The 522023-nt window shown below is 48.9% G+C and overlaps 16 protein-coding genes and 8 non-coding genes across 31 annotated transcripts; 15 read left to right on the top strand and 9 right to left on the bottom strand.

The window, feature by feature from the left end:
• The first annotated feature begins 3879 nt into the window (after positions 1–3879).
• On the top strand, positions 3880–86375 carry GLG1 (golgi glycoprotein 1). Its single transcript, XM_086468964.1, has 26 exons — positions 3880–4227; positions 43762–43794; positions 46573–46659; positions 50650–50865; positions 57479–57682; positions 58331–58402; positions 60673–60856; positions 62782–62996; positions 69196–69317; positions 69983–70084; positions 71984–72137; positions 73827–73964; positions 74800–74886; positions 75792–75854; positions 76538–76651; positions 77022–77110; positions 77990–78107; positions 79099–79191; positions 79741–79878; positions 81175–81298; positions 81649–81791; positions 82015–82116; positions 82753–82860; positions 83518–83638; positions 85526–85632; positions 86110–86375. Exons 1-26 carry the CDS (start codon positions 3910–3912, stop codon positions 86275–86277), a joined length of 3420 nt encoding a protein of 1139 aa, XP_086325090.1. The 5' UTR covers positions 3880–3909; the 3' UTR covers positions 86278–86375.
• A 6219-nt stretch (positions 86376–92594) lies between these two features.
• Positions 92595–111988, top strand: PDPR (pyruvate dehydrogenase phosphatase regulatory subunit). Its single transcript, XM_009961205.2, has 17 exons — positions 92595–92821; positions 95071–95204; positions 96169–96250; positions 96342–96505; positions 97511–97632; positions 98512–98629; positions 100011–100160; positions 102917–103109; positions 104610–104734; positions 106348–106503; positions 106606–106739; positions 107084–107232; positions 108573–108685; positions 109051–109145; positions 109777–109866; positions 110119–110301; positions 111202–111988. The coding sequence occupies exons 1-17, from the start codon at positions 92595–92597 to the stop codon at positions 111604–111606; spliced, it is 2640 nt and encodes an 879-aa protein (XP_009959507.1). The 3' UTR covers positions 111607–111988.
• Positions 111989–122226: 10238 nt separating this feature from the next.
• ST3GAL2 (ST3 beta-galactoside alpha-2,3-sialyltransferase 2) lies at positions 122227–124542 on the bottom strand. Its single transcript, XM_009951130.2, has 6 exons — positions 124210–124542; positions 123868–124061; positions 123265–123444; positions 123028–123073; positions 122739–122858; positions 122227–122400 (listed from the first exon to the last, which is right to left on the bottom strand). The coding sequence occupies exons 1-6, from the start codon at positions 124540–124542 to the stop codon at positions 122227–122229; spliced, it is 1047 nt and encodes a 348-aa protein (XP_009949432.2).
• Positions 124543–134180: 9638 nt separating this feature from the next.
• FCSK (fucose kinase) lies at positions 134181–141873 on the top strand. The gene is made up of 23 exons (XM_086469197.1): positions 134181–134250; positions 134339–134496; positions 134615–134665; positions 134749–134874; positions 135076–135148; positions 135413–135510; positions 135658–135738; positions 135828–135947; positions 136118–136259; positions 136503–136630; positions 136733–136834; positions 137310–137480; positions 137554–137621; positions 137783–138153; positions 138407–138617; positions 138711–138877; positions 138977–139204; positions 139315–139458; positions 139607–139726; positions 139800–139987; positions 140185–140284; positions 140843–141066; positions 141272–141873. The coding sequence occupies exons 1-23, from the start codon at positions 134181–134183 to the stop codon at positions 141386–141388; spliced, it is 3258 nt and encodes a 1085-aa protein (XP_086325323.1). The 3' UTR covers positions 141389–141873.
• Positions 141874–142277: 404 nt separating this feature from the next.
• Positions 142278–157848, bottom strand: COG4 (component of oligomeric golgi complex 4). Of its 3 annotated transcripts, none has more exons than XM_086468781.1 (19): positions 157693–157848; positions 157040–157122; positions 156215–156329; positions 155334–155508; positions 154556–154749; positions 154002–154107; positions 152566–152723; positions 151965–152023; positions 150437–150570; positions 149784–149902; positions 149223–149389; positions 148386–148551; positions 146877–146939; positions 146285–146401; positions 144548–144640; positions 144161–144244; positions 143743–143844; positions 143271–143399; positions 142278–143016 (listed from the first exon to the last, which is right to left on the bottom strand). In XM_086468781.1, the coding sequence occupies exons 1-19, from the start codon at positions 157837–157839 to the stop codon at positions 142882–142884; spliced, it is 2346 nt and encodes a 781-aa protein (XP_086324907.1). In that variant the 5' UTR covers positions 157840–157848; the 3' UTR covers positions 142278–142881. The 3 variants fall into 3 exon arrangements, with proteins under 3 accessions (XP_086324907.1, XP_086324908.1, XP_086324906.1); XM_086468780.1 differs by having other exon boundaries at positions 143007–143033; positions 157693–157784; XM_086468782.1 differs by lacking the exon at positions 146877–146939 and having other exon boundaries at positions 157693–157784.
• Positions 157849–158161: 313 nt separating this feature from the next.
• On the top strand, positions 158162–188373 carry SF3B3 (splicing factor 3b subunit 3). The gene is made up of 26 exons (XM_086469617.1): positions 158162–158233; positions 158989–159100; positions 159520–159846; positions 160976–161148; positions 161411–161552; positions 162586–162698; positions 163467–163604; positions 164623–164726; positions 165898–166063; positions 166560–166655; positions 167182–167254; positions 172719–172870; positions 173276–173431; positions 173857–174012; positions 174666–174809; positions 175742–175864; positions 177344–177498; positions 178618–178792; positions 179388–179593; positions 181289–181445; positions 182604–182729; positions 183874–184086; positions 184977–185075; positions 185501–185644; positions 186346–186450; positions 187464–188373. Exons 2-26 carry the CDS (start codon positions 159031–159033, stop codon positions 187602–187604), a joined length of 3654 nt encoding a protein of 1217 aa, XP_086325743.1. The 5' UTR covers positions 158162–158233; positions 158989–159030; the 3' UTR covers positions 187605–188373.
• LOC147415000 (small nucleolar RNA SNORD111) lies at positions 160179–160260 on the top strand. The gene has a single exon (XR_015183750.1). It is a non-coding gene; the product is annotated as a small nucleolar RNA SNORD111 (small nucleolar RNA).
• Positions 162889–162968, top strand: LOC147414999 (small nucleolar RNA SNORD111). Its single transcript, XR_015183749.1, has one exon. It is a non-coding gene; the product is annotated as a small nucleolar RNA SNORD111 (small nucleolar RNA).
• A 3897-nt stretch (positions 188374–192270) lies between the features above and the next one.
• Positions 192271–196294, top strand: IL34 (interleukin 34). Of its 2 annotated transcripts, none has more exons than XM_086469470.1 (6): positions 192271–192298; positions 192404–192507; positions 192821–192898; positions 192993–193166; positions 196031–196169; positions 196275–196294. In XM_086469470.1, exons 1-6 carry the CDS (start codon positions 192271–192273, stop codon positions 196292–196294), a joined length of 543 nt encoding a protein of 180 aa, XP_086325596.1. The 2 variants fall into 2 exon arrangements, with proteins under 2 accessions (XP_086325596.1, XP_086325595.1); XM_086469469.1 differs by having other exon boundaries at positions 192794–192898.
• On the top strand, positions 193519–193589 carry TRNAG-GCC (transfer RNA glycine (anticodon GCC)). Its single transcript has one exon. It is a non-coding gene; the product is annotated as a tRNA-Gly (tRNA).
• Positions 194165–194235, top strand: TRNAG-GCC (transfer RNA glycine (anticodon GCC)). The gene has a single exon. It is a non-coding gene; the product is annotated as a tRNA-Gly (tRNA).
• TRNAG-GCC (transfer RNA glycine (anticodon GCC)) lies at positions 194966–195036 on the top strand. The gene has a single exon. It is a non-coding gene; the product is annotated as a tRNA-Gly (tRNA).
• On the top strand, positions 195887–195957 carry TRNAG-GCC (transfer RNA glycine (anticodon GCC)). The gene has a single exon. It is a non-coding gene; the product is annotated as a tRNA-Gly (tRNA).
• A 1996-nt stretch (positions 196295–198290) lies between the features above and the next one.
• Positions 198291–200927, bottom strand: LOC147414994 (uncharacterized). The gene is made up of 6 exons (XM_086469154.1): positions 200619–200927; positions 200080–200131; positions 199653–199840; positions 199410–199568; positions 199203–199313; positions 198291–198404 (listed from the first exon to the last, which is right to left on the bottom strand). Exons 1-6 carry the CDS (start codon positions 200925–200927, stop codon positions 198291–198293), a joined length of 933 nt encoding a protein of 310 aa, XP_086325280.1.
• A 1757-nt stretch (positions 200928–202684) lies between these two features.
• Positions 202685–214372, bottom strand: MTSS2 (MTSS I-BAR domain containing 2). 2 transcript variants are annotated; one of them, XM_086469003.1, is made up of 15 exons: positions 214304–214372; positions 210571–210632; positions 210365–210438; positions 208359–208443; positions 208106–208197; positions 207943–208017; positions 207694–207702; positions 207065–207222; positions 206877–206984; positions 206701–206798; positions 205970–206180; positions 205143–205217; positions 204665–204841; positions 204402–204567; positions 202685–203457 (listed from the first exon to the last, which is right to left on the bottom strand). In XM_086469003.1, exons 1-15 carry the CDS (start codon positions 214370–214372, stop codon positions 202685–202687), a joined length of 2232 nt encoding a protein of 743 aa, XP_086325129.1. The 2 variants fall into 2 exon arrangements, with proteins under 2 accessions (XP_086325129.1, XP_086325128.1); XM_086469002.1 differs by lacking the exon at positions 207694–207702.
• Positions 214373–216502: 2130 nt separating this feature from the next.
• On the bottom strand, positions 216503–280793 carry VAC14 (VAC14 component of PIKFYVE complex). Its single transcript, XM_086469559.1, has 19 exons — positions 280690–280793; positions 276987–277137; positions 274429–274596; positions 273723–273785; positions 272625–272732; positions 271723–271832; positions 270654–270760; positions 269476–269610; positions 269039–269191; positions 266990–267050; positions 259862–260006; positions 259491–259556; positions 249970–250120; positions 239008–239140; positions 222401–222575; positions 221581–221699; positions 220615–220694; positions 218878–219028; positions 216503–217297 (listed from the first exon to the last, which is right to left on the bottom strand). The coding sequence occupies exons 1-19, from the start codon at positions 280791–280793 to the stop codon at positions 217135–217137; spliced, it is 2343 nt and encodes a 780-aa protein (XP_086325685.1). The 3' UTR covers positions 216503–217134.
• On the bottom strand, positions 267936–268006 carry TRNAG-GCC (transfer RNA glycine (anticodon GCC)). The gene has a single exon. It is a non-coding gene; the product is annotated as a tRNA-Gly (tRNA).
• On the top strand, positions 277948–278018 carry TRNAG-GCC (transfer RNA glycine (anticodon GCC)). The gene has a single exon. It is a non-coding gene; the product is annotated as a tRNA-Gly (tRNA).
• Positions 280794–281010: 217 nt separating the features above from the next.
• Positions 281011–333306, bottom strand: LOC147414991 (axonemal central pair apparatus protein HYDIN-like). The gene is made up of 64 exons (XM_086468820.1): positions 333223–333306; positions 331480–331578; positions 330578–330787; positions 329548–329685; positions 327658–327835; positions 327015–327145; positions 326756–326821; positions 326139–326272; positions 324985–325121; positions 324014–324141; positions 323706–323897; positions 323173–323322; positions 321862–322101; positions 321424–321592; positions 320687–320878; positions 319706–319876; positions 318928–319101; positions 317568–317776; positions 316924–317073; positions 316489–316672; positions 315857–316002; positions 315303–315367; positions 314444–314609; positions 312153–312785; positions 311454–311666; positions 310873–311060; positions 310516–310698; positions 310150–310248; positions 308652–308811; positions 308374–308546; positions 307709–307907; positions 306649–306784; positions 306060–306159; positions 305394–305562; positions 304893–305131; positions 303643–303920; positions 303031–303285; positions 302621–302673; positions 302304–302455; positions 301182–301374; positions 300486–300594; positions 299640–299900; positions 298928–299070; positions 298396–298614; positions 297417–297577; positions 296459–296571; positions 294608–294854; positions 294024–294236; positions 292351–292489; positions 291843–292008; positions 289849–290042; positions 289375–289596; positions 288642–288811; positions 288251–288449; positions 287921–288079; positions 287113–287393; positions 286548–286767; positions 285510–285702; positions 284149–284249; positions 283884–284047; positions 283437–283587; positions 282805–283035; positions 281955–282179; positions 281011–281475 (listed from the first exon to the last, which is right to left on the bottom strand). The coding sequence occupies exons 1-64, from the start codon at positions 333304–333306 to the stop codon at positions 281011–281013; spliced, it is 11682 nt and encodes a 3893-aa protein (XP_086324946.1).
• A 2231-nt stretch (positions 333307–335537) lies between these two features.
• On the bottom strand, positions 335538–432282 carry LOC104350187 (axonemal central pair apparatus protein HYDIN). Its single transcript, XM_086468819.1, has 24 exons — positions 432163–432282; positions 430913–431038; positions 429150–429269; positions 425631–425765; positions 413367–413566; positions 405819–405943; positions 393161–393362; positions 390320–390503; positions 381213–381312; positions 376883–377001; positions 374847–375070; positions 370746–370813; positions 368545–368780; positions 367574–367674; positions 366147–366282; positions 365542–365706; positions 362100–362252; positions 353967–354205; positions 351372–351627; positions 349360–349503; positions 347479–347622; positions 346315–346628; positions 337421–337542; positions 335538–335617 (listed from the first exon to the last, which is right to left on the bottom strand). The coding sequence occupies exons 1-24, from the start codon at positions 432280–432282 to the stop codon at positions 335538–335540; spliced, it is 3813 nt and encodes a 1270-aa protein (XP_086324945.1).
• Positions 432283–471452: 39170 nt separating this feature from the next.
• On the bottom strand, positions 471453–473761 carry CMTR2 (cap methyltransferase 2). Its single transcript, XM_009953952.2, has one exon. It carries the CDS (start codon positions 473759–473761, stop codon positions 471467–471469), a length of 2295 nt encoding a protein of 764 aa, XP_009952254.2. The 3' UTR covers positions 471453–471466.
• Positions 473762–484803: 11042 nt separating this feature from the next.
• On the top strand, positions 484804–495160 carry PNP (purine nucleoside phosphorylase). Its single transcript, XM_009948394.1, has 6 exons — positions 484804–484826; positions 488198–488367; positions 488667–488770; positions 490155–490330; positions 493825–494015; positions 494943–495160. The coding sequence occupies exons 1-6, from the start codon at positions 484804–484806 to the stop codon at positions 495158–495160; spliced, it is 882 nt and encodes a 293-aa protein (XP_009946696.1).
• A 6747-nt stretch (positions 495161–501907) lies between these two features.
• CALB2 (calbindin 2) lies at positions 501908–507779 on the top strand. 3 transcript variants are annotated; one of them, XM_086469178.1, is made up of 11 exons: positions 501908–501998; positions 505050–505126; positions 505311–505400; positions 505490–505570; positions 506439–506495; positions 506600–506677; positions 506832–506887; positions 507095–507134; positions 507233–507286; positions 507509–507580; positions 507663–507779. In XM_086469178.1, exons 1-11 carry the CDS (start codon positions 501908–501910, stop codon positions 507777–507779), a joined length of 813 nt encoding a protein of 270 aa, XP_086325304.1. The 3 variants fall into 3 exon arrangements, with proteins under 3 accessions (XP_086325304.1, XP_086325303.1, XP_086325305.1); XM_086469177.1 differs by having other exon boundaries at positions 506412–506495; XM_086469179.1 differs by lacking the exons at positions 507095–507134; positions 507233–507286; positions 507663–507779 and having other exon boundaries at positions 507509–507554.
• A 1625-nt stretch (positions 507780–509404) lies between these two features.
• GOT2 (glutamic-oxaloacetic transaminase 2) lies at positions 509405–521057 on the top strand. Of its 2 annotated transcripts, XM_086469069.1 has the most exons (10): positions 509405–509487; positions 514348–514504; positions 516010–516138; positions 516515–516574; positions 516691–516852; positions 517037–517141; positions 518043–518193; positions 518450–518615; positions 519571–519721; positions 520212–521057. In XM_086469069.1, exons 1-10 carry the CDS (start codon positions 509420–509422, stop codon positions 520332–520334), a joined length of 1272 nt encoding a protein of 423 aa, XP_086325195.1. In that variant the 5' UTR covers positions 509405–509419; the 3' UTR covers positions 520335–521057. The 2 variants fall into 2 exon arrangements, with proteins under 2 accessions (XP_086325195.1, XP_086325196.1); XM_086469070.1 differs by lacking the exon at positions 516010–516138 and having other exon boundaries at positions 509420–509487.
• The last annotated feature ends 966 nt before the right edge of the window (positions 521058–522023 follow it).

Genomic DNA, 522023 nt, shown 5'->3' with positions numbered 1-522023 from the left:
TGGAGCCACAGCAGCATTTCAAGAACACCAAGGACATGCAGGATGTTGCTCTGATCCTGTCTCCTGCAAAATAGTGCCTCTAAGTAGCAAAAAAAAAAAAAAAGAGGAGTTTGGGGAACTACGCCCTAAAAATGCTTATCTAATCCTTGGGACAAACTTAGCAGGTAACAGGCAATATCCAGCCTGTGCTGGTCAAGAGAAAAAAATGCCTCCAAGTAATTTCAGTGATTATCCCACTCTGTGAAGCGTAATTAACTCGAGGGTCCAGGGGGTTTAGTCTTGCATCAAGTCCAATTTGGTGTTTCTGCTAGCGGCAGAGGTGGTAGAAGGGGGAGCGAGCCCCCCATGCTTCTGACGGTGTCAAGCTGGGAGCAGCACTTGAGTGCTTGGGAAGGTAGAAGTGGGATTGGGGAAGAATCATGGCAGGTTGGAGGAAGGAAATTGCCCTTTTTTTTTTTTTTTTTTTAAAGGTAGGTGTTAACTGCATCACAGAGCTGCATAAATAGGGTGGGAGTAAGAGGCTCTGCACGAGTGACCTGGGGCTTCCGATGCGTCAAGAAGCAAAGATGTGTCAACAGTATCGCTCTTGTGCAAAACACAAATGTCACATCAGGCTGGATGAAGAGTTGTGCCGAAGATGCACGAAGCTCCCCTTGAGCTTGACACTCATGAGGTTACAGCTGGAATATTGTCTCCCGTTTGTTCACAGCTTCCTTAGAAGCTAAATACTGCCATGGCCCTCTGATTATTTCCTAACATGGATGAGTAATGGCGCTGTGGGACCCACCTACAAGAAAAGCTGAAACAAAGCGGGGCTGAACCTGTGCATATCATGCAAATAAAACACTAAATACCAGACTCATGTTGCTGCCTTAGCCAGCAATTTAAAAAGTGCTGAATGGTAGCGGTAAAAAAGCACCTGACTAGGTTCTCCGCAACAGCATTTGTTGGTGGAGATGATCCTCAGTTGGAAAAGGCAGCGCTGAAGTTTTGGAGACCTGTAGCACTGGAAGAAGGCAGCTGAGCCAGTCTGTGTGCAAGGGAGAGGGACTCAGGGTGCTGTGAGGAGACTGAGCTGAGATTTGGAGTAGTGCCTGTGGCTGTATGGGAGCAAGTGGTCTGTAACCAATTAAAAATTGGAGCAGCTCCTCTGCATGGATGGAGAAAGAGCTTTTCTTCTCCTCAAAGCGGTGAGCTGGAGGGCAAGGACACTGCTGGGAAGGAGCGAGAGGCATCCAGCAGCTCAACTCAGCCAGGCCTTGCTCTGCAAATCTGAGGGCTATATAAACGTGTTTTATTGCTTGAAGCAGTGAGACTTAAATGTGCTGCCTGCTACAGAAGTGGATGACTGTAAGCACTTAATGCAGCACCCAGAGTCTGAGAACCTTCCTGGTAAAATGCTTAAAACGTGGCAATAAGGGAATTTCCACCGAGCCTGTGCTGAGGGAGAGGGGCTGCCGCTGCAGTGAGGCGCTGGTGTTATTGCATGGGCCAAGATGTTGCTATGTGCAAAGCAATAACTCTTCCTTGTTTAACTTGCTCTGTGGACATGGTGAGCGTAGGGCTCTCTTTATGAAATGCTTATTTAATGGTGGATTACACAGGAGGGCAAAATCCAAGGTTGGGAGGAGGTTTCCCTTAAGCACAGGCTACTCGGCAGTAGGATGTGGGCTGTGTGTTGAAGAAGGAGTCCCTGAAGAGCTCCCAAGGGTGTGGGAAGGAGAAGGGAGCTATAACCCAGCTCTGCTGCTCTCCTCTGTCCTCATCCTGCAACAGATGGAGGAGCAGAGCCAGCTCTTGTGCTGGGCAAGCTCTTCAAATAACTTCCACTAAGCCAAATGGGCTGCCAAGCATGGGCTGGCTTTTGCTGGCTTTTGTTTTTAAGTGTTCCCAGCTGCGTGGTCCCTGCGTGCCAGCACAAAGACACTTTCCTTAGCGTCGTGTCCCAGCGTGACACTTGAACGCAAGAAGCATGGGGACTTTGCCAGCCGACCCCCTCCCTCTCCTGCCCTCACCTCCACCTGAACAAGGCGGCTGCAGGTTGGTGGCTGTGGTGGGCTCCAGCTTGCTCAGGGTGCTCTGGTAGCTCCTGGTGTGGGTAAGGCAGCTGGTGGCATCCTGAAAAGAAGGGCTTTGCCCAGGCAGGACGAGGCAGCCTGGGGCAGGAAGGGAGCAGCCCTACAGCTCTGCTTCACCCCAGCTCACCGAGCCAAGAGAGGCCTGTGGAGTGCCCTGGCATCCAGGCAAAAGCTTCTGACTTTGGACCGATGCTGTCTTGTGCTGGAAATCCTGATCCCCTTGAGACGGGATTCTCCCTGTTCCCTGTTTGGAAGCAAAGCTGAGATTTTGGGGCAAACACATCCCAGGAGGATGCTGTGAGCTGGCCTGGTGAGATTCCTGCTGCTGGGAGACTGGGAGGGCACCCAGAAAACTGTGGTTGCTGAGCTGGTGCCGGACCTGTGTCCCACTGGTGCCACTGACCCAACACTAGGACAGATATTTTTTACTGTGAAATTCAGGGTTTGGCTGAGGGGGCCATGTCATTACCAAAATGCTGCTCCAATGGAGGCTGCGTGGTTGCAGACACCACTTTTAGATGATCTGTCACCAAATTCAGCATCCACCTCCCTCTTACTGCCCTAACAGGAACTTGTAGATCCCATCTACAATTGTAGATCCTGCTCTGGGGACTTACAGGAGTGTCTGTTTCTCTCCATCCCCACGCAGAAAGCCCCGGGCCACAATTGAGCATGACATGCCAAATCACAGCCGCGAAACACTGAAAGGGCAGGAGGTGTAGCCAACCCACCAAACCCTAAAACGAGCAGTCTTCTGGACCCCCAAATACGATTTTTCTGCCCTTGTTTGGCTGCCTGCTCCTTGGTGGGTACCCTGGGGCTGGGCCACCCTGGCACAGGTAGGAGGATTTATCCTGTCTCCTCCTGGCAGCCTGTGTGTCCTGCCCCAGGAGGGGCCACAGGTGCACCCTTGATCACCCCTGCTGGTAACTCAGCATCCAGTATGGGGAAACACCAGTGCAAAGCTTGTCTGTGGGGTTTGCTGCCCATCTCTGGGACGATACAACCCTTAACTGCGTGATCCTGTGGTGTTTTGTCAACGTGAGCCCTTGCCCATGAGCATCCTGCCTGGCTGGCAGTCACAATTCAGTATCTTGTGGGTTTTTTTCCCAATATTTGATTCAAGTTGTCATTTTCCTGAGCAGCTATTCAGCGTTTCTTCTTCACTGCTCCATAGGTGGCCTCATGCTTTCTTTACTCCATGCTAGTCTGACCCTGCTCTGAGCACCATTTCCTCATGGCCATGCCCACGTCCTCCATCAACCAGGGCAGCCAAGAGCATCTCAGGCTTTTAACGACTCGCCCCAGTGTCCCTCCAAGGAAGGAGGCACTGTGAGCTCCATTTCACAGGTGGGAACTGAGAGATTTAGGGCAGGATCTGGCCACAGAGTCTGGATACCCGCTGTGGGAGTCACAGGGCCAGGCTGCCTTCCCAGAGGTGTGAACGTGCCCTAGGGCACGGCTCCTCGCGTCCCCGCCACGGGCACTGGCTCAGCGGTTTGGCAAGTGCTGTCCTGCGTGGCTGTGGGGGCCGCTGTGGAGCCGTGATGGCGGTGGGGGCCGCGATGGTCGTTGGACGCTCTAATGGCGGCCCGGGGCCGTGATGGCGCCACGCCCCCGTGAGGCGACGACGGGCGGGGCGGAGCCACGGTGGGGGGGTGTGGGGGGTGTGCGGTGGGGTGCGGTGCGGGGGCGGGACCAAGGTGAACCATGCCCGAAAGGGGCGCGGCGCAAGGGGCGCGGGGAGGTGACGTCACCGGCGCGCTGATTTGCATACGGCGTGCGTGCCGCTGGGTGGGCGGGCGGTCGCGCCGGAGGTGGCGGATCCAAGATGGCGCCGTGCGGACGTGTCCGGAGCCGCTGCCCGGGCCCGGCGCTCTTCCTGCTGCTGTCGCTGGCGGCGCGGCCGGCGGCAGGCGGCCTTCCTCCCGCGGGCCCCGCCGCTGGCGCCGGCCTGGCCTTACCGGTGCAGGCGGTGGGGCCGGGCGCGGCGGGGCCGCGAGGTCCCCGCGGCGGCGGCGGCGGCTCGGGCAGCGGGTGGAAGCTGTCGGAGGAGGCGGTGTGCCGGGAGGACGTGGTGCGGCTCTGCTCCAAGCACAGCTGGGCCAACAACCTCGCCGTCCTCGAGTGCCTGCAGGACGTTCGTGAGGTGAGGGCTGGGCGCCGGGCCGGGCCGGGCCGGGCCTACCCGCGGCGGTGAACAAAGAGTGGGGCTCCACGGCGCCCGCGCCCCTCGGCCCCGCCGCCGCCGCTCCTCAGCGGAGCCAGTGCGGCCCGGGGCGCCCTTCCTTGTTTACCTCATGATTTTTATTCTAAAAAGCGGGGGTTTTGTGCAGGCCGGCGCCGGCCGCCCTTCCCGCGCTGCGCCCCCACCACTGTGGAGCTTCGTGTGAGGGGGACGGGTCGGCTGCGGCGGGGGGGGCGGGGGCCCGCGGGAGAGGAGCCTTTCTCCTGCCGGCACCTGTGGGATCTGCGCTGCCGCCCTAGCAGTGCTCTCCCGGGAGGGAGAGGTGTCGGTGGGGTGGCTTTGTTGTGACTTTGGTGCCTCACAGCGTTATTGGCTTTCAGGGGTCCGGGGAGAGCCCTGCCCGCTGAGGAGCGGAGCCTGGCTGGCAGCAGCAGTGACCTGGGGCGGGTTTTTTTCAGGTTCAGATTCCCACTTTTCGTGCAGAGCTCAGCTGCAGAGGCGGTTGGTTTCCAGTACTTGCTTGTGTGCATGAAACTACGTGTACAGTCTTTAGACCTGGCTTAGTTTATGGGGGGAGGTCGGCTGGGTGATCTGTTGTTCCCAGACGTCTGTCGTGAGTGGTTTAAGCCTAGCTTAAAAAAAACCCGAGTTGCCACTTCAGAGTCTTTTCTAGCCCCATCTTTTCATTCATTCTTTGGTGGTTCTTGCTCGGTTTGAAGAAACCTTTGGGGGAAGTGTTTTTGGGGAGCCGATTTGGTGTTGAGGTCTGTTTAGTTCTTGGCTTCTCTGCTGTGGAGTCCAGGAACGTCAGGCTGGGTCAGTTTTAATGGTTATTCCGTTATTGTGGAGACGGTAGATGGCAGTGACTTAATGGTTACTCTCACCAAGGGCAGTCTTGAACCAGTAACTGTCAGTGATTACTTTCTGGCTTAAAAAGCAAAAATAATTCAAATTTTTTTTTTAACCTAACTTCATGTTTTAATTTTGGACAGGTAGTTTAGTAAGACACTCATGATAGAGTTTTTAAATGGATCCTGATGCAGCGTCTGACACAGTTATAAAATGCTTTGGTATTTCCTTTATGGATAACTTAGCCCTTACTGTTCCACCTGTCTGGGACATTTTGGAGCTGCTGTTAGAGAGGCACCGTCTCTGAGAGGATCTCAGAAGCTACTGTTACAGGCGGTGGCTCACAAGCTACCAGCCTGCCAAAAAGGCAGGCTCTTGTTGTTCCTTTCCTTTGGTTGTGTGGCCCCTCCCTTTTCATAGTTCCAGTGCTTATTGGTTTTCTGCCATTTTAGCGAGGTGGGCCTTTTTATCATCTAGTTGAGCAGCTTTCTGCTGGAATAGTTTTGTCATTTTACTGAGTTAAACACGGAGGGGGGGGGTGAGTGCAGGGCTAGGGAACAGGGATGTGCAGGGAGAAGCAAAATATGAAGGGATGCCTCGCTTTATTTTCAGCAAGTACAAGCCCTTATGTTGGTCCTGCATATCTTATGAAAACTCCGCTCTCTTTTGAATGTTATGTTTTGCTTGTGGTTTTTCTTTTCCACTTCCAAAGCCAGCCTTCTTGTCAGTAGCTTGCTGGCTGTTGGTCTTGTCTAGCTGTAATGTCTGATATCCAGTGCCAAAGGTGAATCTCCTTCTGGGGTGACATCTCAAGCATTGAGAGGACATCTTGGGGGCATTTTGGATTGAGTTTTCTCTCTGAAGGTGCCCGTCTGCAGCCTTGTCCTTATTTGTCTGTCAGCACTGTCAGCTGGTCTTAGACTCAACAGTTTGCCTGCTGTAATGCAGATGTGGCGGGCTGCATCCTGGTGGAAAACTGACTTCCCAGAGTGCTGCTCTGAGAAATGAATTAAAATAACTGACTTCTGTGTATCCTTACTGTTTAATTCTGGATATTTAGACTCTGATTAAAAGTCATGAGTTGTAAACATCAGGTGCCACATTGGGTGATAGGGAATGGGGTTAGATGTCTCAAGCATTTCCTTTGCATTGGAGGTGGCAGCAGAGGAAAGAAGTGACGTATGAGCTGTTACAGTGGTTGATGCAACTTTTCATTTTGACCCTAGAGTATCTGAGAGCTTGTTTGGACAATACCAGAAAAGTGACAATTAGATTTGAAAATGGGTCTAAGTCATACAAGCACATTAAAAAAAGTCGGGCTATAGTAAATGGAAGATCTGAGGGAGTTGCTCTGTGTGTTGTAGCATCAGTGAGGGCAGTGTTTGGATACAGCTTTGCTACAAGTAGCAGGTAAGATTTCTAGTTGCAATTTGTGCAAAAGCAACCTTTTTTCCATAGGTGTTGAAGTTTATCTTGTTTTTTTCATAAGAAATGTTCCTCTAAAGCAGAGAAACTGAGTTTGACATCGGGAGCATTACTGTTAAGATTATCTGTTGGTGGTCTTAGTATGATACAGAAAAGCTAGGGCATTTTTAAATTTGCATAACCGGGGGAAACAACTGTTTGAAACCTTTCTTTTACAACCATAAACTAGAGAGGAAAGAGAAGATGTGCTTGTTTTGTTAGCCAGTGTGAATGCGATCACGTTATTTCAGTATCTGCTGATTTGTTGCCATGGATGTCTTTAAAGGAAGTCCTCACTTGTTTTTACTGGGTAGTTCTCCTGAATCTGAAGAGCAGGAGTGTTGAGTCTGTGGTTGAGGGGTACAGCACCCTATCTTGTAGGGTGAATTCAGCAAAGAATAGTTTGAAGCAAGGGAAACAGTAAAAAAAAAATGCAAACAAACCAATCCCCAAATAATGAATTTTAAAGTTTTGGTTTTGAAAGGTTACTTGTAGAGCATCAATTTAAAGTGTTGTCAACTCAGATATTTAAGCACTGCCTATTTTTAGATTTTTTTTTTTTTTTTTTAAAAATTCAGACTCCCAAACTGATTTCAAATACTTTACCACTGATTTTTCCACCAAGTCAGTGAAATGCTTAATTGGCATAGTGTGGAGTCCGCTTCTGCAGGTGCAGAACTCTTCTGCATTTCAGCTTCTTCAGCTGTTTGAAAGATAGAAATCAAGGGACAATCATGCTTTTCTGCTTTCCTTTCATAGTAGAAGAATGGGAAGGATGCTCCTTAATTGGAGGAGGTAGTGGTCAGAGCTAGTCAGCTTAAATCTCTTTGACTATAATCAGAAAATAGAATCAAAAGCATGTTTTGGTGCATTTTCCAGATAAATTAATTTCCTTCTAGTTAAATTGTGCACTGGATATATTACTGTTTTGAGTCACTAAAATTTTGTCATCAGTGTTTTAATTGTTACTCGAATAACTTTATGCCAAGATACAAAATGAGTAGAAGGGAATGGTGTATACTTCTGTTTTTCAAAAATGTGTTTTAGAATGTTTTTTTTTTACTGAAACTGTTCTGATTGCTAGCCTGTTGATAGAGAGACTTCAGAGCTTGTGTTTTCCTCAACATAGACTGCAGTCTTTAAGCACTTTTTTATGGACTGCTTATTAAACTAAATTTCATGGTGGTTATAGTATAAGTAAACCCATGAAGTATTAATATATTTGCTAGGAAAAGTTTTTGCATGATTAATGATGATTTGCATTGAAAGCATGACCGAGTTGTTGAATTTGAGGTAGGAAAGGTATTAGCAGGTATGAAAATATCTTAACCACTGTAGCTCTCTCTTCTGGCTTATTAGTGAGCATAATTGTAATGTTAAAACATACCTTAGGTCTGATTAATCAGTGAATTAACTTGGTGTCATAGTTGTTGAGCTTTACTTGCATTGCGCTTGTAAAGATTACATAATATTTAAAGCATTGTATCTGTCTATATAATGCTAATGCATTGTAGGCTAAATTTTTCTAAGGTCAAATCGTCGTGATTAAGTTGGGATTAGAGATGAAAGTTTTGGCCTCTTGCTGCTTTCATCACCCTGACACGTTCCGTTTCTTTGGTAGCATCTTTATGGCAGGGACAGTATAATGGAGCCTGAATGCTCTGCTTTCTGGAAAGAATGAGAGTCTTTTAATGTCAATGATTGGGTTAAGAACAAAACAAATCAATCTTAAAGCTGTACATTTTAAGAATGGTATTTTTCCTGTCATTTCAGATGCATGGTCAGTGTAAAAGGCCAGAAGATTCATTTGATGTGACTTACAGACTAGGAAGCATGTAACATTTGACGGGTTGGGAACTGGCACATTTCTTCCATATGAATGTTTTATTCCTCACTCTGTAGGTACCTGAGCTCCTTAAGTGCTCTGATAAAACAGCGCCAGTGAAATTACCTAAGTTCTGAAATCATAGATGGAAAAGAGAAACCAGATGTTAATGCATGCTGGGAGTCTTTGTTACCTTTTGGTAATACTGCAGTTGTACACGTCAGGTGTGCTCAGTCCTGTGCTTGTTTTCTATTTTTTTGACTGTCTTAGTAAAGGAATTGGAAATGTGAAGGCTTCCCTGAAGCTTTTTGGTTGCATTGAGGTGGATAAGTGTGAGCTCGATTTCAAACACAAACACCACCAACCCCCTTTTATCTCTGTAATTTATTGAGTTGAAGGGCGAAGGTTTGGTTTTGACTGAGTATGCGACATTATCTCATATTTGAGCACATACTCATGTTGCTTCCGTCTCTCTCAGCTCTACCATGCACAAGTGGAGGCTGGCATTTAAAGTGCCTTTTTTGAGATGTCTGGGCTGTGGCATCAAATGACTGTTTACCTGTCCAGAGCAGTAAGTAATTGAGGGCTATGGATTAAACATACCACGGGGTTGGGCTGGTTTTTAGGAAATGCAAATAATGAAGACACTGTTTACCAAGTTGGCCATCTCCTTTAGTGCTTATAATTTATTTTTGTCCCACAAAACCTCCAGGCATTCTCCCTGGCTTTCAGGTGAGGTGTTTTGAATGGGAACTGCCTGCTTCTCAGGGTGATAGGTATGTAGTTGTGGGATGGAGGCTGTTCTTTCTGGTTCTCTAATCATTACTATCGCAAAGGAGTAGGCAGTTAGTATTCTGGTGATGCTCTTAGAGTGCCTACAGCATTATCATCTGATTCAGATATCAACACAAAAAGGGTTTTTTTTTTTTAAAGGCAGTGATCAGAAACCTGGAAAATGTACCTTAAGCCTTGCCAAGGGCTTTGCTTACATTCTCCCTTTTTTCTAAGGGATATTGACCTGGTGATGATTCAAAGCCACCTGTACAGGGCACGGGAGTTTAAGAACTCTTATATCCTTAAGGGGAAAAAAAAGAAAAAGTAGAATTCTTGCCTGTAGTTGAAGTTGAGCTAGCTTAAAGTAAAAATGTGTTGCAATTTTAAGAGATTGAGTTAAATACTGGGCTGTAACTGGATGCTAGACTCTGTATGAGTTGAAGCCTGGGCCTCTGTATCAGAAATTTTCTGATACCATTCTGTCTCAGACTGAATTTAACAAATTTACAAGTGGTTTGTGGCAGATGCAAATTAATTTGAATGGTGAAGACTGGTCCCTCCTCCTTCTAAAGTTTATAAAATGGATCTATGAAAGTCACTGGAAGGGAATGTTTGGATCTAGGAGGGAGGGATTGAGATGATGTAAGTTTTGAAAAAAAAAAAACAACAAAAGAAAATGATGAAGACAGGGCTGGTACGCTCTCTGAAGCTTTTTCTCTTGAGGCTTGGCTTCTTAGCTGAGATTAGCCACATTTTTGTCCTGAACTTCTTGTTTTTCCTTGTGTTCAGATAGTGTAAGCCCAATTTCCTCCTGGCTTTTATAGTTAAGTCTTAAAGTAAAATTCTAAATACACTTTAAAAGTCTGATTTGTGTTTGTATTACTTACTTTGGCATCAGCCTTTGGCTTCATCTCAGGATGTAGCAATATTTAAAAGTACCCTTTTCATCTTAAAGCCACATGTGAGCTGTCTAGAGGGTAAGATGGTCCCTCTCCTCCTAGTGCTCAACTTACTGTGTGGACAACAAACATTAAGCACAGGTTCTTACATCTTGACAGTCTTAACAATCGCTCCATTTCTGCTGATCCAAGAGAGTTATTTTTGTGGGATTTTTTAGAGGGGTGGGTTTTTGTGTGTGGTGTGGTGGGTTTTTTTTTGGGTTTGTTGTTTATTTTTTTGGTTTTGTGCTATTCTTGGCAAGGCTGGTGCTTGTGGTAGCTGGTTATACATCAGTTTGGCCTGGGATGTTTGGCTTAATAACAGGGATTATTTTACAAGTCTGCTTCCTCTAGTGAGCTGGCGCTGCTGGCCTGCTGCAGCACTGAATGTCAAGGAGGAAAGGAATGGAAACACACAGGGAGAAGTAAAGTTTGATGCAGGCTGTGCAGTCTGAGCTTGGCTCAGGATGAACTGAGAAAGCTGTGTTATCGCAGAGTCACAGAATATGCAGAGGTCTGGTTACAGGGAGGTGATTTACTGAGCCAAATAGCTGAATAGATTGCAAAGCAAAGACTAGGTCATTTGTGATGGTAGAGACAGGTAGGTACCGGGTGGATTGTGTCTTCCCTGCTTGCATCCTCTAGTCCATTGTACTGGAGGAAAGGAGATCTCTAGCCCTGGTGCTGTTTTGGGTTGTCATGATTGGAACGGAATGATCTGAAGAAAGATTATTATAGGCAAATTACATGCTGCTTTATTTTCTAGTATAGAGATAATGTCTAGATGTTCTTTATATTGCAGCTTTCCTGCATAAGCACCACTTTCTTGGTGGACTCTGCTTGTTTTGGTCTTTAGAAAATGTACACTTACTTTTCAAAGAGCTTTGCAGTTATTTTTTGTCATAATAAACCCCAAAGAACTGGATGACTAAAAGCTCTAGGTAATTGCCTTTTTGTTTGAAATCTTGCCTCGAAATAGTTTTTTTTCTTCTGACTAATCTAGTTTTAAGGTCTGTGAAGTTGGCTGCTATAGTATGAAAAAATTTCAGTTCTGTTAGACAGTCATTTTTTTTGTCACCACGGGATACTTTAATTTTCTGGATGTGTAGTTTATCAGTATCCATAGCAGTGTGTTAGGTGAGGAGGAGAGATTCTGTATTCCCCAGGTACCAGCTTGTAGCCTAATTTCAACCTCTCTTCATCAGGACAGTAGATGAAAACCCATGCTGCTGTTCTCCTGAGTAGAGGTGGCATTTATAAAAGCTATGTCCTGGCATGCTGGTGTCTGAACGTCTGCAGCTTTGAGCTGGGGGTTTTCCTTCAGTAGTTACAGAGTGTCTGTTTTCTCCATGCTGTCTTTTTTGGGGGTGTAGTGCCTGAGTTTAGTTTATTTTTTTCCTTCGGATAAGCGTATCTTGTAGTTCTTACAGCTTTGTGAGCTTAGATGTCATCTGTTTGCATTAGAGAGCATTACTTGGTTGTAAAGTCTAAAATTTTTCCTTAACTCAGCTATAGATTTGATGTCTTTATTATTGCCAATGCTGTGGCTTAGGGCTAATGGTACACATCTAATACCTCTTTTGCCAGGTAACAACAGAGGGACAAATGAACATTAATCATGCAGGACAGGAATGTTTATTTACTGCATTTGTTATTCTTTGCTTGAAACAATGCATAAGAACTGCTGAGGTGACAGAAAGGTAGTATTTAAAGTAGTAAGTATTCATGGTTTCTCTACATGCCTGAAGTATTTTACTCTTTTGCAGTCAGTGATAGAATCATGTGATCTGTGAAAAACTTCTTGTAGTTTCCTTATTTGATTCTCAGGAGCTTGGAGTCTCACAGCTGGTTATGTTGGTATAATTAGGTACTTATATATAACAGGGTAGGTTAATAACAAATAGCTATTCCAACCCTGCTATGCAAAATCGTTCAGGCAAATGTGCTGTCTTTTGTTTAAAAAATAATGCCTAGCTTAATCTGGTGGCAAGTTTGCTGTCTAGATCTCTTCAACATTAATAGGAGGCTCACCAGCCTTCATCATGGTCACTAGTTTGCTAATTGAGACTTTCTTCTCTAGTGTCCTGTTAGTGCAGGGTAAAATACTTTCCACCAAGTGAACTGCAAAATGAACTCAGCAGAGCATGCATTCTTGTTGAATTCAACTTATGTTGAAGTAATTGCCCTACAAAAAGTTTTGATAGAATTAAAAAAAAAAACAAACCCAAACGTGCTTGGCTTGTAGACTTTCTGTAACAGTCCAGATTTGATTTGAGCCAAGTCAACTTTTGTTAACTGTTCTCAGCTGAACTGAAATAGGATCTGGAAGAAGCTTACAGTAAGGTCTTTCATTATCAAATTGGTTTTTTTGCTATGTCAGTGGCCTATCTACCTACATCGTAAAATCAGAAAAACTAACCATTTTCAAGTAAAATCACTGCAACACCACAGTTGTCATAATTGGCAACGTGAATTGTTCACGAGACTGCAGTTCTTTAGCCGTGTTAATGGTGATTTAAACAAATCAATATTAATGTGATCCTCTTATTGTAGAATTCAGGCAAGTCAAAATCTGGTCTGCAGATACAAGGTCCTGAGTAAATGCAGGTGCTGAGAATGGTAGACTGTGAGTTTTATTTGTCAAGTATTTTATAATGCTCTTCACGTATGACATTGCATTGACCCTGCTGCTTTTTTTGATTGTTACTTTTGAACTGATGCAACTAGCACGGCATTTTTAGTGCTTCAATATTTGAGACACATGAGGGGTGAGAAGCTGGGCCTCTCACCCTAACACAGTTATTCAAAATCATGATGACATCTCTCTTACCTTACTGAAGTCTGTAGAGCTGACTCTGTGTAAGCGGCGAGTCTGCTGATGCAGTCTTTCTTGCTGCCAGTCTTCAGACCAAAGGTCCAGTCTGCTTTTCGATAACATATGTGCGTTGCAGCTAGCGTCATTAAGAAGCGTGGAAATGCCCAAGTTGCATGTTAGAGTTGGCAACTGGAACTACATTCTTAATGAGTAGTGTAGAACAACATACAGGAAAACTTTTCTAGTCAGTGTGGAACTGGAGAAACTTGATGTGCCGTAAAGTATTGTTTGAACAGGAGATTTCTTCTGACAACCTTAATGATCCATTTTTTCTGCTTAAAATAGGTGAATTTTCTGTGACTGTCTGCTTCTCAGGCAAGAATTCAGCAGGATAACAGGTCTGCTTCCTGGAGGGAAGTACGGGTTAGAAAATACTTAACAGCAGTTGCTGCTGGAAAACACAGAGCCGTTTGAGTCACTATCTGCAGCAGAAGCCAAAGATCTTGTGAGTGTAGTAACATCGCTTACTTTTTTTAACTGAAGGCTTCCAGGCAGCGATCAGCAGCCATCTTCACGTATTTTATTTCTGATTAGTCCTATGAAGCGACATTATTTTTTAAAGCCAAAAAAGAAAAAGCTGAAACACTAGCTTATGGCGTAAGTCTTCCCTGCATTTTTATCAAACTGAGCACTGGAGTGGGACTCGCCTGACAAATGCTTGTCCTGTCTCTAGGAATCCCAGTGATAACAGCATCATCTGGGAAGGTGTGTATCTAGGGAATGTACTTTTCCTCAGCTGATTCACAGCTCTAAAGGTGTATGCTTGTTCTAATGTTATTGTTAATAGCCTTAATTAGATGTAGATGTGCAAAATACTAGCTATAGGAGGGATGTGATTCTGCACCTCCCTTGTGGAACAACAAAGCCTTGCTGTGTTTCATATTTTTTCTTCATGACCCTTTACCTGTGCTTTAGCAGGCACTGAACATATGGTGAACCATCACTGATAATACTCTTATCCCTGACTGCAGAAGTAGCAGCAGTGCATAGGGTAGACTTTCCTGGAATGGTGCAGAGTTTGTTCTAGCACAGGTGCTCAGCAGTGTGGCTTCAGCTTGTACACATCAAACCCCTTTCATGTGCTCTGAGGCTATGTTGGCTTCCTTTCTATGAGCAGCTCATGGGTAAGACCTACACAAAAGCATACAACAGGCCACAAGCTACAGGGTTTTTTGTTTCCCTCCCCTCCTCCAGGCATTTGTGAACTCTTCTAGCATCCTGCTGTATAAAACCGTAGTCTAAACTTGTTCTGCTAGGGAGAGTGCTGATGGAATTTAAATTCTTCTCTTTGTATGTCAGCTCTTCCCAAAGTAATTTTCCCAAACACTTTCCTCCCTTGAGACATTCCAGTGAAATCCATTATGGCTTTGTGATGGCCTCAGAATATTTAATAAATGTTGTCTTCTACTGTCCGTTTTACGCACTAGGGTTCACAGTATCTTAAATTTAGAATATTTGTACAAGGCATTTTCTGAAAACTTTCTAAGAATACTGGAGAGCTCAGGTAAGCTGTGTGGTATTGGCATGCAACAGGGAGGAGTACTGAACTTGGATTTCTGTGTGTAATTGAAAGAGAAGGTGAGAATTGGTGTTCCAGTCACTTTAGCTGCTGGCTGTAGGCCCACCACAGCTGTATTATCCAGTGTGTTGTGTGAAGTGGCTTAGGGCAAATGGAAATAGGCAAAACCCTTCCTATGGCTTGGAGTTGTACATCATGAATAACTTTAAATAACATGACAGCGTATTGTTGCCATCTTAAAGTGATCTTTGGTCTGTTTGGAGTTTGATGTGTGACTGTAATCACTTCTGCATTACCCAGTAGGACCACTGATTTGGAACCGGGATCCTGTTTAGGAGATCAGTTTTGGCTTAAAAAAAGGTCCTCTGTAAACCTAATATTGAGCCATGCAAGCAGAATGGTAAAAAAGAAAGATGTTAAGAGCAAGGTAGCAGAGTAGCTTATAGCCTCTTAGACATTAAAAAGTTGGAGAACCTGTGTATATCTTCGAAACTTTATTGTCTCAAGTTTTAAGGCAGAATATTATTTAATATACCTTGATTTTTCTGATCTTAAGTTGGGCCAGAGGAGTCTTTCCAAACTGAAGTTTTGTTCTGAGGAACCACTTGAAATAAACTTGTGGAGGCTGGCTGATAGTACAGTTCACTACCTTGTGAACTAAGTTGCTGAAAGTACTTCTGAACAGCCCTTGTGGGGTTTGGCATGGTTTTCTTTAAGCTCTTTGTATGTGGCATGCTTTTCATAGCATTAAAAGCTGTAAAATAAAATTAATCGAGAGGTCGTCTTTGAAAGATATTTGAAGTAATGCCTCAGGGCTGTCAAAACATTGCACGTGAGTAAAATTCAGGCAGCGTAAGGACAGTGCTGTTGGCTTCTGTATTCGCAGAGCTCGTTGTTTTGTTGTGGCTTCTATAGTATGTTCATCAGTTTGGGTCCTGTCCTTTGGTAGCACTGTTTTGGGTGTGTTTTACTGTACATTCAGTCCTGAATCCAGGACTTCAGTAGTGAGATTCCTTCTGTGTACACTGGTGCATCTGAAACCGTATGGACAGGGGAGCTGCATTGGTTCTCAGCAGACCAGCATCTGTATAGGAAGAGATTGGGGAAGATGGAGAATTGAACAGTACAGCCGCTTTTCCAGTTGTGAAGCCGCCTGGAAATGAAGGGAACAATGATGAGATCAGGGTTCTTCTCCTCTCTACTTCTAGAAGCTGATGGGCAGAAGCTGAGAGGATCCAGGCAGGCACCCAGTGCTCTCTGCCACTGTTTTCCAGCTGGGACTTTTACTGCTCGGGCATACTAGGGCAGCAGGCTTGTTTTGAGCATCTCGGCACGTAGCCATCCTTAGTAGTAAGGTGGATACTCTTTTTGTTTGTTTTTAACATGAAATTTTTCATATTCCTTATTATTCAAATGTCAAATCAAAGCTGTGCTAGCCAGATCATCTTAATTAAGTCTTTCCAGGGCAAGTACAGGAACTATTATTCTAGCTTGCTCTTGTGTGGAAAGTACTTATTGTCCTAGTAATAGGCTGTAATATTCTATGATAATGATAAAATCACAGAACTGGCCTGATGGCAGTGCATACAGCAGCTGGATTTGGTTTCATAGAGAAGCAAATAAGAGGTTTCTGTTAGAATTTTTTCTTGGATCACATGGTGTATTGCTGGGATTTTGACTATGGAAGTATTTATTTTGAAGTCGTGATGTTTTCGGTTGGATGTGATAACAGTAGAACGATGCTGTCTTTCCCTGGAAGAGGTAGATGATCAGGTGAATCTTCCAGAATAACAGTGACTTGGAAAGGATAGAAATCCTTTCTATCCTGGTGTTCCAGATAGCAGTAGTTTGTGTCTACCTTAGTAAAGCACATGTTGTTCTGAGGACTGCTACAGCCCTAGTGCAAGGGGAAGAAGAACTTCTTCCCCACAATTGCCATTCCTGTAGAGTTACCCCCATGGATACTCTCTTTAATTTGCAGCCTTATCTGTTTTTTGTCTTACTGGGTTGCTCACGTTTGTTCTTTTCTGGATCTGGCTGTCCAAGCTGAAAAAGGTCCTGTAAATCTGACAGGTACCTGAGGTTGATGACATCTTGAGCTGGACCTGGATGAGAACCTGTTTCATGATCCTGCGTCACTTTGGGAGCTGCTGGTTAAAATAACTCTGCTTTGGTTTCCTCAGCTACAGTACTTGGCAACGGTAGAATAGTATACAGGGTGAAAGCGTGGGCAAAGCAATGAGTCTGTCTCGGTGCCATGAACAGTCTGTCTTGGTGCTGCGAACAGAGGTGAGGTGGGGTTTTTATTTTTTGTTCATTTATTTTTTGCTTTTCAACATTACTTGTTCCATAACAGGTGAGCTTTGCCTTTATAATCTTGGGAATGACTGGCATCTCTTAATGGTGAGCAAATCGCATATTTTTTAAAAAAATTAGTCTCTCACCTGAATGAGACATAGTTATTTGTTCTTCCTTACAAAAAAAAAAAAAGTCCACGTTCAACATCTAATGGCAAGACTTGCTATAGGAAAAGATAGCAGTGCATTGGGTGCAGATCTGAGTTACTTGGTGTTTCACATCCTTGCTTACTGTCTATTGCTAGCTCTAATCCATGGAAAGTGCTTTGCGAAAAATAAGGAAGAGTTTCTTTTGCCTGTAGCATCTCAGAGTCTTAAAAACATTGTGTGGGATTGAAATGTTGCTTCAGCCTTCTTCTGGAGCAAATCTGCAACTTGTTTTAGTCCAAAAGGAATTCTAGGACTACAAGAACAGCAATATGCTGTTTCTGTACCAAAATGCCTGAGGCACTTGTCAAAGAAGTGTGGTCTGGAGTAGGGTATTACTGCCCTGAAGAAATTTGTTCTCAGATTTGATATTCACGTGCCTAGTAAATATTGGGCATTTAATTGCCCTAGGCATTCAATCTTCAGGAAAACTGGAACTCCTTTTAATGTGAAGGAGACCCTGGGAGCAGCTGGGGGAGGAGGGAAGGGACACAGGTGGCTTGTCCTCAAATTCTCTAGACAATGTGTCTTGCTAGGTTTCGTGCACGTGTTTATGAAGTCACAGTGTAATCTGCAACAGGCTGTGGATCTACGTGAGAACATAAGAGCCTAAGGTACGTGTGTGATTGTCACGGTTTGAGGCTGGGCCGGCCACTAACGAATGACAGACGCTCTCTACTAACCCCTCTCCCCTCCCAAAAGGGAAAAGGAAAGAGAACAAGAGAGAGAGACTTTACGGTTTGGAAAAGAAAACTAAAACAGCTTTAATGAAACAGTAACAATAAAAGAAAAGATAATAATAAGAATAAGGAAATAATGAAATATCTACAATATATACAAATATGTACAAAACCAATACCAAATCCAACTCCCCCGACCTTGATGACAATATGTCACCACCACACTGCAGGGCTGGCACTGGGGCAGTCCCAGGCTGGACTCGGCAGCAGACAGGGATGGGATGCAGGAGCTGGACTCAGGCACCGGATTCAGGGATGCACGGATCGGGATCGACGACAGAAGAACAGACAGAGTCCTCCTCAGATGTCGGCCATCGAACGAGAGAGGAAGAGAGAAAGAAAGCGAGACCCTCGTGATCTCTCTGCTTTATACTGAATATGACATATATGGGATGGAATACTCTGTTGGTCAGGTTTGGGTCACCTGTCCAGTTCACTCCTCCCTGTAGGTGTGACCCTTTTCACTCCCGGCACCCCAACACGCAGTACAAGATTTAGCAGTGACCTTGGTTGCTATAAGAACAAGTACAAGCAAGGGCCTCTCTGCACACCATTCCTTGGTACGAACTATAAACACCAGGCCTTATCACTGCTAGGAGCAGTCACTGCCTGGAAAAACAGGCTGCTTCTTTCAGAAAGTGCTGTTAGTTAGAGGAGACTTAACTGAAAAGTTAAAGCACTAAACCAGAATTAGTTCTGATTTAGCCCAAACCAGGACAGTGATGAATCCACTTGAGACTTTGGGGATATTGCAATGCTCCATCTTAGCCTTAGCTGTAAGACTGTGGACAGGGTTGGTAGTTTTATCAGTGAAACTTGCTGTTCGCTGTTGAGCAGAAAGTGCTCTTTGAGGAAAACAGCAGGTAAAAGTTGTCAAACTAACCCTTGCTCCCCAGAGAGCTGCTGGTGGAGTGGAGAGGGAGCCTGTTGCTCACACCTGCATGTGAATAACATGACATAGTATAGGATGAAACAGTTAAGGATGCAGGGAGCCGGGCAGGGGGACTGCATTTCCAGCCCCTCAGGCTTGCTTTGTGTTCAGAGCTTGGTTGGTTGGGTAGGGTGTGTGGGATTTAAATGTAAAATTAAGCTTAATAGCTTTAATTCTTGGTGTGTGTCAGGCTTGTCCAATCTTAAATAAACTGAGTGCGGAACTAAAATGATGTACATCTCTAACGTGGATGTGCCATAGTTGAGTACTGTATGACTGGGGCCTACTTTTTGGTAAGATGTTTGAATTTGTACAAAATGTCCTAGTGAACCTAAGCTGAGATTTTTTTTTTTTTCCTCTGGACTGTTTAACAAATTGTAAGTAATCTGTTCTGGTTTTGTTTTGAAAAAAAAAATAACTCCCCAGTTGGCTTCATTTGGACTGTTTGACTATTTACTTAGTGTTGAGGTATCCATGTCCTGAACGGTGATTTTGGTGGGTGTTTCAAGTAGTTTATGCTGTAAATTTGGGGCAGTGCTCTAGCAGATAGGAGAGGCAGTAGCTCTGTCTGTGAAGGGGCATGTTGGCCCATCCAGCCGAGTAGTGAGGTCTGTGGCAGGTGGGGAATATATGCTAGAGATTGTATCAGCACTTATACCTACGTTGCTGTGTGAGGATTTGGGATTTCCCTGTTCCTGTAAGGTGAAACAGCTTTAGCTTGGATTTCTTTATTAAGTCTCTCTTTCTTCTGTTTGTGGAATAAGCTGGCCTGTCTGGTCACTCATTGAGAAATGTTCAACATAACAGTTTCTGGACAAGGTGGTCGGCTCTTTTTCCAGGGGTGATTTCTCTGGATTCAACAGTACCTGTTCAATACAGCTTTCAAGTACTAGATGCAACTGTTGCACCTCAAGACCTTACTGCAATTGATTTGCCTCATTCATTTCCAGGCTGTTTGGTTACAGAGCTTTTCTTGGTTTTAATGCTTGTTTAACGGATTGTCTCGGGGATGTATTTGGTTTGGGGGAGGAGTGGATAGCCTGTGTTTCAAGTGATAGAAAATTTAATTTGCTTTAACACTGCGCGCTGTGGCATTCAGTAACGACAGTAGTAGTATGGGCTAATTATATGTACGTTTTAGGTTTTTCCTTTCTGAACCAAGCATTTTGTTTGTCTTGTGTCAGGGGAAGATGGTTAAAATGTTCTAATGAACGTTTCCTGGGTGTTGTTTTTTTGTGCTTTTACAAATGCCTTGTTTGTAAGGTCAGTGTTCCCTGAAGGTTTGCCTGCCTCAGCCAACCATTGATACCTAGCTCTTGTCCCAGTTTTTATGCTGTTGTTGCGATGCGTTAAAACTTCAGCAGAGTACTTCAAGAGAGCATTCTCTGAAAAGCCATTTCTTGCTTTATTCTGTCATGCTTTGTGATGCTCCTAGGAAGAGTATTTTCAGGAGAGGCTGAAGTGTGATGGCTTGCAGGCTAGGTAAGGCTGCTTCAGGTGCTCAGCACTCTGGTTAAGACTCTCGGAGTTGATGGGTTAGAGAAAGATGCTCTAAAAGAGCATGTTAGCATGAGCATCCATACATAGGGAGGTAAAACTGAGGCATGATCTTAGGATTATGCACTGCATGTTCTTAACATAAATCATGGTAACGAGTAGTAGTTGGAGGTCTAGGCAGTTGATGAAGTGAGCGCTGATTTGACTCAGAAGCAAATTAAATCTGGGAGTAATAAGTTTCTAACAGCTGTCTGCTTCATTGCTGAAGGCTGCTGCTCCATTTGCCAGGGTGGCTGAACAAAACTTGTAGCGGTTCTTGTACAGGGAGAATGGGAGCTGATTTCAGCATGTTTGGCTGTGAATAGTAGCACTTAGGAGGGGCTTCATGTGTTTCAGTGATCCCTGCTCTTGATATGCTCATCCTTAGAGAGGCTTGGACGGAGTCAGCTTATCCAGGTAAAACCTTGGTGGCTGAAGTTGCAAGTCAAGACCCTTTGGAGGAGCTTGATACTGAAGTCAGGAGGAGAAGATATTTTGGTTCCATGTAATAGAAATAGGGCAAAGACTTCGTGAAGCCTTGGTGGGAAAAGCTGTCCACGTTATGGGAAACTGGGCTCAAGGGGGTTAAAATTTTGTATCTGTGGCACATGGGTGTATAAATGAATTCAGATTAGATATTTAGGGAGGCTAATGGAGGCATGTTTTAATGAACCCTGGCTAATTACTCTGTTAAGTTCTTGATCGATACCCAGGAGACCTCAAACTGCTTGCAGATTGTTTTTTTAAAAAACCCTGCTCTCTCTATATATTAAATCTTCTGCATATAATCAAAACAACTGGAGGCACTTGTAGTTCTGGTTCACCAGGGCTTTATATATTTGGAGGCCGTCTGTAAATTAAAGCTGAAGACTTAGCACTTCCAAAAGTATTAATTGTAAATTTTTGATGGGAAATGCAGATGAGTAAATGGGCTTGAGAGAGCAGACAGTAGGAGAGAACATAAGGTTTTTGGAATAATCTTTGCTATAAGTGTATTGAAATGGTGGGGTGATTAGTCAGGTTGCTTTAATATATGGTCTGTTTTCTGCTTTAGGGTTGGAAGCTGTTTCACACGCTTGGTGTAGAGCAGACAAGGCAGGTGTATGTGGTTTTCTGAAAAAGGAAGGAGTTTCCATAAATACTTGCTCATGTATGTATGTTCTTAAAGTGACCTACATAAGAACATTCTCTGATGTTATCTCAGAAACTTGGTTTTCTCCAGAATATCGTGCATGAATTTCAGTGCACTCAACATTAATATTAAATAAAAATGTCAGGCAGGCAGCCTTACTTTAAGGGATAAAGTACTGTCTTTAAATTGGTTCCTATTAAGGAAGTTGGAATCTGTTTAGTCTTTTCTAATTGAGCTAATTAGCAAAACTGTATTGCGTGTTCATAGTTAATACATCACTCTGTGTGCAAATGAATGCATAACTGAGATGAGGAAAGGTAACGCTTCAGCAAACAGCCTGCAACGCCATCTCCTTCAGTTTTGTTTCATGAATTCTTTGCAGTATTCAGCGGGAAATGCCAAATCTGTCAGACAGATGGCTTTTATTCTTGTGTATATTCAACCTGATGCAGCTTCTGGTCTCAGTTGGTAGCAGCACTGATTGTATCAATGGAAAAGTATCTGTGCAGCCTGCTTAGACTTGCTTAGTGAGGGAATGGCGGTGCCCAGGAAGGCTTTAGGCAGCCTGTCAGATGCATTAATGCTGTATGTACCACTTGAAGGCTTGCCCTCTTCCTATACTCTGGTGGCAAAGGGGTATGAGAAGAAGTATGTGCCTTATAAAAAAAGTTGTGATTCCCTTAATGAGACCACAAGACTCCTATACATTCTCTGTATAAATGAACATCAGGTGATGCTAACTTAAAAACACCCACAAACCCTGAGTTATAGGTCTTGCTGAAGATTATAAACCCTCACTGACTCCCACTGAAATGATTTAGTGGTTAATGGGCTGACTGAACGGATCCTTTGCCTGAGAGCTTTTCAGTGTTGAAACTGGCAGACAACTCGAGGAGCTGGTTCCTGAGATATGAGCAGTGTACTTAAAACCTTTTCTTATTAGAACCCAAAAATCTGTTAACTTGGTAGAAGCCTTGAGAGGGATGTTGTCACTCACAGCCAGAGAAATGAGAACCCAGCTGGGTCTTGAACTTTGTAAGAGAGAAGTCTGTGGAGCAGGCAGTTAGCAAGCAGGGTTAAGGGATAACATGGAAACCATGGGACTTTGAGGCAGAATCCAGCTCTTCCCTCTCTTACAGAAAACCGAACACATCCTTTTCATAAATTTGAGATCCTCCATCCTGTGCTAGCTGAAAGCAGTGGTTGCATAACATTGTGTTAGCATACTGTTCCCTTGAAGTTTTCAGAAAGATCACAAGTCTGAAAAATAGCCAAAAAAACTTTGTTCTCCATGTTCCTTCAGAAATGAGTGGGAAAGCTGGAATTTTATGCTTTAGTGTAATTGCAGAGTTCGCTTTCCATGTTCTCTTATCTTCCATTTAATGTTGCTGCTTTTGTGCCTAACTCTTGTCTGCTTTGTTTCATTGTTGATACAGCTCCTGTTTAAAAAGGGGAAAAAAATCCCTGTTAAGATATCAAGAGATTGTTCAAGCATGACTAGAGATACAATTACCTACCAAGTCAGTGCTGTGTCCTCTGAGGAGTGGCTTCAAGTGATGGCTCACATTCGCATCCTAAAAATGACCTTAGGCAGTGATATAAAAAGACAGGAGTAGGCAAGGGATATCAACTAGAATGATACGTGGTGGATAGAAAAGGACAAGATCTAACCTTAACAACGAGTCAGTGGAAGATGGCTTTTTTAATATGGAGAAGTCTAACAAATGATTGTGATGATTATCACTCTTAAGTGCTATCCCTGCTCATACAAGGCATAGCTGATTTGGCTCATGGCCTTTACTGAGCAGCTTCAGTAAATGGTTGTAATCACAGTGATGTTTTCCTGCAATCTGGTATTTGGTCTCTGCCAAGAAGGTGGGGATCAAATATGGACAGAATTGCCAACTGGTGGGCTTACTGATAATTTTTTTTGTTAGTACTCTACCTGTGCTAAAGGAAAATAAACTGCTGTACTGGTGTGGATCATCCCAAAGCCTTCAAATATACTGGCAAATCTTTTGAGAATAGGCAAACACATTCTGTAGTTTTACTGCAACAAATTCCTAGTACATTTCCCATGTACTAGCTGAAGGATTTTCTCTACGTGTAATCTGGTGTCTGCTTGGATTTCCAGTGGCACAGCTGTGCTGGTGAAAAGTCACGTGTTTGGTTGTTGTCATCCTAAGAAACACTTCGAAAAGGCCATAGCCATTCAGACTTCCTGGGAGCAAAAGTGATGAGTTAACACAGTAATAGAACCAGATTTTCATCCTTTACTGCTTAATTTTCTGTAGTTCCTTGGCTAATAACATAACTGAATTTTAAGTTGTCCCCAACCTCTTAGGTATTTGAAACAAACGCTGTTTTTCTAATGGGTCGGCTACTGACAATTGTATTCATTGATGTAAGTATTATTAAAGAGGTGACACAGCTGGTGGTCCACAGCTTGGTGTATTAATGGTTGTGTTCAGAAGTCTGCTTAATTCTGTGTTAAAATCAGATGTCTGGATGTGTTGCTGTATGCAGACTCCTTTGCAGGCTGCAAGTAGTTCAAAAGCTGTTGCTTCTTAAAAATCAAAGGGAACCTTGCAGCCAGCTGAGCTGATAGAAAATCCTTTTCTTGATCTCGCAGCAGCTTTACATTCTCCTGCAAGGATATCCTGGACCATGTCTTTGGAGCTTTAGTTTGTTCGACTAGAATGAATGCTTTCTTTGCTGTTGCAGGTTTATGCTTCGCCTCCTGTGCCCCAGCTTGTTGCTGTGTGCTTAGTTATGCCAGTTGAGTTGCTTGTAGGACCGAGCTGTGAACTGAATTGCTGATTCAGCTGGAGGTTGTGGGATGGACCCAAACCTTTGATCAACCATTAACTTGAACAGCGCAGCTCCTCAAACAGTCGCATTTATGATGGTGTTCAGGGTGCCAGTGCGAACAAAGGGCTGGAGTTTGATCGGGGATGTGTAAAGAGTGGAGGAGGGTGGATCCTTAAGTCCAGTTTGAACTGCCATGCTTCAGCTCCTCGGTCTCCAGAGTGGTGGGCAAGCTGTAGCAAGTCCCATGGGCAAAATGGTCAAGGAGCTAGGCAAGACTTTTTAAAGAAGTCTGTCTCACTTAAGAGTGCCTGTTAAAGCATGGAAGATGTACCTGAAGCATAAGATCTGGAAGTCTTAAATCAAGTCCATTGCCTGTGACTTTGCAATAACAACAGCAAATTGAAAATACAGTGTAGTGTTAAACTGAGGTTTAGCGTTATAAGAGTATTGCTCTCTGTTTTCAAACCATGTGGTTATTGTCTAGTAACTTCAAGTGATCAGTCTTGGAGTTTCTGGAGAAAATGCAATGAATTCTCAAAAGCTGAGGTGCCCTTGAGTCTCATATATAAGAAACAGCAGCAATAATTCAGTTAATACACACAGCGACCTAAGACCCCTAAAACTAAGCTGAAGGGGCATTTGATTTAAGTATAATACTGCAAGTATTAGTGTATAAAAGAAGGCTGAAAGAGCAAGGATGCTATAGAGTGCGTTTCCAGGTAGTTATGTCGGTAACACCTTCTTTCCTTGCTGCCTCCTCTCTTCTTAATCCTGCTGTTGCCAGTGAATGTGACTGCCGAGCGGTACTGGATGAACATGCAGCATGAATTTAACCAGTTGCTAAGCTTTCTCTCTGGCATAGTTTACCTACACTTTTCTTTCAGACTTAATTCTGTTTAATTTTGTACTGTAGTAAAAGGAGCTTTCTACTTAGACTAATTTGCCATTATTTCCTCTAGCGTTGCTCAGACTTGGTGATTTGATTTGCAAGAAGATGTCTGATATTAAACTAGTTTTAGCGAGCTGAGATATGCATGTATTGATGCTCTCTGTCAACAAAAGGAGCACCTTGGTTTACAGTGAACTTTTGGGTGGCTCACAGACAGATGGAGATGTGCTTAAAAGGGATATTAGACTATGGAAATGCTTTGTTGTCCTTTCTAGTCAATACAGAAAGGTTGTCTGGTGCAATTTTCTGGTCACCTGTTTCTAATTAATGTGCAAATTAACTGCTTGGTGCTGGAGATCAGGATTGCAAATACGAAGTGCTAGTGTGTGTTAGACTGGGAAATCCCCGACATCTGTTAAAGCTCCAGCACTGTCTACCTCATGTTCGCTGCTGCCTGCGGAGTGGTTCCCTCTGGAGGAAGAGAGCTGCTGCAACCTGCTATCAGATGGCTCCTTTGTCTCACTTTAAAGAGAACAGTTTTTAATTTTGTGATATTGATGCTTGTTGCCCCTCATAGGGAGTCATTTGAGTGTGTTTACAGCCTGGTTCACCAGAACTGGCTGTCATGGAAATGGGCAAGATGAGCTACTTCAAGTATTTCCCGGGAGGAACTGCAGTGTTTCGTGAAGTAACTTCTTTCTTCATACTAGTATTACAAATGCCAACTAAATGTAGAAATTAGCATATTTATTAATGCTTGTCATCACTTAAAATTTGGTTTTTCATTAAATGTTGCTGTACAATTTATATTTAGAAAGCAGCTTTGATCTAACGGGTAGTGGTGATTAATTTAGTAAAGGTCTGATCAAAAAGAGAGGTTGTACCTTTGTCCTTGAAGCATCTGCTTATTTTGATGTCACAAAACATCTTCTCTTTCCTCTTCGGTGTGTTTGGGCCAACATTCCCTATTACCAATTATTGTAACAGCTGATTTAGTAACATGTTTTGGCACAAGCTGTATAAGGTACAATAAAACCCCACTTGATTTTTGGATCGCAGCTTGTTTCTAGTACTGACAACTAAAAGAAAGATCTTTTGTCCGAACTGAGCAAATTTGAAATGGAAGAAAAATGAAGGAAATAAATGCTCAAAAGCCCTTTTCTTCTCCAAAATCAGTAAGACTTAAGCTTTGTGAGAGAATTATGTTGCAACATCGAACTGTCAACAAAATTGGGTCCATTTTAAAGAGGAGGAAAAATTACTTTTAGTTTTGTAAGTCGGTTCAAAATGCTAATAACCAAGTGGTTTGGTTGCAGATAGTCAGCGCTCTGCTCGCTTGGCTTCCCAAAGTACGTTGCTACCCAGTCTCTTGTGAGCTGGCTCCAGCGAAGACAGTGGGAGTGTGTATGGTCAGTCCTAAACTGCTCCATCATGAATGACACTAAACTGCACCAGCAAAGGGTGCTGGAAGTGAATCTGCCTGAAGTTTTGTGCCAACTAGATTGGGGTGGTGTAGTAACAAAATCAGTTTTGTAAAAAAAAATTGTAGCTCAAGGTAGCATGGAGGCTGTTAAAGAGCCTGATTAAAAGGAAAGACATCTGAAAAAACAGCATGAATGATTTTTAAATTCAGGAGTGTTCTTGCATACTGTGCTTCATTTTTTTCAGAAGATAATGTAAATCTGCCTTACAAGAATTAAAGCATTTCAGCAAACCACCTTACAGTATGATGCTGCTGTGTCGAGCCGAAACGCCACTCACCTTTCCTAGCTCTCTTGTGTTTACAGTGTAAAGTCTCGCTCTGCTAATCCTGCTCCCATCAAAACTTTAAATAGAAGATGAAGAAGAAGGACCAAGTCTTCAGTTCGAATAATTGATGGATTAACTCCCATTTGCTTGTCTCAAAGGGCGGCAAGAGCTGGCTTCCAGCAGTGAGCCCCACCTGCGTTACTAAGATCTTGTTTGTTCTGGCAAGGTTTCCCACTGCACAGCAGAGTCATTGAAGGAGGCAGTCTTCCAGAAATGTATGGGAAAGTACGTGTGTGTTTTAGAGGATATCTTACTGTAAAAAGTCAGCAAACTTAGTGCCAAGCCTGTGCAATTGTCTGCTCTGGTTTTGAAGCAGTGTGTAGGGAAATTTGCTGTTCCAGATGTGTTTTACTTCCATGCAGAAGGTCTTCCTTCAGTTCTGAAGTCAAACCGAGCACTTGTGATAACTTGCTGAGCTGAAAATAGCAGAGTTAGTGTTTGCCCCCTTAGACTGGACAAATCATGTTGCACCCACCGCCCCCTTCTCCAAAAGCAAGCCACAATTAGTCTCGGTTTGCAGAAGCTCTCTTCCGCCTGCTGCTGTGGATGCAGCGCTCAGCAGGTTTATCCTGCTTTGGCTGCTCTTCAGGAATGGGTAGGCTGGGATCAGTCAAGGACAGTTCACTGGAAGGCCCGAGAGAAGAATATATGCTTTAATAATATGTTTTCTTTGCAGTTCTGTGTTGCAAGAACGAGAGGAGCAAGTTGGTTTCTGAAGACCTTTGTTGTCTTGGGCGGTAACAGTTGGTTACTTGAAGACGTCAGACTGTCATCCCTGGAACGGGGTAGCATTGCTTGTCCTCTGAGAAGCAGCTTTGCGAGTTCAAATGGGCGGAAGCCTTCTATGTCTTAGATTACTTGCAAAGTGTGAATCTGTGGGAAACTATAGTGCTAGCGCTTGTGGTAACAAGCCTGGGAGCTTAGTCAGAGCAAAACGGCCTTTCTCGCAGTGGTTTGAGTTGGGTTTGGTGTAAGGGCTCCCTTGTGCTTGCCTGCAAAATGCTAGGTTTGCATTTCTTGGGCTCTAAAATGTAATGACAAATACAACTGATAAGGAACAAATGAGGGTTTTTTGCCTGTGCTTTTTTTTTTAAAGAGTTCATCTAATGTAGGAGAGTGTGTACAGTATGAGGAAGACTTCAGAATAAGTCCTGAGATTTCCTGATATTAACCTATAATTCACTTTCATTTCTCATCCAGTTTGCCTGAAGAATTGGCAGCCACTTTGGCACAGGGGGATATTTTTTTTTATTTACAAAAATTACCCTTTGAGAGCCAGCCAAGTTGTTCTGTTGGCCTGTAAGTGTAACTTCCACGCAGTTTGTGCCCTTCTTTAGTCTCCTACAGTAGGAGCTGCTCCCAGGACTTTGACATTTGGCTCGATAATCTCGCTGGTCCTGTAGAGAGAGAGTATAGAGATTTTTTTGCTAGCTTCTGGCCTGCTGTCAGGTTGAGCTGGGCCTGGGGATTGGTTTTGAGGGAGCGGGTCCGTGGTAGCTCAGGTTAACCTAAGTTAATCTTGCACTTACCCTGTGTCATCCTTTCCTCCCCAGCAGCACTGACCCTGGAGGCTGTTGGGAGTGGCTTCAGCTCAGTGGAAAGCAGAAAACGAGCAGCAAACTGCTTACAGAAGTTCTTGAGTAGAAGCAAGGAGGGTGGTTTGGGGCTTTTTGGACCACCCCCCCTCCCTGGTCAACTGAAGTATGTTGCAATTCACCAACTATTTATCTGCTTCTGGAGTTCTGATAGACTTGCTTAAGTACACCCAAAAAGTACCAAAAAAGTTTTGCTTTGTAATATAGATGCAATGCAAAGCTCTTCATCACTGGGAATGGTTAGGTGGACAATTGTATTGTCCCTCTGTGCATCATGGTAGTGACCCTTCTGTTATTCCCTGCTAAATACAGGTGACAGTGAATGTTTGTGTTTCAGCAGCTTGAGGCGTGAAGACAGTAGGCTTGTCTAAGTGGGGATTCTTTGCAGTACAGTTACGACACCATAGTCATGTAATAATTCATGAGTGGTTTGTTTTGGAGTTAATTGTTTTAGCTCATGCTTTTTCCAAGACAAACCCTAAACCAGGAGAAGTTTTCTCGTGCAGAAACAGGTTAAAATTAGAGTTATTCTACAGTGTGTTTTCTTCTTGACCTTGGTGTTAAGGCTAGTTTGGTAATTTGCTAGATTATCTATTATAAAAATATCCTTGTTAATCTGGTTGTCCCAGATGAACTGGTAGATGCTATGTTACAGCTAGAAATGTAAATCTGCATTTACTAAATGCAATTTTGCGGGCTTCAGGAATGCCTGGCCTGTGATTAAATGAAAGTTGTCTGAACATGGCAGTTCTTAATTTGCTCTAAGGCTTTTCTGTCCTTGCTTCTTGTTTTTGAGGGCAATGAGGATGGAGGTAATATATTGCTATGCCCTCTAGATTGTTTGGACAAAGAGCAGTGCACCACTTGTGTTGGTGCCAAGCCTAGTGCTCACCATGAGCTACGTATTTTCAAAATGCAGCTGATAATGATGCACACAAAGGAGAAAAAAGAGAAAATCTTTAAATGACGTTTAAAAGGTCCCTTCCAACCCAAATTATTCTAGGATTCTGTGATTCTATGATCTTGCTCTCACTGTGCAAGTAATTTCTCTTCCTTATTGCGCCATCTGAGTTGAAAGGTAGTTTATAGAAAACTGTGTATTGTAACTTTCCGTTTATTGAGGGTTTTGCTCTTGAGTTCCTTTCTTCATCTGCTCTCGTTTTTTTAGATGCCTCAAACTCTTGTGTCACATTTGGGCTCTTACCCAAATGATACCACTGGAGCTTTGAGTGCTCACTTTCAGTATATATTTTGCTAAGATTTAATTTTCACTAATAAATAAGTAAAGTAGTATGTGTTTCATAAGAGGTAGTATCAGTTGCTACTGTGCCAGGTATTCTTTCTTCATGCACACCTACCAGGGATGCTTCTGCCTCTCAGTGTTACTTGGAAATAGCTGACCTGGTCCTGGAGATGTTTGATGCATCTAATACATCTGGTATTGTGGATTTTATCCTTCCTTAAAAATTGTCATGGGACAATCATATCTCCAGCCTCTTCTCTATTCTGTATTGTGTGGTAATCCTAAAATGCATAGATAAATTATTTGGTAACCTGATGGGTAACTTTTTAAGTTTTCTGTTCCTTTTGTATGGAGGTTGACAAGTTTTTTCACCCAGCAGTGTTAATTCTTGCTCTGAGCAAGGCCTTTTCAGGGCTAGTCAAAGACATTGTGGGAGACCAAAATAGGTGGTTTTGGTTGCAATGTTGACCTGTGCTTAAAGCATTCAGATCTCGCCTTGCTGTTGCAAAAGTTGCACCACTCAAACATTTTTTTCTTATCATTCAGATAGAAATCTGCATGCAAGTGATTTAAACACTCACACTGGGTGGAAAACTGCTTACCTGAGAGTACTCCTGTCAGCTTTCCCCCTGCATGTCCTCAAAAGTATGCCACTGCCTTGACTGTGGACATGCAAACCACATCATGTTCCCATGCCACTTGGATAAGAACAGATCAGACTCTTAGTCCTATTCTCAAGTGTTACCTGCTGGGGGGAACGTGGTTATTTTGCATATTGGTCAGGACAAAATACTATCTCCACATTACCAGGTTCTGCTGTGAGGACCATCTGGGCTTTACCATCAGCATACTGGAAGTAATCCTAAAAACTGGGTATTGTCTGTTGGGCACTGCTGTGCCTGCAGAGACCAGAGATTTATACGTTCATGTTTATTTCTTCAGCCACAGCTGGGCTTCAGATGGTAGGAAAACCTTGCTTTAGTGTGTAGCTTCAAATAGTTTAGTAGTCCGTAACTATTGAGACTACTACCATTGACCAGAGACTAGAATAAAGTGTTTTCTATCAAGTGGCAATTGTTAAACCTAAACTCTGAAGTTCTCTTTTAGATATCATCAAAAATTCAAGTTAGGACAAGAAGGTGGTGTGGTGCTGCTGGTGTACTTGCCTGCAGCCCTTCCAGCCTGCCCTGCCCGGTGCAGGTGGCTGGCTTTTACCTTTCTATTCCTGAGCCTTGTAATTGATTTTGCTGTTTGACAGAAATAATCAGGAGGAAGAAAACTCAGCTGCTTCTCGAGCAGTTGAATTGTTGATTAAATTCCCATATTTTGACAGGTGAAAGTTGTTGAGCAGTAGTACTGGTGGTGGTATTGCGAGAGTGGTGTGCTGTGTGTTGGTACAGAGCTGGCTGCAGCAACGGCGGAGTGTGGCAGTGACTGGCATATTGCTTTTCTCCCCTCTCCTTCCCCTCCCTCATTATTTTCTCTCTGTCGTTATTAGCAGAGAAGCTGTAGGTGTGCTCTGTCTTTTTAATTGCCGTTTGTCTTTATTCATAGCTTTTTAAGTAGGAGTTATGGAAACAGTAATTGGAAGGATTTGCGGGCAGGTGTCTGGCTGTCCTGCATACCAGTGAGACAACATTCTACTACTTTTGCTTTCCAGAAGGCTCTTCAAGCTCACTTCTGAAATCCAGCATCAAATGCCTTTTTTTTTTAAGTTGCTCATCTGTGCAAAACTATAAGCTATGATTTCTTCGTTTGGCGTAAGGGAAACTGTTACTGATCTGACTGCTTACAGTGGTATCATTTTAAATCCTCCGAATTACCATTACGGTCAGAATTTTCAAGCAAAATGCTTGACTTAACGGCTCTATATAGCTATTGAGCTGAGCAGTTCAAGCTGAAAAACCCTAGTGCTTTTTGGAAAGGAGCTGTCAAAAATACAAAATGTATTAAAAGCCAAGCTTCTATGGCAGAGAAGGCCAGTACCTACAGAGAGGCGTGCTGCAGCTCAGTGCCTTGGGCTTCTCCCGGGAACAAGGTTAATTTAAACCCGTATCTAAACTCGTGAGGAAGTACAGAGCTTAAATAAGATGTATGTATAGTTTTCTTAATCCTTTAATCAGTGTGGTGAACTGAAGAAAGGTATTTGGTTTGGTCCTGTAACAGGGCTTTTGTTCGCATGTTCTGAAGGCAGGCAGAATTTCCGTTTGGTAGTTTGTTACTAATACCAGGGAAACCTTGCCTTAGCAGTGGCTGTATAGACTTACTCATGTTGATTTTTCTGTTGAACAAAATCCAAGCGACTTTATCCAGGGCTAAAATAAACATTAGAGTTTGCTTTTTTTCCAGTTTATATAAAGAAAACATGATTCATCCAGGTGAAAAGTTCTACGGCTGTGTACAATAAGATGCTGGTCCCATGGTTTTGAAGAAATTATGCCCAAGCAAAAGAGGAAAAAAATACATTTAAATTAGTTTGTGTTTTAGATCTGCTTTCTTAAAATGACTTGTGACTTGCGTCTGCCTTTCCCATGTATTCTGTACACAAATCCTAAAAGGCCTGAGCATGCTGTGTGCTGTGAATCAGGCCTGCCAGTGGGTTGGTGACTCATTTCCTTATTGGTGTAGATGTGTATAGTAAATGTTTCTGGATAACCCTTTTCATATATAATGCAGCTCCCCTGTGAGAAATGAACAGACAGCAATCACTTTCATTTGGCATGCACAAAAACTCGGTCCTGAAGAAAAGCTCAAATGGTTTTTTTCACTGAAGACCACATGGTTAGCTCGTAGCAAAGGGTAAATAAGTCTTGGAAACAGCTGTGGGATGCTGCTAGGGGTTTTTGATTTATTTTTTTATCTTGCTTCTCTGTCAAGCTTAAAAACAAGCTGCTCAATTCCTTAGGTAAATGCTCTAAGCATTTATTTAATCAAGTGTGTCATGCTTTTCAATAAGACTTCGAGTGGCGTGTTCTACCTTTTGGCCAAGCAGGAATGAAGCACTACAATATTTTTCACATCAGTAAAGGCATTAACACTGTAGATCTGCTGAAAATCTGTTTCATGTGCTTGCACGTATAAAATAGAGGTGTGTGTTGCTGAAGTATAGCAGAGATGAGGTAGTAAAGGAAAATAAAGTGCGTTAGCCATGCTGCATTGCATGATTCTCCAAGAAGAAAAATGGCATTTCTGATTTTGATGCTGGTGCTGAGGTCTGCGGCTGAGCGCTGCACCTACCAGCTCTGGCGTGAGTCACTGTGCCCAGCTGCCTATACTTGCTGAGACATTTATAACTGGTTTAATGTTGTGAAGTATAATCTGTCTGAATGCAGAATGCCTAACGATGTTGTGAATCAGCCGATTTCATCTTGTCTTTCTGGTCTTTTCCTTTTTCTTGTCGTGGCTGTTACGAAAGGAGAACCAGACACTAGGGAAATCAATTTACCACAACAATTTGTGTGGCTCCCAGGCAGATTGATTTAAATAAGGAAGAAGCTTAGATCTGAATAAATTTAGTCTTGCTCAAACACCCTGGTAATTTTTCTAGAGTTTTCTAGTCTGGTGATATTATTTTGCAGCTAATTTTAGCTTTTATTGCTAAGCTTGGTATGTTTCCTGACTAAATTGATATGATCTGTAATTATTTAAATGCTTGCATCTTAATGTTTCTATCTTTTTTAATAATGTTTAAAAACGGTAAGACATTATGTCCTGAATTACTTTTCCATGCATCAAGCTGCTTTTGCATAGAAATGGAATCTTAATTAAAATGCAGAAGATGAGTATTGTTAAAGTAGAACTAAGCACTGAACTGAAATACAGGATCAGAACAGTTGTTTTACATGGAAAAATTGTTAATACATCAGTCTAGCTTCCCTGGTCATTATGACCTTTGAGACTTGAGAATAAGTGGGGTTTTTGTTGCTTTCTAATGATTAGAAAAAATGATTATTTTTTTCAATTCCTATTCAGTGCCACAGCTTCAAGGTATTGAAGTGAATGCAGTTGTAATTGAGAACCCATTTTGTTCTCATGTGCAGAAAAGGCTTGTTTGTCAGAACTTGGTGGTGAGTTGCCAGAGGAGGAAAGGAAAGGTTTGCTGTGCTAGCAGGTTCCTGAGCTGTGTGTCCATGGCTTCAAGAACAGGAGCACCCACTGTGGGTTCCCTGTGATGTGATTTCACCAGCATCCTCATGAATTTTGAATTTGGTGCATCTTGTCCAGTCTTGTTGCTTGATGGTACCAACCATGAGATGGACTTGGTGGTTGTTTCAGTTCTCCAGTGTGCGAGGAGAGAGGACTTGACTTCTAGCTGCTTGGACTCTCTTGAATTTCCTCAGTTTCTTGGTTAGAGAGGGACTGGTGGTGGGTACTTCTTTGTGACTAAGGCTTTGGTTGGCTTATCCTGGCTGGTGCTTTTTGGTTGACACAGATTCCATTTAACCAGAATTCATGTTTCCAAGGAGAACTGCAAAACAGATAACTAGAGCCGCTTAATTGCAAGTGTAACAGGATGGATGCCCTACCTGGACACCTTAAAGTACTGAAACTTGTTGTTGAGTGCCTTCTGATTTTTTTTCATAAAAGGACAGAAAATTGGTGGCAGATTGTTGTTAGCTGTTATTTGGGAAGCACAGCTCAATACCGCTTTCTGAAGCGCAGGGTAGCATAGGGAGTGGAGCTTATTTGGACATGCATCTTGTGGGCAGCCCTTCCTGTGTGGGAGGGACTTGAAATGGAAGCAGGGCACCATGCTGTTTCCAGGACTCCCTAAAAATAGCCTATGGACTTTTCCTGCTGAGTTCAGTGGGTGATGGTGAGAATCCAGCAAAAGAGATCTCAAGGGAGAAACTCCTACAGGGCTGGAGAAGTCCTCTGGCCTGCTGAGGTGGTGTCCTCATCCTCTTGCAGAATGAGACTGCTTGCAAGCTGCCATTGTGGGCTGTGCTGTAGACCTTAATATGCATTAACGCTTTGTGCTTATTTGCACGCATTTGCACTGTGTACAAAGGCAGTGCTGTTCCCTGAGCGAATTTATAATAGCCTCTCTCTGTGACTTTTGCCTCTCTAGTGTAACAGGGTGTGCTATTTTAAATAACCAGAAAGTTTTCAACAAAGAAATTTCTTTGGGAGCATTGGAGAATGAGTAACATAGCAAGTCCAGCTTTTTCCTAACATAGACTGATCTCTCAAAGTATTTTAAAATCCAGACTTCTGACCCTTGTAAGTGGCGTCAAGTCAAAAGCTTGTGTGCAGCATGGCTCTTCTCAGTTCCCGTGTTATGTTTGACATAATGAACTTACGTTGGAATGTGTCTTGAGAGTGTTTTAATTGCTGTCTCTAGCACTGGGGAGCCTCAGGTCGCCATCGGGATTTCCCAGCAGCTGTGTAACTACAGCTTTTTCAGTGAGCTCGAGAGTGTTGTAGTGAAGAAAAAGAGGATAGACACAGCCAAGGAGAGGGTGGTGGCTGGGCATGGTCGTTGAGCATTTGTTGTGGGTTTTTTTCACGTTTCGAATAGTACTGGGTAAAATTGATGCATGCAGGGGATGATAAAGTTGATGATTGTGGTTAATGCTGAAGTGTGAGAAGAACTGAAACGGTTTATTTTAACAGCAGGGAGCTGCCTGGCTCAGTACTTATTCTTCACCTGCCTCTTACTGCAGGGAAGAAGCAAGTGATGTGTTGGGGGCCCTGTGGATCTTCTGAAGAAAATTCCAATGTTTTATTTCAAATCCAGCTGTTAAAGTGGCTGAACGTTGCCTGTGCTAAGGCTACTCTTGCTTTTGAGGGAGATTTCCCCATCGTACTACCCATCTCTCAGGAAGGCAGCTGGACTGACAGCCAAGGTCCAGGACACTTGGTGCTTTCAGGAAATCTCTTGCAGGGTAATAACACCACAGAGCTGGCGTGCAGGGTCCCTTGCTACATCCTGTCCCCCTCTATGGCATTGCAAGGTGACAAAAGAGATGCTAATATTGTCTGGGAATTTAGGAGGACATATGCTATGTGGAAAGCTAAAAAATTCTTATAACAGCAAGGGACTAGTACAAGAACTTTCATGAGCCTGTTTATGCACGTGTGATGTCCAGCACTTTTTGGAAGTACTGATGATAAATGTAACTGTGCCTTTATTGTCCTGATCTGAAATACTGACAGCTGTGATAGAGGTAACTAGGTTTATTTTGTCTCTGTCCTTAAAAAGCTGGGGCAGGTAGTGGGGAAGAGTAGGGCTCTCACCACTGTTCTGAAGGAAGGAGGGAAGACTGCAAAATAAAATTGTTCTTGTGGTTTGTGGTTAAGGCTGAAGTGGCTTTTTTGAGGTATTTGATTTTTATTGCCTCTAAATAGAATAGCTGGCAGGAGTTAAAAATAGCTGAGTCTGCTTCCCACCTGTTTGGATGCTTGTCTTATTTTGGTTCGGAGGTGGAATGTGTGAATGTAAATCATCAGGATTAAAGCAGTGCTGCTCGTGCCCCTGAATGATGGGCATGAGATGCTTATTGTGCCTTGGTGAGGATCACTGCCCTGATGGATGTGACACATGTGCCTTGTTGAAAGAGCGGGAGGAAAATGCTCCTGGGGAAGGATCTTTGGGAGCGCTGTATGGCTTTGTGTGGAAAATTGGAGTCATGAGCCCACACATTGAATAACAAAGACAAATATGAATATTGGCTGTTTGAGTGTTTAGAGCATTGTTTTCTGTTTATGCTGAATGAAGCAAGAGCCCTTGGTGGGGGAGCCTGGTAATGATTAGAGATACTATCCAGCACATGAGCGATGGTAGCCTAATGAAGCTGCCTGCAAGAGGGGAATGTCAGTGCGTGATTGCTTTGGTTCGCAGCATAACACTTCATTAAGTTGTGGGAGTGGGGAGATGAGTAAGCAGTGTTTGCTCTGAAACCTGTGCTTGAGTGCTGTGCTTCTCATGTGCCTTGGGATGCAGAGCTTTTGGTATGAACTTTTTTCTTAGCTTTGGTACAAAGCTAATTTAGAAAGGATTTCTCTAGTTCCAGGCCATGTGCATTCAAAATGTTACTGTCTGAGGAGCAAAGCACAGTTATGACAACATGACCATGCCACGTACAACAACCTTTCGTTTTGTGTAAAACTGAACCTTACTTGTGAACTCTTCATGGCTTCTTGGAAGTTTTCTGTAAAGTTAAGCTCAACCTGGGGTACTACAGACTGCGTACAGTCAAAAGATGTGAAGTCTCTATATTGAGAGTAAGTGCCAAAATTTGACTTACTTAGAGATGGTGAACATATTTGACAAAAGCTTTTTGATTAGCTGTTGTACTGGAATTATTTGTTGGGGCCTCCATTCCTTTCTTCACTCGTTTCTCCCCTGCAACCCCCAGCAGATGCTGTGCAGCACTGAGGAAACCCATGCTGTCCATTTTGCCTCTGCTGGAATACTCTTCAGTTATTCTGGGATGTTTCTGGTCCAGGAAGGTAGTTTGGGAGTTAGGTTGTTTCTGTGTAACTTAGAGATGTATGGGCTGGCTGATGCTGCAGGTGGAGATGCCACTGTGCTTTCCCAGTAATCTGACTGGTGCTGGCGGGACTCCTCCGTAAGCCCATTTCTACTAACCTGGCAGAAAACTCTAAAACGGCGAACAGCTTTACTGTTGATTTGCTGAGCTTTGGACTCTGCCATGAGCTGGAGCCAGTGTCAGGGTGAGGAAGACAGCAGACTCCCTGCCACCACTATTGGTGGGTATCAGGTCGGTTAAGCAGCTTGCTGTGGTTTCACCTGGCTCTTTCTACCAGCTCTCCATCTCCTGTCCTCCTCTCTTGTGATACTACCAGCATCCTTGCATGCCTTTCGCTCGCTTAAGTTTTTTGCCAGCATTGTGAGAGAGCACTTTCCAGGAGCAAATCCCGAAACCTCCTGGCTGGATCTGCAGCTCTGTGTCGGTGCTATGCTTAGTAGCAGAGCTCTGTTGTGGAGGAGTGTTATGGGAAACACTGTATCTGGTAGCAGTGCTGCCAAACGTCTGTGGCAAACACATGATTTCGGGGTCTGTCTTGCTCCACAACGCATCGGGGCTGGTTGGAAAGCCTCCAAGAGGAGGAAGACAGGGGACTAAGGGAAGAACAAACAGAAACATCTGGGGCAAATTTGCTTTGATCTTGCAGAGTGTTAGAACGTGCTCTGATGGGTGGGTCAGCATTGAAATGAGAAAGGTCCCTGCCAAGAGGGCTTAAGGGCTTGAGAGTCCCCCATGCAAGGAGACAGAAGCAGCAGGGACAAGAATAGCTTGTGCAAGAGGGCTGTTTTGCACAGAGCATGGCACTTCCAGCACAGAGCAGCCGTGCAGCCTCTGAGCACCCACCTTGCAGCTCTGCACAGGAACAGCCAGCTGGGAGAAAGCGATCCGCTGGTCAGAAATAACCAGCACAGATATTTGGCTTGTTAGGTGAATGGACTCGAGGTGTTTCCTTTAATTGCACCATGCTCTGTGGTCACTTCCAATGCAGCAGAATTAAAACTTGAGTGTTTTCTGTCCTTTTACTGCCTGTGGTATTTGCACAGGGAGGGAGCACTGCTGTAGAGGAAAGGCACGCAGCCTGCTGAAGGCTTTGCTTACTGTAAAGCAAATGTGAAACCATTAATGGTATCATATACATGGAGGATATAAGATGTCAGCATAGGTGGGAAAGTTTGTAGACTCTAGAATTCAGTTAAAACAGTGAAAAATACAGTTTCAGAATTAGGTGTTTGGGGTGTTTTGTTACTTGTGCTTTATGCAAGGTTAGTAAAATTTCTGCTGGTCCTGATAATTTTACTTTCATACACAAAGTTCTGTTTTGTAAGTAGTTGTTAGGTGTTTGTGTGTAACTTGTTAAGTTTGCGGAAACTAGGAGTGTGTAACCAATGTGGAAATAATTATTCAGTCAAATAATTTGCAGTGTGGCAGACTTTGGCTCTCTGTAAGTGTGTGTGGGGAAATTATTTATGTGAAATAAGCAAAGTATATGGAAGCTAGGAGTTTGATAACTGGTTTGTAATATATGCACAGTACTGTGCTTCAGGCTGGCTTTTTTCAAAGCATCAATGGTAAGTGTAGAGTTTTTTTGCTGATACGACAACACCAGGTTTGTTTTTAGTACTAACAGATCACTGGCATTAGAGGGTATTTCAAGCTGAGCTTAACAAGTTTAAGTTCTATTGCTCACTAGATGTGTAGTTAAATTACAAAGTCTTCTCATCTGTTTTGAACCTAAATTATCACTGGTTTTAACTTTTTTTTTTATCACACATGACTCTTTCAGGATTGCAGGATGTGTGAAAACCGTTTTCTGTAGCCATATGCTTGCTGGCACAGAACTCCAGGATGTTTCAGTAGGTTTGAAGCATGGGTGGTTTGTGTGATGTGTGGTTTTTCTTCTTTTACAAAAGCTGTGTTGGTTCTTGCCTAGACTACTGTATCTGCTCTTGCTTCCACAGATTGTTCTGCAGAATCATTTCTAGTGATTGCCTTGGGAAGGGATCAGGTTTGCAGGAGGGCAGCGCCCCCATATCTCTCCTTGATCACTAATTTGCGTCTAGCCTGTGCTGTTTTCTGGTGTTATAAGTCCAGCTAGCTTGATACCTGTTGATTGAATCACTTTATTGAGAGTTTGCTGTCCTGGTTGGGGAGGTTTTCTGATCTCTGTGGGAAGGACGTAGCTAAGAAATAATTTTCCCTTTATCAGCCTGGTAGTGTCTCCTCATTAGAAGCTCCCGGGTCAGCTGGCCTGCTCTATTGTATTTCTAGAGATATTAGTGCTAAATATGTTTAGGTCAGAATCGAAAACTTCTGTGCCGTGGCTGGGAACCATGAGCTGCCTGTACTGCGTCTCCATGTGCACCGTGCTCTGTAGTGTATCGTACGTGTGACAGTGCAGTGAACTGGGGAACACCCGCAGTCTGAGTGGATGTCTGCCTACCCTCTCTTTCATGGGAAGGTAGGTGCTTTTGTTAATGTTCTTTCCTAACTGGCCTGTTTGATCTTTTCACAATCTGTTCCTGAATTTAGGGGGAGAACATCTACTGGGTTCCTCCTATCCACAAGCCAGTTGCCTTTTTACTTTGCTGGTTTGCTCCATGCTGGTTCTCAATGGTTTTTGCTTGAGCAGGTTCAAAGTCTGTTGTCTTCAATGCATGAAGATTATCTGTGGTTAGTAATTGAGATATGCCTGGTCCTTACTTTCCAGGAAATGCGCTGATACTCTTGCCTTAAAAGAATAGTGGAAATGTCTGCTGTCATCCCCTGTTCTGCTCAAAGGAGGGATTGAAATCTGGGAATAAAGGCACTTGTGTGGTTGACTTCAGACTCTTCCGTTTGCATGACATTTGCAAGGGAGCAAGGGAGAGGAAGGTCAAGCAACTGCTGGTGATTAAAATAATCCCTGCAGAGTGTTCTCCCAAGTCCTTGAGTTTCATCCACAGGTGTTGATTAGGATTCTTTCCTTGCTTTTCAAAATCCAATGGTGTAAATTATTTTTTAGGATGGAATGAAATAAGACCAAATCAAGTCTGTTTTGTATACATAGCTGAAAGGGGCTCCAACTCAAGCTGTGGAGGTGACAGTAATTGCAGCCCAGGCAGCGTGCTCTTCACTAGATGGTGATGCATGATGCTGGTTCATGATATAGCTATGACTAGGTAAGTATTGCTGGGAACCAGTATGATGATGGGCTTTCTGAAGCTGGAACACCAATGCCGTGTGCCTCCTTGAGCCTGGGTAATGATGGTGGGTTGTTCATTTGCTGTATAGTTTTGACGTATTTTTACACCACTGCTGAAGCAGAGAGATTTAGAAAGGGATGGCTGTTGTGGCTTGTTTCAGGGAATTGAGATCTGGTGGATGAGAAGAGGCACTTTTAAACACAATAGTGTTGACGACCTCGTAGTCTGGTGGTGATACAACTTCATACAAACCTTTGAATTTCTCAGTAGGGTTCACAACACTAATGCAGTATGATTTGTGTCTTGTATGCAGCTGAATGGAAGGAAATGTTTTTTCTGTTCAGATTTTCTTATAGCTGGTACTTGTTCTAAACTCTCCTTTTCCTGGGAGGTAGGAAGTGGTGTTCATGTTCTGGAATGGGGTGTTAGTGTGCGAAGGAATTTGGAGAGCTTTTCAGAGAACTGCAAAAGGAGGCAATATATTCCCACTGAATCTGCTAAACAGCAAAAGCTTTTGTGAGCCCAGAGGCACACGTACTTTCTGTAAAGTCTGTTTTTAATCCTCCAATTAGGAGATGTAAGGGAAATCCTCCTCCCTCACTAATCAGTGGAACGTCCTCCTTGCTGTCAGCTTCCTCTCCTAAAAAGCCTTGACTAGCATGCAGTGCCGGTGTAGGCTGCTCTCCTCCTTCCCTCTGCCCCAGGGGTCTCTGAGCATCCGTGTTCCTCCAGCACACCACGTGGGAATGACACAATGCAGCTTTTCTTGCTCCTCAGCTTCTCTTAGTGGTAATTTGAAACGTACCTTATGACTCTTGCTACACAAGCATATATTGTTCTGAAACTGCTCTTGTTTGGAAGGTTTCTTGGGTGGATGTAGTGGATAGAGGGCCACAGGCTGTCTCCTTAGAAAGGCACAACTGGTGTGGTTTGTGCTGGGGAGATTTTTCTTCTTCAAACTCAGCCCTTCGGTTTATCAGACACAAGATAAAAAGGATTATTTTTTTCTTTTTGCTTCAGTTAAATAGGGAGGAGCAGGTCAGCACTGCTACTGAACCCACCTCTCCTACACTTGCAATGGTAAGAGGGAAGAAGGGTCATGGCTTTTAGCTAGCAGGTGGCCATCTTGTTCCACATTTAAGGGATTATTGGCTAGATCTCATGTTTTTGCATATTTAAGTACCGAACTGTGAATGTATGCAGTGCTACAGCTTAGTTAAGGTCCCATTTTAACTTCCATTACTCTTCTCTGAAGAGTAAGGCTTGATTTCTCGGAGCTGAGGTTTGCTGCAGAGCGCAAGGAAGGCTGGTGTTTCAGTGTGCGGTATTTTAATGTTGTGTGTTTCAAGAAAAGCTTGTTTAAGCTTCCCAAGTCAGTAAGCACCAGTCTGTTATCTTCTTGGGCTCATCTTTCCAGAAAAGCTGAGCTTTAATCTTCAGATCTGAAGCAAAGGTTACTAGGCTGGAAGGTGCAAAAATAACTGAAGCAACCAATAAGGGTTTTGGGAGAGTGTTCCCTGTCCTTTACAAATTCTTCTGCTTGTATTTGTGTTAGTAAGTCCTGTCCTCTAGAGGAGAATTACAGTACTAGCCTATATATTTGTAAAAAGAAACTATCCTTGACTAAAAGACTGAGCCAGCAACTTCAGTGGAGGGCATGCTGACTCAGCTTTTGAAATTAGCTTAGTCTAAAACCTCTGCCTGTTGCTGAATGATTAGGACGGGTGCAGAAAATTAAGGGAAAACCACCTTGTAAGTCATGATAGCGTTGGTCTTAGAGGCTGCTTTAAATTAGTGTGGTTTGGATGTCATCTTAGTTTTTTGATTGTGACAGTCACCTCTGCAGTCAGATGATAATGAGCAGGCATCTGCTAGCCTTTTAAAAAAAAGTTGGTATCCCAGTTTTCAAAATTATGATTACTTTGGGAGATATGGTTTTAGATGGTGACAGTGTGACCAAACTGCAATTAATTACTGTGATCCTTCAAGTACCATTTTGGCTTATACGTTCTAAGTGGAGAGATAATTTCTGCCACTTCCTGCTATAGAAAATAAAAGTGCTTCAGTTAATAATGGCTGTAATTAAGGACTTGGAAGCGTTTTGCATGCTTTCTTTTTCCCATAAACTGGTGTTCGTGCTCTCTGAAGCAGCAGTGGTGAAAGTGTTGGCTTAACATGTCGTGCAGTGGCAAACACTTGCACTGAAAAACTTTGAGATGTAGGCTGCTTGTTTCCAAAACGGGTGAAATGCTAGTTCTGTTATGTCAAATATCTGAGGTCTAATGTGTTGGTGTCAATGACGTGTTTAAGCTTTGGGTGGGTTTGAGTGTCTGTGGCTCTTAGGGCACATCTGACATCTTCAGTATCAGTGGAAGCAGAGACTTTGCAAGTCCAAGTTAGCTTTTCTGTGGGTGTGATGGGCAGAAATTTTGTCCTGTGTTTGTTCTGGTTTGCTATGGAGGTGAGAGATACACATTTGTGTGGTGAACTTTTTTTTTTTCCCAAGAAGTTCTCCATTGTGAAAGCTAATCAGGCTGGAAGGAGGACAGGACGATTTGCAGCCGGCGTTCTTTCCAGCGTGGCTCCCTGTGGAGCGTGGATGTTTTCAAACACGCCGACTGGCCTGGTGCAGGCTGTGCGTTAGGACTTGGTTGGGTTGTCGTGAGGACATAGCAGTACCTTCATTATTATAAAATAAAGAATATAGCAAATATTTTGAAATTATGTATGAATATTGGCTGTTACCAGTTTCTCGTGGTTGAAAGTGTAAATCTCGGGGCTGCTTTGCACCAGCCCCTTTACCTAGCCCAAAGTGAAAAAAAAAGACCTTGCTTCTCGAATGGAGAATATAAACACTTTGATCTGGGGGAGGGAGGCGAGTCCTACCTTTCTCCTTCAGTTGTATGCATAAAACTTCTTTTTCTTTACAACTTTACTGTATTTGTTTCAAATTACCACATCTTTATTTTCCCACAGATGCTTTTTTGCCTTCTCAGTTTGGGCAATTGGGCCAAACACTAGCACATTCATTATGCTTTTGCAGTGTCTGCTTAGATGTTGCTGCTCTTGTGCTGTTTATGTTTTGTAGAGTTAAGACAGCACTGTGTCTGGAGTACCTGTTATTTTGATCTTTTTGGTACTTAGATATCATTGCTCTTATTATGCAGATTATTAAATTGATAAATTAATTTAAAATAAAGTACATGCATATTGTTAAATTAATAAATTAAATAAAATTTTAATTTTAAAATTTCCTATTGCTTATGTAGAATTGTTTATTGTAATGAAAATGAGTTGATAGTATGTTATCCTATGAGTTTATACTCTATGTTAAATGCATCACATCAGTAGTGAACTGACACTCTTTTTTTTTCTCTTTTCAGCCAGATAATGAAATCTCTTCAGACTGCAATCATGTAAGTATTGTTTTTTTTAATTCAGTCTCTAGCTGTGACATTTGCACCTTATGTTCCTTTTCGCCCTTAGGTATTTTGCATAGTTTGGTAGTTTGCAACAGGCATCAGTCAGGACCCATTTGGGATTCTGTACTGGCCTGTGGAAGAAGAACACAAGGAGACTTCTTTGACCCAGTATCTTCACTGTGGTCTTACTGGAGACTTTGGAATGGAACATATCCGAGAGCTTTATAAACTGTACTTCTGTATCAGAGTAGGATAGCAGCAGACATCTTTCCTATTTTATAGTTGGGGGGTGGTTCCCATGAGTTGGTGGGAGCAATATGGTGTACTTCTTTTTTTTGAGAGATGTGAGCAATACTGAATTTAAACCCTTAATTTCAGCTGTTGAAGCCTTCTGGATTACTTTCACAGCTGCTAAATTCTTAGACTTGCTTGGAAAATGCTGTGGGGGTGTGATATTTAGAGGCAGTTTGAACTACTTGGCTGGTTTTAGAACAGATTTCCTCTCGGCGCTGTGTTTAACAGTGAGCAAACTGTTAGCCAGTTTTCAGGCTGTCAAGCTGACTCTTCAAATCCGGAGACACTTAAAAAAAAAATCATCAGAGCTAAGGTTAATATTAGGTTTCCTTTGGCTTCTCTCATTTGCATTCTGTTAGAATACACCGTATTAAGATCCTTAATTGTTTGGTTTGCCCTAGACACAGACAGATGAGTGCATGCCTCAGTGACTGTCTTGATTTCAGATGCTTGAGAGCTGTATTTTGTTTTAATATTGGAAGATACATTCCAGAAATGAAACTGGGCCATGCTGTACAACTGGTAATTTCCAACTGTGTTTATAAATTAACCTTTAGCACTGCGCTGCCTTGCTTCATGGCAGCTGTAATTCTCTGTTGTGCAGGGTTGGATCAGATGAAGGGCACATCATGTTTCTGTTTTTTTTTGAAAAAGAGAAAACTTCATTAATTAAAACTTATCTACCTGACATTTAAATGTGCCACCTGAAACTACCTGAATGAAGAAGAAATTGAGAATTCTAGAAATCAAAGTTGGACCTTTCCTCTGCTGGATTAATTGACAAGTGTCTCTGCCACAGGGCAGATAGCAGGCTGCTGTGGAATATAGCAGCCATTCAGGAATAGGAGGTGTGGGCAAAATCTAATTTTCCCAGCAGAATTGAAGGGGAGTAATCAAAAGCTAGACCACAGAGAGAGGTGTCTCACGTCCAGATGTTTTCTTTGCTTTTCTCTGCAGTCTTTGGTAGTACAACTGCTGATCATCTAGGAAAATGCTGCCTAGCGCTAAAATCTGGATTTTTATGCTGCAAGTTTAACCTTTCTTCTGTCTGTGGGAAGGTTCCTTTGGAGAGCATCTCATTTTGAGACTTTCCAAAGATTGAGATTACAAATGGAGAGGTGTATTCTTACGGTGTTGGACCTCATTCCTGTCCTTCCGATCCTGGCTGGGAGAGGTCTACAGCCCCCTTTGTGAGGACAGGTTCTCTGTTTATTCACTTTTGTCTATTAAGCCTGTATGTTTACAACTTCCCCTGAAAAACCCTATTTTCCCATCATCTCCTCTTTTAACTTTTCACAACTCCAAAAGCATGATGCAAGGTGTGGAAGATGGTGCAGTTGTGCCGATTCCATTTTTAGTTCTCTGGGCATGCTTCTGCCCCCTTGGAGATTATGTAAAACTGCTTTCCCTGTGTATGATCATGTTTGTGTTTTCTTAGTGTTTTGTGTACAATTGAAACGTCAAAATAATAGTTTGATCAAACTGTTTATCTTTTTGATATTAATTTGATTTTGTCACAAAGGCAGAGGTTTTGAAATGAATTTTTAAAACTATTTAATCTTTACATTACTGAAAAATGTTTAAATGCACTTTATGTTCCTAGAAAAAAACAAACAGATGAGCTAATAGAGCTTCTCTCAGGCAACATTTCAGCTATTAATTTGCTGAGGTTTTGCTGTCTTACCCTGTATTTTTACTTTATGCTGCCTCAGGAGGACATCTGGGATGCTTATATATCTGCAGAGCGTGACTTGCCCAAGATTGATTTTTGCACAATGACCCAATGCATCGAGGCTCCTATGTGAGCTAATCTCTGGCTCCTAGAAGAACTGTCATCCTTACCGAGGCATTTTGCAACCTAACCTCTAATGTATCGTTGTGCTTATTACCAAGAGAGAGAACCTCCTGTAGGTTTGAAATATAGCTGCATCCAAAATTGTCTGGTGGCAGCCCCTCACAGAAGGAAGTGATTAAGGGACCAGCTGCAGTGTCCTCCTTCCTTTTTTACTAGGTTTTTATTAGGTTTCAGCATGAAATCTGCTCATATCTCAATATGAGATATAATTATAAATATAATTTTTGTTAGGTCAGTTGTATCAGGCAGACAGGCCATGGCACAGAAAGGTGTGGTGGGCTAAAGATGTTGCTAAATATGCAGCAGGCAGGAAGTTATGGCTTTCATTGATTTATCCTTTCAGTTAAGAAATTGTCTTCATTAGTTATATTTCCTTTTAATGAGTCAGCTCACGACCTTATGGAGAGATTTTTAACAGCCTGAATTTGTTCAAGATGAGAAAATTATTACAGAAATGAAGGGACAAAGTTGTTGTCAAGGAGACTTTGCATTGATTGTTGCACTGAGGAGGAGGATGATGCAGATGGGGAATAAATTATGTTTCATTCTTTTCTGGAGCAAAATATTTGTCATTTTCTACGGGAGGCTCTTAAACCCCCTTTCTACAAATGCTTTCTCTGCAGCTTTTATGGAACTACAAACTGAATCTGACTACAGATCCGAAGTTTGAATCTGTGGCCAGAGAAGTCTGCAAGTCCACCATTGCAGAGGTGAGTCAGAAGAAAGGCATGGCTGCTGTTGTGGCACTAAGGTTTTTTTCATTTGTTTGTGGTAGTGAATAATGTGTGAATATCGTTTTGGGTTTGGGGAAGCTCTGGTCTTATATGCCAAATCACTAGGCATAATGAATTTGATCTCCTTGTGAAAAAGGCCAGTTACCTTGATGGTGCCAGGCAAAGGGGCCAGAGAAACAAATGATAAACTTAGCAACCCATCAGCTCTTACCTGACCTTTTGTCAGAAATCTGTTGCGGATTGGATTTGTCCCCTCTCTGTCAAGTGTTGGACAATGGTAGCAGTGTTGGTGTAGCAGGGGTTCCACTGCATTTAGCATAAGGCTGGTTTTGGATTGTCTTGCTAGCAGAGAGGACATGCACATACCCATCAAATGATGAATCAATTTTTTTTTTTCTTCGAAGCTCAAAGTTTAATGACTCCAAGGACTGTTGGGGGGAGAGAGAGAGAGAGAGAGAGAGAGAGAGAGAGACGACTCCTCTGTCAGGAGCTTCCTGTCTTCAGGTCGCACTAGGCGTTAGTACTCTGTTTCTCAAGCATCAACACACCTCAGTCCAGCTTCAAAGATTATGTGATGAATCATTTCTTTGCTTATGGTCATGCTAGAGCTCTTGAGGCTGTGCACTCAGCCACGCAGGAGCTGACTGAGCTGAGTTTTTTTTCCCTTTAGGGTAGTTTTCAGCTTGACTTCAGGGGAAGCAGTGAAACCAAGGCTCTTCAGCAGTATGGGCAGCTGACTTAATTTGGTCATTAAACCAAGCTCTGAAAAATGTCATTTTTATATCCACCAGAATAACTTCACCTACCCATAAACTTGCTTTTTTTAAAAAAAAAAAATAGCTTCCTCTAGATGATGTTTCCTTTGTGGTTTTTAAAGTAGGTTTTTTTGAAAGACAGCCAGTTGCATGAATAGCAGATTGTCTCTCCAACCCCAGATTGTGTTGGCAGTTTATTTTCTGTAGGTCTAGCTTTCAGTGGTGCAGACTTGCTTATTAGACAAGAGGAATTTGCCAATGCTCAGAGCAGGTTTAAAATGAGTGGTTCCCCAATTCCTCACGTTCTGATGGAACCACCTATATGGTTCTCCATTCTTTTCAAAATTTTCATTTGAGAGGAGCACGCAGAGGTCTTGGAAACCGAGGATGTCAACAGCAGCCTAGCTCCAAAAGTTTGGGAATTAGTAGTGTTGTAGTCGAGGGGTACTCAATTGCTTTTTCTTCTTGGTCTGCTAGGGCTCTGCTTCCCCTTCTCAGCACAAGCTGAGTTGCGGTAAGAATAGCATTAGTGGGAAACAGTTAGTATAAAGAGAGATCAAGAAAGGCTAGAATATTAAACCATGGAAGGAAAATGGCTTGCATCGGAGGGTTATGTTGCCTTTGGAGTTCAGTAACTCTCAAAAGCAAACACTGAAATCTGTCAAATCTCACTTTTTGCAATTGTACGGAAGATTATGTTTTTCTGTTTTCCGTCATATAGCTGCTGCAGAATTTTTACAACCAAGGCATTCTTGAAAATGCTCTTTTAACAGTCTGCTTAATTACCACTTTTGTACAGTGACAGTCTGGCATTTTTCTAAATGATACCCTCTAAATTGGGGATATGATGTCTGAAAGCAGTGGGTAGGGCATAGTAGTTTAGCTCTACATTAACCACCAGTGTTCCTCTTATAGTTGTGGTGAATGGTAACATGAACTGCTGGTATTTTGCCATTTAGTGAGTGGTTTTTATTTAAAGGGAAAAAAAGTTGCATGAGTAACAATAATCCTCATGTGTTTGATCTTCTGATACTTAATACTGAGTCAGATGCATAAACTATTCCACTAATTTTTTTTAAGTATTTATAAAACACTCTTTAAAACTGATGTATGTAGTGGGAGTATACTGCTAACATACAGTATCAGCCTATTAATATTTTTCTTTAATTCACACTAACAGGTAAGTGTTTTCTTGCCCGTGACTGAGCTTTGATTTTGAGTATTGCTTTATATTAAGAACAAAATACAACTAGAAGAGTAATTTCTAGTGAAAGTCACTTGGGAATTGGTGACTGTCCCAACTGGGTACATTCTGAAAAGTCCACCTTTAATTTTATCAGCTAAATATAGATTTAATTATCAACTTTTTTCTCAACTGTTGGCATTTTATAAATTCTGGCAATAATTTTAATTTAGAATTATAGTTGGCTAACAGATAATGGTGGTTGTTTCAGAAGTGGTCAGGCAATGACATGATTACTTGGTCTTTTACATAGTTCAGTGGCTTGGGCCATGGAGCTCTGGGGCTGTTTGCAAAGCTGAGCTCTTCCAAAAACAGCATGTTACCGTTGTGTGCTGGTTTGGCTCGTGGTACTTGAGCTGAAGTAGGGCCAAACCAAAGATGCAGCTTTCTCAGAGAAAGCTTACTCAGCTCTCTCCCTTTCACCCTGCAATGAATAATACGTGTTTTCACTTCAAAATGTATTGTATGCCTTATCTGTAACAATTACATTGACCTTAGTAACTATCTTTTTCTAATAGATTTATAGATTAAATACGAAATGTTCTACCAGCCTACACCTGCGTTCAAATGATGGTATTTAAAATGTCGCACGTTTTATTTGTTCTATAGATAGTAATGGCCTTGTAAACTGAGGCAGAGAGAGGTCTGGTTTTTTCATCGTCTGACCTGTATGAGTCTGTCAGGATGCCCTGAGTTAATTCTTGTTTGAATCAGAATCTGTCTTTCTAGAGATGCCTCTCCATTTTTAAAGATTTCCAGTATAAAGATACCAGCTTGGTATTTGAGAACTGATGAAATGGTTCCCTGCCTGGTCCCTTAGCACTGCCCTTGCTTGGTATCTGAACCCATCTGGATTATTGATTGCCATGGATCTCCCTTTAGATTGATGAGCCCTCCAGTATTTGTACAGGACTGAATCTTTGATGTAATCAAGTCAACTGCTGTATCTATTGCTTGAAAAACTGTCACCACTGAATTTTAGCGTCTGGCTGTCAAACATGCTTTCTGCGTCATTAGGGCTGTAGTTTTCAGCATACTCCTGAACAGGGGACACCAGAACTAGGCAAGTATTTTCAACACAGGCTTCCCAGAGTTAAGCAGAGCCTGTGTAATCTCGGTACTCCTTGGAGCAAGGTGTTGCAGTGCTTCTATCGCAAGATTCCTTGGGGAGCATCCTTAACTGATAAGTAACCATGTTCTCCACTTCCTTTGGAAAGACACTGTCAAAACTGCCTGCATCTCTTACTTCCAGAGGTGACGTTTTTGACCTTACTGTCTGCTTCCCTGAGCAGTGCAGGCTGTGATTTATATTGGGGACCTGTCCATGTACACTGCTTTTTCCAGTCCCTGCACAGCTTTCAGCTTCTGTTAGCAATGATTTTTACTTTTTTTTTTTTAGACCACTGAGTAAAATGGTTTAGTACCACCAAGCAGTTCTTGATAAAAATTAATTTGATGAAGATTTTCCTTTATAGTAGTTCTCAGCTTCCAGCAAATCATAAACAGTTTGATAAATATTGTGTTGACTTTTGAATCAGTCTCATTTCTAGCCAAAATGTTATATTGTACGAGGTCAGGTAGCTAGTGAGAGTCCAAGATTTAGTGATGTTGTAATATGCTCAGTTTTCTAAACAAAGGTTTGTCAAACTAGCATTTTTCTTACAAATCCACTTGATTGCAGGGGTTCAATGTGATTATTATGAAAGATGATTGTTGAGCAAGAGGCTTTATAATCCTCAAGGTCACTGCATTTGCTTACTTGAGATACTGGCACACATGAGGTATTTCTCATTTCTGAAATATTTTCAAGTATTCTGACTTACTGAAAATCAAACTAAAGCCTAGAGGGTTTCTTTGCCAGCAGATTTTGAAGCTACAGGTGCAAGTTTCTTTGAGGATTTTTTTTTTTATATAACAAGGTTAAATTCAGTAGCTGCAGCCACTGTATTTTTTTTTTTTTTTAAACAGATCAAGGAGTGTGCAGATGAACCAGTTGGTAAAGGCTTCTTGGTGTCATGTTTGGTGGATCACAGGGGCAATATCACTGAATACCAGTGCCATCAGTACATCACTAAAATGACAGCCATTATCTTCAGCGATTATCGGTTGATATGTGGCTTCATGGATGACTGCAAGGCTGACATCAATCTCCTGAAATGTGGCAGCATTCGACCTGGAGAAAAGGTACCCAGAGAACATGTAGATTGTCAATAGGCTTGTGAGTGTCATTCGCTTAAGGAAACTTATGTGGAGACTCTGCAACAGTATTATTGTCTTACTTTTAACTGAGAAAATACGTGACATATCTCATCTGCCTGAAAAGGGTGATGTCCTGATTCTGCATAAATATGCGTTTGTTCCTCTGAGGGACTGCTGTTGAGAGACTGCTTTCATTTGTCTTTCCTTACCGCACTACAGGTGATCTGGTAGGTAGTTGTCTTTTGATCACGCTCTGTCAGGCTTGACTCAATATGATGAATCCAAACAATAAAGTGAAGCAGACCTATTGCTAGGCTTATTTCACAGTCTGGTTGGGTCCAATGCAGGAAGGTTATCAAGGTGATGTGGCCTGTTCTATAACCCTTTCTGCTTTGTCAGGCTATAGTTGATAGAATGGATCAAGAGCTTTTATCTGTTCGCTTCCCCTTTTCCCCTGCCCACTTGAAAAATGCTTGAAGGGCGCGTATTAGTGTCGTATTTTAGTAGCACAGACTTACTAATACTGTACTGGTTTTACTAAATCAATGTTCTTTTGGCATATGACACTGAAGCGGAGGTTGATGCAAAGAACAATTTGTGGTGACTAGATTATTTTCAAGACACTGTCTTTCCCTGTCTACTTCAGCATAGCTAGTGCAGACAGCAGTTACATAGTGCTGCAGGAATGAGTGCATTCTTTTACGGTAAGTTTTTATGTTTAGGGATAAAGTTAAAATTAGCCTATCAACTTTTTACAGTGCTTTTTAAATTATAGCTCTTACACTTTTAAGAATTAGTCTCTCAAATCAGCTGTTAATGAGGAGGTGAAAAGATTTACCAAAAAATATACACCTTTTTGGTTTAAAAAAAAAAAAAAGATTTTTTCCGTAGTCGTTTGAGATGTTAGCTGCCGTAAGCAGCTTCACATCCACAGTGTGTTGAATGGAAGTGCTAATGTATTCCAGAAGACTTAGCTGAACAACAGAAAGCACAAAAATAAGTACTTGCTTTCAAGAACAAAAGCAGCCATAGATGTGGGAGGAACTTGCAGGCACCACAGGTTCGGACTAGTAACTAGCTGAGTAACTTGCTTTCTTCTTAGGGTAAAGGCTGTCTTCTAATCCCGGCTTGAAGGACCTCATGCTCTTAGCAATCAGTATAGAATTAGAAGTGTAATATGGGAGTCCTGAGTGTCAGGTCTCCATATTACCTGTGGCTTGACCGAATTAAAATACTTATGGTAGTACTGAAGGGTACAGTAGCATCGATTTCATGAGTGTAAGGCAAATCTCCTCGAGTAGAAGTGAAACCAGTGCTGGCAGGCTTGTGTGTGTAACTGCATGACCCACAGTGTTGGTGGCAGAAGTTAAGGTGGGTGAAGGGTGAGGCTGGCCGGGGGAGGGGGCTAGGGTCACAAGGTGTCTGTGAGAGGGAACCGCATGCAAACTTTGCATGCAAGTTTCTTCTGTGGGCGAGCAAAGCAAGTCGCTAACCAATCTTTTATGGAGGTTAATGTGGTTTATGCGTATTCCTTTTTTTTTTTTTTTGGTACCCAACCCAGAATATTTTGCCTTGGTCTGTGAAAGCATCGCAGCCTGTCATATGATGTCTTTTGTTGTGCTGTCATCCTTGGCACTTAAAGCAATTGAAGTATTTTATACTGCTATGGAAACAGCTATAAATGGCTATGCAAGCGTTTCTTTTGTTGGTGGTCTGTTCTGTCCCTTTTCTGTTTTGGATAAATCTCATCTAATTTACTCCCATCAGATGCTGGTTCAGGTTTTATTTCCATGCTGTGGCTTTTGAGAGTTGCCTGTAGAGAAGCAGTCATTACCCTTTTGTGTGACTAAATGTTACTGTGAATTTAATAAATAGGATCTGGACACCTGAGGAGGAAGATGGGGGAAGAGATTCATCTCTCTTCATCTTTTTTTTTTTTTTTTTTTTTGTGGAGATAAGCACTGCTGGACCACTAACTCCATCTACACCAGGCTGCTAGTAGATTGCGTTATTATAGTGTCATCAAGTAACAGGGATAAACTGGCTTTTTGACTGTAAAAGGCACTTCAGTAGGTATTCTGGAATTACATTGCTTCTTGAAGCCCCTCTGCTAGCTAGCGGTTTTCCTTTTCTGTGCTACCTTTTTTGTTTTAGCTTGCTTTCTACTTCCTAATTGAATTCTGTTCCTGCTGGGTTTGTTACTTCTGATGTGGTGTTTTCTGTGCTTTCTTTCCCACATTTGTTGTTGGTTTTCTGCTCTGTAAGAGCAATAAAGTACAGCTTGGGAGTCTTGATCTGATTGTAGACTTCATTTTGCTGTATATAGCAGAAAGGCTGTAGATGTGTCGTTTTGAAAGCATTAAGTTTTGTAATATGCCTGTGTTTTGAGTTGGTTTTTGGTTTTGTTTGTGTGGGTGGTGGTTTTTTTTTTTCCTTCCAGTTAATGGAGAAATATTTAATAGTAGTTTCAGTCACCTTTCCAGTTGGCTGTTGTGCTTTATAACGAATTTGATCTCCTGGTATTTAAAGCTTGCTTTGTCTTCATGCAATAGGTATGTCATTTGAAATTGAAATTGTTAATTGCAACAAAGCTTTTCTTCTTGGGCTGCCTATCAGAACAAGCCGCTTTTCGGATCCCAGTAATGTCCGGGATTGTATCAAACTAGTGGGTATTGTATAGTTGCCTGGGTACTGGATTTAGCCATGATGTCCAAACTGGAGCTGACTATTTGCCATAATGAAGGCTAGGTGAGTGTCAGTTGCACATCTGTTGTAGTAGTTTACCAGATAAGAGTGTTTTTCAGATTCCTAAAAGGGACACATTAGGAGACCATTGTTGCCTTGCCTTTTTTTCACCCCTAAGTGCTTCGAGTACAGTTGCTCTCACTCTTTCCCTAGTTTCATAGAAGTACTGGACACAGAGGGGAAATGAGTCTAAATGGGAAGAGATGATAACATTCAGGTCAGTCTTTGTTTACTTAGTGTGGTATTATTGCAGTGTACTATCAACTGAAGTCCTGGGAGTTAGTTAATCTAAGAGCCATCCATGTAACCCTGGTGTCCAGGTTAGCCAGGTGGAGTGGAACGCATGATAGATCTGCTGGTGGTTTTCCATGACCTGACTCAAGTCAGCGCAGCCATTCAGTGCAAGGTGCTGTGCTGATGAGAAAGGTTAAGTTCTAGCCTCCTGCCTGCTGCTTCTTATTGCTGTTGACTATTTTTCTGGTCACTTTTCTAGCTTCTTTCTGCAAGTCTGTGGCTAGAACAATCATGAACTTGAGGCATGTCAGGTTTCAGACAGAATAAAGTCTTTTCCAGGGGAGACTGTCATTTGAAAATGACAAAAGAATAAACAAGAATTATAAAGCCTATATTGGGGATGGAAAATTAATAGTGAGAACAAGGTTTTTAAAATTCTGTTTTGGCCTAAAGCCATGTGCCTCAAGTTTGAATTTTGGTCAGACGAATTAAAATCTCCCAAAGCATTGTGCTGAATGGAGGTTTGCTTGGGCACATGTAGAATTAGTTCCATTTTTCTGTGGCTCACAGTGCTGTAGGATGGTATTGGAAAGCTGCTTTTGTCCTTTGTGGATCTAAAGTTGTCCTTTCATAAAACTATGCAGAATTTCAAGGCACTCCAGACTAGATAATTATCTAGTATGTTTAATAGATCTTTGCAACTTTCAGTTAAATTTCTCCGTTGCAGGTTGATAGTGATGGTGAGGCAACAATTCTGAGAAATGTTTGTGGGTTTTAGATCTAATCTCTTGTATTTCCGTATCTTGCACTGGAGAAATGAGGCCTAGGCTTTGTCAGCCCTTGTGGCAATGTTGGGGAGTCCTGACTTGTGAAATGAATGTACAGGTCTTCAACTCTTAAGGTAGAGGCTTGCTGACAACAGGGTGCTGGATGGAGGAAAAGCTTTGGGATTCATTCCACAGCAGAGCTGCAGCAGGCGTTTATACCCTTGTATGCACCAGGCAGCCAGTGCTGGAGCAGGACGGGGGAGTTCATGCCGTGGGATGCCACCCATTGGCTTTTGTGCCTCTGAAGCTGAGCTGGCCCCCTGGGACTGGTGCACGTGGAGGGCGGGTGGGAGCAGGCGGCTCTGCCGTGGCATAGAGCCACAAAGTGCTGCAGGTACTGCAGTGTGTGTCAGAGCTGTCCTGCTGTCCTTCTTAGGACAAGCCTGTCAAACTTCTGGTGGCCAGCTGCTTTAGAAAAAGATGGAGGAGTGCAGCCATACAGAGGTTTGTTTCCTCTCCAGTCTGCAATAACAGATTTTACAGTCTTAAATACAGTAGCTGTTAGCCTGTAGTTAAAGCCTTGTAAAACTGAGAGCAGTTATACTGTGCTTCAGTAGGGCAACAAGCATACATCCGATCTGGATTTTTGTATGCCTTTCTGATCTATGGAACAGATGCAGTAAGCTGGTGGTATTCTACCTTGCCAGCAGTTTGTGTTCTGTGCTTAGTTACATTCACTCAGGCTAGGCATTTAAGCATGAACAGGGATCAGGAACACTAATGGCACCATAAGAAGCATGTGAATGTTTGGAGGTAGGAGGAAAGCACAGGACTGCATCTTTCAGGAGCTAGCTGTGTTGACTTGTGTGTGTTTCTATTTCTGTGAAGTCTGGTATGTTTTAAAACTGCTGTAATACAGGGCAGCAGAGTAGACAGCACCACAAGATGATCTACCCAAACGTAAAAATTGTATTTGTGAAGTAATGCAATAAATCAGTAATTTCATGTTGTGTCCCTGAAATGCAACAGTAAACACTCAGCATATGGAAATACACTTTCACAGAAGTATTAAAAATAGGTTTACTTTTATATGCAGTATGACTCTGACTAGGAATCTAGATCCATGCTGCAAGAAACTAGGAAACTTAATTTTCCTAGCAGGAAAAGCTTACCTTATGCTTTCCTTGCTAGCTTGCAAGGGGAGACTGCAGGTGAGTGAGAGTAATCTGGGCCTGCCTTGCCTCCCAGCTGCAACCTCACCTAGGATGGAGAAAGAAACTGCCAGAGGAGCTTAAAATGGTTGTTTTCAATCATTCATGTTTGCCAGCTCCTCAGTTGTAATTACTGCCTCTGACTGACCACAAGGATTTGTGGAACAGTGTTTGCGTTTGGCATGGTTATAGATAAATGACAACTTTAATGTGGTGAACGTACTGCTAACTAGTATTCCTCAGATCCCTTTTGGGTTCAATCCTAAAGGAACTGTTGATATATAATTATATTTCTTCAGAGATGCTGGTATCTGGCCAGCATGTAACTTGGCCAGTTCCCACTCAAAAAAAAAGCAAACCAACATACGGAGTTTTGGGGTATGTGGTTTGGGGGTTTTTGCGTTTTTTTGAGAGGAAAACAACTTTTAGCCCTTTTAAACTGCTGATACTTCTAGGTTGTGTTTATGACTTTAATTGGGCAATTCGGTTTGTCCTCCAAGTGTAGCAGAGTTAAGAGAGGAATGAAAGGCTGCCTGCCTGAGGAGACGTGTCAGAACAAAAAGATTTGGAACAGTTGCATGGCTTTGAACAGTCACAGTTATGTTTTATGGAGACTGCTGTCTTATGCTGCTGCAACAGCAATGAATCTCTTCAGAGTGGGCTGAAGGGATAGCTCGTAAATGGTTACCACAAATGCCAGGTTGATGTATGCGAATATTCATGCCTTGTTGTATACTCCAGATAGTCTGATACAATTTTAGTAGCAATATCCTCTCAGAGCGGAGCAGCATAGATTAAGGTTGTCTTCACAAGAAAAACTTGCAGGAGCCTTGAGGGACCTGTTCCGGAAGAGCTCGTCTGTTAGAGGAGCCAGAGGTATAGAGGGGGTATGGTTCCCTTTCTAAACATGGAAAAAAGATGTAGGAGACTAAACAGAGTGTTGCCCTGCCTCTTCCAGGCTTTCATACAAAGCACAGGCTCTGTACGTTTATTGGCAGTCTCTGGTCATAGTCCAAAGTCGTCTTCAGGCTTGCAGGACCATGGATGTGGCGTACAGTATTGGGCCAGGACTGCTTTGTCCGAGACTTTGTCTGCTCTTGAATGCTTTGCATTTTTTTTTTAGTCCCTTAATAGAGAAATTGGCATTGAGAAGCCTACATTGGTCAAAGCTCCTTTGTGGCCTTTTTAGCATCACTAATTATCACCACCCAAACGGAAGGCTTCTCTCGGCATGGAGGAACTATGATTTTTCTCTCCCGGAGTACATTCTTAATGTGATGCTGTTGCCATGGTGTCAAGAGAGCTATGTCAGATTAAAGATAATTTGGCCGTTTTGGTAAACTGCTCTGAGCAGTGTGACTAAGTAGTGATAATCTCATTAAGTCACATTAAAACAAACCGTGAGCATTGGCAGGAGTGATTTCATGGTGGCCATCAGCAGGATGGTCATGTATAAAGTGTGTGGATAGTACAGATATTAACTGTTGCCTCCTATGAATGTAAATGCAGCTTAGGCTGAATTTTTGAAGTTCTATATGTAGACAGTTTGTTGCTTAATTTCTGTGGTGCTTATCCAGAATCACAGATCACTTAATTATGGAAGTGGTTGGTTACGGATGTGGTCTTGCTCTTCTCTTGTAGGATGCCCACTCGCAAGGAGAGGTGGTGGCATGCCTGGAAAAAGGCCTGGTAAAAGAGGCTGAGGAGACCGATCCTGGAATTCAGGTTTCTGACCAGTGTAAGAAAGCGATTCTTCGTGTAGCTGAACTCTCTTCGGATGACTTCCACTTAGACCGGCATCTCTACTTTGCGTGCCGAGATGATAGAGAACGATTTTGTGAAAATGTGAGTAGTTTCTTCTTGCCTTCTCTTCTACAGTAATCCATTAAAAAAACCACAAAGCCACATTGGAAGAAGGAATGGAATGGTAGAGTGGAGCCTCAGCGAGATCGTGTAATATTGAAAACAGGCACGTTGTAGCTGTCATTTTGCAGTAAATCTGATATTAAATTCACTCACACAACAAACTAGCATTATTTCCAGTGGGTTAATGAACTGAATTGGCATAAATGGTTTAATGAGCATCAGAGCTGGTGCAACAGGGAGTGAAACGACTCGAATGGGGAGGAGGCAGCAGAGGTAAGTGAGTTGTCCTTTCTGCAGTGGTAAGCTGTTGCATGAGGTTAGCCTGGTCTGACTCTACTCACAGCACTCCGTATCACTGGAGCGATGAGCTGGAAAGCTGCGTTACTCAGTCTGAATTAGCTTGTATCAGCTGAGCGTCTTTTCACTAAAAGGGTGATGAACATGACCAGATTACATTTTATTGCATTAAAAAAATAAAAGATTATTATAGAAGCTATCACTGTCATTTGAAATACTCCTCTTAATATATTTCTATTTTAAAAAATAAATCTCTTTAGGTGTAGTTTAGCCTGCAAGCTTTACAAGTTTTATCCTTGACAGCATATGTTACTCTGTTTTGTTTCACAGACTCAGGCTGGGGAAGGCCGGGTCTACAAGTGCCTCTTTAATCACAAGTTTGAAGAATCAATGAGTGAAAAGGTAGGTATCTGTCTTAGCAAGACAAATCCTTAATGCAGAAATCGTCAGATCATTCATCAGTCCAGGCTACATTATTCTTTTCCAATGTTGAGGAAAATCCATCATCTACGTGATCAGATAACCAACTTGCTTTAACAGATGCTTTTACTTTGATATGTTTGTGTTTCCAGCTATGTACTGATGGTTTGAATTAATTGTGCTCGTTACAGCCTTTAAAGTTAAGGCTTTAAATAAATCGAAGCTTTTGGGTGAGTGTTTTGGAAAGGTAGACATGAAGTTCAAGTGACAGCACTCGATTATGTGTCTGAAGTAGAAGTCGCACCATGCTGGGGTGGATGCTTGGATAAATGCTGCATTAACGTACTGTTTAGAAAGAAGATGCCCAGATGCCTCAGCACTGTGTGTTTCACTTTTGTTTTCAGGGCTAGGATTGTCTGACTATGAAGCAGCAAATTCTATGAGAAAGATGCACAGTTCAGTTACTGAAGTTTTCCTTATGTTTTTCCTGAAGATGTGGTTTTCAACTACAACAAAAAAGTTGTTCTGGAAAGCCAAGCCTGAAAAGAGTTTGTATTGGTATAGGTGTTTTGGGAAGGCAGCAATGCCTTCAGTGATTTTGGAGGCAGCATCATAGTGTTTGGGATTATATGGAATTATATCATCTGTCTGAAAGGATACAAAGCTGAGTATCTGTAAAGCCCTCCTCAGAGAAGCTCTGCTGGAGGAGCCCAGTTTCAGAGGCCTGGAGGGATCAGACTAATTTCCTTTTCTCTAAATGCATTAGCTTTCTGAAAGGTTAGTTCCAATTAACAAATTCAAAACTCAGAGAGTGATCCCTGAGGGCTTGAAACAAAACTTCATTTTGAACAAGCGTATTACTGAAGTGGACTGCTATTTTTGCTTAACCTGATTTTGGTTGTACAGGGACAGTGGGGTCTCTTTTGAGGGGTCTTTGCCGTGGTCAAGTGTCTGACTAAAATATAAGATGCTGAGAGGTTGGACAAAGCTGTAGCGGATGACTTGGTAGAGAGAGAGGGGTGGATGCTCTGAGGGCTCAGTTTGCAGAGCAGGAGGAACACAGAACCTCGTTCTCACTCTTGTGGCTGCCAAGGTTGGACCATTTGCAAAGTCACGAGTTTTGTAGAAGCTCTTACCCAGTAAAAAGTCCCTCCTTGCTGATGGCATCAGCTGCTGCATACTCATGTAGCCAGCAATAGCTGCCTAGTGGGTGGCTTGCTTTGTGTAATCCAAAATGGCTCACCAGGCTGGGCTCCCTGGTTGTACCAAACCTTCCTCTGCTTTGGGGGATGAGGTATCTGCGAGCCTGTATCTCCCTGTGTCCAGGGCTTTGTCTGTCCAGCCCCAAGGTCCCAGTCATAGCACAGTGGTGGGAGCATAAAGGAGGGGGTGGGAAGGGTATGGAGTAGGGCTTTCCAGGTCCTGGAGTAGGTATGGGAAGGAGGGGTAGAAAACTCAAGGTCCTGATGTAAGGAAAGGGAGAGGGCTGTAAGGCTTCTCTGTTCCTTGGGTCAAGATTGCTCCCTGTTCTCCCCACCTGACATGTGCACAGTTTTCTTTCTTTTCAAATAGGCTGAGAATGGACAAGCTTGCCTGCGCTATTCTGAATTATCTGCCACCCTTGGATTTGGTTTTCATATAATTTAAACAAAAAGCTAAAAACATAGCAGTGTTTTTACAGGCCCTTTTTTGGATGAAATTTAGAGGGTTGTTCTTGCAGCTGCTGGGTTTGGATTTGGCCACAGTGCATCCTTGTGAGCCTCACCACTTGTGGAAAATGGCTAGAAATTCCCATGGTTGGACTTCTTTATCTGCTGTCATCTGTTCAACACACTGCAGAACAAATCCAAAGAACACACTGTTTTGTAAATATGACTGAAAAAGGTTGTTTCTTCAGGGCATGGGGTGAGCATGTACCACAGCTGGGATTAATGTCAGCAACTGATCCTAGTTACCAAGAATGAGTCACGCTTTCAGCCATAGCTCTTCACAAAACGCTGGATGAATGTGCAGTTTCAAGAAGTGCTCTGCAGACAGCTGCTGCCTTTAAAACCCTTGATCTGTTGACCTCGCTGTGCATTGTTAACTGTGGTTTCTATAAGATGAATGAGATTAAACTGTAGTCCAGCTTAAACGCATGAATTTTAAAGCATCAGTTGTCTTTTGAAACACAACTTCAAAACTTAGCAGCAGCAGGTCTAGCGCTCTGACAGCAGCGTGCGGAAGCTCATTCAGCCATGTGTCTCCTGCAGTGTCGTGATGCGCTGACAACCCGCCAGAAGCTGATTGCCCAAGACTACAAAGTCAGTTATTCGCTGGCAAAGTCCTGTAAAAGTGATCTGAAGAAGTACCGCTGTAATGTGGAGAACCTTCCCCGGTCTCGGGAAGCCAGGCTTTCCTATCTGTTGATGTGCTTAGAGTCTGCTGTGCACAGAGGTAAGTGCTGTTGAATCGAGGGATGTGTGACTTGGTGGGACCTTGGTTTTAAAAGTTTCTCTTGGACATTCAGCTTCAACATGTAGTTAGAGTCTCCTTTTCCAAAATTTGGTTCAGAGGCAAGTTTCCTCTTCATAATGCTTTCATTGCTGTTGTTTTGAAGATCAGAATAGCTGAGTAAACCTCTGATGCTGACTCCTGTTGTGTAGGCAAGAAGTTTAAAATGCACAATAGCAAATCCAGCTTAGACGGATGATGTGTAATTGCAAATCCTTCTATTCACTGTGAATACAGGCAACTTTTTTTTCTCCTTTATGTAGTAAGCATTAAATATGCTACCTGGTTAAAACACAGAATAGGCAAGTTGTTTATTGTCACTCAGGGAAAGCCAGGGATACTCGATCCTAGACTCATACAATGGTTTGGGTTGGAAGGGACCTTAAAGATCATCTAGTTTCCTCTGCCTCTTGTAAGTGACATTCTTTCCTTGCAGTTCAGTAGCTTGGGTAAAGGCCTTAATTTCTCTAACTCTTACCTTTTCGTACATAGAAGGAAGGTGTGAGAATGTTCTTTTTGTACGTTTAAGTTGATGTAAGCTGGGGATGTCCTAACACTAGTGGCTGTCCTAAAGGCATTAGAGCGCCCTATATGGCAGGACCAGGCTAAAGGTTCTCTCTGAAATTGCCATTACATGTAAAACAACACGTTATATCCTCTAGATCTGCACTGGAGAATTGTTTGTTTTTTCCCCTTGGCATGCAGATGGATGGTATCTAATTCAGCAGGGCTGCATGCTGCAATTCCTCTGGCATGGGAGGCAAAAGCTGTCATAACACCATAAGCAATCTCTGTATTTGTGAGTTTGAATAACTTATTGCTTCTGATTGATGTGGAAATGTTGTGTCCTGTTGGTGGAAAAGTTGTGGGGTTTTTTTTTCCTTCTCCCTGCAGGAGGGCAGGTGCTTTTCTGAATTACATGCAGAAAACAGCTGCTAAGTTACTAACTTTCTCTTTCACAGTGGAGCAGGTTCTGCAGCACGTGACTCATGCATGAAACATAGCTGAGGAGGAACCCTGATTATTCCATGCACCTCCACGTGTCTGTATTATAATGCCTGGGAGCCTCTGTTGGGGTATAGGACCTCCGTTGCATGGGGCATTGTATACATATGAATGGGTTGTGATGGGGCTAGGGAAGAGCATAGCAGAAAGACCAACATGTTCCTTTTGATTGGGGAAAAAAAAAACAACAAACAAACAAAACCCCAAAAAAAACCCCAAACTGTCTGCATGGGGACTGTAGGAAAGCTTAGAGCAGATCTAAGCTTTTATTAAAGTTAGATTTCTGTGCAGCTACAGTGGTTTGTTAGACACTGTATATACTCTTGGTAACGTGTTCTCTTCTGGTTTTTGGCTTCCTGAGCAAGTATGTGCTGTTGCTTTAGAAAACCTTTTCGTCAGAGAAAATGTTTAACCCGCTGTCTAAACTCCTCCCCCAGTTACATATCAAGCTGTTAAACTCCCAGAGGTGACTTCCATTTCTACATTGAAAAAATGAGCCCTTGAGTATATGGGGAAAAGCTGACCTGTGCCATAGAGCTGCAGATCCACGGAGCATTTTCACGTTTTAAAAAACGGCTCCTGTAATGTGAAATCCAAAATGAGATTCTCCTAATCTTTCAGGAATCATTTTTTACAAAGCATGTATTGAATCCATAGACTGGGTGTATTTTACAGGTTCCCTTAAATGATGGGAGCTACCATAACTGTTTTAATTCCCAGCACATCCGCTCTAGCACTTCTGTAGCGATCTAGTGTTGTCTGGAGTGTGAACATCATCCCTATTCTTCCAACGCGATGGTAGCATAGGTCAAGAAGGACTCTGCTACGCATTAACACTGTCACGTTGTCCTGTCTCGGCACAGGTCGACAAGTGAGCAGCGAGTGCCAGGGTGAAATGTTGGATTACCGGCGCATGCTGATGGAAGACTTCTCGCTGAGCCCAGAAATCATCCTGAGCTGCCGAGGGGAGATCGAACACCACTGCTCAGGCCTGCATCGGAAAGGTCGCACCCTGCATTGCCTGATGAAAGTAGTACGGGGCGAAAAGGGAAACGTCGGGCTGAATTGTCAACAGGCAGTAAGATGCTTTTCTATCCCTTCGCTTCTAAGCGGCTCAGTTGATAGAGGCACTGATTTGTCCGTTAACAGTTTGCCTTGTGATGGAGATTCTGTTGCAGGCAGTCTGGTTCTGCCAGGTACCAGTGAATGCTGGAGGTAGTTGTGTAATTGGCATGGTAGGAAGTGTAACTTGGTGTCTAGCAGTACATTAGTAATGTTTTTTTCCTCAAGAAACACATTTTGGATTGTTTTGCTCTGGATTTTTTTACTGGATCTCCAGTAGTTCTTCTCCAGCAGCTCTCAAGTCATGGAATCTTCTCTTGGGTGCAAGATGTAGGGAAACTTGCTTTTTGCATTCTCTCTCCTTCCCTTTTCCCCCTATGCTGTGTCCTTGGAAATGCACTAAATCTTCTGAAAGCACCTTTCCACTCAGTTTTATTTTTGCTGTTTCATTCAGTGTACATGATGGAAATGGAACGTCGGGGACAGGTAGGTACGACACACTGCTGCACGTAGTTGTAGTCACAGCCACTGAAGGAAATGTCATTCTTCTCCAAAATATTTTTTTTAAATGGGATAAATATTTTGCCTTTTTTAAAACTCCATTTTGGCCCAGATCCATCCTGGTTGTAGTCTCTTTAAATTGAAAACAAATATTTAATACTTGGTCAAAACTCATTAGTGCTTTTTAACATGATACTACATTTTTGTGCTTAATACCTGCTTTTAATGGTCCATGAGCTTCGAAAACTGACATCAATGCCAAAAATGGCTAGGGAGCGTTAGTGTTGGTGTGGGAATTCGGGGAGATGTGTGCTCTTAATCACCTGCAATATACGGAGCCACTGTAGTCCATTTTCAGTGTAAATGTAGCTTAAAGCCTGAGCCCAAAATGTTGCTGAGTTGTGTATGTTATCAAAGATATATTAATACGTGTTAAATTTTTGTAAGGCATAGCTTCATTTTGCAATGAAGCTTATTTCTGTATAAATAGCAGGTGTATTGGTGCAGCAGCTGTACCATTTGAGTCATGTCTGTGGTGAGCTGTAGTGTCTGACTTATGCTTTGCCACATTTGTGTGAAACTGAATACTTGTTTTTGTTTATATACCATATGGAACTTGCTGCCTCAGAACTTCGTTATTTACAAATTGTTGGAAGATCAGTTCATCTTAGGGTTAACTTCCAGATCATGAAGTGCATGTTCAGAACAAGTCATAAGTCAAGGCAGGGGACCCCCGAAAGTGATAGGAGATTTCAGACTTCTGGAGAAAAAGAATGTCTGTAGAAATCTGTAGTTTGGATTTTTTTAGTTCTCTCATACTTAAGCTACTGCTTTATTTTTGTACAGTATGTTGATGTAACAGCTGGGTTGTCCGTGACTTTCCTTCAAGTTAAACCACCTGTATTCTGTTCTCTACAAAAGACAGCAGGAGCAAATTAAGTGTTGATTTTATAAAATATGATAGTTTGTCCATATTTTTATGGGCAAGAGGAAATAGATGACTGCAAGAGTAGGATAAACATTCCAATGCTCTAGGTTCCTGAGGAGCAATATGGTGCTATTACATAGCTGCCTACAGCTTCTGAGGTACTAAATCATTTATTGTTGATATTTTTATATTTGAATGGTGGTTGTTTCAGCTGTCACTGGTTTTGTTCTGTTTTCATTTATTGTGTTAGAATGAGCTTCCTGCTTTTACCTTCTGTGGTAGGTAAATGAGCTTTGTAAGGAAGAGAATATTGTCTGAAACACTTGTAGATATTGCGTGGCTGGTACAAGTGATTCCAGCTCCCTGTGGTACGAGATTGGCCCATATGACAGGCTGTGAAAAAGGCAAGTTAGAGGTCCATCCCTTCATGGTACCTGGAGCTACTTCAGTTCCTTTTGGATACCTAGAGAGCACTTTTGACGTATTTTTCTGCTGAGCCGCTGATGTTATTCTGAAGCTGATTTCTCAGCTTCTTAGTTGCCCTGTGTCAGTTTAGTTCAGTCTTTTGAGACATGTGGATGGTCTCGGAAGTGCTGCTTTGGTAAATTCATTCATGGGGGAAAGACTGGCTTGTGTCAGGTTTTCAAAAAACTGTAAGCAGACCTCATCAAAGAGCGTGGACTAATTTGTGGTGGGTGGGGTTTTTTTTTGTCTGCAATGTAATTTTAGTGAGAGCTCCTACTGGTTAGTACCTCCTTATATGAAGGTAGAATGGCTGCTTCAGCCACCTCCTGCTGGCTTGCTTCCTGGCTAGTGCTGACTGATCTTGTTTCTTGCTTTCTGATGTCCTTGGGCAGTTCTTGATTCAGGAACATGGTGCTGATGCTCTCAAATTGACCTTTGTTGTGGCTGTTGATGGTGGAACTGCTGGTATTTCCACACCCGCAGAAACACAGGATGCAACATGGTTGCTTGAGGGTTGTCCTCATGCTTTTGGTAGCATCATTAGGTAACACCAATACAGCACTTCAATTTCTTGGCTAGCTCAAAGGAGTAGGGCTTGTCCTGAAATTCTTCATCGTAGAAGCTGTACAACCAGACACACTTGCCTAGACAGTTTGCTTGAGGAAATTGGAACAGGAAACATCTAATTTGGATCTGGTCAGTCTTACTGTCCTGTCTGTCAAGATTTGCTCTGATTCTGTTTGCCTTATGAAAGTAAGATGTTTGCCCATCTGCCAAAAACAACATAAAGAATCCCAAAACAACAAAACATAACCAAAGAACCAGCATGACTTTATTTTCCTGCAGGAGCATCTGCTCATACCCTTTCCTGCACAAAGAACATGAGTGATTCCTTGTACGTAAAACTGTTGATGAAATGCTTTCTCAAAGCTTCTCAAACCCTGATTTCTTGATCTGAGGGGTTTTATTTCATCTGAGACACCTCAACCAGAATGATCTTGCCTATGAGAGTCTGCGCTTGCTATTAACCATGCTGTTGAGCAAGAGGCATGCCTAGACCCAAGTGTCAGAGCTGTGTGGAGTTTTTGTCTCTGTTTTGATCAGTGAACTTGCCAAAATGCCCAAGTTCTGTAAATGGCGGAGGAATGGTGGCTTTCTGTGTAACATAAATGGTTCAGCCCAAGCGCAGAAAAACTCCTGGGTGTTTGGTGAACTCTATCTTGCCTAACTGTAGGCTTAAGTACCTGCTTACCCCAGCATATCGCAGGTACGCTCTAGCAACGTGCCCTCTTAAGGGCTGTTTGCAGTTTGGCTTTGCCGTGTCAGAGAGCACTTTGCCTGTCCTAAGGAAAGGAAAGGAAAGGGCTTCTATTTTTTATGCTATTGATGTAGTTCTATAGGGACATGCATTTTATTAAGAAAAAGAAAATCATTGGAAGGAGATACTACTGCTGGAGCATGTCTTCCCGTGTAAAACAAGCTGCTCTTTGCTTTGGGGAAACATATACAGCTTGAAATATGTTCCAGTTGTTAAATGGTCGTTGTTATGTTATTCTTCAAAGATGGAGATCTGCACATAAGGAGGGTGAGTCTGCAATGCTGCAGGTCATCAGACAGCAGATATACGTGTCCCTTAATCGTGAGCATCAGCCCATGAAAGGTCTACAGCTGTACCGGCAGTGTTTAGCACCTATGGTGGTGTTAGTAGAAGCAATATTTTGTGCTAGAGCTGCTAGCAAACTGTCAAGTATGTGGCTTTTATGTTGCCCTGGTCTTTGTTTATTCTGTTCAGTCCCTTGAGCGAGTAAAGCTATAATCCTTGCTAAAAGGGCAGATGTTTCTGCTTCCGATTCTAATACAGGTAATAAATTGATAGTTAATTGTCTGTTTAGCTCCACATCAGGATAAAAGTTCAGAGGATTATAAAGTTTATCCAGCTGCTTTTCAGCTGAAAGTTGTTTTGGAGGGAGGAAAATCCTATAAAACCTTCACTTTTATCACTGGTGCTAAATTATTCCCTCGCCCCTGCAGTCAGGGCAGCTGGCTCGCTGCTGCACATCTTGCATGTGGTTGAGGATCAGGACTGGAAATCCTGTGGTAGTGCCCAACGCAGGTCAGAGAGACCAGGAGATGAGCTGGTGCTTCCAAGCTGTTGTACCCAGTGTGCTTTGGCCTCTTCCATTTGCTCACAACAAAAATACCAGTTAAACTGGGACCTGAGAAAGAATCCTGCCTACGTAATGCTCTGGCCAGTTTATTTAATCTGTGTGTGTAAGAAAGTGTCAGGTTTGAGGTTTTATTCACCCATTTGTCCTTGAGGGAGTAATTCCAGTAATCATACTTGATCCGTCTTTTTATGTAAATATCTGACACGAAGCAATCCCAGCACTTTACGTGCAGAGTACTGCCTGTCTGTGGAGGCTGTGCGTGTGTGTGCATGCCAGCAGAAATACCATATTGTTCTCCTTCTTGCATTGACTCTTATGAAGTTTGTAAAGGACGTATTGCTTCTCACTTCTGCTGATTAAGGTGCGGCTTCCTGTTGTGCACTGGATCCTGTATTTGCCTGTTTGACCACTGTCAGAGTTGTATAAATTGTTTCTTTTTTTAGTGAAAATATCCCAAGAATTTTTGAATGAACAGCTTGTGCCTGTTAGGCAGCGTTCTTCCAAGCTGCCTGCATCCCTTAGAAGCTGAGGCTGGGCATAATTAACTTCAGCCAAGAGCGAGTTGCAGGAAATCCTGCATTCCTCCCAGGCAGTCTGTGGTCTATCCTCTTGATTACAAGTTTCCTATTGGATAAATAGCGCTAGCTTGCATTTTCTCCAGTTTTCTGATGCTCTTTTCTTCTTCTCTGTGTTTTGTGATGTTAGGCTTTGCCCCTGAAAGTTTCCTGGATGGTGTTTAGGTGCAGGCTTTGAAAGGTGGAGGATAAAATTGTCACTGTGCTTTTGATCTGGTTGGGCTGGGGGCCAGTAACAAAAATCATTAAGTGTCAAGATGTTAACAGCATAGACAGTTTGATGTCATTGTGCAGTTGCCTTCTAAGCAAGCTCTTTTTTTTTTTTTTTTTTTTTTTTTCCTCCCCTCTCCAAATTTGTCAGCTAAAAATGTTTGGCTGACAAATGATGATACCGGCCTGCCCTTTGTCAGTCTTTGGGAATTCACAGCTTGGTGGGAAGTGGGACGTGGGGATCTTGGGCTGAGTGATGATTTACCCAAACTCCCTTCCCCTGGCCCAGCAGATGCCTCCCAAATTCATGTTCAGATGCCATGGGTTGTGTTAAGCTGACCCGTTTGAATCTGATTTTGAAGCTCAGTGCTGTGGATGTTAAATTATTGTATTATTATATGTAATTTTATATATATTATCTAGTATTCCTCATTAATAACACAGTTATTTTTATGATGCTTTTATCAGACTGTTTTCACAAAGAGAAAGGAGTTGATGAAACTGTTCATACTGTGTTTACCTATGACAGTTGAAAGTATTTAGGAGTCACAAACGGTGTGCTGGGATGTCACAACTTCAAGTTGGCACATCTGTTCTCTAAATCTTTGTGATGTTTTTGTTTTCATCTTTCACTTATACCAGGGCTTCCCTTAAATAGATAAAAACTGATGCCCTGCTTTTGTTATGTGTCTGTGTATATATACATGTAATATAATACATATACATTTATAATAATATTTAATAATTATATAGTTTCTATCCTTTTGTATATTAAAAATTGCTTAATGTCACCCTGGCTTCCAAAAGCTTGATCAGGCATACCTGAGGAAATGTTATGTCAGGGACCAGCAGAATGGGACACTTTATCCTGTACTTGAGTGAAACTTTTGTGTCCTCTTCAGGCAATTCAAAAGCATTTTTAAGCTTTGTTTGTATTTAGGCAACTGGTCTTTAAACATTGATTTGATTTCAGTAGATAGTCTTCACAGAAGTTTGACGAATCTGTATGTTTGGTATCATCAGCCTTATGGGATGAGGATGGGTCAAAAATACAATATTCAAATTTTACCAGTTCCTTTTTGTAAATTGGTATATAGGTGGTCCAGTTCCACAGTTGACCTTCAGTGTGTCAACATTCTTATCTGACATTCCTGGGCTGCTTCTTAAGGATAATTAGGGTTCAGCAGTGCTGGACTCCCATGTCTGGTAATTGAGTTGGCAGCACAAGCACTTGAAATAAGCAACTACAGAGCAGAGGTCATACCTGGTAGTGTTGTTGTTGGCATAGAAATGCCATGCTGAAGAGGTTGTAAGTGCTCTCGTTTTAATGATTATAATTTGTTTTCCTATCCACAATTTTTCTTCCAGCTTCAAACACTGATTCAAGAAACTGACCCCGGTGCAGATTACCGTATTGACCGAGCATTGAATGAGGCCTGTGAGTCAGTGATCCAGACTGCCTGCAAGCACATACGATCTGGAGACCCAATGTAGGTGGCTCTCGGGTACAACTGATTTTTGTTTCTGTTGGGCATCCGTGAAGGTTGTGTGCCTGACCGGTGTAGGTACTAAAACCTGTCCAGAAATGACAGGCTCCAACTAGCAGTTCATACAGGGTTGGAGGTGTGAACCAAGCTCTGTCTTCGTTCTTGCCATATAAGCAGGCTAGTATTTTTATAACAGGGCTGGTTTAGCACTGGTGAAGGACATAGCTATCTCAGGTGCTTAGATTAAATTTGTAACACTTGATGTGCTGATTTCTCTTGCTACATGTGTCTTTAGCAATATGACAAGGAAAAGTAACAAGCCTTGAAAGACCGAGTAAGCAAACCCATACTGCAGAGACAAAGGTCTCCTTTGTCTTCAGGTCTGATATATGTTGTCCCCTGAGCCAGATTTATATAAAATATTCCTTATGATTTTGTCGTATATCAAACTTTCCGAAATAACTAAACCAATGGAATTTAAGAGGGTACAAATATGGTATACAGTTGGTTTAGATGTCATCTTTTTGAAGGAAGAGAAAGATCTTCACTGTGTTTGAACATCTTACCAGTCTTTCCAATGAACCATAGATTTGGCAGCACCAACTGTTAAAAGGAAGCTTGGCATGATTATGTCAGTCCGTTGCCTAACTTTTTTCTTCTGTTTGCAGGATTCTGTCTTGCCTGATGGAGCACTTGTATACTGAGAAGATGGTTGAGGACTGTGAGCATAGGCTTCTGGAACTGCAGTATTTTATATCTCGTGACTGGAAGTGAGTACTGTAAACAAATGTATCCTCGCTTGATGCTTGTATTTAGTGTTTGTATGCATTAGCAGTTCCTTGTAAAACAGTATAGCTCATGCTTGTTCAAAAGAGGACTTTGAAGCATGCCAGGTCTGTAGGGCTTTAATGCCTGTCTAGAGCAGGGGAAGCAGAAGCTACTTAGATAAAGTAAGTGTGATGCCTGCTTAAATCACTTAGAAATAATGCAACTCTAAAAAGCGTCTCAAGTTTGAGCTCTGAAATTCAATGCATCTTTAACAGAATTCTCTCTGGCCATAGTGAAGGTCACTTTCTGTGCCAATTTTATCTGCTCTGAGCGCTACAACATGGGACTTAAGAAAACTGAGCTACTAAGTATAACAAAGAGCCACTGTGCGAGAGGCTCCCTGCTTCCATTTCTGCCTTTTTTCAAATTCTCTGGGTGCGGTTACAGCCTGTAGAGCAGATGTAATGCCCTTTGGAGCACTGTTTTTCCAACTTTCTCCCCTAAAGATGGCAGTGCTTCATTTTAAATGTATAGAGCCCCTTTTTTCTGCATGGGTTAAGGTGAGGAGAGCATAAATTTGATAAATGTGATCAATGAGGAAAGAATAAGTGTTTGACTTTTCTTCTGAAGAAGACTGAGAGGTGAGGAAGTAGAGTACATGAAATAGGATTACTGCAAGAAACGGAATAATTGTTCTCAGTGACCACAAGGAGTATAAGGCAAGAAATCGGGGGCTTCAGTTACTGCAAGGGGTATTCAAGTTAAGCATTAAGAAAATCTGACTTATAGCTGTATATACGAGCAGCATCGTCAGTAGTTAAGAGCTGACATGCTCTGTGAACCTTCTGCTTTTAAAACACATGGGGCATCCTGGACCAGAGAGTTTAGGGCTTTGTGGCTGTCTATTTATTCATCTCAATAACCATCTCCATAGACAGACAAGAATATTTAAATTTTTTTCCCTCCTCTTCCTGTTTCCCTTTGTTGCTGGTTCTTCTGCCTGTGTTGTGTTTCCAGCAGGTAATTCATTGCTTGAGCCAAACTTAAGCGATAGGAAGAAGGAAGACTGAGTATTTGCATTTTGCTGGGAGTACAGATAGTTCTAATTCATATTGCAGGCTGGGCAACATGAGCTCATCTTTCTTGTTTAACTACTGTTTCTTGAGACTGGCTCATAAAACCTGTTGTATTAATCGTGCACCTAGCACAGATGCATGGAGTGGGAATGGTTTTCCTAACTATTTTTATCATTATCTATATAGCTGTCCACTGATATTACTTGGTGTTTGCCTTCTGAAGTGTTGTAGAAATCTGAAGTTTCCATTTTGGAAAGTTGGCAATATCTCACTTAGCTTTAATGTAATTAGACATCATCTTTAAGAGATCTACATTTGCAGTTTTATTATATGCAAAAGTAAGGGATGCTGAGTCTTCAGTTAGCTCAAACCCAGAGCAAGCAATGATTAATCTAACTCAGATTTTTATGGAACTGGCATTTCAAAATGGCAGCAGTACAAAGTACACATCAGATATTATACAAGCAAAACATGGTATATACCTGCCTTTTTGCTCCTTCAGGACGTCAAGGGGATGATTTCTTTTCTCATGTGTCAGCATTTGGCTGGCATGCTGCAGAAGAGGATGGGAGGCGCTTCAGGAAGTGTTATAGGTTTAATCTCTGATTAAAGATCTTAGTGTATTTATGCAAGATTAGGAAGTTGATTCCAAATTGAGCGACAGGCATTTTGTCACCTGTTAGTTCAGCAGGTTAGACACTGCTGCTGAATGATGTGGTGGTGTATGAAACTTGGAGCAGATTTTTTCTGCCTCAAAAGCATTTCAGGTTATGAAAAAAGTTAAAGGTTTGAATAAAGCGCTAGTGATAACTTTTCTGTTTGCAGATTGGATACAGTCCTTTACCGCAAGTGTCAGGGAGATGCCTCCCGTCTCTGCCATACCCACGGCTGGAATGAGACTAGTGAGCTGATGCCTCCAGGAGCTGTTTTCTCCTGCTTGTACAGGCATGCGTACCGCACAGAGGAGCAAGGAAGGAGGGTGAGCGCTAGAGTGTAACTTACTGCTCTTTGGCCTGTGACAGAAGGGTTGCACGTACGTTTGGACATTGGACACACTGTGCTAAAACTGCAAGAACTCACAAAAGCTGCTCATAAGTATTTACTGTGGGTGGTACTTGTGCTGCTTTGCATGCCCAGCTCCTCCTCAAGTGTGCCTGGAAGGTCTGGTAAGGCAAAATAGCCACATCAGGATGTGACTGTTGCCCACAGGGGGAACTGTGTGCTGATAAACAACCTATGTTTATCTGTTTAGGCACAGTGCAAGTCCTCCCTCTTGTCTTTCCAAAGAGGAATGTGATTCCTTGTAGATAGCTAGCATAACTGCAAAATTGGTTTTATGCAAAAAGGAGTTCCAAGCCCAGCTTTCCTAGGCTGTTCCTAATTAAGATTTGATGTGAGTGCCACTTCAGATCATACTCCATTAAACTCTTCCTGTTGATATAAAGCATCCTTTCAATTCTTTGGAGCATACTGTACAGTTAAATGTGCTTATGCTACCCTTAAAGAAGACAAAGAAGACAGTAGGGATCTGACTTGCTGCCCTGCAGTCTGGAGATCCACCATAGTGACGTTTGTTTGGTTCAGAGCTATTCTTTTCAAGTTTGCTGCCCTCTTGTGCCTTTATCAAGGCACTCCCTTGAAAGTAGCTGGATACTCGATTCCATTTCTTTTGGCACTGTAGTGTACGCAGCCCCTAGGAGTTGGTGGGTTTACACAATGGCCTGGCTTAAAAATTAATTTCTAGAGCTTGATTTAAAAGGTCTTTTGTGGCAGAGGTCAGGTATTGATTGAAAGCATCTCTCTTTTAGGAATAGGGGGTTTTTTAATGCAGTTTCTTAGTCTGCTGAGTTGAGACTTTTTAATTGCATTTTATATTAGTGCTGACCAAAGAAATCAATAGCAACCCTGCAAATAATCCATCAGAGAGAGAAAAGGCTTTTAAATGTATTTTTCTTGTGGAAAGTAGGATAAGGGAGCAGCTAAATTTTTAAATTTGGCATTTGAAAGCAAACTCAGAGGTTAGTTCTGTACTTTTTTCAGTGCTGTCCACAAAGGGTTAGGTAACTTCCAGTGATTTGGATTTTTAAATGTCTGAAGTTTCAAGCTTCAACCAGTATATTTTAGATCTGACAAGCACCATACCAGAATCTCTTCATTTTCTACAATGTGTTTCTTCCTCAGTCTTGGCAGATGTTGGCTCTGATGTGCTTGCGGTAGGGATTGCTGAGAAAAAAAAATCACAGCTGAACTATATTGCCTCATTCTGGGCTTCCCTTTTGGTATTGAGGGCATGAGCTACTGTGACTTTCTTCTCCGGAAGCAGTCTGTAGCTTTGAATGAAGGTGACAGCGCATCAGATAATCTAGGGACTTGCTTTGACATCTCATTTCAAAAGCAAAGTGAAGGTTTAAGAATGTAAAATTTATTTTAGTGGAATTAAAGGAGCCTCCATCCAAACTAAATGACAGAGCTCCAAACTCTCTTGGAGCCTGGGTCGCTTGTGGGAGCCCCAGCAGGCTCGTGCTGAGCAGTAGAGGACTACTACTGTGGTTTCTGGGATTGCTGATGGCATTCGTGGTCATTCTCAGTACCTTTCCTGACAGCATCTTGTTTGTATGGTATGGATTTAGAGACCTCATATGCTAAATGCTCTTTGCTCTCTTTGCAGCTATCACGAGAGTGCAGAGCAGAGGTCCAGAGAATCCTCCATCAGCGTGCCATGGACGTGAAGCTGGACCCAGCCCTCCAGGACAAGTGCATGATTGACTTAGGGAAGTGGTGCAGTGAAAAAACGGAGACAGGGCAGGTACTGTACACAGTGACACACCTAATTCATTTGCAGAGCTGGAGCGGTGGGAAGGGCAAAAAAAGAGATAAAGGGACATCTTTTTGTTAGCTGTCTCTTTATAGCTGAGAATATATTAACAATGCATGCAATTTGAAACATAATCTGCACTAGATGGAGAGATGGAGGTGATATGAAGAAGCTTTGCACCTACTGCATGGCTTCAGTAGGTTGAAATGTGTTGTGGAATGAGAAGGGGGAACAGGATAGTTAACAAGAAGGACTTGAATGAAGCAACCCTACGTCACCCTGACTCTTATTTGTAATACTCTATTACAAGCTTCACATTTCCCATGTAAACTTTATCCGATTTCCATTTGGCAAATACTGACATGCTTCCTGTGTTTATACAGAACTGAACTAACATCTGCTGCTACTTAAAATTTCAACAAATACTTCCATTTTAAGTGGCTGTGCCCTAGCATAGCTGTAGGGAAGGAGCCATTCAATAGCAGATGCAGTAGAGCATACACCATTGTCTTTTTGAAGTGCCCATCATAGGTTGTAGTTTGGGTAATTAACCTCTCATTAAGGTTATACAAAAGGTGAATTAAATGTGATATTCCAGAGGTGAAAGCACATCGTGCAGCTTTTGAGAACAAGTGGTAACGTCCTAGACCAATGTCCTCAATCAATACTATCTATGTCTGTTCTGGGAGTGCCAGTAGAGGAGTGGGATTAAATGAGATTTAGGATTTTACAAGGAGGAGGGCAGTTTCACATGCGTTGTTATATTTCAAGTCCAAATTTTCAAATTGGGTTATTGGATCATACACTAAAATGTCTGGTTTTGTAGGAGCTGGAATGCCTTCAGGACCATCTCGATGACTTGGTGTCTGATTGCAGAGATATAGTGGGAAACCTCACTGAGCTGGAGTCCGAGGTGAGCAATTTTCAGCCTGGGATAAAGGGAATAGTTGAGCGTGTCTAGTTAACCATGTTATTTTGATAGTGATGGAAAAAGTGAGGTTAGAGTAGCTGCGGAAATGCAGCTCTCTGGGATCAGACAGAGACCATCGTTTTTACCCCACACAATGTAAGTTTTTGTGGGAGGTTCTTGAGGAAGATAGCTGAACAACAGTTCAGGATTTTAGGTTGGTGATGACGTTTTTCCTGCTTAAAATTGGTTATGGTACTGAAGGTAAGATTCCTTGCAGTGGTAACCCAGTTAACTTTAGTACAAGTCAAGATATGTTGTGGGACTTCATTTTATGGTCTTGCTTGCAGGTAGTTTTGAGTACCATATTACAACTTCCTTCCCTCTATCTCAGAAACTTTGCAAGAAATAACTGCCAGGTGCACCATTAGAGGTTTTCAGTGAGGTCAGCGGCTTTACTTACTTTATGAAGCTGCATATTTGACTGTCTTGCCCAAAACTGTTCCTCGTCTCTCTTAAAATTAATCTTGTGTCCTAGGAAAAGCTTCCTTCCGGTGGTTACGAAATTATTTGCTCAGAACTATCATTAATCTTTAACTCTTGCCTAGGTGTAAGTTGACTTCTAATGCTGTCACATCCAGTTTGGAGGAAATTGGCTGAATTATCCAAGCAATGAGTTTCTGTAGAGACTAGACCCTTCCCTGAAGCTGGAAGGCTTCTCTTGCTTTTGCCATGTTGTTGGCAAGAGTGAACCCTAGGATTTCCAGAACTGAAGGGCAAAACAATCTGGATTGTGTCTTTCAAAACCCTCTAAACTGGGTTGAGTTTTAACTTGTTATCATAGGGGTTTTTTCAGGGCCTTTTTTCTTGTCCATTCACTGTGAATATTAAATATTACATGTTTTCTGCAGGACATTCAAATTGAAGCCTTGCTGATGAGAGCATGTGAGCCCGTTATCCAGACGTTCTGTCATGTGAGTACTCTGTAATAGCGTGAATATCTTTGAGGGGAAAAACACTGTGTGGGGAAGGTTAGAGGTTTTTAGTTCGTAGTGTACTTGGTACAGTTCAAAAGTAAAATCAGATGTAAGCAGTTGCAAAAGTCTTTAGTTAAAAAACCACCCTAAACCAAAAATTCTTAGTTCCATCTAGTACTTCTGCTGTTGTCAGAGCCCTAGCACAAAAGCCAGAGGTTTAAAGAAGAAAATTGCCCTGTAACTGGAAAAAATCACTCTTTACAGTGGGTTAAAAATGAAACTTTTCTTCCTTCCCCCCCATGCTCGCAAGCAGTGTGCCTAGCCACTCCAGTCTGTGCAGCTACCCAGCATTGCTGAAATAACTTTACATTGCTTTAGGATTGAATAGTTACATAGCAGTGAAGGCACCTTGCTGTAATACTTCGTGTAAGCATTGAGTCTCTGTAATGTGTTCTCCTGAGTCTAAAGTGTGCATGTGCATGAGATGATTCTCTTCTGAACTACGTCTGTAAATACTTGCGTGGTACAACTCTTGGGCGGTCAGTTACTGGTGAGTGTAAGCACACAATAGAGAGTGGGACTGTGAATTCCATTATTTTCTCGTCACAGTGGGCTAAAGGAACATAAAAATCATGACTTGTAAGAGTAACTCATTTTTAAGCCTTTCATCTCTTCTTCAGGAGGTCGCAGATAACCAGATTGATTCTGGGGACCTGATGGAGTGTCTAATACAGAACAAACACCAGAAGGAAATGAATGAAAAATGTGCAATTGGAGTTACTCATTTCCAGCTGGTAAGCAGCACTGTTCTGAGCTATCAATGGAAGCCTGTTCTGTTTGTTGAGGTTGTTGACAGGAATTAGCTAATTATGAAACCCCTCCTTCTTTGAGATTGATTTCCCACTGTATTTAAAGTGCTCTTGTGAATTCAGACAGTTGTTACTTGAATGCCTGGTCATAAATGGTCACCTCTGGAGATGATTTGTTTTCAAGTCCTCCTTCCTTCCTGGTGTATGGTAGAGAGGGTCCCAGCTTCTTCAGCACTGCAGCGTTTCCGTTTGCTTCCACATTAATAAGTTGTGGACAAAAGCGTTTGCTGATTGTATGATCCAACCAGTGTTCTTTTGGGCAACCCTTTTCACTTGTTTTTTTCCCCTCTTGCAGGTTCAAATGAAAGATTTTAGGTTCTCATACAAGTTTAAAATGGCTTGCAAGGAGGATGTGCTGAAACTTTGCCCCAACATCAAAAAAAAGTATGTAGCACCTGACCAGACAGCAATCTGATCCTGTAACTTTATTATGTATTTATACAATATTTCATGATAAGACAGCAAACGCTGGACTTCCTTTAAAGGCTGCTTGTTTTGTGTGTTCCTGCTTAGTGACTGCATTCTACAGATGCTTAAAGTAGAGGCATTGTCTGCCTTTTTAAAAGTGCTTCCCCTTTACTCTTGAGTACAAGCCTGTCCGCTTTATTTTTCTTACTCTGAAAACAGCTGATGGTTATGATTAGTGGACTGCATGTCCCAGGATGTTTTATATCCTTGCTAGATTCATCGTCTTCTAAGATGCAGATTACCATCATTCCAGTTGTTGATCTGGGAAGGGAAAATATCCTGCTTGTTTTAGCTGACTTACTCATTTCAGTATAAGGATGTTTTTAACGGCCTACTGCAATGACATAAGGCTAAATTACATGCAAGTTCAATCCTCTTAATCGATAGCAGGATTATTTGCATTTTGTGATATAAATGCCCTTCCCATAATGCAAAAGGATTGCTCACAGTGGTGAGCAAGGTACTCACCTTGATCTATTTTTTAGATTAAGTAAAGCTTTTCTAAAGTGCTCATGTGACTTAAAAGCAGAGGTCTTGCTGGGCGGGGTGTGGTGGGATTTTGAATATCTTCCTGTCTGCTGATACAGACTCCGATTAGGTAGCATCAGATTTAGGTTTAAATTATGATCCAGTTACCCTACGTAGAGCTGTACCTAAGCTAGAAGTAAGCACAGATGCCCAAGGACTTTTGTTTGGATTCCTGGGGTCCGTTTCTCTGATCTGGTGATCCAACACCAGTCTTGAGTGGTCCTAAGTGAAGGGTATATGAGTAAAAAGCTGTTTTCTTTTCTGCAGGGTGGATGTAGTGATCTGTCTGAGCACAACTGTGCGCAATGATACTTTGCAGGATGCCAAGGAGCACAGGGTCTCTCTGAAGTGTCGCAAACAGCTGCGTGTTGAGGAGCTAGAGATGGTAAACATGCATGAAACTCTTGAGCTGCCCACTCTTCTAGTGAGGTCCTTCAATTAAAGCTTCCTGGTTTGTCCACCCTGGGAAAAAAGGAAGCTCTTTTGTAAGATGTATCTAATTTATTTTTTCCACTCTTCTTACAACACGAGGCTCGGTTGCCCTTCATGGTGAAACTAATGATTGTCTACTTCAATGCCTTAAATATAGTCTCGTGAAGGCTAAGGCAAGCTAAATGTTCATTGGAGTCTCGGCTAGAAGTGATTATGTTTAGTGTTGACAGCAATGTCCTGCACATGCTGATGTCCTTAAAGCCCTCTGGGAGAGAATAAAAGCTTCATTTTACAGACTGAGGAAACAAGCACAGATGAAGCAACTTGACTCCAGCTGCTCTGAGTTGCTCAGTGGTTAAAGAGGAGGAGTACTTGTTCTGGTAGGCAGAGCTGCCTCTCAGCTTCCTGCTGCAGTGCTTGCAGCCATAAAATCTTAAGCTCTTTGTCCAGTAGATATTGTTTGAGTGTTAAAGCTTCACCTTAAGTAGGCCCAGAAGAGGCAGCACTCTTGCCTTTGTATGGAAAAATTCAAATGGTGGACATTGCTAGAAGCAGGAAACTTCATTCACACCCTCCAGGTCACCCAGCATATGGGTGGATATCAAGATGTTGTTTAGCTTTCACGTGAAAAAATTTTAGTTGTCTTGGACGTTTGCATTGTTGCGCTTTTAGGAGGAGCATTGGAAAAAACTTGCCGGCTCTAAAATTAGTTTTAAACCCTTTCTTCAGTGTAAAAAGCCAACTGATCTGCTGCATGGATTTGCAAAGTTGATTTCCCTCTAACACCATTTCTCACAGCCAAGACCTTAAATTCAAAGAAACTGACCTGACTTTTGTGAGAGTTGCTTGCTTTTTGTGAGTAGAGGGCTCTAGTTAATAGGTTAACCAAGTAAAATACTCTCTAGAGTCCTACTCTAAAGTTCATATTTTAATTCATCCTGCAGACCGAGGATATCAGGCTTGAACCAGAACTGTATGAGGCCTGTAAAAGTGACATCAAGAATTACTGCCAAAACGTGCCCTATGGCAATGCTCAGGTAATGGATTTTATTAATAGTTTACAATTTAATTTGTACTTTCATTTAAGAAAGCTTTTGAAGAACACTTTTGCCCCTGCAAGTGCAGCTTCAGATTTTCATTTTGATATCGCTGAAATCTTTTGCCAGTATTTTGGAATGTTTTGTTGTTTTTTTTTCACTGGTTCATGAGTATTGATACTGGGTGAATGCAATGCTGCAAGCGCTTCATTCTTAGTTAATGCTAGTTTTAAACTATTAGCAGCTCGTTACTGCAAATGTTGCTAAAGACTTCTTAGGCTTAATGTCTGCAAGATGAGGTTCGGTGTTTTGGAGTAAGTCCAAGTAACCCTATTCATCTCATTAAACCTTTGTGAAAAAAGATACGCTTAAAGCAAGTGCTGGAAATAAGCATTGGTAATGACTTCTGAAAAAATCTAGGCATTGGGGACTTAACTGCACAAATCAGGTGGAGATGGTCGTTAGGGGATCACATAGCTGTACGTTGAGCAGCATACGACAGAATCATATCAACAGTGTGTCCGTTATGGTTGTAATACTGTGTTGTAGATTATTGAATGCCTGAAAGAAATCAAGAAGCAGTTGAGTACCCGGTGCCACCAGAAGGTGTTTAAACTGCAGGAGACAGAGATGATGGATCCAGAACTGGACTATACGCTCATGAGAGTCTGCAAGCAGATGATCAAGGTAATGGTAGTGTGCTGATTTAAGAGGGTGAGGTTGAGATATAAGAGCTCTATTGGTTTTGAGCTTCCCCTAAAGGCTTGTTAGAAGACTGCTGTGTTGTTTCAAGAGTATGATTGCTTTTTTGCAAAGTAATGAGTTTCTTAACTCTGCATCAAGCTGAGGTTCCTTCAAGGCTCTTTCTCTTTCAACTTTACTTCTTCCAAATATCTGATCAAAGCCTGTGCGCTAATTGAGGAGGAAGTCTGTGCTGAGGCTTCTAATACAGTTTTCATCCAGTTGGTTTGGATTTGGATTGGCTTTTAGCAAAGGTGGGGAAGTCATGATTACAGAGAGGATAACGTCTTCAGTTCACTGCTGACCTGGTGCACACAGATTTTGATCGAACTGATAAAGCAGGCAAAATCATGCAAAACTTAAAATTATAAATGCTGGCGTGAAGTGGTACCACGTGGAAAGCAGCAGTGAATGTTAATACAAGACACTCTTGCACAGTAGCCAGAATCACAAGCCCTGAAACAGTAGTGTGTTAGTTTGTGTGGTCTATACACAGTACCCTGACTCCGTATTGTGGCCGAAGCAGAACATCTTGAGAATTTACCACTTTGCAGGACAGACTCATTCTTCTAAAAACCAGACCTATAATCTCACCAAAATGTTGAGGAATAGAAAATGCAACCTTATCTTACACCCACAGAATTAGTTTCTAACAAAAGAAATTAGTACCTTGGTCTGAATTTTAGGTAAACTGGTTCACTTTTGACCATCTGATTCAGGGCAGGAATGAGCAAGTTAGTATCCATGAGCTGTTCTCCACTTTCTTGTTCTGTATGGTTGTACTGTGTCCTCACTGTTACTAATGAAGTCTTTACTGGTCACTTTGTCCGGCCAGGATTTAGGCAGAACAGCACTGTGTGTATAGACTTAAAAGATGCCCTTTTTAGTTTCTAAAATAAAGGGGAGTGAAACTAGTTGGGTACAAGACCTAATTTGGTGAGTATTTCCTGCTCAGTGTGCTGTAACTCAAGAATAGAAAATAAAGGCAAATTGCTTCTGATACAGCCAACACAAGCTGGAGCCTAGAAGCCACTCAAGATGGCTTAGTGCTCACTCCATAAGCAGAGATAGTCAATTTAGAGAGTAGCACTGTTCTTTTTAATAGGAGGTGTTGGGACTAGAGAGCATGTCTGTATAGCTCTGGATTGGGCAGGTGGTTATTCTCTTTGTGGATATAGTTGGATTTTTTTTTTTCCAAGTGCTTAGTGATGAACATTGGGGTTTTTTAAATTTTTTTTGTAGCGGTTTTGTCCAGAGGCAGACTCAAAAAATATGTTGCAGTGTTTGAAACAAAACAAGAACAGTGAAGTGATGGATCCCAAATGCAAGCAAATGATTACCAAGCGCCAGATTACACAGAACACAGGTATCATCTTCTGAAAAAAACCTTTACTTGCTTGCCTGAGCCATTGAGTAGTCTGCATGGCTGGAAGAATATTCGCTTTGTTTTATTCTGCATCGTGGTTGTCAGCGCACACACTGACTTTATTCAATCAAGTTCTTGAGGGTCAGCATGCCTTGTTGGATCCACTTTATTCCTGAAGCTCTTACTTCGCAAGTTAAAATTCTGTTGTGAAAAAATACTATTTTTCCCAAAAAGTAAATTCATGGGTGATACAATGTCATCCAGGAAATTTCTGTCAAATCTCTTTTATTATGTTCTGTAATCTGAAGAGTTGTGTACTGTAATGAAGTTCTGTCGTCTTTCCTGGTTAGATTACCGCTTAAATCCAGTGCTCAGGAAGGCATGCAAAGCAGACATACCAAAATTCTGCCAAACTATCCTGAATAGGGCCAAGGATGATACAGAGCTGGAAGGGCAAGTCATCTCATGCCTGAAGTTGAAATATGCAGATCAGGTGAGTAGAGCTGTGCATGCAAATGAGAAACTGTGCTGAGCAACCCCACTGAATAACCAATCCAGCTTGTGTTTTGTGGTGTGTTTGATCTACGTAACAGGCTGTGCATAAATGAGTTTCATGCTCCTATATGTGTTACAGAATGCACAGGTTAAAATGCAAGGTGATTGATTTATGAAAGTAGAGGTCATTGTGTGGGTTAATGACTTTCTCCGCTTAATAGCGTCTCTCTCCAGACTGCGAGGACCAAATTCGAGTGATAATCCAGGAATCGGCTCTTGATTATCGGCTGGATCCCCAACTTCAGATGCACTGCTCTGAAGAGGTAGGAGAAGTAGCTCCACAGCTACTTTTTCAGGACAAAAACTCTCTTCATGAAGCAGATTCTTAAAGCATGAATTATCTTGATAATTAAAACAAACAAAACCCCCTTTCGAACTGCTTCTGGCTAGTCATGGTCTTTGTGATTTTTGTCCCTTGTCCAAGAATTGCAGTTTCCTGTGCAGTGCTAATATAAAGTTGTTTTTTTTTCTGGGATCTCATCAGTACTCATGATTGTGGAAAAATACTGCTTTCCTGTTGAGAAAAAAATGTGTGCAAGTTCTCTGGTCTTGTCAGCCTTAACTGGAATACAGTCAGATTTTTGAGATTTCACTTTTGATAGCCGAATCAGCAGATCAAGTATTGCTTATTTCATATCTTAACATTATTTCTATGCTGTTTTCCTCCCTGCCTTCCTCCTCAGTACAGAAATATTGACTTCTTGCTGTTGGGTTTCAAAGGGTATATAGACATTGCATGAGCCAGGCTGCATTTGGGTCTGGCGATTCAGGGCAGGGAAAGTATCTCATGTGTTGTCTAGCTGTGCCCTGTGATGAACTAATGTATTGAAATACAAATGTGCTAGAAGCCAGACTGATTGTTGTGAACTACTACTCTTAAGTTACCTTTTTCAAAATAGATTTCCAGCTTGTGTGCAGAAGAAGCAGCAGCTCAGGAGCAGACTGGGCAGGTGGAAGAATGTCTGAAAGTGAATCTGCTGAAAATAAAGACTGAAATGTGCAAGAAGGTAAAGGAAGTAAACTGAATGTGCTCTAAAAGGCATCCCATCCCTGCAGAAGCATGCAATTTCTGCGCCCACCCCCCCCCCCCCCCCCCCCCGATCACAGCCCAGGCCATGTTCTAGCTAGTATGAAGCCAGAGCTCTGCAAATTTCCTTGCATGTCTGAGTTCTGGCCTGCAGCGATTCAATTCAATTTCAATTTGCCAGTGAAAATTGTGGTGACAGTGCCTCCTTTGCAATTCTAGGCGTTGATACTTTCTTGATTATGGTTGCCAAAGTTTCTTGTTACTAATTTGCTTCCTCTTGCTGTCTCTGTTGCAGGCTTCCTGCGTGCTGTGTATGGCCTGGGCACTGGCTATGGTCAAGGGCTGCATGAATTGCCCCAGGGCTATGGCACCTTACTTCAGTTCTAATTGAAGTAACCCTGGCATTGACTTTGTATTTTAGATTAATATGGGTATTTTAATCAACATAAGTATGGTGACCGTTGTAAACCAGGTTATTTAATCCAGCCTAAAACAGCATTCATAACCTCATTCAGGGACAGTGGTGGTTTATCTCATGATACTGGATTTAAAAAGATGATGCACCTTTCAGAAACATTGAGCAGTATGGTGCACTCTCCTTTTTTTTGAGATGTACTTGTAATTTCCCCCTCCCTAGGAAGTGCTCAACATGCTGAAGGAAAGCAAGGCAGATATATTTGTTGATCCAGTGCTCCACACAGCCTGTGCCCTAGACATCAAACACCACTGTGCTGCCATTCCACCAGGGAGAGGACGCCGTAAGTGCTCGTGCTTTACTTATATAACCTCTCAGTCCTGAGAGCCTTAAGCTGCATTTTCTTATCAGCATTATCTTAAGTACAAGACATTTCCACCAGTCTTTTGTAAGTAATAAGGTGGAAAAGCTGCAGAGGTGGTAGATGCCACTAGAAGATGGGTATCCAGAAGTCCTTCCTTGTGTCCAAGGCGGGACCTCTTTTTCAATAATCTGCAAATTTAATGAGTATATGTTATGTTTGATCATTCATATGATTACTGACAATAGCGGGTGATACCAGATCTGTAACTCTTCTGTAAAATCCCTTCTCGGTTAAATCCCACTGAAAATGAGCTCTTAACACATGTGGGCTGAAGTACATGGACTCGTTTTGCAGTGGGATTTATCTCCCACCCTGTATCGGCTTCACACAAGATACAGCTCCCAGGCTTGCTTACGACAATGTTGTATCGGACTGTGTCAAAAGCTTCCTTAGAGCTAAGCTGGTTCTCTTACAGAAGCAGATCAATTTGGTTTCACAAGATTCAGTCTTGGCTAATCCCTTTGGTTCTCCTTTCTTTGTATCAGTCTTTGTCTGTGCTTGGCTCCTTTGTTTCAGTATTTTGACAGATAAATTAAACCGAAGTCCTTTGATCTTTTTTTTTCTTCTCTGTTTAAACATACCAGTTCTTTCTTTTCTAATATTACAGAGGGTAGATAGTCTTTACTACACTTTGTAAGTTCAGATAGCAGCTAAAGGCTTTGAGACTTTATCAGCTGTTCCAGGTCCTCCAAGGCTGAGTTCGGCAGGTTCAGACCACTTGAAATATCATTTATTTCCTAACCCATTCTTCTCCTGTTTGAGGTCAAGCTCTTGCACTTTGTTCCTGCCATTATGTTAGCTAGCTGGACAGTATCTATGACTGTTTAAGGAAAACTGGTGGGGAAAAAAAGTTTTGAACTTTCCATCTTTCTGAGTTTATCTGGCATTGAAAATAGCAGCCGAGTATTTTTCTGATCATTATCTTTTGTTCTGGTTACTGAATGCCTTTCTGAAACTCTGGATATCCTTTGTTTATTCCTGTTTTGTTGTGGTTCTTTTGATGTGTGTTGTGCTGTGTTTGCTCTGAAGGTATGCAGAAGTCTGTAGCTTAGAGAGGGATCTGCCTCTTGAGTGTTTGAACTGATAATTCTGTTTAAAAAGTCTGGAGTTAGTTTAAAGTTTGCAGCCTGTTTGCTATGAACAAAATAACTCTTCACTGCAAAGCAGAAGGCATCCAATTAGGGATTACTCAAGTAAGACAGCATAAGTATAAAATATTTTATGTCAGTGTCTCATACGAGCATGTAGAAGAGCTTATGGGTTAGCCAAGCCACTCCATAGACACCCAGAACATTGTGATCCCATTTCCTTTTTGCAGGGGTGTGTGAAAACTCAGGAAGTTAGACCTTTCCAAAACATTCTATCGATCAAAAGAAACTCCTAACAAGCCTAAGGAGATAACATTTTTATTTTTTCCTGAGCTGAATTTGATCTTAGTTCTCTCTAACGGTTAGTGGCATGGAGTTTAGAGTATAGCTCATTGAAGGTGCAAATTTATAAGACTTTATAAAATCTCATGTAAATCACATGAATTACATCTTGGATATGTACTGTAATTTCTTTTTGGAAGTCAAAATGCCTTGCGCCTCAAAATGCAATATTCATCATCAATCTTCATGAAATTGCTAACTTCAGGGGTACAACAGGTCTTTGTATATAGTCATGTTAGGCTGGCTAGTCTGTTTAGAAGGCTCTGTAACTGTCAGCCTTTATGAGGATTGAAGTGTCCCTTTCCAGCAGCCTTTCTGTAGCATGTTGTTGAAGCCACTGTTTCTGTTTTGTAACACCATCTTCTGTGCATTACAGAAATGTCATGCTTAATGGAAGCTCTGGAAGATAAGCGTGTGAGGTTGCAACCTGAATGCAAGAAACGCCTTAACGATCGTATTGAAATGTGGAGCTATGCTGCCAAGGTGAATATGTAAAAGATTTCTGTTGTGGTGGTTTTGGGTTTTTTTTTTTTGCATTGGATCTTTGTTTCAAGCTATTTATGAAAAAATTCAACAATAATGGAATTCTTATCTCAGAATGAAGTTTAGCATTTTGAGTTTGGTCCAGAAAATTTGAAACCAGGTCTTGTTTTTTTGAACTCGTATGTCTTGCACTCTCAGTGTCTGAGATGCATCGTCAACAGTGCAGAATTAAACAGCCCTTTGTGCACGTAGGACTTGGTCTCCTGTAGGGAAAGGCTGGGGCGATGAAGTAGGGTCAGCAGAACTTCCTATTGCAAACTCAGATGAATCATTGCAGGCCTGGTTGTTCGGGTTTCAGGCCAAGTCTGACAATGGCAGGAGGCAATAGCAGTACCAGAGACTAAACCTGATAAAGGCCAAGGCTGAGGGTCGCATGGAAAGTGCAGATCGGCTCATTTATTCCCTTCTCACCTCCAGGTTGCCCCAGCAGAAGGCTTTTCTGACCTTGCCATGCAAGTTATGACCTCTCCGTCCAAGAATTACATACTATCTGTGATCACGGTTGGCATCTGTGTACTCTTCCTCATCGGCCTGATGTGTGGACGCATCACTAAGCGGGTGACAAGAGAGCTCAAGGACAGGTAGAGCCTGGATTGCCTGCTGAAGAAATGCCTGCCCAGTGCCCAGTTTTGTACAGCCCTCCTCTGTATAGTCTACCCACCCCCTCTTGCAAGAGGAGAATAAAAAAAAAAAAAAAAAATTAGAACAGCAGCAGGTGTTGGCTCAGTTTTCCCATCCTGGATCTCATCCACAGCATCTTCATCCTATGAAAGTTTGTGTGCAACATTGGCCGCCCAGCCAGCAGCTTTTGTTACCCCTTTGTTAGCAGACTCTCGTTTACCTGCCTGTAGACAAGTCTCTGTTTTACTGTTGGAACTGCCTTCACTCTCCAAATCAGACTGATCTGACCTGCAGCTCAAGCAGTTTTTAAGTAAATTTTTAAAGAAAGACCTGTATCTGCATACCGGCTATATGATTTAGGTAATGGTTCATACTGAAATCTAGTCATCCTCTGTGGCTGGGTGAAATTGAGGCAGGAAATTAAAGGGTAAATTGCATCTTACACCACAGTTGGCCTTGTTTTGGACATCTTGCTCATCTTATATAAAGCATCTTCAGAGCATAGTCTTGGACAACCTAAAGATGCCAGTCATTGGCGTCATCTTCTAGTGAATATCCTGCTTTTGTGACTGTGGATTTTTTTGGGCCGAAAAGATGTCCTCCCTTTCTTCCTCTGCCACTCGCAAGATAGAATAAAATACTGACCAGGATCAAATATTCATGTGAGCTTACAACTTGTATTTCAGTAGATTAAAGACACGGTGTAGACGCGAGGCATGTAGAGCCTGTCAGTAGTGGACAGTGCTGCTGTCAGCGGGCATGAAGTACCCTGATCAGTTACTTGGTCAACTTTGTTATTAGCGATGATGCAGTAAAATTCTAACACTCCTTTTATTTTACCTTACTAAAGGTAAGCTAGGTAATATAAAAATTACTAAAGGTAATAGCTAAGCTATTACTCTTCCAAATTTACTGTGTACAGATGATATTGACACTCTGGCAATACAGTGCTCTGTCAGTGATGCAGGAAGCAACTGAACACTCAGCATGCTCTGTCTGTAAAATGGTTACTTATGGGCTAGTGCAGTGGTGTGTAACTGGCCTGTCTGGGTCTTGGTTTCAATGGTAGCACTGAAGAGTGTTTTTTGTTTCCATAACTACAATTGATACTGATAGCAACTGGCGTTTCCTGGGATGTAGGACACAGGTGCTGGTCCAGAAGGCCAAGGAGGAGCGGATGGGAGGATGATAGTGTTGTATGAAAGGCAGAAACATCTGGACCTTTAAGGGAAGTCACTTTCATGTTACCATCAATGTATGCACTTGCACTCTGTGTAGTTACGCTTCCAGAACCTGATACTCACACCCAAGAACCCAAAGAATGTGTTTTAGAAAAGCTGCACCAGTAGTTGTGGCCTCTCCTTACCATCATCTTTGTTCATCAAGTACACGGAGGTGTGGAGGTCATAAGCCACGTGCTTTGGCTGAAACACTGAGCGTGTCGATGAAATCTAGGGGTGGCTGCACGAGAGTCCGTGTGTACAGTAGGATATCCTTTATTCGCCTTCTAGGTGTGCTCACCTGCCTGTGCTGTGGTAAAAATCATGTGCCTGAAACCGTCCAGCTTTGCCTGGTGCTTGAACCATAACTTTATCTTCCCATTTAGTGCGCTGCTAGGTAGGACCTGACATTTCCAGTTCTCCGTGTTGTTCCCTAAAAGAACAATAGAGGTGGTTTTGAGTGTGGACCAGCTGATTCTGATGATGCTGTGTATACAGAATGGCATGTCAAAATACTGTGAGCTTTTGCTGCAACTGAAGCTTTTTGCAAACGTACCTTCATCCCACTCTGAGGATGGACAGCAAACTGTTAGTGATACGATTTTAGACTTGCTGTGCCAGTGGTCTTTCACAAACACTTCTGGGGTTATATCAAAATATTATGAACACCAAGCAGTAGAGAAAGTCTGAGCAACGAAGGTTCAGCAGAGAATTAGTGCATGGTGGGATTGCAGTTAACTGGATAGGTAGAACAGAAATTAAGTCTGAATTCTTTCTCTTGCCCCTCTTCCCTGGTGCTAACAGAGCTTAACTGGTCCTCCGTCAGTGTGAAGCGGAGCAGAAGAGGAATGGTTGGTTGAGTCTCTTTGAGGTAGCACAGGTGTATAACACCACAGCTGTTAGTTTGGTGAAAAGTGTATATTGTTTCACTTGACAGAGTGGTGAAATGACTGCTGTAGAGATGGGTGTGTTCCCAGAGCTGCCGGCAAGGGAAGCGGGATCTTTGTGCAGCCTTGTTGCTTGGCACGAGTCCTGCTTCTCGAAGTCTCTGTTGGGCATAATTAAATTACTGTGAGAGGGCTTTTTTTAAACTGTTGCGACTTTTTGAAAAGGCATTTTGTAACCTGATTAGCTTGAAAAGCCTAATTAGATGGTTTGTTGTCTAGAAATAGCATCTTTCACTAAATTCCAAAAGACATTGCAGTGAAAATTGTAGGTTTGTAGCCATAGTTCTGAACGTAAACCCTGTTCAGCTCTGAAGGTGACTTTCTTTACTTTCAGATATAAGGCTTTTTTTTTTTTTTTCTTTTTGTAGAAGATTAAGGTAAGGGTGCTTGGAGTGCTGCGTTAGGATTCTGTGGTGGTGTTAGTCTATGGTTGGTGGTGTTTCTGACTGTGTCAGCAGGCTCACCTGGGAATTTGGTTTCAGTGCAAGTGCTCTGGAATGGTGTTATAGGTCTGTGCCTGGAGGCCCTCTGAAGCAGAAGTAGGATACTAAATAAATTTCTGCATGATTCCCTCGGATGCCCTTTGTCACTGTGAGGGCACAGACCCACCTTTTAAAGGTATGATGCTGGCAAAGGGTCCAGGCCGTTTTATCATTGAGCATTGTTATCTCCTCACACCTTAAAATGGGGTCTCCTGCCACTGATGATGATGAAATTTGCCTTTTTTTTTGTGACTAGAAATCCACCAGTCCCAGTCTTGAAACATCCTCCTTTTCATGTATACCTAAAAATTGAGAGGTCTCAAAAGCACAGAAACCTACACAAGCACTTTTCCAAAAATAACCTGCTCGTGCTGTTGCCAACACAGCATCTTGCCTGCAGGTAACCATTTTCCATTGCAGGGAAGGAAAGAAATGGTTATAAGAAACACTGTTGTTGCCTTGAACTTGAGGAAGTCTTTTGAACTTCTCTGATCTAATCAAGAGTGCTAGAAATAGCTGCTATCAGCCAAGAGAAGAGTGTTGGTGTGGCAAAACCTGGGGCACCCTCTCCTCTTCATGACCCTTGTCTCTTGGTGGAGAAGGCTGCCTTCTGCAGAATGCAATTTGGGAGATGTTTGGGGTTTGGTTTTTTCCTTGTCGGCACAAAACCTTCCCTTGGACAGCTCATTCTAGACACGGCGATGCTGGGCATGTGTGGAAGGGGTAGGTGATGGGACCTAGCAAGGCATGCAGCTCTCAGTTTCCCTCCTGCTGCTGCAAGGGTTAAGGTGTGTTTCTTAAATGACAGCACGTGTTTAGATGGCAGTGGGTAAGGGTGACTGTACATGCTGTGCACCTCGTTAGTGTTCATTCTTGTTGACCTTAATAAGCGTATTTATTGTTTATCTAGAGGGTCTAACCAAGTCTTTTTGCTGAGTTTCAACTTGTGATTCTCCTGCCTCGCTGCTGTCATTCAGGCTGCTGGAGTGACTCCTGTGGGTAGGAGGAAAAATTCCTGACACTTCAGGTACTGTCCAGTGAGTCGAATTGAGAACCCTTATGTCTGTGTCACTGCGAAGGGCTGGGAAAGCCCTAGTGAAGTTCAGATAATTCTGTTATTTGAATATACGAAATTAAGCATTTCACCCAGAATCTGACACTTAAATCCATGCGAATATAATCAATCTTGCTCTGAAAGAATCCGCATTGTATAAAAAAATAATGGAGAGGACTGAATGTCTTTAAGTAGAGAAACTACCTGTGGGTGGGCACAGAAGGAAGAAATGTGACAAGCCAGAGGGATCACTTGAATCTCATAATGTTGTAGAGGAATTCTGTTCATGTAGGATGGTGACTTCTGTTAAAACACAACTTTATTATTTAGTTGAAAGAAGATTGTAGTATTTTTTTTTAACTTTACCAGCTTTGTTTAAAGAAAGATAGTTTTGAGGTGTGTGTGTGAGTGCATGAGTGTGGTATGAAACCGGAACATTTCACCTAGCACTTCTGTCCCTGTTTAAAACACAGCTCTGTGGACTCCAGCAGCTCTCGTGTCGGTTTGTGTAACAGTACGTTCTTAGGGATGGGGTTCAGAATCTTCAAGGCAGCTCCCAGGTGCTGACACTCTCGCTGCCTGGGGGCCAAACCTGCTGGCTCACCTCCACTGATGAACCATGGTTAGAGAGGACCCAAATCACACGCACGTAGGAGAGAATTTGGCCAGTGTCTCAGTTACTGTCCCGTACTGGTGGAATCCTGTGTCGTACTTACTCTGTCGAGTTCCCAAGCACTGCCTCTACGGGACAGGGAGGACTAATGACATATTGCCACTCACTGGCCCGAGGCAGGTTGCTGTTTTCTCCTTCCACAACACCCAAATCTGATTCCGTAGCTGACCGAAAGCAAGAGATACCTTCCTGGGTGAATCACTGCCTCCACACCCCCATCCCCCCCCCATATTTACTGAGTAGAAGTGCTTGGGTAGCTCTTGCGTGGGGAAATACTGATGCGGGGGAAAGGAGAAGGTGTGACTCACCTGCAGACACTCGTGCCGAAGGGGGGTGATCAGAAGCTGTGACTGATGTTTGTGTTGGACTGGACAGGGTACCGGGGAAGCTGGGTTTTTTGGGGGGGTACCCCAGCACACCCTGCTGTCCCTTGGGGTGCCACCGCAGGCCCCCCCCCTGTGACGTACAGAACAGACCCAGCGGATTCCTGTTGTGCGGCAGAAGCTGTTTGAACTTAGTCTTTTTTTTTTATGATATTATGATGATGGTTTTTAAATGTGACATTAACGAGACTTCTTTTTTTTTTTTGTAAATTGTTTTCCCTTCCTGTGTATAAATCCTGGCCGGTCCTTGGTTTGTTTGGTTTTTTTTTTTTACATGTCCATGCTGTGTAATTTTGAGATGTTACTGAGATTCTGAACATAATAATGTGCATTTTTTTTCTGTACAGATGAAATGGGAGAATTTAATAAAAAGAGTCTGCAGGTTTGTACTTGTTGTAGTTTATTTCTTAGGGCGGGGCGCGCGCACCTCCCGGGGGGCGGGGCATCGCTGGTTCGCGCCTCCCCTCTTCACCGCCGGGCTGCGGATTGGGCGGCGGGCGGGTGACGCGGCGCGCAGGGGCGGCTGTCGTGCCGCGGCTGGCGGCCGTAAAGCGCGGAAGGTCAGTCGGGCCTCCCGCCCCCCCCCCCAGCCCAGGTGAGCCGGCGCGGCCCCGCCGTCCCCCCGGCCCCGCTCCCTGCCCTTCCCTCCCGGCGCGGCCCTGCAGCGCCCGGTCGCGGGCTTTCCCCGCTCCCCGCGGTCGGGGGCTCCGGCAGAGGCAAGCAGGCCAAGGCGGCGGCGGCTCCCCCGCGGCTGGCCCGCTTTCCGCCCTGACAGCCCTCCCGTCAGGGCCGGAGCGGGCCGGCGAGGCGCCGTGCCGCCTGCTCGGTGCGGGTCTGTGGCGGGCTGCGGGTAAGAGGCCCCCGGCGGTAACGTGCTCGGCGCAGGCACGGAGGTGAATTCCGGCTCCGGTGGCTGGGCTGAGCCGCTGCGGGGTGGTGCCGCAGCCGGAGGTCTGCATAACATCTTGTGGTGAAACTGACGTTACCGGAGAGTGTGTCTCTGGTTCCTTGTCCTAGTTCACAGACTGTTTCCTTGCTCAGGTAAAGGCCCAACCACACTAATGATCAAGGTGATTTGCGCCCTGTTAACTTCAGCCTTCGTAAAAGACTTAAGAGCATGTTCTGTGCCTGCTGGCTTTTGCTGATCTATGTGTCGTTGGTGTGCGCACATTCTTACCATTCTCTTCCAGCTTGCCTCTGGTTCTGTGCTCGTTGTCAAGTTATGCTGCTGTCAGAAACGAAGGTGTAATGCTCTGTACCCATTTTATGATCTAAGTTTAGGCCTTAATATCAAGACTTGTCTCAGGACTGAATAGCTGCTCTCCTATTTGTTTACTCATCAGCTTCCCCATGTCCACTTATACTCGACGCACCACGTGATGTTTGGCACTGCCAACCTTGTGTATAATAACATAAGTGGTTACATGATTCTTGTCTTTTCTTTCCTAGAAGGAGTGGTATGGAGTTAACATCTGAACACGTCTAGATGGTGCTTTAAGAGAAGTGACAAAGAGCTGCCAGGATGTTTCTCCGATTACTGTCAGATGTCCGGTGGCGGGTGGCTAACCCAAAATGGAGAAGAATGACCTGCTCCCCGCGAAGTACCTCAAGTACAGCAGAACCTCACCCGGTTTCCTTGCCAGCACAGACGCAGGTTGTCATCTGTGGTGGTGGAATCATGGGCACCTCTGTGGCATATCACCTTTCCAAGATGGGTTGGAAGGATATAGTCTTACTTGAGCAGGGCAGGTAAGGATTTCTGGTAACAAAATCAAAGCAGCAGGACTTCCATGCATAGCAGCATCTGCTGTAATATGTTATTTCTACCTCTTGACTTATACTTGGATCCATGGTATAAGCTTATACTGAACATTAGTAACAACACTTACTGCTTCTTCCCAAGCACAGGGCAGACCTGCAAGGTGAAGGGTGTCACTTCTGTGATTGTGGTGGGTTAGCCTTGGTTAAGGGCCAGATTCCCACACAGCCGCTCGCTTTCCCTCCTCAGTGAGTCAGGCAGAAAGTAGGCCAAGAAAGCTTGTGAATCAAAGTAAGACATGGAGATTGCTTGCCAGTTACTGCTGTGGACAAAACAGACTTGCCTTAGGAAAATTAATTTTAAAAAAAATTAAAGAATTACTTTACTTCGTGCCAGTTAAAATAGATTAAGGTAGTGAGAAACAAAAGCTGAACACTAAAACACCACTTTTTCCTTTCCCGTGCTCAACCTCACTCCTGTACTCCAGGGTATTCTGCCCCAAGAAGCGCAGGTGGTGAATGATGGGGGTATGATCAGTACTGGGCTCCAGCGTGGGTCCTCCATGAACTGCAGTTCCAATCAGGAGGACTCAGCCCTGGCGTGGTTTTCCACAGACCACAGTTCCTTCGGGAGATATCCATCTGCTCTAGTGTAATCGCATGTAATCGTGTAAAACACAATACAGCTGGCAAAGATGGACCATTTAGAGAACTAAAAATCTCAGTAAATCACCAAGCCCCTCTCGACCATCTCTAGAAGTAGAATATGATATATATACGAAGCATTACGCCACTAGTAAAGCTCAAAAGAGATTGTGGGAGATGTGGAGATTGTAAACAAGCATCACTAAACCAGCACTCTGAGCTGGTTAAAGGCTCAGGTTGTCTAGTTTGTCTGTTGCAGGATTTAGTGCCTGTCTGTAAATGATAGAATCACAGAAGGGTTTGGGTTGGAAGTGGCCTCAAAGATCATCCAGTTCCAACCCCGCTGCCATGGCAGGGACACGTCCCACTAGACCAGGTTGCTCAAGGCTCCATCCAACCTGGCCTTGAGCACTGCCAGGGATGGAGCATCTACAACTTCTTAGGCAACTTGTTGCAGTGTCTCACCACCCTCGGCCAGCTAAGGCCATCCAGTTTGGCTGAACACGAGTCTTTGTGCGCTCCTCGGTGAGCTGGATCTGCGGTCCATGGCAGAATACATTGATCCTGTTGAAAGCTGACCACGCAGCCCTTACCTGTTGTTTAGATTCCTGTTTCAGAGGTAGAGTCGTGTTGTTTTCATTAAGCAATTTGGAGACCTTGGGTACGAGACAGTGCAAAGACTTGAGGGGTTTGAAGAGGTGTTTATTGCAGCAGCTTCTAACAGCCTAAATAGGTGATGGACTGAGAATATTTACCCTCTAGGTTAGAGCTTCCCCCCTGATGCTGCCTTCAGGAATAATTAGCTGTGATTCCTTGACTATGCATGGCTGGGAAGCAGGTGGTATTGTTACCTGAAAAAAATACCTTACTGCACTGATTTTTAGATTGAATATCTGAGAGAATATGGACATGCTAGGCCAAAAGCAGTCTTGTCAAAGGCTTGCATAGGCAACTGGAAAAATGCAGGGTTGCTTCAGCGGCAGGAGAGATGACTTGGGAGTATTGCGGAAGCACGTTGCGAGGGAGATGCTTAAATCTGAGTGTCTTGTCTTCCCCTGCCTATGCTGCAGGGAGTTTTTAATAGGTTTCTTTCTCCACAGCAGCCCTTCACCAAATAGCTAGATGAAGAGTGGCTTAGGGGCAGTTTAAAAAGGGATAAGTAGTATGTGTACCTGTCTGTGGCAGTTGCACAGGAAGAGGGACTTGTTCTTACTGTAAACTGCAAATATGCAAGACTCAAATCCAAGTTAATTTTCATTTGAGGGAAATCCTGCTTTGGAGAAAAAGGATCAGGTAGGCAGGTCAACTTAACCATAAGGTAATTTTTTTTTTAAGTGCTTTCTTTGAAAAATTTCAGTATTCAGGACTAGTTAAAGAGAAATTGGAATACAATGCGTTTTCAAAAGTGAGCTAAAGGAAAAGCGTTCTGGAGGTTGCATTATCCCTGCATCATCCACCTTGCAATTTTTGGTCCGATATGGTTGGGGGAAGAGGTTGCGGTCTGGTTTGTGCTGCCAGCAGAGCGGCTGGAGCAGCCTGACGGGGGGTTCTTGCCTGTCAGCCGGGTCAGGCCTTCTTTGCCACCTCTCCTGCAGGTTGGCTGCTGGCACCACTCGCTTCTGCGCTGGCATTGTGAGCACAGCCAGGCACGTGTCCATAGAGCTGAAGATGGCAGACTATTCAAACAAACTCTACCAGCAGCTGGAACAAGAGACGGGAGTAAAAACAGGTACTGCAAGTGTAATCACACAGTAGGCTTTGGGAAACTAAATCAGAGTATTGACACTGAAACACAAATATCGTTGTACATTGTCTTAAGAGTTGGTGGTTCTTGTTCAAACCCGTTACGTCTGGACTGAATCAGAGGCGAAGGGATGTTACTAACGTAATCAGAAGAATGGGAAGAAGGGTATCAGATGGGCAAACCGAAGGCAGACTGCCTGCAAACTGTGGCAGTTCTTATGTGGTCTGTAACTTGGGCAAACGTAGGTGAATTTTCACAAGGACACTAAAAGCATATTGCAGTGACTGGAGCAAACGGCCCTTTTTCTGCACCGATTCACTTCTCAAAAAGAGGAGGTACTGAAGCATAGGCAAAGCAAGGTATCTTACTCTAGTCTCGCCCTGGAAACGACAAGAAAACGTTGTGGTGAAGTTCTCCCTCTCCTTCCAAAATGCTCAGGCATGTACCTGATAGGAAGAACTTGGTCACTGAAAGTTTTCTGCTGACAAGGACTTGTGATACATGTCAGACTCAACAGAGGTTCATAACTGTGCCTGTGATTAAGTTTCATGTTAATCTGTTGCAGGTGGTGGAGTCACAAAATGTCCGCATTGATGAGGTTTTATTCTTCTGGGTAGTGTTAGATCACTTCTTGGCCGGCAACCTCTCTCTCTTTTAATAGGTACCAAGTGTGAAGTTTTATTTTTTTGGGTTTTTTTATAAACATGAGAAAATGTAGTAGAAAGAATTAGAACACAGGTCAAAACTGAACTGCTTTTTTGAAAAGTTGACTGATGCAGTTTTTAACTACTAGCTGATAAGTGTTGAAAGTTATTTGAGGATCTCGCATTTCCAGGCTCCCGAGTAGTGGAAGTAACAGGTCTGCGATTATATTTAAAGCAATGGGTCTGAGATTAAAAGCAATTCAAGATCCTGTCCAAATCTGACTTGACTTTGGTCATTGTCATAGGGTACATGAAGACAGGCTCTATTTCACTGGCTCAGACTCAGGATCGACTAATCTCTCTGAAACGCATTGCTTCGTCGCTGAAGTACGTATAAGCAGGAAATATAACTGATCTTAAGCTTGCAGCAGCTCTCCTGCAAGACTAATGATGGCATTTGTCTTATGTTCTGTGGCAGTGTAATGGGGATACCTTGTGAAATTATCACCCCAAAGCAAGTGGCACAGCTCCACCCGCTGATCAACATCCATGACCTTGTGGGAGCCATGTATGTGCCAGAAGATGCACTCGTGTCGTCTGCCAATGTGAGTCTGGCTCTGGCAACTGCTGCCTCACGGAATGGTACGAGGTTTTTTTATCTACAGAGTGCTCTGCTGTATGATAGTTATCTGCTTTCCATAAAAGAATATTAGGTTCTGCTTCTCTTTTGGTATTCTAACTGAGGTTAATTCAAAACTTGGTTATTTCTGTAAGGTTCAGGTTCTTTAAAATCTGTTTTCTCTCAAAAAACAAACAGAATTTTTTTAACATACTGAATCTTTACAGATCTGCTGCAATAGATCAAGCACCAGTTTGTTGTCCTTAGTGGTTATATATTTCTGTGAATAAGCACACACTTTTATGATTAAAGACAATCCTTCGCAGGACCTGATTCAAAATTACAGATCAAAAGAGTTTTCATTATCCACAAATGAAAAAGTGTGACTGAGTCCTTGTGGAATATTTCATTTGGCACATAGGCTTTGGAACTGGGTTTGGAAGTGTAGTAATAAATGCTGTTTTCCCAGCACTTTGGCAGATTTGGAGTGGTCTTGAAAGCGGGAGAAAGGTTAGAAATGATAACAGAGATGAAGCTCAGTAAGGTTGAAAGTACGTGAGATTGGAACAAGCTACTTAGGAAGATATGTCTCTTTTAGTCCGGCTTTTTTTGCATACTTTTAATTGATTTTCTCACAAAATGACTGATTTCCCATAAAAGAACCAGTCTTGCCATCTGAAACTACAGATCTTGTTGCATAAAGGTCTTGTAATGGAAAGAAATCCATAGTTGAGACTATTTTTTTCCTTCATGTTGTCGATACTAGGGTGTGCTTATCACCCAGATAGTCACATAGGAAGTAGTACTGCAAGTCCTCGCAGTCTCAGCCTTTAAATTAAGTACAAATTGTATGCGTGACGTTTTACAAATAATGGGGTTTCACTTAAGAATTAGTGAGTTGAGAACAGAATTTTTGCCTTAAAGAGAAAATAAGCATTTAGGTTGGATTTAAGGGTTTAAAGTTAGCAGCCTGACATGTTACAAAGAAGGCTCAGTGTATACTGACTTTCTTACGTCCTCCTCATCAGGTGTCCAGATTCATGAACGGACGAGTGTCAGTCATGTCTCAGTCCAGAAGGGGCGTGTGACTGGAGTTGAGACCGACAGAGGACAGATTCAATGCCAGTACTTCGTCAACTGTGCTGGCCAGGTTGCATTATTAAAATTTTTCTTTCTTTTCTCCTTTGGTTAAGAACACTTGCACTTTCCTCAGGGTTTTGGGTTTTTTGTTTGTTTGTTTTTTTTGGGTTGGTTTGTTTGGTTGGTTTTTGTTTGTTTGTTTTTTACTGTTAGTGTTTTGGCATGGTTTGCTGGACTAGATCAAAGTCATGTTATTCAGCTTCTTAGCCCACCTTCTTAGCCCAGTAGGTGTGAAGGAGAGCAGTGCTTGCTGTTTGCTTGGCACCAAAGGCTGGATGGTAACCTGCTGAGGAGCGCCCTGCAGCTTGTTGGTATAGCTCTGCCTATGGTCTCTCTCCTGGGGGGTGCAGCCTTCTGACAGGAAGATTTTTGCTTTGGCTTTTAGTGAGACACTTAAGTCTCTCCCCTTCCCTCTCTATCTCACCACACCAACACCCTCCCACCCCCCCCAAAAAATTCCTTTTTATTTTTTTTCCTTGGTGTTTTCTCCACTGTAAAATACATCTAGCAGATGTCTGTCTTGTTAGTAAGGGAGAGTACAGGCACCTAAACCCTGACTATTCTGCTTCTAGAGGCTGAGCCTAGTGTTGACTTTGGTGTACAGTTCTTATTTTGCTTTTGAATTGTAAATTGATACTTCTTAGTCTCAAATCAGAGCCCCACTTTTCTAGGTCTCATGTGAGGAACAGAAAACCATCTTTGTCCTAAACAGTTCAAGTTCTAAACAAAGAGAAAAAAATGTCTGTTTAAGATTTAGGGGACTAAACTGGATTTTATTTGGCCTTTTATGAAGCAAACCCACAGAGAGGACCTGTGCTTTTGTCCTGCCTTTTATTTATTTGAGTTAGTTTTCTTGGTTTTGTGTTCTAACATGGCATTTTTATTTCAGTGGGCCTATGAGTTGGGCCATTCTGGGGAGGAACCAGTCAACATCCCACTCCACGCATGTGAACACTTCTACCTCCTGACACATCCTTTGAAGGAACCTCTGGCAAGCAACTTACCAAGTAAGGACTCTTCAGCTCTAGCTCACTTTTCTCGGGGAATTCTAACTGCCTTTCCAAGGCGACACAGAGTTTATGGCAAAAAGGCAAACTAAGGGCTGTCAGTTCTCAGCTCATTTGGGATTGTGAAGTACATTCTAGCTGAATTGCTCTGAATATCCTCTTTCAGTGGTTGAATCTCTTTCCTCACTCTTGGAAAAGCTTTCGGCGGAGAAACTGATTTTCAGAGTCGGTCAGCTTGGCAGGAGAACGACCTTGACTCTAGCTTGACTAGTAGGTGTGTCTGGGACTTGGATTGTTGCATTTGTGGGCTGGAGAGGGTGCTAGCCTTGGCACTCTGTTTTCCTTGCAGGCTGCTGTCCCCAAGTGGCCTATCTATTCCTTTCCTCCAACTGAAGCTAAGGCTTTACAATGGCATTTACATGTCTATGAACTGTAGGGGCAACCAAACACTTGAGGTAATTGCTCCTCCCCCATGTTCTGGCTTTTGGATCTCTTAAAGAAAAGCCCTTGTGTTTGAAACCTGTGGTTGGGAAATAGAAAGCTTTGCTTATTTACTCTTATTCATAAGCAAGAGTTTCTGCTTCTAGTGGGTAATATATGTACTCTCAAAGGAATTCAGCTTTCTGACCAGAGTCCCTGAGTGCTTCACTTTTACTTGACTGAGTGATTAAATATATATGTGTACACACACACACACACATATATACACACATATTCACAGCTTTTCTGTACATGGAAAAAGATGCTATGGAACATGTCAGGTGGAGTCTCATAAATGCTTCAAGTTGACCCTAGCACTGGAAGAAGCATCCAGACCTGCCTGCTTGTCCTCACCCCAGTGCTGCCCACCCTCTTTGTGCTGGTGACTTGCAGCAAACCGCATCAGTGATAGTGATGCATCCCCATTAAAATTAACTGTTATTAATATAGGAAGAGAAAGTGAGGGAGGGCAGGATGTCTCCTGGTGGAAGGTCTGGTCTTGGGTGCCGTTCCAGTGGAACTAAGCCAGTATAATAGTTTATCGGTGCCACAAGGGATGTGACTCCCTCTTGTGTCCTCCTGCTCCTGGTAACACTGCCCTGCTGGCTTAGTTCCTCTTCAGGTTCAATTCAGTTTAATGTGCTGCCCAAAAGTTAACATGCATGGTTGTGGTGGGGGTTAATGCTGGTTTAGTAATTTCAACTGGCTCTCTGAAGCATCATGTGAGAACCAGAATGGTGTGAAAGTGTGGTGTTGGGGGACTGAGACTGTCCTTTCTCATGTCAGGAGGCCGTTAGCTTGGCCCAGCCTGTCTCCAGACCCCATCGTTGGTGTTTGTGGAAGGAACAACAGCCTGAGACAGCTACCCCTTCAATTCCCGCCTCTTTTCTTTCCCTTGTAGCTATTGTAGACCCAGATGGCAGGATCTACATACGCAACTGGCAAGGTGGCATCCTCTCGGGAGGCTTTGAGAAAAACCCCAAGCCTCTCTTCACGGAGGGACGGAACCAGCTGGAGATTCAGAACCTTCAAGAAGACTGGGATCATTTTGGTATGTTAGGGAGGAAAGATTCCCACAGCAATGAAACACATGGCTTCAGTAGAAGGCAGAGTTAGCAGCAATGCAGACTGCTGTTGACCAGCTAGCATGTGTCTGCCTTTACCTGAAAGGTGTGGGAAAGATGAATGTTCTCTCAAATTCATTCATCTCTTCATTTGTCAGTAATTTGCGTAAAACTCCTTTACCAAGGACTACATTGATATCTGTGTAGTGTTTAAAAACACCCGGTAACCCTCAGCATATATTCATTTCCTCTGGTGCAGCGAGGTACTACATAAACTCTTGAATGCTCTTCTTCTGTTTTGTTTGATTTTTTGACTGTCAGTGCCACATGCTGCTCCTCTTGTGATGTCGTAGATCAACACTGTCGACCTGCCGTGTAGCCATGGTATTTTGTTTCTGCAGCTCTCTTCAGCAGTGACTGTCAAGTGCATTTCCACCGGTGACAGTTGCTGTATGGACAGAACTTGGTATTGTTGCTTCCCAGACTTCATCCCACCATTGACAGTGGTGATTTATTATATTCTAGGTGCTCTGTCTTTCTTTTCCCATTTTATTTGGTTCTGGTTTTATATTCTGTATGTACTTCTACATGGAGGGCTCTTTCTGTAGGAAAGAACATAGCGTGGTCGAGTGTCCCCTTTATTTTATGGTTTTTTCATCTTTTATGCCTGCTAAGTGTGCCCCCTCATCTTCAGATTTGCTTTGTTTTCAGGGGTTCGGTTTTCCCTTGTGTCAGAGCTCTTTGCATCCCTTGTGGATGCACATGCTTCTCTATGTGACTCCAGGCACAGATGGATTTTCACTCATTTCTTCCTGCGGTGGTAGTGTGTTCTTCCAGCTACTCCTCAGGCTGAACTGTCTAATTTTACTTTAATTTCTGAGAGATACGGTATTGGTACCATATGAAAGTTGAAACTCCAGGGGCTGGAGTCAGAATGGGGTGCAGGCATATGCGAAAGGTTTTTACATCTATGGAAACCTACAGACTTGCTTGAAGATATTAGCTTCACTAATGAGTTGCTCGAGCTCTGCACCCACTTCCTTTTTTGGTTTTCGAGGTACTGCTGAAATGAAAAGGCAGTGCTTGCTGGCACCCACAGATTGCCCAGGTTTTGGAAGCAACTGCATGCGATGTTCCAGTGTTAGCCTTTTATCAGTTCAAACACACTGAACAGTTGAGCAGAGTCAGAGCTTACTCAGCCAATATTTGATCCTTTTCTAGGGCTGCAGTTCCTGTGGTTTGAGCTCTTCATTACTGCTTTTATCTCTTTCGTTGGAACACCTTTTGATTTTAAAATAGCCTGTACAATTGCTTAAATGTTGGGCTGGGTGTAAGAACAAATCTAACACTGATCCCTCTTTTTATCAATATGAAAAACAGATCTGTAACTACAGGCTGTCACTTTGGAATTCTAATGCATGGAAGAGGGAAGAAAAAGAGCAGGTCAGAAAGACTGTTTCTGTTTGTAACTTCTTAGGTCATGTCTTTACCACTCATATGTGAAGCTGAGGAGTGTTATTAGTGCTGAATCTTGAGGGCTTTTATCTGGAGGACTATGCAGAAGTAACTTCTGGACAGGAGAAACAAAGCAGATAGCTTATCCCTTTATTAATGCTTTCAAATGTCAGACTGTGAAGAATTGCGAAAGGACCTTTCCAGCGTGACTGGGCAATGAAGCAGCAAGGAAATTCAATGAGGACAAATGTGAAGTGACGCAAGCGCGTGGGGGAGTATGGGGATGGTCTTATTTTCATCATACAAAATGATGGGCTTTGAGCTGACCTTGGAGTTGTACTAGTTCTGTGAGGACATCAACTCAGTAGAGGTCAGAGAAAAGCCAAGTTAGGAATTATTAGGAAAGGAGCAGAAAACACAGTCATTATGCAACACTAAATCCTTGGTTTGCCAGGTACTAGGTGTTGTCCTGGGCTCCGTGTCTCCAGAGGGTATCGTATGACTGGAGGAGGCCTGGTGAAAGAGCAGCAAGAGGCTGATCAAAGCTTGGAGCAGTTTCCAAGTGAGGAGTGACTGAGCGGGCTGGGGATAAAAGAGATGACAGAAGGGAAATAAACAGGTCTGTGAAATCTTGAATGAGATGGACAGGATAGATGGGGTTCTCCTGTTTGCTGTTTCTTCTATTATGCCAACTGGGAGGCAACAAAAAAAGTTATTGAGTGTGACTATTTAAACAAAAGGAGATGATTCCTCCTTTTAGAAAAATACTAAATATGTGGAGCTCCTCGTCAGTGTTCATGAGTTTGGGGAAGACTAGTCGAATACCTCGAAGAGAGATCAACTGAGGGATTTCTAAATAGGGAAAACATATCAGGTTTTTAGGAAATTGTGTGAGCTGGTGGTAAGTAAAGGCTGGCAGAGTGTGTGGGACAAGTGTCGTATAGACGTGCCTGTTCTTATTCCTCGCTAGGTATCTATTTGATGTCTGTTCCTGTTGTTTTCCCTAACAAAACTGAACACACTCTTGCATTGTTGGAAACAATACTGGACTCTTGGGTCTGGATTGGTATGGCTGCTTTTATGGTATGCTGTGTGATCCATTTCGAGTAGTTTGAGTCCAGCAGGTAAATGCTTTATCCTGTGACTGCACTGAAACGTGGAAGCAGTTTCTGTCTGCTTGGGTAACAGCACGCCTCTGTCATGCTGTCCATTTTGAAGGTGAAGTAGCTGAAATACGTCAAGACTGAAGGCTGTGACTTTTTGTTTCTTTGTTCGTCTTGGGTCTTAGAGCCACTTCTGAGTGCCCTTCTGCGCAGGATGCCAGATTTGGAGGCTCTGCAGATCATGCAGTTAGTGAATTGCCCGGAGTCCTTCACACCAGATATGCGGTGCATCATGGGAGAGTCGCCGACTGTGCGGGGGTACTTCGTTCTGGCTGGCATGAACTCAGCTGGTATCTCATATGGTGGGGGAGCAGGCAAGTAAGTGGTTTATTACTGTTATGTGTGTAAGTAAGGTTTTAACCAAGGAAAGAGACTGCTCAGATGATCCTGCTGTGTAGAATGTTCTGGTCGGTATTTGTTACCTCCTCTCTGACAAGGACTTCTATTTTGTTTCCAACTCGAGTGAAGGGGAGGAGCAGTTGCCATGTTCTGATTATGTTCTCCTGTATGTATTCCAAATCTGTGTTGGACTCTCCTCCTATCCCGTGCACTTCTTCTCAGGCATCACATCTCAGTGATCAGCAGCCTGCTGGGGATCAAGTAAGCTTCCGTAGAGCTAACTGGTCCAATTTTTTTGATCTACCAAGAAGAAATAAAAGCTTAGCAAAGCATATATTGCATCATCTTCTGTACTCCATGATCTCCTTTAATTTATTATTTGGTTGAAGTCCTTAGATCATTCAAGTTGACACAGCGGTTAATTTCTCTGAAAGCAGAGTGAATCTGATGCAGACGAAGCACCACGTGTGTGATGCCAGTGCTGCCAGTACTGTTAAAGACTGTCCTCTGCCACTGAGCTAAGGACAGAATCATTTCCCAGTAAAATCCGGTTGCTTGCAGAATGATCTTCGGTCCTTCCGATTGCCATTTGCTTTTGTCAGCCCAGCATCCCTTCTGCCATACAGCCTTCTTAACAAGGTGCTCATTTTTCATGGCAGATGTTAGTGTCTGCTTTTGTCTCCGCTAGTTTCTGTCCATTGTCTAATAATTTAATTCACCAGGGAAGCAACTAATTTTTTTTTCTTTGTCATATAAAATATAGAGAATCTTTGCAGTGAGGTTCTCTAAGAATGAAAATAATTTCTGAAGGTAAAAGCACTGTTTGTCCGTTTGTTGCTACAGCCTCAAGATAAGCAGCTTAGCTTACTAATGTGATTTTTTAATGATCAGTCTCAAAATCCTTTGTTTTTCTGTTTACTGACTGTGAACAGATCCTTCTGCTCTGCTTTGGTCTGAGCTGCCTTTGTCCTTTAGCTCTGGAGCATGCCTTCCTCCTTCACTGCTAGAAGTGTAGCTAAACATAACTTGGCTGGCACCTCGTGCTGAAATGAATGCTGTCACTGCTGGTTTGTGGCTGAGCCTACACCAGGTACTGAAAAATGACAAAGCAGTCAGCCTCCTAATTCCAGCCTAAACATACTCGGCACCTCCTTTTGTAGCGTAGCCCGAGGACTTGACACAGTGTCAGCCAGGCTACCTGTCCAGTCTCTGGCTTCGTTTACCTCATGTCCTTAACTTCTGCTGCCCTGTATGTTTCATCCTAATGGGTAATTAATAATTTGGAAATCTGGTGGATGGGTGTTATAAAGGGAAACCTTCCAGATTCTGCTAGTATTTAGAATACCATGTTAGTTGTTTTCTCTCTCACTACTGTAAGAAATTTTCACGTCCAAATTGCCTTGCTTCTGACTTCAAAGTTGGACTCTTTCCCTTAAGACCTTGGCTAATGTCTCAGTCTTTCTTTACTTCTTCCATCAGGTACCTGGCAGAGTGGATGGTAAATGGGTATCCATCAGAAAATGTCTGGCCTCTGGATTTGAAACGTTTTGGTACCCTTCAGAGCAGTCGCACTTTCCTCCGTCACCGTGTGATGGAAGTAATGCGTAAGTGAGGTCTCTGCATTCAGTGCTGGCCAGGATGTCCAAGATTTCCCTCTTTGCTGCACTGCCTTTCCTGCATCATGGCTCTGAGAACTGTTTTCCTTCTTCCTGGCCTCCTTTGTGGCAACACAGCCTCTTCCCAGGAGAAAGGAAAGGACAGGGTTTTTTTGTATTAGCGGTATTCTTACTAACTTTCCTTAGAATGAGTGAAATGCTGCTGATACTGTGCTCTCTCCTATTTCTGCACTTTGTCCCTGGTATGGGGAAATTTGTGCGTACCTGTGTACGAATCCAGCCAGATAAAACAATGCCAAGATTTTAACTGGGAGTGTTATACTGTCTCAAATGCACATCGTTACAGTGTGGAAATACTGTCGCTTCCAGCTTATGAGATCATCGCATCATTGGGGAAGCCTTCATAGACATATTCTGCTTTCTCCTGTCCAAGTTTGCGATAAATACCTTGCAGAATAGATTTGAGATGTCATTGTTCCTGTCTAAAGCCATACTTAGTTTCGTCCTATTGTTTGATTATCTGTCCTGGGATAATGTGGACAACTTCTTTTCAAATTTCAAATAGAAGTATAAAGTGCTGCACAAGTTGCAAAACAGGAACAATTATTTGAATACCAAGTCTAAACTAAAACCATGTGTTCGGGTGAAAGCAGAGAAGTGGGTAAACCTCTTAGTCCTGCTATATGCTTTGACCTTCCTCCCAGAAAAATCACTTTATACTCCTGGCATTATTCTGCAGTTGCTTTCCAATACAAATCTCAATTCTGATAGCTACAGAACCACTGTACTTTTTACAAGATGGATAATGTATTCAAGTTCTGCGGTGTTATGTTCCCATTCTAATCTATTCTCCCTTCTACCCACTCTTTCAGGAGTACCAGTACCAGATAATGCCAATAAAATTGTTAAATCATTAGCTGTGAGGCAAAAACAATAGAAGTATTCAGTAAGAAATATTTGGCTTATCTTCAATTTTAAGCAGTTTATGACCTAGTTAGAAACTTAACATTTATAAAGAAGTATTCAAGCATGCATGAGTTATTCCTCCCCACTGGTAACCAGGGAGGATGCTAAACATTAGGGCAACGTGTTTTCTAAATAGGAATATTCTCTATTGGCTGAAAAGGTATAGGAGCCATTTGGAAAAGCTTCAAAAACTAGAAAAAGGCTGAACTGCCAATATTTAAGCAGCTGAATTAGATGATCCTTGTAGCTGTGGGCTGCCTACCCCAGCATTAGTATTGTCAAAATGATAAGTGTCTGATACAGTGTGCTGTCAGGGAAGAATCATGCATAATTAATGCTAGTCAACATGACTTCATGAAGAATAGAGAGTTTTTGCTATCTTGACAGTATTGTCATGAGACCATAAGTATCTACAAATATAAGCATTCTGTGAAAATGTTGTTACTCTGATTTTGAATAGCTATAAATGGATCAAAACAGATTTGTCAGTTTTTGAAAACAGAAAAGGAAGGTCAGAACTCCTTTGGGGGAATTTTATTAATGCTTCAGATGTTAGTAAGTATTGACAATCTGGAAGAAAATTTTAGATAAAGATGATAACTTTGCTTAATAACGGACCTTTGTGACCATTGCAGCCCTCATGTGTGATCTGAAAGTTCCCCGCTGGGACTTCCAGACCGGCAGGCAGCTGCGTACTTCACCATTGTACGACCGTCTGGATGCACAGGGAGCTAGGTGGATGGAGAAGCATGGATTTGAGAGAGTCAAGTATTTTGTCCCACCAGGGAAAGGTGAGATCATGTTTTCCTCTGCCTAGTACGTTTCTATTGGTCTATGCAAGATTTTAGTTCACCCAGTTTATGAATTGTCCCTTCGATTCTTCTTTACATTAGATCTGCTGGATTTGGATCAGAGCAAAACCTTTTACAAACCAGACTGGTTCGATATTGTGGGTTCTGAAGTGAAGTGCTGTAAGGAAGCGGTTTGTGTCATTGACATGTCATCTTTTACCAAGTTTGAAATAAGCGTAAGTACCTAGGAGGTGACAAAGCATCAGCCTGGTAAAGGTGGCCTTTAGTTTATTATTGACTGCTTTTGCAAAATTCTGTGTGTCCTATTGAGCACTGATAGAGGAAGTCAAGCTGTATGACAATATTTAGCATAGATTGCTTTTTGTCTGTCAAAAGCCCGGTTTATAGGAACACCAGCTTAGTCTATAAATAGAATTTGACCTCTGGTGCTATGTCACCGTTGTATCCTATTACACTCGAGACATCAGTGTCACTATCATTATGAATTGAAAGAATGTGGGCCAGGACGTTGATGTGATCTTAAATTTGTCTGAATTTCTCTCCCTTTCAATTCACGTAGTCTACAGGAGACCAGGCACTGGAGAGTCTGCAGTATCTCTTCTCAAATGACCTGGATGTGCCAGTTGGGCATGTCGTGCATACAGGCATGCTTAATGAGAAGGGAGGTTATGAGAATGACTGCAGCATAGCACGACTGAGCAAACGCAGGTAGGTGTGCAGACAGCATCTTCATCGGTCACCCTTGGGGTGTTAGAGCCTTTAAGAACCTCTTAATGGAGATCATAAACTTTTTTCTGCTCTTTAAAGAAAAAATAGAAGTCTTGATTCTCCGTTTATGTTCCTAATTCAGTAACCCAAGTGAGAGGGAGCTCCTGAATTTACCAATATTGGGGAAAATATGCCTTTTTCTGGCACTACAGGTGAACCTAGATTTCTACAAAATGATAGACCTTCAGATGTTTAATTACTCAATTGAAAGACAAATTGTTTTCAGCGATTACATTAGAGTTTATTGCTTTAGCTAATCATTTACAGTGCAAACCAAACAGTTCTTCGTTGGCTCCTGGCCAATCTCCTCACAGGAACTGCATGCAGAAAATACTTCTTTTTGATTATTTCAACTTTCATTGCAGTATGGTTACTCCAGTTCTCAGCTCTGCAGTCTCTCACGGTTCTTTTTTTTGTGCTCTCTGGCACAAACGGACATGATCACAGGATCTCATCCTTAGACTCAATAGTTTGGGCTCTCTTTGGCATTTAATAAAAAAAGCTTCTCATTTTAAAAACTTCTTCATGGGCATGCCCCGGCTGAATGTTGGTTTTATTACTCTGGACCATTTCCTGCGTGTGCTTTCATTGTATTTGTGTGAAAGTGTTCTTTGGTGCTCTTCCAGTTAGAAACAGCTTTTCTTCTCTTCCTCTTCTGTCTGCATTCATGTATTGCTTATAAGTATTGTCCTTCTCCATGTGAAACCAGTAGCTTTCCCTCCTTGCCTACTCATTTCTGCAGATGGTATCTCTGTCAATAATGTACTTTAACTTGCCGTATGTATGAGAGAGACTTACACAGCAAGTAGCTCATTTTCACGTATCAAGTGGAGTTCTGGTTTCGGAAACTGTTAATAACTGCCATTGTGCGTGAAAAAACATTTGCTGGAAAAAGAAATTGCTGTGTGAACCAAGCACTCTTCTGACTGTCAGAGTAGACAGAATCGCTGGTCACAAAGAGCTATGAATACCTTCTGCAAAATGACTGTGACTTTTGAGATACCCTGTGAACTTTCTGTAGGACTGCCTGTGTTCTACTTCTAGTCACTTCTTGTCACCAGACTACTGCTAATGCTTGAAGGCTGGGGTTTCTTGTCATGACAGATGTGATGGCGTTGATCCAGAGACTTGAGCTATGGTTTTTGCAAGCCATCTTGTTTTGGTTTCCTGTTAGCCTGGAAGCTGCTGAATGGCTCCAGTAGTTTGTGGACAGAGAGTGAACTGGATGATCTTCTGGCTTGTCCATTCATTGTTTCTTGGTTTCAATTCGTCTGTTACAGCTTCTTCATGATTTCCCCTACGGATCAACAAGTCCATTGCTGGGCCTGGCTGAAGAACCGCTTGCCCGATGACAGCAACCTGACCATGGAAGATGTGACCTGGAAGTACACAGGTAAGAAATCACTGCAAGCAGACAAGGAGGTCTGCCTGAAATCACAAATGAGGTCTTGTGCTGTATGCCAACTAAGTGGTTAAAGTGTCTAGAGTGGTGACCGGGTCTCCTTCCCAAACAGTTGGGTGAAAACAGCAGTTCAGAGACTTCCTTCTAACAAGCCGTGAGCTGGGAGACAGCTTTCCTTTCCTGTGGACTGTCAGGAGAGAGAGTTTAATGACTCTTTCCTCCGTTCTTAAATGTAAATGTACCTAATAGTTCAATGAACGCTAAGGCTTTAGAAATTGGTGCATGCGTATATGCAGGTTGGATACCGAGCAAGACTTCTTTAGTCTCAGCCTAATGCCATTACCCTCCCTCCTTAGCTCTCAACCTGATCGGCCCCCGTGCTGTGGATGTCTTGTCAGAGTTGTCGTATGCCCCTATAACTCCAGAACACTTTCCCTCTCTCTTTTGCAAGGTGAGTGACTGTGATTCCTTCCTCCTCACCCTGCTAGGTTTTTCAAAGCATGTGTGGAAGGAGGGGAGGAATTACATTTTGGGTAGTTGGAAGGGAATTGAGATTTGTGTATAGGTTTACTGCAAATACTGAGCTAGCTTGGGAATGAACTCACTAGGCTCGCTCTAACTACTTCTCTTTGGGTTCTGCTTGCTAAATATGTAGGTGAATATGCATTTGTTTTCAATATTCTGCTCACTGTAGGCTTGGTGCCATTTGATATCTTGGCATATTTCGTATAATCATTTATAAAGCTGTCAGAGGGGCAGCTGGGATCGGTGACCCGGGAGTCATTGTCTCCTGTCACGTTAAAAGGCTGAGCAGATAGCTGCTCTTCAACTTCTGTCTTGTACCTAGAATACAACCCCGTTCCAAGGCTTATTGCCAAGTGTCATGAAGTGATTAAGAAGTCTGGATAATGTGACATCACTATTTGAATTTTTAAATTATTTGCAAGTGCGTGCCAGTGGTGAACTGCAGTGAGGAAGGGGAGAGAGGGCTGGCCGGTGTGGTTTGCGTTACGCATTGTGCTCCTTCTGGATCTCTGTGCTGTGTTCCAGTTTGGATGATTTCACCCCCTCTGATTCTGCAGGAGATGAGCGTGGGCTATGCTAACGGCATCCGTGTGATGAGTATCACTCACACAGGAGAACCTGGATTCATGCTTTATATCCCTATAGAGGTAAGAGTAGCTAATTAAGACAGTTGCATGCAGAATCAGGAGTTGTCTTAAGGTAATGAAATGTCTAGTCTGTACCATGGGAAAGCTGCCTGCAGGCACCAGGGGGAGTTCCCCTGCTGTGTATTGCGTTCAGTCAGGCAGACCTCTCCTGCTCCGGAGACAGGGCACGGTAACATCCGTGGGGGTGGGTCAGATGCTGTCCCTCTCTCCTGGCGTACGGCTGCAGCTCTGCGTTTCACCCTTCCTTTGCAGTACGCCCTTCACGTGTACAACGAGGTGATGAACATGGGACAGAAGTACGGGATTCGGAACGCCGGTTATTATGCGCTCCGTAGCCTGCGCATTGAGAAATTCTTTGCTTTCTGGGGCCAGGATCTGGATGCTTTTACCACTCCTATGGAGTGTGGGCGTGAGTTCCAGGTCAAGCTGGAAAAGGTATGCCACCTCCTGCCCTGGGTGGGTGGGAGAGCAGTACTGGACTGAAAAGACTGCCATGGAGCTGTGTGCAGTGCATAATTATAACGTATGTTCTTGTCCTTCAGAAAGGTGCTAGAAATACAAAAAATATTCTGTCTTCCTCCTTCCTGGGCAGCATTCCCAGTGATCTGTGTCCTGTGTTGCTCATGTGTGCAGTGCTTGGTATGGTGAGGGTACTCTGTACCTTACAGATCCTCAGAGTTTAGGTTTCTCTCAGCTCTTTTCCCAGTCTGATGAAGAAAAGCCAGCCTGTGCACCAAGTGGTATTTAATAAAGTCAAATATGAGGATAGGCACCAAGAATAGGTGTTCTATATTTTTTACTAAATCAGGGTAGTTCTCTAATTTTGCTAAAATGTAGAGCAGCATAGAGCTATATCGTGCTTTTGTGGTGGCAGGTGCTGTCGCTGTCACTTGCTTGTTGTCACCTTTCTTGCATCTTTGCACTAGCCAAAACAAATGCTTCTGCCAATTCAAGAAAGGGATGTAGTGATTAGGGACGCAAGTCTCTCATGTTGTTACAGTTTCCCTCTGGCTTATAGAAGATGGTAGACTTCTGGAACCAGGAAAATGGCAAAAACTAGAATGGTGACATGGTTCTCACTACAGTGACAATTAGAAGGAATTTTTTCAAGACCCACTTCACAAACATTTTTGTGTCTTTTAACATGTGGAACAACAAACATGACGGGACAGCTTCTCTCTGAGCTGTACTTCTTGCGTATAGAAGCAGCCTGTCTTGATAGGGCATGAGTTCCAAGCACAGATTGACCTTATGTCAGTAAGCTTGTCTGCTAAAACTCAGCAGCTGCTACAATTTGTGTTCCTTTCATCAACTGATGCTTCCTTTTCTCCACAGGGAATGGAATTTGTTGGCCAGGAAGCGCTGTTGGAGCAGAAGCAGGATGGCGTGTACAAGCGCTTTACCATGTTCATTCTTGAGGACCACGACACAGATGCGGACCTCTGGCCCTGGTGGGGGGAGCCCATTTTCCGCAACGGCCGCTACGTGGGCAAGACCACCAGCAGTGCCTACAGCTACACTTTAGAGCGCCACGTCTGCCTCGGCTTCGTGCAGCACTTTGACGAGAAGACAGGAGAAGCCTTGGTGGTGACAACTGACTTCATCAACCAAGGCGAGTATGAGATTGACATTGCTGGGCAGCGCTTCCAGGCCAAAGCCAAGCTCTACCCCTTCAGCTCCCTCTTCACGCACCGTCGCCGCAAGGATGAGGTGGAACTGAGTGGCTACCAGAGGGAGTAGTGCTGACTAGACCTGACCCGCTCCTTTTCCCAAGCTGGAGTCTTCTCCCACCATCTTCCAGTCCTTTCTTCTCACCCCATATATTTCTTTCTTTTCCTTTCTTGTCTTGCAACTTTTAAACTTTTTCCAGCGTGTTATATTTTGTATATTTTAAAACTTTAATTTTCAAGCTTTCCCAATCCTGTCCGTCTCCCTCCTTCAACCCTTCGCTTGCCAGGCTCCCCTGTGCCCCAGTGGATGAAGCGCAATGCAGAGCGTGCATCCAGAAGTCCATGGGAAGCCTGTGTAGGAGTGAACCCCACCAGAGGCCCTAGCCTGATGGTGATGGGAAGGGTTCGGGTGAACTCCTGAGGACTACACCCTTCCTCTCTCCAGCATAAGGCATGGGACAGCAGGTATTTGCTGCCTGTAGTTCAGACGAGCGCTGTGACTTCACCCTGCTCTCCGCATACCACATTGTAGAGGGGTCGGTGCGTCAATGCACACAGCAATAGAACGATCAGCTACCTCACTGGCACGAGACTCAGCGTTGTGTGAGCAGCAGCCAAGAGACAGGTTTTGGTATAGTCCAGCCTGTCACTGCCCCTCCTTTGTCCGCCCTTTTTTTTTCCTAACAGGGAGTCAAGTAGATTTAATCATCAGATCATTGAGGTGACAGTAGCACCGGTAAGTTTTTTGTGGTTGTTGGGGTTGGATTTTTTGCGTGGCGTCACTGAAACTACGTAGCCGCCTATAAATATAACTGAAGATCAACAGTGTGTTTCACTTCTATAAAGGAATGGGATTTGGGGTTTAATATTAGCAAAAATACTGATTTCTAACAAGGACACATGCCAGTGTTTCAAGTTAATAGTGTTGAAATGCTGCTTCTGTTTCAGCTGCACAGTATATATCACTCTTTGGTGATTTTCTTTCACATTTTTGTGACTCTTTTAAGCTCATCTGGCAAGGTTCATGTATAAAACTTGTGTTGGTTTGGGGAACTTGAGCAGCAGGAAGGGACGTCTTATGTTTTTAGCTGCCTGTGGTTATTTTGAAATTAGAGGGAAAGACCCAGTATTTGTGTCTCCTATGGTCTGGCAGTATTGCAAGAACCCCTGGGTTTTCTTCTGGTGGTGAGAAAGCCCCTGAGCAGCTCCTCCTGGACTCAAGTAGTTGTCTTCTGGTTTTTTTCTCAAGTCTGTGCACTTCTTACTTCTCTCTCAGTAGTACCTCAGCTGAAAGGATCGAATAGAGGGAGTGAAGGGAGTGTGGCAGAGGCGTTATAAATTGCTTTCCTTCAGCAAAGCTCTCTGCATCGTGCTTCTCATACAGATGCTTCAGGCAGTGCAGCTGGGATTCACCCCTTCAAGTGTTAAAACGCGCCAGTTCAAACACTGATGGTAAAGATGGGGGGGGGAATGCTGCGTTTTGTTGACACGTTTACATCTTTTTCTTCTTCCCATTGTGAACACAATCAAAAGCAAAGATTCTCTTGATTTACTTGAAAAAGATCTGTTAAACCTTTTCCCTGTCTCTGTCACACACAGTCTCATTGCTGTCTGGAGTTCAGTCACAACCTTGCACTGGTGTCTGCCCTGTCAGCCATCACAAACACTTTCTCTATGATCTGGAACCTTTTTTGGGCACTTTCTTTTTCAGCTAAATGGTGAGCGTCAGTAGTGTAAATATGAGCTCAAAGCCTTGCCTGGTTCTTGTTTTAAGTTTGCTTTCTGCTGCTGTAGTTGCTGCAGGTCATGCTTTTGGTTGAGTCTTTGGTCTGCCAGTTATGATCCGGGTGTTCTCAGCATGCAAAAGGAGTTGGGTGACCCTAAGGCAGGAAAGGTGAAAGTCCAAAACCTTCACAGCTTAAAACAGGTTGTCAGAGCGAGCCCCCACCTCGTCAAGGGTGGTATGGAAGCTGTGAAACTTTGGACTGGAGAGTTGGGAAAGGGTGAAAGAGAATTAAGGATGTGAGCATGTGGTGTAGTAGGTTGAACATAGATGTCACCTTTTCAAGTGCTCTCTCCTTTGTGAATGGTGAATTGCTTTGTAGTGTGTGACCTCTTTGAGGATTTCAAAGTTACTTTCAAATTGACCTGCAAAAATTCGCCAGTCTCTGAAGTGTGATGACTATAGTGGGGCAGCTTTTGAGGATCTGAGCAGCTTAGATGACCCTGCAGGGCTGTTGAAGGCGGAGATTGTAATTTGTTCCAAATTCCCCTGTTACTGCTTTCTGAATTGAAATTTGCCTGGTGTATCAGGATTAATTGCTTAAATGAAAGGTTCATAAGGCATCTAATAGCAGTTTAGAATCCAATCGCTTCTTGCATATCTTTCCCACGTAGAAGGGTACTGCGATCCCACTGTTCCTGTGCTGGGTGCCTGTACCAAGGGGGACCTCTGCTCTACCAGCCTGTCACCCAGGAACAGTGCCCCAGCTCACTCAAAAACACTTGTCCATCCTGTTGTCCCTCCATTGTTTACTTAGGATGTGTCCTAGAGCAGCCCTTCTGGTTAGAATTTACTGACTGTTCGTTGTCGCTGCTGAGGCATGGTACTTCTTCGGGAGAGAACAAAGTACGTGGCTGAGGTGAGCTAAAGTACTGAGTGCAGCTCCTGGAGAGAGTGCTGAGCTCCAACCATTTGGTTTGTTCTCTGCAGAGTTAGAATAGTTAAGACCAAACTGGAAAGTTAGCAGCGTGCTGTCCTCTACCAGCTACTCGTTCCTGAAGTATCATTTAAATTGCAGCCAGATTATATTCCTCCTTGTGATTACTTTTTCTTTTCCCTAATTTATAGGTGCCTGTTTGTTCCTCAGACAACTTTTGATGCAGGTGTCTCTTCCCACAGCAGTTCTGACAATAAAATTGTGGTTTATGAGCTACTTTTGTCATTGTGTCTGTTTAGGTTTATTTTATACCTAGATCTATTGACTTTTCAATAGCAAAAATAGAGAGTGAAAATAATTTTCCATCGTGCCGATAGCTACAGCAATGCTTTCTGTAATGTTACGTTTGCTGTTTGAGGCTTAGAGATAGGTGATTTGATAATTGTCAGTCTTGCAGCTCCTTAACGCCTACTCTGGCTTTCCCTGCTGTGAATTCTTGGTTTATATCCAAACCTGTAGTCTTCGGCTGCTGTTCAGGCTTAGTCAATTTAATTTTCTGGCAGCTATTTTTAACCTTATAATGTTAAAGCATAATTTGCCTTCACCAACTTGAATACCCATCAAGGGGACAGTTGGATAGCATGTTTTAAAATAGTGCTGGATACCAAGACCGAGGAAGGTCCTTCTAGTGTCATGTTTTCTTCCAGAGGTATTAAATGGTGATGTAAGACACTGATCGCTTTATCTGATAACTGAAAGCAGAGTGCCTAAAAAAAGAACAAAATCAGTTGGAGTTACCACCTTTAGTACGCCTTCAAATTAGAAAATCAGAAATCAGATCTTGGAAGCTGCTACGACATAGTCTTAGCATCTGAGATGCTAAATAACGTGGACTGTAAAATCAGATGTCATGATTCTCACCCTTTAAAGTGCCTTAAAATGCTTTCTTCTGAGAAAGGCTGTTTGTTCTCATTCTGCATGGTGAGACTATAAGCCTTGGAAGGAAAACACTGAAATAGTATCCCCCTCCCCTGCTGCGGAATGGGCAACGGCCTCGTTCTGTGGGGAAGCAGCAGCAGGTCTGTGTCTGTAGCAGCCGCAGGGGTGGTACCTGTTCTCTGAGTCCTGTCCAGAATGGGAACCGTCCCATAGATTTTGTTCACGCAGGCAACTTTGCGGGAGAAACGCTTGAAGGAAAGCTAACAGAGTTTGGTATGAGAAAACAACTTACGCTTTTGGCTAAAATATTATAGCTTGAGCATAACCCGTTTTAGGATAAACTTATTAGCCCATCAGTGACAACTGTTTGTCACATGTTTTTTTCTCATGTTTAATCCTTGAGCAAGTGCTGAAAGGCTTGAATAAAAATGGTATTAGAGAAGGGGGACTTTTTTGTTCATATTTAATGATCTGAGGATAAAATTAAAGCTATTAGGAGTGATATTTTCTGATTCAGGAGTGTGTGTTACGGTGATTTTCATATCTATCTTCGCCAGACTTAGTTTTGTCTGGTTTTCTCTCTCTTGTTTTCTTCTGCTGACTCCAGCATCCAGATTTGATGTGCCTTGTTGGACAGTTTCTTCTTATTTTGCGGCAAGGAGGCTACACGAAACTTTCACCGCATCTGCAGGTGTTGGTGTAAGCCTGGAGTCCTCCTTTCTGCTGTTGCAATCAAGCTGCCACTGCTCATGTTGCTGTTTCCACAACGCCTCCAAACTCTGGCCTGTGCTGCTGCAGGACCTCTTGTGCGCAAGGTTCTTCTCTTCCTTCTACCTGGTGTTCCATTGTCTGAGCAATGGATCTGCCTCTCTGCATCAATTTAAGTTCTTTCAGATTTCAGATGGTGCAGATACCAACATCTGAACTCCCAGGCAGGTTTCTGGCCACAATATATTCTATCATTTAACCCTCCCTCTCCCTGTGCCAGGGTTTTCCCACTCTACTTAACACTCCTCTAATCTCCTTCCTCAGGCAGCTGAGCACATTAGTTCGTTTTACCCATCAGAGAGTGAGGCACAGTGGAATAAAAACAAGCAAGGTGATGGCAGAGTGCCTGAGCTGAGGTGGAAGGAGAGGCTTGGTTGCGGTTTGATCCTTTGCCCATTATTCAACCACTTAAGCCCAGCCTTGGAGAGCTAATCGGCCCCGATTCCCAGCTCAGGGAGCATCTTCCTCTGCAGCCTCAATGCCGGACAAGTGCCGAGTGATAGCAGCGGCTCCAGGCAGAATTGGGACAGCCTTATTGAGGAGGCGAGAGCGGTGGTGGCAGCACTCGTTTTCCAGCAGACATTTCCCTCTCGTGTTTCTCGTTGCGGTGAAGGAATGGTTACATTTTGGGAAGAAATCTATAGAAACAAGGTAGTTTCCGTGTCTGGCGGGGGGGGGGGGGGGGGGAAGTTGCTTGCAAACAACTTTAAATAAATTGTTCTTATTTATAACGGAACACTTGGCTGCTGCTACTGTCTAGCAAAATGTTCACAACCTTCAGATTTGTCTTCCCAAATGATTTTATAATAATGCTTGGTCAGGTTAATTTCTGCCCATTTTAGGATGTTTTTCTGTTTTAAACTACCTTTTCCTTAACATTGTCTGGATTTTTATTTTTTAAAAAAGCATTCGGTCAGGAAGCAGGACTCGGGGAAGGATGGGGTTCATGTCATCAAATGTCTTCAAGCTGTCTCTGAAAAGCATTTGAAAGTTTTCTTTGCACTTTAAACTCTCCTTAAGCATTATGATTGTAGCGTGCTTATAGCCTTCAGCAAGAGCAGTCTTTGCATTTGAGGCAGGAAATGAAAACTTCAAATATTTGTAAATGCCTTAAAGCCTTAGGTGAGGTGTTTGAGCACTGGTGGTGTCTGTCATTTGATTTTCTTCCTGGAAAGCTGGGTGCTGAGTGTACAGAGCAGACAAAATGTCAGCAGATAGTTTTGAGCGAGCGCTGGGGGTGGTAGAAGCTGCTATTGCAGTGCACTGCTGGTCTGAGGCTGGAGTTTATTAGACTAAACGAGCTGGGAGCCCGTGCGCCTGCACAGCTGCCTGTGCTGACACCTTCCCTTTTGTTTTCCTCCCAGAAATGGATTTATTCGCTATATTGCTTATCCTGTAACACATTTTCTTCTTTCTTTAAAGAAGCAAGCCTGGGCTGGTGTAGAGTGCTCTGTGAGTGCCCCGTTGCATTAAAGGAAACAAAATTCTCTGCTTGAGCGCTTCCTTGCAGTACCAGCTGACATATGCAGTCAGGAGAAGCAGGAGCAGAGGGGCTGGATCTTCTGCTGCCCATAATGTTTGTTGAGATGGCTCTGAGATATCTCATCTCCCATTTGTCTCAGAGCTCTGCTGCATTCCTGATGTCAGGCTGGCTTCCGAGTTACAGCACAAAACCCAGCGCTGCTTTGCAGGTACGCCACACTACGCTGACTTACTCTGTTTGGAGGTACCGCCCGTTTGGAATAAGGTATCTCTGTGAAGAGGAATGGTAAATTATAATGAAAGAGGCACCAGAGGAAGGTGTTCACATGAATATTTATTGATTTGTCAATGCTGGTCTTCCTGCATGGATGCTTGGGAGTTGTCAGCCGTCCCAACTAGGGCGTGATCAGTTTTGTGTGTGCGTAGAAAAGTCCTGCCCTGTTGCCTTTCACCATGGCACCACTCCGATTTCTTCCACCCCACAAATCCTTTTCCCTGCTCTTCCTGTAGTGGAACAGATTTCACTTACACCCTTCTTCCAGTGTAAGCGGAGGCAGACTAATGGCCCCAAAGTCCTTGACGAGTTCTCCTGCATCTCATGGTCAGGCTTGCGGCAGGACACGTCCCTGCTCATACGTGCTTCTGCCAGAGGAGTGACCCAAGCCGCGCTTGGGGGAAAGGAGCACACCTGCACTGGGAGCGCGGTTGTTTCCAGACCGCCTGCCGGGCAGCTGGGTGATGGTCATGTTTCCCGCATCTGTGGGAAGAGTTGGGGAAAACCTTTTTTGGCCCAGATCAACTCCTTGCTGCTCCTGAGACAACGTGCATGCTTTCTGTCACCCTCTGCTTTGTTCCCAGCTGTGCACATGTGATGGCTCATGCTGTTTACAGGAGACCTGGGCTCTGTGGGAGAAGGGCTCCCCACGTCCTGGGCAGGTACCCAGTGCAGGTCTCCTGAGCAGAGGCTGCCATCTTGTGAACTGCACCAGTATGTCCCTTCTCCACTGTTGCTTCTGATGATCAGGTGCACCAATTTACTTCTCCAAAGCCCCTTCATGCTTTTATTGTTCTCCCAAGACCAGATTTGAAAGGGCTGGGAGGACTTCTGAAGTGTGCTACTGCCAAAATTGTAAGAACAACTGAAGTTCAAACCTGTGAAAACATTTCTCTAGTGCCTTACACTCGTGAATGTTGTGCAATGGATGTAGCTGAGGTGCGACAGAGCAAGGAACAACTTCAGCAGTGTGGTTCCCCGTCCACTACAGCCATCTCCCTCTCTCCTCCTGGCATCGTGGCAAGCAGACGCCAACAGATTGTCTCTAGCAGCGTGGGGATGATGCTTTTTTAATCTGTTTGAGCTCTGGGGTTGTAGAAATGTTAAACTGTTAAACCTTGCGATGGGTTTGAGAGGAGCAGTGGTCTCACCTCTGCTGGTTTTGGATCTAAAGGGGTTTAGGAGAGACAAAGCTGCTCTGATTGCTTAGACCCTGTGGTGGAGGTCATGGACAGTTGTCAAGCGCACAAGTTAGGGTGAGTTTGCTGCTCTCCGCTGAGGCCATGTTGTTATGTATGCTCTATTTATATTGTGCTTTATTTCATTTAATGTTTTAGTTGGCTTAAATGTTGCTAGGTTTGTATATCAATAAAGAGGCGTTTTAACTACTACCGAATTTGGCGATTTGTTACACAAGAGCCATCTGTGTCTTTCAGGATCCAAACCCCCTGGTCATCTGGATGGGATCCTGCTGTGTCACCCTGGGGAAAGTCGCTTCCCCTGCTTGTGCCTGCACCCGCTTTCAGAATTACATCCTTTGAGAGTTGTCCGTGTTCCCTCTGTATGGGGGTTGTGGTGCATGGGCCATGTGGGACCGGAGCCTCTTTTTTAGGCTCCAGGGATGGTCAGGTGGGCTGTATCAGCCACAGCCACAGGGTCTGGGTCAGCAGTGCCCTCGCCAAACCGTGGGCTCTGGCCAGAGGGGTTGTGTTGGGGCTCTGCTGCTGGGCACCCAGGCCAGCGTGGGGCCAGGCTCAGCTCCTGCTCCAGTGGCTGATGTCCGGCCCAGCTGCAGCCCAAACAGAGAGGAGAGGGAGACGATCTTCCCAGCCCCACCAACCCTACTGCTCCCTTTCTCTCTTCCCCTGATCTGACCGATGCCTGGGCTTGAGGTGCAGGCAAAGGCACAGCAGGCAAGGCTACTGGAAGGAAAACACAGAGCGGTTCCGATGCATGGTTTTTATTGACTTCTTAAAAAAAAAAAAAAAAGTTGTTTTAAGACAGTTGTGTGCAGAAGTACCCATGTACGCAGAGGCTACGGGCAAAGCCACCCACCTGCTCCTCACCCTCGGTGGCTGGGAGCACTGGTCTCCCTCTCCTGGCGGGGCAGGAGGCGATGGGTGCTCAATTAGGCACAGGGTGGTGAAGACTACCTCTGCCAGGTGGGCAAGCCTGGGCACCGCGCCCTGCCTGCCCCCTGCCCGTAGCCTCTGCCTACATCTCTACGTACAGTACAGTGGTGCTTGTCGGCGACGCGCCCCGGCCCCCTCCCCGCTGGGCGTGCAGCATGCTCCTTCTGCCTGTGGCCGGCAGCCCCTCTGCCAGAGAAACAGAAGTGGTCGCGAATCCTAGCAGGACAGCTTAAATAAAAAATAATAGTAATAATTAAAAAGAAAAAAAAAAAAAAAAGGCGGGGGGGGGGGGGGGGGGATAGGGGAAGGAAGTTAGCCCAAAAAAATACTGTCAGGGCAGCAAGGAGCCACGAGTGCACCCTTTGGGTGCTGGCGCTGTGCTGCCGGTGGGTTTGGTACCCAGCACCTCCACTTGCCCTGTGATTGTCTGGCCTGGCCCTGCTCAGCGGTGGATACCACCGGTGTGGTGGCCTGGATGTGTCCCTGTCTGCCCCAGCAGCCCTTCCCAGCTAAGATCCAGCCTGGCACACGAGGGAAGCAGGTACGACTGCCAGATAAATCGGCCAAGCCCCTACCGCCGGCGCGGAAGCGGGCACAGCCCGGCGTGGCCGACAGGAGATGGTCAAGGCACTCATTGTTGCTCGCAGTTCTGTGGTTTTTATTTTCTTCCCCTAAAAAAAAACAACCCAGAAAGGTGGAGACTGGCTCTTGCTGCAACGTGCCTCTGCATCCTGGGGGTTTGGGGCTGCTCGTGCCAGGGCAGCACCGCTTCTACCAAAACCCACCATGAAACTTGAGTGTTTTAGAGCCCTGCAGACAGAAAAGTTTCCCCAGCCCAGGGGATGCTCAGTGCCTGCTCCAGGTGACCCAAACCCTCGTGTTTCATGATTGCAGAGTGAAACCTCCAAAAAAAAACCCCAAACAAACCAAAGCAGAGAAACAGCTAAGAGGCTGCTACAGAAAAGCCAGATACAAAAGGGTAAAAAACCAAAAACCTCCAAGCCCAAAAAAACCCATGTGATTGTTCCTCAAATAACTATTGCAACCAGGCGGTGTGGGCAGGGCTTCCCCCACCTGGGCTCCACCCCCACAGGCCCTGCCCCAGTCTCAGCACTGTGGGGCTTGTGCTGCTGCTGAGCTGGGCACCCATCACTGTCACCAGCTGGGCAAGCGGAGGGTCCCTTGCCGGGGGACCTTTTCTGTGATTGCCTTTTTCTTGAGCTTTCCAGTATCTTCTAAAAAAAGGAACCAACAAAACCCACCTGCCTGATTGACCCAAAGAAAGTGGTTTTAATTACACCGGGGGGGGGGGGGGGGGGGGGGGCAGTTTCCTTCTGCACCTCCCCGTCCCATGCTGTGGGGCAGCCTGTCCAGCCCAAAAAGCCCCAGGGACCCCAAGGGCACTGGCTGTACCAGGCTGGTATAAACCAAGCCCCACGCTCACAAACAGAGCAAAGACTTTGGGATTTCAGCTTCTCACCAGAGCTGTATGTTTATAGCAACACAAAAACAAAAGCACAGTTCATTCACCCACTAAAGCTATCTCTAATTTGTTTTTTCCTAGCCCGAAAGTAAAGGGAAATCTTGTCTCCCTCCCTCCAGCAAGGCTGGACCCACTGCTGCATCCTGCATCCCTCGAGCATCCTGGGAGGGAGCCTGGCCAGAGGGACTGAGTTTCCACTCCTGCGGGTTTCTTAGCTGCCTTTTGCCTGGTCACCCCCAAAATCGATCCTACCCTTCCTCAATCCTCAGACAGAGGAGCAGGAATGCCCAGCCTCGAAGCTGGGGTTCCTCTCTACCTCCCAGCCCAGTTGTGCCAGCAGCCACCAGCCTGCAGCGGAGCATCGGCGATGGGCGGATTCCAGCAGCTGCCAGCTCCCTGCAATGGGTCCATGTGCTTGCTTGTGTGCCAGGAGCCTTCCCTGGAGAAGCCACGGCGGCCCCAGGGTGTTAAAAACCAAAAATATCAAAATGAAGAAAGAAGCAGCTGCTTCCACTGACGAGGCTGGTTGGCCGCCATGTCTCCCTCGGCCCTGACATGATGCTCGGGCGCTCCCCAGTCACCCAGCTTCGGGGCAGGGGGTGGGTTGTCTTGTTTTAAAAAGAGCAGCATTTGGTTTGACTGTAAAGAGATGCGAGGCGGTCGTCCCCGCCACCTGGTCAGTTGCTGATTGTGTTTACAAATCCTTTCTCAGCTGGGTTTCTTAATAATAATTAAAAAAAAAAAAAAAAAGAGGCAAAAAGTCTCCTTTAGCTCTGAACCTGATTGGCTGCTGGAGGCACCAAATATCGCCGGGGGTGGCTCCATCGGTGGCGTGGGGCCATGCTGCCCACCCGGCGCTCATCGCCTGAGGCCGCCGGGGAGACCCTCGCCATCTGCCCCCATGGGCAGCTGGGACCCGGCCGACACAGGGGAGCCGGAGGAGGCGCAGCCCTCAGTTCCCCCGGTAAACCTCGATCTTGCTGGTTTTGGCCAGCATGTCGATGATGTGCGCCTCGAAGTCGGCATCGTGCACCCCCGTCTTCCTGAACTCCCCGGCGTAGCGGTTGTTCTCCCAGTAGTGGTGCCAGTTGCCCCGGCTGTCAGCGCCGAACCCGAAGACGTTCACCTGCGGCGGCGAGGAGCGGGGTGAGCCAGCCCTGACCGCCCTGCCGGGCTGGGGACCCCCCTCGGCCAAGCATCCACCGCGCTGCCGAGGGAGATTTCACACCATGCCGAAGGCGTACATCCCTCTGCACAGCCTTCCTGCCATTCAAAGGTGCCCATCACCGTGGTGTTAGGCAACCAGAGCAAGTGAAACTGCCAAGGTTGGCCCCAAAGAACCTGTCTCCCTCCTTAACTCTGCAAGGTTCAGGATCCCAGCAAACCCGCCCTGTGCTAGCCAGGACCCTGCAGCTCATTGAGACCCCACAGCCCAGAGGAGGACCCTGAGGAGCCATCACCCACCTCATCGCAGACGTGGAGGGCGAAGAAGAGCACCAGCATGCCGGTGGAGGGGTAGCGCCCATGATGCTCTGTCCAGCGGTCGTGGATGTACTTGAAGAAGGCAGGGTTGTAGATCTGCACCTGGGAGGATGGGCTGGGGTCAGCGCCGGAGCCCCAGCAGCACTCCCTTCGGCATTGGCACCCCAGGAAGGAGCACCCAGATGTGCACAGGGACCCCAGGAGAAGATGAGGTGATGGGGGCCGTGGCCAAACGGATGCTCATCGCAGTGGTTGGGACGAGCCCCCTTACCTTTTCTTTGTCCACCCGCAGAAAAGGCTTCACAGGTGCATACGTGCTGGGAAAAAAGCAGAGAAGCAGGTGAGTTCCCAGGGGTCCCGTGTCCCCCAGCCCAAGCTGCCAAGGGACCAGTGGTGCTGGGATGCTCTGGGAGGGAGGAACTGATGAATCCCCACCGCTCCCAGGGGAGCTGCCCCCATGGCAGGCGAGTGGCCAGCCCAGTGCCACTGGTGCCCGCTGGGTACTTACAACCTGATCTGGCCGGTGGAGAGGGCACTGGCGATCCAGAGCAGGTCCAGGGTTTTGAAGGGCACCAGCACGAAGCTGACGTTGGCGGGCAGGTTCTTGGCACTCTCAGGGTACATGAAGTGGTGCGTGGTCCGACTGCCCACGTCGCCCTCGAAACCCACTGTAGGGGCCTGGTTCATCCTGGGGAGAGAGCAGGGAAGGTGGCACCCCCTCCTAGCCACCCTGTCCCTTGCAGATGACACGGGTGTTCCCTGTGAGCTGCTAAGGAGCAGTTTCCCAGCCTGCTGATGCTCAGGGTGCTGGGATGAGCGGAGGGTCCCCCCAGCCAGCCCAGGTGTGAGCTGGACCTGCTCCCACCCATCCCAGTACCCAGCAGGACCCATGATGGGCTCCTTGACAGAGCAACCCGAGCTGGGCTGTGGCCAAGGCGTAGAGCACAGGGAAAACCCCCCTGGCATCTCCAGCAGACCTGGAGAGATGCTGCTGTGGAGCACAGCGGGCACTCGGCACCCACCGGTGCTGCCAGCATCACCCTGCGCCTCTGAGCTGCCCCTGGGGCTGAGCAGGCAGGCAGTGCCCCTGGCAGCGGTCCCCTGCCCTCACCGCATGACAAAGTCGTGCCCATCGATCTCCGTCCCGTAACTGGAGCCACGCAGGTTGCCCGAGTTGCCGACCACGGCACAGCGGCGGCAGTGGCGCAGGTCGCGAGAGCGGTAGGGATCCTCGCCTGGCACGATCTGGAAGAGCTTGCTCAGGACCTCATGGGTGTTGTGGGACTTAAACTGAGGCTGCAGCATCTGCGGGGGGAGGAGGAGGTGGGGGGGGGCATCAGCCAGCAGCCCACTCCTCACCGGCAGAGAAAGCTGTGCCCCTGCTGTGCTGGAGCACATCATGGTGCTCCCCTGGGGCCGGGGGACCCTCGGGGGAGCCTGTCCCCTTGCTCACCATCCACCACCTCTGGACATCAGGCGGCAGTTCCATGTTCTCCTTGGTCCACACTGGGGAGATGGTGCTGTCGTAGCGCCCGTCAAACCAGTCAGCAGCCCCAGCCTCCTCGGCCGGGCAGCGGTGGCAGGCACAGCCCCGGGGGTACGGCCCCCCCTTGCTGAGCCGCTGCATGCCAGCATAGCCGGGCACCAACTTCACCCGGTGGATGCCGCCCAGCCCGCCGGGGTCCAGGTAGGCGATGCTGTGGTGGGAGTAGGTGAAGAGGAGGGACATGACGAAGACGAGCAGGAAGGCGGTCGAGAGGAAGCAGAAGCGCAACGAGCACTTCATGGTCGGCGGGTGGCTGAGCCGGGAAGGGCGCCCGCTCCGGCATAGGGCTCGGGCATAGGGCGCGGGATGGCGTCAGCCAGCCAGCGAGGCTCCCTGCGGGACCGAGAGCTTTAAATCACCGCGGCAGCGGCGGAAGGGGGAAAGCAGAGCCCCACCACAAGCCGCTGTGCCAGGCTCCTACCTGCTGGGCTGCAGCTTTCCATCCGCGTGGTCCGGCTGTGGCGAGGGCCCCCGGCGGCTCCACGTGCCGGGCAGAGAGCATCTGCTGCCAGCCGCAGCGGCGTGGGGATCTGGCGCAGCTCGGCACACCACCCTCAGCCGCAGCACCGCGCCTCGGCGGCTCCTCCAGCTCCTGGCCCTGGCTGGCTCTTGGGTGTGATGGTGCTCATCGTCCCCGGGGTTTAGCTGATCTGCTGGCACGCTGCCCTCCACCGCTGGCTCAGGAACACGGGCACGATGATACCGGCCTGGAGAGAGAAGGAGGGAACAGCGGGTCAAGGGATGGCGATGCAGACGGCAGAGCTGGGGGGGCTGTACCGAGCAGGAGGAGGGTGCTGAGGGGGCCGAGGAGTTTATGTATTCCCCGTTGAGTTTTGCAAAATGCCACCCAGCCCATCTTGGGTGGGGGGCTGCCAGGGACGAGCTGTCCCCAAAGAGGTGAGAAGACAGTCAAGATGCCAGCATCGTCCCGTCCGCACCAGCTCCTCCCGGCAGCTCCCAGGCCGTGCCCTCCCTATCTCTGCCAGACAAAGGCTCAGCCATGAACTTGCCTCCGGAGCCGAACAAGCGGCTCCTTTCTGTAGGCTCAATCCTCCTTCTCTATCAAGCCACAAGCAGCTCCTCCAAAACCCTCTTCACTGGCTGCTGCCGCCGCCAAAACAACCAGGAAACAGCCGGTTTGCAGCCTGATGGGTGCCCTGGGTACAGACGCTGGTGGCTGTCTCCCCCCTGCGTGGCAGCGTCCCTCGAGGAAGGTCACCCGCTCGCTTGTGATCCCGGCGGGTAAAAATAGCCAGGGCAGAGGTGCCGGCGCCTGCGCCCAGGGAGGGACGGGAGGAGCGGCTGAGCCCCTTGAGCCGGGGGGGCAAAGCCAGGCTCCCCTCCTCAGCTGAAAAAAAAAAAAAAAAAAAAGGCTGAAAATCCCCTTTTAACACAGCTGCTGAGCTGGGATGAGATTTGTCACCTGGGGGGGGGGGGGACGACAGAGATGTGACCCCCCGGGGGCTTTTCAGGAAGGGATATGTTGGGGCAGGACTCCCCCCAAAGCCAAGCCCCTGCAGCAGCATCGCCTCCGCAGCTCAGCCCTGGCCCCAATTAGGCCTGCGCCGAGGCCAGCAGTGCTAATTGGGAGCTGGCAGGCACTGGGATGCCTCTTTCCTACAACAAAAACATCCTCCGGAACACGCCGGGTTTCTTACCGAGGCTGGAGGCTGATAAGCCCCCCCCAAAAGCTCCTTGCCAGGATGGGGGAGACCTAAGCATAGACCAAAACATCTCTCCCAGCCCATCCCGCTGCAGGCTCCTGCCCAAATCATTAACCCGCTGTCAAATATTTGTCCAAGCGGCAACAGCCTTTAAAAGAAAGAGACAGAAAACAGGGGCACATCCCAGGCATGATCACTGTACAAGGCTCTTCCTCAGTTCGGGGTGGGGGGAGGGGTTAACTCGCCTACGCGGCACACACATGGCCGGCGAGCGGCTGCAATGAGTTTCTTGGGTTGCTGCCAGCAGAAAAAGCAGGGGTGGTTGTTAAACAGAGGGTCTGCATCTAGGAGAGTTTGGGATAAAGCCAGTCAAAATCTAAAAACACACACACACAGATGCACAATGCTGCAAGTTTTTGGAGTTAAGGGGTGATTTGGGGCTGTTTTTAGCAGGGACGCCAAGCAGGATGGGCTGATCCCCTTCTGCTGCTCTCTGTCCCACGGTGCTTTTTAAAAGCTAAAGGAAATCGGCTATCACGTGCTCGTGGTATTTTTGTTCCTGGTGAAAGGGGAAAAAATATCCCTTTCCGGCTCCCCAGCCCAGCCCGGGTCCTGCCTGCCGCGTCCTGGTCCCGCTGGCAGCTGGAGCGTGTTTTGTACAGCCCCATCCCAGGGCCTCCCAGAGCTGCCCCCGACTGCAGGCGGGGACAAACCCATCCTCCAGTCCAGCTTCCACACATTAAAACATCCTTAAACGCCAGTGGCTTCTTTGAGTCACTGCTTCCCTAGCCGGGGCTGGCTGCTATTTCCATCTGCACCGCTCCTCATAGACCCCAGCAGAGACATGACACCTACACATCCATACTGGGGGCATTGTGGGGGCATTTTGCACCACGTTTTGATGTTTCCTTCTTGAAATAACAGGGGATTTGGAGATTTCTTCCATGGGGAGCAAGCCTGGCAACTCAGCGATACTATTAAATACCCTCCCGCTCCTAAATTCATCCCCAGGTCTCTTTAATTGTCTCCTGAAGACCATGTGCTCATCAAACACGAGTTTCTCTTTGATTGATAACGAAACCAGGCTATTAAAAGGTCCCAGCAAATTGCTCTGCTGCTTTTACAGTTGGGTGATTTTCCCAATCATATAATCTTTCATTTCAGGATGTATAATCTTTAATTTCAGGATGAACACTGGAGTAATGGAAGCAACAGCCCTGGGGCCTGGAGGATGCCCTCCCCTTCTCCATCGGCTGTAATGCCATCAAGCACATCCCTGCCTGGCTTTTTTAGGTCTTGTCGGCTTGCTTTGCTCATTTCTAAGATATCCTGAGGTTGTTGGCACCGATTTCCTTGCTGGTAAATGACAGGGTGGCCACGGGAAGGAGCCATCACCAGGAGATGGGATACCACCCCTCTTGGAGCAGAGAGAGAAGGGGAGCAGAGGCAGCGCTGCCCGTGCCGGCTGCCGCTCCTCCTGTAAACGCTGGGGCTAAAAATTCCCACAGGAGTCCCCAGGAAAGAAGGCCAGGTGCCACCCGTCCCATGGGCCCTGTCCAGGAACATCACCTCTGCCACCATCAAACTGTCAACAGGGTGCCGGAGCAGCGCCAGCCTTTTGCAGGTGGAGGCAGTGGAAGCATGCAGGGATCCCCAGCCCTGGACCAGCAGCCCTCCTGCTGTCATGAGCGGAAAAAATGAAATTTAGGGGTTTGGTTTTTTTCAACAGGGAATGGAACGGTCATGAGTTGAGTCTTCTCCCATCTTCTTCAGCCCCAGGCAGAAAGAAACTCCACGTGGCAATTTGCCTTACCCAGCAGTTTCAGGCTGGGGTTCGCCGAGTGGGATTGCTACAAAAAAGACTCATCAAACTGCTCAAACTTGCTTTTTTCCATGGCCCAAGCGGCTGCCTGAGGTTGCAGCCCCCTGCCAGGCGCTGCTTTAGCCGGGGAGCGTGCCGCAGAGCACGCCCGCTCGCCTCCACCGGGGCCGTCAGCTCGTGTTAGCTCGGAACGGCAAGCGGGAATCTGCCGGGGGCAGCGTGGGAAGGGACGATACTCCCGTCTTTATGCATTGCTTGGCTTCCAAAGCCAAACCGAGACCCGGCGAGGAAAGCGCGGCTAATTAAAAAGGTCCTTTCCTGCGTCACCCATCCAGACGGATCATATTTTCCCCCTGATTTTTTTTTTCCTTCCTGGAAGCTGGACGGGAGAGGGAGCAGGGAACGAACCCGGTGTTGGTATAAGGATGTTTTTCCCTGCTGTTAAGCGATGCCATGAAGGATTGATGGCCAGTGGTAGCTGAGCACGAGGTATTAACAGGAGAAGCCAATTGCATGGGTTAAGCCATCACCACACCCCGACAGCAGCGAGGCCCTGGTAACTTATTCTCCATCCTTTTAATTAATCATACTCTTATCAGCCAGCTCAATCGGCTAAAGGAGCCGAGTTAATTGGGTTTCCCATGCTTTAAACCCTCCTCATACCCCTGGCTGCAATTTCAGCGTTTCCTCGTGCCCGGCAGCCGAAGGGGTTATTTCAGGCTCATCCCTCAGTGCTGGAACAGGGCCAGGAAACAGTGCGGGAGATGAAATCCCTGGCGTGGAGCTGGGACGGAACCAGCCACCGCCAAGGCTGTTTCCTATGGGATTTGGGGACGCAGGGGAGGTCCCAGCAGTGGGAAAGTTCCGAAAAGGATGCTCCCACCCTTGCTGGTGGATGGGAGCAGCATCCCAAGTTCCTCAGCTTGCCTGCAGCATGGCGGGGTCTCCGTGGGCACCCACTCCAGCCCAAACACCCTGCGCTGCCCGACAGGGCAATGATGGGGAGGGGGGGGCTTTGGCTATGGAGCCCATCTGGCTGTCGTCTCCCCCGCAAAACACACCCTTGCAGAAGCAGCCGAGGCATCGGACCACCCCCGCAGCTCACATGCACGGACTCATTGGGACAGGCGAGCCACGTGTGCCAGCCCATGCGGCTGATGCCCCCGTCCCCGAGAAGGGACACTGCTCAGCCATCTGCCAGCACCACTTCTGCCCCTTCTCCGCCAGCCCCTTGCCTCTCCCTGGGCTACCGCGGGGAAAAGGGGACCGCCAGCCCCTGCACTTCAGGGGGATTGACAAGCCCAAGGCCACCCTCGCTGCGTGGCCTCGGTATGCCCTGAGCTGGCAGCAGCAGCGTCGTCCCCGAGGCAGGACAAGCAGCGAAGGAGGGGTACTCGCTGCTCCTGTTCCCCCTGGCCCTGAATGCCTGCAGGGCCAGCCAGAGCCGAGGGCAGACCCAGCCCTGCTGCCCTGCTCTCCCCAGGCACCCACCCCAGAGCCCCCAGTTTGCACCAAGTGTCTCAACTGCTGGGTACAACCAAGCCAGGTACCATCAAGCCACCAGACTGGGAACCACCAGGTTGGGTACCACCAAGCCACTAGCTCAGACATCACTGGGTTAGGTACCACCAAGCCACCAGATCATGTACCACCAGGTCAGGTACCACCACACCAAGTACCACTGGGTCGGGCACTACCAAGTCACTGGGTCAGGGACCACTGGGTCAGGCACCATCCAGCTGGATCCCACTGAGTGGCCAAGCTCAGGGCTGGTTAGCAAGCGGGGGTGCCAGCCAGCACCTGGTGGAGCAGAGGATGCAGAGCACAGGGCCCACTGCCCCCCTCTGCCTCCTCCTCTCTCCTCCCGTCAGCTTCCCGTACAAAGCCACCAGGCCCTGCCAGGAGCCGGCCGCCCACTGCCAGCTGTGTTTCCATCTCATCCTCCCACGGGCTGGGATCAGTGGGGTCTGCCCAGTCCATGCCCCCCTCTATGCCTTCCACAGCATGGCTGCACGCCACGGACACCCCCGAATTGGTCTCCACCCCATCCTCAGCTGCCTACAATGGTGCAGCCACGGTGGGTGCACGCGTACTCCCCAGCAAGGGCAAGGCCTCCAGTCATCCTCCAACACTGGCACTCAGTGAGCCCCCACTGCCAGCAGCACCCCGAGCCTCCCTGCTGGGAGGGAACCGCTCCCCCTCCGCCACCGCAGCTCGATTTACCAGGCCTTGCCCGTTAGGTTCGCGCTCGGTGCCTCACTGGGAAAATATGTGCAGGAGTGCAGGATGGGCGGACACCGTGCCGGGGAGGTGCCGCAGCCACCGCCGGCCGTGGCCTTTTGCCTGAGGAAGGTGAGCAGGGGCTTGGGGCTCCCCTATGCCTCGCTGTCCCCCTCCCTGGGGCTCAGTGGCACCGAAGATGGGAGGCAGTGGAAACCCAAAGGTTTCCAAGGGCTGGTTGATGGGTGCTGCAACCCAAAGCCCCCCTCTCTCCTCCAGGACACAGGCCAAGCAGAGAACTGCAAACCTGGTGCACACTGCGGGGCAGCCTGGTAATACCACCTGGGGTTTGATCTGCTTGTGGGTGGGGCTGAGAGGCCATTGAACTCATTAGGAAAATTGTACCTACAAGATTTCATCACAGGGACATTATGAAAAGCTCCCCCGGACGGAGGCCATTGATCCCAGCACAGCCCAGTTACTGCCAGGGACTCCCATTAAATGTAAAACTAGAGCAGGTCCGCTGGCGAGGGAACCCAGCTTCTCCTCTCCTCTAGCTGGGGCTCTGCTCAGACACTCAGGGAGAAGGGGGAGCATTTGCATTTTCTTGATTAGCCCAATTACCGCTGCAGATCAAAAGTCCCTTGCCAGGGACATGGTGGCACCTGGAGCGAAGTGACTGCAGTTTGCACTGATTTCCCGAGAGCGACTGTTGCAGGGCCCCAGCACTGAAAGATTCATCCAGTAAGAAAAAAATAAAGATCCATATATCACCCATGCATATATATACATAAAAATTGTTTATATATATTCACCATTCATCCAGGTGCGGTTTTGGGAGGTATCTTTGGGAACTTTGCTGTGGAGCCAGGGTCCAAATCTCTTGCAGTCTCCAAAAAAGCTTTTTCGGAGATGCCAAAGGCAAAGAGTGATGCGGAGCTGAGGGATCCCCCGGAGCTCGACGCGGAGGTTCCTAGCCTCTCCCACTGCATCCCAAGCCCCTGGGGACTGGCAGGCTCTGATAAATCACAGCTCGTTGAGAAGCACTGAAGCCAGCGGAGCCGCTGGAGAGCAATTAGCAGTTTGCACTCTTGCAAGAATTAAATGCAACAGGAGGAGATGAAAGCCATTAAACTGCTGGGACCTTGGTGCAGGCCAAGCTCGGTGGCATCTGGCATGACGAGAGCTGCCAGAGAAACCATTGCGCCCTTGGTGCCACCAGAACCTTTTGCCGAAAAGCGGCAATTTGGAGCTTGTTTGGGCATGAAAATTCAAGCCCGAGTCAGTTCCCCTGGTGTGCAGCTGCCAGGGCTCTCCCTGCCTGCTCTCCCTGCCTGCCTGCCTGCCTGCCTCCAGCGCCGGCGAGGCGTGGGCGGGCGAGCGGAGTGCGTCTTGCCGTTCCCAAGAACCGCCATGAGCTCCTCAGAGGAGAGGGAAACGCTTTTGACAGGCAGCTGCCGCACACAACCGGCAGCGGGGCCATTGCTCGCTGCCAGACGGGGACAGACAGACAGACAGGCACATGCATGGCTGTGGAGGGGGGATGGCAGCCAAAGCAGCACCCCCCCCCCCCCCCCCCCCCCCCCCCCCCATCCCACCACAAGCTTCACCACTGCGGACACAACATCTGGCTCTGATAAAAGGCGAAGAAAAAGGCAAACCAAGCCCAAAGTGCTTCCAACTTCCCATCCCCGCTCGCAGCCCTGGCCAGAACGAGGCTGGCGCTGCTGCTTGGGGCGGCACTGGAAATGGGGGAGCCCCCGGTCCCTAGTCCCATGGGGGACCCCCAGATAACACGAGGCAAAACTGTGTCTGCCAGCTTAGAGCCCACCCATCTACCTAGAGAGAAGCTCAGCAAGTTTTGGGGGTTTGGTGTTATTTGTTTTCACCCAGCCATGTTTTTCACTTGTTCACAGCAGGAGGGGACGTGGCCCTTCCTCCAGTCCGAACTCGCCTGCTGCCTGAGTGCTGTCCTCCCCCCAAAAAATCCTCCTGCTGGGATGGGGAGCCCTCACTCCGGGGAAATATTTGGGAGCTCTGCAGTAAGTGCTCCAGCTCAGCAGCACCCAGCATGCGTGGGGACCCCTTGCATCGCCGGGCCCTAAAACCCAAGTTCCAGCACCGACCCTGCTCCGGCAGCCGTGTTTCAGCCAGGGAAACCCCCCCACACAACACAGGGACAAGCGCACACCCCGGCGGGCTGGACGCCAATCGGATCCCACGCCGATGCCCGCGCTGGCACCCCGCAGGCACAGACGCAGGCAAGGGACATTTCCATGCTCGGTGACACAGTTTCCTACCCTGTCCCCAGGGACGCTCGTGCTGTGTTGGTGAAATCCTGCCTGCCACCACCCAGGCAAGGGACGCCGTGTGTCACGCAGCCATGTGTCACACTGCTGCTGAGGGACCTTATACGCACACTGGCACTGGTAGGAACTGGGGGCACCCGCAGCCAGCCCTCCCACCCTGGTTGCCTCTGTGGCCACCCCAGCTCTGTCCCCAGCATCCCCCCGGGGGCTGGACCCCGCAGCATCACCCTGGGGCACATGGCTGGAGCGGGGCAGCTCGCCCGGGCTGCGGGGAGCAGCACCAGCCCCAGCCCGGGCACCCCTGCTAGGGGCAACCACCATCCCCAGGCAGCACCCCGGGGCTGCACCCCAGGGCTGTGGCCAGTGCATCCTCCCCGGGGCCAGCACCGCAGGGCCCGGGCCAGCACTCCGGGCCAGAGCATCCTCCCGGGACCAGCACCCCAGGACCGGGGCCAGCACCCCTGTGCCAGCGCATCCCCCCGAGACCATCGCGACCTCCCAGGGGCCAGAGCCCCAGGACCGGGGCTAACACCCCGGGGCTAGTTCATATCCTCCCGGGGCCAGCACCCCAGAACCGGGGCCAGCGCATCCTCCGGGGGCCAGCACCCCGGAGCTGAATCCAGCGCATCCCGGGTACGTGCTCCCCGAGGCCAGCACCCAGAAACCGGGACCGGCACACAGCATCGGGGCTGCTCCCCGCCAGCCTCCCCCAGCCGCAGCCCGCGATCCCGATCCCCGCACCCCCCACCCCGGGACCGGTCCCCCGAGCCGGGCCGTGCCCGCATCCCCCCCGCCCCGGGCCCGCTCCCCGCTGCGGTACCTGGCTCGGCTCCGGCACGGCCCCGCCGCCGGGCGCACCCGGGCCCCGCCGCCACCGCCCCCCGCGCCGCGCCGCGCCCTCCGCGCCGTGCGGGGCCGAGCCGTGCCGTGCCGCGCCGTGCGGGGCGGGGGGCCTGGCCCGGCAGCCTGGGAGATGTAGTCCTCGGCCGCCCGCCGCCCGGGGGGGCTTGTGGGACTTGTAGGAGGCGAGCGGAGCCGCGCCGCGCCCACCCGGCGCACCGACATCTCCGTTATCTACCCCGGTACCCACCCTGGGAGATCGGCACCGCCCGGTACCCACCGTCGTACCCAACCTGGTACCCCACCCCGGTACCCTGGCACACCCCGTACCCACCCTGGGACATCGGCACCCCTGGTACTCACCCCGGTAGCCCAGCACCCCCCGGAACCCACTGCTGTACCCACGCCGGTACCCTGGCACCCCCCCACCCCGGCACCTCGTCACTCCCCGGTACTCACCTTCGTATCACCCCGGTACCCCGGCACCCCTCGGTACCCAGCCGGTACCTCATCCCAGTGCCCATCCCAGTGCATCGCCATCCCCGGTGCCCACCCTGGCACATACATCGGCGCGTCGGCACCCCGCCCTGGTGTCCACCCCGACACCCACCGGGCACCGGCACCCACCTCTGGCACCCAGGCACACCCACCCCGCTGCAGAGCTCCCGTGAGGGGCCGGGCTGAGGCCGGGCAGGCTTGTGACAGGGATGACCCAGGGCACTTCGGGTGCGCGCCTCCGCCGGGACCCATTTGGGACAGAAAACGTCAAATCTCTCATTCCCCTTTTCAATTCATCCCCCGGGGGGCACGGCTCCGGGCCGGGGGGCAGGGCTCCGGGACGGAGTGCACTGTGCCTTTAAGCGGCCCGGGGCCTTCCCGGCCGCGCAGTGCACGCCGGGAGATGTAGTCCACCATCGAGGGCCCGCCCGCAGGGGCACGGGGGTTGCACTACACCTCCCAGCATGCCCCGCGGTCGCCAGCCCGGAACGGGAGGAAGCGTGGCCCGGGCGGTCCGGCGCGGCGATGGCGGCGGAATGGAGCGTCCTCCTCCTCACCTGCCAGCGCGGCGGCTGCGTCTCCGCCTTCCAGAGAGGCAAGCGGCGGGGCTGGCTCTCGCCCTCTCCCTCCGCGGCGGGGCGGGGGGTGCCAGCCCTCAGCGCCGCCGGCCTCTCGCTTGGCAGAGCTGGAGGTCCGCCGGCTGAGGGGTGGCCTGGGCCCGCGGCCCCCCCCGCTCCTCCTCACCGTGGAGGACCCCTGGGCCCGCCTGGGCAGCGGCGGGGCCACCCTCAACGCCTTGCTGGTGGCGGCCGAGCACCTCAGCGCCCGTGCGGGCTGCACGGTGAGGGGCCTTCCCCCGGCTGGGGAGCGGGGGAGGGGGGTGGTGGGCCCGGGGAGGCTGGAAGCGGGAGCTGTGGCTGTCCCGTCACTGCTGAGCGTCCCCTGCTCTGCCCTCCCAGGTGGTGACCTCCGATGTCCTAAGGGAAGCCCACATCCTCATTCTGCACACGGTGAGAGCCGACCTGCAGCTTGGGATCCCTCCGTCGCGCCCTCTCTCTCCTTGTGAACCCCCTCATGTTCCTTGTCCCGCCAGGGCCGTGACTTCTCCTTCGATGACTGCGGCCGGGCCTTCACCTGCCTCCCCGTGGAGGAGCCTGGCGCCCCAGCCGAAGCTCTGGTCTGCAACCTGGACAGCCTGCTGTGGACCATGACACACCGGGTCTGTGTGGCCTGCGGGATGGGGTCCTGGGCTTGTGTCGTGTGATGCTGGGCACCCGGGCGTGAGGGTGGGTTTGGCTCCCTCTGAAGCCTTCGGGGTGCCTTCAACAGGCACACAGCAGGGTGGAAAGGGTGCTGGGTGCCCTACAAGGGCCAGGCCCCTTCTGTGCCATCCCTGGGCACGTGGCCCTTCTCTCAGCAGCTCTGTGTGGGCTCCCCGCCTGGCGTGTGGGTCTGCAGCACCGACATGCTCCTCACCATGCCCTCAGCACCAGGTGAGTGGGTGCCAGCCTTGCCTCCAGCACCCGCTTTTGCTCAGGACAGGGGTCAGAGCCACCAGCACAGCTGGTGCAGCCTGTACCATGTTCCCGTGAGAGTGTGGATGCTTGAGCATTGCTGACCCATGTGTGGTTGGCAGCATCTGTTGTGCAGCAAGGTAGCCGAGCCTGGATGCTGCTGTCACCGCCTCTGCCATGGGCCTGGTTTTCAGGCAGTTGTGCACTGCCCCAGTAGGCACTGGTCTTTGTCCCTCTCCACAGGGATCGACTGGGATGGCTTCCAAGGCGTCAGAGTGATCGCAGTGCCTGGGAGCCAGGTGTATGCCAGGAACCATGGGGTCTACCTCACCAATGAGCAGGTCACGAGCAGCTCTGCCTTCAAGGGACATCCCTTGGAGGCACAGGGGTCCCCATCCCTTTGATCCCTTGGGTGCCAAGGTCCCAGCCCTGCTGTGGCTGCTTGGCTTGGGGCTCCCTGAAGCTCATCGAGGTGATCTCGCTCCCAGGGCCTGGTGCGTGACATCATCTACAAAGGCACGGAGGCCCAGATCCAGCAGTGTGCAGGGCCCAATGGCACCGTTCCACTGGTACAGCACGACTCGGGCATCTGTGGCCCTGCCAGCCCCGTCCCTCATGTCACCATGGCCATGGCCTCAGCCCCGTTGTGCCCTGGCAGGTCTGTGGGGTGGTTTTCTTCTCTTCAGATGCCGCCGAGCAGCTTCTGGCCACTCACGTCATCCCTCCTCTAGACGCCTGCACCTACATGGGGCTGGACTCAGGGGCACCACCCATCCAGGTGACAGCCTCTCTGTGGGGGATGGGACCCCTCGCCCCACAGGTGCTGCTGCTGGGCATCTCTGTAGGGCCTGTTTGCCCCCACACTGCCAGATTTGGGTGGGAGGGGAGCACAAAGCAGCAGGGTGGGGGTCAGGGTGGATGCACCCAATAGGTCCCTTCTCTCCCCAGCTCTCCCTCTTCTTTGACATCGTGCTGAGCATGGCAGGGGGGATGACAGAGGAGGATTTTGTGAAGGGTGGCAGTGACGCCAGCGTGAGGAGTGCCCGCTCCGTGCTGTGGACAACTCTCCACGCCTTCCCTCTTAGCATGGGTGAGTGATGTGGTGGTGGGCGCATGCAACATGACCCATCCCTGAGCCCACCTTCCCTGCACAGGGAGAGATGGTGTGGGCAGGGCCTGGCACCCAGCCGTTTCTCCCAGCTGTGGGTCCCCACATCTTCCCACCCCGTCAACTGGGGATGTTCAGCCTGGCTGCCTTTGGCTCGTGCGGGTGTCAGGTGCACCCATATTTGCCGTCGGTGTGCTGACAGCTCTCCTCCCTGCCCCCCCCCAGCCTGCATCCCCGATGCATCTTACGACTATATGACCACCTCTGCGAGTGACCACATCCGCAGCCTGACACTCCTGCCCAGCTCTGCCAGCCACCTCCGCTTCTGCAAAACAGCCCATTCCCACGTGGATGTACGTCCTGCCATCCCTGGCCTTGCTCCTGCCTGTTTTTTGGGGATTGCTCCGGGCTGCATGGCTGGACCCCAGTCCCACGTGCCTCTGTGCCCCTGGCAGCAACCCTGTCTCCTGGAGGATGGCTCTTCAGTCACCAACTGCCTCCTGGAAGGAGCCGTGCGGCTGGCAGCTGGCAGTGTCATCCAGCACTGTCACCTCCAGGTATGTGGCTGGGGTGGGAGTGACGCTGAGTTCTCAGTGCACTGAATGGGCAGTAGGGTGAGGTGGCCCTAGCTGGGATGGGGGACCCACGACTGTGAGATTTGGGGTGCCCTTTCTCTGCAGGCCTGCCTTTCATCTGGTGCTGGGGACCCTGGTGGCTGTCACCCTCCCCAGGCAAGGGGAGGAGGCTGTCACCACTGGGCTGTTCCTCCCTGGGGACCAGGGCAGACCCTCTCCATGGGGGCTCTGTCATGGCTGTGAGCAGTGGAGGCTGTCACTTGGCCTGAATTTCTGCAATCCATGTCCCTACAGCCCCGTGACAAAGCAAAGTGTGTCCCTCTGGCACTTGGCTCCTGCTGGCCCCAGCTTGTCTCCTGGGGTGATTGTCCTCTTCTGAGGTCTGGATCTGCCCCTGGTTTGAGGTCTGCTCTGGGGCCCAGCCATGCCACTCAGGGCCCTGCTGCCTCTTCTGTAGGGTCCCCTGGAGATCGGTCCTGGCTGCCTCCTCTCCGGGCTTGCCTCAGGCTCCTCACCAGCCCTGCAGGGCTGTCCCCTGCGCGACGTTGTCCTGCAGGGTCACCACGTCCAGCTGCGGGACCTGCCCTGCCGCGTGTTCACTCTCACTGGCCGCCTCGACGACTGGCAGGTATGGGGGTGGCAAGGTGGCACGAGGCTCCCTGTGAAGTCGGGGTGTAACCGGCCCCTCCGGCCCCATGCAGAGCCCTGCTGAAGAGGCCACCTACCTGAATGTGCCCTGGGCTGAGTTCTTCCATCGGACAGGCATACGGTAGGTGTCATGTGCCAGGATGGGACAGGAGACCTGGCTCCCTTGGGGATGGCTGCAGTGGGAGGTGTCACAGCCACCCTAACCCATCCTGTGTTCCGGCTCCCCTCCTGGAAAGTGTCCTTGAGCCCCAGGGCAGTGCTGACAGGCTCCCTCTCCATCAGGGAAGGGGACCTTTGGGATGCCGAGATGCCACGTAGGAGCCGCTGCCTGCTCAGCGCCCGGCTCTTCCCAGTGCTGCACACCTGTGAGGTGCTGGGGCTGGAGGACGTGCTGTGGCTGCTGGCCCCGGCGGCGGTGGCCAGCGAGCGGCTGGTGCGCTGGCGGATGGCCTGGCGCATGTCTTGGCAGGAGCTGCTGCCCTGTCTGGACAAGGCGGCCGAGCTGGGTGCCCGCCGGGCCCTCTTCTTCCTGCAGGGCCAGCGCAAGGTGCGGCGGGTGCTGTTGGGGCGCCAGGACAGCAGTCTCCTGCCGCTTGCCCGCAGCGCCGTCCACGAGGGCTACCACGAGGCTGTACTGGGCACGTTGGACGAGGGTGAGCTGGACTTACACAAACTGTGCCTTGCATCTCTGGGTATTGGGACTGTTCATTGCTCCCCACCCCCTCCAATGACCACCCCCCCCTTGCAGGAACCCGTGGGGGAATACTCCCAGAGCACCCAACAAGCCAGGGTGGGCGCAAGCCATGCGAGTCCCTCTTCCCCTGAACCCAGCTTATCGCAGAAGTGGGCTGGTTTGGGGTGACCTGCAGCCTGGCTGTGGCTTTGCAACCTCCTTTTATTTTCTAGTTGCCTCCACGGCCAGTGATGCTGGCATTGCAGCACGGGCGCTTGCCTGCATTGCCGAGGTCCTGGGCTGCATGGCGCGAGGGGAAGGGGGCTTGCGGAGCGGGCCTGCTGCCAACAGGGAGTGGGCCTCGGCTTTCGGGCGCCTGGAGAGCGGGGACATTGCCGGTGGTGTCTGGGAGCTGGCCGCCGAGCGGCAGAAGTGGATGAGCAGGTGAGGCTGGGGCTGGTCAGCGGCAGCTGCCCTGAGCCAGGCATCGGCACTCAGGGAGCCGTGGTGGCGGGCTCAGCATCCCTCTCTTCCCAGGCCGGCTCTGCTGGTGAGAGCGGCTCGGCATTACGAGGGGGCCGAGCAGATCCTTGTCCGGCAGGCAGTGATGTCCTCATGCCAGTTCGTCACCGTGGGGCAGGCGGAGCTGCCACCCTTGGGGCACTGGGTGCAGGTGGTGTGTCCGGCCCGCCTGGACCTTTCTGGTGAGTGCATCCCACCCAGTCAGATGATCCGTCTCACCCTGTGGTGTTAGGGGAAGAGAAGTCAGGGTGCCACGGGGAGCTGACGGTGAGCCGTGGCAGGCGGCTGGAGTGACACCCCCCCCATCACATACGAGCACGGCGGGGCCGTGGTGGATGTGGCAGTGCTGGTAGACGGGTGCCGGCCCATTGGTGCCCGGGTGCGGCGCATCAGCGAGCCGGAGCTGCGCCTGGCCAGCCTCAGCGGGACGACACGGAGCGAGGCAGCGGTGGAGCTGGTGTGCCGGGAGCTGGAGCACTTGCAGGATTACTGCCAGCCGCACGCACCAGGTGAGGTGTCACCAGCCATATGGCCCAGCTCCATACCCCCGATGTCCCCTTTTTCGGGGGGACAGGTAGCACAGCAGGTGTCAGCTTTGCTTTCCTCTTTTTGTTTTCAGGAGCCTTGCTCAAAGCTGCCTTCATCTGCACCCAGGTCGTGCAGTTCACCTCACAGAAACCCTTGCGGGCCCAGCTGATGGAGAGCTTTGGGGGTGGGTTTGAGGTGCACACCTGGTCCAAGCTGCCTCATGGGTCTGGCCTAGGTAAGTCTGCAGGGAAAGGGCCGGGAAGGCCCTCCCTGATTCCAGGGAGTCCCTCCTGCTGCCAGCACCGGGATGGGGCATCTCCCTTGCTGCCCTCAGTGGCAGACACAGCGCCTCGCTGCCCTGGCCCCGCCTGTGCTCCCTGCAGGCACCAGCAGCATCCTGGCAGGAGCGGTGATGGCGTCGCTGTACCGGGTGGCTGGGAAGGCTGCCAGCACCAAGTCCCTCATCCATGCTGTGCTGCACCTGGAGCAGAGGCTCACAACAGGTAGCGGCTGGGGGAAGCAGTCAGCCTGCGGGGTGCGGGTCCCGGCGGTGGCTGAGGACTCTCCGCCCTGCAGGCGGCGGTTGGCAGGACCAGGTGGGCGGGCTCGTGCCTGGCATCAAAATCGGGAGGTCGAAGGCCCAGCTGCCACTCAGGGTGGAGGTGGAGAAGATCCCAGTCCCTGACGGTTTTACCCAGACCCTCAACGATCACTTGCTGCTGGTGTACACAGGGAAGACTCGCCTGGCCCGCAACCTGCTCCAGGTAACGTCTGGGTGCTCCTGGGTGCCTCAGGCTCTGGCCTCTGCTTCCCCTGTGGCCTTTGGTCCCTGTCCCTTTCGCTGGCGCAGTGCTTTGCCACCCCAACGGGAGCTGGCAGCAATGCTGCGGGTGCAGTACTACCTCCCTGGGTGCTGCTGGAGCCAGGAGGACGGTGACAGGGACTTCCTGGCCTTTTGCAGGACGTGGTGAGGAACTGGTATGCCAGGCTGCCTTCCGCTGTGCAAAACACCGATGCGCTGGTGAGCAACGCTGAGGAATGTGCCCAGGCCTTGAAGCAAGGTGCAAGCCCCCTTTCCTAGGCCTGGCTGGCCCTTTTAACGACTGAAGAAACACAAACTTCCCTGGGGAGAGTCTGTATAGTCCTGGGTGGGGGGAAATCTGCGGAGGTGGGGGGCAGGTTCTTGCAGCTGCAGAAGCCTCGAATCTTCCCCCAGGCCCACGGGCACATTACAGGCAATGCCCCAAAATTCAGGCTTGAGTGAAGACTTGAGGAAGGGGAGGTTAGACATGCCGAGTCTGGTTGATTTTCTGAGCCATCCGTGATGGGGCTGGGGGCTGTGCCTAGCCTGTGCAGTGGATTCATTTGGCTTTTGGCTGCTGGGATGCTGCAGAGGGGAAGCCAGAGCATTAAAGCAAGCAAATTCTCCCCCTGTGGAGGATTAAAATTAAACAGCAATGTGACGAGGCTGGGTTTGCTTGCTCGGCCGGCAGACCTGGGAGGAGTGGGGTAGATGAGAAGGTGGAATTTAGCTTGGGCTGAGCTGGAGAGGCAGGGACAGGGTTCTGCCCCTTGGGAGAAAGAGAGGCAAATAGTTTACAGTATCCCCTCCCCTGCAGGTAACCTGCCGCTCATTGGCAAGTGTCTGGACCGCTACTGGCAGCAAAAGAAATGCATGGCCCCTGGGTGTGAGCCGCTGGCTGTTGGGCGCATGATGGACGCTCTCCGGCCCTACGTCTATGGGCAGTGCTTGGCTGGGGCTGGCGGCGGCGGCTTCCTTTACGTCTTAACCAAAGCCCCTCGGCAGAAAGAGGCTTTGCACCAAATTCTGGCAAAAACCGAGGTGAGATGCAAGCTCCCTGGTGGTTCGCTGTCGCAGGCAGCTTGCAGAAGCTCGCTTTATATAGCGCAAGCACTAGGAGCATCTTGCCCCACCACGAGCGGGATGAGATTGCTTGTTGTCCCCTTAGCCCTCCCCAGGACCTTGGGAGGGGAGAATAGGTCCCTCGCTGGCTCCTGCCCCAACCCATAAATCATTTTTTTTCTAGGGACTGGGCAACTTCAGCATCCACAGCATCCAAGTAGACACAGGCGGCTTCTCTGTGGAGGTTCTGGGACGTGATGTGAAGGATGTGGCTCACCCCAGAGAGGACATGGCTGCGTGAAGGCCTTCAGCCCTGGCCCCTTCCTGGCAGACAGGCAGGGGAGGGAGCAGCCAGCTGCCTTCCAAAGCAGGGAAATCCCTGCTGCTTTAGAGGCAGCTTCTTCAGCCAGTTCCAGCAGGTACCTTCGGTTTTGATGTGACCTTTTTGTGCTGCTGCTTGCCCCAAAAGCCACAGAGGCTGGAGAAGCTGTGACGAGCTGGGCAGGTAAAACTGTCCCTGGAAGCTGACCACGCTGGAAGAACGGTTTGTTAGGGTCTCCAGGCTGATTTTGGGGTTTCACTCCAGTTTTCATGGTTCTCCAAAGGGAAAAGAGTAGCATTTGTGATGCTGCCTCTAGCAGGAACGTTCCTGCTCTTCCAGCAGTAGAGACCAATGCTGTGCGTTCGGTGTGCAATACTCCTGCACTGAAATGCACCTGCGTGTGGAATCAAGTCCCTCTCCCTTGCTCGGAGACTTTCTGCAGTGAGTTACTAGTCCCTGCAGTCTGAATAAAATCCCTTGATCCCAGCATGTGTTTACGCCCCTCTGTCTCTAGCAGGGCTCCTCCCCGCAGGACAGCCAGGGCCCAGCAATGCCAGGGGGGCAAAGCTTTTCCAGGGGTTAGCAGGGCAGAACCTGCGTGCAGGGGCTGGTCATCGCTCTCCACAGCCCTGGCTGACGGGGACACCACGGGAGCGCTGCTGCAGGAGGCAGCCAAGCAGCCAGCAGGCACTGGGTACTACTCGGGGGTGTTTGTACTTGTGATGTGCCAATGCTAGCAGGGTCAGGGGGGGCACAGGAAGATCCTCTTGATGCTGTGGCACAGGGTAGGAAAGGAGAAATGGTGCCGAGCTCGTCCTACATCTCTCCAGCTCCCTGCAGGCCCCCAGACACACACACCACCCAGCGCTGCTGCTCAGCCAGGTGAGGTTTATTTACAGAGTCAGGGACACGGCCCTGATTGCTACAGCAGCTTTCTAGGGATTTTCCAAGCACCCTCCCCACAAGGAAATCATTCCTTCTCCCTTCAACAGAACGGTCCCCATTGCCACCAGGAGAGAGCCAGGGCTCAGGATTTGTAGGACTCCAGTAGCTGACCCTTAAACTGGTGGCACAGAAGGACCACAACTGTGGCCAGAGTGCTCTCTGCAGCCCCATATTTGACCCACACCACAACAGCCCCCAAATTCCCTGACCTGTGGCCTCCCGCAGCAGAGCAAAGGGAGTTGGGACTTAGCACAAGCTTGTCCCTCAGACGTGTTTTCAGAAATAGTGTCACGCTCCTCTCAGTGTGAGAGATTCCTCTGCTGCCTTGTTTCTGCTCCCACAAAAGGAATGGCAGCTCTTCTTTCCAGGCCCAGGAAAGCCCTTTGCTCCGAGGAACACGAGCAGAAGGGCAGCCATCACCCCATCCCCACACACCATCTAACAGCTAGCCAGCCCCGGGGCAGGACCTGGGCAGGCTCCAGGGCTGCAGTTACCTCCAGCGTGGTGCTGACCCAAGCACCAACTAACTACAGGCGCAGCCGCTTGATGTCCTCACTGCGGAAGTCGATTCGGAGAGCCAGCACCTGCCGGACCTCGGCGGGGGTAAGGCGCCAGGTAAGCGGGCCTGAGTTTGGACCCCAGTAATCCAGAATCTCCGTCACCTGGAGGAAGAGGAGAGCTGCAGGAGACAATGTGGCACCGACTGCCCTCACAGGTGAGTTCAAACTCTGGTTACGGTCGCAGTATTTCCTGTCACTAACCCCTGCAGGCAAACACCCATCTGGCATGGGGCAACTGTTCCAGCTTCTCCATACCCCGCAGGTGTGACAACGTCTGGATGAGCCCAGTAAATCCATGTGGAGTCCAGCTGGGCCTCCCACAATCCCCCAGTAAAAGCAGACAAAGCACAGCTCACCCTTTCCAGATTGAGGATGGTGGCCATCTGGGAAAGCCGGGCAAACTTGTCGCGGATAGTCCAGGTGGTGACTGTGGTGAGATAGGCTATGAGAGACCTCAGCTCCTTGTCAAACTGCAGGCCGCCAAGCTGTGGGGACCAGGGGAGCTCTGTTAACTCTCCAAGCAGGCCCAGGGGTTGTGTCAAACACAAGTTACAGCGGGGCAGGGCTCTGCTCAGCTCCAGTTAGGCCATTTATTGCAGGTTAAACTGGCTTATGTTTAGACCCACCTTAAAGGCCAGCCCCCTTATTGATGTGAATACATTTTCTCCCTGTGTACTAACGGAAGGTCCCCCTGAGCTGGCTGTGGTGGCAGAGCTTGTCTGAGAGTAACACTTGCCTCTGCACCATCCCGTCCCTTTACTGTGGGTTTCCTGGTGGAGGGTTTGCAGTCAAGCCAGACAACAGGGTGGAGGACAGTGTTTTGCTTACCCTGCTGAAGGTGGATTTGAGCAGCACCTTCTCCAGTTCAATGGCTATGAGACTGGTCATAAGACCAGTGAGGGTATCATAAATCACTGGAGACAGTCCAGCCTGGAAGCAGAAACCTATGTCATTCTAGTCAGGAACAACTGAGCAGAGATCCACAAAACCCAAGCCTATGAGAGCTTTCAAATAAAGACCCATCACTTGCAGGCTCAGCGAGCGCAGAGCACCACAGAAGCAATCCAGGTATGTGGGACTTGCAAGCAGGCTTTGAGAACTACAGGAGAAGGGGGTGACTGGGTCTCTAACACCTCTGCAAGGCACTGGAGGACATAGCTGTCTGCCGTTTCCGTGAGCAGGGGAAGAGTTAGGAGTTGCCACGTGGAGGTCTGGCCAAAGCCTGGCAGGCTGCCACGTCTCTCACCTTGAACTCTGTCATCTGCTGTTCCAGATTGACGATGAACTGCTGGACCCAGGGATCGTTAGCTTCATAGTCGCTGAACTCCTCCTGACAGTGAAATACAAAAAGGGTTTTCTATCCCTGAACAGCAGCAAACGGCCCAGAGGACAGGAAGGGAGGTCCCTCCTGGAGCAGCACTGCACCCCTCCTGTTTTCTCAAGCTCCTCTCCAGCCAAATGCCCCTTTCCAGGCTTGGATGCAGAGCAAGTTCTGGGTATTTTACTGTTACCCTGTGATGAGGGAACAGCAGAGAACCAGGGGGAACGAGGCAGCAGTGGCTCCCAACTGTGCTGCTGAGCAGAGGATGGAGAAGCAGAAGTACAGCTGGAAGCAGAAAACGCTGAGCCTTACCTCCTCGATGTTGTGGGAGACGGAGAGGAATAGGTTGATCCAGGGCTTCACCTGGGGTTTGATGGCTGTGCTGTTCAGCTCATTGAGACCTTCCTGAGGGGGACAGGAAGAAGAGAGGAGAGTGCCTGAGCACAGCTAACGTCCAACGGCACACAACCTTTACAGTCACGCTGTCCTGATGCTGCCTCCCATCCTCACGGCAAGCTGGGGAAAGCAACCCACAGACTTGCACAGGAAACTGAATCCAGAAGTCTCAGATACCACATCCTTCCGGTGCTGGAGGGGTCTGAGGACACCACGACAACAAAAAGAGGAAGGATGTTGGCCCCGAAGCTGCCGTTGTGCTGACTTGCAGCCTGGTCTGAAGGGCTTGTGCTTCCTCCACCCCTGCCCACAGAACTACAGAAGTTTCCTGGCAGGAGAGAGGCATTCAGTTCGCAACCCAGCAGGGTAGGAAAGGACACAAACACCTCTCAGCAGCAGCCAGAAGGACACTGGGATTGGGTTCAACTGATGCCTCCCACCTCCAGTGCAGCTTAGCTCAGTAGGAGAAGCTAAAAGGATGATAAAAGCTGTAAGCACAGTTAGTTCCCTGAATTAATCATAACCCCAGCACATGCCATCTCCCCCAAGCAGCAGGTTGTCAGCAAAGGCTGTTCCATTCGCTTCAATGCTAGAGAGCTCTCTGAAAGCCCCCTCCTGCCAACCATCCCCATTTGGCTCAGCCAGATGTCAAGAAAGCTCACCCAGCATGAAACTATTCAGGTACCGATACTGCCTGGCATTTGATGGAAGTTTTTAACTAAAACTGGCATTTCTGAGCAGGCCCTGCTGGCAATTGTCCTTTTCCAAGGCAAATTCAATGTGCGCATGACTCAGGCAGCGCAGGAGCTTGCTGCTCAGCCTCTTGATGGCTTCGCAGCCAGTTTTAACACTGCACTAGAGCTAGACTGGAGAGTTTTACTCCTTACTGATAAGCTCTTTGGTTTTGATACTGACCACAAGCCTCAAGAGGCTTCACTGGTATATTTGCTGGCGGTCTGAAGGCATCTGGCTGTAGTGAACTGCAAAGCCAAATGACAAATAGTCTGCCCCTCTGTGAAGTACAAAGCTGATGGCAAACCTGGTTCAAAATATTCTCTTTCGCTTGGTTTCTTTCCGCAGGAGTATTAGGTGTTCCTGCTCTTCTCCCTGCCAGAGACCATTGTGAAATTTTAAGGCAACAGCCCCCAGCATGCCACACAAGACAGTGGATTTAGCCAGAGAGCTTTCTGCCCCATGCCAGTGAGTATTCCCATTTGGGAAAGGAGAAACTTGAGAGAAGAGCAGCTTTTCTCTGCCAACATCCGTCTTCAGCATTACCTAGTGAGGCTCTTGACAATGTGCTGTGCCACGAGGGAGAATGGAGGAGATGGAAATGCTATTAATATTTCTTCTGCTGAAAATGCTGAACCAACTACAACTCTGTGCTGAGTGAAGACAAATGGAGCAACATTCCTTCTAGCTCTGCAGCTGCTTCCAGTGTTTTTTATGTGGCCGCCAGCCAGTGTGGCTGTGCAGACAGGCTGGATCTGTTTCCATGCCTCAAAGCTGACTGATTTACTCCCTCCTGCACCCCTACCCAGCACTCCTGAGGTCAGAGGTCGCCCAGGCCTTGGGCTGATTCCTGCCTAAGCTCTCCCTGAAGACACCGGCCAGCCTGGCTGGAGGCCAGCAGTAACTCAGCAAGACACTTACCTGCAGCAAATCACGAAATTTGTTGGAGACAGCAGCCATGTCGGAGAGGCAGCTGTCAATCTTGGCCTGCGCCTGCTCACCCCCAAAGCCTTGGCTAAGCAGTTTGCTGCAGTCACTCTGCAGGGAAGAGATCCACGAGCAAGTTGCAAATTAGTAACCTGGGCAGTTTCTATCCCGTCACGTTGCTGAGCTCTGGCTGCCCACCAGCATGCTCGCAGGCTAGGACAGGTACCAAACTCTCACCCCTGCGAAGGCAGAGGCTGCTGGCTCCGGCTGGGGAGAAAGCAGCAAGAAAGGAAGCCAGGGGCTACCCAGCCCAGCACCAGAGAACCACAGCCTCTCGGTGATGCACATGTTATTCCACTGGCCCCCAGCCCCTGTGCCAGGTTGATCAAGCTGGAGGAACTAGTATTTCCAGCTGCTACTATCAGACAGAGATTACTCTGCCAGCTCAAAATTGTTTTCCTAAGCCTGGAGGGGAAAGACCTCAGGAATTTGGGCATAGGGAAGTCCAGATTGTTTACTCGACCCCCCCAAGGGAGGATATTACAAATTCAATTAAGGAAAAAACAGTAAAGAATCCAGACCGCACCTCCAAAGTCTTCTTTAGGGTCATGATGTTTTCGCTGCAGACTTCCACATTGTTTAAGGTCACCTGGGGAAAAAAAATGAAAACAACAAACCAAAGCCAAGTCGAATTCATTGGAATTTTCCAGCACCACAGCCCCAAGTCCATACATTTACTCCATGCCCCGCTCACAGTACAGGCTGAAATGCAAATATTTAAGGGACAGAGGTGCTACTCTGTGATCAAAGCATTGCAGATTCACATGGAGCTGCATGAAGCTGAACTACAGTAACTGAGCACATGTGCTGAATGCACAGCTAGTACAAAGTTTGATACAGTTTACTCTACTTCTTTTCCTCATCATTCTGTCCACGATGCTGCAGCGAAGCTCCACTTGTGGGTGACCGTGGAAGGCAGGATGTACCCTCAACTTTCTGTGACAGTGTCATGAAGAACAACAGACCCGGAGGTGATGACTTATACACCATGTCCAGAGAAGCAGGGGAGGCAGGAAGGCATTCATATCTAAGCAGGAGGAATCGGCATCCCTGCTGCCAGATGAGTATCTGTTCCTCACTGAACAGGCTGTTCTCTACCTGCTGAAGCTGAACTAAATGTCAGTATAAGGCTGGGGGTTGTGCAGACAAGGAAATGAGGCAAGCTGACAGGTGAATGAGGAATTCCAGCAGGAGAACTGACATTTTAAACACTTTGCTTCAAGAAATGCAAAAAGCTGTAAGCAAGAATTTAATGAAATGGAAGAGTTCAGTCTCTCCTGCTCCCTTTGTTGCCTTCTCTCCTTGTACAGTGGAAGTCCCAAGGAGCCTCTTCAGCACTGGGTGTTCACAGCAACTTACAGAGAGGGAGACAAGTCAGGGTGAGCCAGCCCCTCTCCAGCGCCCCCAGTCTCTGCCTACAGGTCTGCTGAAACAGCAGGGCTGGCTGAGAGGAGAGAGCAGATCCAGAGCTGCTCTCCCACTGAGATCTTTACCACAATGCAAGGCCTATACAGCATCCCACCATAGGGATGGATGTGTTACGCTGCAAAAGACAGGAGCGACACCCCTCCAGATGCTCTTCAAGGGGTCTCTAATGCTTACTGCCACGTTCTGGCCTGTTCAAGTGCACAGAGAGTTGCAGTGCTGCTGTTAGGAGAAGGCAACAGGAGGATCTTGTAGACCAAGCACAGCAGACAACCCTGCTCTAATGGCAACTCTCAGATCTGTTAAGTGCCTGCGAAGAACACGATTGAAGGACACTTCAAAAGAGCACAGACTCTTCTCCAGCCTGGAGGGAATCGTCATCGCAGCAGCCTAAGAGGCAGTCACAGGATCATACCTGCGCAGGCCTGGTGTGGAAGCCTGATAAACATGAGGTGAGGTAGAAGCATCTACCAGACATCCAAAGTCTGGCCACCCAGGTTTTCAGGTCCTTGGGACATGTGATAATCACACCAATCCTGTTCCCAAGAGCTCCCCATTGTCTTTCCCCTCACCCCAACTCATGCTACACCAAAACAGCCACGAAACCCACCAGAAAGGACTGCTTGGCCTCATCGGTGCTTTCAATGCCTTTGGTATCGAACTTGCCCTGCTGCAGGCTGCTGTGCATAATGTTCACGGCACTGGTCACCCCTCTCTGGAAGTCCTGGAAGGTCGTGGCCGGAAAGCCCTGCTTCAGCTTGTTGTACAGAACCTCCCTACGGGGCAAGCAGAACATACCAGGGCTTAGAGCAAATACTGCAAGCCACAGCAGAGTTGTGCTCTCTGACAGTATCCCAGCTAAGATGTGACCCGAACAAGGTAAGTGAAACTTGACAGGGGCAAAAGAGGGCTGGCAAGTATCTCCTGACAGCCTCTAAAGGACACAAGGCTGAAAGAAATACACAACCACCCAGTTTCTGAGCTTTCCCAAAAATCCTGCCTGAAGCTGCCTGCTGTCTTCAATCACAGTTCCCCACTCTCACATTGGGAGGAAAAACAGGAGCAGGACAATTTCTGCAGGCTCACCTCAAGTTCAAGTTACTAAACAATCTTGCAGGCAACTCCAAGAACAATGAGGGGTGACCATGTCCCATCAAGCAGGGTAGCACTCCAATGCTATGTGGTGACTCTGTCTCATAGGTTTTTTGGGCCACGAGGTTCCTTTTTCTGTTTGTCCTACAGGTGACCACCACTACTGTGAGAAAAGCATGCCCAGCTCCAGCTTCCCACACCACACCTGACGCTGCTGCTGACAAGCATCTTCCATGGAGGTGACAACCCAGAGGTTCAAAGGCGAAGAACACAAGGTAGACCAACTGACAGCAAACACTGTTTGCAGAACACGAGGCGGAGGTAAGTTACTACAAACCTGGTGTATTTTCATTACCTGAAGTCAGACTCTAGCTCGGTGGTGGAGTGGTTGATCATGGCACACAGACAGTCTATGCTGGAGCTGGACAGAGCACGCCCAATGCACTTCTTCACTATATAAAACACGTCATCCACCATGCTGGAGGTGAGCTGGCCCTTCTCGTAGCTGTCCATGGCAACAGCCTGCAAAGAAAACTGTCTCAGTCCCTGAGCTCAGCGAGCAAAGGTGCCCTCTCAGAGCAGTGCTGCAAGACCAAACTGCCAGCCTGCCCATTTCACCCTGAGCTGAACTGGACCACACGCGGCCTGGCACCACTCATCATAGTTTTCAGTAGCCCATAGACCTGGAAGATCTGACTCTGAAAGATACTCAGGGGTATATCTGGAGACAAAGTTCAGAAGCCACCACTTGTTTTTCAAGACCAGGGGAAACAAAAGACCTCCCCAACAACTGCAGACCTGCCATGCACTCATCTGCCTCCCTGGGGATGCTCAGCAGGGGACTGTGGAGCACACGCAGAAGTCTCAGTCACTGACAGAGAGCGTGGGCTATTGCAAGCAGCAGTTTGAGCCCTACCTTGTTGACAGTCTCCCTCATGAAGTATTCCTCCATGGTGATGTAGTAGCCAATGAGCTCTTGCATGGTGCGGCTCAGCAGACAGTTGTTGAGGAGCTTGTCCAGGTATTTTTGATGCTCTGCAGAACACCAAAGAGAACCATCAGCAGGGACCAAGTGCCAGAAAGCAGTTCCACCTAATGCCCTTGCTGCCTCTCTTGTGGGCACTGAATGGACACACACCTGAAAAGCCCAACCTGGAATAAATCACAAGCCTGGACTGTGGAGCTGAAATTGCTGAGCTGACTTTTGCAGGTGACAAAAGTGACTTCCAGGGCTCCATGGAGTACTAAAACACCAAGCCTGTTTTCCCTGTGGCCTCCACCTTTAGGATCTGTGCCTGCAATGACCAAAGGGCTCTCCGTCTCCTTAGGGATCTATGTTTATTATGCTCTGCAGTCATTCTTAATGTTGGTTTCCCTCTTAGAAGGAACAACCAGTGCTGAAAACAGGTTTGGGGAGGCCAGGCTACACAATCCTCTTCCACAGAGCGCTCCCAAAGCATCTTTGCAGATCCTATGTCACTCTGCTCTGCCACTAACTCAGACACATCTCCACTTCTGGCTGCAAGGAGCAAGCAGAGAGCCTGCAAGTACTAGTATTCAAGCTGTTACCTTGCTTTACTTCCTCTGAGGCCATGGAGTCTCCCACCTCAAAATCGGCTATTATTCGTCTCTTGATGAACCTCAAGTATTGCTCACTGCGGGCGTTCATCAGAGTGACTTCTGTTAAAATTGGGTCAAGTTCCCTGGAAGGAACACAGCGAGAATCAAGGTAGCAAGACTACAAAAGAAGAGGCACCAGCTTAACTCAGTTAAGTAGCCTGTTCTCTGTTTTCTTACTATAAGATCAATACTGCACCTTTTCATCTGTGCCGTTGAGTGGCAAAGCTCAGCAGAATAACTGGTGTGTGCAAAGAATGCACATAAAATTAAAACATCCTGAAAAAATCATTACAGAGCAGCTTCTTTTTTCCTCATGGTTGTAAGAACCACGTTAAAATCACAGCAGTAAGGACTGCAGGACTCTAAGCAGCCCAACACATCTTCAAAATTAGTCCTGTTTTGAGTGGGAGGTTGGACTAGTGACCTTCGGCACTCCTTTCCTACCTCAGTTTTGCTATGATTCTGTGAGCCCTACAGGGCCAGTGTTAGAAGTGCCTGGTCCCAGCCATCTCCTTATATATGCTTTTGTGCACAGATTCATATCTTTCTCTGAAAATGATGAAGAATCTGTTTAAGCTTAACTGCTCAGGAAACGTAAGACCAAAAAAGGATGTGATAATGCAGAAAACGGTGTTCAGATCAGAGATGGCTATGAAATAAGGCTGTCACATCAGCAGCTTTTTCATCAGCGTGCACAAAAGAACTTCACTGATCTTGCTCAAAGCCTCACAACACATGAGTGGGACAAGGAACCATTACCCTTATTTTACAGATGAAAAATCAAAAGCTCAGAAAGTCTGGAATGCATGCAGAGCTACTCAGAGCATATAGTAAGTGGATCTCTGTATCACTGCTGAAATGATTAGTCATGCAGGCTCACAAACAGATCTTGCTTGCGGAACTGAAGCTTTCTTTCAAGGCATGTTTAGAAGTCATGCAGTGCCAGAAGGGCTGGGTGCACTTTCAAATGGCCTTACTTAAGGGCTATGCAAATACTTCGGATAAGAAAAAAAGGAGGGAGATTGAAAGCATCTTCGTTCATTAGCGAGAAACTGCTGTTACAAAGTTGCTGCAGCAACAGTACAGATTAAATAAGACCCAAAGATTTATTCTCGATTCTGTCACAAATTATCTGCCCCGAGAGCTGCTCTATTTTGTGGGCTCTGAGGACCGTACTCTGACCATCAAAAGGTAGTGGGCACAAGCGATTAAATTCTCAGTCCTTTGTGTGCAGTGATATTGCCAGCCCTCCAGCCATGGTTAGGGCCAAGGCTTAAAAGTAATGAGTAAGCAAAATAAAGCACCACCACAGAAGCTGCCTTTATAAGAGGGCAGTGAAGGGCACCTAACAATTGGATTTTATGCTTTAGTAGCCACAAAGCCTCTGGAAGACTGGCAGAGTTATCTAAATGCTAAGTAGTGTTAGGAACAGCTCAAGAGTTCAAGGTTAGAGAGCAAAAAGAGGTTTTGTTTGTACCTTGGTTCAATCTTCTCTGCAGAAGAGCTTCTTATCATGCTATTCTGAACTTGCTGGAACTGCAATCACAAGAAAAGGGAGAGTCATCAAAGTCTTTGCTGATGGCGCTTCTCGGGTTGTAGCCTAAGGAGATGCTTACCCAGGGGGGGTGCTAGGAATGCTGTGCAGGAAGCACTGCCAGAGAAGGGAACCGCATCAGTTCACATCCTCCCCCAAGACAGAACTCAACCTGCCAGGAAGGGCGGTGGGATGGGAACTCCAACAGAGGCACCAAGGCATGTGACTGTGAGACAGTTACAGTAGCCCTGCATCTAACAGACAGCAGCAGAACAAGACAGAGGGGAAGGTGTACTGAAAGCACCCTACAGACCTGCAAAGCAAAGAATCCTGTGCCCAGAGTCCATTTACCATGCTCCAAATGAATCCTTCTCTGCAACAGAAGGGATAGCTACAGGCCAGATCCCTTCAGCCATCAGTGCAAATACAGAGTAAAGCAAGGTTCGTCTCAATACACAAGGTCAAACTTTGCCGCCTCTGTGGCAGCAGGAGCCCCACAGAGCTGGATGGAGGCTGCAGTCAGGCAGCCCCACACTCCTCTTACCTGCCTGTGATAGTCCCTCTCTTTCATGAACTTGTCCACCACTTTCTCCACCTGCCGGTCGCACTCCACTTGCAGGTGCTTGATGAGGGTGTACAGCCTCCCTGGCCCATAGTAGGTCTCCACAATGGGCTGGTGGGTCTCCACAATACGAGCGATCCCTGCAGGGAGAGGGGAAGCACAAGAAGAGAGACTCAAGCAGGAGTTCCCATCCAGTCTGGACCCAGAGCAGAGCTACACAGGTCCACAGACAGGACCTAACAAAGGATCATTGACTCCCCAGATAAACCATTTATACTGTCCAGCCACTCTCTAGTGCCTCATTGAAGGCCTGTCATTACCACCCCTCGTTCCATGGCATCTTCTCTCTGCGTATGACACCCTCTCTGTGGTTTATTGCAAGGCTGCAGTGCAAATCTCCTGGAGTAGACTCCACCTCTCTTCCTAAAGAGAGCTCCTGTCATGCGATGTGTGTCAGCTGCCCTCCTACCCAGCAAGATACCAGGTATGAAGCTTCCACAGGAGAAAGCTGCATGAGCTAAACCTGGCAGGGGGCATAACTGCCACCCAAGCCCAGTCTCAGCTTTCAGCACCCGCCAGGTTACAGGAGAAAAGCAGTGCTAGGAGAATCAGCCTAGGGAAAGCTCTGCTTTTCTCTGTCACACAGATGCCCAAGACAGCAAGCGTTAGTAAAGGCAAGACCTCCTTGGAGAAAAAGCTCATTGCAGAGATACCTCCTTGGAGGTATTGCTTTCTTCTCACAAACGCTCTACTCTAAGAGTAAGCAATCCTGCCCCTCTTTTGACACTACTGCCAAGAAAGCCTCGTCAGCTCTAAGGACCTTCAACAGCAGCAAGGGTGCCAGGCTGGGAATGGGACTTGGCAGTGGTGCAGCCTAGAATTATAGCAGACTTACTAGAGAAGATGACTAATCACCATGGGGTCTTAATTACTGTCTTTGGCAACATTCCCACAGAGCATTCATACTCCCTTCTCTCCCTTCCCTCTCTGCTTTCAAGTTCCCGTGGTCCTCCTTGAAGAGCCTGGCCTGAAGGCAGCAACAGCTGCTCAATCTTAAGGGACCTGATTTGTTTGTCTGGAGAGCTGCATGTCTGAAGAAACCTTCAGAGAATACCCATTTGTTTTGAAGATGCAGAGAACAGGAAGAGTCTGATTCCTGAAGGAAGCCAACAAATCCTTTGCAAATCCACTTTGGGCCTGCACAAGCTGTATGTAGGAAAGCTGGCATATTTTAAGGCCCTCTCCTGGCTGGGAAAAAGTCTACTAGTTGTGTCCCTGTCCCTCTAGCATGACACTCCCATAGCTCAAAGGGGAAGGAGACATCTTGTGATCTCCTGGAGCTAAAATTAAAAGCATTTAAATTGATGGACAATCTCATCACAGACTACTTTCAATCCATCAGCAAAGAGGAAGATTACCTTCGAAGAGGAGCGTCAGGGTGTCCGCAAAGATGACAGCAGCTCGACGGTCACTCATGTCTGTCCCCATCACGAGCTGCAGGTTCTCTTCTGCTTTGTTGGCCACCTGCACGACAACAGGACCAGTCAGCTGGTAACACTCAAAGATACTCTTTGTCCCTTGCCCTGTAGAGCTTTTGCTGGCCTTCTCATTGCAAGAGCTACTGCTGTCGTTCCTCCTTTGAACAGGGATCCTCTCCTGTGGAAAACTCAAGGTTCAAGCAGAGCCAGAAACTTGTTCTTCTCTTTCCAGCCTCCCTTGTATGAATTTTACGCACAAAGAGCAAGACACAGAAGGAGAAGCCAGCCAGCAAGCGGGATCTGTATTCAGATACCAGAAAGCCCATCCCAGGACGCAAAACGCAGAGAGAGAGATGAACTAAGACCAGTGCTGGTTTCTAAGATTAACAAGCCACAGCCAAGATCTCCTTCCACGACACCTCTTGACAGAGACTGGGTTTTGCTTTCCCCTAGGACACCAGACAGGTCACAGTATGTTTCACAGAACCTGTTACCTGCTTGCAGAGGTACTCTGCGAACTTGCTCAGCCCCTCTTCATGTAAGCCTAGCAGAGGAAAGATCTTGAAGAACCGTTCCACCTGGGGCAGGTCTCCCTGCTTCATAGCTGTGTCGAATTTCTCTGTGACAATTGTCTTCAGGCGCTGTTCTGCTTCCTGCAGGAGCTTCAGGTTGGCATCAATTATGCCCCCTGGTCAAAAGGACAGAAAAGAAAGGGAAAAGTGACAGCACAATGTTAGTACTTTTTTTTCCCAGGAGAGAGAACTGGTAAACTCTGTGCAGCCCTGGGGTGAGACACACTGGAACGCCCCTACAGACAAAGAAAGATAGGTACCTGTGTGATGAACACACAGCTAACGTTGTGGTCTTGCATGGAGGATGTGAACACATCAACTGGGACATTTCTTTTAAGGATCAGGCAATTTACTCCTTCATTTCCAGTTGCTCTGCTTGGTAGTACACCATTAACACTGCAACAGTTCTCCCTGACAGAGCCTTCTCCCTCACTACTTCTGTCCTGAACGTTTTGTCCTTCACCTAGTTAGCACCTGAAATACTATTAAAGCTGCGTGCCAGGAATTCTCCTTTGAATTAATGATAATTCAAACCTAGTAACACTTCAAAAATGTTCACCTCTATGTTACTCTATAACACACTAAGATCTTTGGCTAGCATTAGTCTATTGGCCGAGGCTATTGCCATGGGAAATCATGCAGCCTCTAGCTGTCTACTGGAAAGGTGACTTATCAGTTTCTCTTCACAAACAGTACTTACCTTCCTTGCCCTGACGACTGAGCTCAATCACCGATTTGTCCAGAGACAGATAGCGATGGATATGAGCTGCTGCTTGTTCATAATCTTCATTTCGCAGGGCTGTTTGAACTCCATCCATGCAGAACTTCAGGTCAAGGATGTCGTCAGCTCTCTGAATGGCCTGATAGAGCCGATTCTGCAAGAAAGGCAACAGTAAGGCTTCCTGCTGTGGGCTGGACCAGGGAAAGAGAATTATGAGAAGACGACAGGGAGGAGGAAGAAACAGACTGAAGTGATACTTCTCTACAGAATAAACAACTACATAATCAGAAACCCAAAACTACTTAAAAAGTCACAAACTAATGCCTCCAAAAGAGGAACAGCATTTGTCAAAGCTTGGGTTGAACTCAGAGGCCGTACTCCACTTTAACAAACAGCAGAGACCAGAGATACAACCACACGTTATCTGTTTTGATTTGAGCAGCTGGGCTGAGTACTGGGACCTGATGCCTCTTAGCCTCTGTGCAAAGAATGTAACAGCCCAGATTTCTGACCAGTCCTCGGTGACAATGACCATCTCCACTGGCCTCAGCGCTGCAACAGTTGACACGAGTGCTAACAAGACTAACTTCAGCTTCTTCACCATATTCTACCAGGAGCTGCACAGACAGAAGGGGATGCTGGAGAACCAGACGCTCTAAGGAATAGCATACACATTATTTACTCTTGTACGCTGCAACATCCAGGAGCCCAGCAAGATACCATTACCCAGCAACACTAGATACTGCTCAAATAAAGAACAAAGCAGTTTCCAGCCCACCTGCCCACTAAAGAAAAGAGCACATGAACAGACAGAATATGGCTTGTCACGAGTCCCAAACACCCCCCCTCAGTCCAGTTACCTTGGCAAGGTCAAGCTGGCGGACTTTACTGCTGACGTTCTCGGCCAGGTTACAGGTGAAGGTGATCATCCCTGCCAACTGCTGGGCATCCCCCTCGATAAGCTGCAAATTAGGGCTGGGAACACAAGCGAATTGAACATGAGAAGCAAATATTACATAGTTGGATGGTCTGCAACAGCAGGATGGTTCTTTCTCTGAACCCAATCGCTCCTGTCAGCAATAGCATCTCTCATTTCATGCCCTTCCTACAGGGGCAAAGCATCAAAATCAAACAGACTGCTTTGGAAGAGGCTGCACAGACAGACTAACAACTGTCCCACTACCAGACATAGCGTGAACGACCCACTGAGGCTTTATGGCACTCTCCACTTCTCGAGTTGAAGCCTGTAAACTTGTGCTCTAAGCTTCTACTAGACATGAGGCCACTTAGGATGACTTCCCAGACTGCCTGCACAAGCTCACCACGAAGAGGCAATAACACTTGGCCACACCTGTAAACAGCCTGACACGTGACATATGATCCAAGCATTGATGCCGAAACCTCACAGCCTCTGCAGTAAGACCTTCAAAGAACTGCTCAGCCTGCGCCAAAGAGTCACTGTGTGAAGGGACAGCAGCTGAGTGCTGCTGAGAAGAACTGGGTGCCTGGGGATGCAGATCCAACTACTGTTCCCTACTGCAAATCGATTTAAAGTCTGACATTTCCTAAGGATGAATGTGCTTCCCTCACAACACTGAAATGAATTTTGATGTCATGCAGTAAGCAGGTAGGTACTGAACAGTGCACAGAAGCAGAACAAAGGGGAGAGGGTGGGGATCACTAACCCCATGCGATGAAGTGCAATCATCTTGTTCTCTATAGTGCTCTGCTGTTCCAGGAGGGCATCCAGTTCTTCCTGCACGACTTTCTGCAAGAAAAGGAAGTCTTGTGTGACTTCAGCTCTCCTCCAGGCCAGCAACTTATCACTGACCCTACATACAAGTCAAGGACATGCAGCCAGCAAGGTGCTAGCACTTCCAAGGGCTCGTATGGCAAATCCTTACGACGTTCTCATTTTAATCCTGTCAATTTTTATATTTTTGCCACTTTAAAGCATCAGTCATGCAAACCTCATCACACAATTTTTAAGTCAGATAAGCCACAAATTCCTCCCATGGCCGAGCTTCCAATGCACGAGGACCCTGCATCTGCAGGCTGCTCACGATTCAGGGACACCACTTCCGCGGAGGCGACACTGTCCCCGCACTGGGCCCGAGGGACCGTTGAGCTCGTAATTAGTATCTCTGCAAAGGACCCGGACGACCAGGGGAGCCGTGACAGGGAGGCACCCGCTGTCCTTGTCACCACAGCAGCGGGCGGGAGAAGGCTGGAGCAGCGAACACCTCCGGGGTGCCGCGTCCCGCAGCACCCGGACCGCCCCGCCGCAGCCGATCGCTGCCGGGCACCCTGCGGCCTCACGGGCCCGCCCCCCACACACCTCCTCCCCACACAGCCGGCTGTAGGCGGCCTCCAGGTCCGCCAGGTCGGTGAGCGACTGAATCCGCTCCATGGAGAGGGCAGAGGCGGCCGAGCCGCCGCCTTCTTCCCCCGGCGCCCTCGGGCCCGCTGCCGTGGCCAACGCCATCTTGGGGTGCAGCTGACGCGATCGATACCGCCGTGAGGCCCGTCGAGGCTGCCGGAAGCCGTGCCTGAACGTTTGCGGCCGCTCGGCACAGCCTGGCAGGGCGGGATGCTCACGCTCCCCCGGCGCTCTATGCTTGAAGATGTCTGAGGATTTTTTTCGGAGGTTCTTGGTAAGGGGAGCGGCTGCCACCCTTCCCCCCCCCCCGTGATCATTCAGGCGTCGCATCGGGCGGCCTCCCGCGCCACACGGCGCGCGCGCGCCGGGCCTCGTAGAAAGCCCCGGCGAAGAGGCGCGGGAGGGCAGCGCGCAGGCGCGGGGCTCATGGCGGTGGGGCTTTGCGGCGCGCCCGCTTAGGCAGGAGCAGCATCCGTCGCCATCCGCCACCATTTGCACAGTAAGAGCGGCCCCGCTGCACTGCGTCCGTCCAGCGGCGGCCATTCGGCTGGGGAGGCGCGATATGGGCTGCCATTTTGGCGGGGGGAGGGGCCGCAGGCCCGAGCGCCGCGGACCCCTTGGGGCCTGGCCTGTTCGGGGGGCGGCCAGGCCGGGCGCTGATCCGTGGCCGGTTCCCGGAGCTTGCGGCCCTGCTCCCCGCAAGGCCTGGGGAGCCCGCTCAGGGGGCGGGGCGGGGCTGTACTACTGGCCCTGGGAGGGCCTCGGGGCGGCTGAAGGCCGGTTCTGCTGGCCTGCGGCCTGCAGCAGCCGGCGGGACGGGGGCGGCGGCCTGGGTACAGCTGGGTTCCCTCCCGTGTTAGCCGCGGGAAGAGAAATCGGCTCAGGTGCTGGCTCTAGGCTGTTGTGGGTGGCTTGGCTGGCGTTCCATGAAGCGGCGAGCTCAGGGAGGTGTAACGGCGTCGGGCACTTCTAGAGGGATTCCCGAACTTTGCTGGGTTTGTGAACACTAACGCCGTAAAAGAAGAAATTAGCTGGAAATGCTGATCGGTCGTGCGGCAGGAAGGGGCTCAGCTGAGACTCGGGAGAGCCTTTTGCCTCGTAGTGTTAGTAAATATCAATAAGTCCAGCTGTGCGGCAGTCAGTCTTGTAAAGTAAAGCGGTATGTGCGGACCAGCAAGGCCCACAGTTCTCCCTCTGTGCAGTGTGGAAGGCCTTGATTTTGTGGACTGTGTATTTTTGTTCTCCATCTTGCAGATTCAGTGAGCTACGATAACGTGAAGCAAACGGGTTGCCAACATGTTTCTCTACAACCTGACGTTGCAGCGTGCCACCGGCATTAGCTATGCCATCCATGGCAATTTCTCAGGTAACCTCATCACTTCACGCTTCTTGGATTGAGCTTTTTGGGGTAGTAGAGGGAAAAAAAGTGGGTTTGTCCTTTATTTGGTCTGGTTGCTCATTTGCTTCAGTGTGGCATTAGTGTTTTGCTTGTATGTTATTTGCTCTTGGGCACATTGCTTGAGCTGTTGTAACTTGTGGAAAGACCAAGAGAAGTTTAGCTTGATTATCTATAGATTTAATTAGTATTTAGTCCACTTTTCCTGATCTGGTAAAAGATGCTCGGGTGATCGTGGCACCTAACGTCGTGGATAAGTTGCTCTGAATTGCTCCGTAATGCTCTTTGGCATTTAGTAGGCGTAAAGTTTTATCTTCTTTCTTGTAGTGCTTCTGAAGTCAGATGTTCTGCTGTGCTGTTGCTAACTCTTCCCGTTTTGGGTTCTTTAGGAACTAAACAACAAGAAATCGTCGTTTCCCGGGGCAAGATCCTGGAGTTGCTCCGTCCTGATCCCAACACAGGGAAGGTTCACACCCTGCTGACCGTGGAGGTGTTTGGGGTCATCCGCTCCCTCATGGCCTTTAGGCTGACGGGTGGGACCAAGGACTATATCGTCGTGGGCAGCGATTCGGGGCGCATTGTTATTCTGGAGTACCAGCCCTCAAAGAATGTGTTTGAGAAGATTCATCAGGAAACCTTTGGCAAGAGCGGGTGTCGCAGAATTGTTCCAGGCCAGTACTTGGCTGTAGACCCAAAGGGCCGTGCTGTCATGATCAGTAAGTCAGTCTGTCAGCTTGTTTTATGGTTTTGGGTTTTTTTTCCTCCTGTCTCAGGGATTTTTATTTTGGGGCAAGTTTCTGTGAGGTATAATTGGAAATGTTTCTTCTTGGGCAGTTTGTTAGGCTATGAGAGGTGTCAAGGGGAATGCAGGTGTTCGGGATAGCTCCTTGACACTGATGGAATTGCACAAATTAATCCTAATGCTAGGCCAAAAGCATCTGGAAAGAGGCCAGCTTGCTTAGCGATGCGTAGAACCCTGAAGTGTGATGTCTGGGAGAGGAGTTGGGGTTGCAGGCATCGGTGCTACAGTGAAGCCAGTCGGCTCCCATAGCCTGAAATGATGTTATGAATTCATGTCTCTTCTCTGAGATGTATCGTGGAGACAGCTAGATGCATTTCTGATCAGGCTTCACAGGTAGAAGGACACTTAGGTGATTTTTTTGTTTGTTTGTTTAATAATATTTGCCATGAGGTGTCTTGGTGACTTTCTTAGTTTGCTCAAGCCAGCTTTATGCGATGCTGCTTTCCTGCACGCTGAGAGCAGGGACTTGTAATGACAAGTAGTTTGACAGTGCCTCTTTATATTGGGAATAAAGATAAATAATAGTGTGTCTTTTCTAACAAGCCTTGTTCTCACGGATGAGAAGGTAGCACAGACACAATTGTTAAAAGCAGTAAGCGTCTGTTACATGGTGGGTATTGTGTACTAGGCAAGAATACATTTTAGTTAAAATATTTCTGAGGAAAGGTCTTCTTGCCCAAGTGGCTTTAGATGGTGGAACATCTGGCTGCTTTTTTAGATTTGTTTTTGCTTCCCTGCAGTCTGTTGTCTCTCATGTGGTGGAAGGAGTGAGTAGATTGAACGTTGGGCTGGATGGATGTAGCCCAAAGGGTCGTTCTTTGGCTTTAAGGAGCTGGAGTTGTCATTTGTGCTTGTGGCCTGAAACATGAAAAATGAGACATTTGAAGTTAATTGGTGGCACAGAGATGAATAGCAGTGGTGAACTTCAGCAGAAGTGACGCTGACATTCTCTTACCAAATTGTGTATCGATATTGGACTGTGGGTCTGATCAGATTTGGTCACCGGGTAATGTGCTTCAGGTGCTGTTGTCCTTTCCTTGCAGGTGCTATTGAAAAGCAGAAGCTGGTGTATATCTTGAACAGAGATGCTGCGGCTCGTCTCACCATTTCCTCCCCGCTGGAAGCCCACAAGGCCAATACCTTGGTCTACCACGTGGTGGGAGTCGATGTGGGATTTGAAAACCCCATGTTTGCTTGCCTGGAAATGGATTATGAGGTGAGAAGAACTTAATCTCCCTTTGCTGTATTTTGAGCCGCGTCGTTCCTCTTCTGTTCTTTGTCTGTGGAGGCAGGGAACATTGACTGCTTCTGCCTTGGTGGTTCTTCAGTTCTTGCTGTTCAACTGCAAAAGTGCTTATTTTCTTCCCCTGAGTGAGGCAGTCTTTTGGGCTTCATTCTTATGTTGTTCAAAACAGTTTTCCCATGCATCAGCTTTGCTCCTCCTTTCTTGTAAGACACCTTCATGTGTTCTGTTTTAGGAAGCAGACAATGATCCAACGGGAGAAGCAGCAGCCAACACACAGCAGACATTGACGTTTTATGAATTGGACTTGGGTTTGAACCATGTTGTTAGGAAATACAGTGAACCCTTGGAAGAGCATGGCAACTTCCTTATAACAGGTACTGGCCACTAAGTCTTTTTCCTGTGGATTTACTTGGTTCCTGTTCCACAGGGAAACGGAAACAATGTGCTTTACGTCTGAGGGGTTGTTTCAATGGTAGTTTGAGCCATTAGTATAAATTAATTGGTCTTGAAGTCAGGGGATGAGTGGTGGTTTGCACATGGAAACATGCAAGAATTCCTAGGTACAGCTGTAGTTTGGAAGTGCTCCCTATGTCTTGTAGATGGATTTTGGGTGTTCTCTGGATTCTGAAGCTAGGAGATGTTAACTGACATTAACCGGTAGCAGATGCAAAAGCATGTGCTGTTGTACTCTCTGGCATGGGATTCCGTCAGTGAAGATGCTTTCAAAAGGCAGTGGGTGAATCCACGGACTAAAAGCCCACTTTCAGGGACAGGATACCAAGCCAACCTAATACCTTCGACCTGGGAAACTGCTGAACCAGATTGCTCTCCAAGCACAAAGGAAGCTGAGCTAGGAGAGTGTCCTTGTGTGCTTGCCCTGTTGTTGCATCTCCCATAGGCAGCTGTCAGACACCAAATATTGGGCTGGATCTGACCGTTGCTGCTATATTGATGATATCTTTTGTTACACTGGGATTTCAATGGAAGCATTTTAAAAAACATGCTCTAAAAATGCAAGATAGGTCAAAAAATCTGGGGGATTTTTTGACAGGGAGCAAGCATGCCAGTAACCCAAGGGTCATGTTTAACTGACAAGTTGCTAATGTGCTATTCTGGGCGTATCGTGGCTTTCTAGACGAGAATAAGCCAGGAAGGATAGAACATAATCAATTTGTCTGAAGCTGCGTCCTTTCTTTTTCTCCTTCCTGGTCCCCTAGTTCCATCTGCCCTGTTCTCATGCTGACACAGGCAGCTGTACTCAGTCTTTTGTCTGAGTAGGGTACCTGTAGGGTGTTGGAGAGCACTGGAAACTGTTGCTTTGAAGAAAACAGAAAGAAATGTTCTGCAGGCCGTAAGTCAGATCTGTGATAAGGGCTTTTCTCATGCTGTTTCTTTTTTGTGTTTCAGTTCCTGGTGGCTCTGATGGACCTAGTGGGGTCCTGATCTGTTCTGAAAACTATATTACTTATAAAAACTTTGGTGACCAGCCTGATATCAGATGTCCAATTCCCAGGAGACGGGTGAGAATTTTGGGATTCCTACCCTTTTTTTAAGATTGTCTCTGTTAGTGCTAAATGAATGCTTGGTATTCGCCTTTCAAGGTTAGAGGTGTCAGGGAGGTTTTAAAGTAAGAAAAAAGCAGTTGAAAGTGTGTTGGCCTGTGCACCGTACTGGCTGCATGTTACCTCTGAGGGAAGGTGGAGGTGGGCATAGCCTGAAGTGATGAGCTTGATTCATGTCTCTTCTCTGAGATTCATCCTGGAGATACTGCAGAGACTCTGATCAGGCTCCGCGGTTGCAGTGCTGTCAGTATAGGGTAGGATTACTTGAGATGGTGGGTCGTGGTTGCTGTCCTGTATGCAGGTGGGGTCCCACAGCTGCTCTCTTGCATCTAAGGCTGCTTCCTCCTCCTTTGGTACTGCACATTGTTGTGGGCTTTGACAGTGCTTTGGACACTGCCAAAGTGCAGGTGCTCAAAACCAGCTGCGGGTGGATTGCAGCCCTTTCCTCCCTGTGTGGCTTTGGTATGTGAGAGAAGGGAGGTGGGGTAAAGAGATAGGAGGGGGAGATGTTCAGGCAGAGTGTCTTGGAAATGTATCTGCTTCTGGAGCAGAGATGTCCCAAGGGTAACTATGGGTGTAACACAGGGGATGTACTTTGTGTTGAAAGCCTCCTCACATGCTGTCAGCTCTTAAGGCACCTGTGAAATGGAAATACTTCAGTCACTGAAGTTGCATCTGCACTTACTGGGTAATCACACCAATGACCTCAGCTTTCCTTCTTGGCAGAATGACTTGGATGACCCAGAGAGAGGTATGATTTTTGTCTGCTCTGCTACGCATAAGACCAAGTCCATGTTCTTCTTTCTGGCCCAGACAGAGCAGGGAGACATCTTCAAAATTACTCTGGAGACTGATGAAGACATGGTAAGCATCACGTGAAGAACAACAAAAGCTTTCATTGAGAAAAGTCCTTAGTCAATTACTTTGATTCTCTGATGTGATGTTTAATATTGTGGGTTTACCTGTGTAATGGCACATGTTTTATGTGAATTGTGGTACAATTACACCCACAGTTGTAACTGCTGTTTACTCATATAGAGACACAGCGCAAGGTTTGCAAAATCCTGTCAGAATTATGCCCCAGAGTTCTGCACGCAGTCCTTCCTTCAAAAGAATTATTGTAAAGTGTGGTCCAGGAACCTGCTATAGAGTGTTCCAGAAATGAATTCTGGGGAACTTTAGTTTCTCTTGATCACAGTAAGCGTCCTGTTTCATCTCTTAATTGAATATTTACAGGCTATGATCAATCTTCTTGCAAATTGACATCGCTAGCTTGGTACAGCTGATCCATGAGTTGAAATAACAGGCTTGAAGTGGCTTGCTGCTGCTTGTCCTGGTGTTTTGCAATGAAAATATCTCTGCTGCAGAGAATCAGTTGGGTTTTTTGCATAAATGTTGAACGTTAATTCTGCTTCATCTACACACATCAAGTTTGGTACAAGGGATGTTTGTGGAGCATCATTAAGTGGCTTAAGATTGTTCTTGGATTTTTCACCAGGGGCTATTGCGACCATATCAAATGTAGAAATTTGCCCAGGACAGTTAATTTTTCACGTGTTGGAGAATGGCTGGTGTTCCGCAAAGCAAGTTTCTTCTTTCTCTTAGACAGTTTGCTGTTTTTGCAGCTGGTTTTTTCCAAAGTCAGTGTTACCAAAACCAGAAAGTCTTAGAATAAAACAGGCAGCCTGACTTGTGTTCAAAATAGTCTTCTGGATTTTGTGATTTGTAACGTGCTGCCCGAAACTACTGATGTGATTATGCCTGGTCCATTCTCTTGCTTCCTTTCTTTGGAGAGGATAGCTAGGTAGCTGGTTTTTTGTTATATCACACATGTACAGCTCTAGTACTTTGCTGGCACAGTCATGTCTTCCTCTGCTTTCAGGTGACAGAGATTCGACTGAAGTACTTTGACACTGTTCCTGTCGCTGCTGCCATGTGTGTGCTGAAGACAGGGTTTCTCTTTGTGGCATCAGAATTTGGAAACCAGTGAGTAAACAATTGTATGTCAGAATTTTCCCCCTGAAACAGACTCTTTCTGTTTAGGGCTGCAAACTGACCCTTGAACTTACTGAACATATAAAGACAAAACCTCTGTTTTAAGGAGTAAGTTAATGCTTTGTTTGCAGGGCTTGAGCAGAACAAGTGGTTTAGACCATGACCAAATGGGGGAATTTTCTTGTTGTTTGAAACCAGACTAGATACTATAGTGCAGGGAACAAAAGATGACCTATTGTTGCAGTAGGTTTTTGAAGAATTGAGCACTTGCAGTTCATATAGGGTCCGTCATGTATCCAGATGAATTATCTTTTAATTAGTTTGATCAGTTTTCATTGAACTTATGCACGCCCACTCAAAAGCAGATATGGTTTGTTATCAGTAACTGGTACTTTCCTTCATAGATGTAATACTGAGGGCTTTCTCTACTCGTGCTTGGGGTTCTAGAATATTTTAAAGACTCAAGACTTTACACACCTTTGCAGGTGGCTTAACAAGTGTCTATGTGGGGGATTCACAGGAATGGAGGTTTGTACTCTTCTGACTACACCTGCAGTCAGCCACCTGAGGGAGCTCCAGCCAGTTGACTGGAGTGAGTCTGAATTGGGTTGTATAAACCCAGCTCTTGAGCAAGCCATATTCATTTGCACTTTATTAAAACCGAGAAGTAAATCGGTCTGTCTTTCTGGTTTTATTTTTTTTTTCCTCTGAAGTTTAACTTGATTGTTGTGATATTTAGGCTTATAGAATGGAATGCAGTTAAAAATAGGGAGGTGAGAGTAAAATCGGTAACTGTGGAGTTGCAGTCTTAGCCCTTGGCCTTGCTGTTGGCCTCAGCTGTCCGTTGGTGCTTTGGCTGTAACACAAGAATATCTGAAAGGCTCAAGGGTAAACAGAGAAAACAGTGAAACTCTGGGATACCTTGCCAGTGACAGCTACAAATGAGATGGGGGGGGGGAGGTTGTGGGAGGGGGGGGTTGTTTGGGTTTTTTTGTAGGCCTCTGATTTCCTTTAAATGTCTTGTCACCAAGAAGGCAATCCCTAAGGCCAAATTTTAGTAGCAGTATAGTGTAGGGAAGGATTTTTCTCCTCCCTGCTCGCTGGGAGAAGGCTACGTGAGCTTTGCACTGAACTTGCTGTTGCTCTTGTTTTCTGTCTTAAGTTACCTGTACCAGATAGCTCACCTGGGTGATGATGATGAGGAGCCAGAGTTCTCTTCTGCCATGCCTCTTGAGGAAGGAGATACATTCTTTTTTCAGCCACGACCTCTCAAGAACCTGGTGCTGGTGGATGAGTTGGACAGTTTGTCTCCTATTCTGTGTTGTCAGGTATGTTGCCATCAGCAAGCTCCCATTGGCCCCATAAGTAAGTCTTTCTCATTTACAGAGGAATTGATCATAGATGCATGATTTTTTCTTTGCTGTTTTGCAGCATATTTGTGTGTGAGTGGGGTTATCCTAGGTTTCCAGAAATACTGCTCTATACTAAATGCTGATAGAAAAGCAAGTCTGCTAAATTCTCAGCCAGCTGCCTAAGACTGGTACCTGGCCTGGCAGCCTTTGATTCCTGTGTGACAAAAATGTATTTGGACACAGGGTGTCAGCCAGCAGTCCTGTGCTGCCCATCTGACCATCAGCTCTCTACTCTGCGGTGACTTTGGTTAAAACTCTACGTTATTTCAGGGCAGGAGATAGTACACCCTATGGCATCTTCATTGTTTTCAGTGTCTGAAAAAAAACATTCTTAAAGCAGTAGCGTGGCATATACAGCTTAATTTTATTTTGTCTTCCTGTGGATATTGTTTGACACAATTTCTCTATGCAGATAGCTGATCTGGCCAATGAAGACACACCCCAGTTGTATGTGGCTTGTGGTCGGGGTCCCCGGTCTTCTCTGAGGGTTCTGAGACATGGACTTGAGGTAAGACTTCTGGCACTCTGAGGTTGAGAGGTGAGGACAGTGGGAGAAAATCCTTGAAATAAGGGTGCTGAAATGGAGGGATTCTCCTTTTGCCGTGGTCTGGAGACCAACTTTCTCTAGACTTGCATCTTGGAAATAGGAGGGTTGTCCTGTTTATTCTTACACTCAGGGTTCTTGTTTAGTTGACTCCAGCCAGCTACGTTTTGTCTCTTCTAATGCTTGAGTTTATTGAACTGGAACATTCCTGATGTGTCTGCCAGCTGCTGCTGATGATCCCTTTGCTGGGGGCGGGTATGGTGACCTTGTTTTAAAGCTGATCATCCAGAGCTCTAACGTTGCCGTCTCATTGCTGGACGTATTCTACCCCGTAGTGTATCTGGCACAGGGAGAGAACATTAGAATTGGGAATTATTAGCTTTCCTGCACAGCTGTGGGAAAGCTTAAAAACTGCTGGTGGTTCGGTGAGTTACTGTAGTTAAGTCTAAACATCTGTTTGCAAAAGAACCTTGTTCCTGTTTACTCTTAGGTGTCTGAAATGGCCGTCTCGGAGCTGCCTGGTAACCCCAATGCTGTATGGACTGTGAGGAGGCATGTTGAAGGTACGCAGTATTTTCCTAAAGCACAGGGAGGCGATAAGGGGTTTTTTAGTGTTTTGTTTGTTGGTTGGTTTTGTTTTGATTTTCTGTCCAAGGAGATAGGAAGGGTGCTGCATGATGGTGGTTTGCCATCCCCAAAGTTCTGTTTTGAATCAGCAAGCACCTGTTTGTACTTAGAAGCCACCCTCTGGTCCCCTAGAACTTCCCTTTGACAAAGAAGCACCTGCCTGCAGCTGCATCCATCACCCAATGTAGCTACATCAGCTTTATGTTTGCAGCCTGAAGCTGCTGAACTTCTCATCCTTTCCCACTTCCCATAAGTTCTTGCTCCGACATCAGCAGGCAATGATGATGCTTTTTGTTGGAGCATACTCACTGTTCTTTATATGCGTGTTGACAGCTACAGTAATCAGCTCTTTGTGAGAGAGTGGGGTACAAATTATGGAACAAAGAAGATAAATCGGCAACAGTGTCTGTATTTTATTACTTCCCTCTATGCATATTTGCAAAGAAAACAGTGTGTTTGGGCTAGGACGTGCTCCCTATTCAAAAACCCAGCAGTGTATAGAATGCTGCTGATGCCGGGAAGGTCAGGATTTGAAATTGGCAGAATATAGTGGATTGTGGCTTTGGTTTTGGTTGGGTTTTTTTTTTCCTGATCTGAAATAATGGGTTTGCCTTGTTTGAAATAATGGGTTTTGTACTAAAGTACAGAAGGAAATGTAATCCCTTATCCTGCCTTTGTCCTGAGGGCAAGAACAGACATCTCGGAAACACCTAAAAAGCCTGAAATGAATCTATTCTGGGTACTGACAGTCTCTGTGGTTATTTCTGAGGCAGTGCTTTGTATAACTCTCGCAAAGACTTGCTGTAGGTTTATGCACTGGATATAGAAATGCCAGATTGTTGTAGGGGAGACCTTAGCCTGCTGTGGTGACATGGTATCTTGTTTTTAAACAGTCACAGAGTAGTGTGTTTTCCAGGGTGCCTGTAACCCTGTGGGAATTTCGGACATTGCTGTGGGATTTACTTTCCCATCTGAGACCTGCCATCAATTTCTGTGCTTGTGTCCTGAGACTCATGTACTGCCTAAGCAACATGACAGGAGCTTTGAGCACGAAGTGCCTTCATGTTCCTCAGAACTAAAAGGGTCAGAAGGAAAGTATTTCCACAGTTCATGTCAAAAATAGGTGCTTCTCTTAAAAGAGGCATTCCAGTTTGTTAGAGACAAACCTTTGCTCCTGCCTTCTGGAAAAGGCGTTGATAACACTTGCTCCCTCTAAGAGACGGAGGCTTCTGACATCACCTTACAGTTTTAAAACCTTTTCTCTTGGAGTTCCAGAGGATGACTTTGACTTCTCAGGAGATGGAGGACTGTTGCTAACCTACAGGAAACAGAACAGTCTCGCTGCTTCTTTTTTTCCTCCTTCCAAATTCTCTAGGTTCCAGCATGAGGATCTTCTCCATGATTCCAGAAAGACTGGAATCTGTAGCTGTTGTGAACCATGCTACTTTTTTGAATACAGTTAAGTTACACGAAACTGATCCCGAAGTTACAACTCTCTGAATTCAGAAACGGTTTTAGTGGGTTTTAATCAGAAAGACTGCAGAACCTTTTCAAACATGTATCTAATCTTGAATCTGCCCAAGTGCTGGTTTTTGAGTGTCAGTTTGCAGTGTCGGGCTGCCTGCCTGTGCCTCAATGCCACAGTGTGCGCGTGCTGCGAGGCCTCTGTAAGACATGTACAGGTTTGCAGCCTCCAAAGCAAGTACTAACCTCGGCTGGTACGTGGTGATACACACTACCAATACCAAGCCTTTTTTTTTCTTCCACAGGTGGCTGGTGGTGGAGGTGCTGATCACCACAGGTGTGTACCTACTGCTAGGGGCTACAGTACTGTCCCACAGGTTAACCACAGAGAATCCCAAATCTCTTATGCTAAGCTTTTCAGTAAATGAATTCTAGAAGCTGTTGTGGTTGGAGATTGCCTTTGTAATTTGGTAGCTGAGGAGTAGAAAGCAACTCCCGTTCCATCTTGCAGTCTTCAGGGAACAAAATAATTGACTGTGTCTCTGCAGAACAGTCAGTTCTTGCTAAAATCAGAGGTGTGCGTTTTGGGGGTGTTTTCAGCACCCTGCTAGACTGAGGATTTGCTCCCAGCTACTTTGTACAGACCTCCAAGAGAAAATGATCAAGTGTGCTTGGAGCCCCTGTAGGTACTGCTGGCATGGGAATGCCCTGTGGTTATGGGATGCGTCTGCCCATCAGACATAATTGGATGGGATTTGGACCAAACCCCCTCTTGTAGTTGACTATCGAGGTCTGGGGAGCTAGATGGCTCTGTGCTTTGCTGTGGAAATAGATGTGAGCTGAGAGCTAACAGTCGGCATTCCCTACCTGGCACTGGCATGAAAAGCAATGTGCAGTGAGTCACGGCTGCAGTCTCCATGCAGTAGTAAACGGAAGCCTGGGAAAATGTGCTGTCATCCTGTCGGTATCTTTTAAATGAGAATAATCCTGAACTTTGACACTGCTCATCTGCTTTTTCACTGAGCTGCTTTGAGCTAGTGGTGACTGCATTTGTATCTGTGCAAATTCAGATGCTGCAGAGTGTGAAAAAACTGTATCAGGCGTGGACTGGCGTATAGGAATGAAATTCTCATGGAGTAACTCAAACTGAATCTGTGACAAATAACAAAAAGGACAGTAGTACAGAGTTCATGAACTGAAATGCTATGCTTTCATAACTGGTCGTGACATGTGCCTGAAGCTGCAGAAAACTTGTAATGAATGTGTAGGAGAATGAGTCCAGCTGTGGTTCTTCAGAGTCATTGAAATGGCTCTGTTACTTGCTGAAAGGAGCTAACTGGAGCAATTAGAACGATAGTAAGCATCTCCAAAGTCTTGTGTCTGCATACAAAATAACATCTATCTGTTCAAAACTGTGGGCAGCCTGATGTTACGCTTGGGATTGTGCAGAGCTAAGTAGATATCTTTTCATATTAAAATCTGTAGATCTTTTCTCACTGAGAATACTACTTGGTGCCCTGGGGTTTTAGTCCTCTTAATTTCAACTAGGCTGTTATATTTTCTAAGCCAAAATTGTATTGTATTGAGTCTAGATGAATGTGTCTTATTCACTGACTTAATTCTGGTAAATCAAACCCTTTATTTCAAAGCTCCAGCACAGAGGCATTAAGCAACACTACTGGGCTTCAAGCAAAAATGCACTTGTCACTATTATTGATGCAGACTTAAAGGCATGCTCTAATATAACTGTAAGCCAGTGAAAAGAAAGAGCTAAAAAAGTATTAAGAGGTAGGAATGAGTTTTCGTTCAGAGTAGAACTGAGGGAATCTGTGTTGCTTTCAAATGGGCATTCTTTGTCCTGCTCCAAATCACATGGTTAAGCCTCCAGCTGGGACATGCTGGTTTATCATGAGAATGACAGCCCCCAGGGAGGAAGGCAGCAGCTCTCAAGAAGCTTGGAAAGCAACAAAGGTCTTTGAAATGAAATTTTTAGAACATCCTGTCTGCAGGATATTTATGAATTAAATGCTCAGCCTGTGAACTGCTAGAATCTCTGTTTAAAGCGATCGAGGAATTCTTGTAGGCCTCTGGTGTTGAAAAATTCATGTAAGTTTGTAGGAGAAGCTGCTATTTAGTATTGGAAATAACCAGTGTGTAATGGCGTATGTCTTGCTGAACTCTTACCAGCTGCTGTTAATGTTAGAGAAATTCTTCTGTTAAGCCAAATATATAAATAGTTGGTGTTACTAATCAGTTTCCGTGTGCAGGTTCAGTTCTTGTTTTCTCATTTCCCCAAGTAGACCCGCTCCTGTTGGTGGGGTTCAGGAGCATGTTGGAGGTTATCAGCTGTGACCACTTAATGGAGTAGTAATGGAGTTTATGCTGTTGGAATTGCTTTAATTATACAAAGCTCTTCAGTTTGGTCAGAGCTGTGGTCATTTTAGCAGATGTTGGGCAGAAGAAGGATGGGTTTTTTCACTTGCATATTTTCAGCTGTATGTAAGAGCTTTCTGTTATAAACGTGACACAGCAGGTTTGGCAATGTCTCCCTCTAAACAGGGTGGGTAAGAAAAGGATTGGTTCCTGAAGCATTTGTTTCAGTTAACCCAATTGAGTTTCTTTAAGCTGCTGCATGGTATTTGCTGGCATCCTGTATTTATCCCAGTGAGAGCTCTCCATTTTCTTTCTCTACTTAGAGAGTCATTTGCCACTTCTCCATGTCTCCCATATTTGCAAATTATGGAAAAACTCTACTCAAGGGCAAAAGCTGTGGCAGCTCTCTTACGCCCTCACCTCTGCTAATATTCTTGTGCTGTGGTGCATAAGTCTGAGCTTTGGGTTGGGCTGGGTTAAAATGGGGAGTGTTTTCTTTTTAAGAAATAGCCACTTGCATGACAACAGCAGCAGAAGTGAAGCTGGTTCTTTGAGGCAATCTTATTTCTCCACTGCAGCTCCTGGCTTTATTTCCCAACAGACTTTATTGTTTCTGTTGCTTTTGTTATTCTGTTCCAATGAGACTCTCCTCTCCCCCTCTAATGACTGTCACTTTCTGCAGAATGAAAATGGACAGCAGTAAACCAGGGCATTCTCTTTACCCAGTCCAACTGCCCTTGTTTCCCACAAAGTTTTCCTATTTTCAAATGAGCTCTTAAGACTATTCTGATTAGCATAGCTCTTCCATGTCCAGGCTACTGGACTCTCCCAAGCCATCCCCTTTGCGAGAGAAGAAGCCAGTACTGGAGATAATAGTTGCAATACTGTCACTGTTCCAGCAGAAGTAAAGGTCAATGTTTGCTTTATCTTAAAAACGTAGTTGTTTCTCATCCCAAGGGACTGTAATGGCTGGCTGTGTGAATGTAAGCTAGTTGAGCTTCTGGGTGAGGGCAGAGCAGGTTAACCCTGAGCTCCCCTGCTGCAGTGTACCCTAATTGTTCTCTGCAGCCATTTATTATGTGGATACTAGATAAGAGGTGTAGTCCTGCAACCTCCTGTTTGCAGTGTCTGTGGTGCGGTTTCTGCAGATGAGTTCCATGTGTTTAGGTTATTGGAGTATTTCGTTTGATTTCATTGGACTTTAAATCTGGATTCGGCTCCTTGTGTGAGGTAGGGCAAGTGTCTTAAAGGCTTCTAGACCTTATGCTGTCTTTGAGAAAAGTAGGCAGGAGTCTTGCTTGCCAGAATCCAGAGTATCGTGGATTGACTCTTATCTGGATCATCATTTGATCCCTGGCTCGGTCTTGCACTGTTTGGAGCTTAGCAGTGGCTGGCTTTTGGACAGTGCGTCCTAGAATGAACTTGCACAATACTGCCAGCAGATGTAATTGTCACAGGAATTCTGCTGAAGAGTAACTTCTAGACATCTGTCAGACTGCTGGTTTGTTAGGAAGCCTTGCATTTATTAATCAGCAACGTGTTTTCCTTCTCTCCCTTGACCAGATGAATTTGATGCCTATATCATTGTGTCCTTCGTAAATGCCACGCTGGTGCTATCTATCGGAGAGACTGTAGAAGAAGTGACTGACTCTGGATTCCTGGGTACTACACCCACCTTGTCCTGTTCTCTTCTTGGTGATGATGCTTTGGTACAGGTAATGGAAAGCTGCTTCTGACATGTCTGCTTATGTCTGCCACTCTCTGCGTGCTGCATGGCTGTGGTTTCTGCATTAGTGCAACATATGTCATGTCTATAGGTGTACATAGGCAGAGAATGACAGTTAGCCTTTCCCTGTTTATATTCTGCTAAGTGAAACTGGACCAGCTGAAGATGGTCCTGATCTTCAGTGTGTGCTCAGTAGTTTCTTGCTGTAGTTTAAAGATGCAGTGCTTCCAGCTGGCAAGTGGCTTTGTGCTAGTTCAGCCTGTTGAATAGCTAATGGATCACCACTGCCAGCAGTGGTGCTTGCCTTTGGCTTTTTCTGTGTCAGAATCACCAGTGAGATGGGAGTTGTGAAGGGATGCTAAATACAGAATTGATGTGATTTTTTTTCCTTCAGGTTTACCCAGATGGGATCCGGCACATCCGAGCAGATAAGAGAGTAAATGAATGGAAAACACCAGGGAAGAAAACCATTGTAAAATGTGCTGTAAACCAGAGACAAGTAGTGATAGCACTGACTGGAGGAGAACTGGTTTACTTTGAGATGGACCCGGTATGTGTGCTTATGTTGTGAATGAGTTTGGAAGAGCAAGGCAGAGTATGGGGCATGCCAGAGACTGAGCCTTGGATCAGACCTGCAGAAAAGGATTCTGTAGTGAAGCATCCTTCTAGAATGGATAGGTCAAAGTCTTACATATCTGGACTGTGTCTGTCTGAGTTAGATGATTTAATGGCTAATTAAAGTCTGAAGTGTGTAACAAGGGCTGGAAATTGTGTGCTTACTATTGCTGTTCTTCCAATTGTAGCTGAAATAAGGCTGTAAAGAAATGGTTAAAAAAAAAACAAAAAAATCTGAAGTACTATCTTTAAAAACAAAAAAGGGGGTCGGGGGGGTGTGGCAGGGAAGATGTGATGAGACAGTTTGGCACTAGTTTGCCCCATCGGCTAGTTGATAAGTCTTGTGTTTTTCTGTCACAGTCAGGACAGCTGAATGAATACACGGAGAGAAAAGAGATGTCGGCCGACGTCGTTTGCATGAGCCTGGCCAATGTTCCCCCTGGGGAGCAGCGTTCCCGGTTCCTTGCTGTTGGGCTGGTGGACAACACTGTCAGAATTATTTCCCTTGACCCTTCAGTGAGTAGCTGTGCTGTTTCTGCCTCTTCCATTGACTTGAATGGGTACTCCAAGGGTGCGCTGTGTCTGTCAGAGCTGTCTTTCCATCTTCAGGTGGATGACCAGGAATGAATAACTTGCATGGCTTTAGTCTGCTGGTTGGGAGGAAGCATGGCCCTTGATCCTAACCTCTAACAGATTCCTGTGTTTGACCTAGTCTCACCCATGCCTGGAGGCTCAGCTGATGAGATACAAAAGCATTTTCTTCTCTTTTTTTCTTCCCTCTCTCGTTGTTTATACCTCTAGTAAAAGCAGACTTGTTCTGCAAGCAGGTCAGCAGCAAACCAGCATTATCATTCCTCTGCCTGCAACAGATGAGTGTTCAAAGGATGTCTTGAGGTAACATAAACGTTGGTCAGGTCTCTTGAGGCTAAATAGCTGCAAACTCTGCTAGGCAGTTTGGAAGGATACAGTTTATCTTCTCCAAACCCCAGGGCTGCTGCCAAAATCCACAGAGCCCGGGACTATTGTGACTTTTCTTTTTTTTTGCTGCTGAATACTTCTTTATGGAGATTTAAAAGGGCATATTTAAGCTCCTTAGATGGAGCTTGAATCCCCTCGTACCATGCCAAGCCCTGCTGACTGGTGTGGTACCTCTTTTTTGTCTCCCACAGGACTGCTTACAGCCACTGAGTATGCAGGCCCTTCCCGCGCAGCCCGAGTCGCTGTGCATTGTGGAGATGGGTGGCACAGAGAAGCAGGACGAGCTGGGGGAGAGAGGCTCCATTGGCTTTCTGTACCTGAACATTGGACTGCAGGTAAGATGTGCCTGCCTGGTTCTGGCAGGTGTGTCTTGGTCAGCATTCGCTTGAAGATGGATTGCTGTAATAGCCTTGTCATTGTGCAGCGCGATACAAAGCCTGGCTGTTCCCTTTTTGTTAGGACATGCTTAGCAACTCTTAACTGGGAAATTTGCTGTGTAACTTAGTAGAGGTGCAAATTTTCCCGTCTGTTCCTAAACCTGAGACTAGTTAAAAGACAGTGTATTGTCCCAGACTTCATGTAGGACAAATTGTGCTTTTCCCCTTCTAGAAGGAGGGCACGTTCTTAAAATACTTTCTGGGTGAAACGTTGGGCAGTTCTTTAAAAACTGCCTGTAGGGCAGAGTGTTAAAGAAGTAACTGCCCACAACCACAGGCTCTGCTCTAACAACTCTGCTGTTGCAGAGCTTTTTGTTGCATCAAGTACTGACTCTGTGATCTTTGACCAAAAAATGTTGCTTTGACAATTCAACATGTGGTAAAAATAATCAGAGCAGTCTAGGTTCTTTCACATGCCTCAAGTGTGATGTCAGGATGCAAGCTGTTCTTAAGCAGCATGAGTTTTGGGGTAAATGCTTTGAAGAAGAGGGATTAGGATCTGGAATCAGCCCTCAGGTTTTTCGTGGTTTATGTGGTGCACCAAACTTCTTGGTCTGTTTTTTGGCTTGCTTGTTTGTTTGGGGGGGGGTGTGGTTTGTTTGTTTATTTACAGTAACTCCTTTCTGCCCTGCAGGAGTGTGCAGGAGCTATGCTTTTTAATATTAAGAGTTAATTTAGACACGGTGTAGCTGTAGAAGGTAGTTGTACTGGAAACTAGGAAAACAAACACCTAAGTCTTCAGAAATTGCTTCTTTGTTTTGAATAATGGCGGTAGCTAGTTATTTCTTATCTGTAATCTTGATCTAACTCTTTGGTTTGCTAATGTCAAGAATGGTGTGCTGCTGCGAACTGTCCTGGATCCTGTTACTGGTGATCTTTCTGATACGAGGACCAGATACCTTGGCTCACGGCCTGTGAAACTCTTTCGAGTCCGAATGCAAGGCCAAGAGGCGGTAAGTGAGGCGAGATCTCAGAGGGGTGCAGGTCCAGTCCCCTGGCACAGCATCCCAGGTTTCCTTTTTGGAGGGCAGGGTGGGGAGGCATCCTTGCAGCGCAGCAGGACCCTCTGGGTAAGGGTGGGAAGTAGAATGACTTCATTGTGGAGCTGCCGGGCTTGCAGCTTGCTCTTTCACAAACAACCTTGTTCTTGTTGGTATTCCCCTTACTTCTTAGGGAGTAATGTGTGGTGGTGCCCTGTCTTCTTTGAACTAGGACTCATCTGACCCCCAGGCTGTGTTTGCAGTGTGTCTGGAAAGCTCTCAGCAGATTCTTTGGCTTAGAGACACTGAAAAATCTTGTCTTGCCTGCCTTAGTGCACAGAAAGAGCCCTGTGGAGAAGTCTTAGCCCTTGACTGCTTGATGCAGTTGATGGTTGTCTCCTGTGCATGTTGAGAAGGGCTCAGCCAGGGGCTGGACAGCTGCCGTGCATGGTTCAGGGAAAATATTTTCAGTATTTGGCATAGAGGGAAGAATGTGTTTCATCAGAAGCGCCATTTCTAGCCCTTCTTAAGTGGCGCTGGGGAGATCAGCCTCCCCCTGCTTGACTCATTTTTGGATGACACCTTCAGAGTTGAGAAATACTGCTGGTCAGTGTAGGGGGCTGGATCTGGTAGTCTCAGCTCTGCTTTAATGTTATGGTACACATAACACCCATAAGGGTGAATCTCTTCAACTTGTTCCTGCCAGTCTGCCAGCTGTAATATGGAGATGAGATGCTTTGCTGCTCTAGCAGAGAATGCTTATAGAATAGCCGAGTGCTTTTCTACTTTGAGACCAGTCTTGGTTCCTTGTCTCACAGTATGGGGAGAAGAAAACCCTACTGCTTGTGGCCAGTCAGCGATGGGCTTGGAGGAGCCTGTGACTGTTTCGTGTAATTCCAGCTTTTGTCACTGAGGCAGAAAGTAGGCTTGCGCTGAAATTGATTTAGCCAATTGTGTAATGGTGAAGAGTTGAGAAGTCCATCTACTGCCTTTTTTTCCCTTAACTTGATTGAAAGTAGGCTACTGATTATTTTAAGTAAATTTCACTTAGAGCGCTACCGCATTTGGGTTGTGGCAAAGCAGTAAATATTTATTTTAAAAGACCTGTTTCTGTTAGAACAGGCTATTGTTAAAAAAAAAAAAAAAAAAGGAGATACAAAAGTATTTGTTGGTTTTGGCTTTTACAGATAACAGTTTTTATTGACCCTCGTTTGAGTATTTGTCTAGATAGAACTAAAATTCCTCTTCATGCTGTATGTGATTTCCAGATAAAACTGTCTCTTGAAAACAAGTGGTGTCTCTGAAGGTATGCTCTGAGCTGGGTGGAGTCCACCCGCAAGAGTTCAGTTGTTCTAGTGGGTAAGAGTCTGGCACTGTACATCCGTTCATATTGCAAGGAGTGAACTTGCCTCCATCCCCAGACCTAATAGATCCGTTGTCTGTCTTTCCCAGGTGCTGGCCATGTCAAGCCGTTCCTGGCTCAGTTATTCCTATCAGTCACGTTTCCACCTGACTCCGCTGTCTTACGAGACACTGGAGTTTGCATCTGGTTTTGCTTCTGAGCAGTGTCCAGAGGGCATTGTAGCCATCTCCACAAACACATTGAGGTAAGAACCAATGGGGAAAAGAAATACTTCTGGGCCAGGATGCCAGGTGGAGGAGGGAGGGGTGGTGAATTCTCACTAGACATTCAGAAGGAAAGAGGTGAAGTGACTTACATTCAGAGTTAAGGGGGTGTTTTGAGGTTATTTGGTTATGGATAATGATTTGATAGGAATACTTGAATGGATTTCAGAAAACAAATGGAATACAAGGATAGTTATGCTGTCAAAAAGAAATAGGGTGCACTTCTGTGATTTGTATTGTCCAGCTTTTTAAGGTAACATGTAACTCAAGTCATCCTTAAATTGTCTGATCCTTAGAGAGGAGGGAAACTTTTAATAAATGTGAACCTGTTGTGTATTAGCATCTTGTGGTTTGTGATCTGAACTAGCTACTTTGTAGAAAATAAGTCACATGATTTAAGAAATCAGAAGCATGACAGGGTGTATTTGCCTTTTAAAGTTCAGCTTAGATATTAAAAAGATATATAAAAATAATAGGGGAACACAAATTCAGGAGCTCTGCCTTATGCACTCGAACAGGCACTTTTTTCCTATCTGTTCTCATTGAAATATTACAGCATTCACTGCTTTTAAAGGAGTCATTCTTTCTGGAGAGACTTGTGGGTTTTAGTCATCAAATGCCAGAAGAACTGGCATTTCAGCTGGCAAGTCACAGGAAGAAAGAGTTGGCATTGCATTTTTTCATACTGGTTTAACTAAAGTGCCTCTGAGGAGCGTTTGATTACGTGTCAAAGCCTGTGTCCCATTTAGATTCAGATGATGCGTTCCCCAAACGTGCACTTTCCTTCTGTGTGCCCTTTGTTCCTCTTGGGATAGATTTGCTTCAGTACCACTCAGAATGCACCCTGGGACGGGGAGAGCCCTTAAGTCAAGGACCTTGCACTGCAGAGCATGCCTGTCCCACAGCATAGGCTCCCGTTTAGGATCTTAGTTTTGTTCTCCTCTCTGGAGCTGTTTGCTACTTGTTGTCTGGCCCAGGAAAGGTGCTGCTTGTCTCCAGCCCTAGCCACTTTCACAGACATAAAGCTCAATTCCAGTTTTGTTCTCTTGGACAGTTGTTTTCGGACCTTGTTCAACACATGTCATGTCTTTGTCCCCCAGGATTTTGGCACTGGAGAAACTGGGGGCAGTCTTCAACCAGGTTGCTTTCCCATTGCAGTACACACCCCGAAAATTTGTCATTCACCCAGAGAGCAACAACCTGATCATCATTGAGACAGACCACAATGCTTACACTGAGGCCACCAAGGCACAGAGGAAGCAGCAAATGGCTGAGGTAACTGGGGTGGGGGCAGGTAAACACTTCTGCAGCCCTGCTTACTAGTTCCCAGCTGCTGTTGCCTGCCAGTTTTTTGTGCCCTATGTGAGTACAGGGGCTGAAGGGAGCAAAGATCTGCCTCAAAACACTAATTACAGCAGAATACACTACTTCCCAATGCTCTTTTCTTTGCATGTTGTTATGGCAGACTCTTCAGAACCGCGTATTGGAGGACACTCACGCTTCTGTAACCCATTTGCTGGGTTTTCTGTGACTGTTTGAAGATGTTTGGATTTCAGTGGGTTATTTTCTTCTCAGTGTTATTTCCAGAGTTGTTGATTTGGAGAAGTAGCTCCCCAGACAACTGCCCCTTGGGCAGGGCCTAGCTGACACTGCTGTGCTCTGAGCTGCAGAGCCTCTGTTGGGAATAAGCTCAGGGTGGGTGGAAGCTTTGGGATTTGATAGCTTCCGTGTCTTCACAGGCAGTACCTTGCCCTGGAATACCTGGGGTTAGGGGAAACAAGGAGGCTATATTCTACACAGAGCATCAGCAGGTCTGGAAAGGAAAAATCCACTGAGCTGTTCTTTTCTCCTGTCTTTTAATGTGCCATAGGAAATGGTGGAGGCTGCAGGTGAAGATGAGAGGGAGTTGGCAGCAGAGATGGCTGCAGCCTTTCTGAACGAGAATCTTCCCGAGTCTATCTTTGGCGCTCCCAAGGCAGGAAATGGACAGTGGGCCTCTGTTGTCAGGGTGATGAATCCCATCCAGGGAAATACGTTAGATCTGGTCCAGCTAGAACAGAATGAAGCTGCCTTCAGGTAAAAAGCATTGCTTGGTGCAGCAAGAATCTCTGCTTGTAATGAGTCTTATGTGGGTGTTTTTCCTTCTTTTGCTCAGCTGTTACTGAATTGAGATCCAGATGCACCATGTCATCAAGAGACGTCTTGAAATTCCAGAAGTGATTGCCACATGCTTAAAGCTTTTGTCTTGCCTTTCCTTCCCTTCCCACCCTGATCTGTCTGCATGTGACACTAAGAGCTGGTGCTCCAGATGTGTTTGCTGGACTGCAGTGCTTAAAGAACAACACAGAGATGTAAATCACAGACTGGTAGGGGTTGAAAGGGACCTCTGGAAATCATCTAGTCCAACCCCCCTGCCAGAGCAGGTTCACCTAGAGCAGGTTGCACAGGATTGCGCCCAGGCAGGTTTTGAGTATCTCCAGAGAAGGAGACTCCACAACCTCCCTGGGCAGCCTGTTCCAGTGCTCTGTCACCCTCAATGTAAAGAAGTTTTTCTTCATGTTGAGGCAGAACTTCCTGTGCTCCAGTTTGTGCCCATTGCCCCTTGTCCTGTCACTGGGCACCACTGAAGAGTCTGGCCCCATCTTCTTGACACCCACTCTTCAGATATTTGTAAGTGTTGATAAGGTCCCCTCTCAGTCTTCTCCAGGCTAAAGAGCCCCAGGTCTCTCAGCCTTTCCTCATAAGAGAGATGCTCCAGTCCTCTCATCATCTTCATAGCCTTCCGCTGGACTATCTCCAGTAGTTCCCTGTCCCTCTTGAAGTCGGAGGCCCAGAACTGGACACAGCACTCCACATGTGGCCTCACCAGGGCAGAGTAGAGGGGGAGGAGACCCTCCCTCGACCTGCTGACCACACTCCTCTTAATGCACTCGAGGATGCCACTGGCCTTCTTGACCAACAGGGCACATGGTTGGCTCATGGCTAACTCAGTGTCCACCAGGACTCCCAGGTCCTTCTCTGCAGAGCTTCTCTCTAGCAGGTTGAACCCCAACCTGTACTGGTGCAGGGCGGGTTATTCCTCCCCAGGTGCAGGTCCCTACACTTGCCCTTACTGAACCTCATGAGGTTACTCTCCACCTATGACAGATAAGAGAGCCGGGAGCAAGAGAACGTGCTGCTATCTCTCCCTTCCCCTTGTCATCCAGATAAATTGAGCGTAGATTAAATGGAAAGGAAGTGTTAGAGACACTGGAGGGGAAGACTAACACAATTACCATGAAGAACAGCAAGTGCCTCAGCAGGTGAGGTGGGGTTAGGTCATGCTAGTCCAAAAGGCTGACTCTGTCCTGTTTGTCCAGGATTCCCCGGCCTGGCTGAGCTAAGCACCAGGCAGGAAATAACACTGGAAGATCAGGACGGTTATATGTACATATCCAAATTGCAACAGCCTTTGAAAAACACTTTCTAAGAGCGTTGTACATTGCTAGGCAGTGTCCAGCCTGTGAAAGTATAAAAGTAATGCCTTGGGCATGTGTGACACCTGGAGCACTTCTTTTATATAGGGAGTGTGGAAGAATGAAGGAATCTGTGTTAAACGTTTCTGCAGGGAGGAAAAATGACCGCTGAAAACAAAATGTCAGTGCTGGAAGACTGGGCTCCCGAATATCTGCCTGGCTCGGTGCAAGCTGTGCTGTCAGGGAATCCAGGCCATGTGCGCAGCATTCATTTGTGTTGCGATCGCACTGATCTGGCATATCTTGTCATCCCCAGTGTGGCTGTGTGCCGGTTCTCCAATACTGGTGATGAGTGGTATGTGCTGGTGGGAGTCGCTAAGGACCTGATTCTGAACCCACGCTCGGTTGCTGGGGGATTTGTCTACACATACAAGCTGGTGAACAGTGGTGAGAAGCTGGAGTTTCTGCACAAGGTGAGAGGGATGACTGAGCCATTTACAGGCAAGAGTGCTAGAATAGCTGTTACTTCACGCTGAATGCTATAGCAATATTGCAGTACTCAGTGAATCCTGGGCAAGGTCATCATGCTGATGTTACACACTGGAAGCAGCCCTGGAGAAAATAAGCTGCCTCCTACAAAATCACTTGGGACATCTTTCACAGAGCACACGATTGAACACAGATCTCCCAAGAGTCCCAGTCCTTTGCCTTAGCTATAGTCTTTTCCATCTGATTGGGTAAATGGGAAAAGAGCAGGATTTTCATGCCCCTGTAAGGGAGGGGAGATAAACAGATCCTTTTCTTTTTGGAATGCAAGCTCTGAGCACTTGTTTACAAAGCACATTCACACTTGGGTCTCTTGAACCCTAGTGCTAAGGCTCTCAGTCCTGGGCTGGCCACCTGAACCTGGTGTGAGCTGTCATCTTTCCTCTCATGCTCTTTGGCTGCATGTAGAAATGATTAGTCACCTAGTGACCAACTTGCTTTGAAAGGTCTCTGGGGCTTTAGCAAGGGTTTCAGCAGAACTCAAAATTCTGCTGCTCTTCCCACATGTTTTCAGCATGGCCAAGACTTGAGCAGATGAGCACATGCAAAGGAATGCTGTGGCTTATTCACTTCCTACAGTCCTGATGCAACGAGTGGGTTCTGTCCTGGACCAGGGCCTTTTCTTATGCCACTGAACACCCACTTGGAAGCTGACAGAACTGCTGATATGAAGTAACTCGTCTTAGCCAGTGCAACCAAGCTAGGAGTGCTGTAACTGGAAGCTCTGTACATGTTCCCATTTTCTGCTGTGGATGATCCTTTTGGATTGGTTAGTGGTGGGAGATTTTTCAGCCTTCTGAGGTACTAGAATTGTGAGCACGCTGTAATTGTTTGGTTATAACACTTCAATTGCATCTTCAGAGCATCTGTGGCAGATGGCTGAATTAGATTCATGCCTTTGTTTTGAAAACAGACAATCTGGATGGATTTAGGCAAAGCGTAGAATCTTCCTGTTGGGGATAAAGCAAAACTAAGAACCAAGGCAACAAGATTTAACCAAACCATTAGTTCAATCCATTCTGAAGTTTGGTATAAGGTTAGCTCTGTTTAATGCAGATCTTGCCGTCTTCGTCTTCCTTCTCCAGACCCCTGTGGAGGAGGTTCCTGCAGCCATTGCTCCATTCCAAGGTCGAGTCTTAATTGGAGTCGGAAAGCTCTTGCGTGTATATGACCTGGGGAAAAAGAAGCTGCTTCGCAAGTGTGAGAATAAGGTACTGGCGGCTGTTCTTGACCAGAGGTGTTAATCCAGAGTGAGTGATGCTTTGCAGCAGGAGTGAAACAAGGGTTCAGCTGCTACTCCAGCCCAAGTGTGTCTGTGCACTTGGACCTCGGAGCTGTGTCTGTGCCTTGCTGGTGTGCACCAGGTGCACGCAACCAGAGCAGTGTTGGCAGCTGTGGCCAGACTGGGCTGTTGTGCTGTCCCTCTGCACCCCAAGCACACGTTGCTTCCCCGTCACCATTCAGATGGTGGTATTGCAGGTTCCTTTTTCTACCAGCTCAATGCAGGCTGTTAATGGATGTGTGCAGGAGTTCTGAAGGCCTTTACACACCATGCCTTTGGCCATCTGCTGCAAATGTCAGAGGTCTTGCCCAGATGTGAAACAACAACTGCTGGAAATGTTTTCTTAGGCTAGGTGATCAGCAGGCTGGGGATAGGAGTTGGAAGGTGCATACAAGCACCTCTTCAGATCCTCAGAACCTTGAAAAGAGGGTTTTCTCCTTGAAGTAGATGGTCCGTCTTGCTGAGCATTTCTGGTACTTTAGGAAAAGAAATTGCAGAGCATCGTTTTCTAACTCTTAATTGCCTGCTCCTCCCTGTCCTGTGCAAGCTGCAGAATCTGTGCCAGTTGTTCATTACTGCACAACGGAACTCCAGCAAGCTCACAGGCAGACTGGGAATTTGTAGGGGAACTTTTTTTGTGTGTTGGGTGGGTTTGGGTTGTGGTTTTTTTTCTTCCTAAAATAGGACTTGTGAAAAATTGAAGCTCGCTTTCTTGGATCTTTGATGATCACAGTAGTGAGGGAACAGTGGAGCAATGCCTGCTTGCAGGGCTGTCCCTCGCATCTTGGTTCATAGGCTCACCAGCAGTGCTTGCTCTCTGGGCATTACTCGTATTCAGCAGGTTGAGAATGATGTGTGTGGGTGTTAAGTTGCCCGGTCCTGTATTGACAGGGTATTTGGATTGGGGCTGTAGTCTGCCAGAAATGAGAGGTAGTTTTGGAGGGAATGGTAGGAAAGAGGGAGTGAGGCATAGTTCACAGGGGGAAATAGTGTTTCAGTTGGAGTAGGGTATAGTTAATGGGTTATCCTTTGCTGTTTGAAGCACTTGGGTTTTGTCCTTTCTCTCTTAAAAGCACATTGCCAACTACATCTGCGGGATCCAAACCATTGGGCACAGAGTGATTGTTTCAGACGTTCAGGAGAGTTTCATCTGGGTGCGCTACAAAAGGAATGAGAACCAGCTCATCATCTTTGCTGATGACACTTATCCCCGATGGGTCACTACAGCAACTCTCCTGGATTATGACACTGTGGCTGGAGCAGACAAGTTTGGCAACATCTGCGTGGTGAGTGTGCCTCAGAGAAGTTGGGGCGTCTTGGACATGAGATATTTTTCCTTAAAACATCCATGATTTGTCTTAAAAGAATGAGAATCTGTGCTTTGCTGGAGACAACGCCCTGTACCATTCACTTGTTTTTACAGGGTGGCTAGCTGTTGTCATAGCGGACGGCTGCAGTTTGTCAGTTTGTCAATTAAAGCAAACAAGTTCAAGCATCAGCAGGTCCAAAAACCCATTTCTGAAACGTTCAATAACTTATGTTGAAATTGCTGCAAAACTTGCTGTGAATAAGCCTTGAAACGAAGCTTGTGACTATGAAAGGGCCCATGAGAACTTGTGTCAGGGTTATCACACTTACTTTCCCTGGCATTTAGCTTTCTCTGTCACTTCCTCTTGAAAGTTGGCTTTGTCAGTGCTGACAGTTCCCCATTTGGCTGGATTTCAGCAGGGGAGGAGAAAAGAATAGATGGTATTTCTGCCAGAGTTTTGATCTCTTTCTAAAGTGTGCTCGGGTACTTTGGAGTGCAGAGTTCAGCAAATGTCAGACACTGCACCTGCAGGATTTGGCCAACACACACAAATCAGTCCTCTCTGGTTTTCCTGCCCCACATCCATCATTTCCGTAGTGGGAACCACCTTCAGACCATTTTGACTGTACCTTCCAGGGTGATCTGCAAGTTTTTGAGTGATGGGCCATCAGTCTTGATAACACGGTTGTTGTCATCATTGAACTCTAAAGACCTTGTTGGAGGGGCAAATGGATGATTTTGCTGTAAGCATAAAGCGATTGTTGTAGAATCCACAAAAGTAGCCTTTCAAAGACCTCAAGGATTCCGCAGAGATAGTGTGCTGCTTCTCTGCAGCTTGTTGATGCTTTTCTTCCTCTTTCAACGCAGGTGAGATTGCCTCCCAACACCAATGATGAGGTAGATGAGGATCCCACAGGCAATAAAGCTCTCTGGGACAGGGGGCTGCTTAATGGAGCGTCGCAGAAGGTAATGCTTCCTGGGAAGCACGTGGTTACTGTGGGAAAACAACATGCTGCTTTGCTGTGAAGGCCTCTGCAGCCTTGTCCAAGAGATGTATTGGCAGTTCTGCTGCTACATATGTACCATGCTGTGGGCGATTGGTTTTTGCTGTCATCTGGAGTCAAATTCAGTTTCTGAAATCGCGGCCGATGCCTAGCAGTGTTGTTTGATTGAAGTGGCACGCTCATTTTCTTTTCCTGCTTTCCCTCATTACTTGCGTCCGTTTGTCCAGCTCAAGACGGTGATTCGGCGGCATGCTGAGTTTTGCCATCTGGTCACGGGTGGAAGGCACTTCCTTCTGAGAAAGGTGTTTCAGAACTCGCAGGTGGCCAAATGTATTCTGCTTTTTATATAAGCTAAAATAAGAACATGCTGCTGTGATTGACTTTCAGGCTGAAGTGATTATGAATTATCACGTGGGAGAGACGGTGCTTTCCTTACAGAAGACCACGCTGATCCCAGGAGGCTCTGAGTCTCTCGTCTATACCACCTTATCAGGGGGGATAGGAATCTTGGTCCCTTTCACTTCCCACGAGGTAAGCAAGCCCCATCATTATGCTGCGGAGTTGCTGCTTTTCTGTGCACTCATCCCCAGCCAGTATATTGATGTGCTGCATCCCTTGAGGGTATCTCAAGGGCTCTGCAGTGTGTGAAGACCTGGGCTGCAGGAAAGCCTGTGGCTGTGGGACCAGCTCCGATACAAAGGGGAAGAGAAGGAGCTTGTTAACTCCTCCTTCTGCATTGGCTCTGTGAAGAGTTTTCCTTGTGCTGCCGTTCTACGTCTCCTTGTTCTCCAGAGGAGCTCTTGGATGATTCAGTGTGTATGAGGAGGGATCCCTTGGCCATGCTTTGTGTAGCCTATCAGCTGTTGATCAGCACTGATGCTTCAAGTCCTGAAGGTGGTATTTTCTGCTCCGTTTGGCCTCCTGGAGCAGCGGGCGCCAAGACATTGGCTCTTTGCACCGCAGCTCTGTGCTGTGCAGCTGCTGTATGCTCCTATTCCTGGGAGGCTGGTCCTGGCCGAGGGGGCACAGTTGGCTGCTCAGCTCTGCTGTGGGTGCTCCCAGGGTGGAAGTGGTGAGGGGGTGACCATGACCTTGGCTGCCGTGCGCCCGGCTGCTCTAGCAGAACCTGGTAGTCGCAGCATTCCAGGAGCATCTGGCTGATGGGTGTCTTACCTTGCCAGTGGCATTAGCATGTAGCAAACTGTTCTGTTACCGATTCTTCATCTCCCCAGGATCATGACTTCTTCCAGCACGTGGAGATGCACTTAAGATCTGAGCACCCTCCTCTCTGTGGACGAGACCACCTCAGTTTCCGCTCCTACTACTTCCCGGTGAAGGTATGTCTGAGTATTTGGGATCAGCTGGTCGTGGGGGTGCAGAGACTTGTTCTGGAACACGGAACTACTTCGAGGCCTGGCAGAAGCAAGTCACGGTTGCTGTTCAGTGGGGAAAGCAGGGCCAATGTAAACCATAGCTGGTGTAGTGACTGGCAGGAACTGAAGCTTGTGCTTGAATAGCACTCTGTACGGAGAGCAGTACTTAGCACTTAATACCCTGTCTGTTTTGGTTTCTTAACCCTTCTAATGAGCCTTCTGAGGGTTGGACTTGAGACCCAAGCCTAGAGGTGCTGCTGCTGCACTTTACTTGCTACAGCATCTCCTTTTTCCATCAGGAGCAGCAGCATGGCATAGCTATTTGTGTGGCTGGGTCAAACTGGGTGTTGCCTGGGGATATATTTTTCTCCACCACCACTGAAAAGGGAAATCTCATAAGAAACGGCAGTTCCTGCCTATTTCTGATTTTGAGGAACTGTGTTTGAAGCTGTCGACTGTTAAAACACTGTGACCAGAAGGGTCCAGAGTAACTATGTGGTAACTACTACCAGAGTAACATATGTAAGTATCAGTCAGAAAACTGCCAGCAGCTGACGCTGTCCAAGCAGAGAGTGCGTCCTTGTTCTTGGTGAGCTTGAGGCTGGTTTGCAGCATGCACAATCGCAAAGGTGTCGCGCATCCCACTGAAGATTCCCCCTCGGGTATCTTTTGCAGCCTCCCCCAGCCTTCCCAGCACAGTGCTTGGACTCAAGTCGGATCCATCTTCCCTTCCCTTGTGCAATTCTTCAGCTGCACCCAGGCTTTTGGAGTTTCTCCTTCGTTAATCAAGCTGGCCAGTAGTTAATTTGATGCTAACTGCTGCTATTCAGCAGATGAGGTCACCGTGCATGGTCTTGTTTCCAGGACAGGATTAAGAAGCTCCTGGGAACAAACTGTTTGTTGCCATTTTTCCCCGTTTAGGCAGGGTTCAGTGCCTCTGTGTTGTCAATTCAATGCTCTCCTCCTTGCCCCTCCAGAATGTGATCGATGGGGACCTGTGTGAGCAGTTCAACTCCATGGAGCCTAACAAACAGAAGAACGTGGCCGAAGAGCTGGACCGGACCCCACCTGAAGTGTCCAAGAAGCTGGAAGACATCCGCACACGCTACGCTTTCTGAGCGGCAGCTGGTAGGAGCGGAGCTACTCGCTGGGCTCCTGTGGATGCTCTTCCAAGCACGGTTGGGAGGACGATTGTGTGCTTTTCTTTTTCCTTTTTAAATATTGGTTTACTCCTCTTGGTTTATGTTTCAAAGTAATGTGACTCCAGTAAATACAGTATGCAATATTAGGTCTCCCAACACATCCTGCTGCTTATGTGAAGGCTCCTGACATTCTGGCTTCCGGCCAGAGAGATTCCCTCTTGGGAAGCGCCCACGGAAGGTGCGGGCTGACCCTCAGTCTCTCCTCTTTGGCCCTCTTCAGGATGGGGGAGCCCAAGGGTGTCTTGTGCTGGCCTTGCAGAAAGCCCTGTAGGGCAGATCCAGCTGAGCCTTTGTAGGATCCAGGGGGTTTTGCAATTTCCCAGCTTTTTGGTAAAGGAAAGAGCTACGGCATGACTCAGGATTACCAGGGTCCTTTTTGTAGTCGGTGGCAAGAAGCTCTGGGCTTCCACCAGCCCTGGGAGTAGCCAGGGGGAAGCCTGGCTGTGCAGAGGGCCCTGTCACACTTGTCTTGAATGTTTTCTTCTGCATTGCAAGGGGTTTTTGGACTCGCCATTTCTGACTGTTTTCCCTGTAAATAGAGTTTTGTACAATGTTGACTCTCTTGGGGGTGGGGAAGAGCGAAGCCTGAGTCTGGGACTTGATTTGTTTCATAATAACTTTGGCAAGAGCAGTGTTTCCAAGCTGTGACTGAGCAGCCCATGAAGAATAAAAGCCTGGTTTTTAACTTGCCTGACTCGGGGGGCTCCTCTCCTTTGCAGCAGCAGCTGTTGTTGACCTGGCGGGAGCAGGACGGGTGGAGGAGGAGCACAGAAACATACACACCCTCAGCCCTGTGCCCTGCCTGGATTCTGGAGCTGGGCTGTGGCCCTGCAGGTGATGGCCTGCGAGCCCCTCTTCGCTCCCCTACTCTGCCTGGAGCTGGCCCTGAGCCCAGCAGCACGTCCCGCAGCTGGAGCTGCCGCTCTGCCCCAGGACGTGCACACAAAGCTGGGGTACGTGGAGAACAGGTGTGTAGGCAGGAAGGGTCTTTTCCCCCAGCTACTGTTTCTCCAGCCCTTCCAGCGCCTGTCTGCAGCTCAAGGCTCCTTTTGTTGCCCTGTAAAGCAGCTGCAGCTCTGGGAGGAGCCGCTGGCTGTCAGGGTGGCTGGAGAAAGGTGTTTCTCCCCCTTAGCTGGCTGCAGAGGCTCGCAACTGGAGCTCATGTGCTTCCTGGTCTTGCCTCCTGCCTCAGCTTTGGTCCCTGGCTTAATTCCTGCCCGTGGGGGTCTCTCTGCCAAGCTGCAGACCCCCTCCTTGATGCATGGCATCCCACGAGGGTGCCTGGCCGCCTCCCCACCCAAGTGCGGCTCGGACAGTGGGTGTCCCCCTGCCTGGTGACACGCTGGCATCGAACAGCCTTAGTGTTCCTCCCCTGGCGCATGTGCTGCACGGGGTGAGGGTGAACACACACCCTCCTGCCCTTCACACACTCCTCTCCTGCTTCCACTTGTTGCTACAGGCCTGTGTTGGCAGGGGCTTAACCTAGGACTGCACCCTTTGGCTCCCGTCTGGCACCCAGCCTGCCCCACCTATCCTCCGCCTCGGGACGAAGGGCTTTGCCTTCCCTTCTTGCACCTTCCCACGAGGTAAATGCATCAGCTGAACGTGATGGGGTCCGACCTCTGCCTTATGGATGTGGGGCACCTGCCGGTGCTCCCTTGTCCTCCCCCATGGGGCAATGCCTGCTCCAGAGCAGGGAGTGCTTCAAGGAGAGCTCCAGCAAAACGTGGCTTTGGTGTATCGGTTAGCCCCAAGGGTGAAGTTGCACCCAAGGGCTGCTCGGGGTGTTCCCAAACTGGTTCCAAGTATAATGTTTTGCTTCCTTGGCCCGGCCTGCATAAATAACCTGTATCCAGCGCAAGGCAAAGCCTGGGAGGGGCCGAGCCCCAGCCTGGAGGAGCAGGGGCCTGCTCTGGGAGCTGGCTGAGCCCTCAGAGCCCCTTTTCCTGGGTGGCTCTGAGCTGGAGCCCCACCAGCCTCCTAGCAAGGGTTCTCCCCTGCCCCTGGGCCCCTGCAGCCACAGGGTACTGGGCTCCTGCTGACGCGTGGGAGCAAAGCTCCTGGGGCTGTTTGCCTTGGGCTTGCACCAGCGGTGATTTCCAGCCTGGCACAGCCAAGGAGGGCAAACCGCCTCCAGCACCGTGCTGCGCAGCTCGATGCTTTCCCTCCTCTTCCTTGCCCCGTCCCAGCTGCCAAGCTGAAGCCTACGTGGGCAGGGAACACTATTAAATGGCTTCCTCTTAACGCCTGCAGCAGATGCGGGCAAAATCCCTGCAGATGCTTCAGTGAGGAGCTGGACCAGCTCCTTCCCTTGCCTGGAGCTGGGAGGGAAACAAGGGCTGTGCCCAGGAGCTGGCTGTGCTGGGAAGGAAGTTTGGCAGGAGAGGGGGCCCTGGCCCTGACTCCATGCCAGGGGAATCCCAGCGCTCTCCTTGCATGCAGAAGTGCATTCCTTCCCACGCGTTTCCCTGGGAGCGCTGACCCCCTCTTTGATAGCTGATTTCTCTCGCTGACCCCTTGCACGCCCGGCAGCCAGCTCTCCCAAGGGGCTCTTCGGGGCGGGGGGGGGGCGGTGAGGACAGTGTCCCATGTCCCCTCTCCCCTGGTCCTGGCAGGGGTTCAGCTGCAAAGCATCCTGAGAAGACAGCGTGTGCTTGCGCCAGAGGCAGCAGGAGTCCTGCGGGCCTGGAGGCAGCCAGGGACCCCCAGCCCGCTCGGAGATCGGTCTGGGCAGCCTCCCCTGCCCACCGTGTGGTCCTCGCACAGGCACGTGCTGCGAAGCACTGGGCTGATGCCCGCTTTGTGGTGCCCCAAAATGCACCTGTGGGTGCCCAAGCCCAGCAAGCACCCTGGGACACCCAGTCAGGGGAGCCCAGCACCCCGGGGGTGCCGATGCTGGCAGAGCAGTGTGCCCCGAGGAGCCTGGGGATGCGTGGCGTAGTTAGCTGAGCACCTCAGGGAGCATGTGGGCGCCCAGCACCGTGAGGAGCAGGGGGGCATGCAGCGCAGTTAGCCAAGCACCCCGGGGCATGCAACTGTGTCATCCAAGCACCCTGGGGACACCCAGCTGGGTTAGCTGAGCACCCCAAAAGGCACTCAGCTGGGACAGCCGAGCACCCCAAGGAGCAGGGAGGGACCGGGCCGGGCCAGCTGAGCACCCTTGGGGACACCGACCTGGGCTGGCTGAGCACCCTGGGGAAACCCACCCGGGCTAACCGAGCACCCTGAGGCCACCCGGCCGGGGCAGCCGAGCACCCGCGGCAGCGCAGGGCCAGACGAGCCCCGGGCCGGGCCGTGCCGTGCCGTGCCGTGCGGGGCGGTCGCTCGGTCCCCGCTTCCCGCCCGGCCCCCGGCAGCCGCCCCGCCCGCTCCCCTCGCCACCGCCCCCCGCCCGCCTCCCGGGGAGCGCGGGCACGGCCCCGCCGCCGCCGCCGCCGCCCGCGGGGAGACGCGTCCCGCGCCCGGCGGCCCCGCGCGCCGCGCCAGGTGGGTCCGCGGGAGCCTCGCGCGTGGGGGGCGGGGGGGGAAGGCCGCGCAGCGGGGGGGGGACGGACACGGCGGGGGGACACAGCGTGGGGACACGGGGTGGGGGACATGGCCCAGGCGTGTTTTCGTGGGGACACAGCACAGGGAGATGGCACGCAGTTCCCTTCACGGGAGGGCGTGGGGCGGGGGCATGGCGTGGGGGACACGGCGTGGGGACACGGGAGGGGCTCCTTCTGTGCTGGGACATGGCACATGGGCCACACCGTGCGGGGACACCGCACCCTCCCACCCAGTCCGCTCGGGGACGTGCTGAGGAGGACACAGCACGAGGACATGCTGTGGTCTCCTTTCCCTGGAGTGACAGCTTGGGGACATGGCCTAGCCCCCTTCGCATGGGCGTGGGGACACCACGTGTCCCCCCTCAGCGTGGGGTGACCTGACCACTTCGCCAGCCCCATCCCCCGGCGCTCCTTGGTTGAGCTCCTGCTGAGGCCGGACAAACTCGTTGCTGGGATAACGGTGCTGGGCTGGGCCCCCCCCTTGGAAATCCCCCGGGGGCAGCGCCGCGGGAAGCCTTGCAGCCCTGCCCCGGGGAGGGGGGGGCATAGGCACCCATGGCTCCACGGCCACCCACAGCCCTCCGGGGCCACCCAGGGCTCACAGGAGACTGTCCATTCCCTGCAGCCCCCCGGGCCCAGAGCGGGTGCCCTCGCTGTGGGGCTGCAGCCCGGGTGCCCACCTGCCCTGGTGCTGCAGCCGGGGCTCTCTCCCCCCAGATCCCCTCTCGCAGTGCAGGGGGGTCCTGCAACAGCCCCCCTGGAGCGCATCCCTGCCGGCACCCTGTGATGGCCCCTGGACCTGCTGCCTCCCTGCAACCAGCCAGAGAGGAGAAGCCAGCGGGGACGGCTCGGAAGGGGGACTAACCCCCCATCCATGGCAGGGGGCAACCACCCGGGGCTACTGCAGAGCAGCCCAGCAGCCGGGGCCTGCACCCGTCCCTCGTGCCCCCGCCACCCACACCGCTGCCCAAGAGGTTCCCGGTGACCCCTGGCCATGTAGGCGCAAACCCAGGGCTTCGCCAACGGCCACTGTCAACATGCAGCCGGGCTACGCGGCTGTCCTGTGTAAGTACGGCTTGGGAACAGGACAGGGGGATGGCCGCAGGTGTCACCTCAGCGGTGTCCCCAGGGTGGGGTGGGGGCTGATGCCACTCACTTTTGGCTGCCCAGGTGTCCTGGCTGTGCTGGGGCTGGAGGCTGCTGCGCCGGGCGAATGCGAGCTCACCCGCCTGCTCCAGGACAAGCTGCAGTACGAGATGCGTCTGCAGTACATGGTAACCCTCTGTTTTGGTGGGGGGATGATGTGGTGTTGCAGGGCCCTGGGTGTGGTCTGGTGGGGGGACACATGGGAGGGCAGCACCCCCTGCTTCTGCAGTGACTGGGTGCTGGGGTTTGGGTTTGGTTTTTTTTTTTTTAACAGGGGGCAGCTTGTGCCAAATGGTGCCCAGAGCTGCTCCTGCTGCTGCATCTTTGGGGCTGGACCATGTTAACAGGCTTTTCCACCAGTTCCCTGATGTCATGGTGAGGCTGGCAAGGCTGTCCCCCTCACTTTGCTGCCAGCCCCTGTGTTCTTCTCTGCCTTTCCAGAAACACTACTTCCCCATCGGCTACACAGTCCAGGTCCAGTACGAAGAGGTGCTGAGGCCATCCAACATTAGCCGCCTGGTGAGATAGTGGCAGGGGATGGCCCCATGATGGGGACGCTCTGGGGACCCGTGGGGGCTGCATGGGTCTCACCCAGGCACCCTCTCGCCCCCAGCGCAACGGGACAGTGTCGGAGGCGGCACTGCGGTACCTCTGGTTCCATGTCAGCTCCCAGGCAGTGCTGCGGATCCGCGAGGTGCTGCTGGAGAAGCACCCGTCTTGGAAGTACACCCAGGAGCTATGCCAGCTCTTCGATGCCCTGGGCAAGGAGTACAGCAAGTACCAGCAGGTGGGGAGACCCCGTGGTCCCCCCTGGCACCCCAGCCCATCCGCACACTGGCACGCAGCCTTGCACACCCCTTGCAGGGGTGCTGTGTGTCCATGCAGGGTGCAAGCACCCAGTGCCTGTGCATGCAGACACGTGTGTTGTGTGCTCGCATGGCACAGGCACAGATGTGGGCATGCACAAGAGGTACATGCACGCGTGGGTGTGAGCACCCGGTGGGTGCAGCGCGGGCATGCACAGCCCTCTCTGCATGTGGGCCCTGTGAGAGGGCTGGCAGGGGCAGGCTGCTGAGGGGCAGAGGGTGGCACCCGGGGTGCTGGGCCGTGGGGCAGCACCGGGAGACAGTGCACATCTGGCATTGGTGGTTCAGTGGTAGAATTCTCGCCTGCCACGCGGGAGGCCCGGGTTCGATTCCCGGCCAATGCAGGGTGGTTTATTTTCTTGCCTGCAACTCACTTTGGGGGGCCAACAGGGCTGGGGAAGGGGTCACTGCCATAGCCGGTGAGGGGATCCTGCAAAAGGTGACCCCGAAATTCCTCCCAGTTTTCCGTGTGGCAGTACCTTACTGCAGCGGTAGAAGAGGCCCTGCCTGTCCTCCCAAGCCTCTGCTGTCTCAGTGGAGCCGCGGCACCCCGGGGACAGCTGCGTTTGGGTGCTGGGGGGGGGGGGGGGGGCGGGGCTGGCACAGCTGGGTCCTCAGGGTGAACCCAAACTGTATCTGGGTTGTCCTGGGCCATGGGGCAGATTCTGCAGCCCCTGCAAAGAGCCTGTGGGCTTTGCTTCAGTGTTGACTCTGAAGGCTAATGACAACTCCCGTTGCTGGAGGTGGTGCGTGAGGCAGCAGGAAGAGGTGCTGCCGTGGCTGGATCCCCAGCACCAGCAGTGTGTGTTGGGGTCCAGTCTCTGGGAGGGGGTTCAGAGCTGGCAGTGCCCACCCCTGCTGCTCCTACCCGCGGTGGGTTTGGGGTCGTGGGTCAGGGCCGTGGATTGTTGCACATCTGGCATTGGTGGTTCAGTGGTAGAATTCTCGCCTGCCACGCGGGAGGCCCGGGTTCGATTCCCGGCCAATGCAACAGCCATAGCTTTTGTGTCCCTGGGGGTGGATTTTGGGGGCTGCCGACGGGACTCCAGAGGTTCTCCTTCGGCATCCCCCGGTACCTGCATGCCCCCCCAGGGGTGGCATCGCTGGCTGGGCAGAGCAGAGCCGGTTACCCTTGGTGACTCCCGAGGGGCGGAGACAGGGAGCTGCCAGGGGCTTGGTAGCAGTGAGTGTCCATGCCTCGGTGGCAATGAGGGTCACTGGCTCGGTGACAGTAAGTCACCCTGCCCTGGGTTTTAGTGGCAGTGAGTGTCCCCGGCTTGGTGGCAACGGGGGTCCCTGGCCCAGGGCAATGGGGGCTCCTTGGGACGGGTGGGTACTGCTGCACCCCGGCGACAGCTGCATTTGGGTGCTGGGTGGGGGTGGCCTGCCACAGCTGGGTCCTCAGGGTGAACCCAAAGTGTGCCTGGGTTGTCCCGTGCCGTGGGGCAGATTCTGCAGCCCCTGCGAAGAGGCTGTGGGCTTTGCTCAGTCTTCTTGTCTGAGTGTTGACTCCGAAGGCTAATGACAACCCCCGGCTGCTGGAGGTGATGCGTGAGGGCAGCAGAAGAGGTGCTGCCGTGGCTGGATCCCCAGCACCAGCAGTGTGTGTTGGGGTCCAGTCTCTGGGAGGGGGTTCAGAGCTGGCAGTGCCCACCCCTGCTGCTCCTACCCGCGGTGGGTTTGGGGTCGTGGGTCAGGGCCGTGGATTGTTGCACATCTGGCATTGGTGGTTCAGTGGTAGAATTCTCGCCTGCCACGCGGGAGGCCCGGGTTCGATTCCCGGCCAATGCAACAGCCATAGCTTTTGCACCCTGGTATCAGGGGGGTACATGGGGGGCTGCTGGGGGAGGGGAGTTGCTCCTTTGGGCACCCCTGGCGCCGCTGTCTGCTCTGGCTACTCTGCAAATGCACGGACCCCCGGGGGGTGGCATTGCTTGCAGGCAGAGCCGGTGCCCATTGGTGACTCCCGAGGGGCTGTGACGGGGAGCTGCCGGGGGCCTTGATGGCAGTGAGGGTCCCTGGCTCAGTGGCAGTGAGGGGCACTGTGTCGGTGCCAATGAGTGTCCCTGGCTCAGGGCCAGTGAGTGTCCATGCCTCGGTGGCAGTAAGAGTCACTGGCTCGGTGGCAGTAAGTCACCCTGCCCTGGCTTTTAGTGACAGTGAGCGTCCATGGCTCAGTGGCAACAAGGGTCCTTGGTGTGGTGGCAACGAGGGTCCCTGGCCCAGGGCAATGGGGGCTCCTTGGGACGGGTGGGTGCTGCTGCACCCCGGCGACAGCTGCATTTGGGTGCTGGGTGGGGGTGGCCTGCCACAGCAGGGTCCTCAGGGTGAACCCAAAGTGTGCCTGGGTTGTCCCGTGCCGTGGGGCAGGTTCTGCAGCCCCTGCGAAGAGGCTGTGGGCTTTGCTTAGTCTTCTTGTCTGAGTGTTGACTCTGAAGGCTAATGACAACCCCCGGCTGCTGGAGGTGGCGCGTGAGACAGCAAGAAGAGGTGCTGCCGTGGCTGGATCCCCAGCACCAGCAGTGTGTGTTGGGGTCCAGTCTCTGGGAGGGGGTTCAGAGCTGGCAGTGCCCACCCCTGCTGCTCCTACCCGCGGTGGGTTTGGGGTCGTGGGTCAGGGCCGTGAATTGTTGCACATCTGGCATTGGTGGTTCAGTGGTAGAATTCTCGCCTGCCACGCGGGAGGCCCGGGTTCGATTCCCGGCCAATGCAACAGCCATAGCTTTTGCACCCCGGTGTCCCTGGGGGCGAGTGTCTGTGACATCTCGGCGACCTGTCCCTGCAGACGGACGTGGAGGCGGTGGTGGCTGACCTGGTGAAGCTGGTTCACAGCGCGGGCGCCGAGAGCCGTAGGAAAGCCGTGCGCCCCAAGGCGCTGCTGGACAACTGCCTCAAGGTCATGCGGATGCTTTACGGGGCACCCTGTGAGTGGGGACCGGGATCGGGGGGGCGGGGGGGGACCTTGGGGAACGAAGATGCCACGTGTGGGGGTCCTGTCCCACGCTGTGACGCCTGTCCCCTCTGCCCAGGTCGGTGGGAGTCCACCTAACACCGGAGAAGACGGAGACGCCTTCTCCTTGCACCTGGGATGCTGCCTCTGCTCTGCCCCCCCAGCAGAGCCCCTTGGAGGGGGGGGGTCCCAAGGAAGGTGCAAAGGAGGGGACAAATGCCACTCCCTCCCTGGACCAAACACCACCCCTGCCGGGACCCTGGGACTATGCATGGCCGAAATGCCAGGCACCTTCTGCACGGATGTGGGCGGGGGGGGGGGCTCCGACTGCAGCGGGGGGACACACTGCCCTGCCCTGCCTGCAGCAGGGGCAAGGGCATTGCCCAATTCCTCTTTGTTTGTATTTTTTCCTCAGCTTTCATTAAACACCAGTTAATTCTCTAGAGTCACAGCTCAGATTCCGACCAGGTGCCCAAGCCTCCAGCCTTTCCTAAAATAAAGGACCAGGGGAGAGAACCCCAGCTGCCTCCTCTGCCTGCTCTTTTGGGGTGTCAGTCCCCTCCCTCGGCTTTGCGAGGGAGCTATTCTACCCTGCCATAGGGACCCTCAGAGCCGTCGCCTGCTGAGCCTCCTCTGTCAGCCCTGGCTGCTTCCCCGGCAAGAAAACATCTGGATTTGTTTGTTGTGCTTGGCAGCAAGATGTGGGCGGCGCGCCGGAGGGGCTGGGGGCTGGCTGGCTGCCTCACCCCTTCCCAGCTTAGTTAATTACCTTAATCAGCTATTAGAGCCCTTAATTGGTGTGTTCCTGGCTGCAGGCTGCTTAGGCTTACAAGTCTATGAGAGGGTGCAGGTGAGGCTGTGGCCACTGCAGCATGGGCAGATGAAATGTCTTCCTCCTCCTCCTCCTCCTCCTCCTCCTCCTCCTCCTCCTGCCTTCATGCCTAGCAATGGTTCATGTTTATGTAAAGCCCACTCAGAGTCATGTAAAGCCCACTCAGAGTCATGTAAAGCCCACGCAGAGTCATATAAAGCCCACCATGATCTGCTGTTTGATAAAGGGCTTTAATTTGAGGGACACCCTCGCCCATCCCTGCTGGCTTTACCAAATAGCCCCTGGGTGGTCCAGAGACCCACCTGGGGCTGCCCGAGTCCCTGGGGCTGAGCTCCCACCTCCCGCTCCCTCACATCAAGCGTGGGAATGGTCTCCCGTGCTCCTCCACTGTGGGAAAACTGAAGCTGCTCCAGCAAAAATGACCCCAGCCAGGCTTCCCAGAGCATCCCCATGGCAAATGGCTGGGCTCAAGGCTTGCCAAAGCCCTGCCTTTCCAGCCCAAGTGGCCACTTCACATGTTGTGACATTTTTTTCCGGTCCCGCTTTTGAGGGATGGCTTCAGAAATATCAACTGAGAACGGCCACGGAGATGTACTCACGCAATGGGGAACTGGAGCCTGTTCACAATATCTTGTGATGAACCATGAGATGGGGTGGATGCAGGGAGGGTCAGCCCAGGGTGAGGTGCCGATGTCCCAAAAGACATCCTTAGGGACGTGCTAGGGCTTGGGAGATGCCACTGCTGTGAATCTCCTCGCTGCTGGAGAAGGAAGAGCCTTTGCTGGCCTTGAACCAGCAGTAAAAAAAGCCCATCTGCATCCTCGAGGTGGTCATGGAATGGCTGACTGGTTTTGGGGAAGCCAGGCTCAGCAGGGTGGGATCTGGGCTCCAGTAAGGATGACCCATGCCTGTGGTTTTGAGGCTGTCTGGGATGTCCCCAGGCCACCAACTAGCATGGCTTATGGCTATAGAGTGGGGCCGTATCTAGACCTGCACTTTGGGCAGTGTGAGGATGCCCAGGGTGGTCCCTCACCCCCAGGGACGCCCTGGCAGACCCCCATGCCGGGATGCAGGACCACGCTTGGAGCATCCTTCCCTCAAATCAGCATCCCTTTTGGGGGTGGGGGGGGGGGTGGGGGGGTGGGGGGGCAGTGACCCCAGCTCTGATCTCCCACCCCCAAGCAGAAGGGTCCTTATTCTCACCCCACAGAACCAGAATGAGCCTGGAAATTGCAATTAATTAACTTTACTGAGCTAGTGGTCTCACCAGGGCAGGCTCTGCCCTCTCCAGTCCCAGAAGGTGCCATTGCTGGTGGCTGAGAGTCGGGCTAGCAGCCGCAGGATGCCCCGCACACTCTCCTCCACTGTCACCGGGCCCTGCCAGACAGGGTATGGGGAGAAAAAAAATGAGCCAAAAACCCCCTCCTGGCACCACCAGCCCTGGGCACAGCTCTGTCTGGTGCAGGCTGGGAGAGGCTGGCAATGCTCTAGCAGCCAAGGGCTGCAGCTTGCCACAAATTAATCATCCCTAATTTGGGTGCTGTAAGGATGGACATTAGTTTATGGTTCCTAATAAAAAAAGGGATTCATTCCCTCTGCAAGCCAGCACGGGGGTAAGCCCAGCTGCAAGAGGCTGCTTGGCTCCACCTTCTCCCCTTGGCACAGTCAGAGGAGAAGCTGAATTTGGGGTGGTGATGGCGTCGGGGTGCATGGTGTGCTGGGGAGGCAGCACCCTCGGTGCTGCCCTCTGGCCGAAGCCAAGCGTGGGGCCGGGGTGCCCTCTGCTGACATGCAATCAGGATGAGAAATGAAATAAAAATCAGGAAGGAAACGATTGTTTTGAGGGAGAGCCCAGAACTGGCCCTTTGCTGGTGGTGCAGCTCTGCTGGGAGCGAGGGGCTGCACGGGGCAGAGGGTGCCCCTGGGAAGGGATGTCCATGGGGAGGGGTGTCCATGGGGAGGGGTGTCCATGGGGAGGGATGTCCATGGGAAGGGATAATCCTGGGAAGGGATGCTCCTGGGAAGAGATACCCATAGGAGGGAATGGTCCCAGGAAGGGGTGCCCATAGGAAGGGATGCCCATGGGAAGGGGCACCATGGGAGGAGATGCCCCTGGGAGAGGGTGCCCAAGGGACTTTGCCTAGCCAGGGTGGCTGTGGACCTCCCGTCACTCACTGTCCCCTGCCGCAAGGGAGGTGTCACCCAGCCGGGGTCCACGGACACACAGAGGATCCCACTGCCCCTGTACTCCAGGGACAGGCACTTGGTGAGCATGTTCAGAGCAGCCTGGGGGCACAACAACCACCATCATGCGGTGCCACTGCCACAGCTAGAGGAGGCTGTAGATCCTGCAGGAGGTGACTCCCTAATTCCTCCCAATACCTTGCTGCAGCGGTAGCAGACATCCTGCCTCTCCTCCCAAGCCTCTGCTGCCTCGATGGAGCCCATGATGCTGGAGATGTTGATGATGGCAGCTCTACTGCAGCTCATCCCACGCTGCCCTTCAGCCTCAGCCGCCTCCTTCAGCAGTGGCAGGAATGCCTGGGGGGGGACAAGTGCTCTGGCATCACCATCCTCTTCCTCCCCGCTCTCAGCATTTGGAGCAGGGGGTGTCTGTGGTCTCACCTGGCTTGTCTGCAGGGGCCCGATGGTGTTGGTGGTGTAGACGAGGGTCATGTTCTCAGCCGTTTCGGTGGCCAGTGTGCTGCGGCGTGTGGTGCTGGCATTGTTGATCAGGAGGTTGAGGCCGGCGCTTCCCACCTCCTCCCTCACCTTCCCGACTGCTGCCTTGATGCTGTTGGGATCTGTCATGTCTGCAAGTTAATGGGGACAGGAGGGCTTGGGGACAGGCTGGTGGCCATGTCCCAGGCAAGATGCTGTAGGATGGTGGGAGGCAGCTCCCGTCCAGCAAGCATCCTCCTGGTCCCAGCAGTGACCTGGTTGGGCTGAGCCAAACTGAGGGACCTGCCTGATTGGGTGACATTTCCCAAAGCCACCCATGGATGTCATTAAATCCTGAGAGGCTTTGACCCCTTCCCGCCCCAGCACCTACCTAGAGGCAGGACCACGACGTTGGGGCAGCCCAAAGCCACCTCGTTGATAGCCTACACAGAGAAAAGGGGGGTTCAGATGTGGAGTGAGGTCTTGCTGTGAGGGTGGCCCTGCACCATGCCGGGGTGGGAACTGGGCGGCCCCAAGTGCCAGGGCTGACACGTTTCAACAAGCCCCGATGGGAGTGATTCAGGGTGAGTCACTGCTTCTCTGCACCCGCCAGAGCCCAGTGGCTTCAAAGACCCTGTCAGCGATGCTCCAAGTGTGGGGACTGCCAACAGCCCCCCGCCCAGCACCCCCTGCCATGCAGTTATCTATGCCAAGAGAAGAAAAATATTAAATATATATATAAATACATGTGGTTTTCCATGCTATTCACAGTGTGGGATGCTGACGCTCAGGCCCCTCAAAGCCAAGTGGGGATGATGGCACCCCCAGATGCCATTTTTCCCAGCCTGTCTTGGGGCTGACCCCCCTGTCGTCCCGTGCACCCCACCCCCCACCCCCCCCCACCCCCCCCATCTCCGGCGCCCTCCCTACCTTCCCCTGGGGGTCCAGGCAGGCAGCGAAGAGGTGCTGGGGGGGGCTGGGCTGCTCCAACAAGCCCTTCAGCAGCCCCAGGCCGAGCCCCCCGTCGCAGCCGGTCAGCAAGACGCTGCCCACACTGAGCCCCTCCATCCACACCGCTTGCTGCAGCTGGTTGTGCCGCCCCAGCAAGATTTGGCAATCGGCCTCGATAATTCGGGAGGAGGCACCGCGGGTGCTGATGGGATGGGTGGAGGTGGTGGGGGGGCACCGCCTGCACCTCTTCTCCTGAAGGGGATGGCGCAGGGCATTGCTTTTCTGCATCCTGGGGGCCACCTGTCGCCTTGACCATGGGGACGCCTCACCGCTCTTTACCCCACATGCATGCCCTCCTCTCCCAGCCATGGGCACCCCAAAGGGGAGATGGGACTGTCCCACTTGTCACCTCATTATTGGGGTGACCCCAGGGTACGAGCACACCTATAGGACCGCAGGCGAGGCTATTAATTACAGTACAACCTTTATTAATACTGGAATCTTCACAGTGCATTCGTTACTCGTAGCAGTGACTATGGAAATCGGAGGGGGTTGGGTGGGAGAGAGGGGAATTATCACCCCCCCCCCCCCCAAAAAAAAATTAAAAGTAAAGAGGGAATGAAAGAAAGAGAAAGAAACCTGGCAGAGGGACAGGGACGGGGAAGCGGCGGCAGAGGCGGGAGCACGGAGGGGAAATAAATTAAAAAAAGAAAAGAAAAAAAAGGGCCAAGTTAACAACAGCACCAGAAAAGTTACTTCAGTCAAAAGACAGGTAGGTTTTTTTTTTTTTTTTTCTTTTCCAAGTAATTTTTGTTTTCTGTACAAAATAAGAGAAACTCGCCCCCCCCTCCCCCAAACCCAAACATTTGTCACTTGGCATCAGCGGTTCTGGGCAGGAGAAGGTGGGGAGGAACCTAAATCGTTATTCCTAAGGTGGGGAGAAAGGGAGGGGTGCAATGCGACAGACAGCGGGGCGGCGGGGGGGGACGCTATGTACAGTGCGGGGGGGGCCGGGGGTGTTGTGCTTTCCTCCAGCCGCCGGCAGAAATCAGCTGCTTTGCTTTGGGGGGGCCTGGGTGAACCCCCTCCGTCCCCTGGACCCGCCACACCCCCCTCCAGCAGGACCCTACACAGGGTCTGCGGGTGCTGTGGGAGAGGGAGGGGGTTTGGAGGTGCTGGGAGGGGTCCCCAGTGATCCCCAGTGGGGGGGTCAAAGAGGAGGGTCAGCATCCTCAGCCGCTGCGTCCTGGTTTCCCCCCAGGTTGGAGGGGGCTGTAGTGCCTGGCCCCCTGCTGTCCCCCTGCCCTCTCACACATGCCCCCCTCCAGCCCCCTCCCTGCTGCTTCTGATCCCCGAAATGGGGCTGAGCCGTGCTGGCCCCAAGCAGGCAGCTGGGGGGTCCGGGGACAGGGCCCTCCTGCTCCTGGTGCTGCTCTGGCTGGGGCTGGGGCTGCAGCCACCTGCCTGCGCCTGGTGAGGAGCGGGGGAAAGAAAACAGGGAGAGGAGAGGACAGAAAAAGAGAGAGAAAAAAAGGAAAACAGAAAGAAAGGAGAAGAGAGGAAAAAAGGAAAGGAGAAAAAGAGGAAAAAGAAAGGAAGAGAAAAAAGAGGAAAGGAAGAGGAAAAAGAAGAGAAGAAAAAGAACAGAAAAAGGGAAGAAAAAGAGAAGAAAGAGAAGAAAAGAAGATGAAAAGAAGAGAAGAAAAAGAAGGAGAAAAAAGAAGGGAAAAGAAGAAAAGAAAATAAGAGAAAAGAGATGAATAAGACAAGATGAAAAGAATAAGGGAAGAATAGGAGAAAAAGAGAAGAAAGAAAGAAGAAAGAGAAAACAAAAAGAAAAGAGAAAACAAGAAAAAAGAGAAAAACGAGTGAAGGAAAGAAGTAAGGAAAGGAAGGGGCTGGGAGGGGAGGGAAGGAGGAGACAGAGGAGCAAAAAGCAGGGGGCAGCAGGTGCCGGCGCGTGGGGGGCTCCCAGGGAGGCGCAGTGGGTGCTCCTGGGGGGTCCGTTGGCCGCAGTGGGCACGTCCCCGCTGGCCAGGGCATCATCACGATATCCGCGGGGCCGACCTGTCATTGGTGACGGTCCTGCGCAGGCGCACCCCACGCCGGATGGCCACCAGCATGTCTTCGGCTGGGGGGTCCATGGAGGCTGCCGGGGGGGGTGCGGGGGTCTCCTCACTAGGGCCGGAGCCTGTGAGGGCGGTGGGGAAGGGGAACTGGCCTTCCCCCAGGGCATGGGCACCGGCCACCAGCTCGCCGATCTTCTCCACCAAGCTGTGCCGGTTGGCGGCCAACTGTTGGTCCTCCTCTTCCTCGGCAGAGAGGTGCTGGCTGGCCCCAGGGTAGACGGAGATCTCCATGGCACCGCCGCCCCAGGCGGTGTTGGGAAGGCTCAGCCTCTTGGGCGAAGCTTTGGCAAAATCCAGGGGGTTTGGTGAGGCATCGTCGGTGTAGAAGACGCACTCTTCACTGCCCACCCGTGTGGGGCCGGTGTAGCCGGGGGAGTCGGGCACTGTGGGGGTCTTCACAGGGACAATGGGGGGTCGGATGGGGATGGGGCCGGCGTTGGAGAGGGTACGGCGGACTGAGGGTTTGGTGGAGGGTGTGCGGCGGATGGTGGCCACCCCTGGGGTGGTGCCGGCTGGTAGGCTGGTGCCGGTGGGCAGCCCGGCGGTGGAGGCAGGACGCTTGGTCTGGATCATTCGTCGGTAGTTCTGGGCGATGTTGCTGTTGCGCGGGATGGTGGAGGACTTGTCAAAGTCGCTCTGGGGATCGCACTCCACGTCGCCATTCACCGAGTAGCAGTCGTAGTCAGAGGCTGGGGAGGGGGCAGCATGGTCAGTGCATCTGGGTGGGCAGTGGGCGGCCCAGCTGGCACTGCCAAGGCCAACCACCACCTTCACAATGCAATCACAGCCAGCCCCAACTAATGCTGTTGCAGCGCAACCACAACCAATCTCAACCGCCACCACTGCAACACAATCCCAGCTGGCCCCAACCATTGCTGGCACAACGTGCTCACCATCAAGCCCAACCACATCACCATCGGAAGGCAAACCCAGCCATCACCATCAGAGGGCAACCACAGTCACATTGAAGTCACAACCAAACCCAACTGTCCCCATCGCAACGTGATCACAGCCAGCCCCAGCCATGACCATGACAACTGGCCTCAACCATCACCGTCACAACCACCCCCGTCACAACGTGATCACAGCCAAATTCCACCATCATGTGCTCACAATCGGCTCAGCCAACATGATCACAGCAAAACACGACTGTCCTCATGGTTACTTGATCTCCAACCGCCACCTCCATTGCTGTCACCTGCCATCTGCCGCCGTCCCCGCCTGCACCCAACCTACCCAATTGGTGCGCACAAACACATCACCGCAAACCATCGCCAACGACACTCCACGTGGTGCTACCTGCTATTGCACTGCCCGGCACAACTGTAGCCATCAAGACCCAACTTAACACCCAGCTAATCAGGACACCTCGTGGTTAGAACACGGCACGACACTTGTGCTGCACACCGAACCCCCAACACACACAATCGTGAAGGATTCCTTCACCCCACCAATGCGACATGACCACAGCCCGATGCTACCAACACCCAGACCATGCAGATGTGCCCCAGGACCACCAAAGCCTCTGCCATCCCCTTCCCCTCCCTGGGGGCGGGGGGGGTGGGGGGGGTGGGGTGGGGGTGGTGTCGTTTTAGGTGGCCCCAGGTGCCTCTTGCTGCCATGGGGCAGGTACCTTGGGAAGGGATAGTGTCCTCAGAGCAGGAGGGGGTGGTGGTCTGCGTGCTGTAGCCACTGGAATACTGCAGCGAGTCCCGGCTGCTCTTCTGGTGCTCCAAGCTCAGCCCCCGGGTCAAGACCATAGCCAGGTCACTGGCGGCGGGGGACACCTCCTCCCCATGCTGCAGGGGCAAGGGGACACCATCAGCACCATGGTACCTCTCTTGGGAGCCCCCCAAAAGCCCACCACCTCTGTGCTTGCCCTGCTAGAGCCAGTACCTTGGCGGCAATCGTAGCTGGTGACATCCGGGGCCTGGGAGCATCCTCGCTGCTGACGCCTGGGTACCCTCCACTGGGCGAGCCCATCTCGGCTTCCCGCAGGTGCTCCACGCGGTCCTTGCGCCGCTGCAGGGTGGGGACCACCGGCTGGTCATAGGGGCTGGCCTTGGACCAGTCCTGCAATGGGCAAAGCACGGGGTGACGCTGGGGACATAGGGGCCAGGAGCCAAAAGCAGGGCAGGGCAGGAGAGGGCACATGCCAATGGGTGCTGCCCAGGATGCTCTGCCCTGTGGTGGGACAGGATGGGGGGATCTGTGGGCTGAACCCTACGAGGTGTGTGGGGACCCACGAGTGAAATGCAACCCGTGTGGGATGGGGGACAGCACTGGGGAATGGAGGAGAGGAGGAGGGTGCTGCTGCTGAAGGCTTCACCTTTCCACCACCTGCCTGTGCCCCAGTGGCGAAGCAAGAACTAACCGAGGTGGGGGAGCTGCACTCGCTAACCGACTGGCAGGTTTCGGAGGCCTCCGAGGACGCCGAGCTGGAGGACTTCTGCCATGCCGTGAGCCAGAGGGGGAGAGAAGAGGCAGTTAGCAAGCACAGCCATGACCCCGGGGTACAGCAGCACCCGCAGCCACCCCAGCTGACCCAAGCCCCCAGCCCAAGGCAGCTGACGTGGGAAGGCGAGCAGGATCCGACCCAGCAGCAGGGGCTGCAGAGCCGGGGAGGTGCTGGTTGGGTGAAGCCAGGATGCTCAGCCCCAGCCCTTCCCCCTGCTCACCCTGAGACCCGCAGAGCCAAGAGTCATTTTGGGAAACAGGGACGGTCCCTGCAGCCACGGCATTGGGATCCCCACAGGAGCAGTGTGAGGTTGGCAATGCCAGGATAGCGTGGGACCGGCAGCTCCCGGGGGGTGCCGGGCGTCCTGGAGCATCCTCAGCACAGGGCGAAGGGAAAGCTTTGCTCCACGCTTCCTGTGGGGGACTGGCACAAACTGGGTATTACGGGGCTGGGCAATTGGGAAATATCCTACTTCCCTGGCACGGGGAGGGGATACCTGTGCCTCATCTCTGGGGGGGGTCACAGATGGGGTTTCTCTGCAGTGTGGCCTGTGGTGCCCCTGAGTAGGGCTGGCATCCCCCAATGTTCCCAACATTTATCTCCAATGCAGCTGGAAAAACGTCTAGCGGGGGGTCCCATCACCTCCTCACTGGACCCTTGTGTTGCACCCAGCAGCCCCCACCCATTCTACAGAAGGGGAAACTGAGGCTTGGGGGTTGGTGGTGCTGATCCCCCCTTTGTACCTGGCTGGTGATGTCTGAGGGCATGGGGGAAGGTGGTTTGGAGTAAGTGGCGTCCTGGGAGATGAAGCCGGAGTCGTGCGAGGAGACGCTGGAGAGGCGGGTGGCGGCGGCGGGGGGCTGCGCCAGGCTGCGGTAGCGATAGGTGGAACTGGGTGAGCAGGTCTGGGCCCCGCCGGGCCATGCCATGCCACCCTTGGCACTGCTAACGCTGCTGGGGGGGTTATGGGGGTACGGGGACATGCCAGAGGGGAGGACAAAGGAAGGAAAAGAAAGTTTAAGACGGAGGTTCAGAGGTGGTGGGGTCCCTGGGCAGCAAGCCCAGCACCCTGCCCCACACCCCAACCTGGGGAAACTGAGGCACACAGTTCCCCCAGGGTTTCCCTTTCCCTTCTGGGGTCACCCAGTAGCAGGGGACATGCTGGAACACATGGCAAAGGTGACATGTTTGCCCCCAAACCCTCACATCATCCCCAAAACCTGGAGGACGTGGCAAATGCCAGGCACCTGTCCTGCCCCACAGGTCCACCAGCCCCGTCCCTGCACCCATGCCAGTGTGCCAAGACCAGTTCTTCTACATTACTGGGGACCAGCTGGCTCTATGGACATACAGAGGTGGACATGCAGCTCGTGAGCATCCCCAAGGGTCTTGTAAGCATCATTAGCCCCCCCAGGGTGAACGAAGGGAGCTGGGTTTCCTGCAGTGGTTCAGCGTGGAGCCCACCCCACCATACCTGCACATGCTGGACTTGCGGGAGCTGGAGCTGCTGGGTGAGGACGGGGGGGTCTGGTAGGACCAGCTGTAGTCAGAGCCCTTCAGGTCCTTGATCACCTGCAGGAAGGATGGGGTTTAAGCCTCCCAAAGATGGTATCATCCCCCCCCCACCCTCCCCAGCTCCCTGCTGCTGACCTGCTCACTAGCCGGGGGCAGCTTGTGGGGCTCGGCGGTGAGCACCACCAGGTCCTCGATGATGCCCTGCAGGTGGGTGATCTCTCCCAGCATGGTGAGCTCCCCGTTCTGCGGCCAGACAAGGGGGAGCATCAGCACCCATTGGGTGGCAGCAACATCCCCCCCCCCTCCCAGCCCCTGGTGCTTACCACCACGGGCTGCAGGAAGGTAATGAACGTGCAGAAGCGGCCCCGCTCCTCAATGAGGGCTTTGCGGACTGCCTGCTTCTCCGTCTCCTCCAGCAGCAGGTACATGTCGTTGACGTCCTGCAATGCATTGTCCAGCTGGGGCTGCAGGTCCCCCTTCCCTGCGAGATGGAGTACCATCAGTGCTGGGCTCTCCCAACATGCCCCCCCCAATCTGCTGGGGGTCCCATGGCCAAGCCAAGGCCACCCTCTCCCAGCTCCAGCTGGGAGATATCACCCCATCCTCACATCCCAATGGGTGCCATGGGGTCCCCTGTATGCCAGGAGGGTCTGGAGCACCCTCACCCCATGGCAACACTGGGCTGGGGGGCTCCTCTGCCAGCCCGTCCCCATCCCTGGCACTTGGGACCAGGGTGCCACCGCAGCGAGGCTGGCATTGCCCTGGGATGTGGGGTGCAAGCTAAGCCAAGCTAAAAGCAGGGCTGGGTGACTGGGGGGGTGCAGGGATGGATGGACAGACAGACGGATGGACTGAGGTGGTTCTGGCCCGGGGGTGACCCGGAGGAGCAGATGAAGAAGCAGAGAGGGGGCCGGGGGGGGGGGGGGGCGGGGTGGGGCAGCGGTTCACTTACCAAGCAGCTCTACAGGAAGGATGTGGAGGGGAGGGAAGAGAGAAGGAGACAGAGAAAACGTGTGAAAAGAGGCCGAGGGCCGGGGCGCGCGCCCCCACCTCCCCACCCCCCACCTCCCAGGGCCATGCCGGCACCCCCGGGCAGTGGGACCCCACAGATGCCCACCCCCCCCAGGTGACAGCGCCCCATCCGGGGGGTGCTGCGGAGGGGCTGGTACCCCTGCCCCAGGAGACAACCCTCCCCCCTCACCTTTGCGAGCCTTTTTCTGGAGCTTGAGGGTGTCGGAGGATTTTTTCTTGATTTCGTGGCGGGCTCGCTTGTATTCTGAGGATGCAGAAGTGCTGTCAGAGGGGACCTCCCCCACCGACCAGCGCAGCCCCCCCAGCACGGATCCGTCCCGTCCCGCCTGTACCTTTCGCGTGGTCCTTGTCCAGCTGGTTGGCAGTTTTCTTCCAGTCCTCAATCCTGTCCTGCAAAGGGTTTATCAGGCTTTCCATGAGGGCGCTGGAGCAGGGAGAGAAAGGCAGAGAGCATGGGAGAGCGCTGGAGCCTGGGGAGAGCAGTGCCCCCCACGCCACACCCAGCCGACATCCAGCATCTCCTTCTTCGGAGAGGGAGGGCTGAGCCCGGCCAACTCATGTCACCGATGCCCTGGGCCCACTTACTTGGTGAACTGACGGAGCTTGGCCTCGATGCTGCGATGCCGCATGCACATGCGGGTCAGCGCGGAGCCGATGTCCCTGGTGGCACCTGGCAGGGAGCGAAACGCTGCTGAAGAGGGGCAGGGGACACCCCCACACCAGTCCCAGCCCAGTTCGTATAGTGGGACCAGGCTGGCTCGCGGTGGGGATGACCAGTGCTAGGATGCGCTGGGCTTTGGGGACACTTTGGGTTGGGGGTGACTCACTTTTTCCTCCTCGATAAACCCACTAAATAAATAAATCAACATCCACTAACTAAAAAAATAAAGCACTAAATATCCCTTCCTGCAGCTTCAAAATGAAAACTTGCTCCCAGTTTTTCCCTGTTTGTCTCAAATTTGGTACTGGGGGGTGGGGCGGGGGCAGGGAAGGGAGTGGTGATGAACTGCGTGGCCAGCCAGGCACAGACTGAGAAACTTGGCTGGCCGGGAGCAAACAGCTCCAGGAGCAGCTTGCCTCTCCGGCTCCGTGCCAGGCAGCTGTCTGTGCCCCTGGCCTCCAGGCATGATCCCCAGAGTACAAAAAGGGAGTCAGAGTTCCCCTGAGGGGGATATTGGCCAGCAATGGAAAGTAGGAGCATTCCTTTTGGGTGAAACTGCTGTTAACTCTGAAGCCTAAGGATGGCCACATGGTGGCAGTGCTGCTGGCAAATCCCAGGAAAAGCAACAATTCAAAATACTTGGCTGCAGGCTAGGGAGTGATATTCTGCCTTTCCCTCCCCACAAAAAAGCCTCCAGAGACACCTCCCACCCTTTGCAGGAGTTTTGGGTAACCCCCAGCCCCCCAGTGCTGTGCAAATGGGGAAGCCCACGGGCCAAGGGCCTTCTCCTCCTGTGTCGGGGTATTCTCCTAATCCAGCTCCTAATGCTCTTATCCCGGCTCCTGCTGTTCCTAATCCGATTCCCTGCACACTCACGTGCTGTGTGTGATGCTGCCAGCCAGCCCCCACCCAGTGCCCTGCCTGAGTTTCCCCACGCCACCACTCTGCCTTCCCCCCCCCCCCCCCCCCCCCCCTCAAAAAAAAAGCAGGGATGCCCAGGGGTGGCCTGTGATGCTGACTCCCGTGGTTCTGGTCACCAGCTGTCCCCAGCATCCCCTCCACTGTGTCTCCTTCCTTCTTTTCAGTGCCTGGGCTGGAGGGGAGCTGGGGGAGCCCTAATCCCCTCGGGTGCAGTGGGCCAGTGGGTTTGGAGGCAAAGCTGATCCCAGCTCAAGCTGCTGCCTCCTCCTCCTCCCCGCGCAGTTCCAGATGGTCTGGATGCCGCCAGTCTGCAAACCAGCCCGGGACCATCTGCTTGGCAGAAGCCGAGCGGTGGGAAGTGGCTCCTCGCCACCCCACCAGTGGGTACCCAGAGAGGGTCTGGGGGTCCGGTCCCTCCACCCCATAGCAGCATTGGGGAGCCCCACCTGCAGCTTCAGCTCTTCATGTCCCCTCCCCGGTGGGTTGGGGTTTGTCCTCGCAGCAGTTGAGTGTGGGCTTCTGCATCTCCCTCCAACTAATCCCCCTACCCCAGAGCAGCCAGGATCCCCCCCGGCACCTCCCAGGTGGGTGCAGGGGACAAAGGGCACTGGGAGGGTGGCTCAGCCCTAGATCTAGGTGCATCCGGGGGGGCAGAGATGGGTATGGGGGACCACAGTGTGGGGCTGCACCACCCCAAATCTCCCTGCAAGCAAGCCAGTCCCCCGAGAAGATGCTGGCTAAGCACCCATGGGTGGTGAGGAGCAGCATCCACATGGGTGCCCACCCCACCTGCTTCCCAGCCTCAGCTGCACCCCAACTTTCCAACCCTGCTTCCCAGGGGGTGCTCCACCACCCCAGGGTGGAGATATGACTCCATGGATGGTGGAGCTGCTGCTTGAAGCCCACGCCAGCCGCGTGGGCAGGGGATACCCCACAAGGGACACTCGCCACCTGTCCCCCTGCCCAGCCAAACCTGGGGACACCCACCCCTGGGTGGGGAGGGCCCTACCTCGGGTGTTGGTGGCCATGTCAGCCACTTTCTGGAAGGCATCCAGGAAGGCAACTGCGGCCAGCACCGTGGTCCTGGGGCGGAGAGAGCAAGGGGAAGGAGCTCAGTCAGTGCTGGGCACTCTGGAGTGTGCCCATGGGGAGGGGAGGGGTGTCCCCTGTCCGTCCCCATCCCCGTCCCCCCTCACCCCAACCCTGGCCACTCACCTGAGCTGGGAGTGTAGCTTGGTGGCCTTCGAGTTGAAATCCTCCCAGATGGGGTAGGAGCTCTGCAAGGAGGGAAGGGCACAGTGAGAGCTGGAGCCCCTCGCCCCCCTGCACCCCCTCCCCAGATAGGGCAAATCCTCCCTTCACCGTTCCAGAGAGATGGAGCAGCTCGGTGGCCGTGCCTGGCTAGGTGTGACTTCTCTGCTGGCTAGTAAAGGCTGAGCACAACCCTTTCTCCCTCCTGGGCTTTTCCCTTTCCACTCCGTTCATGCAACCTCGTGGACCATGGAGACCTCAGGATTTTGGGTGAGCTCTTCCTCAAAGGGGTCAAGGCCTCTCATGGGTTTGGAAATTTGAGGGGAAGAAAGGAGCTGGTGCACAGGCAAGTTTTGAGACCTTGGCCAGCAGCAGAGCAGAGCACCCATGGACTCCCCCGGTGCAGAGATGGCCAAAACCACCACCATGGTCACAGGTGCTGGGGAGGCCACCCCGGTGCCATCATGGCCAGGCCATGCTGATGCCATCCCAGCAAGACCAATCCCAGTGCCCTTGTGGCAAGGCCATCCCAGGGCTGTCCTAGTGCCTCTGTCCAAATGAGGCCATCCCAGGGCTGTCTTGATGACACCATCCCAACGAGGCCATCACAGCGATGTCCCAGTGAGGCCAGTCCCGACAAGACCAGTCCCAGCGGTGTCTTGGAGATGCCAGTCCCAGTAAGACCATCCTGGTGCCATCCCAGTGAGGCCAGTCCCAGTAATGCCAGTCCTGGTGCCATCCCAGTAAGGCTAATCCTGGTGTCACCATATGGCGAGGCCATCCCAGTGAGGCCAGTCTGTTGTCCTGGTGAGGTTAATCCTGGTGCTGTCTTGGTGAGGCCATCCCAGTGCCAGCCCAGCATGGTCTGTCCTGGTGCCACCATGCCAGCGAGGCCAGTCCTGGTGTCACCATCCCAGCAAGGCTGGTCCCAGTGCCACCATTCTGGCAAAGCCATCCCAGCGAGGCCAGTCCTGATGGTGCCATCCTAGTGAGGCTGGTCCCAGTGCCACCATCCTGGCAAAGCCATCTCAGCGAGGCCAGCCCTAGTGCCACCACGCCAGCAAGGCCATGCTGGTGTTGCCATCCCGGCAAGGCCAGTCCTGGTGCTGTTGCCCTGAAGAGGCCATCCTGGTGTCACCATCTGATGGCAGTGCCAGGGGCTTGCAAACTCCTCTAGGGTGGCCACCAGGCTGGGACATGGGCACCAGAGCCTGCTTTGCAGGACATGGGTCACTGCACATCCCCAGCTTGGTGGCACGTCTGGGGACAGAGTTTGCACTGAGGGGGCACAGGACCAGCCCAGCATTGTTTTTTGGGGACCATGAAAGCCCCAGTTTCCTCATGAGTCAGCAAAGAATGGGTTTGAGGATGCCACTTCACGTGCCACTTGTGTCAGCACCCTGGCTCTGGGCCGTGAGTCCCAGGGTCTGCCATCACTGGAAGGCAGGGCCACCGACCCAGGGCCACCTTCCCCCAGCCACCCTGGACAGGGCGAGCAGAGGCTCCCCCCAAACGAGGGGGCACGTTGTGATGCCCCCAGCCCCTCACGATGCCAAGCAGGAGGATGGGGACGAGGATAACAGGGACAAGGACATGCCAAGGTCACCCAGGGACGCTGAGCACGCTGGAAGAGAGGCAACAGGAATGAAGCCGGCTCAGGGACGCCACCGGCTTGGGGTCTGCCACCAGGCTTCGCTGCCTGAGTCCTCCCCACCGCAGGCCGAGGGGTGCCGAGAATCCACTCACCACTGAAACAAGGTCCCTTTACCCCTGTGTCCAGCACAGGGGTCCCAGGCACGGGGCCCTAAGCATGTCGCTGCCATTGAATCCCTTTGGGCAGGGGATTATTTTTCCCTGTCCCCCAGCGCCTGCGCCAGGACACCCATGCGGCTGGAAGATGGGGACAGGAACGATGTGCCCTTAGGGGCCACTAGCGCTGGGCGGGGGCTGTGCAGGGTATTCGCCTGTGCAGGGTATGGGCTTAGGGTGGTGGGGCTTTTTCTTCTTTTTCATTGTTTTTTTTCTTATCTTTCTCACCTACAAATGGCACGAAAATTAATCCAGCCTGGTTTCCTTAGGCACACTGGCGCATGATGCCATGGTGAGGGGCTCCCGGCCCAACCACAACCCAATGGGGCTAGGGACGTTGCTGTGTGACCACGCTGGCACCAGCCGGGGAGGTGACAGCTGTGGGCTGGCTCACCCCCTCCGCAGCCTCAGCAGGGCAAATGGGGAAACTGAGGCACGGCCTGACCCCACCTCCACCCTGGGGGCATGGGGCTCGGAGGGGCTGTCAGGAGAGGGTAGTTGGGGTGAAGGCACTTGGGGAGGGGCTGATCACCTCCGCATACTTCCCTGACAGCCCTGGCCCCCACCGCCCTGGGGCTGGCACCTGGGGAGAGCCGGGATTTTCTCCCTCGGGGCTTTTCTCCCAGCGCTGAGCCAGAGTCCAGCCCCGCAGAGCCACTGCCGCCCCTCAAGGGGTTAATCTCCTTCTCGGCGAGGCTTTTATATTTTTTTTTTTTTTATCCCCCCCTCCCCTGCTTTGGCAATGACAGCATTGTCTGGCCTGGGCTGCAGCAAGAAGAGAGGAAGAGGAGGAGGAGGAAGAAAGCTTTTGACTCCCCAAAACGACGGGGGCTAAACCCCAATGCCAGGGCTGGCAGTGGGAATTTCACTCCCCCCACCCCGTCCCCTGCCCCGAGATGAAGAAACCCGGCTGGTCCTGTCCTCCCCGCTCAGCTCCCAGACAAAAATGCTCCCCAGCATTTTTTATTTATTTTGTTTGAAATGAAAACAAACAAACAAAAAAAAGGCTTTTTTTTTTCTTTTTTTTTCTTTTTTTTTTTTTTAAACACGGCTCAATCCTGCTCCCAGGGAGGGTGAAGGTGATTTCCCTTCCCTGGGTTGGGAAATGGGATCGAGGAGCCGAGGGGGATCTTTTTGTTCCATTGGTGCAAACCCCAGCGGGTCCGGCAGAAATCCAAGCTGGGGAGCAGAGGGCGGTGGGGACAACGCAATGCCCAAAACGGGTGATGATGCCAAATGTGGGGCCAGTGGTACTCGACGCGGGGCAGTGATGCCTGGCCTGTGATTCCCAACACGGGGCTCTGGTACCCGACATGGGGCTCCAGTACCCGGTGATGGATACAGGGCTGATACAGGGCTGTGATCCCCAGCACGGGGTCTGATGCCCAACACAGGGCCCCGATGCCCAATATGGGGCTGATGTGGGGCTCTGCCACCCAGTGCCAGACTCCGACGTGGGGCCCTGATGCCTGACATGGGGCTCTGACATCTGATGATGGATACGGGGCTGACATGGAGCTCTGACACCCGGTGATGGATACAGGGCTGATAGAGGGCTGTGATCCCCAGTATGGGGTCCGACACCCAGCACGGGGCCCCGATGCCCAATATGGGGCTGATGTGGGGCTCCGGCACCCCAGTGCCAAGCTCCAACACCCGATGTGGGGGCCCTGACAACCTTCGCAGGGTCGATGTGGGGCTCCGATACCCGCCACGGGGCCGCGATACCCAGCTCGAGGCTGGACAGCAGAACCCCGGTACCCGCCGCGGGGCCCGATGCTCACCGGTCCGTGCCCGCAGCGGGGGCTGCCCGGGGGCGGCCGCGTGTGCGTGCGCGGGGGAGCGCTGTCACGACAGCGGAACGGGGCGGGGGGGGATATGTCCCTACCTTCATGTCGTTGATGATGGCTTGGAAGAGGCCGCCGAGGGCTCCGCACTCCTTCTCCGCCGTCTCCATCGCGGCGCTGCGGCAGCCCGGGGCGGGCGGCGCCGCCGGGGGAGGCCGCGGCGGCGGGCCAGGCTCAGCGGCGGCGGGGGGCGGGCGGCGCCCGGGAGTCGGCGGCGGCGGCGGTGGTGGCGGCGGAGCGGCGGAGCGGCGGGGGGGCCGGGCGGGGCGCGGCGCGGTGCATCGCACCCCTTCCTGGGGGCTGAGCGGACCTGCCGCCCCCCTGGGCCGCCGCGGAGCGGAGGAAGCGCGGAGCGGGGAGAGCGAAGCCGAGCGGGGCGCGGAACGGGGCGCGGAGAGCGGCACCCCGGGGCGGCGGCGGCGGCGGCGGCGGGGGCGGAGCGGGGCGGGATCTGCGCGGCACATGCGCCACCCGCCACGGGGCGCGGAGAGGGGGAGGAGGGAGCTGGGGGGATGGCGGGGCTGCAGGGAGCTGGGGGGGGGATGCTCAGGGGGGCGCCCCGAAGGAGGGACAGCAGCGGGCAACCGGGAGATGCGCCGGTCTGGCGGGGCCGCTGGTGCTCGGGGATGCTCTGGGAGCTGCTTGGGGTGGGGAGGTCGGGGAGCGGTTCCGGGAGCCCCAGGGAGGCGGGAGCCCCGAGGGATGCTTGGGGATGCTGGGAGCGGAGTGCAGCCCCGCTTGGGGGGGGGGGGGGGGGGCAGCCCCGGAGTGTGCTCACAGGATAGCGGAGGAGCCCCAAGGGATGCTCTTGGGTGGGGAGCGGGAGAGCCCCGGTGTGCGCTTCAGGGATGCTGGAGCTGGGGTAAGCATCGGGACCGCTATGATGCTCGGGGGCAGTTCCAGAGGTGCGGGGGGAGGGGGGGGGGTGGTGGGGTGGGGGGGGTGGTGGGGGGGGGGGGGGGTGGGGGGGATGGGGGATGCTGCCTCCAGACCAGGGCTATGTTTCCCCTCTCTCCAAGGGCCGTTTGACCCCCACTGCCTCCCGCACCTGTGGGTGTGCTGCGGGCAACTACCTTGGTGCAGGCTGAAGTTTAACAACCTCCAGAGCAATTATACTCTCAAATGTCTTAGGGCACTCAATCACCGGAGAGCCATGGGAAACGTGCGGCCTGCCAGCAGATGGGCCCTTCCTCATAGCCATCCCCAGCCTCCTGGGATCTGGGGGATGAGGCTGAGCCCCAATGCACCGCGCTGCACTGAGCAGTGAAACGATGCTCAGTTGGGGTGAAGAGCTCAGCCTGAGCTGCCTATTTTCCCTCCTGCCAGAAAAGCAGCCCCGATTCCCTGCTGGTGATGCTCTGGCAGCACCATGCTGCTCTGGCTGGTGCTGGTCAACAGCCCCCCACAAGGAAATGATTATGGCTCGGCGCTCTGGCAGCCGGCTGGAATTTCTCCCCATAAACTCAGTCCCTCAGTGTGGAAAGAGGCCGCTCAGTACCGGTGAGCCGGGCAGGAGCAATGGGCAGAGCCCTGGGGCCAGCAGCAGCTGGCCCATGCCGGCGATGACCCCGCAGTGGTTGGGGACAAGCAACAGGGACCCCGCCCTGGCACCCTGAGTTGTTGGTGGGCTTGGGAAGCCACTGCTCGCCCATCCTGAAGGGCTGGCTGTTAAAATTAAACCACCGTGACCGGGTTTGGAAAGCCCTTTCCCGGGAATGACAGGAATGTCTTTATCCCGGCCAAAGCAGCGCTGGTGTGGGGCTGCTCGAAGAACCCACTGCCAGAGCCCAGCTCTGCTGTAAACAGGCCAGCAGCTATAAAAACTCCACAAATTCTTCCAACCCCCCTTCTTCCAGGATCAGGTGAGGGCCTGAAACACACCAGGGATGCAATGGTGACCCCTTGGACTGCAGCAGCCTGGCATGCACTGGCGATGCTGGTGCCATGGATGAGGTAAAGGCAGCACCAACGGCTGCTTGGGGCCAGGAAAATGCCTGTCACTGTGTTGCGGTTTCGTGACCGTGGCCTGGAAGAATTTCGGCGGTGTTTTTTTTTTCCTGCTAGGAAGAGGAGCAGGCAGAGAAGCCCTGCTTGCTGGTGAGCCAACGTGGCAGGGCTGGCCCAGCTCAGGGCTTGGGGTCGAGGAGGATGCTCCATGCCATTCCCTGCCCTTGCTGGGTTTTTGGCTCCCCTTGGGACTGGACCCTTGACGGGGAGCCCAGCTACCAGGAACGGGCTGCTCTGCATCACTCATTTATTTTATCGTGGGGAGCTTAATGTAGGAACAAAGAATCGAGTCCAGGGCTGGGGGCGATAGGGGTCTCCATTGCCCCCCACGTCCCCTGGTGCCGGCTGGGAGTTAAGGCTGTGCCACCACAGTCTCCAGCATGGCCTCAGAGCCGGAGGGTGGAAGTCGGGGTGGTGAGAGGCGGCTGGCAGCCCTGTTGTGCTTGTTTTCCAGGGCGGGAGGCCAGGGGTTGCTCCCGTCTTCCCTTCCCCTCCGGTCTTGCTGGCAGGAGGCTGGGCGCTCAGCTGACAGTCACGGGGAAGGCATTAGCAAAGCAAAGGGGAGTTTCCTCACCCTACTGCAAGAGAAGACGAGGTGCTTTCCCCTGGCTCTCTCTTCCTGCAACCCTTCCCCACGTCCCTGCATTGCCCATGGGAGAAGCTGGGCACAGCCTGGGAGTCCCCCACCATCCACACGCACAGCGGGGAGGAAAACCAGCCCCGTACCAAGTGCTCACCCATCTCCCTCTGCCATTAAACCCACCAGATCCGCTGGTGGCCAGGAACTGGTGTCCCCATCCCCTGGTCCATGTCCCCTGGTCCCTGCCCCAGCAACTGTGCACAACCGTGGCTGCCACGGGGATCCTCAGAGGACCACACGCCGGTCCAGCTGCTCTGCCCGCCCGGCTCGTTGATGTCGTGCTTCCAGGTGCTTGTTTTGGACCTTCTCGAAGTGTTGCAGTAGCTCCATGTAGTCGATGTTGGGGGCTGTCGTCCTCTTGAAGCTGGTGCTCGGTTTGGTGCTGTCCCTGCGGGGAGGGAGCAGAAAGTGAAGGCAGGAAGGGTCAGGAGCAGATGCCTGTACCCTGGGGCATCCATCACAGGCAGCACCAAGGGCTTGTCCTGAAGAAGCTGAGCTCAGCACATCCTAGTGAAGCTGGTGCCCCATGAAACACCCCCAAAGATCCATTTCTCTCCCTCAAAGGCATGAGATGGAGCCCAAGAGGTCCTGGGACAAGAGAGAGGGGACAAGGGACATCTGCCTCAGCACCCGGGCCCCACAGTGGAGGTTTAACCCCTCCAACACGGGTGCTTACCCCTGTCCCAACCAATTCTGGCCAAAAGCAGCAAGACAGGCTGGAAAGGATGCCAGCACCATGTGCCTCAGTTTCCCTGCCTGGTTTTATGAGCAAGTGAAAAATATCCATGTGTTATGGCACAGAGCAGGACTGGTGGCAGTGGGGACAGCCCTGGAGAATAAGCACCCGTGGCTGGAGCTCCAGCCGCGGGTGCTCATCCACAAGAGTTGTCCCCAAGCAAAGGAGCAGAGGGGGGACACCAGCCATGGGATGCCCATTGGGGGGACACAGAGGAACCCATGGGAGGATGGCAGGCAGCTCTTGAGGCCCTGGTGTCCCTCAGGGGAGGGGGCAGCTGGGTCTGGCCTGTTATGAAAGCCGGCTTCGGTGTTTGAAGGAATGTAGGTCAGAGTTAATCAGATGCTCAGGCCGTCTGACAGCTCCGGTTGCTCGAAAACCCCCTGCTGCCGGGGCTAGCGGTGAAAAAAGGGGGGGGCGGAGAAGCACATGCAGGACCCCCCCCCCATTAAAATCAGTGTTGGGTTGTGTGTAGGAGCTCAGCGCTGGAGGCCAGGAGGGATAAAAGCCAGCCCAGGGGAGCAGTCAAAAGCCAAGGAGTGGTGGCAGTGGGGGGGCTAATTCAGAAACCTGCCTGTCTTGGGAGCTCCTCTTTTTGTTCCCAGGGCTTTGCAAAGGCAGACCCAGCTTTATCATCAACCCCCCCCACCTCATTAGCCCAGGGCTGGAGAGTAAATCTCACCGCTGATGTCTAAGGAGCTGGTGGGCAGCACCCCTGGGCAGGGAGCATGAGGATTTCGGCCGCTCCCCAGGGTGATCCCCCAGTGATGCACATCACTGCTCATGGCTCCCCAAAGGCCAGGGCTGGGGATGGAGCAGCCAGCCCCAGGCATGCACGGGTGATGGGGTCCTTTTGGGTGCCATGAAGGCTGTCTGGGCTGTGAAGGGGGGACACTTTGGAAGCACCCCCCAGCTGCTGGAGTCTCTCTCCATAAACCTCCTTCCCAGCTCTGCTCGTTTCCATAGCGACCCCACAAGTGAAATTTTCCATCCCGGATGCCAAATGCCTGTGGATGAGGCACAGCCCTCCCAGGGTTACCAAATATAGACACCCCCCCCCCCCAACCCCTCCCCCCCCCCGGAGCCAACGCTCCCAGCCACGGGGCAAGGAGCAGCTGTGGCTGCAAAGGAGCCAGGGGCAAAAGCCAGAGCATGGCGCATCGTGGGGATGCTCGCCGCTGGTCCGGCACTGATGGCGATGCCGGGGGGGGATCCATCCCCATGGCACTTACGTGGTCTGCATAAGCTCAGGGTTGGGGACACACTGCAGGCGGTGGGAGAGGAGCTGGAAGGCGCTGCTCTGGGGCAGCAGCATCAGCAGGCCATAGAGAGCTTTGATCAGGTAGGGGTTGTTCTTCACATCCAGCAGCTGCAGGCGGAGATCTGGAAGAGGAGAGGAAGAGGATGGGGAGGCAGGTAAAAAGCATTTTGCCTTCAGCCCCAATAGAAGGTTCCTTCCAACCTGTCTGGTGGTCCTGGGGAGGCTGTAAGCCTCTGCCAGCTGACCTGAGGGGCACCTGCAGCCTCTCCCCTTGCATTAACTCATCAATCTTCGTGTCCCACACAGGTCAGAAGTCCCTCTCCTCGCTGCAACCCCCAGCTGCCAGCTAGGGAAGGGGTCAGCAGCTCCCCAGTCTCCCATCCCTGCTGCTGCTCATCCCCGAGGCTGTCTATGCTGTCTGCCTGAGGACACGTGCAACACTAGATTGCTCCTCAGCTTCTGCAGTATTAGCAGAAATATCCCCCAAGAGCACCACACATCAGGAGCGCTGAGTGAAACCCTCACAGGGACCCTCTGGAGCAGAAGGGATCCTCTCTGCTTGGCCCTGATGGTCACATGTGTTGGGCCTTGCCATTGCTCAGCAGAAGGGAAACCACCCTCCTGCTCCACCCCTTGCGGTGCTCATGGGTGGAAGTGTCTTCTGGAGCCCTACGGACAACTGAGGTCCCACCTGGGGCAGCCCAGGGGATGGGGTGAGAGGTCCATGCCCCAGCATCTCACCTCCTGACTGCCACTAGCACCTCTGGTGTCTCCCAGCAACGGGAGTCATGCCCAGGTATACCTCTGTCCCCTAACCTGAGACTTGGACATTAAGGTGAGTGGGGTGGGGAACCCTCAAGGAACAATCTGGGGCTGTGGAAAACCACCACAGACACATGGGTGCCTCACACAGTGGGAAAGTCATCCTCAGGATGAGGCACAGGGTACCACGGGATGGAGCATGGACAAGGGTCAGCCCACGACTCCATTGCCCAGCTGCTCTAACCCTCTTTCCCCCAACTATTCTCCAGCCCTGGAGTGATATAGGTCCCACCCAAGTCCTTTCCAGGACATTTCCCAACATCCTCAATGCCTAGCCCCACCTCCAGGGAGGAGCCTAGGGGCAGCCGAATGTGATCATGAGACATCCCCTTGCAGCCACAGGTCACCCTGCCACATCACCCCTGACATCCTGGCTCCCACCACCACACCCCCGAGCCCCTGGCCAGGCCCTGGCTGTGTTACCCAACAGGGGGACCCACACTGCCAGGGCTAGGGGGTCAGATCTGGAGAGAGAAGCAGTTCTGTTTTTTTAGGGCTGGCGCCTCAGCAGCACCCATGACACCACCTCGTGTCTCCAAGGGTGGCACACATGGCTCTGACATCCTACCTGCACCCCCCCGGAAATGCTCAGTGTGCTCCAGACCCACCCCCACCCCCCACCCCCTTCCCTTTGTTTGGTGCCAGCGCCTCTTGCTCCCTTAACCTATATCTGGGAGGCAAGCAGCAACCCCCGTGCTGCCAGCAAGCCCGGCCCCGGCAGGCAGCTCCAGTGCTGGGCAAACCTCCTGGCAAGAAGTCTCATAACTTCTGCTCTATTTATTCGTGCTGCGGCTGCCGCTCATGATGGAGGAGCAGGGAGGGAGATGTGGCCGGGGTGGGGGACCCCCACGCGCCGCCCCTTCCCCATGCAGGGTTTCCTCCTTACATGTGAATATGGGGCACTCAATGAGCTGCACCAGCTTGTCCACCTCGGTGAGGAAATCCACGGTGACCTCCAGATCCCCGCTGGACGTGGTGGTTAAGGATGTTTCCTTGGAAAAGGGTGGCCCGGCAGCAGCAGATGGCATGCCTGGGTGATGCCTGGCGTGGACTGTGGCTCTGCCAAACCCCCCCTGCATCCACAGCTCCCGTGGGAAGCGAGCAGGCAGGGAATGGACAGGGCTTGCATGCAGGCAGGTCTGAAATGTTCACAGGGCAGCCAAGGGATGATGGAAGGAAACAGGATGAGCAGGCAGAGACTGGGGAAAAGGCAGGCTGCCCAAAAAGCCAGCTGCTTGCCCAACTAGAGAGCAGGCAGGAAGATATTGCAAGGGAGGACGCTTGCTTTTACCCCCCCTCCCCTCCCCGGCTTGTGGGGATGACACGGAGGTGATGCCGAGTGCTCCTGTCCCCCAGGAGAAACACCAGCATGCACTAGGAAGGGAACTCGAGCACGTTATTAAGCTTTGTTGTATGGAAAGTTACTCAAGGAGGCTCAGGGTTTGCCAGCACATGAAAATAATCATTCTGCTGCAGGCAGATGGTGAGCTCACTGGGAGCCACACTGCACCGGGCACTGCCTGCTCCTCATCAGGCCAGGAGGCCAAAGCTTTCATCTTCCTGGGAGGAAGAGGATGCTGAGGAGCCTCCCCTCCCGGGCAGGGGAAGGTCAGGGCTTAGCCAGCACACGCTTTCCTCTTTTCACACCACAACAAATAAAGATGACACAAGGGGAAGGGAGCTGGCAGGTGCCCAGCACAGGCTGCCCTGCCCTCTCATCACGGGGACGCCGCCCTGGTAATGATAGGCTGCAGGCAGGAGGCTAGGCTGGCCCACAGGGTGACCTTGGTGGCCACAGAGGGACCAGGGACCAGCCTGGGCACTGGCCTCGCAGAAAACCCCCAAAGGATACAATTTCTGGATGAGGTCATAGGCATGCTTATAGTTCTGGGTAAGGAAGCAGAGGGACACGGTTGTCACAGGGTTGTGACACCAGGACCGGTACAGGCAGCAGAAGAGGTTACGGCTTTCCTGGGGAAAGAGGGAACCATCAGGGTCGGGTCACCAGTGGGAGCAACGATGTGGCACTGAGAGCCCCAGGTCCCTGACAGCAACCCACTGGGCTGGCAAGTGCCACCGAGACATGAAGGGACATCTGTGGACACACCAAGTCAGCCTGGCTCTGACGTGAGCCCACCAGCCTTGGGAGATGGCGACCAGGCGGGTTTTGAGGTGGCCCTCAGGGCTGCTGCTTCCACCACAGGACAAGGGGCTGGAGGATGGTGGCTGTCCCACCCAAGGGGACACCACTGCATCGCTGGCCTTCAGCATGAGGAGTCTTCCTCCCTCTCCCTGCCTTGCTTGGATGCTTCTGGTGCTGGTGGCAGCTGCTCGGCAAACTCCATGGGTGCGTTCCCGGCAGGGACAGCTGAGGGACCAGGGGGCTCTGCTCCTGCTGTCACCTGTCCCCAGGCCCATGTCAGGGTGGAGGGAGGGAGGCAGCAGCTGCTCGAGGGCTCAGGGAGCCCGTTCCCATCCGCAGGAAGAAAAGCAAGAGTTGGGCATGTCCTCCAACTCCTGAAGAGTGGAGGAATGAAGGGGCTGCCCTGGGTGCCCCAGCTCCAGCCCTGGGACCTGAGCAACAAGACACAGCGGCAGGTGGCTGCCCTGGTTCCTGCCACTCCCATTATGACCCCCTGCCCTGCAGCTGAGCCTGCTCCCGCTGCCCATACCGGGGTCTTCAGGTCCTTCAGTTGGTTCCTTAGCTGGAAGAGCTCGGAGGATGTCAGCAGGATGGTGTTCAGCGTGTGGACCATGGTGGAGGCAAACTTGAGGTCCTCTTCCCGAAGCAGTATGTCTGCCATGGAGTGGAAGATGTTTTCTGCGTTCAGGAGTAGACAAAGCTGCCTGTGTATCACAGAGGAGAGAAACCAGGGCAGAAGGATGGTTAATGAGCGCAGTCAAGACCCCGACCTGAGCCTGTGCATCACTCCCTTCCTCCGGAGAGGACCAGGGATGAGAGACATGACTGCACCGGAGGCTGGGCGAGTACCATGGCACCAGAAGGGAGATGTTGTGGGGCAATACCAGGCACTGTATTTGTAGGGTGTGGCTATTCGCACCAGGGCAAGGCCAAAACAATAGCTGTGCTCCTTGCCTGCTGCTAAGGGACCTCGCCGACACCCACCACTGCGGCTTGATCCCGCCTCAAGCCTCCTGGTGACCTCCCTCAGGAGATTTCAGCATCACTTTCCACCCTGACAACTGCAGGGAGCGTGCAGCAGCACAGTTACAGAGGGCATGTGATGGCCCAGTCAGACCAGTAGCCCTCCGACACCAGGGAACTGGTAGGGAGTAAGCATGGCCACCAGGACAAATCAATCCCTCCCAGTGCTGTGCAATCCGGGAACTCCTGAGCCAGAGGCTGACTTTCCCTCTATAACCCCCCTTTCTTCCAGTAACCTGCCCTGTTGCTCTTTGAACTCCTTAATGCTCTGGCTCCCATTAGAATCAGTGCCAAAGGGCTCTGGAGCTCCAGGTGGTGAAGCTGGATGCCTCTGCTCCGTTGGACACCCCACTGGCAGCACTCTCCCCAAAACACAGTGTAGCTGGCGCCGCGGCCCATGCTGATCTGCCTGGCTGGGCCCGACGGGTCACGTCAGGAATGTTCTGCTTAACAAACCTTGGGGCATTCTCAAGGTTTTCAACATTTTAGACCAGAAACCAAAAAACAGTTGGGTTTGTTTTTTTTTTTCCTTCGGTGTTTGTTTGGATTTGGGGATTTCCTGTTTTTCTCCAAGCTCCTGCCTTCTTGGGCGGTTTGTCTGAGGACACCTGAAACGCTGCCCAGTGCTGGCTCAGCTCGCCAGTGCTCACATCAGGGAGACCTGGGGGAGCCCACCCAGCTCCCCCGCATCTCCTGAAACTGGGATGCTCCCTGGGTCCCCACATCTCCCCCACAAGCTAACAGGGAACCTCATCACCAGGGGAGACGCTGGCATCCCCTAGAGCTCCTCTGCTTTCCCCAAACTCCTACCAAGCACCGTTCCCCACCAGACAATCTCAGCTGGAAACCAAATCCCCCCTCGGAGGTATCTCAGAAGGGTTTAGAAGCAAAACAAGGAGCACCCACTTTGGCGGCTGGGTGGGAGGCATTTGCTAGTTGCTCGGTTTGGCTGGGAGGTAGGAGGCACACCTGAACTCCCTCCCCGAGGTCATGTTTCACTTCCTGGGGTGAGGAAGAGGAAGGAGGTGAGTGTCCAGCACCTGTCTCCATGGGGAAGGACTGGTGGAAGACTATATGGCTATAGGAAGACACCAAAGACCATACCCTAAGGCTTCAGGAATTGGACTGGGAATGAAGAAATGGAATTTCCCTCCCAACACATGGAGGCAGAAAACCCTCATCTCCTTCCCAATTCTACCAAGCAACCCGTCCCCTCTTTGCCCAGCGCTGGCTCCTCTCCATCAACAACTCCTGCATCCCGCGTGGCCGCCGCCAGACAATGAGATGCTCTGTACGGGCTTTTACGTAACCCAACCCGGCAATCGCCCTGGACCCTGTTAAAATGGAACAGGCCGTGATAAATAAGCTCATTTATCCCAATTATTCTTACGTAACTGGCTGCATTCATGGGGATGAAAACGCTTCCCCGATTTCTCGTCGCTTGGACGCGGGCTGGCTGGAGGAGGGAGAACCATGGGAAAGCGAAGCATCGAGGGAGGGAAGGGGAAGGCAGAGGCTTTTAGTCCAGCCTGATGGAGCCAAAAGCAAATCAATAGCTCAGCATTGCAGGCAGGATCCGGTCATCACCAGCTGCAGCAAAGCAAGCCCAGCCTGGGCAGGTCCAATCCCAGCCCAGCCCAGGAGTGAGCTGGCTCCATGCTACCCTTCTCCAGTAAAAGGGGATAACTGGATGCCCCATCCTTGCTCAGCTTCCTCCAGCAGCTCTGCTGGGCACTTGGACTGTGAAGTGGGATGATTTACTGTGCCCAAAGAGAGGACGGGTCCTCCATGGACAAACACTGGGATAGTTTTACTCCTGACTGCAAAGTGCCCTGTGTGCTGGTACAGCTGGGGACAGGCTCTTCCGCTCGCGGCTGGCGGGGAGCTGGTGTTTTACACCTTCCAGGCAGAAAAGAGCTCAAAAAAGCTCATCCAAACCAAAAATGGTGCTGGCGAGCGTCGAGGGCAATTCAACAACCTCCGAAGCTGCCCTCATCCGCCCACAGCAAGGATGCCGGTCGGGTCCCCCCCTCCGCTGCTCCTCCATGGAAAAGGAGGGCTCTTGCTTTCCATAAATAGGAGCTCTGACATTTGGCTGGCTAACGCCGTGCTCCCAGTGAGCGGGGGGCTGAACGCGAGCCGCTTTCTAATTTCAGGCCTGGTTTTGATTAGCGGGGAAGGGTTGGGTTTGTTCCCCCTCCTTTCGGTGGCACTGGGAAACTGGAAACCCTCTGGGTATTAAAGGAGCAGCTGCGCAGAGTCTGTCCCCCAGCTCTGAAGTTGCGTCACCCCCCGGGGATGCTGCCCCATCAGGGTGCCCACCCCTCTAGCTGCCCCCACGTAGGGGCTCTCTGGGAACCACTAGCAGAATGAGTTTGCTAGTGCTCAACAGTTTGCCCTGATGGATCCGGAGACCCCAAACTCCCACTCCGAAGCCCAAAAGTGCTCCCGAAAGGAGGGGACAATTGGCCAGCTGCACAGCTGCCAGCCTCTGTGACAGCAGCCAGCAGCTGAGCCCAACTGCCAGCACCAGGCGGCTGCCAGTGGGACGGGAGGCGTCCCTCAGAGTCGATCCCCTGGGAGGCTTTGATGGCATGAGGGGAACGCGAGGCTGGCTGGGAGGAGGCAGCGGATGGGGCTGCACAGGGGACAGGTGGCTTCAAACTAAACAGGCAGCAGCCGGGATGCCGGAGGGGTGGCTGCAGAAGGGGACGGGGCAGAGGGGACAGGGAGTGGGAGCCATACCCCTTATATGTACACCCCAGACACACACACCCCATAAATATATATCCCCCACATATATACATCCCATAAATATGTGTGTGTGTGTATATATATATACACACACCCCTTAAATATATATATCCCCCAAATATATACACCCCCATAAATATGAATATATACACCCCAGCTGTAGGACATAAAACCACAGTTATTAACAGGGCTGGCTGCAGCTCCCCCATCCATCCACGTGCCTGTGCTTTGACATGCCGATGGAAGGAGCAGGCTAATCCCCCCCGAAGCATCATCCCAGGGAGATGCCTCTCCCTGGGGCTCTCCCTGCATCCCTGTGGATGACATGCCCATCCCCTTGCCCGTGGGGACCTGGCGAGTCCCCGAGGACATCCTGGTGTGGGAGAGGAGGGGAAGAAGAAGCGTCCCCAGGGAGGCAGCAGCCACAGAGCATCACCACACTGCTCCGCATCGCCGAGATGTTAGGCAACCATCAGTGCAGGCACATGGCGGTGATAATGAAGTGTGGTATTTAGGCCATTAAAATTTAACTCCTTAAATTAAAAGCGTTATTCAAGCCTTTCCAACGGAGCCAGGGAACGTGGTTGTGGGCAGATAGAAGGCAGCGCCTGCCTGCAGCAAGGCGATGGGGGACACCCCCTGCCCATTGCCTCGGTTGGGGACGAGCCGCAGTGAGGCTCCCACGGGACCCTGCGGGTCACCTCCAGCCCCTGCTGTGGGGACAGGACCCTGTCCTCCTCACAGGACCCCTCAGCAAGATGATGCTGGCCAAGGGAAGAGCTGTGGAGGTCACCACAAGCTTTGCATCTCTGTGCCACCCTGGGGTCTCCCTGCATCCCTGAGCTGTGCCCCAGCTGCACCCCATTAAGCATCACAGCCCCCCCTGCCCCCAATCCAGCAGCCACCGAGTCGCCAGTGCAGCAATGTCAATCACAACAAATTCCCATCACACCAATGACTGGCGGGGTGGGATGGGGTGGCTGCACAGGGGGACAAGCCAAAAGAAGAAAGCAGAGAGCTGCTGCGGGGCGGCGAGCCAGAGCCCAGGGGATGTCAGAGCGATGGGGCAGCTTCAGAGCCACATCTCCAATTAAGGGCAAGCCCCAGCATCCCTCCCAGCCCTCTTGCTTTGACAGCTCGATGCCTGGAAACCCAGCTAATCTAAACATCATCCAAACATCATCGCTGGGAGCTCCCCTCCCACCCGCTCACCCCTTTAACCGCTTCAGCCCTGTCCCCTGCCCCGAGCCACCATGCAGGAACGAGGTGGCAGAGGGTTGGGGCAGCCTTGATGCTTGCTCAAAGGGGCTGAAAGTCTGGGTTTCCATAATAATTAAAAAAAAAAAAAAAGATGAAATCCAGCTCCACCGTGGATGGAGACATTGTCCCCTCTGTTGGGACCTGCAGTGAGCCTTGGGGGGATGGAGCGCTGCTGGCCCCCTCCCGTCACCCAGCCATGCTGAGCACCATCCCGCTGTGTTCAATTAAGCAGGTGCTTCTTCATTAAGCACCAGTGATTTGCTTTATTAGCTCTGGGCAGACACGGGGCCCCAGCAGGGAGAGGATCGTGTCTCGTTCCACTTCCAGCAACTGGGACACAGACAGAGCTGGGGAAGGAGCCGGTTGAGGCTGGGGGGAGCAATGCTCCAAGGGGCTCTGCCCCACTTTTTGGCTCATGGGGACAAACCACTGCCACTTTCACAGCTGTGAGGAGGGCACAGGCCCTCCGTCCTTCCTCCCCACCCTCCTCTTCCTCTGCTCCCTTCCTCTCCCCTCCCCAAGGCTTTCCACCACCCTTCCTCCCCACTCCGGGCTCCCTGCAAGATGCCCTGGCTTGACCCACCTGCCTGGGGGACCTACAGCCCCGACAATGCCCATCCCCATCCCCCTGAAATCCTCCTGCCTAGAAAAGCAGCATCCCCAGACCAGCACAGCAGCTGGGATCCATTAGGAATTTGCAGAGGAAGAACAGATAAAATTCGGACGGGGAGAGGGAGAAGAGAGCAGGGAAGGCAGAAGGATGTCGTTCCCCTCTTTCCCCACTGTGGCGGCAAAGAAAATCCTGGTCTTCCATTTTTCTCCCCTCCTTTACTGAATCTGGCCTCTGGAGCTGCTCCTCCGGCGAGGGAAACCATGGCAACCCTGGCAGCTCCTGCTTTCAAAATTCATAGCGTTTCATGTAAGGGATTGCGAAGTTTAGGAGCAGTGAGGCTCCTGCTGCAGGGAGGAGGAGAGGGACCCTCTTCCTGCTCCATTTACTCTCTCCCAGCCACCTGTTCTCATCACGTTTCTCTAACGAGCTCAGGTCCTTGTCAAGAGACAGAGATCCTGGGCATGGGCTTGCAGGCACTGAGATGGAGTGAGGTACATGGTGGAGCATTAGCATCTGCAGGACATGGGAAGCTGTAAAGTACAATCTGGCCAAGGAAAGCCCTGGAGAGCATGGACAAGTCCTTGAGAAGGGCAGCTCTGGAGTAGGGAGTCGTCACAGCTCGCCCCAGGTATGCAAAGACCTTGCTTGAGCCAGGAAGAAAATGTGAGCAAAAGCGGGACTCGTGCCTCCTTCTTCAAGGTTTTGGGATTCTTCCTGATGTCCTCATGTTCAGGTCTTGCTCTTTGAGACATCAGGTCAGCCAGGAATGGGAATGTGGGATCAAAGGGAGCTCATCAGCGGGAAGGGTGAGGCCATTTCAGGGAAGTCTAGTTTAATGTGTGACAAAGCCTGAACTTTCCTTTCAACCTTGCCAGCCCTGGTTTCTTGTGACGGTTACCAGATTCCCCCGGGAAACTTGGTGAAAGCTGTGGACCAGAAATGTGCAGATCTGGGGAGGAGACATGTGGATCTTGGGAAGCCAGAGACAAGCCCTGCGATGCCTTTGCTTGAAAAGGGAAAGGTGCAGAGTGTTTCACTGCAAACATGAAAACCCTCCCACGGAGCGTCTGCTTGGCAGAAGCTGTCAGTGTGACAACTGCTGAAGGAGCTCTGGTGCCAGCTCGGTGCTGAGCTGAGGCCATCTCAGCTGTAAGGCGCTCCCCAGGGATTCCCAGAGGGTGATCCTCGAAAGAAGCATGGTGCCTCCTTTCCTGCAGCACAAATATGTTAGTATTTCAGACCAGCTTCAGCTGGTGAAACAGTATCTTGGTCTTGCAGAGCCTCAGCCCTCAGCTTCTGCTTCTCGTGATGCTCCCCTTGGACACCAGACTGCCGGGAGGTCCCTGTCCTGGCTGGCAGGATGGCTTCCCCACTGCCCACCCACCTACCCAAGCTGCAAGTCACCTCCTGGGCATGTCCACCTTGACTCGGGACAAACCCAGCCTTGTTCCCACCCTGAACAGGGAAAACAGCTTCCTTCAAAGAGGTCACCTTCAGTTGATAAAGCAGAGATCCAACACCTCCTGGCACTTACATGATCAGCCAAATACCTGCAGCTCCATACCAAACCGAAGGGGGAAACAGGACAGTATCAAGGAAAAGGAAGAGTTTCTTCAGAAGTTTCTTCAAACTTCTTCAGTTTCTTCCTCTGATCATCTTCAGCACAGATGATCAACTGCTAATATCCTTTGAGATGGGCGAGAAGCTAAAGATAACTAAATTTGGAAGCTTACTGGTCCACTCAGCCCAAGGCATTTCCCAGCTCTTACAAATAACATAGATGAAGGTGACAGCTCCTCCAAGGTGTAGCCTGCTAGACACAGATCCAGCACCAGCCTCCAGCTGCCCAAGTTAGTGTGTCCCAGGAGTTTCCTTGAGAAAACCTTACAGTGACCCATGGATAAAGATACCCTGCCTGCCAACGTGCAGTCACTGAGGACCTGTAAGGCTTACAAGATGCTGTAGGAACATCTGAGCATCTACAGGAGGCACACCTGGAAAACAGGCAGCTCTTCCCCTCCGAACCCTCCAGGAAAGCAAAAAATAACTCCCTGAGGCATTTCTTCTCTGACTTTTAAACCTGCTGGTGACTTGATGGCAAAATGGACAGCAAATGCAAGCCTTGCCATAGGCTCTGGGGCTTCACGCCCCAGGCAGGAGGCATAGGCATTACAGCATGAGCCTGGCAGGGCTGAAACTCTGGTTCCACCACCACTGGTGGTTCTGCCTGCCAGAGCAGAAACCCTGGCTCCAGCCCATCTCCCCAGCTGAGGAGAACGACTCACGTTCAACTGAGCCCTCCAGAGCCTGACCCCAGCGGGGGAACTTACACTGGGCAGCAATGCTTTCAGGCAAGCATCCTCTGTTTCAAAGGGGAGGTAGGGTAGGGGATGGCTGGGGAAGGGGGAAAACGCCTAAAGCAGCAGCAGATCCTTCCTTTGAGACGTACGTTTCCCTTTCAGGCTGACAGCTGTGGCCTAATTTTCAAGAAAACTGACAAGCGCCTTATTTCTCCCCCTGTAATTTCTCTTTGCTGCAAATAAAATAGGTTAAAGGAGCGGGCGCAAAGCTGTGACAACAGGAGCTGGGAGAGGCTGATGCGATTTGGGGTGTGCACAGCTTGTAGAGAGGTGGGAGCTGTGGTCCCTGCGCTTGTCCTTCCCCTTCCCTCCCCATCTCTTTGCTTTAAGATGAAGAAATAAAAGTGCTTTTGCTCCTAACAGCACGGTGGAGGAGCAGGTTGCTGTCTCAGAGGTGGATGAGCCTTTGCATCCCCCCTGTAGGGAAGGCAAATTTGGGGGAAGACGGTCCTGCTGGGCATCCCCAGACCTCTAAAAGCAGAGGGACCGGCTAGGGGGTGGAGTATGGCCGGAATACACCCTGTGTTTGAGCGTGAAGCTTTCCAGAAGGAAAGAAAGAAGGGATTGGAAGAGGGTGGCAGCAGGTGGGAATGCGTTGGGTCAGCTCGAGTGTGCCCTGGGGTGGGGGCTGAAGTTGCCTCGTCTCTTCTGCCAATGTCTCGAGTCAGACCTGCCTCTGACTTTTGACTCGCTTTGCTTGAGCAAACTGGCTGTATTTTGCTTGATCAGCTCAAATCCACATACAGATGCACTCGAGGCAGCGCTAAGCCTTGTGTGGCTTTGGGGAGAAGGGACAGAAGGAGCGGGAGGAGTGGGGACATTCAAGCACATCCTAGAGCTCAGGGAAGGAGCTGCCCGCAATAACTCAGCGAGCGCAGCTGCACTCTGCGCTCAAGAGCGTCAGCTATAAAAATACCCCATTTATGCTGTTGTTTAGATGCTCCAGGTGCTATTTTGTCTTTACTGCTGGGCCCTCCTCTGTGCCTGCTGCCTCTCGCTACCTTTCAGCATCATGGGGTGGATCCTGACGTCCGCCCTGCCTTCGGAGCGGGGATCCCTGGAGGGATCCCAAGGGGGGATGCAGCCTGAGGAGCCTGGCTCCCCCTAACCCTCCAAGGCCCACACACGTGCGAGAGGAGTGCGGCTGGATGCTCCCTGCCGTGCCAGCACCCTAAGAGCACCCAATGCTACAAGGGCATCTGCTCCAGGTGCAGCTGAGCACTGAAAGCAGCTCACGCACTGAAGGGAAGGAGCACCAACTGGGTGGCTTTTGCACAGCCTCATGCTTTCAGCAGGGAGTTGAAGATATCCCATCCTGGGACACCTTATCCCAGGACATCCCATCCCGGGAGCAGAGCACCTGGTTGGACCTGCTGGCAGGAGCTATGGAACCTGCAGCTGGAGTGAGCTCTTCCCAGGGCAGCATCCAGCCTCGAGCACCCGCCTTTGATGGAAACCTGCAGCAAACTGTGACTGTGGGAAGCGCTGGAGCATCCTTGCCTGCCTGCCGCTTGTGCCTGCCATCGGTGGGCGGCGCATGAGGAGGGGGGGGCTGCGTGCCCATTGCCAGTGGAGAGCAATGGGCTGCAAGATGCTCGAAAGCAGCCAGGAATGAAAAAAAAAAAACCAAACCCTTGATGAGAGCAGTAGGAGGCAAAACACTCAGCCCTGCCTTGAGGTTTTTAAGCAAGTGTGCCCAGTGCCTTGGGGATAATCCTGAGCAAGATCTCCTGTAAGAGATGGGGATGGAAATGCCATTATTCCACCTCTCCCAGACTCCCTGTCCTGGCTTTTCCCTCCACAGAGATGGATTAACTGAGATGTCACATTTGAAGAGCAAGAGAAGGAAACACCACTGGAACCCCCAGGCCCTAACTGATGGGATCAGACCAGTTAATTTAGCAGCTAACAGCCAAACCCACCCCCCTTGCCACCACCTTGTATCAACCACCACCTCCCCACGACGAGGTCCTCACCCCATTGTCTGGGCAAGGAAAATTTAGGAACACCTTGGAAGCTGCTCATGCTGAAGCCCCACTCCAAGGAATGTGATGGTTAGCAAGCAGGGAAGCTGCAGGCTCCTCTGCCCACTGCTCAGCCCACCTTTTCCCAGCTCCCCCCTGCCCCAGCCGGCTTTTCCAGAGTGCTCCTGCTGTGATTCCAGGGAAAGCCTTGGGAGGGAGCAAATATCTTCCCCAGGGACCTGCCCTTTCAAGGAACTTGGCCATTTTGAGAGGATTTTCCTCCCCTACACACACTTCCCCTTCCTCCCCTCCACCCTCTCGCTGACCCGAATTAGTCACAGCGTACTCCGGTGCTGCCGCTCACATGTGGTTCCCATTTTTCTACAGCAAAACCCATCCCGTCCTTCCAGGCAGCTCCAAATACAGCCAGTCCCAGAGTGGCTTTGGCGGGTAGGAGAGTGAGCTCATCCCCAGGGGCTGGTTTCCCCCCAGCTCCTCCAGCCCCCATGGCTCAGTGGAGGCATCTCCCATCCTTCCCTGGGGGCCCAGCCCCAGGAGGAGACTGGCAGGGGCTGGCCCAGCTCCCGCTATGCCAGCAGGGATAATCCTTAGGCAGAGCAAGGAGGCTCCTCCATTGTGAAGGTCATGCTGCTGATGGCTGCCAGTGTGTTGCAACCCTAGATCCAACCTCTAGCCTGGGCAAAACTAGGTTTTTTCCCCTCCAGTTCCCGCTCCATGGGGCTGCAGAGGGTATCGGAGAGCCCAGAACGATGCCTCATAGCCTTGGTGAATTAAAACCTCATTAGTCACATGCTGCCTTGGGCTTGGGTAGCTTATTGCTTGATGTAAAATAGGCAATTTGAAAGTCTGGGGGTTCTGGAGGTTGCTGGTATGCATCCCAAATTCACATGAAAGCCTGACAGGAGCCCGTGCCCAGCTAGATCAGTGGGAGACACACAGAAGCAGAGCCTGGATGTCCCCATGGCACTAAAACACTACTTCGGATCTCTGGCCATGGGGTTTCCCATGGCTGGGCGGAGGCAGAGCTGGGGAGAGGAGATTTTGCGGAGCAGGTAGGGGTTAAAGGGAAACGCAGAGGAATGAGCTGGAGCAGAGCGATGAGAAGCCTGCAGACCTTGGTGCAGAGCTGGGGATGCTCCATTACCCTGCGCCTGACCGGGGGCTTCGGCAGAAGGGAGGCCCACCTTCTGCTTTGCAAACGGGTGGAAAAAAACCCCAAAAAATAAAAAGCTTTCTCCTTTCTCTGAGGCTGGAGAGGGGGGATGGAGAGCGCACAGTTCATTAAAGCAGAAGGGCAGGCGGCCAGCGAGGATCCTGGCAGGCAGAGCAGTGCATTTTCGCAGGCTCACTGCCTCCCGACACAGAAGCTTCCCTTGTAGCACTCACAGCTGTTTGGATTTTACCCGAGTTCATATCACAGTTTATCAAAGGGGCTGCATTTTTTTTTCCCCTTCTGTTTCTTTTTTTTTTTTTTTTCCCCACTTTGCTAAGTACAAGCTGAACAGTTCCCGCAAAAACAAACGCAGGTTTTGTTCTGCAGCGCAGTGGCCCGGAGGGTGGGAGAGAGGAAGAAGTGACACACATCCCCCCGCCCCCCCCCGCCACGCCCCCCCCCCCCGATTCATGTGCTGGTGGGCAGCGGGATTTTTGGGGCACAGATTTGGCAAGGTGAGATGGAGGGGGCATGGTGGCATCAGCACACCCAAAGGAAGCAGGAGCAGGAGGGGATCCTGCATCCCAGCCCTGGGATCCTCCAGCTCATCCAGGAAGTATTGAAATGTTTGGCCAAGCAAACCATGTGTCCAGGGAGCTCAAGAGCATCCAGGCGTGGGAGGAGGATTTTGGTTAGCCCCAGCTCTTGAACATTCCCTGGCGAGGGGTGGGTGATGGGTTGGGAGGTGGGACAGCGAGGCAGGAGGAAGGGTTGAGGTTAAGGATGGGGTGGGGAGGGCAGGATGGGGCAGGAGGCCAGTGAATCACTGCAGGATGGTGGCATCCTGGAGCTCTGGCATCCCCTTACCATCAAAACAGACATCCACCAGCTCTGTACAAGGATCCCCAGTGTATCCCTCACAACCCGAGCCTGTGGCTAAACCCCCATCCCACCCCCTCCCCAGAGCCCTCCCCACCGGGATGCTGGTGGACCGCCCTTCCCTTCCCACCCCCCCAGATGGAGAGCATGGCCCTAGGAATACTAGGCAGGCTAAGCAAAAAGCGATTTAACATGCTCCTCAGTGCCTGCCTGCCAAGAGCATCACACGTCTGTGCTCTGCGGGACACGCTGACGCTCTGCTTCCCCTCCCTGCCTCTGATTCCCCATCCCAGTTAGCTTGTTTTTGCAAGTTTTTGGGGAGAAAGCCGTGTCTCATGGTCAGCCTCAGCCTCTGTCAGATGCAGAAGAGTCCCCTCCTGCCCAAAAAGAGGGAACTGGCCACCCCAGCCCCATGCCAAGGGCATCACCGTAAAGCCCTTCATGCACCCAACGTGACATGCTGGTGTTTGTCCCCAGCTCTGCCCTCTTCGCTATCCACCTCTCAGCCCGGCAGGACTTTGAGAGCTCAAGGAAAACGCACTATTTCCAGCCAGGTGAACTTTTCCCGTCTGCAGGAGCCATAAACCCACAGCCCTGTCACAAGACTCGGGATTTTCCAGCTTCCCAGCTAATGCCATAAATCAGCCAAATAACCTTATCTGCTCCAGCCTAAATCTTCCACAGCGGATGGAGAACCAGCCCACCCTCCTGGCTGCCCCCCACAGGGTTCAAGCATCCCCCTAAAAAGCCAAGGACCATCCCCAGTCAAAAGCCAAGCCCCACCGGGCACAGCGCACAGGAGGTGGCTGAAAAGCTGCCCCAGGGCCCCTTCCACGCAGCTTAACGTCAGAAAATGCCCTATGAGAAGGTGCTAGGCAGCGGGGAGGTTATTTAACGGCTCTATAAAACAAGCTGAGACAACTCCTGCGTGCAGGCCCCTGCCCGGGGAGCAAAGCGCTGACTCAGGCATCCTCTTGTGCCCCAGGGTGCCACTGCTCAGCGAGAAAATGGTCTCTCTGGGCTTAAAAGTTAAGCCCCGCACTTCAAAGTATGTGCACATAACGCGCATGGGGATGTCTCCAGCCACTCAAGCACATCCCGCACCCTGGAAGGTTCATTTGCCGTCCTGGCAAGGTACATCAGCTACAAATGCCTGAGCTGCCCCCACTCAGATTGCAGCACAAAGCCAGCTGCTTTAGTGCTAGGCTCAGCTTAGCAAGCTAAACTGGCTCACAGAGCTCAGCCAGCTCTTGGGAACTGCACAGGGGTTGCACAACCGGCCTGGAAAGGGACGAGAGAGGAAAAGATGGCTCCTTCCAAGGACAGCAAGCTGCTAGTGCAGCCTGAGCAGCAACACTGATGTCCCTGGGGCAGGGCTTAGCCTTTGATTTAATCCCCCATCCCACAGTGCTGGTACCAACAAGCAAGCGTTAAATCCAGCTCGTAAAGCTCAGTGCGGGCTGAAAACCTTGGTGTCGCTCCACTGCCTGCCTCCTGACTGGCCAAGCAGCTTTCCCTCTGCAGGGTCCTTGCCGGGAGGATGGCTGTGCCTCTCCAAGGAGCCATGTGATGCTTTGGAAGCTCCTCCACATTTTTCTGCTGCTCCAAGCCATCGTCGGGAGGCCAGCAGCTGAATGTGAATATTTGCTTCTTGCTTAAGGGCTCTGTTGAGTCCAAGACGGCCATGTGCCAGCTAGGGCAGATAAGTCCCAATTAGCGAGAAGGCTGGAAGGTCTCAGGTTTTCACATCACGGTGAGAGGTAACACTGAGTGATGGCCGATTCTCCTGCCTCTGACAGCCCTTTGGGAGCCACTTCTGAGTGCAAACATGCCTGGCTTGAAAGAAGAAGGCAGTGCTTTGAAACCTGAGTTTTGAAGACAGAATAACTACTGGCTTCCAGCCTAAAAAATGTCACAAGCAACAGTGACAGAGACCGACCCCCAAAGGAAACCCTTGTCTGTTGTGACGCAGAAAACTGATGCCAAGCCAAAAGAAAATCCTTGGAAGAGACCATCGGAGCAGGTTTACCACCCCTCTGGTTCCTTAGGGGGAGAGGGGTGGAAAAGCCTGAGACTCTGGGTGATTTGTACCACTGGAGCCCCCTTGGCATGTCCCTTCACAGAGTCCCTCGCCCAGGTGTTCATGTGGCATCTGAGCAGCTTTCAAGAGCCTTTTCCTGGGTATTGCCCTTCCCTTCTCCTGCTGTGGTTCAGCCCAGCATGTGAGCTCCACTGCAGCTGTAGGTTCTCCCTCTGTGAGGTCCCCTTGGGTGGTGGCACAGATGAGGCATCATGCTGTGGTTTGATCCGGTGATGCCGTGCTGGATCCCACCAGGAAAGGTGGCAGACCAAGAAAGGCACCTCCAATAGCACCTCTTGGATGTACCAGCAGCACCAGCTGTTTAACCTCCAGCCAAGAGGTCCCAGGCAAGGGAGAAGAAATCATCTGGATTCTTCCTTATGAACGACAGAAGCTTTTGGAGCTAAAGGCAGCTTGTGTTTCCATTTAGCTCCACCCTGTCTTCTCTAGCAAATCATCTTGAGATACCCAGCTTGAGACCAAGGTCACCAATGGTGAGGCCACTCATCACATCCCCCATATCTGCCCATGCCAGGCTCGGAGGGTGAGCTCTGCCTGGGAGGGCTGTGCGTGCTTCCCCCACCCATCTCCCAATGCCAGGCAGGCACTGGAGCAGCTCTGCACATCTTGGGGATCACAGGTCCCTACAGAGCAAGAGATGGTCCCATCTCCACTGATCGCTGCTCAAACCACACTCCCATCCTCAAGCACAGGACATACCATAACCTCTGCCTCCAGGACCCCGAGGACATATCAGGAGAGAGACTAAAGTCCTTTCGGAGTCAGCAACCAGCCACGAACAAGTTTGATTTGGATTAGAAATAAACTACCTTTAACCGTAGACCCTTCACCTGACCTCATGGACCTTCAAACTCGCCCACTGGCAACATGACGGGGAAAACTGCTGTGCTGTGCTTTAATAAAAACCTCGTCCCCCATTTCCGTTTCCCCTGAGCACTCATCCTCCAGCTGCAAATCATTGCCTAAACTTAACAGGTCTATTTTCCTTCCCTGCTTTGCCTTTCCCTGCAGCAGGAAGGGCCAGCGGTGGTCCCAGAGGGGAGGGGAAGATGATAGGTACAAAGGGCCAGCGGTGGGGAGGACATTGTCCTGGTCTCTCAAACATCCCCTCGTGCTCTTCAGCCCAGGATGAAACATCACCAGCATCTCCCAAGCCAACCACGAGGCTAGCTTCTCACCCCGCTGCGCGAAACAGCCGAGCTGACTTGTGGACAGGGGAGGGATGTAACGTGGGAACGCACATATTGCTTCAATTTGAAAAGTGGCTAAAAATAGCAGCTCGAGGCTCCCACGTTCACTGGGTCTCTCCAGCAAGAGATGAATCTTTTCCAGAGAGTCCTGTAAAAGTTTTCCTCCTCTATTCCCATCTTGCTTTTTCAGGAGAGATGTAGTTAACACCAGCACTTCAACTGCCATCAGTAGGTTTCAGAGTTAATCACTAGTACCCGAGGGCATGGCTCACCCCTCCCAGAACCACCGCTTTGGCTCCAGACCTGCATCTACCCCACGTGAGCCACAACGTGACTTGACAAAGGGCAGAATCACGTATTTCTATTTTTTTTTTGCTTTACCGGATTTTTTGGGGCATGAGTCACCATAAAAAGCCCCGGCTTGCTGAGCTGCTGCGAGCCGGTCCCACCACACTGCCAGCCAGCTGCTGGGAAAGCCGGCCCCACCAGCCAAGGCTCATCCTGCCAGAGCCAGAGGGAAAAATCTGAGGTGGCTGCGATATGGGAGAGCTTTTAAATGGGACCCTGCCCAGGCTCACCATTGCTTTAATTGCCCTGCTCCCTTAACAAGGACCAGGGCCGCTTCCCCTGCCAAGGGCTGCTCACACCAGGGGCTGACTGAGGGGAAGAGAGGGGACACTACGAGCAGGATATTGTCATATTGTCTCTGCCCTATTCTTAGATCCCCATATGATTAAACTCAACATTTCCAGACTCCTATCAGAAGCAAAAAAAAGTATGCTCAGCTAGATTTTTTTTTGGGGGGGGAAATATAACGTATTACAGTAAAATCTAATGTAAGTGGGGGGAAGCCTCTGAAATCCATGCCTTGCAGTCCAAACAGTGGCTGCAACCATGCCCTGACCACATTTCATACTTTTTACAACCTGCCATGCTTCGCCTCGACATTCATTGCTCGTGGGATGAATCCTTTTCTTGGGCACAGACTGCTACCTAAGCAGGCACAACTCAACACCTGGCTCGGCTTAGCAGATTTTGAGAGCTCTGCATGCTTTATTTTCCGATCGCAGTAATGGGACCCTCCCATCAGTACCTCATGCACTGCTCTGCCTTTGGAGAGGCAGCTCTCTCCTCCCACATGGTTTGGGTTTCATGCTCTCCCCATGTTTATTTTGATGCGCTCCCTGAAAGTAAGGCAGGAAAACCCAAGGTCCTGCCCCCTCCCCTCCCACCTACCTCCTCGCTGATTTCTCCACCTCGCCTCGACCGTTAAGCCCATTATTTCCCAGCAAGCTAAGGAATTGGTGTCCCTTGCCCCAGATATCATTGCATTAAGGATGATGCCCTGCCAGCTGCCACGATGCGTGGCTTTCCAGCCTCCACTGTGGCTCCTTAAGAAGCTGAAGCAAAACCTTCCAACTCTGAGCATTGAAACACACGGCTTTGGAGGATGAGGTTTTCGCTGGGCGAGCATCTCACCAAGCCGGGTAGAGGGATTCACTTGACTTGGCATGCTGAGCACAAGCCTGTCTTCATGCTCCAGCTGGCCTAGTTGTTTCTTAACAAAACGAGCTCTGACAACGCTATTTAATAAGGAGCTACTTTGCCTCCGGGGATGGGAGCGAGAAATATGGTGCCTCGACATGTGAACGGCAAGTCTCTTGCTCTTAAACCATCTGCTGGTGAGCAAGGGAGGCTTGTAGAAATGGTTTTGGCTCTGAGGGAGCTCAGTGCTTGGGCTGCTTGACCCTGTCACCCCCACCCCGCCCTGCCTGGGGGTGCTCGGAGACTTTGGCAAGGCTGGTGGGGTGCTCTGACCTGATGATGAAGGCTCCTCTGGTCTCCAGGAGTTTCCGTTCACTGCTGAAGCGCTTGAGCAGGTTGATCATGAACTTGTAGAAGTAGGAGTTCATGGTGGGGGTGGAGGGCGAGCACTCCAAGCCTTTCATTCCTGGGGAGGCAGGAGAAGGCGAGAGCAAATTAGAGCAGCCAAGGCCGTCCTGCTAAAGCAAATCAGAGAGCAGACACCCAAAATACGGTCACAGCACTTGGCAGAGGAGGGTTGGGGCATGAAAAGATGATTTCCAAGCCTTGTGTATCCACATCTGCTTGGTCCAAGCAGAACCAGCTCTGCTGCAGCTCTCCATCCCAGGGGAAAATGTCATGTGGTAATCCCAGCCCTTGAAGCAGCCCATGGGGGTGAAATGGGCTTTTTGGGAGATCATCCCAGAGCCGTTCAGCTTCAGCAGCTGACAGGAAAAGCGGTGCCCGAGGCTCTAGATCAACAGGCAATCCTGTCTCCTCGGATACGGCATGTACACTCATCCCTGAAACCAGATTGCTGGTGAGCTGAAGAGCCTTTAATCCGGCTCCACATGCCACAGATACCCTGAGCCCAGCATGCACGTAGTGGCAGACACACATGCTCAGCCCTGGGTCATGGCATGGCCACCGGTTTACACTCGGTGTCGTGACTTCCCCTGCACAGGAGTCACTTGGTGCCACAGTGTCACATACGAGGTGCCCCGGGGCTAGCATAAAGTACCACGTCAAACCACAGCAGAGCTCCACACTTAGCGATTGTACTAAAAAACTTTGGGGTTTGTCTTCTGTTTGCAAAAGATGTTGTAACAAAAGCAGCTGAAGGTTTGGGAAGGGAGACCGGCACGGAAGAGCAGTGGTCCCTCCAGCCCGCTCCCAGTGTGCCCTGCTGGGTCGGGGCACAAACTTGCTTGCAGCTTCTGCAGCAAGTGTGGTTTCTGCCCAGAAGGCAAACGAGGCTTCATTTTGAGGCAGCAGCTATCACAGATCACATTTACAAGTCTCGAAGGCAGAAAATTACAGGTTATGAGAGTAGCCAGACTCTCCGAGCAAGGAAGGCGAGTGAAGTGTCCTGGCCAGAGGGAAGGAGGAGGCTATGGAAGCACAGAGAGGAGAGATGGCAAGGACAGATGGTGTGCTCAGGAGAGTCTAGATGTGCTCCAACAGACCCAGACCCAGTGCACTCCAGGATGCAAGGCTCTTTCGTGTTTTCTCCTTAGGCACTTTGCTTGGGGCCAGCAGATTTCTAGCAGTACAGGGAAGGGATGCTCACACAGGGCACTTGGAGCTGGCAAGCCTCTTGCTTGCAGCCTCTGCCAAGCAGCCAGCATCCCCCTCTGCACCTCCCAGGGCCATAAATTCACTCTTGATAGGTTCCTATTGCTCATTTAACAGCAAACAGTGCTCCAGGTTATAAGGTGCAGGGCCTGCTGTTGCAGGCAGCACTTGATACTGCCTCATTCACTTGGGAAGATGTCCTAACTTGGTCCAAGACTGTTTGCAGGGTGGGTAGCCAGGGAGGGCTGGCAAAGGGGCATCTCCCAGCTGAGGGTACGCAGAGAGCATTGGAAAAAATGCCCCTTCAAACCCCCAAGCGCAGGCAGCCGGCAGGTAAAGATTGCTTTTCCCACAGCGAAACTACAGGGGAGATGGTTTATTTAGCAGGACAACGCTCAAAGCAAATGTTTGGAGAGAGGGTTTTAAAGGCGACTTTGCAACAATGGGAGCTCTTGCCCTTAATTTCTCCTACAGAAAGATCATGTCTATCTGTGGTAAGGAGGGAAGCCAGCACATACAAGCGCCCCAAAGGTTATTTCCCCCCATCCCGAGAACAGCCAGCATTTCCATCAGATTGCCAAAGGAAACCTGAAGAGTTTGATTTATGTATGTTGTCTGCTTCTACCGAGACTCAGCAGAGCATGGAGCAGCCAATTAAAGATGCAATCAAGCCGCCAAAGCCCAGGAAAGGTGATGGAAAAGCCACTGAGCTGTTTTCCACCCTGCCTGTCCTGGTGATACACAGAAATGCAGGCAGCGCAGCTTCCCCAGGTCTGGATTTTGCATCCAAGTGAACACACACAGCCACAGAAAAAGGAAAACTAAGTACAAGGTCATCTGGACTGGAACTTCGTGCCTCCTCTTCACTGGAGCTACATGTTCACCCCCTCCTTAGTACATCCGAAACCCCAAACCAGGCTTTGAAACAGGCATCTCCCAGTGCACAAGTGTTCGCCGTGGCATCGTGTTTCCTCTCAGCTGTGGGGAAGATGATCTGGGCAAGAAAAATAGGATCTACCCGAGCTGATATGCTCCAAAACAAAGGTGTGTTTGTTCGAAGACAGGGAGTACCCAGGGTGAAAATACAGCCGTGCCCCCCGTGTTATCACTACAGCTGCTCAGTGCTGCTCAAAAGCAAGTTGAGAAGAGTCAGTCTGAGCAAGGTGACATGGAGCAGCTCTGCCTTCCCATTGTGCCAGCCCGTGGCTCAGTCACACATCTCCCAGCCTGTACCACGGGCAGGGCCTCAAAAGCAAGCCCTGGCTTGCTTTCTGGTGGGGAAGGGGAGCAAAGGGCAGATGGAAACCATCTTTCAAAGCTGCAAGAGTGGTATTTTTTGTCCACTTTGACAGCAGTGCTGAGGCACCCAAAACAGACTTGTGCTGCAACCCAAGACCTAGCATCACACCTTCATCCCCACCAGCTAGTGATGCCCCGATGTTGTAGCTCATCCAGGGCAAGGTCTGGTCTTGGAGTTTCTCCCTTCTCAAGACCCCAAAAATTGTCTCTCTGACCTTCACAGTGTCAAGGACAGTGCTGGTCTCTCTCAGCAGGAGCACAGGCAGCAGCTCCTCCCTCTGCACACCGAAGCCAGCTTTGTACCTTACTGTTGCCTTGCATGCCTTCCAGTGACAGCCCAAGCCATTACATACCCTAAGACATATCCCAAGGGAAAAATAGGAGGAGGCAGCAATTCTTATCCTCCCTGAAAGATCCAGTGCTCCTGTTGCTGGGGTGCCAGCAGCGACGTGCGCAGGATAAAGCCCAGGAGCCATGTGGCTAGGAATGTGAAAGAGACCAGCCAGAAGCACCCTCAGATCTGCGCTCCCGGGGTGGTGGTGCAGCAACTCCTGCACCTCAGACTGGAGACTCAGAAGGACCTGCTGGGTCTCCAAAATCCAGAATCGCCTCAGAGATCAGATCCCAGCTGCAATCCACAGGACAATCAACCTCCAGTCTCCACTCCTGCCCTCTTTTTCCACTGCCTTGCTCCCAAGCCTCCAGCCCAGCCTGAAGGAAACCAGGTAGTGGGTCAAGAAGCTGGGAGCAAGGAGGGACTGGGACACAGCAATGGCAAAAATAGCCCTTTTTTTTTTTTTGGAAGAGGAAAGTGTGATGTGACGGTCTGCATGCACCATGGAGCTGCTTCATCATCCTCTGCCTCCAAAGAGATCACTTCTCCATCCCTTGCCCACCCCACACATGGCAGCTACAGCTGTGTGTCCCTAAGGAAGGTTTCCACCATGACACACCATGCTGGAGCAGCCTTCCCTGTGCTCTCCAGGGGTAACACTGTGAGTGAGAAACCAGCGTGTAGGAGACTCCCAGGCTGCAAAAGGCTCAATCAAATCTCAGCTGGAGTTTAAAAGGGCAATACTTCTTCCAAGCAGGCAAAACATTTCTCCTACAAAATCTCCCAGTCCTCAAAACTTCCCGTTTGCTCTGTGTTTACAGGATGTCTAGGAAGTGACTGGCACCTTGTTTGCTGTCGTGTAACCCTTCCCCGTGTAGCTCGGAGCTAAGCTCGCCGCCCCACAGGTTACAGCTCAGCACATTGGCATACTCGCCTTGACAGAACCACAGGAGCAGCTTGTCAAGTGTTTCTACAAAGCACGAGACACAAGCAGAGAGAAGTGTTAAGAAAACTGTGGCTTAATTAATTGAAGCTTGCACCTCTCCCCCTTTCCCTGAAGTGAGACTTTGCAGATCCGTAACCTGCCAGATCGGCTGTTAATGTACCCAGAGTGGGGCTGGTGGCACATCACGGCTCCACTGCCTTTTTTTTTTTTTTTAATCTGGCATGGAGCTGGAAGAAGAAATAGCCCTGCTTAGAGGAATGATGAAACTCAGCCCATATATCTATTATAATAGGAACAAATGGGAATTTTGGTCCCACAGGAACACCAGAGCAGTGAAACAAGAGTTGGTAGAAACCGCCTAAGAAAGGCACATGGAAACTGCAGCTCCGTGGCTGAAATGAGTCTGCACCATCCATCCAGCCTGGACCCTTCCCAATGACTACAGCATCCTCCTGCATCCCAGGGCTACCAAATCTTTCCCCAAGGCAAGCTTCACAGCATGGGGTAGAGCCAGGGACACGAGTGGGCTTCTGGGATCAACTAAGCCAGCACCAGCATCTGCCCCCCCCCCCCCCCCCCCGGGTGCTAGGTTGAGCAGAGCACGGTGAATGCCTGCCGAAACTCCCAGTGCATCTCCAAGCACTCACCAGCAGTTCATGCCGTTCCCATCACTTGCACGGCCACGCTATAAATCAACCGAGACAGGCAATTAGGGATCTATATTAAGGACCTTATAAATATATATTGTGTAGCAGCCTGGAACATTCAGGCCGTCTGGCTGCTTGATGGACTGAGTCGTCTCAAGACCTACAGTGGCCAAGGTGTCCCAGATGGGTCGGGGGGGTGGGCCTGGCAGAGTCCGACAAAAATTTGTCTTTTTCTACCTCAGCTGCAAAGTGCTGAACTTCACCTTGGCAGAAAACACAACTTCCACTAATTCCACTGTAATTGGTTTCAAACTGGTCTTAATTAAAACCGGTGCGGACTCGCTTAACTCCATTTAAACCAAATTTAAATAAGATTGGACCAGAATCGATTCCTTTCCGAAGCAAGCTAAAGCTGGGTAAGCTGTTTAGAGTATCCACAAGGGTATTTGTGGTGGTTTAGCTAAAATGATTTACCGCAATCCCTAATTGAAGCAATTTCAGCTCGGATATAGGGAGGGCAAGCTAAGAGCCGTTGGGATCAAGCATCCTTCCCACCCGAGTGCCTTTCCTGGGGCATCACATTTCCAGCTCAGCCCAGAGAAGGATCTCCCTTGGCTCCTCCGGGAGCAGTCGGGATAAACCCAGTGACAGCCAGAACTGGTCCATGAGCCTTCAGCCTCCGCGGGGCTCGGCTTGAGCGCTGGCGGCGTGGGAGGTGCTGCCAGATGGTGTTCTGTGAAACCCCGGGCGGCGACGTGGGAATCTGCGTGGCGTCTCCCCCTCGGCAGCCTTCCCCAGGATGTTTTGAATTTCAGCTTTTGCAAACACGGAGCGGTGAAGCCTCACAGAGCAGGATAAAAATAGATCCGTAAAAAAGGCAAATCCTCCACCATCCCCCCCTCCCAAAAACCCAGTGCGGGGCATAGCTGGAAACAGATGCAAACGTGTCGGCAGATCAGCTGGGCTCTGCAAAACCTCCGCTCTCCCTTTTCCAGAGCACAGGATGCTGCTGAGGAAATAAACCCACCAAAATTCTGGACTGCACGGCTGTAGGCTGTGCTGAGCCTGCTTTTGCAGGGCTGCCTGTGCACATGGATGCTTCTCCCCTTCCTACCTGGCTAAAGAGCCATGGGTTTGCAATTCCTGAGACTTCAGCATCTCACCAGAAAGGGGGTGCCCAGACGGGCCAGGGTATGCATTTTGATGCTAAATGAGGCTTTCGCTGCACTGATCCTCTGGACCTCCCCAGTCCCACTCAGAGTCTGTGCTTGTGCCCGCCTTAGAGGAAGGCACCAGGCACTGATAATGCCGACGGGTTTCCTAGGAAGGAAACTACTGGCTCGTTTTTCTTTGTTAGAGTAAATCAATAAGCAAAAATGCAGCAAGGGTATAGCTTAGACAATGTACAGGAGAAGAAAATACCCAGCAGAGCTCCAAAATGGCAGTGGTTAAGCTTCGTGGTGAGCTTGGAGTGCACTGAGGCTACTGCACAGAAAGGCAAAGCATTCGGAAGATAACCTGCAAGCAGGAACGAGCAGCAATAGGCTTTGCCAGGCCATTTCTGCACCAATATTCATTTTGCTGGTTTAATCTTTTTCATCTCATTCCTCACTCCACCCTTCAAACTCCTTGCAACATCTTGGGGAAACTGAGGCAGTCCAGCAAAGTAACTACACAGGGGGTGCTTGGCTAGGAGTGATCTTACCTACACCATCAACTTCTCCTGCGTCAACCCTACAGACCAGTAATTCCAGCTTTTATTCAGGAATCCCCAACCTTTCTGGCCAGCCACGTCCTATAACCACCTCTGGGGGATCAATACCTGAAGGCATGCCAGGAGAGTTACGGCTACAGTCTGGATGGTCTCTCCTGGGGTTTTCCACGGCATCCCAGCACCACCATTGCAGAGCATCCAGGAAAAGAAACAAATCATTCTTTTCTTCTAATTATCCTCCTCTCCAAGAGGCAGAAGAGAGTTTTTGAAAGTCAACCCTCCTGAACAGCTCTCCATCACAGTGGGGAGGAGATGGCAGAGCCACCGACCATCAGGAAACAGAGTGCTGAGCTCAGAGCACTCAGGAGCAACAGGTCTCTCCTTTTTTGCCTGCCTGGCTCCTCCACTCCCTGCTGTTGCACTCCTCGTTCTGTGAAAGCTGTTGGAAACGGGCTCCTTTGAGAGCAAGCGGTCTACGGTGAGGTGTTGGCTGTCTCCATGCCTTTTGTGGAGAGGATGAGTAAGGAGGGGTTTCACTTTTATCCTCCACTACCATTGCAAATGCCAGTTGAGCAAAGCTGAGCCATCTGACAAAGGGTCACCTTTTCTTTCCTACCTTTCATGGACGCCCTGCGCCCTACAGACTCTTGCCTGGTGTTTTCAGAGGTTGTCTTAACATTTTCCAGACCATCTGGAGGTCGGTCCTCGTTCTATGCTGCCACCTCTGCAGATCTGTGATTACACAAATGAAGCAATATACAATGTAAAGGGAGTGGTTTGGCTCACTAAGAACAAAATCCCTCAAAAATATGTCAATAGAAAACCCCTATCATGGAACATCTCAAGGTCGATCCAGGCTCTGGAGTGACACGTGCTCTCCAGTGGGGATACAGCAAGTCTGAACTCAACAGACCAAGTTTCTGAGGGACTTCTAGCAGCCTCCTCTGGAGTAATCCACCGACTCCTGGGATATCCACGGACTGCTGGTGGAAACCAATGACCTTGGGCATGTTAGCACATCCACCTATGGAGTTAGCCTCCTGGTAAACACCCTATAGCGTGAGGTGCTCAGAGGGTACACCACTGTCGCCGCCACCTCCGGCAGGAAGCCAGGCAGGAGAGACCGGACCAAGCTGGAGAAAAAAGTGCCTCTTGCAAAACAAAGGGTTGTAACCACTTCTCCTTACAAAGCTGCAGAGAAAGGAAGGAAGAGATGTGTACAAGAGCTACCCTGTTAAGGCAACAGATGGTATCGGCATCCTTTTGGAGGGTGCTTTCTCTTCCCATTCAGAGCAGAGCAGGAGACTAGGCTGGAGGACTTTCACCTACACTATCATAAAATGGTTTGGGTTGGAAGGGACCTTTAAAGGCCACTGAGTCCAACCCCCCTGCAGTGAGAAGGGACATCTTTAGCTGGATCAGGTTGCTCAGAGCCCTGTCCAACCTGACCTTGAACATTTCCAGGGATGAGGCATCTATCACCTCTCTGGGCAGCCTGTGCCAGTGTTTCACCACCCTCAGTGTAAAAAACGTCTTCCTTATACCTAGTCTGAATCTACCCTCTTTTAGTTTAAAACCATTACCCTTCATCCTATCACAACAGGCCCTGCTAAAAAGTCTGTCCCCATCTATAAGCCCCCTTTAAGTACTGTAAGACTGCCGTAAGGTCTCTCTGGAGCCTTCTCTTCTCCAGGCTGAACAACCCCAACTCTCTCAGCCATGGGAGATGCTCCATCCCTCTGATCACCTTCGTGGTCTCCTCTGGACCCGCTCCAACAGGTCCATGTCTTTCTTGCACTGAGGACTCCAGAGCTGGATGCAGCACTGCAGGTGAGGTCTCACCAGAGCGGAGTAGGGGGTAGAAAATCACCTCCATCAACCTGCTGGCCTTAGTGACAACCACTCTTGGGTCACCTGCTACTGATCCCAACTTCTACATGGCTGGCAAAACACTCTCAGAGTAAAACAGGCAGCTGGATTCCCATTGTACAAACTTGACAGGTGCTTGCACCATCACTCCAAGGAGCTTGGAGCTCCTGGGCACAGCCCTGCAGCTTGTCTCTGAAAAGTGGGCAGAAGATAGCTGAAGAGAGACTCATGGAGGTCAGCAGCCAGCCACCCTCTCCCAGGGCAGCCGGAGCAGGTTGGGAGGAGAGATGACGGGTCTCCCAGGCGGTGCTGGGCTGGCCCCAGCTCATTGTGTTTGGAGAAGGCGTCGAGGGCAGCTGACCTTACGTAACGGGAGAACAAAGCGGCTAAATAAAAACTGGAGCTGGGAACGGGCTGCGGAAGTGGGACACAGCTTTCCTGACTAATCAACCAGCATCTGAAGGAAACCGAACTCAATGGCAGGGAAACAACTGCATAAACACATCCCGAGGGAAGAAAAGGAGCGAGAGGAAGTGGGGGGAAGACCACGGGGGCACTGGCCCCTTTCACCTCCTCTCCTGCCCTCGCTGCTCGGGTGGTAAGGCCTGGAGCACTGAGACAGAGAGTGCAGCGTGGAAACCTGCCGCGAGCTCAAGAGTTTCAAGGGGTGTCCATGCTTGTTTACCTGCAAAGCCCCCAACTGCACACTTGGATGGACCTCAGAGGTAGGAGAGAAGCGGACCCGAGATGGCTCAGCAGCTCTCCTCCCACTGCCAGCTCCGATGGCATCTCAGCCTAAACCGAGATGAAGGGAACAGAGAGATTTAACCCTGGGGAGAAGTGCTGGCACCCTGCAGCCTCCCCTCCAATGGTACAAGAACGTCCTACTGCCAATAAAGCACTGTCCAAACCAAGGTGTGCTAGCTGAAAAGGTGGGCTTGGGGAACACTCCCATACATCCCAGTACAACACCAGTGGTCCCAGAAAGGAGTACACCATCTCTTCAGTGCCAGCACCTCGTGATTTTTGCCTGGAAAGGGCTGTACTTGCAAACGCATCAGGCTGCAGGGCAGAGTTTGGGTTCTCTCACTCTCACTGTACATCACCATCCCGGGACCATGCACATATGTAGGGATTTCCACTAGTCACCCTCCTGGTCCAAAAAAAAGCCCCCTCCAAACAACCTGCCAACAAAAAGAGTCTTTTCCAAGAGCCTCTGCTTTTCCAGGCGTAATCCAGGAGGGTCCTAGCCCAGCTGTGACCCCTCAATTTCCCTGGGAGCCAGAGCCCAGCAGCGGATCCAGTCTCAGCCCTGGGTGGTCAGAGCCAGACAGGACAGGGGCCATATTAAACGTCCGAGGCCAATGAACCAGCTCCTCTTCCCCTCCCCAAAAACATCTGCCTTTGGGTGAAAGCCAACAACTGCAAAGCTCAGCCCCCAAATAAATTTCCAAAGAAACAATTTTCTGGTGCATTACAAGGAAGAGGAAAGTAGGTGAGGAAGCCAGAACCTGTTAGGACCTGCATGGGGGCAAGTTGCCCCATACTGGGGCAATGGGAGCTTTGGCTCCAGCAGGTCTGCTCAACATGGGGACAGACAGACGCTTTTCAAATGTTACACTTGAATAAGCGAAGCCAAGTTGCTCTTCCAGATAGCTAACAGGGGCCACGGCAGCCGTTAGGATCCACGCCATCCAGCCTGCTATTTTTAGATCATCCACAAGGAAGGAAACCTCAGACAACCATCAGCATGAACTGAACTGCAGCTCTTCAGCTGCTTGGCCAGCGCCGCAGGAACTGCTCCACCCAGGCAGTCTCACTTCTGACACCGAGAGGATGGATGAGACTTGCAAAGGGCTTGGGGAGGTCGCCAGCATTGCAGCCCCCACCCCTCCACCACAGAGCTAAAGCTGCCAGCATGAAACAGGTAGATCTGCAAAAAACCCCAAACCCTCAACCCACCCCAAATAACACAAGACCTGGTTGCTGGTACGGACATTTTCTAAAGCCAGGGAGGGGTGAGTGATCCAAGATTTTCAGAGAAAACAAAAGCCTGGAGAGCGGAAAGCGAAGCCTCCCTCTCCGGTGGTGGTTTTGCAAGGCCCCGTGGCCATGCTCTGCGCAGGCAGAGGCAGCTTTGGCTCCCTGCTCGGGTTGCAATCCAAAGCTGCCGTGAAACGTGCTTTTGGCTGGGACGACCTGGCCTGGGGAGTACAACAGGGAGGCCCTTAAATAGCAGCAGCGGAGGAGAAGGGGCAGCCAAGCAACTGCAAAGGATGAGCCACACACAAGGGAACGCAGAAAAATCTTCCTGATGTGCCGTGATAATTCACAAAAGGCTGTTTTTTTTATTCTTCAGGTCCCTAGAAAATAGGCTGTCCTGCCGGACACTCAGAGCACCATAGCAGCTCATAGTCAATGTGGGCAGCCTTGATCAGGCAACATGGGCACAGACAGAACCCTCTGCAGATCCATCTATGTTTTGGACACCTGGGCTTGCAGCTAGCATCCCATCCTGAACCCATTTTAGGGCTCTAAGGGCTTTTTCAAGCAAAGAAGAGGCTGGCACCCAAGGTCCCATAAAAAAACAGGACAATAATGACCTCCCTCTACACTGGCCTATGCAGCATCCTGCTGCTAAACAGAGTCCTAAACCCCCAAAATGTGAGCTAGAGGAAAGAGAAATAAAAATAAAAGCAGCGTCCTGGTCAGCACCATGGCAGACTTCATCCCCAAGAGATCCAAGTGGGGATGGATATATTGATTTATGACTACAAGAAAGGCTTCTCCTTCTGCCTGAGCAAATCTGACCGGTGCTACAGAGCATCGAGTGAGCCCAGGGAGTGGGCAGGCACGGAGCTGCGGCACTCACCAGAGGAGCTCAGCTGGCCAGCCCTGGCTGGGACGTGAAGCTCCACTGGGCTGGATCGCACATCAGAGCCATCGGAAAGACCGTGACCCTCCGTCTGTCCCGCTGGGGAAGAAGCGATCTCGGCCAGCACTTCCAGGTCCTTCAGGATAACCTGCAGAGAGAGGGACACCATGGGGTGAGGATGCACAGGGGCGGTTCCTTTCCAAACCCATGGCCAGAGACAGTGAGATGGGAAGCAAATCCCAGGGCATCAAGAAAGGTGCAGGGGAAATAGGGCTACCTAGGGAGTTCAAAGTGGAAATTTCAAATGATTGCAGAGGGGAAGGGGCAGGAAAGAGAAAAGGGGAGAAAAAAAATCCCAAACATTTTCTGCCCTTCAAGGAAGCAGGTGAAACTAAACCAAATTTACACAGTCAGCAGCAGGGCTTGCTTCTCCCTCTTCCCACTTTGGGGAGGTCTGGGTTTTGCTTCCCTGCTCCCCTTCATAACCACAGATCTGGGACAACGCCAACAAGAGCATGGGGATGCTCTCAGGGGCAAACACCAGCCTGCCTCCCTGCCTCCCTGCCTCACCCTGTTCAGGGCAGCACCCCAGAGCAGGCTTGGCTGCCTGCACTTAGGATGTCGAAGCAGAGCTGCCATCCGGATTTCATAGTTCTTTCCTTCCAGAAATTGCCAAATTAGTCTATATATAGCATTTCTGGAGAAGTTATTACAGGGTGAGTTGTTGGGTTTTTTTCATCCTCAACCCTTCTCATGTCTCAGGCTATTTTGGGTCCCCCTTCATTCAAATGTCCTTGGGTCGAGATGTTTCATGAGCCGTCCCTGATGCTCAGAGGACAGTAGGGCTGTGCCGAGCAGAAAGGCTGCCAAAAACGGCCGATTGCCACATCTAACCCAGCAGCATCCAGCATAGCACATCCCTGACCATCCCTTGCCCACCAGCACAGCATCTCAGGCTTTCCACGTGTCCTCACAAGGCACCTTTTCAAGGAGCTGAAGTTATATGGGAGTTTCAGTTTCCGAGCTACCAAAAAAACCCCTTAGCCCCGAAAAAAGCCAATTACATCTTTTTTGATCATGCAGAACTTGAAAATATGACCCCTGAAAATCAGAAAGATTTTTTCTGGGTTCTTCTGTTGCAGATATCTTAAGTTGGTTTTGTTTGTTTGTTTGTTTCTGGTTTGGCTGGGTTTTTGTTTTTTGTTTTTTGTTTTGTTTTGGTTTTTTTTTTTGTAATTAGGGCCGACTTTCAAGCCCCCAGCAGCCTTTGAACAGGCAGCAAGGTGTCCAGGCTTCAGTGCAGAGCTGGCCATGGGGAAGCAGCCTGCTGTGGGCGCCACGAGGCTTGAGCATGCTTGGGAAGACCCTTTGCCTATAAATATGATTAAGTCCTGGCCCATAGCTCCCTCAGAGATGAAAAAAACCATAGATAACAACAACTCAAGCAATGAAGAGCAATGATGCTGCTGTCCCTGAAGGATATGGCAGCTCCATGATGCTGTCAAGGATGAGACCTCATTGCCATCATGGGACATGACTGCCAGTGTTCATCCTCTTCCAGGGAAGCCATGTTATGGTCCTTAGCATAGGAAAGTCTTTGTTTCTCCATCTCTGCCTGGCTCTGCAGGGCTTTCAAGCATCGGTGGCTCAGACAAAGCAATGCTGATGGCATCTCCTTTCAAGTGGAGGATGCCTCTGAGCAGAACTCACACACCTGGTCTCCTGAAGCCCTATGCAGATTCTCTGGTGGCTAATCACACAGCTCAGCTGAGCCCGCAGCCTTCGGGGAAGGCACTAATTTGGGTCTCAAGCTCTCACAGCTCGGGAAATAACACCCATGGAGGTTTCCAAGTTTCATTGTCTTTGAAACTGGCAAAGAGACTCAGGGCTTGGCTACTGGGGCTAGCAGGCAGGTGAGAGCTGGGACTCTCATTCACGCTACCGACTTTGCCAAACCCAACATAACCAGGAGCCAAGGCCACACGTGGCTGATGCACGGCACAACCCAGCCAGTTGCAGTTGCCACCCTGCCGCATTCACTGCTGTCCCTATCTCCTCATCCAGCCCAGCACTTGGGTTATCATCCAGCAGCTCCTGCAGCATCAGGAAACAGGACCAAGACCCTGGGCTGGGCAGAAATCAGCCCTGCTGCCTTCAAAAGCATTTAGAGATGTGTCTTATACTGTGAGATCAGATTATCAATCCAACCTCCCAGAGCCACGTGCTGAGCTCCATCTCTGAGATGCTGCTTGGGCTGAGGATGCTATGAGGGCGGCCTGGGGAGCAGTGGCCAGCAGCACTGAGGGCATGGTTGGATGTCTTGAGCTTTAGAGAGGTTAAGGGGCTTTCCTCCAAGCCAGCTGTGTAGGTCATGGACAGGGGGTGGAAAAAACCAGCACAGGTTGGGTTTTACAATTTAAAAACATGGAGGAAGTATGAACCAAGAAGGACAGGTGCGTGAACACCTGGAGAAAGAGGACAAGGAAGAGCAGGTGACCATGAGAACCCGGGGTTTTCCAGCCACGGGGAAGAGGCAAGGAGCTCCGGCTCCTGCTGCTTCTTCCCTGCACACTCTGGAGAGGGTTCCCAGCCAGGGACAGAGGAACGCCAGGAGTGCTTGGTATGCGCTGCACATCCCTGTGCTAAGCAAAGCTGGAGCCAGCGGCTGGCTTTGTGTGAGCAAGGAGGCTGTAAGAAAGCAATATCCTGCCATTGCCATGGCAACGGGCCGGCTGCACCAGGAGCAAGCCGGTCCCATCCATCAGGAGCTGAGCAGCCATCGGACCCGACAGCATCAGCAGCACAAGGGCCGGAGCCATTCCCAGCTGCTAGGCGAGGGCGTGATCCCAATGGCCAGCCCAAATGATGTTTTCCTGGCCCAGAATGGATTTCCACGAAGGTTTCCCAGTGGTGATGAGATGTAGGGTGGTGTGCCCCTGCTCCGGGCGACCGTGAACTGGAAGGAGCAGGGGAAGCAGCATCATGATGGATGGGGAGACCCAGCCAATGTCACGAGCTGTTCCCAGCGTCCCTCTTCCCTGAGGACGAAGAGCAGCATGGAGAGGAGCGAGCTCTTTGCATGGAGCAGGTTATCAGACTGTTATAAACAAGCAGCTATTTCTCCTCCCTGGGAATAGGCATGATTTCTCCTGTATTGCCTCCAGAACACAGATTTTGAGGGCACACAAAACTGTCAGTCTCTCTGGCTTCTCCAGATCTAGGTCAGGTTAATTTGCTGCTTGTTCTGGTTGAACGGAGCAGAGACCAGCTCTGCCAGCGGCAGTGCAGGGGAAGCGCAGCCCCGGAATGGCGTGTGCCGGATGGGATGCACCTCCCGCATGCAAAGCATCACCTTCATGCTCTTGTGCAGGGGAATTTGCCTCTGGCCAAAACACTGGGCTGGCCCCAGCACGTTGCAGAGGAAGAGCAGGTGACCCCAAATACGCTGCAGACCTCTGAGGGAGTGAGACTTAGCACCCTGCAGCACATTCTGACTACCACGACAGGCTGCAGTAGCAGCTCCTGGGGCACATATGATGGCAAGGACAGGGACCGAGCTCCTGAAGATGCTGTCCTTGCTGGTATTTATGGAAAAGCTTGGAAAAAAAAAAGTGAAAAGATTAAAATGCCTGCACGCAGCAGGGACGTGCTCACGGGCGGCCTCGGATGTCCCAGAGGGTGGATATTCCCTGGGCAATGAAATAGGGCACATAACATCATGGACAAGGTTATTCTTGCCAAGGAGAAGATGGGAATTCAGCTGAAGGAAGATGCTACCAAGACAGAAAACAAGAAGGCAAAGCATTTCTTCAAGGGGGAACCAAGATCAGGGAGGCTGTGGAAAACCCTGTGGCATTACCAGGACTGGCAAGGCAGTGGGGGTGGAGGAGCAACCCAGTGGGGACCAGGAAAACCAAGGATGCTGCTGGGTGCTTCCTCCTGCTCCACCGCTCGAATGCAGCCCCTCGCTGCTGCAGCCTGCACCGAGGCTTCCCTGGAGGGCTTAATTTATTTTGTTTTATTTCTTTTTTTTCCTCCCTCTAAACCTTTTAGCTGTAGCCAGGGAAGGGGAGGCGAGCACAGGCAGGCAGTCCCGGAGCCAAGGGCGGCCAGCAGCGATGCTGGCTGAGCCCCAGACACACACGGTGTGAAAAGCAAACTTGCATCCCCCCTCCGTCTCCACTGGCTTTAAAGACAGAAAAAGAAAAGAAAACCCACCATTAATCTTCCCACACCAATTTAATCGGACCTCTTTTCAGGTCCCCGGCACAGCAACTTTTATCTTCTGATCTTGCCAAGACCTTTTTTTTCCCCCCTTTACAGCCACCAGATTTCAGCCTGTGGCCGGGAGGGGATGGGGAGCAGAGGGAAGGCAGCAGGGCTGGGGGCTTCTCCTCTCCTCCCCAGTGCAAATCCTGCCAGGCCGTGCTAACGCAGGCTCAGAGCATCAGTAAATACAGCAGGCAGTGAGGGGGTCACTTGGCAATACGGCCATAACCATCTGAAACCAAGCTGCAACCTGAAACTCCCCTGTCCTCCCTCCTGCTTTTGCAAATCCCCCATTTGTCCCTGCTGCGGGTGTGCGAGGACCAGGCATGCAGCACCCTGAACAGCAGGAGAATGAGCACTGTCACAGCTCAGAGCACCTCTTTAAATGTGTTTAATTACTGTATGGGGAGCTTAACGCACCACCTGATGCCAAGGAGGTATTTCTTCACGCATTAAAGGGCAGGGAAGGAGGCAGGACAGGTCCAGCCCACGAGATGGGGCTGGAGGCAGCTGGAGTTGCCTAGGAGCACCCCTGCGGGCCACACTGTGGGGGCTGGATGCCTGCAACCCCTTCACATTCAGCAGCCAGAGTCCCAGGAGGTTATGATAGGCCAAGGGTTTGCTTTTATTTGCTACCCTGTCTCCCATCCAGCACCTCCCTCTGCACCCCGGAGAGCCAGGCACCCAAAGCCAAGCTCACCAAATCCCACATCCTACATCTGGACCCACCCTGAGCCAGCTGCTTGGGACAGGGACTGCCCCTCCTCTGCAGCAGACAGGTTTTCTGTGGTTTTCATCTGCTCCATTATTTCACTCAGGAACGCTACAAGCACCACCTTGAGCTCAGACTGCCAGTTTAGCACTAGTTGTTTGGTCTATGCATAAACTGTACACGCACACGTATACACAAGTCACGCAATTATGGTCCAGAACTGGTGCTGAGCCAAGAAGCTCCCTGTGGATTGTGCTCCTCACAAGAAACTTCCTATTCCTGCACAATGCAGCGCATGGATTATCTTTCAACCCAGTGCCCTTGCAATGCCTTGAGTCCTTGGAGAAAGCATCACCCCACCCTGATTTAAGACTTCTGTTACAGGCTGCTTCCACATATGGCAAGCTGGGCTGACCACACTTTCCACCATCCAACTGAAATGATATACTTCTCTATATACCCCACCATTTAAGTCCTAAGCTCACCCTCAGTGGAACTTCCCTTTTGAAAACGAGTAGCCTCCCTGCTTCACTACCTTGAAGCTTTGAGTCTCTATCCAGAGAAGCTTTACCACCAAAAAACCCCCCTAAAATAAAAGCCACGCACACATACATTACAGTTATCCTCTTCACAGTCTTTAGTTTATACCCTCTGCTTTGCATGGGGTCACAGTATTTCAGCCTTGGCGAATTAAAGGCCGTAAGCTGGAGCACAATGGCTCTAAAACCAACAGAGCAAAGCTCCAAACCAAACCACACTAAGACAGCTATTCGCTTTGGCACAAGCTTTTGTTCAGCTTCATTGTACTGGGAATCGGGCGTGATGGGAGAAGTTTGCCAGGATTTAGCGCGACAGCACAGCTCAGGGAGCATGCCAGAGACCTGGGCTTCGAAACCCTGCAGTGCTGCAGCAGGACACGCAGGAGGGGTGTAGGGGTTAACAGCAAAGGAGAGAGATGAATACCAGCATAACTACCATACCTGGGGTTCCTCCTCTTCTAGTTTAATAATGAAAACCCAAGAGAGAGGCAAAATGCTTCAGCTTGACATGGAGAAGATGGCTTGAAGGCCATGCAGATGTTCCTCATTACCTCCACAGCCAGTGGTAGCCCAGGCTCAGCTAACTCTCCCTAGGTAAGGGTACCAATTCTTGTCCAGTGTCAGGAGGAGACTTCTAAGGATACTCAAGGAGATATGGCTGCAAACAGCAAGCTAAGAAATCACTTGGATCTTCTGCTGTATTCATAGTCTTCCCTGGCCACTGTATAAACACAGGTTTTCACATTTGCAGAGCTGAGAGAAAGCTGCAGTCTATCCTGCTTCACATCAGACACCAACTCCACCTTGCGTGTCATTCCTGCATGAGTCAGACAAAAGTCCCAGCGCAACTTCCAACCCCCAGTGAGATTAAGAGGAGCAGATAAGCAAACAGGAACACATTCAGCCGTAAAGAAGGAACTCCATTCTAGAGCCGGAGGAAGGAAAACAAAGCAAGAAAGAAAATCAGCAGCGTCACCGCTTTACAGTTCTCTCAGAAATGCCCTCACCACATGTTGTGTCCACCTGAAGTCAGCATCTGGGTCCAGCTGGGAAGGACCCAGGGAACTGAACAGCTACATCAGAAGCTGCCTTTGGACCAGTAGCTTGCAGAGGCAGAAACCCGAATAACATGTCTTCTTTTCAGTAGCGCCCACTGGCAGCGCTGCTTTTAACCTGCGGGTGGAAAGGTCCAACCCACTGCTCCCAAAGAGGATTTCGGCTTTGACTTTTCACCTTTTCTAACACCAGTTCTTCAACTAGGTGCCAGGGCTGCGAAACTTGCACCAACCAAAGGAGCAGCTTGTCCAGAAAAAAATCACTCTCAGCAGGATCCTCTTAGTCTTGGAGCTGTAAGGAAGTTTTTAAGCACATCAAATTTTAACCAAGGCTTTTAAAGATTGCCTTCAAAACCAGGTCTCAAATACAGGATGTAGCATCTCCCTGCCGGGGAAGCACGGGAACCAGCACGACGTGACGCAGTGCAGCAGTACAGCATCTGACAGCCAGGAACCCTGTATCCTGACTTGTCTACATATCAAAGGGAACTGCTTGCTTCAGCTTTGCTCCAACTTCTCTGCTCTGCCTTTGTGAATCTTAACTAGGTCTCTTGACCATTTCTTTACTGGTGCAGGAGAACTGAGTAGGAAGGGGAACAGGAGAGAAGACAGAGATGACTCAGGACGCCACAGATGCCTCACGAGATACTGGCCCATGTTCAGCACGGTGGAGGTGGTGCAACACCTTGTGCTACTCAAATGATAAAAACAGGCGTGACAACTTATAGGGCATGGATCCAGCTCCAGCCAGCGTGAGTCTCCTTTGCTTTGGGCAAGTGCACAGAGAGACTCGGAGCAGCTCAGACCTTAAAAATAAGGTGCCTGAGCATGGTCTTGCAGTCTGATGCAAAGCCCTGACTAGCACTGACCCTCCAAAGCCAGATTCTCCTTTGGTGACGAGCTAGCGAGAAACAACTGCTCCAGGACAGCTTCAGAGCACATCAGGAGAGCGACAGCTAGCCTCCAAACCAGACACAAGGGCCAGGGGATCCACAGGCACTGCAAAAGGATGTTCAACCTTGCTGGGAAGAAAGATGGCACCGGCACTGCTGCTCACCCAGGTTCCCTTGGGGAGGGTAGTGTTGCAGGATGAAAACAGCAAAAAAACCCCCACCCAAACTCCTGAAGATGTGTGTACACCTTGTGCTACACCATACAATGTGCGGAGCCCCATCTGGAAAGGGGAGGGAGATGCTTCCTCACCAGAGAGCTGACAGCTTAGACCCCACACTAACCCAGTGATCCCCAGCCCGTTAGCCAAGAGCTTCTGGGGATCCCCAATCTGCTCCAGGATAATGCAAACATGCACACAAATACTGTACTGAGCAGGGAGTGATGACTAAGAGAGTGCCCCACATCCCCTTTTCTAATAGGCATTGACATTGCAGGTTAGCTAGCTCAATCTGTCCTCATTGTTTCGAGAAATGCCTGGCTCAAAACCCCCCTACTATTTCGGTCATTTCTATTTCCTCTGCATAGAGCAGCAAAGGTGGTTGGGAGCCAGCTGAGCAGTGGTGTTTAGTGGATTGACTCGTCTATGGATTTCCTCAAAAAAAAAACCCCTCCAAACATTTAAATAAATAGAAGACAGGATTAAATAAATCAGCTTAAAATTACTTTTGAGCCGTTCCCAGTTATGTCACATGGAGGAAATGCATCACCAGGGTCCTTTCTTCACTGCTTTTTTCAAATATTAATAAGCAGTGTAATTGCAACATGACTCACTGCAATCTCCTGCCAAGCTGGAGAGACTATCTGCAAGATGCAGGCTTTCTAGAGCGTTGCAAAGGCAGATGTGTGCTTGGGGACTCTTTTGGAAAGGTTTGCATCGTAAACAGCAGGGTATGGAAAATGGCCAGGCAGTCGCTTGCCTTTGCAAGTCATTCCTTCGCTTGCCTCTTTTAACAATCCCCTTGCACATGGGATTTATTGCGGGGTTGGGGTTTGATGCCCTGAGCACGTAAAGGCAAAGCAGGGACCGTGTGATTTTTATTCCACGAGGAAAGTCTGGGCTGAGAAACCAGCCAGGATCATTCGCAACTCTGGGCAAGAGGTATCCAGCTGACGGCAGAAGCGCTACCCGTGCCTGGGCCAGCTGTGTGACGAGGCTGCCAGCCTCCCACCTAAGCACTAGAAATGCTCCAGGGTGCAATGGAGACGAGGAGAAGACAACAAAGATGCCAAAACTGCAATGACTGGAACCAGAGAAGAGGAGCGAGGAAGACAGACAAGGAAACGAGAAAACAGCACAGCACCTCAGGAAGGGAGCAGCCCAGGGAGATGAAGAGCACTGCACTGGGAGGACAAGGTGCAGGCAGGAGAGTGAAGACAGAGCAAGCTGGCTCAGTCATTGCTGCCTGATTTTCTTTGCTCACTTTCAAGCTGTGAGATTCCCAGCCAACCTGTTGTCATCGGGCATCTACCAGGCAGTGCTGACACTCCCCTGCCAGCGGTGGGCGCTGCTTAACTGCCTCACAACTTGGATTTTTCACTGCTGGCCAGACACAATCCCCCTCACATCTCTGGACAGCTGTTGCAAGGCACCTGAATTCCTGCTCACCAAGGATCTGACCACAACACAGCCCCATGGGCAAGACATCAGCTCTGGGACCTGATACCCCAGCTGTCTTCCCAGGCAGGCAAAAAGGATTTTTAGGAGTTAGCTTTGAAGGATCAACTCTCAGAGGTGGAGAAGAAGGTTTATACAGACAGAGGGTCCCAAACACAGCAGCCTAACCATGACGCCTGGACTTCCAGCCGGGCAGCTACCTGCAGGCTCTGCATTGAGTCTTCTTCAGTTTAGCCAACATTGTTAAACTCCTCACTGCCAACACTAGCCAAGCCTCACAAAATCCCCCAGTTCAACCCAAAAAATCCAAAGCCCTGCTAGATGTGGAGACAGTAAGCTTTCAGGAGGACCTCTGCAGCAGCTGCAGCACTTACCTCATCCGACTCATCTGAGAGGGTCCGCAGCAAAATAGGGAAGAGGCTGTCTGTGTGTCGGAACATCTAGAATGAGAAAAATGAAGGGCATCAGTCCTGCAGGCCTGGGCACCCCCTGCCACAGGACCCCTCACCCTGGGGGAGGCTGCCAAAAGCTTCACCAACATTTTCCACCTGAGCTGGAGAGCTCTTCTCCCTTAAGCTACTAGATATCCAGCAGCCAAAGCCTTCTCAGAAAAGGCAGGTGGACACGTGGTTGCAATGCTGCCAAGATAATTATAGCCAATTCAAAGGCAAGGAGTAGGCTGGGAGCAGACAAGCTCAGTCCCATGGAGGAAGCAGTAGGTTCACGTGCTGATTCCCTGACCTACCTTACGAGGAGTCTTGATGTACAAGTGGTAGAGCCATTTCAGGACTGCAATTCTGGTCATCATCCCAATGGATGTGTCATGAAGGTGGCAGTCCAGCACCTGGACTATTCCATCGAGGTTCAGGGTCACCTGGATCCTCTCGGAGCTGTGCAGAAAGGAGAGAGGCTGGTTCAGTGCTGTAATGTCCAACTCACTCCTCCCATGGCAGAGAGGTCTACAACACACCAGAGGCTGCATCAAACATCTCGGCTCAAACCCCAAGAAACCCCAACTGTACCCTCGGCCTGTTCCTGTCTCATTCATCCTGACCATCCACATTTCTTATTCTGTGCATCCAGATCTGCTCATAGCAATCCCAACAACTGTGCTCATGTCTTCAATAGTTATGACAGCCAGGAAGCAAGCTCCAGGCTTGCAAGCCTATGGGGTCATTGCTGGGCATGGTGAGGTTTGCCCATGCGGCATAGGTAGCTTCTGACTAACATCACAAGATGGGGAAGCACAATGAGAGAGACAGCAACACACCAAAACCTTGCTTTGGAAACAACAGAAATCTTCCAGGCTTCAAGGTTTAGCACTTTCCCAAAACAGCCAGTAGCTATGCACAACAAGACACCATGCCAAACGAATCCAGTACCATGGCTGTGTTGAGAAACTGTTCCGTATCGCAGTCACCAGCTTTGGGGTTCAAAGGCTAGAGATCCATAAAACACTCAGAATCCAACTCAAGTTTGACCAGCTCAAACATATCCAGAGAAAATCAACCTCAGACTCCACTAGTTGGAGCCACCTAACCAGGTGAGGACATCCAGTTTCTGCTAATCCCAGCAGACTTGTGCTGAGGACTGCAGATGGTGCTCTGGCTGGCAATGGTTTTGGGACGCAGCTCTCTGCTACAAGGCTGCCGTGAGAATGTCATCTTGTTTCCCAAAAGCCACCCCAAAAGATCAACGTTAACTCTTGGTCATCAACAGGGGATGAAAGCAAACAAATCCCTTAGCTCACCAGGACATTGCCTCTTTTATAACGCAGACAGCCTGCAGACCCTTAGCCCTTACTATGGTGAAAAACTCCCCAGTTTTTCCCCAAATAGTTGGGACAGGAGAACCCAAAGTGGAAGAGGTCATGTTACGGCATTTTTTGTGATCCTGAAGTCTACCTCATAGTTTCCCACCTCTTCAACAGCAAGGATGTGGGAAGTACCTGTTGCAGGAGACAAGTTTAAGAAGAGATGGTTGGACCTGAGATGGTTGAAGCAGACCTCCAAGAGGTAGCTGCTCTGAAGAGCTAAGTCACTCCTGTCCTACCCAAGCTACTGAATTATTCAAGGCTGGATCAGACTCTTGTCGATTTTTCTAGTGTGCGCAGAGCTGCCCTGCATCTCGTTTGATAAGAAATCCTGAGGGGCAGATTTCTCATGGTATAATTTGTAAGTAGAGCTGCGGCTTAATAGGATTTGATCTTCCTCAGGACACATGTTGTAAGGGCAAGACGAGAAGGCTGCAGCCCCTCACAGCCCTGCAGATATCCAACTGCTTGATCTGCCTCACGTAAGAGATGCTGGGGGCTGCAAATTGCATTTTGAGTTGAACTAAGTTTCGCTTTGATGTTGCAAACAACCGCCGAGGGCCAAAGGCTCAGGCGGGCAGAACAGATGGGAAGGAGGGACCCAGAGCACAGGGAGTTTGGGAGAGGAGATGTCCAAGGCAGCATCATCCCAGGCAACGTAAGCCAGCCTGAACCAGCCCTGTATCTGATTTTCCTGCAAAACCAGCTCCTATTGCAGTGGCGCAGCCTGCCACCCAGCTGGCACAGGGCTTCCGATGGAAGAAGAGCACAAATCCCCAACCCAATTCCATCTCTACACCAGAATATGCATCACCTGTGCAGCATGGGGAAAAATCCTCAGGGTATTGCGTGTTTTCAGAGGGAAGCAGCTGAGAGGATGGCATAGAGAAGCGGTGCGTGAAGCCAGCTGGTTCAGAGGTGGCCTTGGTGCTGCCACATCCACCAGCTCCACACTGCCATGAGGCAGGCAGGGAGGACACGGGGTGGTATTGTTAGAGGAGAATGCTGAACTGCTCCCAGCACAGCAACAAGGCATTTCCAGCCTGGTTTGTGCCAAAGTTGCTCGTGAAAACCCCTTCCTCAGTGATGCAGCACCCACACGGGAGTGGGCTGTGGGCAGCTCAAGTCAAAATCCACCTGAGCTGACCTCAGGATGTGGCTGGCAGCACCGGGCTCACCTCGCCAGACTGTAGCCATGCCATGTACTACCGACCTGCGGCTCCACTGTGCTCAGCTCCTGCCCAAACGGATGGCAACTGGGCAAATCTCCTTGCCAGTTATCCTCTCCCTGCATCTGCCAAGAGAAACCTTTTAGGGGGGTTGCTGGCAGAGAAGCAGCTTGTTTACTCAGCACAAAACAGGGCATCATCCAGAAAGGCAAGAGGTCTGATAAACATGTGAAATTGGGCTAAAAATCTCCCACTGACCTTGCTCCTCTGCCTCTGAGATGGAGTGGCACAAGATTCCCATGGGCTGCTGCCTTTCCAGGGGGGAAGGTAGCAGCCAAGCACGGTGAGCACTGCCACAGCTCTGGAACGGGCTCACAGCTTGCTCTGGCCCTCCTTAATCCCCAGGCAGCGTGGAGCGGGAGCAGCAATAATGGCATTGCATTAATGCGATCCTCCGGGCCTGCCACGCTGGCTCCCAGCGCCGGCATCTGCAGCAGGGCAGATGTCAGATGCAATCGCTTCCATCTAACCCACTACCCCAGATTCTCCTCTGGAGGATGAACGTGGCCCTGGCACCGCCTCCGTGGTTTGCCTGTAATGGTGAGAACATGTTTTTAGGGTGAACTGGGCAACAATGGGAGATCTACCAAGCTCTTGCCTCCAGATACTGGTACACTTTGCTCAAGCTGAGTGGTGGGGCAGGATATGCACCCCCCCAGCATGTCCCCCATCTTAGAAAGCATCCTCCAGCACAGGAACAGAGCTCACCTTCCCACTGTGTTCAACCCACAGCGATGTTTTTCACGCCATGTCCCTTACCAACTAATTTTCTCGTTTCTCCTGTCTTCAAGGGCTTTTGCCATCTCTCTTCTCAGCAGTCGTCTTTTCTCTGCCAATGCCTGAGCTGTCATCTCCCTCCTGGCCTCCTGCCTGGCCCAGCTGCTTTCCTGACCCCATTTTCAGACAAGGTTAAGGCTTAGGCCAGGCTCTAGCCTTTAAGTGGCCTTGCCAAGGGTGGAAATACCCAGGTTCTTTCATTGGGGTCCAAGTCACAAGGGCAGCTCCCATACGGGCTGGCAGCTGTGCTGCTCAACGGGCTTGAGCCAGCGGCCAGGAGGTAAATAGCTCCTCTCTGCTATCAGTCCCACAGGCTGTCGCTTTCTTGTCCTCCATCGCTCTCATTTCGGCACTCTTGGCTTCCTTCTGCTTACTGCGGTTTCCAAGTACTGGAAGCACCTGCAGCACCAGTGCAAGCTGATCTCCCAGGGAAGTGATGAGGCTAAGGTCTAGGCAGAGGCATCCAGTCCAGCGAGCTGTAGATCACCACTGCAAAGGCTGGGGCAGTGTGACTGAGGTCCCCCTCCAGCTCTCCACCCGGCAGCACAGCAGGAGCTGTGAAGGGAACCCATCTCCTCGCTCCAGGCTGGAGAAGAGGGCCAGGAGGAGCCTCTTCAAGAGGACACCCTGGACCTGAAAGCTGCAGCAAGGCAGACTCCACCAGACAAGCTGTGGGAGAACACGACTCCAAGGCAGGCTTGGTGCATGGGCTCAAAGCAAGCCATCGTGCTGCCTTCGTCCAACCATCTCCTGGGTGCTGCAGGGCACCCAGCACCATCCCTACCCTCCATCCAAGTGCTCACCACCTCGATGAGCTCCCCATATTGGCTGCACCCCCAAGGCGTACCGGGCTTTGGGCAAGGGGCTATGGCAACTTCCAGAGACAAGCAGCAGCAGCAATTCGAGCTTTGTGCTAAACCCTAACTACCACGTTTAAAAGTGCAGCTTAAATGCTGCCTTGGGCAGTTTAGCCACGTGGCAGCCGTTTGCCCTTTCTCCAGAGTAGCTTTACGTGTCCATGTGTTGCTGAACACCACCCAAAACAAGAAGCCTTCCTCACATCAGGAAAGACCACAAAGACTCTTCTGGAGCCCCCATACTCCTTATCTAATTGGGTGAGGGATCATGGTCCCATCACCCTTGTCCAGCTGCCATGCATATAACCCAGGCAGCCCTGCTGACCACGGCCAGACGTGCCTGACCATCCGCCCGGCAGTATGGTTCGGCAGTTGTCTCAAACCGTCCAGGTCTTGCACTGAAACACCGATGCAGTTACAAGAGCTTAAAAGGCACTTTCCAGCTGTTTTGGTCCAGTGACGCAGGACAGACATCTGCATCTTCTCGTGCAGCAGCTCAGACTGACGGAAGGAAGCCCAGGCTCTGCTCCAGCAGCCACGCTTCCTGATCCAGGCTCACACCAGCGATTGCAGCATCGGCAGGGTCAGCTAGGCCACGGGAAGGCTCCAGCGCCTCTGAAACACAGTTTTGGTCCACTTCCAATGATGGGTTTTGCAGAAGATGGAAGCGAGGACCCCCCACCTGCATGGGGAACCCCAAAGCCCCTCCAGCCCTGTGCAGCCAGGCTCTCCCAGGAGCCAGTTTCTATCTTGGCACAGATATGGTCCCCATTTCCCAGCATACGCCTCCAAGTGAAGCTGGCAATTACCCTGGAAGCATTTTGGATTGCCAACGGAATGCTTTAGGAGCAGGAGGGATGCATGTGTCAGTTTGCGGCCACAGGAACGTGCCCAGCATCCATCTATCGAACATTCAGAACTCGTCATCTTCTTGGATGGCATCTTCATGGAAGACGTCCCTCTGCAGACACCAAGCCGTGAGCTCCTCCGCCCCTGCTGACCGATGTCCTCCTCCTTTTGCCGCCACTGCAGCGCTATCCCTCTGCAGACAACCATGCAGGGAGGGCAGGAAAAGGGGGCGTGAGAGCTGGACGCCTGGCGCTGGGCCATGCTCCTTCACTCGCTCGCCAGAGGAGACTGGGGGAAGCGGGAGGGGGAACGAACAAAAACACAAGCGAAGAGTGACTTCATCTTAAAAGGCAGCTGCAAATTTCCTCCGTTTGCAGGCTTTCCAGCTTTTCAAAGCAACGCAACAGTTTCCTGTGGTCCTGTCTTGACACCCAGTGGGCATTCAGCATGCAGGCAGCTGCCTGCTCCCTGGTGTGAGTTACGACTGCAACTCGCTCCAGGTGCCAGCTCTCGCCTTCCCCTGGCTCCAGGGCTAAGCCAGACAGCCTGAGCAATAGATGGAGCACTGGGCAGATGTCCAGGGCTCCTGTTGGCCACGTACAGTCCCCAACCCCATGCCAGTCCCCCACAACATGTACCACCGCAAAAATCTGCCAGGGCCTGATGCTGGCCAGCAGACAGGTCACACAGGATGGGAAAATGGGCTTCAGGGCAGGTAAACCCTAGGATAAAACCTGGAGTCTCCTGTTTAAAAGGGCTTAGGAAGGTTCAAGAACAAGTCCCTCTGTAAAACCAGGTCTCGTCTCCTGTCTCGGATAGTTTTCCCTGGTGCTTGGGGAGCCGGCAGACCGCTTCAGCTCGGGCAGCTGTTCTCCTCCTGGCTCTTGGTGACAGTATGACCATGTCACTCCAGCTCTCGCTGCTTCTGTCCCTCTTTGCTCTTCACTCCCTCTCTCCCCCAGGGAGAAGCTCTTCAGCACAAAGCTGCAGTTATCACTTGTCCTCCTGGACTTAGCACCTCTCCTTTTCCTTCCCCTTCCCAATTTCAGCACATCCACTTCTGCACCCACTAAACTTTAAGGGCTGAGCAGGGCCAGGATGCAGGAATCACAGGAAAGCTGGGGAAAACCATTTAACAGTCATAAAACAAAATCTAAGCGCAAATGAAAAGACCTGTACTTTCAAGAGAGGAAAAAATCAAGGGCATCAATAAGACAAGGGAGTTGCTGGGCTTTGCAGGAGTGCAAAAAAGGAATGGAGGGTACAGACCACCAGCCTAAAAAGCTGACACTTGCATTGCTCTGGGATGTGTTATGATGGGCGTTAAGCATCAGCCTTGCTGGCAGGATGCAGCCAGACTAATGCATCCTATTTTGGGGACCTCCACAACAAATGAATACGCACATCAGCACAATAAAAGTGTCGGAAATCACTACCTCCGAGTAGAGGGACTGCAGACAGCAGGAGGAAAGGAAAAATGCACTGTAAGAGCAGATGGATTTGTCCTCAGATTCACTGACAACTGGGTGGGAAGAAAGGTATTTGCAAGAGAGGTGATTTAGATGAGATATTGGGAGAAATCATGCTGGGCATGGAGCTGCTCTCTGCAGGCACAGGGCTGACTTATGCCACGCAAGGCTGGCAGGGGGACAGGCTGGCAGCAAATGCTGCTGAGACCCCTCGCCCCTCTGGCAGCTGAAGCTGGACAGCGTGGCCCCTGGTACAGCCCTGTGCCATGGTGGGCTGCCAGGACTGCAGCACAGAGGGCTGCAGTGCCCAGAAGCAGGGTCAGAGCTCTCCAAGCTCTTCTGCCAGCCCCAGACAGTTCATGTACCACCTTCTCATGAGGTCTCTGCACCTCTGCCAGACCGGCACACTGCTGTTCCTCTACCACCATTCCTCTGCAAAGGCAGAAGGGAACCAAATGCCTCTTAGTTTGGCCAAGCTAGAAGAGCCATAACCAAGACAACCATTCACCTTCTCCCCACCTTCACCCTATCTTTTAGCCAGAGTGCCCAATCTTGGGGTTTGAAGATTGATGAGGTGCAGAATCCTGAGTGCACAGACACTTGCTGCCTCACCAGACCTCCCCGGGGGCTTTGCAAGGTCTCCTTGAGGGGCAAACACCTCAGTTTACCATAAAGTCGAGACATTTTTGTGCAAATGCATCAAGAGAGAAACAGTCAACAACTAGAGCATCCCCAGTCATCCACCCCAGGAGACTCCAACTGCTTTCCAGCCCAGCCCATCCTTCCCTACAGATTTGTCAGCATCTGTCAGTTGTCGTTTGTACCCCAAGAAGCCTTCTCTTCTTCTCAAGCCACTCTGAAGCAACAAACAGATCATACCTGGTTACTGTGAAGACACTATTGTTGCTGAAGTTGGAGTCACCGGATGCATCCAGAGAGCCTGGGGGGAGATAAAAAGGAGACACAGTCTGTGGGATGACAGGGAAGGTGGAGAGCAGGACTGGGAGGCTGGAGAGCTGCACGACCTTCTGCAAAGACATCACCAGCCATTGTTTGAGGGTCTGGTAACCTCGAGGATCCCTTCTGCCTGCAGTGAGCGTTTTACACTCCTTGTCAAGCACTTCTCCATTGCCAGAAGTACTGGATGAAGCTGGTACAGAACTGCACTTACCCAGCAAAATGCAAGCTGCACAGCTTCAGACCTCTGCCCCAAAATGGCTCTCCTCCTCTGTAATGGGGACCCAGACACAGCCTGCTGATGGTTTCAACCATTCTCAAAGGAGCTCAGAATTGCAGAGCTGCCTTCCATCATCCAAATTTCAATGCCTAGAGACACCACGCAAGCACAGGAAAGGCTGAATCTAACCCAGAACATCTCTACCTGGCCAGCTCTCCTGTGGCGTGACTCCATGTGGAAGCCACGCAACCCAAACAGCTTTCCAACCTCTGCTCCGTGCTAAAACTGGGTCTTACAAGCACGGCAACAAAGCCTGGCAGGATGAACTTGATTCTTCATGCCCCCTTGTGCCAACAGCCTCTACTCACACATGCAGCGGCACCACCACATCAGCACAACCAGGGAGCAGAGCTGAGAGCTTGTGATGCAAAAGCATCACAGGTTTATCTGATCCTGCCTGCTTTGAGGTGCAATCTGATCCCAAAGGGCTAGAGACTAAAGCAATTAATCCTTCTGTTGATGTTTTAAAGCTCTTCTGCAATAGATTTGAATAAAAGGAGGTATTCTCAGGACAAATAAAGGAATAAAAAATAAAACTTTTCATTACTGTGCCACATTTTTCCCCTCCATCCCTTCCAAAAACACCATTGCATTGGCTGGGAATCAAACCCAGGCCTCCCGCATGGCAGGTGAGAATGCTACCACTGAACCACCAATGCTGCCCTATATACTACCCTGCATGCTCCCTACATGCCCCACTGCCTGCTCCTGCCAGCCCTGCCACCCACTTGCTGCCCCACACAGCTCCCTGCCTCTTCACCTTCCACTCAGCTGCTCTTCTCCAAGAAAAAACTTCAGCCTTTTAATTCCCACCTTACTGCTCCCTCTCGCGGCAGGATTTTCCAAAAGCTACTTGCAGGTGTGTGAGAGAAGAGCGCTGGGCTGAACGTGCGGCCCCAGAAGAATATTGCAGATTAGCCTGCGTGATTGAAATGTTGCACATATTTCACATGCCTGGACAACAAAGATGTGCCATCAAAGGGATGCTGGAAGGGTAAAGCCACTGCTGTTTTCAGGCCTCAGTCCACCGGGACTCTCTCCGTTTAGTTTCTACTCACTTGAACACTCTTCCAGGTCTCCCATCTCGCTTGCAAACTTTCGCCTTTGTCCTGGAAATTTTAGGACTGGGACAATACCCACATGATGGTCTCAACAGCACCATGGATTTGGAAAGGACCCAAAATTTTTCTCCTTTCTGTTCTCTACCCTTTCCCAACACAGATATCCTCCACGCACATGTTGATGCTCTCCCAGGACTAACACAGCTCTCTGAACTCTCCTTTGGGTGATGGCAGCTCCTCCCAAACCAGCCGCTGCAGGACAAGTGGGCCATTCTCTTACTGTGTTATGTATCAAGACACTGAATGTTTAACTAGAAATGATCTTTTCCAGTTCAACTTCACGACTAAGTTGAAGTGAAGTGTGGTGAGGGGATGGAGATGGTCACCGGGGAACACAGCACTGCAGCGCCGCTGGGGCTCCAGGCTGGATCAGCAACCCTGCCATGCAGATAGCACCAAACGCGTCTGTCTCAGCAGAAGATCGTCTGTGAAACAGGACTCCAAAGAGAGCACGGAGGTCACATGTGCCCCGAGCTGCCCGAGCACACCAAACCAACTCAAGAACTTCTCTTGAGAACCTTCCCTTGACTCTTCTTACACCTCTAATGGCTCAGACCAACAGGGACTCACCGCTGGATGCTGCCTCTGGCTTGGAGAGGGACTCCTCCGAGGTGGGCTCTGCCAGCAGGGTCATTGACTGCTTGGCCTCATCCATTTCATCATCCTCTGGGATGACCAGCTTCATCAGGCTCTGGTTGCACACGTTTGCCACCTCCTTGATGTCTGAGTGGAGGCAGTGTAAGGAACACGCAGTTCCACACATGGCTAGATGCCACATCTAGCTAGCCATGGAGAAGCCACTGCAGCCCCACCAGGCCTGCCCCAGCCCAGCTACTGTGACCCCCCTCACATCCAAAGGGCCAGTGTGGGTTTTAGCATTTGGTGGGAGGACCTCTCCTGGCCCTCTCCAGCCATGCAGCTGGTCCTGCGCCCCAGGGGCAGGAAACAGGCAGTTCCCTGAGGGTTGCTGTAGCAGGAACAGGAGCAGCTCCGAGTTAGAAGGATACTCTTCTTGCGATCATCATAGGAGAGACACGGCAGGACAGCAGTCAGGATCCCTGAGGAGTAAGGCAGCATCACCCGGCCAGCCAGCTGGATGAATTCCCGCATCCAGCACATGGCTGTCAGCTGGATCAGGTCATCTGGAAGACATGGGACAAGCAAAGGTGAGGGAAAGGACAGCACTGGCAGCTCAACAAACTCCAGAAGCCAAGGGCCACCTGCAAGCAGAGAGTTGCCTCTGCTCCATCCTCTGCTAGTCCAGAGAGACCTTGGTCTGGGACAGTTTAGTCCCACAGGAGACAGGGAAGACCTGAATCTGCAGTGAGGCTGAGATTAAACACAATCATCAGGTTTCAGAGTCAACCCAGTTCAATCCATAATCCAGGTTTCCTCATTTACAAGTATTCTGTCAAGCTTCCCAACACATAAGGATATTTCCTCCGTCACACCTGTAGCAGTTGTGTGTCCGGGTCAAGTATCACCCTCAGAGCTGGCGTTTTATTAACCTCCCCAAGTTCTAAAAAAGGGAGCGCTACTGAGGTAGTCAGACAATGCCAAGCCAGATTTGAGGCTTAAACAGTGTAAATTCATTTGGCATCAGTTTAATGAAGAGCAAGCAGTCTCGGTCTATTTCTGGTTGTCTACCTCACAAGAAACCCGCTCCCATTCAGCAACGCTTAAAGAGCAGTTTCAGCTCAATGAGCACAGCTCAGGGACAAGATCCTTCTCAGCAAACACATCCAACTGTAACCTTCTGCCACAGCAGACCCACAGGAGCTGCAGTGCAGCACTTATACAAAGCGTCAGGCACATCATGTTTAACTGTCCTGCCTATGCATCTATTGCCACCAGAGGCTAAGACAAGCCTCTAAGGAGATCCTTCTAGATGTGCTGGATATTCACTGGTGCCATCCACAGCCAGATATTTTACTTTCAGGCACCTCCATTTCGGGAGGATGCTGGACCTGGATTTGAGGCTGGGGGATCAGCAGTACAAGAGCAGTAGTGCCAACTGCAGGAGAGCTGCCCGTTCCCTCCTTTCAGCGGGATCTGCATGCACAACAATAAAGAAAAGGCAAGTGAGTGGGCTGGTGAACAGTCCACTGGAAAGCTCCTGGCCTGAACCTATGGTCGACACCGCAAACCCGGAGGCGGACACTATGGCTTGGTCCCGTGCACTCACCTGCCGCCTGGCAGTGGATCACCAGGATATTGGCCATTTCTGCAAACTTGACGCTGGAGGGGTTCTTCTTGATCTCCTTGAGGAATTCCCCGAGAGCCACTTCGCACCTGCAGGGAGGCAGAGCAGCTACTTAGCGCTCGGTCACCTTGGTCGGAGAAGTTACGGAGACCAGCCTCCTACACACATCCACAGATAGGCTGCTGGTGGCACGGCAGGTGTGCCTCCGTACAGGGGCAGGGCCAGGAAAGATGAGGCTGACATGCTCGCCCTGCCCCATGGCAGACTGCACACAGCTGCAGGGATGTAGGCAGTGACTGCCCAGAGCCCTGCACACTTTCCCAAAACTGCCCCCCTAACAGCCACGTAGGCTCTGTTGAGATGAAGGTCTGCCTGGGATGGGAAGCAGAGGGGCAGATGATACCCAAAGCTTTCAGTGTTTGGTCTTCAACATGGGGACACCGGGAAACAAAGAAGCAGGGAGGATCCAGGAGGGCTTGGCAGCAAGACAGACCTAGGCCAGTCTCACCACTTACTTGTGCCCTACAAAACAGGTCCAGTTACTCTCTCCCAGTGCAAGAAGCCAAGATCCTCTGACCTCCCTGAGAACACCCAGCCATTCCTGTGCTTCAAAATGCCTCTGTCTTGAGACCAGCAATGGATCTGAGGAGCAAGCTCACAATGCTTGCTTCTCTCCACCCAGGAGATGCTGGCTGGGTGCTCTGCCTTGCTGAGAGGGGTTCACATACTGCAAGCTTGTTCACAGAGCTCACACCCCACCCTAGAAGCTGGGTGCAAGGGCTGGGAAGGCAACAGCTCAACCGAGCCAAAACATGTTTGTCCCGCTACACAGACCACGGTGTCCTCCACAGCCATCCCAGCCACAAGAAGCCAGGGAAGGGAGGCCCTTGCCAAGGACACTTTGATCCACTGACCAAGCCAGATAGATTGCTCTGTCTCCCACACACGGTTTCGCTGCAGTTATACAGAAGAGCTCTAAACAAACGAAGAGGGCGATGGACAGACAGTGAGCAAGACACAGCCCTCGCGCCCAGCCAGCCTCCACACTCACATTTTCCGTATCTCCTTGCTGTTGTCTCCCAAGATCTGGAAAAGCCCGTCCAGGATTTCTGGCAGGTAATCCAAGAGGTTGATATCAGGCACAGACTCTAAGACCAGGATCTAGCTCAGGGGAGGAATAAGAAAAGAGAGGTGAGTTTCAGAGAAGCTAACTAACATCACCAGCACAAATCTCGTGATACAGAGGAATTTGGAGCTGAGCTGCGTGGGATGGGCAGGGGGAAGGACAAGAGGACAGCACGGAGCTGTCCATCTTGAAAAGAAGCTGGGCTAGTACAGGAAGCAAGCAATCAGCCTGCAGCATTGCTGCGTTTCCAATCACAGCTCTGTAAAACACAGCAGGGATCAGGAACGACTGCCAAGACACATGCAGCCAGACCCAGGACGGCAAACAGTATAGCTGAAAGAGCGCAGAGGCACGCATCTCCCCCCAGACCCTGGCCAGGCACTGAGAGCTCCTGCCTTGCACAGAAAAGAGAAAGCAAGCAGAGACATCTTGCCTCCTGGAGAGCAACATCCCTCAATCACTGCTGGTGATGGAAAGCAGGCTGGCACTGTCCCTTGGGAGACTGTAACCTCTGTACTGCAGCATACCTATTTACACAAGCAACGCTTTGACCGTATTTTCTAACTCGGTGTGCAACGTCCCGAACCAGCTGGCAGAAGCGCAGCATGATGTCCCTGCAACTGCAACGGCGAGGTGACAGGGAGCTGGCATTTTAAAGAAACCCGTGAAAAACTCTACTGGGTTAAAAAACCTGTCCAAGTAAATTCAGATGCCTGAGTTCATGCATCACTGTGGATATCTGCTGTTTGCCCAGACACGGGATGCTGACTGGTCACATTGTTTTGGAGTTCGGACTGGCAGGCACAGGAGGCGCCGTGTATACCTACCCAGGATATGATGAACTGGCGGGCATACTGGTTGTTGGAGTAAATCCTCTCACGCAGCAGTGGGATGAAGCCTACCAAGTCAAACTGGTTGCTCTCTGTCACGATGTCCTGCAGGGCCCAAGTAAAGGGTGTTAGGAGGGATGGCCACCACCCCATGCCCACACAGCCACCCCCATCCAGCCTTTTTAAGGCACATGACAGGAAAAAGATGACAAGCAGTTGATACATGGGTCTGTGGGTCAGGAGACCTGGGGAGAAGGAATCATGGGATTTATTCAGGCAATGAGCCAGTAATCCCCCTTGGGCAAGGACTAACACTGAGCAGGACCCAGAGAGGGAGGCTCCTGCCTGCTCTGTGCCAACAGGAGGAGAGTGGAAGCCTCTCCGATTCATGCCTCAGCGGTGTGTTGCACACATGAGCAAGCACCTTTGATGTAACCACGTGTATCAGGGTGGGAGAGTCCCCTGGCTTTCCTTTAAAGCTCTTCCTACACGCTTGGTGGATTTTGCTTCATGGCTAAGTCTCTCGCACCAGCGCGGTGGAGCAGATCTCCCAGCAGGAAAGTTTGCAGCAGGCGATGCGGAGACTGTGCTAACTGCTGTGATAATGAGGAGGAGCAAGAGCAGGATCTGGCAGGGAGCCACTCACCTCTGAAGAGCAGAAAAGGAACTGGGAGGTCTGTGAGAGTAAAAGCCCATTGGCAGGCAGAACAGGAACGGGAACAAAACCCCCCACCTCAAAGCAGCAGCAGAGCAGCTCCGCTCACGTTGCCACTTGCTTAGGCAAGGGAGGAAAAGAAGTGGAACAGCCCTTCTGCTGCCTGGGACAGAGCTGCAACCCTACTTGGACTAAAACCTCACTTCCTCAGACACCCAGTTCCCAAGTGCTGAACACACATGCGGCATTGCAATCACCCACCAGCCCCTCATCCCAGTTGCCTGAGATTGCCACCAGACCCTTGATCTAGGTCAGTGAGAGAAAGAAGTGTTTTGTCAGTAGCCACAGGACTGAGTTGGGATGGTTTTAGCAGCTGCAGCCTCAGGGACTGACACATCCCCGGCCAGCACCAAGGATTCTCAGCCGGAGGGGAAAAATACCTTGAGAAGCCGATCGAGGAGCTCGGAGCCGCTTTTGACGTTCGGGTCAGGATCAGCAGCCAGCTGTGAACGACAGAAACAAGAGCTACTGCAGCAGTGGGTCCCAGGTCTGCTCCCCACTCTGCAGAGGAACTCCCACCAGGCTCACAGAACTGTTGCTCTCCTTTGGCATCACAGCGACAGACACAGAAAGTCCCTTTATCTCCAGCTCCTCATCAGGCTCCCACAAATTCTCCTGAGAGACTTCCTAAGGGGGATATTGAGCATGCCTCATCTACCCCAGCCATGCAGATTTTCATGGGCCAGCAGCCATGCTCTCAAGTGGCAGAGAAATAGAAGTTTCCAGTGAAAAGCTGCAAAGACAGCAGGCGTAGGCATGGTTTTGACCATACAGACCCCACAAGGCTGTAGAGCTGCAGAGCCACCTCACCTGCAGCAGTCCCATCAGCCTTATTTCCTAATAACGCTCAACAAGGAGCAGGAAAATACATCCAGCACCCACAACATCAGTGGCCAGCGTGCCGCTACAGAAACTGCTCATTCGGTTCTTCAGATCTGCCTGGGTCAAAGTGAACCAGTTTACTTGGAAAGAAGACCTTGGATAACGTGGATTGTTTGACCCAGAGAAGACAAGGACTAGAGAACAAGCCTTACTTCTCCAGTGTAGGAAAGAAAAACACACAGGGGTTAAGAGGAAGCTTCTTACCTTGCTGAGGCCATCGAAGAGTACATTGAAGTGTGGAAGGACGGAGCCCCTGGCCACCTTGACAATGTTATAGAGGGCCTCGCAAGCATAGTACCGCAGCCGACTATCAGCGTCATTGAAACACGTCAGCACCGGCTCAATCAGCTCCTTCAGGTAGAGCCCAGAGTCCTGGTGGACAAGAGGAGACTGGTTAGCTAAGGACCATGCCACAGGGAGAGGGAAGAGATGGCACTGCCCTGGAACATACTGCAAAAATTCAGGCCCATGATGGCTTAGTGCACTTATGCTCAACAGGACTTACTTATTAAAAAATTTTGAATTTAATTATTGAATTATATTATTCAAGTACAGTGAAAGTCACCTGAGCAAGCTGAGAAATTGTTTCAGGGGAGTCTACAGCAGCAACTAAAGTGTTTCTGCAGCTATACTTGGCTGGTTTCGACTCTCAGAGATGTGCAAGACTTTTGGGCAGTTATTCACCACCCGCTCCAAGCACCTTTCAAAGCTGGACGGCCTGCCTCCTGCTGCACATTGTTCATCTCTGCTGGAGACTGGCCCACAGAGAAATCCATCCCTGCCGACAGGAGACGAGGCAGGTCCCCCGCAAAGCCAGTGATCACCAGCCCTCGCAGCAGCCAACCGTCAGCCAGGATTTATCCCGCTCTGCCAGCTGGTTTTAGTGTAAACCCACCAAGGTTTCCAGGAGCGGGGAGAACATCCCAGACAGCAATGGACCAAGTCCATCTGCACCTTCAGTGAAGCAAAGAAGGCCCCAGTCTGTTGGGCTACTTTTTGGAACATCAGGAGCTGAGGAGTGTGGAGGAGCTGGTGACACAGTCACAAATAGACAGACAACTGGCAGTCCCCAAAGCACCCTCCTGCCCTGTTGTCTCCAGAAACACCAACTCAACTGTGGTCTCAGCCACCAGAAGAAGAGCAGCTTCAGCCTGGGCAGCTGCTTATGGACAAGGAGCTACAACAGCTGGCGGAGTTAAGCTGGACACATCTGTTGGATGAAGTGACTGTGGGACTCTGATCCCTAGGCAAGATTCATTTTACATGCCAATTTTTGTCCTTCTGCACCATGGAAGAGCCATGCCAGGCTAATCCTAACTGCCCACAAGTGAATATAGTCACTAACAAGGCTGCTCCCCAGCCCAAAAGACTTTTGCTAAAGGATTCACCAGCACAGCAGGAGCTTCAGATAAACCCAGAGGGGGAGGTAGGAGATTGGCTTGTTTTGAAGTTAAAAAAAACCTACTTTGGGGAGACAGGCTGGCAGTTCCTGAGCACCTAGCAAAGGAGATGGTAAGAAAATCAACAATGCACTGGCAGATTAATGAGTTTAACTCCAAGTTTTATCAGAGCCCCTCAAGGTCACCAAAACCAACTCCTCCATCCCCCAGAGCCAGGTGCACCAGCAGCTCTGGCAGCACGTAGTGCCTGTCCCCGCACCATGCAGGAGGAGAAGGTGGGTTATGTGCCTGGACTGAGGGCAGAGCAGAGCGTTGCTTGTCCCAGGGAGGTGGGTTTCGCAAAGAGATTCTGCATTTTAACAAGAGGCAAAGACAGGAGTGCTGCTCAGAATCCCCCAGCCACCAGCATAAAGGTAGTTAATGTAAAGGCCATCAGGCTCCAAAGTATCCGCTCAGACCAACTGTGACTCTTGTTAGAAGGGGAATAAGTGAATTAAAAGCTATCTTGCAGCTCTTCCAACAGGTACAGCCTGCTCTTCCCGAGCCCTCTGCTTTCTTTGACTTACGCCTTACTACAGACCAAAACGACTCCTTCCCTTGCAGGTGCTTTCAAAAAGCAGCCACATGGTTTGGCTCAAAAGCCTGATGGAGCCATGAGCCTGCAGAGCCTGTGCTCCCCTCTACAGGGATCCAGGTGCTCTGGCATAGCCCTGGAGACAACCACTAAGCTTGTTCTTGTTAATGAGAAGACAGTTATACAGGAAAACCTTAACTGGGACTGAAATCAGACAACTTCCCACATAAGGGGCATCGATATAACACCTCCAGAACTAGACCAAGCGATCCACTCATCCAGCAAGTAAAAATTCTGTCAAGCCCAACAAGGCTACTTGCTCAGGCTAACGCAGCTGGACAACTTACACTACTTGCTTACTTTGACTATGGCTCTGCCACCATTTGGCCTGCTTCCCAAAAGCCCTGCCCGCACAGCCGGAGCCGGCTGGGCCGGGGGTGGGAGATGGAAGTGCTGCAACTCTTTGCAACTCCGTTAACGCAAATTAGTACCCAACCTGCTGAGCCTAGTCCAGCTGCTGGAGACAGAAGGTGGACAGATGCACTTAAACCATGCCTAAGGAGCTGCCAAGATGCAACCCAGGCCAGAAAATGCTCCTGTGCCCAAAAGGTGTGGCTGGCTGTGTTGGGGAAACACAAACACAACCCAGCGATGTGCTGCACTGTAGGGAGGAAGCTGGGGAGCTGCAGGGCCACCAGCCCGAGTCTCCCCATCACACTGACCCAGGAGGAGCCGCTGTTCTCCCACCACAACCTGCACAAGTGAAAAAAAAAAACACCTGCACCTACCTTGCCCAGGGCGATGGAGCAAGCAGCCAGGCCAATGAGTCCCCCTTTCCGGCTGTGGGGGTGCTGGGAGAGCGCAAACTCCTGTGACAGGATCTGGATCACGTGTTTGATTTGAGACGTGTTGTTCTGAGCCACAAACTCTCGCACCAGCCTGGGGAGAGGAGAGGGAAGCATCCAGGGGGCTTTAGGTTCTGCCCAACAGAAACACTCTGGGGCTCGGCTCCCCTCGGCCATCAGAAATAGGGATTTTTGACCATGAGAAACACCAGAGAAAGCGGAACTGAAACAGGGAATGCTGAAGGAGCCCACGAGTAGAAGCAGAGCTCTCCCCTCCTCCCTGCTCACGTCCAATAGTGGCTCGCTGCTCTCCTGCTGCTCCCAGCCTTCAGCCTCCTACATCGTTCATGAACTCCCAGCCCAGGGTGGACTCTCAACGGCCACCTCACCGTGGCTGTGTGCTTGCAGAGAAGAAGCCACCAGATCTTCCAACGCCCTCTCCAACAGGGTGGGTTACGAGGGTTATTTACCCCTGACACGGCACAAGACGGCAGCAGAGAACTGCTCAGCACACACTGGGTGGATTGGCAGGGAATTGTTGCCCACCAGACCCACGCCCAGCACCAGGATTTTGGACCTTTCCAGCCCACCCATGCATCGCTTCAGCTGTACTCTGTACATTTAAATATACTCTTAAGCAGCACAAGCCTTAACAAGCAGCAAACAAGGTTTCCATCTGCAACACCTCCTCCTCCTCCCCAGAAACCCACAGCTCGTTACCCAGAGATATTTAACACATCAGCTGCACTTAAATGAAGAGACCTGTAACCTCACAACTGCTGCAAGGTCCCAGGTCACCCAAGTGGCCCTTCAGCCCCAGCTCCCCTACAGTAGAGCCACTGGCCAGCCAGAGGCTCAGGCAGCTGTGCAGGCAGGAGTGCAGGCAGTCACACAGGCAGCTGGAGCATTGGTGGTTCAGTGGTAGAATTCTCGCCTGCCACGCGGGAGGCCCGGGTTCGATTCCCGGCCAATGCAGCATCATTTGCTTTTTTTCCCCCCTTTTTTCTTTTGACTTCTGCCCATAAGGTGGACCCAGGCATCCCAAAACCTTATCCTAAATAAGGACCTTTACCTTAATTTTGAATGAAGGTGCAAAGGCTTCCACTGCCTAACTCCATACACAGGGATTCTTGACACTATACCGAACCTCACACCGCCCTCTCCCAGACAAGGACTACTGGCCAGGGACTCACTTTATAACGCAGGAATTTCATTATAGAAGATGTTTACGAACTTTTTTCTTCCAAAAGGATTAATACCAGCTCTGTTCTCACCCTGCTTGGAGCAAAGCAGCTGCCCCCTTTCTTCCTGGGGGCATCACGCAGCCCCCCCCCCCCACTCTCCCCACTCCAAAGCAAAGTTCTCCAACAGTTACAGCCCAACCCCCTCTCACAAACTGCTGCTTTAGGGCAAACGGCTCCATCTCCAGTCCCAGCCCAGCAGCAGGCTCCAGAAGGACCCTGAGCAGCACAGACCGTCAGGATGATCCTTTTACTGCCTAGATTTAACCAACGGAGCTTTGTTTGAATGTGAAAAACTTTACAGACTTCCCTTGAGTTTAAAGAGCTCAAGATTTAACTCATGAGGCAAAAGGCATGAAAAATGATATTGCAGCACGACAGAGCCTGCAAGTAGCAGCAGCTGTTCCCATGTTACGGGTCAGAGGGTGAGGAGGTACCTGAGCCAAGAGGCAGCGAGTCCCTCCTCACTCAACACCATTGACATCGAAGAGACGCTGCTGGTGCCATTCTGTGATGGGTTTTACCTGATCTAAACCCTCGTATCTGCAGCAAGGGTTGGCGCTCACCTTCCTCCTCCTCATATCCTTCCCAAATTGCATTTCCAGCTCGATTGGCTGAACTGTCTGACCCCAAATCAGACTTTGGGTGGTATAAGCCAACCACAAAACCCTAACCCTGGAGCAGAATAAGTCTGAGCAGAGCTGCTCGGGTTAGACAAAGAGCATCACCCCTCACAGCAGCAGCGAAGGGGCAGTTACTCAAGTACCCCTGAGGCTGGAGCTATGAGGATGGTGCAGCATATCTGCTGCAATCCACCCCAAGAAACTCTTCCTGTAACGAAAAAAGGAGATGAGGGAAAGCTTAACGCACAGAACAGAAGGGGCTGGCTGGGTTGGATTTGCACCTGAGCAAACACTCACCTCACCCCAAGAGCCATCCTTATCTGCTCCCCGCCTACACCCTCCCATGCAGGACCCTCTACATTCGAGGCACATGGTTCCCACCCCATGTCCCTCCTGTGTCTCCAGCCGAACCCTCAGCAGAGCAGCTTCATCCCCGTGTCTCCAGCTCCCCTCGGAGGCTCACGATAGCCGCGTCTCCCACCCGAAACTCACCCTCTGGCTTGGATCATCACTCCCAGCCCTGCGCTGGGCTGTCCCCTGAGGGGATGCTTCGGATGTCCTCCGTGAGCTGAGCTCTCAGGCAGCATCCGGGGAGGACGCAGTGCCAGGCAAAGCACAAAGCACCCAGATCACTGCAGTGAGAGCGAGAAGATGTACAGGGAAGGCGTATGGGCAACACTAGAGGGGGCACGGCCATGCCAGCAGATGCCTGCAGGCCTTCGCCTCCGATGCTCTGAAGGGAAGGCCTGAGCTCTGCCCAAACAGCAGCGACGCAGGAAGAACTAAAGAAAACACCTAAGGCCAACAGGCGCTTTCCATCTCTGCAGCCTGGACAAGCTCAGGCAAGACCTCAGGGGAGAGCGGGGGTGGCACCATGAGGTGACAAGCCCAGGATGACATCAGGCAGGCCCTAGATGATGGGCACGGCTGCCCCACTACCAGCCTGCCGCCCCCACTGCGGCTCCTGTCTGCTGCCCAGTGAGACCCTCGTGTCCCTCAACCACCCTCAGGGCTGGGCACGGAGCTGGTCGCCTCCACGAGTGTCGCAACTGACGGGGCTCCGCGGTTCCAACAAGTTTCTGAAGTCATGGTGTGCACGCGTTTATCTCGTGCAGTGCCATGCAATGGCACTAGGGACCCCCTCGAAGCAGGCTGTCTGCGAGAGGCTCGCCGGCACGGCTCACGCCCTGGGACCCCCACCCTGACCCAGCGGGTCCCTGCTTGCTGACGGGCTCGGAGGGAACCTTCAGGGACTGGTGGAAAGGGGATGGGAGATGCAGGTCAGCTCCGGGGGTGAGCCCCTCCTGCCCAGGCACTTTCCAGGCCGCTGGCCCCTGACAGGGTCACTGGGCCACCTGAGCCCCCTCCCCGGCTCCCGGGCCCGGAGCCCCCTGAGCGACGTCCCTCCCCCGGACCCTCTGGGTGCCCCCTTCCACCGGACACATAAATCCCCCCGGGGTGACCCCATCGCCCAGACCCCTCCGGGCCTCCACGGGGTGACTCCCTCCCCCGAAGGCCCCAGGCTCGCACCGGGGAGCCGGGCCGGTCCCCTCATGCGGCCGGAGCGACGGTGCATGGCGGGACACCCACCCGTCCCCCAGCATCCCGAGTCGGCTCCCACTACCCCGGGGCCGCAGGTGGCCCCAGGACCACCTCCCACAGGCCTCCCTCGGGGCGCCGGGGCGACCTCAGGAGCGCTGGGGTAGCCCGGAGCGGCACCGCCCCCGTTCCTCTCCCGGTTCCCGGCGAACCGCCCCCCCCCCCCCCCTTCCCGCTTCTCACTTCTCGATCTCGAGGGCCGCCACCTTCCTCTTCTCGTAGAGCTTGTCGTTCAGCGCCCGCACCACGCTGGGCGCCAGCGGCGCCAGGTCCCGCTCCGCGTTCATTGCCTCACCGCCCCCCAGGAGCCGCCGCCGCCGCCACCGGCGGCCACGTGACCCCGCCCCGCTGGCCCACCCACGTGACCCAGCTCCCCCCCCCCCCCCCCCCCGCCCCCCGCACAGCGCCCCCCCGCGGCGCGGAGGACACCTGCTGCCGCCTCAGGGGTTTATTCCAAACCGACCGCTGCTCCCCGTCAGTTAATTAGCGAAGGCAGCCTGAGGGTCACTTGTGAGGGGGGAGGCCGTGGAGGTAATACACCCAGCAGATGCCGGCTCCACCGGGGCAGGAGACCACCAGCTTGGTAGTGACAGGGGCCGGGCCGCCCGTAAAGGAGACTGTGATGAAGGTGGTCTTCTTGGAGCGCAAGCTCTCGGCTGCCGTGACAGTGAAGGCCGGGTGCTCCACCATGTACTGGAAGGCCATGGGCTGTGGGAAGATGTTTTTGAAGGGGATGGAGGTGGTGCTGCCGGCCTTGATAGGGAAGGGGCCCTGGGGCTTGGGCGGGAGGGCGAGGCCAAAGAGGGGGATACTGTAATCCTCCCCAAGTGGCGAGGAGAGCTTCAGCGTGGCCCTGCTTTCGCCCAGCTGGCAGGGCTCGTAGGTCACCTCCACGCTCACTTCCGAGCCCCCCGGGCTGGCGGGGGCCATGGTGACGGTTTTCTCTGTCTGGAAGTCCTTGCAGTTGGTCTGCACAGGGGAGAGAAGAGACCATGGAGGGGGACAGGTCACAAAACCACAGCGAGCACCTTAGGAAGAAACTGATAGTCCCCTGCCATCATGTTGGCTAGGGTCCCTTTCCTGTGCCTGTCACTGCACCTGCCTCCGCCCCCACACCCCTCATGAATGACCATAAGGACTGTCCAAACTTGCCCATCAGGGACAACCCTGCACCCAAACCTCAAAAGACCTTACTGCCAGAGCTGGGGTTTAGGGTGGAAGTCCAGCCACCATGGAACCTCCAAGAGCAGCTCCAACAAGGGCAACAGAGAGTGGTCTGCAAGTGAGGACAGTCCAACTGGGGACAAGCCCAGCATCTGTAGGAAGCACCCCGGGCTCACATAGGCACGCTGGCTATGCCAGGCCGAGCTGGAGGGACTCGATGGAGAGGGCTGATGCTAGCCACATGAGCTGCCTCCCAGTAAGAGCCTTGGACAGGCTGGAGTCACCTGGAGGAGGTAATCTGTCTTCTGCTTGGCATAATTAATGATTTTTGTCGTGATGGCCTGACTACAGCCCAGCGTGGTACAGAAGTAGAGGGGCTTCTCGGGCCTGCTTGCAGTGGCTTTCAGGTGCAAGTTGTAGTAGAGAGAGCCCAAGTCGCTGCTCTGGAGCACCAGGCATCCGGTGCTCTCACCCATTTTCAGGGGCTGGTACTCAAAGATGAGGTCAGCCTGGGAGGAACAAAGGGAAAAGCCATGGGGTCAGGCAGAGACAGGTAAGCCAGGGCCCAGAACAGCAGAAACTGGTCCCTGGTGCACTCACACAGTGCTGGAAGGAACCCAGCACCTGCCCTCACTCCAACTCCCTCTCTCTGGTGCACAGCCTTGCTGCGTCTGGGGAACAGTTCACTTGGGGGACCACCCCAACATCTGAGAGTCCTCCAGCACTATCCTAGAAGCTTCCCACCCTAAAATGCCCCTATTCTCCTCAGGACACACAACGCCTCCTATCAATCCAGGCTGCAAACACCCTGCTAGTGGGGTGAGGCATGCCCTGCAGCCACTCTAAACTGAAAATATCCACACTAAATAAGGTGCATGTGGCACAAGGGCCAGCCATGCGAGGCCTGAGGGGAGCATATCACAAGGGGGACCATGGCAGACTCCACCAGCACAGGGCGATTCCCACTAGGGATGTTCTCACATGCTGCTTCCCCTTCAGATTATTAGCAGGTGGGAGATGTCACCCTTGGAAAGCAGCCGCCGATGGTTCATGTAGGGCATCACCCTTCAAGAGCACCCACTCCCAGAAAGACTGCAGGGAGAGGAGAGCATACTGGATGAGCTTTGTGCCTACCTCTGATTGCGCAGGAACCGTGAAATGCTGGGGAACATTGACGTCAGGCACTTTGCAATCTACGGCAAATGTCACTGGGACAGGCAGAGGGTTGTCCACCTTGACAGTGGAAGACACTCTCTGTCGAACAGCGGTGGTCATTTCAACAGTGCTGATGGGTCCCGAAGTGGTGGCCTTGAAAGTCACCATGTAGAACAGGTACTCCTTGGTCGCCTCATTGAGGAAGGTCACCTGAGTCAGAGAAAAAGGGAAGCGCTGGTCATGCTGTACATAAAAATACACCAGCTGTACTAAGCCAGCCTAAAGAGCCCCCCAAGCTCAGCACCCAACTTCCAAGAACAGCTGTAAGCAGCCACTCAGGAAGAGTGCAAGATTGGGGAAAGCATGTGTGGTGTTTCCCAATCACCCATTGCTTCCAGCCCACCAATGCCCTGACCCACCTGGGCTTTGCAGCCCTCAGTGGGACCCTCACAGAGATGGAGACCTGAGTGGGTGTGTGGGGAGATGCCTGCTGTTCAGTACCCACCTAGAACACCTACAATCCCACCAGTGGAGGTATCAAAACAGGCGTGTAGCTTCTCAGTGAGCCAACAGCTCCCTGAAGAGCCCCACAGCCCCATGTCCACACTTACCGTTGTGTTAAAAACTCCTTCCTTGTAGGAGAGGAATGTGAGCTTGTAGTCCTTCTTGGCAGAGCCTGGTACATCAATATATTCTAGCCCCTGCATCACAGAACTGCTTTCCAGGTTTTCTGGTTTGAGTATGTCCACTGCCACGAGGAACCTGTGGGTGAGAAGCATGCAGTGATGGTCAACAGGAAGGACTCCCATAGGACGCCCCTCATGTGGGGGTACAACAGAGCCCCTCTCACCCTCAGTGCCTCAAGCAGAGGGAGCCAGCCCTCATCCCCTCCAGGATGGGTCTGCATAGGCAGAACGTGGGTAGTGTGATCCCAGACACCTAGGGCCAGAAATGGCGAGTGAAAAGCTTATATGAAGGAGTTTCCAGGCAGTGGGAAGCCTTTCCTAGTGCTTCTGCAGGGATTGCTGATGGGACAAGACTTCCTGGGTTGGACTCACCTCTGTGGTTTGTTCAGCCAGTTGGAGACAGGGATGAGCTCAGTGTAGGAAGTCCTACACGAAACCTGCCGGAAAATGGTCCCTGAACACTTGGGGGCCTCAGCAGTCCCTTGCAGGAGGTAGTACAAGCATGTCCCATCCGGCAATGGGAAGAAGATGGAGCCCTAGAGACAAGAAATAGGATAAGTGAGCTCTCCTGCTCTCTGTCCAGACCAGTTACTGGCTTTCAAGCACACCCAGAGTGTCCCACATCTCAGGCTGTCACCTGAGCAGCTTTGAGCAAGTCCAGCTGGCAGAGCTGTGACTGCAGCCCTGTGTCCTGCATGGGTGGAGATGGCAACGTCATATCTGCTCGGGCTGGCACAGCTACAGGATACAGAGGCAGCATGTCTGGACAAAGCAAGGAAACGCCGGTCCTGCAGCAGAGCCAGTCTGCCTATCCTAACACTCCTTTACTCGCCTTACTAACCTGGGCACATTAGCTGCCAGCTCTGCGCTCATGCAGGGACAGCCATGGCAAGGGGGTGGCCGTCCCGGCCAAGCTCAACTGCCCTGGCAGTGCTGGGATTAGCCCCAACGTTATTGCCAAGAGAGCAGCCTGTAAGCTAGCATGGCAAGGTCCCACCAGCCAGGGTGGGCCATGAAAAGCTCATATCCAGTATGGTGCCAATGGGTCACAGCCACCTGCCCTGCTCCAGAGTACTGAGAGTACTCCAGAGTACCCGTGCCACCTCTGCCTCCAGAGTAGCTGAAAACTGCAGGGCACTTCATGCAGGGCTCTACATTAAAGAGACACTGAGCATATGCAACCCTACAGGGCACAGATCTGCTGAGCACTCTGGAGTCTGAGCCCAGAAGCCTCTAGCCTCCACTCTTGCCCTGGCCTGAATTCTGGCTTAGTGAGGGTCAGCTGGAGGAGGACAAGGGGCACGTGCCTGACACCCACCTCCAGCACCCCAGAGCCATTCTGAAATGAACCCCTTGAATTAAAAGCTTGTCCCTGGTGTGTCTCTGAAATAGTGCCCATGAAAACAGAGGGGCCAGTCATGCCCCATCTGCCCATCTTGAGACCTGCAGGAAGGGCTCTTTCCAAAGCTCCTGTATTACTGAAGGTGATGTCAAGAGATCTCCGTGTCATTTCCCACCTGACTGCTCATGGCCAGGGGGGCACTGAGAAATGGCAGGGCAGCTTCACCCCCCATGTTCCCTGCATACTGCAAAAGGACCCTGCCAGGGAAGTGCTGGCAGAAATGGTTGTGCCCAGGGCTTGGGGAGCCTGTGAAGCTCACAGGGCTGAGCACTGGGGGGTCTCCGAGCCCCACTGGGCTGCACAGGCAGGGACCAGGAGCTGCACAGAACAAACTTCATTGCCTGGACCAGAAAACCGGGCTTTTTAGGTTTGCTGCTCCAATACATTTAGTGGTCAGTCCAGACTTCCCACCTGCACTTTCCCTATGCCTGGCCCCTAGCTGCCAAGAAATCCAACTTCCAACATAGATCACAGAGCAATTTCAGCTTGGACGGAACCTTTGTAGGTCACCTCATCCAACCTCCTGCCCAAAGCAGGGTGAGGATGAGGGTCAGCATGCTGGCACAGCTCACATACCTGATGCTTATTATTCTCACAGCTCATGGTTAGAGGTTTGTAGGTGATCTTGTAGGGCTTTTTTTGTTGATTTGCCTCCAGATGGAAAAATTCAGGCCCCTTCCAGTGTTCCCCCTCAATGACAGGTTGCACAGTCCAGGCCTTGTTGCTTGGGTTGGAAAGGAGGATGGTCTGGCTGTGCTTCTCACGCACGTTGCATGTGAAAGTCAGTGTCTGCAACAGAGGAGCACAGAGGCTGCTTGGTTGTACCAAGGAACCCTTTCCACTCTTCTCAGACTGACTAGGCTCTATACCAGGACCTGGAGCACAAGGAGCAGCTTTTCCTTGTCATGTGCAAAATTTCCATTTGGGCCATAGCTTTTGGAGTAAATCAAGTTGGTTGTTCTTAACAAAGGGAGAGGAACAAGTCTTTTGCATGCTGGGTGAAGGGGCCTGCTACCTCCCAAGGAGGGCAGAAAGAAAATGGGGAGTCCTGGAAGGAAGCTCTCCTGTGCAAGAACAAGACCTGCAGCTGCACAGCCCCTTTGTGGGCAGGCTGAAGAGCAGCTCTGGATTCTCTTTTGGGAGCAAGAGCCAACACCTCCCAGCTGCACCCTCCTGGAATGCCCATGAGAGCCAGGAGTTCTCCATGTTGCATCCCGTGCCCCAGGAGCAGGATGCAGTTGCCTTGCCCACTCCTAGCACTGAATGCCCTCCCCTGCCCCGAAAGGGAGGAAAAGCATGGCTGTGGGTGCAATACTGTGGCTAAAGCTGGGCAGCTCTGTGGGGAGGGTTTCAGAAGAGCCCTGCAGGGTGTCCCCGTTGCAAGGGTGCTGCAATGCAGAGCCAGGACAGCTGGGGTGCTCACTGGAGGAGCAGTGCATTTAACAGGGAAGGAAGGCAATTACACGGCTCAGAAATTTTGGGAATCCTGCCCAGAGGTTTTCACAGCTCTCTGGGATACCCAGGCAGGAAAACAGGCAGGATTGAGTCTATGCATCTAAATGGCCTGCCCTGGGAGGGATGTCGTTAAAATGGTGGGGTAAGGGGGGGACCCATCCTGCCTTTGCTCTGGTTACCTCTTTGGTCACAGGGGTCTCCCTGCAGCATCCTGACAGTGTAAGCCGGAGCGGCTGACTGCCCTGGATGAAACACCGCAGGCCCTCATACTGGATAGCATGGCTCAGCTTAGAAGGGCAGAAGGTCACAGTGAAGGGGACATCCATTCCTGGAGAGATGTAACCCTTTGTGGGGCTGATGGAGAAATCTGGCTTGAAGCTCTCCGTGTCCCACTTAAACCTTGTCAAGGAAAGCACAAAGACAAGAAGGAATGGTTAGCAATTGGGAGGCTGCAAACGCAGCACACTGTTTCCACCACTCTTGTGGATTTTTCCACCAGATCTCAGTTGCAACACTGAGCCACCTGGCAATAAGGCTTCAGGCTGTGCAGGACTCAGCTGTATCCATCTATAAACAAGCTTTTGGTGTATCTCTTCCTAACTTACAGGGCCTGACGGCACAGCCTTGGCTGCACAATTCTCCAGTGGGATGGAAAAGCAGAGGGGAACTATCTGGGCAAGCTACAGCTCCATCCAACTCCCATCCAAGCTCTCAGCCCTCAGAAAAGACAGGGTTTTGCATTACTTGACTCCTATGTCGCCTATGTTCTGCATGATGATGTGCTGGGACGTGTAGCTCTGCTGCATCACCACTCCAAAGCTGAGGTGTTCCTGGTCCAAGCTCACACAGATGCCCCGGCAGGAGCCCTGCACCATGAAGAGGGAGCGCACCAGGCCACTGCACTCCAACATCACTTCTTCGTTGAATGGCTGGATGCGACGCTTCGGGGAGAAGGTCACCTCCACTTTACAGGTGTCTCCTTTGGGCTTCAGACTTAGTTTGCTGGTGGGGTTCAAGCAGAGAACCTGCCCAAAGAAATGAGTGGAGACTACTTCATCTGGCAACTGAGCTGTGAATCCTCCCTAGAGTCTTCCAATTCCTGTTCTGTCCCCATCAACATTGCCCCAGTCCTACTCGCTCCCTGGTATGCATCCCTAGGTACCAAGGTATGTGTTCCTGTGATGTGTCCATCTGGCCATGGTGAGCTGGGCTATGTCTTTCAAAGTACCTTCACGTGAGCTCCAAGAGAGCTGTAACTCTTAGTCACATGGCCACATCCTAACGTATGTGTCTAAAACAGATGAAAGGATTTGTACCTTCTCTCACTTCTGGCTCTTAGGGGAGTCCTGACACCTAGCTCAGATGAGGCATTCATATTGCAAGTATCTGCTGGTAGAACAGTCCCAGCAGGGAGGACAGGGCAGCATACAGGCAGCCAGGACAGCATACAATTGTAATTATCTACTAGCTCCTGCCCAGAGCAGCTCATAGCTACCTGCAGGTATCCCTGTAGGCACACCAAAGTGCTCTCCAGTGAAGGAAGAAGCCTTACCCCAGCTTCTTGCAGCTCTGGTGTGGTGGACATAAGACTGAGCTTAAAAGTGAGAGGGACAGCACTGTTGTTTGCTATGGTGACAATCTTCTTCACCATCTGTCCAATGGAGAGGGCTCCCAGTTTCACCACCTTTCCTGCTGGTTCCACAACATCAACCTGAGGCAGGAGGGATTAATGTAAAGCAAAAGGAAAGAAGGAGAACAGGTTTTCTGCCACCCTCGTGTCAGAAAACCAAAACATGGTAGGCTAGGGAAGAGATGAGGAAAATTGAGAAAGCCATGCTGGCTGCCTGCCACCTGGAGTTTTAGGATTTGGATTTCATCTCACCTTCATTTCTGTGCCCTTTCCTCGGACCTCAACAGTCTGCTGGCAAAGACCATTGATTTCAAACGGGATGAGCTCGTGGTAAGACACAACCTCTCTGGGATAAAAAGTGATGGGCACCTCCACTGTCCCTCCTGGGCATAGGACAGACCCTGGGAAGTCCACCTCCAGGTGTGCAGTGCTGGTGAACAAGCAGTTCAAGCTGACAGAAAGCACAGCAAAGAGGAGCAGAGGTGTCACAAGGCTGTGTGTGCTGAGATGAAAACATCAGGGCTGTTTAGGGCCCTCCTGTCTCCTCTCCCTGCATCCTCAGGATTTCACCCACAGTGGTCATGAGGACATGGAGCAGGCACATGCTAGGCAAGGGCTGAAGGACTGTGCGGAGAAGGCCTACCTCACATCCTTGTCTGCTTTGTTTGTGATGACAACAGTCTGCTGGGCAGGTGGCATCCCAGCGTGGTAGACAAAGCAGGCTCCAAAGTTGAGTCTGGTGGTGGAGAAGTGGACAGGGGGCACTACCACGGTGGCCAGGAACATGCAGGTAAACGTGGGACCCTTGCTGATCTGGTGGGGTGAAAGAAAGCATGAGCCAGCTGAAGAGATGGGAACTACAACTATAAACAACAGAGATGGCTGAGGAAGAGGATGGGGGACAGCTGGCTGCAGTAACAATAAGGAAAAGCTAGTGCCAAAGGACACCAGAATAGAAATAGAAAGTGGAAGGCTTGGTCTGAGAGGGAAAGTTTTTTGGAGAGTCACATCCCTGCTTTGCACAGCCATGTGCTGGCAAGACCTTTCTGAGCTGTGGAACCCGACTCAGGAAGGGCCTGGCAAAGAGAAACAGCTCCATCTCCATGCACATCTAGGCTGCGCACCTCCCCCAAACTAGTGGCAGAAAGGGCCTGGGGTATATGTCCTGCCACAAAAGTGCTTCCCAAAGTGGTCCTGGATAAGCACTTACTAAAATATTCCATTCAGAAGCTGTCAGGCTCTTTATTTTGTCTGCAGGAGCCTCTTTACCTCATTCGGGCTCTGTAGTGATGAAGCTCACCCCTGGCTCTGGGCTCCTGCTGCCAAGCTGCTGCGTAGGGAAGGTGAAGGTCCCATATTAAATGCTGGTGCCTCACCTGCAGCTTCAGCTCTACGCCCTTTAAAGAGCACATCTTCTGTGGGTGAAAAGCCAGCTGCGTCTCTGCTTTCCCTTCTGCCCACACGGTGCCTGTCCGAGGGGTGATGGTAAGGACCTGCTTACGGGCTGCAGGGCCACTCAGTTCCCATGAGAAGGTGAAGCTGAACTTGCTGTTATTGCAGATACTGAAGACACGCTTGATGTTCTCGTTCAGCTGTACCTGCGGGGAAAAGGCAGCAAGGGGTTGGAGCACATGCAAAGTCTCAGCTGGCCCAGCAAGTGCTTCTTCCTAATGTGCTCCTGCATCTTTTCCATTCAGCTAACAACCTGTGTGAAAAATCAATCTCCCTCCCTCTAGAGACCCATAAATGAAGAAAAGCATTCCCTCTTGTTCAAACATATCTGCAAAGCTCCTGGTTAAGGCCCAATCGGGCAGGGCTTCATGGGGCAAACAGTTCAGGGAAGTGCTCACCTCCTTGAAATCAATGATGTTGACCTTCTCCGTGCTGAGCTTGGTGACATGGCCGTTGCTGTCCTCGCACCTGACAGACATGTTCATGCTATAGCTGGTGGCCTTGATATTCAGGGAGAGGGGCTGAGTCTTCCTCTTGAGATCACACTTGAGGTTGAAGACTGCCTCTCCTTCTAGTGTTGGTGTGAAGACGACTGTAATGGGAAGCCTGGAGAGAGAAGACCCTTTTTTGCTCCATCCACTGCCTCTTTGCTTTCTTGGCCCCACATTGCCAGCTGTACAGGACAGCAGCTGTGCAATGGCTGTGGTGAGACCCCAGGCCTGGGAGAAACTAGAAGCAGTGCTCTGCCCTTCCAGGGCTTTCTGCTGTGGAGCAAGCCCTGGTCAGGGTATGATGATTCCATGCAATGGAACAGCAGAGGATACAACGACAAGGCAGCAAATCCTGAGCTAATGCTGACCTCACTGCCCTGCCCATGTGCTACAGGGCAGCACAGGGTTGAGACCCCACTTCTGTCCCAAACACAGAGGAGGGCACTCATAGAGCTTCCCAATCTCTCTGATCTATATGACAGGGGTAACATCCTCTTTGCAAAGAGTAATTATGCACCTCCTATGACAGCAGTGCAATGTGGGTGCCACCAAACTGCCTCTTTGTAATTTTTGTGGGTAATTTCTGAGTATGTGATCAAATACAACCAAACTACAGAGATTTAAGGAATTACCACTTCTCAGGTGAGGCCCAGTAGCTGATGCAGGATGCTCTCTTACCTCGCACCCTGCAGCAAGCCAAAATTCAGCATCTTTTAAGCCACAGCAAAGCTGTCCAGACCTAACACGTTCTCCTTACACCCAGGCAGGCTATCAGTGGGCACAAGGACATCCATGGTGGACCAGCAGATGAGCTAGTGACTGTTATACTGCTTGAACTCATGATCGTGTCTGATTGCAAGTCATGGCTGCAGCTTACAAGAAAAGAGCATCTGTTTTCTGACAGGTGATCCTGCAAAACACAGCTAGTTGTGTAAGCCTGTTGCTGTCCCTGCTGCAGTGATGCTTCTGTGCTTTGCTGCTCTTGGTAGCTTTGTACGGACCATGCGTGGTGGAACACAGAGAAGAGAGGAGACCTTGCACACTTAGGGCTGCTGGCTCAGGGGGTCACAGGGTTAAAACCCTCAAACATGCTTTTATCATCAGAACTAGAAGATCCAAAACCTAAATTTCTCCAGGAAGGGGGCCTAGAAGACCAGGATAACCCCAACACAGCCACTTTATGGAGAGACCTGCAGTTTCATGGTGTCCCCATTGGGGAGGAACAAACCAAGGCAGATGTATGCTATTGCTGAGTCACCTGGTGACTGAGGAGGGGAGAAAGTCTTAAAACCAAAACAACAGTGCAACGTTTGGTACTACGTTTGAGGCAATCTGGCCGGTGAGCCCTGTTACCTTGAAAGAGGAGCGATGGAGCCTTCCAGGGGCTCTATTTTCACAGAGGCATTGCATCCAACTGAGAAGAGTGAACTTTTTCTGAAAGCAAAGCTGAAGGCTTTCTTCTCATGGTTGATCATATAGATAGTCCGGTGTACCTTGTGCCCTGGGGAGCGGATGAAGAAGCTGCTGAAAACCTTTTGTTCCTCTGGCCACCAGACCACCACTGCCCACTGCGTTCCTGCCTGCAGGCTGAGCCCAGCAGGCAATTTGCAGCGAGGACCATTGCTTGCAGTATGGCATGCTCAGGTTGCCAACACGGAAATGCACTTCTGACCCCCTGGGCTCCCCTGCATCACCCCCAAATCCCCTCTTGGAAACAGCCCCAACCACATGCCTTTCTCCCTTCCCCTTCCTTTCCCTCGTACACTTGGGTACCAGGAGCTGGATGATTTGCTCACAAGTCCCTGTTTCCATTTCCAGCTTCCTTGTTGGAGCCAGCTGGAACAACAGGACTGTCGGGTCCCTGGAATGGTCCACATGTTAGTTGTAACCATGATGCTCACCAGTTAACACCAAGTGGAAGTTCAGGTGGGATCTGTCCAGAGTCACTAGCGGGTCGGTGGTGTTGCCCACCAAGAGGAACGGGACCGAAATGCTCTGCTCAGGGATTGTAAAGACCCAGAATGATTCTGTGATATCCAGGTGCTGGGGGATGAATTCAAACTTCATCTGTGGGAGAAAGAGGCAAATGAAGGATAGTTGCTGCCCTTGGCAGGGTAAGGGGAGGGGGGTGCAGCCTATACCACCAAGAAGCCCCAGGAACCTCCACCTTATACTGCTGCGAGCTGAGAGATGTGCTGCTGTGCCACTTACAGCCCCAAAACCTGGCAGATGTGGGGTACAGGGTGACAACCAGTTCACCTGCCAGTTCACTTTTGACTGCAGTCAAAGGTTTCTTCACGGTCTTGGCAAGCTCATAGTGAGATGGGATGCCCAGTAAGTGCAGACATAGCTGGTGTTAAACTGGCATACACGTGTACTGGATCTACTTTCTTAGTTTTCTGTACCCACCTCTGCTTTCTTCCCTGGCTGGATCTGACCTCTCTCTGTGAGGCAGAAGAAAGCCACCCGTTCTGACGGAGCTTCAGGGTCTTGGCAAGTCCACTGGAAGGAATACACGGAATCGGTTGGGTTCATAACCATGAAGGTCCTGGGAACACAAAGCAAAAAGGACTACTAAGGTGGCACTGGGATGTTACTGACTTGGTCCTGTAGCAGACATCAGACACTGCCAGTCCTGGACACCATCTGGAAGGAGTTATTTGGTATAGGTGAACAACACTGGGAGCACAAACGTTTCACCTGCTTTCTAGGGGCCTTGTTTGTCTCAGGTGGCTAAAAATTAATGGCTACCGACAAAGGGATTAGCAAAGAAATTAGCCAAACCCTTGCAGTTAAAATGGTAAGATGGTAAGAGAAAAACAGTAAAATGGTAAGTGAAAATGGTAAAATCAAGTCCAGTTAAGACTCTGTCCTGGTTTGGGCTAAATCAGAACTAATTCTGTTTTAGTGCTTTAACTTTTCAGTGAAGTCTCCTCTAACTGCACTTTCTGAAAGAAACAGCCTGTTTTTCCAGACAGTGACTGCTCCTAGCAGTGATAAGGCCTGATGTTTATAGTTCGTACCAAGGAATGGTGTGCAGAGAGGCCCTTGTTTGTACTTGTTCTTATGGCGACCAAGGTCACTGCTAAATCTTGTACTGCGTGTTGGGGTGCCGGGAGTGAAAAGGGTCGCACCTACAGGGAGGAGTGAACGGGACAGGTGACCCAAACCTGACCAACAGAGTATTCCATCCCATATATGTCATATTCAGTATAAAGCAGAGAGATCACGAGGGTCTCGCTCTCTTTCTCTCTTCCTCTCTTCTTCGATGGCCGACATCTGAGGAGGACTCTGTCTGTTCTTCTGTCGTCGATCCCAATCCGTGCATCCCTGAATCCGGTGCCTGAGTCCAGCTCCTGCATCCCATCCCTGTCTGCTGCCGAGTCCAGCCTGGGACTGCCCCAGTGCCAGCCCTGCGGTGTGGTGGTGACGTATTGTCATCAGGGTGGGGGGAGTTGGGTTCGGTATTGGGTTTGTATCTATTTGTATATATTGTATATATTTCATTATTTCCTTATTCTTATTATTATCTTTTCTTTTATTGTTATTGTTTCATTAAAGCTGTTTTAGTTTTCTTTTCCAAACCGTAAAGTCTCTCTCTCTTGTTCTCTTTCCTTTTCCCTTTTGGGAGGGGAGAGGCGTTAGTAGAGAGTGTCTGTCATTCGTTAGGGGCTGGCCCAGCCTCAAACCGTGACAGACTCCTTTGGAAGATGGTATTCTCTGTTGTGGTTGCAGCCTTTACTGAACCTGTCTGACTGGTACCTCAAAGCAGCAATAATGTCCGAAGGACGCTCTTCAAAGGGACAAAGGTTGTACTGGTCACAAAGCACAGGCTGGGGATACATGGTCCTCCCAGACTGACCCATACCTTACTGAAGAAAGGGACAAAATATTGGCCAGTTGGTCTTCACTGACCAGCTTGTTCCAGCCCCAAAACAGACTGGTGGCCAATTGTCATCAGCAATTCACAGACAAGGTACAGATGTGCCGTGCCTTGGGGCCTGGAAGAGTAGCTGAAGAGGTCCCTGGTTAAGGGGGATGACTAGGAGACCATCAACAGGAGAAGCCATGCCCACACCTACCTGCTGTTCCTGCTGCACACTCCAATTGCCATGAACTCAATCGCTCTCGTGTTGAGATCCAACATTGCTCCCTTTGGTCCCTGCCAGTCTGGGCTGTGCCTTTTTGCAGTGATGTAGTCAGAATCTTCCAGTTCAAAGTGGCAGTTTGGCATCAGGCTTCTCCCCTTCACAACCACCTCTGGGCCCTTCTGATTTGGCTTCAGGTTAGGAATGCTAGGAAGAAAGGGACTGGTATTAGCCAGACGAATGTTTTCAGCCAGCCAGCTGCTTGTCTGTCTCCTTGTACAGCACACAGCCTTGCTGCCTCTCTCCATGCAAGCATCGAGCAGCAAACCAAACAGGATTGCCCTCCCCACCACGGAGGCAGTGAAGGTGAAGCAATGTCTCTTCCCAGTGTCTCCACACCTGCTTCTACCTAGGCTGGATGATCATCTTCCTTTGCCCCTGTATGTTGGTTGTTTCTGCTGCCCCTCTGGGGCTGGCTGTCCCCAGGTCTGCATTCCCACCCATCCCATCAGAGCTATTACCGTGGCTATCCATCAGAAGCATGAGTTGAAAAGTGAGCAAACTTTAACTTTTCCTACCTGCAGAGCATGCAGCTCTCAAAGTCCCCCACATACACAGGGAAGAACTTCACCTGGAAGAGTTGCTCCTGTCCTGCAGCGATAGTGCCACTGCAGGGCTCGACAGAGAACGGTGGGGTGGCACTGACAGTGCTCAGAGATGAGCTCAGGGAGGAAGAGACCTGCTCCAGAGTGCTGCCCAGCTGGCTTGAACAACAGCTAGACTGGAGCTTCAGAGAGGCACCAGAAGTGGAGGAGAGGAAATCCCCTGCAGTGAGGAAGAGGTTATAGTATGACATCATTTTTCAAGGGGAAAAATCCTCTGTCTCCAGCACCCCTGCCTTCCACTGCAGGTGGACAGAAGGGAGCTGGGATGCACTTGGAGCATCTCCAGCCAAGTGCTTTCAGCAGGACTCCCCCCAGTGAAGAACAGGAAAGGGGTCAGTCTGCATTTTGCTTCTGTGTTACTGCTTGATAAATCATAAAACCAGAAAGCCCTGGGGAGAGGTGTGAAAGTGAGGAGACAGACAGAAGGGAGAACAGGGTGGGGGACAGCAAATACAGTGAAAAGGCCCAGCAGAGACCCAGAAAACTGCTCAAATCAAAACCCACCACTGAACCTCACCCTGTAAAGACACTCAGATGATGGACAGGAAAGTTATGTCTCTGTTAGCAAAGTATATGGGTCCAGAACTGAAGCCAGCTGCTTCACTCCATGCTGTTAAACTCCCTCCGGCTCCAGGAGTGGGGTGCTAGGTGCAAACTTCTGCAGAATGGTTTCTGGCCAGTGTTCATTCCCAAACCATGTCCAGGAACTAACAGTAGAGATGTCTGTGTTACAGCATCTGGGAAAATTCCTGGGTGCTGTTTCATGTCCCAGTACAGCCAGCCTCAGCACTCAGCATTAAGGACAGTGCGAAGTCCTGCTCCCCTGTGGCTACCGAATTGAATTTTGCTTCTTGTGCATGGTGAAGAGAAGGCTTTGGGGAACAGCACTGCTCTGTGCTTCACATCCTTGCCTGCCTTCCTCTTTGGCAGGCTTTCATAACTAATGACCAGACAGCTAATGGCACAGCCCAGCAGACTGGCTTCAGCATGAGTGTGCCCTGTGCTGGGGAAGAGCCAACACCAGGACCCGGAGGGAGATAAGCACATTCAAAGCATCAAGGACTTTGGCTGAGGTCTTCCATCTTGACCATCAGACAAGCTGCCTGCGCTAGAAAACACAAGGATTGACAGCGCTCCTCACTCCTGTTCCTGATGAGACCTTTTGGACATGCAGCCCTGCTTCCCTGCAGAACCATGGTGCTCCCAAGGAGACCGTGCACTCAGACACAACCACATTACTGCAGGTTAATGAGTCACAGCCCCGCCATTGAGCTCCAATGGCTGCTGTGAGCAGGGTCTCCACCTGCAGCAAACACTCCCTTGCCCCGGTTAGGAGGCTTAGTTTTAGCCAGTGACTTTGGATTTGCCTTGGACTGGGGAACTGCACACAGACAGTGACTGCAGGTCAGCTAACTCATTGTTATACCATCAATTTTCCCAGTCTCAGAGACTTCCCAAAGAGATGCCCTGTTGTCCCCCTTCCCAGTTCTGACCCACACTGTGGCTCTCCTCTGAGCCAGGGTCAGCTCCCCTGCAGAGCACAAGCGTCAGAGCAGGCACAGGAGGGTCTGAAAGGCAGACAAGGGGCAAGGAGAAAGTCTCCAACTGCAGCTGGGAAGATGCCAATGAAAGTGGACAACTGGACAGGGATGAAAAAGCAATTCATGTTTTGGGGTAAAGTGGCATGGTCTTCTCTCTGAGCCCTCAGCTACCAACTGAAACACCCCAGGCGCACCCAGCTGCCACACAGAGCCAATGCCTTACCATTGAGACTGGGCGGGAGCAGCTCCCTACTATGGCTCAATGACCTTTCATCCTCTGCAGCTGCCATCCAAGTGTATTCCAGGGCCACATTCCCTGTATTGGACAGCTGGAAACTGAAAAGCAGCAAGAAGGAATGAAAACAAAACATCCAATAAATAACAAAGCAAGTAGAAAAGAAACACTGTGCAGTGGGCTCCTGGTACCCCTTTCTTTATACTGAGTAGCATCTTCTTCCCCAGACAACTCTGCCATGTCTAGATCATTGCCCTGGGCTGCCCCAAGACAAAGTATTTCAAAGTTTGCAAGTTAAAGAGGAAAGGGCAGACATGTTGTCCAGGAGACTTAATCTAAGGGTCTTAGACGTCTCGGTTTGGCATTACTTTGACTGAAAACTCATCCTCAAGCAGATGAGGAGAGGCAACACACAGTAAGAGCAAAACCATGGCTGTTCTCAGCAGAAAGGCATGGCAGAGCTGAACCTCTCCTGGCATGCCTTGGCAGGATGGTGGCCACCATCTCCTGCTTGGCTTTGCATGCAGGTATGTGAGCCCCAGCACTCAGCCAGGACTTGGAAAGGACGATATGATAAATGATTTGTTTAAAGGGAAGAACAGCAGGCGAGACTGAACATAAAGCACTAGAAGGGACTCAGGTCCATGTGGGAGATCTCCAGGCCCCCAGGATGTACCAGAAGATGTGCGAAAGCTGCAACCTCAGACCCAACAGGCAGCAGCATGCCCTTCCAAGGCTGATCAGCCTGTTAAAAACTAGAAGAGGTTTATTAAGTGGTTGAGCAGCCAATGTGTCAGTGTAACCTCTGTTGGCACAGGACCATGAACAGAAGGAAAAGCAGAAGCCACCAGAGAGCACAGCGCAGCTCTGGGGAAGCAGGCACTGGGTCAGCCCTGGGCAATGGCAGTTCCCACTCGCAGGTCCGTGCTTGGCCTCCAGCACTCACGTGAACATCCTCGTCTGGAAAAGCAAGGTCTCCTTGAACTGAATCGTGTCCGTATCCAGCTTGAACTTGGCATAATCAACGACAGCGCTGAGGCTAAGCTCCACCTCGTGGCTGCTCTTCTCCAGGACAGTGTGAGCTGGTTCTGGATCTGTCTCGATCACCTACAAACAGGAGAGCCCAGAAAGCCAGGCTGAGCAGGGAATCTCTTGGCCTCCAAAATCAGCCACATATAGGGACTAGAAAGGACCATTCCAATTTATTTCCCCAGAAAGGTGACAAAATTTGACCCTTCTGCTATGTTTTTTTTTCTACCTACTGATCAAAGCAATGGCCACCATATGCCTATGACTGGGAAAGAATCACCACCCAAGAAAAGGGTATTGGGCAACAATGATAGCAAAAGCGAGAGTTTCTGAAGATGATACTTCTCCAGACTCCTGCATGGCTGCCATACAGTGCCTGGGGTGTTCCATAATGAGATATCCCCCACAATACAGAGACCACCACCAAAGTCTCTGGTATCAGCGTAGACAGAGCTCAGAGCTCACCCACAATGTGCTGGTCGGCTAGCCAGCACACATAGAGAGCTGGTGTTGCCCTCCACTTCAAAACAAGAGACAGAGCACAGTGGATTTAATTCCTTCTTGGTGAAATGGCATTGAATGAGATGAAGAGATTTTAAACCATAAAATGTGTTACCACAAGATGTGACCTCCCATTCAACACAGGCTGCAACACTTCAGCTTTTGGCAGAGCCCAATAGTTTGCATGTGGCTAAAACGCCCCTCGCCAAAAAGGCTTCCCCATCTTGTGTGAGTGTTTCAGGTCACTGTGCACCCACTCGTTCCCTAAAACGCATTGCTGGTTACCTTCACGGGTGGATTAAATGTCAGGAGGGAGCAGGAGCTGCAGACGGTCTGCTGCTCTTGGCAGTTGCTTTTGTGGAAGTTCAGTTAGCTTTTGCTATTGGGTTTCTTACCTTCTTCTTGACAGGCCAGGTGGCTGCTAGGCCCTTAGTGGTATCTACCCACTTGATGGTGCGCAGGCGGTCATCCCAGTCGGTAACCTGCTCTGGCGGCAGCTGGAAGGAGATCCTAGCCACCTTACACTTCACAGGGTGCCTTTTGAAGGTGACTGCAACATCCGATTTCAAGGTCACCGTGATGTCCTTAGCACAGCCAGCATGGAGGTGACCCACCTAGGGAGAACCAGAGAGCCAAGACCAAACTGGAATCACTGGCAAGGGCAGGAATGACAGCAAAGGGACTGATGTGGTGAGCAGCTGCACCAGGAATCTGCATCTTACTGTGTGTTTGTCTGAGGTTTGATAGAGAAAGGTATAAATGAAAGATGCCACCTCCTGTTACACAGAGCCTTTTGTGTGGAGCTGACAGCCCTGTCCAGCAATGCCAGGGATTGCATCTCCTACGTGGCACTGGCGACTCCCTGCTCCAAGAAACCCACTGGGCAGGGCTCAAGCAGTGGGGAAAGGCAGAACCATCCAAACTCACCTGGGGGGAGAAGTGAAACGGGGTGTCTGCCAGCCACTCAAACCGCATCGCCTCCACCCTGCTGCGATTGGTGATTGTGAAGGTCACGGGGTAGGGTGTCCCAATGTGACAGTCCCCAAACTGTATGTGATCCACTCTGGCAGCTGTTAAGAACAAGAGCAAAGGATCTCAGTGTGTGGTGAGCTCCGTCCCTCCCCCTCACACACACAGACACACCTATGCCCAACTCTTCCTTGCTCCAAGCCTTCCTCCCTCTGAGAGAGGCAGTTCCTCACCCTACCACTTTCAGGGCAACACCCTGACACATCCTAAACATGTGACTGTGTCTGTGCAGAGGGACATGCAGTACAACATGCACTGCCTCCGTGCACACGGCTGGCACCCTCACAGACCACCTGGTCTAGTGAGCAACAGCACAGTCCTTGTTATACAGAGGCCACAAATTATCATACATGGTGTTCATAGTACACCATGGGCTGGTAGACCTTCTTTTAGAGATACTCAGCTGAACACTGGGATCTCTGACCCTTCCCTGCTAGCCTGCAAGCTTCTCCCTTGACAGAGGATCTTCCCTTGTGTGGCTGCTCTGTAGGCTACAAAAGGCAATGGGATCTGTCCACTAAGTCTAGACCACACCTGCACTGCCACAAGGTGAGCAGAAAAGTGAATTTTCCTATTCCTTGTTCCATCTTGGCAGCCTCTCCTCTCTTACCCTCAATTATGTCTTCCTCCAGATTGCCCTCTGTGTTCTCCTCCTTGCTGTCTGATACTAGTCCATGGATGTTATCTAGTGTGAAGTCATCTTCATAGCCTTCACCCACGAGCTGAATGTCGGTCTCTTCATAGGGGTTGTCCACCACTGACAGGTGTATCTTCCCTTCCACACGCTGGGCCACAGTGGGTTTGAAAAGCACGTCAAACTCTGCTAATTCCCCGTGATGCAGGACCAGGGAAGCGGTGTGAGGCTTCCTCTCTGCACAGCAATGGAAATCAGAGGCAATTGATACACCGTACAGAGGAAAAACTGCCATGGGGTATAAGAGGAATAAAAGGTTGAAACCCAGCTGCCTCTAAGTGCACGTTCTCCCATCAACAGTTCCAGACTCTCCTCCTATGGTCATAAGACTATGACACCACCACGCATTTCACTGATTAAGTGTCTTAACCTCAGGTTAACACCCAGCTCTCACTCAAACTGCATCCAGCAAGCTCCTGCCATATATAAAGCTGAGTCAGAGTGGTTTTGGCTTTTGTTGGCTTGCTATGGGCTCAAGGGCTGCCTCTGTTCAGGCTGGTAACTTCCCACATGCAGCAAAGACCTCAGTCTACTGAAGTGGTGATAGTCCCCCACAACTCAACCCACCATGTCCAGAAGAACAGAAAAGCTTTCTACAACTTGCTAGGAAAAAACCCTATAAAAGTCCATGTGCAAAACTAGGGGTACAGAGAGCCCTAGGACAGAAACTATGTCTAACATCTGGCTGCTGCTTGGCCAAGCCAAGAGCAGGACACACATTTCCCTGTGTGAATGACCACACTTCATGGTTAATGAATTTACCTTTTCCAGGAGAGTCCTCATTCAAGCCCACAGCTTGATAAATGCAGTGTGTGGTGGGCCTGGCTTTCAAGAAGAAAACTCCCCCTTCATCCAACAGGTCTATCATCAACTGAAAAAAGGGAACACAGAGCATGACCACACTGGTGTGGGTACAGGATGGCACACGGATTGACACTGTACCGCTGCTGGTCCAGCATGGGGAACCCAGCACACTGCCCTGCTTCGAACACAACTCTTGGCACAAGGTTTAAGTGAAATCAGACAGAAAAAAAAAAAAGGCATTCAGAGGCATTGGGATACAATTAAAATATAACCAAACAGGATAGAAAGTACTAAAAGTAACTAGCAGAATGTAATTAAACTACAACTGAGTTTAATGAAGATGTAGTAAAATAAGATCAAATACAATCTAATCTAACTAGGACACCACACATGTCCACATGAGAACAAAACCATGAGGAGACAGGGAGAAAAAGAGCCCACCAACTTTCTTGTGTTGTTTTTAACCAAAAAGGCTAGACTGGTCAGAAAAACCACATTTCCAAGAGGAATTCCCCTTATGGAAAGCAGAAGTCAGTCATTTGCTTAAAATGAATTTCTGAGACCTGTTCCCAGGTCTGCCATGTTTTCTGGGACCTTTCCTCCATGGGACAAGCACTTGTTCTCAGACCAGAGCATTCCTCATCAGGTCCTCACCTGGACAGGTACAATGCCACCGTTATGAAGGACCAGAGGGAGTTTTTCTGAAGCGCCCAGCAACAGCTTCTTGAAGAGCAGCAGAGGGTTCCCTCTCTTATTGTGAAGGACTGGGCGCAGGACCGTCACCCGAGGCAGGTTCCCCTCTCCACTGATATCAAAGGTCAGGCTTTGTGCTTTAATTGCTGCAAGGCTGCAGAAGACAGAGGGGAAACCATTAGGGCTGGCACTAATCTCTTCCTCACTTGGCAAGCAACAAAGCAAGAGCCACGTGCTGCGTATTCCCTGGCTGGTGCTCCCATACCCCACGACACAGCTCGCCCTCACCCCTCTCCTCCCAGTCAGGTCAGGAGCATTCACAAGAGGAATTTGCTCTGAAACCTTCCAGAAAAACAGATAAGAATCATTTCACTTAATAGAAACATGCAGTACAGCAGGTAAATAATGAGGCAACAGATGAGACAAGGCAAATTCACTGGCTGCAAAAAGCACAAGCACAGCACGAAAATAGCATAAAAGCAAGAAGAGAAAAATAAATAAAGAACACCATCAGTAAAGATTATTTCCAAGGACACTAAAAAATCGAATTGCTTATTAGGGCAGCAGACTGACTTATCTTGGCCCAATTCAGTGACCAAAGGGAAGGGGAAGAGCAGGTCAGAGCCCCGGTACAAACACAGGTCCCAGGACAAAGGAACTAGGCTCCTTAAAGGGGTCCGATCACTCCTTAAACATAAAATATCTTCATATACCTCAGGTAATCACATAGGATCACAGGAACAAGGAGGAAATAATGCATACTGACTTGCTGGTACAGGAACTGCTTCACCTAATCCTTTGCCCTTGGAAAGCCCCAGCTCAGTTATTTCACATCTCCCTTTTTTTCTGATTCACTACCTTCCAGTTAGCAGCGTGTCCTCGTCATTACTCATATAGGCTAAATTATGACTTTTAACTTTTCTGCTCTGCTATGTCTAGTAGTAACAGCTTCCTATACTATCTAATGCCAAGTACCCTTCACCTAGGGCTACTAAAGGAGCATTAATGAGAGGTCTACATGCTTCTAGAGGAGAGGCAGCTATCAGAAAGGTGTCCCCCGCAAGATTTCCTGGGGTGAGTTACCTTGCCGGGACATCAAGGGAAGCCTCAAAAGTGCACTGGTAGTTCTGCATCATTTGTGGAGTGAAGGTCACCGTAGCAAAGGCGTGGGAGCAGCTGGGCACGCACATCCGAACGGGATCCACCTTGAAGATGTCGCTTATGCGGCTGTTAAGCTGGGGGGAACGCACAGAGAAGTGTTAGGAGGAAACATCCTTCAACATGATGCAGTCTTATTCATACATGCATCATAGGGAACAGCCCCAGACAGCATGTCTTCCCTGCTGCTTCCCCAGACAGGCTCCCTCCATCTCAGGGGCTGACTCCAAAGTGGTGCTGACCTTGCACAGGGAGTTGCCATAAAGCCCAGGAGTGCAAAAGTTTGCTTTGAGCGCTGGGCAGGGAGGTGGGGACTGCACGGAAACCCCTGCAAATAACCTAGAATTGGCCTTTAAAGAGAAGGAAAAGACCAGGGAGCCTGAGGAAATGGCCTGCTTTGAGCCCTGTCACATCAGTCCAGCAAAAGCCCCGCTCTGAGTGTGCTTCCAAGAGATGTTCGGAAGGGTTCAGGTCTCCCACCAAAGACCCAGAGGCGTGAGCCAAAACCTTGCTTGAGATACCCTGAATTCAACCCAACTGTCACCCCAGCATTGCTGCTGTCCCTTGTAGCTTGACCTGCACTGAGCGGGACGGGTCCGGGCAAGAGGAAGCAACACAGGAAGGCTACCACACAGCCTTTAGCAACAGTCACCTTGGCCTCTTGTTCTTACCTTACTACAGATGGGTTTGATGGAGAGGACCACATCACAGGGGACTTTGCCCACATTGTGGATCTTGAAGCGTGCTGTGGCCCGGTGCCCAACCAGAACATTGATGAAGACAAACTTGTTCTCATCTGTGATGAACACACCCTTGTCTTGAACTGTCTGTAGGACCTGGCAGAGGTTGATGTTGCTGCAGATTCGATGTTCCTCAAAGATAGACTCTATGTCATCAACCACGAATGCTGTGAGCAGACCAGAGGGAAGGCTGAGGATGGAGAAGCCTTCCTGCTGACCCTACTGGCCTCTCAGAAAGCTTGATAAGCCCTTTCTGCCCAGGTCACTGAAAAACCCAGCCTTGGGTGGGGGAGTTGACCGTGAGGCTGGAGCTCAGTTGCCCTCAGTCTTAAAGGGTATTGCTTTCCTTTTATCCTTTCATGCATCCCTCCCAGCCTCTTCCCAGTGATGGGCCTGAAAAGGACTGGAACCTTTGAGGTTTTTAAGATGGGACTTCAGGGTCAGGGTGCCTCTCTATCCAAGCAGTAAGTTTAGGTGCTGATCAGCAGCAGGGCTGGCCATGGGAACCTGTGGACAGGACGTACCTGGGAGACAGGACTCGGCAAACAGGGTATAGGGGATGCCAAGGGGATTGTCCTTGGGGTCTCTGTCGCTGATATCGATTGACAGGTGCTTCTTGCACATCCCCAGTGGCTCTGCATAGCAATCCACTGTGATCATCTGCTGGCCTCCAGGGGGGATGGAGCCAAAGCCAGGGTACACTGTGAACATGCCTAGAGTGACACGAGCCTGCAGAAAGAGTCCCAGGAGAGGCTGATGTCTAACAGCCTCACCTTTGGCATCCCCAGCAAGGAGTATGCCACTTCCTGGCCCTCAGCTGGGCCCAAGGCCCTAGTCCCAGGGCAAGGAGGGATGACTCCACAGCCCAGAGGCAGCCCCAGGATGACATGAACAAGCTGGGAGGAGGTGTAGGCTTGTCCCGAGTAGCACAGAGAAAGGAGTTTGTGTGGAAAGGGTCAAGGTGGCAGCTGGGATCCTTAAACTTCCAGGGGTAAAACAGGAGAGCAGAAATAACGGAAGAAGATAAAGGGGGCTGGGAAGAAGAAAGAGCAAGATCATCTGATATCTACAGACTGGGAGTTCAAACAGGGATGTTCTGCATCTGTGGTATTCACAGACCTATGTGGGTTAGCAGCTACCAAACACAGGACCTGCTCCCCTCTCTTGACCCCACAACTCCAGGTCTGAGCGAAAGCATGGGACTGAGCAGCTCCTGCCTCTGTTTGTGGCTAGGAGATGATGGACCTGTCACGCAAGACCACATCCCATCCCGTGGTGATCCTGGGCACAGCAGCATCCTTCCACACCACCTGCAGCTGCACGTATTGGGGAGCAGGAGCCACCCACCTGCATGAAGGGGTTTGCGTCCTTTTGCAGTGACTGCTTGCTTTGCTTGACTAAGGGAGTAATCTCCTTTACATTCTCACTCTCATGGGAGTGGGCAGATGTCATCTGATGTGAACTGAAAAGAGAAAGCAGAAACATCCGTCATGCTGAGCTCCCCTACCTTTCTCCAAGGCCAAAGCTGGCCTTCATCCCCATGGAGGAAAGTCCTCCTGCTTCCAGAGGGCTGCCTGCATCAACCTATTTCTGTAGCTTATGGATAGACCAGCTGTATCACCGGCTTTGTCCTACATATGGGGATACTGAGGCATTTTTCTGCTCCCTGTTCACAAGCCAGTGTCGCAAATGGACAATAACCCAGGTGTCCTGGCTGCCTGTCACACCTGTGGTGCCATCTCAGGCAGGAAGGATGGTGCAGGTCTTCTCTCACCTTTTCCTTGGCAATAGAGCTGCATCCTGGTCTGCTTTGTAGATAAGGAATTTGAAGTCAAGGATGCCTTTGTTCTCCAGCATCAAGGTGCATGTTTTCCTGGTACCGTGCACCATGGCACCGAAGCTGATGAGCGAGGCAGGGTGAATGCTGTACTTGCTGAACACAGCTTTTGCTGACACCCTCACTGGAATGCTGGCGATGGTCTCACCTCCTTCACAGAGGCTGGGCTCAATGACCTGCAACCAGAGGAGGGGTTGGTAAGTATAACAGAGGCCAGCCTCTCTCTCTGTCCCCCACTGCCACCCCAAGTTCCCATTAGCCTCCTCCAGAGCCAGATTTTTAGCTCCACTTAGGAAGTGTCACAAATAGTTTCTGAAAGACTTTGCTGTATATGTATGAGAGAGGATTCCCCAGCTAAAGCCTTCCTTCCAGAAGACACGTCCTGCTTACACTCCCAAGCTATGGGTGTGCTAACAATGCCTGGCCCAGGCAGCTCACCTGGCAGTGCAGGATGGGTTTGTCCTCAATATTAATTTCCATCTTGGGGTGGAAGAGAAGCTGGACCTGCACAGGGCGCTCAGAGGCAGTCAGCATGCCCTTCTGCGGCTGGATAGTGAAGTGCGATGCCAAGTCAGGTATGTTGGTATCTGCAGTTTCCAGCTTGAAACTGGGAAGAAAGGGAAGGAACGAAGATGTCTGCAGTCAAAAGTACAGGTGGTACCAGCACAGCCAGGACTTTGCATAGGACCATAAGAAAAAATAAAAAGAGTCCAGCTCTGCTTGGGGAATACCACATCTTAACACAGAGTGTGGACAATCACGAGTGTTGCAAGCTAACCTCAACATCAAATTTTTTTCATTCCCTCCTTTAAATAGTCTCATAAAGAGAAATGAGTTGGCCCTCAAAGAAAGGCAATGAATCTCCACAGTGAGCGGCTTAAATTTCAGAGTCTCTCCTCCTGGTTCCTGCTGAGCTGCGAAGAAATGCTGGTGTGTGGCTAGATTCTCTACCAAAATATTTGAAGTTAGAGAGCCCAGGTTTTGTATTTACCCAGACCATGAGGCAGCCAGCATGGGAACAGGTTCTAACCATGGACAGAAGGAGAATGCAGGCCTGGGCAGATGGTGGCACCACGCATTCACAGATCAGGCAGCTGGACCCACCTGTATGCAGTGTCGTACTTCCCTTTGTTCTTCAGAGTCAGCACTTGCTTCACATCATCCAGGACTGTAACGATTCCAAAATCCACTCTGCCATCTGTACCTGCAGAAAACCCACAGAGTGAGGTAAGAAATAGTGAATATTTGTGAGCTGCTGCAGACTACACCGAGTGACAAGATACATATTTGGAGTTCTTAGGTGGCACAAACCACTTCTCAGCAAGTTTCCATTTTTGGAAGTTTTGTCTAGCTACTTTGCTGCCCTTTCTCTTCTTACTCAGAGAATATCTGCAGGGTTTAGCAGCTAAGGAGCTCGGTTTCCATCTCCTTGCTTCCAAGCACAGATCCAACAACTTTATTGCCATGCTGAGCCTTCAGGAGTTGCCAACTGCTTGTTCACATCACTGTTGTTTCAAAGCCCCCAAATAAATATGCACATGAAGTTCCACACTTCAGAGGTGAGAGATGCAAGGCTGGTTGTGCCCTGACAGCGTTTTACTCCTCGCAGCTTGCAGGACATGTACTTTACGTATCCGTGCCACGCTTGTATGCCATCCCATCCTATCCCATCCCAAGTGCTTTGATTGCCCACCTGCCATGACAATTTGTTTTGGAGGCATCCACTGACCTTTAGGAATGCTGATGCTCAGAGCAACATCATAAGCCTCTGCAACGATTTGAATATTTTCAATCTGAACAATCCCCAGCACTTTTTCTGCATCTGAAACCTGGAGGCAGCAAGAAACAAACACTGCTTAGACCATTCTCCTAAATTCTTTTGGTAGACAACATACAATTCCTTGTCTCTGCTGGCTGTTTCCACCATGGCCTCCCCTGCTTGACAAGCATTTGTGGACTTCCAAGCTTTCCTAAGCTGTTCATCTTGCAGGCTGACCCAGTGCGATTCTGCTGTAGTAAGAAACACTGTCAGCCCAACTCCGCACTCCTACAGTGGGGAACTCTGCTGCTAAAGAACCCTGGGAGGCACAGTGATGTAAAAACAACCACAGGAAGCATGAGGTGTCCCAGAGCAGGTGGCATTGACAACTACACCTCTCCTCTTAATCACCCAGCACCCTCACTGAAATGCAGCCCCTAAACCACAGTGAACCAAACCTGTTGCTCTATGTTAAGAACGCCATATGGACTCCAGGATGGGTGCAGGGAGCACGCCGAAGTCTGGACAACCAATTCAATCATGCACAGCAGCAAGGTGGTTGTAGTACAGGCTCAGGACGCAGCCTCATAACGCAGGGTAAGCCCTGCAGAGGCTGCACCTAGTTATCTGGGGTGATGTGGATGCTCAGGGATGCACTGTGTGTTCTGGCAAACCCAGAAGCAGCAGCAGCTGGGGTCAGAGCACCTTTGTGTCAATCAGGTACACCTCTTCCCGACTCCAGAGCATACTTGCCCCATGAAGCTCAGCTACAGGAGCACCTTAGTTGTCACTTAGTTTCCAAAACATTACCCTTTAGTGAGTCCCCTGCTGCTATAGGCCTGGACCCCCTGGCAAAGGGGGTAGAAAGGAATCTCATGAAGGCTCATCCTTTTGCCCTCTTTGCAGGGTAATCTTCAAACACAGACTCCATCCCTAAGATCACAGGGCTCGTCACTCTGCCCTGCCCTGCCAGGGAGGGCACAGTCCCCCTCACCTCTAGTTGGATCATCTTCTTAATGCTGAGAGCCTTCGTGGCCTTGAAATACAGATACACAACAAACTCTGTGCAGGGACCAACGATGCCCTTGTCTTGTGACACAGAGAAGTCCTCGCCAAGGTTTTCCAGCCCACCAAGTCTCCAAGCCACAGGCAGTGGGGTGCTGTTTCTCAGGACCAGGGTCTTGCTGTCTTTCCTGCAGAGACACAAAGACAGGCATCACCAGCTGTTTGATGGTCATGCTAGCCTTGCAACTGAATGCAACTTGGAGCAGCCCTATCCACACATCTGAAACTGTAGTTAAATGTTTTCTCTTTGCCACAAGCCTGACAGGTGAGGTCCTTGGGGGAGAGCTTGGTCTTAGAAGTGTATCCAACAGACAGGAGATAAGGAGGAGCAACTGGATTGCTGTCTGAACCATCAGACAAGATTCAAATGCATTGGGATGCTCATCACACAGGATTTCTGGGGGGCTACAGAGGTGCTGGCTGTCATGGGATATTCAAGCCAGCACAGAATGGTGAGCAAGAGACTGGGAACCACTGGGAGAAAGAGAGATGCTAGCCCAACCTCCAACCTGAGTGGCCACACAGCCAGCAAGAGAAGCTGAAGGAGGAGCTTGCTGACAGTCTCCCCAGCAGAGTGACCACAGGATGACTGACCTGTGCAGAAGCAGCTTGTTGAAATGCACCTGCTTCGGGCTGACCCCCAGCTCCACCTGCACCCCTTGGCAGCACAGGTGGAAGACCACTGGCTCTGGGTTCTCCTGAATGCAGCAGATGAGGTTGTCTTCCACGAGGCCAGCTGAAGTGGGGTATGCCCAAATGCTCAGCTCCTAGCCCCGTCCCCACAAAAGAAAAAACAGAAGAGCATTCGATGAGCAGGAAGAACAGCTCCTGGGCACTTCTGCTGGTGCCTGCTCTACCTGCCCATCTCCTACCTGCTTCTCGTTAGGTTTCAGCCTCATGCTGGGAGGGTCTAAAAGGAACGTGTTCGCTTTGAGATCGTGCTCAAAGAAGAAACGCACTGCTGCGTCGAAGGGGGTGACATTGAGGATGGTTAGTTTCTCGCAGTTGCTGGGAGAGTGCAGCGCCTTGTACCTGTCCACAAAAGGGGAAAAAGCTGCAGAGGCGACCGTTGCCTTTATCACACATCAAGAAAAGCACTGTGTCCACGCAGCGGGAGGCTGCACTGGAAGACCATGGTCTAACAAGCAGGCTAAGAAAAAGGATCCTTTTCAGGGGCACGTTCCACAGTACATGTCTTCATCCCTGCATTACTTTGATGTCCACCCCTATACTTGGTGCCTCCATCCCAGGAGTGTGACGACGCACAGGTCACTTAAAGAGTGTTTTACAAAATATAAATTCAAAGGTGCCTGGAAAAATAAAAGTACGCCAAGCACATGGGTTCTTCTCCCTTCTTTGTTGGGTTTCCTTCCCCACAGGGTATAAAGAAATACTTTTGAAAAGAGGTTTTAAAAATAGCTAAGCTTCTCTCTTTCAAAAGTCATGAGACTGCCTCATATTTTACAGATTATCTCAAAGTCTGAGGGAAGGAAATAGAAGGGATTAATTCCCAAGAGGAATGCTAAATTTAACAAATGTCCCTTCTCTTGGGTGTGGAACAGAATTTGGAGTTAAAGGGTTAAAAAACCAAACAGAAACCCTAGACCATTCATCACCCTGGCTAAAGATTCTCTTTTGGTTTTTAAACTGTTTTGATTTAATCTCCTTGGATTGTGAAAATACCACTAGCTCTCCAGAGCTCCCAGGAAGACAAGAACTTCATTTCTAATATTAAAAAAACAAAAAGCGATGTTAAAAATAGAAATATGCCAGCAGCTACAATGACAATTTTTTTAGGCAGATTTTATCCAGCAGCAAGGATCAGGTAAGTGTAATTCCCATTTTTATTCCTCTGCAGGTTTCCCCCTTCCCCACACACATATTGGCAGGTCAAATCATGAAGTCTTACTAATATTATAGATTAATGAGTGGCTTACAAAGCCATCAGCAGAATAATTCAGTCTACCCCTAGAGCTCAAAGCACTTTAAAGAAGCACCATAAAGTTCATTTCATAGGTGGTGAAGCTGAGACGTGGTGGGGTGGGACACAAGTTGCCCCAAGTCACCTTCAGGCTGGAAGTAGCATGTGGCTGTGGCCACCAAGGCACCCACCAGGTAGCAAGATCAGCTCCATCTCTCCCCAGGACCGCCAAGACACATGCCTGTTATCTGCTCAAGTTCACACATCCGTGGTCCTTCAGCCCCATGTATCTCCCAGGCCTCTGCCCGGGCCTGCCCTGAATTGTGCCACCAGGGCAGCATGTCTCCAAGCGTGTCCATGAAAGCACAAGGCTCTGGAGAGCCCATCCCAACATCTCACTCTGTGCAGACAGCGCATCAGCATGCTCACTCGGTGCAGGAAGCACGTACCGGTCTCTTGACTTCCCACACAGCAATGGTCCAAAGTGGAAGACACCCATGTTCATGACATACTGCTTGAAGATGATGTCATCATCTGCCTTGCTCTTCCTCCAGCGAGGAAACACCAGCCTGGGCAGAGAAAATGAGGAATGAGGAGTCATGAGACGCTCTAAGTAGAAAACCTGGTCAGAAAGCCATAACACTTATTGGTGGCTGAGGTACCAATACCGGTTCCCAGCTCCAAGCACGGGAAGAGATGCTGGGCAGCTCAGGCAGCACACTGCCCAAGCCAGAAGGTTACTGGGGTACAAGGGGCAACCCTGGCTCTGAGTTCAGGGGGGAGCAGTGTGGGAGGCTCCCACAGGCCAGCCTTACCACGGGTCCTGGCTGATGGTGGGATACAGGCAGGTGCCCCTGCAGTGCAGCTGGTACAGTCGCTTTGTCCCCAAGATCTCAAAATGCAGGGTCTGATCAAACTGGCCTGTCACCATGGAGCTGAAGTGGACCGTCAGTTCCACCTCGCCACGGGCAGGCACTATCCACCGGCAGCTGCTCAGCCTGGCAATTAAAAAGGAGGCTTCAGACATTGCTAATGAGCAAATGAGCAAGGAGGAGCGTCATGGACTCGCCATCCCATGGAGGGACCGGCAGAGGGTCCCTGCAGAGCTGGGGACATTGAATCTCATTTGGCAAGATGGCTGTAAAGCAGAGGGATCCTCCCTCACAGCTCACCTGATGGAGCTCCCCAGGGATGGGACCGTGTGCACCTCAGGGGAATGTGTGGGTGCTCCTGTGTCTGACCCCTGGAGACCTCTCCTGCCCCAGCCAGAGCTCTGCTTCTCCCTCGCAGCCTCCCGGCTGCCTGTGGCTTTCTGCTTCCTCCATTGGCCCCTGGTTGGGGTGACCTGCTTCTCCGGCATCTTTGCACCAAGGGAGAGAGAAAAAGGAGATAGGTGAGACCTGCCTCGAGACATCCCCACCCTGGAAAGAAAGCTGCACGTTTGTTCAACAGGAGAGAGACTAAACCAACCACATCTGCCCATGGACTTGGTCTTCCTTATCGGACTTTGTTTTGCCTATGACACCTGTCCCTGCCCAGGACCCCTCCTTGCCCAGCACCCTCTCCTCAAGGGAAGTTGAGGGTTTTAGGTGCTTTTTTTTTTCTCTCATCTTACAGAACTGCCCTGTCTCTTTTGGATAGACACAAAGGTTGCCTGCAGACATGGAGCCCCATCATGTCTTCACTGCCCTTCCACAGTGATCCTTTTCCATCCCACTTGCCCCCCCATCTAGCCTGGCCTCTGCCCTGGCACCTTCACTGCGGGCACAACGGGGGCATCCATGAGACTTTCTGGATCCTTCCTTTCTTCTTCTGCAGGAGCACCTCCTGGCACAACAAAGATGAAGTGCTTGAGGGCTTCTCCAGCTGCAGGGGCCATCCGCTTCTCTGGGTAGTGGATCACAGAGTAAAAAGTGGTAGGTGGAATGGGAGGCCCTGAGGGACCCAGTCCCAGGTCATCAAGGATCTAAAAGCATAGGAGAAAACTCTGTTTATACTTCCATCACCTTCATCCTCACACTTCCTTAAAGACACTAAACTTTTGGCCATGATTTTTTAACTTAAATGGAGCACAGTGTTTTGGGGTTTTTTATGTCCAGTGGGGTGGGCAGGCTCCAAAGCAGTGCCACGACCTACAGAGAGAAATCTCTCCTCTGAGTGACTCAGCTCAAGGAAACTGTGACCATGAGCTGCCCTGCCCTGGGACCATTTTTAATGATTTACAGACTGGTAAACTCTCTGAATAGACAGGATGCTTGAATAGAGAGCACTCCCTCTTTCCACCTATCTGAGGGATGGTGAGAACCTCCCCAGCCACGTGACTGCTGTGGAGCTATTATGGAACATCATCAGTGGCCTGGACAAGGCTCTGTGCTATTGTCACTTGGTGGGACACAATGCACCAGGGCCCAGACCACAGCAGGCTCAGCATCTGAACCTCACAGGGCTTTACCTGCTCTGCTGCTGGCAGCTTGCCGCTTTCCAAGATCATCTTAGTGACATCTTCTGAGCTCAGCACCTGGATGTCCAAGCAGGGCACTCGGACATCCTGACCTCTGGCTGACCCTTCTGCACCTTCCCCTTCCAGCAGAGATAACTTTGTGTCCTCAAGAGCCTTGAGTTTTTCCAGCCGCTCCTTCTCCAGGCGCACTTTCTCCAGCTGCTCTTTCTCTCTGTTCTTCCGGCTTCTGCGGCTGGATAAATGCCGGTGCTGGTCTTCCTCTTGGTGCCGCACTTCCTCTTGATTCAGAGGTGACAGCAGGATACCCTGAACCCTGTCCCAGGATGACAAAATGCGTGCTACATCCTTCTGCGATGCCTCATAGATCTCAAACCTCAGGGTCAAGTTCTTCTCACTGTCACTCTGGGCCTCGTCTTTGGTTTCCCCCTGTTCTGGGTCTAAAGATTGCACAACCACTGCTGGGCAGGCATCCATCAGGGGAATCTTGCTCTGCTTCTTCATATCTTCCTTGTCACCTGCACAGTCTGCATCCTCCTTTACAAATCCCTTCTTGTCTACCCCCTCGGTGGCATCCAACTGGTTGCTGGTGGACACGCTGGTGTTGCTGGTGGATGTGTTCATATTCTGGGCAGGAGGAGCAGGAAAAAAGCAGTGAGCATTTCAAAGCACTGACTCAAATCATAGAATCACAGAGTGGAAGGGGTTGAATGGGACCTCTGGAGATTGTCTAGTCCAACTCCCCTGCCAGAGCAGGTTCACCTAGAGCAGGTTGCATAGGATCACGCCCAGGCAGGTTTTGAATATCTCCAGGGAAGGAGACTCCACAACCTCCCTAGGCAGCCTGTTCCAGTGCTCTGCCACCCTCAGAATAAAGAAGTTTTTCCTCATGTTCAGGAGGAACTTCCTATGCTCCAGTTTGTGCCCATTACCCCTTGTCCTGTCACTTGACACCACTGGAAAGAGCCTGGCCCCATCTTCTTGACACCTGCCCTTTAGATATTTATAAGCGTTGATAAGGTTCCCCTCAGTCTTCTCCAGGCTAAAGAGCCCCAGGTCTCTCAGCCCCCTAAGCACCTTAGTAGCCCTCTGCTGGACTCTCTCCAGTAGTTCCTCTTGAACTAGGTGCCCGGAACTGGACACAGCACTCCAGATGTGGCCTCACCAGAGGAAAGTAGAGGGGGAGAATAACCTCCCTCGACCTGCTGGCCACACTCCTCTTAATGCACCCCCAAGGGCACATTGCTGGCTCATGGCCAACTTCTTGTCTACAACTCCCAGGTCTTCTCCACAGAGCTGCTCTCCAGCAGGTCAACCCCCCCCAGCCTGTACTGGTGCAGGGGGTTATTCCTCCCCAAGTTCAGAACCCTACACTTGCCCTTGTTGAACCTCATGAGGTTCCTCACTGCCCAGCTGTCCAGCCTGTCCAGGTCTCGCTGAATGGCAGCACAGCCTTCTGGCATGTCAGCCTCTCCTCCCAGTTTTGTGTCATCAGCAAACTTGCTGAGGGTGCACTCTGTCCCTTCAGCCAGGGTGTTGATGAATATGTTGACTAAGACTGGACCCAGTACTGACCCCTGGGGAACACCATGGGGTAGTTGCAGTAGGACAGTGATCTTTGCAATAGCACCCCAAGCCTCATCCAAGATCTGTGCTAGGTTCTCTACAAATCCCAATTCAGAACGCAGCTGGTACCCAGTTTAGCTCAACTGAAACCAAACTCTCCAGCATCAGGCTGGAGTCCTGCAAACCAGCTGAGAAACAAAACAGCTTCCCAACCCAAACAGGGAACTTAAAACACATCCCTACTCCTGTGCAGTACCTCTGGGCTTGTTTCTGGTGTGCTGAGCATCCCTGACACTTTGGGAAGTCTGGCTGCTAACAGACACCTAAGGCCTGGTGGCATCTCCTGCCAGATGTATAGGAAAAGACACCACATCCCAGACTCATCATGTCTCAGAGGTGTAAGTCACATGCAGAGTGGGCAGAAATGCCGGACTAAAACTATCTAGGGCTTCACAGTGAATGTATGGAGTTAGGTGAAGCCATGACTCAAAGGCAGCATGATCCTAGAACAGCAGCTCTACTAACAAACCCATGGGAAAACATCCTGGGTGAAGCAGTAGCATGATCAAGCACCGGCTGTTGTTTCCCAATACAGCCCCACATGTTACGTCCAGGTACTTGTCCCCAGCATTGCATGTGGCTGCTGGCTTCTCAGGAATGGCACAGCTCAGTTGGAGGGTCCCCAGGGCTTTTACTCATCTATAAACACAACCACCTACCTGCCTGACTCCAGGCTGGCTTTTCTTCCCTGAAGCATTATCTTGGTCTTTTCCAAGCTCTCTCTTCCCCTGCCTAGATGACTTATTCCGCTCTTCTTCCTCCTTCAAGTGTTCTAGCTCCTGCCGATGCTTTTCCTCAAGCTCCTGAGCCAGCTGCTCCATCTCCCTTCAGCATGACAAACAGAAAACAACCTTGAGTGTCACCACCAGAAATCTGGGCTCACTGTAATCCCAGCTGGTTCTGCACTTCATCCATCGACCCTGAGGGCACACAGAACCTTTAGATCATCTCCATGGACTTCCCTCAACCTGGGGAGGCTGGAAACATCCAAAGTGAGGAAAGGTGGGAGGGGACATCCAGGGCCAGCCAAATCTAAGCTTTGCTGTGATAAGGTCCAAATTGTGCTGCTTCTCCAATAAGGTCCACCTGGACACCTGCAGCACACTGTTGAAGACTGATCCACCATCACTCTGCACTGATGCCTGAAGCCCTCTCGATTTCCCAGTGTAAACCATCTCACAAATCACTTTTACTTACTCCTGCACCAATACTTACTTGGCTTATCCAGCCCTTCTCCCCAGGCATAGCCCACTCCTTAGTGAGAATAATCACATCGATTAGAAAGTAAAGGCTGCAGTAACTCCCCTCCTCTGGCTCTCAACAATCAGATTTCCTGCTGGAACCCAGCTGTGACTTGTGCTGCCTGTCCTGGAAATCATAATTTGAAGCAGCCATAGTGATACCCTTCTAGGGAAACAAACTTCAGCTGGCACTGCAAGAAGTGCTGAAATGCTTGCTTTAAGCAAGTCCCTCCCCGAGTTTTAGGCGGGGATTAATACAGGCTTACACTTATCCTACCCATCCTCCTGAACATGGCTGCTTTGCTGGATCAGAGCTTCTCCCAGGCTCACCTGCTGCTGGAGCTGAAGGTGAGCCTAAGAGACACTAGCTTTTATGGCTAGCGTCACTCAGTAAGGAAAACCCTGGGAAATCAGCAAGGACTTCATCTATGGCAGGACTCGTATCTGAACCAAGCCAGCACAGCTACGCCTCACACCAACCCACACCACAACCCCTCTGGTGACGGGGGTATGAAGATGATGAGAATCAACATAATTAACTTAGAGACACTTCTAAGTGCAGCGGCAAGTCAAGCACAGAGACTAGCTCCTTGCAGCCAGCATCTAAGTTGAGGGCTTACCGCTAAAATGGAGAGATGATGTTCTCATCTCACCAGAGGAAGGTCTTTCCTCTGTTAGGAACTTGGAAGGTGGAACTGGCCATCTTTGTGCTGCTTGTAACTGGACACTTTTGTCCTTTGCTCTGTAACCCCTCTGAGCTCCATCAAGGTCTCTGGAGCAGGGAAACCCTTTGGGGACACTATCCTGGGTAGTCACCCATGGAAGGCTTACAGACCTCTTCTTCCTCTCACGCTGGACTTGTCGTATATTGTTGTCAAACTGAGTTTTCTGCTCCTCAGTGAGGGCATCATACTCTTCCTCATCCATCTCCCAGAGACATGCTTTCTCCCTCCTGGCAGCTTCTTCCCACTCCCGTTCTTCAGCACAGAGCAGAGGAGAAATCATTAGCGACTGCAAGTGAAGCCTGCTGTTCCAGGTGAGCTGCAAGGATTCACAGCTCTGCCTTGACCCAGCCTATCGCCCTACCAGAAGATACTGGGGAGCACATATCCCTGCTTCAAAATTCAGATAATCCCCCAAACTGTCACTGCTCAGTGAGTTCCCATGACTTACCTGGCTCACATGCACCAGCGTTATGGACAGGTGGCCGGTGGTCAGTTATGGAGCCACAACAGCTTGCACTTGTGCCCAAGCTTTAACATTAGAGACTAAGGCAAGGCTTACAGCCTCAGCTCTTCTGTTTTTTAAACAACTGGGAGCTGACTGCTGGCTATACTGAGGCAGAAGGACGAAGGACTAATAAAAACATTTCTTACAAGCTCTGCTGGTAACACAGATACACACAGATAAGGTTGAGGGCTTGAGAGAAGAAGATTGAGAGGTACAGAAATGAGAAGTCTCACCTTCCAGCTCTTTTGCAGCTGTCTCCCTGGCTTTCAGGGAAGCATAATCCTGGAATAGGTTCACAAAATAGATATACGGCCGATTTCCAACAGCTTTGAGCAGGCAGAGGAGAGCAGATGCCATGTTGCATGCGAAGAGGGTCTCCAGGCCATCAAACACCACTCCCTGGTAGCAGTCACTCAACTGTGAATCAAGCCAAAAAGGAAGAGAAAGTCAGCTATCGTGCACACTGGGCTCTCAGCTAGTCAGTAAACCCCAATGTCAAAGGACACCAGCCATCATTGTTTCAAGTGCATCAGCTCAGACAAGCTCTGATCTTTCCCCATGCTCTGCCAACTTATGGCATCTGCAGCTTCATCCAAGGATCCCTACACACAGCCCAAGACCCCTCCAACAGCAGATACAGACCTCCTCCTTTCTGAATTGTTCCTCACTGCCTGTCTCTGTAGCAGGAACATATCATTTGCCCCCACCCCACGTGCCTGCAGCCTTTCAGAGAGGATGGCCACCAGCAGGTCCTCAGGCAGCACGCAGCTCATAAAGCCCGTTTGTACTTCTGTGCTGCCGGTGATGCTCAGCTGTCGCTGTGCAGGAACACGGGGAAGGAGAGAGCTGAGATGAGAATTGGATGAGCCCTGCAATGTTGAACACCACAAGAAAAATAAACCACTTTGGAAACCCCTGAACAATTCCAACTGCTGGGCTTGCAGCTGGTGTTTCTCACTAGCAGGAAACAAGAACAAAACCACAGATCAACAGCTCTAGGGGACAACCCTGGAGGGTACATCCCTTGGCCAGCAGAGACCCAAGCTTGCCAGCCCCTGCCACAGCACCCTGCAGCTTTGTCTGCTGCCTGCGGCCACATTAGCCAGGACTGCACTTTGGCAACAAACCGTTAAGACCCAGCAGAGTTTTTCTGCCAGAACACAGGGTTTTGTTGCCACCCCAAGCCATATCCTGCCCACCCAGCTGGCTCTCTGCACTATATGCACCTGCACCAGGCTCTGTAAGCAGTCCCTTCACTTCCCACAGGCAACAGAAAAGTCCTGGGCATTAACCAGCGTGGATTATGCTTCACCTGGGAGCCTGCTGGATCCGTTAGACGCTGTTTCAGCGATTGGGATGCGTGGCCATGTGTCTTCCTCTTGGCCGTGGCAGTATTTGCCCAGCCTTGGGAACGGACGGACTGCAGGTTGATTTTGTCCCCAGAACTGGACTGGTTCAGGTCTGAGCTGTGCTTGGCCTCCATGCTGAACTGCGGGCTGAGGAAGGCATCTGCATTTTGACCTGCGGAGAGGATAGATGGCTCAGTGGGGAACAAGCAGGCACCTTCCACCCCAACGGACATGGCCCTGTGCCCTGGTAGGGACACAGCACTCATCCCCCAGCCTGCTGGGCATTAGCAGCACTGCCCTCCAGAAGCAGCTCCTTCTTTGCTTCTCTTATCAGCATGATAAAGCACAGCATCTGATACTGGATTTTAAAACCAGGGAGTTTTTAATGCACAGCCCTGTGTCCCTCCTAAGAAATGCGCACACAGGTGACACTGCACAGTAGCTCCCCTATGGATAAAAGCAACGATTCTTCCTGCAAGACCATTGTTTCCATACCTTACACCCATCCTGCATTCTCACGTGGACACTGTAACACACAGCCCTGCCCCAGCCGCAGCACCCATTTCCACTGGAGCTAAATCCTCCTCATGGGATAATCCCATCCAGGACCTAGACCCTTCTTCCTTCCACCAGCTCCTAACCCAACAAGGTTCAAAGTTGAGCAACACAAAACTTCCCCCACCAAAGCCAGGGTCTGGCCTCACCCTGCAGAGCTCTGGGCACCAACCACTGAATAAAGTTTCCTAAAAGTCTCAGGTCTCACATGGAGAGCAGCACAACATGCACGAGCTGTGTGACCTGAGAGCACATACAGGAAAATCTCTGGAGAAAAGAGCTCATCTGCAGTGTGTCTCTCATCTGAAACTCCTCTGGGAGGTTATTCTTCCCTTCCTCTCATGTTTGTGAAGCCACATTCAAAGTCAGTTGTCTAGTGCTTAATGAGCCACTTTACAGGGCTTCTTCCCTTGTTAAAGTGGGCATCAGTTCTGCCTGACAGCCATAAGGAGCAAGCTGGATTCAGCTTTGAGGAAATATTAAAAACTCAGAAAGATACAGGTGTGCTTTACTGCTTCTAGAAAAACGAACATTGGCTAAGAAGCCCAGGGGCAGTAAAAGTGCCCCTGTCTGAGCCCTTAAAATAGAGATTTTTTTTCTTTTTAATAACCAGAGATACTTTATGAAATGGCTTTGCATTTCTACACGCTGCACCTATGTTCCATAAGACATCCAAGGGCTGTCAAACTTCCTTCTCGGGAGCAAGGAGAAGTGGATGGTCATGGCAGGTTTCTGAAGACCTGTTCTGCGTCCAGCATTTCTCCTTACCGGCATCCTCTGTCTCCTTGCGGGCCTGCTCGATGGCAGCCCTGATGCACAGCTCCCGGGCACGGAGGCCTGCCAAGCTGCTCCTGTCTGAGATTGCTTCCATCACCACAGCATCAATGGACAAGCAGGCAGCGCTGTAGTGTTTGGACAGGGAGACTGCTGCTGACGTCTTGCCTTGAGAGAGAGGAAGACTAGTCGGTGACACTTGCATGTGAGGCATTTTCAGGGACAGGCTCTGAAAATCTCCCAAAGAGGTTTTCAAAGTCTTAAGGATGGTTGGAAGGCAAGTGTCCCTTCAGCGATAACCACGAAGGAGGCAGCTTGAACATGGTCAGAATTGTTGTCCTGTAGAGCCAGGTGGATCATCTCCACCTCATGTTCAGCTGAGGACTTTGCCCCTCACAGTGACCTCAACCCTGGGCCCAGGATGATGTTTCAAGCCCTGTCCCACCAACATTCAGACCATTCATTAGCCTGTGCAGGTTGGCATTGCCTCAGGCAACATCTAGGCATGGTTTGGGGATTAGTATGGGCACTAGGCAGTGTGGTCCCAAGGAACAGGGACACGGGCACCTTGTCTGGGGGAATGAGAACCTAAATGTACAGATAAGCCACACCACTTGCACCAGCTAGGTGAAGGCCTCGGACTATTTCATGTGCCAGCAGAACTGTGGCTTACCTTGCTTCATTTCAGCTGGTCAACCAAGCCCCAGGATTCACCAGGACATCTCTCTCCTGCTTCCCGCCTCCTTGCAGCCAAAGGCTGCGGCTTACGTACCTGTCAGGGGTGCCCCATGGACGATGACAACAATCGCTCTCCGGTTTTGCGCTGTGCGCCCTTCTGCAGAGTTATCGATGCCAAGGTGTCGGGCGATGGCCCTATAGACAGGGCTGTCATCCAGTTCTCCCACGGCCTCCTTGCTGCTGGCGGTGCTTTGCTGATGCTCTGCTGTGCAGAATTGGGTAGAAAAGTCAGCCTCCTGCCTACCTGTGACCCTGACCATCCTCCTCATCCCTACAGATCCTGGGAGAAGAGACTGATGAAACCAACATCACATCCAAGGTCTCACCATGCCCTTCCTCTAGGCTTGTGCAGGTCAGAGTCTGCCCTAGACAGTGGTGAAGGTGCCTGTTCACAGTATAGTAAATGGGACGGTAGAAAGAGGAAAGAACGAGCATCCAGCAATACCTAGAAGGACTGGGCCAAATCTCCTTCCATGAACTGTCAACACGGTCCTCATGGGAGTTTGGTCCCGGGTCCTGCTGAGTAAGTGGGGGGGACACGGAGAACTGGACATTTTACACAGTTCCAAGGGAGAGGCTCCATTTGGGGATCAAGCAGTTATCCAAAAGATGGGTGCTTTAGGAATACTACACCAGGAGATGTGGCTGGGCTCTGAATTCACTGTAACAGCATTTACAAAGAGCTCCCACCACTGCCCTTAGGAGGTCACAGAAAGCCACCTCAGCTTTCAATGTCCCACAGGACAGAGTGTGCTGCCCTGCCTAGGAAAGGGAACAGCATCATCCTGATCCCAGCAGCTCCTGGGGGCAAAGGTGCTCATTTTGCAAAGCTGGGGAAAACCTCCCTGGCCTCTCACTTGTCCCTGCCCTAGACTCTTCTTGGGATCCTACAGCCTTCATAAAGAAGAGTGGATTCAGGGCCTACAGGAGTGAAGATGGCCCCAGGCTGCAGTGAAGTGATGGAGGTGACACTGAAGTTTTCCACTGAGGCCCTTTTGCCACAACAGATTATTACCTGTCCTACATCTTTTCTCAACACCTTCCTCCTCCTCTTCTCCACATGCAGATTCAGAATCCACCTTGTTGGACTGGCTTTCACCAAAAATGGAGGAGGGAACGACTGAGCTATGGGATGAGATGGTGTGAACGATCCCAGCAGAGTGTTTTCCTCCTTGATTTGACAGAGACTGGACATCTTCAGAGTTTGCTGAAGAGGAAGTACATGGAGAGGGAAGAAGAGGGTGAACGTGGACAAGCAATCTGCTCTTTGCTATTTGCCACTTTGCACGGCCACATGCAAAAGACTGAAAATTTCCCAAGGAGGGAGACTCCTGAGGCATTGAGAAGCCTGTCCAGGCTGTCTCTGCTCTCATGGGAATGTTGAGGTTGTGCTTTTGTTGCTGGCAAGGAGCAAATATAAGATAGCTAGTGATATTAGACCTGGTCCTACTGGCTGAAGAACTCATCCAATCCTATCCTTCGTAGTTGAGGGACACAAGGGGACATACTGGTTATTTCTCCAGTCCGTGGCAGGCAGATATGACCTTGCTTTGGCTGCACTCAGGGCTGGTAAAGGATGCGTGTTACGAGCCACAGACTTTCACCCAGGAATTCCGCTACCAAGCTGGGGAACAGGTGGCTGCTAAAAGCATGGGCTTCCCATGGAGAACGAGGCCATGGAGAGCTCAGGGTATGTGGGCTGGACTCCCCCTACTGTGCTCGCATTCAGGACTGCCAGCGCCAAACCCTCACCATTACCCTGGTCTGCTGGTTCCCCAGTCTTGGGCTTCGCCTGCTCATCCTGAATCCTCTTCTGGTCCTGATAGTACTCCAGGACCTCCGGGGGCAGCTTCTCACCTGGGGCACGCAAAGGCAGCAACAAGGTGTTGTGGCAATCGTAGTCCTTCAGCAGACGCAGGATCTGTGCGCATGGGGAAGAGAAACCATATACAGGATGCATTTCTGGACCTTCATCACATGAACAGACTCACACACCAACCTATCTTCTCCCTCGTTCCTTCCTCCCCACAACACGGACTATCCAAGCCCCTTCACAGCCTGCAGGCACAGCTGGCTAACACCAGGCCTTGCCCTGGGGACTGCTTCCATCGCCCTGGCACGAGCCTGGGAATGCTGGAGTGCTGTGAAGCTAAGGGAGCATGCACGTGGGGACCAGGCCTTCCCACTCACCTGCTCCTCAGCAAGGTACTGCTGATCATACTCCAGTGAGTAAAACTCAATGGGGAACTCGCACGGGTTCTTCACCACCACTGTCCCCTCCGCCCCACAGCTGTATGGCAGCAATGGTCCCAGCTCGAGCACTGGGGGGCTGAACTCCAGCTGTGGCTCCATCCCCTGCCCTGAGACCTGCAGGTGGAGGTGCTGGCTGCTCTGGCAAACATTAATCTTCATCTCGCTTCTGTAGGACTTCTGAAAAGAGAGAAGTGCAGAAAGTTTCTTCATGAAGTCCCAGGTGACAGGGCCTCAAATTCAACCCTTGCACCAAGGTCAGGGTGTTACCAGTACCTCTAAGGTGAAGGCAAAACAGATCTTTACTTATAGCAGGGGCTACAGCATCTGCATGCTGGCTCTGAATAACTGGGATGAATCCTGGTGTGAAGCATAACTGGATATTTGGGTATCAGATGGATCTAAAATGGGCTATCAGATGCTTTCACCTCACACGGGGGAGTGCAATGCTCATAAGAAAGGTCCTCAGGGCTATGCTGCCCAGACACAGTCCTGGCACTGCTGTGTCAGGCAAACATCAGCTACACGAAAGAGGCAGATGAACTCTCACTGGCTAGAAATAAGGGTCATCTTCTCTGCTCAGTGTTTGGCTCTGGTCAAAGCCAGAGAAAAGATGGTTACATTGCTACTAGCAATCAAAACATCCCTGGGACTATTCCCAGGCATGGAAGCACTTGTGTCCATACTGTTACACACCGACAGTTTCCAAGTCATAGTGGCCACGCGCAAACTGCCTTTGGGAATGCTCTGTCATTTATGCTCCCGAACTGCCTGGAAACGTGCAGGCAGGCTGGGCCAGAGCCACAGGGACTGCTGGCAGCACACCACTACAGGTGACTGTCCTGCTGTGCCCAGGAAGGTGCCTGGTGGCTGTTTTGTCTGCTAGTACCAGCAGCAGTATAAGCCTAATTTGGCTCTTCCAGGGTTATCCCCTGCAAACGTGTCAGCTGCTCTGCACCAGGGTGCTGCAGCCTACAAATACGCCCACACAAGGGGGGGAAGGTGAGGGGAAACAGGCAGATTTTTCCCCCCTCGCGCCAAGAGGCAGCCACACTGCGGTGCCCTGATGCACTCTGTGCAAGCTCCCCATGGGGATTTCAAAGTACTTCTCAGAAGTGTGCGCTGCAGGGGAAACTGAGGCACAGTGCGTACAGCCCTTGCAGAAAGCTCCATGTGGAGGTAGAACTCATCTCCTGGTCCCTGTGCTGGGCTCTTGTTACCACACTGCCCAGCCAGACCCACCAATCTCACCTCTTCTGTGGGTGAAAATCTCACTCGCATGTTGCATCTCTGCCCTGGAGCAAGAGTTCCAGATGAAGGCAGCGCCTTGAAGACACATGGCTTGCCCTTCAACTTCTGGAGCAGCTTCCGACGCTTGCTCGCTGGCAAATGTTTGTCCACCTGAGCACAAAAAACAATTGTGTGAGGTCTCCTTGGTCTGTGAGGACAGACCTTCGGTTCCCACAGTGCTTTGAGATACTGTCACGGTGCTGAGAGCACCCACATCCAAACCAGTGGTGGTCACCACTGGCCTAGAACTGGAGGAAAAACATGTAGGCAGGGCAGGCAGATGGGGAGGCACTGTCTTTGGAGGAGGAGGAATGGGTGAAGACGGCAGAGCAGTGAAGCATCAGCTAGTGAACAGGTCCAGGTGAACCAGCCTTCCTCTGTACTTCAAACGAGGTGTAGCCTGAGTGCTCAGGCAGCCAAAGGGGCAGAAAGTGCAAGGGAGGCAAAGAAAACCCAACCAAGAAGTTAGGTGTTACATGCTGTCCACAGTTTACCTTCTTAACAGGCTCATTCACAGTGATGAACCATTTACAGGGGACCTGGAGCTGATTGTGGAGCTGGATGGTTTCTTCCTGACACTGCCCACACTGGACAGCAGAGAACTCCAGTCTGTCCCTGGAGACGCGTAGGGATGGCATAGCCACATTGGCACGGAGGCGGATGTGAAATGTGGGGCCTCCTGCTACCTAGTGAAGGACAGAACATCCAGCTCAGAGCCCACGAGACATCTGCTGCTCTCTCAGACCTCCTGCCTGCCCCAAAAGGTGGTGCAGGCATGGGGAGGTGAGGAAGCATGCGGTACCTTGATGGGCAGGAGCACATCCACCTCTCCCAGCGGCAGGTTGGCACTTTGTGGATCAAAGCGCACTTGGAACGTTTCCGTCTCACAGTAGGGCAGGTGCATCACGCGGTCCAGCTCGACGCTGAAACCTTGAACAGATAGAGATAAAGCAGCTGAGACACACAAGCAACACAAAATGTGTCACAAGCACGTTAAGGCCATGTGGGTGTCTGGCTGGCAGCTCTCTGAAGGACTCCTTGGCATCTCTGGAGAAGCCTGCCACTCCTTCTCCCTTGTCACTGCACAAGAACAAAGGGTTTTCACAGCCAGAATCCAAGACTCACGCGGTAAAAAGGAAATGTATCAGTTGAGAAGGTCCAGCAATTCCTTCATCAGGCATCCCAGGGGAGGATGCACAGACCTCTCCAAAGGAGAATTTCCAACTGAGATTCCTCCATGCTGTGGTGCTCCCTGGAAAACAGCTTAGAGGAGACACCTGATCACCCTTCAGACACAGCAAGTCACCATTTGATGGTGGCCTGTTTCAGAAGCCTATTTTGATACAACAGAGGACCTCACAGGCTGTTTTCTCAATAAAGGCTAAACAGAAGTGCTATGACATTATGAACTCTAAACAAAGCACTCCCAAACCACAAAGGGTCCATCTGTTTCCAACACAAGCCCACAGAGTGCACAAAGAAACTCAGATGATGCTCATGGTAGCCAAGAGCAGAAGATACTGAGAGGTGACCAACGTGATCAGCCCATCTAGCCCCTGCAATGAAATGTTAGGGCAGTCAGACGCAGGCCAGGTCTCTGAGCACTGCTGGCCAGCAGAACTCAGGCTCTAAAGCACCAAGCAGAGAGTCCCAAGGAGGAAAGAAAACCTATACAAACAAGCACTTAAAAAACGCCCCATGTCCAGTGGCTTAAGGTAATCTGTCAGAGACAGCTCCTTCAAGTTCACATGAAGCCTCTCCAGCACTGGTTACCTGTGTCACACAGAACCTGTCCATCAGCGTGGAAGGACACAGGGAACTGCCCGGTGTTGGTGATCTTCACGATGTGCGTGTGGATGCTACCAAGAATGACGTAGCCAAAGTCCAGGATGTACTCAGGCAGCTCAGCTCTGAAAGGAGGAATAAGGACAGCCCTTAAACCACAGCCTGGATACATTTCCAAAGGAAGATGCAAATAAAGTGGATATTTTTGTATTCAACTGTTGTAAAAACTCAACTCCAGCCCATGAAACCCTAGGCCTGACCACCTGGTAATAAGGCTTTGGTGTGTCACAGGGAATGCAGGTCCCAGGTTTCATCAGCTACCAATGGGACCTCAAAATAAAACTAGTTTTAAATGGACACTGGTCACAGCTCCTCTGGTATTAAAAGCCATTGTAGGTAAGTCCACTGGACCTCCACTGGTCTCAATGAAACTGCTAAGCCTGGTGTACAGCCCAAGCCTGAAATTACTTCAGGACCTTGTAATAAGATTTGCCTGCACAGAAAATCTTCCCTGCTCTGCAACCAGATCTGCCCCCAAAGCAGCACCAGTAAATCAACACCTACAAGATTCACGGAAAGGTCCTTTTCCAGAGCAATCCAACTCAGGAAAGCACATAAATGATCTGTTTTGCAGACCATCTTCTTCCTGAACTGGAGCCTACCGTGCACACACCTCATCATGAAGGAGTAAAGGGAAGGACCAAGTTACCTAGGTAAGCCCTCAAGTCCCACCAGCATCCAAGTCACCTGATTCAGGGTTTGTCAACCCATGTGATTCCCTGCTGGTTTTGCTTAGTGTGGTCTGTTAGTTGGAACAAAGCCTCTTCCAGAGCTGCTCAGCAGGGATGGCATCTGTGCTGTCAAGGAAGGGCTTGATGGTCTGCACTGGGTCCCCTCAGCTCTATGAACAGAACCCAGCATTTGTGGGGAATTGAGCATCTCCAAAGCTCAGGGTGGCACTGTGGAAGTGAGGACATTCAGCTGCTCACTGTTCAAATGTCAAAGCTATCAGGATCAGACCCTTTCTGAAGTCCCCAGCTATTCCCAGCTCTGCAGACACAAAGAGCTCTCCGGAGCAGGGGTGCACTGCTGGGTGTTACCCTCGGGATACCTGGAGGTAGGGTACAGGAGTCCCTACTAACCTGAGAAGCCTCTGACGAGCATGCTGGTCAAAGGCAGCGGCCTCCAGGGGACCAGAGGCAAGAGCTTTCTGCTGCTCCAGGGCGTGTTTCTCTATCAGCATCTGCTCCATCTCCATCTGCAGACGAGTGTCCAGCTGAGGAAAGGAAAGACAGTGGGTAATTAACAAAGGTCCTTCCCAAGGCATGGGCTTGTCTCTGAAAGAGGACCACCCTGCTCTTGTCAAGAGGGGTGATGGGGTCCTCCTGTCTCATTGCTCAGTGTCTGTGACGCCTCCTGCTCTCTTAGTCAGGACCTCATCTAAAGGGAAATGAACTCCAGCATCTTTGCCTGCCTGGTCACTGTTATAAAGGCTGACCTGGCCAGACAAACAGACAGACAAGCCAGGAACCTTCCAGAGCTCCAAGTATTTGCCTGCCCCCAGCCGCTGCCAAAGCAGCTTAGACAGAAGCTGTCTTGAAAAGGGAATCACAATAAAGCTGGTGCTCCTTGGAGATGAGCACTGACAGCACAGTCCCAGCCAGTCAGGGTACTGCTGTTAGGCCCTGTAAACCTGGCAGGGCTTGGGTTGCGAGCAACCAACACCCCAAGGATGACCTACATGTCCATCACAAAGTACCAGAAATGCAATCACTTGAGCATGGTCTTCAGGATCTCTCCCTGGGTAGTCAGGAAGCTCGTCCATCTACAGGAGGAACAACCACCAGAGGCGGGCAGCCCCTGGGGCAATGCTGAGCTGATGCATGATCATGGCCAGGTGGGGGCAGGGAGGTCCCAAGTGCCAGCAGGGCACCAGGAAGCCCTCTGCACAGTGCAAGGGGACCAGATGACACAGGGACAGGGTGGCATGTGCCAAACGGGGCAGCAGCCATTCTCACCACAGTGCCAGAGTCGTCCATGGGTGGCTCCGCGGCCACAGGCTCCTCCAGAACAACTGCTTCATCTCTCTCTCTGTCTTTTTCCATCTTTTCTTTCACCTCCTTAAGGACCTTCTCATATTTTTCATTTCCTGAAGGAAGAAAACAGCCACAAATAGAAGCGTGGGCACAGCACCACTCCCACTGAATCTGGGAAGCCCCACTTCTGCCGACGCTGGCCTCTCCCAGAAACACACTCTTCACGCAATGTATGGAAAGTGGATGCTGCTTTTCCTCTATCAATCCTGATGTTCCCTCCCACCCATCTCCCTCCCCACAGGAGCATCTCACCTCCTAGAATGTGATGCAAATCCAACTCTGCCAAAATCCCTGCCAGCCTGTATTACAGCTTTCCCAAGCATTTCTGCCTAGCCGTCATCTCTCCAGGCCTCCGACAGATATGCTGGCAAGCTCTGCACGATGGTCCTGGGGCAAATCCCACAGGGCCTTCTAGAAACTCAGGAAGCAACCAGAGGGTTCAGTGTTGGTCTGACAGTCCTGAAACCTCCAGCTTTGGTGGAGGTGGGTGTGAGCTGCCTTATGAGTGTATGACATGGGGGAAAAGCCAGGGGACCTTCCTGGGGAGCAGACAGGCAGTGCTCACCTTTGATGTTCCTGGGCAGGTCCAAGTAGATCCTCAGAAAGCTCCCCTCTCCTTTCAGAGAAATTTCTTCTGGCTCCAGGTGACCCACTCTGATCTGGAAAGTCCTGCAGAAGACTCCAGGCACTCCCGGCAGGTAATAGACTTTCAGCACTTGCTCCTTGCCAGGTTCAATGTAACCCTGCAGAGCGCAGGAGAAGACGGAGGGAATGCACCAGAGAGAGTTTGGGGAGGGATGGTTCAGACAACAGACCCAGTGAGAAGAGGAGATGGGTTCCCTTATATAAGAAAATGCCAGACAACATCATTTTCTAGCTTTCTGGTATCCAAAAGCTGAAGTCTCCTACACCAGGATGCAGTATGTCCTTCAGAGGGCTTGTAGGGATGCATTCCCACACAACAGACTAACAGACTGCCCTTGGCTCAGCACAAGCACAGCTCTTCTCTAATGGTGTTTACCCTCTGCTAGCAAGAGCTAGACTAAGTAAATAAAAGCTCTTGTACCAGCCGCTATGGAAGATGAATGCAGTGCCCATACTCTTAGCAGGGCCAGCAGCGCCTGTCATAGCACACCAGTGGCTCCCAGGCTGGTGTCGAGGGGCCTGACCCCTTATTAATGATCCCAACCAAATATCTCCTGCCTGTGCGGTTACACCAAGGGTGCACAAGCCTTTCCAGACTCATGGTGACCTGAAAACATACATCCCTGGAAACACAGGAGCAGAGACTGGGACAAGACTAGGGAAGAAGGTGTTGCCAGGAAGGGCACGTCCTCTCTAGGCTTCCAGAAGGTCTGTCCAAGCCCCGGGCTGGGCTCACACCAGCCAGGTTGAGAGCAAATGCAAGCAGACAGCAACACAGCTCTGGGTGACAGGACACAGCTGCAGCTTTCCCCGGCTTGCCCTCTGCACGCGGGGCTGGACCCTTGGCTCCCCGCTCCCCTCCACGCTGCAGGGACAAGCTGCTGAGTGGGACAGATCCTGCCACTTGGTTCCCTGAGCCCTTACTCCAGCGCACAACACAGCTGCAGCGAAAGCAAGCCCTGCTGAGCCGCCAGCACCGATGATGCTGTTACGGCAGCTGACTGCCTGGGTCCAAGCAGAGCTGTGTCTGTAGAAGCTCACAGGAAGAGGGCATCCGTGTGTCATCCCTTGTAGGGGACCAGCGTGAGGAAATGCAAAAGCCATTTGGCTTCCTCTTCCCATTGCAAAAAAGGGACATAGATAGGAATGCTGCTCCAGCTCAGACATACACGCAAGACTGAAGCTGGGATGGTGGGATGCTGCAAACTCCTCTACTCACTGTTCCAACCCTGATGCTTCCTGGCCCCCTCACTGCCCTACAAAGCTGACGCAGAGCAGCAAAGCTGGAGGAGTGAGGGACTGGTACACGGGCCGTTAGGATTTCTGGCAAAGGAGCTTCATACCCAAGCAAGAAAGCGTTTAAGTCTCACCTGGCTAGTGCTGGCAGAGGGCAGACAGCGTTTGTTACAGGCAGGAGTAAATCCCATCCGATCACACAGCCTGGGTAAGGTGACCCTCAGCAGAGCCTGAACCTTCCGGCCCCAGTGCCAGCACAAGCACAGTGCTCAGCAGCTGGGGTCCAGGGAGCCACCAAAGCAGTTGAGCCTCCCGCTGGCAGTTGCTGTGTGACAGCAGGGCCACCCGCCAGCAAAGGCCATTAAGGGTGTCTATTAGGACCGCGCTTGCTTGACCTACTCTGCCCCCCTGCAGCAATTGCTTACAGTCCTGTCTCTCTCCTGGCTGCTTTTGTGGTTTTTTGTTTTCTTGTTTTTTTTTTTTTTTTCTGCTTTCTCCCTTTTTTCCCCTATAACCCTCTCCTGGGCAGCCTGACAGCGCCAGGGTTAATCACTTGTACTACTTCCACACTCACCGTGCTGGGCACTACCAGGGGCACACCAGGCAGAGGGCTGTCTGCAGTGGCTGCACTGGGGTTTGGCACCACGTAGGTGAATCCCACCTTCCCGCTGTTCTGCAGGATGACCTCTGCTTCGGTGACTTTGTTAAACATCTAAAGAGAGGGCAGAGGAGTGGGAAGCTGAAGATACAGGCCTAATACTGGGAATCTCCTGTTTCATTGGGATGAGAGCAAATGAACACAACACAGGAGAGAAGCAGAGGCAGAAGAAGTTCAGGCACTTGACTCTGCCTGGTTGGCATGGGGAACCCACAGCCACAGGGTGCCTCTGAGCCCTACACAGGAACAAATACTTAGGAAAGCATGCAGAGGGGCAATACCAACCACAAAGATCAGTAATAAAGAAACCAAAGAGGATACAAGTTCTCTGCCCTTTAAGGTGTCATCTAACACCTACCTGAAACAAATGAGGTGGCACCAAGACATTGCAGACGAAAAGGCACCCGCATACAACTATTTGTGGAGCTTGCAGCAACAGCAAAAGGGGAGACAGTGCAACACACACGTGGGCAAACAGCTGGAAATATCTGGGGGGTTTTTAACTGAAAACAACTGGGGATTATTCTGGGACATGCTCTCCAGCTACAGTGACTGGGAAGCTCAAGTTAACTTCCTCCCTCGTTCATTTTGTTGATTAATCAAAAGCATTAAAAGAAACCATCTCCTGGGACCTCAGGCTTTAGGAGTGGATCAGCAGACGAATGCCTCTGGGCATGTCCCTCTGGAGATCACCACTGGGATCCTGCCTGCCCCATGAGGCAGCATTAGTTACCTTGAAGAGGAGGAATTCCCAGCTTTGGGGAGGGTAGAGATGGCCATTAAAAACCAGCTTGGATGAAGGACGTACCACTCAAAGGTTGTACTTCCAAGCCATAGAGCCAAAAAAGTAGCTGGGAAGGGGAAGTGAGCCCTAGACCTAGGTGGGCAGCAACCCGCCGGTGATGGTTTCAAGACAAGGACTTTGGCCAAGAGAAGCATGCAGTACCTGCAGCCCACAGTCGATCTCTGTGATGTTTAGGAGGTAGCTGATGACTGAAGACTCCCCACTCAGCGCAACCTCATAGGTCGGGCCTCCCTCCACCCTGCACAGTGCCATGACATGGGCAGCAATGTTTGCGTGGCCAAAGAACGTGAATGTGACCCGCTGGCTCTCGCCTGGCTGCAGCATGCCGTACAGCGGCAGGATATCGAAAACCTAGAGGTAGAGGAGGAGAGATTGAAATGTTGAGCACGGAAATTGATGCAGAAGAGCAGCCACAGCTTGGAGCAAAATACAGACATGGCTGGAGGGGCCTCTTCCTCAACACAGGCAAAATCATCCCAACCTCATCCTGCATCCATTCCACTTACCAGTGGAGGGACTACGGGAAAAATCTTTTCCCATACTCACTAATTAATACACTATGTTAAAGTAATTTGGGATGTCTCCTGGCAGCAAGAAATTCTCTCTGCTGCAGAACTTGCCTTTAAAACCACCTTTTACTGCCTTTACAAAAACATGAGATTCAGAGGTGAGAGCCCCTGGAGCTGGGGAGGGAACTGCAGCCCACCTCATCTGACTCCTGATGCTTTTCACTCTGAGTTGCATGCTGCTCTCTCTCAAGATGCTAGAGCAAAACTACTGCAGAAATTTCCTATCAACCACTTGATTAGTAACAAGATGAAGAACACCCTCTGTGGCTGCTGCATAGGTAACATCCTTGGTCAGCCCTACGACATGTCCTGCACGGCCTCTCCAATGACCAGTTGCTTCAGCGGTGCTGTGCAAGGTGCTTGGAGGGCTGTGAGCCTGCTCCATGAGCAGTGCTGAGGGCCACCAGTGGGAGTCATGTCTACATGACTGCTTGCCACAGTAAAAACATGGAATCAAGACAGATTCCCACTTACCTCCTCCATTCCCAAGGCAAGGGGCTCTGCTTCCACGAACTGCATCAATTTCTTGATCCCCACCACGCTCTGAGGCTCCACAGCACCTGATGGTAGCATCTGGAAAACAAGCATCATGGGCTGTAGTAAGCAGCTGGCTGGTCTGGGTGATACCACTCTGCTGCAGACTCTACCACCTCATCAAGCCAGGAGCAGCTGAGATGGGACCTAGGTGCAAATCAAGTTTGGGTATGTCCATGCTATAAGTTGGGTATGGGTGCAAGTCCACCCACAGATGACACATGGGCTCCATCTGCGCTTCCTACACACAAGCTTGCACGAGGAAACTGGATGCACCCAGCACTCAGTCCTGGCAGAGACCTCAAGGCCATTTTGCACCCTCATGCCAGCCCAGCTTTCATCACTCCTGCCCAAAGAACACACTGAGAACTCCCCACCTGGACAGGTGAGGTTCTCCATGACAAAAACAGGAACACAGCTGCAAGTGAGAAGTATCAAACCCAGGAAAATAAGGACTCAAAGTCCTTGGCACAACCATCCAATTTCAGATACTGCTTAGGTTTTATCTCTCATGTTCATTGGTGCTGGAAGGCTGAGGATCTCCACTGGGTCATTCTTTTCAAATTACACCTTCCTGAAGAAGGCAGCTGAGATGTTTTTCTGTCTTGAAGCAGCTGAAAGCTGGTGTTTAACCTCAGAGATGTCATTTTTCAAAAGCAACCTTGTTCCTGGGCTTCTGACCCCTATTTATAAATGAGTGCTTTGTGCTGGGGCCTTGACATCAGCAGAATCTGCAAGAATATTTACGGGACATCCTTAGACCTAAATCAGAAGCTACATCTCCCCAGCAGATAAAGTGCTGGGGAGGGCTGAGTCTTTTCATGTTTCAATGCTGTTTCTGCTACCTTCACATTTTCAAAGCCAGCAAAGCTTTGCCAATCGCATATTCCCAAAGATGCTACCCCACATCATTCCTAGGCCTATGGTCTCCCACCACCCCAGAGGGGTTGTATAGATATTGCCTTGATACAGTGACACAAGCAGATGAAACTGCAATCCATATGTATCCTCTGAAGCAATTTTGGATCCTACTTAGCCATATCCACTTGAATTTCGCTGGTTTATTTGTGCATACATGGCAACAAAGCAGGAAATAAAGATGATTTCATACTTCTATCTGAAAACATTCAGCCACACTATTCTTTATGCTTACAGGGTATCCTTTCTCCTATTTCAGAAAAAACTTGCAGAGTTATAACATTAAAATGACTGATATTTGGATGTAAGCAGGTACATCCCCTCTCCTTGAACTTTGTGCCAACACTGGCACTTTCAGAACCTCCTGTGCTTTCTTACATCCTTTTTTATTGCCCCAGGAGCAGCCTCAGTCCCACACAATGCAGAACAAGGTGGCAGTACTTGGCATAGCTTGATACAGGAAGGAAACTGGAAGCCTTCACATCACGACACAGATAAAAGCTTCATTTTACATTGTAAAAACAAAAAAGCTGAAAAAGATCCCAAACTCAACATAGGTCAGTAGGATCTGAGTGGGCTTCTCCAAGCAAAACTATCCCATTTCTCCCTCCCCAGAAGCTCCGTGTCCAGCTGCTGGCCCTGCTGCCCAGCCCGCGCTCAGGGTATGTGACAGCAGGGCAGCAAAAAGGGAGGTTGGCATGAGCACAGCTTCTCGGTGGCAAGCTGGGGAGGCAACACAAGCAGTAGGTGTACAGGAAAACATACCTTTGCTTCTGGGGAGTCATCTGCGTCTGCTGGCTCTTGGGCAGGATCCTCTGTTGCTCCCAGGGTTTTGGCTGGCTTCTCCATGCCTCCACCACTGGAGGTGCTCTTTGCAGCCTCTGAGCGCTCTGACCAGGCTCTCTCCTCCTTCAGTGGTTGGGGTTTGATGAAAAATTTAGGTGTTGGAGGAATGAACCTGGAAAATAATGTAATTTTGATCATGGACTTGCAGTGGGAGGGAGGGGAGCCTGCACAGGCCCCTCAGCAAGATGTGGCTCCTGGGTGTGCACTGGTGGTGTAAGCTCAGCAATGGGTCTGACCCAGCAGAAACCAGAATGGAGCAGGTCAACACTTGGGGCTACCCAGGGATGACGCTAATATAGTAGCGGTGCAGGCAGCTCGTTGCAGGGAGAAATGGAAGAAGACAGCAGTGAACACCTTGTGGGGAGGTAAAAAGCACAGCAGGAAAGGAAGAGAGACACAAACTGCAAAAAGCTGAGACTGAGACACAAAGGGGCAGATCTGGACAGCGATGAGCTAGTACAGACCCACCAGTGCCCTCCTGAAAGCACCCACTGCCGTGGACTGTGCCTCCTCCACCCAGCAGGCCAAAGCGAGAGACTTTGCAGCTCTCCTCAGCATTTATCCTCAATATTACCCCTGACAACTACCCGCAGCTTCAGGTCGGTACAAGCAAGCAGTGATCCCCATAGCTTTCTCCAAGCACCAGGAGGCAGAAGCAGGGATGGAGCCCGCAGTCCACTGTGCCCTAACCCCAACAGAGCCCAGCACAGCCCAGGGGCACTCACAGAGCCCTGCATGGGACACCCTCACACACACAAGGCAACATGGAAAGACACATCGAGCAGCTCCAGGCAGAGACTCACAATTAAACAGCCCATTGATCCCCGATGAGCGCCAAAGCAGCAGCAATTAGTACTTTGAGGAAAGAAGCTCCGGTCATTTTTAATCAATATACGATGACAAGATTCAGCTCCCTGCTGTGCTGCAGGTATTCCCTGGTTGCAAAACAGCAGCTCTAACTGCACCTAGAGCTAAAAGGGCAGCAGCTCTGCTGAAATAAGGTTATAACCAATGTAGCATTTGCCGATGGTGTGATTCCCTCCCCAGCAGCTTCTAAATACAAACCATTTGAGGACCAATGTGGCAAATGATTCAAGCAAAGCAGTTAAAACTCAGCCCTGTTCCTAAAACAAGCTGTTGATAGTTCAACCAACATCTGTCAGTAAAAAGTAAATGGTTTAACATTTTCAAGCATTCCCTGGTGACTCAAATTACATTCCCTGTTGTAAATTGCAGCAGGAACTCACAGTAACTCTGTTATTTCTAATGCCACATGGACGGACACACTCGAACTGTGCCTGCCTGGCACCATGCCTATTTGCAAGTGTTCCTCCCACAGTCAAACAATGCAGATGTTTTACAGCAACCTGGCTGCTTCATTCCCAGCTGGGAATACGGTGCCTTTAATGACGTGCTCCCAAATGAATATTTCTCTTTAGCTTTGCAGCTTATTATTTAAAGCTGGTTTTCATGTCTGGGTTAGAAGCTCTGCTCTTCATAATCTGAGAGGTCCCACCTGACTTGTCCTTCCTGCAACGGCACACAAGAACAAGGCTTGGCCCAGCTGAGCTCCTCCGCAGCCTTCCCTACGCCTGCTGCTGGGACCCCACAGGGGACCCTGAGCAAGACCTCGGCACTGTCCACGTGGAAAACCAAAGCAGGACTAGAGGGGACGAAGGCGTTTGCTTGCCCCTGCAGAGCATTGTCCACCTCCAGACCCATCTCTGTGACCTTCAGTCCTCTCAGCCAAGGCACCTTAATATGTGTCAGAGTGCACTGATGGGCAACCAAACCGCTCAACACCTCCAGCAGCCGCTAACTTGGGCATCTGCATATGGATGAAATAAATTCAGCTCAGCTATGACAGTGGTGCTTTTGGGCAACCTGCAGCTCAATGCTACCTGTCCCTGGTGACAAGGGACATGTTGTCAGCGCAGGGGTACAAATATCCCGGGCCAGGAACACCTCAAAGCCCTCCAGCTACACATCAGTCCATGCACCAGTTCAGTGCATGGGTCTGGCCGTCACCAGAGTGGCTGTCCCGAAACTGCTAGCTGTGATCCATTCTGGCAAGGAAATGAAAGCATGGCTCAGAGCCTCTTGTGATAAATACTGTGGGTTAATAACAACTCCTGAGAAGAGGTAAACCCCTGAGATGGAAAATCCATAATCATTTATTAAATTACCTTTAGTTTTATGGAATGGTTTGAGGCTACTTCATAGGACTACGGTGCCTAGACAACAACATTTTTCACTCTAAAGTAGAAACCCTCTGGGACTCTGTGCTGGGAGATGATGTGATTAGCAAGTCCTGCTGTGGAGAAGCACAAAGCACAGCAAGGGACTTTTTCCAGTGGGGGAAAGTCAAAATGCATAAGAAGAAGCAAATGTGAAAGGGAAGGGAGTGAGGAACTCCAGATGTCAATAGAAAGCTGACCTCCAGGACAAGCAATCTTCCTGGCACTGAAGGAAAGGGGGTTGTCTTAGACAAGGAGAAGGAAGGGGAAGATAATGAGATGTTCAGCATCAACCCAGGCTTTAGGCAGATCTTCTTCTCCAGCACCTTCTGGCCAAGGCTGTGAATGCAGGGAGGAACACAAGGAGCAGTGAGCCGCCACTCCACCTGCAGAGAAGCTCCATCCCAAACCAGAGGGGCCAAAGGGCCGTGGAAGTGCCTCTACCAGCACCATGAAGCAGAGACAAGGAGCCTGCTGACATAAGCAGGTCAGCCTGGAGCTGGAGGGGCTGAAAGCAAGGGGTTAATCCCCCTGGGTCTCCATCTTACCCAACCTGGCCACTTCTCAGATGAGACAAAATGCATCCAGGAATTAATAGTGGGGATTTAATGGGAGCACGGGCAAATCAGCATCAGGGAGAGAGAAGTCCTTCCTGCTAGGGCCAGGACAACCTTGTGTCACCCACTGTCCCCAACCTCCAAGACATTAGAAAAAAATATCTCAGTCTGTCTCCTGGTTGCTGAGCCAGCTAGGGACACAGCTTCACACTGCTTCCCACACCTGCCTCCCAAAATAGGAGCTACAAATCACACCACTTCTGCAAACTACATGTGAAGATTCACGCGGGACAATGTGTGAAGAGGTTGTGGCTCTCAGGCTGCGCAAGAGCCACCAACATCAAAGACCATCACCCCGAACCTGCAGTGCTGCAATGGGAGTGCCCAAGCTCCCTGCAGCCCCTGCCAGCACCAGGGATATGGGCCAGAAGCCACCACCCCTTTTGCATTAAATGCTAGAGTTTTAATAGGGCTGAGACTGCTTCCCTAGTGGATGGCACCCACATGCAGAGCATCCTTGCCCAGGCCCCCGAGGACCACCCGCTGGTGTACCTGTTAGGCACAGCCATGGCACCAGGTGAAAGCAAGCCTCCCAACGAAGCATGAGCTCTTTCCAGGTTATCGCAGGGCAAAGCACGAGAGACTACATGCCCATAAGGCATCTAAACAGGCTTATGGGCCCCTACAATGCACTTTTTCCCCTTCAGGCCATCCAATGCATATTAAAAAGGTGCTTTGGAGCAAGCTACTGACAGCTCAATGGTGTTTGCAACTGAAAGCAAAATAATGTAAGAACAACCCAAAACCTTCCCAGGGCACTTTGTGGGAACACTGGGCTTGAGCTAGGCCACCTGGCCAGCAGCTGAGGAAGGCAGTGGTGATGGTTTGCCCTCATCAACAGTGGCTATTAAACTGCATTTTGTCCAAAAGGCCCTTTGCTAGGATAAGTTCCCCTGCTGAGCCAAGGTTTGTGTATTTACTGAACCATGCACTGAAATTCAGACCAGGCCATGGAGAGACAGAGAAGAGAAGCAACATTGCTGCAGTGAGATCCAACACCTCCAACTTCTGTCTTGCACACGCTGGAAATGATTAAGCTGGATTCAGCATTTATCTGAATGCAGTGAGCAGTCCGGGGGACGTCCCACTGTGACTAAGTATTAATTAACTTGAAGTTAATATGCAGTTCTAACAGCCACTTATTTGAGTCAAAAAGATGTCAGTTTTGAGAGATGAGGGAGAACTTTGATTTCTTGTTTGAAAGTAGAAATTGTGTAGCAATGGATGCAGGGATTTTACTACTGAAAAAGTGAAGTATCTCACATTCCTGGGGCAACAACGAAAGGTCTCCTGCACCTTTCAGCAGGAGCCACAGGATCTGATTTTTGGGTGTACTAAGAGTCCTCAGCTCCTGGTGAAGCCCACAGACCTCAACCGTACCATCACTTTGGACGAGGAGAATCAGAGGAGGGTCTGAGGACCCTCAAGCTCCTTCTGACATGGCTCATGTCCCTCCTACAGTGTTTCTACAGGATGTGGCTGGTCCAGTTTTGCAAGTGCAGTTGCTAAAGCTCCTCAGCCATTTTGGTCCAACCTAAGCCAGATCAGGGCCAGTCTCCACTGGCACTGCAGGCACAGCAGGTCTTTCTGGAGATCATCCTTAGGCAGCAGTACTTTGCTCTCTTGATAAGTTACAGCCCTGGAAAGAAGTCTCCACCGGCTTTACTGGAGTTATTCTGACTTGCACTGATTTTACAGCCAGCAAAGCATTGTCCATTAAGTCCTCTCCTTCCTCATGCTTTGCACATCAGCCAGGTGATTTATAAGCATCAGGTGAGCTCCTGATTGTCTATCAGACAAAAAAAATGCTTCTCGGTCAGACTCTGGCCAAAGGTCCCTCTGAACAAATCAATAGCTCTAACAATAAATATGATTTGTAGTCTTTGTTCCAAATTAAACAAGCCCTGACAGCTGTAATTTGGAGATTCTATTTAAAGTAATCAGCACCAGTTACAATCTTACCAGCTACTTCAAAACTTGGCTCTGCAAACAGACAACTGTATTGACTCCCGTAACTGATGGCAAAGGAGGAGAGATGTGCTCCAGCCGTCTTTGTGGCAGGGATCTGGACATTCACCATTTTAAGGTGCCTTCATGGGGACAAGAGCTGAGAGCTTGGAAACATGAAGGGTATGGCTGCAAGGGTTAAAAACACTAGGAAGTGGGAAAAGCTGAAGAACTCGTTGAGCATAACAGGTCAAGAGCAGCAGGCTGCTCCTGGGTGCACTAGACAGGCAAGCAGAAGGCTCCCAGCCATGGGAAAAGAGACAGTCTCAATGTATCCTCTCCTTAAGGTAAAGGCTGTAGGAGACCAAAGCTGGATCTCAACAAATTTGCAAGAGGGATGAACAGGACGCAGCTTGAAATGGCAGGTACCAGACTGGGTGCACTTGGCACCCTACAAGAAGCCAAAAAGTAACTCAAGCCTGAGTTGAGGCATCCCAGGGGTTGAGAACCAGCACATACTGGTCATCCTCTGCCCAGGCATCCCTGTGCTCAGGGTGCCCTGTAGCACCCCACGGCACCATGCAAAGACCTTGCAACTCCTGAAGCGCGAGGGCTTGCAGCTGCGCTGTAGGAAAACTGAACTTTGAGGACAAGCTCATGGCACAGCTGCCGACCTCTCTGCCTGCCAGCTAGCATCACTGTCCTTCCACGGTGCCAAAAGCAGAGTGAAGAATAGGAGGGAGATGAAATGATGGACCATGTCCTGAAGTTCTCACCTAGAGGGAAACGCCCCTGCTCGTCTCGACTGCTTCTGCTGAACCCCAGAAGGTGTCTCCACTGCCCTGCACTGATGCAGGCTGCCCAGCACATCCCAGGTGGGCAGCGATGCCACAGCCCAGTGCACCCTCCAAATAGGATTATACAGCTGGTCACCACAGGGAAAGGCAGGAGAAAGTAACAAACGCAGAATGAAAAACAAACCAAAAAAAGGTCCAGTTCAATGTACTTCCTTGGGTCACATCCCAAAATTAATCAGACAGACACTGAAGCTCCACTCTGCTGAGTACACCGGCATTGCCATCCATGCCCTGTCCAGAAGGAGCAGGGCTTGCCACACTGGCAGAAATCCCAGATTTAAGGCTGCACGTGGCTTTTACCCTGATTTATACAGCCAGAGTAAAAGGCCAGTCAACATCGTTGCTGAGTTGTTATTAAAGGTCACTCACACAGTACAACATAATCGCCCCCCAGCTTTACCAAGAGCAAGGCAGACCTACTCCTGGGAAACGTGCTCACAGTCTGATGGCTCCACTGAGCTCCTGAGGACAGGGCAAGGGACAACCAGACAGGATTGGCCTGGTCCAGACGACACCAGGGACAGCTGGGGACAAGTGTGGGGTGATGGAGACAAGCCGGTGGGGGAGCAGCGACAGTTACCACTGAAGAGGCAGCAACCAAAGCAAGCTCGCAGTTGGAAAGGTTTCCCATGGAGGAGGAAGATGACTCCCCCGAGGGCAGAGCAGCTGAAGAGGTGGCATGGAGTTAGGCGCTCTCAAAAGTGCATGGCATGCCAGCTGGCCCAGAAGGACCCTTGGGGTGCCCGACTCCCCAGGGACTCCTGCCTCCTTCTGCTATGTGAAGTGGATAGTGGGGAATAAATTGCACCATCCCACACCACTGACTCCAGGGTGGGCATCTCTTTGGGCTGCCCAACTCTTTGCAGAGCCCCATTAAATCTTCCTGAGAGCTGAAGTCCTCTCCAAGCTGCTGTGCTGTAGACAGCTAAAGGTTTTCCCTCTCTTTGCCCCGGCTGCCTTGCTGTCAGTCAGGAGATAGAGATTTATGGCGATACATTCCTAAGAGCCCAACGTCCTCACCTGGGTTGTTTGAATACAGAGTCCATACTCTCTTAACCCAACTGCTACTTGTTCTCTGAGCTGGCAATGACAATCCACCTGCTTCTGCAAGCAGCGTGGCAATCTGTCAAAGTTCAAGGATCATCTAGATGATGCTCTTAGGCATATGACTTAATTTTAGGCAGTCCTGCAAGAAGCAGGGAAATGGACTCAATGATCCTTATGGACCCCTTCCACTTCAGATATTCTATGAATCAATGCTTCTATGCAGCTACAAGGGCAGTAGAACAGCAGCTCTTCACACTGTGGCTGTTTTCAGGGATGAAGAGATAGACCAGCTGGATGGGAGAGGATTTTTTTTAAAAAAACATTTAACAGAGTCTATCGCAGCATGGAGTGGCTCCTCACCTAGAGCACATGGAGCTGGGGCTGTGGGCAAAGAAACTATCAGCAAAGAAACAATTTGGGAACCAAAACACTGGCTTTGGCCACTTGGCTTTTAGAGGACCAGCAAGCATTGTTTCTGCTCCACACTAGGATAATCTCCTGCCTCCTCAGTGACACAACAGGAAAACAGAGCACTGGCACATGCTGGGCAGATCTCACCCTTTCTGAAAAAGAAATTTGTGATGATGTTTTGGGAAACAATCTCTCTGACTGGTACTCTCCTCATCTGCCTTAAACTGGCCAGTAAGCAGCAAGCGATCTGAAATCCACCCAAACCCCATGCTGTCCATCCACCACCTCAATACCAGCCTCTCGAGGGGAAAGAGCGGCTGGACTGAAGGACCAGCATCAGTTTCACTGTCTTGTGAGCGTCCAGCCTCATGCAGGACAAAATCCCTGTTCTCTGGAAGGAGTTTTCTGCAAATAGCTGTCTTGGCAGCAGCCAGCTCAGGGCTGACGATGGGACCAGCAGAAAAGCTGGGCTCTCCATCATCTCTGCACTAGGAAGCTCCTTGGACTAGAAGGAATTAGCACAAAAATCCCCAGTGCAGATTTAGACCCAAAAACATGTGACGATTTGGCACCTGGACTCAAGTTTGGCTTGAGCCTCTTCTCCTAAGAGTTTAAAGATTTCTCAGCCACGCTGTGAAAACAGAGATGCACCAGGAAAGAGCACAGTACTACTAGAGATGCACTCTCAGGCAGGGCAATGCCAGTGGGTTCAGATGAATTTCCCCTTGGGGAAAGCTGTTCGACACATAGCTTGCAGCAAGCAGGAAAAGAGTGATGGGTGAGAAACAGCTGGAGAAGTTAAAGAGAAGAGAGGTCTGGAAAATTATGTCACCTTACTTATTCATCACTGCCACATGCAGTGACAGCAGGACAGCAAACGGGAGTAAATAGCTTATCCTGCCACCCAGATTTCATCCGATGGCTTCCTTATTCAGTGCTCTACCAAAGAGATGAAGCAGAAGCAACAGCAGCAGTTCCCAAAACGATACTCTTGCTCTGCCTCAGCCAGGCTGAGCAATGAGCAGTTCCCACAAACAACACCATCACAAAAATCCACATTTTGTCACATAAAGAGTAAAGTTCTGCAGAGATGGGCCTTGAGCTGCAGCCTTCTGCCCAAAGGGAATTACAAAGCATGAGCCATCCAAGCAGCACAGGCGTAACGGCATTTATAGGCAGAAGGACGCTGTTTGCAGTGCAAGCGTACCTTGGGTTCCTGCTGTGTCCTTGGGTAATGAAGATGTTCAGAAAGCAAAGAGAGAAGATGCTACTCCCCAGGTTTGTCAGCTGAACATCACTGGCAGAGCAAGAAGTCACCTTCCAGCCAGTGTTCGCTGACTGGCTATAAAATCAGAAGGCAACCCCCATCCAACCGCAGCCTACTCATTGCATGGATGGCACATGGACACCTCCCATGCTTTGTCCTGATGGCACAGGACAAAGCCAGGGAGACAGCCAGCTGCCTGACAGCACTTTGAGTGGGATGTGCAGTGCTTTTCACCCAAGCAACGCCTTCTCCTTTGCCTCCCCTACCCTCAGTCCTTGAACCCCCTGGGGCTGCTCCCCAGTCCACTGAGGCAAATGACAGCTCTCAGGGTCTGTCACCCTTGTACAAAGGAGGCGGCTGAGCCTCAGAAAACCCAAATGCAATAGTTAAAGCGATTTCCATGCGGCTGTTCTGGGCTCCAACCTCCATTGCAATGGCCTAGGTAAAAGTCCTCCAGGTGTGTGACAGCATAACCAGTGGTCAGAAGCTCTGGGGCAGCAGAAGCCATCTCAAACTTGCAGTCATCACCCAGAAGGTGCCATGCCCAGGCCTGGGCAGGCTGGCTGACTTGCCAGCAAGCAAGCTGGGAAAAGAGCAGCAGCAGGCTGGAAGAGGCATAGAGATGGAGGGTGCATGGTGATGGTCACTGTGCTGAAGGTGAAGGCAGAGAAGGAAGAAGCTTACAGACATGTTACAAACAGGACATCATCACCCCCCAACCTTTGTCCTGATAAAGCATCACTGTACCCCAACTAGTATCCAGGTTTACGTCTTTAATATAGACTCGCTAACAACATATGCTCGCTTACGTCTGGCTCCAAATCCCTCCTTGGCAATCATTTTATTTACTTTTCATTCTGTCTGGGTGGAACAGGTAGCAAATTTCCATCTCTCCCTTGCTTCAGCTCCCCACTGTCTCTGTTCACAAGTACAGAGCCTCTCCATAAGCTGTTCATGGCAGCTGCACTGCCATCTCAGAGGTGAAGCCTGCCTGGCCCCCAGTCATTGCTCCAAGATACTCCATCTCTGAGAAATAAGAGGCTACTTCTCTGTTACACCAAGCAAACTGCTTCTCTGCTGCTGCCAAACCACGCACAGATGAAGGATGTGTTCAGCAGCACATTTCCCTCACAACTCAGCCCTTTTCTAAGTTACCCATGGGATTTAAGCAGGAAAAGTAGCACCCACAGGGCTACAAAAGCCCAAAATGCACTGCCCCAAGCAGCTGACAGCACTGGGGGTGAGAAGAGGGTATGGTCTGCTGTCACCCCTCTGAGACTCCCCAGCATCAGTGGCAGGGTGGATGTATGCATTTCTGACGTATATTCTTGCTGCTGGTGTTGCTACCTCTCCCCTCCGGTGGCTGACAGAGCACAGCTGTCAGATTTTTGCCTTGCACTGTTTTTCACTGCCTGCATTTTCCATTTCTTCCTTATTATAAAAACAAGAAAGCAAAAACCCCATCAAATATAACACAATTGGGTTTTTTTTTGTCAGTGACAATGCTGGGATCTGGCTTGCAGGGTCCCTGCAGTGCAACCTGCCAGGGGACATGGAAGGAGAGAGGGCAGAGGCATGAGAAATTACTAATGCTACAGGATGACACACTTGGGAGGAGAAAGGCTCCTGGTTTGTTCAAAACAAATTGGCTGAGAAAACCCTCTATGGAAAGGAAACAGTCATGTTCTACATGTTAAGCTCAACAAACCCTTTCCCCAAAGAATCTAGTGGCAATTCATTGTGCTGGATTTGTAGCCAAGAAGTTCCCACTCTCCAGAGATGTCAGATCAACACACAGAGGGGGTTTGACATGTGCCACAGAGGTGCAGAGCTCCCTGCTGATCCATCCTGGCACACCGACCGCTTGGTGTGAGTATTAGCTCTATCCCAGGGAGGGAACATGTCTCGCATGAAGGGGACAAAGAGGTGATGCAGAAACAGCAATGTTCAAAGTAAATGACAAGGCATGGATCCTTAATAAAGGATGAAAACTCTAGAGAACAGCTAAGTTCAGGGATGAGCCTTTGGCAGCTTTTGCCATAGGTCTCCAAGAAAATCCTTGTATTCCTTTGGATTTAATGTCTTCCTTTCGATAGGAATCCCAAACAAAGCTGAGGAGCTGGATAACTGCCCTTAGAAACGGGGACAAATCAGTCTTTCAAGAAGAACCCTTTAAGGTAAGAAATACAATGAAAAGTTTGAATTTGACTCCAGATCTACTATCTCCTGCTGCGAAATTCTGGAGATCCATTTCAATGCTACAGAATACATCTTAGTGCAAAGGCTTAACTCAGCTTTGAGCTACCAAAGGTCCAAGGGGGGAGGAGAGCCTGTTCTCATTCTGTCTCTAACCACAAAGGTCTAGAAGAAGAGTAACCACGAGAGATTTATGGCTCAGGACTGTCAGAGAAGGGGCACCGGCTGGCATGAGCTGGGCATGTCCAACCACACAGCAATGGTTGCACTATGTTGCTTATATGATTGCTCTGCTCAAAGTAGCAGCAGTGACTAAAGAGTAAGGAGGAAAAAATGGGTTGAACAATTAGAAGAGAAAAAAGCTCTAAGCACACAGAGTCTTGTCCAGGCAGAGAAACAACATTTTTCTCTCCTGGACAAAATAAATATGTGTGCCTGATTGATGCTGGGAGTCTCTGACGATCGGCTCCAGCAAAGTTAGATATATGGATAGTTAAATTCTATTGATCTCACCTTCATGAGACCTGATGTTTGATTCCCTCGATGTCAGACTTAGTTAGTTTGATCTGATAATTTAGAATATCAGCAGTGCTTAATGTGGGCCAGAAATAATATCTGACATGCTGCCCTTCTGCTGGGCTCTTAATGAGCAATTTGAGGTGTTAATAGCTTGGAGACCATCTTCCTTCGCAGCTCTGCCACGGAAAATCACATGGTGTCTGCTGAGGGACCCAGAGTAAATTACTGCTTAATTAAGATGCAGAGCAGAAAAGGGAGCTGTCATAACATCCACAGCACTAACGAGCCAGCAAAGGGGCTATGCCAAACCCTCTGGAGCAGAGGCTCCTATCCTGCCAGATGCTCAGGACCCTCAACTGCTACTGACTCAGCAGAGTCCGGTGACTCAGCATCTGCTGGAAGAATGAGCACCTTCAGGCTGAGGTCCAGCAAAGCCAATTTAGGTGGAGCCGGGGTAATTAAAAACTGAAAACTGATTCAGCATTCACATTTCCAAAAACCTAAATTGGTTCAAAAAAAAAAAAGTAAAGTAAACAGGCATCTAGCCAACAAGTGGCCCCAGAGGAAATTAATTCCACACAGGCTTCGCTGTAATGTCCTTGTTTCTCTGTTATTATAAAGTATATGCATTGTTCTATCATTAAAATTAGATTTTCCCTTTAGCTTGTAATTAAACCCTCATGTAATTTACCAGATGACAGGAGTCCCCAAACAGAGCTTACAGCCCTGCTCCTCCTTCCCTGCCCATCTCCCTGCACCTGCTTTTGCAGACTTTCCTCTGCATTTTAGGGTCTGTTCTTGAAGGTACTATGCATCAAGAAGGTACTATGCATCAAGAAGGGCCACGCTAAAGCCTTGTTGTTACTTGGTAAGACCCAGCTGTGAATGTGATCAGTGCCCAGATCTTCTCCTCCAAGCCCTCCTCACAGCCACAGCTAATCTCCAGTTCCCAATAGGTTGTCTGCTCTGAGCCAAACCCCAATTCCCTATACAAAACTGTTTATTGATGATCTCTATTATTTGTAATAGCAGCACTTCAATGCACAATAGTTAACTTTGCTTGGTTTCCTAGGGCATTATGGAAAAACCATTTGCTACTGTAATTAAAATTGCCCAGACTAGACTTTTGTACTATGCAGAGAGGCCACAGTGGGAGGAACTGCTAGAAATGTGTTTACAGATGTGCTCCAGCACAACTGCAAGATTGCTCTTGGGCTTGGAAACCACAGACCAATGATGGCCCTGGGGATTCCCAGGGATATTGAGACAAGTGCTCCCACCAACATCTACAGCTGTACCTAAAGCCACAGCAGAACCTGCTGTTTTGCCGTAAAACACTAAATAGCTGTTTTGTGAATGTGACATGCAGTTCAACAGACAAAAACTCACTTCACCAAGGTGGTGTTTGCCTCAGGCCACAAAAGTCTGAGAAAGCGGCTTTCCACACCAGCTTTCCTTCCCAGGGGAACCAGCACAGGGGCTACAGCAAAGCAGCAGGAAGAGGCTGAGACAGCAGCGCACTGTCCTGGTGGCACTTAGCATGAAGTAACAACAAATAGGGTTGGCAGGGAAGGACACGAGGTCATGCTATATATCTGCTTGTCCAAGTGCCTAAGCATGGCTTTGTAGCTCCAGAGGTAAAGCAGGACTCTGAGTTATGGGCCATGCGAAAAGTGTTGGTAGTATTTTACAGTCCCAGCTTGGCTGGAGAATGTTGTCTCCTTCCAAGAGCCACATAGGTGGAGATCACCTATCCCCTGAGCATCTAGCCTGACCACAGCTGGTAGGTGTTTCTTCCACAAGGGAAAGCTGAAAGCGATTTGTCACATCCCAGGCAAACAGCCTTGGTCTTTGCAAATTACAAACAGGAGATCAGGAAGAGGAGCTTCAAGAGAGGGCAAAGGTGCACGTACCTCATCTGGGTCATGTGGCTGTCTGTCAGGAATGACCAGTTGTACTGGACAAGAAGCGGGCTGCAGTTGGTCATCTCGATGTAACGCACATCTTCAGTGTCATTCAAGATGCAGCCAAAGTCCAGGGCCGTGGTCTGGATACGGAGATTTGGGAAGTAGACTTCTCCCCGAATGGTGACAAGCTCCTCATGAGGATGCTCAAGGAACTTTATCTTCAGAACCTTCTCCACTACCCGGATACTCAAATTCTCTTCATAAGCAGGGTTAAACCTGATAGAGAGGTGAAGTTCCTCCCCTACCTCCAGCTTGATGGGCTGTGAGGAGATGAAGAGTATTAATCACCAGTGTGATGAAGTCCCAAGGTCTGATAGCACAAAACATGCAAATGTTCAAAGTGTGACCCCCAAACTCGGGCTTCTCAGGTCATCCTTCATTTTCTTCACAGTGTGTGCCTGACTGCAAGCACCACAAGACTCTTGTTTGAGACTATGTCAGGCTCATGTCACTGTGCTCTGCACCAATACAAGAGGGAAATAAATATTGTTCTACTGAATTCTGGACCCACAAAAGCTATACGCTAAATATACAACCAAATCAGCACTCTGGCACACTAAGGCCTTTTGCCCTGCCTCTAGAGGAACTCCTTCATCTCACAGCACAAGTGACATAGCATTGCTGCCCCACCCTTGCAGAGGCTACTCACTGGTATGGCACAGAAGTGGTGGCCATGCCTACAACATGTGTTTAGCAGAGTCCATGTCCACCAGCTTCTACTGACAATGGGGCAGGTGCCAGGCAGCAGCTGGAGAAGCATCTTCAGCCTTCCTGAAAGCAGGGCTGCCCTTGGAGAGCAAGCTGCTCTTGAGGTTATCTGAGGATGGCTGCTGAAGAGCTGGGATAGTTTCCAGGAGACACCTTTACTACATGGCTTGACCAGACCTAGTTGTCTGTTCCCTTCTCAAGTCTCAGAGCCAGGACATATCTTCCCAATTCAGATATATTTTGTTTGCTTCAGCAGCTAATTTCAAATCTGATTTAGTTCAGGCCAGTCTATGGCTGACTCTAAAGAATAAATTTGTCTACTAGAGGACCTCCCAACACAAACGCACCACCATGTTCCTCCCTCTTCAAACCCCACCAGTAGGAAGGTCCGTGGCTGCTCACCTGAACATCTGCAGGGAGGTGCTGCCGGTCCACATCACAGATTAAGAAAGGTTGCCCTAAGGTCAGGACAATGCTGAGTGGCAGTGAGGAGACGTTTTTTAAAGAAAGAGGCTTGTACTGAAGAGTCAGGACATCACTGGGTTGCTACAGAAACAGAAGACAAGGAAAAAATAACCTGAAGTGGCCATGGATCTCCTTCCCCTTCTGATGCATTTCTAATTTTTCAACCCCAAAAGTGCATACATCTCTATTCACTATTTTTATTAGTTTCTACCCTTCAAGAAGGTTTTTCTTTAAGTATACCATATGTTTTTCATTTTTAGAAACCACATCATCCCCGGGGACAGGGAAACAGTCTTGCATACAGACAAGGGAGCAGGACCCTGAGAGGAGGCAGCTGCCTGAACAAGATCAAAACCAGAAAGTGAACCCAGACTGTTTGTCTCCAGTTTTATATCCTCTCTTGGGCAGAATGGCACAAGATTATTTTCACTCAGACAGTAATTTCTTACAACCTTATCAGCTCTAGTAGCCTCATAAAAGCAGCGATGCTACTCAGAGGAGAAAAGCAAGCAGGATTTGGCCCATAGTGGAGAGCCTGCAGATAGCTTTGAACACTTAAATGCACATACAGTCAGCTAGAAACCTCAACAGTCTGGTTGCAACATGTCTCCTGCTGCCCCTGCTACAGCGACAAGGTGTCTGTAGCCTCAAAGCTAAGCTCAGCCTAAGCTATTTCTTCCTGTTTATGCATTGCTCTGGGCTTCCTGCATGGTTTATAGAAAATAAACAGTGTTTGGGAAACTAGTTCTGAATGTCTTGATATCAAACAGCTGCAGTGTCGTAGCACTCGATAAATCAGAGCGCACGGCATCAAGCAGACCACAGGCAGACATCAGGGATGGCTGAAAAGCTTCTAATTAAAATCTGAACCGCCTGCTCACAGGAATTTGTGCTTCTCTGGAAGCCTAGGAACCAGAGGAGAGACCTGAAAACACAGAAAATAAATAATGAAAAATCTTCTCTTTTTTTAGACACCTCATGGGAGAGGAAAAGATGATGCAGGAGTCAGGATCAGAAGACCAAAGGGCACCTGCTTTGCATTGGTGTTATCACTGCAGCTGAAGGACGTCTGCAGGTCCTTTGAAGAAAGTAAGGCTTGGGGAAATGCAAAGAGCTAACATCCATACCAACAGCAGAGAAGGCAAAGAGAGACAAGAGATGACAGTTTTTCCTCATCAGACTGAGGAGTTGACAGGTATCTCAGTCTTTCTCAGCTTCCCTACAGGATCAGTGTTAAGACATCACCGTGCCTCTGAGGATCCTCAAAACCCTCCCTTTTATACAGAGGACAGAAACCAGTGTCTCTCTAGAAGTGACCATGATCCCCTCCACGATCCCTGAGCAGCTGTAATTTCAGTTTTACTTTGGTGAAGAAAACCATTCCCATCTCTAAAAACATCTTCACTTACTTTATAAAGCACCTCAGAAAGGGCAGGAAGGAGTTTAGCATTGCTCAGCTGCAGTGATCTGCTCTCCCACCTGCAGCCCCAGCATTTGAGGCAGCTGTGCAAAGCCCACACTGTTCTCGTAGGTCCCCACACATCATCTCACCCTACGCCCTTGGCTCAGCAGCTCAATTCTGTTTCCACATCAAGAAGGGCAGAACAGAGATAGTGAGACTGTCCCCAACTCCAGAGGGGCAAAATAATGATCTCTGTGTTAATGGCAAAAGCTTCATCCCACTCAAATCAATAGCCAAAGCCCCGTGGACTTGGAGAAGCTGCTCAACTTCCTCCCTTGAACACAAGCACACACGCCCCACAGGCTTTCAGTCATCAGCAACACTATGGAATGCCAGGATGCAATCCAGAGACTTACCTTCTCCACCCGGAAAGTGATTTCTCTGGAGGACATTTGCAGAACGGGAGCAACAAACTCACACGTGACATCGACTTGCATTATCTGTGCATTCCCTGCCTTGTTTCCCACGATGGCATGACACAGCAGCCGCTCCTTCACCATCTGCATGCAAGAGTCACACGTCACCCAGTGGGTCCAGAAAACACCCTGTATTTGCTGGCCACCCAACCACAGACCATGTTACTGCCACACAGTTACAGTCCCTCGTCTCCTCAATAGCCCCTTTTTCTTTTCATGCTGCATCCTATTTATTCTGCACTCAAATGTCTGTAATGCTACACCCCAATAGCCACAAACAGCACTTGCAAGTCATGTGCTGCCCACAATTGTAACAACCCCTGCCCCAAAAGATTATTGCTTTTATTTGTCCTGTCTGTTGTCAAGCATAATGCTTACAGAAAGCTCTAGGAATTGATTAAAAAAAGAAGAGGTGTATTAAGAAAAAGAGGTGATAGAAGGGCCAATGGCAGCAAACCCTCCTTGGAAGCTTAGTGGAAAGCATCCCCAGGGGAAAAAAAAAATAATCAAATAGCCATCCAGCCTTCAGGTAAAGGGATCACTCATTCCTAGGACGTACTGCGCCCTCCTAGAGCTCATTTTAAAAGAAATCTCCCCAGGAAAGAGATGTCTTGCACTTCACATGAAAACCCTCTGCATAAGTTGGATGCTTCAAGACTTTTTCCTGATTTCTCATGGTTTCACTTCCTCAAATTCCTCCATTTCTCACTCTTCCCTCTGGTACAACACCACAACCCAACTCCTCTTCAGATCCTACAGACTTCAAAATCCTCTGTGTTGCACGTGCAATGCAGGGAGTTTGGCTTCTAGCCAACCTGAAGAGTATTAAGTTCTCAAGATCTAAGGAAGGTGGAAAGCCTGCTCCCATGGTCTTGGCTTTGATTGCAGGAGCCAGGTAGCCACAGCTGAGCTCACAGATCCCCTTTTGACCTTCCAGGCAAGATACCCTCACCAGTGCCCTGATCACTTTATTTTCTTTCTGGTACCTTTTTCCCATCTGCAGCAAAACCTCTGGGCTCAGAACTGCACAGGGACAGTCCCATCTCAGGCAACTGGGTGAATAATCAAGTCTTCCTCAAGCTACCGCTGAGGTAACCTTTTAAAACACCAGTATCAGCAGGAGCTTAATGTAGATTTATTCCACTTTTGCTTAAACATCTGTGCCCAGTGGCCCTGAAGCCAGGGAACACACACCAGGGCTAGCTGACAGCTTCCCGGCAGAGCTGGATTTCCCCTGGGAAGAAAGGCACTCAGTGACCCTGCTGAAATGTTCCCCTCTGAGCTGCCACCCAAGGGTGCTGCAAGACCTGACTGCCCTTGGGACACTGAGGCAGGCTGTTACGGAAATATTGACAAAAGACAAACTGTCAATTATAATGATCCCTGGGAACAGTTTCCCACATGGATGAACGTCACTCTGATCATTAGAGCTGACACACTGTGTTTGTTTTTCTCCTCTGGGACCCAGCGCTAGACAAGCCCTCTGCTCATGTTTGTCTACAGAGGAAAAATGATGCTGCTCCCAGACACTCCCTCCCTTCGCAGCTGGTTTTACTCACTGCTTCCCCTAGATATATTACTTTGCAGTTTTTAATTTACTTTCTGCCTGTACTCATAATCTAACCGAACTTATTTTCTCTGCCCTTCCTTCCTGCCTCAGCACACGACACCTTGTAACCTGCCATTTGCTCCTGAAGTAGCAATACTTCCTTCAGCCCGCGTTTTGGTATCAGCAAATTGGGTTTATGGTAGCTATGGAAACACGAAAAAGCCTTAGCAACTGATGGTGGCCAGCTAGGAAAGCAACTGGTGCTGCCATGGTAACTTCTGGCATTAAAACAGTTTCTTGAAAGCACTTGCTCATTTTCGAAGGCAAATGTCAAGGTGCTGCAGAAGAAGTCCCAGTGGAGCTGATCTGATGGGGAAGGGACAGCCTTCGTGGGGGACCTCACCTGGGGAGTGCTGGAGAAGCCTTCCAGCATCATCTCCACAGTCTTGCCCGGCATCAGCTCTGCCCTCAGCGGTCGAAGCTTAAACACAGGGCAGGCAGGTTGGGGCCTCTGGGAGGAACTGTTGCCCTTGGTCTTACTGATGGCAGGGAGGTGATCACGCTGGCGAAACACGGGAAAACCTTCTGTTGTCCAGTAGATCTGATGGGTGCGTCGTCCTTTGTTCGTTATCTTGAAGCGGTAACGGCAGGGATCCAGGCTAGAAGAGAAGCAGAGATGGAAAATGTCACAGGAGCTGCTATCTCCCAGAGGTCGCCCAGCTTCAGCGCCCCGATGGCATTATCTGACAGTGCACTCAGCAATAAAACCACCTCTGAAAAGGCTGACCTAGATCAAAGCTTTAGCAAAAGTCAGACCTTGGTTGCCCCTAAGTTTATCACCATCCAGCAGCTGGTCTCTTTGCATACAGCAAGAAAAAGCTTCATGAAGATCACCATCTCATTTGCTGTGGACAGAGCATCACCAGCCTTTGGTGCTTAATAATCAGAGCATTTCTCCAAGGTGCTTCCTGCAGGTCTCACTGCATCAGATGCTAAGCTGGCCTTGTCCTGGCTGCAAGCGGATGGAGGAACAGCTTCACTGCCATTTCACCTTCCCCTTGGGAGCTGCTGCCTCAGGTGGCTTCCTCTAAAGATGCTATTGGGAAGCTGCAGGATATATAGACTAATTTGGTGATCTGGACATCACTTGCCTCACTGGTGAGGACCCTGCCCTGGCACCCATGTTATCCCCCTCATCCCCCCAACCCTTAGGGAGCATCCAACTCTCATGACCCCCAACATAGCACCCTTTGCCTGAACAGTGCAGCTGTTTGTGTTCTAGGAAGATAAATGCACTGTGATAACACAGGATCAACAGAAGCTTCCCCAATACGAACACAGCAGCAGGACTGGGTCTAGCTGCTGAGGGGGAATGGAGTGACAACAAGAGATGAATAGCTAGAGCTGATATAAACCTAAATGAATATTCAATGGAAATTGATTCCTCCATGTAAAGAAACACTAAATGCAGCCTAGTCTGGAGCAATTATTTTACTCTCTATAAATCTGAGCATGGCCAGGAAATGTTCCTGGAACAGTTATTGTTTTTCTGAAAGGTACAGAATATGTGGCTGACAAAACATATGTCTGCCACAAGCAGCTAAATACAAACACAGAAGTGACAGCATATAACAAACTAGTCTTTGAAACAGACTGTTAAAAATGATGTGTACAAGCTCAGTATGAAATGGTTTATGTTGTGAAGAGCAACAGCTGAAAGCCTGGAGAAGCTTTGGGTAGGTGCAGAATTTGTGGCTCTGGGAAAGCCCAACTCATCTGGGCTCACCCAATGGCAGCTCTACAGCCAACAGCGATGACAACAACTCCAAACCGAGTATGCAGGCGAAGACATGAAGGGTGGCAGAAGACAATGGCATCGATCTCATTGACACTGTCCCCTCTGTTGTGTAGCCATTTGTGGCTGCACAGAGCACAAGACACACCGGACAAGCACCAACTTTCCTGCAACGTCCCTGCCTATGTGGATGGCTTGTGGATGCATATTTAAGCCCCTCAAAATCTATCCTAAATGCTTAAGGTAGGATTAACCTGTCCTTTCTACCCCAAAATTTCAGTATCAGAGCACTGTGGACCGTCTTTGCAGCCAGGGAAAGGAACAAACAGAGAGAAGACCATTCTTCTCATCCCAAGAGGTCTCCAACACAAGGCAAGCCGCACTTTGAAAAGGCTTATTTTTCTCTCATTTATAAAAATGTGCCTGGTTTCAGACACAGGCATTAAGATGAGTGAATGCCCTCCTTCGAGCTAAGCTCTTTCCATTAACACTCCCAATCTATCCCACCCAACCTCAGCGGGCTTCTCCCCCTCTCCCTTTCAGAGCTGGTCCTGCAGACACCTCACCTGCCCGTGCCTCAGGCTGCTGCTGCAGAGAAGACAGCCAGGAAAGCCAGCAGGAGAAACGAGGAAAGAGCAACTATGTCTAATAAAGAGCAGCCTGGCAGGGAAGCTGGGAAAGAGGAGTGAACTGAAGCATAATACAGGGCAAAGAAATTCTGCTGCTCTTCCAGGACTGCTGGGCAGAAGGGAAACAAAACAGCACCATTAATTTAGTTGAGGGGTTGCTAACAAGCTACCGCCAAGGTTTTCTGTTGTTGTGAGATGATACTCCATAGTGAATGGAAAAGCAAGCAATGTTATTGCAAAGGGAAATATGTTTATACTTGTAATGTAGCATTTTCCAGCTGGAGGCTTCTGGGACCTGCTGTTTTCCTCCAAATCTTTATTTGATAGAGTAAGAAAATAAGTGTTTTATAATTGAAGACAATTTAGTGACAATTTAGCAACTGCTTTCCATTTTGGTGGCTTTTGAGGGTATCTAAGAACTTTCAAATGGCCATAAAATGTCTCTAAAGGAATCTCTGGGGCTTCAGTGAAACACAGCCAGGACCTTGAGCACTAAAGAACTAGCCTGAAGGACTACAGCAAAACTCCTCCTTGCTGAGCTCACGGGAGAAGTGGGAGCTGAGAGTTAACCTACCTGAAGTGAGGTCCCAAGTTGAGCTCTGGAGCAAATGGTTTGTCGGTGACAATCGTGGTGCCAATGCCAACAGCCCGGACAGGGATGACGTAGGTACGGCTGTTCTTGATGTACAGGTTCACCTTGTCCTTGAACTTCTCAGTATCATCCAAGTTTGCTATGACAGCCACAGACACCTCGGCCTCAGGGGGGATCACTCCTTTACTGGGTTCAATCCTCCAGCATGAGCATTTGCCAGACTGTAAGACAGGGCAAACACTAACTTAGGATGGAAACCAGGGAGGCCTGGTCGAGGGCAGGAAAAGGAAGGCTAAAGCTATGAGGGTAAAACCCATAAAGGCTTAATTTCCCTAAATCTAAGCTGCAGTACCTGGAAACAGCAGCTATGGAGGAGCTTAAACAACCTATATTTTACCCTCCTTTAACAGACTCACTTCACTAACCCAATTTTGCCCAACCCAAGGGATGCTCATTCTCAAGAGAAAGTTATTCCCCCTCCAGCCTCTCTTTTGGAGTGTGCATTAAGAGAAGCTGCTTTCACTCTACTGGCTTCCCGACCACAGTGGCTGGGTTTGGAAAATTCAGCTATAGGTGTTTATAGCAGGGCAATAAAGCAATAAGCACAAAGAAAACTGCAAGACATGCCCTGTGGACATGGCCCGGGCTTCCCAAGCACTTTCTTTCTCCGGTTTCTCTTGCACCTCCCTCTACAAATGGGGCAATAAGGGTGCTGGACCTCCAGCCCATCTAAAATCACATTCACAGGGAGCAAGCCTGCTTGCAGAAGAGAAGCTGCATGCAATGCTCCCTGTCCAGCATGAAATGCACTGGGATGTAGATGTACACCTTCAAAATGTCCATCACTGTGGTGGTGGTACCTGCACCCCACAGTTCAGTGCTGTGTTTGGGATGACATGCACTACACACCCAGAACTCTGCAGTATTGTAAGAGAAGGGGTTTTTTCCCCCCCCCTTTTTTTTTTTTTTTTTTTTTAACAGAAAACAATGATGTGCTTGGAGACCTGACACAATCCAAGCAAGGCCAGATCCAGGTAAAGTTAGCTCGAGTTTCCATCCGTCAGGCTGTCAGCACTGAGCTTTAACAGGACACCAGCCAGCCCAAGGGAGAAAAGCATCAGAAAACCAAGCAGCACTTCAAAGTCATGGGAAGCATTTTAAATAACCCCCTCAAAACGACCTCTGCTAACAAGGGTAAGATTAGCTGGAGGCCACGGAAGCAATAACTTGGTGAGCATTCAGGGTCCCCACAGTGTGTGTAGGTGCCTGAGCTATGGCATCTCCTTAGGCTAACTGTGCCCAGCATGGAGAGCAGGTCAGGTCTGCACGCCTGCATCCCAGGATGGAGCATGCCAAAGGCATCAAAATTATTTCAGGCGCTGGCAAAACCAATAAACTCAGCTCCATTTAATTTGTCCTCTAGAGCTGCAAAAGAAAGTCTCAGGTAAGAATGGGATGGAAAAAGGTAGTTGGCACAGGGTAAACATTCACTGACCACACAGGATCCCACCAACCCTCTTCTGCTGTTGCTGCATCCTGCCCGTAGCTGATCGCCAGGCCTTGGAGACATGCACTGCACTGCCATCAGCCAAGGGCTACCCAACCAACACGTTCATATCAAGCCGGTGGGCGTTTAAGTTTTCATTGACATTAATGTACAACTCTTCCTCTGATTCATGCTGACACAGGGTATCTCGCTTGAAAAGGAGACCTGATAGCTCTGCTCCAGAGGTGAATCTGCAAGTCTGCTATCTGACAAAGCTCATTTATCAAAGCTTGGCAACAAGCCGGGCAGTAAATTGTACCCAAGAAACTATTACTGAAGAATAATGATAGGCTGTCTTGATGGAGCCAGACTTTGAATTTCCCAGGGTGACCCAGCACAGACCCAACAGGCCCTGCCAGGCCAACAGCCCACTCCGGAGGAGCACGATTTACATCGTGTCCTCATTCTTTCAGTTAGCATTTGGTGTGGGTCCAAGGGGCAGCACAGTGCATCACTGAAGAGGAGACATGCCAGGACCAAAAGGCTCTGCCGGGCTAGATTCACTCAGGTTTCTAGGTCAGCTTCTGCCTACACCCATCCAGGCTGTGTCCCAGAGACAAGAAATATCTCAGAGTCACACTAAAAAAAATTCATCCACTTTGAAGACCAAGATCTAACTTCTGATAACATCCCTGCTACTTGCTTATCCTTGAATGCTCCGGAAAATGATGCAATAGCTGTATGCACTGGATAGACAAAGACAGTGGCTATTTTTGTCCCTGTAGGAGCTTGCACTATTGGACATCAGAGTCCCTGAGTTCTAGGCAAGCGTTGGGATCAATCACTTAATCAAGAAGTTCAATACTGAGATCATTAGCTTCTCCCAGGCCAGATTTCCATTGTGAAGAAGAGCTGCCAACATTTGGTTATAACTAGAGTGCATCTGAGAGATGGCAGGATGGCTGCCCTAAGGGACAACTGAGGAGCCACCACACTCAGTTCTCTTGAAGCTACTTAAGGCTAGTTAATTAAAGTGATCTGGTCATTCTGGCCTTGCGCAAGTGAAAGAGGAAGCAGAACTCAATATTAAAAACGCAGTTGTACTTTACCAAGCTACAGCTCTAGCAAGACAGCATTCACACCTCATCAGGCTGACCCATCGCTCCTTGCAGAGATTGCATGCGAAGGGGAAATAAAGCCCCATCCTACCTCAGTTGTGCACAGAGCCTTGTCGCAAGTGTCTTGGCAGTCCCAAGGCGGGGGACCTCATGTTCTTCATTTCAAGGCTACTCTTTATCTGCACAAGCTGCCAGTGACAGAAGACAGCCCAAAAGCACCCCAAGCCCCAGGAGGAGGTGGAGATCAGAGCCTGAGGTTGGCTATATGCTCCCACCAACAACCAGCCTCCTCCTGGCACCTCAGCACCAGCATCTCCCTGGCAAAAGCACAGGGACCACTTTGGTTTAGCCTCCTCCCCAGAGCACCATCAAATGGATGTTTTACTGAAATCAAGAGACATGGCCTCTAAAGCCAGTAGAAAAGATAAAAATTGAAGTGTGGCACTCGCTGCCACTAACAGTGGAGCCTAATTTGTCACGTTTGGTTCAGCTAATAGACTGCTGAGTGAGGTAATGAGGCTTGTCTCCATTTGTGTCGCCTGTCCATAGCTCACCCCTCCAGATCCCATCTGCTCTCCCTATTGGGCTGGGGAGACCAGTGCCATCACTCTGCACATCGGGATTCTCCAGTCAGGACACAGCTTGGCCAACCACTGCCAAGTACAACATTTAATAACCAAACTCTTCCTGCTTTTCCTTTGGGAAAAGCACTTATCTGAGTCACTCCTCCTTGTAGGAGCATAATTGCCTTGAAGACTTCTACCCTTCTTCAATTCAGCTGGCCAGTGGGTGCAGCACAATACGACAAGTTTAGTTTCCCTAGACAAGCACAATAACAATTTCTTCGATTACTGAAATACAGCAATTTTGAAAGGGCATGAACTCATGTAAGATACCCGACATAAGAAACAAACTCTTCCCCACGGCCAGGTTTCAGGGACCTTTTCCAAGGTCTCCTCCAAACCTCTGATCCCCTTTTTAAAAGCCATATGCCCTGGACCTAAGCCTGCTGGACCCAAGCATGTGTGACACTGGGAGGGACACAGCCTTCCACCTTTTTCAGGTTGCCAGCACAAGACTGCACACTCTTGGCCATGACCCCTGTTCATGACTGATACCATGTGTTTCCAGGCATGGTTAGCTATGATGAACTGTTCCCTCCAGCTCTGGCAAGACCAAACTGTGTGGAGATCCGCAAATTGGTAGTGCTGTATTAGCAAAACACAGCCTTTAAAACCCACACCAATGGTTTAAGTCTAAAGGTGAGCTTTTGGAGCACCGTAAGGCTCTGTTGAGACAGCTCTGGAAAGAGTTAAGCCTATGCATCTTATCTTCAAAAGATATGCTCACCTTGGAAGAGACCACATATTCAGGGCCAGCACTGCCCATAAAAAGTTAATTTAACACTCATTTCTAAATAGCATTGCGGATATCATTTGAAGGGCATGGCACTGTCTGCCTGTGTTTCACTACAAGCAAACACTGAAGGGCTGGCTAATTATTCAGATGCTTGTGGTGAAAAAAAAAAAAAAGGCAATTTACAGTAGATTTAAAACACACCCTCTTGCCAATTCCAGTCTGCTCTGACTTCAGTGAGAGCAGTTGGAGAGAGCTATGAACAATGCCGACACACTCTTCAAAGCCTTTCCTCCCTGCAGCCTGCACAATTCGCTCAGATAACAACAAAATCATCCATCAGCCAGAAGAAGAAACAGAATCACTAAAGCAGCATCCCTTCACTGGCACTGTTTTTAAGTTTATCTCAGTATTTTGCTGTCTCTCCATATGGTCGTTTCTTTAATAATGGGAATGTCATCAAAAGTTTGAGATAATAAGCAATGAAATTAGTAAATGAAAGAAATCCTGCACTAATGAGAAGTGAGTATGGGAATGGGAACTGCGTGTTCTCCCCTTGCTTACACCATGTTTGACCAAGAGCCTTTATACGCTGCTTGGAAATCAGCTGACTTTTCTCCAGTGAATCCCACTGAGAAGATAAACAATTACAACTTTTTTAAAAAAAAATAAACAAAACTTGATTTTTTCTGCAATGTCAGCTCCAGTTGAATCTGATGTCATCTCTCCCCTGCGAAGGTGGAAGGGGACCTGCTCACCTGCAAAGGTGGAAGGGGACCTGCTCACCAGGCACCCTCCTGAAGATGCCAGCACAGCTGGCTGTACAACTGCTGCTGGAAACCAGGTGGCAGCAAGCTCCATTGAGAGCACAGGGCTCTGGATTAGGGAGGTCAGGTATCAGGTCAAAGGAGACATGACCACAAATTAAGACTGTCACAAGAAGAGGAAGTCCCAAGAAAGGTTTTCTCTCTCCTCCCTTATTACAAGGCACCAGGAAACCACCATTTGTCTCCCTGCAGTAGCACATAACAGACCCAGCAGGGTGGTTATGCAGGCAGAAGAAAGCTGCCACTGATTAACAAAAATTACACCCTAGGCCTGTCTTTTCTTTCCTGATCACACAGGCATGATATGCAGCTGCCTTCTGTAATGCCCAGAGATGTCATTTTTAGTAGCCAAATAAAAGATCCCTGAGAAGACAGAGTGACAACGAACAAGTAGGGAACGATCAAAGAACAATGCTTTTTCCTCTCTCCCCTTCTGCAGGGAGACCAAACACTTCCATTAATCAATACAACTCTTTCGCACTTGTCAATATGGCAAAAATCAGACACTTGGGGAAACAGGAAAAGAAGATGATAGCAGCAGCAAGGAGGAGAAACAGGCACCTTTTTCAGCAGGTCACATCAGCCCCCAGCTAAGCTGCAACAGCTCCTTCATGTTGACCTATTCCTCCAGACTTTTCTACCCAAGAAAAAAACAAATCCTCCCCTTGCTGGATCCAGAGGATTCTCTAACAGGACTGCCTGGCAGCTGGGAAAGCAATCTGACAAGGAAAAGCACATCAGACACAGAATTCAGACGATGACATGGGATGACACACTGGTCCCAAGTGTCACAGACCCGCAGACACCCTGGCAAGCAAGGATAAGCCAACAGAAGCCTAAAGTATGAAGTCCATACACTCTTCAAACCTAAAAAGCCCCATCTTGGTGCACAGCTTTGGAGGTTCCTTACTTATTTCCTTCTGGTGGCAGAGATGCTCAGTGCTGCTCCCTGCAACTCGTCCAACAGAGAGGAGAGGGGGATGGGAAAGACTGTGCACAAGGGTACTCCAGGTAATTCCATGTTGCTATCCCAAACTGAAGTTATCCACAAAAAACATCTCTGCTTGCTCAGATAACTCTCTTTTCTCCCATAAAGAAAGAAGAAAGCTTGACTTGACAGGAACAGCGATTTGCACATGACAGTTAAGGATACCACCAAGGTGGCAGCATGGCCATCTGCATTACAGCATTTTCCTTTGGACAAGACACCAGCCTTTTACTTGCCTTGTTGCTGCCCCTTAATTTAATCTCATTCAGTTTGTTGAACCGCCAGTCAGTGTGCTGTAACACTGCTGATCCAATGCTGCTGTGGAAATTTCAATCAATAGCTCTTTCTTTCAAGTGAGGACCATGATCTATAAACCTAACTGCAAACAGCCATGGTTTCGAGATTAGCCATCAAACGGGAGATGAGGAAATCACAGCTCAGCGTCCTCCAGCAATCTCCAAGCAGGAAATCAAAGCAGAAGCTTTGGCATCTTAGAGAACACAAGACTTGAGTTCAAGGGCACAACTGAATGAAGGATGCCCAAGTCACCCACCAGCTAGGCTAAGGGGGCAGCTGGAGCCAGTTCTGCTCTCGGATGTACATGTGCAATTCACCCTGACACCCCACTGCATCTCAAATTTTAGTTCTAAAATTATTCAGTCCTCTGTTCTTTCCAATAAACTGCCAGACAGCCTAAGGCAGCAGCAAAAGGACAAAACTTCAACTGAGGCAGCAAAACAGCACCAAAGTAGGCAGCTGCTGAGGGCATGGGAACAGCTGGAGCACATCTTGCCTGCCACAGTGCTGGTCCCACCCGGCAGGCTCAGCATCACCATGTTGAAGAGTCTGAAGAGCCCCCACTGAAACAACTGATTGAGCAGGTTCTTGGGACCTGCCTGCTTGAACATCTCCATGATACCTGCAGCTGTCCTGAGAAGCTGAGATGCTCACCATGGGGTAACTCAACCCTGAGGAGTCAGCAGCGGGAACTGTGGAGCAGCAGAGCCCATCTTACTGCAGGGAAAGAAACCATCCCTGTACCACTCATATTATTGTTCTGCTTGTTGATTAGGCACAATATTGGCAGAGCTTGCAGTGAAGCAGGATAGGATTTATTACTCAATCCCATACAATAGGGCCCTGAAGCAATGGAGAGGCACATCTACCCCTGCCAGCCTCTCTGGGTACACTGCAAGTGGCCCAGGGGAGGGAGGGAAGGCATTACCCCGGGACAGCAGTACCACAACAGCTCTGCATGTCAGTGCCTGGTACAAGCATGCAAACCCCATCATTTATACACCAGTACCACCCATTCGAGGTGGTCTGCTCTCTGCAGAGTTGGAAAGCAGATTTTCATTGTGGAATCAAAGAAAGCTGCCTTGGGAATCCCCCACTTTGAGGTTACATTTATCCCCCAAACAGCTGGAAAAGCAGCAAGAGGGAAATTTAGCCCCTTCCTCCTTGACCCAGGAGGCTGAGCCTGTACTCTCACACACTGCCTGATGCTTTATCCACAGACACCACCAAGCCTGCAGTGCCAGGTCTGGGTTTATCATAAGCTCCAGAAGTCCAACCCACCTAGCATGGAGAACAAATCTCTTCTGAACCCTGTTTTCAAGCCCCTCACAGCAGGGAGCACATCCCACCCAGCCTCAGCACACGAGCCCTTCCTGGCTGCGTCAGCCTTGCTCTCCCTGCCAGAGGAGCAACTCAATCTCTTTCTGCTAGGCAGCTTGGCACACTATGCAGCTTCCGTGAATTAAATAGCCTTTTTCTGCAGCTAGTGTCCAGAAAGGCTCTGCGACACTAGAGTCCACAGACTGAAAGTACACAACCCTTAAAAGTATATTTTTGTGCAACAGCCCAGCTGGTTTGACACCCAGCAGGTGTGAAACGCACCTCGCCACGAGCAGTTTGAGGACACACCTCACATCCTAGTTTCTACCATTAACAGCAGTTTGACACACAGTGAATGCAGATGTAAAAGGGAAACCATAGGGAAATCCATGCTCTTTCAGGAGCAAAGGGGCACGGCATTCTCTTGATCTCAGAGCTCCAAAACCCATGACTCTCACAGCTAAATACCTTCCACAAAATAAAAGGAGAACTTGTAAAAATGATCCAGACTAATTTCTGCCCAAAAATCTATGCAAACTCTATTTAACTGAGGGGTGCCCCAGCTAAAACTGTCCCCAGAGCCAGGCTCCTCTTATCGCATTCCAATGGAATATCTTGCCTTCTCTCTCAGATAGAAATACGGAAATGTTGCATGTAAAAATCAAATCACAGGCTGCTACAGACCAGTCATTTTCATTGGAAAATAGCCCCACAGATACTTACCATCTCTGCCCAGAAGGATGCAGGAATGACAGTCTGATTGGAGAGGCGGAGAGTTCGAGAAGCATCCTGTAGAACTTGGATACTGCCGAAATTTATCTTACTTGGATGCACGTAGACAACTGGTCCTTCTCCGATGCTCACTAAATGGATTTTCTGCTCCAAGAAGCAGGTAGGAAAGACAAAAAACAACAGGAAAAGTTTAAAAAGACTAGACAGCTCTAAGGCTACTCCTAGGCTGGGGATAATTACATCTGTTTGAAGTTTTCAGTGTTTTAAGACTGAAACAGAAGGCCTGGAGCAAGTGTTGAATCTGGAGTGATCCCACCTGAAAGTCACAAGCTCCTGTTACCAGAGGATAAAGAAACCTTGATCCTCACGCTGGCTTTTTCACTCCTCTTCCACACTGTTAGCTCTCCCTCCTCTACCCTGTACCTGCTCCCACTCCCTTTACTGCTCAGTCTATTAGAGGAGGAATGCGGATCCCTTTGCTAACCCATCTTTAAAAACAATGGGAATTTATCCAGTCTTGACAGATTTCACTAGTTCTAAACACCCCAACTCTTAAACAGGATCTGAATGCATAAAACGCCCAACACTGACAAGATGTTGTATGATTCACTGGAAGGCATAGAGTATGATTTAACCACAAAAGAAACCAGCCTCCATGATGGAAAACCTTTAATAATGTCTGACACAATGAAATGGCATTGACAGCAGCCAGAATCACTAGTCCAACTCAGCCAGAAGAAGCAGCATCCAAAAACGTTCATCCCTTGCCAGGATGCTACCGTGTGCAAGTAAGAGCCAAAAATCACGTACCAAGGCTGGTACCTCAAAAATAAGGAGCTGAAGCCAGGCATGATGATGGACCTTTCATCCCTCCAGGAGCAGGAAGGCATGGAGAGCTGCAGTCTGAGTGATGCTGCCCAAAGCTCCTAGGAAGGAGGAGCTGAAGGGAAGAGCTGTGCCTCACCAGCTAGCTTTGCTTCCAGGTGACAGCAGGGCAGAAGCAGCAAAGTCAGGGCAGGGCCCTTTGGAAATGAGCAGAACAACATCTGGAGGATGCTTAGGCTAGCTTGTTTTAACACGAGTGTGTACTGACATGATACATTCTCGCCAAGGAAAGGGCTTATAAAAAAAAACCCCTTCATAGAATCATTTTGGTTGGAAAAGATCATCAGGTCCAACCATTATCCTAACACTACCAAGCCCACCACTAAACCATGTCCCTAAGCACCACATCTATAAGTCTTTTGAACACCTCCAGGGATGGTGACTCGTCTACAGTCTTCCTAAAAGGGAGAAGAAAAACCCTGTTTAGCAGAGTTACAGGCAACAGGACACACAGGGAAAGGCAGTAAAAGGAGATGGCAACTTTGCCATCAGTAATATTGCCATACCTACCCACACACCCCCAGCAGCACTGCTGGCTTTGTTGGCAGGTATATAATGTCATATTTGATCATTTAAATGAAGAGCAGCTGTCCCTGGCAGACAGCTGTGGTTTGAGTGACTGCTTATGCTGATAGCGGCCAGCTGCCAAATCCCCTGCCCAGAGCACACCAGACTGCCTCGCCACCAGTAACCCCAGGGTTGGGTTTTACCAGCTCCTTAATGCAGAAGACTGCATACACAGAATTGAAGCTGGCACGCAGTCACCTGCAAACAAAAACCAGCCAAGAGACCCATGGAGCGACCCTGCACAACCTGGATGAAAGATCTGTACCGTATTTCACCTAACTGTTTAAAGATAGCGTCAATACCAAGCAGCATAACCTAAGACAGTAAGAGCAAGCTCATATTTTGCTTTATTGCAGTGACTCCTGAGGTCAGATTGCATCATATGAGTGATACCAGCAGGATTTGCCACCAGTGTGTGCTGTATAACAGGACAGGTACCTGTTCTGCTAGCCCAGAAAGCTTTGGATGAGTCAGCTAGGGAACCACTGATAGTGGACTCAAACTACCAGGCAGACCTATAGAAAATGCCAAGAATGTCACGTGACAGCCAGAAACTCAAGTCTGTGCTGTTGATACACCCAGCGAGGTTTCTACTAGCATTCGCCGGGTGCTGGCAGAAACCAGCATAAATGCTGCACCTTAAAGATCAACTTAATGGGCACAGACACACTCGCTCAATCTCATACTAGTAATTTTTTTAGTGACAGCTAGGATTCTCCAGCTGAAATGCTCATCCTGTGGGTGAAAGATTGACACATTCGCGTCCAAAAAAAAAAAAAGATTAAGGCAAGGTAAATTTTGAAGCCATAAATTGTTAATCCAAAGGTAAAAGCTTTGCAAGAAATTTGTAGTTAAAAAACAAGCTGAGAGTTAAGCAACTGGTTATTCTAGTGGGGCGAAACCCTCCTTTCCAAGGGAAGCACGCCCTATGCTTATGAGCAACTGTTCTGTCAAACTGCAGACTCCTCTGCAAAGCCTGCACTGCCTGCCCTTCCTGTTGACTGGTTTACACGCACATCTATAACGGCCTGGGTTGTGATGTTCAGTGGCATCCAGGGGATTTAACAGCATCATTTCCACTCATTTTAATGAAAGTTTAAATCCCTGCAACTACTTCCAAAACGTCAGCCTTCCTTTCTGTTACAGAAAGCTTAAGGTTCTCAGGAATCCTCTGACATCCTCTTTCATGCTCAGAGAGATGACAAGACATTTTAAAAGAGCTGCTTCAAAATTTAATATAATTTTCAATTAAAGTTTCATTAACTAGGTTTGTTCTCAGTTTCATCTAGATGAAGCCAGGACACTACATAAAACATTCTCTTGCCTACATGATGTTGCCATTGCTGCTGTTGCATATGCCTGAATGCAAACAATGTCTTTTAGGAGGCTTTAGTCCAGGACTGCTCTGCCTCATCCATGGCCAAGCTTGGTAGGAAAAAAAAAAAAAAAGTCTCTCCACTCCAGATGCAAGCGGTGTGGAGACTCATGTGGCTGGGGCTTTTGGCAAAGACATATGATGGATATTTCTCAGATGTGATGAACATGACCTTCAGAAAAGCTCAAATCCAGCCTTGCACAAAACACCCCTTCAGCATGGTTCCTTACACAACGCTTTCTTTAGCAGGATTCGGGGAGGTCCCTGTGTGCTCCTGAACAAAAGCCCTAACGAAGCAGCAGTTGCTGTTCGTCTAATAACACAGCAGAGTATGAGACCCAGGGACTGTGCTGGGTTTCAGACTGAGCTTATTATCACATCTCACATATCCATAATTAGATGCTGCGTCAGACACTTAGATTACCACCTAAGAGGATACCATCCTTCCTCTTCTCTAGGAATTAGCTGTTGCTTACACCATGAATCCCTCCTTTTCTCACCCACACCAGTCATATCAAGTTCTTGTTTTCCCTGGAAAAATCCCTATACGCTTCTTGCCCCACCAAGATGAGTTGCACAAAGGCACACTTCTCCCCTCGCACTCACCAGTGGGGATCCTTCACTTCCAAACACCGCGATATGAGCAATGGTGTCCTGCTTTCCCATCACCTGGACTTCCAGTGTAAACGGGACCTCCACCGAGCTGTGAGGCTGGATAATGCCACACGGCATGGGGCTGGAGTACCACACAGCAGCATCCTCCTTGTGTTTCTATAAGGGACAGAATCAAATGCAACTTCAGAGGGACCTCTGAAGAAACTTTAAGCTCCTTAACATCTACCACATTGGCAATTCACACACATTTGTAAAAATCCCTAGGAGAAAAACAGAAAGGCACAAAACAAGATGCAAGACTTGTATGGGCTTAGCATCCTCAGGGCGTTCAAAAGCTGTTGCATCCACAAACACCCACTCCTGTGCTGGCAGCCTCCTTGCAGCAGCTTTTCACAACCCTGTAAGTTCTCCTGCATGAAAGCATCCCAAAGACCAGAATATAAACTGCTTCCTAAAGTTTATACTCAGGTAGGTTCCTGTTCTCTGCAAACCTTTAGGTTTGAATATAAACTAGCAAGGTCTTATCCAAAACACTTTTTTTTCTTAATAAACCTCTCGATAACATTTGAGGGCAGGAGGCAAATGCGGTGCCAAACCTGAGGAAGAACCCTGTAGCAGCCTGGAAGATCGCTATCATTCACAAGGGTCAGCGTCTGCTGGCAAGGGAATTTTAGTAAGCACTGTTGAAACGTCACGATGGGGTTGAGCACTCGCAGCAGAGGAACCACACATCTAAGCAAAGAGATGACCAAAAGGGAATTAGACATACTGAGAGAATGTAGAATGTTTACTCCCCAAATAGCGTGAAATGGAGCCTAACACATTTGTCACTGTCAAACAGACATTTAATACCCCTACAGTGATAAATCACCTTAACTTCTTTTTACTCAGCAACCTCTTGTAAAGGAGGGACAAACCCTGAGACTCAGCATCACAGAGGCTGCCAAGTGCCCAGGCAGAGCAGAGTGCCCTGTCCCAGAGCTGTCCTACCAGCTTTGCCCTGACTCTCCCCTAGGAGGCTTGCAAGGACCCTCCCAACAGTCCCAGCAAGGCATGAGCTCTGGAGGAGCCTTCCCACCAAGGACTAGGGCTTACCAAGACTCAAGGAACACAAGACTCCAGTAAAAAGACTCCCTCCTCTCCCATACCACTGTTGCCCTGCCTGAAAACTCAGCCATTTTCTCCAGCGATGGAGGGCACAGGCCACCACTTGCCTCATGCAGCAGGTGATCATCCTCTCCCAGTCCCTACAGCTACCTTGGTCCTTCACGCCCACAGGTCCGTGCACTATCTGTTCCCATTTACTCTTGTTTTACAAAATTGCAGCCCAGGCACTGACTGAATGACTCTGCCTGGGAGAGGGAACAGCACCAGTGAAATGCATCCCTCTTGTAATTAAACTGACACCCGCCGCAGCACAACAGGATTGAATCTGGCTGCAACAACAACTACTTTTGGCTTAAGTCTAAGAACATTAATGCTCAAAAGAAACAGAGGAAGCAGAGAAACCTGAGCTCACTCACCTTCCACATCAAGGACTATTTTCCCCTTCGTAAGATCTTGCCTTTATTTTTCCCTCATCAGTCCTGCCATAAGCCCCTTTCCTATTTGCACGTGTCTTCATTAACCGAACCAGACACCAGCTTTCAGCAGGCTGCTCGCTGCATTCCAAACAAATGTTGTACTTTGGTCACAACCCAGCACAAGCCCACCACTTGCAGGGAGGAGAGGTGGCCCTGTGGAAATTTGTTACACCTCAAGCACCAAAAACAAGGCTGATAATGAGTATAATTACTGTTCCCTTTCCAAAAGGAGCTCAGGGCCATGCCTGTCCGTTGAGCACAGGTGCTTCTCAACACGGGCTGCTTTCAAAGCACTGCTGTTCTCGTATCTAGCTGGGCAGAACTAGCTCATTAAGCAACACTTCTCATTTGGAGCTGAAGCAAACAAACCATGTGTGAGGCAACATGCTGGTGATGGATGCATAAGGAGAGATGATAAGCTGCAAGGAAAGTGCTGATACCTGGCTGTGAGGAGCAGCGCCGACACCTCCTTGCCAACACCATCCACGTCCACCACCAGTGCCAGCTCATAGCTCCTGACGGTGTTGGAACACAGGGTGACCTGGTGGAAGACAACAGCATCAAATACTTCATGACTCCCAAAAGCCGTTATCCAAGGGTGGTGTCCTCTGGTTCTCGTTCCACAGTAAGAAAAGGGAGAATTTTGTCTTAATTCTTCTGCTGGCCCACGTGTAGAACACTGTCTCTGGGAGTAACAAAAGGCTTCTGAGAACATCTGCTTTGTTAAATACACCTTGCAGTTAGCAGGACACATGTAAGCCAAATTAAAGCACAATTAGACTAATGCTCTACCCGCCACCATATTAAAATTAAGGGGCTAATTTTTAATCTCAACTACAATAGCAAAAATCCAGAGGAAATCTGTTGACTTTAATAGAATGAGTTCAGCTTTACAGTGGGAAGCAGAGGGCAAAATGTGGCCCAGCAAAAGTCCACGAAAAGCATGAAAACACAGAAGACGTGCCATTCATGGCTGCCAGAGCTTTTTTAGTCCCCGTTGGAGATCACTGCAGTGAATACAACTCATTCTGCACAACAGGAGAGGAGAAATAAGACTGGGAAGAAAAGCAAACTGCTTTATACAATGACATCTCTTTTTTTAACAACCACCTTCTGTACTCATCCTTCCTCTGCCCACTCTAAATCAAAGAAATTGCTCTAAGCAGCTCTCAAACACATGAATGGCTTCTGTACTTGATCACATGGTACACGGTCTTCAGCTTATGATTTTGGAAACAAACCATTTCTCTTTCAGAAAAGCCCCACAGTAACCCAGCTAACAAAAGCCTAATGCTACTGCAGATATCTTACTTGTGTTATGCTCCAAGCTAGCATCACCAAAGCCATCTGATACATCAGTGAAGCTTCAGCTCCACCTGCTGAAGCATGTATGGCTGCACTCTTCCCCTACCTGGATATCCAGGTGTCCCTGGGAGCGGATGGTCCCTCTGGAGGGTGTTATGGTAAATTCGGTTGGCTTGACATGACTTTGGGCTCCTTTTCTCCAGGATGGGCGAGTGTTGTCTGCTATCTGAACAAAACTGGTAACACTTGGCTCTCCCAAGCCATCCCCAGGAATGCGAAGTTTGAACGTCATGGGCACCAAGGAGGTGTTAGTGAGGCGACATGACAAGGTACAAGGAAAACCTGGGAAAATAACACAAATGTGAATTTATCCACCACCCATGATTCCTGGTGTGAATATTCTGTTATGATCAAACTGCGCTTGGAGTTTAGCTCTTTTTGATCTGAATTACAGCTGATGAAGAAGCTAAGCGAGGAATTTGCCGTCACTTAAGTTCCATTTTACGCTGATCACAGATTGCGTCCTTGGAAATGCCCACTCTTAGCACTGCTGAACACCAGTTTTTCTCTCTCTAACTGTGAGGAGCACTCTCATCAAAACTAGAACTAGTTATTTCTCACTTACAAGTGTGCATCCAGACAGACTATTTCTTCTGAAAATTTAATCCATAACATTCCCTGTTAACTCCACAAACACTCCCACAGTTTTCAACATATAAAGGGAATGTATTGTCATCGAGGAGAAGCTACAGTAAAAGAAAGGAAGGATGAAATTGGGAACTACAACATGATGCAAAGCCATCCGATGCAGTTTCTCTAGGCAGGATCCTTAAGGCACCTGCTGGTTTGGGGCAACCAGACTGAGCACGTGACAACTCACAGCATGCTTTGCTGGAGGCAAACCTGATAGTTGCTTAGAAATTAGCAGGAACCACATCTCACCTCACCTAACAAATGGGGACATCACATCCACGTTGTACACTGGCTTTGACTATTGCCCACAAAGGTTTGCGTCACTTTAGCTTTGACACTTGCTTTCCATAACGGAAAATCAGTGATACAACCATACCTGGTGGTGATGTCCTGCAGAGACAGGACATCAGCCCACAGCCTGCTCTGGAGCGGACATTTGGCTTGGCTGGCAAGAAGGAGACATCTCCCATAGCCTGCTTACCAAGAGGCATCTCCCACGGCTTGCTTACCATTATTTGAATAAAGATGGGGAGAAAACATCTACACCAGGTAGTTTCTACATGTGCCTACAGCTGGTAGATTCTCCATGCCCATCAGTGACCATACCCCACCTCCAGTGATTACTCCAGCAGAGAGGCAGGAGGTACACAGAAAGGACATACACATACTTCACAATCCTGAACAAAACTGAAGCCACCAGATGCAGACAACAGTCAGCAGCAGTTAAAAAGCAAAAATACAATAGCTGCCTTCAGCTGCAAAGGTCTAGTTAATGAAATCAGATTAAGGAGGATGAATCTCCTATTACATAACCATATTTCTGGTGCGTTTGTTTTATTTATTCAAAAGGAAACAAAGAAGTGGCAGAGTGGGGATGCAGATGGGAGGAAGCAGCTCAGGAAAGGTAATGAGTTTTCTTAAAAAGTCCATGAACAGCATGAAAACACAGAGGCACCCTGGATGTGGAATGATAATGGCCCTTCAATCAATCCACAATTGATTTCACATTGAAACTTCAGATCAATTCAGTAAAAAGCCTTTTGTGAGACTAAGATGGAGAGCCAGAATCTGCATTTCAACAGAGACACTCAGCCACCGGGTCTGTCAGCAGGGCTGGGCTTTTGGTGGGGAAGGAGGAGCCCACATCTCTGAAGACATCAGTGCCTGATGCAGAGCTATTACTTGGGCATATTATCTGATAGGTGAAAACAAGGTGTCCTCACAGCACTAATTAACATCTCACACTAAAGGTCAGGTGGGTAAACGGTGTCTTTGCCTTACAACATGAACATTTATTCAGAGCAGCCACAGGCCAGTATGCAGCTAAAACTCCCTTTGGGGACAAGGACCTTCACAGTCATTCTGGTACCAAGGACTGGGAGGTTGGGCCTGAACAAACTCTGAGGGACAGCAGAAAATACTGACTTTTTATTCCTTTGGTCCTATTTTATCTCATGATGGCAAAATACCACCTAAACAACCAGCGGTCCTGGTTTTAACGCCCTGAAGGCTGCTATGGAGGGAGACAAGTGGCAGATGCTCAAGTGTTAAAGTGCTCCATTTTGGTCATGCAGAGACCTCTCAACCTGTGGTCCAAGCCCAGGGCACACTCACCAAAGGAGACATCACCGAAGTGGAGGGAAGGTACATTGAAATGGAAAGTTGGTCCGATGACACAGCCCCTGTGAGGACAAAGACAAGCAGAGGCAGCATTGGCTTGGTTAAAGAGAATTGCAAAGTGGTCAGCTTTCGTTATAGCTCCCATAAATAAAAGCTGGTCTCAGAGCCACAGTGGGTTTCACATCAACCCATCACCCTTGTGCTCAGCACAGCCTCCCTGTGGACAGGAGCCAGCCAAAGTGGTCAGCAGCTGATAGCTGCTGACGTGGCTTAGGGTGCCGTGTCAGGCAGGGTATGCCCCCAAGTTGCTGCTGGCCCAAGGAAGGACCCTGAACAAGTGATGGCTCTGTGCCTCAGTTTCCCCATCTGTAATGGAATGGACACAAAAGTGGACTCATTGTAATCAGCCTTCCCAGCCACAGGTTCCCTGCTTCGCTATTCCTCAGCTAGAACTGGTGTTTCCATGGACTACATGAACATCTTAGAAGATCTTGATCCACACAATCATTATCCATGCAGGATTTTTGAGGCATGAATCCAGGGGAGCCCCAAACATCTATTGAGAAGAGCAGCAACACAGTTCTACACAGCGGACAGTTGAATCTTGGAGGAAAGTATCAGCTTGTCACCAATGCACCAGCTGACACATCCAAGAACAACATGTCTTAAACCACTGAATGTGGGTGTCCTGAACCCACTACACTGTCTCACCTGTCCCTAAATCCAGCAGACAGGCTCCAAACTCCAAAACTCACTAACATCCACTGAAATCAGCACTTGAAGCTGTATAACATTCATTAATTTATTTGATGGTTGATGCTAATCAATGTCATCTCTGACTCTTAGTTAAAAATCAAGGACCACAGTGAACTGTGCCTTCTAGTTTTATCCACAGGCCTGCCACTGGGTCTGTTCTGCACATGAACAGACCCCAGCATCCCACAGGAGGGATCTGCGTTCATCTGTGGTGTCCCATTTCCAGCATCTCTTTCTAAGCACCAAAGAAACAAGCATTCAGGACCTTGTAAGGCTGGTTTCCAAGTAAAGAATAACCACCTATGCTTTGGGCATCTTCTGATTGCATAGTCAAAAAGCACTCCAAAACTGACTTTCAGGAGTTTCAATCCAACTTTAATTCTCGATTCTTGGAGCTGAATCAGTACCTGAGAATGTCAGGTAGCAAATCCCTGCTGCCGCTGAAGTTTCCTCTCCAAGGACATCACGTAATCAGACTTAACCTCCCAAGCCTCAACAGCATACTTTGGACAGAGCAAAGGGAACAGACATGGTTTCCATCACAGCACTTGCCAGGAAACAATGGAAAACTACCTCTAAACCAAACACAACTGGGGATCACACTGGGCAACTGCCAAGGATGAGCCTTGCCAAGCAAGTGGGGAAATGACTGCCATTTCTGCTGAGTGCACCATATCTGTGCTCAAGTCAGTTAAACCTGAATGACTGCCCAGAAGGCTCAGGCAAGGAGCCAGCCCAGAGCTCTGTGCACCGCAGCTGATAACAATACAGCTTGCAAGAAAATGGGGGGAAAGACAGTGGTTTTGGCAACAATGGTGTTTTACAGTAGCATTAAATAATGCATTTGTGAAGGGGGATCAAGATCCTTGCAGAGCAGAAAGGATAACACAAGGTGGGAGAGGAACCATGTGAACTCTCATCCCTGTTCCTTCCTTTGCAGCCCAGTGTCCCACCAGCCAGCTCACCTCCATTCAAAAGAACCGTGAGTTTTTCTCCGTGGAGAACTAAATCCAGTGCACAGAAACTCCCAAAGAGGGAGGCTCAGCTTGAACTGGTGAGTGGACATCTCAAAGGCATTTGAAAACAAACAGCTTGAGTTGGGGGGCTGGAGAATCCTCTTTCACTGAGATGTAAGGTCTGCACTGAGCCCGGAGTGGTGCTGGCAGAACAGGGCAGAGTGGCCACAGAGAAGGAGAGGACACGCTGAATCAGTGAGGAAAAAAGGACCACTTCATTTGGTTTGGGGAAGCCAAAAGACAACTACCCCACTGATAAGCTCTTTCCTTCCCCAGGAGCAAGGCCATTGCAGGGCAGAGGCAGTGGGCACTGTCCTAGCAATACTGGATTCTACCCATGATAAGCACATCTTTACAAGTGAAACCTGTCCTTCTCAAGGAGAAAGCTGCTCATGCAGTAACATCCCATGACCAATCTGGGGGAGGGACAGAGGAGAATAAATTATTTGATTGTGAAATGTTCCCTCTCAATTTCCAAAAAAAGCAGCACTTCCCCTCCAAACACAAAGGCAACATAATTGTTTCTCTACTGAGGTCAACAGACCTCCTCACTGCTCTTCTCTTGCAAAGTAATAATCTTTTTGTTATTTTTTATTCATTCCCCTTACTCTATTGGCAAAATCAACTGCAGATTCCTTTCATTTCTTTACTACCTTGATCTAGTGCCTCCCAACAGCTGCAGCCTAGGAGCACCCAGCACCAGCTTTCCTGCCTACACCACAATATCCCACCAGCCTATGGGTAAGACCAGCTGGGAGAAGTTTGCATGCTGCTGTGGTCCTGAGAAGTGAGCTGTGCCTCTCCTATCATCAGTTGTTTGTTTTTTTTCCCCTCTCCCCTTTGCTCGGTGAAGATTATCTTTTGCAATGGCACCAGCCCATGGGATGATGCCCAAGTCCTTGTGACAGTACTTGCTGCAGAGCTCCCCATCTCCTGCATCAGCACTTTTCTGGCTGCAGAAAGGAGGTACTGTAGCACTCGCTGCACAACAGCCAGGAGAACAGCTTGTCCCAACACATTAGCAGAAGAGATGATATTGAGGCTGCTGCTACCCATTTTGTATGGATTATTAACAGAGGATTTTAAAAACCCTGATTCTGGCTGCAGAATCACCCAGGCTGGTCCATCTCCAAAGCCCCATTGGCCCTGCTGTGTGTTCAGGTGGAACATCCCAGACCATCTACTGCCCAAAGCCATCACACTGTCTGCTGTGGCCCAAGGGGGAATGAGCTACCTATAAGGAGGAGTCACCCCAGCTCCTGGGTACCCAGACTGGGCAGCCTTTCCTGTACAGCCTCCAGCTAAACTTTTTTCCAGAATGGGTAGTCACTTAAAGCCTCAGGGTCCTCACACAGAGATATCAAAGGGTCACAAAAGGAACCTGCTGCTGCGAAATTCTGTGCAAACAGTGTCCTGGAAAGTCAGAGCCACCCTGGCTCAACAATGAAAGCAAAGCTGCTTCCCAGAGGAACCCAAGACTTTGAAAGTTAAACTGGGTATTGAGAGCACAGGAAGCATGGTCATAGGTGGCCAGCTGGTTGAGGGAGGTGATCCTTCCCCTCTACCTCACGCTGGTGAGACGCCACCTACAGTGCTGCGTCCAGCTCTGGAGTCCTCAACACAGGAAAGACATGGACCTGTTGGAGCAAGTCCAGAGGGGGTCAGAAAAATTATCAGAGGGCTGGAACAACTCTCCTGTGAGGCCAGGCTGAGGGAGTTGGGGTTGTTCAGCCTGGAGAAGAGAAGGCTCCAGGGAGACCTTATTGCAGCCTTTCGGTACTTAAAGGGGGCTTATAAGAAAGATGGGGACAGACTTTTTAGGAGTGTCTGTAGTGACCGGACAAGGGGTAACAGTTTTAAACTGAAAGAGGGTAAATTTAGACTGGTTATAAGGAAGACATTTTTTACAAAGAGGGTGGTGAAACACTGGCACAGGCTGCCTAGAGAGGTAGTAAAAGCCCCATCCCTGGAAACGTTCAAGGTCAAATTTGACAGGGCTCTGAGCAACCTGATCCAGCTAAAGATGTCCCTGCTCACTGCAGGAGGGTTGGACCAGACAACTGTTAAAGGTCCCTTCCAACCCAGACCATTCTATGATTTCCTCTCACAATTACACTTCATTTGCTGCTGCAATCACAAGGTTCAAACTGAGTCAAGGTTAAAGAGCCTTGGCTCTTACTGTACGGACGCTAGGGTCAGAGCCAAGACTCAGACTTTAGACACCACCTTTTTTCTCTGCTCCATCAGAAAAGGAGGCAGGTGGGAGATGGTTACCCAGAGATAGCTACAGATGTGCCCACTGAGCTCCTATAACCCTCCTCACCTGATAGTCAAGGTCACAGGCTCAGGGGATCCATTCACAGTGAACCTGAATTCTTCCATGAACTGCCCCAGGATGGTGGAGCTGAAGGAGATCTGGATGACTTGGAGCCTGTCTGGCAAAATGGTACCCTCCTGGGGTAGAAAGGTGAAGCAGGTGCCCAGAGCTGTAGCTGGAGGGATCAAGTTGAAGAAAGCATCAATGGGTCCTTTGTTAAACAGGATCGCCTGCAGCAGCAAGAAGGCAAAATGGACATACATAAGGAAACTTCCTTTCTTACAGAAGGCTGATTTGTTTTCTGACTGAACATCTGTAAAAGGCAGAGGACGCCACGTGCTGCTGCTTGGCAGAAGGCAAAGAAAATACAGCAGGCCAAGTTCTGCCTTTGGGTTTTTTCATGCAAAGCAGTGATAACTTCACATAAACAGTCACCCTGCGTTCATTCCACTGGTGCAGAGCAGTCCACTTGCAGTTGCAGTGCAGAGGACCTGCTCAGCATCACCGAGTTGATTCAGACTTGTCCCTAAGAGCAAGGAAGGGTGGTTGCAGCATTACCAGTGAACCACCACACAACTGCTCCTGCTCCAGATGAGTCTGATCCTGCCAAGGGCAGAACATGTTCAGATTCCATTACAGCCAACAAGTTTATTGCATGTAGAAGACACCTCAGAACAGCACTATAACTTCAGAAGCAGCCCCCAACTCTGCTATGGTATATAATTTGGGGGGGTTATTTTTTCTTTAATGTGATAGTTTCTTAGTCTTTGCTCAACCAGACATGTCAAGAAAGGATGAGAGTGAGGTGCATAGCAGCTCTGCCTATTCTAAAGAATTTCTCTTTCCTAAATATTCACAGCAACCATTTACAAATTCACCATTATTTAGAAGAAAATGCAAATTTGGACCCAAGATGTATTTTGTTGAACTCTTGAGAGATCCACTACCTCAAACAAGTAGCTTTGTTTTGAGTAGGCTGTAAAGTTTTGCACAGTGCAATTCTACCACTTCCACAGACTTATCTGCTTTGGATTTCACGTAATTCAAACCCCAGAATGGGAACTTGAAAACTACTCTCTCACGTGTTCTACACCTTCATTACAAACCGCACTTAGGGATCCTACGCTGAACTGAGGTTTACCTCCAGCCTAGCTGCTTAGGACAGCACTAACAGTACCATTACTTATTCACATTTTCTCAAGTAATGAAAATAATAAATTGTTACAGAGAGAATCAATGAAGTATCAGCATTAAAAATGCATAAAGTGCACAATATTTTGGTAAGAAAACACCTTAATATGTCCTTCCCTGCCTCACTCAAGCTTTTGAAAGAGTCTGGCATGATGTATCACCTCATTTTCGACCTCTTTCCATTGCTCTACTTTTTTTTTTGGCAGAAAATTTCACACCACTGGTAGGGAGGCAAATATGTAGAAAGTTCCTTTGCTTCATTTCCAGAAATGCTTTGCTCTTTTTAGAGCCAGAGATGCACCAAGTCTGAAGCACAATGAGAGACTGGTTGGCAAGGGACAGCTCTGAGCCAGGAGGTTGATGGCTTTCCTCCGACTCCCAGGAATCAGTAGGATGCACTTAACTGAAAAGCACTTGCAACAGACTTGAGTTCAAATACAGTAAATTTGTTCCAGCTGCTTTTTAACAGCCAGAGTACAAAGGTGCATTGCATCTAGGGCTGAAACAAAAGCCTCTGAATACTTACCTTTTTGACACACTGCTGCTTTCATGTGTCAAGGGGCTTTAACATGGGTTGTTTTTTTTTTTTTTTTTGCACGAAGGCTCCCAGCTAATTTCAAAGGGAGTTTGCCAAAAAGCAGGGATTAGGGCTTCACGAACAACGTATACACCTTTCAGACCCCATCAAAAGTATCCAGCTTCTGTGAAACCCTTCAAATCTGACTATTATGTCAAATATTCCCTGCTCACAGCTGCCTGAGTTGCCAGAAATCCCACAGGTCCATGAGGCTCACTGCTGCCCCAGGAGCCATTGGGATCCAGCCCAACCCCTGCAAACCCCTGCTGCTCACCTCATAGCTGTGGGCTGATCCAATAAAAACCTTCCCGATGTCCAGCTGGTCAAAGTTGAAGCGGAGCCGGGGCCCAATGCCTTCCCCTTTGACACGTAGGGGCAGCCTGGTCTCACGACCTGGGGAGAGATTTTTATTTCAGTACAATAATTCCCTCTGTTATCCTGGATTTTCCAGGCTGCCTCAATGCTAGTCCCTGACTCCAGGCTGGATGGGACCAGTTCTAGATGTTGCAGGAGAAGATACAGGACCCTTCTCTCAGGGGATATTCCTTGGGGCTGGTTTCTAATTTCTAACCGACCCCTTTGGCTGTTTTTTAATTTAGCCATCACTTTGCACCCCAAAAAAGGCAATGCTGAGTTTAAAACATGATCCCTGAATGTCTTCCCATGTGCTTAGACGAGGTTTGAAATTCATTCAGTGAAGGCACAAAGCTCATGAAACAGAACTGAAGATAAAAATACGCCATCTATTCTGATGCAATCGAAGATGACAGCACAGGAGCCGAGAAGTATGAGCTCAAGCAACGCAAAACTCCCTGCTAATGGTGCTGCCTAGAGCAGGCAGTACATCTCAGCCACAGCCTGCGCCCAACATACAGCTCCACACCTGGGTGTTCCAGGACTCACCTCATGCAGCAGTGCCTAAATCACACAGGGCTCTATGATCTCCAGGGAGGTGAAACAGTCACCTATTACCACCATGATACTAAGAGCTCAGCTTTGTGAAGACACCTTACCTGGAGCACCCTGAGTAGTCATGGAAAACCAGACTCCTCACTACTGAGATCAGAGAAGCCATAAATGTACTGCTAATACACACATCCCTTTGTTGCAAAGGTAACTGAGACCGCAAGGCTTCCAGCTAAACTCTCAAGGTGCTAATTTTCTTCCGTAAGTCTGCCAAGATGACGTAGTGCAAGATCTTTCTATCTGAAGGCTGTTCTGAACCACCAAAGCAGCCCAAAGTGCCCAAATCCTAGCTCAAAATACAGGTTGGGTCTCCCTGCCATCCCATTCTACTCTGCACGGAAAGTAGCACAAGGAGGACAAGAGAGCCCCAGAAGTTCTATATAAACTTCACTGTAGCTATTGTGCAAAAATATTCCTCCTTCCTTCAAGCTCATTTTGTACGATGCTGACCATTTATTAAAGATTAGGGATTGAACGTTGCTTTTAAAAAAATCTTCTGCATAGTTATTCAAGAATGTCCAAAATGACTTACTGCAGAGAGCAGCCCAGGCGTGACACCTGAGTAACTAGTTCACAACTTCAAAAAAAAACATTCTCCTGGAACAACGTTTTCAATGATTGCTGACTTTTTGATCTTGCAACCATGGATGAGGATGTTTGATAATGTCCAAAGCCAGAAAGGAAGAGCTAGGGAGGTTTTGTTGAATTCAACATTCAAGTGAATCCAGCCAAAGCCCAGCTGATAGCAGAGATGAGAGCTCACACCTCAGGTGGTAACTGAAGGGCTGTGTATTTCTATTTCACAGACACCATAAGAGAGGCAGTATTGGGTGCTCACTGTCAAAAGATTTCTCCATCTTGCATCGCATGTGGCTTACTTTCCATTAAAAACTATGTCTAAACCATCAAAGCTCTTAGGAAATTGCAAAGATTTTCAAGTGACAAGCTTTTGTCCACAATCATGCTGAGACATGTCCCATGGCCACTGTGATTAGAAAAATCAGTGGCAGTTGTTCTTCCCCTTCTGCAGGTGGTCCCCACCCTCTCCTGAAGATCCATAGAAACCATCCTTTCTTCTACCCCTACACTGAACTTGAAACTTTAGGAAATCCCAGAACCTCAGAGAGGGCTCTTCCCAAAGGAGGAGGAGCAGACTGAACTACAGGCAGCATTCAGGAGAGCTGGGGGGGGTGGGGTGGGAAAGAGAGTATGTCCCCCTCTTGGCTAGGAGGTGAGGCTTTCCGGAGCATCTAGCCTTCGCCCAAGGCCTGGGTACAGCTGGTGTGATGCTCCCACCACAACATGTCCCAGAGCACACAGACCAAGGGCATGGAGGGCTACGGCCTCGTCATCCTCAATCCCAAAACCACACCTGGTATCGTGGAAGAAAATTTCAGATCTCAGCAGGAAAAACAACTTGGTACATCACGCAGGGTGTACAATTTGGCATCGCCGCCTTGCTTTCAAATACACAGGCATGTAGGTGGCCCAACAGCACAGGACTTTGTTGCCAAAGTCCTTAACTTCTGCTATTTTCTCACACTCAGTTTCTCGTTCACAGAACAGCCCTGGATTTTGTGACTGGTTTTGAACGCAATTCTCATCTGACCAAGTCAATAAGCAGAGATCCGCAGTTTTACATGATGCAGGACATCACAAGGTTAAGGGGTGATCATCATTTGGGATTTTGCTTCTCCCTGCAAGAGTGGCTTAGAAATGGGTTTTGGAAAAAATCAGAGGCAACCCAATACATTTTCATATGCAGAAAAATCTAAAAAAAGGAAAGAATTTTAGGTGTCTGAGCCCCCCACCGTGTGTTTCCTTCCAGCACTCAAGAGCTGTGGCTGTATTTGCATGAATAACTAAGAAGTTCATATTAAGCTTAAATATTTGCCAAGAGCAAACTTCAAACCACTTCTCATCTGCCAGCTTTGCAAGTTGCACAGTGCTGATTAGTTCCGTAAATCACCTGACCCAGAAGCATCTGCTAAGCAATTTATGTAGGCACCTGCAAAAAAAGTGGAGGCCAGCAAAACCCCTTTCCAGTGGGGCATGAGATCCAGCTACATCATTCACAGTCTACACTGGGGCAAGGCTTCCAAATATTCCCAGCAAGGGGCACACACCTCCTTGAGGTCCTCTTCCGTGGAGCCAGCTGAAGAGTTAAACTCTCCCAAGGGCCCATCAGGGTCTTTCAAGAGCAGGCTCCTCTTTCTAAATACAGATCATTTGCCCAGCTCTGTTTCCTATAACTCCTGGACTAGCTCAAGGCTTGCATGCAAGTAGTTTTCCTATTTCTCTGTAACAAAATAAAGCTCTCCTGGCAGAGAGCCCTGGAGATCCCTGCAGCAAAGTGATGGACACCCTCATCACCAGAGCAAAAATCCCAGAGCCAGGAGCACTGAGCGAGGAATCCCTTAGGAGCAACTTTTTAAATCAATCCTTTCCTTCCCCAGCTCTAACTGCAGCTGGTGGGCAGGAAGAGTTTGTTAACACAAGCCCTGGGTAACTACTGTAGGTGGCATTTGCCAAGTAAACCCTGTGCTATTACTGTATAAATAAAAAGCTGTTTCATGACATTTGTATCCGTTAGCTTACAGCAGTAAGGAGAGCAATAAAGCAGCTGGGTTAGTGATAGCAGCACCCTCCAGAACAGGAGCCTGGCTGCTAGAGGACCCCAGACCTGGCATCTCTTCCTCTTAGATGGGGAAAACCATAATGTTCCCTGGATGGAAATCGGATAGCCATTTCCCCACTCTTGAAAAACACCTTAAGCAGCACCATGCAGAGATGGAGAGGGAGGACAAGGTAAATCGAACCACACAGCCTGCTGCAAGCACTCCCTGCCCCATGCTAGCATAGCAAAGCCATCACCTCTGTAAGGGCAAAAATGGTGTAACTCAGGTGGGTCAATGATAACTGCTCCCAGAAAGAGACTTGACAGCACTTCTGTAAGACAGGATGAGCATAAAGCTTATCTAGCAGACTGCTCAGACTGATTTCCAGGGACAGCATTCACCCTGCTGAGTGCAGCAAGCCCGGAGCAATACTACCCAGATGTGCCATCGACTCAGAGCCACACAATGTGACAATTCCCATGCAGGGAGAGAAGCACGTGCTGGCCAGAAGTGGTCCTCTAGACAGCCCGCGCTCAGCAGGGCTCAGTCACCTAAGGTCTGGCTATGTCTGGGTAGCGGGAGGTGATCCAGGGTCTGGGAGCACATTTGTAACTCAGCTTCTACCACCTCATGAGCCTGACAACGCATTTGTGTAATAAAAACTCATCTTGGAGGTAAATGGTCTATAGGGACTTAGTGCTTGTCCACTAAAGCTGTTTTGCTCTGTAGTTCTTTGGCCTTTACAGATGCCTTGCAGCCAAGCAAGTGCTGACAAACCTATGGCATGAAAAGTTATCCCTTCACTGCTTGGACTGTTCTGGGATCAGTGACCCAAGCTTGAGGCCAGTCATCCTGAGGGCTGGCCTTGGACAGGGGACCACATGGAAACCACAGGGACAGTGAGCATGTGCCAGGACTGCCCTGCTGACCACTGAGCTTCCTAGCAACTACACTGAGTGGGCTGAAAGACTATTTGTGCTTCACTTTCCCTGTGGGTAACAGGAAACAGAGGAGCCATACCTGAGATGTCACAGTAGACCGTTTGTTGATAGACTCTGGCTTCTTGGGGTTTAAAGATTACTTTAATTTCAGCTGAAGAATTTGGCCAGATATCTCCCTCCTAAAACAGAAGGAGACAGCAAACCATTTATCTTCAAACATTACATTTATTGTTTTCAGCCACAGCCCTGTACCCTTTATTTAGAGCATCAATAAAGAGCAAGGAGCAAGTAACACTTATTAACAAAAGAGTTTGGAAGCAACTGCAAAAAAGTTTCTAAGGTCCCTTACCTTTACTGGCACCTGGTAGAGGCATTTTGTTAAGTTAGGACCACAAAGCAGCAACCAAACTGGCTCACACTCCAGCAAATCAAGCAGGATTTCTTCAGAGGTACCAGTCAGTCTAAGGAAAAGGTACCTCTCTCTCCTCCAAACCTTCCCTTATACCCCTGTATCACCATGGCTATGTGAACACTTCTACTCAGATCAGAAGAGATTTAGCAAAACAAATGGATTTTTTCATTTTTAGTTGTGAAGGTGCTGCCTCATACCCTTCACCTATACTTGTATTTAAGTACCTAGTGCACTTCAGTGAGCTGAGGCACTCAGCACCTAGCAGAATAAGCCCTCCTGCCTGGGGATCAATGAAGAACAGACTCCTTCCTGCTGATGGCTGCTTCTGCCCCGTGCTGTGAGCAGTCAGCCAGCATGCAGGCTCTTCCAACTGATGGATGATCTGGGAAAGGAGTTGAGAGTCAGATACTTTCCTGTTTCCCTGAACACAGGCTCAAACAACAAGAGATGGGAATTGCTTACAGCTCCACACCTCTTTCAACCAACAAGCTCTTTTCCTTAAATCCTTTGGGATTGAAGTCTGGGCCATGCTACCAGTGTGTCTGCAACTGTCTGCTGCTTCCTTGGGGTCTTCCCTCTCTGCTTCTCTCCCAAAGAGTCTTGGCACTGGCACTCAGTCCCAGGGAGCCTTGTCACGCATTTTCAGAGGCATCTCTGGTTTCTAAAGGCTCTTTCTTACATCTTACAACTGGCTTAAACAAAGGCACCACTTACATCCCCTCAATCCCTAGCATTACAAATGTTTCTTCATGCATTTGTTGACATAAATACAGGCACCTCTGACAACTGTAACAATATTCTACATAGAATGAAAAATTTAGCTTATAGGAGACAAAAAGAAGAGAGTTATTTTCCTATCAACAAGGTGAGGCTTTGATTCTGCTTGCTGCTGGGTATCCTCAGTACTTTGTCCAGAAGAGTCTTGAACTGACTGGAGCCTCTGGCACTCCTGCAGCATCAATATTAAATAACTATAATACTTTCCATTGACTTAGCACTTACAGCTCAAAGGACAGCCCCCACAAAAATTAAAGAGTTATGACATGGTGAGTTATTTGGCTGCAGTTGCAAATAATTCCCTAATGCACAGCCTGCCCAGAGTCAACAGAACAGAGGGAAGAACAGGCAGAGAAAACTGTTTCAAACACCAACAAACCAATAATAAGAAAAGAGAATTCTGAAAGAAAAAAAGTCATTTGGATTCTTCTCAAAACCTAGAGCAAACACATTCGCCAGATCAAGCGTATTTCATGTTTCTATCCAGCAAGCAACTGGATGAAGATTAAGCCTTACGATGTGACAACACACTTGCTTGAGGAAGTAAATTAGGAACATCATCCTGCAACCCTCAGTCAGCACGCTAGGTATCAGATCCCTCTGTCCTGTAGGGATGCTGCATGGACTCACAAGCAACCAGAGAGTTATCTTGGATTTACAGGAATGAAAGCATTTGGGGTGCTGTGAACAACATAAGCCCTGCTGCAACACCTGGAGCTTGCCTAAGCCGAGCCACTGAGAAGAAGCACTCAGATGATAGATTTCCCTGGCTTGGCTAATTAGTCTAACGACTCACCAGTGGTCGTCAACCAGCTGCTTGCTGTGTGTTTAACAGACTGAATTCAGTGGTCTCACCCTGGGCAGAGCACCCCTGGGGAGGGGGGGAAGGCACTAGGCAGCTGCTTGCCTTTGCTTCAAGCCTGACAGCTGCAGCTGAACACACATCTCACCTCACTAGAGTTCTGCACCCCTCCTTAAAGGGTGCTGCATGGGCTGAGCTGCTCAGTGGTGCTGCTTGATCCTCCAGCTGCTGTGGCCCTCTGCCCAGAGAGCTGCAGACAGCCCTCCTTCAGTTCCTGCACAGCAAACAGTGTCTTGCCAGGCTTACCAGCACCACCAGCTACACAAACACTTGCTGCTGATATGCTGAGGAAGGACACTAATGACACGCTGAGAGCAGTGATGATGCTTCAGATCTTCATCTTATAGAGGGGCATAAAGCAGGGGAGGAGAGCACATCCTGAGCCTTAAAACTAAACACAGGGGTACAGTAAAAGGAAGTTCAGCAACAAGTGGGAGTGAAATGAGCCAAATTTCAGAACAGCCACCCAGATCCTTCCAAGGGAGTGTCTCCACTTACTCTGTAGACAGCAAACTGGGGAGAAGGGATTTGAATGAGACAGGACAGGATCAACAAAGCTGAGGGTGAAAACTGATGCCAGGATTTGACTGTAGTTCTGCCATCAGGCTTACAAGGGCTGTGCACAGCCAGATTACCAAGGGCATGCAGCTTAGATTTTGCGCTGGCTGTCAGACAGACAATGTCTACCATAAACTAAGCACCCAGTTTGCTGTCACTGTGTTATTTCTTGCAAGACTTTGGGTTCTATCTGAAAAAGCAGAGTCAGATTTTATACCATGCTGTCATTCAGTGCAACGCTGGCTTCTCTAAAGCAGAGTTCATATGAACAAGAATGAGGTCTCAGAGCCAAATAATTCCTGGGAAACTCTGAGAGCATCCTTCCTTCCACCGAGGCCAGAAAAACTTCTTTGAGCCTAAAACAGCAGTATCTGTCTTTGAGGTCAACTATTTGACAAAGCGCTGTTTTGCTGCTGGCTTCTGCTGGATCACAAGCTGATGGTACTTGCTGGTCTATTTTATGTGCCGCAATCAGATATATTGGCCCTGTGGACACTTTGGGGCAGTTTGGTTATTATTCAGAGGCTGACAGAGGCAATACATCTCCCATTAATGGAAGCAAGTGTAATACAATTCATAAGCAAAAATGAAGCTAAGAGGAAAGGAAGAAAATTAAAAAGAACCATTGGCCTGATGAATATGTATCTGCTAACAACAGCATACTTTTCTAGCTGAGCGGGTTTAGCTGACTTTGAGATTTGATGAATTCCAAGGCCAGCACATCTGTGACAGAAATATAACCGACACTGCGATCTTACTGTGCTCCAAAACAGAGAGATAACAACAATATATCACAGAGGCAGGGATAGGGATGGAGTTGAGAGGGCAGAGGACCTAGGAAGGTGGTACAGAGCCAGAAGGCAGGGGCAAGAGTGGGAGATAAGAAACAGCCCATGCTTGATGCTTCTGACAGCTCTGTCTTCCTACAAGCTGCACCCACATCACCTGTCCTGCTCTGATCGCCACCAACTGAGCTTTGGGTGAACAGGACCAGGATGGCAAACCTACCTGTTGCCCCACTAAGCTCTGGCAGCCAGACAGACCAATACTCTGCACTCCTGAGCCCCTAACGTGACTTGCACAGCAACAGTTCCAATGGCAGTGGTAAGTATGCACAGGGAGACAAAGTATTTCAGTAAATTCTACTTCCCCATTTTACAGCATACAGGAATGGAGGCATAGCGAGGCTTTCACCCACCACAGAGTCCATCCATGCTTCTGTGGTACTTGCAGTGCTCCTCTCAGGGCAGCCACAACCTTCCAGGAGCAACTCGGTGGCAGGGCAGCACCGTTAGCCTCAGTTTCTCCGAGGAGGTCCCAACATACAGAAGCAGTTAGCACTGAATCTCCAAGACCTGAACACCCAAGTGTTCAGGACAGATGTGAGAGTATTCACACTTACAGAAAGTTTATATATCAAACTTGGATCATCTACAGGGAGCCTTAGGCTACAAAGCCTACGTTTCCCTTGAATGCAGAAGCTGAACATCCCAGGTTCTCCACCAAGCCAGGACATCTGAGTTTTGTGTCAAAGGCAGGTGATAAGGATACCCCTCCTCCTGGGAGTAACCCAAAAACCCTCTGATGGTCCTCACACCACACCAGCTGTGTACTAGGCCCAGGAATGCATGGCGATGTGCTACCTCATAGCCCAGAAAGCAGCCTTTGTGCATGCCCTGGGGTCCCTGCAGATACTGAGCTTGACACCAAGAGCTGCCCTATGGAGCAATCCCTTCCAGTTTTTGCAGCTTTGGATTAACCTGGTTGGGATTTGGGATAAGCAGCCCACACTTATCCTGTTCTCAAGGGACAATTCCTCTTGCCACAAAACTGCCTTGTGGAACCAAGTCTGCCTCAGTATCCTTTCCTTCTCCACCCTGGGACCTGTCCCCATGAAACCTCTGTCCCCAGCAGTCCCTACAAACCTAACAGGCACCAGGTAGCTGGACCCTGGCAGAGCCAGCAGTGATACTCTGCCTCCCGCTGGGTGCCACAGCTTATGTCCATCAGGACATCTCAGATGGACTCCTGGAGAGAAAACCATACCTACCTTCACCTTTGCAGAAGATATTCGGAAACAAGCTCACAAACAAAGGCAAGGCCCTGTCAGAGAGCTGGGTACCCCAGCCAGGACTCATTCTGCCCTCTGCTTACAGGCAAGCGAGCACAAAAGGCAGGAGAAAAGTATCAGGGCTTTGCAATCTGCTCTGGTTGCCTGCTGGTCTCCATGCGGAATATGAGACATTGCTCATGACATAGAAAGCCCTAGTTGTCCCAGCCTCCTCCCATTACTGCATCACTGTTGCTGTCAGAAGGGGAAATCAGAGCTGGGTCAGTGCCTCCATGGCATTTGTCTGACACTAGAATTTGAACCTGGCCCAAGACAACCCAAACCAAACATCAAGACAGTGAACTTCCACTGCACCAAAAGAGACAGCTTCAGCAAGAACCTGGGAGAACACTGCAAGTGTACATCTCCAAACTGCAAGGGAGTGGAAATGAGTCCCTGCAGGCTTTATTCAGAGTGCCTGAGCCCCTGCTGCGATGATTTGCTCAATACTGCCAAGACCACAGTGATTGCTGCAATGCTGCTGGGATCTCTCTGTACACTGTATAATTAACCAGTACAACAGGAGGGAGCCTAGAGCTTTGGGCTGATGTCATTTCTTCTTTTACAACCTAAATAGATGAGGCTGCAGCACACAAACCCCCCTTGCCAGGGATGATGTCTTGCCATGCTCTAGGAAGCCACTCAGTGATGCAGCAAGATCCTGACAAGGGACATGTCTCCATACATCTGAAGAGCTGCGGGATCCCAAGGCACAGTCAGATGAGACTCCTCTAAGGCACCAGAGGAAACAAGCCTACGGACTAGCAATAAAACCTATCCTTTTCAATGCATCAGCATAGCTCTCTGGAACAATCCTCATGCAGCATTATTACTGGAGCCTTGCACGCATATCCCCACTCCCAAGAAAACCTGCACCAGCAGTTAATAGACTTAAGTCTCTAGAGCTCCTGATATGAAATCACCATTCTGCAGAATTCGATGTATTTGGACAAACTTTTGGCAGTACATCCATAGACAGCTTCCCTGTATTGTCAGTGAAGCTATAAGCCAGACCGCTTGACTCCAAAGGTGGAGGGCAAGAAGAAATAATCAGTTACGCTTTATTCTACTATTCCATGGCTAAAGCAAATTCTTTAAAGATATAACTATTCTGGGAAACTTTTGTCATTTCTCCCTTCATTACTGCTGTATGTCAGACTACAAATCTAGAAAATATTGTGAGTTATTTCTCCTGGGAAATTAAAATTGGCTGTTGAAGAGGTTCCTCACATTCCTGGTACCACACACAGAAAAAAAAGAACTGCTGGTTAAAAGGATATGCTTCATTACCCACCCTTACAGGCTATTGCTACATGTGCACAAGCCTCGGGACACCTCAGAAGCCAGAGGTCTTCCTGGGCTAGCATGTTCTCTATAGGATGGCAGTTGAGTCAGAGCATGGAAAACTACCACGGATGCTAACCAGGACAGAAATAAAACTGCAGTGTTGTGAACACAATGTTGCAACACTTCTGGCTTAATGTCAGCCTCAGACAGGCTGCAACTGGCAGGTGGCATAAAATACAGATGGTGGATACACGATGACAAAGCACAAACACTCCAGCTGTTGTACCCTGGCTTTGCTACAGCAGAAAGCAATGTGACACAGGAGGGGATGGCACACCATGACTCAAAGCGATGGAAGTGATCTCTGCGCAAAAGCCAAATCATAAAGAGATGCAGAACCTATTTCCCCTACCTCAGCCCCTAAACAATGAGAATCAGCATGCTAGATCTCCACCAGCCTGAATACGAAAAAGCCGATCTTGAAAAGCTGAGCGCCACCAACTGTTGGTCAAATCACCTACTTCGTTTTGCAGTGGAGGAAGGCAATCCACAGAAAGGAAATCACTGCTCAAAGCAGACAAAAAAACAAAGAGAGCTGGCAACAGAAGTACTGAGATGACACTCAAAGTGCGTCCTCTTCAGGGCACTTAGGAGATAGGCAGTACCAAAGCTAACATCTGCCTCTTTCCATAAATAACTGCACCCACAGCGAGCTGTGGGACAGACCATAGCTCCCACTGGAGATGGCACTTTCTCCCCAAAACTGAAGTGCTCTGCAGTAACCTCTCATTTGGATGGGGTACAGCTTGGTTCCCCAGCTAAGGTGGAGATCTGGAGGAACAAACAACACCGTCACCTCCTGGCCCGACTTCTGGGTCAACAACAGTAGCAGTTTCATAACCTGGACATCTTGAAGACCACCTCCATCAGCTCAGAGTTAACATGTAACACTGAGAAGCCACTACCAGGCAATGACAGGACAGTGATGACTTGTCAAGGTCAGTGCAATAGTAAGAAATCCTTGCCCTCCCTTTCCTCTGGTTTCCATTTCCGAGGAGTCAGCTCCCACATGTCTGCAATGTGACTTAAAGCTAAGCTGTAGTAGGGAGGATGCAGCAAAAAGCAAGGACTTTGACCTTTGGTAGCCACCTGGGCTTCTACCATGGCTGCTTCTGCTGACATATCACGTGTATTTGCAGAAATAAATTAAATCAAATTTGAGATGCACTCAGAAAGTCAGAGTTGCATAACAGCTTGTTTCCCACAGGCTTGGATGGCTGCTCAGAGTGTTCGTGGTCATGTGGTAATTCCAAAATCACTGCTTCCTCTTTTTTGTTATTATTTTCATCAGCAAGTTAACCCTATAGAGGCCAAAGTGACCTGCTGTAGCTTCTACAGACAGCAACACCTGAAAATACTGGCAGCTACTGGTCCACTTGCACAGCAAAGCTTCTGCACAAACCCTGCAAAGCCAGCCTGCCCAGAAAGCATTTCCAAGACTATCCCTCCACCAGCTCCCTAACCTTTGGAAGCAATTATTTCTTCCAGTCACTTGTTACAAGGGTCTGATGATTTCTATAGGGTGCTCCCGGACATCACAAGTGATAGGTGGGAAGAAGAGAGCAGCCACTTTTGGCCAGAAGGTCTGAGGCAGCAAGGTCCCAGCTCTGGGGGGCCTCTACAACAGATTTACATGGCAGTGCAAGAAGGGTGTCCATCCAAGGTAAAAGTTACAGGGCCATCACCAGAGAGTTGGTTGCAGAAGTCAGTAACAGCAGATTTTTAGATTCTATGTTTGATAAAGAGGAGAAAATACTTACTATCATTTGATGTAAAGACACCCACATGCCAGGAGGGAAGACAGACATGAGCAAAACTCTGAATGTGAAACTGATTGTTCCATAAATAATGGAATAAATGGAAATCAAAAGACTGAGAATGCTGGACAAGACAGAAGGGGAGAGACTCATGCAGTAGCCCACTTATATTCAGTCCCAGAGCATCTGTGTAACATGAACATAGCCATTTAGGAAAGGTTTCCACTCAGGACTTGAGGCCAGGCTACACTCTATGTCCGTACATCATTACAAGCAGTACCAGGACTCAGTACTGTGGGCAGTCAGACTTCTAGACCTCACCTTACTGCACTTCAGGAGCTCAAGAGCATGTTGAGCTAGTTGTGGAGACATAGTCTAACTGTAATGAAGCAGGAGCCCTGGGACACATTCCAAAACCAGCTCTGGCCGTGCAGGATGCTCTTAACGCTCAGCTGATCAGCTCCCACTCTCTACAATATTCCTACTGCTCTGACATTACTGCTCCGACACTACTGCTCCCTTGGTCACATCATGCTGCTGCAGGCTACAGTGGTGTGAAACTGCAGTTGTACTGACACTGGTGGCTCTCAGCCTTATAGGGGCTATAGGAGTAACCAAAGAGAGAACATGATCCCCTTCCTTGGAAAAAAAAAAATAGTTTCACTTATTTTAAAAGGAAGAAGAGGTTGGGATTATTCTAGGGTTTAGTCCAAGATGAGAAGGGATTTTGCACTGCTCAGACAGCAGGCATTCTTCGTCTCAGGCCATGCAAATATTCAGAATCAGGGCTCTGGTTGATTGAAGGACATGGGGTTTTGCTTGCATAAACAGAGATTTTTTCTGTACTTATGTGCAACAGAACTCAAAGTCTGTTTAAACCTGCCAGCCTTGTGTCCAGACTCACAGATGACACTGGAAGGGAGATCCAGATGTGGTGTAAGTCCAGGTTATACAAAGGGACTGGTATTTCTGTGATTAAATTTGGCCTCCTTTCTACAGAGGACCATTTCATTCTTCAGGTCAACATGTGAACTGACAGTGCTCTAATATCCTTCGTTAATCCCCATACACTACGTGTAAGGTGAGCCCTTACATATAATAATCAATACATCTGAACACTGTAAGGACACACATTAAGAGCCCTTAATATATAGCCCTTGCAGCAGAGCTCAGCTTTAGGCAGGCTCCTGCAGCCTGTCAGGAGGCCACAGTTAGGAAATGCTTTTTACAACAAGCTCTCCCAGCCTCACTAGAAACCTGACATTGTGTCTCTTGGCACATCAAGCCAGCTGACGCAAGGATCTGCCAAGTGACCTCATTCAGGGAGGAGGAGGAGGAAGAGAAATTCTCAGCTATTGCTTACCGCCGGCTCAATGGTGAAGGTATCATCAGAGGAAAGCATGGAGTCACCTTGCACCTTTGCCCTCTGGCTCTGGAAGGTGCGGGAGAGAAGGGAAAGGCGTTCTTGGAGAGTGGGGTCCATCACGCACTTCTTGAGAGAATAATCCTTCTCGTCCTCTTTCTGCTTCTGCAGCCTGCGACACAGCCTGCAGCCACGGGGAGAGACAAACCAAGCAGACAATTTAATAAGCAACATATGTGCAGAGACTGTCACGTAAGTGCAGGGGCAGCAAAGCACTCAGGGAGGAACCGCAGCAGCTCAGCAAGGGGCTGACCCCGAGCCACGGGGTCCCAAATGGATCACATTATCACTTGTTCACTGGCATGGCAGCTATTTTTACTCCACACCTAAAAGTTAAAAAGAGGTTTTTGAAAACCAGCAGCCTTCAAGAGAGCCTCCTGGCTCAAAGCCACTGCCACAACTGATGGAGAATCCACCAACCACCTGAACTGGCTTTTCCCACCATCAAGCTGCTCAGGGGAGGCAGACAGAGATCAAGGAGCACCCACTGCATTGCTTCACTGGGAAGGGGAGAAGCAGCTGGGTTTCAGCTGCAGGTTACTAGCATCACTCTTTTTCTTCCCTTTTAGACCTACAGGGATAAGCAAACTATCTGCTCTCTGCTCCCTATGCTGCCTTCCATCAGAGGATCCCAGAGCACTTTAAAAGCAAACTAATGAATTCAGGTGTTGCATTACTTTGGTGAAATTAATGGGTTTATATCCATGAAAACAGAGACCCTGAGAGGGGAAGAGGCTTTGCCTAGTATGACCCAATAAAGAAGTCAGGACCAGCATCTCTGAATCCAAACCCTTACATCTAGCCTTGAACCACCTTATCTTTTTTCCTCTTTTTGACCTTCTCTGTAGAGCTCTGACACAGTTAATCTCTCCCTCCCTTAAAGTTGTAACAGAAATCATTCTAGTGTTTAAAGATCACAACCAGAAGAGCACTGCTACAAAGCAGTTGCTTCCTAGCTGGCATATTGCTGTCTTCCCTTCATGCTCGAGTCCCCTGGCCATGAAGAACCAGCAAGCGACAACTCTGGGGGGATGAGTGGAAGGCTCTATATGTAGTAAATTGAGGCAACGCAGTATACACAGGATAGCGATCATCACCCAGCTAAATTCCAATACAATTAGAAAGGAAATACACTCATGGACATTACTAGCTGCACAGACAGAGCCTCAGGCAAATGCTGTCACCAGTGCCAAAAATACGTGCTTTGGCAAGCTCCTCGTGGAGCGCAATGGGAAATGTTTCTCCATGGCTGACCTACAATGCTGTGCATCAGGAGGGCTTCCAGCCACTAAGATAAGCAACCCTCAGCTCAACCTCCATCAACAGACAATAATTCCACCATTAGATCCCAGAGAGTCCTGCAGAAGGGAAACAGAGCAAATCCCTGTATAGGCCTTCTAATGATCCAGGTCTTTTGGGGTCACATCCCTGTGCAGGGTCCTCTCATGAAAGTCCTCTCTGCTCTGAGATCTCAAAAGCTTCTCTGACAGCAGGAGAGTGGCCTTGGAGCTACTACCATCCCTAAGGTTGCAAGTAAGGGAGAATAAAACGTCCTGGTCAGAGTCTAGGACACAAACTGGCATGAGATCAAAAAAAAAATCAGGTTTAAGTTAACTGGGAAAACCTGGTTGCTTCTGAGGAGAAAAAGGATCACTCAAAGTCCAGTCTGAGGCAGACGGGAAAAAGATGGCAAAGGGACAGTGCAGGGAAGAACCAAGAGAAGGTCATGAGGTAATTTTTTTTTAACACACTGAGCTTGCACAGAACTCACACACTGTGTAATTAAAAATAGAGAACAGTGGAAAACTAGTTTTGGCCTTGAAGGCATTTCTGACCTAATTATGTTGAACTTTATTTGCTCAGAAGCCCTTAAAAAATGCTCCAGTTTAAGGCAGTTTCCTGACCAGGAATGGGTTCAGACTGACTCCTACATACCTACATCCATCCAAGTCTGAAAAGTCATACAAGTATTCCCTAAATCATCCAAGCTTTTAAGTGTAATTTCCAGTTCAACCCCCTGGGCTATTAGTGTTTCTCTGCTGCCCGAAATGGGAATTTCAAAGCTTCACCAAAGACACCCTCTGAAGAACCTGCCCCACCTCTCACCACCATGAAGACACAGTTTGCTGAAGCCCAAACACAAGTCCAAGTCCTGTGCTGCCCTACCTTCCCTGCAGAACCATCAACCTCCAAACTCTCCCCAGCCTCTAAGGAAGGGTAGAAATACCTCACTGTGCTGGACACCACGACAGCGCAAGGCAGTTCAACAGCCTACAGCAGGATGGCTTCAACTGTCGGGGCCAAAGCACTCTACCCTGCACAGCAATGGAAAAGGAGCCTGCCATCTTATCAAAGCTGGAGTGGAAGAAACTGCAGTGAATATAACAACAGTTATGCTACCTGCAGCTATCTTAAGTGCTACTACTCAGTGCAGTCCCAGGTAACAAGTGCTGACACTTCCCCCAGCCTCATGGACCTTCTGTAGCCCAGGGATCTCTGGACCTCACTGTTCTGTGGCTCCCACAAACATGAATTTGCTCTCTGAGGAAACCCAGCCACTGCGATCGACCTTTCCTCCCCAAAACATCCTCAGCTTGAGTATGGATGGAACTGGAATGGGAAACTCTGAGCTTGATTACCCTGAAGCCCAGCAACACAAATCATGATGCTGTGGATGGTTTAATTGTCCTAAACCATTCAAAAGCACCAATACCCCTTGAGGCATAAGTTAGTTTTACCCTTGGGCAGTGTATCTTACTGAAATTAATCTTTCAAACAAACCTCAGCTTCTGATGATTCTCCTCTTCCTGAGTAACAAAAGCCTTCCACTGGAAGTGGGCTATGATTTCACTCTGATTGTGGATGACCATAGATCTGTAGTTTGACAGCGTGAGGTAAGTCTTCTCAAGTGTCAAGGAATTCCTGTCTAGCCTGATATTGACATCTACAGCCGCTCCATAAAGGCTTGTGTGAATATTTTCACCTGGAAAAAAGCAGAGGGAAGTCTTTGGTCATCTCATTTGCTGATGGAAGTACAAGAAACAGAGTAAACTGCAGATAACAGAACAAAGTGTTAGAGCTTTTAGCTATATTAGCAGTTCCACAGATCAGTACATTTATCACTTCCCAATAGCTGCATGTGTACAGCATGAGGATATCCTGGACACCACCTGAAGCACCTCATTTCTGGGTGTGTTTGTTAAGATTTATCCCCAAAGTGACAGTATTTACAGTGAGATTTTTCAGATGTGCCCAGGTGACCTTTGGGCTGCCATCCCACTCAGGTCACAGGGAATTCTGCATCGAAGTAATTCAGACGACTCTGAGGAGTCACGCCTCAGTCACAGCTTGCCCAGGGGCTCCTGTGGGCACAGCACCAGTGTTGTGTCTCTCCTGATCCCTTGTTGCTGACAAGCAAAGATGCCTGGGGGCACGTGGGCAGAAAAGGGAGGTTCAGAGGAACAAGGGAAGTGACAGCTCATGGCAGGATGGGACGCGGAAGAGAATTTCACTGTTGTAGAAGCAATGCCCTCACTTGCTATGGGTTTGTGAAGATACATCAAAATGAGACTGGTAGGGCACAGCCCACACCAACCTGCCCATTACAGTCCTGCAAGCCCACTTCTTCAGCCTGGATCCTGTTGCTTATGTTTGAGTGTGCAAGTCTACACTGACTGTTCCCAAGCTCTTCAACAACCAGAGCGAGGACATCTTTGCTTTCCACCTCAGACCAAGCTGAAGAGGAGAGCGCCCCTGTCTGTGCACATCACCTGATTAATGATTCAAGTCTTGCTGGAGTACCTGCCAGCATTTCACCTTCCAGAACAGACTCCCACCAACGGCTCCCTTATTTCCACAGCTTTCAAACCTTCATTCTTCTCAACCAAGTAACTCCTGGGGGTCAACTGAGCTCAAACTTCAGGACCAAGCCCATGCTTCCTGTTGCAGGTGAGTGTTTCCCACGTGAGGTGCAAAGAGTGAACATCAGACATGCTCTCTAGAAGTGGAACTTCTATGGAGTGGTGTTTAAAGCCTCAGAGACAGTCCCAACTGGCAAGTGCAGCAACCTGGTCATATACTGGAGAGCATTGCCCTGCAAAGGCAGAGCCTTCTCCTCACTGCACACTACAGGAAGGCAGCCAGTGGATGGACCCGCCTTTAAAAGGCTACCATGCAGCAAGGAGAGCGCTGAATGGACTCCTTAAATCCTAAGCCAGACAACACAGCAGTATCGCATTCATTCTCAGAGGGGGGCTGAGGAATGAAGCAAGACTCACCCTTAAAACAGTAGATCTCTACAGTCACTCATTCATCTCCACACATGGAGAATTCAGCCTTCACGCCTGTATAACCCCCAATTTCTTCACTCTTAAGGGAGTCTGGCATGGTAGGGATTTGTGGCCAGAGATGAGTTACATCGCAAGAAAGCCAGCAGTGTTTCCAATGATTGGGCAATCTGCTTTCTATAATGGACAACTTAGCAAATAAAAATAACTGAAGTTCAGAAGAGTTAGAGGCATTTATAAGCATTGCCTTTCCCCTTCACTGAATCCTCAGCATACATTGGCAAGCAGAGGAACCAGGACCCAAGAAATGGAAGATGTGCACAACTCGGGTCACGGAAACACGAGCTAACACTCTACAATGATCAAGACAAACTACTACAAAAGACATACCATAAAAACTATCATCATCTCACCATCTCAGCCCATGGTCATGTGAGTGTTGAAATATTTGGTCTAGTTCTGATCTCAAAAAACAAGCTAAAGAATTTGAAATTAAATAAAGAAGGGAAGAACGATTAAAAGTATGAAGCAACTTTTATATGAAGACGAAATAGGATTCCTCAACCTAGAAGGGAGATAGGTGGGAGAGGTTTGTAAAAGCAAGAATGGCTTGGGAAATGTGAATCAGGAAAAATTTGTCATGATTTGTCATAAAACAGAAACCCAAGAGCCGGAAATAATGTCAGCAGTCAGAAATTACACAAAAGTAGTATTTTCCAGGGAATATTCCTTCCTTTGGAATATACTCCCATAGGAAGCTGTAGAGGCTAACAGCTATAAATCCAGGGAGCAACCGGACAAATTCTTGGAAGAGAAAACCATCAGAAGCTATTAAACAAAGATGAGAATAAAGCCTCCAGCACAGAAAAGCGCTAACTCCAGAGCCCAGGAGGGAGAAAGCATATGTACTGCCTGTTTCTACGCGCTTTGCTAAGCGTCCCCTATTGCTGCTCTCCTGGAAAGGAGCTGTGGACACCACCTTTACACTCCCGGCTGCAGGCACCAAGGCCTCTTTTGAAGGCTGGAGGGTTTGTTGGAGCACCTTCTACCACAAAGAGAAATATCTGGCATTGTTCTGAATACATAAACCCACAAATCACTCAGTACAGTAGAGCATGCACAGATGCCAGTGAGTCAGGAGGAAGCCACAGATCTGTCTGCCAGGCAGATGAACTGACACAGAGCAGAACTGTCAGGGTTGGCCAAGGGCAGCTGCAGACTTCATTCCCTGAGTGCCAGATTAGATGCGACATTGTATTTAAGACTCTTGGTTGTTTAATACACCAGTTAAAAAAAAATAAATCTCTGTACTGCAACAGCAACGTAGCACTAGGTATTTCACTTGACAGGGTAATGTCCATAGTGTGTAGTTTGGGATGCTTTGCTGCCATGAAAGCATGTTTACTGACTCCGGGTGTATCTGCCCTATCATTATTTACACAACATGATCTTATTACAGGCTGTCATTTCCCTCATTCTTACATGCTTTTGATACATTTCCTACAGATGGCAGGACACAGCTCTCGCTCTGCAACCTGAATGAAGCAATGCCTGAACCTGAAATTAAAAGCTAGACTTTTTAGACAGCAGTAGAGCAGATGCTTTGGGTTGCACACTCCTGAACAGTGCTCTTTGTCACAGCAGAAACATTGCTGTGTTTTATTCCAGCATCCATCAGCGTGACTACGGACAGAGGTATCTCAGCACATTGCAGTAACTTTTCACTACCTTGAAGTAAGAAATCTAGCATTGGCTCATCCTCTGTGGGGCCTGTTGTGCAGGAAAAAAGAAAAAGAGGGAGTTTATACAAGAGCTAAAACATCTTTCTGAATTCTTCTAATACCACATGATCATCCTGGTACAAGAGGGAATAGTTTTCAGAGCAGTACAAATTGTTCTTAAATAGAAAGGCAAATTTTGTTTAGTCTGAAAGTATAGTTCAATGAATGGATGAGCAAACCTTCAAACAAGATTTCAAAACAAATTTGGGGGTTTATGAAGAATGTTTTCCTGGTATTCAACAGTTAGTACTTTCCTTCATTGATCACTGCTCTAAATATTAAGAAGCTGGTAGCCAGATTGATTAGACTGAATAGAAACAAAACAGCACTCTGCTGCATTTCATCTTCACTGAGACATATTCTTCCTCTAGCCCTGTCACCCTCTCTTTGCTGAATTTCGATTTTAAATTGTTTTAGGAGTCCATGACAGTCAAATTTGGAATATTTGGGTAGCATGGAAAGCAAGTTTAATTTCATTTGCCCTGTTTGTCAGTAGCCTGTGCCTTGCTCGCATCTCTTATGAACACAGCTGAAGAGAGACAGGTCCTGCTGCTTTTTCACTGAAAATACAAGCAAGCAATGAAAGCTGAGCTCTTCACTCAAAAGGGTGTTATTGTACCTCTGTATTGATCTGCGATAAGGAACTCTCTTGCTCCTGCTAATATCATACCCAACTCCCTCACCACTGCCAGCACATTCTTGTTTTTCAAACAGGATGCAAAGGTTGGCTGTTACCACTTCACCAGGCTAAGCAATCTCTGGAAAGCTGGAAAAGTCACCTACAGCTGGATCCAGTCCTCCCCACCGTATGCTTTTTGCTGTGCCTCCCACAGAGCTACCACTAGATCAGAGTCAGGAGCATTGCTCTGAGATGTTTCGCTGTCGGGAACCTAATGGCATCACCTATGAGGTGCGCTGGGTCTCCACCGACCTGAGAAAGGCCATCTGTCAGTCCCCCTGTTTGTATTTCCAGCACTAGAGCAAAACACAGAGCACTGACAGTCATTTTTAAGTGTTTCTCTAGGCGGTGTTCATGACATAACTTCAGACATCATTAAACCACCACATTATTTACTCTAACCTTGAAAGCAGCTTGTTTATAAACCTCACCACTAAACACCTGCTGCTGCTAACACAAGTGTTTCTAAAGAATCATTCCCAGGCTACAACAAAGCTTCAAGCATCCTAATCATTACTGTTGCCACAGTTATTGCTGTTAATCATCAGAAGCTGCCAGCACAGCCCAGGCCTCAGCAAAGCACCCACTGAGCCCATGCAGCACATTGCAAGAGGGTCCCTACCATGAAGGCATTGTGAGGAACCCTAAGACAAGAGATGGGGATGAAAAGGGAGATGGAAAGCAATGACCAGCCAGCAGTGGCCTACAGGACAGGTTGCAGGCTCTTCAGATTGCTCTGTTGCACATTAAAAGTCATCTCCTTTTCAATCAGGCTCCTTGTTGTGCATCCTTCTATAATGGAGCACCCGGAGCACTCCCCATTACCTCCTCTGCATTGCGCTTAGGAAGATTCGTTTGCCTTGTTACAGGATGAAATACTCCAGCACAGGAATATCAGGGAGCCAGCACAGAGGCTTTGTTCTGCCCAGCGTGAAGGAGCCTCGCAGAATGTATTGAAAAGGACAATGAAACCATCCGATGACGAAAGACAGCACTGCTGCATATCCAGGATGCCGTGGGCTATTTTTAATCATTATTGCTACTGCAGTAATGATACGCTGGGGTACCTGACTGGCTGAAACATTGCTTTTAGCCCACGGGGAAAACAGTGCAGGATTTTTCATTCTGATGGCCTGGCAAAGACATGCCCAATATACCACTTCATAAATCAATCTCCCTTCAAGATGCTTCTCTGCTTCTCAACAGATGTTGATTGATCCACAAGAAAAGGAGGCTAATGAATGGTCAGTTCTGCCCTGAACTACATCCAGAGCTAATGACACCTAAGAACATACTAGTGATTTCCACTGATGATAGAGTAGACAAGCTGCAGTCAAGGATGATCTGCAGAGAGATGAAAACCACATCCTTCTAGAAATCTTTCATGTGCTAGCGTCACATGGAAGTCTGTTTCTGTGCATACCTGGGGACGAACAAAACAGACAAAAGAAGATTTTTAACTTCCAAACGACCCTCCTAGTACACACCCCCCAGTCTGCACTCATGCAGTCAACTCAGTGGGTTGCTTTAGCTGGGTTTTTGTCAGGAGGGGTGTTATGTAGTTGGGGAGCTATAAAGCTGTGCAAAAATGTCTCAAGCAAATGAAGTAAAAACTTAATTCCCCTTCATCTACCCTCAAAGTGACTGACCACCTGTCTTGAAATAGAAGGCCCTGGAGAGTGGGCAAAGGCCATACTCCTTTTACAAGCAGTAGAACAACTGCATCTAAATCAGTATATTTAAAAAAATCATTATTACAAGCAGTTCTAGGAAAGTGGAACAAAGACAGGAAGCAGTTGTTACCTATTAGCTGTTTTGACATAAATTAACACTTTGGAGACCAATTAGACTCCCCCATCAATCTATTTGGACTATAAAAGCCTATAACCAATCAGTTGTATAAAGTATTAGTTACCAATCCTTGGTCTGTTGCAGTGCTGCTACTATTCAGATGCAAAGTCAACATATAATTGCACAAACTTCTATTTATGCCTTTTTTTGCCTACAATATATGCCTCCCTCTGCTCACTTTGAAGCAGACATACAAGAACATAAAAGTCTGACAGAAACCAGCCATACTGCTGAGGATTCTCACAAGCAAAGGAAGAAAAGCACAACATGCATTCACCACTTGCGACAAGCAGAAAGAAAAATCCCTCTGCAAAGTTTTTAAATGCCTGCTAGTCCAAGGAAAAGCTAGAGAAGCCTCTTGTAATAACTACAGCATCAGAGTTGGCTTACACCTTAGGATAACACAGGAAACAAGATCTTCTTTACAAACTCACAGAATAAAATAAGTTTCTGACTGTCTGCCAGCACTAAACACAAAGAAAAAACGTTAGAACAGTTAGTGCACTGCAGTGAAGCTTTGGAGTCAAAAGAGGGTGCTGCTCAGGAAGCAAATTTCCCCACCTCTTAGCACTTGTAAGAAGCTATTATAAATATGCCTGGTGTTGAAGGAATGGAGAGCTGCATGAAGACGAACGACTACAGACTTGAATAGCAGTGGCACACAGTGGTGGCCATCAGAAGTTCAGGGTCTGTTGCCACAAGTTTAGCTCAACAGTAACTTAATGCTACTCACAGCAACATCAGAGCCCCTGTAAACACTAGCACAATACTAAGATTAAAACCAGAAAATGGTTTTGGTGTTCCCTCCCAGTATCCTGCACAACACAGGGACAACTTGGATAAATATCTAAGGTGGTAGTGAGTTTGCTCATGCAAGTACTGAGCCTCCTCTGCTCTGGCTGAAGTCAGTACAGACTGAGAACACTCAGCAACTTGAGTGATCTCAGGAATGTAAAATGCAACACAACAAGGGCTAAACCTCAGTTAAACCCTGCTGCCTATCCACATCCATCAGTGGATTTACAAAGAAGAAAAGAGAAAGGAAAACACTTGATCTGGAGACTAAATCAATAGGATTTTCATTTCATTTTCAAACAAGTTCCTGGAAGCCATTGATTGCAATGCCAGTGTTGCAAGACAGATGATAAGACCCTTGGTAGAAAGGGGGGTTCTTAAAAGAAAGGGAACAGAGCTATACAAAGTTGGTTGTTTTCTCCAAAGTCTACATAAAACTACAGAGGAATATCACAGCAAGGCAGTGCTTTATCCTTGTGGGTGGCTGAGATACTCAGAAGTGCTGGCACATCCCTGCTACAGTAACTTGTTCAGCCTCAAACAGCAATGAACAACCAGAGCTAGGATTTAATGAGTTTCCTGCATGTATGCAGTGACCACTAACACACCGTCAAGCCCTTGCATGGGTGGCCTCCTTTACCAAAGTAAGCCGTTTCAGCTAAACCCAGCATCAATTTTGCCTGAAGAAAGGGATTCAGCATCCTGACACGTTTACATTCCCAGCTGGCAGCCCCATGCTGATGCATACAGGAGCTGAACAGTCACTAACACCGCTGACAATTCCCCTTGGCCCATTTGCAATGTGATGTAGCCCCTACACTACAGTTTATCACAGTCGCCAAGATGCACAGGCTTTGCTTCCCCAGCTGCCAGTCAAGCACACCCAGTTCTGTAGCTACCCGTCATCTTCACCAAACCCAGATGCCTCTACGACATCACATCATTCCACAGGTCACTAAAGAGCTCCACATTAGGTCCCTAATTAGTCATTTTTAAATATGCCTTAATTTTTTCTGTGATCTAATGCCTCATTTTCCCCATTTGAGATGAAACATCAGTGTTTTCTTCAAGCTGGCAGTTATCACTCATGGCTCCAAAGGCTGCTGCAGCGCAGAAGAGCTGTCTATGGTCAGACCCAGAAGGGCAGAGACACCTCAGGACAGTGGGTCAGAGCATCTGTGTAGGGCAAAGACCTAGATTCCACTTCTGACATCCCCCTGTAACCCTGAGCATTGCCGCAACATTAAGCACAATGACTCCCATTCAGTTAAGATCTACCCAGGAAGTTTTTTGGTTTGGTTTTGTGTTTTGTCTTTTTCTGTTTGTTTTTTTGTCGTTGTTTTGGGTTTTTTTTCTTTCTTCCACCACCCCAAGGAAGTCACATCTATCCTACAAGCATCCAGGCTGGCTCAGAGGAAGGGGAAGACCACAGACCTGCTAATCATGCTTGCTCCAGACACCGAGAGGGCTAGCAATTGCAGAGGTAGCCCACACAGGCAGATATTGACCAACCCAAACCACACATCACCACAGCTCTCAGGTGCTCAGTACCCAAATCCCCTGCAGCAATGCCCTTAGCACAGCCAGCCTAAGTACGTGGCTGTGGCTGTCAGCCAGCCTTCAGGATTGGAGATGACCACCAGAGAGACTAGAGGGACACTGTCAGGGAGGAAACATCTCAGGTCAGGGCTTGTTTCTCCCTGCTGCAATCTAGTGCTATGTAACATGAGGCTGATCATGTTTTGCCCTACATCTAGCAAGAAGCAATGGGCAGGAAGCGATGCTGGGGACCCCCGTAAGTTCAGGGCTACCCAGGAAAGCTCAGAGGCAGCGGAACAAGGCAGCCAGACCCTTCCCTGACCCAGGGCAACGCAAGCTCAGCTCCACATTGTGTCCAGCTCTGGAGAAACATATCTAGCTGCTCTCTCTTCACCCATACAGAAATAACCTGAATCTGGCAGAAAGCAAGTTTTGCTCCCCAGGGCTCAGGAGGAGAGACACTATTTCATCCAGTTCCTATGGGGAAAGCAACTAACCCAGTGCAGGAAAATTCAATCTGATTGACAACTATAGAGCCGGAGGCAGGCGCTGCCCACATCTTCTACTTGCCCTTGAAGTAATTAATCAAGAAGCTGAGGCTGAGCTCTCCTTTCCTTGCCCTAGGTATGCAGAGCCACAAAGGATGCTCTAAGCCTGGGTCTATAATCCACCGCAAATGAGCCAAGATTTGCTTTAGAAGAGCTTCTGCTCAGGAACTTTCAGCCCTCCCGTAAGTTGTGTAGGAAGTCAAGGGAAAACAGGGTATTAATCTGCCAAATACCCAGATGGTTCCTCAGCAGGCTTTTAGCATGAGGCTGGAGGCTTCCAGCGGGACTAAAACCACTGAGAATTACTCCTCAGCTACACATTACCTCTCTTCTGGGGAAGCTGCTTTCTGGGGCTCTGCACCAAGGGGAGACAGGACAGTAATGGAGTAGAGATTCCTGCTTGAGGGCTGGCTCCTCTTGGATATGCTGTCTCCTAAAATTCTCCTACAAGTACTGGCTCTGTTCAATCCCTTCAAAGAGGGTGAGATCCTGCCCCCAGGCTTTTTCTTCTGCATTAGTCTCACAGAGCCACCAAAAGAAAATGATCTGCGTAATTACTTATTACTGACAGCAATAAAAGCATCTCAATATATAATGTCTGTCAGCCACACATAAGCTCAGTGGGGCTTTTCTAATTACTGAAGTTTCCTGTGATGACAAAGGGATCCCCAAGGGATGTGGCAACTGATGGGGAAAAACTGTAGAGAGGAATTTCAGCACCACACAACACAGTCTCCTGGACTAGAAGCACATTGTAGCACCTTGCCACGAGGTCCAGTGGGCACTGCAGGCACCCACATATAAGCACAGAATCTGGTCCTACACCTTGAAGGCCACATATCATACCATAGTAGCTATTTCTTGCAGACAAGAGTCTAATGTGAGTCAGGACTTACGGAGCTCTGAGCAATGATCCTCCTTCCACAATTCCCAGCACCTCCTGTCTCTGGTAAACTCCTTTACTTGCACAGAGCATCTGCCATAGGTGTTACTGTTTCTGGCTGCTACAGGACTGGTGAGTTTGTTTTGCAACTCCAGCACAGCTCTAGGAAGCTGTCATACACCTCCTTAACCACATCTCCCTGAGCAAAGCTCACCCTCTCGCACCAAGCTTGTGCTATGCTGTCAGGTTGCAATAAACATTATGACCACAGCAAACTGGGTTTGATGTACAAACAGCAGCACTCAGGGCAACCAGCTCGGGCATCTCACTTGAGCACTGCCTGAAAGCTGAAAGAATATCTAAGCTTTATGAATACCGACTTTGTTAAAACCAGACTTAACTCCATAAACTTATTTTCCCACATCTACGCGGGATGGATTAAAAGCCACCTGGGAAGGGCCAAGCCACCAACTGGACCTTCATTGGATCTGTGTGCAGAACCCTTTCCAAACCAGTATGTGTGCTTGGCACACAGGCTTCGGAAGCCCCTTCTGGTACCATAATCTGATGTTAAGGTGATGAATAGGGATGTAGCGCAAAACATCCCAAATCACCTTCATCTCAATATGAGCTGGAATTTTCACACCCAGCCACATGTACCTGGAGGAGTTTGGACATGTAAAGCACTGAAGGCCAAATTTCATTCATAAATCATCATGCTCTAGCAGCAAAGACATTTTCTTCACGCTCATCTGTGAAGTTTGCAGCAACAGGACTACCACCACATATACAGTCTACCCAGAGGACAGTACCTGTACTCCTAACCAGGACAGCCTAAGGATGCACAATTTAAATCAAACAAATAAATCAAACAAATAATAGGCAAAGGAAAAATCATGATTTATTCACATTGAAGAGCTGCATGTTTGCTTAAGTATAAAGCTAGGGACAGATCTGACCCAACTTCAGCAAAAATTAAAGCCATGCAATGTGCACCTCATCCTGCGTAAGTCACACTAATGAAGGTGCGACACGTTGAGAACTACTGCCACTTGTAAGCGAGTCAATATAGATACACAGGGAGGCAAGGAAAATGCCTCCCAACACCCTAAACTGCTATTTTGCTCTTAGCACTTCCGTTTCATAATAAACAGTCTGTTGGTGGCTCTGAAAGAACCCAGCTGCTTTTTGTATGCGAGTCACAGGGAGTCTGACTTAGCACAGGACAAATTAGCCAGGGCTTGCCAGGCCGGGTTGGGTAATACTGTCTGGTGCTCTGCCCTACACCTGCAATAAGCAGCTTTTAAGTCTGATTGATTAAACGTTTTGGTTTCACTTTAGCAATTAATCTCAGCAGCCTTTTACCTCTTTGTATGCTTCAAAGCTAGAGAGATAATCCCTTAATTATTCCCTTGCTCTCCTTCTCAATCCATGGTTTATTTAAAAATAACTGCAGCGTTGTACTGACAGGCAGGAATGAAATCCTGGGTTCATCTCCCAGGTAACTGCACATGTTCCTGGGAGGTCACTAATCTCGGACCCAGCAGGTAGTTTGATCCCTGTGGCCTATCCATGCAAATAGCTTTTGTAAAGATTAACCATGGAGGAACCAGATGTTTCAGTAAGAACAAGACTCAGGTTTTCAAAGCAAGCCATGAAGATCTCAGCCTTAATTATTCACTCAGTCTTTTCAGTCAAAGTATAAACCCTACAGCCCTAACTTCTCATGTTACTACCGATCTACCCCAGAGAAAGATCTAGCCCTCTGAATTTTATCCTATAGATTCTCCATATGCCTACAGATGAGGCACTTTTTGTGCTTCTCCACCTGAAATTTCAGTAGTTTTTAAAGAAAGCATTATCCAAACTAATGAGCTTCTCTGAGCGAGCATAAACCATAATGACAAACTCTGTATGTCATTAACTGAAAAATATTAGACAAAGCTGTGATAACTTGTAAGGCTACAAAGAGCATTTGGAAGATATATGAGCAACTTCTACATACTCAGGACAACTAAAATGCTCATTGCTAGGCTAAAGCATCACAGTATCACCTAGGTTAGGACATCATTCTTCCCAGGACCAAAGTTCAGGAATAGGGACAAACCAAACCTCTCTCAGACAAGAGAAAATGCACACCAAATGCATTCAGCCAACTGAGAAAGCATCTCATTCAGCATCACAAGATACCTCTGCTGAACCAAGACTGACAGAATCACTTTAACATTCCACCTTTTTCTTGAGTTCTCTCCACTTACTCTTAAAGTGACTTATAAAGCTGACAGTATTCCTGTGGCCTGATCTGGGCTTCTTGTGCCCTAGTATAAATTTTGTACCTATCTCAGGAGGCAGCAAGCACTTCCTGCCAAATCCCAAGAGCCCTCAAGTCCTGGCTACATTAGTCCTGATGTTGTGAAGTGTGGGATGTAGATGGGTAGAGGGCAACACAGAAAAAGGGACTGTGACAAGACAACAGAGAGGCAGTATAGGGGACAGAGTGTGAGAGAGACAGTGGGCACTGGAGACAGTCTGATAGAAACATGCATTCCCAATGTTACACTTCAAACACAGCATTGTCTAACAATAAAACTTAACACACGCGTATGCACACCATAATGGAGACCCAAGGTTACTCAGCAATTCCCAGCAAAACAGGATTCCTAAAAATCTCATTCCCATTTGAGGGGATGCACTTTTAACAACCCCCTAAACAGCGACCATTTCTCACTTTTCTTTCACATAAAGCTGGGACAGGGCAGGTATCAACTGGAGAGGGAATTAAGGTGGCTGGGAAAATGGGGAATGATGGTAGATGATTGTTATGGAGGGGTGCTGGGTGGAGGACACCATGCTGACACCAGGGTCCCCCAGGGACTGACCAAGAACACAGTGACACAGGACATACAGAATAAGGACAGACTTGGCCTTCGCCCCTTATCTGCTCCCTTCTAAGCACCAAAACAAGCAGAAGTTTTGAAAGAAAAGGTCTTATAAGTAGTTTGCAAAGCATGTTTAACATTACTACGCTTAGAAACAGCTCCTTTTTGAAGGATGCAGGGAGTGTGCCCAGCACTTACCTGTGTCATAGTGAACTATCAGGGATCTGGAATGATCCCCAGTCTTCAGTGGGTGAAACTCCACTGTTACTTGCATGGCATCACCAATCCCGAGAGTCCCAATGGAGCGATCAATAGAGAAAGGGCTGCAACACAGAAAGAGACACATCAGGACTATTGTGGGAGATTTGGAGACTACATTCCTTTTGCAGTCTAGTTCAGGTCACTTGGGCAAGCAAGAAGCAAAGAAACCACACTCAGTGGAAGACAAACAGAACATATAGGATCAGAAACAGAGCTACTGACTCCCACTTCTGAAGAGATCCAGCCCTCAGAAGATCCTATGGTATAAAGTGACCTCATCTCCCCCGTGCTCTGCATTGAGGCTCAAGAGTCTGACTGCTAGCAATACAGACAGAATGGTTTCTGAAGAGCCCATGGATTGTGAGAGCTATTTGCATGCACAACTTGACAATGACTTCCTCAGGAATCTGTCTTTTCCTGCCACCTATAAACCTCACCTCAACAGATGCAAATGTCAAGGCAATACTTGTCCCAATGAGATTACAGCCTAGAAATCAGACAGGGAGAATAAAAGTCTCTCTTGAAGACTAGAGAATAATTACAGTTTAATTGGCAGAGTTCATTTTTTTACCTTGAAAACATCCTGGTTTAGCCTAAGAAACAGCAGGTTATATCAGAAATAATCAGAAATTATTTTGTTTCAATGAAAGCTGCTCTAAGAAAAGGAACAATCAGAAAAATCTGAATAAATGCAAATGCAGATTAGAGCGACACAATGACACAGAAACAAGATACAAAAGGAGTATTCCATTTACAGCCTGAACGATTAAATCCCTAGCTAAATGAAGCACCATTAACAGGAGCATATCAAGGCGAGTTTAACAGGAGGTTTTCTGTGTAATCACAAGCAATGCAATCTGGGACTCGAGGTTGTAATCCAAGCTCGGTAACTGTTTGCTCGGCCCACCCAACAAATTCTGTACAATGTGTTGGAAACAATTATGAAAATGTGTTGGTGTACTTTGGATTTAATATAAGCAATTATGATGTGTTGCCAGGTAAACAGCCCTTGGCTGACAGACAGAGATAGACTCTGTGCTTTAATGCTTAGGGATAAGTCAGATGAAACATTCTTCTGTATGATGGCAGCTGGGCTTCATGGCTCTTGTACAGTCCCACTTAGAAAACAAAAGTTATCCTTTTCAGTGCCTTGCTGGTGGTCAATTTGCCACCTTAAAACCATTTTGTGGAGAGTTTTAGCATGATTAGAGAATGCAACACACACAAAAATAATGAGAACAACTGGAACTATGCACAAGCTGAACTTTGTTCATGTAAGTAGTGACAGCTGATGAAATTGCTGGAGTTTCTGCTCATTAAGGAGATATTGCTGCAATTAGGGGCCTGACCTGTTCCCATTACAGCTAGTGAGAACACTGCCACTGACTAATGGAAAAGCAGCAGGCCTGCAACGCTTACTTGCTGGACCTGAAACTTTGGAGAGGAGGAAACAAAAAGCACCACCAGCCTCAGAACTGGATTGTTCTGTGTGGCCCTGCATCTGCACTGATGGCTACACCAGGACTGCTGCAGGTCTCTGCTAGTGCTTGAGTGGGATCATTGCCTGCTGTGGGAAAAGCACAGAATTCCCCCCGCCCCCTTCTTTTGCCAGAAATAATGCCAGAACAGAAAAGCTGCTAGTTAAGGGGAATCCCTGGCAACACTTCAGCACTACCTCCCATCCCATCACCTTCCAACTCCTTCCCCATGTCTACATACTCCTGCCCTCAGATGGCTGGGATGGGAATAACACACCTGGGGGTGACCAGGGGATGCCTGAGAAAGAAGATATCTTCCTATTTTCAAATATCAGAAAAGGAAGACTCAACCAAGTTCAAGACTCTGTTCTCAGGACTGAGAAACCAAGTACAAATTAGACACTGCATCTCCTACACCCCACCCCATGCTATACCCACAAGACAACTCTGTTATTGCTGTAGCAAGAGCTCATTACCCCTCACAGCCACCTGGTCCTCCAAGACCCAGAGATGCAAGCCCCATGGTTAAACTTAACTTGCCTCAATTTCAGTCAACATCACTAAGCTGTTCCCTGCAGCCTACAGATAAGAAGAGATGCTAAGGAGACATCCCTGACACATTGTAATACCCAAATAAAGCCACTGCCAAGAGATGAAGCTGGCAGGCTAAACTTCGGCCTTTTATCCATTAATTGTGAGCTGCTGTTTAAGATAATTCTCATCCTATTAGATCTACCCTTTTAATGAATCACTACTCCTCCTGAAAGACAGAAAATATAAGGTTTGGAAGTTTTTTTAATAGCTTGTTTTCTTCCAACATGCTTTTTAGCTATGTCCATTTGTGTTTGCTTTGTTGTACGACATCTAAATTTTCACAGGTCCAGATGTCCCAGATCACCTTGCAATCCCCAGCTTGTATAAACTCATCTAGCCGCATCAATCTAGGAGAGACCTTCCCACCGGTACCTGCTGAGATCTTGCCTATTATTGTCCTTCAGAAAGGGAGCAACACTAGATTTGTAAGCAATTTCATAATTTTATATTTTGGCATTTACATCTTGCTTACTTTCACCAGGCATCATCTTCCCATCTTGACAGAGTTGAGCAAAAGTTATGTCCCATGAGGAGACCAAGGGCCAAATACACCTGACAATTTAGAAATGCAGCTGATGAGGGATCAAAGCTGGCAATTCTGTGACTCAGGCTCTCAAACCACTACACCACCTTTTCTCCTGCAACCATACATTTGGTAAATGCAGTGTGCAAGGAGGCTGCAATATACTTCAAGTCCCATGGTAGAATTATCTTCTACAACCAAACTTTCTTTGGTCTGGTGCTTTAATTTACATTATAAAATCATTTGAGTTTGGGAGAATCAATTTCATTAAAAGCTACCTCTAACCCCAAGGAAGACAGTAAAGTTACTGATGATTGAAATGTCTCATCTGTCCACTAGGACCTTTGGCAGAAAAAAAAAGATCATTTAATCTTAGCATATATTACTTTTTAGCAACGAAGTAAGTGCCAAAGTCAAGCAATCTGCTGGGTCAAAGCATCCGAGACTCCATCTCTGTGCTGAAAAAAAATCCTGTGTAGAGTCAGCATCTCACAAGCTCTGTCTTTCCTTCTTTCACTGCACCTAGGCTCTATTTTCATATCGTTGGATGTTCTTCGTATGTCCTATGGTAACTCAGATTCCACACCTCCACATAGTAGATGAGTACTACAGGGAAGAATGCAAGTGGGCTCCAAGCACTGTGCCTTGTAGGATAATTTCCTGAGCTTTCAGAACTTGGTGGGGACATTCCTAAATGTATCTTATCTCAGGCTGATGCTCTCTAGCCCCATAGTATGGCACAGCACAATGTCTGTAGGCAGTGCTGCACTTAGATCTGCTTCCAGACACCATTTTCAACTCAAATGTACTGGAATGACACTTATCTCCATGAATGTCATGGAGAAGAAATTCATTACCCTGCCTTAACAGTGAGAACAACAGGAAGAGACTTTATATTTATACTATTATTATTTTTTTTAATAACTGCCATGCAGTTAAGAGCTGGGTATGGACATGCAGAGGGAGGACAGGCACAAAGCCAGACTGTGTAATGGGGAGTGCTTTGATGGTTTTTTCCTTTATGAAAAAGTGGTCCAAAATGTCACGATGTTTTCTGGTAGATACCATGGCAAGGGACAGCTCTGAACAGGGAACGGCAGAAGGATGCAAATTGGCTCCATGGATTCGCTTAAGAGCTCTCCTCTAGAGAGCAATGCGCAACAGAAAACATCAAAGTCCTTAGATAAATGAGTAACAGGCAGGGAACATCATCCTGAGGCGACGAAATATAAGAGCTGAGCTCTCGGTACTGACTGAGAGGAAGGGTTAGGATTCAAGATGGGCTGAAAAACGCACTGAAGGCGAAAGCAGATAGGTTACACTGGATGCCATAGAGAAGAGAATCCAGAGAAAGGAGGCAAAGAAAAGCGACACGAGCAGTACAATGGACTAGGAAATGGTGGCATCTGCAGCTGGCTTGCAAATGGGCAAGAGCCTGAATCTGCTCAGGCCAGAAAACAGAAGTTGCATCAACCAAAAGAGAAGTTTAAATTGTATAGATAGAGAATAAAGGATACAGAGGTCAGCTGATGGGTCTACAGGCTTAGACAGATCACTCAGGCCCTTCTACACCACCAATCATCCTCCTCCTCCTATATGCATGTGCACTTGTACATATCAACACACATCAAAGCTATTATGTGACATTAAGACTGGCTTTAGCAGAACACCACATCCTTACTCAGCAAAAGTTAGACATATGTTCAACTTCAGCTGCTGAAATTCTCCACTAAATAAGACTAAACCAGTCTTGAATTTGAATCAGTAAGGTTGACACTCCTTTCCCCGAACACTTATGCCGTAACTTTTGATTATTGCACCTCATACTTACACTGTAAGCTCTGCAGGACAGGGAACATAACTCATTCACTTCCAAAGCAGTTTTAAGTGTTCTGTGATAATAATTAATCATCAAGTTACTATGGAAGTAATTAAAAAGAATCAGTGACATTAAACTAAAGCTTCACTCCCTCTGTTAGTAACGATGCAGCTTTGGTTATAGCCTCTGTAACATGGAAACTAATCCCCTAACATTAGCAGGAGAATGGCCTCTTGTGAAAGCCTCTATAAACATACTTGTACCAACACAATTGCCAGCTAAAGATCTTCTGGGCCTGTGGAGCAGTGTATTGGTCTGGTTCTCAAGCCACCTTGTCACACCAGCTGGCAGGCATTTCTTTTGTGCTGGGGTTGCCAGAGCCACAGGGCTCACCTGGGAGCTCAGTGGTAGGCAGCTGAGCAACCTCTCACAGCACAAGCAGCAAGGAACCAATCATTGATCCCTGGTATCAAGAAACTCAGTTATTAATGTGAAAGTCTGCAGATATAGTAGAGGGTCCAGAGGCACTCAGACAGTAAGAAAAGAGTTGGTGCAACACAGTGATGATATGTCACACGATGTGGTCCCCAGCACCGACTGGAATAACCACTCCTGGTACACCACGGCCTCATCACACAGGGAGAACATTGTTGTTCTGGTCTTGGGCTGCAGTAGGACATCTTGATCTGGTCAACAGCAGTGAACACTCAAAATTTGGTGGAGGATACCAAACCCGGGGGAATAGTCGACACACTGGCGGGCTGGGCTGCTATTCAGAGGGACCAAAACAGGCTGGAGAAATAGGCTGATGTGAGCCACACCTAGCTCAGGGATGGAAAATGCAAAATCCTGTGTTTGGGACGGAATAACCCCTGGCAGTACAGGTTGGGCACTAGAAGCATGGACCTTACGGGCTGGAGCACAGGACATACAGGGAGATGCTGAGATAAATGGCTTTGTACAGCTCTGAGAAAGAAAAATGAAGGATGATCTTACTTACTGTGTTACTTGCAAACCTGATCAAACTTTGACACTGGTCTTGCTTTGAGCAGTGTGTTTGCTCAGATGATCTCCAGAGGTCCCTTCCACCTAAGTTGTTTTAAGATTTTATCTTCTAAATCAGCCCAATTCCATTTCACATATTCCCCAAATTTCTCATATTTCCTATACATCTGTGCATATACATATAGGCAGATGGTAGATAAACCTCCTTTAGAGGAACCCAACCTTTAAGAAAGTTCCCAGTGAAGAATTCATTATGACATTTTGGAAAAAAAAAAAAAAAAAAAAAAAAAAAAAGCAAGCAGAAACACGGGAACTTCAGAGTATTTAAAAAGAAATCTGAATGAAAGTGGGAGCGACTTAGAATAAAATGCTGCTTATATTCAAAGATTTAAATCATCTGTTTGAAATTTCAAACTGGCTTTCAAAAGTTCATAATGAAATGGAAGAGATGACAAATGCCTTCAGCTGACAAGGGAAATCATATCAGCTTTTGATCTCTGTACACATGCAATCCAGTTATTCAGAATTCTGGTTTTTGGTGTAGTCTGAAGTAAAACTTTTGTAATGCTTCCCATTTCTCCATTGTAAATCGGGACTGAAATATTTAATTGCTAAAGTTCAGAAACTCTTAAAATCTGTATCAAGCAGGATTCAACATATACTGTATCACTCAATAGTAGTTGGCCAGTATATTGCAAAAAGATGCTAGACTTTACTGGGTATTTATTTTGGTGTGACAACTAGATCTGGAAATCCCAGAAGAAAACTGTTCAGTGATTTACAAGTTCCTGCCTACATATTTCCACAGTGAAAAGCAGCAGCCTGCTTAAATAGCATCCTAGAAGCCTGCTTGAATAGCCTTGCCAGGCTTTGGTGGAAGTTCCTGTTGGACGCTCACACTTCACAGGAGAAAAGTAAAAAGTCTTCTTTTGAGCCCTGTTTTGCTGGGGAAGAAACCAAAGCAATTCAGGTGCACCAAGTCAGACAGCAGGTCTTTGCTGCATTCTTGACCTCAGCTCCTACACCGAGACCTCTAGGACCAAGCAACTCAACTAATTACGAGCAAACTGAACTGGTTTCCTTGCAGATGTGGTGTCAAAAAGGCCTCACCCTCTGCAATTCAGCACACTGGAAAACTGTTGACTGTCTTGAAACCAAAAGGAGCAGTACAGGCTGTCCACAACACAGTTCACATCAGGCATTTGACTAAGGGACCACCAGAACACCACATACTTGTGGCCTCCCACAGAATGGGTGTATTTGGCTGACAGGGGTATGTAACCATTTCAGAAGTCACTTAGTATCAGGAGGTTGCAAGCTAGCTACTAACTATTCTAGCTCTCTCTAGAAAACCAGGGAAAGATAAAGCTCTAGAAGAAAAGGCCCCCAACCCATGCACCAGATATTTGCATCTACTGCCTGTGCCCTCATTAGCATTCTGCTTTGGGGCTGTAGTGCAGTTCTGAAGCCAATGCCTGCACACCTCCACTTAAGAGATCATCCTACTTAAGGATATTTGGTTCTAGGGACCAGACCAAACCTACTGGAAAACAAAGCTCCTGGACCACACAATGTTACTGTCAGGGCCTCAATGCCATTGCTTTGATCTGCAATCTCTGACTGCACTTGCTAGTACAGCCACAGCTGCTGACAAACTCTTAACTGTCTCTTTCACCAGCTCATAGCTCACCCATTTCTTAACACTGCATTTGGTCTACCTGAACTGAGCTCCTAGAGCTGTTCCCTGCCATGCAGTATCTTATACAGCCCAAGGGCAGTCAAGTTACCTTCCTATGTTTGCTCTTTTGATTTAACAGAAGCAGTCTTGCAAGATGCTATGTTTATACACCACCACAGTATAAAACTTCACTGCAGCTTGAGGAGTTTTATCAAAGGTTGCACCATGCTTAAAACACTCTAAGCAACAGCAAAACCCCCATGTCTTGCCCATTTCCAGCTATGGCTGCACTACAGCAGCTCAGATACTCTAGTTCCTTTTTGTTACTGTTTACCAACTATATTACCACACAACAGCATTTTGCACAAAAAAAGATGAGCTCCCTTACCTCTCAGTGCTGATGCAGTAGCGGGCCTCCCGATTACCGATGTTGCGAACCAGTAGAGTTTTCTGGGTGCTGTACTTGACTGGACAGACAGAGAAGTTCAGCTGGTCAGGGAAGTCCAGCATAGCTCGGGCACCTATAGCTCGGATAGGCACAATAAACTTTTCCCTTTCTGTGACGCAGATAAGCTGGTGGAAATAATCCTGCAGGGAAGGAAACAGTCTCAGCACAGTGCATTTAGTACCATCCCCACAGCAGAAGACAAACTGCTGTTTCCTATGACTGCAACACAGCATTCAGTAGTGTAATGGTACTTTTTACCTTAATGACCTTTCATTCCAGTAGCATGACTTAGATGGGGCTGTTAACTTGCAAAGAAACAAGCTCATTGATTTGCCTGCTTTTGCAGCAAGCTAGCAGCACCAGATAAAATTATCTGATACTTTGATTCTAAGGCAACAAAATAGGGTAATTCCATGTAAGGGATTGCAGCAGTAACAGAACCTGCTTCGATTACCACTGCAGACTATTAAAGGCATCACTGAGAACCCAGTTGTGCCACAGCACTAACTCCAATCTCAGCAACACAGCGACCTCATTGAAGTTTGACAGGGGACGCTCATGTACAATTTCAAAGGACTTGGCCACAGTCAGTCTTTGGTGAAATACTTAACAAACTGGACACGATAATTGTTCTAATCTCAGGTGAGTGTATGGTACATGTGTATTTCCCACCCTTTCCCAGAGCATTACAGGGACAAGGCTGGGGACATACACCCTTAAAAAGCTATCTGATCCCTCTCCCCATCCCAGAACTGGCTCCCCTCCATACCCAAACTACTGAGATGCTTGACAAGTATTTAAAAGCACTAACAACTCCACCTCTGCCCTCAGCAGCCTATTCCAGCTCTACCCTAGACTTAAAGTAAATTCTTCCTGTATCTAATCTCAATTTCCCTTTACATCTCATCCTAGCCTCAGGGGATGTAGGAAATAGCTTTGCTTCCTCTCTGCTGCATGGCTGATGCCTTAATCAAGTTCCTCTTGTAAGGGCTCTAGATAAAGTGACTTGGTGCCTTGTTAGCCTGCCTACCCGGGGCAGGGTATCAGGACCTGCAAGTGGGAGACACTCAGACATGCCTAGGAGAGCAAACTCAACTGTGCTATTCCCAGTCATTGGCTTGTTCAGAAGAGAGCCAGACAGTCTCCCCCCAGCTGTCTGGCATTTAGCAGTAGGAAGGCAAATCAAATCACCAAAATCATTTTACTGTAGGGATGAGCAGATCAATCTCCAGATGTGTGGTGTGGCACCGCTGTGCTACAAGTATCACCTTGCCCCCTGGTAAAACAGTTACAGTAGGGCCAGGAGCCATTACCTCCAGCAGCTCTTTTATTGATGAGTTGATAAAAGCTCTGCCTCTTATCACTCACTTGCTGTCCTCATTTTTTTTTTTCCCTTAGTGCTTTTAACTCTTTTGATATTTTTATAACTGTTGAAGCAGGACACAGACAATTTGATTTAGGAATTGCACGCAGCAGTAAACTCCCTTAACCAGAACAGATTCAGATTCCTTTGTGCTCAGGATTCTCTGCTCCCATACCCGTGCTCTCCAAGCCTGGAGGGGACCCAAAGCAGGCAGGTAAGGCACAGACACATAGCTATTGCTTTAACACAACAGCTGACACCCAGAGCCTACCAGCCACCTGCTCAGCTGGAGTTTAATATTTCTGTCACATCCAAGATGCAAAAAGAATAAAAAAGGATCTTTTTTTCTAGACATCCCCAATATTCACACTGGAAATTACAGAAGGCCCTTTGCTTCTCATATTTGGAAGGTAAAATACCAGCAAGGGAACTGCAGCAAACGACCTACAGAATTGAATATCACATTTCAGGAGAGAGTTTCATCTTCTGTGAATTCAGAAAGACTTGCTATTTTGTACTCAATCTTGCAGCCTAAGCACTCTAAAATGAAAGCTATGGGCAGCCCACGTGAATTTAAAGCACCTATTATCTGGGTACTTCATGTCCGAGACTTTTTAGATCTTCAGAGACTGCATTAGCAAATGAAGAATGCTATTTACTTTTTTTTTTTTTAATTTGGACACACTACTGTAACAAAGGCATTGTAAATCCAATTGAAAGCCAAGTGCCTTATTAAGTCTTGGCATCACATATCTACTTATCTCTCCCTTCCAGATGCTAGGTAGACAGAGCAGGATGCAAGCAGTTCAGATCAGCAGGGGGATCAAGAAAAAACTTCAACAATTGGAGGTATTTGAGGAAAGTAAAAGGAAATAATTAAAGTCATTGTCATTGCTAAGGAGTGAGTGGATCAACAGCAATGTAAATAACAGCTCAAGGAATAAATCCCCCCCAAAAGCAAGCACAAGCAGCCTTCCCAGCTTTGTTGCCAGTGAGGGGCACTGGGACTGCCTGCACAGCAATGCACAGGGAAAGGGACTCCTCCAGGTACGTGAAGGCAAGGCTAAAGCAACAAGGATTTGGCCTCACAGAAACAACCGTGACCTTGGGAGAGAAAGCTGCCTCTCACCATTCACGCACATGCACATTGTGTGCTGAGCCCCTTCTCCAGGGACACTGCATCCTGCACAAGGCCCAACTCAAAGCACTTCAGCATGTGCCAACCCTTCAACCATGTTCTGTGACCCCACCAAAGAGCGACCTTGTGCCAAGGTGAACGCAGTGTCAGGCCAAAGAGGGAGGAAGCCCAAAGACAGACAGGGGCTAGGCAGAAGCTGGCTGTTATTCTGCTGTGGTCCCTTAAGCTTTTGAAAGTTGAATTGCCCTCCCTTAGGAAACAAAGGTTGCAAATTCTCCACTGCCCCATGTTACCAGTTACACTAAGTCTGCTATGCACTTGCTTACAACCTAGGGGTGTTGCAAATCTGCAGTGGGTGAGAAAAAAAAACCTTATCTACACAGAGTTAGACAAGTAGAGACATCCTTTATTAACGATGCGCACCATGCGCACTGGGGACATGGGATCCTTCCCAAAGATGTCCGCCTGCACACTGAAATCAACAAATACTTATATATTAAGATCATGCATATTTAGTCTATACAATGCATATTCAGTTTCATCCTCTCGATGATTGGTTCTTCTGACATAAATTAGTGCGCAGCCTCAGTCGTAGTCTTCTATTGTTCTCTTTTGAGTAGGTGGTATAATTTGGGTGGGTGGTCCATGAGTCAGAGGTCTCTACCACACCTCGAACTGACCATCTTTGGTCAAGGAACATGTCCTTGGCTCGTAGGCTCTCAGCTTGTACCTACTTCAGTCATGATTCAAAGATTATACACAACAGGTACCATAATAAATCCTGTCTTGCAGACATCTTAGACTACAACATACTGTCCTTGTTTCTAACCACTAACAGATTATTGGTTAATGAATACCTTAGGTCTGGAATTTTACAGGAGTATGTTAGCAGCATTGGCAATACAGATTTTATTTTATATTTGATTATTTATTCCATTTGAGACTTATTTTCCCAATATAATCATTAGTTTCTCCTATTAGTATTCACTAATTAGAATTCTTGATATTTAAATCAAGATGGGAAAAGTAAGGGGATTTCTAAGCACTATCCTAAAATCCTAAATATGGTGCTTTCTGCAACATTTCCCCCCTTTGAAAGTATTGATAATCATAGTCAATACTTTCACTTATTCACAGCGCAGTATCGCTGAATCCCAAATTATTCCTAGAGCTTTGCTTGTATCTTGCACTATGGTTGTTCCAAAATGTGGGCCCCTATCTGATGATATCTTGAGGGGCATCCCAAACCTTGGGATTATTTCCTGTGAAAGTCACTTGACTGTTTCTTTAGCTCGATTTTTACAGCAAGGAAAGGCCTCCAGCCATTCAGAAAAATTATCAACCCCAACTAGAACATACCTATACCTTCTACATCTGGGTAATTGCATCAAATCAATCTGCCAGTAATTACCAGGTTGCATCCCAGTTTTCAATTTACCTATTTGGATCTTTTTTATGTATAACCAGATTATTCCTTGTATTTAATAATTGAGCTAATTTCTCATCTTTTTTGATTATCCTGTAGATTTTTTTAGGGAGCGTTACAGTTCTGGTGGGAATTAGTGCTATCTGTAATGCTCGTTGTTGGGCTATATTCCTGGCAACTTGATCTGCTAGTCTATTCCCTTCTGCTATTTTTGTATTTCCTGTTTGATGTGTTTTACAGTGCATGATTGCCACTTGGGCCGGTTTTTGAACCGCCAATAACAATTGTAATATTTTTTTGATGCTTTATATTTGCCCCTTGGGAAGATAATAGTCTTCTTTCTTTTCATAAGGCTCCATGGGCATGGACCACTCTAAAGGCATATTTTGAGTCTGCCCATATGTTTACTTTCTTTACTTGGTTCCAAGGCCCATGTTAAGGCAATCAGTTCTGCCTTCTGAGCTGATGTCGTGTTAGGTAACGCATTTGCTCTTATCACAGAATTTTCAGTTGTTACTATACATCCAGCATATCGAGTTCTATTCTGTACAAAGTTACTGCCACCCATGAACAGCTCCCACTCAGTGTTCTCAAAAGCAACATCCTTTAGGTCTTCTGGACTGGAATATATATGTTCAATAGTCATTATGCAGTCATGCTCAGGTGTCTCTTCCTCCTGTGAAGCATTTAAGAAAACTGCCAGATTCACAAGATTAGTTGTTTTCAAAATCACATCATCTTGTTCTGTAAGAATTACTTGGTATTTCATCATTCTATTAGGGGAAAGCTAATGCCCCCCTCTTTTTGTTCCAGCAAAGTAATGACCATATGTGGGACATAAACCATAATGACTCTTCCCACAGTGAGTTCAAGTTTCTGCTACTGCTCGCAAGCATGCAAACCATCTTTTACTCACTGTGTTCAGTTGCTTGGCAAAATATCCCACCAGCCTCTTACAGCTTCTCATCCTTTGGGTCAGGACTACCGAAGCAAGGTGTTGTCTTTCATGAACAAACAATTGAAAGTCTTCAGTTAAAATCAGGCAGTCCTAAAGCTGGTGCTGACATTAGTGCTCACTTAAGGCTTCGGAAGGCCTGTAGTTGCAAGGGACCTCACACAAGAGGGGTTGACCTCTGGGCCTCGTAGAGTGGTTAGGCTATCGGTCCATAATTTATAATCCAGAGACAGCACCAGCCGGCCATTCCCAAAAACTCTTAACTCATGCATAGCCCAATGTTCAGGAATGGCACAGATTGCTTCCTCATGATCAGTTCCCAACTTTCTTTGTCCCTTTGAAATCTTGAAGCCCAAGTATATTATCATTTGGTTTGCAATCTGGGCTTTCTTCTTAGACACCGTGTACCCATTAAGTCACAGGAAACTTAAAAGTTCAATGGTTACCTGGATACAAGCCGACTGTTTTTCAGTAGCTATCAGAATGTCGTTCACATACTGTAGCAGTAGGTGTTCTGGTTGTGAAGTTATTGTCTTCTCCTTTGTCCAGATTTCCAGCTGGCTACCGAAGATCGTTGGGCTGTTTTTAAATCCTTGGGGCAGTCGTGTCCACGTTAGCTGTACTTTGTACCCTTGTCTGTGGGTTTTCCAACTCAAAAGCAAACAATTTACAACTCTCCTGTTCCATGGGTATGCAAAAGAAAGCATCTTTCAAATCAAGCACTGTAAACCACTGGTTAGTCTCTTCAAAGACAGTCACTAATGTGTATGGATTTGCCACCGCTGAGTGGATGTCTTTCACAATCTGGTTTATAGCTCGCGAATCTTGCACTAACCTACACACATCTGAAGGTTTCTGTACTGGTAAAATAGGAGTATTTGACTCACTTCTAAAATTTTATACTCCAGAAATTTATCAATTAACCTTTTAATTCCCTGCTTTACTTCAGGTTTGATTGGATATTGTTTAATCCTTACCAGTCTCGCACCTTCCTTTAATTCAATTTTTACAGGTTGTGCCAATTTAGATTTTCCTGGGATATCAGTTTCCCATATCATGGGGATTACTGCATAATTCACTTCTGAGGGCATTTCCTGTATCTCTGGGGGTTTTCTATATCATTAAAATTTCTTCTATCTTTGATTCAGGTATTTTTAACAACAGTTCCCCATTTTCAAAAACGATTTGTGCATTTAATTTAGATAACAGATCTCTTCTCATTAAGGGTGTTGGACATTCTGGAACATACAAAAATTTGTGAGTTATAGTTTTGTTTCCAAATTTCAAATTCAGGGGTTGTAGGAATGGCCGGTTTTCCTCTTCCCCTGTGACTCCAATAATGTTTGCTGGTTTTGCTCTTATCATTCCTTTTTGTGTATTCAAAATTGAGAACATTGCTCCAGCATCTACTAAAAATGTAACCTCCTTCCCCCGCCCCAGCCCTCCATCTTAAGGGCATTATTAAATGAGTACGATATCGATTTCTCCTGGACGCTGATGAAGAGGATTCTATTTCAGATTCTTCATCCTCTATTCCACTATTGTCTGGATGAGGCTGGTTCCCTTCTCAAATCAGTGTCTCGGATCAATTGCCCCATTGTATGCCCAGATCTTGGGGTCAGGTTTGTTTTCAGGAGAAGGTACTGGGATAGGGGGGATGTATGAGGTGAGCAGGAGCTGCTGGGGCAGTAGGAGCAACATCTCATAGAGGACCTGTATTTATCTGTCCCCCCTTCTTAAATGTTTAAGACAAACTTTCAATTTAGTACATGCAGAGCAAGGTTCCCGAGTCTTTTTATCCTCTGTCATAAGAGACATTACTTGATCAGTTAACCCATATTCTTTTGCCACTTAGGTTTTTCTTAGATAAAAGAACAAATCCACACATAATATTTCCAACACACACGCCATTCTTTTGCTTTGCTTATCTCTGGCTGCATTCCTCGTGGGATAACAGAAACATAGATCAAAGCTCCACACTCGCTTCATAGCTGAGCTACGTCTCATTCAAACCACAATTAACAAGGGCCCATTATTACTCACATACATACACAACAAGTCATCAACAAAGATAGTAGTATCAAAGTAACAATTAAAACAGCAACTTTATGATGGTATTATATTAAGGTACCTTTACCAGATTACCAGAGAGGGACTCGAACCCCTTTACCGATGCCAACTCTGCAGAACTTTTGCTCCATCTTACCAGGCAGCGCCTAGGCTTACACAGGCAGGAATTCCCTAGCCCCAACCATGCGGAACTTTCGCTCCGTCTGACAGGCAGGCTTACCTAGAACCAGATAGGACGTGTCTAATTTCTTACCCGATCCAGAGGAACGTTGCGAGGAACTTTTTGGGGAAAGGAGGATGTTTCTCCCCGAGAAGCTCTCGGTGCTGACTGGAGTCCGATCCAATCCTGATCCCGTTTAGTCCCCTCGCAAGGCTCCTGGCTGGCTTGCCAAAACTGTTGCAAATCTGTAGTGGGTAAGAAAAACTTATCTACACAAAGTTAGATAAGTAGAGACGTCCTTCATTAACAATGTACACTGGGGACATGGGATCCTTCCCAAAGATGTCCACCTGCACATTGCAATCAACAAATACTTATATATTAAGTTCATACATATTTAGTCTATACAATGCATATTCAGTTTCATCCTCTCAATGATCGGTTCTTCTTTCACTTCTGATGTAAATTAGCACGCAGCCTCACTCATAGTCTTCTATTGTTCTCTTTTGAGTAGGTGGTATAATTTGGGTGGGTGGTCCATGAGTCAGAGGTCTCTACCACACCTCGAATTGATCATCTTTGGTCAAGGAACGTGTCTTTGGCTCGCAGGCTCCTGGCTCGTATCTACTTTGGTCATGATTCAGATTATACACAACAGGTACCATAATAAATCCTGTCTTGCAGACATCTTAGACTACAACATACTGTCCTTGTTTCTAACCACTAACAGATTATTGGTTAATGAATACCTTAGGTCTGGAATTTTACAGGAGTATGTTAGCAGCATTGGCAATACAGATTTTATTTTATATTTGATTATTTATTCCATTTGAGACTTATTTTCCCAATATAATCATTAGTTTCTCCTATTAATATTCACTAATTAGAATTCTTGATATTTAAATCAAGATGGGAAAAGTAAGGGGATTTCTAAGCACTATCCTAAAATCCTAAATATGGTGCTTTTTGCAACAGGGGTACAGTTGAAATCAGTTTAAAAATCTTGTTTTACTTTGCAACCGCAAACCCCCAGCAGACTGTTTAAAACCAGGGTTCTAAACAAACATACCCAGGTGAGAGAGGGGTTGTATCACTTCTGTGCTTCAAAGATTGTTGTGTTTAGATGCAGCTTGAGGCTACAGATCTTCATGAAAATATGACTTCATCCTTCATACAACTCCTGTCTCAGTTTCAAGGAAAATATACCATTGTACAATGGTTTCGTCTCTTATTCACCTTTGATAAGGAATAAGTTACAAGTTGTGTAACAAGTATCACCACTGGCATTTGAATTCGCACCCACTGAAGTTAAAGAATTGCTTGTCTCTGATGTTTTTTCCCCGTCTGGTTGCAAACTCATGTTAACATTAATTACTGCCACAGTGATATCATCCTTAACTGCCAGTGTGCCAAGCTCAGATGTCAGTTTTGCTGCATAACCAATCCTAATTTCTTCACTGAATTCCTTGCAGCAGACAACTTGCAAAGGAAAAGACCCTTGTAGCATGAGGCAACATGGCAAGTCAAGAAGGGAAAGCTCCCTACTGAAACCATGATACCATAAAGGCTGGAAAATAAGGGCCATTCAAAGAGAGACTGGGGGATGAAGATAGCTTCCCACAAGAAGGGGTATCGCTTCTTCTGCCTCCCTCAGCTACCAATTCACAGGAGGCTTCGAAATCAGTCACTTTGCTCCAGGTTTTTTGCATATGGCCATTTGCCTTGATCTTCTGCCCCCTTCCTCCACCCAAGAATCATCTTGGAATAGCTTCTGTATGCTACAACACATCTAACAGGGCTGGACTGAATTTTAAAGTAGTTCATTTCAGTAACGCAATAACTCATCATCCTGTCATATTTCATATTAATCAATGAGCATTAATTCAGCCTCCACTGAGCATCAGTAATGAATTTTGCAAACCTTACAGACTGAACTTGTGTTGCCTGAAACTATTGCATTGCTACATTGACAAGAGCAAGAGGACAAAACAGTACGCTGCGCTATGTTTTCATATGCTTCTTGCTTCCTTCTTCCTTTGAGATAACCTATTAATAACCCTGAAGGACATACAAATGTACGTATTCCTGCCTGTTGGTTTTTTGCCAGTCAGTTCCACAATGGTTTCCAATTAAGCAGGGACTGTCAAACGATAATGCAAGTACGCCCGGGAACACAGGGTGGCATGGGAACACCCACACTGTACAACTGGAGCCATAAAACAAACATGTAAATCAGAAGCAGCAAGAGTAACTAATTAGAAATGTTGCCCAACAGAAAAATTAGCATTTCATATTTATAACGCAAGTGCCAATAAACAAAGAGGAATGTCAGCTATTCATTTCCTTTCTGACAGTCCAATCATGTGGCACATGCCCAAATGACTGCAAGACAATAGGGAACTGCTCATTTTCCAAGAAAAGGCTACATGACATGGCATTTCAGCCACTAACAACTCACATGGTCCTTTTATTTAGGGCTTAGCTGCAGTTTTACTCCCTTGACTCAGGAGCAACTTCGCTGAAGTCAGATTTACCCCAGGGAAGAACAGATTTGAAGCAAGAGAATTATATAAGCCAACTACACAACAGCAGGACTCTCTAACCCTGATAGAGGGGTTTGTACTTGCATCACAGTTCACTGGGTTATCCCCAGTCCCTGTGGATCACGGTGCAGCAGAGATGCTGAGGTTGTTCAAAGGTAGCACTCATAAGCCTTCCACAACTAAAACACAGATATTCTGCATGCAAACAACCTCAAGTCCAATGCAGGTAGCTTTACAGGGCCATTTCCCAAAGCCTGCTCCTCTTTGCTAAGAGGTTTTCAAGGTGCTGTGCACCTCCTGACCACGCTGTCAATGCATTTCTAGCTGAGCTACAACACTCTGGTACTCCGCTGACTCACACTATCAAGGACAAGACAAAATGTTCTATTTGTACAAAATTCTGATTCTGCTGTATAAATCCCCACATGCTCAGCACTGAGCAGTGTGCATTCCCTCTCCCGATGCCCTGTACAACCCCTGCAAGGAGCACAAAACCCAGTTCAGCAGAAACTGTTGGGGTGTTGAAGACGTGCAGAGGACCTCTCACTGGCAGAGCTCCCTGCTCCAGACACCAGCCAGTTCAAGGGCAGGACAAGGGACAAAGTATTGGACACTAGTGCTCTCTGGGGTTCTCTTGCCTTACTGCTATCTGTGGTGATGTTCATGTGTTGCTCTGCTGCCTCTCTAAACTTGAAGAGCAGCACTTTGCCCTTCATGGGCACCAATTTACCTCTTCTACCCCAAAAAATGAACACTAATTAATACTGATCACATTTTAAAGGCACCAGTATCATTCACAAAGCACTACCTCAGTGAGATTGAGCTCTTTTGTCACTTGGGTAGTTGGGAGAATTGCCCTTGGCCAACATACTTTTTACCCTAAATATTAATAACATTAAATAATTTCTCAGCCCCTCCAAAGGAACAGATTATTTCATAAGCATGGGGAGCTAGGCAACACAAGGCATTTCCTCTCTAGTTCTCTATATCCATGCTGTCTGAGGATAGGACACAGTGTTAAACTAAATCAAGCAGCAAGTGAAAGATGAGAAAATAGGTATGCCCAAAGGAATCTTGCACCTCTGGTCCAGCGCAGAAACAACTGCTGGCTCAGAGCTATCCCCTAACCTCACCTCTCCAACAAAGTCATGCTAACAGGTAGCAGGATGCTGGTGGAAAGAATCAATCTGCCTTTGTTTCCCTGCAATGCTTCCTCTCTTCCATGCCATGTACTAAATCCTTCTGTATTAACAAGCCTCCAGATAACAACATTGACCCTTCACATCACAGCACTGAATCAGACTTGCCAGGGCCACAGCACTGACATTCAAACCTCCAAGCAAAAGCATGGCATGTTTGGCATGGAATAGGGGCCAGTCAACAGAGCAACCACAACAACATGCATGAGGACACAGGCACACCGCAGGCTCTGGGGTAATGTGGCTACCTGCAGATTATACCTGTCTGTTTATTTCTATATGTGTTCTTTCAGGCAGACGTCTCAAAAGTCACATGCAGTACACCAAACTCCTGCTGAGTTAAAGACACTGACTAGAGCTCAGTGGGTCTGTGCCAGGCTGGCTCCCTGTGTGTGCACAGCTCACCCTCTCTCTCTAGACTCATAGCAGGATCACAGGCAGGCAAGTATCCTCAGGGACAGTACAGCTGCAAGGCTTGAAAACAGAGGGTATGAAGAAGCATCATCTTTGCTCCAGTCCAGGGTGAGGCAGGGAAGTGGTTGCCAGATGGGAAGAGAGAAAAGCTCTCTGGATCTATTTGTTCCTCTAGTATTTTCCATAATAATTAAACCCCTACCATTGAGTGGAGAGATGGCTAAACATCTTAACACCCCTCTCTGCCATTTTCCTGCTGTTCCATGTGCATCTTCCCTTGCAAGTGCTCAAGAAAGTGCAGGGAGGGAAACCACAGCCCATCAGTCCCCACTGCAGTGGCTAGCAGCACCATGCAATGCCAAGACGTGACGAGCTGCAGACTGCCCAACCACAGCCTGCAGCAGACCTCACAGCAAGGTGTGGGCTATCACCAGTGTGCAAGAAAAATGACAGCTTTAATGTTCTGCTGTCTCACTACTGTGTCCAACACGATATACATTATGGTTTATTATACCAGTTTTCAAAGGTAGTGGTCCTCACTCTGGGTCCTCCAAATAACTGGTCACTTTTAAATAGACTTTTGTATTTATAATTAGTGGAGCAAACCCATAATTATGCAGCAAGGGACCGATACTAGAAACCAACATCTTGAGAGGCTGCCCCACCACAGACAGTAGACTCTCACCCCTGAAGCCAACAGACATTAAGTGTTCCAGCACTGAAAATAAAAACAGTTTGAAACATGAAAAAGCCTTCAGCTTATAAAAGCATAATCTTCACTATGGGAAAAGAGTTTCCCCTCAGTTCCAGCTCCAGTGTAAGACCCTGAAACCAGAAGAGTTCCCAAAAGCCTACACCCGCTGCCCTGTTCTGAATCCAGCCCTGCAGGTCCACCTTCCACTGAAGGCACCAATCTCTTGGGTCCTCCAGTCTTACCTTGTTCTCCTCAGGCCTGAAAACGATGCGGAAATTTGAAAGCATGCCAGGTGCTACCTTACGGCACACATTATTGGCGCTGATCAACTTGAAATAAGGCGAGCTCTCCAGGACAACCTTCACCAGCCGAGGAACCTGCAGGAAAGACATGAAACTATGATTTTGCCACTCGCAGAAACATAAGAGACCTGGCCTTGTCCTGGTGACATCCTTCCTCAACCACCTTTCCAAAACACTTACCTCTGGAGGTACACACATAATATTCAAGTCTGCCATTGTGTCCCTTCTGCCTGGGCAAAATAGTTCTATGCCCTGCTGTGAAGGACTCACCAAGCAGGTAAGACACCAGCAGTATGTAGATATAGTACTTGAATCAAGTCATCCCCATATTCATCAAGCCCAAAGAACCTGCTTGCTTCTCCTGCACATATCCATGCAGTCATGCCTCTAGAAGGAGAATGTATTATCTGAAGGCAAAATAGTATTTGTTATACCGGGGCAAGGAAGAAATTCACTTCTAACAGTTGGTTTGAGTGTGACAGAAGCTGCAGTGCTAGAGTCATGCAAGCAGACCAGTAAGAGAAGATCACAGATACTGTGGCCTTACTGGGAATAAAGCAAACCTGAAGAGCAAGAGGAAGAACATAAGGCAAAGAGACAATCCCAGAAACAAGGAGACAGCCAAGAGAATTTAAAGGAGGCTGTAAAGAAGCAAGGGAGAAGCAAGTTACTCTCAAGGAAAGGCTGATGCAGAAGATAAGAGCAGTCAACTTGCCAAAACAATGGAAAGCCAGATGACACCCCCCCCCCCAGGCTGTGCCTATCAATTACAGACTTCAAAGGCATTTTCAGCCTTGAAATACAGGACCAGCACTGACTCACACTGTTGTTTCATTATTAAAAGCCAATCTCTGCTCTCCAAAGGCTCTTGCTGCCTGGCAATTATAGCCAGGCAGCTGCCAGTGCAGGCAAGCCAGATTTCCGGATATTCCTCCCCACACCCAGGAGTCCCTGCAGCTACCCTGCTACAAGTTTCTGCCCTCTGGGATACCACAAGCACAGAGAGAGCAAACAGGCATTTTCTAGCACACAGATATCAACCTCTGAGCACCAAATCTCATCTCAGAGCATCTAAGCCAGGCAATTTTGACTGACAGGCAGCTTCGCTGATAAACAAACACACCCAAGGCTTGGGAAAAATGGAGGTTCATTCTGCACCACCCATACAAGCCTGATAACCCATAGCCAAGGCAGTCCTGAACTCTCCAAATGCCCTTTGCTCCCAGCAAAAGTTCCAGGGCAGCGAGTTCCAGGAGCCAGTTTCAGGCTGCAGACAAATGTTTTGGTCACCAAGTCCCTTAGGAGATGAGTACACATGGCTAAGACCTTCAGCAAAAGCCACCCTGAACATCTGAGGGTGGCGACGAGCAGCCTGAAGATAGAAAAGCAATTTTTCAACACACTGGTAAGAGCAGTAAGTATATAGCAAAGCACTTCTGTATTGGAATGACTATAGAGCCTCCATTTGGAATACACTTTGCTGTTAGCCAGATTTTTATGGAGCAGACAACATCAGGCTACCATGTAGTATAAGTCAGTATTCAGAGAAATATGGGAAACAGGTGAGAAAACTTTGAGACAGAGCACAATGTTGCTTTTCTCCATGATATTACCAAAAGCCAACAAAATTAGAATATAAAAACCTCTCTTGGGATTATCATCTCTATCTTTGTGTACTTAAATATGCCAAGGATTTCCCTTAGAATTGATCTTACTTTTACCCCAGTGTTGTCCAATCATTGAGGTCTTACTAGCTTCAAAAATAATTCTAAAAAAAATTAACAGTTCACACATTGCTTCCCCTTTACAGGGCATACAAATGCCAAGGTGCAGCTGTACAAGACTTTTTACTGGGAATAGCAGAAATGTTGATGCAGATGTTCTTTTCCACTTGGGGAAGCATGAATAGAGCAAATGAACTGTTTGCCAAGTACCAGCCAACAGGCAAAGACAGACATTTTGAAGTGTCACATGGATAATGGAGCAGCTGAAGCCAAAAGACTTAGTGGGAATAAAGCAGAGCCATAGAAAAAGAGAAACTGAGGCATATTTTAATTCGCAAAGAGGATACCTACAGGAAAGAGTGCCCAGAATCAATTTGGACCACTCTAATGGTATCCCTTGGGCATGGGCATCCATGCTGCACCTTTCCAATGTTCCCAGGCTGAGCAGCAGACCAGGAATGGCACAGTACTCTCCAGGAATAACTGAGGGACCACACCTGCATCCTTCCTTGACAAAGGGTCTTCCATTTTCAACCATGTCCCTGTCAAAATCTGTTATCTCAGAATATACTTTGACTTCTCTTGCTGTTTCTCCACCTGCAATATGCCCTGACAGCTTTTTTTGTCCACTTGTTTGTTTCTCCCAACAGACAGATTTGGAGAGGGGGTTAATTCACCTGCTCTTGTGTATAATTCCATCTTCCCATCTTGCCCTCCTCTCATGTATACATCTTATTCTTCATTATGAACAGTATCTTTAATTACACCTTTCTTGTTCTGACCTTTCTCTGCTTCCAGTACACTTACTGCTATGTGTCAAGAGAAACCCTTGCGCATAGTGTTCTCTCCCATAGCACTTTTTAACTCAGCTCCTTTCCTCCCTCCTGTCTTTTCCCACCAGCTTGCTCTTGGCACATGCCTCATTTGAGCAAATGCTTCCCCTGCTGAAATTCAAAAGGTCTCAGTTTTCCTATTTACAGTGGAACAAAATTGCTGACATTTTTCAACTTTTCCCTTCTCAGCTTTCTTAGGAAATCTCAAAATGATCAGTTTTGTCAAGTAAAGGTGGAGACCTTCAAGAGCACATTACTCTGAACGTGCTGTGGTTCTCCAAAGGGAAAGCGCAGAGCCACGTTGTCTTAGAAAAACCTGAGCAGAACTGAGTTAAGCTTAGTAGGAGCCTAAAGTGGCACCTAAAGGCCTCCCACTGCTGCTGAATCAGTCTTTCCCCACTGTTGTTTCAAAACACCTTTCCTGGAGTGTTAATGCCACTAATTATAACTTTTTCCAGCATAAAGCTGAGAAGGCTCAACCCCTGTGCTTTGACAGTAAGCTGCACAGAGACAGCTAAACAGGCTGTAAGAGGCAGAGATGTCTTGCCAAAAACCAAGATTAACCAAGGAGCCACCAGGATGTGGTACACACTTGAGGTAAAGCACAAGAGCAGGTAAGAAGTGTACAGCCCTCACTCCCCATCAATCCAGGGCTTTCAAGGGGAAGGATACTGACTAGAAAAGCTCCTTTGGGTTAGATACCGCCAACGCATGGCCAAAATCAGAGGGAGAATCCCCAGTATGGGAAGATTTCCACCATCTTGCAAAATAAAGGCGGGGAGACATTTTATTCTGGATGTGCTGGGCTGCGCTGCAGCAGATAACTTCCTATGCTGTACACCATGTGAACTACACTGCTCTCCTCTTCCAACAGTGTTAAACCTCCGCATCCCAGCACTTACCTTGTCGTTGTTCCTCAGAACCAGTGGCACTTCGTAGACCTCACAAGGGACATAGCTCTGGAACACCACCTCTGATGGGAAAGGCTGAAACAAGCTCTGTTCTGGGTCAACTGCTGAGAACTGGAGATGCAAGACAGAGCAATGAGGTTCAGCAGCTGGGAGAAAGATTAATGAATGAGAATCCTACACTACATTGATCTCCAGTCAAGCAGTCTCTTGGTGAGTACATCTGCCCAGCCCACACTAGGGAAACGGTAGCTCACCCACCTGTGTTCTGAGCTGATCAAGTTTCTGGACCACATTGAGCAGGCTCAAGCTAAGAAGCTCTTTTGGTAGGTGTTTCTCCAGGTTTCCTTATCCAAAATGGAAGGCAGCACTTACCTCCAGCAGAGCCCTGCACTAATGTGGTCACACAGCTCCACAGCACTTACTGCAAGAGCCAAAAGCACTCATGGAGCAAGTGAAACCCAAGAATTTACACAAGACTCCACAGGAAACAATTTGGGGGTAATCTCTGAGACAGTGAGACCAAGTCCTACACAGCCCCAGTATCTTTTTGAATATTGTAAACCAGTAAGAAGAGAACAGTACTTGAGGAGGTAAGGCCAAAAAGAAAGTAACACACTAGTTAGGAAAGACAAGTGAGGTGAACACTGGATGGTGATAGGGTTCAGCTCTTCTCAGCATTACTGGGCAACCTGAGTACGACTGGACTTGGTATCTCCTTTTTCCATGAGCCTTAAATGGATGTGCTATTGTATTCTATTATTGCTGTTTTATTTAATATCACTGTGGAAGCATGTCTGAAAGTATACACAATCAGCAAATGCTTACAGAGCAGAGGCATTACTTTGAGAACACTCCTCCCTGCTTTGTCTCCCCTCTTCCAGCTATTCCCCCTCAAAAGACACAGGCAGGTCTCCTTCTCCACAGAATTCACTGTTACACTGAAGCCAGTAGCTGCAGCATACTGCCAGTTATTTGCGCACTTGTCTGATGTGTTCCCAACCTCCCGTGCTGTCTAGGGCAATTCTTAACCAATTTCTTACAGGTCTCTTACTGGCCATTTTCCACTCAACAGCCTATCTCAGTAATCTACCCATCTGGACTATGTTACACCAAGCAGTTCTGTAAGAAAAGCAGCTTTAAAAATACATCGAAGTAAACATGGATCCAGATAAAGCACACCCACTCCACTCTGTCCAGGGCAATTCCCCTGTATATCTGGCAGCCTGCAAAATTTAACACCCTGTAAAGGTCCCACACGTTGTTCCAACCCAAAGCACTAACGCAATTGCTTTTGTTAAATCTTTGAGTAATCACCATAGGCCCTCAGCCTGTGAAGGCCAATACTGCCACCACTCAGGGAGTCCTGTGACCCCAAGCATTTGACAGTGACTACACCAAAGCAAGAGGTGGCTATTTCAGCAGGATGGAAAACAGCAAGCTCATGCCCTTGTGTCCTGCCCCAGCCTTCCCCCAAGATTGTGCTTTGATCAATGGCAGCTAAACTCCAGCAAAACCCACCAGCTTCAGCAGAGGTTATTTTATATTGGCTTAGTGCAGATCAGGACTTCAACATCTCACCGGTGAAAAAATTTTTACCATTCCCCCAGCAGAAGGAACTCCACCACCACCAGCAGTTTGAAAGGACAACAGGGCCTAGTCACTGAGGTATTCGGATAAGCTGGAGACAAGGCTGTCACAAGCATGCATCCTCTTCAAATGTCACAGAAAGCAAGGAAAGGGCAGGAAAAGGCTACCTTTTGATGGGAGGTTTCACTTCTGTCTAGACGCTGGATAATCTGGGGCCGCGTCATCTCCCGAGTGCTGGCCAGCCTCTGCTTGGTGGTAAGAGACATCTCCTTCAAGAAGGCAGAGGGAGTCAGCTGAAATGCAAAACACCAGCAAGATGTACAGAAATGTCTTTGTTCAGAAAGGCTTTTCTTGTTCAAGTGCCACTGATGAATAATTTGTGATCACAGCCACTACAATAGTCCTGGAAGACCCGTAAGTCACCTGCTGAAATATTTAACATCAGTAAATTAATGATATAGAGCGGAATACACATGCCATAACCAAGTGGCTCTGTCCCATTAGCTTCTTCATGATTTGATGCGACATATTTGGGGATTTCTGCTCTTCGGGTATTTGTTTCCTCTTTAGTTTTGCTGGATCAAGCCAATGACCTTTGAAAAGAGTGGGGAGGAGTTTCCATCCTTGCACAATGCCAACACGCATATGGAGATGTCACTGCTGGGTGAATCAGATGAAAGCAGAAAAGCAGTGTTGTGTCAAGACTGAGGTGGAAAGGAATGAGTCCAAGTTTTAGTTATCTTTTTAATTAGCACTTGTTTATGTCTGTTCTACCCTCACAGACCCCTCCACATAAGTACACAAAGATATCTCCTTGACAGAGCCTCAGCACTAAGTCATCTGCAGTCAAGTGAATTCCAGTCAGCAAAGGGGACATTTGTGGAAGGGAATGAGGAACTGCCCTGACTCCACTGCTGTTTGCAGGGCTGGATCTGGGCTCCACACAGGACACATCCAAATAACTGTTTTGGAACCTGTTCTATCTGGGAGCAGCCACATGTCAAATCTTCAGGCAAAGTTTGAGCAGCCCGCCACGTGCCCAGCTGCCTGGATGACAGCTATGCTCAGAGCAGCACTAGCAAATATGCCTGCACAACAGAATACTACTGCCCACACTAAGAGGATGGAAAGAAGCACACGCTCATGCTTCAGCCATTCCAGTGCAATGCCCATACATTGATTTAACTCTGCTCCAGTGGCACATCCAGGCAAGACTCTGGACTTTCCCTGAAGCAGCACACAGTCCATCCCCCACTGCACCATGGTAGCCATCTCCAACAGAAGCATGGCAGCAAAGAGATGGGGAGGTGGTGTCTAGCTTTGCAATGCTGCTAGACAACAGGAGAAGCAGGCAGAGGAGGGACAGAGGGAGCTTCCAGCCTTAACCAGCTCCTACCTGGCCTCAGCAGGTACTTACAGTTACAGACTCCTCTGCCTCTCTGACTAGCTTCGGAATGCGAGGTGCTACCACTTTGCTCTGGAATCCATTGGCCATTCTGGAGGACCCCATGGACTGATGGATCTTGATAGCAGCCATGTCCCAGCTCACCTGGAAGAAGCAACAATGGGACTTGGAAAATCCAGAGTCCCATTATTGCAGACCCAAAGGATACACCTGTGTCTCCAGGCTGTGGCATCCTTCATAAGCAGAAAATGTTAAGGCCTCCCCACCGTGTTTCATGATTAGACCATATTTAAGTGGCAGAGTTAAAATTCATAGAAGTAAACCCCCAGAACAAACATTATGAGCCAAAACAGCCTGTTCTTGTGCATGTAGTCCCATGAACTACAGATGTCAGGGCCTGCTGGCATTTCTCCCCACACTTTCATTACTTTTAGAACTCCATTTACTGGAATTATTATCCAAATCTCTAGTGTCCAAACTGTCCTTTATTACTCTTTAAAAGTTTTTTGGTGGGAACAGAAGGAAGGTAAGTGTCATTCAGCTGCTTCACTTCGCAAGAGGAGCTGACCTGACTTTGTGCCTGACCCTACTAAGTGCTCAGACTATTGTGAACAATCTTAACCCCAGCAACTGCTGCTGCCCTGAGCACTAACAAAATCAGACCAATTTCCTACTTTGCAAACCAAAATGTTCACCCTTTGTGCAAGAAGCCCGGTGATGTTTCTAACTAACAGAGCATAGAGTTCAACACTCTGATTAAGAACAATAGTTTCTCAAGGCTAATTTGGTTATTTAAAGTTACAAAAATTATCCAGCAAATATGGCTCCTTCCAGGCATGAAGGCACCACAGTGCCCAAGAGCATTTCTCCATGGATAATAAGGGCCCTAATTTTCATTTATTAACACCCAAACTCAAGGCTCCCTACAGGCATTACAGAGGCTGTAACAGCAGAAATAAAAAGCATTAAATCATTAAAAGAATTTGAGCAATTAGCTCAAATATAAATGCAACATATGCGAAAACAGGGCCACTTAAGTATTTATCCTAATAGCAGTTCTCCAGCATTCTTATCCTACAAGTAGCATGAGGTAACAGGTCCATAGGCCACTCTTCTTCCAATCATCAGCCTGCAGACCACCTCCCTTTGTTGTGTCACACAAAGTGGGTGTGCGAGAAAGGGCAAGAAGAGAAGAGAACCCCAGAAAGCAGGTCTCAAGCACCAACAAAAATCAAAGATAAACAAACATGTTCAGCATTTACTAAGCACTACTTTGGACTAGAAGTAATTTCCCCTCCCCTTCTGACTAACTGGACCAGGGAACAGATGGATTTGCCCACTTTTCTGGGACTTCAAAGAGCAATGCTCTCAATCCCAGCTGTACTCTAAAATTTTTTAGATCCTGACAATGAGTAGAATCACAGATCATACTCCCTCCTGCTTCCATTCATTCCACATCATTCTTTTTGTGTGGACTTGCTGTATACAGCAAGACATCATCTACACAAAGATGACCATTCCCTTCCCCTCGAGTTTCACCCACATCCTGCACGCAAAGCAAAAACTTCATTCCTTTACTCTCAGAACAGCTACAGCACTGCACATGCAACAAGGTTGTCATTTCCTTTTGTTCTTGCAAGAAACAAGAGCACAGGACACTAGGACATGCTGCAGTAAAAGCTAGGATTTAAAGCTGGAAATAACTATTTTTCAAGAGAGAAATCTAATGGGGATGATATAACATTAATCTGGATTTCAATGCTTTATTACTGGGTCTTGAGAATAACTGGATTATTTGTTCCAATTTTCTAACTGCAATTTCACCTCACATGAAACTAATCCTGTTCATCATGCCCACAATGCTTATTTCCAGAGGGTTTCCAACCTCCACACCCCACCACCCCAGTCTTACAGCTTCCCCTACCCTCTAGTCCTGGAGTAAGGCTCTCCCACAGCTCCACTTCCCTAGAGCCTGCAAGGATCAGCATCCCACATTAGAAGGAAAGGAGCAGAACTAAGAAGTTAGCCACATCTCCCTGCAGAGGCAGGACAAAACGGCACACATAAAAGCATGCCTCCAGCCCAGCACCCCTGCCTGGTGGGGGGAGATCTCCATCTTCCCCATCTCAGACAGCCCTCTACCCACCCCAGAAATTAAGGAAGGACTAGAATTCCCCCTCTGCTCCAGGCTCAGGGCACAAACAGCTCTTACACCTCAAGTTTGGGTTCAGAGCATGAATGCCCTGAGCCTGGGCAGAAGAATCAGCTGAGCCAGGACACAACAGCTAACACCACCTAGAAAAGGAATGAAGAAATACACCCATGGCTGGAGCAGAAATTCCTGACATGTCTCAAACCCAGATGTAGCAGTGTGGGGTGCCAAGCTGAAGATCACCAAGGACATCCAAGCTTCAACCTCCTCTTCAAGTCTCCCTTTATTTCAGTATCTACAGCTAAGCTAGAAGTCTCTACCATTCCTGCAAGTTACACAGCAATTTTAGAATGCATTAAAAGCCCAGACTTGCTCTTAGACTAGGTATGTAGTTAAATCCTGCTGAGTATCACATAGCTGCTGCCTCTCGGCTGTTGGTTCTCCTGCCAACAAAACTGCCTCCATCCTGCGCAGTGGCCACACACCACAGCACAGGTAATTCATGCTTCTCTGGGAGGATCCACTTTGTGTAGTGCCCAGTATTGCTTCCTGAATCACCATGGTCTATTTGGTGGCTGTGAACAGCCTGGAGGGACAGAAGCAGGCCAGGGAACCATTGGTGTGACCATGCACCCACTAGTACAGCAATAACTGTCACTGGGCTGGTAGCTCCCAAGAGCCCAGTGGAACCTGCAAGGCAACTGACAGGACTTGGGAATTGAAGCAGAAAAGCTTCTCAAAACAGCAGCACCTCATCCTGTAGGTAGCATGATAGGAAAGATTCACTAACCCAGTAAAAAGCAAGGGTTTACCACCTTAACCAGTTCCACATCAAGGGAGCAGATATACATGTGCAAGCACTCGTGGCTTTGCTAATTCTTCAGCTCTAGGCTAGACTGGAGACTAGGCTTTCTGCCTTGAACATTCTTAGTATCATAATTGTTCAACTTGGTCCCTATTCTGATTGTTTACAATGCACTGAAACACCTTGATAGAGTTATAGCCTTGCAAATCACTGCAGTCCATTTATTTCTTAAACATCTCATTCTGCAGTGAATGATTGCAGCAGTATTGGAAAGCATGCCTTAGAGTAGCATTTGTTAATGTTCCGCAAGCTTCAGATAAATTAATTTAGACACTGCAGACAAGCTAATAATTTTTTTGTTTAAGGAGTAAAAAAAGTTTCCACACTGACTTACAAAACAAGAATTTAATTTCTATTTTGCTCGCCCAGGGAGAACCCCAATCACATCAACACAAAAGAGAGCAGGCAAATCACCATGTTGCCGCAGCTCTGACAATACCTTTGGGGGTGTTCTCTGTTGCTGCACCTGGTGAATACCCATCTGATGAGCTTGTTCCAATTAACCATGCACACATGTACACACACACCAGCCAAGGACACCCAACTTAGAACAGCATCTCAGCTGCCAAGGAGCTTCACACATTTTCAGCACAGCATATGCTATAAACAAAAGCTTCTCATGAGACTCTTGGCCACAGGCAAACCAAATCATCACATCTGCTTTGCAGGGAACAAGGAACCCTCAGTCTGAAAATCAACAGTGATTATTTGGGGGTTTACAGTCCAGTCAGGGAGGATCTGAGCCTTGAAAACAAACTGGCTCACCAGCCAGCCAGCCTGCAGAAATTAATTCCAAAACATCTCCCACCTGGTGTCCAGCCACAAACCTGAGTGAAAAATGGAGAGCAAAGCTCAAGCAAAGAAAACTCAGATGTGACACCCTTGTGCACTCAAGGCACCAAGACAGAAGTGCAATAAGGAAAGGGAACTGGATGGTGGGTGATGCTTCTCATCTTAGAAGGCAGAACTTGGAGACAGATGTCAAGGTGAGACCCATCAAGTCATCTCTCTCACTTGGTCTGAGATGCTATCACAGGGCTGACACCTTGTGCTCCTTTCCCACAGCTCCAGCACCTTAGAAGCAACATCAGAGCCTCACCTGCTCAGCACAGAAGCAACTCCTGCCTACTGAAGGCAAACAGCACAGCTGAAGCCAGGTTTCATGCTCAGAGGACCCATCAGAGAAGCTTCAGGAGCTTAGCAAGGGGAACTGCTGGCTGCAAAGTACCCTCATGGAGCTGCACAGCAGAAGCAACACGAAATCCATGAGGCTTGCGAGCACCTCAGCACCCAATGCCAAACCTAACACTGGTATCTCAGCCTCCTCTCAAACTCAACAACCCTGCTCCCATACTCATGCATTCCTGCTATTGAACTCACCATCTTTTTCCAGCCCAAACCTTCCTGCCCTCACAAACAGAGGGGGCCAGAGCCATTCCTTAGTCCTGCTTGTCAGCCCAGACAAGGTCACTTCCACATCTCCTGGCACTGCTGCATGGAGAAAGCAAGTGTAGAATGCTTGAGAGCTAAGGAAAAGCCATGGTGGGGGGGGCTCTGCTCCCTGGATTACAAAGTCTTTCAGCTAATGACTATTTAATGTGCAACATGTAAGCAGCCTCTAGAGGAAAAGGAAAAAAGACTAGGCTCATCTTCAAAGTGAAGGAAAGATTTGTTTCATGATGTGGGCTCACAGCTACTATAGAGACTGTGCTTCAGGGCAAGCAGAAAAGAAGGGTCTGCACAGTATCACTCTGCTGCCCAGTGAGTGTTTTCAGCCATGAGCTACATTAGGGGTAAATAAAAGCACCTTCACCTCTTCTCTTTAGGGCAGCAATATTAATCTCTGAACACTACCTGGCTCACGATATGGGCTAGGGCCATACAGCCAAAGAATCTGTAGGCATGAGGCCAGGCTTCATGCAAGCTCAGTCATGCCAGGATCTGGAAAATTCAGAAGACTCAACAGCACAAATACAGGCACAGAAGGGCCCTTCAGGGCCTGTGAGCTTGGCAAAAGCTGTGCTGGGGAAGAAGTTGATATGAGCACTTAGATACAGCCCTAAGGCATCCAAATCCCTTTGTGCAGATGTCCAACAGGTTCCTTCTGTAAAATAAAACTGAACAGCTCTCTGATGACATTGTGCTGAAAATACCAAGAAATTAAGAATAAACAGCAAATTTCTGAATAGACATTAAGAAAAAAAGGGAAGTTTCATAAAGGCACAGCTTCGTGTCTACACAGATCCTGTGGCTGTCACTATACCATGTGCCAGTGCTCTCATTTCAAGAGACCCCACATCACTTGGGCTGAAGCAGCAGCACCAGCCTTCGAGCTTGTTTGATACCAACCGATTGCCCTCCAAACTTAAAGGCTGGGCATATATCAGCACACTCCACACTGCAATACATTCTACTCAGCTTTTCTGTAGGAGCACAGACTGGTGGCTGAATCTTGCCTCAGTATACACAATAAACCCTCTTCTTCCTTCTGTAAAGATAAACCATCTCTCTGGAGTAATTGGTTTATTTGCCTTTCTATTACACTTTGCTGGAAGAGTAAGACAGGAGATCTGTTAAAAGTGAGAATCAGGATGCTATTTGAACAATTTTGTTCAGTTAAATCATTTTGCCCTGTTCAGGCTTAAGTAGCAAGACCACATTTCTTGCCTAGAAATCACCTGCTTAGCTATAATTACCATATAAACAGCATCTCAAGGAAGCCAGGAAAGGAGAAGCAGAATTTCCAGGACTAATCTCTTGCCCCTCCAGCCCACTGCTAAGTGGCTGAATGCTTTCTAAATCAAGTCTTGCTACCCAGGAAGTCTCACCTGTCATCTTTATTGTACAGTCCCACTGTATTTTATCACTTAGGTACTGTCATCCTGCACTTTAATACAAAAGCTCTACCACAACTGAGAAAATTAATAGGAGCCTAGTGTTGTACCTTCTTGTTACTTTTAATGGACTTCAGCTGTCAGCTGACAGTGAGAGGGACCAAGCTCCCCTCCAAGGGTCTGATGGAGATTCCCCAGTTCTACATACTATAATTTACAACTGTGGTTCCCGCCTTAAGTATTCAGTTTAACATTACTATTTTCCCTTTCCCAGCTGCCTCCCCCAGCATCTGATCTCTGCTATCCTGTCTTTGCAACTTCGCAACTCCCTTTTTATTTATTCTTTTTCTGGCATCTGGACCACATTTCATAAAATCATTTTGGTTGGAAAAGAACTTTAACATAGAGTCCAATTATTAACCTAACACTGCCAAGTCCACCACTGAACCATGTCCCTAAGTGCCACATTCATGAGTCTCAAAAACCTCCAGGGACAGTGACTCCACCACTTCCCTGGGCAGCCTGTTCCAATGCTTGACAACCCTTTCAGTAAAGAGATTTTTCCTAATGTCCAATCTAAGCCTCCCCTGGCACAACTTGAGGCCATTTCCTCTTGTCCTATTGCTTGTCACTTGGGAGAAGATATTAACCCCCACCTCACTATAACCTCCTTTCAGGTAGTTGCAGACAGCGATAAGGTCTCCCCCTCAGCCTCCTCCAGACTAAACCACCCCAGTTCCCTCAGCCACTCCTCACAACACTTTTTGTCCAGATCCTTCACCAGCTTCATTGCCCTTCTCTGGACACGCTCCAGCACCTCAGTGTCTTTCTTGTAGTGAGGGGCCCAAAACCGCACACAGCATTCCAGGTGCGGCCTCACCAGTGCTGAGTACAGGGACACAATCACCTCCCTACTCCTGCTGGTCACGCTATTGCTGACACAGGCCAGGATGCTGTTGGCCTTCTTGGCCACCTGGACACAGGGCTGGCTCATGTTCAGCCGGCTGTTGACCAGCACCCCCAGGTCCTTTTCTGCTGGACAGCTTCCCAGCCACTCTTCCCCAAGCTTTGTAGCTTAAGAATATAACCCCCCAGCCTCACCTTGGATGGCTCCAGCCTCACACTCGATTATCCAGCACACACACATTACTGTCTGCCACAGCAGTAAATATAGAATATTTACTGAATTGCTACTGTAACACTACAGCACTGGCTGTAATCCCATAGTGTTAGAGTGTAAGGTTTGGCTTCACCAATTTATTTCTCACCTTCAAGAAGCAAGGCTGGACAACATGTTACAAGCAACCTGTACCCTCCTGGAGTAGTCTAGTGTTTGTATTTTCCCTAGATGTATACAGGAACTGCTTCTCAGAAAATCACCTATGGATTTAAAATGCAAGAAAAGGATAGTCAGGGTGAGTTAGCTTTGCTGTCACTTCTACCCAGGCCATCTGTTGCATTTTTTTCATAAACCTTCCCAGCATTTTATAGACAGAGCAAGAATAAATAATCTCATCCCTCATTTACAGACAAAAATTTAAGGCCAAAACATCCAAAAGCCCACATGCAAGATCAGGAGGACAAGACCAGCAGCAGCTAGGCAGGCAACCTCTGTCCCTGCCATGTTTAACCCACAGCCTGGATGCAGTCACATCTGCATCCCAGGGGAAGCAAGGAAGAAATTTAGGAAGTTTCATGGAGCAAAGCTTGCTCCCTGTCCAGCTCTGCTGAGGGGGAGAAGCAGCTCCAGCTCCCAGTCCCCAACACTGGGGAGTTGTTGGGAGTTGCACCTGGCACAAGAGCCCCCCTTTGCACCACACGCAACCGCAACCTTAAAATCCTCCCCAAAAAGCTGCTTCCTTGCAGGGAAACAGACCCACAGCCCCGGGTCTCTGCTCAGCCCTGCCCCCACACCCGAGCAGCCTGGAGCTCACCGCACCGAAAGCCACCCTCCGTATTTCGGTCAGGGAGGGGACAAAGCAACCGTCACCCCAGGGAGTGGTCTCACCAGTGCCCCCCACCCTTCCCAGTACGCCAGGGCACACTCACACTGGACCTGCAGCGAGCCAGACCGTTGCCCCCGTTCCCAAGGCAAGAGGGCCAGCCCAAACACCACCATGGCAACGGCGGGGACGCGCGGGACGGGCGCGCGCAGCGGTGGCTTCGGGAGGCAACGGTGGACACGGAGGCAGAGGGGACGAGGATGCTCAGGCCCACAGAGGAGCGGTGGCTGCCTGCGGTCCCCCTGCTCCAGCCGAGTGGAGGGGAATACACAGGAAGCACGACAGGAGCCCAGACCTGCCAAACTGCTCCAAAAAGCTTCAGCAGGGAGCTCCCACACACTTGTTGCTGCCCCAGGATAACAAACCAGCTGCCCTCCCCTCGTTTGTCGGGGCACAGGCACTGAAGACGCCTGCCTAGCAGTGCCTTCTCTCACAGCACTTACAGCAGCACAGGGAAAGCATACAGCAACCACACAGTGAAACCGCCTCCAACAACTCCTCCCAGCCTCAGCACACCCACAGCCCTGCCTGTGTTAGCCTGACAGAGCAGCAGGTAGAGAAACTCACAGCAGAACCCAAAGTGTCTCTCCCAGGTCTAAGAAAGCAAGCTAGCACACTGGACTGGTCACAAAAGACCCATGCATCACCTAGAAACACCAGTATGTCAATATAACCTAAAAATCAAGTCACACAACCCACAGACACCAGCACTGCCCTCAAAGGGACTATCTGCTTTTCTCTCCTGCACACTTTGTCATAACCTGGATCCCAGTTCAACCAGATCACCTGCTTTGCTGACAACCCATACCTCCCAGCCTGCCCATGGCTGGGCTCTCAGCACAGGCTGACACTGATGCACAAACCAGCAAAACTGACCTTGTCATTCTCAGGGAATCATTGTAATAAATAAACCCTGCTAAGCACAGCCTAGCAGACACAGCTCTAACCTCTCTACTGAGCCCAGACTCCCCCTCATGCCCTCACTGAGGAGCTCCCGATGGGCTGAGCTGCATCCACCTGTGCTCAGCTCAGATGGATTTCACCTGAGTGCCTCTGCCCAGCGCTCTTACGCAGGGTCTGACACTAAAGGGAAGTCACTGCTTCCTGAGTTTTGCTCATATCCCTCATGTTCATTTCAAGGCCAGAGATGCTTCTGCAAGGAGGAAAACAGAGCCGGCTGTTTCCACCACAGTGGAAAAATGAAGTTGCATAAGATGGCAAACAAGAGCACTTCCAAATCAGATTATCTGGAGATTAATTCCTGCTTTGTAGTGAGCATCACCAGCATTTCATTAAGAATCAGTCCAGTACACCTCAAACTCTGACCCTTGGGCAAATGCCATGGGACTGCAAAATGTGAAATAATGACCTAAAAGAACATGTCCTTTATTCATCTTCCCCACAATTCCTTTCCAACAGAAAGGTTCCTTGCCTAAATAACTAGACCTGAGAAGACCACAGCCACTAATGCACTTCACCTGGGAGCATGTGCATTGTGTTCCTGGGTAAGAGCAAGCCTTCAGGCAAGGCTCACCCTGTGCCCCAGGAAAGGTACACAGCAGAATGCCTGATTCTCAGGCTGTTCCAAGGACCAAGCAGAAAAAATTAAATGCATGCAATAAGTCACCTTGGTATGCAGCACATCACCCTCTGGTGCCTTCAGCATGAGCACAACCTGGGCTCAGCCTCCTCTCATCATACTTTGACCTCAGAGTTACATGCTACCTACGGGTCAATTCTTTTTTCCTTATGTTCCCTACACTCCTACAGAAACGAGCCAGTCATTACCTGACACAGGGAAATGCAGGGCTCTGAGGTCAGGTAAGCAGGGCAAGACATGACCTGTACCTCTTCCCAGCCATTGCTTTCCTTCACCAGCCTCAAAGCAGTAAAGGTCAGCTTACTCACCCTCATTTTACCAGCTGGACATTGCTATTAGTTATTGTCTCATATAGATTAAGACCCATCAAGATCTTATATAGATGTTGCAGAAAGTTTAGGCAGGTTTTTTTCCCCAGACAGGTTAATTCCAAAGTAAAGCAGTGTTCACAGTACAAGAGAAGCCTGGGATGGGGGAGCTCAAACATGCTGGACAGGGAAAAACATATGCTGAAATTTATGCATATGCCTTAACCAAAGCCTTTTTCTCCCTGACTCCTCCTCCTGCATCCCAACTCCCATACATAAGTCCCTTATTTCAACTCCAGGCAAATCTCCATCTGCTATTGCCAGACCCTGGGCTGGACGTACCCAAGCCCATCAACTGGCGGGCAACTATGCTAGCATGCACTGCACCACAGTTTATCACTGTGGAAATTCAAAATTACAGCACTGAAGAGGTCACCCCTTGGTAAGAGCACACCAAGACAGCCTGCAAGAGCTCATTTTGGCCACCCAGATTAGAGGCGCACAGCACCCAGAGGTCCCCAGCTCTATCCCTGCCTCAGCCAGGCTCTTCAGCCTCCCTGCAGTGCCCATTGCTAGAGGCCTGGGTAACCCTTGCAAAACCTACTCCCAACCCCAAAGGAGGCAAACTCCCTTTGCCAGAGCCTTAAACACCCAGACAAAATCCTTGCAAGCAGCAGGGAATAACTATGAAAGCAGAGCTGCAGAAACCCTGGTGATCAAGCAGAAGGGGACCAATGGTCTCTGCAAAAAGCAGCTTTGTTCACCTCTCTCAGCTTTTGCACAAAGCTCTTGGGGGGCTCCAGTGTTTTGCAAAACACACATTCTGCCAAAGCTGCTTGATTTCTGATGGCAGGGAAGGCAAACACTGCAGATAATTACTTTTTCTAGCTAATGGGGACTTTGAAGGATAGGAATACACTGCATTCCCAGGGAACACAGTGGGGAGATGTCACTGCAAGTGGATGCTACCAGCCAGACAGAGGGAGGCCACAGCCAGCTTGTCCTGTAGCTTCTTCACCACAACCATAGTTCTTGATGGCCACAGACACAAGGCAGCCCGGCCAAACTGCCCTTTTTGAACAGCAGTGGAAGCAAAATAAAAATCAATATGGGTGTACATACTTTGCAGGCCTACACATACAGTTCAGGATACCCTGCAGGATGCAGAAGACTGCAGCAACTACTTTCTAACCCTGTTCTGGGCTTCACCATGCTTGGAGATGGAAAAGTCATAAGACAGGCCATCCCTCTCACAGAGCTTGCTGCCCAGGTACATAGGTGTAGCTGAAACAGGGAAGACGAGGAAAGACCAAGCCTCTTCCAGGCTTCTTCCTCAGGACAGGGCTTATCAGTTCAAAGGCAGTTTGCAAGCTAGCCACAAAATGAAGAATCAGCCAGGGGAGACCCACACTTTCCAAAAGTGAGCCCAGAAGCCAAATTTCACACCATCACAGATGCTCAGGACCATGGGCTCAGAGGAGGTACAGGGTTCAGACCACTGCCTCCTCTCTGTTCCTGGGGCTGTACATAACACATCTCTGCACTCTCAGGGACCAACAAGTTCCCTTGCCAGCACCCTCTCTGCCCCATGAGCTCACCTCTGTTTTCCTTCACAATATCCAACTGCCACCATTAAGTTCAGCTTGGAGCCATCATTCCCCATTCACACTTGCTCTCAGGTGGCTGCCTGCATTTCTGACTCAAAGGTCACATTTCAAGCAGCACATCCTGCAGCCAGTCCCCAGGAAGTGCAGAGGGGATCACACTTGCACACAGCCCAGCACAGAAGCCAGCCAGCCACCTCAGCACTTCAGACAAGCCATCCTAAGCAGGGTCTGACCAAACCAGGCTGTTGGCCCTGCTCACTTTAGAGGCACAGATACTGCTAGTTCATGCAGGGAGCTACTCTACAGGGCTGAAAATCCTTCCCCCTTCCCCTGGGAAACGCTGTTTACACAGCTATCATCCTCCTGCAGAAACAAATGAGCATACAACCAAGGGCAACAGGCAGGCATGTTGCATTATTAACCTCTCCTTTGCTGCAGTGCTACAAGGACACAGAGCACTACCAGCCAGCGTCCTCAAAAGCCCTGCTGCAGGCTCTGAGATGAGACCTGACAGCACAGGCACTGTGTAGCTTCTGAACACCAAAACCAGAGCCCCGGGGGGGAGCTGAAACAAGCACATCATAAACATCTTTCCTGTCATCATTGCTGCACTCACCAGATCAAACCCACAGAGTAACTGGACTCATTTGGTCTTGCAGAGGACAAGTAGCTGCAGCAAAGGCAAAGATAAGGGCTGCAACGAGGATCCAGGGAGGAGGGAAATGCTGGCACAGACAGCTTACACAAGCAGATGGAAGATTTCACTACTCCCAGTTTAACCCAGCACTCAGTTAAAGAAGGAACTGACTGCAACACTCAAATCACTTTAGCTGCTATCAGAACATTTCCTATCAAACGACTACAGTGAGATCACTTACCCAACTGCAACTTGGGTTAGTCACAATCATGAAGTCACAATAGACAGCCCATAACCCTTTTTAATCCAAGCAGGGTTCGTATTGGCTTTCTTCTGAGAAAGAAGGAAAGTAAAATTGGCTCCATTTAACCATGTTTCCCCTGCCTTCCTCTGAGCAATGCAGTCCCATCTTGCAGGGGAGAACATAGACTTTGATAGCATAGACCTCAACAGCCCTGGGTTTGCTTTCTCCTTTTTTATTCCCATGTCAGGAATCAATTTTGTTTCCTCACTTTTTGCTTATTTTATATCTAATTTCCAAATCCTGAACTGCTTCTCTACTTCTTTTCTAAAACAAGACAATATTTCAAATGCCTACATTTTAGAGACCCTGACATTAGCTGTGCAGCTATGAAACCCGAAAAGCGTAAATTGTTTATTTCCCCACTGCTTTTTAAAACAAAGCCTTGGCCCCAGCAAGTGTAATGCCTTCTAGGTTTTCTTTTTCCTTAATAGTATGAAACCATTTAATCCAGTCAGCTGTCTTTGTGTAAATACAGAAGAAAATTTATAAGCATCAAGAAGTTAATCGCCGTTCAAGGGGAATCTCTGACATGGAGGTTAGCAAGGCAGTAACTGATGATGTGATTGCCAGGAGACAATGCCACAGGAAGACGGGTAGATTTTGGACAGAGGTTCAGGCCTGACTCAGCAATAGCATCTCAACCTAAACAAGAAAGCTGACAGATGCCAAGGGCACTGATCACCTATCCAGTTACAGGATGGTTCAGTAGTTGTTCCTGGGGCTGACATTGCCTTAATCCCAACTGTCTTGACCTCATGTTTCCCCACGGCAGCTGAAAACCATCTAAATCCCCATGATATTGAGGACAAACATGCTGCAGTACCACCACACTGTAGGATGAGGGCTTACTGGTCTTTCACAGTCACAGAGGCAGAGCAGGGGTCAGTCTCTCCTCCGTCACACCCAGCTTTTTTCATCTGGCACAGTCCTGCCAGGGCATTCTCCATCCCACACAGTGCCATGGGGCACCACAGGCTGGGGAGCACCAGGCCATCCTTTCCTCCACCCAAGATACAGAACATCCTTCAGAGCCCGAGCATGTGGCAGCTATCTACTACTTGGCACCACATACATGTAAAACCATGGCAATACCTGAGCACCCATAGCCCAGCAAGATCCTTCTGTGGTCAGCTCCAAGGACCACACTAAAAGCCACAAGCCGTCCTTCCTTCCTACTTCTCCAGTTCAAGAAAAACACCTTCACATGCTTAACCTGGTCCACAACAGCTTGGTTGGCATTTGCAGCTTCTGGCATTACTTGGCAGCTCCATTTACAGCAGGACAAGTCTCCTTAGCTCCTGGCTTCACAGCAAGTCAGTCATTCACAGCCCCAGCAGGTCTCAGACCTCTCCTGCAGTGTACTTTCAAACACCAACATCTGGTTCTGTGATTTGAAGCACAGCAGAGGAAGACAGAAAAAAAAACCAGTTGTAAGTGGGACACAGGGAAGGGACAAACCCAGCCCATGACATGGTTCCAACACGAGACCACAGGAGCACCTGGCACAATCGCAGCAGCTACAAAGCACCATAGGGTGTTCAGAAGCAATGCTGTGAAAGGAGTAGCTTGTTTTATTTATCACTTGTGAAGCACTGAAGGGACAAGCTGGTCTTCTTGCCACTGCCAGGCCAATTGGTGCAGCTCCCTGCAGCATACAGGGCTGCGCTAAGAGGTGCTGGGACAGTCTGCAGGCACCAGCCCTGCTGTGCAAGGAAGTGACAAACTGAAGGAGGCAATAAGAAAAAAAATGTCAAAGCTGAACATGGCTTTACCTCCTCTGGGCAGTTGCCTTCACAGGCCAAATACAACCATGCAACAGCCACAACTGCCGAGTTTAACTCAAGCAAAACCCTGAAGTAATTACCAGTTTGCTCAAGAAGGGACTACTGGATTCCCTTTTGCTCAGTCAAGTACTTGACTGCATTTGTATCCAAGTCTTTTGCCAGAAAGACTGGGAGTTTTGTTAAAGAGTATCTACGCAGAGGCTGTCCTCGGCTGGAACCTGAGCCAGGCCTTTCTGATTTTTAAAGAAGGCACCTACTGCATCCCTTAAAAGTCTCTGCTGCCTGCTGTGGAGGTGCCATCAGACTCTACAGCTTTTATGTGATCCAGGTCTCCATGCCTACTCCCAGCACATCACATTTTGGCAATGGAATCAGAGGGGCAGGTTTTCATTTTCCGCATAGAGATTGTTCAAGCTGAACTGTTAAACGAGTTCCTTGTGTGCTGCCTTTGAACTTATTCCCAATCCTTCACATGTCCCAAGAACTACCACAAATCAAGAAGCCAGCAACAAAACCAGCCCCAAATATCTCCTGCAGATTCTTGAGAGAAACCTCCCCACTCATGAACGACCAGCTTTGTGATAAATATGCGGACTCAAAAGCAGAGAGGAAAATCCTTCAAAACACAAAGCAGGACTGGAGCCACTCAGGAAATTAATAAGAGTGGTTGATCAGAAAAGCCAATAGGTCTGTATAGAGAGCACCTAAAAATGAAGCTGTCAAGCCACTGATATTTAAAACAGCTGGGATTTTAAAACCCAAGACAGTAGCCGCATTAAATAACCAAAAATGAGGATAAGAAAATTAAAAGACAGGCACCCCAGTGGGTCCAGGCATAGCCAGGTTTGCATCTCTGAGTTTCAAGGCTTGGAGCTGCAGGACAGACCCATCCAATGCAGAGCTGTCAGCCTCACTGCAGAGTTCTTGTTTCCCCTTACCAGATCTGTTACAGGAGCAGCTCAAGAGGGTGCAGGTTTGATTTGAGCAACCTCTCTCTGCCAAGGATGAAAGCAAGACCCTGAGTAACCCATTTGTGACTTCCTCTCACATTAAAAAAATCTTCCTAGCACACTCTGGTACCTGATCTCATTAAAAGGGAAGAACAGGGAACAGATGGAAACAAAAAGAAGCTTGACAGCTGCCAACCACTGACCCCACCTGACTCCATCCCTCTCCCCACTGCAGCAGGAGCACAACTGGCTGCTCTTGGAAGGACAACAAGGCCAGCAGGAGACAAGGAAGATTTCAGGTGGACAATAAACAGAAGGAGCAGATGAAATCTTGGTGAATAAGAGCTCATTTTATCAGGAAGAAATTCATCTGCAATCAGGAAAGACAACACATGAGGACTGTGCCATGTCTGGAACCCTCCTGTTCCTGCAAACAGTGAGGAGTGGTGTGTTGGCTGGAACAGCCATGGTACCTGAAGCCATTCCAGCGTGCCTCTGCCCCCAAGCACCAGCAAAGCCAGGAGCAAAGTCCCAGCACACCAACTGGGATCCCCAGCAGGGCCTGCAGGAATCTCACACTCCTATCTCACAGCCTATAGTTCAGGTAGTCACACATGCTAGGAAGCCTCAGCAGATCCAGCTGATGTCCTATAACCAAGACCATAACAGAAGGTACATATATCCACCACCCTTTCTTTCAAGGTGTTTGCTTCATTCCTGTCCCCAGAGCATCCCCCTTGGGCTCCACCAGAGACAGCCCTGCAACTTTCCGTTACAAAGCAGCACAGAGATTCCCAGGGCACCCAGGCCACAGAGAAGCCTTCTCCATTTCCTTACCCAACCCAAAACCTTTTTCCTATAGGTAGGAAAAATCCCCCCTCTCATGCCAGAGGTGGCAGCTAAGATAAATCAAGGAGAACACTGAAGGTCACAAATTTGCATTCATCTATTACAGCTCTGCCAGGGACCAGGCAACATGTTTGATCTCACAGGGACTCAACTTTCCTACCTACAAGGCAAGTCCAGCAATACTTATTTGGGAAAAGGCAAAGTCACACAGGCTAGCAAAGAGCTCACATTCACCACAGAGCTGTGAATATATGGAGAGGCTTATTTATCCTCCCTTTCTGTAATTAGCCTCTCTCTCCAATGTCTAAGCAGCCCAATGTTTTTCGCAACATAGAATAAGCCTTCTTAGTAGAAAACAATATCTTTTAGCAGACTGACTTGATGGGAACAAAAAGTATTTCTGACAAACCTTATCTTACCCATCTCCTTACAGCATGCTGGCTAGAGCAACATTATCTAAAACATACACCTGCAGCAGTTCTGAAAGACAGGGAGAAGCAGCTCAGCTTTGTGGCTAGAACTGCAATGATACTGCACAGGAAAATTAACGTGCAAGTTAATTACACATCAGCTTTTCTCCAGCATCTGCCTACAAGCAAGGTCTTGTCCCACAGAAGATGCAAGGTATCACACTCCACCTTTGCTGCGGGCATAGATGCCCACTATATCTGCAGTCAGGTTACAGCTGCCTGCCTCCTGCCTTGGTCACCCACCTCAAAACCTTGAAGAGGGAAACTGAAGGGCACTGAGCATCCAGCTGGTGCCTTCAGCCCTCAGCATCCTCTCTATCTCTAAAGAAAAACAGAACAGGGCAAGTAAAGTTATGCCCAGGCACCAGGACCTTCTAGAGGCATCCATTATCTGAATGTCTAACTGCAAAGCAAATATCCACAATTTCTCTTTAGCACAGCCTCAAGACAGGTACCTTTTTTTAACCCTCCCTGGCTGCTGCTCCCACCCTTTTAATTAGGAACTGGATGCTAATTTCTCACAGACAGGTTCACAACAACTTGCTGGGCTGAACACAGAAAGACAGCTTTGGTTTAGTTTTCCTACGATTAGAAGACAGAGGTTTCCAAACCTGTTTGGAAACTGATTTTTTTTTTCCTGGCTGGTCTCACCAGCACTGAGAACTCTTTTTACAAATGATATCTCATTAAAAATACATCTGGGATTAACCAAGCTAGCTACATCAAACTTTCACAAGGAATAGCTGGGCTGCAAGGGGAACTGATGGCTCCCCTTACATAGCAGATCTGGGTAATTAGCCCAGCAATGGGACTGGTCAGGAAGCCAGCTTGTGAATAACACTTCTCAATGAGCAAAAGCACTGACAGCTTTGCAGGCTGACTCTGGAAGGCTCCAGCTGCTAACAGAACACAGCTCCCTCCTCCTCTGGTTTGCAAGTCCTCCCTCCCCAGCCAGAGGCAGCAGATTAGACAGCAAACCTCTTCAGCCAGGACATTGGAGTCTACGATGGCAGCTTCAGTCCCTGGGCTTTGCTTTGCTCCTCTCCACTGCTCAGAAAGCTTTTCTGCCTCATTGGACACGCTGGTCCCTCCCTGCCCTGAACTCGGGAGAGGCCCCTGGGGAGGTCAGACCAGCCTCTCTACAGTTCCAAGCTTGCTGCGCTGTATCTCTGTGCAATCCACAGTCCCTGCACATAAGGGCAGCCCTTTTTTTAGTCTCACTGGCAAAGCAAATGTGGAGGAGCATTCACTTGGGAGAGCAGGATTTCTCCTTCCCAATGAGCAGCATTTGCAGGGCAGCAAACTGGCTGACATTTGCAGAGAGCTCTGAAGGCATATAACCCTCTAGAAATGCCCATCATTAGTCTTTCTATTCTTGGCCCACAGAGCTTGTCTCCCACAAAAGCTACAAGAGCACACAACTCTCCCACACATCCTGTCTCCCTGGGAACTAATCCTGTGCTTGTCCTCCTTGATTTAACTGTCCATTTGAGCCCACAGCAAAGTTTCAAGGCCTAGAAACACCTGGCATGAAATGAAAACAAAGGTCAGTTAGTAAGTGCAACCTCTCCTGAGGATATATGCCCAACACAAAACCCTCTCTCATTATGGTAGTAATCCAGGTGAGCCTGAAACAGCTGCTCTTGAAGAGGCAACCAATACAAGGAACTCCTCAGCACATCCCTCCCAAAGCCCCACTCTGTCCCCTAGCAGGAGAGGGGCTGCCAGCATGGGCTCCCTGCCTTCCCAAATTCCCCCCTTGACATTCCCACTTGCCCCAAGCCTACACACAGGTCCATCTGGCAACTTCACAGCAACAGCAGTTGTCTTTCCAGTAAAATAAATTAATCTAAGAGAAAAAGGCAGCTAGCATCTGCTCCTTGCCAGAGCTTGCAGCAGACAGGAATATTGCTGCATTTCTACATGTTCTATGACTCATTTCTCTTCCTTTCACTCCTCATAAAGCAGACCACACAGGTCATCAGTGGGATCAGGCACAGACCCATGGAAAAATTTAGGTGGAAAAGACTTTGGATGTCTCTGGTCCACCCCCTCCGCACAAAATAGGTAATTTCAAAGTTAAAACACATTGTGCAGGGATGCATCCAGCACTGTTAAATACCTCCCAAGGTGGAGATTCCCCACCTCTGGGTCATATAAGCCTTTACCTGCCTTTAAAGTTACCAGACACACATTTGTCCTCAACTATAGCATAGGCTCCAAGAGATAGTGTGTGTTGTGATCATCCTACAGCCCTTGTTCTGGAAGTTTATCTCAACACATGCCTTTGAAGTCCTTGACTCCTTGAAAAGTAGAAAGTCTACTGTTTTGCATGAGTTTTGTTTTTAAGCAGCCATCTGTTGAACTATCATCTGAGACCAAAATGCCAGCTGCTTTATACCAAAGAGAATAGCTCAATGCCTTTCTGCTGTACAGTGGCTTATCTGCCTTGCACATACAAGTGCCAGAAGATGTGCAATGGACCAATAATCCCATGGAAATAAAAGCAACCTTTTTTAGCAGCCTTTATCTTTGGTCCTGCAAATGTACTAAAGTCTCTTCTTCATGGTCTCCTGCAATCCAACAGCACCAAGAGGGCCAGTCATCAAGGCCAGGCAAACACATTGCTCTGTATAGCAGGTGCTGCCAGGGACCAGTGGGCAGAGAAGCCCCTGGTTACATACCTGTCAGAAGAGCTGAGTGTTAAGATGGAAGAACAACCAAGGCTCTCAAAACTAAGACAACATACAGTTGGTAAAAGAATAGGAAGTGCCACTGCTAGACCTTTAACTAGCAGCAGGAAACATAGTACTGGCTGGATTATCCAACAGACTCCCATGACAAGCCTTGGCACCTTGCTCTGAAAAAGCTGGTTGTATTCAGCACCTGGGGACCTTTGCATGTCCTGGGACCTTTGCAATAAGTAGTACAGGAAGACACAGGCCTCCACACTTGTGCCAGAGAAGAGGAAGGGTCATCATGTCAGTGATTCTTGCTGAACTGGCTTTTGTAATAAGTCAGGAAGAAGAGTTTGATTTTTTTGGTATGTTGTGCTACATTTCTTTGTGCTACATTTCTTTGTGCTTCTTTCCTGGAAAAGCTTAAGGTGATTGTTGGAGCAGTAACACAGAAAGGGCACATCCCAGCCTCAGTCATGGTTATAGGAATGGTAAGGTCTGGTCTCCCAAAGCCACCCAGAGCTCCCTGCAGTGGTAATGTTAATTGTGAAGCACTGGTCTATCAACTGAATACAGACATAGCAAGGCAGAGATGGACACCCAGACAGACAGTTGCTTATACAAGCCAAAGTGTTTCAGCCAGGAAATAGTAAAGAGAGGCCAGAGTCCCAAACAACCTGATAGAGCATGTGGTAAATGGGCTGATGAAAAGGAAAGAAGGAAAAGTGTTCCCAAAGCACCCAAGCCCCACAAGGGAGGAAAAGTCACAAAGCAAGTAACATTCCCAAGAGTCAGGCCAGCTATAAGTGAACCCAGCTCACAAGCTTAGAAAAGCAGAGCTGTAACACATACTCAGCACTAAGACTTGCTCAGCTAATATATGCCAAACACTCAATGAAACAGCAGTCTGTTTTTTCCACTGGATGAATAATCTTTTCTATCAGGATGCAATCAGGAGCCCAACTCCTATTTGGCTGGGACAGCCTCTCCTCTGATTAGGAACCGGGAAATCTCAGCCCAGACACTCACAAGTTTCTTGCTTACAAAGAGATTGCTTGTAACAGCCCAGCAGATTAAATATCACAAGCATTCACTGCAAAAAGCCACAGGCTGGAGAGGGGGGCCTGTGCAAACATCATGAAGTTCAACAAGGCCAAGTGCAAGGTCCTGCACCTAAGTCAGGGCAATCCCAAGCACACATACAGGCTGAGTGATGAGCAGGTCGAGAACAGCCCTGCACAGAAGGGCTTGGGGTTGCTGGTGGATGAAAAACTGAATATGAGCCAGAAACATGCACTCACAGCCCAGAAAGCAAATCACATCCCCGGCTGCATAAAAAGTGTGGCCAGCAGGTCAAGGGAAGGGGTTCTCCCCCTCTACCTCACTGGTGAGGCCCCACCTGCAGTGCTGCATCCAACTCTGTGGCCCTCAACACAAGACAGACATGGACCTGCTCGAGCAGGTCCAGAGGAGGCCACGAAGATGATCAGCGGGCTGGAGCACCTCCCCTGTGAGCACAGGCTGAGAGAGCTGGGGCTGTTCAGCCTGGAGAAAAGGCTCCGGGGAGACCTTATAGCAGCCTTCCAGTACATAAAGGGGGCCTACAGGAAAGGTGGGGAGGGACTTATCAGGGAGTGCAGTGATAGGACAAGGTGTAACTGTTTCAAACTGAAAGGGGGTAGATTTAGATTAGATATTAGGAAGAACTTCACCATGAGGGTAGTGAGACACCGGCACAGGTTGCCCAGAGAAGCTGTGACTTCCCCCTCCCTGGCAGTGTTCAAGGCCAGGCTGGATGGAGCTTTGAGCAACCTGGTCTAGCGGAAGGTGTCCCTGCCCATGGCAGGGGGTTGGAATTTGATGGTCTTTAAGGTCCCTTCCAACACAAACCATTCTGTGATTCTATGAAAAAAATCAAAGCAAAACCAGAGCTGCTGCTTGCCTGTTCATACAGCTGCAGAGCATTTTTGTTGAAGGAAGAGAGCAAAGGATCATTCTTTCACTGATCCCTTAAAGTTAAGAATATGCAACTGCTTTCCATCACTCATTTCCATGCAAATTTAAAAGATGACAGGTATTAATTGCTTTCTGGAGTCAGGGCAAAATAATGGGGACTTGTCAGCTCCACATGTCTGCACTTAAGACTTGTCCACATGTGACTTACACAACCACTGTAGTAACATAGTGCAAATCCAAAAGTCTATACTAACACTTCATAGCCAAGTCTCCATGTGTGCAGCTCATGAAACAGCAGAGCCAAAACCTGAAATAAAGAACTGCCCAGGACATGGGGAAGAACAGGGAGGAAGATGCAATGCTGGAAACACCAGATTCCTGAAGCTAACAGCAGAATAGATGCGATTAGACAAAAAGCCCTACATGTTGCATTCCCAACAAGTAATTAGCAGGAGGTTTAGATTTCTGTATTTAAGGTTGTCCTGTACCTTGCTAGAATATGGTTTGCTAGAGGGGTATGTCTCCTACAGATCTGCAGGACAGGATATCTTAATTCACTCAGCCTTGGCAAAACAAAGCTGTATCCTAACAACAAAAACCAGACCAGAGTTGAAAGGTGGGACCATTGTGAAAGCTGCTGTCTGAAGTTCAGGCTAGAAAAGCAGAGGCCTCTGGTCTCCATCAAAAGGGGCTACTTCCAAAGTGATTCCTACCTTCTGGTCAGTACAGCCGTAACCTGCAGGCAAACCACATCTTTGAGAAAGAGTCTGGAACCTCCCCTATGAACACCAGACAAGCCCCAAATGTCTTCAGCAGAGGGCTGGCTGAACTATTCACAGCCAGGGAATTAGCTAAATGCAGTTTAACTCATTTACCTGCTTAATCTAGAGCACTTCTAAATCCCCATATATTGATCCAAGTTGCCAGAGGTTATTTTAACCCTTGAGACCTCATGATACTAAACACTGGTTAAGAAAGTGATTTTCTATATACAAATGTAATTTCCTTCAGTGTTTAAATGACCGAATGAAAGCATCCATCCCTGCTACCAGCTTTAGCAGGGAAGATTTATTCAGCTCCATCTTGCATGCAACGCTTGCTTAAAATACTGAGCTGAATCAGCAGATCCTGTCCTGTACAAACAGGTAACCCTGCCCTGAACATCTGTGTATCATGCAGCCTTAATTTATCTCTGCAAATTAAAGGCCAGAAGCAGGATGGAAACAGAACAATTAATAAACTGGTGTAAACTGCTGGATTTTGAGGCCTGGTATCCGCCTCCCAAAAGCCACATCCAAAGACACCTGGGCTAAAGTATTATTCCTTCAAGTACAGGAAGTGATACAGTAAACCCTCTGTTTTTCTCCTGAATTTGGTCATCAGAGATGTCCATCAGCCCCTGGCCAGAAAAAGCACACATCCTAATTGAACACAACATGTAAAAGACCAAAGCAACAAAAGTAGAGATTCATTGGTGGCATTTGGCAAGTGACAAAAACCCAGAAGTTTTTGGTAACAATTCTTTGAAGGGAAAACTAAAGTTTATAGGCATCACCACTGGAAGGCTCTTACAGGAGTGTTAAATATCGTCCGTTGTCAGATTTAACCATTGCCTGGGGAGTGTCAAACACTATCAAGATATGACAAAGATCTCTGCAGCTAAGCCCCTAGCAAGGGACTCCTGTGGGATCATCTCTGAGAACAGACTGATGGGCCATCAGCCCTGCCAACAGAAAACAGCTTATTAGCAACTGGTCCATAGAGTACAGAGCTCTCAAAAAACCCAGGTCCACTTACTAAGACATCCAGCAACTCCCTCTAGTACCTGCAGCCACATCTGCAGTCCAGTCCTGCTGTCAGGAGCCCTCTCAGACTGGTCAGGTCAGCGCTTCCAGGCTTCCAAACCCTGGCTCTCGGGGAGCTGCACTTAGCCCATTTCAGGGAAAAAAAGATGAAGACATTCCTTAACTCCATCAGATGTGCAGGAATGCTCCCACCTCAGAGAAAAGGAAATGAAAGGAACATTTTTGTTCAGTTCCAAAGCAAAATAAAACCACTGCAGCAGCAAGACAGCCATCACTGGAGTAGAGATCTTCAAAGCCCTGAAATAAATAGCCTTGCCTCTAGCTTCCAGCTATGTGGGATTGCTTTATACCACCTTTCACAAAACCCAAAATAAAATACCTCCTACAAGTTATCAAGGAAACAGCATTGAGGTTGCCCATAGGATTAGGCACCGGCTTCTAAACCCTCCATTCTTTGGTACCTAACAGCAAGCCTCCAGGTCTGATTCAACCCTAACATTAGGTTGGTCTTCTAAAATGGTAACGAAAGCAGCTTCAACGCCACCACGAAATCTTCCTTCCTTAGTAGATCAGGCCCTGGTGTCTCTGGCCAGCTTGATTGCCATAACAGCCACTTGGCCTGCAGCAACTGAACAGCTCCAGAGCCCGACCAGGGGATAAGGCAAAGCCTGGGGAAAAAAAGCCAATTGTGAAACAGCTTGACAAAAATAGGACATGACCAAGGGTTGGCAGCACTTGGATCTGAATATTACACCTTCCCTTCAGAAGAGGCATCCCCCTCTGGCACTACAGCTATAGGGGCTAATGCTCCAAGAATTGGAGCTCATTTTCTCTGCCCTTGCTTGGCACATCAATATTTAAGTGATAGATGCCTTTACATCACCTCTAAGATAGGCAGTTAAGATGACAGCTATCCTTTGAGAGGAAAGAAGGAAGAGAAAATGTGGGGCAACATACCTTCCAAAGAAGATTAAAAGAATTGAGGCTTCATGAAACCAATCCATGATCTAGACATTTTTGTATCTGTACAGATGTTACTGTACTTGGAATGGCATAACATTAAAATCCATCGCACAGAGAGAACAGAAAAGCTTTGGAGATGAGCACAAAGTACAGCACTGCAAACTCTTTAAAAAGCAGTGGAGCACACCTCCTCCCGGGGGTAGCCAGCTCTAATTGCCACATTGCTTCCCAGTAATAATAGGGGGAAGGGAGTCAGGACAGCTGCAAAAAGTAAATGAGACTTCTCAAAGGGAAAAAAAGGAAAGAAAATAACCAAGATCTTTTTACTATGCTATTTGTGACAAGAGCCATCAAAGCATGAGTTGGTGATGGACAGTTGGGGAGAACAGTCAGGATTTGACAAAACCATTCAGACAGAATGTAATCAGAATGAAAATCAACATGCATCAAACAAATTACTTAGCATTTTGCTTTACCCTAGAGGTACCTCTGTGTCACAAGGTAAATATCCCCAATCTGCTGCCCAGATGCAGACCAAAACCATTCCTTTCCCAGAGGTGACCGCCACAGCTCCGAGGCAGGGTGAGGATAGGATACCATCTCTTTTCCAGCTGGTGAAGATGGGGAAGAGGAGCTCCCTCCCCATCTGACACACTTGCTTTGACAGGTGTTAGAGTGGGCTGTGCTGCTCACAGTCATGTATGGTAGGATGGGCAATTGCTCATGGGCTCAGAGCCACAGCAGAAGCTACATTCTGAAGCTCAGTCACCCTAACCTTCCTCTGGTTTCACAGAGGTAATCAAGTTTTGAAAATAACTCCACACAACCCAGCTTTTGTGCCAGTGATCCTGTCTTCATTAGGGTTTGCTCTCTTTCCTTAAGAAAAAAATGAAAGGGCAGGGGGGAGACTAAGCAAATTGTTTCTCTTTGCAGGGAGCATTTGCTCAGCCCTCCAGCACCGGGAGCAAATTACCTTTTGGTGCAAGGGCACAGAGCTCAGCACAGCCCTGCTAGCAAAGAGCTTGGCCCAGGACTCCCTTGATTCCTGCTTTCTAACAAGCATCCCCCTGCTGAGCTAGGATTAAAAAAAAGGGGGCCCTGCACATCTGAGGCAACCTGGCTCCCACTCCCTCCTCCTGCCTTCCACAGCAGACCCGACACCCAGGAAAAATAAGATCTGGGAGTCATCAGACATAATATCTCATTTATTCCTTACAGCTGCCCCTGTTCAATCCACCATATCATTATGGTCAAAATACATGGCAATTACAGTCCCCCCTGCGGGTACATTCTCCATGAGGTTTTGAAGTGCAGCTCTGAAGCAGAGCTCCATCTAAATAGAGCCAGCTTTGAAATCTGCATCCCAAAGCTCAGTGGGAAGTGGGCAAGTCAAGTCCTTGACAAAATGTCAGTCTTCCCCCCAACATGCTACCTAGGACAGATTTCCGCACCCTCTGCTCTGTGCTCTAGCAATTCCCTTTGTCACAAAGGTCTGCAATGTCTACAGTATAATTCAAACTGCTCCCTCTTGTTGCTTTACAGAACTCCTGTTGTCACAGTATTGCCTCCAAAGCTTCCTGTTTCCCCTACAGAGCAAGGCTACCCCACAGCATTTAAACATGAGACAACAGATTTGCCTGATGCTTCAGTCAGCTAAGGTACAGATCAAGCTCTGCCCAAGTTACAGCACTACTGGAAGCTGGTGGCTACAGTTCAGGTAGCTGTGCATTTAGACAAATTCCTTCTCCAGGCACAGTGTCATCCCACCTGCCATAGCCCCCTGTCCCATCCCACTTGGTGGGTTTCAGGGTAGGTGAATTTTTTGGATCCTCCCTTTTAAAAGGGGTTTTCTTCTAAACAGAGACCCTTTGCTCAGCAAAGGTAGCAAGTTAATAAACCTCTTTGGCCAATAGATTGGCAGCAATAACACACTTTAATAGTAATATTATTTCACAGATCAGATAAAGGTATGGCTTTCCTTAATTCTATCTAATAATATGGAGAGAGAAAGAAAAAAGTGAAAAAAGAGAAAGAGGGGAAGAAAGAGGTAAAGAGATATCACCACTCCTGGGGTCCAGCAACATCTCACAGGTCTGGTCTGATCTTTGGTTCTTTGGTGGTAGGTGCACACCTCTATCTTGATTATTGGTATTTTTATTGTCCCTTTTCATTAATATTCATGAGTCCTGTTCACATTATCCCCTCCTCCTCTTGCTTTCCATCCTAATTAGGATGCAGGCACAATATACAATATTTTGGGGGTTCCAAGGGGGTTTCATCCACTATAGGTAAGGGAGTGGACCTCCTGAAGTCCAGTGTACACCTGTAGATAAGGGAGTGGGCCTCCCCAAGTCCAGAAACATCCCTCTTCTGCAGGGTTTGTCCATTTGGATAGGGCAGGTTGGGTAGCCGCTCTAACTGAAGCTCCCTTTATCCATCACCCCAACTAAAGTTTCTGAAGGGCTTGTTCCCTCCCTGGAGCAGGCTGTACTGCAAAGCAGGCTGGTTTAGGGCTAATACATAAGACTTGCACTGTAGAACAGGTTTGTTCAAGACATACAAAATCTGCAAAACTGGTTAAGGCAAAAATTCAGACTGTCCTTCACACGCCCCTGTACTCAGGCCACTGAGCCTGGAGATGCAATTTTCATCACCCTCCAAGTCCCAGACTCCAGAAGTTCTCACTCTCCCCTTTCTCCAGACCTCCATGAGCCCAGGCCCTTTGCAGCCCCAAGCATTTGAAACAATCATTATCCACACAAATCCCTGCTGTACTGCCTGACCTATGCTCCATCCCCCAACTCTGGTGGACACAGCTCTCCCCTGCCCAAGCATCCTTAAGTAACCAACTGGCAGTGGGCTCCCATCTCTTCTAGAGAGCTCTCTCCTTTCCCTCAGCTTGATATAGCCACTTCTCTAGCTCCCCTAAAGAACAGATTTCAGCCAAAAGCACGCAGCTTTGCTCATTTTCTTCTGGAAATAAGTTGCATCTCAGACCCAGGGGTGATCCCACACATTTCACAAGACCAGCTGTGCTGTGATGGTCCAGAACTAGATGTCTGTACCACACTGACAGAGTGGGTATCTAGTACCCAACTAGCACCCCCAGCACACAATATGGTCAAAGAAATAAATCACTTGACACAGGTGCAGTTACCTCTAGGTTTGATTTATTAACAACTCAGAGTTGGGCCAACTCCCCAAGTGTGTGGCAACTGAATTCCAAGGCCTTGCAGGTTTTATACCTTTTCTTCATCAATACTTGGACTCAAACAGAGTCCAAAGTCTTCCTAAATTTTCACTCAACCTTTCAGTTCTTTGTAAGTCCGCTCACAATCCCCTTACTCAGCTGGGTTAATCTTTTCTGGTTCCAATTCTTGTTTCAGTTTCAGGTCATCATCAACAAAATTATATTTTCTACTAGTCCTATATGGTTACAATTCTGAGAACTTCTTACATCAACTACTATAAGGCACAGAGTTATTTAAGACTTAAGTAATAAGTAAAATTCAAACAATCCTAATTCTAATCTTATTTCCCTATGCTCAGCATAGGGATTATAATTAATCACTTATTTTCCTACATGATCTGCGCAAGTGGGTTGGGAAGGTCTATACAAAGGACTAGGCTAAGAACATTTTCTTGGCCTTTAGAGCAGCTTATTCACCTGTAGAAGTTTGCTACGCAATAGTAAGAGACCATTCTTAAATTAGCAGAGATTTCCCATTTCTTCTGTAGCAAGGAGGGGTGTGTTTTTACACAACAGCTTTCCAGCTGTCTCACTACAGCAGATCAGTGGCCTACACTCACATCACTTCCCCGTATTTGCTGCCATATCACACTGAGAACAGATTTCCTGAGTCAGAAATACCAGAGCCAGGTAAGATTCATTTGCTTTTCATGTTCTGCATCAACAAGTCCTTGTGCAAGGACTGTGCAGTTAAAACTGATCCCAGGTTTATGGTACAGGATGTCCCACTCTGGCTCACAGATGGGCAAGCAGCAGAGGGTATCACTGATTTCCAGAGCTGTCATTGCCCTCACCAAGTACCAGGCTCTGCAAGAGACAAGCATAAAAGAGACAACCCCTGCCCCAAAGTAATCATCAACCATTATCAGCATGAACTCTGATGAAGACATCTAGTTTTCACCATGAACTACCTTCTCATTAAGGAGAAAAAAATTGAGCAGACCAACTTTGGACAAAGAGCCAAGACTAGAAAGGAACACCCTAAGGACACAGAGTGACCTGACTGTAGGGAGGGAATAAAAAGAGTCAGACAGAAGCATAACACCTCTTCCATGGAGTTTCCCAAAGTCCTTAACAGAATTATTCCACTAACCAAAGGCTTTTCTACACAGTAACTTCTGCAGCTTGGGGCAATGCAGCTGCACATTTGAGTATATGCATACTCAGTGTGTACAGGCATGTAGCTGAAAGCTTTGCATCCTCCTCTCCTTATTGCTGTTGAAACCTTTTGACTCCCCAGCCCTTAACTCTGGTTCTGCAATAATTCCCCATACAGTCAAACTACAGTTTCAGGCATATCCCATTGCCTGCTGAGGATGTGATCCTGAAAGTGCAACTGTTTGCAATTCAGTTTTTCCCTGTAAGAAACAGTGGGAGAAGAATGTGCGCAGCCGCTTCAGAAATGCACACAACCTAAATACACAAGGCTAGCAGGTGTGACTTGGAAGAGTGAGAGACAGCAGGAAGACTACTGCAGTTGTCAGCTGCCAATTCAACATCTGGTAATGATAAGAGTAAAGCAGATTCTAACTGCTTTTAAAATACCAAGAAATAACTGCTTACTCACCTGAAGTTTAGAGTGAAAATCCTGTTATAACACAAAATTAAACTTCACCATGTCCCAGTGACCCTGTCTGACCCATCTTCAAACAGATCACCATTCTGAAAGATCTCAGCTGCTTCACCTGTGAGACTGAACACCTGACAAATCTTCCACTGCCAGTGGTCCTGCTGCCTCTTCCAAGCCATTACATTTTCATCACCTTCAGATGCCTGCTGCTCTCCGAGGTCAATTAAGGATAAAGGAAAATGGGACAATGACAAAAGTAACCAGAGCAGGGTATTAAATAACTGACAGCAGAGCACTGAAAAGAAGCAACAGATAAGGCATTACTGTACACGAGCTTTCACCATGCAAATGCAATATAGACAGGGTAATAACCTGCTCCCCAGGTCTGGAAAACCCAATCCCAGCAGCAGCAGCGCTACTCAACTGCAAGCTTCCTTTCCTAAGTTTTAAGGACAGGGAAGCTTCACCTTGACCCAGATCCAGCCCACTGCTGAGCTGTACTGCCATTTTGAGGTGTTCCCTCTGCTATGGAGCATTCTCAATATCAAGGTACAAAAAACGAGACCATCATATATGGATATAAGGTTGGGTGCAAGGCATCCAGACATACTATTCAAAACAAAGCTGCAGAGCAAGAAAGTCTGTCTTATCCTCAGAGAGTTTGCAATAAGCCTTAACAATATTTGCACTATCGCTTTTCCTACTTAAGGGGAATCCTTCCATCCCCACTGTCTGGTTCACAATATAGGAAATACCTGCTGTGGCTCAACCCCTCCTTATCATCTTCCTTCTCCAGCACCACCAGTTCCAGGTTCGACATCATTGCTCTCCAGTCATGACTTATTTTAAGAGTGTTTTGGTTTTGTTTTGCTTTTTACATTCCAGATTTGCTGTGGTACTTGGTGCTTTAAGGCTCACGCTCTCAAATTCTTCTTAGCAGTTACAGGCACTAACCAAAGAACAAAAACAGAAGAAAAAGCTCTCCTAATCATAACATGAACAGCCAGGGATTTCATTAAGAGTCCAATACCAAAAGAAAGTGAGGAAGATTTGAAAGACTGTTCTTCTGCAGTTCAAGCAGAGTCCAAAGTAAAACAGCACAACTACGCAGGGTCCCATTAAACATGCACAGCCCTAATTCATGCCTTGCTTTTTTTAACCCTCAGCTTCACATGAGGATCAGAGTCCCTATCCATAACACCACCTCAACAGCAGCTCTCAGCTTATATGTACCTCTTCCACTTGGTTTGCCAGTAAGGCCCTATTTAAGTAGCATCACTGCACCCTGCTCTGCTATAGTGGGTCAAAAATCAGCATTATCAATTTGTCCATGCTTATAACCCAAGACCATACTGCAGAGGCCTGGGAAGGCTTCTTGGTATAGAGACAGCTGCTCAAATTAATGCATCTTGCACCAGCAGAAGCTAGGCCTTAGTATTTCAGTAGGATCCAAGATTTCATGTGTTGGCCCTGTTCCAAAAACTTATGCTTCTTATATCACATGTGCTAGAATCGAACAAAGCATTATGGTTTAGTTAATTGTTTCTGCTCCATATAATTCCGCAGGCAAAAGAAATAGGCTTCTGAATTCGAAATGGAGTCTCTGAAGTTTCTGCAGAGCTTCACTTACCAAAAAAAGCAAATATTTACATCCACTAGCACCAGCTGCCTCTTCTTTTCTCCTCCATTTCATTTCCAGATGCATTGCTGGTGCATCTGCTCTATTAATTAAAACTGATTTACACAAGACAAAAATGAATCCTTAATACAACCCTTCATTGGAAATGAGTGATGTCTAAAATTGCACTTATCTTCCAAAATTCCCGTGTCCCATTTTCTCACCTTTGCTGCTTGAAAAGTGTTTTTCTCCATTCAAGTCCACAGGGCATTCCTATATATGAAAACAAAAAATAATTGAGCCTAAGCTGAACCTCCTGACTTGCTCTTAGCTCCTGCCATCAATGATTAACATGGTGGGAGCTGAGGGGAAGACAGGTTTGGTTTGGCTATTTGTTTTCATGATCTGACCATTTTTTCAGGCTCATCTTTAGGAAAGTAAGAAGTGGTGATGTAGTTTGACTTCCGACCTGAGCTGACCTTACAGCGCTCAGCAGGACGTAAGACAGCATATGACAAATATGACAAATACAACAAATCTGAGGAGCAAGCAGCTTCACCACTGCACATCACCACCACTTACAAGTGTCCTCCTTCCTCAGAAGAGAGTTGTTGGCCTCTGACTTGGGGGTTTGTCTGTTGTTAGTCATCTAGTGGTAACTGCAGGTCAGGAGGATTACTTAGTAACCCTTGCCTTCCAGTATCACAGTATCTGTAGGAACTTGACATCTTCCAGTCTTGGCTCAGAAGGGCTTGAGGCAGAAAGGGGCAGAAAAGAACATACAGATAGCACAGATTCAGTTTGTACTCCCTCTGGAAACATGACAAAACCCTCTGCAAACTACAGAGGAGGTTCTGTCCATGTTTTTTCCTAGCTTGTCCTACATCTGAACACCTTTCTGAGACCCTGCTGGTTATTCTAACAGAACCTCACCCTCCCAATCTCAGCATGATACATCAGCCACAAGGCCATGTCAGTCCCCATATCTTAATCCTAGCTTCAATTTAATCTCTGCTGTGAAAAGCCACAGAAGTGGAGTCCTTAAGAATCTCATCTGCCTTTGGGGGAAAAAATAAATATACAAGCCTGCTCTAAGAGCAGATGGTGTCTAAAGGAAATGATGATAATTAAGCTTCAGAGTTGTAGATTTCCAAGGGACTACTACACTCCAGCACCAGACCTCTAGGCCAGTGCAGCAGTTATTAAAATTACAAGTTTCACCACATTTTATTAATTGCTAATTACTGCTTCATTACTTCCACTCATGCTCCTGAGACTGCTGTCACTGTTTCCATCAGGAAATGGTTCAGGTCACTTCAAAACTGCGAAGAGCAACATGATGAGTAAAGTCAGTTATGTAAAACGTAAACAGGTATTCTCAGCTGCTACATGTGCTTAGACCCAAACCTGTTCGGGGGGCCTGTTACACTTGCTAAGCACACTTTTTAATCGGGATCACACTACAGGACTCACAAGAGGCCTGTGACTTCTGTTACAGCTCCACTTCAGCAAACCCCACCATCCCAGCATCCAGCCTAAGGAGCAGTGGCTGTCCTATCTGTCCCCTCCATAACACACCAAGAAACTAGGCAGACTGAATTTCACCTTTGAGGCTAATCTGCTTCCTGTTCCAACTCCCCTCAGAAGTTTGAGCAAGTACAGTCAGAATCCAGTCTCAGTTTTCTCACACAGAACACTCACTCCATCTGGAAGGTGTGGAATTGAAAGCTGGACAATATCCAGAGCTTTGAACAGGTTTCAAAGTCTGAAAACCATACATAAGTACAGAACTTTCACAAGTCAAGTCACATAATTAAGAGCCAGACCACTCATGAATATAAATTTATGTGCTTATACTACCTTGTTTCATAATGGAAACAAAGCCAATTTAGGTTTTATTCAGTGGCAGTGCTATTAAATGGGCATCTTAGGCATAACTGTACCTCTCTATAAATCTAGATTTCATTAACACACCAAAATAAATTACTTTGTGATTTATAGTTAAGGCCATAGTATGACAGTTATTAAAACACTCAGCCTACTTGGGTGTTTCCACACAAAGTACAAGCTCACCCTAGTTGAGGACAGCCTCTCCATTGTACCCTCAGAGCAGAGGCAGGCTTTTGAACTAGCTCTCCTCTCACTCCCAGTACATCAGCTGGATCCAGGTCCCTTTCAGTTTGTGCCAGTTCTAAGAGCTGCAGGGCTGCTAAATGTTTCCAGGTGCGACAGCAAGCCTCAGCTGCTGAACATCACCATTTCTACCAGCCAGGAATCCTACAGACATCCCAGTCCAAGGCACACTAATCCCAAACACATCCCATGCTACAGATCTGCTCCAAGCCAGACTCTATATACTGCCTACACAGCTGGGTACCTTCCATCAGCACCACTGCAGCAATGAAGGCAGGGAGCCTCAGCTGCTCAGATGGCTCCCACAATTCAGATGTCCCTAGCAGCAGCAGTCCTGCCCCAGAGCATCATTATTTGATGGAACATGTAGCTATTCAGCAGCCACCTTGGAGTTTAATTGTGACCCGAAGACAGATTTCATTACATTTCAACTCAATGGTATTGTGTCCCATCATCAACCTAGGGCAGCCACCTGATTATGAAGCAAGTATTTAATCTTCTTAACTCTCTAGAGGCTTAAATTAAGGCACTCCACCACCACAGTCCCTTCATTCCTTAGTCTAATTGAGGTTTCATTACTGACTGGCTACTGGGTCATTGTTTTGAGGCACAGGTACCTGACAGCTTAGGACCTAGGGGTACCTCTGCATGAGCTTTCATTTGTATCAGGCAGCATTCATCCATTCATCTCTCAGCTATACAGATAATGATCTCTGCCTTCAGCAACAAACAAGATTTGGATATTGATTGACTTCTCCCTACTGTCCCCTGATTTAGACAATCAATTTGCCAACAAGTGACAGTCACTTCTCCCTACTATCCCCCAATTAAGATAAATCAATTCTTAAACAAGCAACAGTCATCTCATTTAGTAAAGAGCTACAAAGATGCACTTTAATAGATGTGGTCAAGTCCTATGGAGGAAATATATTGTTTTAATAAAAGGGGCTACTAACTGGTGCACTAGTTCAAGTATGAGTTTTATTACAGGTAAAATTTCATCTCCCCAGTCTCACTGGGGGACACTGAGGACCTGACAACACAGAAAAAAGAGAACTGCTAGATATGTTTCAGCCAGGGAGAGAGCTGATTTGCTTTGTGCTCAGTGATTTGGCTTAGCTTTCAACACCAATTATTTAAATTCAAAAACTGGCAGGCATGCCACCCACCATATTAAGATCTATCAAAATCCAAATAAGATTTATAATCAACATGATGTAGGGTATAAATTGACTTTAAGGACTGAAGAAGTCATATGCAATTTAAGGCCTGTAGCAGCAAAATGAAGACATCCACATTTTTCCTTTACTTTCTAATATGCCATTTCATCTGGTTTTAGGCACTGGTTTTGTACTGTTATATTGGAAATGCAAATATTTCATAGAACTGTTTATGAGTTTGAATACAATTCCAAGCATTTACATTTCCCTATAATTCAGTAAAACCAAATTAAACAATACTTCGACCAAAATCAACCTGACAATCCTTCTAAAAGGCTCTTCCAATCCAGCCCACAACACTGTCCTGCCTTTCAGCATACATTCAACACCACTTCCAGTTTAAAGGTGTCCCCAAACACCTACTAGCTATAAGGAAATTAAGGTATCAGAACAGTATACATTTGTGTCATCTCATACCTCTAGGACACAGAATGATCTTCCCCAGCTCTCTAATTTGGAGTTCACTTCCAAAGGGAAAGACAATGGAAAAAAACATCAGCATTAATAATAATCGCAATCAAATTAGTTAGCAAGCAGTCTCAGGACAAATCAGATAGCTGAATCAAAGACAATCACATGGAACCCTTGTCAGTACAGCAGAGCCAACCCTGAGGAACAAGGCACACAGCTTTTTCTTAACAATGCCATTCAGTGAAGCACTTAGAATGAAAACATTTGGATAAGGATTAATAATAGCCTTTGCAGCCAAAAGCACAGCGTCTAACAGCCTTGTCCTACCAGAGTGGCTGTCAGACAGGAGAAACTGAAGATCCTCAAGACAAAATCCTTGCTGTTGAAGTAGGTTACAGCAACCACGCAAGGGGACATAGATTGTAAGGCTCAGTGACAAGGCCGAGGGAACCACAGACAGGCCTCCTACACACTGCTGTGACCACAATTGCAAGTGGAATCTCTCTGAGCTGGTAAACTGCAAAAGTAAAGGCAGTTAAAGAAAGCAAGAACCGAACACCATCCCTACTGAGCAGGCTGCTCCAATGCCCCTGTAACCTTCACTCATCAAGGATGGATCCAAATGGCAAGACAAGGAAACGAAGCATTAAACCCCCCCAGACTACTCCCTTCTGTGCTTCATTGTTTTGTTCCATGTTTGGTAAAGAAACTCATAAATAGCAACATTTACAATGTAAAATATAGTACTTTATTTTCTCCAAATAACATTTATTTTCCTTTCTTTTAAAAAAGGTCTTTTAACACTCATTTGCAGACCAAATGAAAATATGCAATAGCCACGTAAACCAACATCCCTCCATCTACTTAGAAAGATATATACATCCTTCAAAACAGAAACACACATGGATTAGTTACAAAGCTAAAGCTTCACAGCTGTACAATCCCGGGGGGTCTCCACACATGCTAATGTGAACATACCTCTGCATACAAGAAAGGTGGCACACAACTGGTGAACTGGTTGTTCAGGTGGCTATGCCTCAAAGCCTTTTTTTTTTACATATTTTTAGCACAGAAAGGCTCTAGCAAATCCTGTCAGCTGCATGTTAGATGAGCCTCTCCTGGCTGCTGGAAAAGTTTTCTGCATTTAAATGTCTCCTAAAGGTTCTGGTTGTTATAAGTGTATGTGTCTACAGCCACAGGCTAATTCTTTTAGCAAATTTCATTCTTAAGACTTGAAATCAGCTCTGGACCCATAAGAAGTCACAAGAGAGGGCTTGATGGCAATGCAAGTTATTGCCTAAAGAGTAAGCAATGAACAGTCACAGGCCGAACACTGTTCTGGCATAAACAGCTCCATCTGATCTTTCTGACAAGTGACTACAGTGCACAAAGAACTGGGACTCAGGATATCGGCATGGCATTCACAGAAATAGTTGCAAGAACCAGATGGAGAAACCATTACCAGACTTTGGCAAGGAAATTTTAACCTCAGTCTTCACTCACTAAAGTGTTAAAACCAAAAAAGACCAATACTCAAAGGCTACAAGGTGAAATTTAGAGGCTCTTGTTTAAAAATGAGAAATGGGGACCCAACATGGTAAGACAAGTTACACAGGATTTCCCCCACTTCTTCATTAAGAATTAAAACAACTGTAAATTAAAGGGACATCAAAAGACACGGGATGGTAACAGAAGGCTCTGAGGCTTCAACCTCCTAGTCAACCCTTGCTTCCAGTGAGTCAAGAATTCAATGTTATTCTGCATCCTGAAGCACCCAGCTCAGTGTGATCCAGACAAAGCATGTTTTTCTTTTTTCCTGCTTTCTGCGTAGGCAATATTAATCTCTTCCCGTTGGGTCCCAAGTTGTTTTTCTAATAGAATACAATTCTGCTACATATTCTACTTTTACAACCAGTAATTTGACAGATCCAGCTTAAAGATGAATAGACACCGATTAGTAGCATTTTAATAGACTACCGGATTTCATGCAATAAATCTCATTATGTTTTGTAGAAATTAAATTGGAAAGCCAGTAGCAAGAACGCATCTGTGCACATCCAAATGAATCTAAATAAAACATAAAATTAGTAGAAATAAGTAGCAAGTCTCTTAACTTCAATGGAACTTAACAAAACCCCCAGCATTTTCACTTAGTGACGTACTCAATGCATTCAACCCTCATGCAACTGATTTCAGAGTGTTATGCTGGCTTAGAATGAAAGATCCAAAATGTTTCAGAAAAATAATTAGCTCACAGCTACTCATTGGGCCTAGATATTGGTCCTTCATTGGAAACCTGCAAGAGCAGAGCTGCAAAACTCAATTTAGCTCAAATTTGCATGAATCTCAATCACATCATGATCAACTTATTCTCTCCACTCCCTCTATTTTCCCCTGTGTGAAACCTGAAACTCCTAATTATGAAAACAAATACCTAGTTCATCTTCAAACAGGTAAAAAAACAACTTAAAAGCAGCCAGGATACTGAGACACTTCATCAGGTGTCACCCAAAACCAAACTGAATTGGCCAAAACCTGACAGCCTCGATGAAGGCAGGAGTCATCAGACCCTCTCCACAAAGGTTAATACATTCTTCCCATGCATTCTTATATATTCCAAAAGTCACAACCAAAATTTAAGTGTCACTTCTCTCAGAAATCTTTGGTCTAAAGACAGCTAGGACAATGCAGGATTCTCACAATTAAAAGGACAAGTGTCATTCCTAACTTTGAAACTCCTGCCATTAAAACAATAACAAATAATAATAAAAAATATCTCCAAACCACATCCCTTCTTTTGAACAGGAACAGCTGCTGTCAAAGCATTTCTCCCATCATCTCCCCATGTCTGCCAACAAACAAAAAAAGCTCCAGAGCAAGTCAGGCATCAGGATCCCCAGGACATTGGATTTCCTTCAGTTTCGAGATCTGGCTTTCCACCAGATAGCTTGCATACATTTTTTAGGGGGGCATTTCCAAACAGATGGTCATGTTCCCCCACCAGCTCAGTCCAGTGTACCTTGACATACACAGTCCTAACTCCCCTAAAGTTTGTGACCATCTAAAAGTGTTTTCTCCTGTAAGGAGAAAAATGGAGACTGATGATATGGGGAACAATGGGACAGGAGGAATCTCCAGGAAGTCTGCATAGTTTGTCAGATGTACAGAAAAGACCAAGGAAAGTTTGAAAAAATAAATGCATTTTCTCTCATGGTCTGTCAGTCATCTCAGGATTTTACTTTACTTATAACATAGTAATTTAAAAATATTAGACTAACATTAGTAAGAAAAAAAACTAGTTATTTAAGTACCTACTAGATAAGATTATTCTGGCTGCTCACACCTCCATGGCAGAATATCACAGTGTAAGCACACCCATGCACTTGAAGTATCTCATCTACCCCTGCTTAAAGAGACATCTTTTCAAATGCTTCAGCTCAGTGGGAGTTTCAGATTCATTAATCACCTCTGAAACAGTGACAGACATATCAGGGTGTCTGCTTTTTGGTTCAGATAAAATAAAAGCTTTTACACATGACCTTTGATACCGTCTCATCTGTTCTTCTACAATATTTCTTCCCCCCCCCCCCCCCTTTATTTTAGTTTTCAGTATTTCTTTTTCAGTCCTCAACAAAATTAGTCTGTGGCCCTCCTTGCACTCTTGAGTTTACACATTCAAAAAATGATTTACAGGAGTGGCTCTTACTGCATATATCTCCCAGTCTGTAGCCTCTGTTCCCTTCCTTCCTGCTCTGAGAGAAGAAGCATGACTCAGCTCACAGCAAAAAGCAAATTCATTTAAATAAAATAAAACGATCAATGACCAATCCCAGAAGCTTTTGTTAGGCTTCTATTTACATGAACCATAAAAAGCAAGATTTTTAGAAAATGTTATGAATTAGTCAGACCTGAGCAACCAACTCATTCACCTATCAAATTCTTAAATAAAAAATGAACTGTTAAATGCATTAAACTCTGCCCCAATCAACATAGCAAGAAAGCCTATTAAATGTGCAGCACCTCCAGACAAAACAGTTTTTCAGCAGTGCTTTTAATCCCTTACCAGTAATCAATTATCCTTCCAGCTCCCATATTATATAATTAGAAGTGCTTCCAGAAGGTAACTAGTAATTCATCAGGAAACTACATTTTCCTTCTTACTAACTCCACTGTCAACCTTTTTCTACAAGATCTTGCATATATCAGCAGCAAAGCCATTTTTCCTTTAAACTTCATTTCTCCCTCTGAGCAGGTTTTTCCATGTGCACTAGACACATAAAACTAAATGTTAATATACAGAAGTTGGCCTCAAAATTTAGCTTTCAAAGGAACAAGATGGAAAAGAAAGTTTGACTCCCTTAAAGGGTCAGTTACCAATTTAATCCTTTCGATCCTTAAGAGGAACCAACTGAAATTCTAATCATACTTTCCCAAAGAAAGTTATCACATATTTCTTTAGCTTAATGCTCCTGCAGTGGCACCCAGAGCATTTATTGATACACAAACCTGTGCACTATCATGTTTTTAGCCTGAAAAGCATTTGCAGTTCCTCATTAATAGCTGCTGCCATAGACAGATGCAAGTCTTCACTCACACTCAGGAGTCCCACATTATTTTAAGGAGGACCCATAAGCCACATAAAAATAAAGCTCTAACAGCACATTCATTGATGGGGAGACAAAGCCACACAACAACCTGCCAAAAACCATACACAGCCTGCTGCTCTTCACAAACAGAATTAAAACCAAAGAGCATCTTTCCCTGGACACCTCTGCTACTGCTTACAGGCAGTCACTTCTAACCCAGCCTTTGAGACAGCTGCCTGCTCACAGGACATTCATCCCTCAAGCCTTACATCAGGCTTGCACACTGCTGACCATTCCAGCCCAAACCTCACGTTTTGGCTTCTACAAACCCTGGAGAAGTGCACGGGTGTGTCAAAACTCCCACGTTTTGCTCCGCAGAAGAGGGCTTACGTCACACAAGTGTCTCCCATCATCTGGCCTGATGCAACAAGTATAAATCACCATACCACCTCTCATCATGAAGCCCCCCAGTTCTGACCCAGCTGCTACACAAAATTTGCTCAGAGCACGCTGTGATAGAGACAGTTTCTCCACTTCAACCACTATCCCTCCCAAATCCCCCATGCCTGAGAGCAAGCCTCAGGTTTGTGTGACAGGCCAATATGCTGCAATCAGGACTGATCTCAAAACATCCTCCCAACACTCAAGGTCACACCAGGGTTTTACAGTAACATTACCTTCACATTAACAATGTTTTTAACACCTTCTACCTGCCTGTGAAACAAGGTCTAGCAGCAACAACTGGCTCAACTCTAGAATTACTCTAAAGTGAAACATTGCTAGTCATTTGCTGTTGCTTAGCTTGCACAATCAAGTGGAGCTGTCTCTTTGCAATGGCTGTGTTCAAATCCCATAAGAATTCCAACAGCTTGCCCTGGAGGAGAACCTCCATAGGCACAAACTGCAAAACTTGCTGGGGAGACTCCGTGTCCAGTAAAGAGCTCATTAGTTTGTTCAGATGCTGCAGATACTCAACAACTGGATTTGGGAGGCCTCGGTAACCAACGCACAGCAAAGCAGCACTAGTCTTTAGTGGTTCATGGGAGGTCGGACAAGCAAACGTGATGTATCTGAAACAGCAATGCAGTACAAAGATCAGGCCAGCTGTGAAGCGTGTAAAACAGGAAAGAATAGGCAAAATCAATGCATCTCCCATTGTAAGCTGATTCAACGAATGCAGAACACACTCCAAAAGCTGCTGCTGGTACTTTGGTTCTCCATCGTAAAGCAAAGAGAAGCTGAAAGTCAGCAGCGTGGCCGAGTCCAGCAGCTTTATTTCCATACTGAGTTGGCTTTCAGTACCACAGAGGGATGGCAAGTCCACCACAAGGCACCTGAATTGGTCACTGCATCTTTCATTTAGCAGTTCCTGATGACACCTGGAAAGATCAGACACTTCTGCCAGCATCAGTTCCCCAGGAAGAACTTCACACAAGTGACAAGTCTGCAGCATTTGCCTGCTTTTCAGCTTCCTGCCCACCACTTCGTTCATAGCTTCATTAAGATTTTCCAAGACTTGACCATCACAAAATGGAGAACATTTTACCATTGGTAGTCTTTTCCCTTCCAAAATGTACCACAAACTACACTCAAGGTTAGAAGACGATCCTTCCAAGATGCACATTTTACCAACATTATTAAAACTATGTTCTTCAGCCCAGTGATTAAGATAGCCCTTTGCCACTTTATCATTCCATGTCAGGGTTTCCATCATCTTCCTTTCATTGTAAGTACTAAAATACTTGTTTCTTTGCCCAAACCATTTTGCATTCATGCTGCAGCCAGTCTGAGCTTTCTTGACAAGCCAGTTATTTCTGGCAATGGGTTTCATATGAAGCCTTTGCATAAATAACTCTACTGCACAATCTCTTAACTTGTTCAGTTTTGCCTGCTCTGCTTCTTCCATGCGCTCAAAGAGATGGATGTTCTCAGAGATAGTCTCTACCTGGCACTTATGGAAGAATATGCAACACTTTTCATGTACTTTAAGAAAAGATTCTGGCAGCATATGCTGGGGAAAAAGTGCTTTGTTGACCATTTCTGTTCCAAAGTTCTGTATCATCTTAGAAAGCAGCAGATGAATGCTTTCTCTGCCCATATAACGAAGACAAATCACATAGGCTTCCGAGTTTCCAGCTTTGCTAGTGGCTGGCTTAAAGACATGGACCTCCTCAAAAGAGCAGTTTAGCAGGAAGAGCAGATTGGTAGAACAGTGTTCAAACAGTGTGAACATCTTCAAAACAAAGGATCCTCCAGTGCCCAGGATCATTAGAGCAGTGACTGTTTCACAGTAATGGAGGGGTGAGACAAGAGCCTCCTGTTCACCTGGATTTCCCTGGCAATCAAAGCTGCCATCAGCAGTTACCAAGTGAACCGTGGCCATATTACTTACAAAGTTCTGAAGTCCTGTTAGATGCTTCAATGTCATCACATCACCAGTGTTATCTGGGCCAAAATACCACCAAGGCAATGTATTCGCTATAAGACGGTCATCCATGATCATCATAAGGGTGTCATTTGCTTCATGATACGGGTTTAGAGTATTAGCCACCCAATTCCAGTCACAAGGGACATGGTGGGATTTCAAGTAGTGATTGAGGCTGGCTATAAAAGCTCCAGGTGCTTCACAGAGGTGGACAGAATTCAGTTCTCCATCCTGAAGAGCTTCTTCAGGGAGAAGAGGAAAACTGCACAGGATCTCATGAAACTTGCACCACGCCTGGGTACACAGCTCAGCATTCACAGATTTCTTCACATGAGGAATTATTTTCCCCGCTTTATTGGTAAACGAGGTGTGCTGATGCCATTCATTCAGGTTCTTATCACTCAGTTGATTCTTCACTTCATTCATGGAGTCCTTCAGAGCCAGCAGCGAGTCAAATTCCTTGTGATCGCATATAAAAGCATCACTGGGATCTGGGAGCTGCCATTCATTATTCACTGGTTTAGTGTAAGTAAACTTCTTCACAAAGAGCTTCTCAATTTCAGAAACAATTTCAGGACTGAACTTTTCAAGGGTTGTAGTCTGGTCAACAAAAGGCTTCTTACATTTGTTCATTCTTGGAATGATTTATAACCTGCAGAACAGCACAGGAGAAAAAACAATGTCACTCCAACCATACATGTACATAAATAGGCAAAGTTTAAAAAAATTTCTCCTGCTTAAACTCTGTATTCCCAAATAGGAGAGAAATGCTTCACAGAAATCATGCACCAATGAAGAAAATAAACAAGGGCTATTCTGAATAAGGCTGTTTGGAAATCAGGAGGTTCACAGGTTCAATTGTCCTTCATGCAGAGTAAGTGAAGAAGAACTGGCTGCTGCTTTGGCTCTTCACTCCCTGAATACTCTGCTTGCTCTGTAGGTCTAAACACTTAAATACAGATATCTCGGTCACAAAACAGAACATACCATAAGCTATAAGATTAAACAAGTGGCCCAGGAATCTTTTCACCTGATTATGGTAGTATTTATCCAAGAGCTCAAAGTAGGGAGAGTGGGGTGCCACAAGCAAAGGCAGCTTTGAGAGGGAGCACAGCTGCTCCCCCTATTTCCCAACAGCCAACCCTCACACCTCTTCCATCAAACCCAGTGTGACACTGGGAGAGCCCCCTTGATAACAGTTCCTTAGCTGAAGAGACCCTGGTGAGAGGCTTCACACCAGCCTGCAAGCAAAATGCCTTTCCTGTGGTCAGCGTTACAGCTCTCTGCCAGGCCACCGCAAATCCTTACACCTAGCCTTCCCTCCCAGAAAACCGATAAATCCAAAGTGAGAAGAGACCTTGTTGCATCCGTGGTCAATGTTAACTCATGATTGATACTAAAGAAGAAAGCAATGTGAAGAGTTGTGCTTTGAGTGAATAAAGGCAGACTAACATGAGCATACTCAGCACAAAGCTAATGAGTCTGGTGCCATCTGCTCCAATGCACAGCACAACACACAGCACAAAGCACACAAGGCAGAAGTTAGGTTCACTAACCAGGTATCAGCCAGCATCTATTGAAAACTAAGAATCACAGAATCATTTAGGCTCGAAAAGACCTTTAAGATCATAGACTCCAACCACTAAGCTAGCACTGCCAAGTCCACCAATGTTCATTTAAGAAAAATAATTGGATCAAGCTTACCGCAAGAGACAGGAAATCCCTCAGCATATCATTTTAGTCATCCTGCAAACCATCCCATTGCTTTGGAAGCAAAACATAGTGATCTTAAGTGTTGCAAAACAGTTTAGTGGGGGGGAAAAATGGGATTAAAATTGAAAGAGTTGAGAAACATTAGAAGCAAACAGGACAAAGAAGGAGCAACCTCAACACTTTTCTCCTTGAATCCACATAGCATCTCAGGCCACAGCCCCACGACCATCTCCTCTCATAACCACCAGCCCGCTGAGGAGGAGCATGGAGTTAAGTGTATACAGGTTAAGTTCCATTTCCTCAATTCAACTGCCTTTCAATAAGCATATTTAGTTTCACTTTCCTTTATGGAGATTTAATAGCTTTATGGCTTAAATCTAGTCCTGTCTCACAACATCTGCTGGGGAGAAGATGAAAACTAAGAGAAACACAGGAAACCACTGTGCCCTAAACCAGCTTTACTTCATTTTTAAATACCAACTATAAGCATGGACTTTTAATTACAGGTCACACCAGCAAATCCCTAAACAAGCTACCATCCAAAGCATGACAAGGAAACAGGCAGACAATCACATGCTTTTTCTTTTTTACAACTATGTCCAGTCCCCATTGGCCTGGACTATTCAAGCCTCCTAAAGAGCTCTGGACTTCTCCCTACCCCACAGCTCCTCACACATCCCAGCGCCGGGCAAAGACCCGCGCCCCGCACACCACCTCCCTCTCGGATCGGCCCTACCCAGCAGCCAGCCCCGGCACACGCTGGGGGCTCACCGGGTCGAGGCACCCCGTGGAAAGCCGCTCTCCCCTTCCCGCCCGCCGCCGTGGTACAGCCCGTCCCCCCCGCCGCTGCTTCATAGCACGGCCCGGCCGCCTCCCTCCGCCCCAGCCCCTCGCAGAGCCGCGCCCGGCCCAGGCGTCTCCCCGCGGCGCCCGCTCGCTACGCGAGGCCGCGGCTTCCGCGCGGCCTAGAGGAGCCTCCGCGCTTACCCGGCGGGCTCCGGCAACGCGGCGGGGAGCGAAGCAAGCCCGGCCCCCTCGCTCCGCCGCCCGGCCCCGCAGCCTCGCCCCGGTCGCTCCCCGCCGCCCTGCCCTTTCTTCAGCGGGGAGCCGCAGGCACCTCCCCCCCGGGACAGGAGGGCTTTTGTTTGTTTCTTTTAAAATAAATATGGAGGGGCTTTTCAGCAGCGGAATGCCTGGAGTGCCACTCATCACTGTTACTACTGGGAAAGGGTGAGGAGCAACGAGGCCCCATATTCCCCAAGCAAAGGCTGTTCGGGCAAGAGGCAGGTCGCTTGCTCATGGCCACACCATTTCATTCACAGGAGCTAACAAGCAGGCTGCTTTTCACCAGAAAATCCTGCTCATTTGAGCTGGCTGGCTTCTGCAGGGCACAAGCAGAGGAGCCACCTCCCAACAGCAGTACAGCACAAAAGAAACAAGAAGCATTAATAGAAGTTATTCAACTACCACTTACCACACGGTAATACTTACAAGTTGTCCAGAGAAAAAACAGGAAGAAAGCTTTGTTGTGATGTGCTAGCAGCCTGTTGGAGAGAAAGGGCTGGGGCTCCGTGCTCTGCATCTTTTTTCTTAAAGACTTGGGGTGTCTGCCCTCCAGAACCAAATACAGCTGACCAAGGAGCCAAGCCAGAGCAAAACATCATCATCTCCCAGCTCTGCAGACACCACATCTCAGCACATGCTCTCTAGGCCAGTCTCCATCTCCAGAGTCAGCAGTGATACACCTCAAGAGTTTGCTTTGACCTCTGTAACCCACAAGATGATATTTAAGACGACTCTTGCACATAACCCACTTTGCTGCCCTTTCTAAATGCCCAGAAGGCTTGTTACACCCAACTTGGGTTAGCAGGAGGCAAGAGTCTTGAAATATTAACATAGCAATAACAAGCAGAATCGAGTGTCCATTGCAGCATCCCTGGAAATGCACATACACTTTCTAGACAACAAACCAGCATCTAATCTACAAGCAGAAGGAGGAAAGTCAAAGCAGATTAATTACTATAGCAGACAGAGGGTGCAAGCTGCTCTCAAGGTTTTAAAAATTGCAGGGATTTTCCTATACAGAGGTTAGGGAATAATGCACTCCCCAGCCCATTTAGGAACAACCAACCAACGATGTAGCATGAGTTAGCAGAAATCCTTTCATTTTAATGCCAGACTTGCTGCTATTGACTTCTGCACTCTCACATATTTCTCCTTGATGAAGCATGATCAAGCCCTAAGCCACAAATAGTTTTCACACAGAAATTCAGTACTATGGGTACAAGAGCTCCCAAACTGATATAACCAGGGAAAGTCTTGCTACAAACTCAATAATTAGTAGAAAATCTTGCCACATCCATCTTAAGAACAAAATAGCAATGTATAGGTAAATTATCTTTCCTCATGCTCTAGGTACATTAGAGAACTTAAGACGTTAAAGTCATAACTGAATATATAGATCTATAAACAGACCACCTCCCTCCCTCCTCTTAAGCTACTTGCTTGTTGTCTAAAATGAATTTGCTGCAAAATAGAGAGAGCCTTAAGCGTAGAAAAAAACCTGTGCTACCTATAAACGCGAATATAGAGCTAAAGCGTTTTTTTAAGTCCCTGGAAAAGGAGAATGCATTTTGAAAGGTAAAGCTGCCATATTTACTCCAATAAGTGGGGTAGCAAAAAGATAATTACTGCCTACCTTATGCAAAAGAAGTTTTACCTAAGGAGAAAGAGCTTAGGTGTGGGTGGAAGATTTATATGTATGTCTGCAGTGCCTCTTCCCCCTTTGATTGGCCTGTTTGAAAATCACTTTCCAATCAATCAACATCTTTGACTACTTAAAGATGAGAGGGAAAGGTAGGACAAATTAATTATAAAGTAGATGAACAGTTGGTGAGGTAGGTAGCTGAGGGTATTGTTGGCTTCCTGGTGCCTGTTTAAATTTGATTGTATTAAGCATATAGGAATAGTGTTGATTTTTTTTCTTATCTTTAACTGAGATGAAACTAGTGGGAGTGTAAAAAGTATGTTACAGTCTAAAATGGGGTTTTTTTTTGTCTTTGTAGTAAAAAACCTAAACATATCATTCCTTTAGTTTTGACTTTCCTTCGGCTATCTCCAGTAATGTTGTAGTGTTTTAATTACCTTTCTTGTGTTATTTGTGCATGCCCAAACACAAGACTTGGAGCAACTGAGTTGATGATGGTTATTTAAATCATTGAGCTTGATTCTTTTTAATCTTTTATTAAAGCTTTAATGTTATCTTTAAAATCACCTTTTTTCTGTTCTGGAATTTTCAAGTGTTTGGGTAATATCAGCAGGTGAGCAACTACAACTCAGCCTATGGGGTGAAGGTGTATGTAAGTGAAACTCTTACCTTCTCAGTCCTACTGTGCTAGGGTTTTACTACATCTTGTAGCTTCTCTGTGTCACAATCTGCTGGACTATTGAAGACTGAGATCTCCCAAAATACAAGGAAGAACTATTCATTACTGAGTGTGTAACATTACAAGATTCCCAGCTAAAAGAAATGTAAGTGAATAGCATACTTAAGAAAAATGTGATTTTTTTCCTGAAATTAAACCTTTAACTCAGCTCATAAGGGTCTGTTTCTTCTTATGTTTTCCAAAATCTTTTTCAAGTTGAATATGTTCAAGTAGATACTTCTGTCTTATACTAAATAATCTCTTTTCTGTCTACATGAGACAAAATGGGAATTTAGCCCTTTCTTCCTGGATTAACCCCACTTTTGTGGAACTAATCTAATAAATTGTTGATCTTCTCCCTATCAGATCATAAGGTATGTGCACAGCTGTAGCAGTGAAAGCCCTGAACTGAAGTATCTGTCTTTAAAGGAGCACTGTGCAGCTAAACATCAGAAGTTAGACACCTAATTAAGAACAAAGTAGTCTTGTTTATGCCTCTGATTTCTTTTTCCATAGTTAAAATAGCAAAATGCAGGTATAGTGTAAGCATGCTATATGATGGAGTTGGAGTGATGCTGGAGGGTTTGGGGGCTTTATCAATGATGTTAGATATCCAGGAAGGCACCTGTGGGGAACATGCAGAGCCCTGGAAGAAACTGCATAGATCCTGCAGGACACCAGTGCCTCACCCAGCTTGTAAAGACCAGCCCCCAAAATAGGTTGTTTTAGGATCAAGGCTTACAATGACTTTAGCTATTGCTCTGCAGGGTGCAAGGAGGTGTTCCTAAGTTGGGGAGACAGCATTGATCTCTTAAAGATAAGCAAGTAACAGCTTTTTAAACTTTTTGTAAAAGTGCAGATCAAATGCCAAAGGTGAAGGAAAGATTTACAGGGATACCTTTAGCTAATAGTTTCCCCACAGGGATTTGCAGAGGCCCATCAGTTGCACAAATCCCACTAGATATCTTGAGATCTCTAGAGGCTCTTGCTGCATACTTACCTGTAGGTCTGCCTATGCCAGTGTGTTTCTGAAGGTCATCATAGGCAGTTCTAGAGGAATACTTGGGATTAAAACTGTAAGGTTTCTGAAGGGCTCCGCTGTGACTTCTATGCTGGTGTTATGTTATGACCTGGGTAACCCATGTCCATGCCAGGAGGAGGCAGCTATCCAGATGGGACTGTGAGGTTAATGCTGCTGATTTGCCTAGAACCAGTTGCACATACAGCTGAGCCCTCTCCTGTGGTGGAGAGGTGGGACTGTTAAGGAGGTGGTATTATCTTGTGCCCTTTGAGCCCCGTCTGGGGCTGTCTCATATTTAACATGTCTTGTGGCTCTCAGCTAGATCAAGAAATGTGTATGTGGTGCATGAAACTGGGAAGGCTGGTTGCCCTTAATGCAGTGGCTTCACATGACCCTGGGGACTAGTCTGTAAGGGCTCTTCTGCTCCTGGCTTGTGGTCCAAAGCCAGGCAGGTCTGCATTTCACTTTCCTCGCTGGAGGAACTGCAGCCACAGTGTAAGTGAGTTGTGGGACTTCAGTAAATAATTTCTAATGTCGACAGTTACCAAAATGATCTGCAGCTGTCTAACCTTTGTGTCTTTAAACAAAAAATCACTGAAATGAAAAGGAAAACCTATAGGCTAGTCGATATTGTGATGTTACTGCACCACAAATGAGGTAATGAGGCAGCATTGATCCTGTTGGAACAGCAGAAATATATCCTGATGGACTATGGCTACAAGGGGTAGTGTGTTCATCTGCTGACCTCCGGAAAGCAGCATTTTCCAAAGAGGGGTTTTGGGGAAATGGGTACATGATCCTGGAGACCAGTGAAAGGTCTGGCCTCAAGCTCCACTGTGTGGGTTATAGAAAGAAAAGCAGATCAGAGCAGAATAAACTTTGGTCCTGTGTGGTCTCAATATGGATAAATGTCCTTACTCTTCCTACAAAGCAGCATACTCAGAGCTCCAGGCTAAGGTTTGGCTGTGATGCCAGGATATGAACTGTATTTACTTGTGTTGAATAGGGGAATATATCCATTTTCAAGAATCATTAGTGATGCATATAGCTGTGTAGTACCGTGTAACTATTTGAGAATTGTTTTCTTCTGTGACAGGCCTGAGAGCATTTCTTCCTTCTTTATAATTTTTAGTTCTTTTTTTCAAGTTATTTGTGTTTATTGTAGGCTGGAGGAGTATCTGGCCTTTTGTAGTCTCTAGTCCACTAGGATCCATGGTTTCTTTTCCGCTTATCCTCACTAAAGTGGTGTTGCAGCTCTCCACTACACTTTCCCCTGAGCTCTCTGATGTTTCTGCCTGCCTCACAGCACTTTCACAGCACATAGCCCATGCATTCATCCCAAGCCTGACGTTCCGCAGATCCCTGGTTGTGCTGCTTCTATCCCTTCAGAAAGTACAACTCTCTTCCCTGAAATCCCCAGATGATCCTTTTCTTTATGCACTGTCTCTACTGAGTTCCTTGACACAAGTGCTTTCATTTCCACAAACTCCGATAGCCACAACCCCAATCTTATCCTTTACTCCTCTCCTAGAGCTGTTTGGCTGGTCTTAGGACATCTCTGCAGTATTCCTAATTTCCATGATGGACAAGTTACTTTCTTTTTCTTCCTGAGCCTTATAGAGGTGGTGAAGTTTTTACAGAGCCAACACACAATTTATGAACATTGCTTCCCTGCCAGCGAATGTCGTGCAACCCTTTACATCAACTGTTCTCCACCCTAAAAGCATTTTTCTCCGCTGCCCTTATAGGGTGGGCTGTTCAGGACTGCATGTTTTGGGTAACCAAAAGCTTCTTTCTGATGTCTAGCCTGACTGAACACGCCCCTCCCCAGCTCCCTGGTGCCTGTCTTAAGTTTCTGTATCTCTCCTGCCTCCATGGCAACATTTTCAGGCTGTCATCGGAGCATTGCTCAGTTTTCATTTTGCTCAGCTAACCATGACAAGCTTTTTGAGCATCTGGTTTTCTGCTCCCCTGGTCATCCTTTCTCTGTGTTCCTTATGGTCAGAGGTCTCTCCCCTGAAGATGTGCAATGAACAGCACACAAATCACTTCAGGCAGATATTCCTAGAAGTTTCTATTAAAATGATCCGTAGAGGAATAACTTTTCTGGTGTATAACTTGATTTTATTTACCTTCCTGCTGATGTTCCTGTGGCTGTCTAGGATAGCCAATGTACAAGCAAATGAGGAGTTTCTCAAAACATGAGTTTCCAAATTGCTGCAAAAATCCTGATTAGTTCTTAAACAGTTCAAACCTGGAACGTGCCCGTTAGGCAGTCAGCAGAAAAGCAAACTCTTTCCAGGGTTTGACCATCTCCCCTTCCTCCAAAACACTGAGGCAGAGTCCTAGCTTTTGTAAGTACAAGAAATTAAGAAAAAATGCCTCCCAGACAGAGAGAAAGGTGAGTACTGCACCCATGAGGGCATAAGGGGATGCTTTCTCCTGGATTAGGCTGCCTTGTCTCCACTGTGTAGTCTGTTAATCTTTCTGCAGCTCAGTTCTCTTTCCCGAAAGAGTGATGTGCAGTACATGTGCGAAGACTACGAGATAATTTGATGCTGTGATAATGTGAGCGCACAGGGAAGTGGGAGACTTACCCTAAAGCATTAAATGTTTTGATGAAATGCTTGCAAAATACTTCACAACACTTCTTTTGAGAGGAGCTGCTGTAGGAATGTAAAGCATTGTTATAAAATTATTTGAGGTGATTGTATCTGCATCCTGTAGCAGTTGAAGTTCTAGCTACAGAAACAGAACTTGAATGACACCCAAGTCAGTAAGACTGAGATTATAGATACCATTTGCTGCAGACACATACATACAGAAAGAGTAAGAGACAACTGAGATTCTTTCAGGGCAGAAGACTGTCAATATTCTTTCTTAAAGATTATGTGATCTATTCAATAACTCATTTTTTTAGATAGATCTGCTTTGGAGTACTTGTATGGGAACTGGATCTTAATTAGTTTTTCTTCCTCTCTACAGTGTTATTGGCATGAATGCTCTCAATGCTCAAATTAGTTTTTTCTAGTAGGGCAAACCTTTATCTAGTACTCGTCCAGCCAGTGCACCATTACAAGTTAAAACTCAGGTCATTTTTGTTGCTGTTAAATAACAGGCACTGCAGAAAAATAGATAAAATGGTGCCTTTTTGATAATCCTGTTTGCTGTGTAAATCCAAACTAGGGAGGAGATTGTCTTAGATGAGAACAAGTTGGGAAGAGCTCTCAGGCTGCCTGATCTCTCCTGTCTGCTTTGCAGAAAAGAATCAGATTAATGAATGTAATCAGATTAAGGCTAATCAAGGGAACATATCTGGGGGGCATCAGAACTCTGCTGATACCGAAGAACTGTATGGAAAATCAACATTAAGGGCCTAATGTTGTTCTACCATTTAATTTAATGGGAGCAAATACAGGTTTCAAAGAAGCCCTGAGTGCTGGCAAGAGGAGCATGGATTTCCAGAGGGCAAAAAGACTTGAGGGAGCTGGGAAGTGGCTCTAAGACCCTGGTTGGAGGCAGATGTTGCTGGGGGGGGACAGTGACTTGCGGAGTCCTTTGGTACATTAGCTTGTGTAGGAAGGCAAGCAGCGTGGGGCTTTTTTTAGAGACAGGATTTGATGCAGTTAAATCTACCTAAAGCCATCTCTGCTATTGGCCTGTTGTGTTTTGTACAGAAAAACAGTGCTGAAGGGAAAGAAGAGTATGCACCGAAGGGGCAGAGATGGAGATGGCTAAGGTTCAGAAAGACAAGAATGAAAAAGAATGACTAAAAGGACTTGTATCTGAAAAACAAGAGGCAACATGGTAAAAACAGAATGAGAAAGAGGGGATAGAAGGGAAGATGATAGAGCAATATGTAAGTCCTTAATGCTGATTTTTCCATTGCTGCTGGCAAACTGAGAGCAGGGTGTACGTGCCAGTGCAGCAATGTTCCAGTCATTCCCAACGTTGCACCACACGTACCCACTGATCTTTGTAGAAGAGGAATTTTAACTTTTCTAAAAGAAAGTGGAAGTGTGAACATGGGAAAGAAAGGGAGAATGTCAAGAACTTGAGGGGAAAGGGCACTTCTGGTTTCTGTTAGAATCCATTTTCTGTTTCTTCAGTGCCAACTATCTCAATACCTGTTATCAAGAGAGCTTGCTGCTACACATAATGCCTAAATCCCACTGGTGTTGTGGACTCACAGCTGGTGCTGGAGTCAAGGGGGACACTGGGTTTCTGCTTTCCCATGTGAAATATCTCTCTAAAATGCTCAGGTTTGTGGCTGCATTTGTTACCTTGTTTGACTTGGAAGTTGTCTGAGAGAGTTTGCTGAGGCAGCCAAGGGGATGTTTGATGTGGGGGTCTTCAAGACCAACAAGCGAATGTGAATGGAAGTAATAAGAAATATTAAGAGATTTGAAACCGGTGCTGCCTGATTTTCTATGTTTTTTTTAATGTCTGGCTGATTTGTCTAAGAATTGACAAGTTCTAATTGAGGTTTTCTCCTTGCTTGGGATATTTATAAATTCCAGTCCAATGTGTCCCTTCTGGACCTAGTAAGCTGTGAATGCATGTTGTAGCTGTAGCCTTTTACCTGGGACCTTTTACCTTCTCCACTCATCACCTGTTCTCTTGATTTTTTTTTTTGGCATTCGATTACCTTGGAAACATCTGTGGCTCTGTAAAATGTGGTTCATGTCAGTTGTTGGGATCAAGCACAGTTGCACAGACAGACACATATGACAAGGTTGTTTTAAGCTTTATTTTCTTACAAAACATAGCTGAAAAGAGAGGGGCAGATGATGGGGCCCTTGATTCCTTTCCTGTGTCTTCCATAATGTAATTAGCTGAATAGAGGTTTAGCGTATTTCAAGGCACCATTTGAGATAGGTGAGGCAATTAAATATAACCAAAAAAAAACGGGGGGAGCTAATGGGATGCTGCCTCTGGTTGCCATGAAAGAATAGGAAGAGAATAATGTGAGATGTGGAAAAGTCCCGTTGGTTGTTGCAGTAGTAGGTGGTGCAGGTCATCGTGCAGACTCTGCACGCACCCAGTGAGCTCATGCCATGCTCCCAGGGGCTTGAATTGCAAAGGAGCAGGTGACTCCAGCTGCTAGCTGGTTCCCAGTTGACGCAAGAGCGCGCAAATCTATGCGGATCCGTTGTCAGCTGCTCCTTTCTGGGTGGCTGCTGGAAAGTTGTGTGTGTGCGTGTGAACTTTCTAGGCTTAATCTGCATTATAAAGTGTGTGTGCGTGCCTGTAAGCTTTCTGCAGAGCTCCAGAGCATATGTGTCATGGGGGGTGAGACTAGAAAAGCAGATGTCCTGAACATGCCCCTCCTACTCAGGGATTAGAGATGCTCAAGGGAAAGCAGAGAGAAGCTGGGACATACCTCCCTGACTCCCTGCCAGAGACAGCAGCAGCTTCTGCAGGTTCAATGGGCCTCTGCTCTTTGGTCAAATAAAACCCTGCAGCTCCATTTCCAGCAACCATCCCCTTCTTTCGGTTAACCAGAGAGCAGGAGAATGGCCTATGCTGAGGAAGACAGGTAAGGTGCTGTGAAATAGGGGATGAACAGATCCAAGCTGGAAGGGGCTAGCGAAATTGCCTTGCTTTTCCTCGCCTTGTTTTCCTCTTCTTCCTACTGGGCACTCAATAAATGTCAGACAAGGGCTGCTTAGAAGTAAACATCTTATTATTGGAGAGGAATCTGGCCATCTGCCTGTGTCAGGTGCTGGTATTATGAAATATGGCAATGAGCAGGTGACCTTGGGAAAGGTTACAGGCCAGAAGAGGCAAATGTTGTGGTGTGGAGAGGCATACACTGCAAATAGGATGGCAGTGTGCCACTCTGAAATGTAATGCTTTATCTGTTTATTGGGATATGTCTACTTTTTTACATGGATTTGCTTTCAGCCAACCTGGAAGCACAACGAGGGTGGGGTTTTTTTCCATGCCATAAAAGATCTATCATCGGTGACAGTCCTGTGTTTTGCAACAGATGCGTTTCTTCAGTGGATGACAGCAATCACAATAAAGGGGATTGTGTTTTCAGCTGATCCTGTGATTTAATCCAAAGCGATGCTACTGAGCACTATTATTAGGTGTGCATTGTTGGAGATGGAGTAGCTATAGGGGGCTTTGTGCTACATGTATTAATTCAGGCTGTCAAAAAGCTTGTACAGACCTTGGGCTCGTGCAGTTCCAGGCTAAACCTTGCATTTGGTGACCCATAGGTCAAACTCCTCCTCCCCTCCCACTGAGCAGGTATCTCCTTCGTATGCAGAAATTCTCTATGCCTGCTGATCCCCTTTGATGCTGTACATCCGGAAGATTTCTGAGAACTAAATATTGCAAGCAGGGCACTGCAGCTTAATTTTGGCAGCACTGTGCTCTCAGCACTGGGGACAGCTCTGACGTCTCCAAAGCCTTTGGGATGGAGAGGGCTCTGGCAAGGCCCCTGTGCACCCGCTGGAGCTCCTTTCAGGCAAGGGAAGTTATGCAGCGCTGCAGTCTTACTTCCTCAGACAAGGAATATTTTAACATCTACTTAGAAGGCAGAAAATTCCCTCAAACTCAGCACAGCTCAGTCAGTCCCAATGTCTTCAGCAGACATTGAATGGGATTCACCCCATACTCCTAAAATTTCTGGGGATATAGGAATGATATCAGTTCTTTAATGTTATTTTGCAAGGGAGTATGCATCTTTTAAAAATATACAGAGAGGGAAAAAAATGTGGGGGGGGGGGGGGGGTAATGGTCAAGAGGAAGAGCAAATCCTGGTGATCTCATTATTTTCTCATGCCTGCCACAGGTACGTCAAAAGCTTGGGTATTACATTTAAATTCCCTTGGTTTCCTCTAATTTCTAAACAAGGATTACAGTTATTCAACAGAGAAGCTGGGGGGAATAGTTCATTAATGTATGTAAAGCACCTTTAAACCTTTTCTCTGAGAGCGAGGGATAATATAGTCAGTTGAGTGTAGGCTTCATTAATGTCACTTTCATGGCTTTTGCTTATTTCAGGAGCTCATGGTACACTTGGAAAATGCAACAATGTGTTATGGTAAATAAACTCTTATTTCCAGACTTCTTCTTTGAAAAGTTTCAGCTAAATGACTCTTCATTTTAATGTGTGAATGCAGAAGTTATTTCTTCTCATTGGTTGGTAGGTTTAGGACATACTCAGGTGTTTTTGACATCGCAGTTTGTAGCTAGGAACATAAGTCTGATGTATCAGATGTTGGGAAGGACTTATAGCAGGATCTGGACAGCTAGGAGATGAAAAATCTCACTGAAGATACCTGTGCAGTAACTACCTACCTTGTCAGTATAAGAAGAAAGAAAAAAAAAACCATAGAATTGAAATGCTTTATTTGTATATCTGATACTCCAGTTAGAGGAACCAGTTGTACGCTGACAGTCAAACCCTCTTCAATGGTCTGAGACCTCCTGGGGTGTAGAGCACCACTATGAAAGCTTTTCTGTATATCCTGTAAGGCTGCAGATGGCAGAATCACAACATGACCAAGGTTTGCACCTCTGGAAACAAGAGACTTGGATTTAAAAAAAAAACAAAAACAAAAAAACCCCAACAAAACAAAAAAAACCCCACCAACCCACAACATTCGTGAAGCAGACAGTGACTGCTTATCAGCATCTCCAGTTAATTTTACATCACCTTCAACCTTGCAGTATCTGATTCTGTCACCCCTTAATAAGCAGATCAGCTTTGCTCCCCCTACGGGTGTTGGTTCACTCTGTCACCTAGACCTCTACCATATCCAGTCAATAATTCTGCTTGTCAATGGCAACAACTGAGTTGCCACCAAGAAATGCTGTCAGTACCTGTGCTTTTGAGGAGAGTTTCCAATCAACCTTGGTATTGACTTTCAGAAGATAATCCCCATTGTCCTATTGGAATCTGGATTATGGGATTATTCTGCCATTGATTGTGTTTCAAAACTGTGATTAATGCATCTGATGAATTCTGGACTGACAGGCCTAAAAAATTGTAGTCCTCTCTCTTCCCACAAGGCAGATACACAACAGGCAGTGTAATGCCAGCTTCTAGCCCACCTTCTAGCAATGTCCCTCAGCACTGGATAAGACATATTTTTGGACAGGTGTTTGAGCAGTCCCCCTCTTAAATCAGACACCATAAGCCCAGGAGCATGAATTCCTGTCTTTACTGTCATTTGGCCTCTTGCCTGGGACTAGACTGCAGGTGTGACCCACTGCTTGCCCTGTGGGAGAGGAGAGGATGAATGAGATCTCCATGTTTAGCCTCTTATACTAAAACCACAAGGTATCAAGAAGGCAAGTGTTTGAGATGCATACCCCAGAAGGAAGTGCTGGAAACTGATGGCACTCAACATTTATGAAGATCGGCTTCTCCATCTCTGTAGATGATGCTTGCCCCGTGTCCCCATGTAGACATGTAGTCTACCTGTCACAGAGGGTGGTGTCTACTCTTTCATCAGCATAGCATCCCAGCTGTGCTGTGCAGGTGCCCTTGGACTTCCATTGTTTTATATTTCACCATATCACTGTGCACACATATGTAGGCTGCAGTTTCTCAGTCTGTCTGTGCTCTTGCATTCCTTCAGTAACCCAGGAGGGACCAGAGCCTGTCAGAAGCAGGAGTGGTTATGCCTTGTGACATTCCTGTGATCCAGGTATCATTAGGTATTCTTCCACTATGGAATGAAACCAGCAAAGAAAATTCAAATTATTTGCCTCTGGCCAGGCATAAAATATGAGATTAAAAGTGAAACATCTTCAATAATAGCAGTGAAGCTCCTGTTATTTTAGTTTTAATGAACTTTATTTTTCTTTGCACCTTTTCAGGACTTTTATCCTTTGAAGCTTTTTCTTCGGATGGGTTGGTAGCCTCGCTGACCTCTTCTCCTTTTGCAGAAATAGCTATGAGGTGTATAAGGAAACAGCAGATTGGTTACGTGCCCGTACCATCCAGTGCCCGAAGACTGCCATCATCTGCGGATCTGGGCTGGGAGGTCTGGCCGATGTGTTGAGTAACAAGACAGTCTTTCTATACGAGGACATCCCTCACTTCCCACGGAGCACAGGTTAGCACAACCCAGGGCATAGCATCCCATCAGTCGGCAGCCTGCAACAGGCTTACAGTGAGATAACTTAAGTCAACGTGCACCACTTGGCATTGGTCTGCACACCAGTCCCAGGGTGGCGAAATGTGTGTTCACAGTGGAAAAAAATAAATACATATTTCTGTGCTATGATACTGACTTTCAGCTCTCAGTTTCACAGTGCTTGGCCCCACTGTAGTGCATAATCATCAACTCATAAATCCCTCTGAAGTCTAAGACCTCGAGATCTGTAACTAAAATGACACACTATTAATTTCCAGTTGCAGGGCATGTTGGCAGATTGGTGTTTGGGGAGCTGAACGGACAGCCCTGCGTGTGTATGCAGGGACGTTTCCACTATTACGAAGGGTACTCTGTTAGCACGGTGAGTTCTCCGTAAGAAAATCATTCATGTAGGGGGAGATATGTTGTGAAAGATGCAGAGGTGACTGCATGCTTTGATATCTAGCTGCAGGAGGTTAGCTCTTGCAGTGAATCTTGCTTAGATTTTAGATTTCTCCCCCCCAAAAAAACCTGGGAGTTCAAACTGAGAGGTAGCTAGCTTCTGCTATGTGAAGCTGATGCTGCTCAGCCACACACAAGTGGCTAACCCTGCTGTGCTGGCAGGGGAAAGTAGTATATTATACCGGGCAGATTAATTTACATGCTTCAACTCAAGTCATTTTAATTATGATTTAAATCAGCAGTCAGGAACCTTTGAGTAAAAAGAATAATCTCTTAATCTTCTTTACTATTTGTATAGTTTACAGGGTTTTTTTTCCCTAGAAAAAGCTCCCTGGCTAGTGTAACTTGGTATACTCTTCCAGTTAACATATAGAACTTTGGGAATATTCAAGTATTACCTAACATTCATATATGCACATTTCTGTTGGAAACACCAATGGTATTTCTTATTTACTGGCTGGTAGTTTTGCATGTTCTTTCTTACTTGGATATCTTTGGTGTTTTAATTGTGGCTGAGGACTGTTTGCATTTGGATCTAAACTGTAATATTTGGCGCTTTTTATAGGAAAAAAACAAACCACTATTTTAAATGCACTTGCTACAAAACTATGTTTATCAAAACATGTTTGTCCATTACAATTAGTTTGTTTCTTAAAGAAGTTATGTCCGTGTTTAGGAAATTCTGCTCACAGCTTCTTTATTGTTTTAGAAGTAGCAGATATCATCCTGATTCCTTCTTGACTCTTCAAAATCAAACTACTTACTTTTTTTTTTTCCTCTTCCCAATTGTTCCTGAACTTCGGGTAAGCAGGTCACTGAAGTGAGCTAATGTGAATAAAATGCAACTAACAGAATAATCTCTGTGCTTCTGTAAAATGCTTCATTGCTGTAAAAAGCTGGTTTATCAATTATACTCTGTGAGTGCGTAAGTAGTTACTTCAGTCAGCATAGTGGTTTGATCTCTGAGAGACCTTGGCAGTAAGGAAAAACTTATCAGCATATTCTTTTTGTTCTGTATTTGACCTTAGTGCAACTGTAGGAAATATGGGCTTGAATTTTAATGGTATTCATGTCAAGATTAGTTTTTAATATGTTTAAAAAACATTAAAATTCTTTCTATTTAAATAGAAGTATATTTAAAATTGAAGAAAGAGCTGGTTTGTCTGCTCGTAGCCTCATGTGGACTCTCCTCTGTGTCACATAAGCTGTCCACGAATTGCGATACTGCAAATGTAGTGGTAGTAGTAGCAGTAGCTGGCTGCAAATTGCGATACTCATTGCATATATACCTCTGGTTCTTGCAGGTCACCTTTCCCATCAGGGTCTTCTTTCTCCTGGGGGTGGACATCTTGATTGTCACAAATGCTGCTGGGGGCCTGAATTCCCACTTCCAAGTGGGGGACATCATGTTCATTAGAGATCACATCAGCATGTTTGGCTTGGGAGGGCAGAATCCACTGCGTGGCCCAAACGATGAGAGGTAAGAAGACATCAGCTCCATGTTACCAATTAATCATTTCTTCCTCCAGCTACAGACTAGGACTGCCAGGGAGATATTTACTGACAGGTAGAGTTTGGCTCCAGGTACCCATGAGGGAAAAATTAAAGCGATAGCTGTGTGTGCTGTTCCACCTGCCCTGCCTTCCCCAAGCACCCTTCCTTGGCTGTTGCTTACTCTTACAAGCCTATAAGGAGTTTATACGCAAAACTCCAGAAGGCTTTGTTTGATAAAGGCAGGCTTCTGATCCTTCTCCTGACATGGCCAGCCGTACTGTCTGCTAAAGAAACCTGCTGCTGTCTCCTCTTGTCAGTTCCTCTCTCTGCTACTTCCTCTTAATTGAGCAATCCAGTGAACTTGCAGTGTCTCCAGCCTTCATTTATCAACAGCCGTTTCTGGTGTGATGGAACTGATACAACAGAGGCCAGGCAGTAAGTTGATAGCAGAGCAAAGAGAAAAACTCTAAATCTCCTGAAAACCACCCTTGTATCCAGGTCATTAAACTGGAGTGTCTTTGTTAACATCATATGTTCACTGAAGGCATCGGTCTGATGAGAGGTGGTTGTCTTGGCAGCCTCTTGGGAGACCTCTGGATCTATGAGAGTGACCTGCTGCTGGTTGAGCTGGGAAATCACGTTTCCTACACTAGCTGTGTACCAGGACCTTTACCCTGTGGGCGGTGCACAGAAGGGCTTGTAACACACCCTTACCCTGGACTGCCACTGCCACTGGACATAGAGTTGCTTTGAGCAGGAGGTTGGACTAGTTGACGTCGAGGTCCATTCCAACCCAAATCAATCTATGATCCTAAAACCCTTCCAAGGCACCATCAGACTAATAGGGTGGAAGGCAACCAGCACCAGCAAGGTCATAGCACTGAGAGGGGACAGGCCAGATGTACTAATGTTTACAAAAACAAGCCCCTTGGCTCTCAACTGGGGATAAAATGAGCATGAGGACACGTCCACTGGAGATGCAGGCTGAGCAAAGGAGAGCACACCAGGTGTCAGGGAAGTCAACATGGAAGCAGTAAAGATCCTGACCTGACAAGAGCCTTACAGCAGGAAAGAAAGAGGCTGGATTGTGATGAGGAGGTAACAGTAGCAAGAATTATTTCTTAATCAAGCTGGCAGGAGAGAAGCCAGATGAAAGCCAGGTGTGTGAAGCTGGAGGACAGGCAATGGAGGTGGAGAAGGAGGTGGCAGTTTATGAGCAAAGAGTGAGTTTAGATAACAGGACTGTTAAATTTGTTGTTGGGTTGGTACCTCCATCTTGAAAAAGGACATGGTTGCAAGGCAGGCACCTTGCCTGTCCTGGGATCTTTCTAAAAAGAAAGTTCTGGCTGAGAGTAAGGTGGTCTGCCTGACTTGCAGTTACAGTTAGTTCCTTCCTGATGTAACACCAGACCTGGCTCCTGCTTCTGAAGAAATCTGAAAGGTGCTAGCAACTGCCTCAGGAGAAATAAATGCTGTTCTGTGATTCAAATGGCAGGAGGACAGTACCCATCTGAAGCAGAACATATTTACATCTTCATAGGTACTGGTGTGGGTTGGAGGAAAGAATGATCAAAAGCACAGAAGCCACATGGAGGAGTGTTTAAAGCTCTCTGGACTTTTGTAATCACTCAGGAACAGGAGGAGAAATGCCAACCAAACAACTGCATCAGGATAACGTTCAAAGGCAGCATAGTTGTCTCATTGCCTCCCAAGAGCAGCGTCCTAGTGAAGACTGCAGTGCTCTGGGAGATGACTCTTGTACTGCTGACCAAGGCATCAAAATGGGCAAAAGGTCTTTATGAATCAGCTTTCAAAATATTGCAGAGTTTTAGCTGAGTAAACTCCTCCTAAAATCCAGTCCATCTCAGCCAACAGGAGGGATTTATCTGAGCACAACAGAGTAAAACTAGAGGCAATGAAGTAATGTGAAAAGGGAATATACTGCAAGAATCTGAGGACTGAATTTAATAAATTAGAGATTGGCTTCCACATTGCTGGCCGTCCTTCAGGAAAGAGAAGCAATTTTCGTGGTGATGAATACTTATTACCTTAGACCAGATGGGAAAGTTTGGGTTTTATTTATATAATATTTAGTGTTTATAAACATAAAATAAGCCACCTACTGCTCTAAACATTCAGCTGGAAGAGCATGTAAACAAGCAGGAGCTTTAATAGCCCGGATGAAGGACCCGGTCCACTCCTACTGAACTGAGTTGGTGAGCACGGCTGGGAGTTTATTTTCCAGATTTCCTCAGCAGCAGCATACCCAGTGTTTGCCATCTACTTCTGTTCTCCTTGAGTCAATAGTAGGATTTACTCAGTCAGGAGCAGGACTGAGCTGTTATCTTAAGACCCAAAGCAAGCAAGATACCCAGCCTTGAAGCACAGGATGAAGGCTACCAAAAATATGGCCCTGGAGCTCCAACATGTGCTACTCTTCCCCATTTCCCTGCAAAGGAGGACACCTAGAATGGGATGTCATTGCCTAAATGTAGACATCTAATACCATCTGACACTCTGCTGAGTATCCAATACCCATTCTCTGAGGCTGGCAGGTGCTGTCTAAGACCTGCAGGATGCGTGCATGCTCTGGACGGGCAGCTGAGGGGCAGGCAGAACTTACTGGGGCATCTCAAATGGGCAACTGAATTGCATTTCTGTCCTAGAAGAGTGTCCAAGCTTGTGCTTGACATGATCTCGCTGTGCCAGGAACCGAATACAGAAGTGGATGCTCTTTCCTGGGATGTATTATCTGACTAGCAAGCTTTGTTCATCTGCCTTTCCAAGAAAGTCATTCCTCAAGGCCCTTCAGACTGGTCTAATAGAGACAGTACATGGGAAAGATTCAAGTCGCACGTGGTTTGCCTGATACATCCAACTCTGTCTCTGTTTCAAGCGTGGGGTTGTCAATGCGGTGACAGGAGAGCCCTTGCTGTTGTGGCACAGGGCATCTTTGGCCATGAACTTGGCTTATTGGCTGCCTGCTGCCATGAGCCTTAAATGTAGTAAATGGTGCTCCTTCAGGCCCTGCTGGACATAGGGACAGCCTTTGAGACTCGGTGCTACAGGGAGCCTGTCTGCAAGCCATCGTGCAGGAGAAGCAAAGGGCAGCAGCTGTCTGATGGACAGTGTTTAAAAGTCAACATGGGCAGTATTTGAGAGAGGAGAAAATGGCCATCAGTGCTGCCTGAAGACAGGCGTCCTGGGAAAGACCATTCCAAAAGGGTTTGTGTGGTAGGAAAGCCGTGTGAGACCTTCCAACAGCCTCTACCTGCTGAGGGTCTCGGGCTATTAGATCCAGCAGGACTGTCATGGTGGCAGAAGCATCTGATGATGAGGCCAGGATGAGAGAGGTTGCATCCGTGGCAGGTCTGCCCTTAACATTTGCCTTTTCTCTGAAGGATGAGCATCCCTGAACTCTGGTGGAGGGAAGGTAGCGGTAGCAATATCAGCATGGCTGTGCCCTTTACTGCCTTGCAGGTTTGGGGTGAGGTTTCCCTGCATGTCAGATGCTTACGAACAAGATCTGCTCAGCCTGGCGATGGAGAGCGCACAGGAGCTGGGCTTTCTGAGCTTCATCCGAGAAGGAGTGTACTGTCAGCTGGCTGGTCCCTGCTATGAAACCATTGCCGAGTGCCGCATGCTGCAGGCACTGGGGGTGGATGCTGTAGGTAAGCTGCCTGCGCTGGGCTGGTAGGGTTGGTTGGGCATATGGATTACGCAGTTAATTCTGCTCAAGACTGACTTTCTTCAGTCCTTGACTCTCCATCTGAGTCTCCTGGGCCTAGAGAAATGAGCTCTGTATTTCTGCTTGGTTCTGCAGTGGGTTAGTGCAGCTCCTAGGATGGATCTGCAGAAAATCTTTATGCTTGTGGCTGCACAGGACAGGGATCCCAGCACAATGTTGTGTTTATTTCCCAAACACAAATCTCCCACACTCAGATGGCTCAAATTCAACAGGGCTGAGTGGGACCCAATCAGAAATAAAGTCCTTTTCTATTATTTTTTGAAAATTCTGGTACCATAAGGATTTTCACTGTATCTCTTCCCCACAAAGCAGCCCTCTGTAAGAGCTGTTTAGGCATGGTAATTATGGAAACCTTCCTAACTGCATACAAGGAAGGTAAGCATCATAATCCATATGATTCTCCAGCTTGACCCTTGGCTTGTGGAAGTCTGCTCATTAATATCTGCAGATTCATTGTTTGTGAGGAAAAGAGCTCAGCTTCCCACAAAGCCATTTTTCTTTGCAATAGCTTTTTTCGTTGAGGAAGAGAAGAGCCAAATGACACAGCACATTAGTACTTCTCTTAGCAAGGCTGCAAGCAGTCTGACACGTCTTGGGGAGAGAGACGTAACATGCAGGAATGAAATGTGGGAGGTTTATTGTGCTGAGCAAGGCTGTAACTGTAGTGCCACAGCTATTACAGCCTTACAAGTATCGCGGCTTTTAACTATTACATAGCTCAGAAATAGAGAGCTGGAGGGCAATGAGACAAGGGCATGCGGTGAAGGTAGGATTGTAGTTTTGCAGCCTTGGAGAGATCTTGTTTTGGTGTAAATCCAACTCATCCTGGTCCTTTTCTCTCCTACCGTAGGCATGAGCACTGTCCCAGAAGTCATTGTAGCGAGACATTGTGGCCTCCGAGTCCTTGGGATCTCCCTCATCACCAACAAAGTGGTGATGAGCTATGATAGTCAAGAGAAGGCCAGCCACGAGGAAGTGCTGCGCATCTCAGTGGTCCGGGCTGAAGCCCTGCAGAAACTAGTCACGCACCTCCTCGGCAAGCTGGGAGAAAGCACAGACTCTCCGTGACCTCCAGCCATTTATCATTCATATTGTAACATGTGAACACTAGCAAGTGCTGGGGGAGAGCTGTTGGTGAGACCGTCCCCTTCTGCTCTCCTGATTTTGAATAGACCTTTTGATCTTTGTCCCTGTGCTTTAGTGGTCAGGTGCAGAGGTTTGCTTTGAATTTTTCCAGAATGATCTGTTTGTTAGTAGCCAGTGACCAAAATGGCTTTCTGGCATTTAAACAGGGTCTGACCTCTGGCAGATTCCCAAACCCATACATCAGCAATGAGCCCCTCAGTACTGTGAGCTCCAGCTCCCCCTCGTCCTGCTGCAGAGCATTGGGTGTTTCTTGCCCATGGTGCTGCCTCTCTTAGTGCAGCACCCGCCTGCCAGGAGTCTCTGCTTCCCTGTTGTACTGAGCTCCTACACCGTGAGCCAGGTGCAGAGCTGGTCACAGGGCTTGATGCCTGCTGGGGTACCTTGGTAAGGCCTGATCTGAAGCCAGTGGAAGCCTGCAAAACGACTCTGAGCTTTGGGTGAGGACCTTGTGATGTCGCTAGACTAAAGATGACATCTGTCGGGAACAAGCGATGCTGCAAAGCAGGCAAATTACAATTGGTTTTACAGCTTGGAAAACACTGCACCCCCATGTGTGGGGGTTGTGTACCCTGACCATCCCAGAAGGTCTCCCCAGAAAACCCTCTCTTTGCTCACTCTTGGCTCTTCATGACCAGCCACAGAGCTCAGTAGCTGTTTGCTACAATGCAGAGTGCCCCCATCACCCCCTCACACCTCTCTGCTCAGTTTCCAGCCTTGAATCACTGTTGTGCTATTTAAAAGGGGGAGAAAATGCAGCTCAGATAGAAGGCATGACTTGTCCATGCATGGCGTAAAAGTGGCCAAGCTGGAAAAAAGATCCAGGTCCAGCTCTGCCTGGTTTTGTTCCTTCTGTTTCTGGATGTCTTGGAGATCAGCAGCTTGAGCCACTTGCACTGGAGACCAACTACCTTTAGGTGTCCAAGGCAGAGAGATAAGTTTGAACCCAGTGTTTCACCCCAGCTTTGCTCCGCTGCAGTCCCTGCAGCAGACATTGGAGCACCAATGGTTTGCAGAGTTTAATGATGTGGAATTACAGTGGAAATTATTTTGGAACAGGTATGATACTTTTCTGACTTTGCTGGTGCTCTTACATGAAGAAATTGAGCCTGGCAGTGAGTAAAGGACAAACAGGAGAGGCCACCATGCTCTTTTACCAGTGTGCTAATGGTCTATCAAGGAAGGGTGACTATTCACCAGAGTGGTGCATTATTTATTGTTCCCCAAAGGTCAAGCCGAGCAGGGAATGCAGCTGGATGTGAAACAGTGACTGTAATTATTAAGTAACCTTTTTCCCTTCATTTATCTTGGAGTTCTCTATAAAGTCCGTCACTGTCATAGCTAAATGTTTTCAGTTGACATAGTGGTCTGAACTTGAAGACACCCAACTGGTCATGGAGAGCTCCCAAGCTACCTTCCTAAATTTAGCTGATCAGTCATTTACTATTGACTCTCACCCTCTGCTGCAGCCTTCCACGACATTTCTTCAGCTCCGAGCACGAGAGGACATTGTGGCCTGGTGAGTTTTCTTCCAGATGGGTATTTGTTTGAAGCCCTTTATGCTGCAATTACTGGTGTCAACTGGTGTGTTAATGGTGCAGATGTTGCCACCAGGAGGAACAGAGTTGTGCTGTGCATGTTTTCCATGAAATGGTAGTGCTTCAGGTGTAGCAGAGATCTTGGGGTGGCCACCCTGTCCCCTTCTTCTGAGCAGGGATGCCTGTGGTCAGTCCTGACAAATATCTGCCCAGCCTGGTCTTGAGGACTTCTAGAGGGGAAGGATTCGTTGCCTGCACTCTATGGGACAAGTCATTTGTTTGGCGGCTCATGACACTTGGAAGAGCCCTCTAAGATAGCATCTCTTTACATTTGGTGGGTCTTACCATCAAGACAGTCTCAGGGACCAGCTCTGGTGGTAATATGCAAAGAGACTCCAGCTCCTCCTTCCATGAGGTATGTTGCCATGAGGTGTTGCCTTTTCAGGTCTAGCAGGAGTGAAGTGCTCGTCAACGGTGGCAGCAAAAGCAGTGAAATAAAAAAAGTGGCAGATGTGCAGAACAAGAAGGAACCACTTCTACCTGCTCCCCTTTCAGACTTGTCCCAGTATGGGCTTGTTATAGGGCAGAGAGCAGATAATTTCCCCTGCCTCGAAAATGGTGCTTCACATTCATCTAATTAATACTTGGTAAATACAGAGTCTCTCAAGTGTGAGTGGAAGACAGCTGTGCAGCTAGCTGTAGCTAGAGAGCAGCCAGAGTGGCTAAGGCTGGGATTTCAGCAGACTCCGTTAATTAATCAGAGTCAAGCTGGACTGCAATGTGAAGGGAAGCATCCCAAAAACCTGCTGTTGTACTGGTACTTCTCAAGTGAGGCTGGAGCTGATGAGGAGCTTGGCAGCAGCACCTGCTTCCAGGAGGCTGGGTCTGCTCCTCTCTCCAGCCGTACCAGAGGCAGAGTGTGGAACCTGTACCTGAATACAACTTAAAATTTAATCTGAAAATCACCATGCAACTGAATCTTTGGCAAATTATGTCAGCATTTAAAGAAGTATTTTTCTAAATAGCATTTGAGCCCTTGAACAGTTGTGGGCTCTTCTTTCTGCTGTCCAGGGTTGATGTGGATGGCTCAAACTCCGCATGAATGTCCTGCTTTTTGTCCCCATAAATGATGAGAGGGAAGAGGCCCTGGGCACTTTGAAAGGGATCTTGCTCATGCTTTGGGAGAGAGAGGGGGAATACAATTAATGAGTGGGTTCATCTGGTTTTGGAGATACTTTTAATGCAATTTTTTGTAGGGTTTTTTTTACCACTGATGAATTTCAAAAGGCTGAAATACAATGATGCAAGGGGGTGGAGGATGTGTGGGGAAGAAACAGGGAGGAAAGAAAACCTGCTGTGATCCTGAAAATGGTGGGTTTGTTTGCTTGCCAATACCATGGGTTAGAAAGGAAGGAGTCTCTTAGCTGTACTCCCTGCATCCAGCCCCCCAGGCTGGAGGACATCCCTGGGGGACCAGAGCACCAGCGCTCAAAGCTCAGGATAACCAGGAGCAACATTTGACCAGCACTTTGCACAGGTATTTCTTACTGATCTCACTGAGGAACTCTTGCAGGGAAAAAGATACCAAGAACCAAAGGACCTCAGCTAACTTTAGAGCAGCTGAAAGGTGTGATGAGCTGTGGTGTGCTGGTGCAGCGAGTCATCTGTGTTGGAGGCAGGACATGGTTTCCTTGATGCTGTGCCTTTTATTTGGTGCTCTTAGTTCTTTCTGGCAACATCCATGGCTGAAATGAGTAGGTCGTAAGACAGCCTCAGCTTTCTTCCGTTCCTGTACGCTGTGCTACTTATCTGTCTGGTGGTTGCCTGGTTAGTGAATGCCACCAGCATAGGCTGTCCCATGCTGCCATTCCCACAGCAGGGGGACCCATGAGCGACCTGTGTTAGTGTGGGAGAGCACTGCCACAGCTCCTCCTTTACTCTCTCACAGACATGGTTTTATGAGCCAGTCTGGCCCACACTTTGTGCCAGCCTTTTCCTTTTCCTTGCTCATCAGTCCAGAGAGAATTTTTCAGGTCATGGGATGCTGCTGCTTCCAGTCCCCTGGAGAAGATGGAAATTTTATATTTATGCTCTCATGTGGGATTCACATAAAAGTGTGCTGTCAAGAGGAGAAATCTCTAACACAACCCTTGGCTGGACCATATTGTGAGTCTTTAAGTAGAGATCTTTGCTGTCATCTGAGAAACAACCCTGCATTCTCCCCCAAAAAATCTGATGGTCTGATCCATCCCATTTCCTTTGCGAGGCTTGGTTTCCCAGACTCTCTTTTACATGAGACTTGCTGTTTGCACTCTTTTCTATATAAAAGTAAGCCAAAAAGCTTTTTAAAAAATGTGTTACCTGTCTCGGCTCAGCAGCTGAACATAGGCTTTGCCTTCAAGATATCCAAATTCCCTTAGACAATTCTCTTTACTGAAAACCTGCCGTTGAATTAAGGGGTTTCTGTTATGGTGGTGGTTTTGAGTTCTTTGTTTTGGTTTGGGGTTCGGGTTTTTTTTCCCCAAAAAGCTTTGGGTCTTCACTGCAAGGATTTCATATGCTGGGAAGAATTAAACTCTTCCCTGCTGGGCTCAATCTGCAGAGCAAGGAGTAGTTATGTGGTGTGGGTCATGGCCATGGGCTGATCCCAGTTTGTTGCTGAATTAAAGCCTGACTCTGTAAGCAGTGTGATGGTCGGTTGTTTCCAAAACCTGATGGTGCTTTCAGATAGGAGTTGGTTTAAGAGCCAGGACATGGGTGAAGGCTGGAGGGAACCATCCAGCCTTTTGTCCTGCAGAAGGGACACCCCCTCCTGCCACTGGCTGTGCACTGCCACCATGCTGGGAGGTGGCTTTAAACTGAAGAATAACCACCACTTGCTTTCCTTGCCTGAAGCTTCACAGCCTGCTCTCTGAAACTCTCTCTCGGTCAAACCCTTTCCTGAGTAATGAGCCCTTCTTGCCCTGCCGGGTGCTTGATGGACATGGCTTGAGGAAGCATTTCCCCAGGGATAGCAGTGAGTGGGTTCAGGGCACTACTGGAGCCCAAATTTTGCTCCCAGGTGGCAACTTGGAGTGACCTTGGGTCTTCATCAGCAGAGAGGTGGGTGTCCTGGGGTAGTGTGACTGTGCTGGGCTGTTGACCCAGAGCCATCCCTGCTGTGGGCTGGGGCTCTGCTCCCTGCGGAACAGGTGATGGGCCAGTGCTGGGGACCCAACACTCCCCCATGCCCCTTATTCTCCCTAGCCCAGGCACATGTGGGGACACATCCCTAAGCCCAGCCCCACAGAGGCAGCGGGTGTCTGCTCTCAGCCCCTAGGAAGACTTTGCTCTGGAGGGAGGGGGATGGAAAAGCAATAGGATCCAGTGGGGAAAACCGTGCTCCTATAATGGGAAAAAGAAGGTTTTTTGGGGACTTATCTCCATGACAGACCCAAGGAAAGTGAACTAAATACCCAGGCCACCCTTCAGCATCATTGTGCATTCTACAAGGCTGCACTGAGCAGCAGGGCGGAGGAGAAGGCTGTCTCTCTGCTCTGTGTCCCAGCCTGGCTCTCCCTGTGGGATGCATCTCCCTTCCCATGCCTGGAGTCAGGCCCTGCTCTGCCCCAGCTCCCTGTGGCTTAAAGCCAGGCTTGGGGCTATCTCCCAGTCCTCAAGCCTGCTCCCAAAAGGGCTGTGGGCTCTGAAGTTTGGGGGGAGCACCTTGTACCCCCTTTTCTCCCAGCTGAGAGACAAAACCAAGAGGCACCAGTGCCCAGCAGGATGGGCAGCCCCTGGTAACTCGCTGCAGCTGCATGCTGCCGATGGTGTCCCTGCTCTGTGCACGTCTGTACTTTCCTGCTGTCTTCTCATCTTTAATTAAGCACTTCTATCAGCTGAGCCTTCTCACTGGATCTGAATTATTTTATCATATATTCCCCCCCCCCGCCCCGTAGCCATGGCAACCCTTCCCTTGGGCAGGCTGCGCTGGAGCCGGTGACAAACCCCATGTGTGGCTGTTTGTTTGTTTGGGCCTGGAAATTTCCCTGCTGTTTGGGAAAACTTGGGAAAAGAAAATCCCGGGAAGAGCTGGCAGGCAGCAAGGGGAGCTGGGGTGAGAAATGTCCCTTTTTGGGCTGAGTGTCATTGCCATCCTTCCAAGGAGACCCCTTCCAGCAGGGGTGGCAAAGCCTTGATCCCAGGATTCCTCGGTTTTTCCTCCATAAGATGGGTGCAGTGTCGAAGTTTCACATCCTTGCCCCAGCCATGGGTCACGGGTGACGGCCCAGCTGCAGCCATCGCATGGTCCCTCGGTGGTGGTGGCACTGGGACTACCTCTGCCCTGCTTCTCCAGCTGTGACCAGCAAATTCTCCAGCCATGAAGCTGCTGTCAGGAGCCCAGTAAGACAGGGGGACGGCGACAAGGCACCCAGCTGCGGTGACACAGGGCAGGGACGCCGTGACAAGGGTAGGGCTGGGTGACAGTGGCAGGGCTGGGTGGCACAGGAAAGGATGCAGGGACTTGGGCAAGGGAAGGAGTGACAGACAGGGGGAGATGGCAGGCCAGGCCAGGGTGACAAGGCAATATCAGGACAGGGGTAGGTGACATTAGGCAGGGCAGGTGACGTAGGGTGGGTATAGGTGATGGATCAGGGGTAGGTGATGGGGCAGGGGCGGGTGACATAGGACAGGGATAGGTGACAAGTGGCAGGGTGCGGGCTGCCCTCCACAGTGCCCAGTGCTGCCCCCGCCGATCCCGGTGTTGCAGTGCCAGTGTCCCGGTGTCCCTGTGTCTCGGTGCCCGCTCCCGTGGCGATGCCAGTGTCCCGGTGTCCCTATCCTGGTGTCGTCGTCCCCCCGCCGCGGTGCCGCTGTCCCTGCCCCGGTGTCCCTGTGTCGTGTCCCCCCCCGCGGTCCCAGTGTCCCTGTCCCGGTGTCCCTGTCCCCAGTGCTGGTGTCCCTGTTCCCCGCCGCGGTGTCGGTCCCCGTCCCCCGCGGTGCCAGTGTCCCGCTGCCCGTCCCCGTGCCTGGCCGGTGTCCCGGGGAAGCGGCGCCCCCTGGCGGCGGCGAGCGGCACCGGCGCCAGCGGGTATAAAAGGCGGCGGCGGGCGGGCGACGGCGGCAGCGGCGGCGGCGGCGGCAGCGGCGGGAGATGGCCGGCCCGCAGCAGGCCCCGCACCTCCACCTGGCCGAGCTCACCGCCTCCCAGTTCCTCGACGTCTGGCGACACTTCGACGCCGACGGTCAGTCCCGGGGCGCGGGGGACCCGCCGTTACACCCCACACCCTTCCAAAACAAACCGACGGGGAGGGCACTAGGCTGAGCATCCCGGGAGCGCGGGACCGGGCGGGGGGAGACGGTGGAGAGTCCCCGGGCACCCCGTCGGGGGGAGCACAGAGACGGAGGGAGAGCCCCCATGGATGCCGGAGAGCCCCGGGATGCTGGAGAGCCCCCGGGGCGCAGCCTCGTCGGGGGAAGCTTGGGGATCGTGAGGACGATATCGGCTCCCCGGGACCTCCCCGTCGGGAAAGGCTGTGCCCGTCCCCCCCCCGCCAGGAGCCTCCGTCCCCCGGGCACCGCGTCGCCCGAGACCTGGGGTGCTGGCCCGGGGGTCCTGCCCTTCCCGGGGTCCTGCCCTTCCCGGCGTGCTGCCTCCCAGGAAACCCTCCCCCACCATCAGCCCGCTCCGTCCCCCCTGCCTCCGCAACACCTGGAGGTGTTGGGGGCAGCGCGGCCACCAGCCTGGCCCCAGGGCCACTTCGTGGCCCTGAAGGCGGGGGATGACAGAGGGGGGTGTCCCTGGTCGGGAGGCATGGCCCCCCCATGGCTGGAGCTCTCGGTGCCTCCCCCCCACCGCAAAACCTCTCCGGGGGGGATGCTGTGGCAGCAGCCGTGTCCCCAGTGGGGATGTCACCTCCCCACGGAGTCACAACTGGACATACCACCCTTGGTCTCCATCGCTGCCAGCCCAAAATAAGAGGGGGGGGGGAGGGGAAGAATGCAAAAAGCAGCATCGTTTTGGTGGGAAAATAGTTTATTTCGGTGCCGTGGTGCGGTGCAGGAGGCTCAGCCCGCTGGGGAGAGCAAGCCGGGGGAAAGCTCCTGCCCTTCCCGGGTCTCCTGTCCCTGGGGAGAGGTTTGGGGACTGAAACCCTCCTGGGAACTGCGTCACACAGCATCCCTGGCTGTGATGCTGGAGCCGGAGCTCAGCCTGCGCTGGGTGCCCTCCTGGCTGCATCGTTGGGGCCCCTCCTGCAGCCTCACAGCACCAGGGGACACGGGCACGGCTGTCCCTGCCACAGCTGGAGCACGCACTGGAGCAGCTGAGAGGTTGGGGAAGGTGGAATGCTCGCACCCCAGTGGAATCGGGCAGCTCTTGGTTTGGGTGTCCAGCTCTCTTTCTTGCAGCACGTCCTGCTGCACCCTTAGATGGGCTCTGTCATCTCCAAAACATGGGGGCAGGCACGGATCCAACTTGACCTGCAGCCCCTGGGCAGGGCAAGGCTGTTGGGCAGGTGCCCAGGAGAGGAGGGACTCGGACAGCGGGGCAGATCGTGGCCTTGATGAGGACAATGCTCGGCCACATCGAGTGGGAGCTCCAGCAGCCCCGGCCTCTTCCCTCTGCCGATGGGCACAGAGCGATGGAAGGACCCGGGGTTCATCCCCCTGTGGATGGGGCTGTCTCGCCCAAGCTCTTCCCTGCACTTAACCCCCTCAGATGGGGCTTTCACCCACTTCCCCTTAAAGCTCCTCATGCCCCAGAGATGTCCCCTAGGGTGTCTTGATGTCCTCACTTTGCCAGCCACGCTGTCCTGTGGCACAGGGAGGCTCCGGGGTGCAGCCACAAGGACCAGCCATGGCTCTCCGGAGGGGATCTTCCGTTCGGCTCTGCACCCCGCTGCTCTGCAGACATGGATCAGACCTGTCCAAGCTGCTGCTTGGGGGAAACCAAGCTACCAACCGTGGCTTTTCTTGGCGTTATTCTTCTTCCTGGCTAAAAACTCTTGCTGATTTTTTTTTCCAACTGAATTCAAAGGAGCTTGGGGCTCTCCCTCACTTGCAAAAGTGAAACCCCTGGGAAGGGCAGTTGAAAGCCAAGCCCCCCAGTAGCTCACACCAGCACTTCGACATCGCCCAAGCCCCTCATCCCCTCCTGGAAGGAATGCTGCCAACAGAGAGGAAGGTGCCCTGGGACTTCCCCGGGCACTCCCAGCCGGGATGTGGATGGGTTATTCCCAGCCGCTGTGGTGCAGCGGGGAGAAGATGCTGCCCAGGAACCCACGGGTGGTGATGCTGAAGGCGGTGCAGAGCAGGGCACTGTGGGTGAAGCCTCTGGAGGCTGAAATGGGGAGGGGTTTGGGGGGGGCTGGATACCCACAGGGAAGAGCCCTGGCTACCTCTCGGTCAGGCACTTCGGAGGAAAGGGCAGCATCCGCCAGCTGTGCCCAGATGTTGGTGGGAGAAAAGATTCTGGCAGGAAGGTGACACCTTGCCTGGCAGCACTGCGAAGCTGGTATCCTTGCTGCGGTCCCCCAGCCATGGCACGACCCTGCTGCTTTGGGGCACGTCGGTCACCCCCTCAAAGCCACCGAGCACCAGTGCTGTAGGAGCGATGCATGGTTGGGTCCTGGCTGAGCCCTCCTGCCACCAAGCATCCTGTGGGCAGAAAAGGGCTGTGGATACCCCAGGTTCTGTAGAAACCCCATCTCAGCACAGATATCGGCAGCAAGGGGTGGGGGGTACATGGGACAGGGAGCTTTCTGAGCCCCTCCAGCCACTTCAGAGACTGTCACTGGGCTGACCCCATCCTGGAGCTGATCCTGTGCTCGGGGGGGTGATGCTGTGCCTTGTCTCTGCTCTCCGTTTGCCCTTGCTGGCCCTCACAGTGGGTCGAGAGGAGATGGTCCTGGTTGGGAAAGGAGGGGAAAGAAGTATTTAATTAAACCACCCAGTTAAAGCATCAAGGTGCAGAAAATGCAGCAAACACTGCAATGGGGACAAAGTACCCTGCGATGGGGATGGGCACAGAGTCCCCTGCACCCTACAAGCGGGTACAGGGGTCAAGTCTTGGATATTCCCACCCCTCCTGGCTCCAACACAGGGCGCTCTAGCTCTCTGCAAATTCAGGCATCACTGGGTGTGTATAACACTCGGTATCGGCTGGTGTTTCTTTGCTGCCGCAGTTGCCTCGGAGCCATGTCCCAGTGCAGAGGGGTACAAGCGCTGCGTCCCCCGGGAGCATCACTCTGTCACCTCCCACCCTCTGACACTGCATTTTTTTTTTCCTTCTGTAGGAAATGGCTACATTGAAGGCAAAGAGCTGGAAAACTTCTTCCAGGAGCTGGAAAGTGCGAGGAAGGGGGCGGGGGTGGTAAGGTCCTCTCCTGGTTTTGCTCTCCCTTTCCCTGCTGCCCGAGGGTTCAGGCTCACATCAGCCCCATCTCCTTTGGGAATGGCACCAATGAGCGGGACCAGGACACCTCCGGGAGGGAAAGGGGGAACAATTGGCACAGGGTGGGTGGTTAAATACTCCCATCCCCTCTCCTTGCCAGCAGGATTCCAAGAACGACAACTTAGGTGACAAGATGAAGGAGTTCATGCACAAGTATGACAAAAACGCAGATGGCAAAATCGAGATGGCGGAGGTGAGCAGTGCTGGCCCTGCGGATCCTCGGGATGTTTGTGTTCCCCCCCCGATGCTCGTGTTCTCCCCTCACGCTCATGTCCCCCGCAGCTGGCCCAGATCCTGCCCACGGAGGAGAATTTCCTGCTCTGTTTCCGCCAGCACGTGGGCTCCAGCTCAGAGTTCATGGAGGTGAGCAGGGCAAGTTGTGCCGGGGCTCCCTGCGGGATTCGGTCCCCGATGCCCAGCTCCACTGCAGAGAAACTGGGAGCTGGCGTTGCCCAAACCTCTGCCCTAGTCTCCCTCGAACTCTTGGCTTAAACTCAGCATTGGGAGGTGAGGTGTGGCGTCCTGGTGTGGATGGTGCTGGTTTTGGGGGGCAGAGCAGGAGCATGATGAGTTTTCCTAGTCCTCGGCACCCCTTGGGCACCTCTCAGGGCAGCCGGGCACCTTGTCCCAGTCTCCAGGTGAGGTGAGCTGCCGGGATTTGGAGCTGTTTCTGTAAATTCCCCCTCCAGTCAGTCCTTAGTGCCCAAGGGATGTGCTGAAGCAGACAATGCTTCTCTGGGCCACCCCAAAACCTCACTGTGTCCTTGCATGTGGTGAACCCATCTGCAGAGCGGGAGAGAAATTGCCAATGGGGATCGAAACATGGCTGAGGGTGGAGAGGGACGTGCAGCATCCCAGGGCGGGAAGAGCTTGTGCTTGCAAAATAAACCCAGAGTGGACACGAGTGCCCTGTGGCATGGGGGGCAGAGTGCGTGTTAAGTGGGTGCTATTATTTAATTGGGGAATGCAATCAGATATTAAAGCCCAGCCTCACACGCTGAGTGAGAGTAATATTGCTGAAACTCTTGGCATGTGGCTGAACAAAAGCATCCAGCCCCAAGGGAGAGCATGTGGCACCAGTGAGGCCACCATGAGCCGAGACCAGAGCCGTGAGATGACCCCATCTCTGCTAGGGTGGTGGGGGATGCTGCGGGCAGGGGGTTATGGGGGTGCAGTGGTAGTGGGGGGGAATGTGGGCCACAAGCTCATGTTCATAGCGGCTGTTTCACAGGCTTGGCGCAGGTATGACACGGACCGCAGCGGCTACATCGAAGCCAACGAGCTCAAGGTGGGCTGCGGGCACGGGGTGAGCTGAGCCGGGTCCCTGCTGGTGGGACATCCCCACTGGGACAGCTGGGGACGGGGACAGCCAGCAAAGCCTTCTCCTTCCAGGGCTTCTTGTCAGACCTGCTGAAGAAGGCGAACCGTCCCTATGATGAGCCCAAGCTGCAGGAGTACACACAGACCATTGTAAGTGGGACCTCCGGGCTGGTTCTGGGTGACCACAGCTCACCTGGGGCAGGGCTGGTCCCCTCCGGTCCCAGGGGTCTCACCACCCCACGGTGGGTGGGAGGGAGGGGAGGAGGAAGCAATGGGTGATGGGGTGCTGCTTGTGTCTCGGCAGCTGCGGATGTTCGACATGAACGGCGACGGGAAGCTGGGCCTCTCGGAGATGTCCCGGTAAGGGCATGCGTGGCAAGAACGACGTGATGGGGAGGGAGAGACAGCCTGAAAGACCTGTGTCTAGAAAAAGTCTGCTCTAGCTTCTGAGGAAAATAGTTTTCCTCTTTAATTTGCTCATGTTTCTGAGCAAAAAGTCATTTTGGATTAAAAAAGTGTCCTCTCCTGGCTGCGTCTTGCTCATCCTCACCCTTCTTTTTTTTTCAGACTTTTGCCTGTGCAAGAAAACTTCCTTCTGAAGTTTCAGGTAAAATAACAATAATAAATAAATAAAAAACCATTCCTGTTCCCTCCTTGCGCCTCCATCCCCTCCCTCACACCCCGGTGTCCCTTGCCGCTGCCCAGGGGATGAAGCTGTCCTCAGAGGAGTTCAACGCCATCTTCGCCTTCTACGACAAGGTACGGAGCCGGGAAACTGCCCCAAAGAAATATAACTCAGCAAAAAATCACAACCCCAAACCCACGTGTTTTCAGCTGGGTCAGTTCCTCACTCTGATTTGGGGTGTGAGCACTGGGTTTAGCCCTGGCTGTGCTGGATAAGGGTCTGGGGGCACCCCTGGGGTGGGGGTTTTGTGGGGCTCTTGTTCTTCTCCCTGCTGATGTCCCTCCCTCGTTATCCAGGATGGAAGTGGCTTCATTGATGAGAATGAGCTGGATGCGCTTTTGAAAGACCTGTATGAGAAGAATAAGAAAGTAAGTTGGGAAGAGAAGGGTGAGATGGTACCCTAGGGAGAAATGGGGTACCCAGCCCCCCCCCCCCCCCCGTTCTTTGCAGGAGATGAACATCCAGCAGCTCACCAACTACAGGAAGAGCATCATGAACCTCTCCGACGGGGGCAAACTCTACCGCAAGGAACTGGAGATCGTGCTCTGCAACGAGCCCCCCATGTAGGAAAGCCCTGCCCATGCCACCCTGTGCTCCTCTTCCTCCCTGAAAACAAGCACAACGGGGGAGTACCCACTGGTGGGGGGGGCATGGAGGGGACGGTGTGCCCACCGTCCCCTCCGTGCCCCGCTCAGCTGGTGCTCCTCCAGTAGCTCTTGGTCGTTAAAATCCCACCTGGGGAAAAAAAAAATCTAATTTTATTTTTTTTTACCCCATCCGCCTCGTTGGTTTAATTATTTATTGGGGGAGGGGGGGGCGGCCACGACATTTATGTTCATTTGGTCTCAATTCTTGAGCTTTACTCATTTACCAAAGAAGAGTTTACAAATAAATTAAAGTACTGCTAGACTGGACCCCCGCTTTTCCCCATCCCACAGTGGGACAGGGAGAGGTGGGACCCCCCCCATGGTGGGGTGCGGGGTGGGTGGGACCGCCCTTCCCCCAGCCCTGCTGGGAACACAGCTTCTGGGTGAGGGAGAGAGCTGGAGTTTTTGGAAAGTCCTTAGAATTTGGGGGGGGGGGGGGGGGGGGGTGTTGGAAAAAACGTAGGGAGCAGAGTGCAGGCAGGCTGGGGACTACTTGTCCGCAGCTTGGTGACCCCCAGGACAGCACACTTCCCAGTAACTCCCAGTTACCTCTTCCAGATCCTGCCAAAGTCTCAGGGACATCCCAAGGGTTGCGCCCTGCCCTGCGCCCCAGTTTAGGAAACCAGTCCTGGTATGGTAATGCTGGTGGAGTCCCAGCGCCCTGTCTCCTGCGCTGGTGGGGGGCACCCAGTGGCCTGGCACTGGGGTGGGTGCAAGGGACATGTAGGGGGTGCTGGCTTCAAGGCTGAGCCCCCCCATGGGTGTCATCAGCGGCAGTGGGAGGGAGCAGGGCACAAGCGTTGGTGGGGGCCATGGCGGTGGGGAGAGTGTGGTGCTGGGGAGGGGCAGCCCTTGTACTGCCCAGTATGATCCAGTTCAGCCCTGTATAGCCCAGTATGGTGCAGCATAGTCCTGTATGGCCAAGTACAGCCCAATATGGCCCAGTGCATCCCTTGTGTATGCCAGTAGGGTGCTGTACAGTCCTGTATGGCCCAGCATGGCTCCTTACAGCCCAGTGCAGCCCTATACAGCCCAGTATGGTGTAGTACAGTCGTGTATGGCCCAGTATGGCTCAGTACAGGCCAGCATGGTGCAGTAAAGCCCCATACAGCCCAGTATGGCTCAGTACAGGCCAGCATGGTGCAGTGCAGTCCTATACAGCCAAGTACAGCCCCATACAGCCCAGTATGGCCCTGCACTGCCTTGTATGGGCCCGTATGGCCCCATATGGCCCAGTCCAATACAGGTAAGCACAGCCCAGTACAGCCCTGTGCAGCCTAATATGGTGCAGTACAGTCCTGTATGTGCCAGTACGGCCCAGTACAGCCCAGTGCGGCCCACCGAGTCCCAGTCGAGCCCTCCGTAGCCCAGTACAGCCCAGTACAGCGCATGACCGGGGGGGGCGGGGACGGACGGACGCGGCTGCAGGGATCCCTCCCGGCCGCCAGGGGGCGGATGACTGCTCGGGGCGGCGCATGCGCGGGGCGGGGCGCGAGGCCGGCGGCCGCGGTGTGAGGTGTCCCTCCGCTCGCCAGGTCGCTCGCCGCCGCTGCTGGCGCCATGGCTCTCCTGCACACCCGCCGGCTCCTCGCTGCCCCGCGCCTCGCCGCCGCCGCCACCCGCGCCAGGTGAGGGCTGAGGGGCGGCTCAGACCCTGGGGGCCGCCCTCCGGTGCCGGCGGAGGGACTTTCCCACCGCTGGGCGCTCCTGTGAGGCGAAACGAGGCGGGGGTGGGGTGTCGGGGGGCTGCAGGCGCTTCGCGGGGAGAAATCGTGTCCCTCCGTGGAGCCTGTAGGCGCCGCCGGTGACGTCGCGGTGGGGAAGGGGGTTGCCGGGGGGACTGCGCGCGGATTGGCTGGGGAACGCGGCGAGTCGGGGGGCGCGCGACGTCCCTTCCCGTTCTGATTGGTTGCGGCGGGGCCCGGCGCCCCCCGGCCTGCCCTTGAGGAACCGCCGTGGAGGGCGCGTCGGGAGTGAGGTGGGGCGGCGCGCGCACGTGCACCCCGTCCGGCTGCCGGCTCGGACCGTGCACCGAGAGACGGGGCTGGGGGCGGCCTGTGCTGCCGGCGGAGTGCACCGCGCAGCGGGGCTGGAGGGACCCCCTGTGCTGTGAAACGGGGCTGGGGTCGTGCTGCCGCTGTGCGTTGTGCAGCGGGGCCGGGGTGCTGCTGGTGGTGCACGCTGTGCAGCGGGGCCGGGGGAGATCCCCTGCGCCGAGAAATGGGGCTGGGGGGCCCCTAAGCACTGTGAAGCGGGGCTGTGGGGTGCTGCCGGCGGGCAGTGCTGCCTGGGCTAGAGCCGTGCCTACCTGGCCTGAGCGGGATGGGAGCAAGGGAGGACTAGTGAGGACCAATTCTGCACTGGCAGCTCTGGAGTCTGAAGCCGGCAGCGGGGTGGATGGAAGGATACGGGGTGCAGGTGGGGCCCCGAAAGGCTCCACAAAGTACACGTAGGGCACCGCTTGGGGACACCACCGCGACCAGGTGGCCGAGAAACAGAGGGGTCTGGGCAAAGCCTTACTCTTCCAGAACCCTTTGATTCCTGGCCTGCGCTGGCTCAGGAAGCTTTAAGGAGCAGCTCCCAGCCCCTGTCAGAGCAGGGGAGCAGCAGGGTTTTATTCCCCATTCCGGCAGAAGGCTGGTAGATATTGATTAAGCCTGTTCTGCCTAGCACGGTCCCTTGCTGCCTTGTGAGACGAAAGACCCCAGCCCCTGCTCCTCCTGAGGCAGCTTTCTGGCTCTTCTCAGCTGGTTTGGAGGGGCTACTCTCTAGAACTTGTGGTTTCTGCCCTTGGACTGTAGCAGTGCTGTGAAAGGTACGCGGGCCCGCTGGCAACGGCTTTGCTTTTCTCAAGCGGGTTATTCAGCGAACTATAAATTACCACATTGAATTAAGGTCACTTAAAAGAGATGCAGACCATCCCTTTGATAAGCAAAGAGCCTTTGTGCACGCACACACACCCCCCACCCCGCCCCGGTTAACAGGGGCTGCCAAGCCGTGATTAGTAGTTTCTGTTTCCTTATCTCCAGCAGCTTGGTGCTGGGAGCTGTTACCATTGCTCTGCGCTGGCAATGGTCTTTCTGAAATCAGGACAGAGATGAAGAGATACTAAATGGTTCAAATGGCTCCCTGGACACACAAATGCTAATTACGGTGATAACTCAGTCTGCTGCTCTGATGTGTCAGCTATTTTAAATGCTTTTCTTGGTGGGAAGCTGGGGTAATGAATTTTTAGGCTTGAAAGGATGTAGTAGCCAGCAGCTTGTTGGCATTGTTCTTGTGTAAATATTTGCTTTAGCTGTGGTGTCCATACAGCCTTGCCTTTGGCCTCTCTGCTCTGCTTCGGCTTGCAGAACTGCTGCAGGGGCTTTGGCAGAGATTTTGAAATCCAGTATCTCACGTGGCTGCACCTCAGGGACCATGGATTGGCCTCTTGACAATGGAAACCTTCGCTGGACTTGTAAACGCTTGCTTCCCTACAGGAGAACTTGCTTTCTGGGCTTGGCTTGAGTCCATGAGCATGCTGTTAGGTCTCTGCAGCTCGGACCATAAGTTCCACGTACATTTTTGAAAGGTATCGCTGATTGATGCAGTTCCTGGTGCGTTTTCCTACCCTCTCTGTCCCATCTGTCACGCTGCGCTTGCATCAGACCAGCCTGGCTGAAGCATACGGAGACTGCTTGAGTACCAGCTCTGCTGAGCACCTAAACTCTGAGTTCAAGTCCTGTACCTGGAGAACGTGCTTGCTTTGGCTTACATCGGGTATCCCTCAGGCAGTGCAACCGCAGCTTAAAGTTACCTTCGTTTAGCTTTCTGCGCTGAAGTATCTCCAGCCTGAGAAGATGTGCAGTTTATAACTTCGACCTTTATTCAAGATCAATGCTCTTTTAATTGCTCGAAATAAAATATGAGATAGTGACGTTACGGTAGTGTAGGGACAGTGGTGTGTCAGGACTTGTGGCCTCGGACCCCCACTAGATCTCTTCCCCCGTCTAGAAAGCTTCGCCTCTGTGATCTCTTGAGTATCCTGATGTGTTTGGACAACTCAGCCTGGACTTTTTTTTCCTCTATCCCTGCAAGCTCACCTCACTGGAAGCAGCAGGGGTCTTGTCTTTGGCCTTCACCCTCTAAAACATTCAGGCTGAGAACGGGAAAATCAGTCCTAAAGCTACCCTTTGCTGCCTTAAGCCAATAGAAAAACCGGCTTAGAACTACTTAACTCTCCAGTGTTGCAGCTTAGGTAAATGCCTGTTGGAGCAGCATTAATTGCAGCAGTAGTATATTAGAGCCCAGTGACCTGCTTAAGTGTTTGCACGATCGGGACCTAAGTACCCAAAACACTGTAAGCGGCTTGGTGGCAAGCCAGCGGAAGGAAGGTGCCGTTACCATCTCCGAACCAGCAACTCTAAAATAGATGGCCAGGCTCCTGTAGCCCTCGATACCAAAATAATCCTAGGCCGGGTAAACAACAGAGGGGCCCGCTCCTGTGCAGAGTGTTTCTCTTCTCTCCCACCTCCATTGCCAGGAGGGCTTTGGGAGAGGTTTTCCAAAGCAGCATTGTGTGCTGCCTCAACCTGCCGGAGGTTCTGACACCCCCCAGGTCGCGTCCTGCTCGGGTGGGCTCCCCAGGCCGCTCCCTCCCTGCTGGCTGCAGCCCTGTGTCCCTTTCTGGAGGGCGTGTGTTGCTGGCCTGACTGACTCATCCTCCTTTCCAAGTTGATCCTGTGCTTAACTGGAGAGGTAATTAAGACTTGTTAGCAGTCTAGAAAATGCTAAGCACATCTTCCATTTTTAAACTACCTGAGGTGGCTCTGTCTCATACGTGTTTGCTGCAATTTTTTCCACAGAGGTTGTCAAGAGGAGAAACAGAGGCTTTTTATTTGGAAATACTGTAGTGATGGAAAAAGCAGTTAAGTCTGAAGAGGGCGAATGATGTTTGGAGCTCCAATGAGATGCAGTCTGTGTACACATGCTAGTGCAAAGTGTGTTTATGTAGTGACTAAACTGGGTCTAAATGGACCCAAAACAGGGACAGAGTGGAGGGGGAAGATGATTTTGTGATACCATTAGCTTTAGAGCTTCCTTAACCGCCTGGTCTGCTGCCTTCAGCCAGCACTATCTGTCACCACACCGAGCACTCAGCAGGAGGTCTGGCGAGGTCTGGAGGGCTGGGATGCGAGGGGGGGAGTGGGGAGTGGGGGGGCGGGGGTGGCTCCAGGCTGCCTGCATTGCCTGGGGCAGGATCCAGCCCCGGGACAGCATTTCCGTGTTGGGAAACCTTGTAATCTTCACTTGAGGCAACCTTCCCCGGGCTGCAAAACTTGGTAAAGCAGATACATGGCAGCATTATCTTTGGGAGCTTCTCCTTTAGCCATCAAGACTGAATCCTGCCCCAGAGGATCCACCTTACACTGTATGCTTTGTCCTGCACCGAGCTGAGGGGTCTGTGTAAGAGCCAGTGTGATGCTGTGAATCAGGATGCTCAGAGATGCATGGAGTCATCTTCCTTAGTAATCCTGTCTGCAGGAGGGGGCTATTACAGCCATAGCCCTCTGCCAGGCAGGTTAAAAACCATCACACCACTTCTCTTGCACTGTCTCCAAGCCTGCACAGCCTGGGCATGGGACTGGGCAGAGGCTGTGGCCAAAGAGAGAATAACAGGTTTCTTTTTATAGCATGGTCTGGTCTACCCTTGACATTAAAAGAGCCTCTCCGTCTTCAGGATGTCCTGCCAACAGAGCAGAGGCAGGTGGTTTGTAGAGTGGCTGCTGGGGAGCAGGGCACAAAGCTCCTCCTGGCACAGGGAGGTTTTGCGCTTGACAGCAGGGGAAGGGGCCTTCGCATTAGAGCTTGACACTTGTCACGCTGGGAAGATTGTCCTCTGCGATTTCCAGGAAAACAGCAGTTGGCTACAACACCCCTCTTCAAGTGAGGCAGAGTTTGTAGGGAAGGGAGTATCATTAGGTCAGCTGATGTTGCGGGAAAAGCAGATTAGTTTTCATGCACAAGAGCCCTTCCAGGAGTTTGGAAGAGGCTTCGTGTTCGTGCTTGTGCAGTTGCCTGGGTCTGGCTGAGGTTCCCTGGAGGGGACTGACCTACGCGATCCCGCCTGTGGGCTGTGAAGAGACAGCACTTGGCCAGAGTGTAAGAGTTTAAGGCTTCTGTTTCCTGGGGCCTTTCTGGTGTCAGCACATAAGGCAAGCAGGGCCATTTCTACCTGTTAATGACTTGGAGGGAGTCCATTATCTTCAGCCACAGTGAACTGAGGCTCTGTTCATTCTGCAGTGTAAAATGCAGTGCCAGATCATGGAGCATAAAGGAGTTGGGGTGTTTTCCCCTGGATAATTCTCTTAGCACTGCTTGTACCTTTTCCAGTGGTTTAAAGACAAGATTTCCTTTGAGGTTTTCTCTCTAGCCGTGTTGGTGCACATCTGTGCCCACTTCTCAAGCCTAATTTCTTTCCGCCTTTTTTTTTTTTTCCCCTTCAGCTCATGGTGGTCCCATGTGGAGATGGGTCCCCCCGACCCCATCCTAGGGGTGACAGAAGCTTTCAAGCGCGACACCAACTCCAAGAAGATGAACCTGGGTGTGGGGGCGTACCGGGATGACAATGGGAAGCCGTACGTCCTGAACTGTGTTCGCAAGGTGAGCCTGGTGCTGGCTGCTGGACAGGGCCTGATCCAGGTGTTGGGCACCCTGGAGGGGGGGTCAGGGAGGGGGAAGGTCTCTAAGCAAGGTTTGCCTGTTGGTCCTTAGAATAAGCTTTGTCAGGACCGTGTTCCTGTCTGTCAGCCTTGGCAGCGCTAATGCTTTTGAGACACAACAGAGCTATTAAGTAGTTGGGGATAAAACAGGGAATACGTGTCCTGTTCCCATCCAGGTAAATCTAATTCAATGCTGACTTCCACGAGCCCGCTCTCCAACCCAGCCGTCCTCTGAACTTCAAGGTGTTTGTTGAGTAAGCTGATGTTCCCTGGGCCAGCCCACATGGGAGGAAAGAGCTGACATTGTCCCCCTGATGGATTAGTCTTAGAAATTTTGCTGAGCCGTTGTTACAGTTTCTCCATAAGCCAGTCTAAAACTCCAGCCCGGGGAGCTGGATGTGGACACTGCCCTTGAGGGGATTACAGAGCCTTTCAGAGCTCCCAGCATAGAAATGGGCTGTTAAATAGCTGGCAGCTGACACACATAGGGACTGGCCAGTCTCCTTGGCTCAGGGAGGATGTGTTGTCCATGTTTCTTGTCAGCATGGGGTTTAAAGCTGTCCCTTGCCCTCGCTCTCCCTATGTCAGCATATATTGCAGCTGGATCACAACCAGGAGCCTGGGTGGTGTCACAGGATCAGTTTCCTGGTGGTATATGAGTGCTGCCAGGGTCTGTCGTGCTGCTCTGGGAGCATGGATAGGGTTCCCAGAGCACCCCAGATGTCTCTGTCACTGCATTTTTCCAGAACATGGCTCCTTGTCTGCTGTTCTTGCTTTCACTCTCTGATCCTGTATTAGGTAAGGACTTGGACTGGTTTCTGATGCAGGATCTGCTTGAAAGAAATAGAAATTAGCGAAGCTGGGGGCACCCATGCTTAAGGATTGGGTGAGCTAGCTTTCAGACAGGCTGCTTTCAATTTCGCTTGGGATTCTGGATTTTTTTTTTTTTTTTTTTTTAATCTGCTCTATCTGGTTCAATAACAGTCCCAGCATGACATGGCCCTGCAAAGGGTTTGCTACCCTACCTGCTTTTGGGATATCTGCCTATGTAGAAACAGTCTCTGCCTTTAGCAACAGCCAAGTCTTGCCTCCCTGCAGGACAATTCCTGCTTGGGCAAAGAAACGTGTCCTTCTGCAGCAGCGTTGACTTGTAACAGACTGGAAGTGGTGCTCTCCTCTGACACCGGGTTTCCTAGCTCTGCTATACCAATGCTGGCACCCACTGAGGGCTCTGCTGGGCACTGTGCCTCGTGGTAAAAGCAGTGTCACCTGAAATGTTTACTGCTGCCCCTCGCTTGGAATGAGCCCTGATCTCTGAAGGGAAATTCCCGTAAACCAACCTTTGCCCCTCCTGAGCAAGCAAATGTGAAGAGAAGCAACCTCGAGCTGTCTGCCATCCTCTCCATGGTGATGCGTTCCTTGCTGAATGTGTGTTCTCCTTCCCAGGCGGAGGCCATGATAGCATCCAAGAAGATGGACAAGGAGTACTTGCCCATTGCAGGGCTAGCAGATTTCACCCGGGCGTCTGCAGAACTGGCTCTGGGTGAAAACAGTGAGGCTTTCAAGAGTGGACGGGTAAGGAGCAGGCTGGGGAGCAGGGGGTGGGCAGCGCTGCCTGACGCAGCATTGGTACATGGGTGCCCAGCAAGAGTGGAAGAACTGGCAGGGGCGCTCCTGCCTCTGAGTTGCAGGCTGCCTAAGCCCAGGCATGACTGCTGCTTCTGAAAGCTGGGGTGGGAAACAGCCCTTCCCAAGGAGGGGAAATAACCTTGCCCAGGGTCCCAACTCCCTGCCCTGCAACTGGCGTCGCTGACCCATGCAGTCGCCTCCAGTGCCATGTCCCTGTTTTGGTGTGCTTCTGCCAGTGCTGATGTAGTGACTGGGCTTTCCCTCTTTCCCTGTATCGTACCATGGCTGCTCTGACTCATGTATTTGTTTTCTTCCCTTGCAGTATGTCACTGTGCAGGGCATTTCTGGGACTGGATCTCTGCGAATTGGAGCAAACTTTTTGGTGAGTCCCTGGCCAGTGGGGGAAGGAAAGAACATCTTTTGACCAGAGCTGAATCTTCAGCGTTTTCTACTTGAATCTGTTTGGCCTGTTTGAGCACTCTGTCTTTCTCCTGTCAGCAACGGTTCTTCAAGTCTAGCCGTGATGTTTATCTACCCAAACCATCCTGGGGCAATCACACACCCATTTTCCGTGATGCTGGCCTGCAACTTCAGGCTTACCGCTACTACGATCCCAAGACATGCAGCCTCGACTTCTCTGGAGCCATGGATGACATTTCCGTGAGTTGCCTTTTGTGCCTGGAAGGAGGGGGGTGTTGTGGGGAGATGGGTGATCTTACTTTAGCCTAAATACTATGCCTGAAGGCACCAGATCAAGGTTAGAAGCCTTGCAGAACTTTTCTAAGCTGTCTAGGACAGTGCTCAGATGCTATTAACAATTCATTCTCTGTATCATCTTCCTTAGAAAATCCCAGAGAAGAGCATCATCCTCTTGCACGCTTGTGCTCACAACCCCACCGGGGTGGATCCCCGGCAGGAGCAGTGGAAGGAGTTGGCGGCGACGGTGAAGGTGAGCAGTAGTGTCCCAGGGGTGCTGTGCTGTTCGTGGGAAAACCACATCTCTGGGCTTTCACGGGTGGCATCTGGCCTTTGCTGTGTTAAGGGTTACTCACTTCCCTGAAGCCAGGATGGGTGTTGTGTTCCTGTACTGAAGACAGGAGCCAGATAAATGCGCCCATAAAGCTTCTCGCTGACCATCAGGCTTTCTGCTGGCACCTTCTCAGGAAGCTGAGGTAGGGAGACCTGAAAGGAGAGCAGCAGGGTTGAAAGTGTGAGCTGTGATAGCTGGAGGGAGGCTCCCATTGCTGGTATATTAAAAGTGCTGGAAGATCTTTCACGTGCCTGTTGTCTCCTTGCAAGTTTCAGCTGGAAACAGGTAGAGGCACATGGTTCTTCATCCTTCTCCTCTTCCTCCCTGCTGCTCCCCCAGGCTGTAGCCAGTGAAATTTGTAGCGGCCTGAGAACTAGTAGATATCAAAGTGGCCTCTGGGGCCTACAGATGGCTGCGGGTCTCATGACCAAGGAGCATTGTGGCTGGGTTATCTGCCTGGAGGCACTCAAAGGGCTGGCACCTGCCCAGAGGGTTCCCAGGTGTTTTTCCTGGAAACTGATAATAGAAAGACACTGAAATGGAATAATTTATTACTGCTGAACCCAGTTCTGCCTTCTGGGTCAGACTGCACATCCCATAAGTGCACTGGGAGGGTCTTGACCTGCTGTTTTGATGTGTGGTGGGTAGCTATGGGTTTTGGACTGCCTTCCCTGTGGCAAACGAAGGGGAACAGCTCTACTTCTGGAGGAGCAGAGTAGCAGTTGAGCAGGCCGCTGCCTGCATGGCTCTTTTCAGTCTGCTGCCCTGCTCCCTGGAGGGGCGTTCAGCTCCTGTGACGCTCTCCCCTCTTTGCTGGCAGAAACGAAACCTCCTAGTGTACTTTGACATGGCCTACCAGGGCTTTGCCAGCGGGGACATCAACAAGGATGCCTGGGCTGTGCGGTATTTCATCGAGCAGGGCATCAACGTCCTCTTGTCACAATCCTATGCCAAGAACATGGGACTGTATGGTGAGTAGGACAGGTGATGTGGAAATGGTTTTGTCCAGGCTGTGGAGGAACCTTGCTGCCTCGGGTTTAGCAGACTTTCTGCTTTTCTTTCTGCTGCCTGCAGTACTGATCGGGGCGCAGGAAATAACTGCTGGGAGCTGGTGGAGACCCTTCTAGAGAACAGGGCTCTGCTAAAGCTGTGTGGTGTTTGGATAAGTCCTGCCCCAGCCCTGGGTATCCAAGGGCAGAGGCTGGAACCTGATTGCCCCTCTTTCAGGAGAGCGTGCGGGTGCCTTCACGGTGATCTGCAGTGATGCAGAGGAAGCCAAGAGGGTCGAGTCACAGCTGAAGATCCTCATCCGCCCCATGTACTCCAACCCACCCCTGAACGGAGCCCGCATCGCCTCTATCATCCTGAACACCCCTGACCTTCGGAAGGAGTGGTAAGAGGGAACCCCTGATGCTCACAACAGCAAGATGTGAGGTCTCTCTGTGGCAGCCCTGTGCCGTACTTACTGCCTGTCATGGGCAGCTCGGAGCTTCTGTGGTACAGTCAGAACCACGTGCCACCCCTTTCCTCTGGAGAAATCCCTGCTTGTGCCCTGGCATCAGCTGGTATCTGTCCAGCTTGACACAAAACACGTTTCCTTTGTTTTACCAAGGCAGAAAACACTGTAAAGGAGGGAATAAAGCTCCCCTAGGATTGAGGGCTGTGTGAGCTGCCTACCTGAGGAGTGGAAAAGACTGACTGAGGCCTTATAGCCACATAGTATGTCTCACATGGGGGAAAGGGAAGCTTAAGCCCCTGGGGAATAAGACCCAGGAATGTAACCCTCATGCCCTAAGCCTGCTTCCTGGCATCAGCCTCTGCTGGTCTGCCAGCACCTCGGTGTCAAGTTCCTGCTGGCAGCTGGCCTGGCAGAACAAAGGCTAGCTCTGTGGCTTCGCCGGGAGCTGTGTTCCTTTGGCAGGCTGACACTCGTGCCTGATCCAGGGCCCAGCAGAGACGTCTCTGGGCTGTGCTGCCTTGGAGCAGGGGATCTCTGCCTGCACTGGGAGGCACCCCCACACTCTTAGTTTATCTGCAGACATTTTATCTGGGGTTGGCAGTGCTGCCATGAGACCTCCTACTCCCCTGTGGCTTTCAGAAGTGAGGGGCGCCTATGTGCTGGTAGTAGTGTCCAACAGCTATGGAATAAGTAAATAGCAGTCACCTTCAGGTACCAGGAGAAAGCAAGCAGCTCCCCAGCTCTCTGGTCTTTGCTTATCTGCATTCCCCATGTTTTTGGGGTATGAGGTCCTTCCAGGTGGAGAGGGTTGATTCCCAGTAGTTGGAGGGGGGAGCAGCTTCAGTGCATCCCAGCCCTGCTCTAAGCGGTTCCTGGGTTGGCTTCTCAGGCTTGTGGAGGTGAAGGGCATGGCCGACCGGATCATCAGCATGCGGACTCAGCTTGTGTCCAACCTCAAGAAGGAGGGATCCTCCCACAACTGGCAACACATCACTGACCAAATTGGCATGTTCTGCTTCACGGGGCTGAAGCCTGAGCAGGTAAATGCAGTTGCTGTGGTCTCAAGGTGTCTTTTGCAGTCCTTGTCAGTAAGGTCTTGACTTCAGGTGTCAAAATCAGCCCTCGTAAGCAGTTCTTCCTCCAGGAGGAACATCCTCCATGCCCTCAGTGCTGGAGCATCTTGGGGACCCAGGTCTTCCTCTGCTCCCTGCTGGGCCCGTGGAGGTTGAAAGCAGATGTAGCCTGCTTGTCTGTCAAAGGGAGCAATCACTCAGTGCCACTCTGAGGTGACCTTAAAGGTCAGCTCAAGTGAGGTCACTGTCCTGGCTGAACATCTGCAGTGTTTGTGTGTTGCTTGAGAGCTGAGCAGCATCTCTTGATTTACAGGGTGCACTGCTGGCTCTGCAGGTAGTGGGATGCCACGTATCCTGGCTCCCAGTTTACTTTCAATTCTGGCAAGCTGGGTAAATTTGCACTCTGCTAACAGAGGGGAGGTTGGCCTGTGGTTTGAACTCTGCTCTTTCATCCCAGGTGGAGCGGCTGACCAAGGAGTTCTCCATCTATATGACAAAGGACGGGCGAATCTCTGTGGCGGGAGTTACGTCAGGCAATGTAGGTTACCTGGCTCATGCCATCCATCAAGTCACAAAGTAAAGACAAAGGTGTGCCCTGGAGCTGGTGGCTTTCCCTTCCCCACCAGTTGAAGATGGGGAGGGAAAGGAGACAAGCAGAATACTTCCAACCACAGCACTTGACGCCGCTGCTGAATGTATCTTGTAGATGAGTTGTTGTAGAAGCCTAGTCAAAACTGCCCTGCATGGTGGAGCAGGGACATCATTGCTGGCTCCCGCTTGTCACAGCCATTCTCCCCTGCTGTCCATCCTTTGTCCGTCAGCCCCAGCACCCATCTGCGCTGGAGGAAAGAAATGCTTGGCACTGACGTCCTACCAGTGTAGGCACCAAAGGCTTCCCCACACTCATTTCTCCATGAGAAGGCTTTGAGAGGCTGTTGGCCACTGGCCCAAGTGGGGAGCTGGGTGGGCTGAATGGGATGGCTGCTCATGCACACCCCTGCCACCTCCTCAGCCAGTCCCTGCTGCCAGCAGGCTCTGTCCTCCTCCACCCTCCTCGCCTGGGACTGGGCAGTGCCAAAGCTGCCCTCTGACAACCAGCTCGAAGGACTTCTCGATAAAATCTGCTCCATCATTGGTTTTGCTCTTTCCATCTGGGGATCTCCTTTCAGGTGCAATTCACAGTGGCATTGGTGTGTGGGGTGGACCCGTGTCCCTCCTCTAAACCTGCCCGGTTCTCCTGACTTCACTCCTGTACCCCAACGTGAAACAATTTCTCACCCTCCAATAAGAACCTCCTCTGAAACTGCTCTCTGTTGGTCTCTGCCTCTCCCCCTTCCTGTACCCACCCCAGAAGCCCAGCCCTGTGCCCCCAGCAGCCCTCCCTGCGATGCAGAGTCTCTGTGTGTCCCAAAGCCATGAGCCACGAAAGTGGGCCCCACCATGTCCACCCTCACGTGGGCATGTGGGGTGTCCCTCTCTGCTCTGCTAGGCCAAATTTCTGGTGATGCCAGAAAACAGGAGGGAAAGAGCTGACAACTCAAGAAACATTCTGTCCTTCTAAATCAAGTGCTGGTGAGGCCTTGTGACTTGCTGCACTCTGATTTTTTTTAATCCAAATAAACTGGTGCATGGCTGTGTCAAGCTGGGGACTTCCTCCTGTCATTGCAAAGCTGAATCCTGTCCCTTCTGTGCACCAAACATTCCCTCTTGGGGATGTGCCAGCACAGGGGATCTGGTATGGCCAGTGAAACTGTAATCTCCAGCAGATGCCATGTAGAGAGAAGGTAGTTCCCACCTGTGTGCCCCAAGAGCACTGTGGGGTGTAGGCTGAGGCTGCCCCAGGTGGGAGTTGGTGTCTCGGAGCTGAAACAAGCCTACAGGGGTGAACGTAGGGGTTGCTGGGGGGAGCAGTTTCCAAAGGCCGTCTGTGCTGTGCCTGGCCGGTGGAGCATGATGGAGTTTCCCCTTGCAGCAGGCAAAGCTGCTTCCCTGGGTGGATGCAGTTACATCCTGAGTCTGCGTGAGCTTTTTCCAGCTGTCGCCACCTTTCCCCTTTGCAGCTGTACCCAGTCAATTAGCAGAGCAGTCCTCGTTTGTCGTTCCTTCTCAGATTAGCTGGGTTCTCCTGGGAGCCAGGACAGGCCTGCCTAGTTCCTGCTGTTGCTTGGCCGAGGAGGGCTGGAGCCTCCTGCTGTTTCCCGAACAAGAGGGTTTGCACTTGACCAGCGATGGTTGTTTACATGGCTCCATGCCCACGGCCACTGCTTCT

The sequence above is a fragment of the Leptosomus discolor genome, chromosome 8 (assembly GCF_034619465.1).
Source record: "Leptosomus discolor isolate bLepDis1 chromosome 8, bLepDis1.hap2, whole genome shotgun sequence".
NCBI classification, from domain to species: domain Eukaryota; kingdom Metazoa; phylum Chordata; class Aves; order Leptosomiformes; family Leptosomidae; genus Leptosomus; species Leptosomus discolor.
The sequence above is the reverse complement of the archived record's forward strand: the minus strand, read 5'-3'. Positions and strand labels throughout refer to the sequence as shown.

What these genes read in the sequence shown, in the direction of transcription:
- GLG1 (XM_086468964.1), top strand. Translation starts at nt 3,910, where the DNA reads ATGGCGCCGTGCGGACGTGTCCGGAGCCGCTGCCCGGGCCCGGCGCTC. An exon ending in GTGTTGAGGAGCTAGAGATG is followed by an intron (nt 78,108 to 79,098) that starts GTAAACATGCAT and finishes TTCATCCTGCAG; the next exon opens with ACCGAGGATATCAGGCTTGA. An exon ending in AGATGCACTGCTCTGAAGAG is followed by an intron (nt 82,117 to 82,752) that starts GTAGGAGAAGTA and finishes TTTTCAAAATAG; the next exon opens with ATTTCCAGCTTGTGTGCAGA.
- PDPR (XM_009961205.2), top strand. Translation starts at nt 92,595, where the DNA reads ATGTTTCTCCGATTACTGTCAGATGTCCGGTGGCGGGTGGCTAACCCA. An exon ending in TATGGTGGGGGAGCAGGCAA is followed by an intron (nt 103,110 to 104,609) that starts GTAAGTGGTTTA and finishes TTCTTCCATCAG; the next exon opens with GTACCTGGCAGAGTGGATGG. An exon ending in TTACCAAGTTTGAAATAAGC is followed by an intron (nt 106,740 to 107,083) that starts GTAAGTACCTAG and finishes CAATTCACGTAG; the next exon opens with TCTACAGGAGACCAGGCACT.
- ST3GAL2 (XM_009951130.2), bottom strand. Translation starts at nt 124,542, where the DNA reads ATGAAGTGCTCGTTGCGCTTCTGCTTCCTCTCGACCGCCTTCCTGCTC. An exon ending in GGGCACGACTTTGTCATGCG is followed by an intron (nt 123,445 to 123,867) that starts GTGAGGGCAGGG and finishes CTCTCTCCCCAG; the next exon opens with GATGAACCAGGCCCCTACAG. An exon ending in CCCTCCACGTCTGCGATGAG is followed by an intron (nt 122,401 to 122,738) that starts GTGGGTGATGGC and finishes TCGCCGCCGCAG; the next exon opens with GTGAACGTCTTCGGGTTCGG.
- FCSK (XM_086469197.1), top strand. Translation starts at nt 134,181, where the DNA reads ATGGCGGCGGAATGGAGCGTCCTCCTCCTCACCTGCCAGCGCGGCGGC. An exon ending in CAGCCCATTCCCACGTGGAT is followed by an intron (nt 136,631 to 136,732) that starts GTACGTCCTGCC and finishes TGCCCCTGGCAG; the next exon opens with CAACCCTGTCTCCTGGAGGA. An exon ending in TGGCCCGCAACCTGCTCCAG is followed by an intron (nt 139,988 to 140,184) that starts GTAACGTCTGGG and finishes GGCCTTTTGCAG; the next exon opens with GACGTGGTGAGGAACTGGTA.
- COG4 (XM_086468781.1), bottom strand. Translation starts at nt 157,839, where the DNA reads ATGGCGTTGGCCACGGCAGCGGGCCCGAGGGCGCCGGGGGAAGAAGGC. An exon ending in CAGTCGTCAGGGCAAGGAAG is followed by an intron (nt 154,750 to 155,333) that starts GTAAGTACTGTT and finishes CCTTTTGACCAG; the next exon opens with GGGGCATAATTGATGCCAAC. An exon ending in CCTGACGCTCCTCTTCGAAG is followed by an intron (nt 152,724 to 154,001) that starts GTAATCTTCCTC and finishes CTCTCCCTGCAG; the next exon opens with GGATCGCTCGTATTGTGGAG.
- SF3B3 (XM_086469617.1), top strand. Translation starts at nt 159,031, where the DNA reads ATGTTTCTCTACAACCTGACGTTGCAGCGTGCCACCGGCATTAGCTAT. An exon ending in GTCCAATTCCCAGGAGACGG is followed by an intron (nt 162,699 to 163,466) that starts GTGAGAATTTTG and finishes CCTTCTTGGCAG; the next exon opens with AATGACTTGGATGACCCAGA. An exon ending in GAATGCAAGGCCAAGAGGCG is followed by an intron (nt 175,865 to 177,343) that starts GTAAGTGAGGCG and finishes TGTCTTTCCCAG; the next exon opens with GTGCTGGCCATGTCAAGCCG.
- IL34 (XM_086469469.1), top strand. Translation starts at nt 192,271, where the DNA reads ATGCAGCCGGGCTACGCGGCTGTCCTGT. An exon ending in CATCCAACATTAGCCGCCTG is followed by an intron (nt 192,899 to 192,992) that starts GTGAGATAGTGG and finishes TCTCGCCCCCAG; the next exon opens with CGCAACGGGACAGTGTCGGA. An exon ending in AGTACAGCAAGTACCAGCAG is followed by an intron (nt 193,167 to 196,030) that starts GTGGGGAGACCC and finishes CTGTCCCTGCAG; the next exon opens with ACGGACGTGGAGGCGGTGGT.
- LOC147414994 (XM_086469154.1), bottom strand. Translation starts at nt 200,927, where the DNA reads ATGCAGAAAAGCAATGCCCTGCGCCATCCCCTTCAGGAGAAGAGGTGC. An exon ending in CGTCGTGGTCCTGCCTCTAG is followed by an intron (nt 199,841 to 200,079) that starts GTAGGTGCTGGG and finishes ATTAACTTGCAG; the next exon opens with ACATGACAGATCCCAACAGC. An exon ending in TCTGCTACCGCTGCAGCAAG is followed by an intron (nt 199,314 to 199,409) that starts GTATTGGGAGGA and finishes TTGTGCCCCCAG; the next exon opens with GCTGCTCTGAACATGCTCAC.
- MTSS2 (XM_086469003.1), bottom strand. Translation starts at nt 214,372, where the DNA reads ATGGAGACGGCGGAGAAGGAGTGCGGAGCCCTCGGCGGCCTCTTCCAA. An exon ending in CGCAAGTCCAGCATGTGCAG is followed by an intron (nt 206,181 to 206,700) that starts GTATGGTGGGGT and finishes TAACCCCCCCAG; the next exon opens with CAGCGTTAGCAGTGCCAAGG. An exon ending in CCTCAGACATCACCAGCCAG is followed by an intron (nt 205,218 to 205,969) that starts GTACAAAGGGGG and finishes ACGGCATGGCAG; the next exon opens with AAGTCCTCCAGCTCGGCGTC.
- VAC14 (XM_086469559.1), bottom strand. Translation starts at nt 280,793, where the DNA reads ATGAACGCGGAGCGGGACCTGGCGCCGCTGGCGCCCAGCGTGGTGCGG. An exon ending in GCCAGTTCATCATATCCTGG is followed by an intron (nt 271,833 to 272,624) that starts GTAGGTATACAC and finishes CCCCTGAGCTAG; the next exon opens with ATCCTGGTCTTAGAGTCTGT. An exon ending in CTATGATGATCGCAAGAAGA is followed by an intron (nt 269,192 to 269,475) that starts GTATCCTTCTAA and finishes GCCTCCACTCAG; the next exon opens with ACATCAAGGAGGTGGCAAAC.
- LOC147414991 (XM_086468820.1), bottom strand. Translation starts at nt 333,306, where the DNA reads ATGGAGAAGCCAGCCAAAACCCTGGGAGCAACAGAGGATCCTGCCCAA. An exon ending in TCCTGCTACAGAGACAGGCA is followed by an intron (nt 316,673 to 316,923) that starts GTGAGGAACAAT and finishes CTTGATTCACAG; the next exon opens with TTGAGTGACTGCTACCAGGG. An exon ending in TCCCTTGATGTCCCGGCAAG is followed by an intron (nt 301,375 to 302,303) that starts GTAACTCACCCC and finishes TGTCTTCTGCAG; the next exon opens with CCTTGCAGCAATTAAAGCAC.
- LOC104350187 (XM_086468819.1), bottom strand. Translation starts at nt 432,282, where the DNA reads ATGGCTGCTATCAAGATCCATCAGTCCATGGGGTCCTCCAGAATGGCC. An exon ending in TTCTGAGGAACAACGACAAG is followed by an intron (nt 425,766 to 429,149) that starts GTAAGTGCTGGG and finishes TCTTTCCTGCAG; the next exon opens with GTTCCTCGGCTGGTGAAGGT. An exon ending in GCTTCTCCAGCACTCCCCAG is followed by an intron (nt 349,504 to 351,371) that starts GTGAGGTCCCCC and finishes TCTTGCATGCAG; the next exon opens with ATGGTGAAGGAGCGGCTGCT.
- CMTR2 (XM_009953952.2), bottom strand. Translation starts at nt 473,761, where the DNA reads ATGAACAAATGTAAGAAGCCTTTTGTTGACCAGACTACAACCCTTGAA.
- PNP (XM_009948394.1), top strand. Translation starts at nt 484,804, where the DNA reads ATGGCCTATGCTGAGGAAGACAG. An exon ending in GCCTATGCTGAGGAAGACAG is followed by an intron (nt 484,827 to 488,197) that starts GTAAGGTGCTGT and finishes CTCCTTTTGCAG; the next exon opens with AAATAGCTATGAGGTGTATA. An exon ending in TCACTTCCCACGGAGCACAG is followed by an intron (nt 488,368 to 488,666) that starts GTTAGCACAACC and finishes ATTAATTTCCAG; the next exon opens with TTGCAGGGCATGTTGGCAGA.
- CALB2 (XM_086469177.1), top strand. Translation starts at nt 501,908, where the DNA reads ATGGCCGGCCCGCAGCAGGCCCCGCACCTCCACCTGGCCGAGCTCACC. An exon ending in CGAGGAAGGGGGCGGGGGTG is followed by an intron (nt 505,127 to 505,310) that starts GTAAGGTCCTCT and finishes CCTTGCCAGCAG; the next exon opens with GATTCCAAGAACGACAACTT. An exon ending in AGGAGTACACACAGACCATT is followed by an intron (nt 506,678 to 506,831) that starts GTAAGTGGGACC and finishes GTGTCTCGGCAG; the next exon opens with CTGCGGATGTTCGACATGAA.
- GOT2 (XM_086469069.1), top strand. Translation starts at nt 509,420, where the DNA reads ATGGCTCTCCTGCACACCCGCCGGCTCCTCGCTGCCCCGCGCCTCGCC. An exon ending in TCCTGAACTGTGTTCGCAAG is followed by an intron (nt 514,505 to 516,009) that starts GTGAGCCTGGTG and finishes TCTCCTTCCCAG; the next exon opens with GCGGAGGCCATGATAGCATC. An exon ending in CGGGGCTGAAGCCTGAGCAG is followed by an intron (nt 519,722 to 520,211) that starts GTAAATGCAGTT and finishes CTTTCATCCCAG; the next exon opens with GTGGAGCGGCTGACCAAGGA.